Source organism: Microcaecilia unicolor, chromosome 4 (genome assembly GCF_901765095.1).
Source record: "Microcaecilia unicolor chromosome 4, aMicUni1.1, whole genome shotgun sequence".
NCBI lineage: Eukaryota > Metazoa > Chordata > Amphibia > Gymnophiona > Siphonopidae > Microcaecilia > Microcaecilia unicolor.
The window spans coordinates 6,379,656-6,905,899 of NC_044034.1; the positions used below are offsets into that span (position 1 = coordinate 6,379,656).

Below are 526,244 nucleotides of genomic sequence, written 5' to 3' on the forward strand. Positions count from 1 at the left end.
GAGGCAAAACCCCAGATACTCGACTTCGATCTCGCATATCTGTGCCTTCTTGCGACTGGCCCGGTACCCCTGGGCTTCCAGGGTCTTCAAGAGGTAAAGGGTAGCTTCTGCACAGTCCGTGTACGTTTCACGGGCCACCAACAGGTCATCCACGTATTGGACAACCGGCCCATACTCGTCCTGATACGTCCTCAAGTCCTGGGCGAGTTGGTCGCCGAAGAGGGTAGGCGAGTTCTTGAACCCCTGAGGAAGACGGGTCCATGTATATTGCTGCTTGGTTCCCGTCTGCAAGTCTTCCCACGTGAAGGCAAACAATTTCTGGCTGTCGGCGGCGAGGGGGATGGAGAAGAAGGCGTCCTTCAAATCAATGACACTGTACCACTTGGTCTGAGATGGCACTTGGGCTAGGATGGAGTATGGGTTTGGTACGAGGGCAACTATGTCGGCTACCTGGTTGTTGACTTTCCTCAGGTCCTGGACGGGTCTGTACTCGGATGTTCCTGGCTTCTTAACGGGCAACAATGGGGTGTTCCATGCGGATCTGATTGGTTTAAGGACTCCCTGTTGAAGGAGTTTCTGTAGATGTGTGTGCATACTATGCCGGGCTGCATAGGGGATGTGGTATTGTCCTTGGTTGACAACTTGAGCATTTGGTTTGAGCTCAATCCAGATGGGGATAGCGTTAACGGCCAGTCCGCCGGGGTTCAATTCCGCCCATACATCAGGCACTTCATCCATTATGGCCCGCCTCTGCTGGGCGAAAGGGGTGTTCTGGTCGTAACGGCAGTCGCCGGGTCCCACAGTTGGGGGAACATGTAGTCTCCATTCTTCTCTTACTGGACAGATAAGTGTTACTGGCCGATCTTCAAAGCGAGCTTCCACTTCACCCGTAGTCTTGAACTTCAAGGTGGCCTGGAGCTTACAGAGTAGGTCTCGACCAATCAAGGGGACCGGGCATCCAGGGATGTGTATGAACTGATGGGACACCATCGTCCCTCCGATCTGGACTTGGCGCTCTTTGAGGAGGGGGGCCGCAAGGGATTTCCCGGAGGCTCCCACAATTGGTATAGTTTCTTTCGTGGCTGGGGCTATGGCAGTGGTGATAACAGATCGCTGGGCCCCTGTGTCTAGTAAGGCCTTCATAGATTCTGTCCCCACCCGAATTTCCACCAGAGGGTCAGTGGGGACTCTGCCCTCCCGGTTTCTTCATGCTGTGCCGTCTTGGGTAGCGTCCACAGCCATCTGCCATTCCCTCCGGTCATCCCGTCCTCTCTCTCTTCGGCCCCTCCCACGGCCTCGCCTAGGGGCCCCCGTACGGTCGCCGGTCTCCTCCTCTCTCTGCCGGTCCCATGATTCCTCTTCTCTCGGGTTGTCCCGTATCTCCTCTGGACAATCAGCCCACCAGTGTCCTTCTTGTCGGCAATTTGCACACTGGTTACGCCCTATGGGGGACCGCGTTCCTCTTGTTCTCCTGCCCCTCCCCTTTGGTCTAGACCTCATTCGTTCTTCCAGCACCGTAGCCAACACATCTGCCTTCTCCCGCATCCGTCTGGTCGATTCCTTCCGGGCCTCCACCTTTTCCTCCTGGTCGCGATATCCGAACACGCGATCAGCTATAGCTTTCAGTTGGCTGAGGCTCATCCCTTCGAACCCCTCTGTTCTCTGTAGCTTTCTTCGTATATCCGGTGCCGACTGGCTAACAAAACTCATAACCACGGTTGGGAGGTTCTTAGGGTCCTCGGGATTTATCGGGCTGTGCCTCCTAAATGCTTCCATAAGTCGTTCAAGGAAGTCCCCTGGACTCTCGTCCTTTTGTTGGACCACACTGTGGATTTTTCCCATGTTGGTAACCTTCTGCTTCCCCTTCTTTAAGGCGGCCAGGTACGCCTGCTGGTATCGGCGGATAAAGGTTTGGCCTTCGGCGGTTCGGTAATCCCACGTGGGGGCAGCGATGGGCGCCTCCGTTTCTAGTAGGTTCTGTAAATTGGCATGGGCCGGATTCGCATCCTGGATGGCTTGCTCCATATTTTGTTGTAAAAGGCGGCGTTCTTCAGAGGTCAGGATGTGGGCGCTCAACTGCCTAAGGTCGGCCCAAGTTGGATTGTAGCTGTATATAATGCCTTCCACCAGCTCTATCAGCTGCTCGGGTTTCTGGTCGTAGGACGGCCCATGGAATTTCCAGTTATACAAATCGGCACTTGAGAAGGGAACGTGGCTATAGACTGTTGATTCGATGGGCTGGCCCCCCCCTTCTGCCGGGTTAGGGGTATAGGTGGTGGACTGTCGAACTGGGAATAAGTGAGAGGTTCCCCCTTTTCGGCTGGACGGAAGGGCCTGTTGCGGACTCGATTGGGGGAACCGAGTAATATTCTTCACAACCCGTTTACTCTTCCGTGTGGTTGCGAGGCCAGGTGACTCAGGTGAGGCTGGGCGGGACGTCTCCCCGGCATCCGACTCTGACCCGGAAGTCCCGGCGTCAGCGGGGCCTTCTGCTAGGCCCGTAGGGTCAGGGTACATAGGAGCATAGGGCGGCGGCGCAATGTCGTCTTCGTATGCTTCCGCCGTAGCAAGTATCGGGGCTTTTGGAGGCTTCTTCTCGGCCGAACCCTGAACTTTCCCTGCGGTTTTCTTTGGGGTTTTTTTTCTAGAAAGTGTGTTGGTAGTACTGGGCGTAGTTCCTGCCTTAACTCTGGTAGCAGGGGGCGTGGTCTCAGTGGCTTCAGTGCTAGGGGCGGTAGGCCGTATGGGGGCGGTCCCTGCGGCCTTTGGGACGGCAGCGGTTGCCGAGCTTTGGAGAGCGAAGGCATGGGTCGGCAGGGTTCTAAGTTTGGTTTTCCGGCCTTTTCTCTGCTTTACCAACATAAGGGCGGCCTTTTCTACCTTCCGTTGGGCCCAAGCCGGCGGATCCCAGACTACATCCAACCACGCTTCTATGTATGGAATGTCCTCGGGGCAGCCTGGGTTTCCCTCAATTATAACAATATTCATGACCGCCGCCACTTTTTCATACTCGAATGACCCTTCCGGGGGCCATCCAGCAATTCCTAGCCCTGGCCACATAAATTGACATCTCTGTATCATCCCGGCCCTGCTACATTTATCTAGGTCGAACACTTCGCTAAAGTGTTCCGTCATTAAATCTAACGGTGAAGACCCACCCCCGCCCATCCTAACCTGAGTGCCAAAGGACAGGTGACGGACAAAGGGGGAAAGGGGAGGTGGAGGAGTAAGGGGTCTCGTTCCACCAGACACAGAAGGGTCAACACTCGGCCTGACCAGGACGCGGTCGCCCGGCCTGGAACTGCAAGCCCACTCACACACTTTCATACGCCACAAGAAACCCCCCCGTTCGTTCGCCGCTCGGTTTCGTCGCCGGAGCCTAGTGAGTTTCGGGACCTAGTCGGATACCAATAGTCCGTATTAGTCACTGGCTAAAAGAGGGTGATCACGCCTCTTCTTCGGTCCTTACTGGGCCGGTCACTACGTAGAGTATACTCGCCTGTCCGCCGGGGTCGCAGGCTGCGCCGTCGTACGCTTCTCTCTGAAATGGAAAAAGGTGCCTTGTCGGAACCACACAGCCCCCTCTACAGTCAGGCGGAGTGGATCGGCCCTCCTCCGGGAGATGGACGCTGAAATCAGCGGTGGCCACTCACCACCTTCTCAGGTGGGGGTCGATGACCCGATCCGACCGCAGTGGGGGAGGGGAAGAATATAATCCGATTCCCCTTTCTACTTCTGTCCCATCTGGGTCGCCAATGAAACAGGTGGGAAATCAGGAGACGAAAGGCAAATTTTGGTTCCAAACAAGGCAACTTTATTGCTAGCAAGTGAACAGCACCGAGTAGCCTCGGGACACTGTGTGTCATAAATCATCTGACGCTTACATTTATACTTCCCTACTGGGCCTGCGCATTTGGCCCCTTACACGTCACAACTGTCATGCGCAGTAAACATTTGTAGTTCTTACAGTACAAAATTGTAGTCCCAGTACGTACACACGTCATAACACTGAAATGATACTGGCAAGAAAAACGAAACTTAGCAGCTTATTCTGTACACACACAATGCTCCTTTCTAGCACAGGAGATAAGGTGCGGCTCAGGAATGCAGGGGGGTGTTAGCACCCTCCAAGGTCGCCTACTCAGATGGCGTTGCTACGTGCAAGCTGGTCTTGTATAGGCCTTGCAAACTACTGTTACAAGCTATATGTCTAATAGCCCCTGCATTCTGTCTGTACGTTAGTAAACAGCAAACTTCTTGTGTTAGTAAACAGTAAAACTGGATAAGGCACAAATGTCCAGTGCAGTAATAAGGTGAGGCCAAATAGCCAAAGGCAGAGGTAGAGTGCATAAGTAAAAGTCCATCAGTAGGCACAAAACATGAGGTTGTCCTGTTGCTCAGTAGTATTCAGGTAGTACCGGCGTTCCACTCCTTCAATCTATCCCCCCTTCAGTCCGTTCAGAACTCTGCTGCACGTCTTATCTTCCGCCTGGACCGATATACTCATATCACCCCTCTCCTCAAGTCACTGCACTGGCTTCCTATTAGGTACCGCATACAGTTCAAGCTTCTCCTACTAACCTACAAATGCACTTGATCTGCAGCCCCTCTCTACCCTCATCTCCCCCTACTTTCCTACCCGTAACCTCCGCTCTCAAGACAAATCCCTCCTTTCAGTACCCTTCTCCACCACTGCCAACTCCAGGCTCCGCCCTTTCTGCCTCGCCTCACCCCATGCTTGGAATAAACTCCCTGAGCCCATTCGCCAGGCCCCCCTCCCTGCCCATCTTCAAATGCTTGCTGAAAGCTCACCTATTCAATGTCGCCTTCAGCACCTAACCACCATACCTCTATTCTGGAAATCTAGACTGCCCCAACTTGACATTTCGTCCTTTAGATTGTAAGCTCCTTTGAGCAGGGATTGTCCTTCTCTGTTAAAACTGTACAGCGCTGCGTAACCCTAGTAGCGCTCTAGAAATGTTAAGTAGTAGTAGGCTGGCGGGGGATGGGGTTCCCCACCAGCACAGGTAGGCGACGGCGAGCGAGCAGGTTGAGAGGGTCAGCAGTGGGGGGTGTTGGCGGCACTGGGGGGGGGGGGGGTTAAAATTTGCCCCCTCACCTGAGCTCTGGCTCCCCCTACCGCTGAAGGTCAGATAGGCCTCTGGTGTATTGAGGTGGCAAGATGAGATAATTAAATGAATGGAATGAAGAGAGAGAATGAGTGAGGCAGGTGGGAAGGAAGATGAGAGCAGGACAAGACAGCGTGCGTGAGGGAAGGGGTGATGGAGCAGAGAAATGAGAGAAGAAAGGATGCAGATTGCAGAGTAAGAGGGGTGAGCATGGATTGAAGGATGGGATTGGGTCTATGAGAAAGTAGAGGGGAAGGGTGAACTGGTGAGAGAAAGAGATGGAACTGTTAGGCAGGGAGAGAAAGAAAGAAGAGTAAAGGAAACAGGAAGAAAAAAGGAAGAACTGTGAAATGAAAACAGGAAGCAAAATGGTCTTTTAAAATATGAACAGAAATGAGTATGAATATGCTGCGAAATTTCCAGACTCTGATTTATTCCCATTCTTCTTAAGCCGGTGTATTATGTGCTTAAAGAGGGATTAACTGTTATTTCCATGGGTTTTTTTTAAATGCTAGAAAGTGTCTAATTTGGGGCAGAAGCATGAGCGCGATTGGTAAAAGGCACTTGCACCGGGCAGGAGCTTCTACGCTCCATTAAAAAGCGCGCGCAACTCCGTTCGCGCCTTTTTCCCAGCCTGCTCCCGCCGCGCGGCTCTGCTCCGACGTCACCAGAGGGGTCCTGAGTGAGGGGCAGGGGGCTGCCCTACCTACTGCCTGCCGGAAACTTCCTTGTCGTCGTGTGTCCAAATTATTCTGCAATATTTTGTTTTGTTTTAATCCAAGTCCAGGTAAACCAAGCTGCACTCCAATTCTTCTCTTGTTCCCGTACCACTTAGTCTCCTCAGGTTTATTTACAAGGCTAGATTTCAAATTCCCCCTTCAGGCTCAGACCCTTCTGTGGTCTCATCATTCTGTACCATTGTGGTGACCCCACTATGGATCCTCCACCCTGGTCCTGGGGTGCTCCTTGGCTCCAATCCCTTTCTATTCCTCTATGCTGCTTCAGGAGCCACAACCAGGGTTGCCAAAAAAAAAAAAAAATTCCCACACAAAACATCCCAAAACCCGCCCAAAAACCGCACACACCCCACCCCTACCGTAATCAACCCCGCCCCCATCAGCCCCACCCCTTCCGTCATCAGCCCCGCCCCCATCATCATCGCCCCACCCAATACGTCACCAAACCCCGCCCAAAACGTCACAAACCCCGCTGGCCGAAAAACCGCCCCAAAATCCGCACAAAAACACAAAAGGAGCCCATAAAACCGCAACCCGCCGCTGGCAAAAGTTTCCCGCGGCGGGTTGTGGAAAACTAACCGCCCATCTGGCAACCGTGGCCACAACCCCCCCCCCCCTCAAGTCAGATATCACCCTCCTCACTTGACATAGGATTCCCCTTTATTCCTCCTGGTCACTTGGTACCAGGGGCATAGCTACATTGGGTCACGGGGGCATGGGCCCTTGTAGATTTGGCCCTGCCCCCCCCCGCCAACCCTCCCCCGCTGCCATCGGGTACCTTTGCTGGCGGGGGTCCCCAACCCCCGCCAGCTAAAGTCCTCTTCTCCGGCGTGGCCGCGTTGCTGATCTGCAAGGGCAGGCTTCTGTTTATGTGAGTCTGGCGTCCTGCACATACAGAAACAAGCCTGTGCGGCTGCGTTGCTGATCTGCAAGGGCAGATCAGCAACGCAGATGCGCCGGAGAAGAGGACTTCAGCTGGCGGGGGTTGGGGACCCCCTGCCAGCAAAGGTACTCGGAGGGGGAGGATTGGTGGCGGGGGGGGGGGAAAGAGGGGGTCGAAAGGGTTGGCGCTGGGGGGGGGGTCAAAGTGGTGGTGGTGGCGGGGAGGTAAAAAATGTGTGTGTGGGGGGGTCGGCAGTACCGGGGGTGGGGCTAAAATGTGCCCCCTCACCTCAGGCTCTGGAACCCCTTCCCGCCAAAGTCTGGCTACGCCCCTGCTTGGTAGGGGACTCTCAGGCAACGAAAGACCCCCCCCCCTCTTGGGCATAATTCTAATTTTTATTCCCCTGGTAACTCTTCTCTCCTTGTCATTCTCTCCCAAGTCAACTTCTTCCCTCACATTCTGTTTCAAAGCCACTACCCCTGGGCCTTCTCCCACTCAGGGACCTCCCAATCATTCCCCCCAGTGACTCTCAAATGCACCTTCTCTTTCACTAATTCCCATATAATGGGGGATTACATATATATTAAAAAATCTATAACATTGACAGGTACAAAAGAGAAAATACAATAACAATTGCAATGTAATGCAATGCAATGCAATGACTGTATAGCTGGATAAAATAAGATGATGATAATAAGTGTAATGGTGATACTTACAAAAAATATCAAAGGGAGACCATAGTTTCTTAAACAGGTGAAGATGTTGAGCCTTCAAAGCAACAAATTCTTCATAACTCCTGAAGGCACAAAGATGATTCCATCATTCATGAACACTGAGGTTCTTGTTTTTCCAGTGAAGACCAATAATATGAGAGTCCAGTGCCATCATTATGTCAAAAAAGAGTAACAAGTCTGGCATAGCGAAGCATATGATGACAGTTTTATAGGAACTATTGAAAGAAGAATCTGTTCATAACATTTTAGAAATGTTATTCCGTATCTCCACCCAGTAGCTATTAACACAAGGGCAATCAAATATTAAGTGTGAAAAGAGCCATCTAGACCTGTGCATGATCCTGAATGCAGCAGGGTTGGGAGGGATTGTTCCCCTTACGCTGGACAACCCACTCTTTTTGATATCTAGGAATCCGCCTTTCCTTGCAACCCTCAGAGTTATATAATCTCAGTATCTCCCTATTGTTAGGCTCAACCATAGTTACTTTATCCAGCTGGCAAACATTACCTCTGGGTCTGCATGGCAAGATCCATTTGTTTAAGTTGGTGAAATTTCCAAAATGGCTGTACACTCTCCAGATGCTCCCGTTTAAGATATTGTGGAAACATCTTTACACTCTTCATCTCATCTCGTTTTTATTGGGGAAGGAAAAAACTAAAGCTCCCTATACACCTATTACTGGGTAATTGGTGGGTTGGAGGCATAGATTTATCTGATCTATGCAAGTATAAACAGACCTGTCTTGCTAGACATCTGGGAGATTGTTTTTTTTTGATTGAGAGGACTATACCCCTATTAGGGTGGAGAAGGAGCGTTTTAACTTTCTTTTACCACGCCCAGCAAGGACCTTCCTGTAACAGTGCAGGGCAACATTTTGTTACAACCTTTGCAGGACTTATGGAGAGCACTTACGACTTCTTGGGACATCTCTCCTCATACCTCCAACTCTGCTGCCTATTCAAGGGAATTCTAGGTTTCATACTGGGAAAGGCAGTGGAACCTTTTGTCACGACCAATAACAACAAGATGTGAGCCCCTGTGCCAAACAGCATTTGGCGGCCGAACAATCCTGATCTTACCTGAGGAAGCAGGGCAGGGATCTTCGGTGGAGAACCGTTCCGGACTCAGAATAGGAACCGGGCTCACCAATGGTCAGATTCAGGCCAGATCACAGAGACAAGCAGCGAGCAGAACTCAGCCCAGGTCCAGGCTGAAGAACAAAGGCAAGTGGCAAGCAAAACTCAGTCCAGGTCCAGGCAAAGGTTCAAAGGCAAGCGGCAAGCAAAACTCAGTCTAGGTCCAGGCAAAGGTTCAAAGGCAAGCGGCAAACAAAACTCAGTCCAGGTCCAAGCAAGGTTCAAAGGCAGGCGGCAGGCAAAAGGCAAAGTCCAGGTCCAAGCAAGGGTTCAAAGGCAGACGGCAGGCAAAAGGCTAGTCCATGTTAAAGCAACGAGAGAGAATAGGCACCCAGGAATCCACACAAGTAGAAGCCGAAGCAGCGAGTGTCAAAAAGTGCTGCTCTTAAATAGCCCTCCCCATCAGGAGGGCAGGGAACAGCTGATAGGAGGCGGAGCACATCATAGACGGCCAAACAGCCCCGGACTGGCCGGCCAGAAGAGAGAGGCGGTGTCAACCGCGGGTAGCCAATCCGGGTGTCAAGAAGAGCGTCTCCATCTTCTTAGGCCCCGCGCCCGGAACAGACTCCTTTCTTCGGGGACACCGGCACTGCCAACATGGCCGGCGATCCCCAGCCACAACTGAGAGCAGACCGGAGCGCTGGAGCCGCCCAAACGGCCGACAGCATGTCTCTGGGGCGCTGGCGACGACCAGCGTCGGTTCGATTCTCCTGCCCTGCGCCCCCTCCAGCAGAGTCGCAGGTGAGGAACGCAACACCTTTTGTAAGTGAGAAACATTGAGGATCTTCCGTCTCAAACATATGCTCACTCCAGAGGGCTCTTTGTTACCACTGCAGGCTCTGGGGGAGAGAATTTGTATTCAACTGGCAGATGTGTTTGCTTTATCACCAGGTGCGCCACTATCAGGGGCATAATCGAAAGAGAAGGACGCCTATCTTCTGACACAAATTGGGAGATGGGCGTCCTTCTCTAAGGGTCGCCCAAATCGGCATAATCGAAAGCCGATTTTGGGTGTCCTGAACTGCTTTCCGTCACGGGGACGAACAAAGTTCACGGGGGGGTGTCGGCAGTGTACTGAAGGCGGGACGGGGGCGTGCTTAAGAGATGGGCATCCTCGGCCGATAATGGAAAAAAGAAAGGTGTCCCTGACAAGCATTTGGCTGACTTTACGTGGCCCAATTTTTTCACAGTCAAGCCTCAGAAAGGTGCCCCGAACTGACTAGATGACCACCGGAGGGAATCGGGGATGACCTCCCCTTACTCCCCCAGTGGTCACCAACCCCCTCCCACCAAAAAAAAAACAAAATTAAAAAACATTTTTCCAGCCTCTATGCCAGCCTCAAATGTCATACCCAGCTCCATCACAGCAGTATGCAGGTCCCTGGATCTGACGAAGAAGGGCAACCTTCGAAAGCTAATCAAGAAATGTATTAAGTTATGTCCAATAAAAAAGGTATCATCTTATTTTCTTTTCCATGTTTTATTTTGTTTGATTTCTATTGATAACCTTAAGAGTGGACTAACACGGCTACCACACTCCTCTACTGCAGGAAACAAAACACTTCTTGGAATCACTGTGGATTGAAATTCCATTTGTAAAGGGGAAAAGGATAGTGATAGGAGTGTGACCAGGATGAACAGACGGATGTAGAAATGTTAAAGGAAATTAGGGAAGCAAACAAACTGGGCAACACGATAATTTATTTATTTATTAGGATTTATTTACCGCCTTTTTGAAGGAATTCACTCAAGGCGGTGAACAGTAAGTGTCACGCTCGCACTGCTCCTCACCTGTGGCGCATCCTGCTCCCTCTCTGCGTCGGGCCCGCTCCCTGGTTCCACCTTCGTGAGGAGGAGCATCGCCTGTGCTCCGTTGTGACTTTGTCTACTGCTTGCTGACTGACCTGAACTGACCTCTGCCTGGAACCCAACTACTCTTTCTGCTTGCCGCCTGACCTGACCTCTGCCTGGAACCCGACTACTCTTTCTGCTTGCCGCCTGACCTGACCTCTGTCTTGGACCAGACTACCGCTTGCTTGCTGCCTAGCACGATCCTGCTAGAACTAGACTGCTCGCTGTCGGCTGCCTGCCGTTGTCTGACCCCAGCCCGTATCCAGAAGCCCTGGTGGCCACCTGCACCTGGGGGCTCAACCCTTGGGGAACGGTGGTCGCTCCCAGGTGAAGCCTTGGGGTTGTTCGGCTGCCCGACTGAGCACGGGCTCGACTCACCGGGTCACTGTGCCTCTGTCTGGGCTCAAGTGCTCACACTCATAACAGTAAGAATAGATCAAACATGAACAGGAGGCAATTACAGCAGTAAAAATATTCGAACAACAATACAAAGTATGGCATGGTATACTACTTGCAATGACAACACAATATGTACTAGAACATTATAATTGGTAGTGAAGGGTAAGGCAAAGTTGTAACATATAGATGAGTAAGAAAGTAGGAAGAATTAGAAAGTAAGGTGATTGATTTGAAGAAAGTTGCACGTGAGGTCTGACCGAGAGATGGTTAAATATTATCTCAACTTTAGCACTGGGTCAATCATTTTTCCTTTAAAACAGTTATGTAAGTCTGCCACTATCGTCAGCTGTGGGACACCAGCAATCAATTTACCAAGGTCCTGAGAAGCAGGCAATCTGTGTAAATCCTCCACCCATTTAGCTGTGTTTTAAGTGTTTTCAGGAGGGGAAAACTGCAGGAGGACTTTATGTAGACTGATAAGCAGTCCCGATCTTCCAGACTGAGAAGGGAACTTAACTGAGCAATATGACCAGCAGCAAAAACAGCACCATCCAAACTTGAAATATGGAGGGGCATTTTTGAATGGGGACGCCCATCTCTAAGTGCATCCCCACGAAGGGGTGGGCCATCCTGTATTATCAGGTGCCCGGTTGGTGTCCTGGCATGTGAGGGGGACCAGTGCACTATGAATGCTGGCTCCTCCCACAACCAAATGGCTTGCATTTGGTCGTTTTTGAGATGTGCGTCCTCGATTTCCATTATCGGCAAAAACCGAGGTCGCCCATCTCTAAGGTCGACCATCTCAACATTTAGGTTGACTATCTCTAAGGTCAACCTAAATGTTGAGATTTGGGCGTCCCCGACTATATTATCGAAACGAAAGATGGACGCCCATCTTGTTTTGATAGTAACTATGTGAAGTCCACTGCAGTGCCCCCTAGGGTGCCCGGTTGGTGTCCTGGCATGTGAGGGGGTCCGCATGCCTGAAGTACACTGTACCACTAAAAACTGCTCCAGGGTGGTCTGTTCGAAGAGAAACGGGCGAATTTTGCTAATATTATAGAGAAAGAAGCGACAGGTCTTGGCTGTTTGTTGGATATGCGTAGACAAGGAGAGGGAGGAGTCGAAAATGACTCCGAGGTTGCGGGCTGATGAAACGGGAAGGATGAGGGTGTTGTCAACTGAGATGGAGAGTGGAGGGAGAGGAGAAGAGGGTTTGGGTGGGAAGACAATGAGCTCAGTCTTAGCCATGTTCAGTTTGAGGTGACGGTTGGACATCCAGGCAGCAATGTCAGATAGGCAGGCCGATACTTTGGCCTGGGTTTCCGCCATGATGTCTGGTGTGGAGAGATAAAGCTGGGTGTCGTCAGCATAAAGATGGTATTGGAAACCATGAGATGAGATTAGCGAGCCCAGGGAAGAGGTGTAGATTGAGAAGAGAAGGGGTCCAAGGACAGATCCTTGAGGAACACCAACAGAGAGTGGGATGGGGGTGGAGGAAGATCCATGAGAATATACCCTGAAGGTACGTTGGGAGAGATAGGAGGAGAACCAGGAGAGGATGGAGCCCTGGAACCCGAATGAGGACAGTGTGTCAAGGAGTAAGTTGTGATTGACAGTATCAGGGTAGGGTCTAGTGATGTTTTTTTGAGAAGTGATGATTCCATGTGTCCCAATGAAAGGAGAGTTTAATTTTACTTCCATTTAAATTTCAATATATTCCATCTTTACAATGCCAGTCTTCCTAAGGCAGATTACAACAACTGTTAAGACGAACCCATCAGGAAACAGGATATCCTCACTGAGATTTGGCCATTTATTACTGTATTGTATAGAACAGTATAGAAAAATGAGCACAAAATACAGAGAGTTTATTACTGCTTTTTCTACTAGCTACAATAATTTTTAATGCTGTTTTAGTGATTTTGTCAGGTTCTCAGGTAGCTGTGATGAAATCTCCCAATGGGCTTCACAACATAAATCTGGGCGGCTGGGCAAGACGTGACAAGTACATCTGGAACTAGGAAACCAGAATGGCTTTGGCCGCCACGAGGCTCTTTAGAACGGCTGCTAGGCAGGATCAGAGTCTTGGATGCAACAAGTGGAGTTCTATTCAACAGGAACCATCTCCTGAAGGAGTCCACAACTTCCTTGACTTCCTGGCACTCCACTGTAGCAGCCAGAACTGGGCTAGAGCCCACACCCATCCTGGAATCTGAAGCCAGACAGGAACTCGAACTGGACTTCAGACTAGACCTTGCCCCTTGACTGGAGCTGGAACTCAGAAGGAGTTCAACATCTTGGCTGAAATGGGAACTCTGAGTAGACTCAGCATCTTGCCTGAGACTGCAACCTGGTCCGGCCTCAGCATCTTGGCCGGAACTGCCACTCAACTCGGACTCAGCATAGACTCAGCATCTTGGCTGGCACTGGAACTCGCTCCGGACTCAGCATCTTGGCTGGAACTGCTACTCAATTCGGACTGAACCTCTTGGCTGGACTCGGTACTCAGCTTAGACTCAGCATCTCGGCTGGCACTGGAACTTGCTCCGGACTCAGCATCTTGGCCGGAACTGCAACTTGACCCGGACTCAGCCTCTTGACCGGGACTGCAACTTGACCCAGACTCAGCATCTTGCCTGGGACTGGAACTCCAACTTGACCCGGACTCAGCATCTTGCCTGGGACTGGAAATCTAACTTGACCCGGACTCAGCATCTTGGCTGGGACTGCAACTTGACCCGGACTCAGCATCTTGCCTGGAACTGGAACTCCAACTCTCACCGGACTCAACATCTTGACCGGAGTTGCAACTTGACCCGGACTCAGCATCTTGCCTAACTGGAACTCCAACTTGGCCCGGACTCAGCATCTTGGCCGGGACTGCAACTTGACCCAGACTCAGCATCTTGCCTGGGACTGGAACTCCAACTTGACCCGGACTCAGCATCTTGCCTGGGACTGGAACTCCAACTCTCACCGGACTCAGCATCTTGGCCGGGACTGTAACTTGACCCGGACTCTGCATCTTGCCCGGGACTGTAACTCAATTCTGATTCGGCATCTCGGCTGAACTCTGCACTCGGTGCAGACTCAGCACTCATCGTGGACTCGTCATCTTGGCTGGGCTCTGCACTCGGTGTAGACTCAGCACTCATCGTGGACTCATTATCTTAGCTGGGCTCTGCACTCAGTGTAAACTCAGCACTCATCGTGGACTCATTGTCTTGGCTGGACTCTGTACTCAGTGCAGACTCAGCACTCATCGTGGACTCAGTATCTCGGCTGGCCTCTGCACTCGGTGCAGACTCAGCACTCATCATGGACTCATCACTCGGTGTAGACTCAGCATACCAGCTGGGACTGCAACTCGATCCAGACTCAGCATCTTGACTGCCAATGCTGCAACTCACTCCAGACTCAGCATCTTGACTGGAACTACAACTCGATCCAGACTCAGCATCTTGACTGGAACTGCAACTCTACTACTACTACTACTACTATTTAGCATTTCTATAGCGCTACAAGGTATACTCAGCATCTTGACTTGAACTACAACTCGCTCCAGACTTAGCATCTTCACTGGAACTGCAACTCAGCATCTTGACTGGAACTACAACTCGATCCAGATTCAGCATCTTGACTGGAACTACAACTCGCTCCAGACTTAGCATCTTCACTGGAACTGCAACTCAGCATCTTGACTGGAACTACAACTTGATCCAGACTCAGCATCTTGACTGGAACTCAAAACAGACTCAGAAGCTTGGCGGGCAGAGTCAGGAAGCCACCTTCTTTCAGCTTGGGCTTCAGGAGTATCCCGCAGGGCTGGCTCCGAGAGGGAAGCGGTAAAAGAACAGCTTAGTAGAGAGATCAATAACAGAAACTGGGTTTTCTTTGAACCCAAGCCAGGAGACACGCCTTCTCTCCGCTGCAGCTTCAGGAGTATTCTTCAGGGCTGGATCATACAACAGTTTGTCACGGTAATCATAGAGCGTCAGAAACGGATCCAGCTCAAAAATGGGGTTGGAACTGGGATCCAAACTGGTACTAGAAGGCTCAGTAGACAGCGCCACTTGAACTGGACGCAGAGACTTGGCTTGAAGCGCTGCCTGGACTGGAATCAGAGACTCGGTTGGAAGCATCCCTCGGACTGGACTCGGAGACTCGAATGGAAGCGCCACCTGAACTGGGATAGGAGGCTCAGTTCAAAGCGCCCTCTGGACTGGACTCGGAGGCTCGGTCAGAAGCATCCCTCGGACTGGACTCAGAGGCTTGAGTGGAAGCGCCACTTGAACTGGAGTTGGCGACTCGGTTAGGAACGTCCCTTGGACTAGGCTCCGAGGCGTGGCTGGATGCGCTGCTCGGACTGGATTCAGAGGCTTGTCTGGGCGCGCTGCTTGAACGGAACTGGACCCCTGCTGGGCCCAGAGCATGGAATTCCCAAGACGTCTCCTCTCCGCGACAGCTTCAGGAGTATCCCACAAAGCTGGATTCAAGACAAGGCTGCGGCGATACTCTGAGAGCGTGATGTAAGGGTCAATGTCCAAAACCGGATTTTCAACGATACCAAGCAGCCGGACACGTTTTCTCTCAGCTGCCGCTTCAGGGGTCTTCTTCAAAACAGGATGAGACAAAAGTTTCCCACGATACTGACGAAGAGTCATAGAAGGATCAAGAACAACGATGGAGCTGGACCCCAGCTGGGTCAGCTGGGCGGGGGTTCTTGCCGGGCTCATGGCCTTTGCAATCTGTCAGGTTCTCAGGTTCAGAGCCCGCGGGGCTGGGCTCTGGAGCAAACGTGAGCCCTTGGGCTGCTGACGAGGAGCGACAGCAGCAGGCAAAACCCACCAACCAACGCTGGGCAAGCATACCGACACCGGCAGGGACTGCAGGCACCGCCCAGCGAGCCGGAACACACAGACTGGCACACTGGACTGGAATTCCCCGGACTGGAGGACACAGGACTGGAACCCCCCAGACTGGAACACTGGACTGGAATCCCCCGGTCTGGAGGACACAGGACTGGAACACCGGACTGGAGCACACCGGACTGGTCCACACAGCTTCACCTGCACTTAGCTACTAAGCCCCCCAGGAGTTGAGCTCCTGGGTTCGAGTAGCCGGCAGGACTTACTGGATACCGGATGACACAGGGACCAGGACTGGAAACAGAAGTACTCCTAAACCTAAACTGATCTACGTGCTCCCAAGCCCTAAACCAGCAGGAGTGTTCCTAACAGTAAACTAACAAAAGGACTTCCTAAGCCCTATACTAAACAGGAGCTCCTAAGCCCTGCTCAAGAAAGGGACTTCCTAAGCCCTAAACTAACAGAGCAGGGAACTAAACACAAAGCTAACACAGGTGCTACTAAGCACCAAGCTACAAGCAGAGCTCTACACTAATAAGCTAAACACAAAACTAACAAGCTACCTAAGCACTGCTCTAGCAAGCTAGATACAAAACTAACAAGGAGCTTCCTAAGCACTACTCTGGCAAGCAACCAGAAGAGCTCCTAGCATTTAAAGGGAAGACAGGGGAGCCACAAGGAAAAAGCAGGGAAGCTAACACATAAGCCAAAAGTGATTCTAAATCACCAAACACCAACAGCAAAGACTGCAATGCTTCCAATAGCACAAACACCAGAAGTACTTCTAACAGCAAACTCTGCAGTGTTCCTAACAACACCAAACCCTGAAGTACTTCTATCAGCAACAGAGCTTCCAAAGCCCTACACATAGCAATGCTTCCAAAACCAAGAGGGAAAAGCAGGGGAACCAAAGGGAAAAGCAGGAAAGCTAAACACACAGACATCAGTGCACACTGCACTAACACTAACCTGGCCCTTAGCAAAAGCAAGCAGGGAAACTAGACACAAAGTCAGAAGTGCACACTGCACCACCCTACCCAAAGCAAACACCACTGTTGCAAAGGCTCTGAAGCAGGGTTGCCAGCTGGGAAAAAATTTCCCAGCCCAAAACCAGCCGTAAACCCGCCCAAAAACCGCCCGCAGCCAACCCCCGCCCCCCGCGTCACCGAACCCCGCCCCTGCGTCACTAACCCCGCCTCCCGCGTCACTAGCCCCACCCCCGATGTCACCCCTGACGTCAACCCCGCCCCTGAAAGGCTTCTATTGGACCAAATTGGACCAATAGAAGCCCCGGAAAAGCTTCTATTGGACCAAATTGGACCAATAGAAGCCCCGGCAGCGGGAAAACCGACCAATCGGCGGCCGCGAAAACCCACCCAATCTCGCACCGCGGCTGCTCGAAAACCCGCCCAAATCTCCGCAACCCACGCGATTCGAAAATTCCCCGCAGCCGTTCCCGAAAAGCCGCCCAATTCTGCGGCTTAACCGCAACCCTGCCGACACTGCTCTGAAGGAAACAACACCACTTCCTTATCAAGGCCCTCCCTGATGATGTCACACTCCCTAGACCTAGGCAAAAGCACACTGACCCAGAGAGGCCCAACCCACACCAATGCAACACCGTGAAGCACTTGAAGCCAGTACACCCAAAGACAGGTAGAGTTAACTCGGGTCCACCCACACAGCTGTAGTAAAGTAAAACAATTAACTCCATGCTGCTGGAAGCTGCCAGCACAGAGAAACAGAAGCCAGCTAAGAAGCTGACCCACAGGAAAGAGGTAAGTTTGAGAGGGGTTCTGACCCCAATCATAACAGATTTTCAATTTTATTTAATGATATATATATATATCTACATATGGAAGGATTTCAAATAAATAAAACAGTCAAATAAAAAAACACACATAGGCAGTCATAAGCTTTTGCTATTGTTTTATATAGAAACTAGTAAAAAAGCCCCGTTTCTGATGCAAATGAAACGGGGGCTAGCAATGTTTTCTTCTGTGTGCATGTGGGAGTGTGTGTGTCCCTGCCCTCTGGCCTCTCTCCCCTCCCCTCTCTGAGTCCTTCACTGTTACAGAGCCAGCGATTTGATTTCGTGCTCTAAAAAGCCCCGTTTCTGATGCAAATGAAACGGGGGCTAGCAATGTTTTCTTCTGTGTGCATGTGGGAGTGTGTGTGTCCCTGCCCTCTAGCCTCTCTCCCCTCCCCCCTCTGAGTCCTTCACTGTTACAGAGCCAGTGATTTGATTTCGTGCTCTGCTGTTTTCCTTCACTGACTGTGTTACAGAGAGGGCGGGGCAGACACTCATAGGGAAACCGGATATCTCGCCCCCTTCACACTTCCGGCTGGAGGCTTCATAGAACGTTGGTGTTGCTTTTTGTATAGAGAGATAGTAAAAAAGCCCCGTTTCTGATGCAAATGAAACGGGGGCTAGCAATGTTTTCTTCTGTGTGCATGTGGGAGTGTGTGTGTCCCTACCCTCTGGCCTCTCTCCCCTCCCCCCTCTGAGTCCTTCACTGTTACAGAGCCAGCGATTTGATTTCGTGCTCTGCTGTTTTCCTTCACTGACTGTGTTACAGAGAGGGCGGGGCAGACACTCATAGGGAAACCGGATATCTCGCCCCCTTCACACTTCCGGCTGGAGGCTTCATAGAACGTTGGTGTTGCCTTTTATATAGAGAGATAGTAAAAAAGCCCCGTTTCTGATGCAAATGAAATGGGGGCTAGCAATGTTTTCTTCTGTGTGCATGTGGGAGTGTGTGTGTCCCTGCCCTCTGGCCTCTCTCCCCTCCCCCCTCTGAGTCCTTCACTGTTACAGAGCCAGCGATTTGATTTCGTGCTCTGCTGTTTTCCTTCACTGACTGTGTTACAGAGAGGGCGGGGCAGACACTCATAGGGAAACCGGATATCTCGCCCCCTTCACACTTCCGGCTGGAGGCTTCATAGAACGTTGGTGTTGCCTTTTATATAGAGAGATAGTAAAAAAGCCCCGTTTCTGATGCAAATGAAACGGGGGCTAGCAATGTTTTCTTCTGTGTGCATGTGGGAGTGTGTGTGTCCCTGCCCTCTGGCCTCTCTCCCCTCCCCTCTCTGAGTCCTTCACTGTTACAGAGCCAGCGATTTGATTTCGTGCTCTAAAAAGCCCCGTTTCTGATGCAAATGAAACGGGGGCTAGCAATGTTTTCTTCTGTGTGCATGTGGGAGTGTGTGTGTCCCTGCCCTCTAGCCTCTCTCCCCTCCCCCCTCTGAGTCCTTCACTGTTACAGAGCCAGCGATTTGATTTCGTGCTCTGCTGTTTTCCTTCACTGACTGTGTTACAGAGAGGGCGGGGCAGACACTCATAGGGAAACCGGATATCTCGCCCCCTTCACACTTCCGGCTGGAGGCTTCATAGAACGTTGGTGTTGCCTTTTATATAGAGAGATAGTAAAAAAGCCCCGTTTCTGATGCAAATGAAACGGGGGCTAGCAATGTTTTCTTCTGTGTGCATGTGGGAGTGTGTGTGTCCCTGCCCTCTGGCCTCTCTCCCCTCCCCTCTCTGAGTCCTTCACTGTTACAGAGCCAGCGATTTGATTTCGTGCTCTAAAAAGCCCCGTTTCTGATGCAAATGAAACGGGGGCTAGCAATGTTTTCTTCTGTGTGCATGTGGGAGTGTGTGTGTCCCTGCCCTCTAGCCTCTCTCCCCTCCCCCCTCTGAGTCCTTCACTGTTACAGAGCCAGCGATTTGATTTCGTGCTCTGCTGTTTTCCTTCACTGACTGTGTTACAGAGAGGGCGGGGCAGACACTCATAGGGAAACCGGATATCTCGCCCCCTTCACACTTCCGGCTGGAGGCTTCATAGAACGTTGGTGTTGCCTTTTATATAGAGAGATAGTAAAAAAGCCCCGTTTCTGATGCAAATGAAACGGGGGCTAGCAATGTTTTCTTCTCTGTGCATGTGGGAGTGTGTGTGTCCCTGCCCTCTGGCCTCTCTCCCCTCCCCTCTCTGAGTCCTTCACTGTTACAGAGCCAGCGATTTGATTTCGTGCTCTAAAAAGCCCCGTTTCTGATGCAAATGAAACGGGGGCTAGCAATGTTTTCTTCTGTGTGCATGTGGGAGTGTGTGTGTCCCTGCCCTCTAGCCTCTCTCCCCTCCCCCCTCTGAGTCCTTCACTGTTACAGAGCCAGTGATTTGATTTCGTGCTCTGCTGTTTTCCTTCACTGACTGTGTTACAGAGAGGGCGGGGCAGACACTCATAGGGAAACCGGATATCTCGCCCCCTTCACACTTCCGGCTGGAGGCTTCATAGAACGTTGGTGTTGCTTTTTGTATAGAGAGATAGTAAAAAAGCCCCGTTTCTGATGCAAATGAAACGGGGGCTAGCAATGTTTTCTTCTGTGTGCATGTGGGAGTGTGTGTGTCCCTGCCCTCTAGCCTCTCTCCCCTCCCCCCTCTGAGTCCTTCACTGTTACAGAGCCAGTGATTTGATTTCGTGCTCTGCTGTTTTCCTTCACTGACTGTGTTACAGAGAGGGCGGGGCAGACACTCATAGGGAAACCGGATATCTCGCCCCCTTCACACTTCCGGCTGGAGGCTTCATAGAACGTTGGTGTTGCTTTTTGTATAGAGAGATAGTAAAAAAGCCCCGTTTCTGATGCAAATGAAACGGGGGCTAGCAATGTTTTCTTCTGTGTGCATGTGGGAGTGTGTGTGTCCCTGCCCTCTAGCCTCTCTCCCCTCCCCCCTCTGAGTCCTTCACTGTTACAGAGCCAGCGATTTGATTTCGTGCTCTGCTGTTTTCCTTCACTGACTGTGTTACAGAGAGGGCGGGGCAGACACTCATAGGGAAACCGGATATCTCGCCCCCTTCACACTTCCGGCTGGAGGCTTCATAGAACGTTGGTGTTGCCTTTTATATAGAGAGATAGTAAAAAAGCCCCGTTTCTGATGCAAATGAAACGGGGGCTAGCAATGTTTTCTTCTGTGTGCATGTGGGAGTGTGTGTGTCCCTGCCCTCTGGCCTCTCTCCCCTCCCCTCTCTGAGTCCTTCACTGTTACAGAGCCAGCGATTTGATTTCGTGCTCTAAAAAGCCCCGTTTCTGATGCAAATGAAACGGGGGCTAGCAATGTTTTCTTCTGTGTGCATGTGGGAGTGTGTGTGTCCCTGCCCTCTAGCCTCTCTCCCCTCCCCCCTCTGAGTCCTTCACTGTTACAGAGCCAGTGATTTGATTTCGTGCTCTGCTGTTTTCCTTCACTGACTGTGTTACAGAGAGGGCGGGGCAGACACTCATAGGGAAACCGGATATCTCGCCCCCTTCACACTTCCGGCTGGAGGCTTCATAGAACGTTGGTGTTGCTTTTTGTATAGAGAGATAGTAAAAAAGCCCCGTTTCTGATGCAAATGAAACGGGGGCTAGCAATGTTTTCTTCTGTGTGCATGTGGGAGTGTGTGTGTCCCTGCCCTCTAGCCTCTCTCCCCTCCCCCCTCTGAGTCCTTCACTGTTACAGAGCCAGTGATTTGATTTCGTGCTCTGCTGTTTTCCTTCACTGACTGTGTTACAGAGAGGGCGGGGCAGACACTCATAGGGAAACCGGATATCTCGCCCCCTTCACACTTCCGGCTGGAGGCTTCATAGAACGTTGGTGTTGCTTTTTGTATAGAGAGATATCTTTATTGTCATCATAAACAAAAATAAAGGCATATAGGACTAGATTCTATATATTACATCTAAAAAATTGGCGCCAAAACAAAATACGCCGAGGCCTATTCTATAAAGTATACCTAACTTTAGGCATACTTTATAGAATAAGCCTAAATTTCCCCATGGTTTATAGAATATGCCCATCCGTGCAACTAAATTTAGTCATGGGCAGTTACTCCAAGTAAAACTTGTTATAAATGATGCGTAAATTAGGTGTGGACTGGGTGTATTCTATAACAATGCGCATAGATTTTAGAAACACCCATGACCCACCCATTCCATGCTCCCTTTTCAACTATGCAACTTAGTATTTATGTGCATTACTTTATAGAATGTGCTTAGTTCTGCATGTAAATTCTAATTAATGCCAATTAGTGTCAATAATTACTTAAGAGGCAATTATTGGTGCTGAATGACTTGCTAACTAATTAATTGTGCGCACAAATCTAGACTACGACTGGATTTGTGCATGTGACTTAAGTCATGCTATATTGAATCCAGGGGATAGTGCTGCAGTGAAATACACAATACAGCATTGCAAATAACAAAGCAAGCTCTGGATCACTGACATACATTTTGAATACCCCCCCCCCCCCCTTTACAGACTGCTCGACAACTACCCAAGTTCCCCCATCCCCTCCGAAGAGGTAGAATGCAAAACCTAGGTTTACTAAAACAATATAAACCTCACAAGTTTGCTACTGTTCTCAGTAGCGATTGCTATTGTTTTGTTTTGACCAATATGGTATCAAGCTCCGCCCATTTCCTTCAACCCAGATAATGGGCCAGATGGGATCATGCTGTCTCCTGTCATTAAACCTCCTTTGGAGGGGGCACTGCAGGCATTATCAAGTATTTTGTGTTTTCCTGTATTCCCGCTCCTTGCCCTGCCCTTGACTCCGCCTCTTCCTTGTACAAGAGTTTGAGGAGGTGGAGCAGGAACTTATTCTCTCAGTAGCCAGGCTTTTTCCTGTACTCCCCATCCCTCTCCCTGCCTCCTCCTTTCTGGTACTGGTCAGGAGGAGGCAGAATAGGTGTTCTCTTGCTTTTTAATGTATTCCTCGGCCCTCGCTCCACCTCTGACTCCGCCTCCTTCCTGGTACAGGAGCCGGAACCTGGACTTTTGTCTTCTTTTCTAACTGCTCACTCTCCAGTTTCTGCACCTCAGTTCTTCCCCTCTTTGACCATCATCTGATAACCTTCACACTTAAAGGCCCTTCTCTCCTGTCCTGTCCAATCTCCACCTATACATTTAGGAATCTTCAGGCTATTGACTCTTGCACTCTCTCCACCAGTGTTTCATTCCTCTTCTCAACTACTATGTTACCCAAGTCTCTCAATGAGGCTGTCTGTTCCTATAATACTACTCTCCTCTGCTCTGGATACCCTCGCTCCTCCCCAAACTAAAAGTAGACAGAGCGATGGGGACTGATGAGATACACCCAAGGGTGCTTAAGGAACTCTGACAAGTTCTGTCGGCTCCGCTGATGGACCTCTTCAATGCTTCCTTAGAAACTGGAGTGGTCCCGGTGGACTGGAGAAGGGAGGATGTGGTTCCTTTGCACAAGAGTGGAAGTAAGGAGGAGGTAGGGAATTACAGACCTGTCAGTCTGACCTCGGTGGTGAGTAAGCTAATGGAAACGCTTCTAAAGAGGAGGATTGTGACATTTCTTGAACTACATGGAATGCGGGACCCGAGGCAGATTGGCTTCACTAGTGGCAGGTCGTGTCCGACGAATCTGACTGTCTTCTTCAACTGGGTGACCAAACAATTGGATGTGGGAGGGGCGCTTGATGTGTTATACTTGGATTTCAGCAAAGCCTTTGACACGGTTCCACATAGGCAACTGATAAATAAATTGAGTGCCCTCGGTGTGGGACCTAGAGTAACTGATTGGGTAAAAAATTGGTTGAATGGTAGGAGACAGGGTGGTGGTAAATGGAGCGTGCTCTGAAGAAAAGGAGGTTGTCAGTGGAGTACCGCAGGGATCGGTCCTAGGGCCGGCTCTTTTTAACGTCTTTGTGAGCGATATTGCGGAAGGGCTGTCTGGTAAGGTTTGTCTCTTTGCGGATGATACTAAACTCTGCAACAGGGTGGACACCATGGAGGGTGTGAATGACATGAGGAAGGACCTAGCAAAGCTAGAGGAATGGATCGATATTTGGCAACTAAGGTTTAATCCCAAAAAATGCAGGGTAATGCACTTGGGTCGCAAAATTCCAAGGGAACGGTACAGTATAGGGGAGTGTAGTGCTTCAGTGTGTGAAGGAAGAGCGGGACTTGGGGATGATTGTGTCTGACAAACTTAAAGCTTTCAAACAGGTAGAAAAAGCGATGGCCAAAGCCAGAAGGATGCTTGGGTGCATAAAGAGAGGCATGACCAGCAGGGAAATGGAGGTGATAGTGCCGTTGTATAAGTCTCTGGTGAGGCCTCATTTGGAGTAATTCGTGCAGTTCTGGAGACCGCACCTAAGGAAAGATATAAACAGGATGGCGTCGGTCCAGAGGGCGGCTACGAAATTAGTAATTTGTCTTGAATGCAAAAATTATAGGGACAGGCTTATGAACCTCTACATGTATACGCTGGAAGAGAGGAGGGAGAGAGGAGACATGATAAAAACGTTTAAATATCTTAAGGGCATTTATATACAGGAAGAGACCCTTTTTCAAATGAAGGAGAGCTCTGGAATGAGGGGGCATACAACAACGTTGAGAGGGAATAGGCTTAGGAGTAACCTAAGGAAGTATTATTTCACAGAAAGGGTGGTGGAGGCGTGGAATGACCTCCCGGTGGAGGTGGTGGAGTCGAAAACTGTTCCAGAGTTTAGAAAGGCATGGGATAAGCATGTGGGATTGCTTAGGAACAGGAAGAATTAGGGGTTACAGAGGATGGGCAGACTGGCTGGGTCATATGGCCTTTATCTGCCGTCATGTTTCTATGTTTCTATTCCCTGTTCTGTAAGGTGTACCAAACCCCATCCTTGGTTGACCTCTAGAATCCGCTACCTATGTTCCTATGCCTGATCTGCTGAATGCTGTTGGTTGAAATCCCATGCCCATGTTGACTTCATACATTTAAAATTCTTGTTGACCTCCTTCTAGTCTGCTCTTTCACTTGCCAACAAGACTACTACATTCACTTGACATACTCTCTTGGCTCAAACTCTTGACGTCTCTTTGCCACACTGAACTCTCTCCTCAAAGTGCCTTCACCTCCAACCCCTCCTTCACTTTATTCCCAGACAATGGCTGAGTACTGAGTACTTTCATGATAAGGTTCACAAGATTAATATTGAGTTCTCAACCAAGTAACCTCCACCTCTCCTTCCCCCAGTCCGTTCTGTCAACTATCCTTCAACCCTGCCTCCTTTTCTGAAATCACTGAAGAGGAAACTGCACATTTTCTTTCCTCCTCCAAACTGACTACCTGTTCCTCTGATCCTATTCCCACCCATCTACTCAGCACTATCTTTCCTACTGTCATCCCTTCTATTTGTATTATCCTCAGTCTCTCACTTTAACTGTTCCTGACACCTTCAAACATGCCATAGTTACACCACTCTTCAAAAAATTTTAATTGGACCCTACCTGCCCTTCCAGTTATCAACCCATATCCCTTCTTTCTTTCTTATCCAGGATACTTGAATGTGCTGTTCACCGCCGTTTCTTGACTTTCTTTCATCTTAAGCTATTTTTGACCCACTTCAATCTGGCTTTTGCCCTCTACATTCAACAAACAGCCCTTGCTAAAGTCTCCAATGATCTGTTCCTGGCCAGATCCAAAGGTCTCTATTCTATCCTCATCTTTCTCGATTTATCTTCTGCTTTTGATATGGTTGATAACCACCTCCTTGAACACTGGATATCAGGGCTCTGTTCTTTCTTGGTTTTCTTCTTATCTCTCCCATTGCACTTTTAATGTATGCTCTGGTGGATCCTCCTCCTATCCTGCTATCAGTTGGTGTACCTCAGGGCTCTGTCTTGGGACCTCTTCTTTTCTCCATCTATACTTCTTCTCTTGGTGTTCTGATCTCCTCCATTGCTTTCAGTATCACCTTTATGCTGATAACTCCCAGATCTATCTCTCCACACCAGAAATTTCAGCAGGAATCCAGGCCCAAATCTCAGCCTGCCTGTCTGACATTGCTGCCTAGATGTCTCACTGTCATCTGAAACTAAACATAGCCAAGACTGAGCTTCTTATCTTTCCCCCTAAACTTACCTCTCCTCTTCCCCCATTCTCTGTCTCTGTAGATAACTCTCTCATCCTCTCTGTCTCATTAGCTCGTAACGTTGGGGTCATCTTTTACTCCTCTCTCTCTTTCTCTGCACATATCCAACAAACTGCTAAAACTTGTTGTTTATTTACTACTATTACTACTTATCATTTCTATAGCACTACAAGAGGTACGCAGCACTGTACACTTGAACATGAAGAGACAATCCCTGCTCGACAGAGCTTATAATCTAATTAGGACAAACAGGACAAATAAGAGATAAGGGAATAGAATCTGAAGGTGGACAGATCTATGGGGCCAGATGGGATACATCCCAGGATACTGACGGAGCTCAGAAAGGTCCTTGCGGGACCTCTTAAAAATGTATGTATTTATTTATTTATTTGTATCCCACATTTTCCCATCTATTTGCAGGCTCAATGTGGCTTACAGAGTACCGTAAAGGAGTTCGCCAATTCCAGTATGAACAAATACAGTAGTGTTGTGGTAGAATAAGGTTCGTGTGTACAGACACATTAGGGAATCGTAGAGAGGAAGAGTTATTATATGTCCATTTCAAGCTTTGGTTTTGTTGTGTTGCAGGGTACAGGCATTTAAGTTGGGTCGGTAGGGGACCAAAAATAAAGCAAGATAAGTATTTTGTGCTCTCTCAGAGACCATCTGTACAGCACTATTTTAGTCGAACACTACAGCAGAGAGGTCTTATGAACATCTGGGGGGTGGGATTAAAAAAAAAATAGAAAGCAACTTTCACGCAGTTCCTCAATTTCCTTTCAACTTTATTTTATATTAATAATTATTTTGAAGACGAAGACATAACATAAAAGGACATTTAAAAAGTGCAGGCACGATGACACTCACTACCAAAATCTTAAGAGACGGAAGAGGTTCCGCGAGATTGGAGATGAGCGGATGTGGTCTCTCTTCATAAAAGTTGAGACAGGGAAGAAGTGGGAAACTACAGACCGGTAAGTCTCACATTGGTGGTAGAAAAAATAATGGAGTCGCCGCTGAAAGAAAAGGTAGTTAACTTTCTAGAAGCCGACGGGTTACAGGACCCAAGGCAAAATGGCTTTACCAAAAGAAAATCCTGCCAAACGAATCTTATTGACTTATTTATTTGCAGCATTTGTATCCCACATTTTCCCACCTATTTGCAGGCTCAATGTGGCTTATATTTGCCGTAATGGCGGTTGCCATTTCCGGTTAACAGGATTACAGATGGTATTGCGTTAAGGTGCATACATTCATGGTAACATACAGTACATGGAACCTAATATATACGGAACAGATCATGGTATATATACATATCATGTGCGTACATACATGGTAAAGAAGAATACATTATGGTATTGCAAGAAGGTTCCTGAGTAATAAATTGGGTTGTAACATACATTTGGTCCTCGGCTATAGAGAGACACTGTTCGACATAAGGTTTAAAGTGGTAGTGCTTGATCATTAATAGCAAAGAGGTTAAACAGTCAGGCGATAAAAGTTTGGTTTTGTATAGATCGTGTATAATATTATTGTTTAGTATTTAAGATGGATGTTGATGGTATGCCTTCTTGAAAAGATCTGTTTTCAGTAGCCTTCGGAAGATGGTTAGATCTTCCGTTTTTATGGCCTTCGGTAGAGCATTCCATAGCTGCGTGCAGATGTATGAGAAACTGGTCGCGTATGTGGATTTTTATTTTAGCCCTTTACAGTTAGGATAGTGGAGATTGAGGAATGTGCGTGTTGATCTTTTTGCGTTCCTAATAGGCAAGTCTATAAGGTCTGACATGTAGGTCGGGGCTTCCCCGTAGATGATTTTGTGGACCAAGGTGCAGACTTTGAACGTACTTCGTTCTTTTAGTGGGAGCCAGTGTAGTTTTTTCTCTTAGGGGTTTGGCGCTTTCGTATTCCCAAATATGAGTCTGGCTGCTGTGTTTTGAGCAGTTTGAAGCTTCTTAATGATTTGTTCTATGCATCCGGCATAGATGGCATTGCAGTAGTCTAGATGACTTAGCACCATTGATTGAACTAGGCTGCGGAATACTTCCCTTGGGAAGAAAGGTTTGATTCTTTTGAGTTTCCACATTGAGTAGAACATTTTCTTTGCTGTATTTTTCGCATGGTCTTCGAGTGTGAGGTTTCGGTCAATTGTGACTCCCAGAATTTTCAGGCTGTCTGAGACCGGAAGTGTGTAGTCTGGAGTGTTTATGGTAATGGGTTTGTTTGTGTTATATTGTGAGGACAGGATGAGACATTGTGTTTTTTCTGCATTTAGCTTTAGTTGGAATGCGTCCGCCCATGAGTTATTTGGAGGCTGCGTGTGATTTCATTTGTGATTTCGGTTATGTCTTGTTTGAACGGGATGTATATCGTGACAGCGTCAGCATAAATGTACGGGTTAAGTCCTTGGTTGGACAGCGATTTGGCTAGAGGTGTCATCATTAGGTTGAAAAGGGTTGGTGAGAGCGGTGATCCTTGTGGTACACCACATTCAGGTTTCCATGGTGTTGACGTTTTTGAGTTTGAGATCACTTGGTAGGATCTTGCTGTTAAGAAGCCTTTAAACCATCTTAGTACGTTACCTCCAATCCCAAAGTAGTCTAGGATGTTCGGGAGTATTTGGTGGCTGACCATGTCGAACGCGCTGGATATGTCAAATTGTAGGAGTAGCACATTGTTTCCTGTTGCAATTAGTTTAAATTTGGTTATGAGAGTGGTTAGCACTGTTTCAGTACTATGGTTGGATCGAAATCCTGACTGTGATTCATGTAATATTGTGAATTTGTTTAGGTAGTTGGTGAGTTGTTTGGTTACCATACTTTCCATTAGTTTTACTATCAGAGGGATGGATGCTGCTGGTCGATAATTGGTTGTCATTTAATTTTTTCTTTAAGTCTTTGGGTATGGGTGTAAGTAATATATTTCCTTTGTCCTTGGGGAAAAGTCCGTGTTGTAGCATGTGGTTCAGGTGTGACGTGAGGTCTGTTATGAAGCGTTTGGGGACGAACCTTATTAGATTACTGGGGCAGATATCCAGTTTGGAATGGGTTTTGGAAAATTTGTTGAGTGCTTGAGTGATGGTTTCTTCGGTTAGTAGATCGAAGTCATTCCAGGTTCGGTCTGTTGGGTATTCACTGGGAGTAGGGTCTAGGCAATCCATACATTTTTCGTGATTAGTGGTATTGAGTGGTAGTGTGGATTGAAGTTTAGTAATTTTCTCATTAAAGTATTTGGCAAGTTGGTCTGCTGATGGGGTGTCTGTGCTGGCTGTGGTAACCGGTGTGGTGTTTATTAGTTTATTCACGATTTGGTAGAGTTTATGTGCGTCTTTGTAGTCTGGTCCTATTTTGGTTTTGTAGTATGCTCTTTTGGTGTGTCTTATTGTATATTTGTATTTTCTTTGCATTTGTTTCCAGGCTTTGAGTGTTTGTTCATTTTTTGTTTTTTTTACCATGCGTGTTCGAGTCTCCTGACTTGTGTTTTTAGTTTTTTCAGTTCTTCGTTGAACCAAGGTATTGAGCTGTGTCTTCGTGTGGTTCTTGTTTGTAATGGTGCAATGTCGTCTAGTATGTTCCTGCATCTGTCGTCCCAGTTTTGGAGATAGTGTTTGGAGTCTGTCTATGCTATCCATTCATTTTTGTAACAGGATCAATCTGTCCTCTAGTGGTGTAGGTTGTGCATTCTTGCTTGGGTTGCGTGTCTTTTTTCCGCCATTGTAGGGCTGCGTTTAATTTATGGTGGTCTGACCATGATATGGCCGTCCATTTTGTATCTGTTAGTATAAGGTTTGAGTCTAAGGATAGTTTTTAGGTAATGAGGTCAATTGTGTGTCCTTTGACATGTGTAGCTTGTATGTTAGGCAAGTTAAGGTCCCATAATTGTAGGAAGTCTTTGCAATCCTGTGTATTGGCTGCATTAGGGTCTTCCAGGTGTAGGTTTATGTCACCTATTATGAGTAAATTGGAGTTGGATATACATGTATTCGATATAAAATCCATAAAGTTTGACTGGCATTCTTGCCAGTTTCCTGGTGGTCTATAAAACAGGACCACATTTAGCTGGTCGAGCAGGGTAGCATGGTGGATTCTAACTGATGCAATTTCGAGTTTTGGTGTTATAGACTCAGCAGTTGTTGTTACGGTGAAGTGGGATCTATAGATTAGTGCTATTCCACCTCCTCTTTTTTCTTTCCTTATCCAGTGTGTAATTTTGTAGCCTGGGGGGCAAAGATCTAGGATTATGGGGTCCTTGTGATCGTGGATCCAGGTTTTGCTGATGAGTGCTAGGTCAAGGTTGTCTGCCGTAATCCAGTCAGTTATTGTTGTTGCTTTATTTACTACTGATCTGGCGTTTATGTATCCCACTTGAATTGTTTGGTAGGGGATTTTTATGTTCGTAGTTGTGATGATTTTCTTAAGTTGTCTGTTCTCTTGTTGTGTAGGTTTATTGTGTCCTTTCTTTCCTTTGTGATGTGTTTGTCCTCGTGGTGTGGTTTTTTCATTGTTTTGATTGTTGCTGTTCTGGTGAAGTGTGTTGTGCCTGGGTGACCAAAGAACTGGATGAAGGACGTGCACTAGATATAATCTACTTGGACTTCAGCAAAGCCTTTGATACGGTCCCCCACAGAAGACTCGTGAATAAGCTGAAAGGGTTGAACTTAGGACCGAAAGTGGTGAACTGGATAAGAAACTGGTTGACCGACAGGTGGCAGAGGGTGGTGGTAAATGGAATCCGCTCGGAGGAAAAAAAGGTGAGCAGTGGAATTCCTCAGGGGTCGGTGCTGGGGCCTATTCTGTTTAATATATTTGTGGGAGATATTGCTGAAGGGTTGGAAGGAAAGGTGTGTGCCTTTTTGCGGATGACACGAAAATAGCCAATAGAGTGGATACCCTGGAGGGAGTAGAAATGATGAGAAGGGATCTCCGAATCTTAGACGAATGGTCGAGGATCTGGCAGTTAAAATGTAATCAATTATTTATCTTTCGAGGTCAATATTATCTACTAGAGTACAAATATTCTTTAATACATAAAGTACTCACACTTCAACTCTGTAATCAAATTTAGCCTCCAACGTAAAGTTTATTCAATAACATTGTGTGGATAAGTATAAAACTTCACATAGGCCTCAGTACTCCTTAACTACTAGCTCACCATCCGCTCACAATCACACGCAGCTCACTTGTGTATCTAATCATTCACACCATACCCCTACATCAGTATCCCTTAACTGATACGTACAAAGATCAAGATTTCATAACATGGCATGCAAAATTTAGTATGCATTTGAGATGAACCTCAGCTTCACATGATGGCATTATCACAATGCATAGCTGTCCATGTCCTCCATGATTTGCTGGCAAGCACGTTTTCAGAATGGTGATAAAAAATGATAGAAATCACAAAGTCAATAAAGGAACCCTTCTTTCTCCGCTATTTTAGCTACTTCCTGGTGAGATTGTAGCATCGAGCTAGAGACAGGCTGCTGAGGACACTACCAATGCGTCAGCTTTTAATATGTTCTTAACACATCTTGGTCCTCAATGTGAGACCGCATTTCGTCAAATTCTTCCTCTGGAGAACCAAACCACGCAATCTGTAAATACATATATATCCAGTCTGTTTTTTTTAACAAATCCACCCATTTAATAAACCACTCTTACTCTTACATTACATATAATATAAATCAATCTTTAATCAATAATTGGCAGCTTACCCATGGGACTGCTCTCCAAGTCTAAGTTATCGGAAGTGACGCCCGAACATTCTCCCATATAGAACCTTATTCATATTAAATACCCTCTCAACGCCCCGCCCCTGAGCATACGTCACCTAACTCTACAGCCATTCTACCTCGAGATTTAAACCCCCAGGAGCTACGGTATTCCACGTTGCTCAATGTTAAATAATAGACTACTTGCATCTTCTCCCCGAGTAGGTGGAGTGCAAGAAGTGTAGAGTGATGCACTTGGAGTGCAGAAGCCCAAAAGAGAGATACTGAATAGGAGGGGAGAGATTAGTAAGCTCGACTCAGTAGAGAGACCTTGAGGTGTTGGTGTCTGAGGATCTAAAGGTGAAGAAACAATGCGACAAGGTGACGGCCGTGGCCAGAAGGATGCTAGGTTGCATGGAGAGGGGCATAACCAGCAGAAGAAAGGAGGTGTTGATGCCCCTCTACAAGTCGTTGGTGAGGTCCCGCTTGGAGTATTGTGTTCAGTTTTGGAGGCCGTATCTTGCTAAAGATGTAAAAAGTCTGGAAGCGGTGCAAAGAAAAGCTGCAAAAATGGTATGGGATTTGCGTTGCATATCTTATGAGGAGAGACTTGCTGACCTGAATATGTGTACTTTGGAGGAAAGGAGAAACAGGGGTGACATGATACAGACGTTCAAATATTTGAAAGGTGTTAATCCGCAAATGAACCTTTTCCGGAGACAGGAAGGTGGTAGAACTAGAAGACATGAATTCAGGTTGAAGGGGGCAGACTGAGGACATTAGTCCTGTCAGGAAGTATTTTTTCACGGAGAGGGTGGTGGATATGTGGAGGTGGTGGAGATGAAAACGGTAATGGAATTCAAACGTGTGGGATAAACACAAAGGAATCCTGTTTAGAAGGAATGGTTCCATGGAATCTTAGCGGAGATTGGGTGGCGACGCCAGTAATTGGGAACCAAAATGGGAGTTGGGCAGACTTCTACAGTCTACGCTCTGATCGTGACTGAATAGATAGGGATGGGCTTTGACGTTAGCTTCAGAGCTTATTACAAGAACAGTGCTTGGCAAACTTCTACGGTCTGTGCCCAGAGAAAGGCAAGGACAAATCAAACTCGGGTATACATATAAATGATCACATACCATGTAAAATGAGTTTATCTTGTTGGGCAGACTGGATGGACCGCACAGGTCTTTGTCTGCAGTCATTTACTATTCACTATGTTACTAAGGTGGGAATGGTAAAATACGGGTACTGAACATCACCAAAATTCATCCCTTCCTTTCTGAGCACACTATCAAAACCCTTATCCACACTCTTACCACCTTTTGCTTAGACTACTGCAAATTGCTTCTCACAGGTCTCCCACTAAGCCATCACTCTCCCCTTGGATCTGTTCTAAATTCTGGTGCACAACTTCTATTCCGCCAGTGTCACTATGCTTTCAAGTCATTTCATTGGCTCCTTATCTATTTCCGCACACAGTTTAAACTCTTCTTATTGACTTACAAATGCATTCACTCTGCAGCTCCTCAGTACCTCTCCACTCTTACATCTCTCTCCACTTGGAAACTCCATTCATGGGGTAAATCTCTCTTAACTGTACCTTTCTCCTCCACTGCAACCTCCAGACTCCTTTCCTTTTTTTTGCTGCATCATATGCCTAGAATAGACTTCCTGAGTCAGTATGTCAAGCTCCTGCTCTGGCCCTCTTCAAATCTAGGCAAAGGCCACCTTTTTGAGGCTGCTTTTCTACTCCTAACTCCTTTTCACTTGTTCAGTATCTGTTTTATCATTCCCACCTTAATTCCCTTATCCTTTATTTGTCCTGTGTCAACCCTGTCTAGTTGTAGTAGTTTTAGTTTTCGGGGTTTCTCCTGTTCTCCCCGCCTATGATTCCACCCTTGCAGGGCAGGGACTTAAGTTTTGCTCTCTCAACATTTGTGCTTTTTCCTATACTCCGCCCATCGCTCCGCCTCTGACTCCTCCTCCGTGTCATTCTAGTGGAGCAGGATGCGGCAGGGCAGGTATTCTCTTGTTCTCAGCATTCCGGCTTTTTTTCAAATATTCCCCGCCTCTGACTCCTCCTCCTTTCTGGTACAGTAGCTGGTGGAGGCGGGGCTTGTACTTTTGTTCTCAACATTTGGGCTTTTCCTATACTCCGCCCCTCGCCCCGCCTCTGACTCCTCCTCCGTCCTAGTGGAGCAGGATGTGGCAGGGCAGGTATTCTCTTGTTCTCAGCATTCCGGCTTTTTTTCAAATATTCCCCGCCTCTGACTCCTCCTCCTTTCTGGTACAGTAGCTGGTGGAGGCGGGGCTTGTACTTTTGTTCTCAACATTTGGGCTTTTCCTATACTCCGCCCCTCGCCCCGCCTCTGACTCCTCCTCCGTCCTAGTGGAGCAGGATGTGGCAGGGCAGGTATTCTCTTGTTCTCAGCATTCCGGCTTTTTTTCAAATATTCCCCGCCTCTGACTCCTCCTCCTGTCTGGTACAGGAGCTGGGGAAGGCGGAGCTTGGACTTTTGTTCTCTCAACCTTCGGGCTGTTTTCTGTACTCTCCGCCCCTCGCCTCGCTTCTGACTTCTCCTCCGTCATTCTTGTAGAGCGGGATGCGGCAGGGCAGGTATTCTCAGCATTCGGACGTTTTTCAAATATTCCCCGCCTCTGACTCCTCCTCCTTTGGTACAGGAGCTGGTGGAGGCGGGGCTTGGACTTTTGCTCTCAATTTTTGGGCTTTTCCCTTTACTCCGCCCCTCGCCCCGCCTCTGACTCCTCCTCCGTCGTTCTAGTGGAGCGGGATGCGGCAGGGCAGGTATTCTCAGCATTCGGACGTTTTTCAAATATTCCCCGCCTCTGACTCCTCCTCCTTTGGTACAGGAGCTGGTGGAGGCGGGGCTTGGACTTTTGCTCACCATTTGGGCTTTTCCCTTTACTCCGCCCCTCGCCCCGCCTCTGACTCCTCCTCCGTCGTTCTAGTGGAGCGGGATGCGGCAGGGCAGGTATTCTCAACATTCGGGCTTTTTTCAAATATTCCCCGCCTCTGACTCCCTTTCTGATACAGGAGCTGGGGGAGGCGGGGCTTGGACTTTTGCTCTCAATTTTTGGGCTTTTTCGTCTACTCCGCCCCTCGCCCCGCCTCTGACTCCCCCTGCGACTTTCTAGTGGAGCAGGATGCGGCAGGGCAGGTATTCTCAGCATTCGGGCTTTTTTTCAAATATTCCCCGCCTCTGACTCCTCCTCCTTTCTGGTACAGTAGCTGGTGGAGGCGGGGCTTGTACTTTTGTTCTCAACATTTGGGCTTTTCCTATACTCCGCCCCTCGCCCCGCCTCTGACTCCTCCTCCGTTCTAGTGGAGCAGGATGTGGCAGGGCAGGTATTCTCTTGTTCTCAGCATTCCGGCTTTTTTTCAAATATTCCCCGCCTCTGACTCCTCCTCCTGTCTGGTACAGGAGCTGGGGAAGGCGGAGCTTGGACTTTTGTTCTCTCAACCTTCGGGCTGTTTTCTGTACTCTCCGCCCCTCGCCTCGCTTCTGACTTCTCCTCCGTCATTCTTGTAGAGCGGGATGCGGCAGGGCAGGTATTCTCAGCATTCGGACGTTTTTCAAATATTCCCCGCCTCTGACTCCTCCTCCTTTGGTACAGGAGCTGGTGGAGGCGGGGCTTGGACTTTTGCTCACCATTTGGGCTTTTCCCTTTACTCCGCCCCTCGCCCCGCCTCTGACTCCTCCTCCGTCGTTCTAGTGGAGCGGGATGCGGCAGGGCAGGTATTCTCAACATTCGGGCTTTTTTCAAATATTCCCCGCCTCTGACTCCTCCTCCTTTCTGATACAGGAGCTGGGGAGGCGGGGCTTGGACTTTTGCTCTCAATTTTTGGGCTTTTTCCTCTACTCCGCCCCTCGCCCCGCCTCTGACTCCTCCTCCGTGTCATTCTAGTGGAGCAGGATGCGGCAGGGCAGGTATTCTCTTGTTCTCAGCATTCGGGCTTTTTTTCAAATATTCCCCGCCTCTGACTCCTCCTCCTGTCTGGTACAGGAGCTGGGGAAGGCGGAGCTTGGACTTTTGTTCTCTCAACCTTCGGGCTGTTTTCTGTACTCTCCGCCCCTCGCCTCGCTTCTGACTTCTCCTCCGTTGTTCTAGTGGAACTGGATGCGGCAGGGCAGGTATTCTCAGCATTCGGGCTTTTTTCAAATATTCCCCGCCTCTGACTCCTCCTCCTTTCTGATACAGGAGCTGGGGAGGCGGGGCTTGGACTTTTGCTCTCAATTTTTGGGCTTTTCCCTTTACTCCGCCCCTCGCCCCGCCTCTGACTCCTCCTCCGTCGTTCTAGTGGAGCGGGATGCGGCAGGGCAGGTATTCTCAGCATTCGGGCTTTTTTCAAATATTCCCCGCCTCTGACTCCTCCTCCTTTCTGATACAGGAGCTGGGGAGGCGGGGCTTGGACTTTTGCTCTCAATTTTTGGGCTTTTCCCTTTACTCCGCCCCTCGCCCCGCCTCTGACTCCTCCTCCGTCGTTCTAGTGGAGCGGGACGCGGCAGGGCAGGTATTCTCAGCATTCGGGCTTTTTTCAAATATTCCCCGCCTCTGACTCCTCCTCCTTTGGTACAGGAGCTGGTGGAGGCGGGGCTTGGACTTTTGCTCACCATTTGGGCTTTTCCCTTTACTCCGCCCCTCGCCCCGCCTCTGACTCCTCCTCCTTTGGTACAGGAGCTGGTGGAAGCGGGGCTTGGACTTTTGCTCACCATTTGGGCTTTTCCCTTTACTCCGCCCCTCGCCCCGCCTCTGACTCCTCCTCCTTTGGTACAGGAGCTGGTGGAGGCGGGGCTTGGACTTTTGCTCACCATTTGGGCTTTTCCCTTTACTCCGCCCCTCGCCCCGCCTCTGACTCCTCCTCCTTTGGTACAGGAGCTGGTGGAGGCGGGGCTTGGACTTTTGCTCACCATTTGGGCTTTTCCCTTTACTCCGCCCCTCGCCCCGCCTCTGACTCCTCCTCCTTTGGTACAGGAGCTGGGGGAGGCGGGGCTTGGACTTTTGCTCACCATTTGGGCTTTTCCCTTTACTCCGCCCCTCGCCCCGCCTCTGACTCCTCCTCCTTTGGTACAGGAGCTGGGGGAGGCGGGGCTTGGACTTTTGCTCGCTCAACGTTCGGGCTGTGTTCTGTACTCTCCGCCCCTCGCCCCGCCTCTGACTCCTCCTCCGTCGTTCTAGTGGAACTGGATGCGGCAGGGCAGGTATTCTCAGCATTCGGGCTTTTTCCAAATATTCCCCGCCTCTGACTCCTCCTCCTTTGGTACAGGAGCTGGTGGAGGCGGGGCTTGGACTTTTGCTCACCATTTGGGCTTTTTCCTTTACTCCGCCCCTCGCCCCGCCTCTGACTCCTCCTCCGTCGTTCTAGTGGAGCAGGATGCGGCAGGGCAGGTATTCTCTTGTTCTCAGCATTCGGGCTTTTTTTCAAATATTCCCCGCCTCTGACTCCTCCTCCTTTCTGATACAGGAGCTGGGGAGGCGGGGCTTGGACTTTTGCTCTCAATTTTTGGGCTTTTCCCTTTACTCAGCCCCTCGCCCCGCCTCTGACTCCTCCTCCGTCGTTCTAGTGGAGCGGGATGCGGCAGGGCAGGTATTCTCAACATTCGGGCTTTTTTCAAATATTCCCCGCCTCTGACTCCTCCTCCTTTCTGATACAGGAGCTGGTGGAGGCGGGGCTTGGACTTTTGCTCTCAATTTTTGGGCTTTTTCCTCTACTCCGCCCCTCGCCCCGCCTCTGACTCCTCCTGCGACTTTCTAGTGGAGCGGGATGCGGCAGGGCAGGTATTCTCTTGTTCTCAGCATTTGGGCTTTTTTTCAAATATTCCCCGCCTCTGACTCCTCCTCCTTTCTGATACAGGAGCTGGGGAGGCGGGGCTTGGACTTTTGCTCTCAATTTTTGGGCTTTTCCCTTTACTCCGCCCCTCGCCCCGCCTCTGACTCCTCCTCCGTCGTTCTAGTGGAGCGGGATGCGGCAGGGCAGGTATTCTCAACATTCGGGCTTTTTTCAAATATTCCCCGCCTCTGACTCCTCCTTTCTGATACAGGAGCTGGGGAGGCGGGGCTTGGACTTTTGCTCACCATTTGGGCTTTTCCCTTTACTCCGCCCCTCGCCCCGCCTCTGACTCCTCCTCCGTCGTTCTAGTGGAGCGGGATGCGGCAGGGCAGGTATTCTCAACATTCGGGCTTTTTTCAAATATTCCCCGCCTCTGACTCCTCCTTTCTGATACAGGAGCTGGGGAGGCGGGGCTTGGACTTTTGCTCTCAATTTTTGGGCTTTTCCCTTTACTCCGCCCCTCGCCCCGCCTCTGACTCCTCCTCCGTCGTTCTAGTGGAGCGGGATGCGGCAGGGCAGGTATTCTCAACATTCGGGCTTTTTTCAAATATTCCCCGCCTCTGACTCCTCCTCCTTTCTGATACAGGAGCTGGGGAGGCGGGGCTTGGACTTTTGCTCTCAATTTTTGGGCTTTTCCCTTTACTCCGCCCCTCGCCCCGCCTCTGACTCCTCCTCCGTCGTTCTAGTGGAGCGGGATGCGGCAGGGCAGGTATTCTCAACATTCGGGCTTTTTTCAAATATTCCCCGCCTCTGACTCCTCCTCCTTTGGTACAGGAGCTGGTGGAGGCGGGGCTTGGACTTTTGCTCACCATTTGGGCTTTTTCCTTTACTCCGCCCCTCGCCCCGCCTCTGACTCCTCCTCCGTCGTTCTAGTGGAACGGGATGCGGCAGGGCAGGTATTCTCAGCATTCGGGCTTTTTTCAAATATTCCCCGCCTCTGACTCCTCCTCCTTTCTGATACAGGAGCTGGTGGAGGCGGGGCTTGGACTTTTGCTCTCAATTTTTGGGCTTTTTCCTCTACTCCGCCCCTCGCCCCGCCTCTGACTCCTCCTGCGACTTTCTAGTGGAGCGGGATGCGGCAGGGCAGGTATTCTCTTGTTCTCAGCATTTGGGCTTTTTTTCAAATATTCCCCGCCTCTGACTCCTCCTCCTTTCTGATACAGGAGCTGGGGAGGCGGGGCTTGGACTTTTGCTCTCAATTTTTGGGCTTTTCCCTTTACTCCGCCCCTCGCCCCGCCTCTGACTCCTCCTCCGTCGTTCTAGTGGAGCGGGATGCGGCAGGGCAGGTATTCTCAGCATTCGGGCTTTTTTCAAATATTCCCCGCCTCTGATTCCTCTTCCTTTGGTACGGGAGCTGGTGGAGGCGGGGCTTGGACTTTTGCTCACCATTTGGGCTTTCCCTTTACTCCGCCCCTCGCCCCGCCTCTGACTCCTCCTCCTTTCTGGTACAGGAGCTTGGGAGGCGGGGCTTGGACTTTTGCTCTCAAGTTTTGGGCTTTTTCCTCTACTCCGCCCCTCGCCCCGCCTCTGACTCCTCCTGCGACTTTCTAGTGGAGCGGGATGCAGCAGGGCAGGTATTCTCAACATTCGGGCTTTTTTTCAAATATTCCCCGCCTCTGACTCCTCCTCCTTTGGTACAGGAGCTGGTGGAGGCGGGGCTTGGACTTTTGCTCACCATTTGGGCTTTTCCCTTTACTCCGCCCCTCGCCCCGCCTCTGACTCCTCCTCCGTCGTTCTAGTGGAGCGGGATGCGGCAGGGCAGGTATTCTCAGCATTCGGGCTTTTTTCAAATATTCCCCGCCTCTGACTCCTCTTCCTTTGGTACGGGAGCTGGTGGAGGCGGGGCTTGGACTTTTGCTCACCATTTGGGCTTTTCCCTTTACTCCGCCCCTCGCCCCGCCTCTGACTCCTCCTCCTTTCTGGTACAGGAGCTTGGGAGGCGGGGCTTGGACTTTTGCTCTCAAGTTTTGGGCTTTTTCCTCTACTCCGCCCCTCGCCCCGCCTCTGACTCCTCCTGCGACTTTCTAGTGGAGCGGGATGCGGCAGGGCAGGTATTCTCAACATTCGGGCTTTTTTTCAAATATTCCCCGCCTCTGACTCCTCCTCCTTTGGTACAGGAGCTGGTGGAGGCGGGGCTTGGACTTTTGCTCACCATTTGGGCTTTTTCCTTTACTCCGCCCCTCGCCCCGCCTCTGACTCCTCCTCCGTCGTTCTAGTGGAACGGGATGCGGCAGGGCAGGTATTCTCAGCATTCGGGCTTTTTTCAAATATTCCCCGCCTCTGACTCCTCCTCCTTTGGTACAGGAGCTGGTGGAGGCGGGGCTTGGACTTTTGCTCTCAATTTTTGGGCTTTTCCCTTTACTCCGCCCCTCGCCCCGCCTCTGACTCCTCCTCCGTCGTTCTAGTGGAGCGGGATGCGGCAGGGCAGGTATTCTCAGCATTCGGGCTTTTTTCAAATATTCCCCGCCTCTGACTCCTCCTCCTTTCTGATACAGGAGCTGGGGAGGCGGGGCTTGGACTTTTGCTCTCAATTTTTGGGCTTTTTCCTTTACTCCGCCCCTCGCCCCGCCTCTGACTCCTCCTCCGTCGTTCTAGTGGAGCAGGATGCGGCAGGGCAGGTATTCTCAGCATTCGGGCTTTTTTCAAATATTCCCCGCCTCTGACTCCTCCTCCTTTCTGATACAGGAGCTGGGGAGGCGGGGCTTGGACTTTTGCTCTCAATTTTTGGGCTTTTCCCTTTACTCCGCCCCTCGCCCCGCCTCTGACTCCTCCTCCGTCGTTCTAGTGGAGCGGGATGCGGCAGGGCAGGTATTCTCAACATTCGGGCTTTTTTCAAATATTCCCCGCCTCTGACTCCTCCTTTCTGATACAGGAGCTGGGGAGGCGGGGCTTGGACTTTTGCTCACCATTTGGGCTTTTCCCTTTACTCCGCCCCTCGCCCCGCCTCTGACTCCTCCTCCGTCGTTCTAGTGGAGCGGGATGCGGCAGGGCAGGTATTCTCAACATTCGGGCTTTTTTCAAATATTCCCCGCCTCTGACTCCTCCTTTCTGATACAGGAGCTGGGGAGGCGGGGCTTGGACTTTTGCTCTCAATTTTTGGGCTTTTCCCTTTACTCCGCCCCTCGCCCCGCCTCTGACTCCTCCTCCGTCGTTCTAGTGGAGCGGGATGCGGCAGGGCAGGTATTCTCAACATTCGGGCTTTTTTCAAATATTCCCCGCCTCTGACTCCTCCTCCTTTCTGATACAGGAGCTGGGGAGGCGGGGCTTGGACTTTTGCTCTCAATTTTTGGGCTTTTCCCTTTACTCCGCCCCTCGCCCCGCCTCTGACTCCTCCTCCGTCGTTCTAGTGGAGCGGGATGCGGCAGGGCAGGTATTCTCAACATTCGGGCTTTTTTCAAATATTCCCCGCCTCTGACTCCTCCTCCTTTGGTACAGGAGCTGGTGGAGGCGGGGCTTGGACTTTTGCTCACCATTTGGGCTTTTCCCTTTACTCCGCCCCTCGCCCCGCCTCTGACTCCTCCTCCGTCGTTCTAGTGGAGCGGGATGCGGCAGGGCAGGTATTCTCAACATTCGGGCTTTTTTCAAATATTCCCCGCCTCTGACTCCTCCTCCTTTCTGGTACAGGAGCTGGTGGAGGCGGGGCTTGTACTTTTGTTCTCAACATTTGGGCTTTTCCTATACTCCGCCCCTCGCCCCGCCTCTGACTCCTCCTCCGTCCTAGTGGAGCAGGATGTGGCAGGGCAGGTATTCTCTTGTTCTCAGCATTCGGGCTTTTTTTCAAATATTCCCCGCCTCTGACTCCTCCTCCTTTCTGATACAGGAGCTGGGGAGGCGGGGCTTGGACTTTTGCTCTCAATTTTTGGGCTTTTCCCTTTACTCCGCCCCTCGCCCCGCCTCTGACTCCTCCTCCGTCGTTCTAGTGGAGCGGGATGCGGCAGGGCAGGTATTCTCAACATTCGGGCTTTTTTCAAATATTCCCCGCCTCTGACTCCTCCTCCTTTGGTACAGGAGCTGGTGGAGGCGGGGCTTGGACTTTTGCTCACCATTTGGGCTTTTCCCTTTACTCCGCCCCTCGCCCCGCCTCTGACTCCTCCTCCGTCCTAGTGGAGCAGGATGTGGCAGGGCAGGTATTCTCTTGTTCTCAGCATTCGGGCTTTTTTTCAAATATTCCCCGCCTCTGACTCCTCCTCCTTTCTGGTACAGGAGCTGGTGGAGGCGGGGCTTGGACTTTTGCTCACCATTTGGGCTTTTCCCTTTACTCCGCCCCTCGCCCCGCCTCTGACTCCTCCTCCGTCGTTCTAGTGGAGCGGGATGCGGCAGGGCAGGTATTCTCAACATTCGGGCTTTTTTCAAATATTCCCCGCCTCTGACTCCTCCTCCTTTCTGATACAGGAGCTGGGGAGGCGGGGCTTGGACTTTTGCTCTCAATTTTTGGGCTTTTCCCTTTACTCCGCCCCTCGCCCCGCCTCTGACTCCTCCTCCGTCGTTCTAGTGGAACTGGATGCAGCAGGGCAGGTATTCTCAGCATTCGGGCTTTTTTCAAATATTCCCCGCCTCTGACTCCTCCTCCTTTGGTACAGGAGCTGGGGGAGGCGGGGCTTGGACTTTTGCTCGCTCAACGTTCGGGCTGTGTTCTGTACTCTCCGCCCCTCGCCCCGCCTCCTTCCTGGTGCAGAAGGGCTCGGTGCTGCAGCTGCCTTTTCCGTCCGTATCCGGGCTCAGGCTGTCTCTCTTCTTGGTGTCGCAGCCTGCTGTGTTTCACGTAGAAGCGATCGGGAGTGGGAAGATCCAGCCGGAAGGGGCTTTCAGGTGTGCTGTCTGCTGGTGGGAAGGTGGTTCCCCTGCTCCCTGCAGTGGGGCTAAGCGGTGAGAAATCTCCAGATCTTTTGCTCGGCCCTTTGCTGCAGGTTTTCCTTCCAGAGTCTCTTGATTTTTTTGAAAGGGCGACTGGGTGTCGGGTGTCTTGGCAGGAGCCAGCCTGGTCGATCTCCAGCAGGATGAGGTGTCAGGGCTCAGCGCAGTATATTAGGTATAGTTTGTGTAATGCTGGTCAGATAAGCCTGGAGGATTCCTTAATCAGACGCATTTATTGCATAGCTGGAGTTTGAATGCGCGTTTTGTGTGCATTGAAACTATTTGTAAGGATTCACGATTGACATATGTTTTATTTTCCTTTGCACAACCTATCGTTGATTGCATAGGTGGTCGGTGTGGCTACTTGGAGGTCCGTATGGGCAGCGGACTGGAAATAACTCTTGTCGGTTGGCTGCCGAAAAGGTTATATACAGTATTGAGCATCTGCGCCTTCTTAAAATACCAATGTTGTGGGCCTCAGCATTGTAAAAGAACCTAACATTCACTTAATTTCTTTTCCTAGGGCCATGGGAGACGGAAAAAGCTCAGCAAAGATGAGGAATGAGATTGACACCAGCAGAAACTGACTTGGATGTTGTATTTTTACTAATTTGGGAATTATAGGGACATAACTTCAGGTCCCTTGAGGGATCCCGTTTTTGGAAACATTGAAGCTGAAAGTGACATCACTCTTTACATCACTTGGTGGCTTTATGGTTTTTTTTTTAAATATTAAAAAGCTGAACTGATGCACCAGGCCGTGCAGTGACTACAGCCTTGTTCAAAGGATTAGTTCGGAGAGAGGACTAGGGGCATTTCTTGGAAATCGGTGGTGACAGATGCTGAAAAAGAGCTGAGGAATACTGTATCCCTGGGGATAAAGGATATTATACATTATCCTAAAAAATGAATCTCACCTGGAGACTGGCTGTGTGGGTTTTAAGCCTCTCCCTCTTGCAGCTTGGGAAAGGAGAAAAAGTGCAGGGCTCCTCTCCCCAAGAGGATTCTGTTCTGACAGGTAAGGCACTTGGACTTATTTGTATTTGCAGTTGGGATGTTGATTCCTGAATCTCTTTTGTGCACTGCCATCCCTGGGCTTGATTTTGATTTTGTCTCTCTCCTTTCCTTAGGGAATCTAATTTGGGATTTGTGTTTGCAGGCCTTCTGTAGGAAGGTACAAGAGTTTGGGTTAGCTCAGTTTGTAAGATATAGCACACCACCTCTCTTACTGGCTGCATGCTTTACCTGTAGGTTCAAGGGGTTGCAGAGCAACTGCAACAGTCCTCAAGAAATACCAGCTGAACTTCCTATAGGGTAGGACCTGCTAGATGGAAAAATAAAATGGGCTTGTCAAGTGTAAGAAGGGGGGCACTAGTGCATGTTTGTTGTAAACCCTGAGATATCCTCTTTACACTTATAAAGGTATTTAATTATCCTGTGTTGATAGTGGCCCTGGTGCAAGAGAGAATACAAGGAGGTGTTAGAGGAGTGGAGGAGTTGCCAAATGGTTAGTGCAGCAGCCTGAGAACTAGGGGGATTATGTTCAGTTCCCACTGCAGTGCCTTGTGACTCTGGGCAAGTCACTTAACCCTCCATTGCCCCAGTTACAAAATAAGTACACAAATATGGTATGTAAACCGCTTTGATTGTAACCACAGAAAGGCAGTATATCAAATCCTATCCCCTTTTCCTTTGCCTAGTGAGAGTGCTGATTAGTAGCTGGGTAGCAGATCAGATTCAGGATTCATGAGTGTGTCAGAAACACGCATATTGGTCCTTGGAGCTCAACTGGGTGACTGAATAAGTTAGATCTTTGTTCCAGAGAGGATGCTGAGATTCCACTTTTATTGCCATAGGATGAGCAGCTTTTGAGTACAGGATATGTTTTCACCAAAGTATCTCTTTAGCCTTGTTGCAGGACCTGAGGGGTTTTCCTCCTGCATGAAATGAAGCTACAATGTAGTAAGTTTAAAATGAATTGGAGAAAATATTTCTTCGCTCAACGTGTAATTAAACTCTGGAATTCGTTGCCAGAGAATGTGGTAAAGGCGGTTAGCTTAGCGGAGTTTAAAAAAGGTTTGGACGTCTTCCTAAAGGAAAAGTCCATAGACCATTATTAAAAGGACTTGTGGAAAATCCACTATTTCTGGGATAAGCAGTATAAAATGTTTTGTACTTTTTTGGGATCTTGCCGGGTATTTGTGACCTGGATTGGCCACTGTTGGAAACAGGATGCTGGGCTTCATGGACCTTTGGTCTTTTCCAGAATGATAATACTTATGTACTTAGTATATGTGGTCCTAGCCGAGGTGGGCATAGAAACAGAAAAATGAAGTTAGTATGTGCCCTTCAGAGCCAGGGCCTGCAGGATTGGTCTTCAGCTAGAATGAGGATGATTTATTTACCGCTTTTTTGAAGGAATTCACTCAGACGGTGTACAGTATGTACAGTAATAGATCAAACATGTATATTTTAGTTGTTTTCAAGGTCAAATGAAACATCTTTTTAGTTGGAAGGGGCAAACAAACCAACCCATCCCCCACTGCCTATTGTACGAGTTCTTCTCTCAGGAATTCATGGAAGTGATAGCTTTTTAAATCCTATTTTATTTCTTTTGTGCTTACCTGTATTAAACAATGATCTTATGGCATTCCAGTTCCTAGGGCATTTGCCCGGCTCAGCACCTTATGATTTATAAAAGGTTTGTACTAAGGTCTAAATTGAAATAATTACTCCTGCAGCCCTGTGGAGCTGTTCCCAGTGTGCTTCCAGATAGTATCCTGCAGTTGTTGCTTCATACGTGGCACAGAGCTAAACAAAGAGCTTTGGAAACTTCAACCCTTACTTCAGAAATGTGGTGTTTGGGTTGGATGTTATACAGTTCACCTACCTTTTTCAGAACTGGGCTCCCTTTTAAAAGTGCAGCTTCCCACCTAGCCACAGTTTCTATGAAACAGCAAGGGGGTAGCTGCACCCAGAAATGGCCCCAGTAAATTTTAGAGGCTTGCATTTGTTGGAATCTGCAGATCTTCTCTTTCTGCACACATTGTACAGGGTAATCACTTGGCATTGACTCTGTTCTTGTACTTTTCAGTTACTATAGTGTCCAGTTTCCTTGTTTCATTCAGGTTATTAGTTGAAAATTGAATCGCAGGTGATCACAACCTCCCAATATTATTCTTGCACAGTGATGTCGTAGTGGTAACATAGGGGGTCGATGCAGAAGGCCGCACGGTAGAGCTGTGCGGCTTTTCTTTGTGAGATTAATTAACGAGAAAATATTCCCTGCTGATGCAGTAACCTAATGAGATGCAAATTCGAAGTGGCCAGAACTTGCACGCCAGTTAGGAAAAGCCTACCGGACACTGTCTGGTACGTACAGCTTCACTGTGCACGTGTTCAAAGAAAACGAAAGTGCCATCTGCTCAATGAACCGGAATGTTACAGGCTTCACAAAAAGTTCTTGCACGCGCGCTTTTTTGAAGCCATATTTGTTCTTGCGTAGATGTGTGCTCGCGCGTTCTTTTTCTTTGCACATGTGCACAGAGCTGTTACTGCTTGTTATGTCTCTTAAAATTGCTGAAAAAAAGGACAAACCTGCCAGTAAGATTCAAAAATTGGTTTTAAATCCTCTCGACTAACTCTTCTCCGCCTTGTACCTGGTGGTGAATTCCTTGTGTTGTGTGCTTATTAAAATGGCCTTGATTACTTCTGTGCATTGTGCAGTGCAATAAAACAGAGGATGTTAGGTATGTCTGGGCATTGTGCATGCAGTAAAATGCATTCTGCCCTCTGCATCGGCTCCACAGTTCTTTGAAGGTGAGATGTGCTGTCTTCTTGTGCCTTTCTGTATACAAGTCTTCTGCATCAGTATATAGTAGCTAGCAATAAATGCAAGTTTTCACATCTGTTACAGAATTAGCATTTATCTGTTTTTATTATTTTTTTCAGTTGTGGTAGCGAGGTTATTGTCCTGTACTACAATTGTTAAAAGAAATTATTTATTTTGGGGGAAAGAGCTGTAGAGCACTTGCTATTGTTTATAATTTAAGAGCAGGTGCTGTATTTATAAGTTTTAGGATATTAATTTCTCCACCAATCACCAAAGGTGATAATTGCAATAAATTAAATTAAGTATATATAAAAGATACCATATACTCAGAACACAAAGAGACCGTATTTTTAGCTTCAAAAAGGTTGATTTAATATACAATTGCACATGAGAGGTAGGTTTTTAAAAGGATCTTAGAACAGAGAATTTGTGCATAAAATAGAACAAAGTAGCAGGTAGGTTAACTTACAAGTCCTTGTTACAAGCATGCTGTGGTCCAGCTGATTGATGAGCACATGTTGAGGAGCAAGGCATCAGCAGACCCCAAAGAGAGCAGCAGGTTCCAAGAGGAGGCAGGTTCCAAGAGAGCGAGCTGGGCTGTTTCCAGGCCTTTTATAATGTTAGCAGAGAAGCATGGTGTGTGCATGTCCTGGATATTTTGCAAGGCATTATGGTTAATGTAGTCTGTTCACATGACCGCATTATAAGTCCTTCCTTTCTGCACATGTCTGAAAGCTCATGGGAGGGGCAGGTATACCTTTGACAAGCAAATGTCCTGTTTCTTTGTCTTCAATGGCTTCTCCAGACTTTCTGTCTCTTGGGTCTTTGGTTTTCAGAGATGTCCTGATGAGCGTCCAGGTACCCACCTTAGTCAAGCTTTTGTTCAGTCTTTTTAGGTGGGAGGGCAGAGAGAGTTATATATCTCTCTTTTGTCTTTAAGTGTTTGTAATTAACTATCCCTGCTATCACAAGTTCCCAGAAAAAGGGATGGGGAGAGAGGGGCTTGAAATGAAACTATTCTCTCTGCTGCAGTGTCAAATATATAAAAGCTGCACAAATATATTGGTGTATATATAATCCAGCGAAATATCATGCTACACATTTAATTCTGATGATTGGCTTATACCAACACACAATTACCATTCTCTTATGATAAGTTCACTTCTCTTGAGTGATTCCTGTGTCAGATTTTGATCTACTTGTTGTTGAAGTAGCTCTGCATTTCCCACTTTATTTGTGCTTTATGCTTTTATTTGCTGGTCTGAGTTCATTTTTTTATTTTTTTTCCCCTTGCTTTGGAAATTCAGTTGCTTCTTCCCACCGCCTCCTCCTCCTCCTCCTTATGTGTTGGTGGATTCTCACTCACTCCTGTTCATTGGAACGCTTTTCCATTTTTAAGAATGGAGACCAGCTGTTAATGTTTGCTTTTGTATTTCAGCTCTTACTGAGTATTTTGATGTTTTGATTCTTTTAAGTATGATTGGAGGTTATGATGGAAAATGTAATTTATTTCTGTAAGACCATGCTGCCTTCAGCTCTTGGGTAGGTGTGGTCTTGGCATATGCTGTTTCTTATAGATTACCTAGTGAGTATGGAGTTTTCTTCCTCCTTTATTCAGTGTTTCAAGATCTTTATGGTTCCAGTCTATAATTCCAAAACTGTGTATAAGAGCATAGGCATTGCAATCTGGTTAATAGCAGGTATATTTTGTGTTGTTACATAATTTGTTTCATGGTAGTATTCTTTACTGGTCTTTTCTTTTGGTAATTTTGTGCTGGATAGTTGTATTTTCTTATATATACCTTTCTGCTCAGACTCTTTTGATCTCAGAGGCTGTTTGAGAGACACTTTCAGTTTTCCAAGTGTCATCATAATGTTGTTTGGGAAATTCCTTCACTACTGAGCATCATTTTGTCAAATCTGTGGTTCTCAACCCTCTCCTGGAGGTACACCTGGCCAGTTGGGTTTTCAGGATTATCCCAACGAATATGTATGAGATATATTTGCATATATTGGAGAACCAATATGTGCACCATATTCAGTGTGGTAATCCCTGATTCTGAAAACCTTACTGTCAAGGTGTGCCTCTAGGAGAGGGTTGAGAACCACTGTATTGTATTTTATTTCTTGGTATTAAGTGATCACAGAAGAAATGTAGCTTCAAATAATAACTGGGGATTTTAGTGCCTCGGGGATTAAATCTAGAACTGTAGCCCAATAAAAGAGTACTTTGGATTTAGTATTTATTTTATTTATTTATTTGTTGCATTTGTATCCCATATTTTCCCACCTATTTGCAGGCTCAATGTGGCTTACATCATACCGGAGGTGCGTTTGCAGTCTCCGGTGTTTACAAATACAGAGTGATGTTGAGATGAGAGAAAGTTCATGTGGGACAGACTCGTAGGGAATCGTAGAGGGGACGGGTTGTGCTGTGTCCATTACGTGCTTTGATTTCGTAGTGTTGCAGGGTTCAGACGTTTAAGTTGGATCGGGTGGATAATGCCTTTATGAACAGGTGAGTTTTTTTTAATGATTTCCGGAAGTTTAGGTGGTTACACGCTTTCACGGCTTTTGGTAATCCGTTCCATAGTTGTGTACTTATATAGGAGAAGCTGGATGCATAAGTTGATTTGTATTTGAGTCCTTCGCAGCTTGGGTAGTGGAGGTTTAGGTATGTTCGTGTTGACAGAATAATGATGGGTAATCTCGATGTAGTTTTTCTCACTGGATCTTGATGTTGGAAATGACAGATTGTCCTTCATAATTCAAATGGAGTGTAGTTTAGAACATTTTCATGGTGAACTTGGTGTACTCAATTAATCCAGGGTTTGCTCTGTGTATTTCAAGGCAATTTATTATCCAAGGGTCTGGGATGCTGTTGCAAGGTGTGTTTTTTTTTTTTTTTTTAATCATTTATTTATAATTTTTTCATTTTACAAGGATCACTTGCAAAACAGTAAAACAGAGATGATTGTACATTAAAACAATATTAGAAGAAAACAATTTCAACAAGATAAATGGATTTTATACAATCTTTCTCTTTCTTAGACCACAAAATAAATAGGGAGAGTGAAACAAGACAAGGAGATCAATTTAAACAACAGCAAACAAAGAAAACGTGGTAGTAACCCAATTATCCCCAGTTATTATTTATCTAAATCATTATTCCACATTGATCATCTGGTTGGTTTCTTCAAGACCATAACGGTGCATAGTCCATCAATTTCATTGGAAACATACTTATTGTCCAATATTAGTGAAAGTAATACACCTGATTTCATTTTTTTCCCTTTTAAAACCAGAAATTGTTTAACAATACAAACCCTTGAATCTCCAATCCAATTTCCGTTGATTAAAGTAATCCCAGTTTCACAGGCTTCACTCCTTTTGAATTAATATATTAAGAGGAATCATTTCAGAGGAAAAAAAAACATTAGGAGTCATACCCGGAACTCTGGGAAAACAGCAATCTCGATATTAATCATCTGTAACAATATTCATTTTGTTCAAATTTTTTCTGGTCTTTTATCATTTTCAAATCTTAACCGTTTCCTACTTCAGTAGAACTTCATTTGCTGTATATTCTCAAAGGATTTGATTAGATTATCCATGTGGCTCATTAACAAGACTATATCTGAAGCAAAGTCATTCTCTACCACCGTCAGGTCCTGGAGCACCCTCCAGATGACATTCAATGCAACCTCCACAGGAGCCAAAAACTCCAAGCTGATAACTCTTAAGGGTTTAGGAGTAGCACCGCCGACACGGGTTCAGCTGTAAACGACTTCCGTTTCAGCATACACTCCTGACTCACTCCTCCACTCCTTTGGGCATGGTGGTTAAATGATTTTTGAGCGATGAAGTTGTTTCCAGGTCCAAGAGCATCGACGCTCCTTCGTTGGCGCTAATCAAAGGACTCATCAACCCAGTCATCTATGGGCAGCTCGTCACACAGCGGTCCCACACTTGCTGCACAGGGGACAAAACGCTGGTCATCGGCGGCTGACCCCCCATTGTCCCCTTCCTCTGTTAAGGCAACTGCAATGCAGAGAGGAAATTTCAAGTGAACAAAAACTGAACTTCAGAGGACAGCTGGGCCATTGAGTGTACGAGCTTCAGGTCACCATCTTTCCCCTCTCCCTAATTTGGGACACTCTTTGTCTGGTTTCTCCTCAGAGGCCTGACTGATATGGGTAACCCTTCAGCATAGCCCTCTGAGTCATTGAAACACGGAAGCCCCTCCACCACTTACAAGGGCAAGGTGTTTTTTTTTAAGTCTGTCCGTGCTCTACTGAGTTTTGATTTTTACAGCTGGTTATAATGGTTTTATTATTCAGCTTCATCTGCTCTTTAGTGCTATATACTTTTTATTGCCTTTCTCATCCATTGTCACGATTGCACAGATTTTAATAATGTTATATATTCTAGCTTGGGGTTGAGTAACCCAATCAGGGTTTTGGGATTTTTCCCAATGAGAATGCATGAGATCTATTTGTGTGCACTACAGCTGGCCACCCCACGAACAACATTGTAAATGGTAGGTCAGTAAGCTTTGGGGTGGTGGGTTTTCAACATATTAGTTGGGACTCCCTTTAAAAGGAAGCATGTTCTTTCTGTTTGCTAACCATTGAGGTGTTAATTGTGGCTCTTTGAACATTTAGGTTTTGGAGTTTGTCAGTTCCTTGGTGGAAAGATGTTAAAATGTGTCAGCCAAATGTTGGACATTCCATCTCATTTATTTTTAGTACAATTTTAGCAGAATATATCAAGCGGACGTTGCTGATTGCATGTCTGTACAATGTTTCAGAATAAAAAAACTAAGCAAAGATATGTGAAAGGTTGCCAAGCACAAACTGAAATGCAACCAACGAGGGGGTGGGGGAGGGGAATTGAATACAGGAGTAAATGAGATAATTAAAATGGCATCAAGCAAAGTTATTCTAGAACATCCGCAACTGATTGAAATAGACACTCGGGGGCAAAGAAATTGCTTTGATCTATTATTGTGGAAAGGCAGTATATCAAGTTTGAAATAAACATAATTCACTCCACTATGAGGTTCATTTTTGCTGTGAAGGAACATACTGTTTCTGTTTATGCACCTGTGTTCTTTTGTAAAATTACCCTTCAGAAGGCAGGTGCAGCAGTTAAATGAGTTTATCCTGTTGGGCAGACTGGATGGACCGTACAGGTCTCTTTATCTGATGTCATTTACTATGTTACTACGTTACTCTTTGGGGTTCTATATGGAATGTTGCTACTAATTGGGATTCCGGAATCTTGTAACTCTTTAGGATTCCAGAATCTTCAGAACTTTTAGTACAAGAGACTTCCATCGTCTGTGCCCTGAGAAAGGCAAGGACAAATCAAACTCGGGTATAAAGTATCACATATCATGTAAAATGAGTTTATCTTGTTGGGCAGACTGGATGGACCGTACAGGTCTTTATCTGCCATCATTTACTATGTTACTCTTTGGGGTTCTACATGGAATGTTGCTACTAATTGGGATTCCAGAATCTTGTAACTCTTTAGGATTCCAGAATCTTCAGAACTTAGTACAAGAACAGTGCTGGGCAGACTTCTACGGTCTGTGCCCTGAGAATGGCAAGGACAAATCAAACTCGGGTATAAAGTATCACATACCATGTAAAATGAGTTTATCTTGTTGGGCAGACTGGATGGACCGTAAGGTCTTTATCTGCCATCATTTACTATGTTACTATGTTGCTACTCATTGGGATTCCGGAATCTTGTAACTCTTTAGGATTCCAGAATCTTCAGAACTTAGTACAAGAACAGTGCTGGGCAGACTTCTACGGTCTGTGCCCTGAGAATGGCAAGGACAAATCAAACTCTGGTATAAAGTATCACATATCATGTAAAATGAGTTTATCTTGTTGGACAGACTGGATGGACCGTTCAGGTCTTTATCTGCCATCATTTACTATGTTACTCTTTGGGGTTCTACATGGAATGTTGCTACTAATTGGGATTCCGGAATCTTGTAACTCTTTAGGATTCCAGAATCTTCAGAACTTTTAGTACAAGAGACTTCTACGGTCTGTGCCCTGAGAATGGCAAGGACAAATCAAACTCGGGTATAAAGTATCACATACCATGTAAAATGAGTTTATCTTGTTGGGCAGACTGGATGGACCGTACAGGTCTTTTTCTGCCGTCAGTTACTATGTTACATTTGCTGGAAGGCAGGTGTAGCCGCTTTTGTGTTAGTACGAGTAGGCTCATAGGTGCCTGTGTTATAACACACAGAGGTGTAAGTGCCATTCTGCAGAAAAATGTCTGTGCATATCTACCTTTTATGCAAATATACCCCAGGGCAATTTTATAAGTGCCCACATGAGCTGTAACATGCTGTCATGCTCGCATCCTGTGTAAAAATAAGACATGCACAGGGATAATAGAGAAAGAGGATGCCTTGAACACTTGTTTTTTTGGCTCTGCTAGAAATTACTTTTTTTTTTTTTGTCACTTTAGCAGTTTCTGGATAAATTTGAGACTCGTTGCTCCAAAAGCAAAATGTGACTTTAAGATGCATAATCTGATTCACGCCCTGTTCAAAGATAAAAGAAGCATGTGAACTGCCTGTACATTAGAGGTGGGCAGAGTACAGCTCACAGGACCTGCTGATCATTTACAAGTATTTCATTGAATAAAGACAGTTACTGGATCACCATACTATGACTGATATAATGGTGTGAACAGAGAGATTGATGGAGCTACGTTCTCCCTGCTCCTTCATGCAGCCTGGTTGATGCGGTAGTACTGGTAGTCAGATTGCAGGGTTCCACTTGTCAGTTTGACTTTTTTCTGTAAAAGCTGAGCATGATAGGTTAAATAAACCCCTGCCCAAGGTGCCTTGCACAGAGAGATATGTAATGATATTGCATCTGTGTGCTTTTTGCGTGTAGGAGCTTGGACTTCTGTTTGAAAAGCTGCTAATGATGATTTATGGATTACAGAATTGTAGGCATCTGATGTGTTTGCAACAGGCAGCTTCAGCTGTGAACCGTTGGCTCAAGGATGCTATCTTTTCAGCATATCTGCTGTCTGGCCGGGCTCTGCCTGAAGCCTTTAAGGCACATTCCACAAGAGCGATTTCCTCTTCCTGGGCGGAAACTGGAGCACTATCTCTTCATGAGATTTGCAGTGCTGCAACATGGGCTTCTAAGCTCTCTTTCGCCCGACATTACAGGCTGGGTGTGGCTGCCAGGAGGGATGCGCGTTTTGGAGCATAGGTGCTAGCGCGTGGTGTGGCTTGTTCCCACCCTATTTAGGGATTGCTTTGTTACATCCCATACGTAATGGCTTCATCTGCTTGATGACAAGGAAGGGAAAATTAGGTTCTTACCCTGATAATTTTCTTTCCTTTAGTCATAGCAGATGAAGCCATGAGCCCTCCCTGTATGATTGTCTGTATTGCAGTGATTCTGATTTTAGGTGCTGTTCTTGTTTCCTGAAGTTATATTCCTTCCTTGGGGAGTCGGAAAACAGTCTTCAGGATTCTTGTTACAGTTATAGGAGGATGAGTTCATTCCCTCCAGTTCATGTTTTGGGAGGATGAGTTTCCAGGAGGATGCAAGTATTCCCTCCGTTTATGCAAAGTGGAGGACGAGTTTATTCCCTCCAGGAGGATGAGTTCATTCCCTCCTTTTGTTGAGTTTATGCCCTTGTTAAGGGGCAATCGTTCGCTGTGAGGAAAGTTCATGTTATTCCAATTGCAGTTTGCCATACTGCTTTGGAAGCTTCAAGTACTGAGGGGGCGGTGGAGCTGGCTGGCCATGGCGCACTGTGGGGGGGTTGGGTGCTCTCTGTCTCCCCCTGCTGGTTGGTGGACACGGCCCATGCATAATGGCTTCATCTGCTATGACTAAAGGAAAGAAAATTATCATGGTAAGAACCTAATTTTCCCATCTGCACCCTTCTCCTCCACTGCTAACTCCAGACTCCGTTCCTTTTATCTTGCTGCACCATATGCCTGGAATAGACTTTCTGAGCCGGTACATCAAGCTCCATCTCTGGCCGTCTTCAAATCTAAGCTAAAAGCCCACCTTTTTGATGCTGCTTTTAACTCCTAACCCTTATTCACTTTGTTCAGAACCCTTATTTTATCATCCTCACTTTAGTTATTCCCTTATCTCTTATTTGTTCTGTCTGTCTGTCCTAATTAGATTGTAAGCTCTGTCAAGCATGTTCAAGTGTACAGCGCTGCGTACGTCTAGTAGCGCTTTAGAAATAAGTAGTAGTAGTAGTATGTGTTTGCAACAGGCAGCTTCAGCTGTGAACCTTTCAGAATTATAGATCTCCTGCATCTCCCACACTTACACTGCAACTTGTGAATTAGCTTCAGAAATTAAGTTTTGTAAACGGCTTAGGCAAAGGATTTGAAATGGAAAGTATGCAGAGCATTTGCATCAGCAATTCCATGGTTACTAGATACACACACTTGTTTTCAACGCAACTATGTAATACCCTTTGTTATACTCAAGAGTTTTATTTTTAGGACTCCTTTTTGGCTTTCCATTTTTGTGTTGCTTTATGTCCGTTTTCACCTTTCCAAATCAGAATTCAAGGCTTGGTCAGGGACCCACATACACTTCGTTTGCTCCTGGCTGTCACGGTACGGATCCTTTACCTGAGAGACCTGGAACCCTGGACACATGTCTTCAACTGTGAGCCCATCAAGGAAGTGCAAGTAGCTGCCAAAAGGGTTGGGGGGGGGGGGACCTTCTTCTCCGTCCTAGTAACACTTCTAAGCGCTGCTGAGCTTGAACAACAGTGTCCCATCGTGCCCCACCCCTTATTTGTTTATGAGATTTATAAACCACCTTAATAAAACCTGTCAATGGAATGCCCAAGGCAAAGTGTAGTATCTAAAAATACAATACTATAATCTGAAAACAAAGTAACATCAAATTAAAAACAAACAGTTAAAAATATCTGCAGGGAAGATGGCATTGTATGCAGAAGCCCAGTCTGGAGCTCAGCTCTGAATGGGTTTATCTTTTTCTTGGGACATCCTTCCCTGTTGTAAAATGGGGAAGAGGAGAGGCAAGGTCCAGCAGTGTCCTGAGGCAGGCAACCTTGGAAGAGTTTCATGCTCCCACCCCTACAAACGAAAGAACTGCTTCAGTTTTGCCGGAGCTTCAGTCTCTCAGCAGCAGTCCTGGTGGGGTTTCCCTTAGCCCTGCCCCAAGGTTGGCACCACCACAACCCGGAAGAGGAAGCGCAGCAGGGCAGAATGGTAGTCTGGAGGAATTCCAGCGTCTGGAGGATCTCCTAGCTATGGTATCCACCCCAGGGGTCATCACTGCTCACCACTCTCCAAACCAGTGCTGTGGCGAGTGCTGTAGTTGGTGCAGGGAAGAGGCCTGTCTGGATATGGTGAAGCCACTGGTAAAGTCGGCAAAGGTAACTTAGTGAGAAGCCACGGACACAGTCAATTCTTCTTTAAATAAGGTAGTATCTACGTTTTCTTCTGATTTGAAATTGCTAACTGGAACCCTAAATGTTCAGGCTTATGCAGTGGAACAGTCTGGAAAGGTAGTTAATTTGGAGACTAAGGTTTCCGAGTTACAGGAACTCTGTGGGACTTTGGCTAAGGACAAGAATTTTGTTTCAAGGAAAATGGAATATATGGAGAACCATTTAAGGAAAAGTACTTTGCATTTCTAGAACTTTCCTAAGTCCCCTTTAATTGCCCCAGTTGATACGGCTAAGAAGTATTTCATGGAATTGCTGAAATTTCCATCTGAGACGTTACCACCTATAGTAAGAGCCCAGTACCTGGCTTTGCCAGGAGGTAAGGGCCGCTCACGCCTTCAAGAGGCAAATTTGACAGAATTCTTGGAGTCATCTTCTCTGGACTTAGTTACTCAAAGAACTACACTTTTGGTGACTTTTGCATTTGATCCAGACAGGGATATAGTTCTTAAATTGTATTTCTGTTATATGGACTGTAAATTTTGGGGTTCAAAGATAAGGATATTTCCTGATCTTTCGAGAAATACTCAGAAAAGGTGTCAGGAACTTTTTGCTTTCTGCCCCGGGGTGCGGGCTCAGGGTATGAATTTTTTGTTACGTTTCCTTGTGCTTGTTACATATCTTATATCTTTAATGAGCCCAAACGATTGCTGGAATTTCTGATTTCAAAGGAAGAATTGAAAGTAATGTATGACAACCTATGGGAGGATTGGGGACCACTGTTAACTGGCTGTGGTCATCGTTTGTATAAGCTGTCTTTTTTTTAATATGTTACTTTTTTCACTATGTGTGTTTTTTTTCTAGATATCTTGGTTCCAAAGTTTAGTGGATGTAAGATTGAGGAATATTTTCATGTAATTAATTTTGCTTTTATCTATAATACCTATTTCCTTAGCATCCCTCCGGACTGGACCAGAATTGGACTGTTGGGTTGTGCCCGCCTACCAGCAGGTGGAGACTGAGAAAAACTCTGACTCTAGAGAGCCAATAGGAGCCCTGGCCATGTGACCTTAGCCTCAGTATTTTCTCAGTCTCCCAGCAGGTAGGAAGTGAGCCCATTAGTCTCTCTCTCTCTTTTTCTCTATAAGATATTACAGATATATTTATAATACTTTTTCTGTGCCTGGAATCGTAATTAGAGGCTTGACAGGGTTTCTTTTCTTTCTTTGACATCCTCTGGGGTGTTAAACTCGGGTGTCTCGAGTCCACCCCCCTTCCTCCCCATCTCCCTGGCTTAGCAGGGAAGGGCCGTCCCTTTCTCTGGAAAGGTGTACCGTCTTTGGGAGAGGCAGCCACTTTTAATAGGCAGCTGTTTTTAAAGAATTAAATCAAGTAAAAGAAAATTAAAAAAATTAATTCAAATGAAAGGAATTTAAAGGAAGTAGTTTTTGCTTTCCCCAGTCTTATAACGAGCAGGTAGCTCTTCTGTCTTATTCTGTTTGCAGAGTCTTTATTTTCTTTTCTGGCGGAGCTATTTAAAAAAATAAATAAATAAAAAAAAGTGAAAAGTCAGCGTCTGTGACTTTAATCGGCGGTTTTTTGTTATCTTCATTATTTTTCCTCTGCTATCCGGCGTTGTTAGCGGCAGTAGTTGTAAAAAAAAAAAAAAAGAGAGAGAGGCGCGAACTGTTAAGCGCGTGCTCGCTCTTGGACAGGTCTGTATAGCTTGGGAGCTGTATTGACGGTTCCTGTCGGGCCAGAGGCTAAACCATGTTTTGTGCGGCATCGGAGGTTATCTGTTTTTCAACGGCACGGATTTCCTGCTTCTTCATCGGTCTGGTCAGTGGTTTTCTCCCCCGAACTTTATTCTTCTCATTTTGGCGCGCTTGGCCGCCATTGTTTTGCCTGCAGCTGCAATTTCCCTTGACGCGGCAGCGTTTTTCTGCTTTTACTGTGTTTGGCTGTTTGTGCAATGGAAAGGAGATATTGTTTCTCCGGTAGTTGGGGCAATTGGTAGTATATTTTCCCCGCAATTAATTTTTACATGTATTTTTCAAGCTATTAAAAAAAAACCAAAAAAAAAAACGAAATGTTACGATGCGAATGGCGCTCATTTTGTTTTTCCCTCTGTTTTTTCTCTGTCGGGGACTTTTTGGTTGCTAGCAATGTTGTGAATTAAAGTGCAGCTCAATTGGCGATTTCTTTGTTCTTGGCAAGACTCCGATTCAAAGTGCAGCTCAGTCGGGAATTCTCTGTTTTAGACAATGGGGCGAATTAAATTATATCTCAGCTCCAAAATAACCAATTTCCTATTCCTTTCCCTTGTGTGTGATGTTTGGAGGAAAGGTCTTTGCTATTGTCTAGCGCAGTTTTTATGGAGGTCCAGTGTGTGTCACTCTGTGTCTTTCTCATTTCCTGGTGAATAGGACTACATTGTCTAATAGTCAATTAATTAGTACTTTACAAATCTGGCCATAATATCTTAGTTCCTTTCAAGCATTTCCCTTCATGGCTATGATGTTATACAGTGTTTTAAGAACTTAACAAACATTTTCTATGGCATAGGCTATCTGGTTCAGGTGCCATTGTTTGTTTGGTACTTTACAATGCTGGACATAAGATCTTAATTCCTTTCAGGAAATTTTCCTCCGTGGCTATGTTCTTATACAGTGTTTTAAGATCTTAACAAACGTTCTCTAGAGCCTAGGCTATATGGTTCAGATGCCATGTGCAATGAAATACATTGTCTGATACTCAATTGTTGCGTACTTTGCAATTCTAGACATAAGGTCTTACTTCCTTTCAGCAATTTTCTTTCATGGCTATGCGTTCTCTTTGGCATAGCAGATGACAGCTGCATAGGCTACATGGTTCAGATGGTTCTCATATTCTAGGAGACTCAGTCCTGTCTACCGAGCACCCAGTTTTCTCAGATGCTTTAGAAGGCATGTTTTATTCACGTCTTCTCTACTTTCCAACTGTCTTGGAGTTTCTCATGTGTTATCTTAGTTTTCTTCTAGGACTTACAAGATATATGTCCACTTAGGGAGTAAAGTTATCAGGTCAATTTGCATTTTCTCCCACTTAAGGATAGTGGGAGGTCCTCATGCCATCTACTTGTATTTTTGTTTCCTCTATCTATTCAGCCTGGGCACATGGTAAACATTCTGGTTTCGTCCAGTATGACCATCCATAACATCTGCTATCCCTTTCTCTTCCTTACAGATTTTAGGGTCTTGTTTCAAGCTTTCTTGACGTCAGGTACAGTCTTGTCTCCTGTGGCACAAATTCACCACCTTTTCCGTAATAGGTATTTTCCAAGTCTATTCTTTTTCATTTTCATTTTATTCTTTCTCTCTCCAGAGTTTTTTTTCTCTTGGAAGGAGATTCACTCAATTTCTGTGCATTTTTTGCCATAAGGGCATAAGTGTTGCCATAATGGGAAAGGCCAAGAGTCCCCATCCTGTTTTCAGATGGGGTCAATCCAGATTGCAAATACCACATTCATATCTCGTGAGTGTGCATCTGTTCATCTCTGTACATCTCAGTGAGGAAGGAGGCATGACATGATACGAGGTTTGGGGAGATCCGGTAAAATTAAAGGCCAGTGTGTCTCAGTCCACTCTCAACATATGGTGATCCTTTCATTTTCATTCTGTATGTCCTCATTCCAGACCTTCCTTTCAATTGGAAGGGGATTTTTTCACTTCCTGTGCATTTTTGCTATTAGTATATGAGTATGGTCATACGGGGAAAGTCTAAGAGTCCATTAAGCCCAGCATCCTGTCCTCAGTTGTGGTCAATCCAGGTTGCAAGTACCACATTCATTTCTTATGGATGTGGGTCGGTACATCTTAGTACATCTCAGTATAGGAGGAGTAATGTCCGTGATACGAGGATGATAAGGTCCTCATTACCAGTTTTCTTGCCCTGCTCTTCGGTCTCGTGTCGGCTCTGCGCACTTTTTTCTTAAGTTATGGTCGTAGTAGCAGCGGCGCTCATGAAACTACGTCTCGTCGTTTCATCCTTTCCATAGATGTCTGGTTCATTACAGACAGTCTTATTGGCAGAGTTGTCAGGTCAAGCAACGGGTGGTGCATTTTGGGCACACCCTAGGTTATGGGGTGCATGTAGCCAGGTCTCTCATTTGAGCTCTCTTTTGAGCTCTCGTGTGATCTCATTAGATTTCATAGCATGTTTCTATTTTTTCTCTCTTTGTTTAGTCAAGTTGGCGCAGACTGTTTTTGTCTTCTCTACAAGCGTCCCACTTTCTGTTTTCTCTGGATGTTCTTGGGCCTTCGGCCATTACCTTGCTCTATTTTGCAGAGTAAAATTTTACTTTCTAGCTCCCAAGAAGGAATTTTTTCTTCATTCGCTTTGGAGTCTCGGTAGTCTTTTTTGGGCAGCTTTTCACTTTGTCAATTTCGTGACCATTGAAGAAAAAAAAAAAAAAAAAAAAGAGTTCTCAGTGGATAGTACCTTAAGGGGAGGTCCCAGTTCTACAACTATTTCTTTTCGCTCTGACCTTCCATGTGCCTCGCTTACTCTCTTGCTAAAAAGACTTGTCAGCGGCAGAGATAGATGCCCTCTCGTATCCAGATATTTATCTCTGATGGAATCCCTCCGCTCAGTTGGCCTCTGTATTCTCACTGGTGGTTGAGATTGAGCATTCTTCCTGCAGGTATGCCGGGAGCATATACACAGTGACCAGTTTTTTGATGGCTGCATCTGTGAAAATATATATGTATATTTATAGTTCTGCTACATAAGTACATATGTAATTCCACACTGGGAAAAGCTCAAAGGTCCTATTGAGCCCACCTTTCTGTCAACGGCCAATCCAGACCATGAGCACCTGGCTAGATTCCTAAACGTACAAACATTCTATACATGTTGTTCCTGGAACTGTGTAGTGTTTTATGGACTTCTATATGTTTCTAACAGATGAAAGGTACTAACAAGTGTCTACTGTTGATTTATTCCCGTTTTCACTAATTGGGGTCTACGACAAGAGTCTCAGGTGATTGGCTTGCAGAGGCAACAGCTACAGATGATTCTTTCTCTCTCAGTTGAATTGCGCTCTGAGATATGTTTTTTTTTCATGTTGGGTAACTGCAGCGGCTGTCAGTTTATTTGGACCTTCAGTCTAGTTTGCAGCAAGGATTTAGGTACCTTCTTCTTCTGCATAGTATTTAACTGCATTCTTGTTTTTACCTATTTAGCTTCTAGTGATCAGGTACTTTCTCACTGACAGGCTTTACATACTTCCAATCTGTTGCTAGGTCAACAATAGTCTACAATATCTGGAGTATTGTACTTCAGGATTTCGGTTTCCACTTTCTCAGCAGAGGTAGATTCATTGCAGTTTTTTGTTGCCAGGCGGCTCTGCTTCTACCTTTGTCATCCTTCTTTCAGTCGTTTTTTCTCGAGTCTCTCTGTCCTTTGCGCTGCACTGATAGTGCGGTAGGGGACAATATATAGCGGCCACTTGGTAGGGGACAATGTTCAGCGTCGCTTGGACTTTTCAGCTTCAGCTGTTTTGCTTTGTAGTCATTCTATTTAGTTTATTGGCGGTTCTTGGATCGTCAAGCTTTGGCTTCGTATTCATCCTAGTTTGGGTGTCTTCAGGGACTCTACCACATTCTCAATGTCTGTCCCTCCCGTAAGATTACTGCTTTGGTACTTCCCAACAGTCCAATCCTGGTCCGGTCCGGAGGGATGCTAAGGAAGGAGAAATTAGATCTTACCTGCTAATTTGCTTTCCTTTAGTCCCTCCGGACCGGACCAGGCCCCTCCCATGTTCTATCAACTCTTTAGATTCTTTTATTAAGTTTGGAAGTGTATTCGTTCCTTTACCACACGTGGAATGTTTAAAAAACAAAAAAAAAAAAAAAAAAGACTTTGCGTGGTCCATACCACTTCTCTGGTGGTTGCTGGTGAGCTCGGTTGCTGGAATGTATATAAAACCTTAATGGGTCATACCACTTCTCTGGTGAGAGTTGCAGGTGAGTTCAGTTGCTGGAATATATATAAAGCCTTAAATATGTCATACCACTTCTCTGCCGAGAGTTGCTGGTGAGCTCAGTTGCTGGAATATATATATATATAAAACCTTAATGGGTCATACCACTTCTTTGGTGAGAGTTGCTGGTGAGCTCAGTTGATGGAATATGTATGAAACCTTAAGTGAGTCATACCACTTCTCTGGTGAGAGTTGCTGGTGAACTCTAATATGAATGGGCATGCCACTTCTCTGGTGAGAGTTGCTGGCGAGCTCTAATATGAATGGGCCATGCCACTTCTCTGGTGAGAGTTGCTGGCGAGCTCTAATATGAATGGGCCATGCCACTTCTCTGGTGAGAGTTGCTGGCGAGCTCTAGTACTCGGTTTTGCCGAGGAATTTGTGGCTGCTAGGATTCCATACAGCACAGAAGTTCTTTCTTTCTTTCCTGCTTTGTTATTCAAATACTGAGGCTAAGGTCACATGGCCAGGGCTCCTATTGGCTCTCTAGAGTCAGAGTTTTTTCTCAGTCTCCACCTGCTGGTAGGCGGGCACAACCCAACAGTCCAATCCTGGTCCGGTCCGGAGGGACTAAAGGAAAGCAAATTAGCAGGTAAGATCTAATTTCTCCTTAAATTTCTTTAGTTGCATTCTTTGTAATGATTGTAGTAATTTGAAAAGTAGTTAATAAAAATAATAAAAATATCTGCAGGTCCTCCTTGCTATAGGACAAACACATGCACCTAAGGGTAAGAAGGTTGTACTTCTTTGCAAATCTCAGGTCCTTTGCTCCATTTGGATATTTATTTATTTGACATTTACACCCTACATTACCCGAACATACCTGAGTTCAATATGGCGAACAGTAACAACAGACAAGGTATACAAAGCCATAAACAAAATACCATATATAGACCATTGATAGCCAGTTGCAATCTAAGGTACTCCATCAATGGATAGAAATCTCTCAAAGAGAAGAGTTTTCAGTCTTTTACAAAATATAAGTAATCAGGTTGACCTTTGATTGCCATTGGCAGTGAGTTCTACTACTTAGCACCCTGGTATCTAAAGTTGCCATATCTCAAAAAAGATATAGCGGAATTAGAAAAGGTTCAAAGAAGAGTGACTAAAATGATAAATGGGATGGAACGCCTCTCGTATGAGGAAAGGCTAAAGAGGTTAGGGAGCTTCAGCTTGGAAAAGAGACGGATGAGGGGAGATACGATCGAGGTCTACAAAATCCTGAGTGGTGTAGAATGAGTAGAAGTGAATCGATTTTTTACTCGTTCCAAAAGTACAAAGACTAGGAGACACTCGAGGAGGAAATATTTTTTCACTCAACGAATAGTTAACCTCTGGAACTCTTTGCCGGAGGTGGTGGTAACGGCGGTTCGTGTATCTGGGTTTAAAAAAGGTTTGGACAAATTCCTGGAGGAAAGGTCCGTAGTCTGCTATTGAGACATACATGGGAAGCAGCTGCTTGCCCTGGGATTGGTAGTATGGAGTGTTGCCAGGATTTTGGTTTCTGCCAGGTACTTGTGACCTGGCTTGGCCACTGTTTGGAAAACAGAATACTGGGCTAGATGGACCATTGGTCTGACCCAGTATGGCTACTCTTATGTTCTTATATGTCGGCAGAGTGAACTGACTTATAATGAATGCACTCTCTTACAATGTGGAAGATTTAAGTCTAAGGTAGTCCCTAGAATCAGAGGTTATGTTTTGTAGGGGAATAGTTATAAAAGGCTATGTGTAATCTGTGTCCTGCCATATAATATTTGAAAGACAAAAACACATAATTTAAAAATAATCGTGGCTCTAATGGGCAACCAGTGTAGGTTGAATAAGAATGGAGTGGCTCTATCAAAATTTGATACATTGAGGACAAGCCTAGCTGCAGTATTTTGGGCCATTTGTAGCCTTTTTAGGACACCCTCCTTACATCCAGCTAGATGGAATTGCAATAGTCGAACTGAGTTAAAACCAAGGATTGAACTAGCAATCCTAAAGATGTCTGGCAAGAAATATGATCTGAATCGGAAACTTCTAAAATAATGATTCTACCACTAAAACACTCTCCTTATCTTGGCATGATTCATATTCTGATGGGATGGAAGTTCAAACAAAGCTTTCCAGCCAAAGAGTGGAGAACAAACCTTGTTTTTTGTAAGAAGAACCATTCTACGAAGAACACGAACAAGACAGCACCAGGATCTTAAACTGTGCCTACTTGTTTACTGGCCAATCAAAGTAAAAGCCTTAATAGTGGAGCAGATGCTGTAAATTTAGAGCATTCAAATACTGACAGCAGCTGTATTTTATGCCACTTGAAGGTGCAGGAATGGGTGAGTAGCATGTAAAGCACTGAAAAATTGCTAATGAGTGTTACTTAAAGCAGGGTCTGATCAAGGGATTGTAATACCCTGAGGCAATGTTTACTTTTTTCACATCAGCACCAGCCCACCTGTATAACCCCAACAGGGGTCCCAGGGGTGATAGAAGCAGGATGGATCCCCACTTGCTTCGGCACTGGTAGCTGTGTTTTTGAAAATGGTGCCACTAGAGGTCTGAAGCTGCCATATCAAAGATAAAAGCCCTGGTATGGCAGCTTGAACCCCTTAATGGTGGTACTATGAGACTGCTACTAGGAGGCATATTTTCAAAGCACTTAGCCTCCCAAAGTTCCATAGAAACCTATGGAACTTAGTCTCCCAAAGTGCTTTGAAAATATGCCTCTAGGAGTCAGCTGTCACGGTCGTGCCCAGGTTTCAGGCTCTCGGTCATCTCGCCCCCTGGTGGCTGCATTGGATTGTCTGTGTGCTGTTTCCCGTTCCAGACTTCAGCGCAGTCCAGTCCAGATCTTCCGGCCTGCCAGACTTGCTTGTCTTGTTTGAGCCTGCACAGCACCCGTAGCTGCCTTGTGATTGCTGCAGCTTGAATCTCAGCTGCTGCTGGGCTTATTAGCCATTTTTGAAACTCTCTGCTTTGCCTTTGCATCGCCTAAGGCCCTGGTTGGTTGGTGCTTGTTGCACTTCTGTCTAGCTTGGTTTTTATTCTAGTTCCTTGTCTGATGCTAGTTAGTCTGTGTTTAGTTTAGCTTAGGGTTATTGTTTGTTTCCTAGACTTGTTCCTCATTTGTCTTTTGTGTTTAGTTTCTGTTAGTCTGTGTTTAGTTTAGCTTAGGGTTATTGTTTGTTTCCTAGACTTGTTCCTCATTTGTCTTTTGTGTTTAGTTTCTGTTTGTCTGTGTTTCTTGTTCAGTGGCTGCCTGGCAGCTTTCAGTTCTTTCTCGTGTTTGTTTCCTGTTTTAGTGGCTGCTTGCAGCTTCCAGTTCCTGCCCTGTCCTGTAAGTCCTGTCGGCTACCTGCAGCCAGGGGCTCAACTCCTGGGGAAGGGCTGTACCATTTTGAGGATGACTCTAGAACATCAGTACACCTATTGGGAAAATTAAATCAGATTACTAAATATCCCTACCCAGAATCTCTCTGTACTATTGGAATATCTGATCTCAGTCACACATAGCTCCTCAGACAGTACAGAATATGTGACCTCAAATTAAAAACAGAAATATATACACAACTATTAAACTGAACCCATAAGAAGCCACACTCTGCATATAACACCAGAGAAATATGAAATAAATTTAGAAAAATCAACATATTCAAATCACTAAATGAAAATAACTTTTTTTTTTCTACCTTCGTTTGGATGTTTTATTTTTGTAATTACATTAACCTTGGTCTCTAGTTTCTGCTTTTTTTCTATCTTATCTTTCCAGGGTCTCCGGTCAATCTATACTTTTTTCTTTGCCCTTGTTATCTTCCTCACTTTCTTTTACATCCATCTTGAACATTGATCTTTACCTTGCTTTCATTTTAATTTTTTCTCTCTATCCACCAATATTTCACTCCTTTTCCTTACCATCCACTCCTTTTATTTCCCTCTTTTTACTGCATTTATAGCTTTTAATTTCTTTCTCATTGTAGCCACCATTCCCCAGCTCTCTTCTTTGACTGTCCCCCATGTCCAGCATCTCCCTTCTTTGTCCAGAATCTTCCTCTTCACTCTTCCTCCATCTAACGTCTTCCCTTTTGTTGCTTTCTCTCTCTCTGTCCAGTGTTTTTTTCCCCTATCCCCCTGTGCCTCTTCCATGCTGCCCACAGTCTGACAGCCCCTCCCTCTTTCAGTTTCCCACCTCCCCCCCCCCCCCACACTCTACCTTTTAAGTGTATTTTTTCCCTTCAGAGGTATCCGGCAACGGTAACATTTTGCAAAACTCTTCCTGCATTGACTCTGGAGCTTTCCGTTTGCCACATTTATTCCCTGTGGATACAGGAAATTACATTAGAGGGGGTGAGATGTGGAGTGGAGGAGTAGCCTAACGGTTGGCATAGTGGTCTGAGAACCTGGGGAACCCTTCCAGTTCAAATTTTTTAATCAAATTTTAGAAAATATAACAAAACATATTTACCAATACAACAAGGAACGGATGACATAGAACAGAGCCATACATTAAATGGAATTAAAAAATGTTTACAATGATGGAAGTACAAGAAGATAAAATATAAGGCCAATGGGAATTAGATCAAGCCAAATGTAGCTCTGTGGTTTGGCATATATCTTTAATTTTTTCTATATCGATTTGATTTTTCAGCTGATTTCAGTTCAAATTTGAAAGTTTGGACAAACACACACAAGCACCCCTCCCCTCTCTGGGAAAAGAACTTGGGACCAAAGAAATAGAAGAATAGCAGATTAGACACTTCCCCAAATTGTATAAAAGTGCTAAAAATGTACACAATTTTATTGAATAACGAGCCAATTACTGCCAATAATTGAGATCTTAAGCAATTATTGGTATTCATTGGAATTAATTAAAATGTATGCGCGGACCGATAAAGGTGTTGCAGCCATAGGCAGATCAGGGGTGTTCCTTTAATTTATGCACGTTACAGAATAAAGAGGATCCATGCCTAATGTACGCACAGGGATTTACACCAAGGTTTCTCTTGTGTAACTGGTCATGCCTAAATGTAGTCATGGTTCCCAGTGCTAAGCGCTGTTCTGTAAACAGCACCTAAATTTATGCACTGTTTATAAAATATATATTTATAAAAAGAGACAGAGAGACCTTGGCAGTGCTCACAGATGTCCTATGCTATTGAGGAGGGGGGTCAAGTATCATTGATTTCTTGTGAATGTCAACAGCGTATCTATCAATTTTGTAAAGTACCATCAGTTACATTCAGGGATCAGGCTGTTATATCACAGCTGTATACATTCCTAGGCAAACCACACCTAAGAGCAGGTTTGGTTTCCTCATCTTAACAAAACATAGAAGAGCTGGGAAAAGTACAGGAAAGAACTCTTAATAATTGATTACAATATTATTAGCATCCACTGGGGATGAATTTTATGATGCTTGTCCTCTATAAATATTAGAATGGTAAATGTGAGGCTTTGTATCACCCTAGATATCGCCAGGACCTTTTTGTGCTCAGGTGTCCTTTGCATAAATCAAAATATCTTTGGAGAAGGAAAAGAAACTCGTAGCATTTTAAGGATTGATTAATTGTCATAAAGAAGTCAGACAGGCTAAACAAGCGTATTATTATAGGATCATTCAAGGTTATAGTAACTAGACTAATATCTCCCAACTTTAGCATCATGCTCTGCTAACAATTTCTTCCCAATATAATACTTTTGCCCTACCTATAATGCAGTGTTTTTCAACCAGTGGGCAGGGGCGGACTGACCGCTTTTCAAGTTTATTTATGTTACTATCCCGCCCTGTGGAGGGACCTTCAGGGCAGCTACAATCTAAATAGATAGAAATCAGAAGCAAACACTTAAATCAGACAGGACACCAGGGTAAGGGAGGAGGGCAGAACTACAAACTCTGATAGGATAGCGGGTGGGAAGGAACAAGAGGGGTGCTCCCAAGTGTGATCAGAACCAATCCCATGGCAGAAAGCCAGAGAAATTAGCACAAAACGTCTTGAAATAGGAAAGTCTTAAGATCAAGCTTAAACTGTTCTAGCAAGGACGGCAGACGAAGAGATGATGGGAGGGCATTCCACAGTTGGGGGAGGCCTTGACATGTGAAAATACAGTGCCTAATATGTTCATGTATGATTTCACAATAACTGGGAGTTATGAGTTGGTTCTGTTGTTCAGGCAGCTGAGCGCTGCCCGAGGACCCAGAGCACTATGGGCCCAGTGCCTCCCCCTCTGTGAACCAGCATTTCTCCCAGTCTCCTCCCTCCCCCCTGCCCTGGTCTACCTTAAACCGCGTGTTCCAAGGAGGTTCCCCGGCAATGCCAGTAATTCACAGCTGCTGCCTGCAGCCTCTCTTCTGCTGTGACCCACCCCCTTCTAATGCAACTTCATGATTACGCAGGGGCAGACTGGGACAGAAGAGAGGCTCCGAGCAGGCTGCAGACTATGGCTGTGAGTTACTGCTGCTGCCAGGGGACCTTCTTGAAGACATGGTTTAAGTTAGATGGTTGGGAGTTTGGCGAGAGGTTGCATCTGGCATGGATGGGGAAAGTAAGAAAGAGAAAAATGCTGGAACCATAGGAAAAGGAGGGAGGGAAGAAAAAGAACAATGCTGCACCTGTAGGAGGCGAAGGGAAGAAAGAGAAAAATACTGGACCTGGAGAGTTAAGGAAGAAAGAAAGAAAAGCCATGGACCAGAGGGGCAGAGGAAGGGGGGGGAGAAGTGATGGATTCAAGAGGGTGGGAAGAAATGATGGGTCCAAGGGGTGAAGAAAGAAATGATGGACCTGAAGGTCGAGGGAAGGGATGAAGATGTTGGGCCACAGGGGAAGGAAGAGAGAGGAAGAGATGTTGGGCCACAAGGGCATGGAGGGACAGGAGAGAAATGATATAGGGAGATGCTAGGGAGTGGGTGGAGGGAAGAAACATGCAGATGCTGGGCTAAAAGGGAGGGTGGGGAGGAGGGCCAATTAAGGGGGAGGAAGGGAGAAACTGGGAATAGAGGAACCATGAGAAGAGAGGTCATAGGGGTTGTCAAGAAGATGAATGAGAGGAGGATAATATGTACAAGGGTAAAAAAAAAATGCAGTAATGGAGAATAGATGAAAGATAGAAGAGATTAGGAGGCAGGAGAAGGAATGAGACAGGAACTGGGATAGCTAGGGGAAAGTTGATAGGTAGTTGTAAGGTAAAAAGAAGTAGATGAAAGGGGTGAGAAAGTGATTTAAAATCTGTGTTGACTGAGAGACAGAAAAAAGAAAGTGAGGAAAGAGGTGGAGGAGTGGCCTAGTGGTTAGGGTGGTGGACTTTGGTCCTGGGGAACTGAGGAACTGAGTTCGATTCCCACTTCAGGCACAGGCAGCTCCTTGTGACTCTGGGCAAGTCACTTAACCCTCCATTGCCCCATGTAAGCTGCATTGAGCCTGCCATGAGTGGGAAAGCGCGGGGTACAAATGTAACAAAAAAAAACAAACCACAGATCAATATGTCAGACACAGATATATAATAAGGGAATAGAACAAGACAAGAGGATGGAAGAGAAATGAGAAATGGACAGCAGCCCCTGGAAAGAGCAGAAGACAGACAGGAAAGCAGAAAAGAAAAATTAGGATCAACATGATAGGAAATTGTCAAGATAACAAAGATAGAAAGTGTTTTATTTTAAATTTATTAAATATGCTAGTTTAAGAAATGTACATCGTGGATGTTTTTGTATTATGTTCAGTAAAAGTTGGATGATGGTGTGTACGATATGGACCCGACCCTGACGCAGCTACTGCGAAACATTCTGCATGTCGGCCAGAGGTCCTGATGGTTATAACCAAGCACTAACAGCTAAGTTCCATGGCGTACCACAGATCAATCCAGAGACTTGTGGGTTGCGTCCCTCTACCAGCAGGTGGAGCTAGAGAGAACCTCTGAGGTTTGCTATATGTGGACCAGTGCAGCCAGCTGAACCTCAGTATTCTTTCTATCTAGCAGGTGGAGGGACATCTCTGTTCAGCTTTGGTTTGATCTGGCTACTGGTGTCCTTTGGGCACAGTTTAGCACAGACAGGGGTTGAGTGGCTGTTTGCAGCTTGTGGTGTACACCTGGTGGTGCCAGGTCCCTCCCGGTCTTCCCCTGCCTTTCCTCCGTCGCCCGGGGCTGTTGGCCTGATCGGGTGTTTCCTTTCTCTCCAGGTAAGAGACTTTGTTTTTGTTTAATCATACGGGGGAAGTAAACGTTCTGCCAAGTCAGTTTTGGGGCAGGTGTTTGTGGAGCATGTCAGTGCCTTCTGAGGCAGCTAAGCACTGCTCCTGGTGTGGGGGCCGGAGAGCAGCATCGGGGGAGTGTGAGTCGTGCCGCCGTCGGCCCACAGCAGGTGTTCAGCGCGACTGGGGTTCCCCTCAGGCGTCCGGTGAGTTGGAAGCGCAGGGGGCAGTTAGTGCAGCACACGTTTGCGGGAGCCATTTTTTTCCTCTCAGGCGCGACCTGCTCCGCACGTGGTGGTTGATAGAGAAGAGGTGCAGCGCACTTCTTTGGCACAGGCTCTGATGGAGGGAAGCGATGTACAGGGAGCAGGGAAGTCCCTTGCAGTTCCTTTTTCCCCAGATTTTGGTTTATTAATGCACAATTTCTTTCTTTTGAAGAAGTCAGGAGCTTCTCTTCAGGCAGCCCCGTCTCTTCCTCGGCAAACTTCGGTTGCTGCAGCCTCTCAGTCTTTCCTGCCAAAATGTCCCTGGATGACACAAATGGCCCGGTTTTGTCTCCGGGCTCTCCCTCAGAATCTTTGGATTTGGCAGATGAAGTCACCCTGCCCGCTGAGGAGGGGGATGATCCGACGGCTGCCCACCTTTTTCACAGGGAAGAGCTTCCCTCCCTGATTGTTAGGGCTTTTGAGGTTTTGGCCATTTCACCCCTGAATCGTCAGGGGGAACGGGTCCGGTGCCCTCTATTATATCTGGCACCAAATGCCCACCTCGTTCCTTTCATGTGCATGTGGCCATGAAGATCCTTATTTCGGCGCAGTGGGATACGCCGGACAATGGGCTTAAGGTTGCTTAGAGCTATGTTGCGCCTTTACGTGCTACCTGCTCCTGACGTAGACTTGCTGAAGGTCCCTACGGTGGATTCCTTAATCACAGCGGTCACTAAGAAAACCACTCTCTCTTTGGAGGGTGGCATGGCGCTCAAGGACCCTCAGGATCGTAAGTTGGAGCCTTGCTTGAATCTGTCCTTTGAAGTAGCGGCCCTTTCCCTGAAGGCCTCAGTTTGTGGCTCCTATGCGGTGCGGGCATGCTTATCGTGGGTACAGAAAGCCTCCTTTCCGGAAGATCTCGTGGCTGTTTTGCCGGCCTTGGAGTCCGGTTTAGCCTTCTTTGCGGATCTTCTTTATGATCTTTTGAGGGCTTCAGCGAAGGAGGTTTCCCTAGCGGTCACCGCGCATCGCTGGCTGTGGTTGCGGCATTGGGCTGCAGACGTGGCCTCTAAGTCACGTTTAGCAAGGCTTCCTTTTAGGGGAAAGCTTTTGTTTGGGGCAGACTTAGAACAGATTGTGAAGGATCTCGGTGACTCTAAGGGCCAGCGCCTCCTGAAGGACAGGTCCAAGTTTGTACGACCGGTGGGACCTAGACCTAAGTTTAGGGATACACGGCGTTACCGTCCAGGTCGCGGGGCCTCTTTTCAAGGAGCAAGGTCTTGTGCCCTTTTGAGGTGACAGATTTTTTTTTTTCAGGTTTTGTATTTCACAATGTGCTTTAGTAGTGGAGAGTCTATTTTGTTATAGCTCAGATGACTGAGAATCAGAATATTTTTTTGAATGGTGCTTTCCATGTTTTTAAATGCATGTTATTTGTGCCTAATTTTGTTCTTTGAAATGTATTGTTGCCCCTTTGCCAACTTGTGTCTTCAATAAAAATATTCAAGTATAAAGATAACACAATGATTAAAAATGTAATTAATGAACTTTAAATACAATCTTAATACTCATTTGTTAAATGATAAAATATGTATCCTTAAAACATTGATGGTGTGCCTTGACAGTTTTTGCGCCTTGTCAGTGTGCTGCGAGATGAAAAAAAGTTGAAAATTATTGCTATAATGAATCCCTGGATGGATCAGACTTGGCTCCCATGCATACTTTGGAAGAGTTCTATTTTTGAACAAGGCCAATTTCAGTCATTGCATCCTTTACTAAGAGAACAAGGTTCAGTGTTTTGGAAAAAGTGAGAAAGATGCTTAGGTGCATAGGGAGAGGAAAGGCCAGCATGAAAAAGGAGGTGATGATTTCACTGTATAAGACTCTGGTGAGACCTCATTTAGAATATTGTGTACAATTCTGGAGACCCCACCTTCAAAAGATATAAACAGGATGGAGTCGGTCCAGAGGGTGGCTACTAAAATAGTCAGTGGACTTTGTCATAAAGAGTATGCAGCCAGATTTAAAGATCTCAATATGCATACTTTGGAAGAAAGGCGGGAGTGGGGAGATACGATAGGGACATTTAAGTATCTACATGGCATAAATGCACAGGAAGTGAGTCTCATTTGAAAGGAAGCTCTAGAATGAAGGGGCATAGGATGAAGATGAAAGGAGACAGATTCGGAAGTAACCTGAGGAAATACTTTTTCACGGAAAGGGTGGTGAATTTGTAGAACAGGCTCCTGGTGGAGGTGGAGACGAAAAGAGTATGGGACAAGTCCATAGGATCTCTAAGGGAGTGATAGGGAGAGTAGAAGGCATGAATGGGCAGACTGGATAGGCCTTATGGTTTTTATCTGCCTATATTTTTAGTTGTTTCTATCAGTGGTCTGAAGAGCTGTTTCCTATTACAAGTCTGTGATACCATTGTTGCAGGTAGTTAGTCTTACACAGTACGCTGGACTTACAAATGTACAAAAATATGTAACCTCTGGAAAGGAGAAGGAGGAGATTGGGTGGAGACGCTGGTAATTGGAAACAAAACGGGAGCTGGGCAGACTTCTGCGGTCTATGCCCTGATCGTGACTGAATAGATGGGGATGGGCTGGAGTGTAAATTTTAAGGGGCTTCGATGTTAGCTTCAGAACTTAGTACAAGAACAGTGCTGGGTAGAATTCTACGGTCTGTGCCCTGAGAATGACAAGGACAAATCAAACTCGGGTATAAAGTATCACATACCATGTAAAATGAGTTTATCTTGTTGGGCAGACTGGATGGACCGTACATTAACCCTAGTAGCGCTTTAGAAATGTCAAGTACTGGTAGTAGTATCTGCCGTCATTTACTATGTTACAGTGTGGAAAGGTCCCCTTCCCCTTCTGATATCTCCTATTATTTCTTATATTTCCCACTGAATGGTTTCAGATATTTACTCGGGTTCCCTTTGTCAAATATTACATTTTGTTTAAACAGTCGACACAGTTTTTACATTTATTACTTCTTATTTGAGGAGCAAAGTTTCAAACAACCATATCACCCATGTGAAAAACTAACTGCCCCCTAATCCTAATAACTGGTTGCACCACCTGTAGCAGCAATAATTGCAGCGAAACAGTCTTTTCATATCGCTGTAGAGAAATCTTAGCATTCTCTTCTTTGCCAAACTGCTTTAATTCAGACACACTCAAAGGTTTTTGTGCACGAACTGTTTATTTCTGGTCTTGCCACAGCATCTGTATTGGGTTCAAGTCAGAACTTTGATTGGGCCAATCCACAACTCTACATTTTATTTCTCCTCAGTCATTCTGACATAGACTTTCTTTTGTGTTTTGGATCATTGTCCTGCTAGGTAATCCCATTATGCTTCAGCTCCAGTTCACAGACAGATGACTTAATGTTCTCCTTAAGTGCAGAATTTGTGGTTTTTCAATAATAGCATGTTTTCCAGGTCCTGAGGTAGTAAAGCATCCTTAAACCATCACACTACCACCACCATGTTTGATTGTTGCTATGTTGTTCTTACTGTGGAATGGTGTATTTGCTTTAGCCAGATATAATGGGAACTGTGTTGTCCACAGATTTTCACCTTTAATTTGTCTATCCTTAGACCACTATCCCAGAAGGCTTGGGGGATCATCCAGGTGTGTTTTTGCAAACGTGAAATGAGCATTGATGTTACTCTTGCATAGCAGCAGTTTCTGCCGCCTCGCTGTCTTTCTTATTGTAGAGTTATGAGCACTGACCTTAGCTGAAGCTAGAGAGGTCTGCAGTTCTAGGATATTCTTCTGGGATGTTTTGTCATTGGGACCTTGCAGTAATTTTGGCAGGCCAGCCACTGTTGCAGGTCTTCTCCATTTGGAGATAATGGCTGTCACTGTGGTTCGGAGGAGTTCCAGAACCTTAGAAATGGCTTTGTAGCTATTTCCAGACTGATATATTTCAACAATTTTCCTCTTTTTTTTTTTGTTAATTTTATTTTTTTTTTCTCCTCTCTTCTGGAATTTCCTTTGATTGTGAAACTTTGTGGTGACTACTCTCATAGTGAGGCTCCTTAGGTAATAATTTAGAAACCGTGTTGTGTGTTTGTATAATATTGCATTTTGATTACAGCTAGTCCGATCTTTTAAACAATCAGCCAAATCTAACAAATTTGGTCAGTTGATTAAGGGGGGCAGTTACTTTTTCATGTGAGTGATTATAAGTGTTGCTTATGTTCGTTCCTTAAATAAATGAATTAATAATTTAAAAAGTGTGTTTGTGTTTACTTAGATTCCCTTTTGTCTAATATTACATTTTATTTAAAGGAAAGACACCGTTCAGTGTGACATGTATATAATAATAGGGGAAATCAGGAGAAGAATCACTTATTCACATTTATTTATTTATTTGTTACATTTGTATCCCACATTTTCCCACCTATTTGCAGGCTCAATGTGGCTTACATCGTACCGTAAAGGCATTTGCCAAGTCCGGTGGAGGAACAAATACAATCACAGTGGTGGTGGTCTCCAGGGTTCTTCTACAAGAGAGGAAGACTTGCTTCATAGCCTTAGGGACTTGTATTGCTTTTTGGGGATCCAGAAAAAGGCACATTCACTCCAGTACTTCCTGGCGTGTAGCCAGAAGTTGATTGGAGGAGGACTAGGGGTGCAAGCATTTCCTCTCGGGCCCTCCAATCATACCTTTCCCACCAACTGAAGTTCTGCTGCTGGAGCCCTGCAGGTGTTGTCTAGGAAGCGGGAAAGCAGGCGGCTGCTCCAGCCTCCAACATCTGCAGTTCTGCAATGCTCAGTTCAGATAAATGAGCTGAGCGTGTGCGGAACTGCTGGCATCAACTGCTAGGGCACCCTACTGGCATCCCGTTGCTCATGCTGCATGGGCTGAGCTCCAGCAGGGAAATTCTTCAGTTGGTGGAGCTTGGGCACCCCTACCAGCCATGTATTGGCTGCCATAATGTTGGAGGGGGCCTGAGCCTGAAGTGTGTGTGGGGTGTCCAGACCCCCCGATGCCCCCTCCCCATGGCTACACCACTGCTTGTTTCAGAAGTAAAACCATTAACTGAAATGAAATGAATTCATAACTTTCAGGAAATGTAACATTTAAGTCTATAATAGAGCTGTACTGAATAGCATATTTTGCTATTTGGCTGACTATGAACACCGAATACGAATAATGTGCATCGAGCCTTAACAAATAATAAAAGAAACAATGTGTAATCAGAGGTCAAGTGTTTGTCAATAGGATTTAGCACAGTAGAGCCCAGATTATTTGAATTTAAATTGCTATTCGGTCAAATACGAATAATGCATTCAGGGCCGAATCAAATCGAATATGAATATTTGGTACAGCCCTAGTCCATACAAACCTCCAGACCAAAAACACAAGGGCTTTCACTGACTTCAAAAGCCTTTCAGCCACTCCCAGTGGTACCTTTTCTTTTTGGGGGATTTGTTGTTGTAGATACTTGAATCCAGCTGGTGAATTCTCCTTCTCTGCATCCATGGGGCAGATTCCCTGTCACGGAATGAATTTCCCCACCGATGATTTCTCATCTAGATTTCCTCTGACCAGTGCTGTATGAGTGGTGCGGTCACACAGGGCACAAATATTCAGTGGTGCAAAAGTTGTTCCTCTCATTGGCGGTGGGAGAGGGGACACTAGTGGAGCAAGTCACACAGGGTGCATCTATAGCTCAATATGGTCCTTCCTCTGACAGTTCACTTCAGAAGACGCTCCTGCTTCACCTCTTCGCTTTTCAGCCTATGCTCCATGAAATTTGAGCTCTACCTGAATGTTATTCGCGAGAGGAAGAAACTGGGTTAGATTAATTGGAAAAGAGACGGATGAGGGGCGATATGATTGAGGGCTACAAAATCCTCAGTGGTGTAGAACGAGTAGAAGTAAATCCATTTTTTACTCGTTCCAAAAGTACAAAGACTCGGGGACACTCGAGGAAGTTACATGGAAATACTTTAAAAATAAATAAGAGCAAATATTTTTTTCACTCCATGAATAGTTAAACTCTGGAACTCTTTGCCGGAGGTTGTGGTAACAGCGGTTAGTGTATCTGGGTTTAAAAAAAGATTTGAAGAAGTTCATGGAGGAAAAATCCATAGTCTGTTATTGAGATGGACATGGGGGAAACCGCTGCTTGCCCCAGGATTGGTAGTTTCTGCCAGGCACTTGTGACCTGGCTTGGCCACTGTTTGGAAAACAGGATACTGGGCTAGATGGACCATTGGTCTGACCCAGTATGACTGCTCTTAAGTTCTTTCCCCTTCAGTGGAAACTTTCCAAGAATCCTGCTTGGATCTCTTCTCAGGAGCTTCACGGACTCCTACCTTTGCACCAAACCTTAAACATCGCCCACTAAGGAGTTTCTGAAGACCACTAATACTTCCTCTCTGACATCATTGCTAAGTGTCTTGGTGGAGGCAGCTGTATCACTAGCAAGGGACAAAAACTTTTAGGACTTGCTTACAGGTAAAATCAAACATATAAACGGCGAGTGACCGTACTCACTCGCAAATGCGCAGTAGAGACCTTCTCTGCCCTGCCCCCACGTCAATACGTGATGACGGGGGGGGGGGGGGGGGCGGAACACAGAGGGTCTGTACTGCGCATTGCTGAGGGAGGGACACCGCCGTCTAACGCTCCCCCCACCCGAGTCGCCGCTGCCACCCACCTTCTACCCGGTCGGGCCCTCGCTCCACTATTGAAACAGCGAGGGTCCGGGAACGCAGCACTGAGCTCTGCTGAGCTGCCGACATCTCCCTTCCTTCTTCTTCTCTGCCTCTGTCCCGCCCTCGACGACGTTACGTCACACGAGGGCGGGACAGGCAAAGAAGAAGAAGGAAGGCCGACATCGGCAGCTCAGCAGAGCTCAGTGCTGCGTTCCCGGACCCTCGCTGTTTCAATAGCGGAGCGAGGGCCCGGCCGGGTGGAAGGTGGGTGGTGACGGCTCGGTGGGGGGGGGGGGGGGGGCGCGAACTCGGAGGGGGAGGGGCAGCGGCGAACTCGGCGGTGGGGACGGGCCTTTCAACCCCCCCTTCCTATAATAGCCCGTTTTTATGGGCTCAAAGTCTAGTACAGAATAAAAGGCCATTGTCTGTATATATCCGTGGATACAATAAAGTATGTTAATGCAACATATTCATTCTTAATTCCTGTACTTGATATGAGGTATGAGTTGTACCACTAAATCTATTGAGGTGTCCCATTTCTAAGGATTATATACTAAACCTCCCCAGAGTCTTTGGTAGAAATAACCATCAAAACCACAAAACCACAAACTTAATACTAATGATATGGGCTAATAGCACCAAACTAGTAAAAACACAGGTGAATGTAGTTGTTTATTTAAATATATAGCATAAATATCCACATGCTCCTAATCAAAACCAATTATTATTTGAAAGGGAGCCCCCAGAACAAACCACCACTTTTAAGGCAATGTCATTTGTTTTTTGGCCGGTGGTATAGCACATCTTTCATAGGGCTATCTCTTATATGTACGTGCTATTGCCACAATACAAAAGTGCTAACAAAATATTGAACAGTGCTCTTAAAAAAACGTAAGCTTATCTTTAGACGCTTCTTTTATTGATTCTGTCTTTCTTTCTTTTTTTCTCTTTTGTTACTTGCTGTAGTGGATCACCTCCATTCCACTCCCAGTCTCACAAATATAAGTCCATAAGGCTTCCCCTAGTCACGCCCCATTTCTAAGGATGACATGTCAGTGCCTAGCAGTTCAAATCATTTATGGTATATTTGTAAAAGACCAGCAAGACCAGTCACGTGCTGTATGTTTTAAAGCTACTGCCACTTCTTTATTATTCCCTGACAGGTTTGTTAATTGGCCAAGAACAGGAGAAGCAGTACATAAGTAATGCCATACTGGGAAAAGACCAAGGGTCCATCGAGCCCAGCATCCTGTCCACGACAGCGGCCAATCCAGGCCAAGGGCACCTGGCAAGCTTCCCAAACGTACAAACATTCTATACATGTTATTCCTGGGATTTTGGATTTTTCCAAGTCCATTTAGTAGCGGTTTATGGACTTGTCCTTTAGGAAACCGTCCAACCCCTTTTTAAACTCTGCTAAGCTAACCGCCTTCACCACATTTTCCGGCAATGAATTCCAGAGTTTAATTACACGTTGGGTGAAGAAAAATTTTCTCCGATTTGTTTAAAATTTACTACACTGTAGTTTAATCGCATGCCCCCTAGTCCTAGTCTCTCACCTCTCTCAAGGTTTTGTAATGCTAACTTTTTGTGTGTGTAATGGGAAAGATTTTTAAATAACTCGGAAGTAAAAATAATTTTTTAAAATTTTAGAAGCCAAAGCAAAAAAAAAAAAAAAAACAAACAAACCAAAACTGAGACAAGCCTGTTTTCCCTAAATTTTCTGCTTTATTTTTTTGTTTGTTTTCATCTTTTGTACTTTGTGCTTTTCTCCAGTTTTGTTTACTCTAGCTTCTATTGCCAACAGTCATTTGGGAAGTGTTTCTGGTACATTCTCTTCAGGTGTGGATGCCATCTCAGACACCATCCAGGTGCACTTGTTAATCTAATGTAATCCTCCATTTATATCGCATTAACTCCCCCCAAGGCACAAAGCAAATTACAAAATACCAACTATAACCAGAATAATAATCTGGGACTTACAGTAGAGTTATGCAGATATTTATCATTGCTAGGGTTATTCCATAAATATTTAAAACAAGTATGAAAAAGAAAATAGGAAGACTGAGTTTCTAATCCAATGGGTTCCAAAAACTGGCCAGTGCACTCCAGGTTTTTAATGATGCATTCCCTTCACTGAGGGAAAATACATTGTAAAACTCTCTTTTGCTCTTGAAAATAGTCCCAGTAAGTGTTACGGATTTGTTCCCTCAAAGATCTCTTCTATAATACGTGCCAGTATCAAAAGAATGCAAGCTTGGACCAGTGCAGACATAGCAGCAACAGCGTAGCCGTATCATATTTCTACATATGACAGATCAATCTGGCAGTTTCATTTTGCAAGGACTGGAGTCTGGCCTGCAACTTGGCAGAAATGCCTGAGCAAGTGCTAAGCAGTGTTTTTTTTTTTTTTTTTACAAAAACCATGAACGGACAATGCAAAGCTGATGTATCTTTACAAAAACAGTGCTGGCAACGCGATTGACTTGGGGTTCCAATGTCAGCATAGTATCTAAATTGACTCCCAAAACTTTACCAGTTCTTTCGACTGGAAGAGACACCCTTAACGTACAGTTGAATAGTTTCAGGAATTGACATACAGGAACTATTTAGCCCTAACATTTTTGTTGTTCTTTGTTTTGTCCCTTATTCAGTTTCAGACCGCTGTCCAGTTCTACACTATCTCAATACAGTTTTTAACCCTGGAGATAGATTCAAGAGATGTAGGGACAAACATGTAATCAGTATAAGCAGAGCATTGCACAATCATACAAATATTAAACAGAATGGGTGAAAGTAAAGAGCCTTGTGGGATTTGACACTGTGAATTCCAGTTAGCTAAGAAGGAATCACTAATTTTAACCTTGTAATATCTATTGCAGAGAACGTCTCTAAAACATTTTTAACACATTTTCAGTAATACCTAAACAGCTCAGTTTAAACAACAGAATCTCATGGTTAACTATGTCAAATGCCACGGTTATTTGGCTTAAATATTTTTTTTTTTGGTAAATCTTTATTGAATTTATCAAATTTACATCCAAGAAAGATACTTAAGGGTCATTCCATGCCAAGTGGTCTAAACCTTCCCACCATCATGTCTCCAATTTTGTTCAAATTTTATCTGTTGCGCGAGCCAGGTGTTAAACGACGTTTCCCAAAATTTGAGGTCTCTAACTGCAATAGTTGCAGATCTAGACCACCTTTTCTGAAAGGTTGTCAGTCCATGAGCGCGCGACATTTACCAAAATGCCATTTTTGGGGTCTAATAAAATCCAAACACATTTATAAGAATGGCTAAAAAATTCAAATCCTGTACAGTTTTTGATGCTAATTCCGATGAAATACATTTTAACATTATGGATGCAAAATCCAGTCAAACAAGTTGACTCAAAGTGTGCATCAAAATTGGTCGCGACTCATCAGAACATATTCAGACCGCAACAACTTCCATGCAAACAAAGTTATGGACTTGAAATTTCGAACAAGCATTATGCTTGTGCTGGACATAATACTGCCAGATTTGCAACTAACCATCATCTATAACCGCCCTGCAGGAACTCTTCAAATGGTAAAATGTACCAAAGTTCAAAGCCAATTATTAAAAAAAGTCTGCCTGAATCAGCTTGTGAACAGTATCATCTGAAAGAGAAAATTGTGCTCTACAACACTGATATGTTTTTGTTTTGCAATGCCACCATTAAATAGCCATTTACTCAAGTCAAAGTATGTTATATTTTGTGTGTGCGATGTATTGCATTGGTCCATGATGGCTGAGCCATTACTGGTTATCACATTGAAACCAGCATCCCCATCGTCATAGGGGCCACGCCCGATAGCCATGCGTTTGGATTTTATTAGACCCCCAAAATGGCATTTTGGTAAATGTTGCGCGCTCATGGACTGACAACTATTGCAGTTAGAGACCTCAAATTTTGGGAAACTTCGTTTAACACCTGACTCGCACAACAGATAAAATTTGAACAAAATTGGAGAACGTGATGGTGGGAACGTTTTTTAATTTTAGACCACTTGGCATGGAATGACCCTTAAGTATCACGTACTGAACATTCATTTCCATTAAAAAGGCAAAAGAGAATATAACAGCTTTTAGCTCACAAAATATATGGAGCCAAGTGCAGGAAATACAGATATTAAAAGAAAAAGAGAAAATAACTAATACAAGACAGACTCGTAGAAAAAAAACCTATGCAGTATGCTATGCAGTAACGTCTGGGGACGGCACAGTCCCAAGTTGGTCTTTCTAATCTGATTCTCCAAATATTCCTGCTTCCATTGTATCATCTCCCTATCTCTTGCTTATTTTTATTTATTTTTGTTACATTTGTACCCCGCGCTTTCCCACTCATGACAGGCTCAATGCGGCTTACATGGGGCAATGGAGGGTTAAGTGACTTGCCCAGAGTCACAAGGAGCTGCCTGTGCCTGAAGTGGGAATCGAACTCAGTTCCTCAGTTCCCCAGGACCAAAGTCCACCACTCTAACCACTAAGCCACTCCTCCACTCCAATATGAGCATAACGACACTGGCGGAATATTAGTCGTGCAGCAGAATTTTGAACAGATTGAAGAGGAGAGAGATGGCCAAGTGGGAGACCTGTGAGAAGCAAGTTGCAATAGTCTAAGCGAGAGGTGATAAGAGCGTGGATGAGGGTTCTGGTAGTGTGCTCATAAAGGAAAGGGCTTGGGTAACATGAAGCTGTAAGTCACTCATCTGTGCTTCCTGATTTCCTAATCTTCTAATGTTGGCTCAGTTTTTGTTTTTGCTCTGTAACAGAAGTAGAAATATCAAAATCCTCTCTAAAACTGCTAACCACCATAATCAAGTTACAGTGCTAGTGTTTCAAGTCTTCCCAAAGGAACTTAAAGTTACAACAGCCAGTCTGTTAAGTTCCCTGAAATCCAACACTAATCCCTGTAGATGGTATGGATCTGGGCAAACTTTGCTGATGACTTTGGTTCTACTTCGTCTCCTACTCCAACTAAGAAGAAATCGCCTTGGGGAACCTTTCCGCACTGCCGAAGAACACCTGGCTTCTAGCACCTATACTCATGTCAGCTTCCCCTTTGGTAAAAAACACTTCCTGGTCACAAGAGGGCTGCTGTCTTCTCCAGACTGAGCAAGTCCTTGTCAATGTTCTGATCCACAAACAGCGCCTCGGCCAAAACTGCAGAAGGTTCTGCTTGGGGCCAGGTACCGCATTGCTCAAAAGTTGTCTGCCCCATCTGAGAAGTCAAGCCCAACAAGGAGTGTTGTCTTTGGTTTCCCCTTCCTTTGTCCTGACAGGCCACTTAATCTCAAAAAGTAAGAATGGAGTTCACACCCAAATGTCACCTTCAGATACCATCTTAGCCTTGGTTCCAATTAAGTTTGATCTTGGAGAAGTTGCCCTGTGTTTATTATCATCTGTTCTAGAGTTGTTTCAAGCTGATACTCAAGTAGTGTTACCTTTATTTACATTTCATTGTTAACGTGTTCTGTAAGTTGCCTGATGTAAATGGCTGGTCAGACATGACATAAATGTGAATAAATAAGCAATGGGGCCACAGCAGAAGCGAGACAGATTTTGATATTAGGGGGAGCAGAACTTTTGTAAAATAGGTGCCAGTGCATGGCTGAAGGACCGATCTTTGTAGGCACCATTTCATTCTAAATTAATTTGGGGGAGCAACTGCCCCCTTGTACCCCACCCAGCTATGCCTCTGGGCCACAGACCACATTTTTTAAAAGTGTGAGCCCATAGGTCCATGATCGATTTTGAAATTCGATGTGGTAATATGAACAATGATGGACCTGGAGCCACCCAAAGGGTGCTGGTAAAGGAAAATAATATCTATTATAAGTGTCGGGTAGGGGTCCTATTCCATACACAGATTGGAGAGAGAACATAAAAAAAAAAGTTCCTTACATGTTACAAGGTTCTCCAGTGGCTGCTCCTGCAAGGCCACGGCATACATTACTTTCTCTCAGCATGGCAGCACACTTTACTTGTCTCTGGTCTGGTTCCCCAGGGTCACCAGTGTAGTCTCTAGCAATTACTTGGGTCAAAAAATCAAGAGTGGCAAGGTTCCAAGTTGAACTTGGTCTACCTGACTATAGCAATTGCAGTTCACACAGAGGTGATGGAAGCAAATGCAGTTGGGTGGCACTGTTTCCTCACGGGGCCTTCTTAACCTAGCTGTGTCCCGGGCTTTTATACTTACTGGACCATACCCTCCTGGCTCCACCCCTCCTGTGTCACTTCCCCCTTAGGCAGGACTATAGGTTTTAAGATAGCTATACAGAGTCAGACTGATGGTCCATTTAACCCAGTATCCTTCTTCCAACAGTAACTAATCCAGGTAACAAGTACCTGGTAGAATCCCAAATAGTAGCAAGATTACATAATTCCGATCCCTGGGCAAACAGTGGCTTCCCCAAGTCTATCTCAATAGCAGGCAATGGACATTTCTTCCAGGAATTTGTGCAAACCCTTTTTAAACCCAGATATGCTAACCACTGTTACCACTTTCTCTGGTAACGAGTTCCAGAGCTTAACTATTGGTTGAGTGAAAAATATTTCTTCGTATTTGTTTTAAAAGTAACGTCATTGATTGTCCGCTAACCTTAGTACTTTTTGAAAGAATAAACAATCGATTTACATTTACCCATTCTACACAACTCAAGATTTTGTAGACCTCTATCATATTCCCTTCAGTTGTCTCTTTTCCAGCAAAACAGCCTTACCTCTTTAGGCTTTCCTGATATGAGAGGAGTTTCATCCCCTTTATCATTTTGGTCACTCTTCTTTGAACCTTTTCTAATTCCACTATATCTTTTTTTTGAGATACGGCGACCAGAATTGAACGTAATACTGAAAGTGAGGTTGCACCATGGAGCAATACTGGGGCATTATAATATTCTTGGTTTTATTTTCCATCCCTTTCCTAATAATTTCTAGCATTGTGTTTGCTTTTTTTTTGGCTGCTGTCGCTGCACACTAGGGACAAGATTTTAACGTCTTGTGTACGATGACACCTAGATCTTTTTCTTGAGTGCTGACGCCTAAGGTGAACCCTAGCATCAGGTAAGATAACATGATAGCCACACTGGGTCAGACCAATGGTCCATCTAGCCCAGTATCCTGTTTCCAACGGTGGACAAGCCAGGTCACTATGGTTCAGATTATTCTTCCCAGTGTGCATCACTTTGCATTTGTGGCTCTGACATTATACTACTACTACTTATCATTTCTATAGTGCTACTAGACATACGCAGTGCTGTACACTTGAACTTGAAGAGACAGTCCCTGCTCGACAGAGCTTGCAATCTAATTAGGACAAACAAGAGATAAGGGAATATTAAAGTGAGGATGATAAAATAAGGGTTCTGAACAAGTGAATAAGGGTTAGGAGTTAAAAGCAGCATCAAAAAGGTGGGCTTTTAGCTTAGATTTGAAGACGGTCAGAGATGGAGCTTGGCGTACCGGCTCAGGAAATCTATTCCAGGCATATGGTGCAGCAAGATAAAAGGAACGGAGTCTGGAGTTAGCAATGGAGGAGAAGGGTGCAGATAAGAGAGATTTACCCAGTGAACGGAGTTCCCGGGGAGGAATGTAGGGAGAGATGAGAGTGGAGAGGTACTGAGGAGCTGCAGAGTGAATGCACTTATAGGTCAATAAGAGGAGTTTGAACTGTATGCGGAAACAGATAGGAAGCCAGTTAAGTGACTTGGGAAGAGGGCTAATATGAGCATAACGACACTGGCGGAATATTAGTCGTGCAGCAGAATTTTTAACAGATTGAAGAGGAGAGAGATGGCCAAGTGGGAGACCTGTGAGAAGCAAGTTGCAATAGTCTAAGCGAGAGGTGATAAGAGCGTGGATGAGGGTTCTGGTAGTGTGCTCAGAAAGGAAAGGGCGAATTTTGCTGATATTATAGAGAAAGAAACGACAGGTTTTAGCAGTCTGTTGAATATGTGCAGAGAAGGAGAGGGAGGAGTCGAAGATGACCCCAAGGTTACGAGCTGATGAGACAGGAAGGATGAGAGTGTTATCCACAGAAATAGAGAATGGGGGAGGAGGAGAGGTAGGTTAGGGGGAAAGATAAGAAGCTCAGTCTTGGTCATGTTTAGTTTCAGATGGCGCTGAGACATCCAGGCAGCAATGTCAGACAGGCAGGATGATACTTTGGCCTGGATTTTGGCTGAGATTTCTTGTGTGGAGAGGTAGATCTGGGAGTCGTCAGCGTAAAGATGATACTGAAAACCATGGGATGAGATCAGAGTACCAAGGGAAGAAGCATAGGGGAAGTGGCAGTGTCCTGTAAACGCTGTCACATTGGACTTGGACAGTGTCCTAGTATGCTGCAGCCATAGCTAACCAGTTGTTCTGTGGTCCTGTTTTTCTTTCTGTTGATTCTATGGTGGTAGCTGCTTCCACTTCTTTTCTCCAGTAACTCTGAGATTTCCATTTCTTGTGGATGATGACCAGGTTGCCCCTGTGAGATGTGTGCTAATAGCATCTGATGCTCTTGCAAACATTTTGTGGCCATAACAAGGAAACATATGGTGGTGGCCAAACACTCTTGAACTTTCCCACACCCAGTTCTCTTATTCTAAGCAATGATACAGCACTAATCTGTAATGTACTTTAATCTAAACAAGATATTATTAGTTTGGCATTCTTTTTATTTATTATGTTTGCTTTGTATGTCTTTATTGTGTAAATTGTGAACCGCTTTGGTCTACGTAAGTGGTATGCTAAATTTTCAATTAACATAAACATTGAAGTCTGTTCTGTACCAGAGTTCCCAGTCTTCTGCTTGCGTTGGCTATGCACACACTACGAATCACCACCGCCACTTGTTCACAAGGGTGAGGGAGAAGTCTAGAATTTTCAAAGTGTGAATGTTGGTGAGTTACTTTCCAGGGCCAACATGGAAGTATTGACTGCTTGTCTGCCTTTCAGGTTTCTCTCCTACCCTCATTGGTGGACCTGCCTTTTTCCATGCCTGCCCCTACCCACCAAAGCCTGCCTGCGACAGGAGGCAAAAATCAGAATCAGGAGAAGTGGTGGGGCAGGTGATTATGATTTGATTCTGCCTTTTTTGCTTTTTAGCTCCAAAGCTGTGGAACGCTCTCCCACCAATAATTTGCGCAGAATCTTCATTTTCTAAATGTAAGAATCTACTTAAAACTCATTTTGAATGGCTTAAGTTTGTGCGTTCGGCATGTTTTGGGTTGCTTGGAAAATTAAATAGCATTGCCCCTCTTGCTCTGTTTTCTTTGGTTTATTTTGTGTTAATGCGATTTAGTGTGACTGTGGCCTTTCCTGTCAGTTTTATGGCGGTCTTTTCTTTTAATTTTAACAAAACTATTGTAAACTGCTCTGACCCTGATACCAGAAAGGGTGATATAGCAAATTTTTTTCAGTAAACATAAACATTTGATTTATTGACTTTATACACTGCTTAGCACAGCCAAGGATTTAAAACAGTTATTACAAGGATAACAACAACAATATACAGTATTCAAATTTATTATATAAGAAAAAAATCCCAATAAAACTATCCTCATTACAGCTTTACTATATAGAATATAGTACAAAGGACAATGTGCTTCATAGCCTAAAACATAACCAACTGAGGGGATATTTTAAGAACAATTTCCTATCTAAAACCACCACCCCCACCTCCCACCAAGTACATCTTACATAGAGCAATCCTGTTCATTTTCCTCCTATCTGGTTGATCCATCCACACGTGGCAAGGAAATACAGAATTTCCCAACTATTCTAAGTAAATATACCCCTCCTGCCCCCGGTACCCTTTACTCTTATCAGACTTAGGACAAGAGGTGTGGTAGGCGTGTTAGTCCACTCTTAAAGGTTATCAATAGAAATCAAACAAAATAAAACATGGAAAAGAAAATAAGATGGCACCTTTTTTATTAGACATAATACATTTCTTGATTAGCTTTCGAAGGTTGCCCTTCTTTATCAGATCGAAAATAAGCAAATGTGTTAGTTGATAGTATATATAAATGAAGCATCAAAGCATTTCAATGACAGTTTAGCAAGGTGGGGGTGGGTAGGAGGTATGCATGGGTACATCAAAGCATTTCATTTCATTGATAGTCTAACAGGCTGGGTGTGGGTAGGTGAGAGGAGAGTGATAAACAGAGAAATACAACTTTATGGTTTATAATGGGCTAGAAAACCCAGATCCTTGTTAAGTCCCCTCTGTTGGGTGTCAAAATATTCAATCATTCTGACTTCAAAGGTCTTACATTCCTGTATTGTTTTAAAGTTACCCTTCAGGATTCTTACTGTGAAATCACTGGTGCAGTGTCCTGGTCCTGTAAAGTGTTGGCCCACAGGGGTGGGAATCTGTCTGGCACCAGCTTTCTTCATGTTATGTCTATGTAAATTGATTAAATAATGGATTGCAAATAATCTTATAACCCTGTTTAAATAACCAGGTCTTAAAGGCTTTAAGAATCCTGTTTCAGGTGCATGACAGCCTTCTACAAGGAAGGCCCAGCATAGCAGAATACTCTGTTTCTTGTAGTTAACAATACTCGGTGAGGGTAACTGAATCTGATCTATCTGTGTGGCAGCAATAGGAGGACTGCCTAGTGATGGTATTGGTGGAAGAGCTGAAAGCATTCCTCTTGTGTTATCTTTTTCTCAGCTTATCCCCATCTTTGTCAGACGGACGTATTGATAACGAGCACATGTTCTTTTCATTAAATGCCCAAAGAAGTGATATGGCTGGTACAAGGAAACACTGAGGCATATTTTCAAAGCACTTTGGGAGGCTAAGTTCCATAGGTTTCTATGGAACTTTGGGAGGCTAAGTGCTTTGAAAATGAGCCTGACTGTATCCTCTGCATAGCATCTACTGTGGAAACAGGTGATGCTTGTAAAGGACGTGCTGTTTTCACTCTTAGTTCTCTAAGCTTGCAGATATAATTTCACCAAACCTTCTCTTTTTCGAGGCTAATGATGCCATTAATGAGGACCTTAGTTTTTCAAAAGCAAGACGGTGACAGTTGTGTCAACTTCTTCTGAAAGTTTTTTTTTTTTTTTTTTCTTACAAATGGTGGTGTACAAATTAGATGAAAGTTTGTAATTTGAATTTGGAAGCTCGTGTTCTCTGGGTATACTGATGGACAGGACTGCACGCGAGTCCCTTTCTAGAAACCATTTCTTTGTGGCAGATGGAGACATTTCATTCTGTTCCAGTTCTTTGCAGTTTGAGTCGGTGCCCTTGCTGGAAACATGAAAATCCTTCTCTCTGATCCTGCCAGCCAGCTGAGTGCTAACCCCAGATCTTGCACCGTGTAAGCTAATACTTACAGCAACCAAGACAGAGGGTATTTGCCTATGAACAGGAAATGGATCTGCACTAAACCTGCAAAAAATCCATTTCAGTAACATCCTTTTTTGTGCCTTTAGAGGAAAGGTCATGTAATTGAGTATCCCAGGCTCCCAGCCTCTGTACAACAAGATGTAAGGTACTTTTATATACGAAAACTCCCTGGAGGTGAACGATACAAACATCACGGAATCTTCCTTGCATTCAAATAGACTTGTCAGCTTTGAATATTGAGGTCTCTTTTTTTTGGTCCAGTTCCAGCCATTTGTTGGAGGAGGAAGGAGCACTTAAGGACAGACCCTGCTGGTCAGCACCCCCAAATTTGTTCAGCTATGGTTCAAAGCTGACCTGGGACTCATCAGTAAGCTCTTGGGCTTCCTCAGGGGCCGATGCAGTAAGCTTCCCATGTGGTTGCCACGGGATTGCAATGCAAAAAGAGTTTCAGTGCGGGTGTTAACTCGCATGGGAACCCTGACTACACATAGCATTGAAATGAATGCAAATGTGGTGCATTTGCTATCCTGCAACATTCAAAACTAAAAAAAAAAAAAGAAGAAAAAAAGTTTTTCCCATATAACTTGCTTAGGAAAAATTACACCAGAGTCAGGGCCAGTGTAGAAGGGTTTGTTGAGAGGAGTTGGTATGCTGTGATCGACAGTGTCAAAAGCAGCGGAAAGATCAAGAAGTAGAGATGAACCTCTTGCAGAGGCAGGTGCTCATTGTTGGGCTGCTGCACAGTGTGCAGGCTTGCTGCTCCGAGCGAAGGAGACTCAGGGCTGGCTTCCGCTTCTCAGGTGAGGGAGAGTTCCCGGGCATCTGGATTGCTTCTCTCCTCAGGAACCGGGTGCTGTGGCCAGCTTGGAGGTTGCGGCGCGGGAAACTCCTGCACAGGTGGCTGAGGCTGCAGGAGTGCTGCAGAGGGACTGTGGGAGTCAAGGTCTACTTTTTTCCCCTTAGTTTGTGCTCCTCCTTCACCAGGCCTACCTGGTGAAGCAGAGAACTGGTGCTCAGTCAAGTCCTTGAGCTGTGCAGCAGGTGGAGCCCGGGGGTGGGGTGGGGTGGGGAGAGATCTTTCCCGGCTCCCAGAAGGGTCAGAACGGAAGCCCTGGATGATCCCACTGAGACGTCTTCTCAGGGGTCTCTCTCCTCGGAGGGACCCTCAATTGCGGATCCCTTGGAGGAAGGTGAACTCCCTCCAGGGTAGGGGGATGACCCTCGTGTACTGCGTCTGTTCCACAGGGAAGAATTGGCTTTCCTGATTTCAGAGGCGCTGGTGGCTCTCTCTCTTGAGGAGCCTTCATGGACCCCAGTGGGAGGTCAGGCAGGAGGCCTTATGAAGGGCTTCAGAGGTCCCTCTACTACTACTACTACTACTACTACTTAACATTTCTAGAGTGCTACTAGGGTTACGCAGCGCTGTACAGTTTAATAAAGAAGGACAGTCCCTGCTCGAAGGAGCATACAATCTAAAGGACGAAATGTCAAGTTGGGGCAGTCAAGATTTCCTGAATAGAGGTGTAGTGGTTAGGTGCCGAAGGCGACATTGAAGAGGTGGGCTTTGAGCAAGGATTTGAAGAAGGGCAGGGAGAGGGCCTGGCGTATGGGCTCAGGGAGTTTATTCCAAGCATGGGGTGAGGCGAGGCAGAAAGGGTGGAGCCTGGAGTTGGCGGTGGTGGAGAAGGGTACTGAGAGGAGGGATTTGTCTTGAGAGCGGAGGTTACGGGTAGGAACGTAAGGGGAGATGAAGGTAGAGAGGTAAAGAAGGGCCGCAGATCGAGTGCATTTGTAGGTTAGTAGGAGAAGCTTGAACTGTATTTGGTACCTGATCGGAAGCCAGTGAAGTGACTTGAGGAGAGGGGTTATATGAGTATATCGGTTCTGGCGGAATATAAGACGTGCAGCCGAGTTCTGAACGGACTGAAGGGGAGATAGATAGCTAAGTGGGAGGCCAGTGAGGAGTAGGTTGCAGTAGTCAAGGCAAGAGGTAATGAGAGAGTGGATGAGAGTTCGGATGGTGTGCTCAGAGAGGAAAGGGCGAATTTTGCTAATGTTATAGAGGAAGAAGCGACAGGTCTTGGTTATCTGCTGGATATGCGCAGAGAAGGAGAGGGAGGAGTCGAAGATGACTCCGAGGTTGCGGGCAGATGAGACGGGGACGATGAGGGTGACCTATTACTGGCTAAATCCAGAGGTCAATATTCCATCCTCATTCTTCTTGATCTTTCCGCTGCTTTTGACACTGTCGATCACAGCATACTTCGTGATACCCTGTCCTCACTTGGATTCCAGGGCTCTGTCCTTTCCTGGTTCTCTTCCTACCTCTCCCTCCGCACCTTTAGTGTTCACTCTGGTGGATCCTCTTCTACTTCTATCCCTCTGCCTGTCGGCGTACCTCAGGGTTCTGTTCTTGGTCCCCTCCTCTTTTCTATCTACACTTCTTCCCTTGGTTCATTAATCTCATCCCATGGCTTTTCCTACCATCTCTATGCTGATGACTCCCAAATCTACCTTTCTACCCCTGATATCTCACCTTGCATCCAAACCAAAGTTTCAGCGTGCTTGTGTGACATTGCTGTCTGGATGTCTCAACGCCACCTGAAATTAAATATGACCAAAACCGAGCTTCTCATTTTCCCCCCCCAAACCCACCTCCCTGCTTCCCCTGTTTTCTATTTCTGTTGATGGCTCTCTCATTCTCCCTGTCTCCTCAGCTCGAAACCTTGGGGTCATCTTTGACTCTTCTCTCTCCTTCTCTGCTCATATCCAGCAGATTGCCAAGACCTGTCGTTTCTTTCTTTATATTTAAATTTGTTTATTGAATTTATTTTACAAGTTAACATTCCACTTGCAAAGGAAGAAAAACAGATCCAATCATGCTAAAATTACATAGCATTAATATACATCGCTATCTATTCAAAGAAATACTTTATATCTTCCTTAGACCTCAATTGTATAATTGAAGGGGGGGCGACAGGAATTTAAATGGAGAAATTAACCTCAATCTTTAAAATAAATCAGCTTAACCTGGAACCATTGCTATTATTCTTTAGTTGGTAAAGTTGTTCCTGTATTACTTTTACTTAGGTTCTTCAAGTCCAAGAATGTCCGCAGCTGTGATGGGTCATAAAACACATATTTAATTCCTTGAAAGTTGATCCTACACTTACATGGGTATGCTAACATATAGGTTGCCCCTAAGGCTCTAGTCTCATTTCTTAAATCCAAAAATTGTTTCCTCCTCTCTTGCGTTGCTTTTGCAACATCAGGGTATACCCAAACTTTTTGTCCATGAAACAATTTTTTTTATTTATTTATTTATTTATTTATTTATTAATTTCAATATATTTTACAAGAATAAACTTGTTTATGAAATACAGCCAAGAAAATTATATAATTAATATAAAACAAAGGGGAAAATTAAATAATAAGCTTCCTCAGACCACAGTAGAAGAATTGGAGGAACTAAAGAATAGAGAAGTCTATAAAGTACAAATAAATGTTCAAGAAAATATTCGCTGCATACTCCCAATCATATTACATTATTTAGATGTTATTTAAGTTGCTTTAAATCCAAAAAAGATTTTAACTGGTCTGGTGAATAGAAAACATACTTATTTAAACCCAACTTAACATTGCATTTACAGGGATAGGCAAGAAAAAAAGAACCCCCTATCTCCAATGTCCTTTCTTTCATTGCCAAAAAAAGTTTTCTTTTTTGCTGGGTTTGCTTTGTAACGTCCGGGTATATCCATATCCTTTCTCCTCCAAAAAGAGTAGTAGAATTTTTGAAGTAATTTCTCATTATCGCATTCAAATCTTGCTCAAATACTAGAGAAACTATGAGGGTCACTCTGTCTGTACAGTTTTCTAAAGATTGTTCTAATAGAGCAGATATATCCAAGTTGTTTGTTTGTGGCAAATTCAATTTTTCCCCAGTCTTCTCCATGGGATTCCCAATGTAGTAAATTTTATTTAATGGTGGCAAATTTTCAAGAGGAAATTTTAAGATCTCATTTAGGTATCTTTTAAAAAGGTCAAAAGGGGAATTCCCGGGGAGTCTTGGGAAATTAAGCAATCGTAGATTCAGTCTTCGATTATAGTTCTCAATTTGCTCTATTCTGCGACGAATATCTCCACTATCTTTAACTGCTGCGTTCTTAAATTCATGTAAAAAGTCTACATCCTTTTGAATTTTCAATATCTTTGTTGAGGTTTCTGTTTTAACTTGCTCTATCGAAGATTTTAACTCCTCAATTTTTCCATTCATAACATGAACTTCCCCAGACGTTTTTAACAAAGTTTCATTCATTCCACTCAGCATAGTCCAAATCAGATTTAAATTTACCTCCGGTTTTTCTCCCGAGATATTCTTCTCAGGGCTCAGCGGCGAATATTGCAGCTCAGGTCCCTCAACTGGCGATTCTCCCACCACACTTCCGGTGGTGTACGGGGTCACCCCAAGGGCTGCTAATGCCGCCGGACACGGGGGGAGCAACTGCGATGGTGGAGAAAGGGAGGTTTCGTCAACCGGTGGTAGGACCGCTTCTCCGGTACATTCCACTGCGGTGTTACCTTCCCTTGAAACTCGGGAGAATGATGACAAAAAACGATCCAAACTTATTTGGGTTGGTGTTGAGGTAGCAGAGGGTAAGGGATCCCTCTTCACCACCCCCTTTCTCTTGGTATGCGGCATTTTTAAAAGGAAAAAGTCACTTTGCCCGAGTAAGTTGAAACGCTGCTGAAACAGCTCTATGCAGCGGCAGCCATCTTGTTCCTCCTTCTGTCCATGAAACAATTTTGATGAATTTTTTAAAATAAAGCTTCAAAACCAGATTTAAGTCTTGTTCAAAGACAAATTGAACAATTAAGGTTCCACGATTAATTATTTCAACATCAGATTGTTCTAAGAAATCAGTTAAATTCTGAGGCTCCTGCTTTTCTCCTTGTACCCTCTTTACAGAATCTTTTAAAGGTAAATAATACATCTTGTTACATGGGGGCATATTAGAAGAATCTATCTGTAAGATTTCCTGAAGATACGTTCTAAGTAAATCACTTGATTTTAATAATGATGAAATGGGAAAATTCAGGAGCCTCAAGTTTAAACGACGATTATAGTTTTCCATTTGTTCAATTTTTCGCTGAGTTATTAGTTTATCTTTTATCAATGCATCCACTGAAGATTTTAATTCATTAACCACGATTTGGTTTTGCTGAGCCTGTTCAGACGCATCTTTTTTAACTTTTTCAAGTGAGGCATCAATTTTTTCTAGTTTACTTACAACCGTTGAAATTTCATTAATAGATTTAGTCACTGCTACGGTCAAACCTTGAACCGCTTTCCAAACCTCTGCAAGAGTCACCTCTCCCGGGTCTTCCCTCGATGTCGAATCTTCCCCGCTTGGGTCTTGGGGTGATCTGCCGAACGAAACGCCGCTAGCAGCGCCTTCCGCGTCAAGCGGGGTTCCCTCACCTCTGACCTTCGCTGGGCAGGGAGGCGGCACCAACTCCGGCGGCGTGAGTGAAATCTCTCGTCCTAGAAGCTCCGACGCTCCCTCGTCTCGGCTCAACAACGGACTCGCCAGACCGGATTCCTGCATGGTTCGCTGTATAAAACGGTCGAGAGTCTGCTGGTCTGGAGTTGAAGTAAGTACCCTCGGCAGCTGGGGCCTCACCGCTCCCTTACGTTTAGTATGTGGCATTGTAGGAAAAAATTTCTTCCAGCACGTCTCAGACCGCTCTCAACAGCAGCGTTCAGGTCGCCATCTTGGAACGCCCCCCGTTCTTGGGAACCATCTTTCTTTTTCTTTACAACATCCGTAAAATCTGCCCCTTTCTTTCCGAGCACTCTACCAAAACCCTCATCCACACCCTTGTCACCTCTCGTTTAGACTACTGCAATGTGCTTCTTGCTGGCCTCCCACTTAGTCACCTCTCCAGTCGGTTCAAAACTCTGCTGCCCGTCTCATCTTCCGCCAGGGTCGCTTTACTCATACTACCCCTCTCCTCAAGACCCTTCACTGGCTCCCTATCTGTTTTCGCATCCTGTTCAAACTTCTTCTACTAACCTATAAATGTACTCACTCTGCTGCTCCCCAGTATCTCTCCACACTCGTCCTTCCCTACACCCCTCCTTCCCTACACCCCTTCCTGTGCACTCCGCTCCATGGATAAATCCTTCTTATCTGTTCCCTTCTCCACTACTGCCAACTCCAGACTTCGCGCCTTCTGTCTCGCTGCACCCTACGCCTGGAATAAACTTCCTGAGCCCCTACGTCTTGCCCCATCCTTGGCCACCTTTAAATCTAGACTGAAAGCCCACCTCTTTAACATTGCTTTTGACTTGTAACTACTTGCCTCCACCTACCCTCCTCTCTTCCTTCCCGTTCACATTAATTGATTTGATTTGCTTACTTTATTTATTTTTTGTCTATTAGATTGTAAGCTCTTTGAGCAGGGACTGTCTTTCTTCTATGTTTGTGCAGCGCTGCGTATGCCTTGTAGCGCTATAGAAATGCTAAATAGTAGTAGTAGTAGTAGTAGTTATCAACTGAGATAGAGAGTGGAGGGAGAGGGGAAGTGGGTTTGGGTGGGAAGACAATAAGCTCGGTCTTGGCCATGTTCAGTTTCAGGTGGCGGTTGGACATCCAGGCAGCAATGTCGGATAAGCAAGCCGATACTTTGGCTTGGGTTTCGGCAGTGATGTCTGGTGTGGAGAGATAAAGCTGGGTGTCGTCGCCCTCTAAGGCTTTTCCCATGCACCCGGATATTCAGGGCCTCATCACCACGGAATGGAGTGTGTCTGATGCAGGCCTCAAGGTTGGGAGAGCCATTGCATGTCTTTATCCTTTGGTGCCAGAGGAGAAGGATGAGTTCAGTGTGCCTAAGGTGGATTCCTTGGTTATGGCGGTCATCAAAAAGACTACTTTACCTGTGGAAAGTGGCATTGATCTAAAGGATCTGCATGATTGTAAGCTAGAGCAGGCTTTGAAGCAAACATTTTGAGGTGACCACTCTGGGGTGCAGACTTCCCTGTGCAGCTCTGTTGTGGCCTGATCTGTTTACAGTGGCGCCGACGTTCTTCCTCTCAGGCCTGGCCTACTTGGCGAATGCGGTTTATGACTTGCTCCGCGCTTCGACCAGGGTTATGTCTGTTGGCGGTTGCTGCAAGGTGGCATCTCTGACTCTGAGTGTGGGCCACGGACGCCTCATCCAAGGCTCGATTGGTCAAGCTTCCCTATTTGGTGCCATTGGGATGTAGGAGGGGCCAGCATTTTTAGTAGACTGGTCCCCCAGACATCCCAGGAGAACAATGGGGCACCCTAGGAGACCCTGCTGTGCATTTCATGAAAATGCTTCCCTTTGTTCCCTTATCTTGTCCCCTGACTCCTCCAAAACTTACCCAAAACACACTGTCCCCCCACTGGATACCACTACAATAGCCCTTATGGGTGAAGGGGGCACCTATATGTGGGTACAGTAGGATTTTGGTGACTTTGGGAGGGGTCACAATTTCCACCATGTGTGACAGGTAGAGGGAGCTAGGGGCATGGGTCCCCCACTCCATAGTGCACTGCACCAACCACTACACATCTCAAAGGACCTACATGCTGCTGTAATGGACCTGGCTATAACATCTGAAGTTTGTCATAAAGGCTGGTGAGTACTATTTGTATTCACATTTGGGGGGGGGGGGGGGGGTTCAGTGACCACTGGAGGGGTATTGGGGGTGCACCCCTGAATCCCTCCAGTGTTCATCTGGTCATTTAGGGCACCTTCTTCTGCCTTATTCATTTTGAAAACAGGTTTAGACCAAAACGTCTTAGTTTTAGTTCTGGACGTTTGTTTTGTTCCATTATGACTGTAAAACATCCAAGTGTTAGGTACACCCTAATCCCACCTTCAAAACACCTTGACACAGCACTTTGTGATTTGGATGCACTGCAGACGAATTGCATAGATAAACGTCTTTAAAAATAGGTTTTGAAAATACCGATTTGGACGTTTTTTTTCTTTTGAAAATGAGCCTCAATGTCTAATACTGTGGCTGCGTGTCAGATGATGGAAAAATAACCTGAAAGTAGACATTTCCTTTTCAAGGCGCATGTTGCTAGATTTTAATGTTATGAGCGGAAACATTTTTGTTTCAGCTAGATTGAAATCCTGGTTTGAGGAAGCTACAGTTCCCTTATGTTTTCTTCTGAAGACCTAGCAGGATCGAGCATGTTTCTGGATTCTTGGTCTTTAAATTGGCAGTAACCCAGCAATTTTTTAGTGTTGCATCTTCCCTTTCAGTCTGTCAGCACAGAAACATAGTTGCTGACTCTTTTCTCTGCAGTGCCTCTTGTTTGCCCACCCATCCTGCAGCTAAAGTTACATGCAGGAAGCCTGGATGCCCTGCAGCATCACCCGCAGTGTTCTGAGGATGGGGTTGCACTTATGTATATTGTTTTGAAACATTTTGCCCTTATCCCTCGGATTCTATATAGGGTGACCAAAATTGTGTGTGCTGTAAATCTGGTTGTATTCTGGATTTCCATACGCAGTTTAATTACTTAAGCCAGTTAGCACCGCTAATTGCCACTTAAGCACCTCGAATATTGTGTTCAATTCTGGTCGCTGCATCTCAAAAAAAGATATAGTGGAATTAGAAAAGGTGCAGAGAAGGGCGACGAAAATGATAAAGGGGATAGGACGACTTTCCTATGAGGAAAGGCTAAAGCAGCTAGGGCTCTTCAGCTCGGAGAAAAGGCGGCTGAGGGGAGATATGACAGAGGTCTATAAAATAATGAGTGGAGTGGAAAAGGTAGGCATGAAATGTCTGTTTACTCTTTCCAAAAATACTAGGACTAGGGGTCATGCGATGAAGCTACAATGTAGTAAATTTAAAACGAATCGGAGAAAATTCTTCTTCACTCAATGTGTAATTAGTCTGGGATTCATTGCCAGAGAATGTGGTAAAGGCAGTTACCTTAGCGGAGTTTAAAAAAGGTTTGGACAGCTTCCTAAAGGAAAAGTCCATAGACCGTTATTAAATGGACTAGGGGAAAATTTCTGGGATAACCAGTATAAAATGTTTTGTACTTTTTTGGGATCTTGCCAGGTATATTGTGACCTGGATTGGCCACTGTTGGAAACAGGATGCTGGGCTCGATGGACCTTTGGTCTTTCCCAGTATGGCAATACTTATGTACTTATGTAATTGACACTAATTGGCATTAATTAGAATTTATGCACATAACCTGCTAGATGTATTCTGTAAAGTGGTACACAAAATTTTTAATGCGCGCTGCCAAAAAGGGGGTATAGAACGGGCAGACTATGAGTGTTCCATAAATCTATTCGTGCAATTATAGAATACACCCAGTCCGCACCTTATTTGGGTGCCGGTATTTACACCGTGTTTTACTTGGCGTAAATGGACGCACCTAGAGTTAGTCGCAGGCATGGGCTGCCAGACGTATTCTGTAAACCGTGCTTAAATCTAAGCGCAATTTACAAAATATGCCTAGGCGGAAATATTTTTGGTGCCAATTTTACATCTCAACCCAGTCGTGCTTATTGCATAAAGCTAGGGGCTATGTTTCTGCATGCTTTTTTTTTTTTTTTTACATATATATTTCCTACCCCCTCTTGTGCAATTTTATGAGACCTTTTTCATAAGTACATAAGTAATGCCACACTGGGAAAAGACCAAGGGTCCATCGAGCCCAGCATCCTGTCCACGACAGCGGCCAATCCAGGCCAAGGGCACCTGGCAAGCTTCCCAAACGTACAAACATTCTATACATGTTATTCCTGGAATTTTGGAGTTTTCCAAGTCCGTTTAGTAGCGGTTTATGGACTTGTCCTTTAGGAAACCGTCCAACCCCTTTTTAAACTCTGCTAAGCTAACTGCCTTCACCACTTTCTCCGGCAACGAATTCCAGAGTTTAATTACACGTTGGGTGAAGAAAAATTTTCTCTGATTTGTTTTAAATTTACTACATGCTTTACACCTGGAAAGGGCTGTTGTATGCTCCATCCTTTCATCGGAATGGAGTGGCCTAGTGGTTAGAGTGGTGGACTTTGGTCCTAGGGAACTGGGTTCGATTCCCACTGCAGGCACAGGCAGCTCCTTGTGACTCTGGGCAAGTCACTTAACCCTCCATTGCCCCAGGTACAAATAAGTACCTGTATATAATATGTAAGCCGTATTGACCCTGCTATGAGAGGGAAAGCGAGGGGTACAAATGTAATAAAATAAAAAATAAAATAATATAGTCGTGTATGTACTGTGCAAGGTGTTCCAGAGTAATGTCTGTATAGAATACAGGCAGACACATAAAGACCCATACCATCCATCCAGTCTGTCCAACAAGGGCTGCTCTGTGCAGGTTATATTTGTTCATGCATAAGCACTAGCTGGCATATACAGGTAGTTAAATATGAATCAATCTTGAGACCATATTTTAGAACCAATATTCAGAGAGAATGTAAATCTGTCATTGGAGGAGCCTATAGTATAAAGGTAGACCACTGCTTTATGGACTTTTCACTTAAGTGGAAGAGTAGCCTAATGGTTAGTGCAGTGGACTTTGATCTTGAGGAACTGAGTTCAATTCCCACTGCAGCTCCTTGTGACTCTGGGAAAGTCACTTAACCCTCCATTGCTCCTGGTACAAAATAAGTACCTGAATATATGTAAACCGCTTTGAATGTAGTTGCAAAAACCTCAGAAAGGCGGTATATCAAGTCCCAGTTCCCTTTCCCTTATTACATCACAAGTCAAGTATCAGGCAATCAAGCCATTGTGACATCACTGATGAGGTTGGCTCTTATTGGTGGAATGAGTGGAGGAGTAGCTTAGTGGTTAGTGCAGTGGACTTTGATCCTGGGGAACTGGGTTCAATTCCCACTGCAGCTCCTTGTGACTCTGGGCAAGTCACTTAACCCTCCATTGCCCCGGTACAAAATAAGTACCTGAATATATGTAAACCACTTTGAATGTAGTTGCAAAAACCTCAAAAAGTTGGTATATCAAGTCCCATTTCCCTTTCCCCCTTTCCCTTATGACATCACAACATCAGAAGTGAGCCAAGTATGGGCAATGAAGCCATTGTGACATCACTGATGAGGTTGGCTCTTATTGGTGGAATAATGAGTGGAGGAGTAGCCTAGTGGTTAGTGCAGCAGACTCTGATTCTGGGGAACTGGGTTCAATTCCCATTGCAGCTCCTTGTGACTCTGGGTAAGTCACTTAACCCTCCATTGCCCCTGGTACAAAATAAGTACCTGAATATATGTAAACCACTTTGAATGTAGTTGCAAAAACCTCAGAAAGGCAGTATATCAAGTCCTAGTTCCCTTTCTCGTATAAAATGAACCTACAACCACAACACAGTAAAACCTATTGACGTAAAATCACCTTCAAGCGCAATAAAAAAAAAAAGGAGCTATTATGCCAGCTGAATGCTGCTTATTCTGAAAAGGCCGTATCCATGGATTTGGATGGAAACACAGCATTTTTTTCTTTCAACAAGTATCTGTCATCTTCTATTCCCTGCTGTTTAAAACAAGACATTAGCTTTCCAAACTATTAATAAAATAGTATGGTTGCCTGAACTACATTGTGTTTCTTGAACTAGTCCATGGAAAGGAAACTACAGTGTCTGTCACTGATGGTCCTGAAGAAACATCTGTTTAGAGTAACCAGCTGACAGATGCAGCTCTCTTCATAGGTCCAGTTTGCAGTGTTTACAGACATACCTATTATTCAAAGTGTAAAGGAAGGGGGAGGGGAGATACCCTCTATATAACAGAAGAGGCAAAAGCATTTTGGTCCTCAGGGCAAAAGACATGGGACGGCTGATGACGCTATTTCTCTACATTCCTAGGGGACCAGAAGAGTTCCCTTAGAGAATCAACATAGTAAATGTTGGCAGATGAAGACCTGCACGGTCCATCCAATCTGCCCGACAAGGTGTATCTGTCATTCGGTACAGGTTTCAGTTCTTCAAGATTAAATACTGATATATTTAATCTGTCTGTCCCTGCCAGTTTTGGGGCACAGACTATAGAAGTCTGCCTCGCACCAGTCCTACGTCCCAACTACCGGAATTGTCAAAGCCCTCTCCAGTCCTAATCCTGATCTGTTTTTGCCATTTACAGGATCCAGACCGTAAAAGTCTGCCTGGCGTTGGTCATGCTTTCCAACCTCTGAAGCTACCATCAAAGCTCACTCCAGTCTAGTAGCGCTATAGAAATGCTAAGTAGTAGTAGTAGTAGTTGTGAGATCATTTAAGTGTCCTTTCATTGGATTCCATCCTTTATCTATATAGTGGTCCTCTATGTTTATCCCACACATTATTGAATTCCATCAGCGTTTTTGTCTTCACGGCTTCCCGCGGGAGGGCATTCCAGACATCCACCACCCTTTCTGTGGAAAAGCATTTCCTGACATTGCTTCTAAGTCTCCCATCGCAACCTCAACTCGTGACATGAAAACCTGAATATCAGCATTAACTGGCCATATCAAATGTGGGCAATAGAAAGGTGCTTCAGGGGCAGAGTTATGGAGGAGCCAAGAGTTATGTAGGTACAGGCAATATTTAGTGCTGGTGCCTGCTCGCATTGCTAAGTGCCCTTGTCTTATGTTTGGGTGCTTAGCTGTGCAGGTGTCGACACTGAATGCTGGTTGGCACCCACATAACTTTTGATAGTGGCCTGAATTACTCCTTCCTAAGACTACTATAGAGCTTGCAGTGGCCATTTTCCAGCAGGAGCTACCAAGGGGCAAGAGTGAGTGGGGGTTATCTCTGTCCGAACCAGCAGTTAGACCACCAGGGATGTTTACGTAGGCCGGGAGGCTGCTGGGAGGTGTATGTTGTGGGGGGAGGGGGCTGAGGGGATCCCATTGTGGCTGGGGGATCTCGAGGGGGAACGGGTTGTGATTAGGGGATTGTAAAGGGGATTGGAATATGGGGGGGTCATGAGGCATGATTGGGGGTGGAGCACTTGTTGAAGAGGTGGGTGGGGGCTCAGGTGATGTTCGAGGGTGCTGCACTTGTGGGAGTGGTGAGGGGGATCAGAATTGGGAGGTGACAGGGGAATGAAAGATCCCCTTATGTGGATCACGGCTGAATATCAGCTGGGATCTGCACAAGTCCTGGCAGCCGCAGTGCTGGTATTCTGACGTGGCCCAGCATTGGATATCTGAGTCTAATTTAAGTGGCAACAGTCGGCCCTTAAAAAACCCCCCAAAAAACCAAAACGCTGCCACTAGCTGAACATTGATCGGCTAGAATACAACAGGGGCCGAAAACCTGTTCAGTCTGTCTATAGTCTCCTTTTCTGAGGTCTTCCATCCCCTGCTTCCCCATGAGGAACCCTCTGTGCTCGCCCCAGTCTGCTTTGAAATTTCTTCTGGGTGCCCTTTTCTCCTTTTCACTCCTCACTGTGTCTCTGATGAGCCTCATAGCTGCTAGAACTTCCTTTGCCCTGGAAATACTTTCTATCCTCTGCATTATTTTCGCCTTTTCAGGCATTTCAACGTCTCACATTCTCCTCCTAGGCTGATATATTTATGTCCTAAAGTCTCATCTCATAGGACTTTGGGTGAAGACCCAGCACTGCTTGCTAACACCGTCTTCTGTACCCTCTTACTTTCAGAATATATCAGATCTGTAGGTGTAATAGCTTTCTGTGTCAGGTATGTCAGGAAGTGGTAACAGCTGGCACTGAATTGTCTCTGTGCCTGGAAAGGGGGGTTAAATTGAATACAGCGGAACTGACTCTGATGCTGTTTTTGGCACAGACCGGCTGGCCCCTCACCCCCTTCCCTTTGCTGACGGCACTGCCACTCTGCATGTGCTCTAGAGCTGGGATAAGTCATCCAGTTGGTTTATTTTTCATCTTGTGGCTATTTTTGTCCACCCAGCCTAACAAGGTGAAATGACTGAGATGCTTCTCTATGCCCTGTGACTGTGCTCCAAGAAGGCAGACCAGATCAGTCAGAGAAATTTTACAACAAGTCGCCGAATGTGGAGAGTTAGCCCATTATTAAACCAGTTTTCAGAGGGAACAGATGTGCATACTTTTCCTTTGAGAATGGGCCCACTGACGGTTAAACGTTTAGTGTATAGGATTTCCCCTTCTTATTTTATAATGTCTGCATGGAAACGCTAGCCCTCGCCACTCCTGCCCACAAGAATTACTCCATTCAATTTGAGTAAATTTGTGCATTTACTTTATACCTGCATATTGTCCAGGTAGTTTTTAAATAAGCCATTTCTTTATATAAACCTCTATTCCATGTACATAAAACTCACTCAGTGATTGACACATTTCTACATGAAAAATGCCAATTCTTCTTTGTGGCTCAAAGCTCATGAACTTGAAGGTTGGTTGTCTTGTCTCGTGAGAGAGCTGGACACAGCTTGGTGATGCTTTACCGCTGGTACAGTCAGGATAAACGTAACTCCTTAACTGTTTTGTTTTTTTGTACCTTCTTGGAGAAACGCAACCAGTGTTCTCTGTGCTTACAAGACAAAAGGTCTCTTGCAGACCCCAGTATTACCTTCTTTCACAAAAGCTGATGCCTGGTGCTACTCCTCAACATGCTTCAGACTTGCGCTGCTTCAACTCCTTCATTGTTTCACGTATTTGCAAAAATCTCTTTAACATTGCAGTAACAATAGCCCGTGCAAGATATTTGATGCAGAATCGGATTGGTGTGTTGTGTACATCTTCAAAGCCTTCTAGCCTTTGCAGAAAATTGGTCAGGCTCCTTTTTCTGGCTGTAATTTGGCTTTACCTTTCAAATACATTGTTGTAAGGGTTCCTGTATCCAGAGGGAGGCACTGTTCTTTCTTTTCTCCGGAACTGGATGGGGCTCTGCTCTGTGTTTCATTTTGGAGCGCCTCAGTTTCATTTACTCTTTCTGGGCTTCCAGCTCCATCATAACCAGCTTGTGTTGGGCTCTGGTGCCGTAATGCTGCCTTTGTATTCACTGGGGATTTCCCCCTGGCTTGTGTCCTCTTCCAGATTGGTCATTGGCTAAGGACAGTTGCTGTGATAGTTACAGCTGTGGGTCCCAAATGTGCCTGGGCTGGCTTGAATTTTGTTTTGTGAAGCAGGGCGCATAGAATTGATACAGTGTGAGGGGTCACACTGGAAATATTCCCATACCCACCCCATCATTTAAGAGTGACCTGGGAATCTGTTTGTTGGCAGCCAAACTGAACCCATCAGCTCCTTTTTGCTTTTGGTTGTTACTACATTTTGGACTACCCAGGTTTCTGAGCTAGAAGTCACTGATTCTCTCTTTCTTTCTGTAACCCCCCCCCCCCCCCCCCCCCCCCCGCTGATTTTCTTTCTTCCTGTCCCTGTGTGCTGTACAATGTTCACAAAACAGCAAACATTTCCAGGTGGATTTAGGAGGCAGACGTGGGCGTTCTTCTTTGAAGGTCGCTGTTGGGCTGAGTAAGCCTTCTGTCTGTTGGGTCGGATTCCTTGCTGGATGTGTATTGAGTTTAAAGGAACAGCCTGTTTGCTATGACAGGGATTTTGTTTCATTCAAGATGCAGAGTAACAAGGAGTAGGAAACGATTTTGTAGAGTGTTTTTTTTATTTTTTTATGAGAAGCAAACAGTTATCTTGCAGATCCACAGGGGGTGCCAAGAAAGCCTAACTGAAAACATGATATCAGGGGCTCAGTTTAGTACTGTAAAATAAAATACTGGGTGAAAACTGAAGTTTTGTAGGAAGCACTGTAAATATTGACGCGAAGGTGAGATGTTGATTCCAAAGAAAACAGCTTCCAGCACAAATTCCAGCAGTAATGCAGAGAAATAACTGCTGTTATAGTGAATGCTAAATCAGTTAATGCACTTTAACATATTTACTAGGGCTGTACCGAATGTTCGTATTCAGTCAAATAATGATTTATGTTCAATAGTGTTTCAACATTTTTATTGATGACCAATCAAAACGTATACAGCGACTGATTTAAGAACACCAAAATGCAATTGACCAAAAAATGTCAAAAGATAGTAAAAAGAACATAGTCCATAATCAAAATTTTTTTTAACAGTATTTACCCTCCCATCCCTACTCTACTACTACTACTTAACATTTCTAGAGTGCTACTAGGGTTACGCAGCGCTGTACAAATTAATAACTAAGGACGGTCCCTGCTCAGAAGAGCTTACAATCTAAAGGACGAAATGTCAAGTTGGGGTAGTCTAGATTTCCTGAGTAGAGGTGTTGTGATTAGGTTCCGAAAGCGACATTGAAGAGGTGGGCTTTGAGCAATGATTTGAAGATGGGAAGGGAGGGGGCCTGGTGTATGGGCGCAGGGAGTTTGTTCCAAGCATGGGGTGAGGCAAGGCAGAAAGGGCGGAGCCTAGAGTTGGCGGTGGTGGAGAAGGGTACTGAAAGGAGGGATTTGTCTTGAGAGCGGAGGTTACGGGTAGGAACGTAAGGGGAGATGAGGGTAGAGAGGTAAGGAGGGGCTGCAGATCGAGTGCATTTGTAGGTTAGTAGGAGAAGCTTGAACTGTATGCGGTATCTGATCGGAAGCCAGTGAAATGACTTGAGGAGAGGGGTGATATGAGTATATCGGTCAAGGCGGAAGATAAGACGTACGGCAGAGTTCTGGATGGACTGAAGGGGGGATAGGTGGCTAAGTGGGAGGCCGGTGAGGATTAGGTTGCAGTAGTCAAAGCAAGAGGTAATGAGAGAGTGGATATTTTTTTTTAACAGTATTCACCCTCCCATCCCTACTCAAAACTCTTTCTTGGCTATTAGTTTATTACATGCCCAGATGTCCCAGCTAAAACACGACATAACCAACCAAACCCAGCCCAAAGCATAATAGTCATAACCACACTCTGTAAGCCACTTTGAGCCTACAAATAGATGGGAAAAGGTGGGATTCAAATGCAATAAATAAATAAAGAACAGCAAATGTACATATAGGCTGAAAAGAACAAGGACAAGCAACAAAGAAGACAAAGAGCCCACTCTCTAGGGGTTTTTATGCTGGGGAAGAGGATAAGAAGATTGTTTGTTTGATTTCCCCCTCGTTCCCTATACCCCTCCCAAGCCCTCCCACACCCTAACAGGTATGATTCAGTATGAAAGAGAGTCTAATACCCAAGTAATAAAGAAACAGTGCGCAGAAACTCACCTCAGCTCCCCGGGAACTTAAAGAGTAACATAGTAACATAGTAGATGACGGCAGAAAAAGACCAGCATGGTCCATCTAGTCTGCCCAACAAGATAAACTCATATGTGCTACTTCTTGTGTATACCTTACCTTGATTTGTATCTGCCATTTTCAGGACCCAGACCGTAGAAGTCTTGCCCAGCACTAGCCCCACCTTCCAAACACCAGCCCCGCCTCCCAATCTCTGTTAAGCTTCTGAGGATCCCTTTCTTCTACACAGGATTCCTTTATGTTTATCCCACACATGCTTGAATTCCGCTACTGTTTTCATCTCCACCACCTCCCTTGGGAGGGCATTCCAAGTATCCACCACTCTCTCCGTGAAAAAATACTTCCTGACATATTTCTTGAGTCTGCCCCCCTTCACTCTCATATCATGTCCTCTCGTTCTACCGCCTTCCCATCTCTGGAAAAGTTTCATTTGCGGATTAATACCTTTCAAATATTTGAATGTCTGTATCATATCACCCCTGTTTCTCCTTTCCTCATGAGACTGTGCCCTCGGGGAGTCACAGTGTATATATCAGGGGCATAGCCAGCCCTCCAATTTTTTGGAGGGGAGCCCAGAGGTGGACTGAGGGAGAAACACATTTCCCCCCCTCCCAGTGTGTTAAAAATAATATCTTTGCTAGTAGGGATACTGAAGTTGAAGTCTGTCTGTTGCAGGAAGAGTTTTGAAATCAAGCCTCTGGAGTGCGGAGTGGTTCCTGGACTGGAGAGCTGAGTAGAACCCAGAGTTAGAACAAGGACTTGCCCTCCCAAACCCCCAGATCGTAATCCACCCCAGCTCAACCTGAGTGTGGACTGGATCCGAGACTGTGTAGTGTAATAGAGTGGGTGAACTGGTGGAATTATCTCCGTGAGCCCAGCCTACACCTCTTATATCCAACATCTCTCCTCCCTCCCTCTATCCATGCAACATCTCCCCCTCTCCAGCCAGCGTTTTCCTCTTTTTGCCTCCTTCCAGTATGCTCCCTCTTTCCACACTTTCCATCCAGCATTTCTTCCATTCTTTTTCCATGTGAGAAGAGGATGGTCTGGTGTAGAGCCATTAGCGATGTCGCCTACAAAGCATGGCTATTGAGAGGGCGCAATTGAGGGATAAAGGTTATTCCAATAAAGTTATTTCCACTCTCCTGCAAGCCCGCAAGCGGTCCACTTCCGTGGCTTATGCCAGGATTTGGTGCCTGTTTGAGTCTTGGTGTGCTTCCAGAGCCATTGTTCCAATGCGGGCTCCTGTCTCGCCGATTCTGGACTTTTTGCAGGAAGGTGTACAAAAAGGCTTGGCCTATAATTCCCTGCGGGTGCAGGTGGCAGCGTTGGCCTCCCTTCGTGGTAAGGTGGAAGGCGTGTCTTTGGCTGCTCACCCAGATGTGGCACGGTTTCTTAGAGGGGTGCTTCGGCTCCGACCTCCAGTGCGAGCACCCTGTCCAGCTTGGAACCTGGGGCTAGTTTTGAAAACCCTGCAGGCATTTCCTTTTGAGCCGCTTCGGCGAGCATCGGAGAAAGACTTGACACTGAAGGCCGTTTTTCTGGTGGCCATAACCTCGGCGAGATGGGTGTCAGAGCTCCAGGCGCTGTCCTGTAGAGACCCATTTCTGCAATTTTCAGAGTCCGGAGTCACGGTTCGGACCGTGCCTTCCTTTATGCCTAAGGTGTTTTCAGCCTTTCACTTAAACCAGCCTATTTTCTTGCCCTCTTTTTCAGAGGAAGAGTTTCCAGAATCTTTTGGGCAGCTGCACCTTTTGGATGTGCGCAGGACTCTGCTGCAGTATCTGCGAGTTACTAACTCTTTCAGGACTTCTGATCATCTGTTTGTTTTGCTATCCGGTTCTCGCAGAGGGTCTCCAGCGTCTAAAGCCACTATTGCCCGCTGGCTCAAAGAAACTATCTTTTCAGCTTATCTGCTGGCCGGCAGGGTTCCGCCTGTAGCCTTTAAGGCACATTCTACTAGAGCGATTTCTTCCTCTTGGGCTGAAACTGGAGCACTCTCTCTTCAAGAGATATGCAGTGCAGCAACATGGGCTTCTAAGCTCTCCTTTGCCCGACATTACAGGCTGGATGTGGCTGCCAGGAGGGATGCGCGTTTTGGTGCACAAGTGCTAGCGCGTGGTGTGGCTTGTTCCCACCCTATCTAGGGATTGCTTTGTTACATCCCATACGTAATGGCTTCATCTGCTTGATGACAAGGAAGGGAAAATTAGGTTCTTACCTTGGTAATTTTCTTTCCTTTAGTCATAGCAGATGAAGCCATGAGCCCTCCCTGTATGATTGTCTGTATGCTGTGAATCTGTTTTTCAGGTTCTGTTCTAATTTCCTGAAGTTCCTTCCTTGGGAGAAAGTTGGAAAACAATCTTCAGGATTCATGTTTTTGTTTGGAGGATGTGTTGATTCTCTCCAGGAGGCGAGTGTGTTCCCCTCCAGTTCTATAAATAGGAGGATGAGTTCATTCCCTCCAGTGTGTTGGGAGGATGTGTGATTCCCTCCAGGAGGCACGTGTGTTCCCCTCCACTTATACAATAAGGAGGATGAGTTTATTCCCTCCAGGAGGATGTGCATTCCCTCCTTTATGAGTTCATGCCCTTGTGATGGGCCATCGTTCGCTGTGAGGATCGTTCGCTCTTGTGATTCCCATTGCGGTTTGCCATACTGCTTTGGAAGCTTCAAATACTGAAGAGGCAGTGGAGCTAGCTGGCCAAGAGGGCACTGTGAAAGTTTGAGTGCTCTCTATCTCCCCTGCTGGTTGATGGACATAACCCATACGTAATGGCTTCATCTGCTATGACTAAAGGAAAGAAAATTACCAAGGTAAGAACCTAATTTTCCCATACTTGTAAAAGCAACACAGCTTTAACAATAGAAAAGAAATATATGTCAAATAAGAGTTTTAAGGAAAATATAACACAATTCAATTGTCACCTTCTTAGACCACTATAGTTAGGGGGTATGTCCAAAATTATAAAAATTATTCGCGAAATATTATAATCATAATAAATTAAAGGCTACGCATGTGGACTTCAATATATCTTATACACCAACAATATCACAGTTGTTTGGAGTCTAGAAAATTTTTTAACTGATCAGGCACAAAAAAAGGTATATTTAATCTCTACCAAATGAACTAAGCACTTGCATGGGTACACAAGAAAAAAAGTCCCTCCCATTTTCCAAACTTCTTGTTTCATTTTCAAGAAATCTTTTCTCCGATTTTGAGTCTGTCGAGTTACATCCGGATAAATTCAAAAATTTTCCCCACAAAAAGGGGTCTTCGGCAATTTAAAGTACAATCTCAGAACTGCATCTAAGTCTTGTTGAAAAACAAACATAACCACTAAAGTAGCTCTTTCAGGTACTATTTCCAAAGATTGTTCTAAAATGGCGGATATATTATTCACATCAATATTCAGTTGTTCTCGATCCTGAGTTTCACCCTCCTTAATATCTAGTCTCTTCGGTATATAAAATATTTTAGTTATCGGAGGAATCGCATCTTGAGGCATTTAAAAATTTTCCATTTGGAATCGTTTAAACAAATCTTTTGGTAGTGACCCCGGTATTTTGGGGAAGTTCAGGAAACACAAGTTTAACCGCCTTTTAAAGTTCTATCTGTTCAATCCTCTTATTAAGAAACAGTTTATCCTTGGCCAATGCTGCTTTAAATTCCTAAAACGGATCCAATTCTTTTTTCATTTGAATATCTTTTGTAATTAAATCTACTTTCAACGACTCAACATTGTTAATCAATTCTTCAAATTTAAGAAATGAAGTATTTACCTCCGGAGGACTTTTGTAAGATGGAATCCATCTTGTTAAGTTTAGTCCAAATTTTCTCTAGATTGATCTCCATTATCTCTCCGGAGGCCTCAGTTGTAGTTTGGGCCTCAACTTCCAAGCTCTTTCCTTGTGACGTAGGCCCCCCACCAAGAATACCTTTGGCCACCTCTTCGGAGACCTGAAGACTTTCTGCTTGCAACGCTGCTAGAGCTGGGCAAGGAGGAATGTTGGAAAACGAGGGCGGAAATAAAGATGTTTCAATTCCCTGTTGGGGCTCTGCTTCTCCGGTAGCCGCTACTATAGGATTCTCCGTCCTCCTCTCACTCTGAGAAGTCCTGGCGAGGAAACGATCTAGGCTCTGCTGGGTCGGGGATGACGATGAGGTAGGTAGAGGAATAAACCTCACCGAGCCTTTTCTTTTGGTGTGAGGCATTTCAAAAAGGAAAAATAGACGCTAAGAAACCTGACCTCAGAGCACCGTGTTTCCCCACACTCAGTCACGCCGCCATCTTGACACGCTGATATTTCACATATTATGAAAAGAAAGCGATCGCACAGCAACAAACCACACGGCGGGCAACTGAGATGTTCTTCATTTTATGCAGTGTAGCCAGATATGGAGCCAAACCAGTATCCGGTTAATAGCATGGTAATTGCATAGCCAATGTGTTCCTCGCAGAGGAAATACTAATTGATTTGTAGATAATAGTGCGATGCACTTTGCTACATCCACTTTGGTGACTTTAAATTGGTACAGTGACCATCCCACCCACTGTCTTCTCATTCATGCCCTGATGCTCAGAAGCAAATGTGGGTGCTAGAGGTCATTAGGCACACCATGCTTGAAGGCCCCTACCTTGGGGAATAGCAAGTGCGCTGTGGAATAGCGCATCAAGCGTGCAAATGCATGCTGCTGAGCTAATTCCCTACACCAAACAAGAGTGCTTTTCCTGCGGCCAGCTCGGAGCTGGCATTAGGTTTTGCCAGGGCATTGGAGAGGAATGGGGGGAGCCCCAAGGACAATGAGGGCCTGGTAGTCCAGTGGACTCCAGGCCCCCTCCCCCCCCCCCAGGATATGAGGGCCTGGTGGTCCAGTGAATCTCAGGCCCCCCAAAGATGTAACCTCCCCGGCCACAACCCCGATTTCCCCCCCCCCCCGAGGGCTAGCCCTGATGTTCTAACATCAGCCCCCCCCCCCCCATCCTCCTCCTACCTAAGAAAAGTGGAGGGACTAGGACTCCCTCCTCCTTCTAGACAACTCCTCAAAATGACGTTTCACTGGGCGGGGCTTGAACTTATATGGTAGTGGTCCTTCCCAGTGCATCTCAGAATGCACTAGGCAGGACAGGGTACCACCATTTGGAAGAGGGTCCTTTTTTTTTTTTTTTGAAGTAGAAAGGGTTGGGGGGCATAGCTAGACCACCAGGGCTAGCCCTTAGGGGAGTGTAGGGAGGTCAGATTCACAGCTGGGGGGGTTCTTGTTTTCGGGGGGGGAGGGGCTGGGGACCACCAGGCGCTCACGTCTTCGGGGGGGGGGGGGGGAGCCTGGGGTCCACTGGACCACCAGGGCTTAGGTGGTTGTTTTTTTTTTTAATTTTTTTGACAGGGCTTTGATAGGTCAGGGCTATGCCTGGGCATGCGCTCAAGAGCTGGGCTTAATACAGCTCTTGAGCACATGCCCAGGCACAATCCTTCCGCAGTTGTCCCTCATGCTGAATTCTATGACTGTGCTTAAATTTGGATATGATTAGTATTGAGCATGAGGGAGCCTGCTCAGTTGCGCTGATTGCACAGTATTTCTCTGCTTCTGTTCCAAACAACGCCAGAGTTTTGAGCATCTGAGTGTCGGTGCCCAGTTCCACTTTGGATGTTAAGTGAAATCTATTACACATTAACTCTTAGTATGTTCTAACTGCTGTGTTAACAGCTAGTGCAACTTTTAGAGTGATTAAATTCTGTATCTTAAATACTTTTAACTGAAGCACAGAGGAACGATCTTACTACACTCGTATTAGTACAGTTTAACCTTTTTATTGGTTGTCATTTTCTGGGAGAGCTTTTAGGAGGTAACGGCCCTTTCCTGAAGTGAAAACAGAAGAGAACTTAGCAGCCAGCCCTAAGTTACATTTCTGTGGTGGCAGGAAGAGGAAGGGGGCTGTGGTGTGATGTGTGAGCAGCCTGATAACATTCATATTTGGTAGCGAGCTTCAAAAAAGCCCGTCTGGGTTAACTCCTTTACATATTAGTTTTGAAGTATTTCAATTGTTTGAATGTCAAATGACTTACGTTACTGGATAGTTTTGAGTTTCCCTTTCATTAAAATTATTGGTTCAGTGGTCTGGATTTAGAATCATTGTGTTATGACCTTATGATCAGGATAATAAAAGGGAAATTCAGAACAATTGAAACAGAAATAATCACCCTCAGTTTTGTGTTCCTAAACTGCTCAGGATAAAATCAGTATCTCTCAGAAAATATGTCCACATATACTGGCCACAGGGGAGAGTAAATCATAAGGTATTCTGAAGAATGGTTGAGTTGGCACCAGGCAGCAAGAGTTTATCAGGAGCAGGTGTGGGGAAACGCAGGTGGCTTATTGCCATTGATCCAGCTGTGATCTTTATCCAGTGGTGGTTTATCAGATTAGGCTAGTTCTGTTTAGGCCAAAGATTAGCGCAAATAGCATGCTAACGTAGTCAAACGGATGTTGATGAAGTCATTTCCTATTCCTTCCCAACTCTCAAAGAAACAAAGCCACCTTACCACTGAAAAAATAGCTTGAGGAATCCTGTCTTTATTCTTTAAAATCTGCCAGTTTTTATATAATTTGGAAGCAGAAGGAAGCCTGTGCAAGTAGTGAGAGATAAATGTGTGCAAGTCACAGTAAACCCAAAAGTGAAAACACACATTGGTGCCTGTTTCCTGCGTTTAATATATAAACCTTCTAAGTAAAATAAAATTGAAATGCTTATATTGAAAGGCTTAGAAACAGATTCCAATGTGTGCTTCACTTTCAGGTTTGCCAGGTGCATGCACAGGAACTAAGCTTACTGTGAAACTCTTCTGCATATGTGCCAAGCACCCTCCCCTCCAGCTTTCACTTTTACAGCGCGCATATAATTTGAATACCATTTCTTTTGAGCATTAGCAAGCTAGGTTTTGCACGGTTCTAGCAGTATGACTTCTGCATTGTTGGCTTACTGTGGGAGTTCTGAGCATCAGCCCATTAGCTTGTCCAAGTGCATTTCTGAAAGTTCTCACACTTGAGTGCTGAAGGGAGCTCTATACTTAGTAGAAAAATTGGTGCTTTACTGTTACTGACAGTCATTTTTCTTCTCTTCAGTACTGCATCCAGATGCTAAACTGCGTGCTAGCCAGTTTCTTTATTGTAGTCCATTGGCTAGTGCAGTCCCCTTACAGCAGGGATGAAACGTCCATTGAGGGCTTTCAACAGAGATTAAAGCTGTCACTGAGCAGCATAAGGGTGCCTAGGAGGGACCAGTTATCACACATGATAAGAGACAAGGGTCTGTGATTGTTTCAGTTGTGCCAGTAGCCATTCTAACCTTCTTTTGGCTAAGATCCAAGTTCAGGCTCTGAGCTTTCAGCTGAGGGTTTTTTTTTTTTAAATTCTGTTCTGACTGAGGTTGAGAACCTATAATTTTTAGACAGCCTTTCCAGTCTTAACTCTGAGTGGTTGTGTTTTTGCTTTTTTTCATGTATGATATCATGGATTCATTACCCTGACAGTGATCCCCACTGGGGACACAATTCTGTTATGGCCATTGTCAAAACAGGAGGATTAAATCCTTTGCCTAAAAGAGCGAATTAACGGCTATATGGCTTGGAAGGCTTTTTCTTTTGCTTAGACTGTTTTGCTTTGCTGTGCTTGTGGCCAAGGATTCAGAATTGTAGTGAGTGACTAGCAGTATCTTTTGCCTTATACAAACAATCGAACAATGGGCAAAAAAAAACCCTACCTTGTTCATGAGTGCACGCTTCTCTGAGAGCAGCATTTAAATACTTCTGCCCGGGCTTAATGTTCTCTAAATGCGATAGAACTGCCGTTTGTCTCCTCTGAATCTCTCTATTAAATGCAAACTTGTTTTCCAGTTCCTTCATTGGAATGGTTATTAAGCAAATCTATCAGTTCTGTTTGTGAAATAAAGGAATTAGCTGCCCCCTCCCCCCCCCCCCCCCCCCCCACACACACAGCTTTTGCAGGTTTTTGTCCATTCGTGCCAAAATTGTCAATTTGGTGGCATTGGTTTTAGGGGGAGTGGAACAAGCATACCAACTAGTTGCATTGATGGAGCCACGTGATCATTCATTTTGGCCAAGCAGAACTTATTTCTGGAACATGCTGGCTGAAATAAAACAGAAAAAGAAGATTGGATGATACCTTATTTTTTTTGTAATTGGACTAGCTTTTGAAGGCAGTGCCTTCGGATCAGACATGAGCAAAGATGATGATATCAGCATATATATAAGTGAAAGCATGCCAATGACCGTCTCGGGGGGGGGGGGGGGTAAGAACAGAGGGAGAGATGAGAGGCAGTATAATTTTATGGTTCACTAGTAAAAAAGCCCCGTTTCTGATGCAAATGAAACGGGGGCTAGCAAGGTTTTCTTCTGTGTGCATGTGGGAGTGTGTGTGTCCCTGCCCTCTGGCCTCTCTCCCCTCCCCCCTCTGAGTCCTTCACTGTTACAGAGCCAGCATTTGATTTCGTGCTCTAAAAAGCCCCGTTTCTGATGCAAATGAAACGGGGGCTAGCAATGTTTTCTTCTGTGTGCATGTGGGAGTGTGTGTGTCCCTGCCCTCTGCCCTCTCTCCCCTCCCCCCTCTGAGTCATTCAGTAAAAAAGCCCCATTTCTGATGCAAATGAAACGGGGGCTAGCAATGTTTTCTTCTGTGTGCATGTGGGAGTGTGTGTGTCCCTGCCCTCTGGCCTCTCTCCCCTCCCCCCTCTGAGTCCTTCAGTGTTACAGAGCCAGCGATTTGATTTCGTGCTCTAAAAAGCCCCGTTTCTGATGCAAATGAAACGGGGGCTAACAATGTTTTCTTCTGTGTGCATGTGGGAGTGTGTGTGTCCATGCCCTCTGGCCTCTCTCCCCTCCCCCCTCTGAGTCCTTCAGTGTTACAGAGCCAGCGATTTGATTTCATGCTCTAAAAAGCCCCGTTTCTGATGCAAATGAAACGGGGGCTAGCAATGTTTTCTTCTGTGTGCATGTGGGAGTGTGTGTGTCCCTGCCCTCTGGCCTCTCTCCCCTCCCCCCTCTGAGTCCTTCACTGTTACAGAGCCAGCGATTTGATTTCGTGCTCTGCTGTTTTCCTTCACTGACTGTGTTACAGAGAGGGCGGGGCAGACACTCATAGGGAAACCGGATATCTCGCCCCCTTCACACTTCCGGCTGGAGGCTTCATAGAACGTTGGTGTTGCCTTTTATATAGAGAGATAGTAAAAAAGCCCCGTTTTTGATGCAAATGAAACGGGGGCTAGCAATGTTTTCTTCTGTGTGCATGTGGGAGTGTGTGTGTCCCTGCCCTCTGGCCTCTCTCCCCTCCCCCCTCTGAGTCCTTCACTGTTACAGAGCCAGCGATTTGATTTCGTGCTCTGCTGTTTTCCTTCACTGACTGTGTTACAGAGAGGGCGGGGCAGACACTCATAGGGAAACCGGATATCTCGCCCCCTTCACACTTCCGGCTGGAGGCTTCATAGAACGTTGGTGTTGCCTTTTATATAGAGAGATAGTAAAAAAGCCCCGTTTCTGATGCAAATGAAACGGGGGCTAGCAATGTTTTCTTCTGTGTGCATGTGGGAGTGTGTGTGTCCCTGCCCTCTGGCCTCTCTCCCCTCCCCCCTCTGAGTCCTTCACTGTTACAGAGCCAGCGATTTGATTTCCTCCTCTGCTGTTTTCCTTCACTGACTGTGTTACAGAGAGGGCGGGGCAGACACTCATAGGGAAACCGGATATCTCGCCCCCTTCACACTTCCGGCTGGAGGCTTCATAGAACGTTGGTGTTGCCTTTTATATAGAGAGATAGTAAAAAAGCCCCGTTTCTGATGCAAATGAAACGGGGGCTAGCAATGTTTTCTTCTGTGTGCATGTGGGAGTGTGTGTGTCCCTGCCCTCTGGCCTCTCTCCCCTCCCCCCTCTGAGTCCTTCACTGTTACAGAGCCAGCGATTTGATTTCCTGCTCTGCTGTTTTCCTTCACTGACTGTGTTACAGAGAGGGCGGGGCAGACACTCATAGGGAAACCGGATATCTCGCCCCCTTCACACTTCCGGCTGGAGGCTTCATAGAACGTTGGTGTTGCCTTTTATATAGAGAGATAGTAAAAAAGCCCCGTTTCTGATGCAAATGAAACGGGGGCTAGCAATGTTTTCTTCTGTGTGCATGTGGGAGTGTGTGTGTCCCTGCCCTCTGGCCTCTCTCCCCTCCCCCCTCTGAGTCCTTCACTGTTACAGAGCCAGCGATTTGATTTCCTGCTCTGCTGTTTTCCTTCACTGACTGTGTTACAGAGAGGGCGGGGCAGACACTCATAGGGAAACCGGATATCTCGCCCCCTTCACACTTCCGGCTGGAGGCTTCATAGAACGTTGGTGTTGCCTTTTATATAGAGAGATAGTAAAAAAGCCCCGTTTCTGATGCAAATGAAACGGGGGCTAGCAATGTTTTCTTCTGTGTGCATGTGGGAGTGTGTGTGTCCCTGCCCTCTGGCCTCTCTCCCCTCCCCCCTCTGAGTCCTTCACTGTTACAGAGCCAGCGATTTGATTTCCTGCTCTGCTGTTTTCCTTCACTGACTGTGTTACAGAGAGGGCGGGGCAGACACTCATAGGGAAACCGGATATCTCGCCCCCTTCACACTTCCGGCTGGAGGCTTCATAGAACGTTGGTGTTGCCTTTTATATAGAGAGATAGTAAAAAAGCCCCGTTTCTGATGCAAATGAAACGGGGGCTAGCAATGTTTTCTTCTGTGTGCATGTGGGAGTGTGTGTGTCCCTGCCCTCTGGCCTCTCTCCCCTCCCCCCTCTGAGTCCTTCACTGTTACAGAGCCAGCGATTTGATTTCCTGCTCTGCTGTTTTCCTTCACTGACTGTGTTACAGAGAGGGCGGGGCAGACACTCATAGGGAAACCGGATATCTCGCCCCCTTCACACTTCCGGCTGGAGGCTTCATAGAACGTTGGTGTTGCCTTTTATATAGAGAGATAGTAAAAAAGCCCCGTTTCTGATGCAAATGAAACGGGGGCTAGCAATGTTTTCTTCTGTGTGCATGTGGGAGTGTGTGTGTCCCTGCCCTCTGGCCTCTCTCCCCTCCCCCCTCTGAGTCCTTCACTGTTACAGAGCCAGCGATTTGATTTCGTGCTCTGCTGTTTTCCTTCACTGACTGTGTTACAGAGAGGGCGGGGCAGACACTCATAGGGAAACCGGATATCTCGCCCCCTTCACACTTCCGGCTGGAGGCTTCATAGAACGTTGGTGTTGCCTTTTATATAGAGAGATAGTAAAAAAGCCCCGTTTCTGATGCAAATGAAACGGGGGCTAGCAATGTTTTCTTCTGTGTGCATGTGGGAGTGTGTGTGTCCCTGCCCTCTGGCCTCTCTCCCCTCCCCCCTCTGAGTCCTTCACTGTTACAGAGCCAGCGATTTGATTTCGTGCTCTGCTGTTTTCCTTCACTGACTGTGTTACAGAGAGGGCGGGGCAGACACTCATAGGGAAACCGGATATCTCGCCCCCTTCACACTTCCGGCTGGAGGCTTCATAGAACGTTGGTGTTGCCTTTTATATAGAGAGATAGTAAAAAAGCCCCGTTTCTGATGCAAATGAAACGGGGGCTAGCAATGTTTTCTTCTGTGTGCATGTGGGAGTGTGTGTATCCCTGCCCTCTGGCCTCTCTCCCCTCCCCCCTCTGAGTCCTTCACTGTTACAGAGCCAGCGATTTGATTTCCTGCTCTGCTGTTTTCCTTCACTGACTGTGTTACAGAGAGGGCGGGGCAGACACTCATAGGGAAACCGGATATCTCGCCCCCTTCACACTTCCGGCTGGAGGCTTCATAGAACGTTGGTGTTGCCTTTTATATAGAGAGATAGTAAAAAGCCCCGTTTCTGATGCAAATGAAACGGGGGCTAGCAATGTTTTCTTCTGTGTGCATGTGGGAGTGTGTGTGTCCCTGCCCTCTGGCCTCTCTCCCCTCCCCCCTCTGAGTCCTTCACTGTTACAGAGCCAGCGATTTGATTTCCTGCTCTGCTGTTTTCCTTCACTGACTGTGTTACAGAGAGGGCGGGGCAGACACTCATAGGGAAACCGGATATCTCGCCCCCTTCACACTTCCGGCTGGAGGCTTCATAGAACGTTGGTGTTGCCTTTTATATAGAGAGATAGTAAAAAAGCCCCGTTTCTGATGCAAATGAAACGGGGGCTAGCAATGTTTTCTTCTGTGTGCATGTGGGGGTGTGTGTGTCCCTGCCCTCTGGCCTCTCTCCCCTCCCCCCTCTGAGTCCTTCACTGTTACAGAGCCAGCGATTTGATTTCCTGCTCTGCTGTTTTCCTTCACTGACTGTGTTACAGAGAGGGCGGGGCAGACACTCATAGGGAAACCGGATATCTCGCCCCCTTCACACTTCCGGCTGGAGGCTTCATAGAACGTTGGTGTTGCCTTTTATATAGAGAGATAGTAAAAAAGCCCCGTTTCTGATGCAAATGAAACGGGGGCTAGCAATGTTTTCTTCTGTGTGCATGTGGGAGTGTGTGTGTCCCTGCCCTCTGGCCTCTCTCCCCTCCCCCCTCTGAGTCCTTCACTGTTACAGAGCCAGCGATTTGATTTCCTGCTCTGCTGTTTTCCTTCACTGACTGTGTTACAGAGGGCGGGGCAGACACTCATAGGGAAACCGGATATCTCGCCCCCTTCACACTTCCGGCTGGAGGCTTCATAGAACGTTGGTGTTGCCTTTTATATAGAGAGATAGTAAAAAAGCCCCGTTTCTGATGCAAATGAAACGGGGGCTAGCAATGTTTTCTTCTGTGTGCATGTGGGAGTGTGTGTGTCCCTGCCCTCTGGCCTCTCTCCCCTCCCCCCTCTGAGTCCTTCACTGTTACAGAGCCAGCGATTTGATTTCCTGCTCTGCTGTTTTCCTTCACTGACTGTGTTACAGAGAGGGCGGGGCAGACACTCATAGGGAAACCGGATATCTCGCCCCCTTCACACTTCCGGCTGGAGGCTTCATAGAACGTTGGTGTTGCCTTTTATATAGAGAGATAGTAAAAAAGCCCCGTTTCTGATGCAAATGAAACGGGGGCTAGCAATGTTTTCTTCTGTGTGCATGTGGGAGTGTGTGTGTCCCTGCCCTCTGGCCTCTCTCCCCTCCCCCCTCTGAGTCCTTCACTGTTACAGAGCCAGCGATTTGATTTCGTGCTCTGCTGTTTTCCTTCACTGACTGTGTTACAGAGAGGGCGGGGCAGACACTCATAGGGAAACCGGATATCTCGCCCCCTTCACACTTCCGGATGGAGGCTTCATAGAACGTTGGGCAGACTAGATGGACCGTGCAGGTCTTTTTCTGCCGTCATCTACTATGTTATGTTACTATGTTGGTGTTGCTTTTTATATAGAGAGAGATAATGTGATAGGAAACCCAGAACTCTGAGTCCTGCCTGGTGGGTGCCCACATGTTTCATCATCTTAACTTCAAAGCTCTTAACTTCCTGGATTGTTTTAAGATTTCCTGTTAGTATTCTGAATGTAAAGTTATTAATGTAGTGCTCTGGTCTTGCAAAGTGCTCTCCCACAGAGGTGTCACTCTGGTTAGCTCTCTGGTGTTTAATGTGGTGCCTGTGTGAGTTGATTCCTGTCTTCTGCATCTCTTCCATTTCTCCAGTATAGCATTCTTCACATTTTCTTCATTCTTTCTTTGTTTCTGGGACATAGACCTTAGAAGTCCTCCTGGCTCTGTCCTTATGTTCCAACTGGTAGGTAGAAGGTACTAGACAACCCATTCCCAGACATGCACAGGGATTCCTGTACACCTCTGGCACCGCAGCTCTCTGCTGTGCTTTTCCGCACTGACCAGGCTTTCCTTCAATTGCAGTGTGTGGGTTTTTCACTCCCATAAGCAAGAGCAATAAAAATATATCACTTGTTTGTATATTTTGTCAGGAATGGAAAGATTGTTTGATCACTTTTGAAATGATATGAAGAATCTGCTTTTCTAAAACTTGTGCTGTCAGTAAGAGAGTGATTTCTTTTCTTCAGAGGCAAGATGATTTTGTCAGAAAAAGATTTTCAGGGAAAGATCAGCGAAATAGACATTTTTTTAATAACCTGCTGGAGGAAGAGGGGCTGCCTGAGATGCTCCATTAATGCTGTTTCTTTTACCCAAATATGTGGCTTTTTATTCACCTATGGGAGCTTTCAAATACATCTGCATGTTGGCATAAATTCAGGCCATTAATTACTGTGGGGGAACTGAGACATGTTGAAACCTGTTTTGCTCTTGGGTAAAAGTAGTCAAGTTGTATATACATCAATCTCCTTTTTGTCAAACTATAAAAATAGTTCAGTAAAAGATTAATCAGAGGCAGCAATATTATTAAGATGGGTTACCGCTTGCAGTCATGACTCAGTTCCATGTTTTTGAAAACTTTTCACAAGAAGTTTTAGTGGACAGGAGGGAGACCACCCAGAGATTGCCCAAGACTTGGTACTGCACAGTAAGCAGACACAAAATGGGCGGGCTAGGTTGATCAATAGCCCTTTCCATATCATCAAGCTGATCAATCCATAGACTGGAGGGTTGTGTCCATCTACCAGCAGGTGGAGATAGAGAGCAATCCTTTTGCCTCCCTATATGTGGTCATGTGCTGCCGGAAACTCCTCAGTATGTTCTCTATCTCAGCAGGTGGTGGTCACACACAGCAGCAGCTCTGGCTAGGCCTCCAAGCCTAATTTTTAGGTTTTGTTGAGTGCCTGGGGTTGAGGGCTCTTCTTGAGCAAGTGCAAACCTGGTGGCGCCAGGTCCCTCCTTTTCTCCCCCCTCCCGCTGGCTCCGTTAAAAAAAAAAAATTTGGACGTCCTTAAGGGCGTTTATTTCGACGTTTATTTAAACGTTTATTGCAGCATACTCACTGGGACACCAGGTCGTTACAGCTCGGAGCGGAAAGCAGGTCATTTTTACCTTTTTATAGCGGGCGGGGGTTCCCCGATTCTTCTCCTCGTGGCATCTGGCGTCGGAGGGCGAGGGCGCAAAGAGTCGCTCCCCGGATCGCTTGAGCGCTTCTAGAGGGGATGCGGGGGTCTTAAAGCCTGATTCGCCCTTGTTGGGTGACAGTTTAGTGACCGATGAATGTCCCGGTCCTTCCTCCGGCGTGGCGGTTTTTCCCGCCATAAACGCCCATCCCCCGCTCCTCGCCTCCGCCATCTTGGCCGGCCACTCTGCTCGGACGGCTTCTTCTTGGGCCGCCCTTGAGGTTGGAGACATTAATGCCATGAACGCCCTTAATTTGGGCGACGGCACAAAAGCGGCTAAAGTTAAGCGCCGTTCTTCCCGCGCGGCTCCTTCGCGGAGTGTCGCGCCGGACGCCATTTTGGATGCGCAGCATGTTTCTCCCCCGCTCTTGCGAGTGCCGGTTGAGGGTGCGTCTAGGGCTGTAGCCCAGGCTGCGGAAGTGCACAGTCTGGGGGGTTTCTCCCCCGAGTTTGTTTTGCTGCTGCATCAGGCCTTCCTTATGCAGAACGCTGCCCCTGCTCCCTCGTCTGGTAAAGAGGTTGAGGTTTCCAGAGGTAAACGCCCTCGGGTTGATTCCCAGGCCTTGGAGGACTTTGTCTCCTCCGATGTAGATGAGGGCAGCGTATCTGAGTTCTCCCAACGGTCCTTTGTGGATTCCTTGGAGGAGACGGATCCCCGCTCGGATGGAGCGGATGACCCCTCTGCAGCGCGGCTTTTTAGCTCAAAGGATTTGCCCAACCTGTTGATACAGGCCATGGACACTTTGAAGATTTCCTCTCCGGAGGACGTCTCTCCCTCAGCCCCTGTTGGCTCTGCCATTATGCTGGGGACGAAGCGCCCGCCTAGAACCTTCCACGTGCTTGATGCCATGCACACCTTAATTTCGGCTCAATGGGATGTCCCTGAAGCGAGCCTTAAAGTGGCTAGGGCTATGTCCCGCCTCTATCCTTTGACTGAAAGTGAGCGTGAGGCCTATCTGTGGCCTACCGTGGATTCTTTAATCACTGCGGTGACTAAGAAAACGGCGTTGCCGGTGGAAGGTGGCACGGCCCTAAAGGACGCCCAAGACAGAAGATTGGAGGCGGCCTTAAGGTCGTCCTTTGAGGCGGCTGCCTTAAATTTGCAGGCCTCAGTTTGCGGCTCCTATGTGGCCAGGGCGTGCCTGACTATGGTGCAGCGGGCTTCCCCCTCGGATCATTCCTTGAGGGCTGATTGGCCGGCCCTGGAATCGGGCTTAGCCTATTTGGCAGACTTGCTGTATGATGTCTTGAGGGCCTCAGCTAAAGGCATGGCTCAGACAATCTCTGCGCGGCGGTGGCTTTGGCTGAAACATTGGTCTGCTGACCACGCCTCTAAATCCCGCCTGGCTAGATTGCCTTTCAAAGGCAAGCTGCTCTTTGGGGTCGAGCTGGACAAAATCGTGACCGATCTCGGCACGTCTAAGGGCAAGAAGTTACCAGAGGTCAGGGCTCGGGCTAGTACTCGTCCCGGTACCTCCAGAGGACGGTTTCAGGAAGCCCGTCGGTACCGCCCGGGCAGGTCGGGTTCCTCTGCCCCCTCTTCCTTTAAGAGGAATTTCTCCCCCAAGCAGCATTCCTTTCGCAGAGACCGCCGTCCCGGAGGTGCTCCCTCCGGTCCTCCCCCAGGGTCTCGTACCCAATGACAGGGCCTTGGTCCACGCCCCAGTGCAGATTGGAGGACGGCTGTCCTCATTTCTGGGCGAGTGGACCACAATAACTTCAGACGCTTGGGTGCTGGAAGTCATCAGAGACGGCTACAAGCTAGAGTTCTGCCGGCCCTTAAGAGACGGGTTTGTACTCTCTCCCTGCAAGTCTCCGGTCAAAGCTGTGGCAGTGCAGCAGACTTTGGACAATCTAATCCGCCTGGGGGCGGTCGTTCCGGTGCCAGAAAGTCAGCTTGGCAAGGGGCGTTACTCCATTTACTTTGTGGTACCAAAGAAAGGAGGTTCTGTCCGGCCTATCCTCGACCTCAAAGGGGTCAATCGGGCCTTGAAAGTGCGGCACTTTCGCATGGACTCTCCGCTCTGTTATAGCGGCAGTGAAGGCAGGGGAGTACCTGGCATCCTTGGACATCAAGGAAGCGTACCTGCATATTCCCATCTGGCCTCCTCATCAACGCTTTCTGCGTTTTGCAGTCCTGGGCCGACACTTCCAGTTCAGAGCCCTCCCGTTCGGGTTGGCTACTGCTCCGCGGACCTTTTCCAAAGTAATGGTGGTCATCGCGGCCTTCCTGCGAAAGGAAGGAGTACAAGTCCATCCTTATCTGGACGACTGGTTGATCCGAGCCCCCTCTTATGCAGAGTGCGGCAAAGCTGTGGACCGGGTAGTTGCTCTTTTGAGCTCCCTGGGATGGATCATCAACTGGGAGAAAAGCCAGCTGCGCCCGACTCAGTCCCTGGAGTATCTGGGAGTTCGATTCGACACCCAAGTGGGCAGAGTGTTCCTGCCAGACAATCGGATTGTCAAGCTTCAGGCTCAGGTGGACCAGTTCCTAGTAGCCTCTCCTCTTCGGGCTTGGGACTATGTGCAGCTGTTGGGCTCTATGACGACCACGATGGAAGTAGTGCCCTGGGCCAGGGCTCATATGAGACCACTACAACACTCTCTGCTGCAGCGCTGGACTCCGATGTCGGAGGATTATGCTGTGCGCCTTCCCTTGGACCCAGCAGTGCGCAAGGCGCTGAGCTGGTGGATGCAGACAGACAAGTTGTCTGCGGGAATGCCTCTGGTGACCCCGGAGTGGATTGTCGTCACGACGGACGCCTCTTTGTCGGGCTGGGGAGCCCACTGCTTGGGAAGGACAGCGCAGGGGCTCTGGTCTCCTGCAGCGGCAAAGTGGTCTATCAACCTCCTGGAACTCAGAGCCATTCGGTTGGCGCTTTTGGAGTTCATCCCGGTACTGGTGTTGAAGCCGGTACGGGTCCTGTCGGACAATGCCACGGCTGTGGCCTATGTCAACCGCCAGGGAGGTACCAAGAGCGCCCCTCTATCCAAGGAGGCTATGAATCTATGCCAGTGGGCAGAAGCGAACCTGGAGCAGCTGTCAGCGGCTCACATTGCCGGAGTCATGAATGTCAAGGCGGACTTTCTCAGTCGCCATACCTTGGAGCCCGGAGAGTGGCAGCTATCTGCTCAGGCGTTCTTGGACATCACGAAGCGCTGGGGCCAGCCGAGCCTAGATCTGATGGCGTCATCGGCCAATTGCCAAGTGCCGCGCTTTTTCAGCAGAGGACGGGACCCTCGATCCCTGGGAGTAGATGCTCTTCTCCAACAGTGGCCGACTCAAGAGCTTCTCTATGTGTTCCCGCCCTGGCCCATGTTGGGCAGGGTGCTAGACCGGGTGGCAAAGCATCCCGGCAGGGTAATCCTGGTGGGTCCGGATTGGCCCAGACGTCCCTGGTATGCGGACTTGATCAGGCTCTCAGTCGACGATCCTCTGCGGCTGCCAGTGGAGCAGGGACTGTTACATCAGGGTCCCGTGGTGATGGAGGATCCCTCCCCCTTTGGTCTTACGGCCTGGCTATTGAGCGGCAGCGTCTGAGAAAGAAGGGCTTCTCAGACAAGGTCATCGCCACTATGCTGAGAGCGAGGAAGCGCTCTACTTCTACTGCTTATGCCAGGGTTTGGCGTATATTTGCAGCGTGGTGTGAAGCAGGCTCACTTTCTCCCTTCACTGCTCCAATTTCTTCAGTGTTGGCGTTCCTGCAAGAAGGTCTGGAGAAAGGCCTGTCGCTCAGTTCCCTTAAAGTCCAGGTAGCGGCTCTGGCTTGCTTCAGGGGCCGCCTGAAGGGTGCTTCCCTGGCTTCGCAGCCAGATGTGGTGCGCTTTCTCAAGGGAGTTAATCACCTGCGCCCTCCTCTGCACTCAGTGGTGCCTGCGTGGAATCTCAACCTGGTGCTAAGAGCATTGCAGAAGCCGCCTTTTGAACCCTTGTCGAGGGCATCTCTGAAAGACCTGACGTTGAAATCAGTCTTTTTGGTGGCTATCACTTCAGCCAGAAGAGTTTCCGAGCTCCAGGCGCTCTCATGTCGAGAGCCCTTTCTGCAGTTCACTGAGGCAGGAGTGACTATTCGCACAGTGCCTTCCTTCCTGCCCAAGATTGTTTCTCGCTTCCATGTGAATCAGCAGCTCTGTCTCCCTTCCTTTCGTAGGGAGGACTACCCAGAGGAGTACTCTGCTCTTAAATATCTGGATGTGAGACGAGTCATCATCAGATACTTGGAAGTGACCAATGAGTTCCGGAAATCGGATCATCTGTTTGTCCTGTTTGCAGGTCCTCGTAAGGGTCTGCAGGCTGCTAAGCCTACAGTGGCAAGATGGGTCAAGGAAGCCATTGCAGCGGCTTATGTGGCCGCGGGGAAGGTGCCGCCTATCCAGCTGAAGGCTCACTCCACTAGAGCTCAGGCGGCCTCGATGGCAGAGGCCGGGTCAGTCTCCTTGGAAGAGATATGCAAGGCGGCAACTTGGGCTTCGGCTCATACTTTCTCCAAGCATTACCGCTTGACTGTGGCTGCACGGGCGGAGGCCCGGTTTGGAGCTTCAGTGTTGAGGTCAGGGATTTCAATGTCCCGCCCTGGGTGAGTACTGCTTCGGTACATCCCACCAGTCTATGGATTGATCAGCTTGATGATATGGAAGGTAAAATTATGTATCATACCTGATAATTTTCTTTCCATTAATCATAGCTGATCAATCCATAGCCCCTCCCAGATATCTGTACTGTTTTTATTCTGGTTGCATTTCAGGTTCAAGTTTAGTCTTCAGTTACTTCAGAAAGACTTCGTGTTCAAGTTTTTTCACTTGGATTCTTCAAGAGTTGAGACGAGTTTGTGTTACAGTGAGCTGCTGCATTCCTCTCCCCTCCGTTTTACGGGGCTGGATTGAGATTTAAATTCTGCCGGCACTCCCTCCCGCTTCGTGCGGCTGTAGGGCAGCTTTGTACCCCTCCCGCTTCGGCGGTGTTAGGGTCAGTCAGCTCCTCCCGCGGTTGCGGTTGCAGGATAAGCCAGATCCCCCCGCATCGGCGGGTGTGGTGTCCCTCCCCCGCTCCGCGGGGATGAGCTGGACGGATTCCCCTCCCCCACTTGTGTGGGGATGAGCTGGGTTAATTCCCCTCCCCCGTTTCGGCGGTGGTGAGCTGGGCAGAGTGTCCCTTCGTGGGTGTAATTCTCTAAGTGCTGAGTCCTGCGGATGGAGCTTTGATATCGACATACTGAGGAGTTTCCGGCACCACATGACCACATATAGGGAGGCAAAAGTTTGCTCTCTATCTCCACCTGCTGGTAGATGGACACAACCCACCAGTCTATGGATTGATCAGCTATGATTAATGGAAAGAAAATTATCAGGTATGATACATAATTTTACCTTTCTGGGTTTCTAGGCATTGCACAGTATAACGCCCTGTAACATCACATCTATCCAATAAGAATGTATTTACCCACTGTCCTATTTATAATTGCGATTTGAAAGCGCAAAACCCCTCCGCGAAAAGCTATACTGGCTCCCAGTCAACGCATTGCTTTCAAAATCTGCACCCTGGTTCACAAAATCATCTACGGTGAAACCCCAGGATACATGACAGACCTGATTGACTTACCAAACATATTCGAATCAACACGAACATTTCTAAATCTTCACTACCCAAACAGAAAAGTCTTAAATACAAATCAATCTAAGCATCCAGTTTCTCCTACATAATCCCGCAATTATGGAATGCATTACCAAAAGCCTTGAAAACGACATACAACTACCTAAAATTCCGGAAATCACTAAAGACTAACCTGTTCCAAAAGGCATACCCTACCGACCCAACTAAATGCCTGAACTCTGCTACACAACAAAACTCAAGTATGTAATGGACATTACTCAACTCTTCCGTTGTACGACTCCCTAATGTGACAGTGCTACATGAACTCTATCCTGTCACAACATTACCTTGTATTTGTTCACCGGAGACTTCAAAGCCTCTCCGGTACTATGTAAGCCACATTGAGCCTGCAAATAAGTGGGAAAATGTGGGATGCAAATGTAACAAATAAATAATCTGTGCCTGTTGTTTCCACTAATGTTGTAAACCACACTGAACCGTAAACAAAGGGATATTAGCGGTATTTAAGACCTAAATTGAATTGAATGTAGCTGTCTGAAATATCCAGGATGGGAGCCTTTGATTCATAGTTCTTCAAATTTGTTTGTTTTGAAAATGAATCCAGTTAAGAAAAAATGGGTCATAAATGTAGCTATTTAGGTTATATCTGGCATCGAATGTACAGGGATATTAAAACGCAAATTCTATTCAAATGTCTGATATACAGATCTACAAAGTGACGCAAAAAAGAGTTAAACCCCTAGAGTTTATTTTGCTGTTTTCTCAGCAACTGCTTTGAATTTGAACGAGAAATTTTACGTACTTATTTACTCATTATACTTACATATTACTATTAACATTTAGGGCCCTGTTTACTAAAGTGTGTTAGCATTGCATTTTTAACGCACCTACAATTAGTGCATGTAGGTGCCTATAGGGATATTGTAGACACGTACATAGTTAACAGGCGTACATGGTTAACTCACATTAAAAACACTAACGTGCCTATAACGCGACTTAGTGAACAGGGCCCTTAATTATCTTAAGCTATGTTGATGTCATATTTTTTGTTACTACCTAGCGATTTTTGAAGGTTAAAAATGTTTGACTAAAACACAGCAAAATAACATCTTTCAAATGATACAATTAACACGATGATAGCTGCATGTACTGGATCCAAGATGGCTCATATACCTGCATGCCGAGAGTTGCTCCTCACTTTCCTCCATTTTTCTTCTGAGTTATTCCAATGTGTTGAGGAAAGGCTGCTGCAGGAGCCTCCCAGCGGTCACAACCTCTACAATTGGCCGTATCGATACTTTTGCAAGGAGGACTGGGAGTACAGCCTGATTGGTGAGCAGCCCGCTTGAGACACTTGGTGTAGGAGGGGGATCCGTTGCGTCTCTTGGAAGAGCTCCTCCCTCGCAGCTGTGAAGTAACAGTTCGCCGCTGAAGTCATTGTCAGCATTGCTGCCAGGAAGAGCAGTGGATGCTGTTATCAGAGAGGTTTCAGTTCAACCTGCTGGTGTTACTGGGAGGTCAGTTCTTTCGAAAGCCCCAGAAGAAACTGCAGAAGTGAGCATTTCCATTGCAGGGGAGGTGCAGGGGGATTCCTCATCACAGCAAGAAACTGCTACACCTCTTCCAGTGTTTCTTCTGTCTAATCGGGCTGAGGTCACGTTAGACAATTTATGGTACTTAATTGCGGATTTGAGTAGAGCTTTTTATCCTCAAATTCATGTCTTGGAACAAAAAGTGTCACAAATTGAAGTTAAAGTAGATAAAAATGCTTCAGAATTAGACTTTATCCAGTCAAGTTGAAAAACTAGAAAAGGATTTGACCAAGGCCCAGAGAGTTCAGACTGTTATCGAGAATATTTCAAGTTTAAGAAGCAAGTCTGAGTCATTTGAGAATTACGTTGAGTAATAATCTTAGTTTTTAAACTTCCATCGGGTGTTTGTTGTTACACCTAGACATATGTTGAAATGATATCTGAAGGAGACTTTGAGAATTGCAGAAGAGAAAATTCCACCTTTGGAGGGCCAAGAACACTTCTTGGATTAGAATTCAGCTGTTTTGGATGGGTCCAAAACCTTGGAGTCATCGGATACAGATTCTGCCACTGCAGCTACTTTGGTAGCTACAGCGGCATTAACATTGGATAAAGATTGGTTATTGAGAGTGTTCTTTAAGAATAGGGATAAGACATTCTTGGGTCTTAAAGTGCAAATCTTTCTGGGCGTCTCTAGGGAAAAAGATATAAAGGAATTAGAAAAGGTACAGAGAAGGGCGACGAAAATGATAAAGGTGATGGGACGACTTCCCTATGAGGAAAGACTTAAAGCGGCTAGGGCTCTTCAGCTTGGAGAAAAGATGGCTGAGGGGGGAGATATGTCAGAGGTCTCACTCAGTGGAGTGTAATGGATAGACGTGAAGTGTGTGCTTTCTCTTTCCAAAAATACTTGGACTAGGAGGCATGCGATGAAGCTACAATGTAGTAAATTTAAAACGAATTGGAGAAAATATTTCTTCACTCAACGTGTAATTAAACTCTGGAATTCGTTGCCAGAGAATGAGGTAAAGGTGGTTAGCTTAGCGGGGTTTAAAAAAGGTCTGGACAGCTTCCTAAGCAAAACTCCATAGACCATTGTTAAATTGACTTGGGGAAAATCCACTGCTTATTTCTGGGATAAGCAGCATAAAATGTACTGCTTTAGGATTTTCCCAGATAGTTTTAACCTGGATTGGCTACTGTTGGACACAGGATGCTGGACTTGATGGACCTTCGGTCTGTCCTAGTATGCAAACATTTATGTTCTTATGATATAGACAGTTTCTATTGATGAAGCCAGGTGTACTTCAGATTGGTGCAACCATCTTTCTCAGATACCCCTGCAAGTGTGTTATCAGATACCAATCAATTAAATATGTTTTCTTTGCGTCATCTCACTTTTCAGCTTTCCTGGTAACCAGTTGGGGGACCAATAGGGACCCTTTGATTGATGGCTCTTCTTTGATTATTAGTTGGTACTCTTTAGCTATGTTAAAGGTACAGTTGCCTTATAAGTATTATGTTGATTGTTTACCCCTCTACTGTGGTCTTGGATCTGCTAGTTGTGATGTTTTTCTAGTTTAATTAATAGATATTTGTAATTTCGTAGTATGTTTGTTTTTGGCACTTTCCTGTACAAGTGTTATTGCTTGGCTGGAAAATCAAAATGTGATAAATAATAATAAAAAGAATTTTGCAGTCACTGACTGTTTAAAGTGGCCACCCCCTCAGCTTTAACACAGGCCTTCCCTGCACCAAAGGGAGATGGGGAGGGACTCGGGACCTCCAAGTTTAGCACCCCAGAGGCTGGAGAGGAAAAAAATTGCTCTCTTCCTAGCCTCTATACTGGATTCCCCAGGCACAGAAGGGAAATTTTTTTAAATTATTATTTTTTTTTAAGTAGAGAAAGAGAGACTAATGGGCTCACCTTCTACTGCCTGCTGGAGACTGAGAAAATACCGAGGCTAGGGTCACATGGCCAGGGTTCTTATTGGCTCTCTAGAGTCAGAAGTTTCTTAGTCTCCACTTGCTGAAAGGCGTACACAACCCATCAGTCCAGCCCTGGTCCGGAGGGACTAAAGGAAAGCAAATTAGCAGGTAAGGTCTAATTTCTCCTTAGTCGCTTTCGGAAGTTCTTTACAGCCTTGTCGATCAGTCCCTGTGGCAGTCTGTCCCAGATCTTCAATGCTTTCTTAAGTTTGGCAATTGTTGCAGCTTTGGATGGAGCTTGTGATGGATCTCTACGTTGCTTCCAGACGGTTTTGTTTTGGTTGGTTAGTTTTTTCGGGTTCCGAATGTTCCTTCATTTGATTAATAAAATAAATAAATATAGAAGTGATGGAAGTATGTTGGGCAATTGGTCTGACAATGTCAGGAGAGTTTTCTATTGTTTCCACTCCACTGCTTTGGTATCGTTCATACTGAGGTTCAGTTGTCTGCGCAGGTCCACATGTAGCAAACCTCGGAGGTTCTCTCTATCTCCACCTGCTGGTAGAGGGACACAACCCACAAGTCTCTGGATTGATCTGTTGGGACTAATGGAAAGAAACTTATCAGGTAAGAATTAATTTTTCCACAATAAAATATCAAACCATCACAAATTTACAATAAAAAAGATATATAACAAAAAATCAAAATACAGTATTTTTCAAACTTGAATCACAGTTGAGCCATTAACCTAATGAAAATGCCTTCAGTGCTTTACGAAAACCTAAGTAACTGGTCATATTACTGACGTTAGGTGGTAAAATGTTCCACAAAGGTTTCACAGAGCTAAAAGCTTTTTTTCCTTGTGGAATAAAGTATTAGTTCCATATTCATACTGGAAAGAAGGGGGAGTTTGGGGCTCTTTTTTTGATTCGTTAATTAAACTTTTCTTTCTTTTTTTTTTTTATCTGCTGGCACGTGACGAAAGCAGTGACTCCACAGCACTTAATTCTGCCTTTCTCTCCTGCTACTTCTATGGAATTGGGGTTAAAAAGTATAAAAATGTAGTTGATGCACTAGAGAATCGAGGGCATTAAAACACACTGGACTAACTCACCCAAGACTGGAACGAGAGGGGTCTTCGGGGACAGACTCAGGAGTAGTCTAAGGAAATCTCTGAAGATGCTCTCAGACTTAAAGAACGCTTGGAACAAGTGCTGCGGGAGGGGAAAGGATTTCAGAGCTTAGTCCTTGGTAGGATGGGCAGGCAAGATAGGTCATGCGATCTTTTAACTACTGTCATTTCCTTTGCATGAGAGAGTGGGGCATGCTCCTTTTATAAATGGGTTTTCATGTGAATGAACTAGTGTGTAAGCTCCATGGAGCATGAAGTGCAGCTGTTAGTGTACATTTAGTTAAAAAAAAATGGATTTAAGGTTTAACACCAGGGCCGTTGCAGAATCCGGTTGCAGTTCAGGATGTGGCTGTGTCATGGGACAGGGTCACTTCACTGCCTGAGGCATGTAGTGTTTTGCATCCGGCAGATCTCTGACATACTGAGCTACAGATTCAGATAGCTGTATTGGCATGACAATTTCATATGTGCTGCCAAAGTAATAGGTTTACAGGTTATAGTAAACAGAAGGAGCTACTTACACAACAGTGATACCTTTCATATTTTTAAGTATTGCTATAGTTTTGAGAAGGAAATTCTGTTTACAATTAGAATTTTTTTCCCTAGTTTTCCATGCTCCGGTTACACATTTCTCCAGCTGCAAGCTTGTTTAATCCCAGCCCTCCCAGTTTATTTACATTTTTATACTGTGGTTCCCAGTGTAATTAAAAGCAATTCTCCAAACATAGTTAACATCGCGGACTAGCCCAAAATACCCATCCACATTTAATCACAAGCATGTTCAAACTTTTCAATCAACCTTCTCCCTGTTTATGTTGAAGTCCACTTGAATGTTCTAAAGTGAAGCAAAAATAAATATAAATTGATCCTTTTGATTGAAGTAACTTCCATTACGTTCATTCCCATTATTCTGGGATGAGTGGGTAGTTATGTCCATCGACCAGCAGGTGTAAGTAGAGCATACAGAACTGAGCTCCAGTACATAGCCCCCTGCTTATCCGCTCAGCTCCTCGGTATCTTCTGTCTCTGGCAGGTGGATGGACAGACCTTTCTGTCTCTCGTCCTGAGGCTCTTGCTCCTGGTCCAGCAGGTCAGCTGGTCCCCCAGTTGAGCATGGTGGGCATTGCGGCTGCAGACATACCTGGTGGTGTTGGGTCCCTGTCGTGCATTGTCCCTGGGGTGTTCCCTGCTCTTGCCTTTGCTGTGTTTTCTCTGGGAGCCAGTTTAGCTAAAAAAAGAAAACAAAAGCATTTAAACTTGGTAAGCTGCTCCTCAAAGCAGTGCTTGGAACTGCCGGCTCCAATTATGGGGTTGCAGCCTATAGGAGAGCTTGAGCTTTGGCAAGCAGCACAGCACTGAGCTCTTCCTCCCCCCTCTCCCCCTGGATTTGGGCCACAGGGCGGTGTGGTGTGGGTGAGAGAAAGGGGGGAAAAGTCTTTTGCAGTAAAAACACAGTTTATTTTTTTTTTTCTTATAAGTACGTAAGTGTTGCCATACTGGGACAGCCCAGTATCCTGTTTCCAACAGTGGCCAATCCAGGTCACAAGTACCTGGCAAGATCCCAAAACAGTACAATACATTTTTGCTGTTTATCCCAGAAATAAGTAGTGGATTTTCCCAAGTCCATTTTAATAATGGCTTATGGACTTTTCTTTTAGGAAGCTAGCCAAATCTTTTTAAAACCCCGCTAAGCTAACTGCTTTTACCACATTTTCTGGCAACGAATTCCAGAGTTTAATTACACGTTGAGTGAAGAAAATTCATTTTAAATTTAACATCTTGATACAAAACATCTTCCAAAAAGGTGGATCATTCTCCACCATAACGAGAAAACCAACCAAAGATTCCCCTAAACCATCCTACGTCATCCCCCTCTTATTCACCTAAAAGTGACAATACTACAAGAGTATAATCGGTTCACCACGTCGGTTTTTCTATATGTGCTCCCTTCCCATATATCTCTCCCCATCCTCCTCCCAGACTCTTGTAAACTTATATTCCTTAACTCGTTATAAGAACATAAGTGTTGCCATACTGGAACAGACCGAAGGTCCGTCAAGCAAAGCATCCTGTTTCCAACAGTGGCCAATGTAGGTTACAAGTACCTGGCAAGATCCCAAAACAGTACAATACATTTTGTGCTGCTTATCCTCGAAATAAGCCGTGGATTTTCCCCAAGTCCATTTTAATAATTGCTTATGGACATTTATTTTTTTGAAGCTAGCCAAACCTTTTTTAAAACCCACTAACCTAACTGCTTTTATTACATTCTCTGTCAACGAATTCCAGAGTTTAATTACACATGGAGTAAAGACATATTTTTTCCAATTTGTTTTAAATTTACTTCTTTGTAGCTTCTTTGCGTGCCCCCTAGTCCTAATATTTTTGGAAAGAGAAAACAAGCGATTCATGTCTACCCGTTCCACTCCATTCTTTATTTTATAGACCGCTATCATATCTCTCCTCAGCTGTCTTTTCTTCAAGCTGACGAGCCCTAGTCGCTTTAGCCTTCCCGCGTAGGGAAGTTGCCTCATCCCCTTTATCATTTTCATCACCCTTCTCTGTACCTTTTCTAATTCCACTATATCTTTTTTGAAATACGGTGCCCAGTATTCAAGGTGTGGTCGCACCATGCAGCAATACAAAGCAATTATACGCCCTCATTTTTGTTTTCCATTCCTTTCCTAATAATACCTAACATTCTATTTGCTTTGTTAGCTGCCGCTGCACGCTGAGCAGAGGGTTTCAACATAACATATCAACAATGACACCTGATTCATTTTCCTGGCCGGTGACTCCTAATGTGCAACCTTGCATCACATAACGATAGTTCGGTTTCCTCTTTCCCATAAGCATCACTTTGCACTTGCTCACATTAAATGTCATCTGCCATTTGGATGCCCAGTCTCCCCGTCTCGTAATAACTTTTTTATCATTATCTCTAGTTACTCCCATCTCTAGATCATTTATAAATATATTAAAAAGCAGCGGTCCCAGCACAGATCCCTGGAGAACCCCACCTACCCTTCTCCATTGAGAATACTACCTCCTATCCCATGACTCTCCAATTTCCTCTGAAGTTTCTCATGAGGTACTTTGTCAAATGCCTTTTGAAAATCCAGATACACCATATTTACTGGCTCACCTTTATCCACTTGTTTGTTCACCCCTTCAAAGAAATGCAGTAGATTGGTGAAGCAAGATTTCCCATCGCTAAATCCATGTTGGCTTTGTCTCATTAGTCCATGCTTTTGAATACTGTCTGTAATTTTGTTCTTTATAATAGTCTCTACTATTTTGCCCAGCACAGACGTCAGGCTCACCGGGCTATAATTTTCCAGATCACTTCTAGAACCTTTTTTTAAAATTTGGCGTTTCATTGGACACCCTCCAATCTTCCGGTGCCATTCTTGATTTTAGATAAATTACATATTATTAGCAATAGTTCTGCAAGTTCATTTTTTAATTGTATCAGTATTCTGGAATGAATACCATCCGGTCCAGGCGATTTGCTACTCTTCAATTTGTCAAATTGCAGCATTACATCTTCCAGGTTTATAGAGATTTCATTCAGTTTCTCTGACTCGTCAGCTTTGGATACGGTTTCTGGCACTGGTATCTCTTCCAAATCTTCCTTGCTGAAGACAGAAGCAAAAATTAATTTAATCTCTCTGCTGTGGTTTTGTCTTCCCTTATTGCCCCTTTTACCCCTTGGTCATTTTTTCCCTTCAATCACTTATAAAATATAGAAATATAATGCTTCAATTTGCCCAAAGCTAACCATAAATTTTCCAAATACTCTGTGTCTTCCAGGCCCTCTTTCACTCTCCCTTGGGTCCCCATGTTATGTTTAATTTCTAAATAGGGAAAAGGATCCCTTCCTGGTAAATTGAACACTTCTCACATCTTTTAGCCGTATTTTATTCATTTTTATTTTATTTATTTAGATTTAGATCAGACCTTTTCAAGTAGTAGCTCAAAGTGAGCTACATTCAGGTACATCAGGTCTCTGGAGGGTTTATGTTTGTGCAGCACTGCGTACGCTTTGTAGCGCTATAGAAATGCTAAATAGTAGTAGTAGTAGGTTTATAATCTAATTTTGTACTTGAGGCAATGGAGGATTAAGTGACTTGCCCAAGCTTACAAGGATCTGCACTGGGGTGTGAATCCTGGTTGCTACTATAGTACTGCTCCACCCTATATGGTTTATCTTTGAGTGAGAGTTACCTGATGTTTTGAAAAAAGCTGTGGTGATGCCTTTGTTGAAAAATTCTTCTCTGGATCCTTCTATTGTTTCTAACTATAGACCGATTTCCTGTTTAGCATTTATTGCTAGAATTTATTGAGACGGTTGTTCAAGTACAATTAATGGAGTTTTTAGATTTCCATCAAATTTTGGAAAAACATCAATATGAATTTATTGCTAAATATGATACTGAAACTCTTTTATTGTCCTGATAAAATTAGAACTGGTTTTGATAAAGGAAAATCTCTCTTGCTGCTTTCGCTAGCTATATCTGCGGGGTTTGATTCAGTGAATCATTTTATTTTACAAAAGCACTAGGAAGCTATTGGCCTGGATGGAATTGTTTTATCTTGGGTCATTTTTTTTAATCTTCTCGTTATTTTTGTGTTTTGAAAGAGCAGAATCGGTCATCTTTGCTAGAGTTGAAATGTGGAGTTCCACAAGGTTCTGCATTATCTGCCACTTTTAATATTTTGTTAAGACTGCTTTGTTTATTGTTAGGTGGTTTAGGAGTAGAAAATAATATTTATGCTGATGACATTCAGTTGATTTATTTATTGCATTTGTATCCCACCTTTTCCCACCTATTTGCAGGCTCAATGTGGCTTACAGAGTTCTGTTATGACATTGTCATTCCAGGATAGCAGATACAATTAGTGATGTACAAAGATTAAGTGAGGGAAAAAAAGAGGAGAGTTGGGTGGGTAAGTATAGAAGATAGATTTTCTTGACTCGTTGTGCTGGTGCAGTAGTTTAGTAAGGCTGTGGGTTTTCTTTGTAGGCCTTGTTGAAGAGATAAGTCTTCAGGGATTTACGAAAAAGTTGGTAATTTCGTCAATAGATTTCAAGTCAGTAGGTAATGCATTCCACAGCTGCATGCTCATGTGATGCTCATGAAGATACGTTGAATGTGGTAAATTAGTGAATGAAAACATAGCAAAGACAGAAGTGATGTTTTTTAACTAGTTCTTCAACTCCTAGTTTTCCTCGTTCTTTTAAGATTGATAAGATGATGATGTCATTGGTAGATAAAATGTGTTTACTTGGAATGATTTTAGATCCAACTTTTGAATATGTATGAACATATTAAGAAAAAGATGTGGACAATTTATTCTACACGAGTAGGTCAGCGATTGAAAGATTATTTGTCAGTTCAGAATTTCCATATTGTAGTGCAGAGCACAATAATTCCATGCTTTGATTGTTGTGACGTGTTGTTGTTAGATTTGCCTAAAAAGAGCTTGAAGTCTCTCCAATTAGCACAGTACTCTATGGTTTGAGTTTTGTGTGGGTTGAATAGATCTGAGCATGCTTCCTCTGTGTTGATGCTGTTGCATTGGCTGCCTGTTGAATTTTAAATTCATTATAATATTTTATTGTTGGTTTAAAGTTTTGACTAACACTATTTCTCCTACGATTGTTGCATCTGCATCAACCAGAACAGTCCTCCTTACCATCGTTAACTTCTTTTTTTTTTTATATGCCATCTTTCCATGTGGTTAGATTTGATCATTTAAGATCAAAATTTTTTTATATCGCTGCTCCTAAGACTTGGAACAATCTGTCCTATTAAGTTTGTTCTTTGTCTTAAACTGAGATGTGGATTGCAATGTTAAAGACAGCTCTATTTCAACAGGCCTTTGGTAGGGTAAACTGAACAATGCTTAGTAAGTGGATCTGATGTGTTTATCACAGATGAGTTATTATGAAGAGATGGTATAATGGTTATTTGTTTGCTGATTGTTTTGTGCTATGTTAATTTTATTATGTATGTGAATTTGTTATCCGCATAGGGTTGAGATATGCAGCCTATAAGTTTTTACAGTAAACAGTAATGGTTTATTAACTTGATATACAGCCTTTAGTATAGATATCAAGGTGACTTACAATAATAGAACTGTCCTCATTTCAGTGCTATATTTGCCATAGAGACTGGTGTGTCACACAGTATTTTAGAAAATGGATGTGGGCTGTTGGTTTGAAAAGGTTGTTCTTTAGCATTTACATGCCTGAACCATGCCGCGCTGGACAATAGAACTGAACCTCTCTCAGTTAATCTGGAACTCTTCCCATATTAGGACTTTGAACATTAAAAGGTCGGCACTTTTCTATTCCTAAGAATAACCAGTTTGGCCTGTTCTCTGTAACAGAGACTCAAGGTGCCGCCCTCTCATCTGCCTCTGGTTCTGGAAAAAGCCCGAGGCTCACTCAGTATCAGAATGAACAAAGCCTACATTCTTCAAGCTGTTTGCCATTTATGGTCTCTCCTTGCCCCAGGTTATACAAAAGGAAGGAAAGGGCATTCTCACATTTTGGAGGAGTTGCCTAGTGGTTAGAGTAGTGGTCTGAGAACCAGAAGAGTCTGGTTCAAATCCCACTACTGCTCCTGTGGTCTTGGTCAAGTCACTTATTCCCTCCATTGCCTCAGGTACAAACTCAAATTGTGAGCCCTCCAAGGACAGAAAAATACCTACTCTATCTGAATGTGCACTGCTTCAGTAGCGTTTGGGCCTGCAAGTGGTATATCAGAAATAAATCAAGATAAAGTATGAAGAGAGCTGGCATTTGTACTATATTTGCTCAAACCCTGGTGTTTAGTGGCTGCAAAGTGGGCTTTAAAAGACTTGTAAGTGGGACACGAGATGCAGCCCTATTAGGTAAATAAAATACCAAATGCAAGAAAGGTGGGTTTCAGTTTGTGTCACTTTTGAAAATGTTGAGCAAGTTGTCTTCCTTGCTTTTGGAAATCTGTAGTGTTTTATAGCATTTGCTCAAACAAAGCCTTGGAGAGAGGTCTGAAGGATTGTGATTGGGGCTAAAGGGTAGAAGTAGATGCCTGGATCATGTTGTTGAGGGTGACGGCTGTGTGATCCCTTCGTATCTGCTCTCTGTACTTATGACACAGGCTTGGATTTTGCTTGTGCCTTTTTCAGTAGTAGCTGAAGACAAGTTACATTCAGATATGGTAGACGTTTTTCCTGTTCTTAGTGGGCTCCCAGTCTACGTTTGTAGCTGAGGCAGTGGAAGGTTAAATGACTCGCTCAAGATCACAACGAGCCATAGTGGGAATTGAACTCTGGTTTTGCTGGTTTCATTGATCTGCCTTTGCAGTCCACTGCACTGCAGATGTAGGATAGGGTGCAGCCTGAGCCGAGTATGCCTGCAACTACTGTTTCAGTCACTTGCAGTTGTTTTTTTAGTCTTAATTCATTTGATTTTTAACTCAGTGGGTCATTGCAAAATGCTCCCAGCAGGGTACAGCTAGGAAAGAAAACGCATAAATGATGCATATTAGGATATCATGCAATATCTATCTGAATGAAATGTAAAAACGTTGCAGTAGCGTAGATGTTTTAACACACGTGAAGACTGTTTTACATGCTACAGAAGCAATGTCTAAATTTGCGTGATGGCATATATATATGTAAGTATGCACATGGACAAGAAGGGAAAAGGGAACTGCCTTTCTGTGGTTTCAAGCAAAGCGGTTTACACATTATATACAGGTACTTATTTTGTTCCTGGGGCAATAGAGAGTTGCGTGACTTGCCACGCCCACAACGCTTCTAGGCATTCGCAGACGTGCACTTTGGATCAAGTATGTGTGCATATTTTATAAAAGTACATTAAATGCACACATTTCACCTACAATACAGGTGCAAATTTGTTCAGCATTTGGCCACTACTGGGGCTGGATCAGGGAACCAGTTTTCTAAAGGCACAGAGGCATTTTTGTCACCTTTGTAAAATAGTTTCAAAGGAGGCACCTTTTTACACATCTCATGTATGAAAATCCAGCCTTATGTATCAACATTCAAAGAAATTGAAAACCCAGAAATACAAAACCTAGGTTTTCTTTACAGCTGTCTGAATTTTCTGCTTTGCTGATGTCAAAGAGGGACATCTTGAAGGACACCACACTGAATGAACCTTTTTTTTTCTACACAGGGCCACTGTAGACAACCTTATGTTAAAATGCAAATTGCAGCTTTACACATTTTGCTGACATGAATCATTGACCCAGTAGCAATAAGTCTGGACTGGAGTGTTTCTGAGATTTTTCTATAGTTGCCTTTGGCCTGATAACCTTCCACTGATAAAACCGGTTGTATCTCGTCACATCTTATGACTTTCAGGTCTCTCTGTTCAGCTCTGCTATGTTGAACTGTTAATGGCCTGCGGCAGTTTCAAAGGGAGGTAATTGCACCTGAGAGAAACGGTGTCATGGCTGCCGTCTGCCAAATGAACAACATGTTCAAGTCACTTGTGTAAAATTGAGACCATCGGAAACAGTTCTGCAATAGGGAACAGTGTTGCTGTTATTTAAATGAGGAGATGGAGAAGCAGGTTGTGTACAAATTGTATACACTGCCTTGAGTGAATTTCTTTAAAAAGACGGACAAATAAATCCTAATAAGTAAATAAAAAATCATGTTACAAGCTATTAAGACAGTAGTATCAGAAAATGTTGGATTTACTAGGGCTCGTAGGATTATTACAATGTTCACTATTTTTTTTTGTTTGTTTTAAATCTGCTGGCAGAGGTCTTGACCTGAATGTAAGACGCCTTGAGCTACTGTTGAAAAGTTGTGAGCTAAATAATATTATTATAGGCATCTGGTTCCAGTTTTTTTTTTTTTTTTTTACTTATTTATAATTTGCAATAATAATCAAGACATACAATCTTTTAAGATACAACACCCATTAGTACAAAGAGTAACAAAGAAAATCAGTACAAAGAAATATAGCATTTGGTGTCTTTTTAGTCCCCATAATGAGATCCAAGACTTTGATAGCCAAAGGGAATTGGCATAAAAAGGAAGTAATATCTAGTTACATTTCAGGCACTACTCATTTCTATAATCCCACTAAGTGACTTATCCAGTTCCCTTCCGGGCTTTATGAAAATCACTCATTTGTTTATCATCATAAAATATATACGTCTGATCTTTAAATATTACTCGGCATTTACATGGAAAGCGTAATTGAAAACGAACTTGTAAAGAAAGCACTTCTGTTTTCATATCTAAGAATTTCTTTCTCCGTTGTTGTGTCCATTTACATATATCAGGAAAAATCGAGATTTTTCCACCAAGAAAATCTATATTAACTTTCTGAAAATAGGTTTTTAACAAGGCCTCTTTATCCTGTAAAAATACAAATGTCACTAGCAATGTTGATCTCTGTTATTTCTTCCCTGAATTGCTCCAGGAAAGCAGATAATTCCAAAGTTGATGTTTCACCTTTCGAGGAGGTTCTTGCTGAATTACTTGTTGAACTTTCGTTGGTAAATAAAACACTTTTTGTAATGGAGGTAACATCTTTTCAGAATATTTTAATTGTTCTTTCAAAAGTCTAAAGAACATCTCTCGGTGAAATCAAAGCACAAACTGGAAAATTGAGTATTCGTAAGTTTAGACTTCTCATATTATTTTCTAAGTTTTCAATTTTTCTTGAGATCAAAACTTTTTCCCCCAGCATTTGCGATTGAATTTCTTGTATTTTAGATAGTTCCTGTTCGTTTTTCAATTGTTTAGCTGTAATAAGTTCCATCTTGCTTTTCATATCTTTTATCTGAGTGGAATTATTCAATGATACCGTGATAAAAGATACACAAAGCTTGTGAAGGTTCTCCAGAGCAGCCCATATCGCCTCCAGCGATATTTCGGCTGGTCTCGTCAGCGATTGAATCGCCTCAGCGCATAGCAGAACCTCTGCTTGCTGGTCCACGTCAGCCGCTGGGGCCCAAAATAGCTGGGATCCTTCCATTTTCTCTCCCATAGCCGTTCTTTCCAACGGGGCCTGCCTCCCCTTCAGAGGCATTCCAACTTCGCCCTCCGGAACCAGTGCCCCGATAGCTTGTGGGAATGGAGAAGTAGTAGGACCTAACGGGCTGAGCGAAAGATCGCTCTCCAAGCCTGTGCTTTCCCTCGCACTGGCAGCAGAAACGCCCGCAGGAGTAGATGCCAAGAAAGCAGAGATTGATGTTTGCCTAGGACCCTGGGTCTCTATCCGAGGGAGAGGAGGACCCCTCGGTTTCCCCTTTCTCTTCGGCAATCTGGTTCCAGTTCTAGGAATTTTCGTGCATACAGACTTTGAGCTTGATATTGGCATCATTGCTGTTGACACATTGAATGAAAGTACTGAGATGAATGCCATGATAGAGGCTTCTGGAATACAGCACTGACCAGGCAACCTGCATCTTAGCAGTACACCAACAAGAAAAGATTTGCATTCAGTGCCCGCATCAGACGTCTGGGGTGGGATAAACAAAGCGGCCCAACCCTCCAGCCAAGAGTGAAAAACTGATAATGACAGAAGGATGGGAGAAGCATTGGCAAGTAATCACATAACCACTACCACAGAGGAAAATCTTTTGCCATGGTAACAGTGCCGTAATAATGAGTCTTCTGATCGGTGTTTTATGCTACCTACCAAAGTATGTTCAGATACGGTCCCTAGAGAAGGGCCAGTGCTGCTCATGTGACACCTTCTGTAGCTCAAAGCAGTGTCCAGGAAAGTTGTGAGAGGACCCAATATACAAAAGGAGGTAATGCATGATGGCTCTGTTAAAATCGCAGATTGGATAGAGCAGTGTTTCTCAAGTCGGTCCTGGAGTATCCCCTTGCCAGTCAGTTTTTCAGGATATCCACAATGAATATGCATAGAGGGAGTGTATGCAAATCAATCTGATACATATTCATTGTGGATTTCCTGAAAGCCTGACTGACAAGGGGGTACTCCAGGACTGACTTGGGAAACACTGGGATGGAGTACAGTGGCTCCCTAATGAGTGCCAGCACAGCAGGAATAAGGGCAGAAGCTTGTGAGTGATGGTTCCTCCTCAAAAGATTGGATGGGAAGTAGTGGAAAGTGAGGTGTTCCTGCTGAGAGGATATAATGCACAAAGATTGCAGTATGATACTTAGCATTGGATAAAAAAGGCATAGGGTAGAGGATAAACAGAAATAACAATGAAGGTCACACCTTCCTTCCTAGGATGATGGAAAACATGGGAGAGAGCCAAGTCCGATCTGTGAAAAGGCCAGGCTCTTTCTTAAGGTCCCTGAGCATGAGAAGGGGGTGGCAGCTCTTGCTCATTGATTACTTGCTGTCTGGGAATTCCTGCAGGATCAAAATAATGAAAAAACACTGTCAGCATTACATTCCCATAGCTCAAATACTGCTGTGTGAAATGAGGTGCTGAGGGCTGCAGGGAAGCTTCTTGGCTGTCAGAGGAGAGAGGAAGAAATAAAACCCACAAGTCCCTCACTGCAGAATGCTGCCCTTTCCAGGATGTGATTGTGTACGACACAGCAGGAGGACCGCAACAAATCTCATAAGTACATAAGTAATGCCACACTGGGAAAAGACCAAGGGTCCATCGAGCCCAGCATCCTGTCCACGACAGCGGCCAATCCAGGCCAAGGGCACCTGGCAAGCTTCCCAAACGTACAAACATTCTATACAATCAAGCCATTGTGACATCACTAATGAGGTTGGCTCTTATTGGTGGAATAAGCCACTATGACATCACAATAGGTTAAATCACTGCTCTATGTAATAAAAGTGAGCCAAGTAGAGGTCATAAGTACATAAGTAATGCCACACTGGGAAAAGACCAAGGGTCCATCGAGCCCAGCATCCTGTCCACGACAGCGGCCAATCCAGGCCAAGGGCACCTGGTGAGCTTCCCAAACGTACAAACATTCTATACAATCAAGCCATTGTGACATCACTAATGAGGTTGGCTCTTATTGGTGGAATGAGCCACTATGACATCACAATAGGTTAAATCACTGCTCTATGTAATAAAAGTGAGCCGAGGACATAAGTACATAAGTAATGCCACACTGGGAAAAGACCAAGGGTCCATCGAGCCCAGCATCCTGTCCACGACAGCGGCCAATCCAGGCCAAGGGCACCTGGCGAGCTTCCTAAACGTACAAACATTCTATACAATCAAGCCATTGTGACATCACTAATGAGGTTGGCTCTTATTGGTGGAATGAGCCACTATGACATCACAATAGGTTAAATCACTGCTCTATGTAATAAAAGTGAGCCAAGTAGAGGACATAAGTACATAAGTAATGCCACACTGGGAAAAGACCAAGGGTCCATCGAGCCCAGCATCCTGTCCACGACAGCGGCCAATCCAGGCCAAGGGCACCTGGCGAGCTTCCTAAACGTACAAACATTCTATACAATCAAGCCATTGTGACATCACTAATGAGGTTGGCTCTTATTGGTGGAATGAGCCACTATGACATCACAATAGGTTAAATCACTGCTCTATGTAATAAAAGTGAGCCAAGTAGAGGACATAAGTACATAAGTAATGCCACACTGGGAAAAGACCAAGGGTCCATCGAGCCCAGCATCCTGTCCACGACAGCGGCCAATCCAGGCCAAGGGCACCTGGCGAGCTTCCCAAATGTACAAACATTCTATACATGTTATTCCTGAAATTGTGGATTTTTCCCAAGTCCATTTAGTAGTGGTTTATGGACTTGTCCTTTAGGAAATCGTCGAACCCCTTTTTAAACTCTGCTAAGCTAACCGCCTTCACCACGTTCTCTGGCAACGAATTCCAGAGTTTAATTACACATTGGGTGAAGAAAACTTTTCTCCGATTTGTTTTAAATTTATTACACTGTAGTTTCATCGCATGCCCCATAGTCCTAGTATTTTTGGAAAGCGTGAACAGACACTTCACATCCACCTGTTCCACTCCACTCATTATTTTATAGACCTCTATCATGTCTCCCCTCAGCCGTCTCTTCTCCAAGCTGAAAAGCCCTAGCCTCCTTAGTCTTTCTTCATAGGGAAGTCGTCCCATCCCCGCTATCATTTTAGTCACCCTTCGCTGCACCTTTTCCAAGTCCACTATATCTTTCTTGAGATGCGGCGTCCAGAATTGAACACAATACTCAAGGTGCGGTCGCCTGTTGGATTAAAAGAGATTCTGATCCATGTAGCTGGGGGATGGATATTCTGCGCAGTTTGATTGTGTCCTGAATCAATACTGCTACCCCTCCACCCTGTCTTCCTGGTCTTGGTTGACATTGGATGTTGAAACCTGTTAGGCATAGTTCAGCCAGTGGTAAACCCCCACTTTCATCTAGCCAGGTTTTACTTTTGACTTGCCATTGCAGAAAAAGTGAGTTCACAGGTACAGCTTGGAGAAGAGACGGCTGAGGGGAGACATGAATAAGGTATATAAAATAATGAGTGGAGTGGAGCAGGTGGATGTGAAGCGTCTGTTCACGCTTTCCAAAAATACTAGGACTATGGGGCATGCGATGAAACTACAGTGTAGTAAATTTAAAACAAATCAGAGGAAATGTTTCTTCACCCAACGCGTAATTAAACTCTGGAATTTGTTGCCGGAGAAAGTGGTGAAGGCGGTTAGCTTAGCAGAGTTTAAAAAGGGGTTCGACAAGTCCATAAACCGCTACTAAATGGACTTGGGAAAAATCCATAATTCCAGGAATAACATGTATAGAATGTTTGTACATTTGGGAAGCTTGCCAGGTGCCCTTGGCCTGGATTGGCCGCTGTCGTGGACAGGATGCTGGGCTCGATGGACCCTTGGTCTTTTCCCAGTGTGGCATTACTTATGTACTTATGACCGAGTTTCAAGTGAAAAGTGTAAACTGATCTAAGAATAATAAAAGTAAATGTAAAAGAAACAGTAAAAATCTTACTAAACAGTGTTGCCTACATCTGAACTTGATGCTAGGAAAGAGAGAAAGTTGCGCTCATCCGAATGACAGCACGGTGACATCAGCAGACGCTTGTCAGATAAGTGAGACTCTACTGTATATCCAGACAGTATTACTTTGTGTATCATTGTGCTCACCAATTGGGATAATACATCAACTACATCAATTTGTACGATTAATCAGTGCTTTGGCAAAGTTGAACATAGATAAAACAAAAGTATTTTGGCTTGGCCTGTGCTTCTAGCAGTCCTCCATGAGTTAGGCTTTTTATTCCTGGTAAAATGTATTTTATAGAACAGTCATTGAGGTTATTATGAGTTCTCTTGAACCCAGCTCTGACTGTGGAGACAAACGTTAATCTTTTAGTGAAAGATGTTTTAAATTGAGACAACTACTACTACTTATCATTTCTAAAGTGCTACTAGACGTACGCAGCGCTGTACACTTGCACATGAAGAGACAGTCCCTGCTCGATAGAGCTTACAATCTAATTAGGACAGACAAACAGGACAAATAAGGGATAAGGACAAAGGGTAGCAAGATTCCATGTGGAATCCCAAAGAGTAGCAAGATTCCGGAATCCCAAAGAGTAGCGAATAAGGGAAAAGGACAAAGAGTAGCAAGATTCCGGAATCCCAAAGAGTAGCCAATAAGGGAAAAGGACAAAGAGTAGCAAGATTCCAGAATCCCAAAGTGTAGCGAATATGGGAAATGGACAAAGAGTAATAAGATTCTGAAACCCCAAAGAGTAGCAAGATTCTGGAATTCCAAAGACTACTACTACTACTTATCATTTCTAAAGCGCTACTAGACATACACAGCGCTGTACACTTGAACATGAAGAGACAGTCCCTGCTCGACAGAGCTTACAATCTAATTAGGACAGACAAACAGGACAAATAAGAGATAAGGTAGGGATGATAAAATAAGGTTTCTGAACAAGTGAATAAGGGTTAGGAGTTAAAAGCAGCATCAAAAAGTGGGCTTTTAGCTTAGATTTGAAGATGGCAACTGCAACCTGTTAGGAATTATTTTTTATTTGATCAGTTTCAGGTTGTTGTTCTTTATTGTCATTTACTTTTTCTTGGTTACTGACAAATTACTGAAGCATATACAAAGTTTGCAAAGTATTGCAGCAAGATGGTTATGTAATACACAAGGGTCAGACAGAGTAACTCCCTTATTCAGTTTCATTGGCTCTCTGTGCAGGCCGGTATTGTTTTTTAAGCTGCTGTCTATACTTTGGTATTCAGTATTATTTACTGTCTTCTCCTAGTTATATGAGCCATCTCATAATTGTTTTGATTTCTGTGTAAAATCGATCCTTTAGCAAAGGCGTTAAATGGTATTTTAATGAATTTGCTTATTTGGCTGCATTATCATGGAATTCCTTCACCTTAGATATTAGGTTAGAAACCAGCTATATGCAGTTTTGTAAAGGCTTGTTTTGTTTAAAAACATTCTTAGGAAAGTAACTCGTAATTAGCCTGTTTTGCTTTGTAATTATTTTATTGGGTTTTATAATTTTTAGTTATGACTAGTTTTTCTACAGTGAACCATTTTCCTTGATAATTGTAGAATATCTATTTTGTATTGTGTGTATTAACTTACGACTTCTTTGAAGTAAGACTAGTGATCAACATTGGTGCATAAGCGGAACAAAGCCTCATCACGTATATAGGATTCTTTTTTTTTTTTTTTTTCATTTTTGTTAGAGGGAAAAATAACTTGTAGCTTGACTAAATGAGCACTTTGCAGGTGGTACAAGTTATTTGCAGAACCTCATGAGTGGATGGCAGAGAATTGCCGTCAGGGATGTGGGTGGCAGAGAGTTTGTATAAATGGGAGAACAGAGGGACAAGAGAGGAGGGCTTCTGGTCACTCAGAATTGAGTCCATCTCATAGATAGTGATCAGCTTTGACTCTTCAGTTCAGTTGGAACACTGACTTTTGAGCAGAACATGCCTTTTATTAAAAGTTATCTTAGCTTTCATCTTTTAAGTCTGGATCGTGGTTTCAAGCGATGCTCTATCACTCAGAAATACACTTGCCGGCCCATGGTCTGTCTTTTGAATTTGTATCCTTATATGAGCATCTTGTGCTGGGGAAAATGAAACCATTGACATGGAATGTCTTCAGATCAGACAATCTCAAGAGCAGCAGTTTCTGGCTAAAGGAGAGAAGACGAGAACCAGCAGCACCTTCTACCTCCAGGTCCTGCAACGTGCACGTATTTTACCAAAACAGGGGAAACATGTTTGCACTAGCTAGGTAGAATAATACATGTGCAAAATCTATGATAGAGTGTGGATTATGTGTACATGTTTCAGACACTACTGTAGCCAGGTTTTTGGTGTACAGTGCTGTGTAAAGTAAAAGAGCCTTGAATGAAGCGACTCTGGAGCCTCTTCCAATAAAATGCAATGGGGGCTGGGGACCAGGTTGTCAACTAAGCACATGGACTGCTGCAAGTTCCTTTTCAAGGTCATTTTATTTGACTCACACTTTATTTTAATTCTTCATATAATCTAAGAAAATACAAAACAGAAAATATACCCAAGCACAAACCAAATAAAAAGAAAAAATAACATAATACCAAGCAACAACAGGGCACATGTGGATTCTTCAATGCATCCCACATTAACATATTATTAAAAAGATCCCTTCCACTCCCCAACCCCTCCCCCAAAGCCACAATTCAATAACAATTTCCAAATTCTCTTCCCCCTACCAACCAGCACCCTTCTTCCATCTCCATAAAACAGAGACTCTAACAAGCATTTCCGTCCTCCAGAGTTGAAAATTGTCTCCATCTCTGCTCAAAGAGACACACTTTGTTATATTTGCATGCAATTAAACAGTACATGTCATACCATGCTGATGGTCTGTTTCCCTGATCTCGCCGCCACCATATCCAGGCAGAAGAGAAGGTCTTCCCCTTGTCTAGCCCAGGTACCGGAAGATTCAGCAGTATTCTCAACTGAAGGGGAGATAATCTGCTGTAAGATCTGGGATAACAAAAACGTCCTCCCAGAAAGTCTGAATCAATCCACAAACCCATCATGTATGGAGGTATGTCCACCGCATTCCACATCCCCACTAGCAGTGACCTGTCCCCCTCCCCAGAAGCCCTACAAAGGTTTACTGGGGTAAGATACCAGTAAAGCAATACTAATCCTTCAAATCACTGCTCAAAGCCCACCTCTTCAATGTCGCCTTCGGCACCTAACCACCACACCTATACTCAGAAATCTAGACTACACCAACTTGACATTTTGTCCTTTAGATTGTAAGCTCATCTGAGCAGGGACCGTCCTTCTTTGTTAAATTGTACAGCGCTGCGTAACCCTAGTAGCGCTCTAGAAATGTTAAGTAGTAGTAGTAGTAGTAGAATAACAGCAGAAATGCCTAACTATCCTGTTCTACGCCATATCAATTCCCACTCAGCTCCTGACACCGCTCTTCCTAAATCCTCCTCCCAGTGCCTCATATACTGAAGTTAGTGCCCCCCCTTCTCGTGTTCAAATAGAGATAAATTTGAGATGGCCCTTTCTGCAGTTTAGGCCCCAACAAACATTCAAACCCAGTCTTTCCTTGGGAAATATCCACAAGGATCTCCAAGCTTTGCAAATAATGTTTAATCCTGTAAGTGGGGGAAAAGCGCCTTAGGAAGCAAGTAGTACTTGCCCTGTAACTCCCCAAACTCTCACACCCTCTTTGTAAGAGAATCAAAAAAACTGCCCAACTCAGACCAACTCTTCCAGTTGCTAAACATTTCCTGAGATCTCCCTGGTTGAAACTCGCTATTAAATGTCATCTGGGTACACCATGAATACTTCCTGCCCTCCAATAACCAAGCTCTGGTACTCTTCCAAACTCTGAGTCAGCTGGCGAAAGGGGCCTTCTGCACCCCTCCCCCCAGTAACCAAGGCAAATGCATCAATGTACAATTCCCATCATCCCCTTGTTCAAGATCCACCCACTGTTTGGCATCCTCTACCTGCCATTCCAAGACCGCCCGCAGATAAGCCGCTTGATAATATTTCTTAATTTTGAGTACTGCCAAAGCCCTTCATCCTTACTCAGACACATAACTATGCTCGTCATTTGTGGACGACAGTGGGACCAAATTAATTGAGAAATCAGTTGTTGAAGCTGAGTTAAAATCCTGTCCTCCACAGCAGTGGGCAGGGAATAAAACAGGTAAAGTAATTACAGTAAGATCATCACTTTAACCGTTATACTACTCCCAACCCACGACAAACCTAATTTGTCCCACTTTCCTAAATCCTGTTTAATCTGCGAAAGCAAAGGCCTGTAATTCAAATCATATAAGTTAGTACCTGGTCCTCAAGATAAATACCTAAATAGCGAATAGATGAATTTACCCACTTAAAATGGAAATTGGGCTTGCAATGTTGTTACTGAACATTAGGTAGGGTAACATTTAATACCTCAGCCTTAGTCATATTGACTTTAAAGCCCAACACAGAGCCATACCTCCAACTCCACGACTCCCCAGCCTCGATCCAGCCTAGCATCCTTCTTGTTACTGCCACCACCTTGTCACATGGTTTTGTTGCCTTCAGACCCTCAAAGACACTATCACTCCAAAGACCCTCTTCAGTACTGCGATCCCTTCCCCACAACTGTACCTCACTCCTGCTCTTGGCACCACCTGCTATTCCAGACCAGAGATCCCTCTTCCCTCACTTCTCTCTGCACTGTCCTCTGCTTTTCCAGTATTTTGGTCAGAGCAACTTGCCAGTTGTACAAACTTGTCTCTGTTTTCATATGGTGGCAAGTCACCAACATCTTCTTTAGTAGCGGTTAATGGGTTTTGACTCTGAATTCTTCCCAGCTAAGCTGTTGTTGATTCCTCATGCATGTGATGCTTGGCATGCGGTGTGTCCATGATTCATTGTATGGGTATTGTGGTTCCGGCATGCCAGTATTTTTAAAAAGGATGGGGTGGAGTATGAGTGCTTGAACAAGCAAACAAGTTTCCAAACTATCACCCCCCTCCCCCCTCTTCCTATCTCTCAATCCTCTACTCCTCTATCCGTTCTCTGACAATTTGAAGCGCTTGCGATGGTTATTATTATTTGTAGCATTTGTATCCCACATTTTCCCACCAATTTGCAGGCTCCTCAATTTGTAGGTTACCTATTGAGTATCTTAAAATGTAATTTGCTTTGTAAGCCACATTGAACCAAACATGTTTGGAAAATGTGGGAAAATAAAAAAAAATTGCCCTCAATTCAAATAATTTATCTTAAAAATCCTTCCAGGACTTATTTGCCATATATTCCACCCTCCCCCCTAATTATTTAAGGGAATGGAGTGAGAGTACATGGTGAGCGCTCTTGTTACCTTCCTCCCCCCCTCCCCGCTCAAGCAGTGCATCTCTTGCACTTCACACCTTACACCACCTCAGTCATTTCATTTCTGCATCCTCCACTCTTCTCAGCCCTTGCACTATCCTCTTCCCTCCCCCCTTCTTTGCAGAAAGTGGATAAAACAGATTGACTCACACTTAGCAGCAGTAAGTACTAGTCTAGATGTACACAGTACTTAAATATGTAAGAGGCAGTCCATGTTTTGCAGAGCTTACAACTTCATTTATTAAGATGATTTAAACCAACAAGATTATAATCAGGGGAACTAGTTGTTTTTGTGGTGGTAGTATTTTGGTTTGGAGTGTTTTTATGTAAAACGATGAGATTAATCTTTCGTTTGTATTGTACAGCGGTTATAAGAATTTTAATAAACATTTTAGGATTTAGACAATTTGCCTCTCCAAGGAAGAGCGAGTCTTAGGATCCGAGATGGTGGTCCTTACCTTTTAAAGGGAAGCGTAGAGGAAACGTGTTGGTCTTTCCATTGGATATCCTGGTTTCTTCTCCTTCGGATCCCATGGATGCTTTCCTGGAAAGCTGTGAGCCCATGAGAAGGTTCCGAGAGCAAGCAGCGATTGAGGCCTTGCCCGGGAATTGATGTGGAAGTTAAACTCGTGGGAAGTGGACCAATGACTCCAGGGAAACGGGATACTAATGTATAAAATACCACTTTATTCACAGAGTCTGAAGTGGTATTTTATACATTAGTATCCCGTTTCCCTGGAATCATTGGTCCACTTTCCTTTATCTTCTGTGTTCTCGTGGGAGTCGGCATTCATCCACCTTGGTGGATTACCTTCTCCTTGAAGTTAAACTCGTGCCAGAACAGCAGATTCCACTTTCATAACCGCAAGCATCATCGCCCGATGCCTGTATTGCCACACTGGCACATACCAAAGTTGTTGGCATCCAACAAGCCAAGGAGGAAAGAGTGAAATTAGTGAGTGGGAGTGCTGGTGTTATGCCTGGGGAGCAGATTTCAAGTCTAGATTCAGGAGGGCAGCTTGACAAACTCTTTCTCGGAATTTACTGGACTCCCTTCTGATGCCTCAGGTTGGTTTCCTACAAAACTTCCTTTCCAGTTAGTGTGTTCCTTGCTCTCCTGGATACTTTTTTTTGACAAGTTATTTTTGGAACTTCGATGAGCCCTGGTTCCCCAGGTGAATGGGGTGACTATGAAAATAGGTGATTGTGAAGTCAAATATGCAGCTTGTGAAACAGATGTTGCCAGTTTGAAACAATTCATCAATATCTTGTGAATCCAATAAAATCTGTCCAGGCTTTAGATACTTGCTGGTCAAGGATATATGTTTCTCAGGCCAAAAGTGTAAGCTTTGGAAGATGAGGCAAGGTCATCTAATTTGCACTTAATATATTTTCCTTGCCTTCCTTAGAGTATTTTTCAGAAGTTACCTGATAGAAATCTTGGACATAGCTCCAGAGGCTGTCCTCTCATTCCCTCCCCACCCAAAATTATCTAATTTATTCATCTTCTACTGCTAAGGAAAAACAGGGAAAAAGCTTCAGGAGAAGTTATATCTGTGAATCCTCTGGATGTTTCAGATATTTTGGAAACTTCAGATACAGACTCAGGGACTTCCACAACATTGGTTGAGACCACTGGCCTTTTACTGTAATGCTGTGCGCTGCTTTGGTGCCTTGGGTGTAAAGCGGTATATCAAATTAATAAATCAAATCAACCACTAGCCTTAAGGTCTGATAAACACTGTTGGAAATGTTTTTCAAACATTGTGAGAAATAATGTTTGAACTGTAAAATCAGGATGTGACCAGATACAACTAAAGATACACAAAAACGACATGGGGTGCTTTTTAGTGTCCTGGGGTGCCTCAGCGGTTCATTATCCTTAAAATTCCCTGATAGTGTATAACTACAGGTCTGTCAAGTATATTTTCTTTATCAGTTGCCATCACTTATGGCTGGAAAACAGTGTTGATTTCTCCCCTTCAACGTCTATTATGGCATCAGTTCTAGAAGTGTGAAAGGCCATACCAAATGATAGTTGTACCTGTGCGATACGGGCCACTGTTCCGTCTAAGCTGAACAGGAGTCTTCCACCTACAGTCTTGCCAGTGGGGGTGGGGGTGCTGTTTGATTAACATATTTTCAATAGTGAGGGACAGGCAAGCTCTTCAGCACTCCAGGGAACCTGCCTGTCCATAGCCATTGAAAACACAATATTGAAGCACCCCCCCCCCCCCACACACACACTGGCAGCAGTGCAGTTGAAGGACTCTGCTCAGCTCAGAGGGAGCAGTGCCACTGGCACCCCCTCAGCTCCACCAATAAGAAGAGACTGAGCAGTTTCTGCTCCTCTCCATTTTTCCATCCTTTGTGGCCGCACTGCTCACACTGCCCTTGGGGTGGCGCTGGAAGGTCCTGCCTTTGGGGATACTGGTCACCACCTCATCTTTGTTTCCTGATGGCTTTTTGCTTGCTAATTTTTCTGTATTGGATCCCTCCTTTATTTTGAGAACTGTAGTGTTTTCATGTGTTCTGCCCCAGGCTGTTTGTTGGTTATGTGAATATTAAGAGCATTGTCTGTAACAGATTGTAGTTCCTGTATCTTTAAAATGAATAGGACTACAAATCCCTGTAGTAGGCTCTTCCTGAGCACATGCCCCAGATCCCTGTGTCTTGTGGGACTCTTCCTATTAGCAAGCCTTGTTCTCTGTGCATGCTGGGCTACTGCCCCCCCCCCTTCTCTCGCCTTTGGGTGTGTAAGAGTTTGAAGCATTCTACTACTACAAATCATTTCTATAGCACTACCAGTCGTTCGCAGCACTTACAGTTGAACATGAAGAAGAGACAGTCCCTGCTTGAGAGCTTACAATCTAAATCAGGACAGACAGGACAATTAAGGGTAAGGGTAGGACAGACAGATAGGACACATAGGGATAAGGGACTATTGAAGAGAGGAAGACAAGATAAAGGTTATGAACAAGTGAAAAGTTAGGAGTCAAAAGCAACATCAAACAGGTAGGCCTTTAGTTCAGATTTGAAGGCGGCTAGAGATGGAGCTTGACGTAGCGGCTCAGGAAGTTTATTTCAGGCATAAGGTGCGGCAAGATAAAAGGAACGGAGTCTGGAGTTAGCGGTGGAGGAGAAGGGTGCAGTTAGGAGAGATTTACCTAGTGAACGGAGTTCCTGGGAAGGAGTGTAGGGAGAAATGAGTGTAGAGAGGTAGTGAGGGGCAGCAGAGTGAATGCACTTATAGGTCAATAAGATGAGCTTGAATTGTATACAGAAAAGGATAGGGAGCCAATGAAGTGACTTTAGGAGAGGGCTGATATGAATTGTATCTGCCTATGCTATACTTTGCTATATGACCTTTTTTTTTTTAACCGCTTTGATGCTAGATTTACCAGTATAAACATACATTGATTTCTCAGTTGATTATTTATTTATTAGGATTTATTTACCGCCTTTTTGAAGGAATTCACTCAAGGCGGTGTACAGTAAGAATAGATCAAACATGAGCAATAAGCAATTACAGCAGTAAGAATATTCAACTAAAAATACAAAATATGGCATAGTTACTACTTACAATGTCAACACAATACGTAGAGTATAAGCAAAGCTGTAACATAGAGATAGGTAAGAAAGTAGGAAGAGTTAGAAAGTAAGGTGATTGATTTAAAGAAAGTTGCACATGAGGTCGGAGATGGTTAAATGTTATGGTAAGGTTACTTATATAGGCCTGTCTCAAGGTAATCTGAAGTAGTTAAAATCAGTACAAAATATGGTGATTAGGCTTTTGCGTAATTTGAGGAAATCTGATCACATTAACACCATTGGGTTCCTATTGGGTAGTGGATCAAGTTCAGATATTGAAGTTGGCTTATGCTGATTCCATGTAGGACAGCCTTCTCATTTACGATCTTTGATAACCCCATAGATTTCAAATAGGACTTCACACTTGTTGCAGGAAAATAAATTGGTTGTCCCGCATCAAATACGTGTATTATAAATTATAAATACAGTTCAAGCTTCTCCTTCTTACCTACAAATGCACTCAGTCTGCAGCCCCTCATTACCTCTCTACCCTCATTTCCCCTTACGTTCCCGCCCGTAACCTCCGCTCACAGGACAAATCCCTCCTCTCAGTACCCTTCTCCACCACCGTCAACTCCAGGCTCCGCTCATTCTGCCTCGCCTCACCCTATGCTTGGAATAAACTTCCTGAGCCCTTACGCCAAGCCCCCTCCCTACCCATCTTCAAATCCTTGCTCAAAGCCCACCTCGTCAATGTTGCTTTCGGCACCTAACCTTTATACCTTTCAGGAAATCTAGACTGGCCCTATTTGACTGACTGTACATTTGTCCTTTTAGATTGTAAGCTCCTTTGAGCAGGGACTGTCCTTCTATGTTAAATTGTACAGCGCTTTAGAAATGTCAAGTAGCAGTAGTAGTATTATATCAGTGGACTTGTAAGAGGGCATTTTTTGGGTTAGCCCCACAGTTTTGGAATGAGCTGCCTGTAATTGTTCAGGGGGAAAATGTATAGTAAAAAAAAAAGTTTAAGGTTTTGATAAAAACTTTGCTTTTTAAGCAAGCCTTTCCTGATGGGAGATTATGAGAGGTATATTACGGAAGATTCTGCAATTAATCTGATTTGATGATTACAAGATGTTTAGTGAATTTTAATTTTATTTTAACAATTAGATTAGGTAGTGTGAAGGGGGTTGAGTGCTTCCTCTGTCTGGGTTAGTCTTTCATTTTTTTAGCATTTCATAATATAGTTAAATTTTAGTCTTCTGTTTTATTCATGTAAAGCACTTTACTGTATTGTATACCACTTGTGGTATATTAAGCTTAATTAACATAAACATAACGTAGTAGATGATGGCAGATAAAGACCTGTACGGTCTATCCAGTCTACCCAGCAAGATAAACTCATAGCCTAAGGTATTATGCGATACTACATATGTATACCCGATCTTCATTTGTCCAGACCACAGAAGTCTGCCCGTCACTAGCCTTGTGCTGCAGCTTCTGAAGCTGTCATTGAAGCCCCACTCCAGCCCATCCAAATCTGTCCAGCCACGATCAGGGCACAGACCGTAGAAGTCTGCCCGGCACTAGCTTTCTGTCAAAGGCATTCTAATCAGTTGTGTTCTCTGTTCCTTTCCAAATAATTAACATTCTATTTGTTTTCTTAGCCATTGCTGTACAGTGAGCAGAGGTTTCTGTTAAATTATGCACATAAATGAGAGCCCCACCCGTGTCCTGCTCATGCTCTGTCCATGTATGCATTCCCCTTGCATTTGTGTGCTGTGCGACATTACCATACCGTTGTAGAATTGCGCTTAGGCACCTAAATGAACACTCGTGCGCATGGGTGTGTGAATGCAGGCACCCACTATATAGAATTGCTCTCGTAGTGTGTAGGCTTGGACGGTTTGTGTTTTGAGTTTCCCAATAGTAGAAGCTGGAAAGGGAAGTCTGTATGCTTGTAGACTAATTTTCAACGCCTGAGTTTCAGCTCTGAGTTATTGGAGCACTCTCCGTTCTATTTGATCAACCCCACATCTGTCTTGTTGATCACTGTACGACCAAGTGTCAGGTGGGGATTTTTAGTGGTAGTTATCTGTGTACTTTCTGAACCATTGTTTGCATGGTCTCTTTCTTCACTGTAGTATCCAGAGGGGTACTTTCAGAATTATAGCAAGCTCGCCTTTCGCTGGGGCCAGTTTCCTTCTGTTGGCAGGAAGTGGTTTAGTGGTTTCCACATCAGGCTCAGAACTTTGCGTAACTGCTTGCACAGTACTGAGAGTAAGAATGTGTGGAAGGAGATCTGTCTCCAGGCAGGAAGATCTGAGCACTTTCTTGTTTCAAGATCTGCTGAATTATTTGTGCTTAGGGTAGGATGGAGCTGCTGTTTGATGATCCTTGTTCAGTTGGCTTCTTGAAGTTCTGGGCCTCCTAAGTTGATGTGGGATTGTGGCTTTCCCTGACTTTTAACTGTGCATCATGTGGATGGATGTACAGTTCTCCTGATGTTAATAGAAATGATGTGCTAATACGAAATGTCTATTTTCTTAGATAATTCCATTATTCATGATGTATTTTGAGCCTGCAAAGAGGTGGGAAAATGTGGGATACAAATACTGTAGTGTTACAGACATAACTGCGTTGCACTGTGGTAATAAGTAATTGGGTACACTCTGCCCCTTCCCCGTGGAGCTTACCTGAGCGTATGAAAGAGGCCGTAAGTGGTGGCAGTAGCAGAAGCGGGATTTGAACCCTAGACCTTCTCCTTATAGCTTTACAAACCATTCAACCCAGATCACTGTCTGTATATCTCAGACAGGCAGCTTCTCTTTCACTCACGCACTGTTCCCAGTACTGAAGCCTACGGCAAAGCATCCACGATTCCTCTCGTCTCATAGTCTGCGGCCAAAGAAAAAATACCAAAAGAGAGACTGAGGTGTGGTGCTGTGCTGGAACTGTCTTTGTGATCCTGCCATCTCAAGTTTTAGCAGAAGCACCTGAGATTACCAAACCTGCAGGCCTGCAGGAGCGAGGAGTAGCTTAGTGGTTAGTGCAGTGGACTTTGGTCCTGGGGAACTGGGATCGATTCCAGCTGCAGCTCCTTGTGACTCTGGGTAAAGTCACTTAACCCTCCGTTGCCCCAGGTAAATCGCTTTGGATGTGGTTGCAAAAACTGTAGAAAAGCGGTCTCTTCTGCTGTCTTTTCCCCCTTTTTCCTCTGTCTTGGTTCTACATCTTTGTCTTTTGTTTTTGCTGTTTCTCTTCTCATTCTCTTGCTCTGTTTGGATCTGTGACAGTAACACCCTACTGCCTGGCTCCATGGCTGTAGTACCAGTTGGAGTTCTGCCAGAGCTCACCTTCATTCTGCCCTAGGGGCTGGGCGATAAGTGAGCCTCCCAACCACTTCACAGCTCTTGAGACCTAGCACTGTTGTATCTGGCAGCAGACAGGGCCCCCCCTCCCCCCCCCAGTCCATCCACTGTGCCTCCTTTAGATCTTTGGGCCAGACCGTGATTTTATTATTTATTTATCTGTGACATTTATATCCCACATTATCCCAAACAAGCTTGAGTTCAGTGTGGCTTACAATAAATAAACAGTATAGGATACATAACAAAGAATAATGCATAAGAAAGTAATTTATTGTAAGAATCCAATTTTACAATACAATATCATAAACTTACTGTTTAATATTTAGAAAATCTATTATGAATGAGAAATTGTACATGAAATAAAGAGAAAGTTAATGGTAAATAGAGTAATAACCAATTCAGGTAATAATTAATTGTTTGAGATATGGTTGTTCTTTGTGAGGGTTTCTTTGAATAGGAATGATTTGAGGATTTTGCGGAATCTAGTATATTCCTGTATGTTTCTTATTTTGGGTGGGAAGGAGTTCCACTATTTGGTTCCTAAGTAAGTGAAGTCTGCAGAGTGGACAGTTTTGTAGATCACTTTTTTGCAATTTGGGTGGTGTAGTCTGAGATAATTTCTTGCCTCGTGTTCAGTGTTTCTTTGAGGTAAGTTTATTAATGGTACCATATAGTCTGGAGCTGTGCCGTTTAGTGTTTGAAAAATAAAGTTACATAATTTGAAGGTGATTCTCGCTTTGATGGGAAGCCAGTGTAATTTGATTAATAAAGGGGAGGCACTTTCAAAATGAGAGATCTAATATATGAACCTGGCTGCAGTGTTTTGAGCTGTTTGGAGTTTTTTTTTTTTTTTACAGGTACTCCTTATAGCCGGCATATATGGCATTACAATAGAGGTTTTGTTCTGATCTGTGGGTTTGCAGTTCACATTTGCATTACCTGCTTTAAAGTCACATTGGACTGGCAGAGGTACAGGGAGCTCCTTCCAGATTGCTGTTTTGTTTTTTATTTATTAATTAATTTAAGTTTTGAATTTATAACCCACCTTGCCAAATTCATGTTCAGGGCTGCTTCCAAACCAAACATTCATTAAAAATAATAATAATAATAATGGCTACATGCGCTGATGGCCAAGTTGGAGCAGTTCTTCAACAGCAGGCGAGAGGTAGTCTCACAAGGGTGGATGCCTTGGTCCAGCCTTGGCTGGTGGAGGAGCCCCTGTATGTCTTTCCTCCATCGCCCCGATAAACTGGCTTTTGTGCAGGATAGCATGGCAGCCTCATCTTGTTCTTCTGGTGGCTCCAGATTGGCCCCATTGGGACATGACCTTCTTTCTCAGAGTCTGGTGGAAATGGAAGATCTGGATACCTTATGGCTTACAGTTTGGTCCTTGAAAGGAGGCGTTTAGTGAGGCATGGTTTCTCATCCGCAGTTGTCTCTACCTTGCTTAAATTTCAGAAGTCGTCCACGTCTCTGGCTTATGAGCGGCTCTAGAAGGTTTTTGAGGGTTTGTGTGCCAAGCAGGTGCTGTTTCTGTGGAAGGCACAGTCCCTGATATTATGGGATTTTTTGCAGCAGTGCCTAGATGAGGGCTTGACGCTGAGTTCTTGAAGGTCCAGGTGATAGCCCTTTCCTGTTTTAAGGGCAAGGTGAAGGGCCTTTCCTTTGTGGTGCATAGGGAGGTGACCCAGTTTTTGAAAGAGGTAACTCGCTTGCAACCTCCAGTTTGCCCCTCCTTTTTTTTCCTGGGACCTGAATTTGGTCCTCCATGTGTTCTCTGGGACTCCCTTTGAGCTTTTGCAGTCTGCCTCTATTAAGAACCTTATGCTGAAGGCAATTTTCCTAGTAGGAATCACCTTGGCTCACAGATTCTCGGAGTTTTAGGCGTTGTCTTGTCAGGATCTGTATACCTCTTTTTTTCCGGAAGACTTGCCAGCTTATAATCGAACGAGAAAAACGCCCAAGTTCCGACCTAAATCGGGAGATGGGCGTTTATCTCACAAAAACGAATAACGCGGTATAATCAAAAGCCGAATTTGGGACGCTTTCAACTGCACTCCGTCGCGGATGCGGACAAAGTGGACGGGGGCGTGTCGAAGGCGTGTCGAAGGCGGAACTGGGGCGTGGTTATCACCCGAACAGAGATGGGCGCCCTTCGCCGATAATGGATGCGTTTGTAGCTAGAATTTAGGGCACTTTTCCTGGACCCTGTTTTTTCACGAATAAGGCCCCAAAAAGTGCCCTAAATGACCAGATTACCCCCAGAGGGAATCGGGGATGACCTCCCCTGACTCCCACAGTGGTCACTAACCCCCTCCCACCACAAAAAAATGATGTTTCACAACTTTTTATTTTCACCCTCAAATGTCATACCCTCCTCCCAGGCAGCAGTATGCAGGTCCCTGGAGCAGTTGTTAGGGGGTGCAGTGGACGTCAGGCAGGTGGACCCAGGCCCATCCCCCCTACCTGTTACAATTGTGCTGCTTAATGCTTATTAGTCGTCCAACCCCCCCAAACCCACTGTACCCACATGTAGGTGCCCCTCTTCACCCCTTAGGGCTATAGTAATGGTGTAGACTTGTGGGCAGTGGGTTTTGAGGGGGATTTGGGGGGCTCAACACACAATGGAAGGGTGCTATGCACCTGGGAGCTCTTTTACCTGTTTTTTTGTTTTTGTAAAAGTGCCCCCTAGGGTGCCCGGTTGGTGTCCTGGCATGTGAGGGGGACCAGTGCACTACGAATCCTGGCCCCTCCCACGAACAAATGCCTTGGGTTTATTCGTTTTTGAGCTGGGCACTTTCCTTTTCCACTATCGCTGAAAAGCAAAAACGCCCAGCTCACACATTGGCGAATAAAACATGGGCGTCTATTTTTTATCGATAATACGGTTCGGTCCGCCCCTTCACGGACCCGTTCTCGGAGATTAACGCCCATGGAGATAGACGTTTCTGTTCCATTATGCCCCTCTTGGTGTCATCTACATAGTTCACTCCTTTGTGCCCAAGGTAATGTTTCCATTCCACATCAACCAGGAGGTATATTTACCCTCCGTTATGGAGGATGGTTCTGACCCTTTGGCTTGGAGACTGCACAAGCTATATGTTCAGAGGACATTGTGCTCTACTTTATTTATTTGTTTGTTTGTTACATTTGTACCCCACCTATTTGCAGGCTCAATGTGGCTTACATAATACCATAAAGGCATTCGCCAGTCGGTTGATAACAAATACAGGTTCTGTTGTGGTCGAATTAGGTAGGTGCATGTCAGGCACCGTGATGGTCAAAGGGAATGAAGATTGTATATTGTTCAATACGATCATTGGTTGTGCTGTGTTGCTGGGTGTAGGGATTTACATTGGATCAGTAGGGTAAACCTTTTTGAAGAGGTTGGTTTTTAGTGATTTTCTGAAGTATAGGTAGTCATGGATTATTTTTACAGCTTTTGGGAGTCCATTCCATAGTTGTGTGCTTACGTAGGAGAAGCTGGATGCATAAGTTGTTTTGTATTTAAGCCATTTGCAATTTGGGTAATGTAAGTTTAAGTATGATCGTGATGATCTGATTCTGTTTCTGGTTGGTAGATCTATAAGGTCTGTCATGTATCCTGGGACTACACCGTAGATAATTTTGTGAACAAAGGTGCAGATTTTGAAGATGATCCGTTCTTTGATTGGGAAACAACAAATGATTTGATTGGGGCAAACAAATGAATTTTGCCGCTCCAGTCATTTTTGTCCTTTTCAATGGCCATTACACTGGCCAAGCGGCCTTCAAAATCATTATTGCATAGTGGATCAAGGTGGCAATTTAGACTGCCTATGTTTGTTGCTCCAGAGGAGATCTGTAGGGCAGCAACGTGGTTGTTGCTTCATTCTATTGTGAAACATTACAGGTTGTATGTGCTTGCCAGGGCCCACTCGGACTTTGGCAGAGCTGTCCTTAGGCGGGCATTGTCTTCTCCTGCCTAGTAGTTCTCTTTGGCAACATCCCACTTGTTCAGAATGGTGCAGTCAGACAACAAGGGAAAGTGATATCATCTTACCTGATTTCTGTAGTCTGCTGCACTGTTCTGAAACCTGTCCATGGAAGACTAAGACTCAGGGCTCTCACTGGGTGCTCTGATCTTTCCAGCTAAATATAACAAAATTAGGAATGAAAGACAGTTGTTGTGTATGCAGGGTAGTGAGTGCCATGCTGTGGTGCTCTGCTCACTTGATAATCATTGCAGCTGCAGTGGTTTAAGGGCAAGGGTGTACTTTACATAGAGACCTTCTGCTTTGGAGGAGGACTACTGGAATTTTCCATTGAGCGCCAGCAGGTTATACTGGTAAGTTCACTGGAAGAGATCATGTTTCCTTTACCTCCGTCTCCTGGTAGGAAGGGATAATACTCACTTGTTCAGAACGGTGCAGCTGATTAACTTTCGCAAATCTCTGAAGACTCACTTCTTCAACAAGGCCTACAACGAGAACCAACAGCTTCACTAATTCACTTTCCCAACCCAACCAGTTATGAAAATCCACTTCTACTATCATCCGCCCAATCACTTCCTTTTTCTTCCCTACTTAATGTCTTTACACTAGTAACTGTATCTGATATTCTGGAATGACAATGTCATTACAAAACTATGTAAGCCAAATTGAGCTTGCAAATGGGTGGGATAATGTGGGATACAAATGCAATAAATAATAATTAAAGGAAAGGAAATTATCAGGTAAGACGTACTTTTTCTATAAAATAATCACTGTTCATGTTTTGCGTAGTTTTTTAAAATTTGAAGTGTACATTTAAAAAAAGCCTTTCTCTTTTACCCTTTACCTGGTATACAAATTGCACAGACTGTTTCATCAAGATACCTAAATAAGCGAAGAGAAGCTGGAAAAGCTATCAGGAAAGTGAAGCGGCAAATGGAGGAAAAAATAGCTAAAAGAGTAAAATTGGGTGACAAGACCTTTTTCAGATATGTAAATGACAAGAGGAAGTGCCATAATAGCATTGTGAGGCTCAAAGCTGAGGGAGAGAAATATGTGGAAGATGATAAGGATAAAGCTGAACTGCTTAACAATTATTTTAGCTTGGTGTTCACGAATGAAAGACCGAAGGTAGAGCTGCAGAGTACAAAGGCTAAAGGGGATGGATGTATGGTAGACCAAGACCCGTTTACGGAGGACTGTGTTCGTGAGGAGCTTGCCAAACTAAAAGTGGACAGAGCGATGGGGCCTGATGGGATACACCCGAGGGTGCTTAAGGAACTCGGAGAAGTTCTGTCGGCTCTGCTGACGGACCTCTTCAATGCTTCCTTAGAAACTGGAGTGGTCCCAATTGGAGAAGGGCGGATGTGGTTCCTTTGCACAAGAGTGGAAGTAAGGAGGAGGTTGGGAATTACAGACCTGTCAGTCTGACCTCGGTGGTGAGTAAGCTAATGAAAACGCTTCTAAAGAGGAGGATTGTGACATTTCTTGAACTGCATGGAATACGGGACCCGAGGCAGCATGGCTTCACTAGTGGCAGATCGTGTCAGACAAATCTGAGTGTCTTCTTCAACTGGGTGACCAAACAGTTGGATGTGGGAGGGGCGCTTGATGTGGTATACTTGGATTTCAGCAAAGCCTTTGACACGGTTCCGCACAGGCAACTGATAAATAAATTGAGTGCCCTCGGTGTGGGACCTAGAGTAACTGACTGATTGGGTAAAAAATTGTTTGAATGGTAGGAGACAGAGGGTGGTGGTAAATGGAGCTTGCTCTGAAGAAAAGGATGTCGTCAGTGGAGTACCGCAGGGATTGGTCCTAGGGCTGGATCTTTTTTACGTCTTTGTGAGCGATATTGCGGAAGGGCTGTCTGGTAAGGTTTGTCTCTTTGCGGATGATACTAAACTCTGCAACAGGGTGGACACCCTGGAGGGTGTGAATGACATGAGGAAGGACCTAGCGAAGCTAGAGGAATGGACCGATATTTGGCAACTAAGGTTTAATCCCAAAAAATGCAGGGTCATGCACTTGAGTCACAAAAATCAGAGGGAATGGTACAGTATAGGGGGTGTAGTGCTTCAGTGTGCGAAGGAAGAGTGGGACTTGGGGGTGATTGTGTCTGACGACCTTAAAGCTTTCAAACATGTAGAAAAAGCAACGGCCAAAGCCAGAAGGATGCTTGGGTGCATAAAGACAGGCATGACCAGCAGGAAAAAGGAAGTGATAGTGCCATTGTATAAGTCTCTGGTGAGGCCTCATTTGGAGTACTGCGTGCAGTTCTGGAGACTGCACCTACAGAAAGATATAAACAGGATGGAGTCGGTCCAGAGGGCGGCTACGAAATTAGTAAGCGGTCTTGAATGCAAAAATGATAGGGACAGGCTTATGAACCTCAACATGTATATGCTGGAAGAGAGGAGGGAGAGAGGAGACATGATAGAAACGTTTAAATATCTCAAGGGCATTTATGTACAGGAAGAGAGCCTTTTTCAAATGAAGGCGAGCTCTGGAATGAGGGGGCATATGACAAAGTTAAGAGGGAATAGGCTTAGGAGTAACCTAAGGAAGTAGCATTTCACAGAAAGGGTGGTGGAGGCGTGGAATGGCCTCCCGGTGGAGTCGAGGACTGTTCCAGAATTTAAAAAGGATGGGATAAGAATGTGGGATCGCTTAGGAACAGGAAGAATTAAGGGTTGCAGAGTATGGGCAGACTGGATGGGTCATATGGCCTTTATCTGCCGTCATGTTTCTATGTTTCTATGATACCTAAAACAGTGATTTCCAAGGGGCAAATGAAGAAACCCTTGCATTAGAGCTGCTTATCTAACACAAGGTTCCTGCAAAAAAAAATTTACTGCATTCCCCACCCCACCCCCCTGCTCATACCTTAAAGGAACCAAAAAACAAGCCAGAAGCTCAAAACGTGGATACTGAAATAAGGGTAAGAGGTTGACTACTCATTGGATCCAATCTAATGTGTATAATACCATTGCTTATTCTGAGGGCTCTCAGAATCTACACTCACCCATAACCGAGATTCTACTCATGTTTCATTGATCTCGAAGGGTGGTTGAGCATCTCAATCATAGAGCAGCCTCTCCGTGGTTTTAAATTTTATATATATATATATATATATATATATATATATATATATATATATATATATATATATATATATGCACTTCCTTCTCTAAAACCACAACAGTGCTCTTTTAAACAAAATTAAATGTCCAATGTGCACGTTAAACTCGTACCCCTAGTTCTACTCACCCTCACCCTGAGGGTGAGTGAAAGTAGGAGAAACAAGCCAGATGCTAAAGACAATATTTAATTTACATAGACATCACATGAAGAATGCTGGTGCCAGCCAGGATTCCACTCCTGTAGGGGGCAGCACTTTACAAAACCAGATCACTGTACCAGTGATTTCATAGTAAGAATCCTGAAAGGTAACTTTAAAACAATACAGGAATGTAAGACCTTTGAAGTCAGAATGATTAAATATTTTGACACCCACCAGACAGGACTTAACAAAGATCTGGGTTTTCTAGCCCATTATAAACCATAAAGTTGCATTGCTCTGTTTGTCACCCTCCTCTCACCTACCCACCCCCATCCTGTTAGACTATCACTGAAATGCTTTGATGTTCCCATGCATACCTCCTACCCACCCCCACCCTGTTAGATTGTCACTGAAGTTTCACTTATATATACTGTCATCTACCAACACTTGTTTATTTCCGATCTGACGAAGAAGGGCAACCTTCGAAAGCTAATCAAGAAATGTATTAAGTTATGTCCAATAAAAAAGGTATCATCTTATTTTCTTTTCCATGTTTTATTTTGTTTTATTTCTATTGATTATCTTTAAAAGTGGACTAACATGGCTACCCACATCTCTCTACTCAAGATCAGATTTGAATGTATCTAAAGAGGTGCATAGACGCAAATGATTGGTCAGTGAATTCCAGAGATCTGGAGCTTGGACCGAAAAAATGGCATGCGGTTTGTCTGGGGTAGAATTTGGGGGGGGGGGGGGGGGGGTCGGATTTGGACTAATACAGACAACCACGACATTTTTTTAAATGTTAGTTTTGCTTGGTTCAGGCACTGATAGAAATGTATCAGGGCAGGGGGGTCAGGTTGGGCTACTCTACCCTAGACGTGGCAAGAAATTATCATATAACCACATGTGAAGAGCCCCTGTTTCATTCTATGCATTTCTGCAGATTACCATATATACTTGGATATAATCCTATCCGTATATAAACAGAGAACGTTTTTCCTCTAAAAAAAGGGGAGAAAAATGTTAACTCAAATATAAACCAATGGTTCAAGTACCGGTAATCCTCTGTCTCCTTCCTTCCATCCCTCCCTGCTGCAGCTGGCTCTGCCGCCAGCCCCCCCCCCCCAACTGGAAACGCTCACTCCCTCCTTGTAAATAGAACCCCCCCCCTCCCAGACCCACTGTAGGCCTCCTCCGCAGTCCTACCTTACAGCCTCGGAGGTCCAGTGGAGAGCTGCTGTGGCAGTGGTGAGGTTGCTGTTGAATCTCGCAGCAGCCATTTTTACTACTGAGACGGCACCAGCAGGAGCATAGGACGATTGCTTCTGCCCCCAGCTCACCACTGAACCACCAGGGCTGTAAGGTAGCACCAGGGAGGGGGTGTGTTTACAAGGAGGGAGTGAAAGAATTCCCACGTTAAAGCAGGCAGCAGAGAACATTAGCTTACCAATGCTTAAAGGAAGTGGCATTCAAATTATATGCACTGTAAAAGTGAAAGCAAGGGGGGAAACGTGCTTGGCGATGTGCAAGAGTTTCACGTTACGCTCAGCCCTTGTGCCCGAAATCAAAGCACACATTAGTGCCTGTTTTCTGTGCTTTTTTTAAATATAAGCTTTTCATTTTTATTTTTTTTTCTTGGAAATAGATGCCAACGTGTGTTTTCACTTTTGGGTTTGCTTGGACTCGCACACATTTATTTCTTAGTACCGGCGCTTACAAGCTTGCACGGGCTTTCTTCCACTTCCAAAAGAAATCAAATCGGCAGATTTTAAAGACAGAATCTTGAGAAATCCTTTCTTCAAACACCCTACCGTCTGCTCCGAGCTGGCGTTATATTTTTAGTGGTAATGGCGACTTTGTTTTGTGCGCAGCTCTCTGAAAATTGGAGGAAATAGGAAATGACCTCATTAATATCTGTTTGACTACATTTGCATGCTATTTGCGTGCACATAGAGCCCTCCGAGCATTCTGCGCTCACTAGCGCCGGTCAGTAGCGTAGCCAGGTTGAGGGAGCAGAGAGCAGACTGCCAGTGGTGCCAGCGCGTATTTTAAACACGATAGATTGCGTGAAAAATAAGCGCCGGCACCGTCGGAAGCCCATTTGAGGGAGCCACCTATCTACCCTTCTGGCGCCGGTGTTAGGTTTTGAGCATTGGCCTGTTAATCTGCTGGTCTTTGTTCCCTGTCTTGGTTGCAGCAGCAAGAAAAGATGAACAGCTATGCATGGGACGATGTTCTTGTCCTCCTCCATTGCTTGACTGTTCCTTTGAGCTGTGGAGCAGTATGGAGGCACGTCCAATTCAGATGAAGTCAGGCCTAGGATGGTAGAGAAGGACGTGGCCCGATATGCAGGCATTCACCATGGGAAGACGGATATAGAGAGCTGACACTGGTGTTTGCAGTGCCACTGTGCTGCTTATAGAAACTTGCAGAGAAGCCAGGACTGTAGGTCGCAGAATATATCATCTATTTCAAAAATGAATTCATTAGGCTAAGGCTCCCTTGGATAAACCTCAAGCCATCAGATTGCCTCTCAAACATTGGTCTTGTTTTGCTTCCCTCTGCAGATTTGCAGGTGCTTCCCCTTCCCAAGCTAAACAACATGTTGAATTCTTGAGTAGATTTTTGCCCACATAACCAACAAAAGAGTGTGTGTAGTACAGGAAAAGGTATTCAGAGAAATGCATCACTGAAGCTGCATGCACCCGTCGCCATGTGGTTGCAGGTCTTAAAGTAATTAGTTCCTACATCCACAAGACTTTTCTGGTTCCTTTAGTCCTCTGCTTTCATCCAGTTTAAGGAGGTTTGTGTAATGGAACTGGTTTTGTGGATCTCGCTAAGTACTGGGAAGCCAGCCATAGTGACGTCATCTTTGGAAAGCGCCCCAGAATTTGATTGTTAGAAAAGCAGCATGTGTGTTTGAGAGGTGACCTGTTGCCAGCCTTCTGCACTGTTTGGTTGCCATGGCTTGTCTGTTTTTCTATGAATTTATAGCTCTCACGCCTCTCCTTTCAGTGCATTGCAGGGGAGGAAAGGGGGATTGACAACTGGGAGGCTTCTGCAAGATGGTCCGCCCTGCTGTTTGTTCTGCTCTTTCTAATAAAGTTCCCAGTCTCCCTCTTCCTCCTTGGGATGTAACAGTCAGATTATTGGCTTTGTTAAGCAGGGACTGTCTGTTATGTGTTTTGTACAGCGCTGTGTACATCATGTAGCACTGTAGAAATTGGTAGTAGTAGGTTTGCATAATATGGATGATCCACAGAGTTAAGTTTTGTGAACTTCTGGTTTCTGCTGTTTCTTTGAACCAAACTGATCACATCCTTCCTGTATAATATCCGGAATGTTTCGAAAGAAAAAGAGAGGAATGTTTCCTTAGCGTCCCTCCGGGACTGGTCCAGGAACTGACTGGTGGGTTGTGCACTCCTTCCAGCAGGTGGAGACTGAGAATTTTGACTGTAGAGAGCCAATAAGAGCCCAGGCCAACTGGTCTTAGATTCAGTATACTCAGTCTCCAGCAGGTGGAAGGAGGTGAGCCCTTTAGTCTCCTCTCTCTATATCTTGTGGAGTTTTTCTAGTTTATTTAAAAAAAAAAAGTATATATAGATAATTGCAGAGGCTGTATTCTTTTCTCTGTATTTCTTTCTCTGTGTCCCCGTGGTTTTAGGCTTCTGGTGACTGAGTGCGGTGCACACTTCAATCAGCCTTGGGGTGCTACACCTGGGAGGAAACCGGGTTCCCTCCCCCGTTATCCCTCCTGTGGTCACCCGGCGTTTATTCTTTTAGTTAGGCAGGGGAGAGCTCAGTCTGTTCTGCAGAAGAGTACTGTAGCTTCAGGAGAGGCAGCTGTTTAAAAAAAAAAGTCTCAGCGAATGGCACAGCAGCTCTAGTGGTGCTTTGGGAGAGCTCTTTCTGGCGGTCAGCATCGGGTCGTTTGCGTTAAAAAAAAAAAAAAAAAGTAAACCGGAGCTGTGGGACCGTGCGATGGCTGAAAAGCTGCGCCGTTGTTTAGTATGTCAGTTTTGGGGGTGGGAGCCTCCGGCGCTTGCAAGTTTTGTACCGCTGTGGAAACATCGGAGTCAGCTGTTCCAGCGGTTTCTTCTGCTCCAGCGGGGCCGGTCGAGTCTCCTTGCCATGTCGGTCTGATTCGGGTCGCACTCCCATTTTGGCGGGAACAGAGGCCATTTTGTCAGCGCTAGCCTCCGGGGAGGACCAGCCTTCATCTTCTTTAGTTCAGTCTGCTGTAGTGCTTCCTTCTTCAGGTGCTCTTCAGGAGGGAGGTTTCCCTCCAGAATTTGTCATTGTCTTTTCTGTTAAAGCAGGCAGGTTCTTATTTATTTATCTGGATTTTGCTCACACCTTTTTCAGTAGTAGCACAATGTGAGTTACATTCAGGTACACTGGGTATTTCTCTGTCCCTGGAGGGCTCACAATCTAATTTTGTACCTGAGGCAATGGAGGGTTAAGTGACTTGCCCAAGATCACAAGGAGCAGCAGCGGGATTTGAACCGGCTACCTCTGGATTGCAAGACTGGTGCTCTAACCACTAGGCCACTCCTCCACTTCTTTGTTACCTTCTGTTCCTTTGGGTGATGCTATGCCCAGACAGCGTATTCCTGCTAAAGAGTTAGAGAATCTGGGGCATTGAGGAAGATCTGGCTTCAGATCAGGATTTGGAAATGCCTACTTTGGAAGAGATGGATATGTTGGATGAGTCACAATTGGAGCACTCCGATTCCGCTGAGGCAGGGATGGATTCCTCTTTCCCAGATGAAGATCCGTCGGTGGTTCGTATATTTCACAAGGAGGATCTCCGGGAACTTATTTCCTTAGTTGCCGACACTTTGCATTTTGAAGAGGATCAGTCCACTGTTCCTGAAGTGCGCAAGGTTGATTTACTAGTTAAGGGAATTAGGCGTCCTGGGAAAACTTTTCCTATGCACCAGGACATTAGGGATATCATCCAGGCTCAGTGGGATTTCCCGGATTCTCACTTTTGGCTAGCAAGAACCATGGTACCCCTGTATCCAGTTCCAGGTGTTGATAAATCTCTTCTGAAGGTGCCTTTGGTAGATGCAGTAGTGTCTGCAGTCACTAAGCGCAATACAGTTCCAGTAGATGGTGGTATGGCTCTTTGGGATGTTCAGGATCGTCGGGTGGATGCCCTCTTAAAAAGTAGTTTTGATGTCTCCTCTCTGGCTGTGCAGGCTGCTATTTGTGGCTCTTTGGTAGCTAGAGCATATTTTCGGTGGGCCAAGCAAGTTTTGGACAAGTCTTCTGATGATTTGTCTTCTATTGACACAGAGGTAGCCAAGATTGAGACAGGCTCGGCCTTTTTAGCGGATGCTTTATATGATTTATTGAGGGCATTGTCAAAATCCATGGCCCTCACTGTGGCAGCTCATCGTTCTCTGTGGCTGCTGAGAGGTTGGTCGGCGTATGCGGATTTTAAGTTGCGTAAGTTCCCTTTTTGAGGTTCCTTTTTGTTTGGCCCCAAGTTAGACAGCTGGTCCATAGTTTAGGAGATACCAAGGTTCCTCGTCTGCCAGAAGATCGTCCTAGAGCTCTTCAGTGCTTCTCTGGTTTTTGCCATGGGCGAGGATTGGATTTCCATAGTTTTCGGTCAGTTAGAGCTGTTCAGCCGCATCAGTCTTGTTTCTTCCAGAGGAACCAGTCCTTTCACGGGTTCCGTCGAGGAGGTAAAGACTCCGGCTCTTCTTTACAGTCCACAACCCATCCAGCCCAATGAAGGTGCAAGGGCCTCTCCTCTGATTCTGGTGGGAGCTCATTTAGCTCTGTTCTTTCAGAGGTGGGCCCAAATTACCTCAGACCACTGGGTTTTAGAGGTTATTCGAGAAGGGTACGCTTTAGAATTTGCTCGTCCTCTCTCCGATGCCTTTCTAGAGTCTTCCTGCCGATCTCATCTAAAGGCAGGAGCGATTCGGGACACTCTGTTAAGACTTCTCCAGCTGCAGGCTGTTTGTCCAGTTCCTCCGTCAGAAGTCAGACAAGGCCATTATTCCATTTACCATGTAGTTCCAAAGAAGAAAGGTTCATTTCGGCCGATTTTTGATCTCAAGGCAGTCAGTCGGGCGCTCCAGGTCCCCAGTTTTCGGATGGAAAAGCTGCGCTCCGTGATAGTGACTGTCCGAACGGGAGAGTTTCTGACGGCTCTGGATCTGACAGAGGCCTATCTGCATATTCCGATTCGGTAGGGGCATCAGCACTTCCTCCGTTTTGCGGTCCTGGGACAGCATTTTCAATTTAGCCATGGCTCCACGTACATTCACCAAGGTTATGGTAGTAGTCGCAGCAGCCCTCAGAAGGGAAGGAATTTTGGTTCATCCATATTTGGACGACTGGTTGATTCAGGCAAAGTCATATCAGGAGAGTCTTTAAGTAATGAATCGAGTGGTACAGTTTCTGCAGTCTCTTGGATGGGTGGTCAATTCAGCCAAGAGTCAGTTAGTGCCATCTCAAACCCTGGAGTACTTGGGGGTTTTGTTTGACACGGCGCAGGGTCGCATATTTCTTCCTCAGGCGAGGATTCTCAAGATCCAGTCTTGGATTCAGACCTTGTTGCGCAAACAGGTCCCTTGTGCGTGGGATTATTTGCAGCTATTGGGTTCCATGGAAGTGACAATAGAGGCGATGCCTTGGGCCAGGGCACACATGAGGTGTCTTCAGGCATCTCTCCTGTCCCGGTGGTCTCCTCAGTCGGACTTCTTGCACGTGAGGTTGCCTCTGCGGATGCTGGAGCGCAGCAGCTTGTTTTGGTGGTTGAGATCGTCCAATCTGACCAAAGGCATGCAATTGGATCCGCCCAGCTGGACAGTAATAACTATGGATGCCAGCCTCAAGGGCTGGTGTGCTCATTGCCTGGGACAGTTTGCTCAAGGTCTGTGGTCCCCTCTGGAGACAGCCTTATCGATCAATCCTGGAAACCAGGGCGATCAGACTAGCTCTGGAGACATTTTCATCCCTAATAAAAGGCACATCGGTGCGCATTCTTTTGGGCAATGCGACAGCGGTGGCGTATGTCAACCAGCAGGGAGGAACGAGGAGTCGGTTGTTACATCTGGAAACATTGTCTCTCATGTCATGGGTGGAAACTCATTTGGTCGCTCTCTCGGCGTGGCTGGAACGGAAAATGTGCAAGCAGATTTTCTCAGCTGGCACCTCCTAGACCCTGGGGAGTGGGGTCTCTGATTGCAAGCCTTTCAAGTGACAGTAAATCAGTGGGGGTGGCCAGTCATGGATCTCTTAGCCACTCATGTCAACGCCAAGGTAAGTCGCTTTTTCAGTCACAGAAAAGATCCTCGCGTGGACAGGGTGGATGCTGTTCTTCAGTCGGGGCCTCCAGGTCATCTTTATGCATTTCCTCCGTGGCCTCTCCTAGGCAGACTTATCCAGTGCATCGAGGCACACGCAGGAAAGGTGATACTGGTAGCTCCGGATTGGCCTCACAGATCTATTGCGCCTTCTAGCTGCTCCTCCTCTCCGGCTGCCGGAACACCCCTGTCTGCTAGTTCAGGGGCCGATTCTTCATTCAGATCCAGCTCGATTTTGTCTTACGCCCTGGCTCTTGAGAGGGCACGATTGACGAAGAGGGGTTACTCTTCGAAAGTCATTTCCACCATGCTTCGTTTTCGTCGTCATTCGACGTCTCTGGATCTTTGAGGCCTGGTGCGCTGATCGAGACATCTTTCCTTTGAGGGCCTCGGTGCTGGAGTTGTTGGATTTTTTACAGCATGGCTTTGATAAGGGCTTGGCTCTTGCTTCCCTTAAGGTTCAAGATTGTGTTTTCGGGGTCGCATTCAGGGCAGGGCCTTAGCTAGTCTTCCAGATGTTTCTCGTTTTTTGAAAGTCTATTGCGTCCTCCCTCGAGAGTTATTTTTCCAGCTTGGGACCTTGATCTGGTCTTGACAGTTCGTACTAAGTCTCCCTTTGAACCTTTAGCGGCTTGTTCTCTTAAAGATTTAACGCTCAAGATGGTGTTTTTCGTGGCCATTGCCTCGGCCAGATGGGTGTCTGAGTTACAGGCTCTTTCTTGTAGGTCGCCGTTTTTGGAGTTTTCTAAGGAGTGGGTGGTGTTGTGCCCGGTTCCTTCTTTCCTTCCTAAGGTGGTCTCCGGTTTTCATGTGTCTCAGTCTGTGGTTTTACCAGTCTTAGATTCTTCCTCAGGGTCGGAAGAACAGCGCAGGTTGTGGTCTCTTGATGTCAGGAAGGTCCTTAGGCAGTATCTAAAAGTTTCAGAAGATTTCAGGCGTTCAGACCTTCTGTTTCTTCTTATCGGGGGATCCTGTAAAAGTCTTGCGGCTTCTAACCCAACTCTATCTAGATGGTTGAAAGAAACGATAGAGTCCGTGTACCTTCTTTCAGGCAAGCAAGTTCCGTAAGGGATCAAGGCTCATTCTACTAAGGGACAAGCGGCTTCTTGGTCAGAACGTTTCTTGGTTCCTCGTTTGGACATTTGTAAAGCGGCAACATGGTCTTCTTGGCATTAGTTCTCAAAGCATTACAGATTGGACGTGCAGTGCCGTCAGGAAGCGGTTTTCGGGGCAAGGGTTCTCACGGCAGGATTGCTGGGGTCCCTCCCTTAGGATTACTGCTTTGGTACTTCCCACCAGTCAGTTCCTGGACCGGTCCGGAGGGACGTTAAGGAAGGAGAAATTAGATTTTACCTGCTAATTTGCTTTGCTTTAGTTTCTCCAGACTGGTCGAGATCCCGCCCATATCCGTGTAAATAGTATGAAAGACAGTGTTCTGGGTTGTTTGAGTATGGTTTTGGTTTATGTTTAGAGCTGTTTTGTGGTTTGCGATTTTGCAAAATTTTGAAAAGAAATAGAATAATACATAAACTATTGGGTTAATTCCTACACATGTTGACAAAGTACCGCTGCAAGAAAGGGCAGCACTTTGTCACATTTATTCTTTGGCCAACCGGCACTGGGGTGTCGCTGTCCTGCCTTTGTTGCATTATAGTTTACATGGAATGGCTGCTCAGATACCTGGTGGCACAGAGGGTGTTTCTTTCTTTCTTTTTTTTTTCTTCTCCTGCTTTGTTACTTTTGTACTGAATCTAAGGCTAGTTGGCCAGGGCTCTTATTGGCTCTCTAGCTATAGTTTAGGTTCCTCTTTCCCACATGTATCACTTTGCACTTGCTCACATTCCATAGCGTCCCACAGATCAATCCAGAGACTTGTGGGTTGTGTCCCTCTACCAGCAGGTGGAGATAAAGAGAACCTCCGAGGTTTGCTATATGTGGACCTGTGTAGCCAACTGAACCTCAGTATTCTCTCTATCTAGCAGGTGGAGGGACATCTCTGTGCAGCTCTGGTTTGATCTGGCTACTGGTGTCCTTTGAGCCTAGTTTAGCACAGTCAGGGGTTGAGTGGCTGTTTGTAGCTTCTGGTGTATACCTGGTGGTACAATACAAAATGTTACAGAAACAACAACAACAACAACAAAAAACTATAAATAAATAAATAAACTACTATAAAAAATCAACTTCAAACCAAATGTCTATGAAAATTGTTTTTTAAATGTGCTCAGTTTTTTTGGTGTTTCACCGTGACTCACCGTGACTGGTGGTGCCAGATTCCTCCCGGTCTCCCCCTACCTTTCCTCCATCGCCCAGGGCTGTGGGCCTCATCGGGTGTCGCCTTTCTCTCCTGACTTTGTTTTTGTTTAATCATACGGAGGAGCTAGACAGGCTGCCGAGTCTGTTTGAGGAGCAGGCGTTTGTGGAGCATGTCAGTGCCTTCTGACGCAGCTAAGCGCTGCTCAGAGAGCAGTGTCAGGGGAGTGTGAGTCTTCCTGCCGTCAGCCCACAGCGGGTGTTCAGCGCGATAGGGGTTCCCCTCAGGTGTCCGGCGAGTTGGAAGTGCAGGGAATAGTTTCGGCGGTTTTCTCAGGGCAGTTAGTGCAGTGCACGTCGGCGGGCACCATTTTTTCCTCTCAGGCGCGAACAGCTCCACACATGGCGGTTGACAGGAGGCACACCGCGCTTCTGTGGCACAGGCTTCAATGGAGGAAAGCAATTTAGAGGGAGCAGGGGAGTCCCTTTCAGTTATTTTTTCCTTGGATTTTGTTTTATTAATGCACAATGCAGACTGAAGAAAAATGTCAGGAAGTATTTCTTCACGGATAGAGTGGTGGATGCTTGGAATGCCCTCCCGCGGGAGGTGGTGGAGATGAAAACGGTAACGGAATTCAAACATGCGTGGGATAAACATAAAGGAATCCTGTTCAGAAGGAATGGATCCTCAGGAGCTTAACCGAGATTGGATAGCAGAGCCGGTAGTGGGAGGCGGAGCTGGAGGTTGGGAGGCGGGGATAGTGCTGGGCAGACTTATACGGTCTGTGCCAGAGCCGGTGGTGGGAGGCAGGGATAGTGCTGGGCAGACTTATACGGTCTGTGCCAGAGCCAGTGGTGGGAGGCGGGACTGGAGGTTGGGAGGCAGGGATAGTGCTGGGCAGACTTATACGGTCTGTGCCAGAGCCGGTGGTGGGAGGCGGGGATAGTGCTGGGCAGACTTACACGGTCTGTGCCAGAGCCAGTGGTTGGGAGGCGGGCAACCGACAGAGTGGTCGGGTTGCTTCAATCGCTTGGTTGGGTGATCAACTTCCCAAAGTGCAGCCTTACGCCCTCCCAGATGCTGGAATACTTGGGAGTGTACTTCGATACCCGAACAGGGATAGTTCCTCTTCCTTCAGCTCGAGCACAGCGGTTGCAGAGTCAGTTGTGAGCTCTGTTCCAAACTCCGAACCCGTGGGCTTGGGACTATGTACAAGTTCTGGGTTCCATGGCCTCCACCTTGGATGTCGTAAAGTGGGCCAGAGCTCACATGCGCCCCCCTGCAGTGGCACCTTCTGAGCCATTGGTCTCCTCTCTCGAGGATTATGAGGTTCGGGTGCCATGTTCAACCCGTCTGCACACAATCATGCACTGGTGGTTCATTCAAAAGAATCTGGTGCCGGGCATTCCTCTGCAAACCCCGGAATGGAAGATCATGACCATGGATGCGTCGCTGTCTGGTTGGGGACTCATTGTGTCCAACAGATGGCCCAGGACATTTGGACCTCGATGGAGGTCTTGGTCCATCAACCGCTTGGATTTGCGGGCGATTCGTCTGGCCCTTCGGGAATTTCTGACTCTTCTTTGTGGTTGTTCTCTCGGACAATGCGACGGCGGTCACCTATGTGAACAGTCAGGGAGGCACCAGGAGTGCACCACTAGTGCGTGAGGTGGCCCTGATCTGCCTTTGGGCAGAGACTCATCTCTCTCTCTTGACGGCGGCTCATATAGTGGGATCACACAGTGTGCAAGCGCACTTTCTCAGTCGCCACCAGTTGGAGCCGGGGAAGTGGACACTCTCCCTTCTGGCCTTCAATCAGATAACTGCCCGTTGGGGGATGCCGGTGATGGACTTAATGGCCACCGCATTCAATGCGAAGGTTCCCCATTTCTTCAGCAGGGGACGAGAGCTGGGCTTGGAAGGCATTTATGCTTTTCTACAACCTTTGCCCAGGGGCCTGCTCTATGCCTTTCCCCTGTGGCCTATGGTGGGCAGGTTACTGACTCGCATTACCAGTCATCCCAGTCGAGTGATCCTGGTGGCCCCGGATTGGCCCAGACATCCCTGGTACGCAGATATGGTCAGGCTCCTGTTCGATCGTCCTCTCCGGCTCCAGGCACAGGACGGTCTCTTGCTGCAATGACTAGTCATAATGGAGGATTCCTTCCCCTTTGGTCTTACGGCCTGGCCCTTGAAAGGGCGAAGTTGAGAAGGAAAGAGTATCCGGACGCGGTTATCGCTTCGATGCTTCAGGCTCCGAAAAGAGCCACCTCGATAGCTTATGATAGGGTGTGGCGTACCTTCGATTCATAGTGTGCGAGTTCGGGATTGTCAGTGGCTTCGGTTTCAGTATCAGTTATCCTCGCGTTTCTTCAGGAGGGTGTACAGAAATCACTCTCACTGATTTCTCTTAAGGTGCAGGTGATAGCTCTGGCACGCTTTAGATGCTGGCTTCAGGGGGCGTTGATCGCCTCCCACCCGAATGTGGTTCGTTTTTTGAGGGGCGTAAAACGGTTGCGTCCTCTGCATGTTCCAGTTCTGTCATCTTGGAACCATTTTGAACCCTTATCGGGGATTACGGTTAAGGATTTTACCTTGAAGGCAATTTTCCTAGTAGCCATTACTTCGGTTCGGAGAATTTCAGAGTTGCAGCCTCTTTCTTGCAGAGACCCCTTTCTGCGTTTTACGGAGGCGGGGGTATCGATTAGGACAGTTCCTTCAGTTTTGCCCAAGGTGGTTTCTCGTTTCCATTTGGGGCAGTCTCTGCATTTGCTGACTTTTCGCTGGGAAGATTACCCCGAGCATTTCCGGGCTCTTCACTGCCTCGACTTGAGACGGACTCTTCTCAGGTATTTGTAGTTGACGAATGAATTTCGTCTTTCTGAGCATCTCTTCGTCCTTTCTGGAGGTAGTAAGAAGGGTCATATGGCTTCCAAGACCACCATAGCCCGTTGGGTGTGGGAGGCCATCACTTCGGCCTACGTGGCATTGGGCAAGCAAACCCCTGCGCAAATTTGTGCTTAATCTACGCGAGCTCAAGCGTCCTCCTATGCAGAGTCTCGTTTGGTTTCTCTGGAAGATATTTGCAGAGCCGCTACATGGGCTTCGGTCCATATGTTCACTCGTCATTATCGGGTGGATGTGGCAGCTCGGCAGGATACGGCGTTTGGCTCATCGGTGATTTCTGCCGGGTTGGGGGTGTCCTGTCCTACTTGAGGACTGCTTGGGTACATCCTACAAGTCTCTGGATTGATCTGTGGGACAGTATGGAAGAGGAGGAGTGGTTAGGGTGGTAGACTTTGGTCCTGGGGAACTGAGGAACTGAGTTTGATTCCCACTTCAGGCACAGGCAGCTCCTTGTGACTCTGGGCAAGTCACTTAACCCTCCATTGCCCCATGTAAGCCGCATTGAGCCTGCCATGAGTGGGAAAGCGTGGGGTACAAATGTAACAAAATAAATAAAATAAAATTTTTACCTGTTAACTTTCTTTCCATTAGTTCCAACAGATCAATCCAGAGGCCCCCCCTGGATTTACTGTCTAGGTTTTGTTTTGGTTGGTTAGTTTTTTTCGGGTTTTGTTGTTCTGAATGTTCCTTCGTTCATTAAATAATAAAGACAAATAAATTTGGAAGTGGTGGAAGTCTGTTGGGCATTTGGTCTGACAATGTCAGGAGAGTTTTCTACTGTTTCCATTCCACTGCTTTGGTATCGGTCATACTGAGGTTTACTTGGCTGCACAGGTCCACATATAGCAAACCTCGAAGGTTCTCTTTATTTCCACCTGCTGGTAGAGGGACACGACCCACAAGTCTCTGGATTGATCTGTTGGGACTAATGGAAAGAAAATTATGAGGTAAGAATTAATTTTTAATAACTGTCATGTGTCATTTGGATGCCCAGTCTCGTAAGGTCCTCTTGCGATTCTTTACAATCCTCTTGCAGTTTAACAACTTTGAATAACATCTTGTCATCAGCAAATTTAATAGCTTCACTAGTTATTCCTATCTCTAGATCATTTATAAATATGTTAAAAAGCAACGGTCCCAGCACAGACCCCTAGGGAACCCCACCATCTACCTTGCTCCATTGAGAATATTGACCATTTAACCCTACTCTCTGTTTTCTATCTTAACCAGTTCTTAATTCACACTAGGACATTACCTCCTATCCCATGGCTTTCCAATTTTATCTGCAGTCTTTCATGAGGTACTTTGTCAAATGCCTTTTGAAAATCCAGATACACAATATTGACCGGCTTACCTTTATCCACATGTTTGTTCACCCCTTCAAAGAATTGGTGATTTCTCTCGACTAAATCTATGTTGGATTTATCTCATTAATCCATGCTTATGTATATTCTCTGTAATTTTGTTCTTTATATTAGTCTCTACCATTTTACATGGCACCAATGTCAGGCTCATTGGTCTATAATTTCACGGATCTCTTCTGGAACCCTTTTTAGAAATTGGCGTTACATTGACCACCCTCCAATCTTCCTGTTCCATGCTTGATTTTAAAGATTAATTTTAAAGGCGTGGTGGGTGCAGTGTTGCAGGTTCATATGGAAATTGTTTAATTGGTGTGCAGGGCTTTTTTTGAGGGGGTACTTGGGGGTACTGCGTACCGGCACCTTTTCTATTGTCTACACACCAATTCTGTCTTGTCATAGATTCTGTGACTGGTTGCAGGGAGCCCGAGCCCGGCTATTGTGGTGTGGGTCCCTCAGTGATCACCACACCCCTGAAGGGTGGCCTGGCATTTGAGTACTGGCATCTTTTCCATTGTCTGCTAAAATTGACTCATGATCCTCAAGTTTTAATGAAAGAGCTCAAGCTCTACACACCAATTCTTCCTTGTCATAGATTCTATGACTGGTTGCACGGTGCCTGGCTATTGTGGGGTGGGTCCCTCAGTGGTCAACCCACCCCTGAAGGGTAGTACTGGCTCCTTTTTTGCTAGAAAAAAATGCACTGGTTAAGTGTGTACTATAATGTATATTGCATAGGATTTTGTGCAGGTGTTTGGGTGTAGCCTCGGGAGATGAGGGAGGATGAACACTGGGGGTTTTACCTGTGCTGTTAGTAGAGTGTGAGAAGAATGCTTCCGTCTGATGGTTTCACTCTTCTTTTCCAGAGTTCTGCAAGATTGATGAGCCCTTGTGTGACCAAGAAGATGAGATGCTGAGCTTCGAGGCTGTGCTGAACATTCACAAACAGATGGATGACGATGCTAATGGTGATGTAGATGTGGAAGAGAGTGATGAGGTGAGTGCATGGACAGAGATGGTGGAGCTCTCCATCTTTTTCTTTATTTTTCTTCTCTGTAAAGACCCTTTGTCTTCTATTTGTAGAAGAATAGTGGCCCACAGTTCTCGTCTGTGTCTTGAACAACCTGTGCTGGTACCTTGTAGCGCTATAGAAATTATAAGTAGTAGTAATAGTACTGGAATTCATTGGTGGAACTGTTTGCGGACGGGCAAGGTACAGACAGGGTCTCAGTGCTGGCATAGCAAGGAATGTTGCCAGGCCAGAGTGAGATGCATTGGCCTAGATTTGGTGGAGATAGGCTCAGTACTAGAAGAACAGGGGATGCTGAAAGGGAGGAGTGTGCAGCTTGTTCAGCTGTTTGTGTGTACTGTAACAGCAGAGGGTGTTACAAGGCACCATTAATACTCTTTATGGGAATTGTTCACAGAAAGCATCCTGCATGCTGTTAGTCTGATACTTTCAAATAGCAATAATAATAATAATCCAGCATTTCTATCCCACTTAACCAAATGGTTCTAAGCAGGTTACAATAAGAAGAAAAGAAGAACAGTCAAGTAAGATCAAATTCGAGAACAAATTACAATAAAAGGAAAGAAACTATACACTTTAAAATCATATTTATATTACACCCTTTAAAACATCAGTTAGAAAATATCCTGTTAGATCAACTTAAAGATATTTTCAGAATAAGCATATTTTTATAGCACGTTGAAATTGCTTATAATCTGTAATTTTTCTTATCTCTGATAGTAGGTTATTCTTTTATTTGTTACATTTGTATCCCACATTTTCCCACTTATTTTCATGCTCAATGTGGCTTACATAGTACCGTGCAGGTGTTAGCCAACTCCGGTGATGAAACAAATACAAAGTAATGTTATGGTCGAATAAGATTCATGTGTTACAGACACATTAGGGAATCGTAGAGAAGAGGAGTTATATTGTTCATTATGGGCTTTGGTTTCGCTGTATTGCCTGATTCGGGCACTTAGGTTGGGTCGGTAGAGTATGTATTTTCGAACAGGTTGGTCTTTAGTGATTTACGGAAGTTGAGGTGGTCGTACGTTGTTTTCACAGCTTTTGGTAGTGCATTCCACAATTGTTTGCTTATATAGGAGAAGCTGGATGCGTAAGTTGATTTGTACTTGAGTCCTTTGCAGTTAGGGTAATGAAGGTTTAAGTATGTTTGTGTTGATCGGATTGTGTTTCTGGTTGATAGGTCTATGAGGTCAGTCATATATCCCGGGGCTTCGCCATAGATGATTTTGAATGCAATCCATTCTTTGATTGGGAGCCAGTGCAGTTTTTCTCGAAGGGGTTTGGCACTTTTGTATCACAATTTTTCAAATATAAGCCTGGCTGCTGTGTTTTGAGCGGTCTGAAGTTTCTTTATGAGTTGCTCTTTGCAGCCCGCATAGATTCCATTGCAGTAGTCAGCATGGCTTAGTACCATTGATTGTATCAGATTGCGGAATATTGCCCTCGGGAAGAATGGTTTCAGGCGCTTGAGTTTCCACATTGAGTGGAACATTTTCTTGATTGTAGAGTTGACTTGGTTCTCAAGTGTAAGGTGACGGTCGATTGTAACACTGAGGATTTTCAAGCTGTCTGAGAAAGGGAGGGTGTAATCTGGGGTATCTAAGATTGTGGGTTTGTTCGTATTGTATTGGGATGAGAGGATGAGACAGTGTGTTTTTTCTGTATTGAGTTTTAGTTGGAATACATTTGCTGAGCTTGATTTCATTGGTAATTTCTGTCAAATCATGTTTGAAAGGAATGTTAAAAATCTGTTGGGTTTTTTTTTAGCACTGTAAAAATAATCCATGACCATCTAAACTTCAGAAAATCACTATAAACCAACCTCTTCAAAAAGGCTTTATCCCACCGATCCACTGTAAATCCCCACACCCAGTAACACAGCTTAACCAATGATCGTACTGGACAATATACAATCTTCATTCCCTTCGACCTTCACGGTGCCTGACACACACCTACCTCATTCGACCACAATACAACCTTGTATTTGTTATCAACCAACTGGCGAACGCTTTTACGGTATTATGTAAGTCACATTGAGCCTGCAAATAGGTGGGAAAATGTGGGGCACAAATGTAACAAATAAATAAAAAATCTCTTTTGGGCACTTCAGACTTAGACAATTTACCATGCACTTGTTACCTCCCATATTGATTCTTGTAATTCCATTTTTGCCAGTCTTTCACAGTTCTCCATCAGACATCTTCAGTCTGTTCAAAATACCGTAGTCTGTATTCTCTGTCATCTGATTTCCTTCCTTTTTTCCCTTTCACTCCTGCCACGTTAGTCTGATGTTGTAAACCGCATAGCTGCGTTACCAGCCCTCTTGCCGGTATATCAAGAATGGTGAAATAAATGAAATAAAGAAATATGATCGGATCTCATCTCATCTTTTTCAACTTCATTGGTTTCCTGTGAGCTATCATCATCAATTTAAGATACTTATGATAGCACACAAAGCTATTTTCTCAGGTCTTAATGTTCAACATGATGTGGATACTGAAACGCGTAAAACCATATCTCCCCCTGAAAACATTCGGAACCTGGTGCAATCCACGGTACTTACCCACGCCGACTACTGTAATAGTATCTTCTTAGGCTGCAAGACCCGTATCCTGAAAAAACTTCAGACTGCCCAAAATACAGCAGCAAGTCTCATTTTTGGCAAACCACAATTTGAATGCGCTACACCTCTTTGACAAAAACTTCACTGGCTCCGTATCCAAGAATGAATCAACTTCAAGGTCCACACATTAATCCACAAGATTATCCACGGTGAATCTCCAGACTATATGCTCAATCTGATTGACCTTCCCCACCAGAAACATGTCTGAAACCTCGTGAACTTACCTCAATCTACATTACCCCAATTGCAAAGGACTCAAGTACAAAACCTATTATGGATTCAACTTCTTCTTAGGCAGCCAACTCTGGAATGCCCTCCGCAGACCTATCCGATCAATCAGGAACTATCTACCCTTCCGGAAATCACTAAAAACCCATCTGTTCAAGCAAGCCTACCCAAATGACCCAAACTAATCCTATGAACCCATTTACCCAACACTTGCACATCTCTACCTACCTATGACCTATCAAGACCTTCCTCTTTGGCCGTGCTTACGCTAAGAACCCTACAGGTGCCATACCCTTTTAGGCCACGACTCCTTCCGTGCTGATTTATCACCTCCCCCTCCCTTCCTCTTCCTCCTTCGTTGTTTTCTCTCTCTCCTATGACCTTGCCTACTGTACTTTGTACTATTGTTTGTTTATTAATTGTTGTACGCCACATTGAGCCTGCCTATGGGTGGGAATACTGTGGGATATAAATGTCATAAATAAATAAATAAATATGTTTTATTATTCTGCTATACTTAACATATTTTCTCTATCAAGTTTCACTATCAATAATCTGTAATCCCTATTACTATGTAAGCCGCATTGAACCTGCTTTGAGTGGGAAAGCACGGGGTACAAATGTAATAATAATAATAATATCTTGCTTCAGCTGTTATTCCTTACAAACCGATGCACCATCTGCGTTGCTCAATATATTTATTTATTTATTTTATTTATTAGAATTTATTTACCACCTTTGAGATTATTCTCGCACTCCCACCGCTCTCTCATGCTTGGCTTGATTCTACACGTACAAATGCCTGTTTTCTTCTTGACCCCTGCCTTTTGGAATTCACTGCCATGCTCCTTGCATTCAGAACCCAACTACAACTTATTTAGGAGTGCCTTAAAAACCTACCTGTTTGAGTTAACTTTTAATCTTGGCTGTATGGCTGTCCTGGTATGCATCACTTGGTACTTGGCTGCCCCCCCTCCACCTCCCTTTGTTGGTTCTTCTTCACCTCTGATCCTTCCTCATTGTGGTCCCATGTCTGTTGTTGTATATGACGCTGCAGTCCTTTCATGTAATGGAGTTCTGTTTCTGGGCAGTCGTTGCCTCTTTTAACAATTTTAATTTTCATTGTAAACCGCTTTGATATGCTTTCTAAAGGCAGTATATCACATTTTAAATGACCATAAACCATTAGAAAGATGCAAAATTACTCATTATTTCAGAAATCTTTAAAACCATTCTTTTTTAAAGAAATATTTAGGGAAATGATTTGTTTTAGGGAATGGGGGGTGGGATTTGATATACTGTCTTTCTGTGGTTAAATCAGAGCAGTTCACATATTATATACATGGGGCAGTGGAGGGTTAAGTGACTTGCCCAGAGTCACAAGGAGCTGCAGTGGCTATTGAACCCAACTCCCCAGGTTCTCAGGCTGATGCACTTAACCCTTAGGCTTATCCTCCACTCCAAGATTTTTATTTCCAGAGATGTCTGGCTTCTTTGTACTGTTATCTGCTTTGAACGTTATAGTATGTAGCAGAAAGAATATAAGAGTATTTGTATTTTAATTCTTCCTGCCCTGTCCTTTCTGAATATACTGCACCTGATAAACTGTATCCCAGTCAAGGTTCTCCGGGCACCACATCTCTGGTTGCCACTAAGTATAACTTAGCGTCTTCCATGATGGCCTTTAGATCTGGGACATTAGTATACATACCTGCTTATAATCGAACGAGAAAAACGCCCAAGTTCCGACCTAAATCGGGAGATGGGACGTTTAGCTCACAAAAACGAATAACGCGGTATAATCGAAAGCCGAACTGGACGGAAGCGTACAAAGTTGACGGGGGCATGTCGGAGGCATGGTGAAGGCGGGACTCGGGCATGGTTATCACCCGAACAGAGATGGGCGCCTTTCGCCGATAATGGAAAAAAAGTATGTGTTGTAGCTAGAATTTAGGGCACTTTTCCTGGACCCTGTTTTTCACGAATAAGGCCCCAAAAAGTGCTCTAAATGACCAGATTACCCCCAGAGGGAATCGGGGATGACCTCCCCTGACTCCCCCAGTGGTCACTAACCCCCTCCCACCACAAAAAATGATGTTTCACAACTTTTTATTTTCACACCTCAAATGTCATACCCACCTCCCTGGCAGCAGTATGCAGGTCCCTGGAGCAGTTGTTAGAGGGTGCAGTGGACTTCAGGCAGGTGGACCCAGGCCCATCCCCCCCTACCTGTTACAATTGTGCTGCTTAATGCTTAGTCGTCCAACCCCCCCAAACCCACTGTACCCACATGTAGGTGCCCCCCTTCACCCCTTAGGGCTATAGTAATGTTGTAGACTTGTGGGCAGTGGGTTTTGAGGGGGATTTTGGGGGGCTCAAAACACAAGGAAGGGTGCTATGCACCTGGGAGCTCTTTTACCTTTTTTTTTGTTTTTGTAAAAGTGCCCCCTAGGATGGCCGGTTGGTGTCCTGGCATGTGAGGGGGACCAGTGCACTACAAATCCTGGCCCCTCCCACGAACAAATGCCTTGGATTTATTCGTTTTTGAGCTGGGCGCTTTCATTTTCCATTATCGCTGAAAAACAAAAACGCCCAGCTCACAAATTGTCGAATAAAACATGGACGTCTATTTTTTTTCGAAAATACGGTTCGGTCCGCCCCTTCACGGACCCGTTCTCGGAGATAAACGCCCATGGAGATAGACGTTTTCGTTCGATTATGCCCCTCATAGTTTTCCTAATGTTACTCAAATTTTCCATTTCAATACAAGCATTTAATGTTGTACTTCTCCGAACATTTGTAACAATCCTAATTCAGTAGATTAGGCAGTCTGTTCTTGTAAGGCACTTTGCCATTTCTTCAGTGTTCAGCAGCCCTCGGAAAATCATCCCATTCTTCCAGAAGCCAAAATGCTCTAGATCAGTGGTTCTCAAACCTGTCATGGGGAACCACCAGCCAAGTCAAGTTTTCAAGGTATCCCTAATGCAGTGGTTCCCAAACCTGTCTTGGGGGCTCCCCAGCCAGTAAGATTTTTATAGGATATCCACAATGAATATTCATGAGAGACATTTGCATGCTGTAGTGGCAATGAACATTCATTGTGGATAGCCTGAAAACTTGACTGACTGGGGAGCTCCCAGCACCGGTTTGGGAACCACTACCCTAATGAATATGCATGAGACAGATTTGCATGCCTGTCACCTCCATTATATACAAATCTCTGTTATGCATATTATTTATTTATATAATAATAGGGATATCAATCTATATAAATATCCTAATACTAATTATTCATTAAAATAGTTGCAAAAAATATATCATATTACTACAAAGAATTCTTTTTTATTTGTGGTATATTATATAAACATATACTAGTGCTAAATACATCCCCATGACGCACTCTACGCAAACAAAATTTCTTATCATTCCATTGACATTCTTATAGCTCAGCTTTGTACTTGTCTTGAACTAGTGCATGTCAATGTTCTTTTTTTACTGGACTATCTCAGACCAAAACGTTACTTTCCCTCATGGCTATAAAAATTTTCTGCAATGGAATGAAGAAATTCTAAATCCTGATCAAACTTCCCAAGGCCAAAATGCAAATCTCAGTGGTTAAAAATAACTGTTTGTAAAGTTTGAAGAAATCTTCTCAAAAACAATCCATTAAAACAAACTCTCCACCATAGCTCACAATGGCTCTAGATCTCTAATCAATAAAAATTAATCCTTGATGTCCAGTGGCACAATCTGGAGGAGTAGCCTAGTGGTTAGTGCAGTGGACTTCGATCTTGGGGAACTGTATCAGGCAATCAAGCCATTGTGACATCACTGATGAGGTTGGCTCTCATTGGTGGAATAATGAGTGGAGGAGTAGCCTAGTGGTTAGTGCAGTGGACTTTGATCCTGGGGAACTCCGAACTGTATCTGGCAATCAAGCCATTGTGACATCACTGATGAGGTTGGCTCTTATTGGTGGAATAATGAGTGGAGGAGTAGCCTAGTGGTTAGTGCAGCAGACTTTGATCATGGGGAACTGGGTTCAATTCCCACTGCAGCTCCTTGTGACTCTGGGCAAGTCACTTAACCCTCCATTGCCCCTGGTACAAAATAAGTACCTGAATATATGTAAACCACTTTGAATGTAGTTGCAAAAACCTCAGAAAGGCAGTATATTAAGTCCCATTTCCCTTTCCCTTATTACATCACAAGTCAAGTATCAGGCAATCAAGCCATTGTGACATCACTGATGAGGTTGGCTCTTATTGGTGGAATGAGTGGAGGAGTAGCCTAGTGGTTAGTGCAGTGGACTTTGATCTTGGGGAACTGAGTTTGATTCCCACTACAGCTCCTTGTGTCTTTGGATGTAGTTGCAAAAACCCCAGAAAGGTGGTATATCAAGTCCCATTTCCGTTCCTTTCCCCTTTAGTGTAATGTTCAAAATCCTCCATTTGAAATTATCCTTAATCCATCCTTAGTGGAATATAGGGCATGGTATGAGAGGTTACGTGTCAGATCCACTGGGAAAAAGAGATTATAACATGATCAAATTTGAACTGATATCTGGAGTGAAGTCACTAAAGAAATCTACTGTAGCAGCATTTAATTTTCAAAAGGGTGACTACAACAAAATGAGGAAAATGGTTAAAAAGAAGCTGAAAGGGTTGGCCACAAAGGTGAGGACTTTAAATCAGGTGTGGACACTGTTTAAAAATACCATTGAGTGGAGGAGTGGCCTAGTGGTTAGGGTGGTGGACTCTGGTCCTGGGGAACTGAGTTCAATTCCCACTTCAGGCACAATCAGCTCCTTGTGATTCTGGGCAAGTCACTTAACCCTCCATTGCCCCATGTAAGCCGCATTGAGCCTGCCATGAGTGGGAAAGCGCGGGGTACAAATGCAACAAAAAAAAAAATTGTGGAAGCCCAAACCAGATGTATTCCACATATTAAGAAAGGCAAATGACAACCAACATGGTTAAAAGTGAAGTGAAAAAGGCTATTTGAGCTAAAAGAGCATCCTTCAAAGAATGGAAAAAGGATCTGAATGAAGAAACTAAGAAGCCACATAAGCAGTGTCAAGCTAGATGCAAAGCACTGATAAGGCTAAAAGGGAATATGAAGAAAAACTTGCCTTGGAGACAAAACTCATAGCAACAACTTTTTGAGGTATATCAGAAACAGAAAGCCTGGGAGGGAATACTTGGGACTGTTAGATCGTGAAGGAACTAAAAGGGCACTCAGGGAGGACAAGGCTATATAGCAGAGAGATTAAATGAATTATTTGCTTCTGTCTTTACGGAAGAAGATGTAAGAGATCTACCTGTACTGGAAATGGTTTTCAAGGGTGATAATGTGGAGGAACTGAAATACCTAAGTGAAACTGGATGATGTACTGAACCAAATTGACAAGCTTAAAGAGTGATAAATCACCCAGACCGGATGGCATACACCCCAGGGTACTGAAAGGACTCAAACTTGAAATTGCTGATCTGTTGTTAGAGATCTGTAACCTGTGTTAAAACCTTCTGTAGTACTTGAAGATTGGAGGGTGGCCAATTTTTTAAAAGGGTTTCAGGGGTGATCCGGGAAATTACAGACTGGTAAGCCAGATTTCAGTAAAATTACGGAACACATAGAAAAACATGGCTTAATGGGATAGAGTCAGCATGGGTTCGGTCAAGGGAAGTCTTGCCTTGCCAGTTTGCTTCGTTTCTTTGAAGGTGTAAGTGACATGTGGATAAAGGTGAGCCAGATGATGTATCTAGGTTTTCAGAAAGCTTTTGATAAAGTTCCTCATGAGAGATTCCTGAGAAAATTAAAAAGTCTTGGGATAGGAGGCAATGTCCTTCTGTGAATTAGGAATTGGTTATTGGACAGAAAACAGAGTAGGATTAAATTGCCATTTTTCACAGTGGAGGAGAATGAATAGTAGAGTGCCACAAGGATCTGTACTGGGACTGGTGCTATTTAACATATTTATAAATGATCTGGAAAACAGAACGACAAATGAGGTGATTAAACTTGCAGATGACAGAAAACTATTCAAAGTTGTCAAAACACATGCAGACTGTGAAAAATTGAAGACCTTAGGAAACTGGAAGATTGGGCATCCAAATGACAGATGAAATTTAATATGGACAAATGCAAAGTGAGGCACATTGGTAACAATAATCTGAATCCTAGTTACCTTGATGGTAGAGTCCACCTTAGAAGTCAGCACTCAAGTAAAAGATTAGGGACGTAGCCACAGGTGGGCCTGGCCCACCCAGCAGTGCTGCACCTTTAACATAGCTGGTATGGAGGGGATCAGGCTGGGCTCCCTCCCTTAAGTGTCACTCTCGTATGAACGGGTTCCCTGGCAGTGGCAGCGGTGGCGATTAATTCACACACGCTGCCTGCTGGTGCTACTAAGCCAGAAGCCTCCTTTCTGCTGTGCCCTAACCCCCTCTGTCACAACTTCCTGTCCTGACTAGGCGGAGGGACGCTGCAGAAAGGAGACTTTTGACTTAGTGGCAGGCAGCATATGAGAATTGCTGCCATTGCCAGAGATCTGTTCACACAAGAGTGACATAGTAACATAGTAGATGACGGCAGAAAAAGACCTGCATGGTCCATCCAGTCTGCCCAACAAGATAAACTCATATGTGTATACCTTACCTTGATTTGTACCTGCCTTTTTCAGGGCACAGACCGTACAAGTCTGCCCAGCAGTATTTCCCCGCCTCCCAACCACCAGTCCCGCCTCCCATCACCGGCTCTGGCACAGACCGTATAAGTCTGCCTCCACTATCCTCGCCTCCAACCACCAACCTCTCTTCCCCCACCTGCTCCGCCACCCAATTTTGGCTAAGCTTCTCAGGATCCATTCCTACTGCATAGGATTTCTTTATGCATATCCCACACATGTTTGAATTCCGTTACCGTTTTCATCTCTACCACCTTCCGCGGGAGGGCATTCCAAGCGTCCACCACCCTCTCTGTGAAAAAATACTTCCTGACATCTTTCCTGAGTCTGCCCCCCTTCAATCTCATTTCATGTCCTCTCGTTCTACCGCCTTCCCATCTCCGGAAAAGATTTTTTTTGCGGATTAATACCTTTCAAGTATTTGAACGTCTGTATCATAATCACCCCTGTTCCTCCTTTCCTCCAGGGTATACATGTTCAGGTCAGCAAGTCTCTGCTCATACGTCTTGGAACGCAAATCCCATACCATTCTCATAGCTTTTCTTTGCACCGCTTCCATTTTTTTAACATCCTTTGCAAGGTATGGCCTCCAAAACTGAACACAATACTCCAGGTGGGGCCTCACCAACGACTTCTACAGAGGCATCAACACTTCCTTTCTTCTGCTGATTACACCTCTCTCTATACAGCCTAGCAACTTTCTCGCTACGGCCACCGCCTTGTCACACTGTTTCATCGCCTTGAAAAGCGGTCAGTTTGCCCCTGCCCACGGCACACTGGTTGAAAAATTTAAGGGAGGGAGATGCAGGACCGTGGGAGCCCAGCCTGATTCCCTCTACACTGCAACTGTCAGGAACCCCTATCATAGAAAGTGGGGTATGGAATGAGAGATGCTGCGGGGGGGGGGGGGGGGGGGTCATAGATGGAGAACTGTTGGACTTGAGAGGGGATGGGAGGAGAGAATTGTTGTATATAAAGGTGGAGGGGAGGGTGAGATGCTGCATGGAGGGTGAGAGGGAGAAATGCTTCATGGCCATGGAGGGTGAGAGGGGGAGAAATGTTGGACATAGGGTTGGAGGAGACGGGGTGAGAGGGAGAAATGTTGGACATAAGGGTGAGGGGGGAGGGAGAGATGCTGCATGGAGGTGAGAGAGATGAGGGAGGAAGAATTGTTGGATAGGGGAGGGGAGAGGAGAATTATTGGATATAAGGGTGAGAGGGGTGGGATGATGCATGGAGGGTGAGAGGGATAAATGGATGTGGGGTGGAGGGGTAGGTGAGAGTCCACATGAAGAGTGAGAGGGGTGAGAGAGGGAGAATTGTTGGCTATGGAGAGAGGAGGGGAGAATTGTTGGACATAAGGGTGGAGAGGAGGGGGAAGATGCTGCATGGAGGGTGAGAGGGAGAAATGTTAGACATAGAGGTGGAGGGGAGGAAGAGATGGTGCATGGGGAGAGAGGAGAGATGTTGGACAAGGTAGTGGACAGAAGGAAGGGATAAATGCTGCATTGGGGAGGGGGAAGAGAGATTTTGAGCACAAGGGGAGGGAAAGGGAGAAATTTTGGACATGATGGAAGATGAGAGGGAGGGAGATGTTGTATCCAGGAGCAGAAGGGAGTGATGGAGAGATGCCGGACAGTGGGAGTGAGGGAAGGGAGAGGGGAGAAATGGGGGAGCGAGTAGGAGGGAAGAGACAGGGAGATGTCAGGCTACAAGAGTGAAGATGTGGAGAATGAGGGAACAGTTGCTGGGCTTGAAGGGGCGAGGGGATGGTAGAATTATGTGGGAGAGGTCAGGAGAAGGTGGCAAGGAAATGAATGAGAGGATAGTGATTACAGAGAGTAGAAATATGGTAATGGGGATTAGATTAAAGATGAAAGAGAATTGAGGGCTGAGGAAGGTTTGAGATGGGTAATGGGGGAGCTACTGGGTGAGAGAAAATGGAAATTTGATAGATGGCTGAAAAGTAAAAAGGAGGAGAAGGGTGATAGAGGTGACATTTTTGTTGATAGCAGAAAAGGAAAAAAAAGAGGAAAGCGCTAAAAAGGAACGATCAATATGTTAGAGACAGGTGTAGTGAGGGAATAGGAGAGAGGAGAAAAGACAAATGAACAACAGCCACTTGAAGGAGAATTAGTAGACGGCAGACAGGAAAACAGAAAAGAGAAATCAGAACCAACATGATGGAAAAATAAAATGCCCAGACTCCAAAGGTAGAAGAAAGAATTTTTATTTTGAATGCTTTAAAAGAAATATGTTAGCTTTGGAAAATGTTCATAGTAGATGTCTTTGTATTGTGCTCAGTAGAAAAGGAAATACATTTCTGTTTTTCTTTCTCCAGTGTTGTAGTATGTGCTAGATTTATCTTCATGGGGTTCCCAGCTCAATTTTTGTCTAAATATTTTATTTCTAATTTGTGATCTCTTGTTCTGTATTTGGTGAGGGTCTGTCAGTGTGTTGATCATGTCTCTACAGTGCTGTAATCTGCATTCTCAGATACGTGAACTGGTCGCTATTTTGTTGTCTTTATTTTTTTTTTATAAAGTTTGTCGCAGAAGTGCATTTTTTTGTAAAAGATAAAATAAGACATTGGATGCAAATGATTGTGACAATTGGAGAGCTTCGGATCTAGAATATCTGTGTGCTATAGGAGATCCAGTAGTTAATTTTAGAGCCATATATGATGCCTCGTTGTTTTTAAAAATTAAAAATTACATATGTTGATGCAATAAATTGATTCATAGTGTTTGGTTAGTAAGCATTTTGATATTGTTACCACTTAGTGTGCACTCCTGCACCCCTTGTGGTGTGATAGTTATGGCAGATGGGGAAATTGGAGGGGAGGCAGAGAGGAGAAGGGTTTGGGGGGGGTGGGCTGTCTATTTTCTGACCTGGGCTCTAGCACGGCTAACATCGGTCCTGACCCTTGCCGTATAGCTGGTGGGGATCCCAAAGCATCCCCAGTTGTAGAATTCATCCAAAGACTACCGACAACTAAACGTGCGTAGGGTGCCGGCATCAGTGGCTTATGGATGATGCTGCTGCCTGCCAAGCTTGCTAAAAGGGAATTCTGGCCACCTTCAGAGAAAGTGCCATTTATATTTTGAGGTGGGGTAGAGCGGGGCAGAGAAAATGTTGTGCCCACCCACTTTGGGCTCAGGCCCATCCAAAATTGGCTGTCTGGCTACGCCACTGTAAAAGATCTAGGTATCATTGTAGACAATACACTGAATGTTCTGCCCAGCGTATGACAGCGGCCAAAGAAGAAAACAAGATTCTAGGAATTATTAGGAAACGGATGCAGAATAAGACCAAGAATATTATAATACCTCTGTATCACTCCATTCTATGACCTCACCTTGAGTGTTGTGTTCAATTCTGGTCATTGTATCAAAAAATATTTATCTGAATTAGAAAAGGTTCAAAGAGGAGTGAGCAGAATGATAAAGGGGATGGAACTCCTCTCATATGAGGAAAGGCTTGGAAAAGAGATGGCTTAGGTGGGTTATGGTTAAGGTCTGTAAAATCCTGAATGGGATAGAAGTGAATCGATTTATTTTTCACTGTTTCAAAAAGTACAAAGATCAGGGGACCCTCATGGAAATAATTTTAAAACAAATAGGAGGAAATATTTTTTCATTCAAAGAGTTGTTAAGTTCTGGAACTTGCTGGTGGAGGATGAGGTAACAGCAGTTTTAGTTTGTACAAGTTCCTGGAGGAAATGTCCATGGTTTGTTATTGAGATGGACGTGGGGAAGTCACTACTTGCCCCGAGATTGATAGCATGGAATGTTGCTACTAATTGGATTGGCCACTGTTGGAAGCAGGATACTGGGTTAGATGGACCATTGGTCTGGCCCAGTATGGCTGTTCTTATGTTTTTGAATAAGAACGTGTCTCCCTTGAGAAATATTTTAACAAGCTGTTCATATGTTTAAACTCATGGCTTGAAGCACACTAGTTCAAGATAAGTACAAAGCTGAGTTGTTATAAGAATGTCAATGGGATGATAAGAAAATTTGAGTGTTTTATGAGTTTCTTTATACATCATGATATCTCAGAGAAGCAAACTGGGATTTATTTAGCACTAGTATGTGTTTATATTATGTATTGGAAATGAAAGGAAGAATTTTTTGTAGTAGTATAATATATTTCTTGCACATATTTTAATTTACAATTTAATATTATTATATGCATATTCATTAGGGATATCCTGACTGGTCTAGAGGACACCATACATGCAGCCATGCATTTCCCTCTTCTTTCTCTTTCCTTTTTCTTACAGTTCCAACTTTCCTCTTTCTGTGGGTAGATGGCAGACTCAGCAGGTTGTCATAGAGCAAGTTTGGCATGAGTTCGGTATTTAAGATTGAAACACTGTCAAGATATATTTCGTGCTTTTGATGGGGCAGACAGGAAGGTCAATAAGTAACGTCAACTGTCAGTCTGTGACTTGGTTATTGTATTTCGGGATTGAGTCCCATTCTGTCCCAAAATGATGAGGGATCTTTAGGAGTGTCCTTTGGCCTGCACTTGTCCCATCTGGTAAAGAATACCCCGATACATTCCCCTTCTGAGGATCCACTTCTGCTATAGCAAGTGTGGAATTCTAGCTTTCCTCACAGAAAAGGCAGAATCGACCAGTCCGACCGGTCATGGTTTAGGGTTTCCAGGGCTCTGAGTAGAGAGTTACCATGAAGTGTCAGAGGGAGGCTGGATGCCAGAGTAGGTCTAGTAATTTTAACTAGCGTGCCACTCTATGGACCAGATGTACTGAAGGATTTTCCCCATATTGTGTCCATGAGGTAGCAGTTTTTTAAAGATATATCTATATCTATCAATAGGTATAAAAGACTACGAGCTAAGCATAGGCACAGCCATAAAATGATATATATCTGAAGATGTTCCCAAGTTTTTATTAAATCTAGGAGCCAGCAGTCAAGACCTCTCTTGCTTCTCCTTCCCCACCCCGCCAGTACTGTCCACAGTGAAGTTTTGTTTTTTTTGGGGGGGGGGGGAGGGGGGCTGGAATTCCCTCCCAGATCAGCAATATCTCTTTTGAAAACTGATTTACTAAGTCTCTTGCTATTCTGTGCCTGTGAACAAAGAAACTTCAGTAAATCACTCCCAGAAGCCAGCAGTTTCCCTTCCCAAAAATATGCCAGCAGTTGTGTGTCGGTGACGCAAAGAGGCCCAGTCCCCCAGCATCACTCATATGCTTCCCCCATAAGGTATTACAACCAAACAAGTTCTGCATCCACAGAACCCCCGGCACTCCCCCCAACAGTGGGTGCAGAGCTAGGAAAGTTCCCCATTAAACTCACCATAAAGAACATTTCTGATTCTAGTGTAATCTCGCTACCTCATTCCCAGGCATATTGTGAAGTAATGCAACTCTACAGAAAAGTCACTTGGGGACATAGATCAAATCTACTATTCCAGCACTAACTTCTAAAACGAAGACCCTACCAACAATAAGTCGGTGGTTCTCATCCATTTTTATCTCAGGGCACACTTTCAAGTTCACCTGATCCTCGTGGCACACCAGACCAAATTTCACAAAGTTGTCCTATTTCCTAGTCATTGGCTGATACCAGTTCTGGCAGTTGTACACTCCAAAAACTGACATTTTTAAATCCTTAAATAGGAAATAAAATTATGTTTCTACCTTTGTTGTTGGGTCATTTCATCATTTGATTTGTTTTAAAAAGTTTTTTTGGACCCCTCACAGATTTATGCTTGTTTGTTTATTCACATGTTTGATATACTGCTTGTCAAAAGCTGATCAATACGGTTTATAATTATGTTAAAAGGTCAACAGATTAGAAAGTAGTGCCACAATCATTAAAGGAAAGCCAAATGAAAGAGTCAGGACAGGACAAAGGGGTTTCTACTTTGTCTTCTCTTAGGTTCTTCTTCCCATGTGACATTCTCCATATCTGTCTTCCCTCTTTGCCCCATGTTCAGCATCTCAATTCTGTATCCCTGCCCCTACTTGTTCAGCATCACCCCTCTGTGTCCCACTCCCCCCATGTCCAGCATTTCCCTTTTCTGTTCCTAACTCACCCCCCCCCCCCTGTCCAGCATTTCCCTTTTCTGTTCCTAACCCCCCCCCCCCCCAAGTTCAGCATTCATCCTCCGTGTCTCTACCCTCTCCCTATCTAATATTGCCCCTCTATGTCCCTATCCCTATCCTTCCCAAGTCTTCCTTCCTATTCTTCCCACATGGTCTCTATCCAGCATCTTTCCTCCCTCCATGGGTCCAACATATACGTATTCCCACACTGGGACAGACCAAAGGTCCATCAAGCCCAGTATCCTGTTTCCAACAGTGGCCAATCCAGGTCACAAATACCTGGCAAGATCCCAGAAAATCTCAATACATTTTATGCTGCTTCTCCCAGAAATAAGCAGTGGATTTTCCCCCAAGTCAAATTAATAATGGTCTATAGACTTTTCCTTTAGGAAGCCGTCTAGACCCTTTTTAAACCCCACTAAGCTAACCGCCTTTACCACATTCTCTGGCATCGAATTCCAGAGCTTAATTACACATTGAGTGAAGAAACATTTTCTCCGATTCATACTAAATTTACTACTTTGTAGCTTCGTCACATGCCCCCTAGGCCTAGTATTTTTGGAAAGAGTAAACAAACACTTCACGTCTACCCGTTCCACTCCACTCATTATTTTATAGACCTCTGTCATATCTCCCCTCAGCCGTCTCTTCTCCAGGCTGAAGAGTCCTAGATGCTTAAGCCTTTCCTCATAGGGAAATCATCCCATCCCCTTTATCATTTTCATCGCCCTTCTCTGTACCTTTTCTAATTCCAATATATCTTTTTTTGAGATGCGGCAACCAGAATTGAACACAATATTCAATGTGCTCTCTTGATTAACTGATAGGAGGCTGTCTGTAGGGCCTGGTGAAAACTTTTAATTTAGTTGGCAAAGTATGCAGAAAAATCATTGCAGTTCAGTTTTGACTGGGCAGGCTGGCTTTGTTGTTGCTCTTTACTGTGCAGAAAAGATGCTTCGTTAGATTGGCAGCCTGTTTGTGCACTGACAGAATTATTATTTTTTGGCTGTTTTTAAGACTTGTGTTTCCTACAGTTTAGCCTGTTGTCACCCAGGCAAGGTTGATGCCATCTCCTTTTACAGTTTCTGGCTTTGGAGGAGTGGCCTAGTGGTTAGAGCACCGGTCTTGCAATCCAGAAGTGGCCAGTTCAAATCCCACTGCTGCTCCTTGTGATCTTGGGCAAGTCACTTAACCCTCCATTGCCTCAGGTCCAAACTTAGATTGTGAGCCCTCCTGGGACAGAGAAATATCCAGTGTACCTGAATGTAACTCACCTTGAGCTACTAGTGAAAAATGTGTGAGCAAAATCTAAATTAATAAATATTTGAGATTCTACACAGAATGTTCCTAGTGGAGGAGTGGCCTAGTGGTTAGAGCACTGGTCTTGCAATCCAGAAGTGGCCAGTTCAAATCCCACTGCTGCTCCTTGTGATCTTGGGCAAGTCACTTAACCCTCCATTGCCTCAGGTACAAACTTAGATTGTGAGCCCTCCTGGGACAGAGAAATATCCAGTGTACCTGAATGTAACTCACCTTGAGCTACTAGTGAAAAATGTGTGAGCAAAATCTAAATTATAAATATTTGAGATTCTACACAGAATGTTCCTAGTGGAGGAGTGGCCTAGTGGTTAGAGCACTGGTCTTGCAATCCAGAAGTGGCCAGTTCAAATCCCACTGCTGCTCCTTGTGATCTTGGGCAAGTCACTTAACCCTCCATTGCCTCAGGTACAAACTTAGATTGTGAGCCCTCCTGGGACAGAGAAATATCCAGAGTACCTGAATGTAACTCACCTTGAGCTACTACTGAAAAAGGTGTGAGCAAAATCCAAATAAATAAAATAAATAAGGGTTTGGCGTTCTGAAGATAACTAAGGTGAGCGTTTGTGGATGGGGCATAAGAAATTTTCAGTGGTACTTTCTCTAGGGTCTTGGCTAAGTGTATTTCAAATATCTACGTACTCTGACATTGTAATTTTGTTTTCATACACATGGGGAATAATCTAAGATGCCTAAGAAATTCTCAGCAATCAGCTCCCTCTGAACTTCTTTAAAACTCTGGAAGGAGCCTTTCACTTAAAGTGGTCACAGAGAACGTTTGATTAGAAAGTGATCTGCCCTTGATAATGGTATTATCTTGTCAGCGAAGAAATCACCAAAGCTGATAGCATTACAGAAAATTGTTGGATTATGTCAGTGCTGAGAGACGGAGTCAGAAATCAGATTCTCTATCTGAAGTACTTGGCTTTGTGCTGCATCTTACATAGTGTTACAAAACATAAGTACAGCCCAGGATAATACATACATGACTCAGTTCATATACGTAATACTTGTTAGTAACGTAACACTTGGTTATCTGTCTTGCTCTTTTTCATTAACGAGAGATGCTCGGTACAACTACATTTGACCATAGATGTATAAAATGATGTAATTCAACAATGCGTGGTGTGTAAAAGTCAATCAAGAGGTATCGTGAATAGGTCAGTGCGTCACCTCTCATGTCTCTGAGGAAAACAAATTGTGCCCTAAACCAGTTTTTACCGGTATGAGTGCTGTCACTTGAGTCCAGGAAGACAGCTGTGGTGGCATCCGGAGATGGGAAGGCGGTAGAACGAGAGGACATGAAATGAGGTTGAAGGGGGGCAGCCTCAGGAAAAATGTCAGGAAGTATTTTTTCACAGAGAAGGGTGGTGAATGCTTGGAATGCCCTCCCGCGGGAGGTGGTGGAGATGAAAACGGTAACGGAATTCAAACATGCGTGGGATATACATAAAGGAATCCTGTGCAGTAGGAATGGATCCTCAGAAGCTTAGCTGAAATTGGGTGGCGGAGCAGGTGGGTGAAAGAGGGGTTGGTGGTTGGGAGGCGAGGATAGCGGAGGGCAGACTTATACGGTCTGCCCAGAGCCAGTGATGGGAGGCGGGACTGGTGGTTGGGAGGTGGGAAATACTGCTGGGCAGACTTGTACGGTCTGTGCCCTGAATAGTACAAATCAAGGTAAGGTATACACATATGAGTTTGTCTTGTTGGGCAGACTGGATGGACCGTGCAGGTCTTTTCTGCCGTCATCTACTATGTTACTATGATATGTAGATTGGGAATCATGAGAGACTTTAATCTAGGGGAACTCAGGGTCACCCCTAATCAGATGGAGGTGGTTGGTATAGAAGGAACAGCCAGGGATTTTTTTCTTTTAAAAATTGAAGACTGGGGTTCTGGCTGGGGAGGGGAGCACTAGACCACCAATGAATTTTGGGTAACGGTTTGGATTGGAGGAAGGAGAGGGGTTCAGATTGGATGGTTGAGGGGGGGCCACTAGACCACCAAGTAATTTTTATTGTTTACTGTTGGGAGACAGGGAGGTCACATCATCTCTTGATAGGGAGGGAGGGAGCGAGGCTGATAGGTGCCCTGGCAGTTTTGTTTTTTTTTTCCCCTCAGTGTAATCTTCCTGTTAGTTCTGACATCTTTCAGGCACTGACCAGTAACGATGACTTTTATCAGTGAGCTGCGCATTACTGCTGTGATTTTAATTTGACCTGCCAAATTTCAGTCATGTATGTCAGTACAATTGCAGATAAAGCAATGTGGTTGCTTTTGAATGCACAGAAATTTGTTTCGGAATTATTAATGAGCTTGATATACCACCCAAGAGAAAATCTATTAAAGTGGGAGGATGTAGCTCACACCTTTTTGCTAGGGGCTAATAAATTAGTGAAGTAAAAGGGAGGTGTGTGTGTATCCCATTTAGTTCACTAATTTATTAGCCCCTAACAACTTTGTACATTTCTTGATACTCCGTTTTCCTCAGGTCAGGGAAGACCTGATGAATCATAGAAAGCTTTCCAGTGACAGTTTGAAGGGGAAAGAGGGGGTGGGAGGAAGTAGATGAGTAATCAGAAGTCACAGACAGTTTGATAGTCCATAAAGCCCTGTAATTCCTTACTTATTAGTTTCAAAATATCTGATCATTTTAGTTTATTTTTTATTTATTTTCGGCACTTGGTATTACTGCAAGTGATCCCTGAGGTGACTATGCAGTTTACAATTTCTATTACAAGTTCTTTGCACTGTCCCTAATGGGCTCACAATCCAAGTTATATGTTGTTCCTGGCGATATGTGGATTCATATTTTTAAAGCATTTAGACTTACAAGGTTCCAGTGGTTACTATGTAACTTTGTAAGTCTAAATGCTTTGCAAATGAGCCCCTATGGGTACTTAGCAAGTTGTGCATGTAAATTCTGATTAATGGTAATTAGTGTCAATTACTTAAGTGGCAATTATCGGTGCTGGTTAGCTTGTTAAGTAATTAAATTGCACACACAAATCCAGAAAATGACTAGATTTTCATGCACGATTTCAGTCGTGCTACATAGAATCCAGGAAATTATACATTAACATCAAAAATCTTAGTCATAAGTACATAAGTATTGCCATACTGGGAAAGACCAAAGGTCCATCAAGCCCAGCATCCTGTTTCAAACAGTGGCCAATCCACTGGATTGTCCTGGATTGTTTTAATGTTTTATGTTGATCATAAGGTCGTTGATGCAATGCTCCCCATCAGAGGTGTCACCCTGGTCTGCTTTGTAGCTTCTGATCTGATGTCTGTGTGTCAAGTGTTCTACACTGAAAAATTAGAGAAGCATGAGTGCGATTCCCTTAGGATGTCACTATCTTTTCTGTTCTGGTAACTGTGAGGTCCTGTGATCAGGGTTGTGGAATTGGAGTGAGAGGTGGAGTTGGTAAAACTCTTGACTCCAGCTTCAAAATTAAAACAAAACAACAACTTTATAATATACTACCGTGTTTCCCCGAAAATAGGGCATCCCCATAAAATAAGACCTACCGAGGTTTTTGGTGCCCTTAGAAAATATAAGGCCTCCCCCGAAAGTAAGGCCTAGCAAAGTTTTGTTTTTCCCGGTAAGTAGGGTCCCCCCCCCCCTGAGATCGCCGGGCCCCCCTCCGTTGTTCTGAAACTAACCCCCCACCCGAGGTCGTCCCCCCCCCACCCGAGATGGCGCCCCCCACCCGAAGTCGCCGGACCCCAACCCCCTCTGTCGCTCCGGAACTAACCTGCACTTAAGCCTCCTTTCACTTTCCTTCCAGTTCGCAGCAAGCAGCAGCAGTAGGAGGGCAGGCCACTCCTTCCTTCCGTGTCCCGCCCTCGCCTGACGTAACGTAACGTCAGGCGAGGGTGGGGCTCGGAAGGAAGGAGAGACCTGCCCTGCCCTGCTGCTCCTGCGAACTGGAAGGAAAGTGAAAGGAGGCTTAAGTTCAGGTTAGTTTCTGAGCGACGGAGGGGGGTGGGGTCCGGCGACTTCGGGTGGGAGCGCCATCTCGGGTGGGGGGGGGGCGACCTCGGGTGGGGGGTTACCGGTAGTTGCAGGAGCGACGGAGGGAAGGTGGGCGGGCCAACCGTGTTTCCCCGAAATATTAAGACATCCCCTGAAAATAAGACCTAGCGCCTTTTTGGGCGCAAAAATTAATATAAGGCAGTGTCTTATATTCGGGGAAACACGGTAGTAAAAAAGGCCCGTTTCTGGCTGAAATGAAATGGGCGCTAGCAAGGTTTTGCGCGGAGTGTGTATGTTTGAGAGAGTGTCTGTGAGAGTGACTGTGTGAGAGTGAGAATGTGCAAGTGTGTGGGTGTGAGTGTGTCTGCGAGAGTGCGTGTGTGCAAGTGCGTATGTGAGACAGTGAGTGTCCTTCCCTGTCCCCCCTGTCAGGTGTCAGGACTGGGGGGACTGTGGACAGTCATGAAGGCAGCCCCTACCAAAATAATGAAAGCAAGACCATTTGCATAATAATCACTGCATTCCAGAGAACAAAGTGGAGCAAGTTCCCACATGCTATCTTTTGCTTTCTGTATTCAGTAGCTGACAGGCTTGCTAGACTTACCTAAGTGGCTGCAGCTGCAATACACTGAAAAGAAAGCAAGGAAACCTATGAGACGTAGATAGGGCCGTCCCCTTGGCCTCTGACGCTCCTCCCTTCTTCTATTTGACTTCCCTCTGATAGGTCCGTCATTCGGTGTGATGCTCCTCCCTTTTCCTGTTTCAGTTCCCTTTGATAGGTCAGAGCGGTGCAGCTGTGACACTCCTCCCTTCTCTGACAGGTCAGGGCGGGGCAGAGATGTAGTGTGCTTAAAAATGGTTACAGAGCTTCGAACATACGAACTGCTGAAGCCTCAGAGTGTGCTTTAGAACGTTGAGGGTGCTTTTTATGTGCAGATGGGGCGTGGCTGAGACTGAGGGTGAGTAGTCCGAATAGCCTAGCCTACCAGGAGGACAGGAATTCAGGACAGATGGAGTGAGCTTCAGAACGTCTGAGGGGGGATTTTATTTATATAGATGGTAAATTTATACTTCAAAGTAGTACATTTAGATCCAGAACAAAACAATTTAAAGCCTAATGTCAGTGGAGTCGGACAGTAGAAAAATGGTTTGGTATACGACTCCACAGCTCCTACCTGTAATATGTCCTGGCACAATTAGCTTACTTTAAAGGTCAATAAAAGTTAGCGAGATACATTAATCACACTCGATTTCCCAACTGTACCCAGTTATAATATATTTCAGTCACAGGTCCAAATAGCACAAATTTGAGTATGGTTAATTGACATCATGATGCAGGCATTGATGCAGTAAATGCAACAATCACATGCTAAGTTTTGTCGGACCACACCCTGAGGCAGTAGTTGAGAAACATTCTACATGTCGGTGGGGGGCGTCTGTGTCCTGCAGTATATGAAAGACACAAGTGTCAAGCAAGTATAAGCTGAAGTGATTCAATTTTTAAGTGTTTTAAGTGTTTAACATTGAAGAGACACTCACTTTGCACAATGAAAAAAATTTGAAAAAGGAAAGTTTTTCGCTTAACTATACTGAAATTTGTGACTGAAAGAAATTATAATTGGGTACAGTTAAACACACATCCTCAACAATCGAAATCCTGGCATGCACAATCACCGACAAAACACTAGCTAACCAACTATGCATTACATAGGAAGCTGGACAAATGCCCAAGATGATTTCATGGACTTGTGTCAAACACCTTCACCAATCACCCAAATGTTCTACTAATAGGTAACATAAACCTGCACCTAGAAAAACAAAATGACACAAACACCAGAACACTAATGAACTTCCTAAACCAATGGAACTTCACAACAGCACAAACAGGACTATTACGTCCAGTTGACTAATTCTCTTGGCTCAAACCCTCGTCGTCTCTTTGCCACACTGAACTCTCTCCTCAAAGTGCCTTCACCTCCAACCCCCCCTTCACTTTCCCCCCAGATTCTGACTGAGTTCTTTCATGATAAGGTTCACAAGATTGAATTCTCAACCATCTTTAATTTCTGGTACAAATCATTCATTTTTCACAGCTATAAGCTGTCTGAACACCTGATGAAAAGGATCTGAATAGTCTGTGCCACGACTCACTCAGCTACCTTGCTTAAAAAGATAAAAAAGGGGATATTTAGGAACCGATCTAAAATTAGCAAACTGTTTAGGATCTAATGATTCTCAAGAATGTCTAAAGCAGTGGTTCCCAAACCTGGTCCTGGTGGCACCCCAGCCAGTCAGGTTTTCAGGATATCCACAATGAATGCTCATAAGAAGGATTTGTATGCTGTAGAGGCAGTGCATGCAAATCTCTATTATTACTACTACTACTTATCATTTCTAATGCGCTACTAGACGTACGCAGCGCTATACACTTGAACATGAAGAGACAGTCCCTGCTGGACAGAGCTTACAATCTAATTAGGACAGACAAACAGGACAAATAAGGGATAAGGACTAAGGGTTGCAAAATTCCATCCAGTCTGCCCAACAAGATAAACTCATTTTACATGGTATGTAATACTTTATACCTGAGTTTGATTTGTCCTTGCCATTCTCAGGGCACAGACCATAGAAGTCTGCCCAGCATTGTTCTTGTACTAAGTTTTTTTTTTGTTACATTTGTACCCCGCGCTTTCCCACTCATGGCAGGCTCAATGCGGCGGGCAATGGAGGGTTAAGTGACTTGCCCAGAGTCACAAGGAGCTGCCTGTGCCGGGAATCAAACTCAGTTCCTCAGTTCCCCAGGACCAAAGTCCACCACCCTAACCACTAGGCCACTCCTCCGCAACCTTTCCTTCCAACCCTTCAGCAATATCTCCCACAAATATATTAAACAGAATAGGCCCCAGCACCGACCCCTGAGGAACTCCACTGCTCACCTTCCTTTCCTCCGAGCGGATTCCATTTACCACCACTCGCTGCTACCTGTCGATCAACTAGTTTCCTACCCAGTTCGCCACTTTCGGTCCTAAGTTCAATCCTTTCAGCTTACACCCCCTGCTTTCTCAGTTGGAAGGGATGGTAGAGATGCCCACAGAAACACTCATTTCTTGCTTCCTCAGAAATATGAAATTAAAAGCCCAAAAGGTTGGCTGGAGCTTTGTGTCTGTAAGAAAAATGGCTTTATTTTAATGTAGCATAAGTGCTTTCTCAGCTTGTCCAGCTTGCTGTTGCACGGTTTAGCCAGCTGTTTGCTTCCTTGGGAGCAGGTCCAATGGCACTCAGCAAATGTATTCTCTGGGGGTCCTGGGCTGTCTTGTTTTGATGGTGGTTTGTTTAGGAAAAGCAAAAGAAAGCTATCACTTTCCACTCCATCTTGCTAAGCTAAATATACAGTGCAACAGCTGCCAGACAAGGTCCGGAGAGAGTCACAGCTGCTCGTAGCCTAGGAGATGACATTGCGCAGCATCACGTGGCTTTCATAAATCGTGGGGGGCGGTACAAAGAGAAAACGCACATTTAGGTATCACACCTTAGTGTGTGTACAACATGTTTTCTTCCTTTTGAGGAAGAATTTCTAATTTTATTTTGAGGCATGGTGGGACCTGTTAACCTACAGGGGAGCCAGCATGCACCGTGTCCCTGTCAGTTATTTCCAAAGGACAAAGTGCTCCATAAAGTAGCCTTTGATTTTATCAAGGAATTTTAACTCCCTAGCATGTCCTAATGTTATATATACCTAATCAATATCAGGGTAATTGAAATCACCCATTATTATTGTGTTGCCCAGTTTGTTAGCCTTCCAAATTTCTGATAACATTTCTACATCTGTCTGCTGATCCTGGCCAGGTGGATGGCAGTAGACTCCTATCACTATCCTTTTCGCCTTTACACATGGAATTTCAATCCACAGTGATTCCAAGAAGTGTTTTGTGTCCTGCAGAATTTGTAGTGTATTTGATTCAAGGCCCTCCTTAGCATATAATGCTACTCTCTACAAATTTGATCCACCCTATCACTACGATATAATTTGGACCCTTGATTATCCTCCTTCCACCAGGTCTCAGAGATGCCTATTGTATCTATCCTTTCAATATATTCTAACTCTTCCATCTTGTTGCTTATGCTTCTGTCATTTGCATATAGACATTTCAAACAATGTTTGTTGTTCCTATTTACAACTTTCTCAGTGATCATTTGCAACCCTGAAAATCTGTCTGCTTTTTTATTTTAAGACACCTGGTTTACTATGGTCTTTATTGCTACCTCACTATCAGGACGCCATATATTCCTTGTTTTGATTATTTCTTTTAAAGATACATCTACCCAAACCATGTGCTTTTGAGTGACTGTCGGCTTTCCCCCAATTTCTAATTTAAAAGCTGCTTTATTTCCTTTTTAAATGTTGATGCCAGCAGCCTAGTTCCACCCTGTTTAATGTGGAGCCCATCTTTCTGGAATAGGCTCCCCTTTCCCCAGAATGTTGCCCATTTCCTAACAAACCTAAAATTCTTCTTCCTGCACCATTGCCTCATCCTCACCTTGAGTATCCAGAGCTCTGCCTGTCTCTTGGACACTGCACGTAGGACAGGGAGCTCTTCTGAAAATGCTTCTCTGGAGGAACTGCAATTGAGTTTTCTACTTAAGAGCATAAATTTGGCTTCCAGAACTTCCCTCCCACATTTCCCTATGTGATTAGTAGCCATATGTACCAAGACAGCAGGCTTCTCCCCAGCACTGTCTAAAATCTTAACTATGTGCCGTGTGAGGTCCGCCACCTTTGCACCTGTTAGGCAAGTGAACAAGCAATCTTCACGTCCACCAGCCACCAAGTTATCTACATGTCTAATGATCCAGTCTCCTACTGCAGCAGCCATCCTAACCCTTCCTTCCTGGGCAGAATCTCCTGAAGACAGATCCTCGGTGCAAGAGGATATTGCATCCCCTGGAGGGCAGGTCGTGGCTACAGGATAATTTCCTTCCTCTCCACAGTGATGTTCTCCCTTCAGGAGACCTTTCTCCTCCATGGCAGCACAGAAGTTCTCAGACTGAAGGTGGGACTTCTTTACTTATGTCCCTGTAGTACTGCTGTATAAACCTCTCTTCCTCAGCTCCTCCAGGTCTGCTATTCTAGCCTCCTGAGATTGGACCCATTCCCTGCGTACTAGGAGCTCTTTGCACCAAGCACACACGTACAACTTCTCATCAACTGGGAGGTAATCAAATATGTGACACTCAGTGCAAAGGACTGGATAATTCTTGCTGCCTGCATCTTATTGGTGATTTCTTAATTAGGATTCTATTGGATTGGGAATATGTAAACTAAAGTCCTCTAATATTGCTAGTTATATTCTAGTCTAATATTTAGTCTTTATTATTATTATTTTAATGTTATTAGTAGGTTCCCCTTTCAGAATTTAAGTCGACTGTATTTCTAAGAGCTAATTACTGGCTGATAGAGATGTCCTAATTAATTTGAATTTGTACAATTATGAGGCTACAAATTCAAATTAATTAGGACATCTCTATCAGCCAGTAATTAGCTCTTAGAAATACAGTCGACTTAAATTCTGAAAGGGGAACCTACTAATAACATTAAAATAATAAGAAAGCTAATAGGCATAGGAAGCCTCAGTTTACACTAATTTCCACCTGCTCCAGCTCCTGCCTACTTGCCCCAACTCCCACCTACCCCTGGCCTAATCTCTGATTTATAGACCCTTGAACCAATCAGAGATTAGGCCAGGGGTAGGTGGGAGTTGGGGCAAGTAGGCAGGAGCTGGAGCAGGTGGAAATTAGTCTAAACTGAGGCTTCCTATGCTTATTAGCTGTGCTTTATAATGATACTATAGTAACTGTAAAATAGTTCCCTTAAATGCTAGTCTGTGGAATTTTATTTGCTGCATTTGTAGCCCACATTTTCCCTCCTATTTGCAGGCTCAACGTGGCTTACATTATGCCGCAATGGAGATCATCATTAACGGAATGATAAATACAAAGAGGTGTTACAGTCAAGATATATGAAAATATCACGTAAATTAGATGTAAAAATAAAATATCAAGTGAATTAGAAGAAATAGATAAATGATTCATAAGGTGTATAAGAAGATAAAATGATAATTGATAATTATAAGAGAGGCTTTATATACTAAGAAAAACTATTCCTTAAACTCCTTTGCTAAGTAAGCAGAGTAACTCAAAATAAAGTCCCTGTGGTTTCCAATTTAATTCTACCGTTCCCCAAGTTTTAAAACAATTTCCCAACAAATTCTTACCAATGAGGATCTCTCTCTCTCTCTCTCTCTCACAGCACCTCTTCTATTGTAGACTGTACCTGTTGGAATTGCTTTTTCCATTTGAGGGGTGAATTTGTTTCTTTGGGTGAATTCATTTCTTTTCTATCTCCACCATGTGTAGAAACATTTTTTTTTTCTACATTTGAGGGGTGAATTTGTTTCTTTGGGTGAATTCATTTCTTTTCTATCTCCACCATGTGTAGAAACATTTTTTTTTTCTACATTTGAGGGGTGAATTTGTTTCTTTGGGTGAATTCATTTCTTTTCTATCTCCACCATGTGTAGAAACATTTTTTTTTTCTACAGCACAGGTCCCACCGCCTCCCTTCCTGTGACTAGAGCAGCCTTCCTGTGTTTCACCCCCATAGCATCCTCTGATAGTACCCTCGAAATGGGAGGTGGAGGGAAGGATTGGAGACATGCAGATGGAGAACTCTGAATCATGTCCAAACATGTATCACTTAGCATTTGAGACCAGAAAGCCTTCTCCCACATGTATGCAGTATCCCCTAAGCATTTCTTTATAGTCCTTAAGAGACATGTGATACAAATTTTCTTCAGCAGTGGCTTCTTTTTTGCTATCTTCTCGTACAAGCTCTGTGGCTTTTTGAAGTAATTCTTAGGCCTCACAATGACCTTCCTCAGAAGTTTCCTTAACCGTAGCTACTGACTTTGGAGGGATGGTCTTGATTTAGGCGGTGTCTTGGTGGTGCCAAACTGTTTCCACTTTACAGTAATGGACTTGGCATTCAAAGAGTAGAGTAGCCGCCTAATGGTTAGATGGTAGACTCGGAATCAGGGTTCAGTTTCCACTGTGGCTCTTTTTGACTCTAGGCAAGTCACTTAACCCTTCATTGTCCCAAGTACGACTAGAGACAGAAAAGGTACCTGTATATAACATGTAACCGCTTTGGTTGTACCAAATGCATGACTCCCCTTCCATTATATTTTTATATACTTTTGAATATATTTATTACGTAACTCTTAGCAGCTCCCTGTTTGGCAATGGTTAAACACTTCTTCCTATTCACTTAACACAAACAGCTTGATTTTTTTATTTTTAATTCAGTAGTGTTCAGATCAGCTTGGCTAGGACTCCTCAGTCCGATCAACAGCATTTGCTGGTAATGCCATCCTTCTACCATGAGCTCTGGAATCAGCTTTTTTGCGTGCTGGATCCTCTTTGCCTTCTTTCAAGAAGTTGCTTTAAAACACATTTATTTCAGGAATCGTTTAATGCTTATCTTTAGGTGATCTACATCCTTCATGTCTAGCTAGGTCAGCTGGTATGGTGCATTGGGCTAGTACTTTTTTCTTTTCTGTCCTGTCGTATTGTTCATGCTTCTTTCAGATGTTGTGAGTTTTATGACATTCATTTTGTTGTACTCCGCCCTGATGGATGTTTGTTCTTTGGGCGGTTTATCAAATATAATAAACCGGAACCTTTCTATTTAACTAATTATGGTCCTGGTTAAGGCAGATTTTAGAATCTGAGCTAATTTGGGTTTGCTATGACAAAGATGTGACTATTTCGGCAATTAAGATGTTGTTTTCTTATTCTTAGTTACTTTTTGAATATTTGTAGAATTATTCTTTCATGTTGAGAGTGTAAAGTATATTGTATAGATCAGTGAAACAAGCTCCTATTTAATTTGCTTTGTATGTGAAGATTTTTACAAGGCACTGTCTGAACTTAATCCCCTGGGTTTGTAATCCTCTTTCTTGTTCTGTTTCCTTAGTTCTTGCGTGAAGATTTGAATTACCATGATCCAACAGTGAAGCACAGCACCTTCCATGGAGAAGATAAGCTGATCAGCGTGGAGGACCTCTGGAAGGCCTGGAAGAACTCGGAAGGTAAAGTCCCATTTCTTCCGTTACATAGGGTTCTTATACACTGCAGCAACCCAGTGGGTTCAGTGTGGCTCACAAAAAAAAAAAAAAAACGGTCAGGCCCTGCGAACTAACCGTACAAGATTAAAATAAGAACTAATCTCTTATAACAATTCTTACTTAAATCGAGACTCAATATTACGCTAAAAATTTCCTAAAAGCAATATAGTTCTGAATTCTTCTTAGATATCGAGGGATAGAATTAGGTACTTGATTTAAAAAAAAAAAAAAAAAAAGACTATCTGAAAAAATAGTCTTATACTTTAAACCACTTGGGCTGGGATAATTTAGTTGAAAATTGTCGTGAAGATTCCAGTCCCTATTAGTCGTCGTAAAGAGAACATATTTTCATTTTGAGTTAATGTGAATGCATCATCATCTGAATTTTGATTGGTATTTAACTCTTGTGTTTCTGTTCTGAGGAAGTTGATTGGTGATATGGTGAAGGACAGGATTAAGGTGCCCTCCTGTACATATGGTCTCAATAGTTGAGTTTATTTGTATTTGATTTACTGACGCACAGGTCTAGGTAGTTTATAATGAGACACATTATATGTTAGAAAAGAACTACAGTTTTCAGTAGGAAAGCATAACACGCTCAGAGAAGAGGATAAGAAGGTCTCCGATAGGTGCATGTATGTTTAAATCATTTTTTATTGGCTTCATAAGAAGGTCTCCGATAGGTGCATGTATGTTTAAATCATTTTTTATTGGCTTAAGTAACAGAACAGTACAGTACAATCCTGGATATTCAAACATCATCAGCCAAACTTAACTGACTTAATCCCACCCTCCACCCTACCCCCTCCCCCTTCACCACCCACCTGGCATTCCACCTACCTTATCCACAAGAACAGGGATAACAAGTGCATTAGATGTTCAAAAGATAACTCCAGGCTTTCGGAGTAACAGTCAACCAAAATGGTTTCCAGACTGTTTGAAACTGAAACCCTGAGGTATGAGAATGATAGGTGCATGTATATACAGGTTCTTAAGTCACGCTAAGGTCCCGGACCCAAACCTTCAAAGACTAAGCGAAACAGGTGAAGTCTTAAGTGAGGATTTAATATTTTGTAAAGATGCTTCTAATTGGAGAGTTAATTGCTGTCCATTCTAAGAAGAAGAAAGAACTGTGCCTAATGCACTCCAAGCGAGTAAGGGCAAGAGGAGGGAATATCCAGCTGGTAATCCTGAAGCGAATGTAGGTACTGCGAGGGGATGTAAAGGATACTCTTTGCTTGCCAAATAAATAGAAATTCCCTCTTAGAGAGCCCTAAATGCCAGAAGGATCAGGCGACCCTCAGGGGGAGGAATACTGGCTTTGGCCTAACCCCTGGTAAGCCTTTTCCTCAGCTGAGAGGTGCCCAGCTCTACCACCAGCTGCCTTTCAGGTGCTGTGGAGGACTTGCAGCTCATCTGCATATCCTTACAGCCTTCTCCAGGGTGACACCCAGGTCCAGTCCGATCCACTCAGGGCCTCTGCTCTAGCGGCGCGCGGGGCATTTTTCTCTTTACATCTAATCTTCTTCCCAGTTGCTAAAGTACCTCAGTCGTTTATGGCCCCTAATCACATTCTCTTCCTAGCCCTGTCCCTTCCTAATCTTTTCCCTCACCCCCTACCTCTCTCCACTACAGGAACTCACTGCCCATCCATCGACTTCATCACCTCACCTTCTCTCGTACCCTTTTCCTTCCTCTTGGCTTTTAATCTCTGTCTCTTTCTTCTCTCTATTTTGCCTTCCCCATTCCACCTAAATACCTCTCACCTTCGACGCCTTCGTGGCCACACCTCTCCTACTCTCCTCCGCTCTCTTTTACTCCTTCTCTTACTCTCAGCCGGTGACATCAATCCCAATCCTGGCCCTCCTCGCCAACTATTATCCCAACTCTACAGATCTCACCATGACCTCTCTAACCTCATCTCTATTCCTCTACTCCCCTCCTCTTCTCTGCCCTTCTCTTGCGCCCTATGGAATGCCCGCTCTATCTGTAACAAACTCCCCTATATCCAGGACCTCTTTATCTCATGTCACCTCCATCTGCTCGCCATAACAGAAACCTGGCTCTGCCCTGATGACTGTGCTTCAGTCGCAGCCCTCTGCCATGGCGATTATCTTTTTTCACATACTCCTCGCCCTGATGGTCGCGGGGGCGGTGTTGGACTACTTCTCTCTCCCTCCTCCAGATTTCAACCCCTTCTTCCACCTCAATCTCACTGTTTTTCCTCCTTTGAAGTCCTCTCTATCCGCCTTTTCTCTCCTCTGCCTCTTCGAATAGCGGTCATTTATCGGCCCCCCTGATAAGTCCCTTTCATCCTTTCTCAGTGACTTTGATGCCTGGCTTGCCTTCTTCCATGATCCTTCCTCCCCCTCTCTCATCCTTGGTGACTTTAATATTCCTGCTAATGATCCTTCCAACTCGTATATTTCCAGGTTACTCGCTTTAACATCCTCCTTTAATCTCCAACTATGCTCCACCTCCCCCACTCATCAAAATGGTCACTGTCTTGATCTCATCTTCTCCTCAAACTGTTCACCCTCTAGTTTCCTTGCCTCTGATCTTCCCCTCTCTGATCACCATCTTATAACTTTCACACTTAAATCTCCTCCCTCCCAGTCCTGTCCTATTTTATCTAATTTATCTAGGAATCTTCACGATATTACCCCTTCATCTCTATCCTCCCATGTTTCAAACCTCCTCTTTACTGTGGCACCATCCACGTCTGTCAACGAGGCTGTTTCTTCTTACAACAATACTTTATCCTCTGCCTTAGACACTCTTGCCCTTTGATCACCCGCCCTATAAGGCATACAAAACCCCAACCTTGGCTGACTTCTAATATCCGCTACCTACGTTCCTGTACCCGCTCCGACGAACGCCTCTGGCGGAAATCTCGGGCCCTTGCTGATTTCTTACACTTTAAGTTCATGCTGACCTCCTTCCAATCTGCTCTTTTATGCGCCAAACAGGACTATTATATCCAACTGACCAACTCTCTTGGCTCTAACCCTCGACTTCTCTTCACCACATTGAACTCTCTCCTCAAGGTGCCCCCTCCCCCAACTCCCCCTTCATTATCTCCTCAGACCCTGCTGAATTCTTTCACAACAAGGTTCAAAAGATAAACCTTGAATTCTCTACCTCGCCACCTCTCCCTCCACTAGTTCGTTCCCCTCTCTCTCCTTCCCCTCATTCCTTTTCCTCCTTTCCTGAAGTTACTATAGAGGAAACTACACTTCTCCTTTCTTCCTCAAAATGTACCACCTGTTCCTCTGATCCCATTCCCACCCACCTTCTTAATGCCATCTCACCTGCTCTTATTCCTTTTATCTGTCACATTCTCAACCTCTCACTTTCCACTGCAACTGTCCCTACTGCCTTTAAAAACATGCTGTGGTCACACCTCTCCTTAAGAAGCCTTCACTCGACCCTACTTGTCCCTCTAATTACCGACCCATCTCCCTCCTCCCTTTTCTCTCCAAATTACTTGAGCGTGCTGTTCACCACCGCTGCCTTGATTTTCTCTCCTCACATGCTATTCTTGACCCACTACAATCTGGTTTTCGCCCTCTCCACTCAACCGAAACTGTACTTACTAAAGTCTCCAATGACCTATTACTGGCTAAATCCAGAGGTCTCTATTCCATCCTCATTCTTCTTGATCTTTCCGCTGCTTTTGACACTGTCGATCACAGCATACTCCTCGATACCCTGTCCTCACTTGGATTCCAGGGCTCTGTCCTTTCCTGGTTCTCTTCCTACCTCTTCCTCCGCACCTTCAGTGTTCACTCTGGTGGATCCTCTTCTACTTCTATCCCTCTGCCTGTCGGCATACCTTAGGGTTCTGTTCTTGGTCCCCTCCTCTTTTCTATCTATACTTCTTCCCTTGGTTCATTAATCTCATCCCATGGCTTTTCCTACCATCTCTATGCTGATGACTCCCAAATCTACCTTTCTACCCCTGATATCTCACCTTGTATCCAAACCAAAGTTTCAGCGTGCTTGTCTGACATTGCTGTCTGGATGTCTCAACGCCACCTGAAATTAAACATGACCAAAACCAAGCTTCTCATTTTCCCCCCCAAACCCACCTCCCCACTCCCCCCCATTTTCTATTTCTGTTGATGGCTCTCTCATTCTCCCTGTCTCCTCAGCTCGAAACCTTGGGGTCAACTTTGACTCTTCTCTCTCCTTCTCTGCTCATATCCAGCAGATCGCCAAGACCTGTTGTTTCTTTCTTTACAGCATCCGTAAAATCCGCCCTTTTCTTTCCGAGCACTCTACCAAAACCCTCATCCACACCCTTGTCACCTCTCGTTTAGACTACTGCAATCTGCTTCTTGCTGGCCTCCCACTTAGTCACCTCTCCCCTCTCCAATCTTTTTGTGCTGTTTGCAGGTCCTCGCAGAGGGTCTTCAGCGTCTAAAGCCACTATTGCCCATTGGCTCAAGGATGCTATCTTTTCAGCATATCTGGCCGGGCTCCGCCTGAAGCCTTTAAGGCACATTCTACAAGAGCGATTTCCTCGTCCTGGGCGGAAACTGGAGCACTATCTCTTCATGAGATTTGCAGTGCTGCAACATGGGCTTCTAAGCTCTCTTTCGCCCGACATTAGAGGCTGGATGTGGCTGCCAGGAGGGATGCGCGTTTTGGGGCACAGGTGCTAGCGCATGGTGTGGCTTGTTCCCACCCTATTTAGGGATTGCTTTGTTATATCCCATACGTAATGGCTTCATCTGCTTGATGACAAGGAAGGGAAAATTAGGTTCTTACCATGATAATTTTCTTTCCTTTAGTCATAGCAGATGAAGCCATGAGCCCTCCCTGTATGATTGTCTGTATTGCAGTGATTCTGATTTTAGGTGCTGTTCTTGTTTCCTGAAGTTATATTCCTTCCTTGGGGAGTCGGAAAACAGTCTTCAGGATTCTTGATACAGTTATAGGAGGATGAGTTCATTCCCTCCAGTTCATGTTTTGGGAGGATGAGTTTCCAGGAGGATGCAAGTATTCCCTCCGTTTAAACAAAGTGGAGGACGAGTTTATTCCCTCCAGGAGGATGAGTTCATTCCCTCCTTTTTTGAGTTCATGCCCTTGTTAAGGGGCCATCGTTCGCTGTGAGGAAAGTTTGTTATTCCCATTGCGGTTTGCCATACTGCTTTGGAAGCTTCAAATACTGAAGAGGCAATGGAGCTAGCTGGCCATGAGGCACTGAGAAAAGTTGAGTTCTCTCTATCTCCCCCTGCTGGTTGATGGACACAACCCATACATAATGGCTTCATCTGCTATGACTAAAGGAAAGAAAATTATCATGGAAAGAACCTAATTTTCCCTTCTTCTTGTTGGTTTCCTTCTGCTCTCTTCTTGGGATTAGGTGTTTTTAAAGGGTTGCTTCCTACGAACCCCACCCTTCCTGGGCTCCTCCTATATTCTGGAAAAGTTACAGAACCTTATCCAATGGGCTTGCCTTCTGAAGGAAACTATTCCTACCTTCTGCCATGGGCTCTCCCCTTTCAACACAAGGGTAACCTCCCCCTTTCCAGCCATCTGTGTCAGGGCTATCATTGAGGCAGGGCTTCCCGTAGTGGCCTCTACAAAATAACACAAGGGCCTCCACCCATAGAATGCCCTCTAGTGGTCGTCACCCATCTAAGCAGGCTTCTACTCCTGAGTGACCCCTAGGATGAAAGTCAGTGATCTCTATCTCCACTTGCTGGTGGCGGATACAACCCACTAGTTTGTGGATTCATCTGCTGCTACTAAAGAAGCTTGTTTCATAGCATGGGACTGACCACATTTATTTGTTTATTTATATCCCACACTATCCCAATAGATCAGGTTCAATGTTGCTAACAACTTATTGTGATTAACAGTACAAAACGTGATGCGGGATAGTATACATTAAGTAGTAGTAAAATAAATGAGGATTGAGTAATTAAAATTTGTAATATGGAATCAAATGCTAGTTGCAAAAAGGTAGCAGTTTATAGTCTTCGTTGTATAATAACAATTATAATGGAACTGAGAAATTGGAATAATTGTACAATTAGGGGTTTAATTATGATCATCCATGGGAAAACCGCTTAAACAGAGAGGCTTTGAAGTATTTCTGGAATATCAAATAAATTAGGTTCCCGTCTGATGAATTTTGGGAGGGAATTCCACCATTTCGTACATAGGTTAGAGAATCCTGACACGTATAGATTGACTTGTAGGTCATGTTTTTGCAATGGGGCTAGTGGACGGTTAGATAATCTCTTGAAACAGGGATAGCATTGCAAAGGGGGAGCGCAATTAAAGGTTGCATATAAGCAGGGGTTAAGCCATAAAGAGTTTTGAAAACAAATGTACATAGTTTGAATGTTCTGGCTTTGGGTGGGAGCCAGGGTAACTTCATAAGCAAAGGGGCTGCACTTTCAGATCTCGTAGCCTTGTAGACTAATCTGGCTGCTGTATTTTGAGCTGTCTGCAGTTTTTTCAAGGGAAATTCCTGACAACCAGCATAAATGACATTGCAGTAATCGAAGTGAGATAATGTTAATATTTGTACTAAGGTTCTAAACATATCATTAGGGAAGAGATAACTGATTCTTTTTAGTTTCCACATTGCTTTAAAGGTTTCTGTAATGACTGCTTGTACTTGGATGTGAATAACATGTAGGAATCAATTCTTATACCAAGTATCTTTAGTTGGGACTCCAGTGGATACGTTACATTATCAGTTGTGACGTTAATGACACGGTGAGGGTTGGGTAATAACTGAAATTTTAGTTTAAAGTGGAGGCCCAATTCTCCATCATGTCTAGACCAGGTTTGATGATAGATAGCACTTCTTCAATAGAATCTTTGAAAGGGGGACGTCATAATATTGAGTAAAATGGGTGTAAGGGGGGATTCCTGTGGTACTCTGCAGTCTGAAGCCCATTGGGGGAGATGGAATTAGGAGATTTGACTTGATAGGATCAGGATTTTAAAAATCCTCGGAACCAACTGAGGACAGACCCTCCTATACCTAAGTTGTCCAAGTAGCAAATTATGGACTACCACATCAAAGAAGCTATGCCTGATCATGTCTTCAAAAACATGCCGAAAGGAAGGGACCACCAGGAGACTTTGCTGTGCCGTCCTGATGAATAAGGAATTCATACTCGTGAAAGGAATAAGAGTAAACCCGTGGACTGGATTTTGAAAGTGATTCCCAGTGTTCTGAATTCAGTAACGTTGTTACATGATCCCATTTTTTTGCGCCTCTGACAAGTGACCTTTGTTGCTTATGAGGCTAATCTTAGAGCAGCAGGCTGTGGTCAGGCAGAGATGTCCACTGAATGGTGCTCCGTTAGAGGAGGTTCCTGCAGTTTGGCCTGAATGAACAGAATACTAAAGGCTGTACATGATGATTCATTGTTAGATCTAATGTGAGAGTGAGAGTAAACATAAAGGAAATTCAAATGAGAAGGAATGTATTTGATTTCCAAGAATTGGCAGCTTTCCATCATTAATTCACAACAGTCTCTGAGACTGTCTGTTCTCTCCCTGCAGTTTATTACCTGCCTTTTTGAAAGAATATCACTCCAGCTGGTACATAAGTATTTCCATACTGGGAAAGACCAGAGGTCCATCACGCCCAGCATCCTGTTTCCAACAGTGGCCAATCCAGGTCACAAGTACCTGGCAAGATCCCCAAAAAGTACAAAACATTTTATACAGCTTATCCCAGAAATAGTGAATTTTCCCCAAGTCCATTTAATAATGGTCTATGGACTTTTCCTTTAGGAAGCTGTCCAAACCCTTTTTTAAACTCCGCTAAGCTAACCGCCTTTACTACATTCTCTGGCATCGAATTCCAGAGTTTAATTACACATTGAGTGAAGAAATGTTTTTCTCTGATTTGTTTTAAATTTACTACATTGTACCTTCATTGCATGGTGTACAGCATATTAAGAGAAATAAGGGAGTAGACTGGGTTTCTGCCAGGTACTTGGGACCTGGATTGGCTACTGTTGGAAGCAGAATACTGGGCTAGATGGACCCTTGGTCTGACCCAATATGGCTATTCTTATGTTCTTAGATTGTCTGCCTGGTCGCAAGTTTTTTAATAACTGGAAGTGTTAGTGTTGGTGCATAAGAACATAAGAAATAATAAGTGACCCATAGTACATACAGACCTTACAGTATATGTGTTAACCTAAATACAGGAATATTCATATAAATTATCACAGCAGAGAGCATATATAAATACATAAGACAAAAGAAAAAAAAAACCCACAACCACCCATGTTAAATACATTGCCTCTGCAACCTCCCTACAGACAGCCAGAGTCTTGGTTTAGGAATTTAACCCCAGTCTTTGTCATGGCAGTACTTTCTACTGAGCCCTCAACCTGGCTCAAGTGATGGAAGTGGAGGTGAACCCTGGCCACACATACATATCTGCAGAGCCCCACATTTGTCTTCAGCAGGTGGAATTAAGAGAGGTGAAGCCCAAAATCAGTGACCATAAGTCCGACTTACTGTTTTCATTTTGTGATGAACACAGTGCTTGCCCTACCCTGAGGAGGCCGCCAGAGGGCGCCATCTGCCTGGAAACGGGGAAAATGCCTTGATATGGTCCCTAGAGGGAGCTCCCATTGGACATCAGGGTAATGACCTGAGGGGGCCAGTAGAGGGAGCTCCAGCCAAGGACTGAACATGAGGTAGCAGAAGATTTTCCTTTAAGAGAAAAGGCACCCAGAAGGTTCTGGACTCTTCCAGAACTAGGAGGAGGGGCCCAGGAAGGGTGGGGTGGCCTATTAGCAGCCCTATTTAAACAGTACCTACCGAAGAGCTGGAAAAAGGAGATGGGAACCTGGAGAGCCTGAAGCCTGCTGGAGGAGATTGCCTGGAGGAGGAGATGGAGGGACCCAAACAGCCTGAAGCCTGAGGACAGCAGGGGGAAAGTGAAGGTACTTACCAGGCTAGGTTATTGATGGACTTGGGCATTATTTGAAATGGACTAACAGCCGTGGGGTGGAGGACAGGACGGTAAAGTTGTGGTGAATGAAGAAAGTCCTGTCCAGGGGTGGAGGCTGTTTAAACTGTGACCCATGTCTCCCCAAGGGAATGGGCTCAGTGAGTGTATTTGCTAAGGAGTAATACTTGTAAAGAAGTTGTTCCCACAAAACTGAAGCCAAGTACTAATAAATTGAATTTGCATTTGATGACTGCCTAATTTGCATATTGGTGAAGGCTGGAGAATCCGAGTTATAGTCCCAGGGAAAGTGCAGTGGGTCACTGTCCATGCACCAGAGGAGTGACTGGGGCACGGTGGACATAACTGGAAAAGATTTCCAGTAGGAGGAAGGCAAGGCCGAGCAGTCACCCTGAGTGAGAAGGGAGCCCAGGATATTGAGGTTGGTGCTTGCAAGTTGCTGGGAGAAAGACTTGCTGGAGTTCTGCTCAGGAGCCTGGGCCTGTGAGGGCAGGTGGAGGACAGGAGGAGCACAGGTCCTTACAAGCTGTTCAGAGCGCGTGGGAGCCTGGACATAAGCCACTAGAGGGCCTCAGCCCATATGAGCACCCCCTGGGGGTTTACAATGTGAACCTCTCTTGTTGCAGTACCAGTAAAGAGAGGTGTGTGTTTGCTACACTGCTGCAAGGAAACAACTATCTTTCCTTAGAAATGTCTATATTGTATTTATATATATGTTGTATCTTAACTGTTGGAGACACTATGCAAACACTGCATGACAAGTATTTGGAAGGCAGTCCTTTAACTGGGCACCTCTGTTGCTTTGGGATTGGGAGCATGGAATTGCTACTACTATTTAGCATTACTATAGCGCTACAAGGCGTACGCAGCACAAACATAGAAGAAAGACAGTCCCTGCTCAAAGAGCTTACAATCTAATAGACAAAAAATAAATAAAGTAATCAAATCAATTAATGTGAACGGGAAGGAAGAGAGGAGGGTAGGTGGAGGCGAGTGATTACGAGTCAAAAGCAATGTTAAAGAGGTGGGTTTTCAGTCTAGATTTAAAGGTGGCCAAGGATGGGGCAAGACATAGGGGCTCAGGAAGTTTATTCCAGGCGTAGGGTGCAGCGAGACAGAAGGCGCGAAGTCTGGAGTTGGCAGTAGTGGAGAAGGGAACAGCTAAGAAGGATTTATCCATGGAGCAGAGTGCACGGGAAGGGGTCCCATTGCTACTAATGGTTTCTGCCAGGTACTTGTGACCTGGCTTGGCCACTGTTTGGGAACAGGACAGTGGGCTAGATGGACCATTGGTCTGACCCAGTATGGCTACTCTTATGTTCTTAAGAAGCTTAGCACAGACTGTGTGGCAACACTGGTAATTGGGAAGCAAAGCCAGTACGGGACGGACTTCTACAGTCTATGCTTTGATCGTGGCCAGATAGATTTGGATGGACTGGAATGGAGCTTATCAAGGGGTTTGATAACAACGTCAAAAGTTTTTGAACAAGGACAGTACCAGGCAGACTTCTACGGTCTTTGCCCTGAAATTAGCATTGATAAATCAAGTTCAGGTGTACGTATGTTGTATCACCTTGTTTCACCTCATAGCTTATGTTGTCAGTTTATCTCTTCGGGCAGACTGGATAGACCGTACAGGTCTTTATCTGCCATCATCTACTATGTTACTATGTAGAAAAGGTTCAAAGAAGAGCAACCAAACTGATAAAGGGGATGGAACTCCTCTCATATGAGGAAAGGCTAAAGAGGTTAGGGTTCTTCAGCTTAGAAATGATTGAAGTCCACAAAATCCTGAGTGGTGTAGAACGAGTAGAAGTGAATTAATTTTTACTCTTTCAGAAAGCACAAAGACTAGGGGAAACTCAATGAAGTTACATGGAAACACTTTTAAAACAAATAGGAGGAAATATTTTTTCGCTCAACGAATAGTTAAGCTCTGGAACTCTTTGCCGGAGAATGTAGTAACAGCAGTTAGCGTATCTGGGTTAAAAAAGGTTTGGACAAGTTCTTGGAGGAAAAGTCCATAGTGTGCTTTTTAGACAGTCATGGGGAAGTCACTTCGTGTCCCAGGATTGGTAGCATGGAATGTTACTACTATTTGAGTTTCTGCCAGGTACTTGTGACCTGTATTGTCCACTGTTGGAAACATGATACTGGACTAGATGGACTATTGGTCTGACCCAGTATGCCTATTCTAACATTGTTTGAATAGCTGACAGTTTTCTTGCCTGATTCAAGAGTTTTGAGGTTAAGCTGGCTGCTTGATGTTGTACCTTTGCTAGAGACTCACTTATTATAATCAGTAAGAGAGGGTGACAGGTACTTATAAGTTACTGCTTGTGTATGGTTTGTTTGGCGTATGAAAAAATGCAGGCTCTGTATCTTGGAACTGGGTGCATTTTAAATCTAAGAATGCTTGTCCTGTGGATTGTAGAGAGAAGCCACACACAGACAGACCAGGGACAGGGGGTTAACATTGCATGGACAAGGCTGGCACATGGGATTAGTCACACAAGGTGAATTTTCAGGCCCCTAGTGTTCCTCCCCCCCCCTCCTCCAAGAGTTTGATAAACAATCATGATTACCCCTCCCAGAATGATCCTGGGAAATGAATCATTTGGACAACATGTTTTAAATATTTAAAATTTGTTTCATATGTATATACTAATGAAGGCGATTTATTTATTTATTACATTTGTACCCCACACTTTCCCATACATAGCAGGTTCAATGTGGCTTACATAGTAAATAGAATTACAAAGTTCTTCCCTGGATAAGTGAGCTCTAGAAAACTGCCTGCCCTCCTGGTGAGTAAATGTACACCCCGGTGGCTGTTTGCTTTCAATAGAGCTGCTTCCCTAGATGATGAGCTGACTCTGCCCTTGGGTCAAGGTCACAGAGGTAAAAGAGGTAGAAATCTCCCTAGGTCAAAGCAGGACATGTGACTTGTTCTGTAATTCACTGAATCAAAGATTCTATCAGTGGGCTTATTTATCCATTGGTTGAGCAGATTCTGAGTTCTTTGACATCACTCACTTTTACTGCCAGGCCTTGAAAACGACTGCTAGGCTGAGTCTCCTACAACTAACTAATCACAGTTTTCTGTTGTCTGGCATGCCAAAAAAGACAGAAGGTACTTTTCCAAGCAATCTGGGTGGATGCAGGGTGTTTTCAGGTCTAAAAATGGCATTGTTCACTGAGCTGCTTTTTGCCATAGAAGTGGAGAGAGAAACAAAGCGATGGAGTTTTAGGGATGTGTGGGAAACATGAGCGAGGGAGGAACCGAGAGTGAGTATGTACAGTCACTGTGCTGATTTTTTTTTTTTTTCATTTGCTACGTTTCCTTATCCAAGAGGTTATTGATATATTTTTGGTTTTGAAGAGCTTTATATATACCACATAACCCCTGACACAGCCCCTTTGTGTGCTAAACATGGCCTGTGTCGGGCATTGTTTTGGTTTGTATTTGAGCAATAAAGATTTTTTGGTTGGTTGGTTGTTTTTAAATCTCTTTACTGAAGAATGGCACACAAAAAGACCGTACAATACACGAGAACGTCCATAACATATCCAAGGAAAAATGGTACAACCAAACAAGAGAACAAGAATTCCAAACCAGCATCCAATAATTGACGCGTCCCATTCACATTTCATTTATTTATTGGGATTTATTAGCCACCTTTATGAAGAGATTCACCCAAGGCGGTGTACAGCAGGTAGAGTTTAACATAAAACATACAATTATGTTAAAACCACTAAATACAATAAATGAGGTAAACCTGAAAACAATACATTGAAACCTAATAATAGAATTACCGTGAAACAGGTTCAAAGATAAACACGTTTAAGAGCACTGGAATTGAAATACCAGAGATATAATACAACGTTAGCATAATAGTAATAATACACCTAATAAGTAGCATTAGAACATTCACCTAACATAGATATGGAGAAAACAGGCCTTAGTGTACATGCAGAAAAACCTTGGTAAGATTACTCCTCACATGGGTGTTTATACAGTGGTGCACAAACATCTAGGACCACAGTACGTACAGTCTGGCAGAAGCTGGCACAGCCTCTACATGGTACATAGTTAAACACAATGAGTGGAGGAGTGGCCTAGTGGTTAGGGTGGTGGACTTTGGTCCTGGGGAACTGAGGAACTGAGTTTGATTCCCACTTCAGGCACAGGCAGCTCCTTGTGACTCTGGGCAAGTCACGTAACTCTCCATTGCCCCATGTAAGCCGCATTGAGCCTGCCATGAGTGGGAAAGTGCGGGGTACAAATGTAGCAAAAAGAAAATAGATACTACTGGAGATTCTACATGGAATGTTGCTACTATTTGAGGTTCTGTTGCTACTCTTTGAGATTCTACATGGAATGTTGCTACTATTGGAGATTCTACATGGAATGTTGCTACTATTGGAGATTCTACATGGAATGTTGCTGCTATTGGAGATTCTACGTGGAATGTTGCTACTATTGGAGAGTCTACATGGAATGTTGCTACTATTGGAGATTCTACATGGAATGTTGCTATTCCACTAGCAACATTCCATGTAGAAGGCTGCGCAGGCTTCTGTTTCTGTGAGTCTGATGTCCTGCACATATGTGCAGGACGTCAGAGAAGCCTGCGCGGCCACATTGGTGATCTGCAAGGGCCACAACTTCTACATGGAATGTTGCTAGTGGAATAGCAACATTCCATGTAGAATCTCAAATAGTAGCAACAGTGGAGGAGTGGCCTAGTGGTTAGGGTGGTGGACTTTGGTCCTGGGGAACTGAGGAACTGAGTTTGATTCCCACTTCAGGCACAGGCAGCTCCTTGTGACTCTGGGCAAGTCACTTAACCCTCCATTGCCCCATGTAAGCCGCATTGAGCCTGCCATGAGTGGGAAAGTGCAGGGTACAAATGTAACAAAAATAAAATAGATACTACTGGAGATTCTACATGGAATGTTGCTACTATTTGAGGTTCTGTTGCTACTCTTTGAGATTCTACATGGAATGTTGCTACTATTGGAGATTCTACGTGGAATGTTGCTACTATTGGAGATTCTACATGGAATGTTGCTGCTATTGGAGATTCTACGTGGAATGTTGCTACTATTGGAGAGTCTACATGGAATGTTGCTATTCCACTAGCAACATTCCATGTAGAAGGCTGCGCAGGCTTCTGTTTCTGTGAGTCTGATGTCCTGCACATACGTGCAGGACGTCAGAGAAGCCTGCGCGGCCACATTGGTGATCTGCAAGGGCCACAACTTCTACATGGAATGTTGCTAGTGGAATAGCAACATTCCATGTAGAATCTCAAATAATAGCAACAGTGGAGGAGTGACCTAGTGGTTAGGGTGGTGGACCTTGGTCCTGGGGAACTGAGGAAATGGTTTGAGTCCCACTTCAGGCACAGGCAGCTCCTTGTGACTCTGGGCAAGTCACTTAACCCTCCATTGCCCCATGTAAGCCGCATTGAGCCTGCCATGAGTGGGAAAGCGCAGGGTGCAAATGTAACAAAAATAAAATAGATACTATTGGAGATTCTACATGGAATGTTGCTACTATTGGAGATTCTACATGGAATGTTGCTATTCCACTAGCAACGTCAGACTCACAGAAGCAGAAGCCTGCGCGGCCACATTGGTGATCTGCAAGGGCCGACTTCTACATGGAATGTTGCTAGTGGAATAGCAACATTTCATGTAGAATCTCCAATAGTAGCAACAGTGGAGGAGTGGCCTAGTGGTTAGGGTGGTGGACTTTGGTCCTGGGGAACTGAGGAACTGAGTTTGATTCCCACTTCAGGCACAGGCAGCTCCTTGTGACTCTGAGCAAGTCACTTAACCCTCCATTGCCCCATGTAAGCCGCATTGAGCCTGCCATGAGTGGGAAAGCGCAGGGTACAAATGTAACAAAAATAAAATAGATACTATTGGAGATTCTACATGGTATGTTGCTACTATTGGAGATTCTACATGGAATGTTGCTACTATTGGAGATTCTACATGGAATGTTGCTACTATTTGAGATTCTACATGGTATGTTGCTACTATTGGAGATTCTACATGGAATGTTGCTACTATTTGAGATTCTACATGGAATGTTGCTACTATTGGAGAGTCTACATGGAATGTTGCTACTATTGGAGAGTCTACATGGAATGTTGCTACTATTGGAGATTCTACATGGAATGTTGCTACTATTTGAGAGTCTACATGGAATGTTGCTACTATTGGAGATTCTACATGGAATGTTGCTATTCCACTAGCAACATTCCATGTAGAAGGCTGCGCAGGCTTCTGTTTCTGTGGTACATAGTTAAACAAAATGGGGCAGATACTCAGCTGGTGGTGGTCAGCATTTTTTTTTAACCCTGACCGTGGCCATCTAAATTAGCCGTGTGTGGGCCTCTGGCACTGAATATCCGGGGCTAAATGGTGCTGCACTAGCCACCAGAGCTTTATGTTGGTCCCCGATGATGATTAGCCGGGGCCTGCAGAAGACCCTAAGGAAATGGGGCTTCTCCACACTCGTTTACTATCACTCTAGCCATGTTTGTACATTAAACATCTCCTGATCCTGCTTTTCCTGAACTGATTTTTCTTTGGGCATCTTATTTATTCGGATTTATTTACTTGCCTTTATGAAGGAGTTTACTGAATAAGTCAAACATAGGCAATATTGAAACATTGCAATGTCATCGCAATATTTATTTATTTAACATATTTATATCCTGCACCAAATATACATAATTAATAAAAATAAACATACGATCAACATTACATGTAAGACTAACAATACATTTTCAAAATAAGCATAAAATGCGTATGGAGTTAAAATTTAATAGATAGCATAGGGTGTAAACAAAGATGGAACATATAGATAAGATAAAATAACTGGAGTAAGAAAATAAGGTACTAACGTAAAGCATTTTGCACATGAGGTCAGAAAGGTGCTCTTAGGGTAGGAGAGGATAAGCACGTCCTGCTGTAGTACCTGCAGCTCTGTGTGTGTGAGAGACTAACGGGTTAGTTACTTCTTCCATCTCTTGATCAAGGAATTTTAGGAGTATTTGCAAGTTTGTCGCTGTTTGCAGGCTTTGAGGGCTGATGAGCTCAAGACATCTGAAAGGACGGAACGGTGCCTTCGGTTGCAGGATTATGAAGTGATGAAATTGTCAGAGCATCACGCTGCACTACTAGAAATGGGAAGGAGTTTTGACTTTGGTAATCTAGCTAACAAATGGAGCAGGTATTTGGGGCCTTGTCTATTGCTTATGTTTGATTTATTCTTATTGTACACCTCCTTGAGTGAATTCTGTGAAAAAAGGCGGTAAATAAATCGTAATAAATAATGAAATAAATCTTGCAGCGTTTTATTGAGAGAGCTGGCGCGTACGTTTTTCTAGTGAGGCCCCATATTGCTCCACATTTTACCCCGTGGTGAGAATTGCTATTGATGATGAGTTCCCTAAATGTTGAGGTGAATAATGGGGGGCATAATCAAACGGGGGATGCCCAAGTTTTCCTGAGGGCGTCCCCGCAGGACGGCCCCATGAAGGGGCGGGGAAACCACTATTATCGAAACAAGGTGGGTGTCCATCTTTTGTTTAGATAATACGGTCGGGGCCGCCCAAATCTCAACATTTAGGATCTACATTTAGGAGCGGAGGAGTGGCCTAGTGGTTAGAGTGGTGGACTTTGGTCCTGGGGAACTGAGGAACTGAGTTAGATTCCCACTTCAGGCACAGGCAGCTCCTTGTGACTCTGGGCAAGTCACTTAACCCTCCATTGCCCCATGTAAGCCGCATTGAGCCTTCCGTGAGTGGGAAAGTGCGGGGTACAAATGCAACAAAATTTAAAAAAAAAAAAACAAAAAACCTTAGAAATGGTTGTCCCGGTTTTCGGTGATAATGGAAACCGAGGGCGCCCATCTCAAAAACGACCAAATCCAAGGCATTTGGATGTGAGAGGAGCCAGCATTCGTAGTGCACTGGTTCCCCTGACATGCCAGGACACCAATCAGACACCCTAGTGGGCACTGCAGTGGACTTCACAAATTGCTCCCAGGTGCATAGCTTCCTTACCTTCAGTGCTGAGCCCCCCAATCCCCCCCAATAAAACCCGCTCCCCACAACTGTACACCACTACCAGAGCCCTATGGGGTGAAGGAGGGCGGGTTTTGGGTGAGTTTTGAAGGGCTCACATTTACCAGCACAAGTGTAACGGGTGGGTGGGGGGGTGGACCTGGGTCCACCAGGCTGAAGTGCACTGCACCCACTAAAAACTGCTCTAGGGACCTGCATATTGCTGTCATGGTGCTGGGTATGACATTTGAGGCAGGCAAAAAAAAAAATAATTTTTTTTTAGGGTGGGAGGGGGTTGGTCATCACTGGGGGAGTAAGGGGAGGTGATCCCCGATTCCCTCTGGTGGTCATCTGGTCAGTTTGGGCACCTTTTTGAGGCTTGGTCGTGAAAAAAAAATGGACCAAGTAAAGTCGACCAAATGCTCATCAGTGACGTCCTTCTTTTTTCCATTATCGGCCAAGGACGCCCATGTCTTAATCATGCCCCAGTCCCGCCTTCGCTATGCCTCCGACACGACCCCGTGAACTTTGGTCGTCCCTGCAACAGACTGCAGTTGAGGGCGCCCAAAATCAGCTTTCGATTATGCCGATTTGGGTGACCCAGAGAGAAGGACGCCCATCTCCCGATTTGTGTCGGAAGATGGGCGCCCTTGTCTTTCAATGCCCCTGAATGCCAACTTAGCTCATAGATCATCCAGAATTTTTGGAAACATATCTCTATTCTTCTAACTGAAACGTTTGGATTTCTCTGCAGGCTGGGACTATGTTTTTGTGACCATTCACTACTTTCTCTGCTTAAGGGTGAACATTCTTTCTCTGGAAGGCATTTCTTTTGGCTCTTAAATGCATTCTAACATACTGGAGATTTGCTGATCCCAACCCCCAAACCTGACTCAGTGGAAACTATTTGTCTTTAATTTGATGCTTATGGAAAGGAAAACAACTAGTCAGACTGCAACATATGTGCTGGCACCAGCTTTCAGATAATTTGGGAAATATACTGGGACTCTACCTCACAAAGCTTATAGTCTGGGCTTAAATGTGTAATGTTCTAATTCATAGTTTAGACTTTCCTGTGGGCCTTCGTATTGGATTGATTGCCTAATGTGGGGAGGGAGAGCCTGTTTTGGGGGGCTGTAATATGAAATTGGGTTAGTCTGCTGGTCTTAAACAAGAAAAGGGAAAGAAAAGTTGCTTAATCTTTCTCTAGACGTCCAGTCAATGTGCAAAAGGAAAAATTGTAAGTTGGCTCTAACTTTTTGTGTGTTTGAATAAAGAGATTTGATCATAGGAGGAATCCTGAAAAAGGACGACATCCAACTAGAATCAATTAAACACCATTATTGTGGAGACTTTTTTTTTTTTTTTTACTATTTTAAGCAACCCTTGGCCTTAATGTGGTTCTGTAAAGCTCTGGGACAACCATGTTGGCAAACAGTCATTCATTTCCCTACTGAGAGAAATGGAGAATTTGGCATCTCGTAAGGCGCATTTGTTATGCTTCAATTACTACTGCTAACTACTATTACTAATCATTTCTGTGAATCTCTTCTGATCACTGCTCTTTGCAGATGCTCCAGGGAAGAATGCGTACTGCTCATCATTGAAAGGGTCAAGTGGCACCTTATAGACTAACCAATTTATTGAGGCCTGAGCTTTTCATCGCCAGAGTCCACTTGGTCAGATGCTGCAGATTTAGGCAGATTGTTATAAATTGCCCTCACAATATTTAAAGCGACTTCCATGGGTAATGCAACATTTTTCTAGTGTAAATCAGCTGTCTGACAATTGTCCTCCTGTTTTTTGGGTACTTTTACCGGCATCTGGGGGGGGGGGGGGGAGACTGCATTGACCGCTGTGCTTCTGTGTTTACTTTTATCAACTTAATTATCTGCCAGAAAGGAAGTGCCAGTATGAAAATTAATGCAAAGCCATGAGTAAAGAGTAGCTGTGGAATCCTGTTCTATCACCTCAGATGGCAGCTCATGGGGCAGAGTGGGTCAAAGAGCGTCAGCAAGGAAAACAAATCAATAGCTCCTTATGACCACACTAATTTAGATAACCACTAGCTTGGTATTTGTACTTGCAGGGAAGGTGGGCAATTTTCAAATAGCTTGTTAATCTGGGTAAATGTCATTTGAAAATTGCTCTCATTATGTAGGTGAAACAAGGTTCTTAATGTCTGAAATCATGATATCCATGAGGGGGCTGCAGTATTGGGCTAACCATGGTTTTGAGTTTAATTATCAGAATGTCAGGAGGGAAACAGTTAATTGAGTGGGCTAAAGGCTTAAACTTCACCTAAGTGAAGGAGCCTAATGACCTTGCACCATCCCTGCATGGACCTGTTGGAGCTATTTTCACTTAATAGGTTTACTGTGATTGCTTGTTCTGTGTATTTCTGAAACCCAGAGGAACCAGGTATCTTTGAAGACCTTTGGACTGACTTGGCTCTCTGATTTAAGGGAACTCTTTTAGTGTTATAGGGTGAGAAGGGAGGTAGCCCTGGAGTAGACATGGAGTTGGACAGCTTGGGGTCGAGAGGGGAACAGACTTTAGGAGATTACAGGGAATTCAACTGTTAAGTAAGATGAGAGATACCCCAGGAGAATGCAGGGACACAGTGGAATTCTTCTACCTTTGTGGCATTTAAGTGTTATGTATTAATTCATTTCCAAGATTTTATTGTGTTTGATGCAAATCTTGATTAAATCTTTTGGTTCTGTATTTGTTGATTACTGTTTGATTTTTGTGGTACACTTAGAGATGTATATATTTGTTTGTTCATTGGGATATATCAACTGCCTTGATGAAGAGATTCACCCAACGTAGTATACAACTTGACATAAAACATAACAATTTTATTAATAACATAACAATGGTGAAATGTCCAAAGCAAAGCATAAATAGAATCAGTGAGGTAAACTTGATGGGAAATCAAATACTAGTAAGAGGAGTAGCACAATATATCATAAGAAATATAAATATTTAACCATATTGTAAAACAATTGTATAACAGAAACATGTCATCAGAATATGAAGAACACCATAATAGACAGCATGTAGGAACATTCACATCACATCTAAATAAGATCCTCAGATACAAGTGAAACTCTTTAGTAGGTGCACATTAGAAAATTCAAATCACATAGGGGCCTTTTTACTAAAGCTTAGCAAGTGCTAATGGAATTAACGTGCTGTAAATGCCAAGACACCCATTTTATACCTGTAGACTTCCTAACATTTAGTTTGTGCTAAGCTTTAGTAAAAGGGCCCCTTAGATACGATGCTAACGTTGTTTGTTCAGTACAATGAAACATCTTAGTATGCAGTTGAGATATACCGATGGGTTGAGATGGGTAGTACAGAGTCATTGGGATAAACAGATGGGTGGCTAAACTGAAGGCAAATATGGTGTATCAGTTTAGCCACAGAAGAAAAGCAGATCCTAGAAGGTGTGACTTTTTGCTTCTTTCTTTCAGTCTATAACTGGACAGTTGAAGAAGTGGTGCAGTGGTTGATTGCTTATGTTGAACTACCTCAATATGAAGAAACATTTCGGAAGTTGCATCTAAGTGGACATGCCATGCCCAGGTTAGTTAATCTTGGTGTACCTGAGAAGAATATGCGGGAATGTTGGCATGTCTAGATTATACTGGCTAGAAACAGCCCTATGGGAAAGTCCTACACCTGTTGCTGTGCCCCTTTGTGAGGGACCCACATGTGTAAGAACATAACGAAAAGCCATGCTGGGTCAGACCATGGTCCATCTAGCCCACTATCCTGTTTCCAACAGTGCCCAATCCAGATCACAAGCACCTAGCAGAAACCCAATTAGTAGCACCATTCCATGTTACCAGTCCCATGGCAAGCAGTGGCTTCCCCCATGTCCATGTCAATAGCAGACTACCGACTTTTCCTCCAGGAAATTGTGTTCAGTTCTAGTCACTGCATCTCAGAAAAGATATAGTGGAATTAGAAAAGGTACAGAGAAGGGAAACCAAAATGATAAAGGGGATGGGACAACTTCCCTATGAGGAAAGGCTAAAGCGGGTAGGGTTCTTCAGCTTGGAGAAAAGACGGCTGAGGAGAGATATTGAAAGAGGTGTATAAAATAATGAGTGGAACAGGTACATGTGAATCACTTGTTTACTCTTTCCAAAAATACTAGGGGGCAAGCAATGAAGCTACAAAGTAGGTAAAATTAAAACAAATCGGAGAAAATATTTCTTCACTCAACGTGTAATTAAACTCTGGAATTTGTTTGCCAGAGAATGTGGTAAAAGCAGTTAGTTTTGTGGGGTTTAAAGAAGGTTTGGATAGCTTCCTAAAGGAAAAGTCCATAGACTATTATTAAAATGGACTTGGGGAAAATCCACTGCTTATTTAGCAGCACAAAATGTATTGTACTGTTTTGGATTGACCACTATTGGAAACGGGATGCTGGGCTTGATGGCCCTTCGGTCTGTCCCATTATGGCAATACTTATGTACTTGTCCACACCTTATTTTAAAACCCAGATACACATTGCTGTTTTCACATCTTTCAGCAAAGAGTTCCAGAGCTTAACTATTCATTGAGTGAAAAAAATATTTTCTCCTATTTGTTTTAAAAGTATTTCCATGTAAATTCCTCAACTGTTCCCTGGTCTTTGTACTTTTGGAATGAGTAAAAAATTGATTTACATCTACTCATTGTACACCACTTAGGATTTTGTAGACCTCAATCATATCTCCCCTCATCCGTCTCTTTTCCAAGCTGAAGAGCCCTAACCTCTTTAGCCTTTCCTCATATGTAGGAGTTCCATCCACTTTATCATTTTGGTCGCTCTTCTTTGAACCTTTTCTAATTCCGCTATATCTTTTTTGAGATACGGTGACCAGAAGTGAATGCAGTACTCAAGAATTTAACAAAGGAAGCATATACATCAAATCAGTACCCCCCGCTCCCAAACCCACCCAAAATTACAGCACACTGATTAATAGCAAACAGAGGGCTGTTGCTCTTATAGCAAGACCCTACCTGTGTAATGTTCCCTAGAACTATAGCCCTGTATGAGGCTTTTGAACCCCCTCCCCAGTGCTATGTTAAGACCCCTACACCCCTTCGCAGTCCTTCTCTGTATAACAGCCCTGTATGAGGATCCCACATACCCTTTAGTTAACCCCAGACCTATTGCCATATGTGAATATCCTACTTTATCAGTGAGAGTAGCCCTCAGTGACTGGTGATGGACATGAAGCACATGAAAAGTAGCGCAGTGAGCCTCAAGATAAGATACAAGAAGCAGACGTTATTGGACACCCGACACAGGCTATGTTGGTGTGTTATGCCTGCATCAGTGGCCATAAAATTTCGGTGGTTTGGAGGCAGGGATAGTGCTGGGCAGACGTATACGGTCTGTGCCAGAGCTGGTGGTTGGGAGGCGGGGATAGTGCTGGGCAGACTTATACAGTCTGTGCCAGAGTTGGTGGTGGGAGGCGAGGCGGGGATAGTGCTGGGCAGACTTATACGGTCTGTGCCCTGAAGAGCACAGGTACAAATCAAAGTAGGGTATGCACAAAAAGTAGCACATATGAGTTTATCTTGTTGGGCAGACTGGATGGACCGTGCAGGTCTTTTTCTGCCGTCATCTACTACGGTGTCCAACACAAGTTCTTTTCTCGGTCCACTCATTTCAGATAGACAAATTTAAGAGTTTGATCTAATATAACTTTAAAGAGGAGATTATCTGTTCTCTTGGGCTTCTGCGGCTGTGCTTAATGATTGTTGTGAGTGTGTAAGTCTTACCGTGTCTGAGAGAGTGGAACCACGTACTGAGACGCAGCAAGATCCAGACAACTGCAACAATCAGGAGATTATTTCCAATATTACAGCCACGTGTTAGGGTCCCACATTTCTTGCATCAGTCCCCCGGTACTGCAAACACTTCCTTTAGTATCTTCCAGTACTCCAGTCCTATGTCAGGGCCCCCATCCCCAGTGCTCCTCAGTTCTGCAGTCTGGTGCGAGGGTCCCAAACCAGTCTTGCTGTTCACTTTGTGTGTTATGATTTGTAAAGGATTTTAGATAATCTTCTCTCTATATTGAATCAAGTTCTTATAATTGCATTCTTGGATTTGTCCAGCCGAACTGAATGGCTTGAGTTGTGTTAGACACCAAGATTTTACAACTCCTGATTTAGGCATAATGCTGAAACATGGCCTGTGTTGAGTTTCAAATAAAGTCAGCTTTTTGAGGCCCACTGCGCCTCTTTTGATATGCTTTGTTTACTGTGCTGTTGGCTCCCTCTGTCTGGGGATGGACATGAGACTTCTCTGTTTATTTTGATATAGTAGGTAAAAGCATGCAGTGGTTTAAGCTTGTGATTTTTCTCTGCACAGGTTAGCAGTGACTAATGCCACCATGACGGGCACCGTCCTGAAGATGAGTGACCGGAGCCACAGACAGAAGCTGCAGCTGAAAGCCTTGGACACGGTGCTCTTCGGGCCTCCGCTGTGTAAGTGGATTTTCAGGACCAGATTTTAAGGAACACTGGTTCAGATTTAGAGTTGATACAGGAAGCTCTTTTCTGTTTTTTTTTTTTGTTTTTTTTTTTTGGGGGGGGGGGGGGGCTGGAGTCCTCTTCAGGAAGAGTTGAACCATGCAGAGATAATCAAATGAAGTGATGTGTAAAAGATGACTCCTTTGTTTTAACCCTTTCACTGTGGCTTTCTCCTTCCTTCTTGCACAGAACGCACTGGGCTGGGTGGGCAAAGCTTTTTTCCCCATAGTTGTAAAATGTGAACATGTGACCCATTGGGAGGTGCAAATACCATGTTTGCTGCAGGAATAAATGTTACAGTATGAGGATTTAATTTAGATTGCTTGTGCTCTGTCTTCGCAACTGCTTTTCCACTCTGCTTAATCATATCCTGCAGGAATTTTTCATTTTGATGATTTCACGCTGTTCTGTTGCAAGCTATTCTTTAATCCATGTATTTGGGATGCAGAAATCCAAACATAACTACCATTTTGAAAGGGAAGATCTAGCAGTCACTGAACAAGCAAGAGGCTTGGGGGTCTTGGAGGAGCAGCTGCAAAGGTCAAAAATTTACATCAGGCGTAGATGCGTTCAAAAATACCATCCTGGAAGCCCAGGCCAGAAATATTCCATGTATTAAAAAAGGAGGAAGGAAGGCCAAACGACAGCCGGCATAGTTAAAAAGTGTTTTGAAGGAAGCTATTAGAACTAAAAGAAAATCCTTCAGAAAATGGAAGAAGGATCCGACTGAAAATAATAGGAAACACCATAAGGAATGTCAAGTCAAATGCAAAGCGCTGATAAGGAAGACAAAGAGAAACTTTGTAAAGAAGATTGCACTGGAGGCAAAAACATATCTTTTGTAGGTATATCAGAAGCAAGAAGCTGGCAAAAGAATTGGTTGGACCACTAGATGACAGAGGGGTAAAAGGGGCACTCAGGGAACCCAAGGCCATTGCGGAGAGATTAAATGAATTCTTTACTTTCATCTTCAACAAGGAAGATGTGGGAGAGATACCAGTGCCAGAAATGGTATTCAGTGCTGATGAGTCAAAGAAACTGAATCAAATCTCAGTAAACCTGGAAGACATAATGGGGCAGTTAGTAGCAACTTGCCTGGACCGGATGGTATACATCACAGAGTAGTGATAGAATTGAAAATTGAACTTGTAGAACTGCTTGTTAGTAATACATAATTAATCTGTAAAATCAAACATGGTACCGGAAGATGGGAGGGTGGCCAAAGTAACGCCAGTTTTTAAAAAGGGTTCCAGAGGCGATCCAGGAAATTATAGACCGGTGAGCCTGATGTCTGTGCTGGGCAAAATGGTAGAGACTATTTTATAAATCTATCTATCTATCTATCTAAGCATGGATTAATGAGACAAATCTTGCCTCACCAATCTACTACATTTTTTGAAAAGGTGAACAAATATTTGCATAATGGTGAGCCAGTTGATATTGTGATCTGGTTTTCAAAAGGCCTTACTACTTCCATGTTATAAATTTAAATAGCATAAAATCTGGCAGACTGTAGTTCATACCCTTCATTGTTATGAAGGTGAGGCCTGTTCAGAACCCTTATTTTATCATCCTCACTTTAATAATATTCCCTTATCTCTTGTTTGTCCTGTTTGTCTGTCCTAATTAGATTGTAAGCTCTGTCGAGCAGGGACTGTCTCTTCATGTTCAAGTGTACAGCGCTGCGTACGTCTAGTAGCGCCTTAGAAATGATAAGTAGTAGTAGTAGTAGTATACAAGTCCAACACTCTTTAATAAGACTCGGTGAAAACCACTGGTGCTATTCTGAGAGCACAAAGAATTGTAACAGACTGAAAGGAAATGAGGCAACTTCTTCCCTGAGCTGCTGCTTCTCTTGCACGCTCTTTTGCAGACCTGTGTTAGGGACAGGCCCTGGTGCTCATGTGCCAGTAGTGAGTGTCACCGTAGCAGTGCAGAGGAAAACTGAGTCAAGGGAGCTGGCTCGACTTCCCCGGCTGACTAGCACTGGCATTTGGGGTATGGTTCAGAAGCCAGTGATTTTCGGTGCCCCTCTTTTGCCTGTAGTAGATGCAGACCTGCAGTGCCTCTTACGATTGCCATCTTAATTTATTTATTTATTTTATTTACATTTGTACCCCACACTTTCCCACTCATGGCAGGCTCAATGCGGCAGGCAATGGAGGGTTAAGTGACTTGCCCAGAGTCACAAGGAGCTGCCTGTGCCGGGAATTGAACTCAGTTCCTCAGTTCCCCAGGACCAAAGTCCACCACCCTAACCACTAGGTCACTCCTTACCAGCCTTGGAAAATTGTGGAGATGAGGAGGGAAGCACTTCCAGGAAGTTTAATAGATTCATCCATGTAATAAAATCTACGACAGTTCAGAATAAAATAGATGGGCAAAATCAATTGCCTTGATTTACTTAGCAGAGCTGCCGTAGTGGTAGACTGTGTTGAAGGGTTACCTAAATACTAGATGCGTGTGGGTGTTGGGTCTGTTCTCAAGGAAATACAGCCCTTGGAAGAGAGCCAGTGGAAAGGAGCCAGCCGTGGATGGAGGTCTGTACGGTTAATGAAGTTCTTGTCCTGGCTTGTACAGCAGCAACAGGAAGCATTGCACAGCTTCCAGCCTTACGGAATATGCATCAAGTTAAAAAGGCTTTAAATACTGTCTTGTTTCAACGAGCATTTGATTCTTTAGCATAAGGGCAACTTTGGGACCCTTTGAGTGATGTTGATTTTGATGTTTTAGCAGAGACTGTTTTGAGGTATGTTGGTGGAATGATAAACTTCATCCTTCATGTATTATTATGAATGTAAATTGTTCCCCGCTCAGGGTTGTAGATGTACGGGTTATAAGTCTTTTAAATAAATACATAAAAAATCTAGCTGAAGTGTTCCCAAGAGCCAAAATGAGGAACTGAAAGGCAAGAAGAGGCCATGCTGTGGACGAGATGGGCCCTCCAGTATTTTCTGCTTGTTTTCAAAGAGCTCGGTTCTGGGTCAGTTCTTAGTAGAAACTGTATCACAGTCAACACTAATTCAAAAATACTGAAAGGTTTCCAGTGTTAAAAGAGTGGATTGGAAGAATTCAGCAGACAAAATAGTGATCATTCTCATTGCTTTCCTGTCTGGTTCTGAATTATTACTCCTGATTGTTGCTTCAGCCTGTGCCTTTAAGATAAGATGTTATCCAGCTAAATGGGAGAAAGAGAGGGGCAGGGAAAAAAGGGATATTTCCTGAGGGATAGGGGCAGGGAAGACGGGGTGTTTCCCAAAACAGAGGTTCTGAGAAGACGGGCATGTTTTCCAAAAGAGGGACAGGGAAGACGGGGTGTTTCCCATATTATGATCATTAGGTCTGCATATATACAGTTTGTGTGTTCGATTGCCCGCTCTCTGCTGCCTTGTTTGCGTGCAGTAGAGACACCTGGCTGCTGAGCTGACTGTGGCGCTGTAGGGAGGGCATCAATAACAGCACCCCACCATCCAGGTTTCCCCTCGGTCATTAATGGGCTTTCCCACATATATGTATAATACTCCTGGGGGACTTTTATGCAATGCAGTACAGTGGTTTAGCCAGACCTAACATTTTGGGTGGGCCCAGAGCTAACCTGGGTGGGCATTGTGTACATAGGCATGAGTAGTGTTTCTTGGGATCCTACAAAATAATGCATTAGAATGCACGATGATGGATTTCTAAGTAGTATGAACAACATCTGCCCTGCATCAACATATGGAAAAACCAAGATGTTTAAATATAGTTACATTATCCTACATCTTAAACTTAACCCCTCCCATCCCCTCCCCTCCACTCAAGAAAGATAGACTCTACAAGCAGGGCAATACTGGTAACAGAGAAACAGAAATGGTTTTTTTTTTTCCCTGTACTCTGCAAAATACAAAACTGAAAAAAAAATGTACATTTCACAAAGCAGGCACATCTCAATCTTTAAAACATAATTTTTTCTGATTGGGCTGATCCCACTCTCTTCCACTTTCCATGTGTCGGTTTTCTAAATTCTTTTCCAGGTTGGCTTTTCCATTACTTCTCTCTCCTCTTGTTGTCTTCCTTTCCCATTCAGCCACCGTCCCACTCATCTTCTGCTCTTTTGTCCTTCCCACCACACCCCTAGTCGCATCCATCTTCTGCTCATTCTCCCTCCCACCCCCCCTAGTCCCATCCATCTTCTGCGCCTTCTCCCTCCCACCCTCCCTAGTCCCATCTGTCTTCTGATCCTCCCACCCTCCCTAGTCCCATCCATCTTTTGCTCCTTCTCCCTCCCACCCTCCCTAGTCCCATCCGTCTTCTGCTCCTTCTCCTTCCCACCCCCCCTAGTCCCATCCATCTTCTGCGCCTTCTCCCTCCCACCCTTCCTAGTCCCATCTGTCTTCTGATCCTCCCACCCTCCCTAGTCCCATCCATCTTCTGCTCCTTCTCCCTCCCACCCTCCCTAGTCCCATCCATCTTCTGCTCCTTCTCCCTCCCACCCCCCCTAGTCCCATCCATCTTCTGCTCCTTCTCCCTCCCCCCCTCCCTAGTCCCATCCATCTTCTGCTCCTTCTCCCTCCCACCCTCCCTAGTCCCATCCGTCTTCTGCTCCTTCTTCCTCCCACCCTCCCTAGTCCCATCCGTCTTCTGCTCCTACTCCCTCCCACCCTCCCTTGTCCCATCTGTCTTCTGCTCCTACTCCCTCCCACCTGTCACGCTTTTCCAACAAATAGGAACTAGGTTTGTGAGCCTTTGGGCCACTGCCAAGGAGCGGCAGTGGCAGGCAAAACTACCTCACACCCCAGCCAGACATCACCTGCACTTGACCACCGTTCCTCAGGAGTTGAGCCCCTGGGTGCAGGTGGCCGGCAGGACTTGCCGGACAGGGCCGGAACTGGATACCAGCAGGATACACTCAGGGACTAGAGCACACAGGGAGGCCAGGCAGAATACTAGACTAGGACTCTCAGACAGACAAGGGACCGAACTGGAAGCTGCAAGCAGCCACAGAAACAGGGAAAAACACTGATAGATAAGAGACAGAACTGAAAGCTGCCAGGTAGCCACTGAACAAGAAACACAGACAACCTAGAACTAGACAAAGACATACAAACAAGAAACAAGACTGGGAAACAAGCAATAAAGTACAAGAAGCTACACAAAGACTAAACTAGAATCAGGCAAGAATACAGACTATAAACTGGACTAGGCAGAAGTGCAGCAAGCACCAACAAACCAGGGCCTTAGGCGATGCAAAGGCAAAGCAGAGAGTTTCCAAATGGCTAATAAACCCAGCAGCAGCTGAGATTCAGATGCAGCAATCACCAGGCAGCTACGGGTGCTGTGCAGGCTCAAACAAGCCAAGCAAGTCTGGCAGGCCGGAAGATCCGGACTGGACTGGGCTGAAGTCTGGAACGGGAAACAGCACACAGACAATCCAATGCAGCCACAAGGTCTGGCCACCAGAGGGCAAGCAAAAAACAAACCAAAACACAGGCAGAAAGCATACTGAAGCACCTAGAGGTTTACCACACACAGATGCAGTAGAGTGGAGAAATCAGAGCCATGCTGGAAGCAGCCAGCACACAGAGACAGCACTAACTCAGGAAGAATAGCTCAGAAGCTGACCGCCGGAAATAAGGTGAGTTTGAGAGGGGTCACGACCACAGACGTGACACCACCCTCCCTTGTCCCATCCATCTTCTGCTCCTACTCCCTCCCACCCTCCCTTGTCCCATCTGTCTTCTGCTCCTTCTCCCTCCCACCCCCCTAGTCCCATCCGTCTTCTGCTCCTTCTCCCTCCCACCCCCCTAGTCCCATCCTTCTTCTGCTTCATCTCCCTCCCACCCCACCAATCATGTCCATCTTCTGCTCCTCCCTCTCACCCTCCCTAGTCCCATCCATCTTCTGCTCCCTCCCTAGTCCCATCCATCTTCTGCTCCCCTCCCTAGTCCCAATCATCTTATGCTCTTTCTCCCTCCCACCCCCCTAGTTTCATCCATCATATGCTTTTTCTCCCTCCCACCCCCCTTAGTCCCATCCATTTTGTGCTGCTCCCTCCCACCCACCCCCAGTCCCATCCATCTTATGCTCCTTCTTTTCAGAAGGCGTTTGACAAAGTACCTCATGAAACACTCCAGAGGAAATTGGAGAGTCATGGGATAGGAGGTAGTGTTCTATTGTGTATTAAAAACTGGTTAAAAGATAGAAAACAGAGAGTAGGGTTAAATGGTCAGTATTCTCAATGGAGAAGGGTAGTTAGTGGGGTTTCCCAGGGGTCTGTGCTGGGACCCCTGCTTTTTAACATATTTATAAATGACCTAGAGATGGGAGTAACTAGTGAGGTAATTACATTTGCTGATGACACAAAGTTATTCAAAGTCATTAAATTGCGGAAGGATTGTGAAAAATTACAAGAGGACCTTACGAGACTGGGAGACTGGATGTCTAAATGGCTGATGACGTTTAATGTGAACAAGTGATGCATGTGGGAAAGAAGAACCCGAATTATAGCTACGTCATGCAAGTTTCCACGTTAGGAGTCACGGACCAAGAAAGGGATCTAGGTGTCGTCGTTGATGATACGTTGAAACCTTCTGCTCAGTGTGCTGCTGCGGCTAAGAAAGCAAATAAAATGTTAGGTATTATTGAGAAAGGAATGGAAAACAAAAATGAGGATGTTATAATGCCCTTGTATCGCTCCATGGTGCGACCGCACCTCGAATATTGTGTTCAATTCTGGTCACCGAATCTCAAAAAAGATATAGTGGAATTAGAAAAGGTGCAGAGAAGGGCGACAAAAATGATAAAGGGGATGGGACGACTTCCCTATGAGGAAAGGCTAAAGCAGCTAGGGCTCTTCAGCTTGGAAAAAAGGCGGCTGAGAAGAGATATGATAGAGGTCTATAAAATAATGAGTGGAGTTGAATGGGTAGATGTGAAGTGTCTGTTCATGCTTTCCAAAAATACTAGGACTAGGGGGCATACGATGAAGCTACAATGTAGTAAATTTAAAACGTATCATTTTCTTCACTCAACATGCAATTAAACTCTGGAATTCATTGCCAGAGAATGTGATAAAGGCGGTTAGCTTAGCGGAGTTTAAAAAGGTTTGGACGGCTTCCTGAAGGAAAAGTCCATAGACCGTTATTAAATGGACTTGGGGAAAATCCACTATTTCTGAGATAAGCAGTATAAAATATTTTGTACTTTTTTGGATCTTGCCAGATATTTGTGACCTGGATTGGCCACTGTTGGAAACAGGATGCTGGGCTTGAGGGACCTTTGGTCTTTCCCAGTATGGCAATACTTATGTAATCATAGCAGACCAGGTATACGTCTTCCAGTCTCTTCTCATACGTCCCATGCCATTTTTGTCGCCTTCCTCTGGACCACTTTGTCTTTTTACATCTTTAGTAAGATAGGCCTCCAAAACTGAACACAATACTCCAGGTGAGGGCCTCACTGGCATCAACACCTTCTTTTCTTCTGGTTACACCTCTATGCAGCCTAGCATCCTTCTTGCTACGGCCACCACCTTGTCACAGCTTTGTTGCCTTCAGATCCTTGGACACTATCACCCCAAAGTTTGCCTCCTTGTCTGTGCATATCAGCCTCTCACCTCCTAGGACATACGACTCCCTTTGATGTCTACTCCCTCAATGTATCACTCTGTACTTCTGTACATTAACAGTTTTAACTTCCAAACATTAGACCATTCTTCTAACTTTTGCAGATCGTTTTTCATGTTTTCCACTCTCTCCGGGGTATCTACTCTGCATGGAAAGCACATTCATATAATATAGATATGATAAAAACAATGCACAATACAAATAGTACATCTAAATAGACATGCATTGGAACATTCAATTTACAAAAATATGACGCTCATAATGTCAGTGCAGTACCATGAAATATCTTAATAGGCAGCCAAAGAGGCAGAGACACACAGACTAGTCATTGAGATAAATAGATGGATGGCTAAATTGAAGGCAAATTATATTTACAGTTCAGTAATGTATGAGGAGCTGGTCCCGATGTGGAGTGAGTGCATAGTCAGTTGCTGCATGTATTTAAAGGCTTGGGAAAAGGACCAGGCTTTCATCTGCTTCTTGGCAGTGATACACAGTTTTCTGCACACTGTGCAAACCGTTCTTGGATTTATCTGTACAAGATTTTGTGTAACACAAGTCCACCACCCTAACCACTAGGCCACTCCTCCACTGGTTATTAACAGTGTCATTGGCACATTACCTTAACGCAGGGATTCTCAATCCTGTCCTTGGGACACGCTCAGCCAGTCAAGTTTTTAGGATTCCTACAACACCGTATGGTTTGATACAAGGGCGAAGGCACAGTGTGGATGCACAAAACTAAAAGTACTGGTTTTGATAAAATGGGGGAATACCTGAAAAAGGAGCTGTTGAAGTGGGAAGGCGTAGGAGAAGTGGAACATAAGTGGTCAAAGCTGAAGGCTGCTATAAATATGGCGACCAATCTTTACGCGAGGAAAGTAAACACAAAACCAAGAGAAACAGGAAGCCTATATGGTTTTCCAACCAAGTAGCTGAAAAAATAAAAGCAAAAGAGGCTTTGTTCAAGAAATACAAAAGAACGCAACGAGAGGATCACGGAAAAGATTATTGGATTAAACTCAAAGAAGCGAAGAGGGAAATACGGCTAGCGAAAGCGCAAGTGGAAGAAAAAATGGCTAAAGATGTAAAGAGAGGTGACAAGACCTTTTTCAGATATATTGGAGAAAGGAGAAAAGATAGGAATGGAATTGCAAGACTGAAAGATAATGAGAATGGGTATGTGGAAAGTGAGGAGGATAAAGCGAATGTGCTAAACAATTACTTCTCTTTGGTGTTCACGGAGGAAAATCCTGGTGAAGGACCGCGGTTGGCTGCTGAAGGAATATTTGGGAATGGCGTGGATACTTCGCCGTTTATGGAAGAAAGAGTTTGTAAACAGCTGGAGAATCTGAAGGTGGACAAAGCTATGGGGCCGGATGGGATACATCCCAGGATACTGAGGGAGCTCAGGGAGGCCCTGGCGGAACCTCTTAAAGATTTATTTAATAGATCCTTAGAGACTGGAGAGGTTCTGTGAGATTGGAGACGAGCAGATGTGGTCCCTCTTCACAAAAGTGGAGACAGGGAAGAAGTGGGAAACTACAGACCGGTAAATCTCACGTTAGTGGTAGGAAAAATAATGGAGTTGCCTTTCAGTATTCTCACTGTACCAGTGATTTCACAGTGAGAATACTGAAAGGTAACTTTAAAACCATACAAGAACGTAAGACCTTTGAAGTCAGAATGATTGAATATTTTAACACCCAACAGAAAGGACTTAACAAGGATCTGGGGTTCCTAGCCCATTATAAACCATAAAGCTGTATTTCTCTGTTGATCACCCCAACCCTCACCTATCCACATCCATCCTGTTAGAATATCAATGATATGCTTTGATGTCCCCATGCATACCTCCGACCCACCCCCATCCTCCCACCCTGTCAGACTGTCATAGTAATGCTTGAATGTTTTCACTTATATACACTGTCAGCTAGCACATTTGCTTATTTCCGATCTGACGAAGAAGGGCAACCTTCGAAAGCTAATCAAGAAATGTATTAAGTTATGTCCAATAAAAAAGGTATCATCTTATTTTCTTTTCCATGTTTTATTTGGTTTGATTTCTATTGACAACCTTAAGAGTGGACTAACACGGCTACCACACTCCTCTACTGGAGTGGATGCAAGCCACATTTTGTAAGCCACATTGAGCCTGCAAATAGGTGGGAAAATGTGGGATACAAGTGCAGCAAATAAAAATAATGCCGTTGTATCGCTCCATGGTGCGACTGCACCTCGAATATTGTCCAGTTCTGGTCGCTGCATCTCAAAAAAGATATAAAGGAATTTGAGAAGGTGCAGAGAAGGGCGATGAAAATGATAAAAGGGAATGGAAGGACTTCCCTATGAGGAAAGGCTAAGAAGGTTAGGGCTCTTCAGCTTGGAGAAAAGGCGGCTGAGGGGTGATACGATAGAAGTCTACAAGATAATGAGCGGAGTAGAGCGGACAGATGTCAAGCATTTGTTTACACTTTCAAACAACAATAGAACCAGGGGACACAAGATGAAGCTAGAATATGGTAGATTTAAAACAAATAGGAGAAAATTTGCCTTGGGCCCGATCATCTCCCAGCTGCTTGTAAGCTGTGTCTTTTGATGAAAAAGCGGACCCAAGTTGCTCGAGAGGCTCAGCGCGAAAAACCTTTTGCTGATCAGTCCGGTCCTTAGATGTCGGCATCGTCAGCAGTACCGAGGTCGGCGACATCGACTTCAAGAGCACAGGTAATGGCTGCTGAGCAACCACATCGCGCTGGGAGCAGCGAGGCATCGAGTGGGTCTCCACCTGTCTCGAGGCCTACTGCTATTCAGGCCCCCTGGGACCGACGTTCGTCGGACCCGAGGAGGCGTGAAGATTCCATGTCCTTCTCTTCGGTACTGAGAAGTCTCAATGACAGGCGTCGAGTGAAGGCTAAGAAGCACCACCATCAATCTCCTTCCATGCACGGTACCGAGAGCTCCAGGGAGCTGATGGATTCGGCACCGAGAAGCGTCGGCGCCGGGAGGACTTCTCACACTCTATACAGGAGGTGCCGATGTGTCGGTCTTCTGGCAGCCTGGTACCAGCTCTCGAGCCCCCTCATATTCAGCCACTGACTCCTGCACTGGCCCCCAGTGTGTTGACTGTGGATAGGTGGATATCTGTTTTTACAAAGTTTATAGACCGCTCACCCCTCCTCAATCATACTGCTGCCTCTGAGTTGCTTCTCTGCTTCCTCGTTATCTTCTCTTCTGTTCTCACCCCATCCATCCCGTTGCATAATAGGAGAAAACAAAGCCAACATTTATGTAATTATCTTGGTCAATAGACAGATCCCAAAACCCATGGTAAATTTGGTCTTCCTGGTGGGAAATTCTAGGACTTCCTGTGACAGGTCATATCTCCCAAAACATCTAAGCACAAACACAGGTCTGCTTAAAGCAAAAAGTGCAGGATATGATGATAGTTGAAGACCACGAGGCCTGTGTAATCTGTCCTCTGATCACCAGCTTTAGTCACACTTCCCTTGTCTTTCTTCTGTTGCCATTTGTACCTCTACCACCTCCCTACGAGGCTGTTCAATGTAATCAGCCCCCTTTCCACAATGAAACTTTTCTTCATTACTCCTGGGCCTGCTCCTTCTGCGCATCTTTACTGTTTCCAAAAGTACATAACATATATTCCTGAACTGCGATGATGAGAATAATTAATATATGTTCCTGTCTTTGTGTAGTGACACGCCATAATCACCTGAAGGATTTCATGCTGGTGGTATCCATTGTCATTGGGGTGGGCGGCTGTTGGTTCGCTTACATCCAGAATCGCTACTCCAAGGAGCACATGAAGAAAATGATGAAGGACCTAGAAGGTCTGCATCGAGCTGAACAAAGTCTGCATGATCTGCAAGAGAGGTAAGTGCAGACATTTCCCTTCCAGTCATTTCTTCCACCTTACTTCTGTGCAACGTAGAGGAGGATTACAGGGGCCAGCTTGGGGCTCAATTACAGTGCTCTGCATTGCATTGCAAAGGATTTGAGTTCCGTTCCCTGGTTAGGTCAGTATTCTCTGTGCTGACTGGCCCCAAATGATTTAGATTTATTTACCACCTTTTTGTAGAAATTCACCCAAAATAGTTTATAGGAAGAACATCAAAGAGAGGCAATAGACAATTATAGCAGTAAAACTATTCAAATAACAGTACATGTTGTGGCCTATTGTACCACTTACAATTTTACCACAATACTCAAGAAAACATCTTAATAGACAATGTAGGATGTAAGCTAGTTAGCACAGGGGATTTTATCTCCTCTCAAATGAATCATGAGCTGGTTCCACCTGCAACCCTCCCAAGCAGCATCAACCACCATCAGACCATGAGGGATCTTCACCCATTGAGTGCCTTAGATTCCCATTAACATGAAGCCATCTCCTACCCTGCTGGAATGAGGTCCACTCTGCTTACAGTTGCCGATTGACACCACTAGTCAGTGATTGGTCACACGATTGATGAAGCATTGCCTATTGGTGTCAGTTAGTAGTAACAGCAATGGTTTAGGAAGGAGGGCTCTGCCTATGAAGAACCAGACCCTCCAGGAATGGTAGAGCTTCAGTTTGGGAGAGGGCCTTAGAGGGGGGGTAGTAGTCATGTAGTGCTACCTCATAGATGGGATCTCAATGTGATCTGATGCTGTTCAGGGCAGGAGGGATGTGATAATACTGGGTGAGGTTGATGGAACTTGGTGTGGTGTGAAGGGGGAAGCTTGCAATTAGCAGAGTTTGAGGAAGAGAAATCTCTTGCTAACTATCCGTTTAATTTTGGGCCACTTAAGATGGAGCTTGGGGGATTTCAAGAGGCAGCACATTGAGGCTATGTGTTTTGGTGGTAGAATTCATATTACTGCTGTCCTCACTTGAAGGTGTATTTAGCATGCAGTCAATAAAATGAATTGAATTTCACATTTAAATGTGGTTTAAGTTTGCACGTTACATTTTTACCAACTTGCACACAAATGCTGCAATTCGATCTTATGGCTGCCTTCGATTTAGTCTATCACACTATTCTATTGCAAATCCTTGGAAAATTTTGGTATCTTTGGTAATGTTTTACTCTGGTTTAAAAGTTTTCTCGAGTTAGACTGAAGGGGGGCAGACTCAAGAAAAATGTCAGGAAGTATTTTTTCACAGAGAGGGTGGTGGATGCTTGGAATGCCCTCCCGCGGGAGGTGGTGGAGATAAAAACGGTAACGGAATTCAAACATGCGTGGGATAAACATAAAGGAATCCTGTGCAGAAGAAAGGGATCCCCAGAAGCTTAGCCAGTGGTGGGAGGCAGGGCGGGTGGTTGGGAGGTGGGGATAGTGCTGGGCAGACTTATACGGTCTGTGCCAGAGCCAGTGGTGGGAGGCGGGACTGGTGGTGGGAGGCGGGGATGGTGCTGGGCAGACTTAAACGGTCTGTGCCCTGAAAAACGCAGGTACAAATCAAGTTAAGGTATACATGAAAAATGGCACATGTGAGTTTATCTTGTTGGGCAGACTGGGTGGACTGTGCAGGTCTTTTTCTGCCGTCATCTACTATGTTACTATGTTTTTTAAAATGGATAATGAGTTCTCATCAAGTTGGATCAATACATATGGAGTACCTGGGAAATCTCCACTTTCTCCCATCTTGTTTAATGTGTTCCTGTCTTCTCTAGGTTTTTTGTTACAACAGGCTGGTCTGTTAATTTTCATCTATACAGATGACATTACTATTCTTATTCCCATTCCGTCTTTATTGGAACTGTCAAAATTAACTATCTCTGTTAATATAAATATAGTTGAGGAATGGATGAATAGCATTATTTAAAATTAAATGTGGATAAAACCAAATTTCTTTTAATAAGAGCTAAGAATAATCCTTTGCAGGACACGTCTATTAAAAATCAGAACAAGGAATACAAATTTGTTTCAAAAATCAGAATCCTTTTTGATGATACGCATTTTTTTAAGTGTAATTTTTATTGAACTTTTTCATTTATAATCCTAACAGAACAGAACAGGCTGCCAATTCAACCAAGCAGCTGTTCAGTATAGTAAACAGCCTACTGCAGCCCCCACAACAAAACCAGCCTGCCCAGTCTAAACTGAACTGCAATGATTTTGCTGCATACTTTGCCAACAAAATTAAAAGTCTCCACCAGGATTTACAGGCAATCCCACCCAGTCCCCAACCAGTGAACCAGGGGTGCACAAACTCGCTCCCTCCTGACAGAGACAGGTGGAACACTTTTAACCTAATGACAGAGGAGAGCCTTGACAAAATCCTAAGAGGCCTTCGACCAACTACCTGCTCCCTCGATCCCTGCCCATCAAAGATAGTGCAGCAGGCAAGTATGGGCCTTATAGAAGGCGCCACAAAAATTGTGAACACCTCTCTTTCTAATGGGCAACTACCAACAGCATTAAAAAGGGCGCTGGTTCGCCCTCTGCTGAAGAAAAACAACCTTGACCAGGACAAACTTGAAAGTTACAGGCCAGTATCCAACATCCCGTTTCTAGGGAAACTCATAGAACAAACAGTCTGTGTTCAACTTAAATCCCAATAAATAAACAGTTAATAAAACAAATTAGAGGGGCATAGATTAGTTATAGGTATGTGCCTTACTCAGTGGAGTACCAAGGTGGGGGGCAGTCGGCCCGGGTGCACGCCGCTGGGGGGTGCCACGGCGCATGCCTGTGGGCTCCGACTACGTGAACTTCGCTCGTTCGCTGCAGCTCCCTCTGCCCCGGAACAGGTTACTTTTTCAAAAGCTTTGCACTTTGGTGACATGCCACCCCTTGTCACCCCCATTTACTGTTCTCTAAATGTACATCTGCACACTACACCTTTGTTATTTATTTATTTATTTATTTATTTATTTAGATTTTGCTCACAGCTTTTTCAGTAGTAGCTCAAGGTGAGTTACATTCAGGTACACTGGATATTTCTCTGTCCCAGGAGGGCTCACAATCTAAGTTTGTACCTGAGGCAATGGAGGGTTAAGTGACTTGCCCAAGATCACAAGGAGCAGCAGTGGGATTTGAACTGGCCACCTCTGGATTGCAAGACCAGTGCTCTAACCACTAGGCCACTCCTCCACCCCAAAGAATCTTGTTACCCTTTGGGGTTCTACATGGAATGTTGCTACTGTTTGAGATTCTGCATGGAATCTTGTCACTCTTTAGGATTCCAGAATCTTGATATTTTTGGGGGTTCTGCATGGAATGGTGCTATTCTTTGAGATTCTGAATGGAATATTTATTTATTTAGATTTTGCTCACACCTTTTTCAGTAGTAGCTCAAGGTGAGTTACATTCAGGTACACTGGATATTTCTCTGTCCCTGGAGGGCTCACAATCTAATTTTGTACCTGAGGCAATGGAGGGTTAAGTGACTTGCACTGGCCACCTCTGGATTGCAAGACCAGTGCTCTAACCACTAGGACACTCCTCCACTCCTTACCGCCAAGTTTCATAATATTGTAGACAGCTTCCAGAACCAGTTTTTAAATATGCAGCATCCTAACCACCCATAGCCTGGCTAGATGATATCCAGCCAGCTGTGACTCGGAATGACTTCAGGAGGCTTTGTGCAGAGTTTAGCATGGATGATAACACACAATTTCCTATGCAGAAAAGAACTCAACGCACAAGAAAACTGTGTGCAAAGATTCATCATCACACTGTCTGTTTAAATCCAACGGCAGTGAAGCTATTAACTATTAAACCCAGATGCAAAGATGTGCGCAGAAGACATGAAGGCTTGAACGCCTGTTTTCTCATGCTGGGGCTGTCACTTATGATTGAGGAGAAATAGAAAGTTAGCTTATTCTTTTGCAGCTAGCATTAGTAGGACTTCGTGCCTGTAAACTTCTCTTTTGTGTGGATACATTAAAAAAAAAAATTAAAAACAGCAAGGGAATGGGGATCAGGTCACCAAATGTACAATTAAGGGAGAGGTGCTGTGGCTGTGGAATGATGGGTAAAGCGCTCAACTTCAGAAATCTAGGTAATCCCATACCAGTAATGATAGCATTCCAGACAGGCACATGTGCGTAACCAGTGCTGTCGATTCTCTGCTAATAGACAAAGGCGACCATTGTGCTCTCTTGTGTTTCTGCATACAATTTGGTTATAACATTGGATACAACATTTTTTTCATGTGTCTTAGGAAACTATGTGCTGAGCTTATTATTTTGGCCTCTCAGTTGTGTTGAGGGAGTTGTAGCCTGCTGGTACAAATGTTAACGCTTCATGGCCTGCATTATCTCTAGGGCATGTTTCTTTCATTACCTTCTGCTCTGGCCTTATCTCTCCCTTTTTCTCTGTTCCTGAGGGAGTGACGGGTGCACTGTTCCCAAATTTCCATCTCTTAACCCTGTTCCTATTACTGTCATGGAATATGAGAGCAGATGAGTGCCATTCAAAGCTTTTACAGCATGGACCAGAACAACTGTTCATGCCAAAAAATGAACTTCTCCATCTGCTTCTCTCTCTCTCCCAGTAAAGAAGTTAACCTGCTACACGCAGACGACTGGAAACAGAAGAAGTGACTGGAGAGGGTTGGGAGTCCCTGATGGCACAGAGTTAGTGAGCTGTGCATGCCTCCTGAGCTATTATTATTATTATTACATTTGTACCCCGCGCTTTCCCACTCAAAGCAGGTTCAATGCGGCTTACATAGTAATAGGGATTACAGATAGTGACACTTGATAGAGAAAATATGTTAAGTTCAGCTGGAGAGGTGGTTGCAGGTTTCATTTTCCACACCATTCCCTTCCTCTTGCAGGCTTTAGCCAGCCCTTGCTTGTAGGGTGAGCAGGAGACCTCTGTTGTTAATGAGATGATGGGACCTAGTTCTGTGATGTGTTGTATGGAATTCATAATTGTTTTAGGTATATCCTGAGCTGAACAGAAGGCAAGTTATCTTATACCAACAATCTATATAAATAAAATCCCCCTCAGACATTCTGAATCCCCCTCAGACGTTCTGAAGCTCACCTCTCTCCAACTGTGGCTCCTGACCTAGGCTATTCGGACTCCCGCACTCAGCCACGCCCATCTGCGCCCTAGGCCACGCCCCATCTGGACATAAAAAGCACTCTCAACGTTCCATTGACCACTGACGTCAATGAAGCCAGTTCGTTTGTTCGAAGCTCTGTAGCAGCAGATGTGGGCCCCGCCCTCGCGTCAAACGTAATGACGTTGAGGGCGGAGCACATTCAAGGAGCCAATCAGTAGCTGAAAGCAGGAGAGAGGCCAGGTTCACAATCTCGCACAGGACGAAGAGGGAGGGCGGCAACACGGCGAGCAAATGGCTGCGGCGAGTGTCCAATGTGCAGGAGGCGGGTGAGGGCTCGGGGTCGAGGACCACTGGCGACTCGGAAGCGGGGGGGGGGGGGGGGGGAACAGCACTGGCTACCACTCCAGCGCAGCCGTCATCCCATTCACTGAAAACAAAAGAAGCAAACCTATGACATGCTTCAGGACGTTTAATACACAGGAGTGGAAGTGACCCAACCAAGTGTACGGTAAGCAAGGAAGCCCATTGGTTAATCTCTGTTTCAACTCCCCCACGCAGCCGTCATTGCTATACACTCACAAACAAGCAAACCTAGGAGCTGCTGCTTCTAATTGAGGACAAAAGGAGAGGGGACACAGACAGACCCTGCAACTGGGAGGGGGGACCCTGCAACTGGGAAAAAGGGACGGGGGAACCCCCCTGGAACTGGGAGGGAACTACAACTGGGAGACAGACGGGGGGGGGGGGGGGGGGGGAGAGACCCTGGCACATACTCTCATTCTCACACACACACTCGCACCCAGTCTCACTCTCCCTCTGTCACACACACACACACGCGCGCACATTCACTCTCTCTCACACACTCACTCTCTCAAACATACACACTCCGAGGAAAACTTTGCTAGCGCCCGTTTCATTTCTGTACGAAACGGGCCTTTTTTACTAGTGTATTTATATTAGCATGAGGATGCTTGTATCCTTTGTAGTCCAAGCTTTTCATGTTAAGTGACTGTGCAGCTTTGTAATTAAAGAAACACTGCCACTTAGCTTACTGGAAAGTTGGCAAAGATGCCGTTCTGCTAACTGGGTGTATAGTATTACCATGTATTATGGCCATCTCTCCGGAAATAGTATGTTTACTTATATTGGATCAGCAAAAGAACCATCCCGATGTGAGATCACAGGCGTCCCTCCTTGAGGTCTTTGCCATTCTGCTCTCAAGCCTTTATTAAAAGAAATAACTAACTTAGCTAGTCACATACCCAAGGATTAACACCAGCTGCACATACTGTAGCAGGACTTGATTATCCAACTCTTACTCTAGGTGACATCAGTTTCATGGAGCGTCCTCTTCTTTTGTGTTGGTGGAAGGGTAAACAACCGTTTCCTGTTTAACTGGCATCGTATTATATCTCTGTTATTTGAATGTTCTTCCATGTTGTCTGTTACGGTATCATTTCTATTATACTGACATTTATCATGTTTCTGTTTATTTGATTGTTCAACAGTGCTGTTAAGTGTGTGTATGTCTGATACTGTTTCATGTTAGTCCTATTACTAGGTTTCAATTCACTGTTTCCAAGTTTACCTCATTGATTTGTATTTATGCTTAAATTTGGTGATTTTACTGTTGTTATGCTGTTAACAAAATTGTAAGTCCTGCAGTACACCGCCTTGGATGAATCTCTTCATAAAGGCAATTAATAAATCCCAGTAAATAAACTGATTCATCGCGCATCTTGCTCCCTGAAAGACCCTCTAACAGGATACAATTCCACCAAACATCACACATGCTCTCTCTGATACTTAAGTGAAGTATACAGTGCAGTGCCCTGAACGTTTTGTAGAAAAAATATATATCCATGGGGGCAGACTACCAGAGGAAAATGCCCTCTTCTGAAAGACAAAACTCTGCAAATATTAAACTTCTCCTTACTGTTGGCTAAGGATGCAGCAGGGTTTAATCTCTTACACCATAGTCTCAACTTTGTAGGACAGTATTCACCAGTGCAAGGCCTGTGAGCCAATGGTGGCTCCTGTTGATGCTCCCAGCTGCCCTAAACATCACCCTGGTCCACCCTGAACAGGCCCTCAAACCCACCTCCTTCTTAATGCAGAAGCAGTGCCCAATTGCTTCTTCCTCCTGTTCCTCCCTTTTTCAAAATGGTGGCACCTGACTCCCTAGCAGTGCAATTCTGCCACATAAGGCAATGCTTTGAGCTCCTGCCTTTAGAGATGGGTTGGGGCAAAGGTGTTTGGTAGGGGAGCCATAGAGGGAGTAGGATATATGCTGGATCTGGTTGGGAAACCAGGGAGAAAGAATGGTGGGAGATGCTGGACCTTGTGGAGATGGGGAAAAGGAGATATTGTGGTGTAGGGGTGGGGGAGAACAAACACAGATTAATTGAGAATGGATGTCATTGGCACACATTAGTTGGTGTCATGGCCCCATGCGGGAAGATATTTTTCAACTCTCCTGCAGCCAGTTGGGGACCCAAAGCACAATGGAGAAGACCTCTGGCGTAGGATGTCAAGTGGGATGCATCCTCTAGGTGCCACCAGCCTTAAAAGACTCAGAAATCCAATTTTGCAGGCTCAGTCCTGCTGGAACCTCTGACTGATTTCCTTCAGAAAACTTATGCTCTTAACTTGAAATCCTAATTCCAGACCTTCCTTGGGTCTTTACTGTCTTCATTCCTCTTTACTGGTTAGTCCTAGCTATATCTTCTCCCCCTTCCCCTTCCTTTTGAAAGGCCTAGTCGGCCATGAAGAGAGGCAAGTTCTTGCTGCTTCTCATAAGCCTTTCAGGCTCTTCAACATTTTAACCAAAATGTTGTCAGCTTCCTCCTAGACCCAAACGGACAAAGCCTTTTGTAGTTCTGTCCAAAATACAGAAGAGAAACACCTACTCTTAAGGGAATGGCACTTAGTCCTGTTGTCTGTTATATCATTTTAGACATGGGACAAATTAGGAGCAAGGAGTCTAGACTTGTATCTGTAAAAATAGAGGAGCATTTAGGTGCCCTGATAAATATGAAAAATCTGTGTCTATATATTGGACACATACGTAAAGGGTCTGAATTAGCTCAAGTTGGAAATTGCTGAGCAGTTATGTCAATGAAGCTTTGTCAATTGACGTTATTGCTTACAAGTTGAAACTTGATGTGAAGTCAACATTTTTTTGTCAGTTTTTCTAAGAAAATCAGGACACATCCAGAAATGCAATAGGACCGAATGAGGAGCAGCTCAGTCTGTGGATAACAGATTCATTTGCAGCCTCTGACATTGAAACCAGCCAAGCGGATACATAGTAAATATTTGACTTGAGTCTGACTTGACTTTAAAATCATTTGAGTACTCACCTCACTCTATGAAGCTTCAGGCGAAATACAATAAAAGAAGTCTTACATTATATCAAAAATTTCTCTCTCCCCCGCCCCCCCCCCCCAACACGCTTAAAAGACCTGTGTCTTTCTCCAGCTCCTACTTACTTTAAAATCATTTAGGTGCAGGTTGTCCAGTGCTACATTATTCTTAGCTTTTAGAGGTTCTCAATCACTCTCCCTATTTGTGTGTGTTTTTTTGATATATTACTTAATCCTCAAAGAGTGGTTGTAAACAACGTGGCAATAATTCTCACACTGTGATGGAGGAAAAAGCCTCTGTTCCCCAATCCAGAAAATCTTGTGTTCTGATTACACGGGGTGAGATCTTCATCGGCTAAAAAAATCTCCTTTTTGAAAAATACAATTTAGATTTCTCAATGTATTGTATATTTGCTGTTTTTTCTTATGTAATTTTGATCACAAAGCATCAAGCACTTATCTTAGTATTCCAGTATTCGGCTTTTTCAAGGAGATAGACCTCGTGGTTATGCTGGTGTCTATAATTAGAAATGAACCACTGAAAACTGCCATCCTCCGGTCTTAACGTCTCTAATTCTTAACGTGTTTCAAAACACTAAACAATCCATGCGTCACCCCTTTACTTTTGTATCCAAACAAGCATTTTAAACAGACTTACTATTCTCCCAGCGTAACTTCTCTTCGCCATGCTCTGTAAGCTGTTTAAAAATGGCGCCTGCTTTTCTTGACGCTCATTAATGCACCTCTCATTCTATTGGTGGAAAAATTTAAAGAGCTTGCACTTGAAGAATGTTGCCCATTGAATTGTAGTGTTGAGTCCTCCAGGTTCTAAGGATTTTAGCCTGAAGATCCCCACCCCTGCTCTAATTGTAGGAGCCGGTTCGCTCTGTTTCCTCCTCTCATAACTGCTTTGATCTACTCAATTACAAAGCAGCGAAATTGTGCAAATTCGTGTTTGGTGATGTTACAGTGTGTTACTAAGGGGGACCCCGGTTGCTTTCACTTCAGGCAAGATTTGTGTTCCATTAGCCGAATGTGTAATTGCCTCATGGTTTTCCCTATGTACAACTTATAACAGGGACACTGCAACGCATAAATCACATGATCGGAATGACAGTTGGTATAGGAATTGATAAAATATCTCTTAGAATCCACCGGATTAGTGACTTCATTGCCTTCTCTGGTGATGATGCAAGTGCTGTAGCCACCACACTTGAGTGGCCCCTTGGTCCCTTGATCATGGTTTCTGATTTCAAACGTGCTGGACTCAATCTTTCTTTTACATTCATTCCTCTCGAGTAAGCTATGCGCAAGTCACTTTTTGAAAACAAAGGGTGGGATTGTAAATATATCCCAGTTTTTTCTAATGACATTACCCACCTCTTCCCCTCCCCTCGTAAATTTTAGAATAAATGTCTCAAAACTGTCGTTTTTGTCACAAGACTTGTTATCCAGCAGTAAATAATTCCGTTCACTATGTTTTGCTCTAGTGTATACTCTTTTCACAATTTTAGCAGGATAACCTCGATCTTCCAAATTACGTATGAGATTTTTTGCCTGCGCCTTGAAATCTTCTTTACTGGTGCAGTTCCTTCTGTATCGTAAAAATTGAGAATATGGAAGACTGTTCTTTAAGTGTTTAGGGTGGCAACTGTAATATTGCAACAGTGTATTTCTGTCTGTTTTTTTTTTTATGTCATTAGAAAAAACTGGGATATATTTACAATCCCACCCTTTGTTTGCAAAAAGTGACTTGCGTATAGCTTACTGGAGAGGAATGAATCTAAAAGAAAGATTGAGCCCAATCCCTTTGTTCACAGTGAAATTGAAGTGTGTATATTGGAAGGGGGAAGGCGGAATCCCCTCTGTGATCAGCAGGAGCTCCTTTAGAAACTGATTTACTAGGCTCTTTTCTCATTCTGTGAATAAAAGTTTAGTAAATCAGTCCCTTAAGCACGTCACTGCCAAAAAACAGAGGTTTCCCTTCCGGAAGCATATTGTCAGCAGACTATCAAAAAACTCCAAACTGCCCAAAATACTGACGCCAGATTCATATTTGGAAAAACTAAATATGAAAGTGCAAAACCCTTAAGAGACAAACTTCACTGGCTCCCACTTAAGGAACGAATTGCATTCAAGATCTGCACGATTGTACACAAAATCATTCACGCAGACGCCCCAATCTACATGCTAAACCTCGTGGACCTACCTCCCAGAAACGCCACAAGATCATCCCGCAAATTTCTCAACCTGCACTTCCCCAGCTGTAAAAGACTAAAATACAAGCTGATGCATGCCACTACCTTCTCTTACATGAGCACACAGTTATGGAATGCTTTACCCACAGACCTGAAAACAATCGACGAAACAACCATCTTTCGCAAATCTCTGAAGACATATTTCTTCAACAAAGCCTACAATGACAACCAATAGCCTCACTAATCCAGCTCACCAACTACTACTACTACTATTTAGCATTTCTATAGCGCTACAAGGCGTACGCAGCGCTGCACAAACATAGAAGAAAGACAGTCCCTGCTCAAAGAGCTATATAATAAAAGTGAGCCAAGTATAGGACAATCAAGCCATTGTGACATCACTGATGAGGTTGGCTCTTATTGGTGGCCTGAGGCATTATGACATCACAATATTAGCTCTGGTTACAAGAGACTACTACTACTACTATTTAGCATTTCTATAGCGCTACAAGGCTTACGCAGCGCTGCACAAACATAGAAGAAAGACAGTCCCTGCTCAAAGAGCTATGTAATAAAAGTGAGCCAAGTATAGGACAATCAAGCCATTGTGACATCACTGATGAGGTTGGCTCTTATTGGTGGCCTGAGGCATTATGACATCACAATATTAGCTCTGGTTACAAGAGACTACTACTACTACTATTTAGCATTTCTATAGCACTACAAGGCATACACAGCGCTGCACAAACATAGAAGAAAGACAGTCCCTGCTTAAAGAGCTTACAATCTAATAGACCCACTCAGTTATGAAAACCCACCTTCTATAATTACCCTAATCACTGCCTTCCTTCTTCTTTCTTCCCTTAACTTAATCTCTGCACAATACTAACTGTATCCGATATCCTGGAATGACAATGTTAATAATACTATGTAAGCCACATTGAGCCTGCAAATAGTTGGGAAAATGTGGGATACAAATGCAATAAATAATAAATAACATTACCCACCCGAGAAAGAGGTAATGGCCTCTGTTTCATAGTAACATAATAAATGATGGCAGATAAAGACCTGTACGGTCCATCCAGTCTGCCCAACAAGATAAACTCATAAGTACATAAGTAATGCCACACTGGGAAAAGACCAAGGGTCCATCGAGCCCAGCATCCTGTCCACGACAGCGGCCAATCCAGGCCAAGGGCACCTGGCAAGCTTCCCAAACGTACAAACATTCCATACATGTTATTTCTGGAATTGTGGATTTTTCCCAAGTCCATTTAGTAGCGGTTTATGGACTTGTCCTTTAGGAAACAGTCCAACCCCTTTTTAAACTCTGCTAAGCTAACCGCCTTCACCACTTTCTCCGGCAACAAATTCCAGAGTTTAATTATACGTTGGGTGAAGAAACATTTTCTCTGATTTGTTTTAAATTTACTACACTGTAGTTTCATCGCATGCCCCCGAGTCCTAGTATTTTTGGAAAGCGTGAACAGACGCTTCACATCCACCTGTTCCACTCCACTCATTTTACATGGTATTATTTGTTGCATTTGTATCCCACATTTTCCCACCTTTTTGTGGGTTCAAAATGGATTACAATACATCATGAATAATGAGAATACATGGGAAAGTATACATTTAGTAATAACAGAAGAATTTTGGGTAATATGATAATGATAGAACATGGGGTTATTTAACAATCAAACATAGTAACAGAAATGTGTTACTTTATATATATATACCAGAGTTTGATTTGTCCTTGCCTTTCTTAGGGCACAGACCGTAGAAGTCTGCCCAGTACTGTTTTTGTACTAAGCTCTGAAGCTAACATCAAAGCCCCTTAAAATTTACACTCCAGCCCATCCCTATCTATTCACTCATGATCAGGGCGTAGACCGTAGAAGTCTGCCCAGCTCCCATTTTGTTTCCCCAATTACCAGCGTTTCCACCTAATCTCCGCTGATTCCATGGAACCATTCCTTCTAAACAGGATTCCTTTGTGTTTATCCCATGCATGTTTGAATTCCACTACCGTTTTCATCTCCTCCACCTCCCGTGGGAGGGCATTCCACATATTTACCACCCTCTCCGTGAAAAAATACTTCCTGACATTAGTCCTAAGTCTGCCCCCCTTCAACCTCAATTCACGTCTTCTAGTTCTACATACCTGTAGCAGGTATTCTCCGAGGACAGCAGGCTGATTGTTCCCACATGTGGGTTGACGCCTGCGTCGGCCCGGGAATCGGCAACCCCGCAAGCAAAAAAAACTAAAAAAGCCCGCCAGAACCCTCTGGCGCACGAACTGTGGACAACTTCCTGCCCGTCACGCGAGCGCTCAGTTTAATCAAAAAGCAAATAATAAACAACTCTAAAGGGGAGGTGGGTGGGTTTGTGAGAACAATCAGCCTGTTGTCCTCGGAGAATACCTGCTACAGGTAAGTATCTTCGCTTTCTCTGAGGACAAGCAAGTGCTTGTTCTCACATGTGGGGTATCCCTAGCAACTAGGCTCACTCAAAACAATGAACATTGGTCAATTGGGCCTCGCAACGGCGAGGACATAACAGAGATTGACACGAAACCATAAACAACTAACTGAGTGCAGCCTGGAACAGAACAAAAATGGGTCTAGGGGGGTGGAGTTGGATTCTAAACACCAAACAGATTCTGCAGCACTGACAGTCATTATTGCACGGGTCCTTATCTCTCTCATATATCCCCCCTCCTCAGCCTTCACCCAGTCTCAGACTCTCTCTCTAACTGACTCCCCCTCCACAGCCTTCATGCAGTCATTCTCTCTTGTATAACCTTCAGCCTTGATGCAGTCTCTCTCTCATAACTCACCCCCCCCCCCCTCCAGCACTAATGCAAATGTATCACCTAAAGCTTATCGGTTAACCTTTTATATCTGCAAATACAGCTGACTAGCATGGCAACTTGGATAAGTCTGGGGTCTATAGTATTGATTCTTAGACCATGAAAGTGTGTCACTGTTAGATAATCAAGAGCCATCCCAGATGAACAACTTCCACATTATAAGCTTCTACCACAGTGACCTCTTGTGGCCGAGAGGATTCCAGCTTTCTCCTTTTTCAATAATGTCCCAACTCAGCTTTCCTTCTTATGGTTTGAGCAGAGTCAGTTCATCCACTGAACAGATATTACTTGCATGCATTACAGGCATCACACTGAACAGAATCCTCCTATATTGGTGATTTATTTTTTTTATTTTGAAGTTTCTTCCTTTTCGTTCACTAACAGAAAATACAACAGGTAGCTAACTCCACATAGTAACATAGTAGATGACGGCAGAAAAAGACCTGCACAGTCCATCCAGTCTGCCCAAGAAGATAAATTCATATGTGCTACTTTTTTATTTGTACTGTCCTCTTCAGGGCACAGACCGTATAAGTCTGGCCAGCCCTATCCCCGCCTCCCAACCACCAACCCCGCCTCCCAACCACCAGCTCTAGCACAGACCCTATAAGTCTGCCCAGCACTATCCCCGCCTCCCAACTACCAGTCCCGCCTCCCACCACCAGCTGTGGCACAGACCCTATAAGTCTGCCCAGCACTAGCCCCGCCTTCCAACCACCAGCTCTGGCACAGACCATATAAGTCTGCCCAGCACTATCCCCGCCTCCCAACCACCAACCCCGCCTCCCAACCACCAACTCTGGCACAGACCGTATAAGTCTGCCCAGCACTATCCCCGCCGCCCAACCACCAGCCCCGGCACAGACCGTATAAGTCTGGCCAGCCCTATCCCCGCCTCCCAACCACCAACCCCGCCTCCCACCACCAGCTCTGGCACAGACCGTATAAGTCTGCCCAGCACTATCCCTGCCACCCACCACCGGCTCTGGCACAGACCATATAAGTCTGCCCAGCACTAGTTCCACCTCCCAACCACCAGCCCCGGCACAGACCGTATAAGTCTGCCCAGCACTAGCCCCGCCTCCCAACCACCAGCTCTGCCACCCATTCTAGGCTAAGCTCCTGAGGATCCACCACTGAGAAAAATATTTTCAGAATAAAAGATGTCAGAAAATGTCAGTCCTCCAATTATTATGAGGCAGCAGTAAACATTCAACTTTCTTTATAAAATGATAAATTAACATCAAGGGTTCTTTTGCATTGCCTTGCCTGGAGTCTGAAAGGGGACAAGCCTTTATTTTAGCCATAGCTCACCGAAAACCCTTGATGCCTGGTTCTTCTCTCACTTTTTACTAGGTGTATCCTGTGTATAGTGCTGTAGTGCTGAGGTTCTCTGGTGCATGGAGTGGGGGAAAAGTGGCGTGTAGCAATGACAATAGATTTGCAGTATTGATGTTGAAGAACAAGGGTGGGCAGTGCAGCCTAGAAGTTGGAGTACTGCGCTATTAGACTACTTAATCCCCAGCCTTTCCCTCATCTTCACTGTTTGTTGTGTGACCTTCACCTTCCTGTGTTCAAACGTAGCTTGGAAGATTTTCATGACAGAGTAAGGTGTTACGCATGTTAACAAAATTATATAAATTCTAATAGTGTTATTAAGAAAGAAAATCCCTAAAATAGCACCATGTGTAAAAGAACTCCTTGCTCTGGATGTCTGACACTTCTGCATTTAAAAATTGCTCTTTCTCTTCCGCTCCTCATTCTGTTCAGACTTCAGAAGGCTCAAGAAGAGCATCGCACAGTGGAGGGGGAGAAGGTTCACCTTGAGAAGAAGCTGCAACGTGAGATCAGCCTAGCTAAACAGGAAGCACAACGTCTGCGGCAGCTTCGTGAAGGCACCGAAAACGAGTTGAGCCGACAGAAGTATGCTGAGGAGGAGCTGGAGCAGGTGAGACACTGCAAATGTGCCTTTCTGGAGCCGGTGCTTGTACAGATGAATACTCAGTTTATAGAAACCCTTTCACTCCGCAGGCCTAAATGTGACCCTAATAGACACCTAGATTTAGAAATCCCTCACACTCCTCAGACTTAAACCCAGATCTAACCCAAACCCCAATGGGCACCTGGATTTAGGAACCTCTCTAACTCTTCAGCTTTAAATGTAATTTTAATGGATACTAAGATTTTTTTTTTTTTGTTACATTTGTACCCCGCGTTTTCCCACTCATGGCAGGCTCAATGCGGCTTCCATATTGTATACAGGTACTTATTTGTACCTGGGGCAATGGAGGGTTAAGTGACTTGCCCAGAGTCACAAGGAGCTGCCTGTGCCTGAAGTGGGAATCGAACTCAGTTCCTTAGTTCCCCAGGACCAAAGTCCACCACCCTAACCACTAGGCCACTCCTCCACTTGGAAGACCATGCTACTTCACAGGCCTATCCCTAAGCTTAGAAGGCACCTACCAGCATAACGATTTGTTTGACCCCCCTTGCAGGACTAACTTAACCCTAACCAAAGTGAAGATTAATTACAGAATTCCAATTCACTCTGCAGGTCCATTCTGTCAGGGCTCATGTCTCTGCTAAAACTTTCCCTGTCAGAGCTATTACAGTTCCACTGAATCAGTATGTCTTGTGTCCGGTAACACTTCCTCTTTCACTGTTATTGCAGGTCCGCATGGCACTGAAGAATGCAGAGAAAGAACTAGAATCCCACAGTAACTGGTCTGCTCCTGAGGCCTTGCAGAAATGGTTGCAGCTAACCCATGAAGTAGAAGTTCAGTATTACAACGTTAAGAAGCAGAATGCTGAGAAACAGCTTTTGGTTGCCAAAGAAGGGGTACGACTGTGTGGCACTTCCTACTCCTTTCGTACTCTCATATCCACCCTCTGTGTTTGTCAGTTTTTTGCTCCCTGCTGCTAGAATTTTGCTGAAACTCCTTGCCAGAGAAAGTTGCAGAGGCCATAACTAAGTGGGAGATGAGGGTTATGAAGGACAACAGAAAATTGCTAACCTATAGCTGCTAGAACCTGGGAGGGTCTGATGTATTGAGCACTCGGCTCACAGTCTTTCTATACTTTGTCTGTGTAGCTCCTAATTGCCAAGTTCTTGGCTAGATGGGGCCTTGAACAGGTCCGGAATTGCATTTCTTCTGGTTATTATCTGATAAATAAATAAAATGATAAGTTTACTGAAACTGAACTAATTCACAGTACAAAGACCCTATTAATCGGGAAATTGTTTCCTTAAGCTGTCGTCATATTTTGCAGATACTGTTACTGCTAAAAAAGAGAAAAGGTTTTGTTTTAAAACTAGTTTAGCCGAAGTATGAGGTGTCAGCCTTCTAAAGCTTCTGTGATAAAATCCAGAGATTGATAATTTTGAACATGACCTGTTAGTAACCTGTTAGTAACCTGATGGCCAGTTCCAATACTATTTTCAAACAAAGAGTGGTGTCTACTACTACTACTATTTAGCATTTCTATAGCGCTACAAGGCGTACGCAGCGCTGCACAAACATAGAAGAAAGACAGTCCCTGCTCAAAGAGCTATGTAATAAAAGTGAGCCAAGTATAGGACAATCAAGCCATTGTGACATCACTGATGAGGTTGGCTCTTATTGGTGGACTGAGGCATTATGACATCACAACATTAGCTCTGGTTACTACTACATAAGTACATAAGTACATAAGTAGTGCCATACTGGGAAAGACCAAAGGTCCATCTAGCCCAGCATCCTGTCACCGACAGTGGCCAATCCAGGTCAAGGGCACCTGGCACGCTCCCCAAACGTAAAAACATTCCAGACAAGTTATACCTAAAAATGAGGAATTTTTCCAGTCCATTTAATAGCGGTCTATGGACTTGTCCTTTAGGAATCTATCTAACCCCTTTTTAAACTCCGTCAAGCTAACCGCCCGTACCACGTTCTCCGGCAATGAATTCCAGAGTCTAATTACACGTTGGGTGAAGAAAAATTTCTCCGATTCGTTTTAAATTTACCACACTGTAGCTTCAACTCATGCCCTCTAGTCCTAGTATTTTTGGATAGCGTGAACAGTCGCTTCACATCCACCCGATCCATTCCACTCATTATTTTATACACTTCTATCATATCTCCCCTCAGCCGTCTCTTCTCCAAGCTGAAAAGCCCTAGCCTTCTCAGCCTCTCTTCATAGGAAAGTCGTCCCATCCCCACTATCATTTTCGTCGCCCTTCGCTGTACCTTTTCCAATTCTACTATATCTTTTTTGAGATACGGAGACCAGTACTGAACACAATACTCCAGGTGCGGTCGCACCATGGAGCGATACAACGGCATTATAACATCCGCACACCTGGACTCCATACCCTTCTTAATAACACCCAACATTCTATTCGCTTTCCTAGCCGCAGCAGCACACTGAGCAGAAGGTTTCAGCGTATCATCGACGACGACACCCAGATCCCTTTCTTGATCCGTAACTCCTAACGCGGAACCTTGCAAGACGTAGCTATAATTCGGGTTCCTCTTACCCACATGCATCACTTTGCACTTGTCAACATTGAACTTCATCTGCCACTTGCACGCCCATTCTCCCAGTCTCGCAAGGTCCTCCTGTAATCGTTCACATTCCTCCTGCGACTTGACGACCCTGAATAATTTTGTGTCATCGGCGAATTTAATTACCTCACTAGTTATTCCCATCTCTAGGTCATTTATAAATACATTAAAAAGCAACGGACCCAGCACAGACCCCTGCGGGACCCCACTAACTACCCTCCTCCACTGAGAATACTGGCCACGCAATCCTACTCTCTGCTTCCTATCTTTCAACCAGTTCTTAATCCATAATAATACCCTACCTCCGATTCCATGACTCTGCAATTTCTTCAGGAGTCTTTCGTGCGGCACTTTGTCAAACGCCTTCTGAAAATCCAGATATACAATATCAACCGGCTCCCCATTGTCCACATGTTTGCTTACCCCCTCAAAAAAATGCATTAGATTGGTGAGGCAAGACTTCCCTTCACTAAATCCGTGCTGACTTTGTCTCATCAGTCCATGTTTTTGCATATGCTCTGCAATTTTATTCTTAACAATAGCCTCCACCATCTTGCCCGGCACCGACGTCAGACTCACCGGTCTATAATTTCCCGGATCTCCTCTGGAACCTTTCCCAAAAATCGGAGTAACATTGGCTACCCTCCAGTCCTCCGGTATTACATTCGATTTTAGGGACAGATTGCATATTTCTAACAGTAGCTCCGCAAGTTCATTTTTCAGCTCTATTAATACTCCGGGATGAATACCATCAGGTCCCGGTGATTTACTACTCTTCAGCCTGCTGAACTGACCCACCACCACCCACCACATACTACTATTTAGCATTTCTATAGCGCTACAAGGTGTACGCAGCGCTGCACAAACATAGAAGAAAGACAGTCCCTGCTCAAAGAGCTATGTAATAAAAGTGAGCCAAGTATAGGACAATCAAGCCATTGTGACATCACTGATGAGGTTGGCTCTTATTGGTGGCCTGAGGCATTATGACATCACAATATCACCTCTGATTACAAGAGACTACTACTACTACTATTTAGCATTTCTATAGCGCTACAAGGCGTACGCAGCGCTGCACAAACATAGAAGAAAGACAGTCCCTGCTCAAAGAGCTATATAATAAAAGTGAGCCAAGTATAGGACAATCAAGCCATTGTGACATCACTGATGAGGTTGGCTCTTATTGGTGGCCTGAGGCATTATGACATCACAATATCACCTCTGATTACAAGAGACTACTACTACTACTATTTAGCATTTCTATAGCGCTACAAGGCGTACGCAGCGCTGCACAAACATAGAAGAAAGACAGTCCCTGCTCAAAGAGCTATATAATAAAAGTGAGCCAAGTATAGGACAATCAAGCCATTGTGACATCACTGATGAGGTTGGCTCTTATTGGTGGCCTGAGGCATTATGACATCACAATATCACCTCTGATTACAAGAGACTACTACTACTACTATTTAGCATTTCTATAGCACTACAAGGCATACACAGCGCTGCACAAACATAGAAGAAAGACAGTCCCTGCTCAAAGAGCTTACAATCTAATAGACAAAAAATAAATAAAGTAAGCAAATCAAATCAATTAATGTGAACGGGAAGGAAGAGAGGAGGGTAGGTGGAGGCGAGTGGTTACAAGTGGTTATGAGTCAAAAGCAATGTTAAAGAGGTGGGCTTTCAGTCTAGATTTAAAGGTGGCCAAGGATGGGGCAAGACGTAGGGGCTCAGGAAGTTTATTCCAGGCGTAGGGTGCAGCGAAACAGAAGGCGCAAAGTCTGGAGTTGGCAGTAGTGGAGAAGGGAACAGATAAGAAGGATTTATCCATGGAGCGGAGTGCACGGGAAGGGATGTAGGGAAGGACGAGTGTGGAGAGATACTGGGGAGCAGCAGAGTGAGTACATTTATAGGTTAGTAGAAGAAGTTTGAACAGGATACGAAAACGGATAGGGAGCCAGTGAAGCGACTTGAGGAGAGGGGTAGTATGAGTAAAGCGACCCTGGCGGTCCTCGTGAATATAAGAGGGAATGGACAACATTAAGGGTTTCAACAAAGAATCTTTTGATGAATCAATAGAGTATCACAGAGGTTGTATCAGTCTTGTGAACTTTTTGTAATGTTAACGAACTGGGATGCTTTAATGTTTTACATTCCTAAAAGAATGTTCTGTCTTCATCAAAAGAAAACAGATTTTAATGCTGCATTTGTAATGCTTAAGCTCTTCAGTACAGAAAAGTTATAGATCAGACATCAATTTATAACAAGTTCAATCTTGTCTTGTAGTTGTCAAGTGGTTTCAGTTATGTAATTTTTTTCTGTCTTGAACAACTACAGTGTTGCCCTTTTCTGCCTTATTAATGACAAAAGATATATCTTTGCTCAGTGTTTTTATTTTTTGTCTTATTTGATCTGAAGGGAATATTTTCTTTTCCTAAAAGAGAAATATATTTCAAAGACCAAATTTTTAAAAGTAAGCATGGCCAGGTCCAGGGATTTAGACGAGACTTAAGATGATTTGCAACCACATCCAAAGCATTTTATCTGGGGCGATGGAGGGTTAAGTGACTTTGCCCAGAGTCACAAGGAGCTGCAGCAGGAATCGATCCCAGTTTCCCAGGACCGAAGTCCGCTGCACTAACCACTAGGCTACACCTCCACTGCAATTGAATCACATACTTCATGTGTAAAGTCAATATGAAATGTTCAAAATCCACTCTAAATTGAAACAAATACATCCGCCGTTAAAACAGATTCTTCTGTAGTGGTTAAAGGTCAGCTGCATAAATTCACAGCCACTGCTCTGATTCTCTTGTGACTAAGTAAATGGACGAGAGCGCTGTTGTATTGTAGGAATCTCGGATCACTGACACCAGATTTTTCTCTTTTTCTTCTGCCAAAAAATAATTCCCTGAAGAAATAATCCCATGTTCACTAGATGAACTATCTCATGAGGAATCAAAGTTTGCTTTTTTGTGTTTAATTTGCTGCTGTCAGTTCAGTTCCATCTAGGGATAAATATACCCTTTATAGTAATCACTCATATCTCAAAAACATGTTTTCACGTTATGTTTTTGGTAATTTTCTCATCATTCAGGATATCAATAACAGATTCTGCTTTCATGACCCGCAATCACTATGCTCTTCCCATTTCTAAAAACCTTTATCCCCTCAGGTACATCCCCGGGCACTATTGTATCCCAAATCACCACCTCTGCTCCAGGAGAGAGCCTTCCACTCCCCTGTGGTATATCTGAGGTAGAAATCTGTAGGACATCCTCCCCAGCTCCATGAACTACTTTTCAATCAGTTCTTCCTCATCAGATGTTAGGCTATTAAGATGCTAATGATTTAGAAGTACTGTTTGCCCACAACATGGGAATAAAACAAATTCTTCTTCAGTGTTTGTCACGCCCCCCCCCCCCCCCATATTGTTTTTACACCACTATGTGATGCATAAGCTGGGGGTCTTTGTAGGACTGCTTGATGAATGATAATGGGAAGAAGTGCGGAGCAATACCATAGATAATGGTGGTATTCATCTGTTTTATTTTCTCTATCGTTAACATCAGATCTAAAGCCTATTACTGAAAATTGAATTCCAACATTCTGTGAAAATGCACACACACTCTTTAATTACTCCTTCCTGCCTAATTAAGTAGGAAGCAATAGGTACATAAGCATCACAGATCAATGTCTTCACCTTCTTACCTCAACTTACATCTTCCCAATTGCAAAGGAATTAAATATAAAACCTCCCGTGCGTCCAGCTTCTCCTTCTTAGGCAGCCAGCTTTGGAACGCTTTACCAAGATCCATCCGAGCTATGAATGACTATCTACCCTTCAGAAAAATGTTGAAAACCTCTCTCTTCAAGCAAGCTTACCCAACCCTATAAGCCCACCCACATGACTCCTGTTCTGATGACGATTATATCTTAGACCATATCTCCCAATTGTCCTTCATGCTTATCCCCTAGTCCTTCTTTACCTTCTTCCCTACACCATACCCCCCCCCCAATTCCTGTTTCTTTTACTTATACTTTCTTTGTTGCACCTCCGTATTCAATTCATATATTCTTAAGGCCTTTACTATAGTCTGTAATATTTCTCCTTACAAGAACTTTGTAATTCTATTTACTATGTAAGCCGCATTGAACCTGCTGTGTGTGGGAAAGTGCGGGGTACAAATGTAATAAATAAATCACCATACTGTGTCAGACCAAAGGTCCATCAAGGCCAGTATCCTGTTTCCAGTGGTGGCCAATCCAGGTCGCAGGTTTCATTCTGCTTGTCCAACTCCACCTTAATATGGTTTATGGAATTTTCCTCCAGGAACTTTCCAAACCTCTTTTAAACCCAGTTAACACTAACAGCTTTAGCAACATACTTGAGCGATGAATTCCAGAGCTTAATTTTGTGTTGAGTGAACAAATATTTGCTCTGTTTTAAATGCAGTACTTAGTATTTTAAATGTTTGTTTTTTAATCTTTGTATTTTTTGAACGAGTAAGAAACCAATTCATGTTTACCATTCCATTTCAATTATGATTCGATAGGCTTCTATTATATCTCTCCTCAGATGTCACTTCTCCAAGCTGAAGAGACCTAACCTCTTTAGCCTTTCCTCATGCTGGAATCATTCTATCCTCTTTGGTCACCCTTCTTTGTATCCTTTTTGAAATGTGGTGACCAGAATTGCACACAATATTTAAGGTATAGTAGTACTATGGAGTAATACAGAGACATTGTGATAGTCTTGTATTCTCCATTCCTTGCCTAATAATTACTAACACTCTGCTTTTGTGACAGCCATTGTACATGGTGTTGTCAGTGATGACACCTAGATCCTTTTCTGGGCGTTGACTCCTAATGTGGAACCTTGCATCACATATCTGTAGTTTGGGTTCCTGCGGGAGGGCATTCCACGTATCTACCACCCTTTCCGTGAAAAAATACTTCCTGACATTACTTCTGAGTCTGCCCCCCCTTCAACCTCAATTCATGTCCTCTAGGTCTACTGCCTTCCCATCTCTGAAAAAGGTTCATTTGCGGATTAATACCTTTGAAATATTTGAATGTCTGTATCATGTCACCCCTGTTTCTCCTTTCCTCCAAGGTATACATGTTCAGGTTGGAAAATCTCTCCTTGTACGGTTTGCAACACAAATCCCATACCATTATTGTAGCTTTTCTTTGCACCGCTTCCAGTCTTTTTATGGCAAGATAAGGCCTCCAAAACTGAACACAATACTCCAAGTGGGGCCTCACCAACGACTTGTAGAGGGGCATCAACACCTCCTTTCTTCTGCTGGTTATTCCTTTCTCTATGCAGCCTAGCGTCCTTCTGGCCATGGCCTTCGCCTTGTCACATTGTTTCTTCTGTTTGCTTTCTTAGCTGCCACCACCGCACACTGAGCAGAGCGTTTCGACATATCAACGATGACACCTAGATCTCTTTCCTGGTTGGTGACTCCTAACGTGGAACCTTGCATCACGTAATTATAGTTCGGGTTCCTCTTTCCCACATGCATCACTTTGCACTTGCTCAGATTAAACGTCATGTGCCATTTGGATACCCAGTCTCATAAGGTCCTCTTGCAATTTTTCACAATCTTCTTGCGATTTAACAACTTTGAATAACTTTGTGTCATCAGCAAATTTAATTACCTCACTAGTTACTCCCATCTGCTTTTAGTTAAGCTTGTTCCTCACAAACAGCCTTCCAAAAATCATTTGAGATCTACTTCACTTCCACTCCTATTTGTGCCCACTTTCTGCGATTCTACTCCCAGCCCTTCCTCTGTGAACATCAAACAAAATGTGCGTTAACGTATCTGAGAGGAAGACGTGCAAAAGTGTCATTGTGAGAAGTGAAGGGGAGAAAGCAGAATTGCTTAACAAATGTTTTTGTTCCATGTTGATGAGGAAGGGCTCACAGAAAGCAAATACAAAAGGGAATGGGATCCATTCCTCCCATGTGTTTATACGTTTTATTTTCTTTACGTTCTCCAGGCTGAAAAAATAAAGAAGAAGAGAAACACCTTGTTTGGAACCTTTCATGTGGCTCATAGCTCCTCCCTGGACGACGTGGATCATAAAATCCTAGCAGCAAAGTGAGTCCTGTGTAACCTCGGCCTCTCGCCTAGGCTAGATGCAGATTGTAGAGGAATGATGGTCTTTCTGTCAGTCACCTGTAAGCCCCTAAAGGTCACTCATAGAAGCTGAGAGGTAGACAGTGAGTTATCTTTCACGCTGTAAAATATACGTTCTCAGCTCACAGAGGGAATATTTGTTATGTAAAAGGTTTGATTTATAAATGTAGGTTTTATAGTTTTCATATCTATTAACTCATCTGCTGTGGCTTTATGCTGTGTGTTTGATGTGAGGTGGCCTAATTTCCATTGTACAAGCTCTTAACTTAGAACAAGTTTCTGTATAGAAACATCGTAGAAGCACCATAACTACTACAAAGTGGAGAAAAAAAGACCTCAGAGGCACCCCGAGCTCACAAACCATGTGAAGAGCTTTACTGCCATCACATGTCTAGAAAAAAACTCCACTGAAATATTTAAGTCAAACAAAGTGTCAAACTGCCAGCTTGTAACAGGAATCATACTCACAAAAAAAAGCTATGGAAGTGCAATAGAAATCAAAAGAGCAAAAAGCTTACCTTCCCAAGCTTCACCAGTCAAATGCAATAGTTCCCGACAGGGCAACCCTGTTTCGCATAGTTGCTTCATGGGAAATAATCCTGTTGTATGACCACAAACAATATGCCATGTTCTTGTACTTATGGTGCTTCTGCATGGAAACTTGTTCTAAGTTAAGAGTTTCTATTAGATGAATTTCCTGCTCGTGTGTCTTAACTTGGTGATGCTTCTACTGGCTTGATTCCATCAGTTTGGGTGTATAATACCTAGCATTATATTTCTATTTCAGTCTCTGACGTTGCAACTATAAAGTGTTATCTTTCTTGTTTTCTATAGAGATCAAAGGGTTTGTACTGCAGACAGAATGTCAGCTCGGTCAGTGGCGTAGCCACAGGTGGGCTTGGGTGGGCCAGGGCCCACCCATTTATGGCTCAGGCCCACCCAACAGTAGCACTTGTTTAGTGGTAACTGGTGGGAATCCCAAGCTCCGCCAGCTGAAGATTTCCCCCTGATGGTAACGAAAACACTACTCTCCACAACACCGGCACCTGCTCATTCTCAGTTTTCAGTGCATTCCTGCTGCCAAGATAGAAAGAAGCGTTTTCCCACCAGCTGAGATTTTTTTTGGGGGGGTGGGAGAACACTTGGTGCCCACCCAATTCTTGCCTAGGCCCACCCAAAATCTGTTGTCTGGCTACGCCCCTGAGCTCGGTACTGTACTATATCCTGCAGCCATTTCCCACACTTACATCCCTGAATTCATTCTCGGTCACTCTGCTGAAAAAATTCATATCATGACTGTACCACCCCTCTCAGATGCCCTTACTTGCTGCATCAGTTTATCCCCAGGTTGCATCATGGATATTTAATTATCCATGTGATTAACATAGTAACATAGTAAATGACGGCAGATAAAGACCTGTACGGTCCATCCAGTCTGCCCAACAAGATAAACTCATTTTACATGGTATGTGATACTTTATACCCGAGTTTGATTTGTCCTTGCCTTTCTCAGGGCACAGACCGTAGAAGTCTGCCCAGCACTGTTCTTGTACTAAGTTCTGAAGCTAACGTTGAAGCCCCTTAAAATTTACACTCCAGCCCATCCCTATCTATTCAGTTACAATCAGGGCATAGACCGTAGAAGTCTGCCCAGCTCCCGTTTTGGGAAAACCTACAAGGAGAAGAGAATATGACCTTTGGTGTCTAGAAGAATTATTTTAGGAGAGCATGAGCACATTATCACGTCTTTCATTCACTCCGGAAAACGGATTATGTCACGATCTTGAAAATGGTGGCCCAGTATACCATCTCCAGATAAGTACTCTGTGGTTTTCCTAACAAGTATTAGCAAGCCAAAAAAAGAGACTTTTGTGTCAGAAACTGGAGGTAGGGAGGGACACAGTGCAGTGACATATGGATGATCATATTATATAACCAATCATTCGGAGTGATTGATAAAATGCACAACTGAGCACTGTACAATTTAATATTAAGCTACTTAAAGATAGCTTTTGACAATAGTATCACATACAAGCTCATTTTCAAAGCACTTAGCCTCCCAAAGTTCCTTAGAAACCTATGGAACTTAGCTTCCCAAAGTGCTTTGAAAATATGCCTCATAGTAGTGTAAATAAAGTGCACATATAGTGCTATTACAGAATATAAAAAAGAGAAAAAAAATTATTCAAGAGTTTCTAATTGTGATAAGCAGTTTTGAATACATGAAACCAGGAGAGAACAAGATACCCCAGGTATAATGTATTGATTAAACTTTAACTGCCAGACCCTCGACCATTCTTCTAACGTTCGGAGATCCCTTCTCATCGTTTCTACTCCCTCCAGGGTATCCACTCTATTGACTATTTTCGTGTCATCTGCAAAAAGGCACACCTTTCCTTCCAACCCTTCAGCAATATCTCCCACAAATATATTAAACAGAATAGGCCCCAGCACCGACCCCTGAGGAATTCCACTGCTCACCTTCCTTTCTCCGAGCGGATTCCATTTACCACCACCCTCTGCCACCTGTCGGTCAACCAGTTTCTTATCCAGTTCACCACTTTCGGTCCTAAGTTCAACCCTTTCAGCTTATTCATGAGTCTTCTGTGGGGGACCGTATCAAAGGCTTTGCCGAAATCCAAGTAGATTACATCTAGCACACGTCCCTCATCTAGCTCTTTGGTCACCCAGTCAAAAAGGTCAATAAGATTCGTTTGGCAGGATTTTCCTTTGGTAAAGCCATGTTGCAGATTAGACTTGCAGACTCCCTAATTCTATTTTTAAGACCCCTGCAAACATTTTGGACTAGATTCAGTAAGTGGTGCCCAAATTTGGGTGCCAAAAATTGTATGTAGAAGCGCTATTCTATACATGACACTTGGAGTTGAGCACCATTTATAGAATAGCATGTACTGCTGGGCACGAAGATTGATAGCAGCTGAAACCGTGTGTAAACCCTCATGTGTCCATTAGACACAGATCCTTCGAATTCTATAATACTGCTCACATGTTTAATAAACGCCCCGACCCACCGATGCCTCCTTTTCAGTTCCGCACTAAATTATTTGCGTGCACGTCTTTATAGACTAACGCTTGGCAAGAGGCGTTCATATCCAGATTGTTAATGCCAATAATTAATAGCACTCAATTATTGGTACTAATTGGCTCATTACTCAATTAAATTGTGTGCACAAATTGGGCACATACAACTTTGGATGTTATTTATGGAATCCAGGAGTAGGTTGGTTGGTTTATTTTTATATTCCACTTATAGCTAAGTGGGTAACAAGGACCATATGTAAAATAATCAACATAAAACAGTACAATAAATATCAAGCCAAATATAACAGCAAACCTTTCTATCCATTTGTCTTCAGTAACCCCATCTGTTAGGTGTATGATAGTACAAATACATCAAACGATGACTAAAGACATAAATTCTAGGAAGTTAATTCCGGTAATGCATGTTGCACTGTTAAAAACATAAGCATTTCCATACTAGGACAGACCAAAGGTCCATCAAGCCTAGTATCCTGTTTCCAACAGTGGTAATCTAGGTTACAAGTACCCGGCAATATCATAGAATATGCAGTGAATTTTCCCAAGTTCATCTTATTAATGGCTTATAGACTTTTCTTTTAGGAAATTATCCAAACCTTTTTTAAACCCTGCTAAGCTAACTGCTTTTCCCACATTATCTGGCAATGAATTCCAGAGTTTAATTTTCCATTTAGTTTTACATTTACTACTTAGTAGCTTCATTGCATGCCCTCTAGTCCTAGTATTTTTGGAAAGCGTAAACAAGCAATTCACATCTACCTGTTCCACTCCACTGAGGGCCAGATGCACTAAACTTAACAAGCCCTTAACGAGCAAGTAGTAAGCCCTGGCATGCACTAAACACTTTTTTCCGACGATGGTAGCAGCTAACGAAAACGGAATGCAGATGAGCAAATTGTGTAGAAACCGTATTGTAATGAGATGCACTAACCTTTTCCGATTGCCTTAACGCTGGAAAATCTAACGAGAGGTCTGTACCTCTCATTGTGGCTGCGCGGGATTGGAAAAATTATTAAAATGTAAAAAAAAAAATCGGGAGGGGGGGGGGGCAGGAGCGTCCTTTATGGACGTTCTTCACTATATATTAAAAAAAAAAAGTCAAACAGGCTCCGATGCTGTTTTGATAAATGTTCAATAAAGACTTCATATAACTTAAAAAAGTGGAAAAAAAAATCCGAGTGCTCGTCCTTTTTTTTTTTTTTTTTTAAACAAAGCTATTAGTGGGATTTGAACCCTCCACCTCTGGATTACAAGACCGGTGCGGCTACAACTCTACTTGCTTGGATGTCCCTCCCTTATTTCTAGGTCTCTCAGCTGAGTTAAGCACAGCCAAAAAAGTTGTTTTTATTATTGCGGGGAGGGGGGGGGGGGGGGGGGGGGAGGAGGAGGAGGAGGCCGCCCAAAATGTACTTTTTTTTTTTTTTTTAAAGTGAAGCTTTATTAATAAAAATCAAACAGGCTCCGATGCTGCAAGCTGTTTTTTGGACATCATTCAACCCCGGAATAATAAAAGCGTCCTTTTTGGCTGTGCTTCACTCAGCTGCGAGACCTGGAAGTCTCTGAGCCAATCACAGCGCGAAGGCCTCCCCCAGAATACAGGTAAGTTCCTGACCCAGACCCCTGGACCCCAACTCTCCTCGCCAGGCTGAAGTCCATAAGAAGCCAGAGGGATCCCTAGCTGCTCCTGTCCTGGCATCTCCATGTTTCAAAGTGGCACTGCCTGACCTGAGGTTCATGGAGGGGTGAGCCAAAGTGGTTCAGATCAGACCTCTGTCTTTATTTTTGGGTGGGGACTATGAGGGGATTTCACTACTTACATTTTGACTATAATTTTTTTTTTGGGGGGAGGGGTATGTTAGGAGCACTAGCGCTCCAGGGATTTATGGGGTTCCCAGAAGGAAAGGACCCCTTGATATTGAGTGAGGTGGGGAAACAGGATGCTGGGCTTGATGGACCTTCGGTTTGTCCCAGTACTCTTTCATGCATATTCATTGTGGATATTCTGAAAACCTGACTGGCAAGTAGTACTCCAGGTCCGGACTTGGGAAACTTCTCTACAGTGCTTTCTTCTGTCAAAGTAGGCACCTCAACATCAGTCTTACAAAATTTGACTGTCTTGGTTGAGGAAGGCCTGAAAGAGTCTGAACTAGTGATTGAACACAAGGTGCAGGGCCCACAATTACGGAATGCTATTCCTGGCTTGTTAAGATTGGTTTTAGGTTTTGAGATTGCAATCCTCAGTGGCAAAATTTATCAGTAAATCACTCCTCCTTTGAGGGCTGTAGCTCTGGGTTGCCCAGGTTAGAGCTTCCCTGATGTTTTAACCCCCACTCTTTACTATCACAATTGTAGTTCTGCTAATCTGCCCTCTTTTGTCTCGTCCTAAGTTATGTTACTTCCACTTTTATAGCTTTAGATTGTAAACCACCCTGAAGGTTGCTGTAGGGTGGGATAGCAAATTTAAATAAACTTGAATTTAGATCCACCCAGCTTTTCTATACCACCTTTTCCCCCAGTAAATTAGACCCAAAGTGGTTTACAAATAAAATTTAAGAAAGATCAAAAGTCATATCAACCATGATTTACAAAGATTTGTGAAATAAACAATATGCACCAGATGTCTTTGTGGAGATGAATAGCATTTCCCGTAATTGAATAGCTTTGTAGGAAAACAACTTCTCTAAGTAACTCTTCAGGTGACGTCTTCTTCAGCACCGGTCTCCGGCGCATTCGCTGATCTATTTCTGTGAGAAATGGGTTAGTTTTTCACATGCCATGACAGGAATGAACCTCACTTCTAAGCCAGGGTAAGTAAAGTACGATCTCAGTCTCACAAATACACTGCTAACATTCGCTATGGAACTTGCAATGTGCCAAAGAGAACGTCCCTCTGGAGTTTGTAGGATGTAACGTGTATAGGCACCTATCCAGGTGTGCTTCCAAATTGTTTTGGTCAAGCCTGTGGCCCCCCCAAAACATGGGAAATATTTCAGTTTTTTTTCTGCCAAAAGTTTTGGTTCTCGGACTGCATTTCTTTGTATTTGAGGATCTTCTCTCTCTCTCTCTCTCTCTCTACGCAATTCAGAGTAATCACTCGGGACTGACACCTTTATGAGTAGTTGTTATGGTGTTTTCTCTTTTACCACTTTGAGGCTCATTTTCAAAGCACTTAGCCTCCCAAAGTTCCATAGAAACCTATGGAACTTAGCCTCCCAAAGTGCTTTGAAAATATGCCGCCACGTCTGTTTTTCAAGGCAGTGGGTGTATTTTCTGACAATGCCACAGCAATGGTTTATTTCAATTCTCAGGGGGAATGAAGAGCTCAGTGGCGGTGATTGAGGACCATCATTCTGTTTTGTTGGACAGAGAGACACGTGTGTGTGTTCTTGGGGACACAGTGGGACTCAGAATATTCAAACAGACTTTCTGAGCAGGCATATGCTGGACCCACAAGAATAGGAGTTGTTGAAAAAAATTTTCACTAAGACCACAGAGTGCTGGGGAGTCCCAGTGACAGATGTAATGGCAGCTGGCCCAAAAACCAAGGTTCTGCTATTTTTTTCATTCAATGGAAAAATTGAAGAGAAGCATGGTTGGCTGCTCTACTACAACACTGACCCTCAGCATAAGTGTTGTAGATATTTCTTCCTTGGACTTTGTGGGTCAAATACTAAAAAAGGTGGCATTTTATCCAGGATGGATGACTTTAGTGTGATGCCCAATTGGCCAAGGCATCTGCTAGATGAATTTGGTTCACTTACAAACAGGAGAGAGTCTGAAGTTGCCACAGAAGAGAGGTATTTAGCAAGGTCCAATCATCATGGATGTCCCATCTCCCTTTTGTCTTGTGACCTAGCTCTTGAGAAGGCATGTCTGAGGCAAAAGGGTTGTACAGAAGCAATGATGACCAGTCTGTTGCAGGCCAGAAAATGTACTACGTCAGCAAGGGTTTGGAAGGTGTTTGAGATTTGATGTAAACAGAGCTTTCCATATCATCATGCTGATCAATCCATAGACTGGTGGGTTGTGTCCATCTACCAGCAGGTGGAGATAGAGAGCAATCCTTTTGCCTCCCTATATGTGGTCATGTGCTGCCGGAAACTCCTCAGTATGTTCTCTATCTCAGCAGGTGGTGGTCACACACAGCAGCAGCTCTGGCTAGGCCTCCAAGCCTAATTTTTAGGTTTTGTTGAGTGCCTGGGGTTGAGGGCTCTTCTTGAGCAAGTGCAAACCTGGTGGCGCCAGGTTCCTCCTTTTCTCCCCCCTCCCGCTGGCTCCGTTAAAAAAAAAAAAAATTTTTTGAACGTCCTTAAAGGCGTTTATTTCGACCTTTATTTAAACGTTTATTGCAGCATACTCACTGGGACACCAGGTCGTTACAGCTCGGAGCGAGAAGCAGGTAATTTTTACCTTTTTATAGCGGGCAGGGGGTTCCCCGATTGATCTCCACGTGGCCTATGGCGTCGGAGGGCGAGGGCGCGAAGAATCGCTCCCCGGACCGCGTGTGCGCTTCTAGCGGGGATGCGGGGGTTTTAAAGTCTGATTCGCCCTTGTTGGGTGTCAGTTTGGAGGCCGGTCGGTGTCCCGGGTCTTCCTCCGGCGCGGCGTTTTTTCCCGCCATAAACGCCCATCCCCCGCTGCTCGCCTCCGCCATCTTGGCCGGCCACTCTGCTCGGACGGCTTCTTCTTCGGCCGCCCTTGAGCTGGGAGACGTTCATGCCATGGCCGCCCTTGATTTGGGCGACGGCAAAAAAGCGGCTAAAGTTAAGCGCCGTTCTTCCCGCGCGGCTCCTTCGCGGAGTGTCGCGCCGGACGCCATCTTGGATGCGCAGCATGTTGCTCCCCCGCTCTGGCGAGCGCCGGTTGAGGGTGCGTCTAGGGCTGTGGCCCAGGCTGCTGAAATACACAGTCTGGGGGGTTTCTCCCCCGAGTTTATTTTGCTGCTGCATCAAGCTTTCCTACGCTGCCCCTTCTCCCTTGTCCGATAACGGGGTTGAGGCCCCCGGAAGTAAACGCCCTCGGGTGGATTCCAAGGCCTTAGAGGACGCTGTTTCCTCTGATGTAGATGAGGGCAGCGTATCTGAGTTCTCCCAACGGTCCTTTGGGGATTCCTTGGAGGAGACGGATTCCCGCTCGGATGGAGCGGATGACCCCTCTGCAGCGCGGATCTTTCGCTCGGAGGATTTGCCCAACCTGTTACTGCAGGCCATGAGCATTTTGAAGATTTCCTCGCCAGAGGACGTCTCTCCCTCAGCCCCTGTCTCTCCCTCAGCCCTCAGTCCCCATTATGCTGGGGACGAAGCGCCCGCCTAGAACCTTCCACGTGCATGATGCCATGCACACCTTAATTTCGGCTCAATGGGATGTCCCGGAAGCGAGCCTCAAAGTGGCTAGGGCTATGTCCCGCCTCTATCCTTTGCCTGAAAGTGAACGTGAGGCCTTTCTTTGGCCTACCGTGGATTCTTTAATCACTGCGGTGACTAAGAAGACGGCGTTGCCGGTGGAAGGTGGCACGGCCCTAAAGGACGCCCAAGACAGAAGATTGGAAGCGGCTTTAAGGTCGTCCTTCGAGGCGGCTGCCTTAAGTTTGCAGGCCTCAGTTTGCGGCTCCTATGTGGCCAGGGCGTGCCTGACGATGGTGCAGCGGGCTTCCCCCTCGGATCCTTCCTTGAGGGCTGACTGGCCGGCCCTGGAATCGGGCTTGGCTTATTTGGCAGACTTACTGTATGATGTCTTGAGAGCCTCGGCTAAAGGCATGGCTCAGACAGTCTCTGCGCGGCGCTGGCTTTGACTGAAACATTGGTCTGCGGACCACGCCTCTAAGTCCCGCCTGGCTAAGTTGCCTTTTAAAGGCAAGCTGCTCTTTGGGGTCGAGCTGGATAAAATCGTGACCGATCTCGGCACGTCTAAGGGCAAGAGGTTACCGGAGGTCAGGGCTCGGGCCAGTGCTCGCCCCGGTATCTCCAGAGGACGGTTTCAAGAAGCCCGTCGGTACCGCCCGGGCAAGTCGGGCTCCTCTGCCCCCTCTTCCTTCAAAAGGAACTTCTCCCCCAAGCAGCATTCCTTTCGCAGAGACCGCCGTCCCGGAGGTACGCCCTCCGGTCCTCCCCCAGGGTCTCGTACCCAATGACGGGGTCCTGGTCCATGGCCCAGTGCAGATTGGAGGACGCCTGTCCTCGTTTCTGGGCGAGTGGACCAAAGTAACTTCAGACGCTTGGGTGCTGGAAGTCATCAGAGACGGCTACAAGTTAGAGTTCTGCCGACCCTTAAGAGACGGGTTTGTACTCTCTCCCTGCAAGTCTCCGGTCAAAGCTGTGGCAGTGCAGCAGACCTTGGACAACCTGATCCGCCTGGGTGCGGTCGTTCCGGTGCCAGAAAATCAGACTGGCAAGGGACGTTACTCCATTTACTTTGTGGTACCAAAGAAAGGAGGTTCTGTCCGGCCTATCCTCGACCTCAAAGGGGTCAATCGGGCCTTGAAAGTGCGGCACTTTCGCATGGAGACTCTCCGCTCTGTTATAGCGGCAGTGAAGGCAGGAGAGTTCTTGGCTTCCTTGGACATCAAGGAAGCATACCTGCATATTCCCATCTGGCCTCCTCATCAACGCTTTCTGCGTTTTGCAGTCCTGGGCCGACACTTCCAGTTCAGAGCTCTCCCTTTCGGGTTGGCTACTGCTCCGCGGACCTTCTCCAAAGTAATGGTGGTCATCGCGGCCTTCCTGCGAAAGGAAGGAGTACAAGTCCATCCTTATCTGGACGACTGGTTGATCCGAGCCCCCTCTTATGCAGAGTGCGGCAAAGATGTGGACCGGGTGGTTGCTCTTTTGAGCTCCCTGGGGTGGATCATCAACTGGGAGAAGAGCCAGCTGCGCCCGACTCAGTCCCTGGAGTATCTGGGAGTTCGATACGACACCCAAGTGGGCAGAGTGTTCCTGCCAGACAATCGGATTGTCAAGCTTCAGGCTCAGGTGGACCAGTTCCTAGTAGCCTCTCCTCTTCGGGCTTGGGACTATGTGCAGCTGTTGGGCTCTATGACGGCCACGATGGAAGTAGTGCCCTGGGCCAGGGCTCATATGAGACCACTACAACACTCTCTGCTGCAGCGCTGGACTCCGATGTCGGAGGATTATGCTGTGCGCCTTCCCTTGGACCCAGCAGTGCGCAAGGCGCTGAGCTGGTGGATGCAGACAAACAAGTTGTCTGCAGGAATGCCTCTGGTGACCCCGGAGTGGATTGTCGTTACGACGGACGCCTCTTTGTCGGGCTGGGGAGCCCACTGCTTGGGAAGGACAGCGCAGGGGCTCTGGTCTCCTGCAGAGGCAAAGTGGTCTATCAACCTCCTGGAACTCAGAGCCATTCGGTTGGCACTTTTGGAGTTCATCCCGGTACTGGCGTTGAAGCCAGTACGGGTCCTGTCGGACAATGCCACGGCTGTGGCCTATGTCAACCGCCAGGGAAGTACCAAGAGCGCCCCTCTAGCCAAGGAGGCCATGAATCTATGCCAGTGGGCGGAAGCGAACCTGGAACAGCTGTCAGCGGCCCACATTGCCGGAGTCATGAATGTCAAGGCGGACTTTCTCAGTCGCCATACCTTGGAGCCCGGAGAGTGGCAGCTATCTGCTCAGGCGTTCTTGGACATCACGAAGCGCTGGGGCCAGCCGAGCCTAGATCTGATGGCGTCATCGGCCAATTGCCAAGTGCCGCGCTTTTTCAGCAGAGGACGGGACTCTCGATCCCTGGGAGTAGATGCTCTTCTCCAACAGTGGCCGACCCAAGAGCTTCTTTATGTGTTCCCGCCCTGGTCCATGTTGGGCAGGGTGCTAGACCGGGTGGCAAAGCATCCGGGCCGGATAATCCTGGTGGGTCCGGACTGGCCCAGACGTCCCTGGTATGCGGACTTGATCAGGCTGTCAGTCGACGATCCTCTGCGGCTGCCAGTGGAGCAGGGCCTGTTACTTCAGGGTCCCGTGGTGATGTAGGATCCCTCCCCATTTGGTCTTACGGCCTGGCTATTGAGCGGCAGCGTCTGAGAAAGAAGGGCTTCTCAGACAAGGTCATCGCCACTATGCTGAGAGCGAGGAAGCGCTCTACTTCTACTGCTTACGCCAGGGTTTGGCGTACCTTTGCAGCGTGGTGTGAAGCAGGCTCACTTTCTCCCTTCACTGCTCCAATTTCTTCAGTGTTGGCGTTCCTGCAAGAAGGTCTGGAGAAAGGCCTGTCGCTCAGTTCCCTTAAAGTCCAGGTAGCGGCTCTGACTTGCTTCAGGGGCCGCCTGAAGGGTGTTTCCCTGGCTTCGCAGCCAGATGTGGTGCGCTTTCTCAAGGGAGTTAATCACCTGCGCCCTCCTCTGCACTCAGTGGTGCCTGCATGGAGTCTCAACCTGGTGCTAAGAGCATTGCAGAAGCCGCCTTTTGAACCCTTGTCGAGGGCATCTCTGAAAGACCTGACGTTGAAAGCAGTCTTTTTGGTGGCTATCACTTCAGCCAGAAGAGTTTCCGAGCTCCAGGCTTTCTCATGTAGAGAGCCTTTTCTGCAGTTCACTGAGGCAGGAGTGACTATTCGCACAGTGCCTTCCTTCCTGCCCAAGATTGTTTCTCGCTTCCATGTGAATCAGCAGCTCTGTCTCCCTTCCTTTCGGAGGGAGGACTACCCAGAGGAATACTCTGCTCTCAAATATCTGGATGTGAGACGTGTCATCATCAGATACTTGGAAGTGACCAATGATTTCCGGAAATCGGATCATCTGTTTGTCCTGTTTGCAGGTCCTCGTAAGGGTCTGCAGGCTGCTAAGCCTACAGTGGCAAGATGGGTCAAGGAAGCCATTGCAGCGGCTTATATGGCTGCGGGGAAGGTGCCGCCTATCCAGCTGAAGGCTCACTCCACTAGAGCTCAGGCGGCCTCGATGGCAGAGGCCGGGTCCGTCTCCTTGGAAGAGATTTGCAAGGCGGCAACTTGGGCTTCGGCCCATCCCTTCTCCAGGCATTACCGCTTGACTGTGGCTGCTCGGGCGGAGGCCCGGTTTAGTACATAAGTAGTGCCATACTGGGAAAGACCAAAGGTCCATCTAGCCCAGCATCCTGTCACCGACAGTGGCCAATCCAGGTCAAGGGCACCTGGCACGCTCCCCAAACGTAAAAACATTCCAGACAAGTTATACCTAAAAATGCGGAATTTTTCCAAGTCCATTTAATAGCGGTCTATGGACTTGTCCTTTAGGAATCTATCTAACCCCTTTTTAAACTCCGTCAAGCTAACCGCCCGTACCACGTTCTCCGGCAACGAATTCCAGAGTCTAATTACACGTTGGGTGAAGAAAAATTTTCTCCGATTCGTTTTAAATTTACCACACTGTAGCTTCAACTCATGCCCTCTAGTCCTAGTATTTTTGGATAGCGTGAACAGTCGCTTCACATCCACCCGATCCATTCCACTCATTATTTTATACACTTCTATCATATCTCCCCTCAGCCGTCTCTTCTCCAAGCTGAAAAGCCCTAGCCTTCTCAGCCTCTCTTCATAGGAAAGTCGTCCCATCCCCACTATCATTTTCGTCGCCCTTCGCTGTACCTTTTCCAATTCTACTATATCTTTTTTGAGATACGGAGACCAGTACTGAACACAATACTCCAGGTGCGGTCGCACCATGGAGCGATACAACGGCATTATAACATCCGCACACCTGGACTCCATACCCTTCCTAATAACACCCAACATTCTATTCGCTTTCCTAGCCGCAGCAGCACACTGAGCAGAAGGTTTCAGCGTATCATCGACGACGACACCCAGATCCCTTTCTTGATCCGTAACTCCTAACGCGGAACCTTGCAAGACGTAGCTATAATTCGGGTTCCTCTTACCCACATGCATCACTTTGCACTTGTCAACATTGAACTTCATCTGCCACTTGCACGCCCATTCTCCCAGTCTCGCAAGGTCCTCCTGTAATCGTTCACATTCCTCCTGCGACTTGACGACCCTGAATAATTTTGTGTCATCGGCGAATTTAATTACCTCACTAGTTATTCCCATCTCTAGGTCATTTATAAATACATTAAAAAGCAACGGACCCAGCACAGACCCCTGCGGGACCCCACTAACTACCCTCCTCCACTGAGAATACTGGCCACGCAATCCTACTCTCTGCTTCCTATCTTTCAACCAGTTCTTAATCCATAATAATACCCTACCTCCGATTCCATGACTCTGCAATTTCTTCAGGAGTCTTTCGTGTGGCACTTTGTCAAACGCCTTCTGAAAATCCAGATATACAATATCAACCGGCTCCCCATTGTCCACATGTTTGCTTACCCCCTCAAAAAAATGCATTAGATTGGTGAGGCAAGACTTCCCTTCACTAAATCCGTGCTGACTTTGTCTCATCAGTCCATGTTTTTGTATATGCTCTGCAATTTTATTCTTAATAATAGCCTCCACCATCTTGCCCGGCACCGACGTCAGACTCACCGGTCTATAATTTCCCGGATCTCCTCTGGAACCCTTCTTAAAAATCGGAGTAACATTGGCTACCGTCCAGTCTTCCGGTACTACACTCGATTTTAGGGACAGATTGCATATTTCTAACAGTAGCTCCGCAAGTTCATTTTTTAGTTCTATTAATACTCTGGGATGAATACCATCAGGTCCCGGTGATTTACTACTCTTCAGCTTGCTGAACTGACCCATTACATCCTCCAAGGTTACAGAGAATTTGTTTAGTTTCTCCGACTCCCCCGCTTCAAATATTCTTTCCGGCACCGGTGTCCCCCCCAAATCCTCCTCGGTGAAGACCGAAGCAAAGAATTCATTTAATTTCTCCGCTACGGCTTTGTCCTCCTTGATCGCCCCTTTAACACCATTTTCGTCCAGCGGCCCAACCGACTCTTTGGCCGGTTTCCTGCTTTTAATGTATCTAAAAAACTTTTTACTATGTATTTTTGCTTCCAACGCTAATTTCTTCTCAAAGTCCTTTTTTGCCCTCCTTATCTCCGCTTTGCATTTGGCTTGGCATTCCTTATGATCTATCCTGTTACTTTCAGTTGGTTCTCTTCTCCACTTTCTGAAGGATTGTTTTTTGGCTCTAATGATTTCCTTTATCTTACTGTTTAGCCACGCCGGCTGACGTTTAGTCTTTTTTCCCTTTTTTCTAATACGTGGAATATATTTGTCCTGAACCTCCAGGATGGTGTTTTTAAACAGCATCCACGCCTGATGCAAGTTTTTTACTCTGCGAGCTGCTCCTTTCAGTCTTTTTTTCACCATTTTTCTCATTTTGTCGTAATCACCTTTTCTATAGTTAAACGCTAGCGTACTTGATTTCCTAGTTTCACTTCCTTCAATGCCAATATCAAAACCGGAGCTTCAGTGTTGAGGTCAGGGATTTCAATGTCCCGCCCTGGGTGAGTACTGCTTCGGTACATCCCACCAGTCTATGGATTGATCAGCATGATGATATGGAAGGTAAAATTATGTATCATACCTGATAATTTTCTTTCCATTAATCATAGCTGATCAATCCATAGCCCCTCCCAGATATCTGTACTGTTTATATTCTGGTTGCATTTCAGGTTCAAGTTTAGTCTTCAGTTCCTGTTCAGGAGGACTTCGTGTTCAAGTTTTTCAATGAATTCTTCAAGAGTTGAGACGAATTTGTGTTACAGTGAGCTGCTGCATTCCTCTCCCCTCCGTTTTACGGGGCTGGATTGAGACTTAAATTCTGCCGGCGCTCCCTCCCGCTTCGTGCGGCAGTAGGGCAGTTTTGTACCCCTCCCGCTTCGGCGGTGTTAGGGTCAGTCAGCTCCTCCCGCGGTTGCGGTTGCAGGATAAGCCAGATCCCCCCGCATCGGCGGGTGTGGTGTCCCTCCCCCGCTCCGCGGGGATGAGCTGGACGGATTCCCCTCCCCCACTTGTGTGGGGATGAGCTGGGTTAATTCCCCTCCCCCGTTTTGGCGGTGGTGAGCTGGACAGAGTGTCCCTTCGTGGGTGTAATTCTCTAAGTGCTGAGTCCTGCGGATGGAGCTTGGATATCGACATACTGAGGAGTTTCCGGCAGCACATGACCACATATAGGGAGGCAAAAGGATTACTCTCTATCTCCACCTGCTGGTAGATGGACACAACCCACCAGTCTATGGATTGATCAGCTATGATTAATGGAAAGAAAATTATCAGGTATGATACATAATTTTACCATTCCCCTGTTTTGGGCATCAGTGGCCTAAATTTTATCTTTTTTTGCAGGACAGTCTCCAAAAAGGATTAACTTTGGCCTTCCTAAAGGTTCAAGCAGCAGCGCTGGCTTGTTTCCTTGTTTGGTTGGAAGGGGTTGTCTTGTAGCTATTTCTTTGATTAGGAGGGTTTCAGACTTACAGACCTTTTCATTTCGAGATCCTTTCCCATGTTTTACAGAAGGAGAAGTTTCGATTAGGACATTTCCCACCTTTTTCCCCAAAGTTACTTTTCATGTTAACCAGGTTATGGAGCTGCATGCCTTTTGTCAAGAGGATTGGAGTGTCCATACAATACCCGGAAGTCACAAATGAGTCTTGAAGATGAGACTATCTCTTTGTATCATTTGGTGGACCCAGAAAGGCTGCAGTGAAAGCGACAATAGTGCGTTGGTTGAAACAGGTGATCAGTTCAACCTCTCTGCTTAAATAGTGAGACACCCCACCCCCGCCATGCTCAGGGCTCATTCAAACAGAGGTATGGCAATATCATGGGCGAGTGCTCATGCAGTTTCTTTGGTGGAAATGTGCAAGGCTGCCACTTGGTCATCTTTGCATTCATTTACAAATTTTATAAGTTGGATGTTAAACTAGAGAAAATGTTGCTTTTGAGGCAGCAGTCCTAGCAACAGGCTGTCTTCATCCCACCCAATAAGGATTGCTTTCCTACATCTTATGTGTTCTGGACAGGTCTGGTGGGATGAAAAGGAAGAAAACATTTGGTCTTACCTGTTAATTTTCTTTCCTTGAGTCCCAACCAGATTAGTCCAGAAACCCACCCTTTGTTTTGACTTTGATATGGTTTTAATTTTCTGGTTCTTCAGTTTATATTTTCCAGGGGTGTTGGGGACTCTGAAGGGTTCCGTGTGTTAGTGGAACGCACCCTGAGTTTCCTCAGGAAGTATTTTTAGTCTTTTATTTTTCGAGCAAGGTAAGCAGTTTTGTTTTTTTTATTTTGTTATAGGAATACTGGGGAGCTGTGCCTGTGCTGTACCTTTTTGTATGGCAAAGCTCACAGCTCTTAAATCTCTGTCTGCATCTGCTGGCTGACGGACACAACCTGTGCATTATGTACTGGTCTGGTTGGGACTCGAAGAAAAAATTAGCAGGTAAGACCAGATTTTTCCTTCTGTATAGTAATGGTTTTCACTATGTCTCATGGTAGGGTCAAGGTATCTTCTCCAAGTCTTCCACTTTCTGTTGAAAAAAAAAAAAACAACAACAACAACAGATTTGTGCTGTATAGGAAGCCATCTCCATCATAATTTGTTTAGATGAGCCATGATTCTGTGACATTAATACCTTTAGAGATTGGAGCTCCTCCATAATCATGGAAGAGAGATTTTGGTTTGCAAACGAACCTTTTCCGGAGATGCGAAGGCAGTAGAACGAGAGGACATGAAATGAGATTGAAGGTGGGCAGACTCAAGAAAAATGTCAGGAAGTATTTTTTCACGGAGAGAGTGGTGGATGCTTGGAATGCCCTCCCGCGGGAGGTGGTGGAAACAAAAGCGGTAACGGAATTCAAACATGCGTGGGATAAACATAAAGGAATTCTGCTCAGAAGGAATGGATCCTAAGGAGCTTAGACGAGATTGAGTGGCAAAGCCGGTGGCGGGAGACGGAGATGGTGCTGGGCAGACTTATACGGTCTGTGCCAGAACCGGTGGTGGGAGGCGGGACTGATGGTTGGGAGGCGGGGATAGTGCTGGGCAGACTTATACGGTCTGTGCCCGGAAAAGGACAGGTACAAATCAAGGTAAGGTATACACAAAAAGTAGCACATGTGAGTTTATCTTGTTGGGCAGACTGGATGGACCGCGCAGGTCTTTTTCTGCCGTCATCTACTATGTTACTATGTTTGTCAACAGCCATTTCCTTTGGAGATGGATGATCCTGCTTGCATCTGTTGACACTGTATAACATTACAAAAGCTGCTTTGATTTTGTCTGATTTTTCACCAACCATGGCCATTGTCTCTTTGGATAAGCATTTGGAAGAGACAATGTCACTTGAAGGGTTTATTGTCAATGTCAATAATGTCACTTGAAGGGTTTATTGATTTTTGGCTTATTCATCAGGCATCCCCCACCCTGTCAGTCTGTTTGCAGCCTCTGTTAAACTCTGTTCAGCAATTTGGACAGAGTGTAATAGTACTAGGAGTGTAAGAATGTGGCTTGCTTTTATGTAACTCATTTCTGCTTCTTTCAGGCAGGCGCTGAGTGAGGTGACGGCTGCCCTGAGAGAGCGCCTTCATCGCTGGCAGCAGATTGAGATGCTTTGTGGTTTCCAGGTGGTCAACAACCCAGGGCTACACATGCTGATCACAGCCTTGAACATTGACCCCAGCTGGATGGGTGTAGCGCGCCCTGCGCCAACACATTTCATCATGACGGATGATCTGGATGACTTAGATGAGGAGATCGTGTCTCCCATCAGCATGCAATGTACGTAACCCCAAGCACAGTACACAGGGCTCTAGGCACCATGACATATAAATGAATGAACCAGCCCTTGGGAGCTTTTAACTTGGCAGGAAAATAGTAGACCCTGGGCAAGGTTAGAACTTGAGCAATTCAATGTAATTGTATTCCTTCCTGTTTCTGTTCAGTTGTTTATAACCTGTGTGAACTGACTTTTGGATATGGCAGAAGAGATATTGAATTACAACAGCTGAATGACACAAGAGGATTTATCTACTATAAGAGTGTTGCTCTGTACAGATTTGGGCATGAGACTTTATGAGCACAAACTTACACAACAATTTTCTGCATGCTGTCTTGTGAAGCCCAGGGCCCTCTATAACATTATAGCCTATGCCTATGACTGTAAGACTTCAACACACACAGGGCCCTTTAAATTCACTGGTGAGGAGTTTTCTTATTGTTAGGGGAACTGCTTCCTAAGCTGTGGTAAAATATTTTACCCCAGCTTAGTTTACAGCTGCAGTCTTTAACCTGCGATTACTCCCACAGTGTAAAAACAATGCAGCTAGCAATAAAACCTCACAAGCTACGGTGTTCAGCTCCTCAGGAGCATCGGGCCGCTACGTGTAGCTCTGTGCTCCTAGGAAGCTTCTTAAAGATGTCTGATAGTTATCACATAGACCCCTCCCCCTACAGTTCCCATGACAAGCTCCCTCACCACTAAAGTCCCATCTGGGGCAAGAGAACACGGTATGATGCAATATAAAATTAAATCCAGTATCAAAATAAAAAAATCATTCTATAAAATACTAAGCAAACTAAATGCTTGTGAAATCAGCTTTATGCAGTTGGCAGAGGACGAGTGACCACCTTTCAGGATTTATGAATGCATAAATAGAAACAGCAAGTAAAGACCATATGGCAGTGGTTCCCAAACCTGGTCCTGGAGGCACCCCAGCCTGTCAAGTTTTCAGGATAGCCTCAATGAATATGCATGAGAGAGATTTGCATGCAGTGGAGGCAGTCCTGACTGTCTGGGGTGCCTCAAGGACCAGGTTTGTCAACCACTGACATATGGCCTATCCATACCAAGTACCCTTCAATCTCTTCCTCGCCTTAGACTTCTCTGTACTTGTCCTGTATGCTTTCTTGAATTCAGATAGAGTTATCATCTCCACTCCCTGTGCTGGGAGGCTGTTCCATGAATAAATATTCCCTGAGTCTACCCCACTTCAGCATTGTTTTATGGCCTCCATTTTGCAGAACTTCCTTTCCACTGAAGGAGGCTTGCCTTCTGTAAAGATATTTAAATGTCTCTATCCCATCTTCTCTCTCTTATTTATCTTCCAAAAGGAAGGAAAGGAAGTGGTAGAACTCTGTAGGTAGACGATGAAACTACAAGGATGTAAACTTGGGAACAACTGCAGGAAATATTTTTGTTGTGGAAAGGGTATTGGAGATGGATTTTGAATTACGGGTAGAGAAGCAGCTTTTGAGGCATCTACTCAAGAACTCTCTGCCAATTGTGTGGTACAGCAAGGTGGAAGGCATAGGTCAAGAAGTAGTAATGGGGAAGTACGGCAGAGGTAAGAATGGCTTGCCTAGTGAGCAAAGACAATGAGCAGGAGTATATGGAGAGGGAGTTATATGAAAAAGGTTTTAGGTGCCCTCCTCAAATTGTATGTTTCAATGAATGCCTACAACTTCTACATGGTACAGTGGTTAGACATGACAGCTGAAGTCTTACCACAGTGATCCATGCCATTAGGTCATGACTGGACTACTGTAATGCCCTGTAGAATTTGCATCAAGTCCAACTAATTCAGAATGCTACAGCACAACTGAAAGAAGACTGGAAGCAACATGACCACATTGCACCCTTCCTGTAAAAACTACACTAGCTACCAGTACCTTACAGGACTAAATTTAAAACACTGGTCCTCAAACAAAATGGGTCAGAGTACTTTAAAAAAAAACAAAAAAAAAACAACAGCCCTCTATACACATTTCAGAGTCCTCTCAAGGAGCATCATTAACTGTTCTCTCATCAAAAGAAATCGCACAATGTGATACCCACCAGCAAGCATGAAGTAGCCCCCACGCTCATTCCCAGAGGGGCTGTGTCTTATCTCAGGACTACCTCTACTTCAGAAAGTAGGTGAAAGCCTGGTTATTCTCCCCCCCCCCCCCCCCCCAAAAAAAAAAAGATTACATTTGTACCCCGCGCTTTCCCACTCATGGCAGGCTCAATGCGGCTTACATGGGGCAATGGAGGGTTAAGTGACTTGCCCAGAGTCACAAGGAGCTGCCTGCGCCTGAAGTGGGAATCGAACTCAGTTCCCCAGGACCAAAGTCCACCACCCTAACCACTAGGCCACTCCTCCACTGTTGCTACTATTTGAGATTCTACATGGAATGTTGCTATTCCACTAGCAACATTCCATGTAGAAGTCGGCCCTTGCAGATCACCAATGTGGCCGCGCAGGCTTCTGCTTCTGTGAGTCTGACGTCCTGCACGTACATACGTGCAGGACGTCAGACTCACAGAAACAGAAGCCTGCGCAGCCTTCTACATGGAATGTTGCTAGTGGAATAGCAACATTCCATGTAGAATCTCCAATAGTAGCAACATTCCACGTAGAATCTCCAATACTAGCAACATTCCATGTAGAATCTCAGAGTAGCAACATTCCATGTAGAATCTCCAATAGTATCTATTTTATTTTTGTTACATTTGTACCCTGCGCTTTCCCACTCATGGCAGGCTCAATGCGGCTTACATGGGGCAATGGAGGGTTAAGTGACTTGCCCAGAGTCACAAGGAGCTGCCTGTGCCTGAAGTGGGAATCGAACTCAGTTCCTCAGTTCCCCAGGACCAAAGTCCACCACCCTAACCACTAGGCCACTCCTCCACTCCAAGTCTTTAAAACATGCGGTGACTGACTATTCTCTTACTCTGCACCTGGCCTAGTTTGCCACACACCCTGTAACTTAGACCCGTTCCTCATATCTTCTTTAATTGTACATATAATTTGCCACTTGTCTTGAGTTTAACCACTCATGTATTTATTCCAGTTAACTTTGTACTACCTGTCTTATCCCCATCTTTATATCTCCACTTGGCCCCTCGGCTACATGTTAAGATGTTTCATTGTAAGAACAGCATTAGCATCATATCTATGTTGTTGGAATGTTCTAATGTGTTGCTTATTAGGTGTTTCGTTGGTTTTATGCTGACATTGTATTATATCTGTTATTTGAATGTTCTTCTTTGCTGTCTATTATGGTATTGCTTGTATTGTACTGACGTTTATTATATTTCTGTTATATGATTGTTCTGCAGTGCTGTTAAATGTTTATATTTCTGATACTTTCATGTTTGTCCTATTACTAGGTTTCCATTTGCTATTTCCAAGTTTACCTCATTGATTGTATTTATGCTGAAATTTGATCATTCTACTATTGTTACGCTGTTAACAAAATTGTATGTTTTATGTTAAACTGTACCTGCTGCACACCGACTTGGGTGAATCTCTTCATAAAGGTGGTTAATAAATCCCAATAATTAAATAAAAACATAAGAGTTGCCATACTGGGTCAGACCAAGGGTCCATCTATCCCAGTATCTTGTTTCCAACAGTAGCCAGTTCAGGTAACAGTTGTCTGGCAGAGTCCCAAAAGTGTCAAGATTCCATGCACTTAACCCCAAGGATAAACAGTGACTTTCCCCAGGTCTATCTTAATAACAGTTTATATACTTTTCCTCTAGGAATTTGTCCAAACCTTTTTTTAAATCCAGCTGCATTAATTGCTTTTACCACTTACCCTGGAAACAAGTTCTAGATTTCAACTGTTCATTGAGTTAAAAAAAATATTTTCTCCTATTGGTTTTATATGGAACTTCATTTGTCCCCCGAATACATGCTAGACTTGATTAAACTATCCCCATGAAATACAAGCTCGGAAACCAGAAGTTACCTATTACTTCACTTACCCAATTGCAGAAACATAACTTACAAATCCATATATATAGCTGGTTTCGGCTATTTGGGATCCAAATGGTGGAACTCAATACCAAAGGTCACGAGAAACATCACAAACTACCTTCAGTTCAGAAAAGAACTGAAAACCTACCTCTACAAGAAATTCTGTGACTAACTGTGCACATCACAGAGATCACCCCACCACGTTGTAACTGTATTACATCACTGTAACTTCACTAAATGTAAAATTGTATGACATGTTGATTCTCTTGTAACTGTATTACAGTAGTGTAACCTCGCTAACCATAAAATTGTAAGCCACTTTGAACAAAACTTGTTTTTGGATAACTGTGGGATACAAGAATAGAAATAATAATGATGATGACAATAATAAATGAAAGTTTTATATTGCCATCATGACCCATAGCTGTAGTTGGTTTGCAATCAGAAATTTAATGAGACATAGGCATAATCATGACGTGTCCTCTAGTCTTTGTACTTTGTACATACAATAAATTTGGATTGACTTGTTCCACTTCATTCAGGATTTTGTAGACCTCTATCATATCCCCCTCATCCATCTCTTCTTTACGTTGTCCTCATATGAGAGTTAACACTGTCCTCTTAATCATTTCGGTCATCCTTTCTACCTTTTCCAGTTTCAGTACACCTTCAAGAAGGAGGAATAGCCTAATGATTAGTACAGTGGCCTGAGAACCTGGGGAACCAGGTTTAATTCCTACTACAGCTCCTTCTGACTCTGAGCAAGTCACTTAACCTTCCTTTGCCCCAGGTACAAAACTTAGATTGTATTGAAACAACAACAACAACAAAAATTTATTTTTTTTTAATTTTATTTTTATACTTTATTCAAATTTACATTTATGCAATACAACATTAATAAAGATCCAGACAAAAGTAAAGAAAATTCAATCCAAAGTGGAAATTATCCTAGCATTATATCGACCACAAATGATGATCCAAGATCTAGGAAAATAAAAACTGTAAAATCAAAGAATAATCAATTTAAGTGGTGACGGTAATTCGCAGCCGAGTAGCACCTTAATACAGTGCCTATTACAACATTATTCTTTAGAGGAAATACAACAACAAAAATTTAGATCGTGAGCCCACTTGGAACAGAGAAAGTACCTGCATAGAATTTATGCAAATTGCTTTAGTTCTATCACAGAAAGGTGGTCTATCAAAGCCATGACACCTTTGCCCTTGTTTGAGATGCAGTGACCAGCATTTCACCATGAAACAGTGCAGAGGCATTATGATATTCTCCATTTTATTCTATGTTTCTTTATTCTCTGTTCCTTTCTTAATCATTCCTAAACTTCAGTTTGTTTTTTTGGTCACCACCGCCACCCCACACTAAGAAGATTTCAACATATTGTCCATAATCAGGGGAATTTTCGAAAGAGAAGGGCGCCCATCTTCCAACACAATTTGGGAGATGGGCGTCCTTCTCTCAGGGTCACCCAAATCGGCATAATCGAAAGCTGATTTTGGGCACCCTCAACTGCTTTCTGTCACGGGGATGACCTAAGTTCACGGGGGCGTGTCGGCAGCGTACCGAAAGCGGGACTGGGGCGTGATTAAGAGATGAGCGTCCTCGTCCGATAATGGAAAAAAGAAGGGTGTCCCTGATGAGCATTTGGCCGACTTTACTTGTTCCATTTTTTTTTTATGACCAAGCCTCGAAAAGGTGCTCGAACTGACCAGATGACCACCGGAGGGAATCGGGGATGACCTCCCCTTACTCCCCCAGTGGTCACCAACCCCCTCCCACCCCCCCCAAAAAATATTTTTAAACATTTTTTTTCCAGCCTCAAATGTCATACCCATCTCCATGACAGCAGTATGCAGGTCCCTGGAGCAGTTTTTAGTGGGTGCAGTGCACTTCAGGCAGGCGGACCCAGGCCCATCCCCCCACCCCCCCCCCCCCCCCCCCACCTGTTACATTTGTGGTGGTAAATGTGAGCCCTCCAAAACCCACCAGAAACCCACTGTACCCACATGTAGGTGCCCCCCTTCACCCCTTAGGGCTATGGTAGTGGTGTACAGTTGTGGGGAGTGGGATTATGGGAGGAGGGGTTTGGGGGCTCAGCACCGAGGTTAAGGGAGCTATGCACCTGGGAGCAATTTGTGATGTCCACTGCAGTGCCCCCTAGGGTGCCTGGTTGGTGTCCTGGCATGTGAGGGGGACCAGTGAACTATGAATACTGGCTCCTCTCACGACCAAAGGGGTTGGATTTGGTGTTTTTGAGGTGGGCATCCTCGGTTTCCATTATCGCCGAAAACCGGGGACGACCATCTCTAAGGTTGACCATCTCAACATTTAGGTCGACCATCTCTAAGGTTGACCTAAATGTTGAGATTTGGCCATCTAGGTCTGATAATTAGTAGTATGAAATCAGTAGGGAGCTGCAGTCCAGATGAAATTTATTGGATCTAGATAAATTTCTAAGCTCCCAATGAAGCTGTAGCGAAACAGAAGCACTCTGTAGAGTTAGCATTCATTACAACCTAAGTTGCCTGGTTTATATGGATTTAAGTGAACAGAATTGAAAATTACAAAAGGGAAAATTTGATTTAAAGACAGAGAGTGTTGCCGATTGGGAATATAAGGTTTAAAAAATTTTTTTTTTAAGTGGAGGTTTTTGAGACTAATGACGAAGCCGCTCAGAAGGAAAGCAGCTCTAATTGAGTTTGCTCAAACAAAAAATGTTTGTTCTCTGAGCTTCTGACGTTTTATCCTCCTATTAATAGAAGATTAGTCTGGTGATATTGAATATCTTGAACCATAGTATTTTGTGAATTTTATCACCTAACAAGATTTAAGCCAATTGTAATTTGACACTGTTAAAATTATGCATCACAAATTGTTGGAAAATGTATATTAGTATCATATGTGTGTCAGCTTTTGCTCTCTTGGGGATTTATTGAAACATACAATTTTAAAAGGGTTGCTTAAACCTTTGCACAGAACTATAAGAGAGGGACGATAGTGAGGAGCTCTAGAATGAATGAACTTAATATAATATACTGCAACGGAATCTATGCAGGATGCAAAGAACAACTCATAAAGAAACTTCAGACCGCCCAGAACACAGCAGCCAGACTGATATTTGGCAAATCACGATTCGACAGTGCCAAACCCCTCTGAGAAAAACTGCACTGGCTTCCAATCAAAGAGCGCATCACTTTCAAAATCTGCACCCTGGTCCACAAAATCATCTATGGCCAAATCCCAGGTTACATGACAGACCTTATAGATCTTCCACTCAGAAACATAACCAGATCATCCCGAACATACCTAAACCTTCACTACCCAAACTGCAAAGGACTTAAATACAAAGCAGTCTACGCATCCAGCTTCTCCTACTTAAGCACACAACTATGGAACGCACTACCAAAAGCTGTGAAAACCACATATGACCACCTAAACTTCAGGAAATCATTAAAAACCAACCTGTTCAAAAAGGCATTCCCCACCGACCCAACATAACCATCTACACACTGCAACACAGCAAAACCCAAGATTGTATTGGACACTACACAATCTCCTCTCCTCAATCCCCATAATAATGGACACTATTTAACCTTCCTGTCCTCTATCCCCATTGTACCTATTCACATATATCTATAATCAACTCTTATCACCTTGTATTTGTTTTTCTACCGGACTAGGCGAATGCCTTTACGGTATTGTGTAAGCCACATTGAGCCTGCAAATAGGTGGGAAAATGTGGGATACAAATGAAACAAATAACATAACATATCAAATCTTACATACCATGGAGTCGGTCCAGAGGGTGGCTACGAAATTAGTAAGCGTTCTTGAATGCAAAAATTATAAGGACAGGCTTATGAACCTCAACATGTATACGCTGGGAGAGAGAAGATGTGATAGAAACATTTAAATATCTCAAGGGCATTTATGTACAGGAAGAGAGCCTTTTCCAAATGAAGGAGAGCTCTGGAATGAGGGGGCATATGACAAAGTTAAGAGGGAATAGGCTTAGGAGTAACCTAAGGAAGTATTATTTCACAGAAAGAGTGGTGGAGGCGTGGAATGGCCTCCCGGTGGAGGTGGTGGAGTCGAAGACTGTTCCAGAATTTATAAAGGCATGAGATAAGCATGTGGGATCGCTTAGGAACAGGAAGAATTAGAAGTTACAGAAAATGGGCAGACTGGATGGGTCATATGGCCTTTATCTGCCGTCATGTTTCTGTGTTTCTAACCAATAGCTCAGAATGGTTTACAACAAAAAGGGCTAACATCAGACTTAAAAATACAGAATCCAATTGCAATAAAATAAAAAAAAGAAACCATCAAGTACAAATTAGGAAATATATTTAATAAACAACCAAAATTTAAGTAACTTATGAAAAAATCTCAAATAGTTGGTTTCAATCCGAATTTCAGTTGGCAGGGCATTCCACATGGGAACTACCCCAAGGTAAAAAAGAAGTGAGTAAGAGGAATCTGAAATACAATTTATCCTTAAAATCGAGCGTGGTTCCGGAAGACTGGAGGGTGGCCAATGTAACGCCGATTTTTAAAAAAGGTTCCAGGGGAGATCCGGGAAATTATAGACCGGTGAGTCTGACATCAGTGCTGGGGAAAATGGTAGAGGCTATTATTAAAAACAAAATTACAGAGCACATCCAAGGACATGGATTACTGAGACTAATTGGTCAGCATGGCTTTAGTGTGGGGAAATCTTGCCTGACCAATTTACTTCAGTTATTTGAAGGAGTAAACAAACGTGGACAAAGGGGAGCTGATTGATATTGTGTATCTGGATTTTCAAAAGGCGTTTGACAAGGTACCTCATGAAAGGCTACAGAGGAAATTGGAGGGTCATGGGATAGGAGGAAATGCCCTATTGTGGATTAAAAACTGGTTGAAGGATAGGAAACAGAGAGTGGGGTTAAATGGGCAGTATTCACAATGGAGAAGGGTAGTTAGTGGGGTTCCTCAGGGGTCTGTGCTAGGACCGTCGCTTTTTAATATATATATAAATGATTTAGAGATGGGAGTAACTAGCGAGGTAATTAAATTTGCTGATGACACAAAGTACATAAATAATGCCACACTGGGAAAAAAACCAAGGGTCCATTGAGCCCAGCATCCTGTCCAAGACAGTGGCCAATCCAGGCCAAGGGCACCTGGCAAGCTTCCCAAACGTACAAACATTCTATACATGTTATTCCTAGAATATTGGATTTTTCCCAAGTCCATGTAGTAGCGGTTTATGGACTTGTCCTTTAGGAAACCGTCTAACCCCTTTTTAAACTCTGCCAAAGTTATTCAAAGTCGTTAACTCGCGACAGAATTGTAAAAAATTACAGAAGGACCTTACGAGACTGGGAGACTGGGCGGCTAAATGGCAGATGACGTTTAATGTGAACAAGTGCAAGGTGATGCATGTGAGGAAAAAAGAACCCGAATTATAGCTACGTCATGCAAGGTTCCACGTTAGGAGTTACGGACCAAGAAAGGGATCTGGGTGTTGTCGTTGATAATACACTGAAACTTTCTGTTCAGTGTGCTGCTGCGGCTAGGAAAGTGAATAGAATGTTGGGTGTTATTAGGAAAGGTATGGAGAACAGATGTGAGGATGTTATAATGCCGTTGTATTGCTCCATGGTGCGACCGCACCTTGAGTATTGTGTTCAATTCTGGTCCCCGCATCTCAAGAAAGATATAGTAGAATTGGAAAAGGTGCAGCGAAGGGCGACTAAAATGATAGCGGGGATGGGACGACTTCCCTATGAAGAAAGACTAAGCAGGCTAGGGCTTTTCAGCTTGGAGGAGAGACGGCTGAGGGGAGACATGATAGAGGTATATAAAATAATGAGTGGAGTGGAACAGGTGGATGTGAAGCGTCTGTTCATGCTTTCCAAAAATACTAGGGCTAGGGGGCATGCGATTAAACTACAGTGTAGTAAATTTAAAACAAATCAGAGAAAATCTTTCTTCACCCAACGCATAATTAAACTCTGGAATTCGTTGCCGGAGAATGTGGTGAAGGCGGTTAGCTTGGCAGAGTTTAAAAAGGGATTAGATGGTTTCCTAAAGGACAAGTCCATAAACCGCTACTAAATGGACTGGGGAAAAATCCACAATTCCAGGAATAACATGTATAGAATGTTTGTACGTTTGGGAAGCTTGCCAGGTGCCCTTGGCCTGGATTGGCCACTGTCGTGGACGGGATGCTGGGCTCGATGGACCCTTGGTCTTTTCCCAGTGTGGCATTACTTATGTACTTATGTGTGCAGAAATGAGTAGAGAGTCAATATAGTGTTTTGAAAAGAAGGGTTGTGTGGGTGTAATAAGCTAACAGCTAAATTTCACATGAATTAGAGTGGAGAGAAATGTTTATTGGTAGACATCTGAAGAGCAGATTGCAGCAGTCTAAGTAGGAAGTGACAAGAATATGGATGAGAGTCCTGGTAGTTTGTTCAGAAAGAAAGGTACAGATTTGTTGTGTTATGTAGAATATGTTAGCAGTGTTATATGTGTAGAGGAGAGAGGAGATGATGAAGATAACCTGAAGCTTAAAGGCTGAAAAGACTTGAGACAACAGTGTTAACACTGAATAGAAAAGAAATCAGGGGAAAGACGAACAATTCTGTTTCAGTCATGTAGGGTTTAAGGTAGTTGTAGGACATCCTGGCAGCAACATCAAACAATAGGCTGAGATTTGGGCCTGGATTCCTGATGAAATTTTAGGTGTAGAGGTAGATGTGGGAGTCATTAGCAATAAAGATGGTACTGAAAGCCATGAAAGGAGATCATCATGTGAATGAATATACTGATATATAGAGAGGAGGCTGCAGAACCAAACCTTGAGGTACACTGGTTGATCGTGGGATTGTGGTAAAGGAAAATCCACCAGAGGGCACACTAATAGTGCAATGGGAGAGGTAAGAGGAGAGAACCAAGGTAGGAAATCTTAGGGCAAGGAGAGTAAGAATAGAGTGAATGCCTTTGGTTTTAGCCATGAACAAGTCATTGGAAACTTTTGCAAGGGCTATTTCTGTGGAATATAGAAGCAAAGAACAGACTGGAGTGGATCAAGAATGGCTTGAGCTAAAAGTAAACAGTGGAAGAGAATGGCATGTTCAAGTAGTTGTGTGTGAAAGGGAGGTGGGAGATGAGACCTGAGCAGATCGGGTAGAATATATGTATATATTTTTAGTAATATGACTGAGGTGCACTGCATGATTGTCAGGGATCCAGAGAAATTGCAGTTCTGAAATACCTTTACAGTCTGTTGAATGAGATTTATCATAAAAATGACTAGGGATTGGATATGTTAGATTTGATGGCAGCATTCGATATGGTTTAGCATAAGCTGCTGTTAGCGTCTATGAAGGAGATTGACCTTGAAGGGATGGTCTTGCAATGGTTCTCCACTTTTTTTGACAGGGAGGCAACAACGGGTAGTTTTAGGGGGTGATCATTCACACATTTGACTTGTCTGGTGTAGTGTTCCCCATGGTTAAATTCACTTTTTTTTATGAGACCTTTGTGTATAGATGATATGTTTTAAATTTTATTTATGTGCCAGTGATCTTTATGGACTAGAAAAAAGGTTATCTGAATTGCATGGTATCTACTGTCCGTGGAAAAGCAGGGTAGCAATCTTCACAAATGCGTAACATCATTCAGCGAATCCTGGATCAGAGTTGTGTATACAAAGCTGAAGAGCTTTGGAAAGTGCTCTACCGAGCATGTGCAGAAGTTCCTGTGTCAGCATCGCTGTGTGGGTCCATCTCAGTTCTACTCTTTCCATGGTCCAGCAGCTGTGTACCCTATAGTCCCATGGATTAAAGATTCTGTTTCTGCTGCCATCTCTTTTGGCGCTTTTCTTGTCCTTAGAAAACTCTAGTTAGGATTTTCTCTCAAATTTCTAGTTTTCTTGAAATGTTGTGTATTCAGAGCCTGTAACTGCATTGCTGCACAAAGAGGCATAAGTTCCCACTTCTTTGATATAGTCATTAGGGTTTTTTGCAATTTTTTTTGTGTAGTGGCCAAAGAAATCCCATTCCAAATTCCGCTAACCCAATTTGCTTTCATGACGGTTGCATCCACCCTGAGTCTGGAATCTTGTGTAGAGGAGCTCCATGTTCACACCCTATGGTCGGCTCAAAAAAAGCTTCCCTAGATACATAGCCTGAAGCTAAAGGCAAGTTTTGAATGCCCTAAAGGCTTTTAGAGATGGGTTTTCTGATGAAATCATCCTAATCCAGTCTGAAAAGTAGGATTGTGCTTCTGTGTCGGAAAACTGTCAGGATGTGAAACTGGAGCATGTCACACTGGATGACCCTCAGAACTATTTACCTGCCCTAGCAGAGAGCATGAGTTGTGTCCTTCAACTACGTGACAAAGTGGGATAGCAGACATATTTACGTGAGTGTGGGACACCCATGCTTCATGTGTTTGGCGTGGAAGAGTAGCCTAATGGTTAGAACACAGGACTGACAACCAGGGAAGCCCAGTTCAAATCCAATTACGTCTCCTTGTGGTCCTGGGCAAGTCATTTTAACCCTCCATTGTCTCAGGTACAAACTTAGATTATAAGTCCTCTAGGGACAGGGAAATACCTACAGTACAGGTGTGAGCAAAATCCAAATACATCTCCTTTAAAAAAAAAGACATTTCCTCTATTCTTTTTGAAGATGGGGACACATGGCGTCCATCTTTCGTTTTGATAATACAGTCGGGGACGCCCAAATCTTGACATTTAGGTCGTCCCTAGATATGGTCGTCCTTAGACTTGGTCGTTTCTGATTTTCGGCGATAATGGAAACTAAGGACGCCCATCTCAGAAACGACCAAATGGAGGAGCCAGCATTCGTAGTGCACTGGTCCCCATGACATGCCAGGACACCAACCGGGCACCCTAGGGGGCCTGCAGTGGACTTCAGAAAAAGCTCGCAGGTACATAGCATTCTTACCTTGTGTGCTGAGCCCCCCAAAACCGACTACCCACAACTGTACACCACTACCATAGCCCTTACGGGTAAAAGGGGGCACCTAGATGTGTGTACAGTGGGTTTCTGGTGGGTTTTGGAGGGCTCACATTTACCACCACAAGTGTAACAGGTGGGGGGGGGGGGGGGGCCTGGGTTCGCCTGCCTGAAGTGCACTGCACCCACTAAAACTGCTCCAGGGACCTGCATACTGCTGCGATGTACCAGAGTATGACATTTGAGGTTGGCAAAAATATTTTGAAAAAATGTTTTGAGGGTGGGAGGGGGTTAGTGACCACTGGGGGAGTAAGGGGAGGTCATCCCCGATTCCCTCCGGTGGTCATCTGGTCATTTTGGACACCTTTTTGTGGCTTGGTCGTAACAAAAAAAGGACAAAGTAAAATCGTCCAAGTGCTCGTCAAGGACGCCCTTCTTTTTTCAATTATGGGTCAAGAACGCCCATGTGTTAGGCACGCCCAAGTCCCACCTTCGTTATGCCTCCGACATGCACCTGGGAACTTCGGTCGTCCCCGCGACGGAAAGCTTTCGATTATGCCGATTTGGGCGACCCTGGGAGAAGGACGCCCATCTTCCGATTTGTGTCGAAAGATGGGCGTCGTCCTCTTTCGAAAATAAGCCTGATAGTAACATAGTAGATGATGTCAGATGAAGACCTGTATGGTGCATCCAGGATGGACTCTGGGGAGGCTGTAATTTAGCTTCTCCTGCTTGTAAAACCTATTTTACATATAGAAGAGAGCTTTATAGAATTGCCTGGAAGGAGTGCACCTGCTTTTCTGCAATCTCATGTAAGCATAGTTTGGGTGGAGCAGAGGCAGGGTTGCAGTCTGTCTGTGTGTTTTATAAAAAATGTGAGTGCACACTTAGGTACAGCTTCGGAACAGGTGTAAATGCGTGTAGTGTTGGAGCTGGTTCTGGGAGCTTATTTGATAAAGGTACATAAGTACCTATTTGGTCTCACATAGGTGCCCTATTATTCAATTATCCCCCTGAAGGGCCTGTCAGAGTCCCGACGGTTGCATGCTTCAGATCAGCTTCCATGAAAGAGATCTGCAGGACTGCAAGATACACTTGCATCCAAATATTCACATCACATTATCTCAGTGGTTCCCAAACCTGGTCCTGGAGGCACCCCAGCCAGTCAGGGTTTCAGGATAACCACAGTAAATATTCACGAGAGAGATTTGCTGCAGTGGAGGCACTGCATGCAAATCTCTCTCATGAATATTCATTGTGGATATCTTGAAAACCTGACTGGCTGGGGTGCCTCCAGGACCAGGTTTGGGAACCACTGCATTATCTGAATGTTGTTTCGAATTTGACAGTAAGTTTGGACAGTTAATCCTGCTGATTCTCTCTGAGGTTTAGAATGCAAGTTCAGACTTGTACGGTCTGTGCCAGAGCCGGTGGTGGGAGACGGGGCTGGTGGTTGGGAGGCGGGGATAGTGCTGGGCAGACTTATACGGTCTGTGCCAGAGCCGGTGGTTGGGAGGCGGGGCTGGTGGTTGGGAGGCGGGGATAGTGCTGGGCAGACTTATACGGTCTGTGCCCTGAAGAGCACAGGTACAAATCAAGGTAAGGTATACACAAAAAGTAGCACATATGAGTTGTCTTGTTGGGCAGACTGGATGGACCGTGCAGGTCTTTTTCTGCCGTCATCATCTACTATGTTCTACTATGTTATAAGGCCCTTTGTTATTTCCAGGTTGCCTTTGCAAGCATCTACTTGCCACCAAAACCAGTTTCTACCTGTTGGCATTGTTTAAAATAAGTGCCTGCATATTCTAAGTAAACCGTTTTAAATTCAGTTGCAAAAAAACACAGAAAGGCGGTATATCAAGTCCCATTTCCCTTTCCCTTTCTGTTTCCCGCTTTTTTATTTAAGGGCAGTCTGTAAAGACTGCTATCCTGCTGGTCCTTGGAGGACTCAGTTGCTTACCTGTCACAGGGGTTCTCCAAGGACAGCAGGATATCGGTTGTCATAAAACCCACCATCTACTCCCCCTAGGAGGTGATGTTTTTTTGTACTGCACCAATTTGAGATGGCCTCACATGACAACACTGACACAGAAATTCCTGTACATGCTGAGATCATTTTCAAAAGCTTTTAAGCTTTATTTACTCCCCCCCCCCCCCCCCCCCCCCCCCCCCCCGCAATCTGGGCTCCAGCCAATGACATCGCCCATCTGTGAGGATTGCTATCCTCTGGTCCTTGGAGAACACTCATTTAGAGGTACGTTGCAGAAGTAGGAGAATTTCTGGGGCTGTCGCTGAGTGTGGACTTGAGGTTAAGCAAACAGCTTAACCTCAAGTCCACCTTTTCTAATTCCACTATATCTCAAAAAAGATATAGTGTCCCTGGGGGGCGTGTCAAGATGGCGCCGTGAGCGGTTGTGTTTGAAGCGGTCTCCTGCCTTCCCTGCCGATTAAATAGATATTCCTGTTAGAATCCCTCATACAAAACGTAAAGGGACGATCCGGGGAGTTCCCCTACCTTCCGGGACATCCACTCTGGCGAGGATAGGCTTGGAGCGCTTCTTCCCCGCGGTTTCCCGCGTTAGTGGAGCGGAGTCCTTAGCGGGGGGAACCGGTGAAGCAGCTCTCCCGCTGGTCATAGAAATATCTCTTTCCCCGCTATGCTGTATAACTCCTCCTTGCCTGGCAATTCTCCGAGGACAAGCAGGCTGCTTGTTCTCACTGATGGGTGACGTCCACGGCAGCCCCTCCAATCGGAAACTTCACTAGCAAAGTCCTTTGCTAGCCCTCGCGCGCCCGCGCGCACCGCGCATGCGCGGCCGTCTTCCCGCCCGAAACCGGCTCGAGCCGGCCAGTCTTCTTTTGTCCGCACTCGGTACGGTCGTGTTTTCGCCGTGTCGAGCCCCGGAAAGTCGACCTCGCGCGTCCAATTTGTTTGAACGTGTTTTTTTCCTTCGGGAAAGCTTTGTCCTAGTCGGGAAGTGCTCCGGAAACCCCCCGCCGGGTTTCGTGTAAATCCTCCCCGTACTTCCAGCTTTTTTGCCCCGGTAAGTTTTCTTTCGTCGTCGGGGTAGGCCTTTTTTCGGCCTCGGTCGAGATTTTTTCTCCCTCTAAATTTGGTGCTTCGAATTTCGCCATTTCGGCTTTTGATTTCGCCGGCGTGATTTTTCCGCCCATGACATCGAAGCCTTCCAGCGGCTTCAAGAAGTGCACCCAGTGCGCCCGGGTTATCTCGCTCACTGATCGACACTCGTCGTGTCTTCAGTGTCTGGGGGCCGAGCACCGCCCTCAGAACTGCAGTCTGTGTTCCCTGCTTCAAAGGCGGACTCAGGTAGCGAGACTAGCCCAGTGGAACGTGTTGTTCTCGGGCTCTTCGTCGGCATCGGCACCGGGATCTTCGAGTGCATCGACGTCGTCAGCGTCCAGACCATCTTCCTCGGCCGCCCCTGCATCGAGTGCATCGAGGCATCGGGCCTCTGCATCGGCGCCGAGACATCGGATAGCTGCATCGACGTCGGTGGTACCAGGACCTCGTCTGCTGATGTCGTCGGACGGTGGTGCATCGGGTGGAGTGCAGGTGAGGGCTGTCCATTCCCCTGCTGGTGGCGGTGAGCCCTCGGGTGGGTCTCCGCCTACCCTGAGGGCTCCTGCGGTACAGCCCCCCCGAGATCGACCTTCTTCAGTCTCGGCCCCGAGGAAGCGACGGGTGGATTCGACGTCCTCCTCGTCGGTGCCGGGGAGCTCCGGTGACATGCTTCGGAAGAAATCGAAGAAGCATCGACACCGGTCTCCTCCCCGTGTCGGCACCGAGAGCTCTGGGTCGCCGAGGGATTCGGCACCCAGCAGGCATCGGCACCGAGAGGACCGCTCACCCTCTGTTCAGGAGGTGTCGATGCGCTCCGCTCTGGACAGCCCGGAACAGCCTCCACGCCCGGAACAGGTACTGACGTCGACGCCTGCATCGACCTCTCAGCCTTTCTCTGCAGCCGCTCTAAACGAGAGCCTCCGGGCCGTTCTCCCAGAGATTCTGGGAGAGCTGTTGCGCCCTACCCCTCCGGTACCGGCGGTGCTTGCGCCACCGGTACCGTCGAGCGTGGCGCCGGCTGGCCCATCGCCCAGGTTGAGGTCCCCGACGTCGGTACCGCGTGCGGTACCGACCGCGGCCACCTCCCAGGAAGGCTCCCCGACTACGTCGGCGGAGGGAGCTTCGCCGATGCGGGCGAGGGAGTCTACCTCTCGACGCCCCCATCGTGGACAGGGTTCCACGGAGTCGAGCAGGGCGAGGTTGCAGACACAGGTCCGTGAACTTGTGTCTGACACCGAGGGTGAGGCCTCGTGGGAGGAAGAGGAAGATCCCAGATATTTCTCTGACGAGGAGTCTGGGGGTCTTCCGTCTGATCCCACTCCCTCTCCTGAGAGACAGCTTTCTCCTCCCGAGAGTCTGTCTTTTGCCTCCTTTGTCCGGGAGATGTCTACGGCCATCCCCTTCCCGGTGGTTGTGGAGGACGAGCCCAGGGCTGAAATGTTTGAGCTCCTGGACTATCCTTCTCCACCTAAGGAAGCGTCCACTGTTCCCTTGCACCATGTCCTGAAGAAGACATTGCTTGCGAACTGGACCAAACCATTAACTAATCCCCACATTCCCAAGAAGATCGAGTCCCAGTACCGGATCCATGGGGACCCAGAGCTGATGCGCACTCAGTTGCCTCATGACTCTGGAGTTGTGGATTTGGCCCTAAAGAAGGCTAAGAGTTCTAGGGAACATGCTTCGGCGCCCCCGGGCAAGGACGCTAGAACCTTAGACTCCTTTGGGAGGAAGGCCTACCATTCCTCTATGCTCGTGTCCAAGATCCAGTCTTACCAGCTCTACACGAGCATACACATGCGGAATAATGTGCGGCAGTTGGCGGGCTTGGTTGATGCTCTTCCCCCTGAGCAAGCCAAGCCTTTTCAGGAGGTGGTCAGGCAGCTGAAGGCGTGCAGAAAATTCCTGGCCAGAGGAGTTTATGACACTTTTGATGTTGCGTCCAGGGCCGCTGCTCAAGGTGTGGTGATGCGCAGGCTCTCATGGCTGCGTGCCGCCGACCTGGAGAATAGAGTCCAGCAGCGGATTACGGACTTGCCTTGCCGTGCGGATAACATTTTTGGCGAAAAAGTCGAGCAGGTGGTAGAGTCTCTCCACCAGCGGGACACCGCATTCGACAAGTTCGCCCGCCGGCAGCCTTCAGCTTCTACCTCTACAGGTAGACGATTTTTCGGGGGAAGGAAGACTGTTCCCTATACTTCTGGCAAGCGTAGGTACAATCCTCCTTCCCGACAGCCTGCGGCCCAGGCTAAGCCCCAGCGCGCTCGCTCTCGTCAGCAGCGTGCGAATCAGCAAGGCCCCGCGGCTCCCCAGCAAAAGCAAGGGGCGAGCTTTTGACTGGCTCCAGCAGAGCATAGCCGACATCCAAGTGTCAGTGCCGGGCGACCTGCCTGTCGGAGGGAGGTTGAAAGCTTTTCACCAAAGGTGGCCTCTTATAACCTCCGATCAGTGGGTTCTCCAAATAGTCCGGCAAGGATACACCCTCAATTTGGCCTCTCAACCTCCAAATTGTCCACCGGGAGCTCAGTCCTACAGCTTCCAGCACAAGCAGGTACTTGCAGAGGAACTCTCCGCCCTTCTCAGCGCCAATGCGGTCGAGCCCGTGCCATCCGGGCAAGAAGGGCTGGGGTTCTATTCCAGGTACTTCCTTGTGGAAAAGAAAACAGGGGGGATGCGTCCCATCCTAGACCTAAGGGCCCTGAACAAATATCTCGTAAAAGAAAAGTTCAGGATGCTTTCCCTGGGCACCCTTCTCCCCATGATTCAGCAAAACGATTGGCTATGCTCTCTGGACTTGAAGGATGCCTACACACACATCCCGATACTGCCAGCTCACAGACAGTATCTGCGATTTCAGCTGGGCGCACGCCACTTCCAGTACTGTGTGCTACCCTTTGGGCTCGCCTCTGCGCCCAGGGTGTTCACAAAGTGCCTAGCTGTGGTAGCAGCGGCGCTTCGCAGGCTGGGGGTGCACGTGTTCCCATATCTCGACGATTGGCTGGTGAAGAACACATCCGAGGCAGGAGCCCTGCAGTCCATGCAGATGACTATTCGCCTCCTGGAGCTACTGGGGTTTGTGATAAATTACCCAAAGTCCCATCTTCTCCCAGTGCAGAAACTCGAATTCATCGGAGCCCTGCTGGATTCTCGGACGGCTCGCGCCTATCTCCCAGAGGCGAGGGCCAACAACTTGTTGTCCCTCGTCTCGCGGGTGCGAGCGTCCCAGCAGATCACAGCTCGGCAGATGTTGAGATTGCTGGGCCACATGGCCTCCACAGTTCATGTGACTCCCATGGCCCGCCTTCACATGAGATCTGCTCAATGGACCCTAGCCTCCCAGTGGTATCAGGCCGCCGGGGGTCTAGAGGACGTGATCCACCTGTCCACGAGTTTTCTCGAATCCCTGTATTGGTGGACGATTTGCTCCAATTTGACTCTGGGACGTCCCTTCCAAATTCCTCAGCCTCAAAAAGTGCTGACCACGGATGCGTCTCTCCTGGGATGGGGAGCTCATGTCGATGGGCTTCACACCCAAGGAAGGTGGTCCCTCCAAGAAAGCGATCTACAGATCAATCTTCTGGAGTTGCGAGCGATCTGGAACGCTCTGAAGGCTTTCAGAGATCGGCTGTCCCACCAAATTATCCAAATTCAGACAGACAATCAGGTTGCCATGTACTATGTCAACAAGCAGGGGGGCACCGGATCTCGCCCCCTGTGTCAGGAAGCCGTCAGCATGTGGCTCTGGGCTCGCCGTCAAGGCATGGTGCTCCAAGCCACATATCTGGCAGGCGTAAACAACAGTCTGGCCGACAGGTTGAGCAGGATTATGCAACCTCACGAGTGGTCGCTCAATTCCCGTGTGGTGCGACAGATCTTCCGGGCGTGGGGCACCCCCCTGGTAGATCTCTTCGCATCTCAAGTGAACCACAAGGTCCCTCAGTTCTGTTCCAGGCTTCAGGCCCACGGCAGACTGGCGTCGGATGCCTTCCTCCTGGATTGGGGGGAAGGTCTGCTGTATGCTTATCCTCCCATTCCTCTGGTGGGGAAGACTTTGTTGAAACTCAAGCAAGACCGAGGCACCATGATTCTGATTGCTCCCTTTTGGCCGCGTCAGATCTGGTTCCCTCTTCTTCTGGAGTTATCCTCCGGAGAACCGTGGAGATTGGAGTGTTTTCCGACCCTCATCACGCAGGACGAAGGGGCTCTGCTGCATCCCAACCTCCAGTCCCTGGCTCTCACGGCCTGGATGTTGAGGGCGTAGACTTTGCCTCTTTGGGTCTGCCAGAGGGTGTCTCCCGCATCTTGCTTGCTTCCAGGAAAGACTCCACTAAGAGAAGTTACTTCTTTCATTGGAGGAGGTTTGCCGTCTGGTGTGACAGCAAGGCCCTAGATCCTCGCTCTTGTCCTACACAGACCCTGCTTGAATACCTTCTCCACTTGTCGGAGTCTGGTCTGAAGACCAACTCCGTAAGGGTTCACCTTAGTGCAATCAGTGCATACCATTACCAAGTGGAAGGTAAGCCGATCTCAGGACAGCCTTTAGTTGTTCGCTTCATGAGAGGTTTGCTTTTGTCAAAGCCCCCTGTCAAGCCTCCTACAGTGTCATGGGATCTCAATGTCGTTCTCACCCAGCTGATGAAACCTCCTTTCGAGCCACTGAATTCCTGCCATCCGAAGTACTTGACCTGGAAGGTCATTTTCTTGGTGGCAGTTACCTCGGCTCGTAGAGTCAGTGAGCTTCAGGCCCTGGTAGCCCAGGCCCCTTACACCAAATTTCATCACAACAGAGTAGTCCTCCGCACTCACCCAAAGTTTCTGCCAAAGGTTGTGTCGGAGTTCCATCTGAACCAGTCAATTGTCTTGCCAACATTCTTTCCCCGTCCTCATTCCTGCCCTGCTGAACGTCAGCTGCACACATTGGACTGCAAGAGAGCATTGGCCTTCTATCTGGAGCGGACACAGCCCCACAGACAGTCCGCCCAATTGTTTGTTTCTTTTGATCCCAACAAGAGGGGAGTGGCTGTAGGGAAACGCACCATATCCAATTGGCTAGCAGATTGCATTTCCTTCACTTACGCCCAGGCTGGGCTGGCTCTTGAGGGTCATGTCACGGCTCATAATGTTAGAGCCATGGCAGCGTCGGTAGCCCACTTGAAGTCAGCCACCATGGAGGAAATTTGCAAAGCTGCGACGTGGTCATCTGTCCACACATTCACATCTCATTACTGCCTGCAGCAGGATACCCGACGTGACAGTCGGTTCGGGCAGTCAGTTCTTCAGAACCTGTTTGGGCTTTAGGATCCAACTCCACCCCCCGAGGGCCCTGTTTGTTCTGTTCCAGGCTACACTCTCAGTTAGTTGGTAAATTTTTTAGGTCAATCTCAGTTATGTCCTCGCCGTTGCGAGGCCCAATTGACCAATGTTGTTGTTTTGAGTGAGCCTGGGGGCTAGGGATACCCCATCAGTGAGAACAAGCAGCCTGCTTGTCCTCGGAGAAAGCGAATGCTACATACCTGTAGAAGGTATTCTCCGAGGACAGCAGGCTGATTGTTCTCACAAACCCGCCCGCCTCCCCTTTGGAGTTGTGTCTTCCCTTGAAGTGTATTGTCTTGCTACATACTGGACTGGCCGGCTCGAGCCGGTTTCGGGCGGGAAGACGGCCGCGCATGCGCGGTGCGCGCGGGCGCGCGAGGGCTAGCAAAGGACTTTGCTAGTGAAGTTTCCGATTGGAGGGGCTGCCGTGGACGTCACCCATCAGTGAGAACAATCAGCCTGCTGTCCTCGGAGAATACCTTCTACAGGTATGTAGCATTCGCTCTCTCGCTAGTCGAACGGGGCTTCCTCCTGGACCCGGAAAGGGTGATTCTGAAGAGCCCAGAGGGGAGCTCGACCTGACAGGGAGATCAGAAGTTGCAGGAGAGACGGAGGTGAATCTAAGTCGGATCTGGCTGAAGTTATTAGAAATCAAAAGAACCCTGAAACAATCTTCTGATGAGGTAAAGACATTAAATTTATCGGTGCAGGAAGTGAAGAACTCTATGGAAATAGCTAATCGGGATTTTTCAAAGAAAATTGAGGCCTTGCAGACAGACTCTAAGCAAACGGAAGAATTCAAGGTGGCTGTGATTAAAGATAGTATTGAGATCAGAAGAAAAATAGAACAAATGGAGAACTATAACAGGAGGTTAAACCTTTGACTATTAAATTTTCCTAGAATGTTGGGAGTCTCTCCAAATGATATGTTTTGCAAATTTTTGAAAGAAAATTTGAACTTTCCCCAAGAAATATTTCCTCCTTTGAATAAAATTTACTACATTTCAAATACAATGAATAAAGTAGAGGGAGAAGACTCAGTGGATTTACAAAATGTCACAGCCATTTTGGAACAATCAATTACAAACGCGATGGAAAGAGGAACGTTGATGGTGTCTTTTGTTTTCCAGCAGGACTTAAATGCAGTAATGAGACTTTATTTTAAATCAACCAACCGCATGTTTGCAGGCCAGAAGATCTGGCTCTATCCTGACGTGACTAAAACAGGAAAAAAGGAAAATGTTTCTGTCAATGAGGTCAAAAATTTTGGAAATGGGAGGTTCCTTCCTTCTTGCATATCCTTGTAAATGTGTTATCAGGATAAATCAAACAAAATATATATATTATATGCCTGATCAGCTTCAGAACTTCTTAGATACTACACAAGCTTAGAGATAAGAAGTATGGGAATAACGGTGTCACTATTTTTCTTGTTTAACGTGTGATATTGTGTAATACACTTCACTAATTCCTACCCCCCCTAACCTTTACATTGTGGTCTAAGGAAGCCAATGTTATATAAATAAATTGAACAAATGGGGTTTTTTTCCTAAGTTTGTAAAGTTATTACAATTATGGCTGTATTACACTTTGCAGTTGTATTTATCTGTATAAGTACATATAAAACAATAAAAATTATAATCTAAAAAAAAAAAAAAAAAGATATAGTGGAATTAGAAAAGGTGCAGAGAAGGGCGACGAAAATGATAAAGGGGATGGGACGACTTCCCTATGAGGAAAGGCTAAAGCGGCTCTTCAGCTTGGAGAAATAAGAGAGGTCTATAAAATAATGAGTGGAGTTGAACGGGTAGATGTGAAGCATCCATGCTTTCCAAAAATACTAGGACTAGGGGGCATGTGATGAAACTACAATGTAGTAAATTTAAAACGAATCAGAGAAAATGTTTCTTCACTCAACGTGTAATTAACTCTGGAATTCTTTGCCAGAGAATGTGGTAAAGGCGGTTAGCTTAGCGGAGTTTAAAAAAGGTTTGGACGGCTTCCTAAAGGAAAAGTCCATAGACCATTATTAAATGGACTTGGGGAAAATCCACTATTTCTGGGATAAGCAGTATAAAATGTTTTGTACTTTTTGGGGATCTTGCCAGGTATTTGTGACCTGGATTGGCCACTGTTGGAAACAGGATGCTGGGCTTGATGGACCTTTGGTCTTTCCCAGTATGGAAATACTTATGTAGCTGTGCAGCTTAACGTGTAGTTTCATGTAAGAGTTAAAGTACTGGTAATGGTCTGACTGTACTTGGTGTTTCTACCAATAAATCACCCTTTTATTTCCTCCCCCTCAATCCAATTTGTTGATACCAGACGCTGCCTGGCTTATGGGGAACAGGGTCAGTGACCGTCCGCCTGCCTGCTTGGAGAATCATTCCCTCTGGAAATATCCTGGTTTGATGATCTTTTTCTTTTCTGGAATTTCTTTCCACCATCCTTGACTAAAATGCACTTAATTTTTCAGCCTTTTTCTACCTAGAGCACATAGAAACAAAAGACACCTAACACACAGTATTTCCAGTGGAATGACACACGGTACTAACTGCTGGGGGATGGAGTCTGAGCTATGTGTTGAGGGTGCCCTGAAAACCTCTCGCCATGCTAAGAGTGTCAGTGCCTTCTTTCTCTTTTGTGGTTCCAGCCTGCCAAGAAGGTATCAGAGACCTCTGGTAATAATAAGAGGATGTCACAGCACCTTGCTACTAGACTATAGATTACCTGAGGGTTTAAGAAGAGCACAATCACCTACTTTTATGGTTTCTAGCTTTGATTGGCAGTGGTGCAGCACTGGCGGGTAAACTCTGTTCACAGGGTAGGATGCCTTAAGAGGAGAGTGAGGAGGGCATCCAGATGACTGATGGGTTCAGGTCGGATGCCCTCTCATAGCAATATGACTTGCAGATTTGCTGCAAACAATGTATGTGTGCCGTGGGTGACGTCTTTTTCGTTTAACATCATTCTTAACAGTTATTTTATGTACATTTTCCAGAGAGGGGCACAGTGTTTACATTTTAATGGAGGTAATGTTGTAAATGGTGCCTCCTGTAGGTATCCTGATGCTGCATGGTGAGAGGTCGCTCTGTAATGTTATCTGCATCCAGGTTCCATTACAGAACACTTTCATAACCAGCATTGATAACCAGCTTGGAGAAAAGGTGGCTGAGGGGAGATATGCTAGTGGTCTATAAAATAATGAGTGGAGTGGAATGGGTAGATGTGAATCATTTGTTTACTCTTTCCAAAAATACTAGGACTAGGGGGCACGCGATGAAGCTACAAAGTAGTAAATTTAATACAAATTGGAGAAAATGTTTCTTCACTCAATGTGTAATTCAACTCTGGAATTCATTGCCAGAGAATGTGGTAAAGGTGGTTAGCTTAGCAGGGTTTTAAAAAGGTCTGGACGGCTTCCTAAAGGAAAAGTCCATAGACCTTTATTAAATTGACTTTGGGAAAATCCACTACTTATTTCTGGGATAAGCAGCATAAAATGTTTTGTACTTTTTGGGGATGTTGCCAGGTATTTGTGACCTGGATTGGCCACTGTTGGAAACAGGATGCTGGGTTTGATGGACCTTTGGTCTGTCCCAGTGCGGCAATACTTAAATATTTATGATGCACTTTACATTTACATGCCAGTAGCTGGACCCACTGTAGAGCTGGCATACCTGTGGCATATATGTCCCATGTTCCACCCGTGTGCCAGGCCACGTACACGCGCTGCTAGTACGTATGTGCATGAGTGTACACTTGGCTGCGAACGTGCTACTGTTGTGTGTGTGCGTGTGTGTGTGTGCAAGAGTGTCTAATTGCGGCTACTGAGTTATGGAATTGCTGTTTATAGGTCTCTGCCACTTTGTGCAGAACTAGAATTTGCAGACACAGAGGACAGTCTTACCGCAGTACAATGGCAGAAGGAGATGAGTGGCTTTTAATCCTGCCGGATTTAGGAGTCCCAGGGGAAGACAGATAATTCCTCAACCTCTTTATTCTACATCTTTGGATAGTTTCTGTGCTGTCACATCGTGCCAGGAATCCAGGGCTCTCACTTGATTGCCAGGGCTCTCACATTCTGTAAGGGAACCCCCTGGCCTTTTTATGACTCTCTCGTCAAAACAAGGCAGCTTTTGAAAACATGGTCTTCTGCCTTCGAGAAAAACTTCTCTTTCAGCTCACAGCAAGTTTTCTTTAAAGAAAATCTTGCATTTGTTCCCCTCTGAATACTGTGTAGTTCTGATCGTTCCTGAAACAGTTGTAAAAATCCCACAAAGCAGCAATACCCCAACTCCTGTCCCTGCAAAAGGAATTGCACTGCCGAGCTGATGACCGACTGTGAAAATCAGTGCTGAAAATATAAATGGTCAGAGAATAGAATACTTTATTGGTCAGTTGGCTAAAGATCCAGAATAAAGAAGTCTTAGCAGGTAGCTGGACCCTTCCTCTCTCTTCTGAATCCCTTGAGTTCGAGAAACAGATGCTACCTTTGTTCAGAAACAGAGTGTCTACCTTGTTTTCTGTATTTTTACAAAACAAACTGAACCTTGCTTCTGTTCTAGGATGTTTTCAAATGTAGTAATTTAAAATCTTGGCCTTAGGGAGTTTTTGAAGCTGCTTCTCCTGCAGTGGACTAGTGTCCTGAGAGCAGCCGCACTTGCTGGAGTCCCAGCTTCCAGCTCTGTCTCACATGCGTACTGAATACTCATCTGTCAGGATTAAGTCAGTATAGACCAAGCTAATGCTTCCGATCAGATACCGCATTCAATTCAAGCTTCTCCTTCTTACCTACAAATGTACTCAGTCTGCTGCCCCTCACTATCTTTCTACCCTCATCTCCCCTTACGTTCCCGCCCGTAACCTCCATTCACAGGATAAATCCCTCCTCTCAGTACCCTTCTCCACCACCGCCAACTCCAGGCTCCGCTCATTCTGCCTCGCCTCACCCTATGCTTGGAACAACCTTCCTGAGCCCTTACGCCAAGCCCCCTCCCTGCCCGTCTTCAAGTGTTTGCTTAAAGCCCACCTCTTCAATGCTGCGTTCGGCACCTAACCCTTACCGTTCAGTGAATCCAGACTGCCCCAATTTGACTGCCCCTATCGGACCAACCGTTCACTTGTCTATTAGATTGTAAGCTCTTTGAGCAGGGACTGTCTCTCTTTGTTAAATTGTACAGTGCTGCATAACCCTAGTAGCGCTCTAGAAATGTTAAGTAGTAGTATTAGTAAGTCAGGTAATCTGTACAGGATTGCTTCTGCTATTGGACAGTTTCTGTGGGAGTGTGGTAATGGTTTATGGTTTATTCAGATTTGTTGAATCGCCTTTTTTACCATACAGTTCAAGGCAATGTACAATAAAATCAAACTGAGGGAAATAACTCCAAATGTATGATAGGAAAGCACACCAGTCATAAAAGAAATACAGTAATCATACATCCTGGCAATGAAAGCAACATTGCATCAGTGCTCTGGCGGGTAAACCCTGGGTCACTTGAAGGCCTCATTACATAAATGAGTTTTGAGACTCAATTTAAAGTTTTTCAGGGAGGATTCGGCTCGAATCCCAAGGGGAAAATTGTTCCAGAGGAACAGTTGCCCGTTCTGTGTATATTCTGAATGCTGCCTGGTAGGTATGGTTCCATTTCTAAGATGATCTTTGGAGTGATACAGCTTATATAGAGATCAACAATTATCCAGGACAGAGCCCTGAGTCCTCGAGGAGACTTCATACAGAATGAAGAATCCTCAGAAAATTCTGGGTCGTTATTCAGCCAGAGGTGGTCAGTATTTCTGTACGTACTGACTGCTACCAGCTAACCCACCCCAGCACTAACGGGACAGTGTCGTGGCCAGCTTGGTGTGGTTTAAGTGGGCAGGAGTCTCTCCCGCATGCTTAAATCACACTGAATTGCCCCATAATAAACAGCACTGCTCCGTACTATTCAGAGCATGTGGAAATGTGAGAGGGAAAAGCGTGCATGGGTGTGTGTGAGCCAGCAGGCAGGAAACAGCAGCGATGCCCCTGATACTGGGTCCCTGTCTACATCACCCATCTTGAGGCAGTCAGTAAGAGCCAGAGGATGGGGGGCTGCTCTCTGGTGCTATTATTTTAAACTCCTGCAGTCTGTTGCTGTTTCTATTTCCATTTTATTGCTCTTTACCAGTTCGGTTGGTTGGTCAGAATAGTGGGTTATTAACGTATTGTCACCTAGCTGCTGCCATGATCATTTGTGCATTGATATTCTTACAGTCAGACAACACCAGGCTCTGTAAGGACTGGAGTTTACCAGTTTAGCACTAAAGTCTGATTGTTCTCAGGTCACTGTCTTCCAGTTCTGCACTAGGTTAATGCTGCTCTAGTAAGATGGTTGTGTCTGTGTACAAGTTCCCGCATTAACTCATTTCATCCTCTCTTCTCTCTTTAACAGCCCCCAGTTTGTCGGGTACAGTTCGACAGCGCATGGTGGATTCCCAGTTGGCTCTTGGATCTCAGAGGTTGGTAGAAGGTCATGTACCAGGACAAAATGAATCTGGGCAAGCCGTGCCTTACCTGCCTCCCAGAATGTCTCTCCGGCGAATGCGCAGCCTCTCTCATGGACAGTCTTTCAGTTCTGAGGTTCACGGGACCATCCCATCACCCACCTCTTCCTCCTTCTGCTCTTCTTGCTCCTCCACCACCTGCACTCCTGCTTGTCATTCACACCCTCTCTATTATCATCACTCCACCACGTATTATGTACAGATGGACTCCATTCCTGACCTGCCCCCTCCTGACGTCACTTCGGGGATCCCCTCTTGTTCTCCTAGCATTGGGTATACTGCACCACTTTCTCTTCCTTTCTGGTTTGCCATGCACTCTCTGCTTGCTTTGACTTTGCATTGTGCATTCACTTTTCATTACTCATTTGGGAGTGTTTTGCCTTTTCTTTGATTTTTCATTACTTTACAGTTCTATGGAACTTGTATTCTCCTCAAGGAAATTGTGATTTGCTTAATTGTCCCACCAGACCAATCTAGATGCTTGATTTTGTGCTGTCCTGCCAGGCAGTGGAAAGTGAGAACTATTGAGTTGTGATGTCATCACTTAAGAACCCTGTGCAGCTTCCTGGCTAGACAGTATTTCTCAGTCTCCAGCAGGTGGTCTGACAGGAATCCCCCCACACACACATAAACACACCAACCATTGGGGAAAACCTTGAATGCATCAATGAGGCGACGGCGCAGGGAGGAGGGTTTTAGATTTGTAAGGTATTGGGCAACATTCTGGGGAAGGGGGATCCTATTCCAGAATGATGGGCTCCACCTTAACCAGGGTGAGACCAGGCTGCTGGCATCGCCATTTAACAAGGAGATAGAGTAGCTGTTAAACTAGAACTTGGGGGAAGGCCGACAGTCGTTCAAAAGCGCATGGTTCAGAACAAGGTATCTTTCAAAGATATCACCAAAACAGGGTATCCTGATAGCGAGGTTGGAATGGAGACCATAGTAGATCAGGCATCTATAAATAAAGCAGACAAAATATTACAAATTAACAGTCAACTGCTGAGCAAGATGTAAATAGGAGCAACAAACATAATTTGAAATGTCTATGTGTGAATGCCAGAAGCCTAGGAAGTAAGATGGGAGAGTTAGAATATATTGTACTAAATGAAAAATTAGATATAATAGGCATCTCGGAGATCTGGTGGAAGGAGGATAACCAGTGGGACACTGTCATACCGGGGTACAAATTATATCATAGTGATAGGGTGGATCGAATTGGTGGAGGGGTAGCATTATATATTAACAATAGCCTTGAATCAAATAGATTGAAAATTCTGCAGGAAACAAAACACATTTTGGAATCCCTATAGAAAGGGGAAAAGGATAGTGATAGGAGTGAACTACTGTCCACCTGGCCAGGATGAACAGACAGATGTAGAAATGTTATCCGAAATTAGGGAGGTTAACAAACTGGTGAACACAGAATGGGTGATTTCAATTACCCTGATATTGACTGGGTAAATATAACATTGAGGCATGCTAGAGAGGTAAAATTCCTTGACTAAATCATGGATTGCTTTATGGAGCAGCCGGTAGAGGAGCCAACAAGAGGAGAAAAATTTTAGACCTAGTCCTTAGTGGAGCACATGGTCTGGTGCAGGAGGTAATGGTGATGGAGCCGCTTGATAAGAATGATCAGATTTGATATCGGCTTTGGAGTAAGTACACACAGGAAATCCAATACGTTAACATTTAACTTTCAAAAAGGAGACTATGATAAAATGAGAAGAACTGTGAAAAATAAATTTAGAGGAGCAACTCCAAAGGTCAAAAATTTATATCAGGCATGGATGCTGTTCAAAAATACCATCCTGGAAGCCCAGGCCAAATATATTCCATGTATTAAAAAAGGAGGAAGGAAGACCAAACACAAAACACACCAGGGTGCTCTGGAAAGGCTTTTGTTTGGTTTACTCTGTTAGACTAACCTCTGTGCAGGGTACTGGTGTGTTTTTACTATGGCAGTGCTACAGGATAAAAGCAAGTGCTGCTTTGTTAGTGGGGGTGTGAAGGTTAGCTATTACAGCAGCAGCAAAATGCCACTGGTGTGAAGAGAAAACTGCGGTTTCCTTTTCTCTCAATTCCAAAGGACCATGGGATGAGCAGTTCGCTGTTTCCTCCAGCTGTTAATGTGGATGAAGCAATGGTTGACCCAGTTTTCAGTGCTCTCACTAGTTACTGTCAGAAACAAGCCTCCCCATTGGCAACTATGGATCCCCTCGCTTGTGGGTAGGTCACAGGACTTATGTTTTGTTTGAATTTATTCTGTTGTTGCACAGAGATTTTTTTTTTTTATGGGCCTAGATCTACCCTCTACTACTTTTGCTTTATCTAATGTCTCTGCTGCTTCTCCTAATGTAGCTGTTAAGTAGCCCAGATTGTAAAGAGTAGAAGATCAGGATAATAAGCTTTCTGTAGTCTCTGGAGCAGAGGAGGTGATATATTCAAATTCAGCAGAGCAGCAGGTTGGACTGGAGGAAGACCTCCTGCCTGAGGAGGATAGGTTTCACCAGGAGAGGATCCTTCTGTGAGCCATAATTTTGGTAAGGAGGACTTGGCTGTCCTGTTTTAGAGGTCTAGTGAGGAGAAAGAGCTTGGCTTTGAATCCTGGTGTGGTACATTTTTTTTCAGGATTTAATCTTATCAATCCACAATGTCATCCATTGATTTCACCCTCTGGGATTTTAAACTTGGTATTGTCTACCTTAGTTCAGCCTCCTTTTGAACATCTTGATTCTATAACCTTAAAAGACCACCCTTAAGGCTGCTTTTCTTGTAGCCATTTGTTCAGCTAGGCAGATTTCAGAATTACATGCCTTGTCCTATAGAGAGCCTTTTTTGGTCTTTTTCAAGGAAAAGGTTGTGCTTAGACTAGTTCCATCCTTCCTGCCTAAAGTGGGTCATTGAATAAATTGCCTCCTTTGTATCTTGGCTCTGCCTTACGGTTCCATCTGTGGCCATGTGTCCTTCATCTGAATCAAATCATAGCTTTACCTGTTTTTCAGGAGCTTAAAAATGATGCTTAAAAATTGGATGTTGGACCCATGTTGAAATACTACCTGAAGAGTATGAAGGCAATAAGGAAATCAGGCTCTTTATTCTTTTCAGAGGATCCCCTAAAGGGGAAGCAGCATCAAAAGCGACAATCACTTGATGGGTTAAAGAGGCTGTTGCTTCTGTGTATATTTTCCGTGATCATCCAGTTCTAGAAATTTTGACAGTTCATCCTACAAGGGGTTAATCTGCTTCTTGGGTGGAGCACTCCTTTGTTTGTCACTGCAGATTGTTCAAGCTCAAATGATGTGGTCCTTGGTTCCAAAGTGTTAACAGCAAGAATTTTAGTGTACCACTCTCATACATCCCTAGTGTCTGGACTGTTCTGGTGGGACGATACGGAAAGATAAGTTAGTTCTTAACTGCTAATTTTCTGTGCTTGAATCCCTCCAGATCAGTCTAAAGCCCATCCATGGTTCTTAGCATCAGATTGTTTTTTGTGTTCTGAAGTACAAAGACTTGAATTTGGCTACTTTCATTATTTCTGATAGATCTTTCGTTTTGGAGAGCTTTATCTTTCCTTAGTTGTTCTCTGTTGAGCGGTTTATTAGTTCCTAGGGGAGTTTTTCTTTCTTTTTAATTGCATTTGCTTTGCTGCTTTGTTATGATAAATACTGACTGGCCAGGAGGTAGCACAGTGTTCTTAAGTGATGACATCGCAACTCAGTAGTTTTCTGTCTCTACCTGCTAACAGGACAGCACAATTCCAAACATCTGGATTGGTCTGGAGAGACTCAAGGAAAGAAAATTAGCAGGTAAGAACTAATTTACCCTTTCAGTTTATGGAGTCACAGTGCTGTTATTTATCACAATGCAATTTACGTACAGAATAATAATATCCCAAAGAAAGAAAGCCAAACAAGTGTACCAGAGATATACATTCAACTTGTGAGATGGGAGGACTGGTTAAAAGTTTAATGTCATTAGGACTGGCATATCCAGTAGGGGAATTATCTCAATCTAACAGGATCCTGGCACATTTTTTGCATGGAATATTAATAATTTGAATGAATACTGCATGCAGACCAGGTTCCAGTGCACCTTGCATGCAAATTTATTGTCAGGATAGACCCCAGGTATACTTTACAAGTTCACAAAACTGAAAGTGAAGATGGTATTGGGTAAAGAGAGTTTGTGCATCCACTGACATTTGTGTCCAATTACTCTCGGGAAATGAAAGTGATCCCAGACTACTGGAGAAAGGCAGCTGTGGGTTTTCTTCACAAAACGTGGGAATAGCAAAAACATCGATAATTATAGGCCAGTTATTCTGGGTAAATTTAATGGAAGCACTATTAACAGAAAGCAATGTGGAATATCTTTGTTTAAATCTTTTTATTAAGAGAGGTCACATGAATCTGTAGCTGTGGGAGGACGTGTACCTGCTGAGCTCCTGGGCTCCATGTCCACTTTTGATGATATTTTGACTATTTCTATTGATAGGTTGGTACCCTCCGAATAAATCAGACTTTGGCTAAATCTATGGACAAATTTTTAGAAAGACTGAGCGATTCCCGACCTGTGAAACCTTCACGGGCAGAGCGCGCTCGAAGTAAGCAAGGAGAGGAAAATATGGTGTCCCCAATTGCAGGCAAGGTCACGCAGTTCACAGCCTCGGCTCTCGCTGAGCTGCAACATACCATCAAGCAAACGTTGGGACCAAAATTGGAATCTCTTGAACCAGATTACTCGGTTTGAATCGCTACTAACAGAACTGATCAAACGCACCACTGAGTTAGAATCTCGAGTCTCCATCTTGGAAGACGGTACCGGTAGAACATCGGCTGAAGTGACAGCACTGAAGGCCCTGACCCTTGGACACCAAAACGTGGCATTCCTTAGGGCTCACCTCTCTCACCTGTCTTATGAGGATGATAATTTTGGTTCCTGGGGCTCATCTATTTTGATATGCAGATGATATTTTCATCTGGCTTCCAACAGCAGATATTCAGTCTCTGCCTGTATTGCCAGCATAAGATCATGGGCAATAGATAATGCGTTAATGCTGATAAAAGAAGATTCTATGGTTTTTAGCAATAACTTGGATAGTTCTTTGTCAATTCATGTAGGACAAATTTCCATCAATTCCTGCAGGGCATGTTCCTTCTATTTCTGTAGGACAATCTCTGTTCCTCCCTGTGGCACATACTTCTCAGGTCTTGGGAATTATTTTCGATACTACTCTGTCATTTGAATCTCAAATTAACAATGTAGTAAAGAAAATATTTTTTTTAATTGCGACAACCCCATGGTGACCTTAGGCCATCAGTTTTGGACATTCCCAAGTACTCAAGCTTTTTGGACTCACTTGGGGTTACCATGTCTCTGCAATGTGGCAACCCGTTGGACTCCTCGGCCCCGTTCTCTGTTTGCTAAACACAATGTGGCTCGCCCTTTGCTGAGGGAATACCTGGCTTTTGTGAAATGTGCGGCTCTTCTTGGGACAAAGTGTATCCTTCAAAAATGGCTCTTAGCAGACCCTCCATCACTTTGTCAATGGAGAGCCTTAATAATTGAACAAGTTTCTATGGAACGCCGTTCAGTAGAAAATCTGAACTCTGTACCTGGCACTCGTTTCTGTCAAACCTGGGAACCTTTCTGGTCAACCTTGACACCAATGGCTTGTAGCCATATTCTTAATTCAGGACAATTACAAACTTATTTTCTGTTATGAGATCATAATATAGGGTTGTTGTTGTTGTTTTTTTTTTTTTGGTGATGTGGAGGGTAGATAGCTGTGTTCCTTGGTGTATGTTTGTATGAGAATATGGTTGGGATTAAGGATTATATGTTTAAATTGTTAATAAACAGATTTTGAGAAAAAAAATCTTTTTATTAACTTCGAAGTCATAGTGACAAAGTATACAATAAATGATGTAGAACAACATTCCAAGTACAATTTTAAAGATATTAACCTACTTCCCCCCTCCCGAAAACTTGAAGTACATCTAAAACATCCAGGAGCACCACGTCAAAAGTTCCATGAGCTTGCAGTGATAATGCATCAATTACGTACTAGATATCTACCCAAAGGTATAAACAATTATGCCAAAGCAAAAATGTAGGACATGAAGAGCTATGTTCTTATACTTCCCTGTCAATTTGACTTCTGGCTCATCCATCCCTCTCTTGAGTGCAATAAATTGGAAGAGAAAAGCAAAAACAAGTGAAGATAACTCCAACATCTTAACACACAAATTGAACCTGGAGTCTCTTAACCTCCTGCCCTCTGCCATCCCAGTGGGATCATAGTGGATTATCTTTAATGCAGTAGATTGCAGAAGCCAAGCTTGAAGCTTAAATTTCAGCAAATGTCTTCTTTATATTTGAAGTATCTTTCTTTCTTTAAAGTTTCAACCCATACACAAACAAAATGAACTTTGGTTACAAACAAGAAAGCACAGAAATCAGTGATATATACACAGCAAACATCTATTATGCGTAAACCCAGAGCCAAACCCCAACCCTACCCCCTCACCCCCACCCCCACCCAAGCATCTAAAACAGTAAAAGGCCCTAGAAATGGAATGCAATGAAACTAGACATCTAGATGATTCAAAAGCATGAGATAAGATTTTCCAAAAACGGTGTCTACATCTTTAAAAACCAGCGCTTAGCACGTTACCCTCAGGAGTCCACCAAAAGTCTCTCCATGCACAGCAGTTAATGATTGTGACCGCCACAGAGCCAACGTTGGCGCCTCAGGATAAATCCACTAAAGAAACAAACAACACTTTGCGATAAGAAATGCGTTGCACAGAAAGAGACCAGGTATCCGGGTTCCCTTCCTGATCATTTGCACATTTTCCAGCAAAGCTGCTTATTTATTTTATTTATTTATTTCTGCATTTGTATTCCACATTTTTCAATTAGCTAGTCGGTTCAGTGTGGCTTACAAGTTACTTCAGTTATACACGGTACAAAGATGTTTAGTTGTCGCTTATCTTGTTCACTTTCTGTCAGTGAATCCTGCAGGGGCGTAGCCAAACACCCAATTTTGGGTGGGCCTGGGCCCAAGATGGGTGGGCAGAAGAACCTCGCCCCGTCCCACAGGTGATTTGGTCTCTCCTTCTCTCGCTTGCATGCCTTATGGTCTCTCAAACATCCCCCCTCTCCCGTATACCTTTTAAATAGCAGATTTTCACCAGCAGCAAGCAGCAACTAATACACACTGCTCATGTTGGCTCCACACCCTTCCCCCTGATGCAACTTCCTGTTTCCACCTAGGCAGAAATACATCAGAGGGAAGGCTGTGGGGCCGGTGCGAGCAGTATGTATGTCACTGCTCACTGCAGGCGAAGATCTGCTACTTACAAGGTCTGCAGGAGGGACACTTGTTGGGAGTTTTCGGCTGGTGGGGCTTGGGAATCCCTGCCAGCCACATCATAGGTATGCTGCTACTGGGTGGGCCTGAACCCAAGCCCACCCTTGGCTACGCCACTGGAATCTGGTATCATTGTATGTCAATTGTAAGTCAGTTTGATTGTGTGGATTCATTGAAGGAGGCTTGTTTAAAGAAGTGGGCTTTCATGTGTTTTCAGATTAAGTAGTTGTTCATGCTTTTGAGGGTTGTTGGTAATGTGTTCCATATCTTGGGACAAATGTATGAAATTGGTTGAGTATGCAGATTTGTATATTATGCCTTGACATTCGAGGAAGTGAAGTACGAGAGAGGTTCTAGCGCCCCTCATTTTGTCGTGTATAGGTAGTTCTATTAGGTTTGTTATGTATTCTGGTGCAAGTCTGAAAATTATTCTGTAGACGAAAGAACAAATCTTGAAGGATATCTGTGCTTTGACTGGTAGCCAATGTAAGTTTTGGAGTAATGGTTGTACGCTTTTGAATCGATTTTTTTTTTCTGAAGATTAGTCTTGCTGCTGTATTTTGTGTTGTTTGCAGTTTTTTTAGCGATTGTTCCCTGCATCCAGCATAAATTCCGTTGTAATAGTCAAACATGGGCGAGGATCATAGATTGTACTGTTGTGCAAAATGCACCTCTTGGGAAATAGTTTTTAATGCTTTTCAATTTTCACATGGTGTGGAACATTTTCTTTGTAGTGTTTGAGATTTGTGTGTCGAGGGTCAGGTTGTGGTCTATCGTGATTCCTAGGATTTTTAGGTTGTCAGATATCAGGAGGGATGTGCTTATGGGTTGGGTGTCCAAGCGCTCTGTACATAAGGGATAAATGCTGTCATATTGTCGACCAGAAACTATAAATATGTGAACCATCCCAAACGCAATGTTTATATGAAGCCTCCCTTGCGCCGCATTTCACACAGGCTTCATCAGAGGGAAATACCGTCTTTTTTGCATAGGAAGGGTGAATGTACACATGCAGAAGAAATTTATAATGAAGTTCCTGCAATTGTGTTCTCTCTGCCAAGAAGGGAACTGACTGCAAACTCTTTAAGAATTTGTCACAGAGAGACCACACGGTGCAAAGGATGGAGGCCATGCGGCCATTTCAAGATTTCATAATGCCCAACAAGGCCTTTAGTCACTACTGGGAGCGGCCAAGAGTCCTCAGATTCCACAAATGCAGAGTGAGAATCCTGCACTAAGGCAAGAGCATAATGTAAAAGCTGAATTTAAGAATACCTGTCCATTGGTTGTAAATTATAAGCTTGTCGAATAGAAGCATTTGGTAAAAGCATGGGAGCATCCTCCTCCAGCAGATGTTGTATCATAGGCGCCGAGCTCCCCAGACTTTGAAGCGAGAATTCTGGCAACCTGGAGAAACATTCGCATTACCCACAATGGACAAATATCTGTAGCAACTAACAGGCAAATTAAAATGTCTCCAGCGATTTTTTTTTTTTTAACTCAAGGGATTCAATCAGAGGATGGCATTTCAACCTGCGGGGAAGCCACCCGGCTCGAGCATGGACAAGGTAGGCCAGAGACAAATCCCCAAGTATGGTGGAAATATGAAAATCCAGTGTCTAACAAATCTCAAATGACGAGCAACATTATAAGCTTTTAAAAGCCCAGTCCACCCTCCCTCCGAAAAATCTGCAACTGACTGATCGAAGTGCGTGGACGCTTTGTATGCCACAAAAAGCGTCGGAGTATCTGATTCCATTGACGTAAATCTCTAGGTTGAAGGATCAAAGATAGATTTTGGAGGACATACATCCACTTCGGAAGCACAATTGTTCTAAGCGCTGTTTACGTCTAGTGGCGCTATAGAAATGATAAGTAGTAGTAGTAGATATGAAAAAGAAGTTGTCAGAAATGAATTGCATTATGCAACTTTAGAAGTCAGTGAATACCATGTGGTCTTAGGGTACTTAAAAGACCAACGCTGTTTACTGATAATCAAGAATTCCTTGATAAATGGTGTGCAATTCTCAATATGTTTGCCCAGCTTCTTATTATCCTGTTAGTTGAGACATCTAAAACCAAAATAGATGAAGTACAAATTGAGATGAAGAAAAAATTGGATACATTAAGACGGTGGGTCCCAAACCTGGTCCTGGAGGCACCTCAGCCAATCAGGTTTTCAGGATACCCACAATAAATATTCAGAAGAGAGATTTGCATGTACTGCCTCTACTGCATGCAAATCTCTCTCATGAATATTCATTGTGGATATACTGAAAACCTGATTGGCTGAGGTGCCTCCAGGACCAGGTTTGGGAACCACAGCATTAAGGAATTAAATATGAGGAAAAGTTTTTCTTAACGTATAAGTATAAAATCTCAACGCCAGAGGGAAACCGGTAAGGGGGACCAGCGCTCAGATAGGGTGCGTGTCTCTGGTAATAGGGAGGAGATGTCATATAAATGGGAAAGTAAATATAAGTACATAAGTAGTGCCACACTGGGAGAAGACCAAGGGTCCATCGAGCCCAGCATCCTGTCCACGACAGCGGCCAATCCAGGCCAAGGGCACCTGGCAAGCTTCCCAAACGTACAAACATTCTATACATGTTCTTCCTGGAATTGTGGATTTTTCCCAAGTCCATTTAGTAGTGGTTTATGGACTTGTCCTTTAGGAAACCGTCCAACCCCTTTTTAAACTCTGCTAAGCTAACCGCACCAGAGATTTATAAAGAACATATTTAGCCTTAAGGATAAGTCCCAAGATGGCAGAGCAGTTACTAGTTCTTAATTGCTGAGAGGAGTGGTAAATGGCATTTATATCAAGAAAAATTGGTTTGTCAGCGTAATACCTCCAGAAACAGTCCTAGGGTCAATTGTTTTGCAGGTAGTGCTAAGATCTGTAAATGGGTGGGGGAGGGGAGGGGGGCAATAAGGATGTAAGACATGAGGAGTGGTAAATATTTGGCAGCTAATATCCATGTAAGGAGGGGTGAGATACTGATGTGCACCAACCAGGAAAGTGACATGGACAGATTACATCTGACACTCTTCAGGTGTCAAAACAGTGTTATAAGAAGTTGGCCAAAGGGATGTGTAACCAGTAGGAAAAGGAGTTGTTGATGCTTCTGTACAAGCCATTGGTAAGAACACATCTGGAGTACTGTCTAGTTCTGGAGGTCCAGTCTCCTGGTTGATCTGGGCTGCCATGCCTGTGTTCTTTTTCTACCTCTTATAGTTACAGTGTCCCAAACTCTCTCTAACTGTCCATAACTCAGGAGGGTGTGCCACAAACTAACGACCCCCCCCCCCCCCCCCCAAAAGTCCCAGCAGCCAGAACAACAGATATCTGTGCACACAGGGGGCGTGTGCTTTATGGAGAACTAGTAAAAAAGCCCCGTTTCTGATGCAAATGAAACGGGGGCTAGCAAGGTTTTGTTCTGTGTGCATGTGGGAGTGTGTGTGTTCCTGCCCTCTCTCCCCTCCCCCCTCTGAGTCCTTCATTGTTACAGAGAGAGCGATTTGATTTCCTGCTTTGCTGTTTTCCTTCACTGTTTGTGTTAGAGAGAGAGCGAGGGCGGGGCAGACACTCATGGGGAAACCGGATATCTCTCCCTCTTCACACTTCCGGTTGGAGGCTTCATAGAACGTTGGTGTTGCCTTTTATATATAGAGATAGGATGATGAGTGTTTAAGAATATCTTGCAATGACTTCTGCAACAGATTAAATACGTTGAAAGTGAAATGGGTTTCCAAAGCTGGCTGAAAATAAGATGAACACATTGTCAAAGGTAAATGGACATGGGGATATTTGAGAGTATATTTACACACACTTGCCCAAGGTGAGTTGCATTCCAGTATAATACGTGGGTCCCTTCCCTGGAGGGCTTACAGTCTGTTTGTATCTGAGGCAAGGGAGTGTGAAGTGGCCTTGTCTGGTGCCCTCTCTGATCCTCAGCCTGCTCTAACCACTCTGTAACAAGAATAGGTGTGTAGCGCAGACAGAAGAGCTGGAATCCATGTCGCTCTCCTTTGTTGATGCTTCTCACTCTGAAGCACCGGCTTGATGCTTGGAACTAATCAGCAGCACCAAACTCTTAAAGTTAGTTACAGAATGCAGGACGTGCTGTAGCACCATCTTAACCTTAATGGCATTGCACTGGCTTAGGTGTTTTTCTGTTCTTTGCCCCCTTGAGAGCCAGAGTTAGGATGTGGGCCTCTTCCTAGCTTAGCTTTATTTCCTCACTTTCTTAAAAAAAATCAAGTGCTCCAATTCCTAAACAGATTTGAGGTGAAACAGGTCACGTCCCTCGTTCTTACTGTAAGTTTTATTCTATTTCCACAGGATTCCCAGAAGCTAGCCTTCTAAAACCAGGAATAAATGTTTTCATGGGCTGTTCTGATTCTTCTGTCGGGTTGCTGAATTATCCCACCCTCAGAGCAACATTTGCAGCTTTTTTTGCCTTTTCCTGCTTTACATGGGATGAGATGAGCCAACCGTCTTCCATAATAAAGTTTTATTCATGAGCTATGCTTGTGCCTTGGGAGCTGCATGTATGAGCTGAGTATGTAGCAGGCAAGGCCTGTGTTATTCCTCGTAGCAGCAGTTCAATATGTAATTAGTAGCTCGTAGGGTACATGTTATATAGGATTTCATAAGGTCTAGAAGCATTATTGTAATTATCTAATCTCCTGGATTATATTAAACAGATTTACTATAAACGGTTGCAGTGGAACTTCTCAGCTGGTCGAACAAGAATAGCAGCCTGTAGAGAGGGTGGGGGATCTGCTGCCCAACTAATTCATGCCCAGGATTGGCACATACCCATGTGGTGAAACAAATTTTGTTCTCCAGTGAGCTGTGCATGAATATGACATCTTGTGACGACACGCAGTGCTATAATGAGCTATGCATGGATTGGACGTGGCACTTTGTAATGATAGAGGATGCTTTCTCTAATGAGCTGTGCATGGATTGGATGTGGCCCAGGACACTTTCTCAAATGAGCTGAGCATGGGGTGGATGTGGGACTGTGTGTGTTCTGCATCTGAGCTGCACATTTTGGCACAGTGAAGAGGGACAGTGGAAAGGCTGCCTGACTAGTACCTGTGTTTATTTCTGTTTGTGGACTTAGCTTATGCCCCTTTTCTTAGTATTTCAGTCAAAGTTCTGGATTAAAGCAAGAATTTGCCTTGTAAGAAAAGACATTTTGCAAGGTGTCAGGAAGTCCAATGAGTGTGTTTCATTCAAGAGCCTGAAAGACCAGAACCTAGATGCAGCCATCATAAACCAAAGATCAAATCTGAGGGGAGGGGGGGGGGGGGATGATCCTGTATGATTATGTTAATAATAATCATCTGTTTGTTCTACACTTTCCTCATAAAACACTCAAAACATGTAATAATAAGAGAATGGAAATCTACATAAATAAAATCCAGTAACAAAAGCAAAAAAAATTAAAATGGTACCATAAAACCAAAAGAAAAGTAATGTAAAATAGATAAATTGCGAATAATAATCATGAAATATTTCCACAGAGGAATAAATTATAGCAGTAGAAAAATAACAAACAAGTCACTTAGGGGCTTTCTTAACTAAAGGACATTAATTAAACCCCTTCAAGAAAAGCTGCACTGGCTCCCAATCAAAGAACGGATCATCTTCAAAATAAGCACATTGGTCCACAAAATCATTTACTCCTTAGTCCCAGGATACATGACAGACCTCATAGATCTACCAACTAGAAATAGTCTCAGATCAGCACGATCGTACCTAAACCTACATTACCCAAACTGCAAAGGGCTAAAATACAAAACAACTTATGCATCTAGGTTCTCCTACATAAGCGCACAACTATGGAATGGACTCCCGTATGCCGTGAAAACGATACATGACCACCTAAATTTCAGGAAGTCATTAAAAACCCACCTCTTCAAAAAAGCTTATCCCAACGATCCAACATAAATCCCCACACACCCTGCAACACAACAAATCAAAGATCGTACTGGACAATTTACTACCCTCTTTCCCCTTGACCCATGACGCCTGATTCACCTCTATCTCACCTGACCACAACACAATCTTGTATTTGTTATCAACCGAAATGGCAAACGCCTTTACGGTACTTTGTAAGCCACATTGAGCCTGCAAATAGGTGAGAAAATGTGGGATACAAATGCAATAAAGAAATAAAAACTAAGCTGTGGTAAAGCTAAGAGCCTCATGTTATACCTCTGGGTTTCTTAGCCTTTAGAGCTCAGAAATTCTGTTATTGTGCACTAAATGTGCTACAGAACAGCATTAAAGTGTTTGGCGGTACTTTGCCTCAATGTGTGCACTAACCCATGCAGTACCAATTGGGTCATGGCTGGAGAGTTGGCATTCCTAGATTGTCTGGCTAGCACATTATGAATAGGTCACACTAACTAGATACCACAGAGTTAACCTTTGAACTAGGAGGCAGTAAATGCTCCCCCATTGTTTTTGCAGCTAGTGCATGCTATTGAGTCCAGTGCATGACCTGCAAATTAAAAAAAATAAACCTTAAAAGGTATCATGTTCAATCTGGGTTTAGCACACAGGAAAGTCAAAGTTCAGAGTGCATTAAGCCCAGATTTTACTGTCCTTTATTTTATTTATTGCACTTGTATCCCACATTTTCCCACCTATTTGCAGGCTCAATGTGGCTTACACAAACCTGTTATGGCATTGCCATTCCAGGGTAAAGAATACATTTGGTGTTCCAAAAGATCAAGGACACCAAAGAGAACTAATCAAACAGTTATATAGAGAAGAGTTTCAGGGAAGGTTGGAGTCTTTAGTAAAAGACACCCTTAAATAACCTGATCTAATCACTCTGACTGAATTTGATACATGAATAACGTAAGCTTTGCTGCAACTGGAAACCTTTGAAATATATAAAACCACAGTACATAGAATACACCATTTATCTCCTTAATTCCATCCTTTCCGACCAATGGATTGAATTAAAAATAAGGCAATTTTTTTTACGTGAAACCATAGCTATCATTCCAATACATTTTGAAAAGATGGGGCTCATTTCTAATCCATTTTGTAAACTTCGTTAAATAAGTTGAGTGTTACATAAACACTTGAATTTTGTCAGGTCAGTAAATAACGGTGGATGAAGACCTGCACAATCCATCCAGTCTGCCCAGCAAGATGGCCAGAGCCACGCCTGCCACTCTGTGTGGGCCTCGGTCACCCATGCTTATTTCATTAATTTATCTCATTTATAGCCAGCCTATTGCTGGTTGTCTCCACCATGCCACTCATATAGGCAGCCAAACATGATGGGGATGATATGTGGTTTGCAGCTATATGTGATGCTTTCAAAACACAAGGGTGATGTGGCTACTTCGTCGTCTTGAATACTCAACAACTCCTCATTCATTGATCTGGGTGTGTGAGGTGCCGAGTTTCTAAGGAGAGCCTGATCATATGCTGTTTTAGCCGTTCCTGTTGTCCAATCTTCTATCTTCACAAGGGGCCACTATTGGCAAATAGACTTAGAAAACCACAATTGTAGAATTTCAAGCAACGTACACGGTACTTTTAAGAGAACTTATACAACATAACCTCCAAAATCTGAACTTCCTCCTTGATGGGAAAGATTTCACCATCTAAAGTAAAGGAAATATTCTTGCTCTATAAGGAATTCCAGTCTATATTAAGGACTTGAGTCTTAGATGTATTTCTAGTTAGATCCTGGAAGTTTAGATACTGGAAGTCTATACTTCAGATATCAGCAAAAAAAAAAAAAGTGCAAGTTTCTGGAACGTTTGCTGCTAGGGAGATGTAGGAAAGGCAGCCTTGTTTTCCTGAGCTGCATTGACAGTGCAGTATCTGAGATTAGCACAAACATGTTAGGACTGTGGAGACAATAGAAATCAAGTTCTGATCTTTTTAACTGCATGACTGATATTCTCACTTTCACTATGGCACACTTGGAAGTTAGGAGTAAACCTAATGAAGTAATGCTTTGTCAAGTAAAATATCTTCTTTATTGGCAATACAACTTAACAAGCAGGAAGTCGGAGATGTACGTCATGCTTCTTCAGTGAGAAACACCGATTCTGTGCGAGTCTCACAAGTGTGTCACAGACTTCTGACTTCAGCTTTCTGAGCCAGTCATGGGAGCCTCTGTCTTGCATCATGATCGTACTTCCTGTCTCCTTGGTGACTGGAAGAGACTTCCTGTTGTCAAGAGCCAGTGGTGACCAATGTGTAGTGTCACAAGAGGAAGTAATCTGCAAGTTACCCCTGTACATCACATGGTCCATCCTCCTGCATCTTTGACATTGCTGGAATCAGTTTCCTCTTCCTCCGTTTTCAGTGTGCTTTTTAAAAGCAGCTTGCATAACCCCCAGAAAGTGCTTCCTGTATGGTGGGTGTTCTTCAGAATTAGTCACCCCCAGCAGCTGCTGAATTTGGAATGTCTGCTCTGGAAATGCTGTCTACTCTGGCACCGAGTCTACTGTTTACCTGTTTCAATCTTTTCATTTTATGCAAACATAAACCACCCGTCTACTAAGGACAAGCAAAAGCAGAAGCTACTGCCAGAGCTCTCGCATAATGAAATGTCCTTGTCACCGCATTTTTTAGTTCATCATTGTTTTATTCCACATGCTCCCAGCTACGGGGGCTCAATATTGCATTTTTAGTATCTGAATAAAAAGGGCACTGTGCTTAGATTTTATGCTTCATGTTCTCTTGACCATAGTGAAAAACAATACCTGCCCTACATGTACATAGGTCACTGATGCTCCACTTTTAACATATATATATTTATCCAATGAGCTGCATCTAGTGACAGAGCTGAAGGCTGTAGTACACACACGTGTGTCTATATAAAATAGGACCCCAATCCACCCCAAATGCACAAATGTATACTTTCTCCAAAGAAGATATAAATGTGCGAGTACCTGTATGGTTTTAAAAGATGTAGATGCATCTCAACTCCAGCTATTCCCCATCCAAACTCCATCCCTGGGAAACACTCCTAAACAGTTCTAATAAAAGCAGGGGCAAACTTTGTTTGCCTACATGTTATGCATGAATTTGGCCATACTATTTTAATAATAAACTTTTTTTCTGTGTGTAAAACAGGCTTTTATACATAGAAAAGATTAATGAAATTAACCCCTAAAAATCCATTTGACTTTTTTTTCCCTTTCGATCTCAGTAGGTTGGGCCTCTGAACGACAAAGAATACCACTTCCAGTTGGGTAGTAGTTGGCGCCTAAAAGGTCTGACTGTAGAATGATATATCAAACTCTGTGCTCTGAGTCTCATAGCAATATTAGTTGCCAAGCTGTGGTCTCACGCTTTAGAGATTTGCAAAGCCAAAACATCACTCATGTCTACCTACAGCCTTTGTCCGGATTCTGAGATTTAGAGTTATTAGTTATAACCCACCTTTATCCAGGGTGAGGTACAATATACACACATTAAAAAATTCATAAAATATACAAAGCAAAAACATATCAACACAGGTCAGAACTTAACCTACTTTTTAGTTCAAAACAGACAACAGGAATATCTGAGGCACAACCTTATACTTGACCAGCAGTAGCGTGAAAAGCTAAACACATCAAATGAGCTTTCAACTGACACTTAAATATCAACAAATATCTCATGTTTCAGGCCAGCTAGCAAACAATTCCAATCAAAAGGCCCAGCAATCGAAAAGGATCCTTTTCTAGACACATCTAGTCGAAAGTGATTCAAGGGGGGCACAACTAAAATTCCAGCATTCATTGACCGCAACTGTGTCTGTGGAAAATATCGCTGAATAACATTCTTCAAATACACAGCAGTGTCATGAAACAAAACATGGTGAACTAGCATCAACAATTTATGTTTAAATCTGTTTATTGACATAGTATGCAAAATGTGATACAAACACAGTTCTACCAATTACGGCGCTAATACAACAAGCAACTATCAGCACTTCTTCCAACGTCAACTGATTTTCTTTTTGTCCCCCCCCCCCCCCCTTCCCTCTGGTTATCTGAACAGTGTGCATAACTCTTTTAAACACATGAACCATCCAAAACAGCCCAAACATTGCGGGGATATAGTGAGCACTGGATGCCATTGACAAGCTGATTGCGGAAGAATCCAGGTTGTTCTTTATTGCTCCCTTGTCCCTCTGCTATTACTACTCTCCTGCCCCCCATCACATCCTAGGTCCCCCCCCCCCCACCCCATTCCCCCCCCCCCCCCCTTTAATCCCCTCCCAAAAAAAAACAAGCTTTTCAGTCATTAAGTCCAGCCGGTAACTCAAAACCAAACACCTCTAGTTTAAAATTCTGCTCCTTGCAAGGGGTTGTAGAGTGTCCCAAAATTTCTCCCATATTCTTTGAAACCTCTTGCCCTCTCCAGAGGACAAGTCCGAAAGACCACGTCTTTCTAGTTTGAGGAGTTCGATCATTTGTATTCTCCAAGCCCCAACTGTTGGAGCTCTATCATCTCGCCAATGTTGTAACAGGACTCTTTTCCCCGTCAAGATCGCTCTCTGCAGGAAAGACAAGAAGCCTGGAATGGTCGGTTTGACACACTTATAGACCCGAAAAAGCATCAGAGGATGTCTCTGGACTGTACGTCCCCAATATTTCTTGATCTCTCGTAAAATTTGCGTCCACAGCTGTAGGACGTGTGGACAGTACCAAAACATATGTCCAAGTGTAGCTTGTCTCTGGTCACACCACGGGCAAATGCCCGCTCCTCCAAAGCCTGCCTTCATCGCTACATCAACAATTTAAATTTCACCCTAATTGCAACCGGGAGCCACCTCAACTGCTTTAAGTGTATTGAAATATGATCTAATTTCAACAGTCCAAAAATGAAGCACACCGCCAAATTCTGTACAGTTTGCAAGGAGTGAACAAAAGGTACCCCTAAATAAATGATCCAAGCCAGTTAGCACCATGGCTTTCACCATCCTTTCAAAATCCACTGCTGAAAGCAAGCAATGCAGTCTACTCAAAAGATATCATTTTAAAAATTTTGTTCAAATCAGATGCTGAATCTGCGCCCGAAAGGAAAATCCAGAATCTAACAGTACCCCCTGAGTCGATACCTGACAAAGAGACATACTCCAAAAATACAAAAGAAGCGTCAACACTCACAAAGAACAATTCCGTTTTGTTCACATTCAACTTCAATTGATTCCGCTGCACCTATAACAGAACTTCCTCTAACACACTCTGCTTGCTTTGAACAGCACATGTGAACCCACAGGGGGAAAAAACCCTGAATATCATCCATATAAATGCAGAAAGAAACTCCCCAGGACCTCGAATAGAAATTTAAGAGCACTGCTGACAAAGCAAAAGCCTGGGGCACCCCCGTATCAAATGAGTATATTGCTGAAAGTTTATACCCCACACCTACCATCTGTTTCCTACCCTTCAGATATGAGTGAAACCACAACAGAACATTTGCCTGCAGACCACAAGCACCAAGGCACTGCATCAAGCCTCATGTCCTGAATACACAGGAAAATCCTGCCAAACGAATCTCATTGACATCTTTGACTGGGTGACAAAAGAAATGGATGAAGGCCCTGTGCTAGATGTAATCTACTTGGATTTCAGCAAAGCCTTTGATATGGTCCCCCACAGAAGACTCGTGAATAAGCTGCAAGGGCTGAACTTAGGACCGAAAGTGGTGACCTGGATAGAAAACTGGTTGACTGACAGGTGGCAGAGAGTGGTGGTAAATGGAATCCGCTCGGAGAAAGGATGGTGAGCAGTGGGGTTCCTCAGGGGTCTGTTCTGGGGCCCATTTTGTTTAATATATTTGTGAGAGATATTGCTGAAGGTTTGGAAGGAAAGGTTTGCCTTTGTGCGGATGACACGAAGATAGCCAATAAAGTGGATACCCTGGAGGGAGTAGAAACGATGAGAAGGGATCTCCGAAAGTTAGAAGAATGGTTGAGGGTCTGGCAATTAAAATGTAATATATGCTACATAGAAACCGTTCTGCTCTTACAATTCCCGTCCTTTTTTTTTTTTCCAATACTGTGAGCAACAGTGTAAACACACTATATTTAGTGGTGTTAGAAGTGCTCAGTCAATAACATATCACTCTGGCTAGTCAACTGGAATGGTGATATGTTTCACAAGCATCACTGCACTTCAGCCCTCCCTGCCTCCTCCATTAAACTTGATGTTACAATAAATGTTGGTTTCATTCAACGGGTACTTAGCTGTGGGCTGGTGCTTTTATAGCTGCTGTATTGTCCAGTCGATAGCCAGAAGTTGTAGTGCATGTAAAAACGTGATATTAAAAACTCAAACAATTTTTCACTTATACTTGATCCGTCTTCTATTCTCACTTCAATTCTCAACACCCATGGTGTTTCGCCTTTACTGGCGTTATCAGGAGAATTGAGATTCGCTGGATTTCCCTCCCGATGTAATATTTCCATCTCCAGATGGAACATCCTCCACTTCCAAAGTCCGACCAAGTCAAGGATAAGATTATAGGGACTGATATTCAGAGGCACAGCCACTGCATCAAGATAAGTGGAGGACTTATATATTCAGTAACCCTGAAAATGTGGGCTTAAACTCGTGGCGACCTTTGTTTCTACAGTCCCCTTCAACCCTTATGTGATTTGAATCGGTGTTGGCCTAAACTTCTAGAGCACCTCCAGTGCCTCCTAAATCAAAATGGATTTGTTTTGGTTGTGCTTTTTCTTCCATTTATTTGAACTCAAAGTGGTTTACATATTAAGTAGAGGTACTTATTTTGTACCTGGTGCAATGGAGGGTTAAGTGACTTGTCCAGAGTCACAAAGAGCTGTAGAGGCAGTGGCATAGCCATGGGTGGGCCATGGCCCATCCTATTTGGACTCAGGCCCACCCAACATTTTGGCACTCTTGCTATGGCTGGCAGAGATCCTCAAACCCCACCAGCTGAAGATTTCCTCCTCTTCAGGCAGCTGGTGCTCTTTCAAACCGCAGCTGACACCAACATCAGCTCTTCTGCACATGCTTAGTTTTCATGCATGCACAGCCTGCTGGTTGTGGCATCAGCTCAAGGAAAGTGCTGCTGGCTGCTATTAGGAAAAGTGCTGACTGCCTGAGCAGGAGGAAATCGTCAGCTGGCGGAGTTTTTTAGATCCCTTCTTGCTCAGGTATTTAATATTTTGGGCTTGCAGGTGGAGGGAGGGACAAAGAGCAGAAAGTGGAGCAAATCAGAGCAGAGGAGGGCTAGAGACGGGGGAGCATGAATTCCGTGCCCACCCACCTTGGACTCAGGCCCACCCAAAATTGGCTGTCTGGCTACGCCCCTGTGTAGAGGGAATGAAACCCAGGTTCTCAGGCTGCTGCATTTAACCACTGGGCTACTCTTCCATGTAGATATAATCATACACCATTCCTATTCAAAATATTACATCATGTTTTATTGACAAACCTTTTATATATAAAATATAAACAGAATAACTTCTAAGTGTCATCAGGCAATATTCCTCTATTCGATCATTTTGGACATTGAGGGACTCTTAATAAGCAGCAGTAGGTCCTAATGCGTGGGTAGCACACGCCAAATTGGCACCCACTGGTTGGGGTAGTGCAGGTGCCTGGCGTGCTTTCCCACTGTAGAAAATAATTTTCTATTTTCTACAGTGAGGGTGTTCCAGGCTGGTTGGTGCTCACTGCCTGATTACCAGCTGGGTAGCATATGAGCCCTTACCACAGTGGGTGGCGGTAAGGGCTCAGGCAGTAAATAGCGCATTCTACTTTTAATTTTAGCACACGGCCCTGTACTGCCCCCATTTAAAAAAGCTCTTTTTCCCCAGCCAAAGGAAAATGGCCCAGCGCGTGCCCATTTTACATGTCCAGACTACCGTAGGCCACTTTTAACCACAGCTTAGTAAAAGAACCTCTGAGTGAACAATCTAAGCAGTGCTTATAAACCCAGTCCTTGGGTTTTCGGATATCCTCAATGAATAGGCATAAGAGAGATTTGCCTGCACTGCCTCCTTGGAATGCAAATCTATCTCATGCATATTTTGACTGGCAGGGTTACGCCCTGAGGACTGGGTTGAGAAGCACTGATCTAAAGGTTATCCATCTGCCAGGCTATAATTTTTAACCCAAAACACATATAGGTTAGGACTGGGTGCAAACCACCTTGGTGCTTTTGAATAATGACCCTGTAAATTTTAGCGGAACAAGTTAAGAGGGGCAGGAAACTTTTTAAAAGGTGCCTTTTCCATTGATGCCACTCATAGTTTGGGGTTCACAGGAACTCCCACACCTGCCCGCCGAGGGCACCATGAGCTTGTTCAGTGTTAAACCTAAAGCATTCCTGCCTTCCATGAAACCTCAGTCCAGTCTTTATTCCTTCCAATGCAATGAAAGCTGGAAAGAATGTCTGTTATGGTTTTCTATACCACCCAATGTGCAAATGGGTTTGGGTGATTTACAATTGAAATCAGTAATTAAAAGTATGGAAAAAGAACTTCAAATTCAGTGGTTGAAAAGATATAGACCAACCTTGTATACACAAACATCCAGATTCACAAAATAACTCTAAAGGTTTCAACAGAATGGGATGGAACTTTGCATGTGGGAAAACCAGTAAAAAGACTTGGAGAGTTTGAAAATGGGCCAAAGTGGACCCAGGGTTCTAGAGAAATAAGCTGTTCCAAAATACTGGACCATTTCACTTCTATGGGAAAAGAAGTCCAGCTTCTCTAGCATAGAAACTTACATACTCTGAAACATAGCAGTTTAGGGATTCCTCCTTTCAACCTGCCTGTACTTGTGCTTTCCCAGCCTCCAAAAACTTCCATCTCCCCATAACTACCATCCTGCAAACTGACATCACTCCCCAAATGTTACCCCTGAAAACTGTCCCACGCCCAAAACGTAACCTTCACAACTGCACCTACCCTCCCCAAATTACACCTGCAATTGTTCCAACATCCTTCTAACTATCCCACCCCTAGAAGCTAACTCCCCACCACCACCACCCTGGAAAAACTTGCCCCATCATCTCTCAAACTGTCTCACTCCCAGAAACTACCCTCTCATAATTTCCCCACCACGCAAACTTCCCCAATCCTAAAACCTACCTACTACCTGCGATATAACTGCCCCACCACCTTGAAAATTAGTCCACCCTCAAAAATTACCTGCTGTGCATCTACCCATCACGTCAAAAACTGTCACCATGACCAAAAATTGCCTCCCCAGACTGCCCCAACCCTAAAAAGCAACCAACTGTAACTGACCTACCACTCTGTGCAGTAACCCAATTCAAAAATGATCCTCCTCTGCAACTGCCCCACCACCCCACAATTCACTACTACCCAAAAAAACTGACCCCAGCAACTGCCTCAGCACACACGTATGTGCACACAGGCAGAGCTGTTGGAAAGAATTCCATGAGCCATGCTCTGTATGCTTTCCCCACTTCTTTGTGTTAATATACAGAACATGATATCTCAATCAGGAAGTAGTACAGCCTCTAAGCTATTTCTCATATTTGATAGAAACAGATAAAATGAAGGCAGATAAAGAACATGGCCTATCCAGTCTGCACAGTCATACCATCTACTTTTCCTTCTTCTCCCTGAGATGTAACATTACTCCCTAAAAGAGAGGTCAGTTTGGCAGGAACTGCAACAAACCTCATGTCCCTGAATACACAGTCTCTTTCAGACCAATTGCACTGTATCTCTAATGACTGTGCTATTTCAGCTGCGTTTTGGGTAGCCTTCAATGGCCAGTAGTGGGGTACAATGATCAGTAAAGTACAAAGGTAAAGAAAGCTTGCATGTGTGTTGCTCAGCCCCCTCCCTAGAAGACGTTTCATTTCTACTTCTAATGCACTCAGATGTGTTACGTTTCATTCCTGTCTGATTAGAAGGTTCTCTAGATCATTGGTTTAGTAAGGACCAAAAGGTAGCCCTGCAGAGGCCTCAGGTGATTCGTGTTCAATGCCCAGTGGACAACTCCTGCAATGACTTCTCCTGTGTGTACTTCAGATTTCTGCAGGAGCTCAGTCTGTCTGAGGTTGTGTAATCACAGTAGCGTTTCTTCCCACAGACACCACCTGTATTTTGCTCTATGCTAACAAATGTTTATTGTGTAAAACCCCCAGAAAGAGCAGCAGGTTTTCTGCGTACATTGACTTTAACCTTCTACCTGTTCTGGTCTTGACAAGGCTTTCCGGGCCTTAGCTAAACAGGGAAAATTGTTGTGAAATCTTTTTAATAAATAAATAATATTTCTCTCTTTCTTCCTTCTCTCAGGGATTTGACATACTCTGATTCGGATTCCTCCCTCCCTCATCTGACTGATCTTCATCGTGTCACTAATGCAGTCTCTAAGATGCCTTCTGCTAAATCAATGCCACTGGTTCGACAGACAGAGGACGTGCTGACAGCATTGCCTGCCACCAGTGGGCCAACCCCTAATGGTGGCAGTAAGCACTTTGACACCATCAGTCTGGGTGCCTTCCAGGAGAGACTACCCGACAGCCCTGTAGTGCCAAAGAGAACAACGGCACACCATGTCCTGGAGAAATCAGCCAGCCTCAGTGAGATCAACAATGCCACAACTGGGCAGTGGCCCTCCGACTCCTCCCGATCGCACAGCCCCAGTTCCACAGAGCCCGACACACCCTCCCCTATCTCCGAGTCCAAGCACAACAGCAAGACTACACGCATCCCTCATCTGGCCAGCAAAAAGGGTCCCGGGGAGGAGGACAGTACAGGGGAGGAGACCGACTCCAGCCAGGGCAAGAAAAAGTTCCCTTTAAAAATCTTTAAGAAGCCCAAAAAGTAGGGTGAGAGAAAAGGCAGCAAGGCAGGTGCTTGGAGCAAGTGTTCTTGAAGGGTAGCTCCTCCTTCCTGTCTGGGACAGAACTGGGGGGGTTTCTGCTCTCCTGCTGCTGCATTTACCAGGGAATGGAGGCACATCATCTTTATTTATTTTAATACCGCAGCTGTCCATCTCTCCCTGCCTTTCCGAAGTGCCCTTGCTTTGCTGTGCATGGCTTCTAAGAATTACTCCTCTCTTTCTGCTGTAGGCCACAAGGGATTTTTTTTTTTTTTTTGGTGCTGGGGATGTTTTCATTTCTATATTTACTGCTTTTGATCAGCATAAAGAAAAGACCCAACCAAGTCTCTGTGTAAGAGAAACGTTTCTTTCTATTCACCTGTATGAAAGATGAGACCGAGCAATGCGGAGTGTTACGCTATCCTTTAGGGTCTTCAGCTGTCTCCAGTGCCCTGAGCTACCAAAGGCTGTTCTATCAGGGTACTAAGAAGGGTCGGCTTGTATTGTGGGGATCATATCTTGTCTCTTCCATTTCTTTGGTTGTGGTTTTCTCCTGTTCAGGTTGTTTGAAGCCCACAATCCAGAGTCTTAGACATGCACTAAAGACCTGCCTGGGAGTAGTGAACTCCATACCCCTCAGACATAAGTTATATGATTTAGGGTAAACCATGTTCTTGTGCCTCGTTTTAGCTAAGGATGGTAAAAATGTTCCCTCTCCTCTTCAGAAACTGTTGTACCAGTCAGCCGACATTTCCCCCAGGAAGTGGTTATTCCTGCTTTTAAAGTTCATTGCAAGATGTGTTGGGATCCTGTTTGTATAAAAGATGTTATAAGAATATAAATAATTATTATAATGAAGCTGTGATGCTTGGCTCTAGTAGTCAGAACACAGATTGTACAGAGTATTGGATGAATGTGTTAAGCTTCTCAGAGCAGGCAACTGGGATTGACTCTGATGTGCCACATCTGCAGACCACACTCCTGTGATCTCAAAGCTCACGTTCAGTGTGTTGTAAGCTTGGAGATGAACTATCAGCCTGCAGAGAATTTTAGGAAGCCAGCGTTGGAGTATCTTGCATCACTTTGGAACGGGAGAATAGCTTGGATGGTTTTATACTGATAGAGGAGAGGGAAGGAAGCAACTTGCTGCTATCAACACATTAAACAGCTCTAGGACGATAGGTGTATAGTGCAAGGAGAACCCTAGAGTGGCTTTTGGGATAGGAAGAAACATTTTTAAATGTTCTATGGCCTTTCAGAAAGGTCTTGGTTTATGGTGATGGAATCGCATATGGGCCAGGGCTGAGTGAGCCAGAGGCAGGCTGGGAACACTGGAAAGGATGCTCTGTATAATGTGTCACTTTACGCTGTAGCGGGAAAGCTGCTTTACAGCTTGAAAATTCCACAACTGTTGCAAAGTCTGAATGTCTTTCTTTAAAGCTGTGTTTGAATAAAGTGAATTTCTCTGAGAAGTTTTATTAACAGTGGCTTCAGCTACCTTTTTCTCATCTGAGCCTTCATAGACCACACCTGTGCCCTTTCCCTTGTCTCTTCTACATAAGAAATTGTTATATATTATATGTGAAGTACAGTGGTTAGAGAGCTGATATGGGTGAATTAGCTTATTTTATTATTGTTTGTGGAGGACCATCATGGGGAATGGATATTGCACGCACACAAGGGAGGGGAGAGGAGGATGGGCATGGAAGCTCTATCACCTCTGCTGTGGATTTCTCTTTATACACTTATTTATTACATTTGTACCCCGCACTATCCCACAGATAGAAGGTTCAATGCGGCTTACATAGTAAATAGAATTACAAAGTTCTTGTAAGGAGAAATATTACAGACTATAGTAAAGGCCTTAAGAATGTATGAATTGAATACGGAGGTGCAACAAAGAAAGTATAAGTAAAAGAAACAGGAATGGGGGGGGGGGGGGTATGGTGTAGGGAAGAAGGTAAAGAAGGACTAGGGGATAAGCATGAAGGACAATTGGGAGATATGGTCTAAGATATAATCATCCTCAGAACAGGAGTCATGTGGGTGGGCTTATAGGGTTGGGTAAGCTTGCTTGAAGAGAGAGGTTTTCAACATTTTTCTGAAGGGTAGAAAGTCGTTCATAGTTAGGATGGATCTTGGTAAAGCGTTCCAAAGCTGGATGCACGGGAGGTTTTATATTTAATTCCTTTGCAATTGGGAAGATGTAAGTTGAGGTAAGAAGGTGAAGACATTGATCTGTGATGCTTATGTACCTATTGCTTCCTACTTAATTAGGCAGGAAGGAGTATCTGTGTAAGACAGCCAAAGTGCTGTTCTACTGTCTTCCTTTGCTTCCAGAAAAAGTTCTCTTGTTTTCTTTTGAATTTTGATCTATTGTTTGCATTTCAAGGAAACAAAATGTTCTGCGATCTATATGTGTGTCTATCTAATAACTTTTATGTTTCATGGCCTGTTCATGTCATAAGAGGGACATGAAGATTCTGACAGATGGGTTTTCTTCTCAGAGCTACATGTAGCAGTGGTCGTGGCTGAGTGCATGCTCTGAGAAGTAGGTGCCTTTATTTTTGGCTGCAACAAATTTTTAAGGTTGGGCTACTCTGGAAATATTGGAGAAATGGGGAGGGATTTAAATTAAGTGCTTGTCTGGGTGATGAGGGACAGCTTTGACCTACATTTGCAAAGCGTTTTCCTTTGGTTACAGATGGCAAAAACCTAAAAGGTAAAATTATAGTTAGGCTTCTTCTGTACCACACGCTGCTTTCTCTGATGTAGTCTCTTGTGACTCGAGAGAGGAGCACCTCTCTGCTGTGCGGATGAGAGAATTTAATCACAAGATATATGCCCTTTAAATCCTGAGGAAATGTGTTAGTAAGGGCCAGCTGAGCGCACAGGTCCCTAGGATGTAGCAGAGGGACACCACCACATCAGTACAAGTTCCTAAGGAGCTACAGCAGCTGTGGAGATCTTCCTACAGCTCCCTGAAATGTAGGGGAGGGTGCTGTGACTCGTGCAGTCTCCTCAGCTTGTACTATCCTGTAGCCAACATTATTCTCAGTTTCTTTGTGACTGTTTTACAACATGGCAGAACACATTCTTACATTTTCAAGACAATGAGACACTTGATGCTAATACTGTGAAAAAAAGGTAGGCAGCTGGGGAACCACGCCAGCGCAGGCGGGAAAAGAACAATAGTCTCTGGGTGTTTGTGACCGGAAAATACTTCTGAGAGGCTACTTACAAATACAAATAAAACATTTTCTACAGGGCAGCAGCTGCTGGCCAACTCTTCTGCCATCAGAGCCACACCTGAATTCTGAAGTCATCCTGCAGCAAACGAGGGAATGAAAGGGGGGGGGGGGGGGCAGAGAAAAGAATTCCCAAAATATTTGTATGATATGATATTTGTCTAGGGGGACAGTGTGGATGTGCTCTGCAGTGAGGCAAAGGCGGCATGTTATTTCTTGGTTCTAAATTTTGTACCAGGCTTGAAAGGAAGTACCTGCAAATTTTCCCCTTTGAAACTAGCCATAAATAGTCAGACCTGCTTCTTGTGCCAACATATTTTCTTTGGAAAGTAATGCATGTAGATACCAATGGGTGTTATTTTCCAGTCTGATGCCCGTGGGAATACCTGTAAATAGGACTATAACTTGTATTTTGACCTGTAATTAAAGGAAGACAATTTTCAAATAGCACAATTTGTTGTTTATAAAGTGACATGTTCATCTAATGCTTTCAAATGTAAAGTTTCCACCTACTTATCAGATTAGCTATTAAACGTACACTGCACTGTTGTAGCTATGGAAGTTATCTCCCAAGGTCATGTGTGAATGCAAGTTCTCACAAGTGGGGTGATATCATCTGACCCAGCTTCTTAGGTTTGAACGTATTTCTGGAAACTTTAAGGTAGTCTGTCTTTATGTGCAATATTTTTTGTGCTATGTCATCACACAGGGCCTCTTTAATTCACAGAAGGGGTGTTTTTGATCACTGTTCTATTCACAATGGACATTTTTTGTTCCTAGTCTGTTCAGAGGTCTGTGCACTGTAGTCAGTAAGATTCATCAGAAATTAACCAACAGCCTAGTTGAGGGCCAACCTTTCAGTTGGGTTTCAGAGGAGCTCTGCCAGACATGAATTAGCTGTAGGCCTTTCTCCTGCTGGAAAGAAATATCATGTTAGTGTCTGTGGTTCAGGAAATTTTAATGAGGCAGCAGACATCATCACGGGACAGGTTGAGATTGTTGGAACATAGGCTTCAATAATAATAATATGTTTATTAAAAGAATTTGCTATACGGTCTAGCTAAGATACATCACACTGAGTTACATATGTATAAAATCATTGCAATAAAAGAAAGAAACTCTGTTAATGTGACAGTAAAGAATTTCATCCATTTCTCCAAAGACACAAAACCCATGCAAAGATACAATCTTTCAATGACCCAATCACCCAAGGCCAGGTATCCTGTCAGACTGCAATGTGTCTCACTGGGATCGTAACCACCTGCTGACGTAACTGGCCAGCACTGACGTCGGGAGGTGGTTAAGATCCCAGTGAGAGACGCGGGAAGTGTGAGACCGGCAAAAAGAAGAGCGGGAGCAGGCACAGACGTTGCTGACAGAACAGCACAGGAACACAACACCAGGAGAACACTGGGAGCCGCTTGAGAGACGCTTCACTGACAGCAACAAAAAACCCGACACTGACACAACGGCACAGGAAGAAAAGAAGAAGCAGGAGCCGCTTCAGAGACAGTTGAACAGCGGGAGCAGGCAAAGACGTTGCTGACAACGGCACAGGAAAACAACACCGGGAGCTGCTTGAGAGACGCTTCACTGACAGCAACAAAAAACCAGACACTGACACAACGGCACAGGAAGAAAAGAAGAGCGGCAGTCGCATCAGAGCCGCTTCAGTGATAGCAACAAAAAACTCGACACTGATGAACAGCAGCGAAAAAAAGTAGCACCGGCAGCAGCTTGCCAGTGAAGACGACACTGACAGCAGAACGGCAGCGGAGAAAACAGGTACCCCAGAAGAAAAAACACACACTGAGGATGAGGAACAGGATGGGAAAGGGGGGGAATTGACGTGGAAGGGAGTGCCCACCACACTCGAGAATGGAAAACCAAATTGGGGATTGGGGAACAGCAGTGATTGATTGGGAGGATGGAGATGGGGACTTGGACATTGGGTGACAGGTAGTGGATGATCCACTAAGGATGAGGAACAGGATGGGAAAAAGGGGAATTGATGTGGAAGGGAGTGCCCAAACACTGACACACACACACACATATATATATATACTGTGCCTCTCTCTCTCTCATACACAGACACAGCATGGTTCTATTACAACAATAATTTCAAGTACATCATCATTCTAGCACCCATTTCATTTATGTAAGAAAGGGGCCTTTTTTTTTTTTACTAGTCTCTTCATAAAGGCAGTTAATAAATTCCACAAAATAATTACAAAGAAAACTAAGTCTCTGTGCCAAGGAACTAACAGTCTAACTGGGTACATGAGACAATGAGGGGCATAATCGAACGGGGCGCCAAAGTTTTTCTAAGGGCGTCCTCACAGGACGTTCTCGGGAAGGGGCGGGGAAACCCGTATTATCAAAATGATGGGCGTCTATCTTTCGTTTTGATAATATGGTCATGGACGCCCAAATCTTAACATTTAGGTCGACCTTAGAGATGGTTGTCCTTAGAGATGGCCATCCCCGGTTTTCAGCGATAATGGAAACCAAGGACACCCATCTCAAAAATGACCAAATCCAACACATTTGGTCATTGGGGGAGCCAGCATTCGTAGTGCACTGGTTCCCCTGACAACATGCCAGGACACCAACCGGGCACCCTAGGGGGCACTGCAGTGGACTAACTGAACGGAAAAAGCCCTTCCCTTACCGATCCCTTATACCCTCATGATCAAAAGCAAACGCCGGCACTAGAGGCTGTTAGCACCATACTAACATCGGCGTTTGCTACCGCCCCATGATTAGAGCCCTTGAGCGCGTGAAACCGCGCTCAAGGGCTCTTTGCGCAAGTAGGATGCTAATGCATGCTAAATAGGGCTCAGTGCATTCATTACCAATGATCAGCGGCCAGCATGCCAAAATTTGGGTCGCTGGCTGCGGCAAACTCTACTCCAGCTCTGAGCTGGCGTTAGGGTTTGCAGATCATTGGGGAGGAATAGTGAGCCCTGTCCAGCATGCAGTTACATGCTGGCAGGCCCCCGTTCCCGCCCCCCCCCCCAAAGCAAAAAACCTGCCAATGGGGCTGGAGGTCCGGTGGGTCTCCAGCCCCAAACCCCCAGAAAAATGACTCCCTGGTGTTCCAGTGGCCGCTGGTCAGCCCCCTCCCCCCAGTGAGCAACAGGGGGGCTGGAGGTCCGGTGGACCTCCAGCCCACCCCCACCCCCGTCGCTCGCTAGGGGGAGGGGGTTGATCGGCAGCCACTGGGCCACCATGGATTTCTTCAGAGAATGCTGGGAGGGGGGAGTTGGGGTGGACTGGAGGCCCGCTGGACCTCCAGCCCCTCCCCCCAGTGTTTGCTGGGGGGGAGGGGTGGGGGTTGATCGGCAGCCACTGGACCACCAGGGAGTCATTTTTCTGGGGGTTTGGGGGGAGCCCAGCTGGAGACCCACCGGATCTCCAGCCCTCCCTGAACCTGGGGGGATGGGATGGGATTGTCGGAGGGACTGGAGGTCCGCCGGACCCCCCAGCCCCCGTTGCTTGGGGCAGGGGTAGTCAGGGCCTGGTGGTCCTATGGACCTCCAGCCCCTGTGTTTGACAGGTTTGGGCTTTTGACAACCCAGACCTGTCAAACAAGTGTGGGAGGATTGTGCTGAGTGCGTGCTCAGCACAATTCGCCTGCACTTCTACCCCATGATCAGAGATAATTGCACTGCTTAAATTTGCATGCATTATCTCTGATCATTGGTGCGGTAAAGCCCCGCAGTGTTCCAGCGCTATTTTAGAGTGCTGTTTGGAACAGCGCGGGGCTTTTGATCATCTGCCTCTTTGTGGTTCAGAAAGGAACGGGCATGCATGAAGGAAATCGCATGCAAATGAGCTGCTCACTGTTAGCTCATTTGCACACGATTTCCTTTCTAAGGAGGGGAAGCCATACCTTAGAAAAATACAAGTCCAGGTGAAAACGTCCAAGTGCTCGGCAAGGACGTCTTTTCTTTTTTTTTTTTTTTTTAGAGTATGGGTGAAGGACGTCCTTTGCTATACCTCTGTCCCTGCAATGGCAGTTGAGGATGTCCAAATTGTGGATGTTTCTGTGAGAAGGACTTCCATGCCTTTGCTATGCCTCTGACACCCCCTTTATTTGGATTTTGGATCACAAGTAGCAGCAGTGGGATTTGAACTGGCCACCTCTGGATTGCAAGACCAGTGCTCTAACCATTAGGCCACTCCTCCACTCCCTTGAAATTTGGCCATCCCTTTGGGGGGAGGGGCAGTTCAGGACGTCCAAAATGTTTGAAGGAAGGATGTCCATGCCTTGCTATGCCTTCGCTGACACACACACACCTTCCTCCCCCCCCCCCCCAGGGACCTGATTCCCTCCGGTGGTCATCTGGTCAGTTCGGGCACCTTTTTGAGGCTTGGTCATAAGAAAAAATGGACCAAGTAAAGTCAGCCAAGTGCTCATCAGGGACGCCCTTCTTTTTTCCATTATCGCTCGAGGACGCCCATCTGTTAGGCACGCCCCAGTCCTGCCTTCGCTACGCCTCCGACACGCCCCCAGGAACTTTGGTCGTCCCCGCGATGGGAAGCAGTTGGGGACACCCAAAACCAGCTTTCGTTTATGCCAATTTGGGCGACCCTGAGAGAAGGATGCCCATCTCCCAATTTGCGTCGAAAGATGGGTGCCCTTCGCTTTCAAAAATAAGCCTGAATGGGAGAGAAAAGGACTTGACCAAAGTCACAAGGCGTGTTGGTGATACAAACAGCAATTACTGTTCACTGTACTGATCCATGGCCAAATACATCTCTTTGCATCATTGGTAGCAATGTAGCCCTTCATAACTAAGTCGGTCAAAAGAATCGAGAGACATTAAAGAAGGACAGTACAGCTCCTGAGGAACACCCCAGAGAACAAAATAGGGGTAAAAAGAACGTTGATCAAGCATAATTTATTGTGATCAATTACTCAAAAAAAAATCTAAATCAAGAAAGGACTTGCCCACCTAAACCTACAGCTGGCAAATGGTCCATCAGAGCACAGTGATCAAAAACCCACAGCCCTATTCAAGGACAAGACACAGCAGGCAAGTCCTCCATTTACAGTAATATGAAAGTTTTTGCCCCCTCCCGTTTTCCTCTATTATTGCATATGTATCACACTGAACGGCTTCTGATCTCTTCACAAAATGTAATATTAGACAAAGGGAACCGGACTAAAGACAGCACAGAAGTGATTTTATAATCAGGCACATACGCTCTGAAGGAGCCCAGGTCTATGTGTTTCAACCTATTTTATAAAGGGTTCATAAGCACCTAGAGAGTATTTCTACAACTGGGAGCAAAAATTAGACATCAAATTAACCAAGGAGCAATTATGTATGTAATTTGCATTACAGAATACTAGTGTAAATTGCACCAGCGTGCCTCATGTAAGTATACCCACTTCTTTCAGATCTGTGGCCAGAGTAAATGTTAGCTCTTAAATGAGGCACTTTAACACATAACCTAACCCTACTACTACTTATTTCTATAGCGCTACTAGATGTACGCAGCGATGTACACTTGAACATGAAGAGACAGTCCCTGCTCGACAGAGCTTACAAACTAATTAGGACAGACAAGAGATAAGGGAATATTAAAGTGAAGATGATAAAATAAGGGTTAGGAGTTAAAAGCAGCATCAAAAAGGTGGGCTTTTAGCTTAGATTTGAAGACGGCCAGAGATGGAGCTTGAGGTACCGGCTCAGGAAGTCTATTCCAGGCATATGTTGCAGCAAGATAAAAGGAACGGAGTCTGGAGTTAGCAGTGGAGGAGAAGGGTGCAGATAAGAGAGATTTACCCAGTGAACGGAGTTCCCGGGAAGGAATGTAGGGAGAGATGAGAGTGGAGAGGTACTGAGGAGCTGCACTTATAGGTCAATAAGAGGAGTTTGAACTGTATGCGGAAACGGATAGGAAGCCAGTGAAGTGACTTGAGGAGAGGGCTAATATAAGCATAACGACACTGGCGGAATATTAGTCATTTAGCAAAATGCCCCCTTGCATTTATGCACTGAAGTAGTTGTGTGCATATATTATAGAATATTGCTGAGTGCACACCTCGCCCTTGCGCACATGTGCTGGAATTCTGTAACCATACCTGCATAATTAGCACTGAACTTCAGGCATCCCGTTACAGAATGGGAGTGTATGTGCCTTTCTAAAATGACCTCCCATGCAACGATACATCTGCTTCAAGGCAGGGGCAGCTTTTCCACCTAAGTTAGCACAGATAAATATGTAATTTATAACATATAAATGATTCCAGCTCTGCCCAACCTCCAGCCTGGGAACACCTACAGAAAAACTGTTGCTGTGAAAATCATTTCTATAGTTTCTTTGTCCCCAGAGGGCTCACACCTTGGACAATGGAGGGTTAAGTGATTTGCCCAAGTCACAATGATCTGCAGTGGGAATTGAACCCAGTTCACCAGGCTCAAAGTCTGCTGCACTAACCATTAGGCTGCTCCTGCACTCCAAGGTGTAGTACTTGTGTCTCATTTTGTTGACAGAGCATTTTACACACAAAAGGACTTATAAAAATTGCTATTTTACACACAAACTCCTGGATTCTATATAGTATGCCTAGCATTCTGCGCCAAAATCCAAGTGTATTCTGTAACAACATGCATAACTTTAATTGGCTTAAGCCAATCTGCGTTAACAGGACTTAACAAGCAATAACGAGCAGTAATTAGAATTTACGTGCATAACTTGCTACGCAAATTCTGTAATGCACTGGGCCTAAATTCTAATGCACGTAGGCAAAGAGGGGTGTGATTATGAGTGAGGAAATGGGCACTTTGTGGGCATTCTAAACTTTACACACGTAGTTATAGAATATGGCCCAATGCGCCTAAATCTACGTGCTGGGATTTATGCCACATTTTCATTGGTGGAAATGGAGGTGCCTAGTTTCAGGCACTAGGATATTAGTTAAGCGTATTCCATATACCGCGTCTAAATATAGGCGCCCCTTATAGAATACGCTTAGGCAAAAATATTTTCTGAGTGGATTTTCTAGGTGCGATATATAGAATCTGGGCTTCTAAGAATTACCCATTTCTGTCAAGAGAATGAGACACAAGCACCATGTTTCTAGCAAAGGCTGAGGATGCTAATCTGCTTTGGGTTGTCGCACACTGATTCAGTTCCTTCAAATAATTTTTTGATGATGCAAATATATATATTTTTACATTCTTCTTAAACATTTTGCATTGGCTATTTTAGAGGCACTTTGAGCCTCTTCCTGGTAAGAATTTAGCTGCAATCTCAGTGCTTTTCTTGGGGGAGGGGTTCTCAACTTAGGAGACTGTCATAGAGCTAATTTCTTATTTTTAACACTACGTATCCCAAAGGCACAGGTCAAAAAATGGCCTGTGCTGATGTAGGTGCATTTTTTGGATGCGCGCAGGTCCATTTTTCAGCGCACCTAGAAAAAGGCCTTTTTTTGTGGCTGAAAATGGACGTACGGCAAAATTAAAACCAGCACTCGTCCATTGTGGGCCTGAAACCTTACTGCCACCCATTGACTTGGTAAGGTCTCACACGCTAACCGGGCAGTAAGTGTCAGCACGCGTAAACTGCAGATTACCACCGAGTAAGCGCCACACGGTAGCTGGACGGTAATTCCAATGTGATGCGCGTTGGACGCACATAGAGGCATATTTTCAAAGCACTTTGGGAGGCTAAGTTCCATAGGTTTCTATGGAACTTTGGGAGGCTAAGTGCTTTGAAAATGAGCCTCATAGGCTCCTACCCGCCTTAGTAAAAGGCCCCTCAATTCTCAATAGCTTGAGACAGTACCTGATTCCAGAGTCAGGGTGGAGCTGGAACTTACCTGATTAGTAGCGATAAGTGCTTAGATAAAGTGAAGACAGCAAAAAGGTTGCCTTAACTTCATTCAGGCAGTTACTCAGGCGCTGATCTGAATCTCAGCTGATACACAAATAGCTGCTTGGATATTTAATGCTGGAACTCAGTTTAGGCTCAACTTTAAATACCAGCCTGTATGTTATTTTAAAAATTATTACATTTATGTTTTAGTTTTTATTTTGTAAACCACCTTGTAGCCTTTTGGAAAAGGAAGTCTGTAACACTGATAAATTTAAGCATTTTATCCTAGTCTGCTTGAAATTAAGAAAACTTCAGTGCTCAAATACGAAAGACAGAGGTATCAAGAGGAGAAAATGGTAGTAGACAAAAGACTAAGCTGTCTATCAGATGCTCTGTGCTTGTCCCATGCTTTCTTGAATTAGAGCAATAGGTACACGGGATGCAAGGACGTGAAAATTGTGCCCCTTCCATTGGCTTCCCTTGCCTGCATGTCAAAAATGGGTGGGTTGGGGCCATTCCACACATCCCCCACCATTTCCCTAAAGAAATATTTCCTTAGATTGTTCCTCAATCTGTCCCATTTTACCTTCATCCTATGACTGTTATTTCCAGAGCTTCCTTTTAATTGAAAGAGGCTGACCTCCTGTGAAGGTGTTTAAATGTCTCCATTTCATCTCCCCTCTCCCATCTTTCTTCCAAAGGATATATTGTGGGATCTTAGTCTGTTCCCCACACTTTATAAGACGACTACTGACCATTTTAGCGGCTGCCCTATTGGCAAACCCTTTTTGCTTTATATCTGCTTGAGGTGTGGTCTGCAGAACTGCACACAGCACTGCAAATTATGTCCCACCAGTTACTTATACTTCCCTTTTCCTGTTGGCCATTCTTCTTCCTGTCTGGGTTGGCTGTTCTAAGGACATTAATTATGAATAGAAGACATGCCGTTTTCAGTCCACTGAGTCCAGGTCACCTGGGGTATGCATCAGATAGAGTATCCCAAACTGGACAGCTCATCCCATGTTGCTCAATCCCAAAAGAAAGAGGTGGAAACACCTAAGGTATTCACTAAATAATTGTTAATGGATCTGTCCGGCACAAACTTATGCAAACTTTTCTTAGACACAGTTAAGGAAAGCGGATGCCAGCTCAGGAAGTGATCTCCTCTCTCACAAGCAACCAGGAAGATCTGCTGGAGGTGGTGGGTGCTGTCAGTGGTTCTGTGGAGCACACAGGTGCCCTAGGCTGATGTCATTGACATCTAATGTGGCCCTTTAAAATCAGAAGTGTACTGCAGAATACATGGCTGCAGGCATATTCCCAAAGGGCAGCACTTTTTCAGAGTACTGAGGAGGAGAAGACTTGTCTAGAGTTTGAAAATGGGGTAAAAGAAAGCAAGAAAAACTTGGGAAGATCTGCAGCAGATACTGTTTGAGGCCCTATGCATAGGTCAGCATGTTCATACAGTGACCCCCCCTCCAGTATATCTTCACTTGCTGAGGCTTCTTTAACATCAGGCAAATGGACCCCACCCTCTCCACCTGTTGTGAATATTGGAAAGGCTGGTGGTTTGTCCTTCCCATGTGATGAATAGGCACCTGCATCCATTCAGTCCCCCAAAGCTAGTCAATCTGGGGACACGGTAGCTGAGCAAAGTGTTAGGAGGAGTTGATTATCACTCCCACAACTGGTGCATCTGCCTGAGGAATTTGGGACCACTACACAGACCTAGGGGCTATCTGTACTGTTGTATCCCAAACTAAGGCATGTGTAGAACTTTAACTCAATTATGTGACCACAAAGCAGACAATTTTGAATTGGGTGAAGAGGAAGAAAGGCTGAAACAGTCCTTTGGTACTGCTAATATGAAGGACAGTTTATTGCTACGTGGAGGGGCATAATCGAACGGGGACGCCCATCTCTAAGGGCGCCCGTGAAGGGGCGGGGAAACTCGTATTATCGAAACAAGATGGGTGGCCATCTTTCATTTTGATAATATGGTCGGGGACGGCCAAATCTCAACTTTTAGGTCAACCTTAGAGATAGTCGACCTAAATGTTGAGATCGCTGGACTTAGAGATGGGCTACCTCGGTTTTCGCCGATAATGGAAACTGAGGGCGGCCATCTCAAAAATGACCAAATCCAAGCCATGGGAGGAGCCAGCATTTGTAGTGCACTGATCCCCCCTCACATGTCAGGACACCAACCAGGCACCCTAGGGGGCACTGCAGTGGACTTGAGAAAATGCTCCCAGGTGCATAGCTCCCTTACTTTGGGCCTGAGCGCCCCCCCCCAAAAAAAAAAAACCAAAACCCACAACTGTACAACAGTACCATAGCCCTTAAAGGGTAAAGGGGGGCACCTACATGTGGGTACAGTGGGTTTGTGGTGGGTTTTGGAGGGCTCCCATTTACCAGCACAAGTGTAACAGGTAGGGGGGGATGGGCCTGAGTCCGCCTGCCTGAAGTGTACTGCAGTATCCACTAAAAACTGCTCCAGGGACCTGCATACTGCTGTGATGGAGCTGGGTATGACATTTGAGGCTGGCATAGAGGCTGGAAAAAATGTTTTTGAATTTGTTTTTTTGGGGTGGGAGGGGGTTGGTAACCACTGGGGGAGTAAGGGGAGGTCATCCCTGATTCCCTCCAGTGGTCATCTGGTCAGTTCAGGCACCTTTTTGAGACTTGGTCGCAAGAAAAAAATGAACCAAGTAAAGTCGGCCAAGTGCTGATCAGGGACGCCTTTCTTTTTTCCATTATCGGCCGAGGACGCCCATCTGTTAACCATGCCCCCGTCCCGCCTTCGGTACACTGCCAACACGCCCCCATGAACTTTGGTCGTCCCTGCGATGGAAAGTAGTTGAGGAATGGCCAAGTCGGCTTTCGATTATGCCGATTTGGCCGACCTTGAGAGAAGGCTGCTCATCTCCCGATCTGTGTCAAAAGATGGGCGCCCTTCTCTTACGAAAATGAGCTGGACAGTAAGTTAGAACATGTAAGATTCTTGAACTTCCCCTGGATATGTTTGCTGTCCCCTTTAGCGCTCCTGAACAAGTGCTTGAGGGAGGTCCTTGGCTTCGCTCAAGTAGAGTCCTTAGTTACTGCTAATATTTATATTTGCCTAAGAAAAGGGGAACAGACAGACAGGGGAGTTGGACCTACTTGCATTGGCATAGACTTTAGAACTGTCCACCTCTTTGGAGTCCTCCCAGGATATTATAGTATCATATGCCGTGTTGTGTTCTTTTTTTAGGCCATGTGGACAGAGCTCCTCAGTTACGTAGATCTTTCCTACTCCTGAGAACCTGTGTTCTACTGCTGGGCACTACTTTTTCTTGAAATTTCCATCTACATGCTTGGTCATCTTTGAGGGAAATTGTTTTATTTTTGTGGACCTGACTGTTCTCAGAGAAGGCAAAAATGTAGAAATAGGGTAATTTGACATTGTTTGATGTGTTTCCACCTCTTCTGCTGGGATTCCTTCCTTCCATTTTTTTTTGTCTTCCTTGGTTTAGTTGACTGTGTTCTTCTTATAATGAAAGCTAGTTACATTACTGTTTCACTTTGCCTTTTCTTGTGTTTACGTATACTTATCAATAAAAAAAATAAACTCAGCTAAAGTAGCAGTCTTAATTCTATTCTTTGATAGCAAATTTCCATAGTTTAACTATGTGATGACTGAATAAGTACCTTGTGGAATTTAAATCTGCTAGTTAGATTGTCAGGGTTGACAAAGCCTCATAGGGAGTCTGTGGTCACACTTTCCTAACTGACCCTCATTAGATGTCTTCAGTTGAAAAATGACAATACATAACTCTACAAGTTCCATCAATGTGAGCAGAGCGAAATTAAAAGTGCCTTGGGCCCTTTGAAGGAGTGTATAGAAGACACTGGTCCCAATTAACACTCCCTCACAGAGACACATTAAATCTCATAATACAGAGCAGGGTCCAGGAAGGCTTAAACTCTTGAGCATGGCTGAACCAGGGAGGCCCAGGGAAGACAAGAGCAGCCTCCAGCAGATGCCTTCACCACATATTTGTAAGCAGTAGTAGTTTCATTCAGGTAAGCCAAGTTTTACCTTGGAACCTTATGAATTGCTAATCCTTGAGGCCAGGTCAGAGCCAGCCATGCCTGGTTCTGATTAACCTTTAAGCTAAGACTAGGGCACACTGAGACTGTGGGGCCCTAGCAGAGGGATGCAGGGAGATTACTACACACACTTAGAGATTTTTGTTCTTAGTTTGCCCAGTCTGTGAAGGAAACATGTTTACTTTTGCCATTCTGAATGAATGACCGTGTTTATTGAGACTCCTGGCCATATCCTTGCCCAGGCTACTAAAGGCCCCAGTTGGGAAGAAAGCAGCCCATGGCCAGGATTCCATCATGTTCTGTGGAAATATCAGTACTGTTATTGATTCTTTAGGGCCTTCTTTAGGCTTTGGGCCCATCTTCCTCCCTCTCTCACCACCTTTAATTTAGCACAGACAGTGAGATGAGAACTTCATAGGAAAGCACTCAGCCCCATTCACTTCCAGAGACTTCTGAAGCATCATTTCCTTAAATAGCAGAATAATTCAGTTATTCACAGGATCCTCAAGGCAGCATCACAGCTATAGCAGCATCTGGTTGGCTCAAGTGGACTTGTACTGGTTTCCAGCATAGAGGTTCCCACCCACCCCAGTCCACAGGATCTGCCTAGCAGTTCATGCAACTCTATTTCATGCATATGCATTGTGCAGGCTGGCTGGGTTCCAAGGACAGCATTTAAGAAGCACTGTTCTGAAGCGTATTCTAGTTCAGATCGCTCACATCTCATTCATGTTGCATAAATGATCAGGCTGTATGGGGAGAGGAGGGGAAATTAAAATGGAAAACACCTTGGTATCAGTGAAGGCAGCCTCATGGCACAGGGTCTAGTTCGGCTTGTCCTAAAGAAAACGTCCAGGCCAAGGGAAAAAGAGACCTGACACGTTAATACTTTACATGTAATTTGATTTAAAAAAACATATAAGCACTCTGAAAAAAAGACAAAATTATAGAGTACACAAGATCTATCCAGCATTACTCTAACTGTGGTGCTGCAGAGAGAGAGAGTGAGAGGCCCCACAACCCTGCTCCCTCTCCCCCCCCCCCCCCCATAAAAACCCCACCGTCTGTAGTTCTGAGACAAGTAAAAGTCTTGGCAGCAATCGAAGGCTCGCACTTTGCTTTGGCATCACAACCTGTTTCACACTTTGTGAGAGATTCCCCCATGCTGAGAGCAGGGGGCTGCTGAAACATGCTGGTGTCAGGCAATGTTCAGGAAGATGCTGACATTGTTTGGCCCAAATAGGGAGAACTGACTGTCCCAGTGCTGAAAAGAGCTGAGCTCTGCCTTGCTGTCAATTTCTCCAAGAGGTATTTCACTGCGAGGTGTGCAAAGTTTACTCTCATATGGCTGAATCCGTCACACAGTGCTACTGTCACTGCTCAGCCATTCCTGGCCAATGAAATCCTGCTCAGTCAGGTTTACTGTGTAGGGTACATCGATGACCTCGCTGGATATGTCGCGCTGTCCGTTTGCTGTGCGCCAGGAGTTCAAAGGTCGGATGGATTTTTTGAAGCGCTGATGAGAGAAGAGGAGACAGTTGGGTTACAGTAAGGTCATAGGTAATCTCTGCTCAACCTCATCCAGAATCTCTATTAGCTCTGACTTGCTGTGCTCACATCACTCCATGGGCTCAGCTCCTATAAAGGACAATTTTAAAAAAGGCATTTCCACAAGTAGAACAGTGTTTTATGTACAGAAAGACTTATGACATTGTTCTCTGGACATTCTATCCTATCCTATTCATAGCTGATATTCCGCGGTACCTCCAAACAGATTCAGTGCGGATCACAAGATAAGAAGCATCACAGTCAGATGGAATTACAAACTTTATATCATAACTTGAGTCACACCAGTGGCGTAGCCACGTGGGGCCATGGGCCCCAGATGACCCTCTTGACCCGCCGTTGTCTACCTTTGCTGGCGGGGGACCCCAACCCCCGCCAGCCGAGGTCCTCCTCTTCCTGCGCAAGGCTTCGTTCTGTTTCTGTGACTCTGAGTCTGTGAGTACAATGTGCAGGACGTCAAACAGTCAGAACGAAGCCTTGCGCGGGAAAAGGAGGACCTCAACCGGCGGGGGTTAGGAGTCCCCCGCCAGCAAAGGTAGGCGACGGCGGCAGCAGGGGAAGATTGGCGGCGGGAGGGGGGGTCAAAGTTGGTGGTGGTGGTGGTGGTGGTGGCGGCGGGGGGGGGGGGGGGTCGGCAGCACCGGAGGGAGGGGCCAAAATGTGCCCCCTCACCTTGGGCTCTGGACCCCCCTCCCGCTGAAGTCTGGCTATGCCCCTGAGTCACACCATATTTATCTCCAAAAATAATAAGGTTTTCAACTGCTTTCTGAATTGTAAATAAGATTTGACAGGTCTAATCTGATGTTGTATACTATTCCAAATTTTCACTCCCAAATATTGAAAGGAGCTAAATAAAATAACTTGGAAACATCAGAGACTTTGCGTTAATAAACTGAGATGTGCATCTTGTAGATAACAAAGTTAAGAAAGACAGGCTACATTCTCTCCTGCCAAATTTTTAAAAATCATACATGCTATTTTAAATGTAATACGGGGATATACCGGTAGCCAATGCAATCTTTCCAAAAGGGGGTTACTCTATCAAATCTACCAGCTTTCAAAATCAGTCTCGCAGCTGCAAACTCCCCAAGAGTTTTAATGTCAAACCACCATATAAAGAATTACAATAACCTAGGATATGTTAGGAGGACCGATTGTGCTATGGCTCGAAAACATTCTTTCCTCAGTTTAGACTGTATTGCTCACAACTAACGTAATCTTTACCAATGCTGCAATTTGATCATTAAAAGACAAATCTGAGTCTAATATAACTCCTAACATTTTAAGATTTATTAATAGAAATCAAACAAAATAAAACATGGAAAAGAAAATAAGAAAAAAAAGGTATCATCTTATTTTCTTTACTAAGATTTATTAGAAATCTGTAATTCTTCACATGTACTAAGTGTAAAGAATTTATGAGGTAATAAATCATAATCCCCAAACCAAGCAACACTTGACTTTTGTTTAACTTCAAAAAATTAGCACCGGCCCAGGAATCGATCAAATTAAGGTTCTTGCAGATAAATATGTGAATATGCAGTCCATACGAACATGCTTAACGGAACTGAGCAGAGATCCAGGGGTTAACTTTAATGCACATATTTCATAAAATATGCACGTGTGCATAAATGAACCTAGAAAATCTGTACATGCCAAAAAGAGCAACTGTAATTAAGGTACAAATTCCCCAAGGCAATTTTCAAAGTGGAAGTGCTGACATGGTTTCATTTTCCAAAGCCCACACAAGGAAAAGTATTCAGGTACTATCTACCAATATAGGCAGCCATAAAATTACCCTCAAGGGCACCCAGGCAGAGAAGGCACATAAAGGCAATATATTAGGGGACCATTTTGTTTTTGGAAAAATTGGCCTTTTTCTCTGATTTTTGAGGTGGTTTCTTTTTTTTCATTTTAATTTAAACATTTTAAACTTGCATTACAATTTTTTAATGCATGGGAAATGGACAGTGTGCATGTTAATTCATAGCAGAGAAAGGCAGACAGCCCGTGTAGTGCGCCCAAGTTCCCTTCCTACTGCGACACTGCAGACCCTACTAGATCACCAGCTTCCCCTCTGCTGTGCTTGCCCCATGCTCTCTCGTTTTAACCCCCACCATCCACCATCCTTCCTATGATGTTGAAATAGTTCACATCATGGATCCTTGTTTGAAGCTTAAACCGGCAGGCAAGGATTTTGGCAAAGGCAACTTAGGTAACCACCGAGGGCACCTGATTTTGAAGGTACAAATAACTAGGCTGGAGTGCAGCTCGGTTCCACTTACTATATGATCATGCTTTGTGAACTCTGAAGGAGAAACCTCTCCTCCCCACCTATGTCCAGCATCTCTCCCCTTCTGTACTTCCACCCCCTCCCCTGTGGTGTCCAGCATCTCTCCTCTATCCTCCCCGCCCCCAACTCATGGTGTCCACCATATCTCCCCTCCTGTGCCCCATTGTTCACCAGTTTCCATTCCCCACCATTCCCTAACCAAAGTGTTCAGCTTCACAGCCCCCCATGAACAAGGTGTTCAACACTTTTCCTCCCTTCCCTACTCTCTCCAGGGTGGTGCTGACATATCTGTAGAAAATATCGCAGCCAGTGCAGGGCCTTGAATCCATTTATGCTCAAGGCCAGCTGGGTCCCACCCTCTCTGAATTTCCTGTTTTGAAGCAAGTGGAAGCCTGCAGGCTTTGAGCATATGTGGATGTTCAAGGCCTTGCTCCAGCTGCAGTCTTTTATAGGCACCACGACTGCTGTATCAGTGCTGCCATAGGCGGGTGCCTTGTCTTCTTAGTGGTCGAGCCAGCTTGCCTGTGTGTGTGCCTACCTGAGCCCCAGATCTCTCTGAATAGTGATAAAAGAAGTTTTCTTTGTAGGTCTACATTCTCCCTGCCCCATTTCATAAAGCAAGTGTTTAAATCGTTACTCACATCTGTCAGAGTTCCAGACTCCCGGAAGATGGCCACAGCTGCCCAAAGAGGTATCTGGATGCAGCACAACACTCCCATGCAAACACCCAAGGCTTTGCCCCAGCGAGGGTATTCATAGGAGCCATAGCGCAGAGCTGTGTTGTACATCTCCAGAAAAATGTAGAAGAGGATGAACTATACAGAGAAGCAATGAGAGAGACAGATTTAAACAGGTTACACGTACTCTACGTCAACACTCGCCCCACCCAACTCTCAGGTTTCTAACTTCCTGCAGTTTTACAAGATCTATGTGGAATCCTAATGGTTAAGCTGGGGACTGCTGACCCCTCCAAAGTCTAGGATACCTGTTATAGGTCCCAATTTATCAAGACTTACTAAATTGTTTGCTTTTATGTCTTGTGTTTTATGCTTATGTACTTATATTTATAATCCACTATTCCTTATGATATATCATGATATATAAGTCCATTTTTAAATGCACATGAAGGCGTTTATTGCTTGTCAATACCTTCCTTAGAACTCAATCTCTTCTCCATCTTGACAAATTGTATACACCGAATGCACTGCAAGAAAACCCTCACTCACTAGCCTTCAACCTCACTAATTAAGGTAATACTCTTCAATGTTTGGGAAAGACTAATCTTAGCATCTCTGTGCTTTGGTCCAGCATCTTCCTTCCCTCCCCTTTTACTTTTTGTTTCTGCGTGTTGTAAGGCAATTATGGAGTAGGGCCTATCCCTGACCCCACCCCCTGCCCTGCCCCCTTTAGCCTCCCCAAACAGCTGGGCCACCTACCGCCTATGTTTAAACTTGTCAAAGGTCATTGGCAGTGGCAGGCACTCAGGCTGCCTCCAGCTGGCCTGAAGGGCCTTTCTCTGCCACGTCCCACCTGCCAGAAACAGGAAGTTGTGTCGGAGGGGTGGATGCAACAGACGGAAGGTCCTGAAGGCTGGCTGGAGGCAGCCTGTCTAAAGTGCTGCTGTTGCCAGCAACCTACAGCAAGTTTAAAGAAAGGCAGAGAGGAAATGATGCTGGGTCCTGTGGGGAAAGGATGAAGAAGGAATGATATGGGATCTACGGGGGGAGGGGGAAGGAAAGAGAGAGAGAGAGAGAAATACCAGATTGCAAGGGCAAAAAAAGGGCAGTTTGGTGTGTGAGCTGGAAAAGGGGTCAAATGCTTAGGACTTGGCATGTCTGGATCGAGTCTGTGTATTTTATATGACACTAGTAAAAAAGGCCCGTTTCTCAAAGAAATGAAACGGGCGCTAGCAAGGTTTTCCTCGGAGTGTGTATGTTTGAGAGAGTGTGTGTGACAGTGACTGTGTGAGAGAGAGAGAGTGAACGTGTGAGTGTGTGTGTGTGACAGAGAGAGAGAGTGAGACTGGGTGCGACTGTGTCTGTGAGAGAGAGAGAGTGTGTGTGTGAGAATGAGTGTGTGCCAGGGTTCCCCCTCCCTCCGTGCCAGGGTCGTCCCCTTCCCTCCCTCTGAGTTCCAGGGTCGTCCCCTCCCTCCCTCTGAGTTCCAGGGTCATCCCCTCCCTCCCTCCGTGTTCCAGGGTCGTCCCCTCCCTCCCTCCCTCTTCACTCTCACTTTTCCACCCTCGACGTCATCACGTTTTGACGAGAGGGTGGGGCAGAGAGAGATGTGACAGACTTACGAATGTTACGAACCCTTCACTGAAGCCACGGAGTCAGCTTCAGAACGTTGGAGGTGCGTTTTATTATAGTAGATTAGTACTTACGCTACGAGTGCAGGTGCTGTGTATCTCAAAAGGGTTAGGGGAAGACATCTTAAGGTTGAAATTAAGTAGGTAAAATATTGTTGGCTTTTTGGTTTAATTGATAATGAATGTGATAATGCTGCAGCCATAATTATAAAAACCACCTGTCTTTGGACTATCGGGCATAGTGTTGTGATGTTGTGTTCCATCATATACAACTCCCTCTATGTGGTTGGCTTTGTGGCAAATTGTCAGCTGACTTGTTCTACGACACCAGTCTTTAGTCATGAAGGAGTATAACCAGCACGGAGTGGCTGGTGCAGCTCTGTCCATCTTGTTGGGTAGACTGGCTCAACAGTGTAGGTCTTTATCTGCCACCATTTACTATATTACTGTATTAATTGTAAGGCACACTCCCTGGCGGCTTACATATGAACTTCCAAATGAAATTTTTAGCCCAGTATCCATGCAGGCATTAACCCTTTTCAGCTCCATGTTAACAATTAGTGCCCATCAATGGTGTAAGTTCCTATTGAGAGATTTGGCCCCCAGCAATAGGAAATGATGTGCTTATGTGTTTCTGCAGCTGTCAGGGCTGCAAGAATTGGGTTAACTGAAGAAAAAGGTCAGGAGGTGGAACAGTAACTTTATTAAAGGGGGTACTTGGGGCTACCGAGTACCGGCACCTTTTCCGTTGTCTACTAAAATTGACCCATGGTCCCTGAGTTTTAATGAAAGAGCTCGGGCTCTACACACCAATTCTGCCTTGTCATAGATTCTGTGACTGTTGCAGGGGGCCTGGCTATTGTGGGGAGGGTCCCTCAGTCTTCACCCCCACCCCTGAAGGGTGGCCCAGCATTTCAGTACCAGCATCTTTTTCGCTACAAAAAACGCATTGAAGATAAGTACAGTGTTTGCTGTGCTGTGTTTGTCCCAACGTCGTGGGGGTCGCGGGGCCCCTTCTTCACTGTTCTCTCCCTCTTCCCCCACACTGCAGGACTATGTGTGCCCACTAGCGCAATAAACCTGCATTAAGCATGTAATGTGGTTTGGTAAATGGGCCCTTCTGGGCCTACAGAAAAAAAATCAGGCCCACTATGTCTTATTGGCTAGAAGGGGGCAGGAGCAGTGCATTGTGGGGCAATATGTGAATGTAGTATGGGATGATGCTGAAGAGCATTAAAGCTTTTTTCTACCAGCATTCGTTCATCTCGTCAGGGGCAAAGATCGAAGCACAGCAGATGACTGTGTGGGAGCTTCTCACAGCCCCTCATTGTTCCAAGAGTCCATGCACAGATGCTCTAGAGTCCCAAGGATGAGCGAGGCCCCCCCTCCCTCAAAGACTGCAAGGACCACCCAGCACCTATGTCAGATCAGTGCTGAGAGGGACACGCAAAACTATGAAGCAGGTGATAGGCTTAGAATTGTTCTGCCCTCATAGTAGTGACTGCATGTTTTGTGTTTGTTCTTTATATTATAGCTCTAACTCTCACTGCTTAGGATTTTCTTGCAGTGGAATTAGTAAAGGTACAGGGAAGGGTGACAAAAATAATAAAGGGGATGGGACGACTTCCCTGTGAGGAAAGGCTGAAGCGGCTAGGGCTCTTCAGTTTGGAGAAAAGGCGGCTGAGGGGAGATATGATAGAGGTCTATAAAACAATGAGTGGAGTGGAAAGGGTAGACATGAATCGTTTGTTTACTCTTTCCAAAAATACTAGGACTAGGGGGCAGGCAATGAAGCTACCAAATAATAAATTTAAATCATAGTGGAGAAAATATTTCTTCTCGTAACGTGTAATTAAACTCTGGAATTCAATGCCAGAGAATGTGGTAAAAGCAGTTAGCTTAGAGGGGTTTAAAAAAGGTTTGGATAGCTTCCTAAAAGAAAAGTCCATAGACCATTATTAACTTGACTTGGGGAAAATCCACTGCTACTTCTGGGATAAGCAGCATAAAATGTATTGAACTTTTTCAGGATCTTGCCAGGTATTTGTGACCTGGATTGGCCACTGTTGGAAACAGGATGCTGGGCTTGATGGACCTTTGGTCTGTCCCAGTGTGGCAATACTGTATATGTTTGTAATGTAATGCAACATGGAACCTACTCTTAATGGTCATTCCTTTGCATGTGATCTCTTCCTTCCTCTCAGCCATGCTTGAGTCTTTTATCTCCGCACTCTCGTGTCCTTGCAATCTAAGCTCAGATAGGTCAACTCCGGGCAGGTACCTATGGCTCTGTCTGTCCAATTAAGGGCTGCCCTTAGTGACCTTCACCATGACCTGGCCTCAGGCTCTGACTCTGTTGATCCCCTCTCCTTGCCCTTTGGCCTTGTGCGTGCTTCTTCTGGCTCTGCTTCCTCAACAGCATGGTGCTCTCGCACTCTCTCTCTCCTTAACCTCCTAAAGATAAACCCTCTTTTCACCTTATTTGCACAAACTGAGCATCCTACTTCTCAAGCACTTCAATATCTCCAACTCTGCAATAAATGACTTTTCCTTCAGAACTTCACTTTTGTCTCCCTGTAACAGTGATTACCAGTTCAATGGCTCTTGTCCTGAGGCATAAGACTTCTGACTTTAACCACACACTGTAATTATATTGTCTATATTACCCTGCAAATAAACAGTTGAAAATTCAGAAAACAAATTATTCTTCTTGTGGATGCTGATTCAATCATTGGCATCTAGTCTTAAGGATTTATAAATTTTTCAAGCTAATTAGAGGTTCTAGCGTACAGAAACATTTTCCCTTCGGGTGCTATTATTGCTGGGTACCTCTTCTGGTGGAATCAGATGCGTCACTCAGGAATCATCAGCACAGAAATGGGACAGAAACTGACTGGAGGAGACAAGACATGCAGGGGAGGGGTGACAGTTCTAGAGGAAGTGTATGGTAGTTCTCACAGGGTATCTGAGGATCTGAAGGAGACGAAACAGTGTGACAAGGCGGTGGCCGTAGCTAGAAGTTTGCTAGGCTGTATAAAGAGAAGTGTGACCAGCAGAAGAAAAGAAGTTTTAATGCCCCTGTATAAGTCGTTGGTGAGGCCCCACCAGTTTTGGAGGCCGTATCTTGCTAAGGATGTAAAAAGAATTGAAGCGGTGCAAAGAAAAGCTACGAGGATGGTATGGGATTTGCGTTACAAGACGTATGAGGAGAGACTTGTGGACTTGAACATGTATACCCTGGAGGAAAGGAGAAACAGGGGTGATATGATACAGATGTTTAAATATTTGAAAGGTATTAATCTGCAAACAAACCTTTTCCGGAAATGGGAAGGCAGTAGAACTAGAGGACATGAAAGAGATTGAAGGGGGGCAGACTCAAGAAAAATGTCAGGAAGTATTTTTTCATGGAGAGAGTGGTGGATGCTAGGAATGCTCTCCCACGGGAGGTGGTGGAGAGGAAAATGGAATTCAAACATGCATGGGATAAACATAAAGGAATCCTGTTCCAAGGGAATGGATCCTCAGAAGCTTAGCCGAGATTGGGTGGCAGAGCCGGTGGTGGGAGGGGGGGCTGGTTGGGAGGCGAGGATAGTGCTGGGCAGACTTATACGGTCTGGGCCCTGAAAATGACAGATACAAATCAAGGTAAGGTATACACAGAAAGTAGCATATATGATTTATCTTGTTGGGCAGACTGGATGGACTGTGCAGATCTTTTTTTGCTGTCATCTACTATGTTACTATGTTATGTATGTAATGGGTACCACTTCTGCCAAGCAGATTACTACTACTACTACTACTTAACATTTCTAGAGTGCTACTAGGGTTACGCAGCGCTGTACAAATTAACAATTAAGGACGGTCCCTGCTCGGAAGAGCTTACAATCTAAAGGACGAAATGTCAAGTTGGGGTAGATAAGTTTTCCTGAGAAGAGGTGTAGTGGTTAGGTGCCGAAGGCGACATTGAAGAGGTGGGCTTTGAGCATTGATTTGAAGATGGGTAGGGAGGGGGCACGGCGTATGGGCTCAGGGAGTTTGTTCCAGGCGTGGGGTGAGGCGAGACAGAAGGGGCGGAGCCTGGAGTTGGAGGTGGTGGAGAAGAGTACTGAAAGGAGGGATTTGTCTTGAGAGCGGAGGTTACGGGTAGGGACGTAAGGGGAGATGAGGGTAGAGAGGTACGGAGGGGCCGCAGATCGAGAGCATTTGTAGGTGAGTAAGAGAAGCTTGAACTGTATGCGGTATCTGATTGGGAGCCAGTGAAGTGACTTGAGGAGAGTGGTGATATGAGTATATCGGTTAAGGCGGAAGATAAGACGTGCGGCAGAGTTCTGGATGGACTGAAGGGGAGATAGATGGCTACGTGGGAGGCCGGTCAGGAGTAGGTTGCAGTAGTCAAGGCGAGAGGTAATGAGAGAGTGGATGAGAGTTCGGGTGGTGTGCTCGGAGAGGAAGGGGCGAATTTTGCTAATGTTATAGAGGAAGAAGCGACAGATCTTGGCTATCTGCTGGATGTGCGCAGAAAAGGAGAGGGAGGAGTCGAAGATGACACCGAGGTTGCGGGCAGATGAGACGGGGACGATGAGGGTGTTATCAACTGAGATAGAGAGTGAAGGGAGAGGGGAAGTGGGTTTGGGTGGGAAAACAATAAGTTCAGTCTTAGACATATTCAGTTTCAGGTGGCGGTTGGACATCCAGGCAGCAATGTCGGATAAACAGGCCGAGACTTTGGCCTGGGTATCCGCAGTGATTTGTGGTGTGGAGAGATAAAGCTGGGTGTCGTCAGCATAAAGATGATAGTGGAAACCATGAGAAGAAATCAGGGAGCCTAGGGAAGAGGTGTAGATTGAGAAAAGAAGGGGCCCAAGGACAGATCCCTGAGGAACTCCAACAGAGAGCGGGATAGGGGAGGAGGAGGCACCATGAGAGTGTACTCTGAAGGTACGATGGGAGAGATAAGAGGAGAACCAGGAGAGGACAGAGCCCTGGAACCCAAGGGAGAACAGTGTGTCAAGAAGTAGGTTGTGATTGACAGTGTCAAAGGCGGCGGAGAGGTCAAGGAGGATGAGGATGGAGTAGTGACCATTGGATTTGGCGAGGAATAGGTCATTGCAGACTTTAGATAGTGCTGTTTCTGTTGAGTGTAGGGGGCGAAAGCCGGATTGAAGCGGATCAAGGATGGCATGAGAGGAGAGAAAATCAATACAGCGGCTGTGAACGGCGCGTTCAAGTATCTTGGAGAGGAAGGGTAGGAGGGAAATGGGGCGGTAGTTGGAGGGACAGGTAGGGTCAAGTGATGGTTTTTTGAGGAGTGGAGTGACCACAGCATGCTTGAAGGTGTCCGGGACAGATGCAGTGGAGAGAGAGAGGTTAAGGATATGACAGATGGTGGGGGTGATGGTAGGAGTGATGGTGTTGAGTAGGTTAGTGGGGATGGGGTCAGAGGAACAAGTGGTGGCTTTCGAGGAGGAGAGGAGATGGGTGATTTCCTCTTCGGTGATAGCAGGAAAGGAGGAGAAGGAGGCCTGGGTAGGTTGGATGAGAGAGTGAGATATAGGCTGAAGAGGGGGAGAGGGAGTAGTGGTGAATTCGAGATTCCCCCAAATAGTAGGGCATCGGGGAATGTCAATATTCTTGTAGGGGGCTGTAGAGCCAAGCTGGTCAGTAACTAGCTTCCCCAACTGTCTAGAATCATGCCCAGTCCCTCCTACAATCATCAACTGAGCTTGTGGGGTGGTAGACTTAGGAGTAATATCAGAAAATTCTTTTTCACAGAGAGGGTGGTCGATGCCTGGAATGCCCTTCCGAGGGAGGTGGTAGACACAAAAACAGTGACGGAATACAAAAAAGGTGTGGGATGAACACAGAAGAACTCTATTTAGAAAATAGATGGTAGAAAACAAATATAAATAATTTAAAAAAAACCCAAAACATTAAATGGCTGCAGGGGGTGGATTTGCAAGTGACACTTGGAAGGTGACTCTGGCAGTGAAGAACTAAGGCCGGTGCCAGGCAGATTTTGTAGGTCTGTGGCCGTAAATGGCAATCTGGTTTAGGACTGGCTGGAAAGGACTTCAATGACATCTTCAATAACTGGAACCGAGGATAGTGCTGGGCAGATTTTTATGGGCTGGGCTTTGATGGCAACTCCAGAAGGTGGAACATAAGGATAGAGCCAGGCAGACTTCTACGGTCTATGTTCAAGAAACGCCAAAGAAAGACCATATATCATGTTCACTGTTGATTTAATCATGAATTGATAATGAGTGTGACTGTTGGGCAGACTGGATGGACTGTTCAGGTCTTTATCTGCCGTCACTTACTATGTTACCATGTGTCTGATGAACATGTGGCTGAGGTCTCTGTAAAATCCCAGCATGCCCCTTCACATGCTCTTCTTGAGGTGATGTTTGGGATTATGACTCACCAGCAGGAGAAGTGGAGTGAAGAATACCCAGCAGGCCTTAAAGTAGATGAGAAGTTGGGCACACCACGGCGGACAGCGGCAGACCATATCCACAATGTCCTGACAGAACTGATTCACACCTTGGATGAAGAAAATAGGAGTTTTAGCAATAAACAGTACAAAAAGTGTCCCTTCCATTCACGCTTACAAATCGCCCCTCATCTAGCCCTTCCTCTCATTGTGCAGTATCATATCAAGTCATCCCTCACACAGTCCATCCCTCCCATTCTTTAGAATCATGCCCAGGCCCTCCTACAGTCCATTACTACAACCAATCGCCCCCTCCCCCATTGTCTAGAATCACTTTGTTCCTCCCATAGTCCATCCCTCCCACTGTCAAATTGTTTATCGTTTATCTATTTACTATACCGTCACTTCTTGCATAGATGGTTTACATCTTTAAAAATACAAATAACGTACAATAATATTCTAACTTATAAAAGAAATCCATTTTATGATAGGACAGCACTAACAAAAACTGCCATACCAAAGAGGACAAAACAATTAATTGTATCAATCATACACATCACATCAGTCAATACTATTTCCTTTGGTAATATATATTCCCTGTTGAATAGTTATATTTTCCTTCCTTCCCGAGCGGTTCTGTAGATAGGCAGCGCTAAATTTCAACAGCTTTTTAAAATAAATAAGTTTTGAAGGCCTTATGAAAAAGCGTAAATGATTCTTCCATCCAGTACCACAAACAGACATCCTTCCTACAATCCAGAATCTGACCTTCACATTGTCTAGTAACATAGCTAGCCATCTCTTCTTCCACTCTCTGATACCACAGGCAGCTATTTTTTTTTTTTTTTACATTTGTACCCTGTGCTTTCCCACTCATGGCAGGCTCAATGCGGCTTATATGGGGCAATGGAGGGTTAAGTGACTTGCCCAGAGTCACAAGGAGCTGCCTGTGCCTGAAGTGGGAATCGAACTCAGTTCCTCAGTTCCCCAGGACCAAAGTCCACCACCCTAACCACTAGGCCACTCCTCCACTGTTGCTACTATTTGAGATTCTACATGGAATGTTGCTATTCCACTGGCAACATTCCATGTAGAAGTCGGCCCTTGCAGATCACCAATGTGGCCGCGCAGGCTTCTGCAGGACGTCAGACTCACAGAAACAGAAGCCTGCGCAGCCAGTAGAATAGCAACATTCCATGTAGAATCTCCAATAGTAGCAACATTCCATGTAGAAGTTGGCCCTTGCAGATCACCAATGTGGCCGCGCAGGCTTCTGCTTCTGTGAGTCTGACGTCCTGCACGTACGTGCAGGACGTCAGACTCACAGAAACAGAAGCCTGCGCAGCCTTCTACATGGAATGTTGCTAGTGGAATAGCAACATTCCATGTAGAATCTCCAATAGTATCTATTTTATTTTTGTTACATTTGTACCCTGCGCTTTCCCACTCATGGCAGGCTCAATGCGGCTTACATGGGGCAATGGAGGGTTAAGTGACTTGCCCAGAGTCACAAGGAGCTGCCTGTGCCTGAAGTGGGAATCCAACTCAGTTCCTCAGGACCAAAGTCCACCACCCTAACCACTAGGCCACTCCTCCACTGTTGCTACTATTTGAGATTCTACATGGAATGTTGCTATTCCACTAGCAACATTCCATGTAGAAGTTGGCCCTTGCAGATCACCAATGTGGCCGAGCAGGCTTCTGCTTCTGTGAGTCTGACGTCCTGCACGTATGTGCAGGACGTCAGACTCACAGAAACAGAAGCCTGCTCAGCCATCTACATGGAATGTTGCTAGTGGAATAGCAACATTCCATCTAGAATCTCCAATAGTAGCAACATTCCATGTAGAATCTCCAATAGTATCTATTTTATTTTTGTTACATTTGTACCCTGTGCTTTCCCACTCATGACAGGCTCAATGCGGCTTACATGGGGCAATGGAGGGTTAAGTGACTTGCCCAGAGTCACAAGGAGCTGCCTGTGCCTGAAGTGGGAATCGAACTCAGTTCCTCAGTTTCCCAGGACCAAAGTCCACCACCCTAACCACTAGGCCACTCCTCCAAACAACCAGTACTATTACCAGCTGTCCCTCCTATTGACTAGAATCATGTCCAATCATCCCTCCCACTGTTGAGTATTACAACAAGCCATTCCTTCCATTATCTAAAAATCACATCCAGTCCCTCTCACAGTTCAGTACTAGAACAAGCCAATCCTCCCATCAGCCTCCTTTCAGCTTTTATCAGACTTTCATTTCACCAACTTAGGGCCATTCCCTCCTGCCCAACTCCATCACACGGCTTGGGTGTGTCTGTAAGAGCGTGTCAATCTCCGCATGGCACTTACCATAAAAGAAAGCTACGCCAAGACACATGAAGAGGGTGATAATAATCAGGCCAAAGCTGGTGCTGTAGGAGTCAATCAGGGTAAACCAGTAAATGCCTCCCTGGCAATTGCAGAAAGAAAAAAGTAGTGAGAAATACTTTACACAGTTTCACAGTACACTGGGGCCAGTCAAAGTCATGGGGGGGGGGGGGGGGGGGGACACACAAAAGAGCTATGGAACAATTGGAACCAGACAGGAAACTCCAGGAAGTCAGTTGCCAGGGGCCTCAGAGTACAATCAGCCAAAGACTCCAAGAACAATCGCAGCCTTCTGGGACCTACATAGACAATGATGGTGTAGCAGGACCCACCATGTGCCATTCTATTTGCTAACAGGAGTCTCTTCAGGGTCTGTCCTCTGGAGAAGGGTGGTCTCTTCTGGGACAAAATCCCAATAGCAGCCATTCCTCAAGATTTTCAGGGAAGTAAAAAAATGGAGGGCTATTGTCTTCCTCCTCTAGAAGGTGTCCAATAAAGAGGAAAATGTAGTGTCTCCCCTGGAGCCCATCAGGACCTTGGTCTTCTATCCAAGAGGCTAAGAAGAAGGGAAAGGCCAGGAGTGGGACCTCTTCTCATCAGAAAAGAGAAGCAAAGGAGTTCATATCTGAAAACCCACTGGACCCCAAGATGCCTTAAGGAGGAGAAAGGAAGGATCAATGGGGAGAGAAATAGCTGCAACCAGCTCCACCGCTGGTTCAGAGAAGGGATTAGAACCCAGAAGCAGTGTGAGTACATGCTGGAAGCCTATTGATAGGAGGTAGGACCTAAGCCCTGGCTGTATCCTGCCTGCTAGTGCAGAGAGGCTGAGTATGAGGAGCATGTGGAGTATGAGGATCCTCAGGAGCTTAGCCTAGAATGGGTGGCAGAGCTGGTGGTTGGGAGGCGGGGCTAGTGTGGGCAGACATATACGGTCTGTGCTGGGGCTGGTGGTTGGGAGGCGGGACTAGTGCTGGGCAGACTTATACGGTCTGTGCCGGGGCTGGTGGTTGGGCGGCCGGGATAGTGCTGGGCAGACTTATACGGTCTGTGCCAGAGCCGGTGGTGGGTGGCAGGGATAGTCCTATGCCCTAGAGGTCACTAGACTCAAGAGTGTGTTTATTTATAATCTGCTTTAGTTAAAGTGAAATATAAAGTTAAACATGTATAAGTTAAAACCACAACGTAAAAGCAAAATAAATATACACTTATCACAACATTTCTGCTTTAATACTTTCCACAATATTCTTCATACACTTCCCTCTGGATTCTAGAAAACCCATCATATCAAAGTCTGCACCAGCCTTACAATAGTTTTCTGTACTAGGCTTTCCCATCTAACAGCAATGGTTACATGCCAAAACATTTCATAAACAAGTAACACTTCAGCATCCTTTTAAAGGCCACCGTATCAGATGTCAATCTTAAATTAGAAGAAAGACAATTCCATTTGATTGGGCCAGTCACAGAGAAAGTATAAGAGCCAAAGTGAGCATTGAGATGGGAGGGGGCATTCCTTGCCTCAGCCCCCCCTCTGAATTAACTGCATTATGAGGAAACGAGGCAAGGAATGCCCCCTCCCATCTCAATGCTCACTTTGGCTCTTATATCTTAAGGATGCTTGTCAGATAATAATCTGTATCCTTTAACACTTCCTGGATCAACAACAAGATTTTAGTTTCAATCTTTTTTTTATTAAACATTCTGTCAAAACAGAACAAAGCGGCATTATATAAACAGGAATCAAACAAAATAAAACATGGAAAAGAAAATAAGATGATACCTTTTTTATTGGACATAACTTAATACATTTCTTGATTAGCTTTCGAAGGTTGCCCTTCTTCGTCAGATCGGAAAAATTAAGTTATGTCCAATAAAAAAGGTATCATCTTATTTTCTTTTCCATGTTTTATTTTGTTTGATTTCTATTGATAACCTTAAGAGTGGACTAACAAGGCTACCACACTCCTCTACTATAAACAGGAAGAAATCTCATAGTCTGACTTTTGTGGTAACCTATGAATCTTGTGTCCCAGTGTCATTCTAATAGAACATGGGGGAAAATAAACAACTCTGTGACATCTCATCAGAAATAATGAAACAAACTTTGATGAATCAAATAAAGAATTGACTACAAACTGTGTCTATTGATTTATAGATGGCTAAACTCCCTTCCCTTCACCCTTACCCTTTTCGAACCAAAACCTCAACAAGAATAAAAGGAAAAAAGGAAAACCAGTTCAGCTACCTTTCTAAAATATATAATATGCTGCTTTAGCAGTCAAAGAAAAAGTCCCAGGGAAAAATGATGCCTAATTAAAACACAAAATCGGCTTCCCTGCCCTCAAAACCTTCCAGAAAACATATAGCTTTTCTACGAAATAAAAAAAATAAAAACCAATAACAAAAAAAAAATCACAAGATCTAGGCAGATAATCACAAACATTCTAGATTCAACCAGCAACCAATATAACTGTCTTAACAGTGGCAATTCAGACTCAAAACAACATTCACTGCAAATCCAGCAGGCTGCTTTCATAGCTGAAACATTAGTTCCAAAATACAAATAACAATAAATCACAGCTCAAAAATCAACCAGTGGAATCTATGGCTTCACCTTGCTGAGCAAACACATCGTTTGTATCTGTGGAATAAAAGAGTCTGGACTCCATTAAGACACCTAAACTCTTCATCTGCCCAAATTAAACTAGGGGTTCTCAACCCTGGCCTTGGGACACATTTAGCCAGTAAGGTTTTCAGGATACCCACAATGACTATGCATGAGATAAATTTGCATGCTCCACCTCCAATGTATGTAAATCTGCCCCCATGCATATTCATTGTGTATATTATGAACACCTGACTAGCTGGGTGTGTCCCAAGACTGGGTTGAGACCTCCTGCTCTAAACTATTGGGCAAGACCTGGATGGAAGCTCGAAAGACAACCATTAATTCTGGCTTAGGAATGTTTAAAGGCAGTCCATTATCCTTCAGCCATTGAGAGACAGACAAAAAAAAAACCCAAAACAAAACAAAAAATAAGCCTCACACACAGGTCTCATTTGCTCCATTGCCTTAAATGAAAAAAAGATTGGATGTCATCTACATAAATCTTATAAGGAGAACCCAATTCTCTTAACGTCAAACATAAAGGAGTCAAATAAATGTTGAACAATACCACAGACAACAAAAAGTCCAGAATTGATCCTGCCACTAAAAGCTTTTCCCATATTCTAACTTCTTGTCTTCTGCCCCTCAAATATGATCTAAGCCAATCCAATCCAGATATACCAAAACTCTGATGCCAATTCATTAATATAAGATGATTTACCGTGTCAAAGGCTGCTGATAAGTCCAAGAGGACCATAAAGTACTTAAGAACATAAACGTTGCCATACTGGCACAGATTGAAGGTCCATCAAGCCCAGTATCCTATTTCCAACAGTAGTCAATCTGGGTCACTAGTACCTGCTAAGATCCCAGAACAATAAAACAGATTTTATGCTGTTTATCCTAGAAATAAGCAGTGAATTTTCCCGAGTTCATCTTAGTGGCGTGGAGGAGTAGCCTAGTGGTTAGTGTAGAGGGCCTCAATTCCGGCGACCTGGGTTCGAGTCCTACTGCAGCTCCTTGTGACGTTGGGCAGGTCAATTAACCCTCCATTGCTCCAGGTAGAAAAACTTAGGGGTCCTTTTACAAAGTAGCTGTAAGCGCAATACGGGCTTACCACACGCTAATCTGGAGATACCACCGCCATCAGAGACCCTTTATTCCCATTCTGTGTGCTTAGGGACAGGATTTTGGAGGATATTTTGATTTATTTTACAGCCACAGACACCAAAAATAACATGCCTACCCCTGGAGTCGCCCTCAGCCCCAACACATCAGAGACCAGTTCAGTCCCAACAGATTGAGGTGAAGAAGAAACATTTGCCCCCTCATTCTGTAACTTGGTGCCCCAGCACTCCTTCAGAGATCAAAGAAAGATTTACCCAGAGATATCCAACACTCCTAAGAAATCAGAGAGATCCCCCTCCCCCTCCGGCACCTCAGAAATCTTAATTGAAAGAAGCATACTGGTATCTCTGACAGGAGAAAAGTTAAAAATACTTCCAGAATCTCCTGTTCATCACTTTTGGGTAACCTCCAGCAACATCAGAGATCAAAAGGAAAGTCTCTCAGTGAAGAACAGTACCATACTCAGCAATCCTTACCTCTGTGATGAACAGCACATACCCATGTGAAGATGGATGAGATCTGAATCCTTACCTCTGTGATGAGAAGCAGTCCCAGTAGGTAGAAGCCAAAGCAGAGAGCTGCTAGGAAGAGGGTCTTCCGCTTCCAGTCCCTCAGCGAGGGGATTTCATCTATCACAGCTGTGGTGATTCCTTCCATGTTACCGAACTAGAACAGATCAAGAGAAAGCACTGAGGAAGGTGGAAGCAGTCTCAATTCCCGGTATGGAGGTGAATGAGTGAAAATGTTTGCACATCTCACCTCTGCCAATATCTGTTCTATTATTTCTCGATCCCCTGTGAATCATATGCTGAAATTTCTCTTCCTCAGACTCAGCACCAACCAGAAATTGGGTGACAAGTGAAGTTTCAGCCGAGAGTCACTTTGGGAGTAATTTTATAACTTGGTGCCTCCATTTAGGTATCCCAAGGTCACATGGTGAGAGTCTATTCTATAACAGCATCTGGGCTTCCAGATTCCATTATAGAATACTGGCATATATCAGATATTGATTTTTCATCTGCTCAGACTCAACCTCATGATCTCCTCATAGCTCCATCAACCACACATAGTTTGCCTCTCTCCAAAACCTCCTTCCAATCGTCTCTTCTCATTCTCAATCACTATCTATTTCTCTCTCCTTCCTTTCCTTCACCCTTTCTCATCTTTGATTTTATGTCTCCATTTCCCCCACTCTTCCTTTTCTTACCTTATCCCTTTTTTCCCTTCCACTTCTTAATGTTTATGTTTATTTAAAACCAAAGCCAAATCGAGGTGACATACAAAGTTAAAAATAGAGAGAACAGGAAATTGAGCTCCAATAAATAAAGGAAAAGGCACAATCAGATAAGGTGATAGATTGTGTTCTCATACTATGGCCAGAGTCAACATGCAACCAACACTCTCAGCAATGCTACTATCACCCTGACCAGCACCCCAGTATCCCCAAAGGCCAGATGAAAAAATGGGTCTTCAAGCTAGACCTAAGTTGTTTGTATGATATCTCTAATCTCACTGAAAGGGGTAGATTGTTCCATAGACTAGGTGCCAAAAAGAAACGAGCACTGTGTCTAGTTGATTTCCAGCTGGCCCTATTAGAACCTGGGAGAACCAACATATGATCACTGATTGAGCGTAATAAAACATGGTGGATTATATGGAACTGTTAGATTAGCAAGGTAGTCTGATGTTCCATCATGAACAGCTTTGATCGCTAATGTATGAATTTTAAATTTAATTCAGAATTCTACTGGAAGCCAATGAAGCTTTAAGAGTAAGGGAGTAACATGGTCCCTACGCTTTGCCCTATATAGAAATCTGGCAGCTATATTTGGTAAGGACTGTAACCTTTTCAAATTAGTTTTGGTAATGCCAGCGTAGATTGCATTACAGTAATCCAGTAGTGAACTTGTGTGTGCATGGTAGAGTGTCTGCAGTGCCTTCACATTTAGATACTGCTGACGAAAAGCAAAGGAACCTGATTTGAGAACTGTAGAAATAGGCTGTGTAAGAGTCAGGTGTGTGTCTATGGTTACCCTCAGATAACAGAATGAATCGACTGGGGGAAATTGTCTACCAAAAGAGTTGGAATCCTAGTAGAGGGAGGGGAATGATCAGTAATCCAACAGACCATAGTTGTAGCTTCATTAAGAACTAAGCGGTTACTCTTCAGCCAAGAGGTAATAGTATCTAGGAAGTGTTGTAATGGTTGGAGATCAATATTGCTTGGATCGATACAGTGGATCAAGAGAATATTGTCTGTGTAAAAATAGGTGGAAATACCCTAGAATTGTATCAGAAGTGGGAAGGGGCTAACAAAAATATTAAACAGTAAAGATGACAAGACCAACCCAAGAGAGTCACCATAGTTTAATGGTTAGATGGAAGATGTTTGACCAGGCTTATTTACTGTAAAAAAGCAACCTTGGAGAAATGAACAAAACCAATCAAAAACCTTGCCCGCAATACCCATTTCTACCAATCTGTGGATTGGTTTACCAAATCAAAAGCTGTGGAAAGATCTAATGAGACCAGGAGGGCAACATGTCCATTGTCATTGTCTAATTTGCCATGAAGTTCTGTACTATGACCTGACCTGAAACCTTACTGACATGGATGAAGAACATGTGAAGATTCTGTATGTAAAAGAAGATGTTCATAAACTATCTTTTCAGTAATTTTTGAAGGAAATGGTAAGGTTGAGACTGATGGTAATTGTTAGGAACAGAGGGGTCAAGTTTGGAGGCAGATTTCCAAAGATTTGGAAGAGAGCCAATCTGTTAGACTATATAAAACCAATTGATGTGCAAGTGGGAGAAGTTCCAGATTTGACGCTTTCTGCCAGTCTGGTGCTTTTCGGGTATCAGTGATGCTGATGTCCCAGCACTCCTGGCACCATGTGTCTAAGAGAGCCAATGCTTATGCTTCTTAGGCTCCCCCTCGATGCTCAGCATCGAGGTCCCTTGGTGCCGATGAGGACAATGTTGAACCCATACAAGTCCTCGGTGTTGGGTCTGATGCTGACTGGTCCCAGGGCCTACTTTCAGTGCCCAATGTTGAGAGAGGTGGTAGTTGTAGAAAAGTGATGCAGCTTGCTGCCTTTTGGAGAAAGACAGGCCAAGAAAGGCTTGATCTTAATCAACAGACCCTCAATAAAAAAAAAAAAAATCCAAAAGCCTGTCTAAGTCAGAAATAAAAAGCAGATTGACAAATAGCTTGTTTGTGACAGTTATAGTTGCTGAAACTAGGAGCTGTTGAAAGAAGGGACAAACAAAGATGCAAAATACCAGGTGCAGGGCCAAAACGAGAAGTTGGCGGTTAACGGACGTCAGAAGGTCAGGTGTAGAAGGAAAAACAGGGGCTTTTTGGGGAACTTGTGAAACCAGCAGTTGGGGACGCAATAAATGGTCATAAAAACTTAGATGTAAACATGTTTACCAGGAATTGGAGCTAATAGGAAAATGATGTTAGCCTCTAGAGTATTTAAGAAACTGACAGCTCAAATGCCAGGGGAGCATCTTTGACATGTAAGACCTGCCTGGTCACTCTGTCGGAACTCCCCTAAGAATATGCTTATATTCTTAAAGGTTATCAATAGAAATCAAACAAAATAAAACATGGAAAAGAAAATAAGATGATACCTTTTAATTGGACATAACTTAATACATTTCTTGATTAGCTTTCGAAGGTTGCCCTTCTTTGTCAGTATACAATTATTTGCAGCCTGGGAGTTTCCTGTCCTTATACACAGAAGCAGGTCTTTTATGATTTAGGGATTGGAAATACCCGAATTTTGTACATAGTTGAAGTCTGAGCAGCCGTCAAGGTTGATGCTTCCGCTGCCAATGTCTATGGATTGGCCTCAGAGGAGCAAAAAAGTCTCTCCAGTTGGACCTACCACACCCTCTGGGTCCTCAATTGCATTTGTATACACAGAAAACAAGAGTTAGGCTCATGGTCAGGCCCAAGACACCTGATGCAGGTCCATCATAGAAATCACCCAATTACATTGGGCACACCTTTTGAAGCCACTAGGGGTCTTCTTAGACATCAAAAAAAGAATTGTGGCCAAATTAAACTCCTCAATTATGAACTGTAAAAAGGGGCAGTATTCAAATTGAGATCAGTGCTCTGGCCTAAGCAGGTCTAGCAACTCATAAAAAAGAAAGGAAACTTCAAGAGCCAAAAATACTAAAAAAACTGAAAGGAAACAGAATAAAATAAAAATTAAAAGTATTGCAAAAGGGACGCAATAGCAAAGAAAAAAATGAACTGTGAGGAGAACAGAAAGACACAGGAACCTGTACTCATGCACAGTGGGATGCTGCTAGAAATCTCTACAATCATCTCGCTAGCCAGCGTCCACACCGGGCTTCACAATACGAACGGCCTGCTTGTCCTCAGAGAAAGAACTTTTCTAGTTGTTGCTGTCATCTGTACAAATGGCACTCAAGGCTCCAGTGAAACACACCGGAGCAGAGATACAATGGTCCTCCCAGCAGAAGCATCTGGGAAGGGAGGGACCAGACTGACCAGGTCTAGCACCTCTGGGATACATGTGGCCCTCACAGACCAGCGTCCCAAATACGCAAAGGCATAGTCAAAGAAAACAGCCTTTTCTATTTTTTTTTCTTTAACCAAGCTGTCACTAAAGGAAAAATTAAATAAAGTAAATTCGGAAAGAACTCTGGGATTCTCCACAGGCCTACTAGACCGACAAAAACTGCACATCTACCATCTTCTGGAGACTGAGAACACATTGGTTGACTAGGAGCTGCACAGTGCTATTATAAGGTTCTCAATCTGCTGGTAGGTGTGCATAATCTAAGCATCTGGACCAGTCTGGAGGGCTGACAAGGAATAAGCATTCTCTTGCAAGAGTGACCTCACCTTGAGTATTGCGTTCAATTCTGGTTGCAGTATCTCAAAAATAGATATACAGGAATTAGAAAAGGTTCAAAGAAGAGGGACTAAAATGATAAAGGGGATGGAACTGCTCCCATATAAGGAAAGGCTAAAGAGGATAGGACTCTTCAGCTTGGAAAAGAGATGGATCAGAGGAGAAATGATTGAGGTGTACAAAATCCTGAGTGGTGTAGAACGGGTAGAAGTGAATAGATTTTTCACTCTTTCAAAAAGTACACAGACTAGGGGACACTCAATGAAATTACATGGCAATATTTTAAAAACAAATAGGAGGAAGTATTTTTTCACTCAACAAATAGTTAAGCTCTGGAATTCTTTGCTAGAGGATGTGGTAACAGCAGTTAGCATATCTGGGTTTAAAAAAGGTTTGGACAAATTCCTTGTGGAAAAGTCCATAGTCTGCTATTGAGACAGACATGGGAAGCAACTGCTTGCCCTGGGACTTGTAGTATTGAATGTTGCTACTCTGAGATTCTGCATGGAATCTTGTCACTCTTTAGGATTCCAGAATCTTGCTGTTCTTTGGGGTTCTGCATGGAATGTTGCTAGTCTTTGAGATTCTGCATGAAATCTTGTTACTCTTTAGGATTCCAGAATCTTGCTGTTCTTCGGGGTTCTACATGGAATGTTGCTAGTCTTTGAGATTCTGCATGAAATCTTGTCACTCTTTAGGATTCCAGAATCTTGCTGTTCTTCGGGGTTCTACATGGAATGTTGCTAGTCTTTGAGATTCTGCATGGAATCTTGTCACTCTTTAGGATTCCAGAATCTTGCTGTTCTTTGGGGTTCTGCATGGAATGTTGCTATTAACTGGGTCTCTGCCAGATACCTGTGACCTGGATTGGCCACCGTTGGAAACAGGATATTGGGCTAGATGGGCCATTAGTCTGACCCAGTATGGCTATTCTTATGTTCTTATAATTGGTGTAGTTACTTTGTCCAATGGGTTGTGGAAATGCTGTCATATGTATGCACCACTGCATTTTAGTAAAAAAATGCCATTTGGTTGTTGTGTCAAGCCTTGTGTAAAAAGGAGTATAATATATTGACATTAACTAATAAGGCTGCTCTCACATAGACTAGCGTGTTCTTCATTATATCACTTATATTGATTTTGGGACTTGTTCATTATATCACATATATTGATTTTGGGACTTGTTATAAGATTTTTTTTGGAGCACTTGAGGAAAGATATTTTGATGGAAGGCCAGCTACCATGAACGATTTCAAATGATTTCATATATAAAGCTCTTGGAATCGGGTGAATCCTTCTGAATATTCCTTCCCACACAGATTATTTAAATATATCCCATATCAAGTCAAAATTGATAAATTGGGTAGGTCTCATTACTAGTACACTTACTATTACCTCCCCAATCTTTGGGGTTTATTAAACATATAATTGCATTGCTAACATATCTATATATTTTTTGACATATTGTTCAATATCTTCAACCAGACCTTTAATGGAAGAAGTAATAACTTGCTAGTCTCACACACACACACACACACACACACACACACACACACACACACACACACACACTGACATTGGTTGCACGTACTACAGCAGGATGTGCTTATCCTCTCCTACCCTAGCTAAGATAATACTCGAGCACCTTTCTGACCTCATGTGCAACTTGCTTTAATCACCTTATTTTCTTACTCCTGTTACTCTGTCTTTGCTTATTCCCTATGCTGTCTATGAAAATGTTTTATTGTGTACTAGTAAAACATGCCCGTTTCTTGCGCAAATGAAACGAGCGCTAGCACGGTTTCCTTCCGAACCTCCCCCCTCCATACTCACCCCTTCAGCGTTCTGAAGGCACTGACCGGCATTGTTGCGGTCCTCGGCACGCCACCTTCAATCTGCTTTGTCGTTGGTTGTGAAGCCACTGACGCCATTGCTCCACCCTGAACGTCATCACGTTTGACGCGAGGGCGGGGCCCCAACACAGTGTTTTTGTTGGCTTCACCACCACGAAGGCTTCGAACCGGAAGTGCCTGGAGGACCTGACAGTGACGTAAGTGTCCTCAGAACGTTGAGGGTGAGTTTTATTATATAGGATTGTGTTGACATTGTAATGTCGCATACTATGCCATACCTTGTATTGTTGTATGGATATTTTTACTGTTGTAATTGTCTATTGCTTCTGACTGATTTATTCTTGCTGTACAGCACCTTGAGTGAATTCCTTCAAAACGGCAGTAAACAAAACCAAATAAACAAGCTTATTTCTAGAAATTAAAAACAAAAAAAAGACTCCCTTACTGCTAACAGACCCTAGAACTGTTTACTAATTGACTACTCTGCAGTTCTACGAATAGAACTAGTGTATGGACCCATCAAAACTGAAAAGAAAAATTACATGGGGCCAGGAGAAGGATCAGGGGCTCTTTTAAAGAAAAATAGTTATGTGGGTCCCATCCGATATTCAGTCGGGATCTACTTAACTGTCTTATATGGGCCCCAGCTGAATATCGTCCGGGACCCCCCTAATCTCCAGCAGCTACCAAATCGGGCAAATTAGCCCTTGATATTTGATGCCGATGCCCAGACATGGCCTGGCACTGAATGTCTGGGGCTAACCTAGCCAGTGACAGCGTTTTTAAAAAATGCTGACCGACACTGGCTGAATATTGGCCAGTGTCTATATAGGTCAGTGCTCAGCGTGTGCTGTTCATCTCTGCTGCATGTGTGTTACGTTGCATTGTGATGTGTTTTGTACTTACCAGGGTATCTACTCCCAGGGTGAACAGCATGAGGAAGAAAAGAATGGACCAAAATGTTGAGCCAGGCAGCAGTGCAAGAGCTTCTGGGTAGGCAACAAAAGCTAATCCCGGACCTGAAAGTTAAAAGTAAAAGGTTAAGTGGCATGCGGTGAATGAAAAGCAGCAATAGGATTGGCTGAAGAGGAAACATGCACATCCTCGGTGGGTAAAACCTTGTGTGGCACTAAAAATCTATAATGGCTAGTGATGCTATACCATACTGAGGTGCATCTCAGGAGGGCAGGTCTGACTATATCCTACCAAGGCTTATCTCAAGGGAGGTCTGCCCATCCCCTACTGAAGTGTATCTCTGGAGAATAGGAGATGGGTCTGACTATGCCCCATGTAAAGAGAGAAGGCAGGTCTCACCTGAATCTGCCACCTTCCCCACAGGTACTTGCTTCTTCCATGCCATATGACCCAGCACTGAGAATATAGCAAAACCAGCAAAGAAACTGGTGCAGCAGTTTCCAATGGCAATGACCAGGGTGTCCCTGCGGAGAAGTAATGTAAACAAGTCAGAAGAAAACCAGTGACATACAGCCATATTTGACCAGTTCCATCCAGATTCAAAATAGTCAGCCTGTCCCTTCTTTATTAGCTGTCTCCTGTGTATACTAGTCCACATAACCCTTATCCCTGGTTCTCATCTCAGTCTGTCTCTTACATTCTCTCTGCAATTTCCTATTCCTTCAAAGCTAAAGAACGGATCATTACCACTATGGAGAATAGTCTAGCCCAGTATCCTGCTTCCAACAATGGCCAATCCAGGTCACAAGTACATAGTGGAATCCTGAATAGGAGCACGATCCTATGGTACCGATTCCAGGGAAGAGTAGTGGCTTTTACCATGTCTGTCTAAATAACAGATTATAGACTATTCCTCCAGGAACTTGTTCAAACCTTGCTTAAACACCAGATACACCAACTGCTGTTCCCAGAACCTCTGGCAACAAGTTCCAGAGCTTAACTATTCATTAAAAGTATTACATTGTGACTTCATGTACGTTTTGAAAGAGTAAACAATTATTATCATATCCCTCCTCAGCCATCTCTTTTCCAAGCTGAAGAGCCCTAACCTTTTTAGCCTTTCCTCACATGAGAGTGGCGCCAACTCCTTAATCATTTTGGTTGCCTTTCTTTGTACCGTTCCAGTTCCACTATGTCTTCTTTGAGATGCAATGACCAGAATCGCAAACAATACTCAAGATGCAGCTCACCACAACTCCTAACATTCTGTTGGCTTTTATGGCCACTGCCACACACTGACCAGAGGATTTCAACGTATTCTCCACGATGACACCTAAATTTTATTTATTTATTTGTTGCATTTATATCCCACATTTCCCCACCTATTTGCAGGCTCAATGTGGCTTACATAGTACCGTAGAGGTGATCGCCAATACCGGTATGAACAAATACAGAGTGAGGTTATGGTAAAGTTCAAGTGTGACAGACACATTGGGAATCATAGGAGGAAGAGTTTAGTTAGGCCCAGTATGAGCTTTTATTTTGTTGTGTTGCAGGGTTAAGGCATTTAAGTTGGATCGTTAGGGTATGCTTTTTTGAACAGGTTAGTTTTTAGGAGTTTCCTGAAGTTTAGGTGGTCATATGTTGTTTTCACGGCGCTTGGTAATGCGTTCCATAGTTGTGTGCTTATATAAGAGAAGCTGGATGCATAGGTTGATTTATATTGGAGTCCTTTGCAGCTTGGGTGGTGAAGATTTAGGTATGTTCGTGTTGATCTTTTCTTCAGCGATGACTCAATGTGAAACTTAGCATCATGTAGCTATCATTTGGATTATTCTTCCCAATGTGTATCACTTTGCACTTATCCACATTGAATTTCATCTGCCATTTGGCTGTCCAGTCTTCCAGCCTCCCAAGGTCCTCCTGCAAATTATCCAGTGATGAAGATTGTACAAGTAATGGAGCTGTATCCTTGGAGTAAGGACAGCCACTGGGCAGGCCGGGTTTTTTTTAATTTATCTTTTTATGAATAAAAATTGATCGAAACAATTCCTCCCCTCCCTCCCTGCAAGCCATAACAATTATAACTCAATCAAAACAGAATATACAGTACACTACTAAAGCCAACAGTCAAATCCCTTCAATTACTAAACAGTACATCTCTGACAAATCCCCTCCTCCCCCAATCCCCCCCCCCCCCCCCCAGCTAAGTAAGAAAAATGCCCTCCACTCCATCCAGGTGTTTGCTGTTTCTTTAGCAAACACCTGCTAAGCAAACCCCCTGTGAGGAAGTAGAAGGGATAGTGGAGAGCATTCCATCACTAGTACAGTTTAGTCACTTTACAGCAGGTGGCGCTGGTCTGCTGAGGCTAAGTGAGAGGTACAGAGCTCAGGCTAGGCCGCAGTTAAATGCCCTGAGGTTGAACAGATCAGGAAGGCCCCAAGTGCAGAGGATTCCCAAGGTGTTCCCATTGGCTGTAGATTCTGGGGAGAGCCTGGGGAAGAGTAGCCTTAGCAAGGGGTGTTACCCCGTAAGTGACACAGCAGAAGTGGATTTGAGGTAGGACACATTTGTCTTACAACCTGGTTGATAGAGTGACTTGGGAAGTCAAGGCCAAATGGTGCTCAGTGTGGAACATTGAAAATGAAACAGTGGGGATTCCAGGGAGACAAGGTGGGTGGGCCACGGCAGCTCCTTGTGACCTTGGGCAAGTCACTTAACCCTCCATTGCCCAAGGTACAAAAACTTAGATTGTGAGCCCTCTATGGACAGAGAAAGTACCCTCATATAATGTGTACAGCGCTGCGTACGTACTCTAGTAGCACTATAGAAATGATTAGTAGTAGTAGTAGTAGGTTGCCTGGTGGAGGGGCAACCAAGTACGTGCCATTGGCCTATAGGAGCAGGCCATGGGAGCTTATGACTATAAGAAGTGACTTGTAAGTTCATTTATCAGGTTACCCACTTCTCTGCATGTAAGTGTAATCCCAGGGTCCGGCCCATACTAGCTCAGTTCCTCGGGGTCCAGATAACTTCTCCAACCCTCAACAATCCCAAGTCCCGGGGTATATAATTAATCATACATTTTCTCTCCGACCTCTGTTCCTCCACTCAGCTGTCCTTCCACATGCACAATCATTTCTTTCATCAGCCGAGCTTTAAAGAATCACGTGATACTCCAAGGATGTTTTAGATGGTGAACTGAGTTCAATTCCCTCTGCAGCTCCTTGTAACCTTGGGCAAATCACTTAACCCTCCATTGCCCCAGCTACAAAACTTAGATTGTGAGCCATCTAGGGACAAAGTACCTGCATATAATGTGTACAGCGCTGCGTACGTCTAGTAGCGCTATTGAAATGATTATTAGTAGTAGTAGTAGTTGATAGATGGAGGCCTTTACCCTTTCGCTTTGGGGAGGGTGCAGTCGATAATGATTGTCTTGCATAAATGGCTCTACTCTTTGCAGCATCTGCCGCTCATCTTAAAACTAGCTGATCTCCAAAAGTGGAATTGAATGCTTCAGGGATTTTTATGGCGAAATAAAAAACCTAGGATGATCTTCACCAATTGCAAGTCCTGAAGGGGGAAGGGAGATTTGGGCCTTATGGATCTGCAGGCCTACTGTTTGGCCTACTAGTTCCGTTATGCCTGGCCTGGGATTGGATCTTTGGTATTTCTGAATTTTGTGATGAGCCCCTGGAACATGTTCTTGGAAGATACTTAGCTCTCTCATATCTTGTACATGCTAAAGGCAAGACTTTTACTCCCAGGCTGTGAAACAGAATGTTCTTATTAAACCTATATGACGGGCTTGGAGTTTTCTCCGAAAATAATATGGGTTACTTCCACATTGTTTCAGATATCTACCAATAGTAAGAAATGCTGATTTTGCACCAGGTTTATCCAGTTCCTGATATAAAAATTACACTCTGGAATTCATTGCCGAAGAATGTGGTAAAGGCAGTTAGCTTAGCAGAGTTTTAAAAAGGTCTGGACGGCTTCCTAAAGGAAAAAAGTCCATAGACCATTATTAAACAGACTTGGGGAAAATCCACTGCTTATTTCTGGGATCAGCAGCATAAAATGTATTGAACTTTTTCGGGATCTTGCCAGCTATTTGTGACCTGGATTGGCCACTGTTGGAAACAGGATTCTGGACTTGCTGGACCCTTGCAGGCTTATTTTCAAAAGAGAAGGGCGCCCATCTTTCAACACAAATCTCAAGATGGGCGTCCTTCTCACAGGGTCGCCCAAATCGGCATAATCGAAAGCCGATTTTGTCGTCCTCAACTTCTTTCTGTCGCGGGGACGACCAAAGTTCACGGGGGCGTGTCAGAGGCGTAGTGAAGGCGGGACTGGAGCGTGCCTAACACATGGGTGTCCTCGACCGATAATGGATAAAAGAAGGCTGGCCCTGACGAACACTTGGATGACTTTGCCTGGTCCTTTTTTTTCTTACGACCAAGCCACAGAAATGTGCCATAAATGACCAGATGACCACCGGAGGGAATTGGGGATGACCTCCCCTTACTCCCCCAGTGGTCACTAACCCCCAGTCTCTATGCCAGCCTCAAATATCATACCCAGCTCCATGACAGTAGTACGTAGGTCCCTGGAGCAGTTTTAGTGGGTGCAGTGCACTTCAGGCAGGTGGACCCAGGCCCATCCCCCCACCTATTACACTTGTGGTGGTAAATGTGAGTCCTTCAAAACCCACCACAGACCCACTGTACCCACATGTAGGTGCCCCCCTTCACCCATAAGGGCTATGGTAGTGGTGTACATTTGTGGGGAGTGGGTTTTGGGGGAGGGTTGGGGGGCTCAGCACACAAGGTAAGGGAGCTATGCACCTGGGAGCAATTTCTGAAGTCCACTGGAGTGCCCCCTAGGGTGCCCGGTTGGTGTCCTGGCATGTTAGTGGGACCAGTGCACTACGAATGCAGGCTCCTCCCATGACCAAATGGCTTGGATTTGGCCGTTTCTGAGATGGGCGTCCTCGGTTTCCATTATCGCTGAAAATCGGGGACGAGCATCTCTAAGGACGAGCATCTGTAAGGTCGACCTAAATGTTGAGATTTGGGCGTCCCCGACCATATTATCGAAACGAAAGATGGTCGCCCATCTTGTTTTGATAATACGGGTTTCCCCGCCCCTTCACTGGGACATTGTTCGAGAACGTCCTCAGAAAAACTTGGGTGCCCTTTTCGATTATGCCCCTCTTGGTCTGTTTCAGTGTGGCAGTACTTATGTACTAAGGTTTGACTATGTTGTCTCATTTTGTGGAGAAGGATAAAGTAACTCTTACAATTCAAGACCTTTACGGTTTACAGAGCAATGACAGTTATTTTGGGAGGAGACTTTAATGCAACTGCAGATCCTCAATCGGATAGGACTGGTGCTTCAAATCAAGGATCTTCTTCCTCTCACCTTTTAGGTCCTAGTCTTAATTTGATTGTTGTGTGGCGGGTGCTGTATCCAGGGGAATGAACATACACACACATTTCTTGTGCCTAGCTTACAGAGAATAGATTAGAGTATTTGCTTTTAACAGAACATGCTTTTGGGAAAGTGGACTTAGTTGATATAGTAGTACATTATGCATTATGGAATTTCAAATAATGCGCTGGTGAAACTAGTGTTTTTCAAGGCATGAGGCTCTTCCCTTGTGGTAGATGCCTCAGAGCCTCTTTGAAGATGAACAGTTTCACAATTTTTTAACAACAAAATGGAAGGAATACGGTATCACCAATAAGATCCATGTTGATATGCCAAGATTATTTTGGGAAATCGCAAAAGCTATAATGCGAGGTGAAATAATTTCATATGTGAAGTTTTGCTATAAATGTTTTAACTGGAAAATCCTGGTTTTAACTAATCAGTTTTAGCAGGCCCAAAGAGCCCTAGCCCGGGAATTAACTAGAGAAAACAAGGAGCAATATTTTATACTCCAATGAACTTTAAATGAACTGATTCATCAGTGCACAAGGAATACCCTTAAGTTTCAAGTTTGCTAAAGTCTCCAATGATCTGTTCCTAGCCAGATCCAAAGGTCTCTATTCTATCCTCATCCTTCTCGATCCATCTGCTGCTTTTGACACTGTTGATTACAGCCTACTCCTTGATACGCTGTCCTCAATTGGATTTCAGGGCTCTGTTCTTTCCTGGTTTTCTTCTTATCTCTCCCAGCATACCTTTAGTGTATACTCTAGTGGATCCTCTTCTACTTCTATCCCACTGTCAGTTGGTGTACCTCAGGGATCTGTCCTGGGACCTCGTCTCTTCTCCATCTATACTTCTTCCCTTGGTACTCTGATCTCATCCCATGGTTTTCAGTATCATCTTTACGCTGATGACTCCCAGATCTACCTCTCCACACCAGAAATCTCAGCCGAAACCCAGGCCAAAGTATCAGCCTGCCTGTCTGACATTGCTGCCTGAATGTCTCAGCGCCATCTGAAACTAAACATGACCAAGACTGAGCTTCTTATCTTTCCCCCTAAACCAACCTCTCCTCCTCCCCCATTCTCTATTTCTGTGGATAACACTCTCATCCTTCCTGTCTCATCAGCTCGTAACCTTGGGGTCATCTTCGACTCCTCCCTCTCCTTCTCTGCACATATTCAACAGACTGCTAAAACCTGTTGTTTCTTTCTCTATAATATCAGCAAAATTCGCCCTTTCCTTTCTGAGCACACTACCAGAACCCTCATCCACGCTCTTATCACCTCTTGCTTAGACTATTGCAACTTGCTTCTCACAGGTCTCCCACTTAGCCATCTCTCTCCTCTTCAATCTGTTCAAAATTCTGCTGGACGACCAATATTCCGCCAGGGTCGTTATGCTCATATTAGCCCTCTCCTCAAGTCACTTCACTGGCTTCCTATCCGTTTCCGCATACAGTTCAAACTCCTCTTATTGACCTATAAGTGCATTCACTCTGCAGCTCCTCAGTACCTCTCCACTCTCATCTCTCCCTACATTCCTCTCCGGGAACTCCATTCACTGGGTAAATCTCTCTTATCTGCACCCTTCTCCTCCACCGCTAACTCCAGACTCCATTCCTTTTGCTGCACCATATGCCTGGAATAGACTTCCTGAGCCGGTACGTCAAGCTCCATCTCTGGCCGTCTTCAAATCTAAGCTATGTTGCTTTTAACTCCTAACCCTTACTCACTTGTTCAGAACCCTTATTTTATCATCCTCACCTTAATATTCCCTTATCTCTTGTTTGTCCTGTTTGTCTGTCCTAATTAGATTGTAAGCTCTGTGGAGCAGGGACTGTCTCTTCATGTTCAAGTGTACAGCGCTGTGTACGTCTAGTATCACTATAGAAATGATAAGTAGTAGTAGTAGTATTGAAAATTTACTATCCCGCCCAATAGAACAACCATATGGGCAGCATACAATCTAACAAAAAGAAAGGGGACGGGGTGGAGAAAAGACTAACAAAGACAAACATGATATAAAAGGAATATGGTGGAACTCCAATGTAAAAATAGGAAAGAAGGAAAAAACGAAGAGTGAGGGAAGTCAGTTTACCAGGAATGTGTTGCCTCATCCATAAAAGCTAGGAATAAGCCATCTTGAAAAAGGAAAGTTTTAGTTTGGTTTTAAAAAGTGACAAAGAAGTAATCTGTCTGAGATGGGACCGTAGGGAAGTCCATAATTTAGGACCCTGAAAGGAGAAAACAGTGTGTTGACTATGTTCATGAAAAATGCCTCTACGAGTGGGGATGGTGAGGAGATTGAGTTGAGCAGATCTAAGATTTCGCATTTGAGAATAGGGGGTAAGGTAAAGCACTGCCATTCTGGGACAGACCGAAGGTCCATCAAGCCCAGTATTTTGTTTCCAACAGTGGTCAATCTTTGACTATCAGCACCTTTTTTCCTACAAAATATACTCTACTAAAGGTATTATAGCCAGAACCCTTTTGGAACGCCTGAGATGTTATACCATAGGGATCTGAGCAAAACCAGAGATAGACACATGGGAATCTGAACATTAACCTCTTCCTGCTGGTACAGCCATACATACAGAACTGAGCATTTATCTCTCCTGGTAAAAAAACAGACACATACAGGAACACAGGCAGATCTGAGCATTAATCTCACCTTGACACACACACACACACACACACACACACACGAGCAGTAACCCCTCCCTGGTATAAACCAGACAGACACACATGCACACACACACACACACACACATATCTGAGAATATCCCTCCTAGTAAAACCAGACAGACAGATATCTGAGCATTAATCCCTCCTAGTAAGACCAGACAGACAGACAGACAGACAGACAGACACACACACACACACACACACAAACACATCTAAGCATTAACTCCTCCTAGTAAAACCAGACAGACACAAACATATGTGAGCATTAATCCCTCCTAGTAAAACCAGACAGACAGATATCTAAGCATTAATCTCTCCTAGTAAGACCAGACAGACAGACACAGACACACTTCTTCTAAGCATTAACTCCTCCTAGTAAAACCAGACAGACAGACACATACATATCTGAGCATTAGTAAAACCAGAGGTATGGATACAGGGTTCCAGCACTAATCCTTTCCAGTAGTCCCAGCCAATGCTCCAGGATTTACCTTATGACGTTGTTATCAAACTTGTTGTATGAGGCCATGGAGAGCAGACCCCCAAAGCCAATCCCCAAAGAGTAAAAGATCTGAGAGGCAGCATCATTCCAAACCTGGACAGAAGAAATTACAGAGCGATTAGGAGTTGTGTGACTGTGGTGAAAGACTTACTGTACCCATGTGAAGGTTTAACCTACAACACCTGCTCCAAAATCTTGCAGCTGCCCCACCAGTACCATCAGCGGTTGTGGCTAGTGCTAGGCTGATATCTGAAAGGCACCCTACTTTTCTCTCCACTTCCCTAGCTAGGATTCACCTTGTGACCAGGTCAATAGCCCCTTTCTGAGTTCCTTTAAGATGCAAATTGAAAGCCTGGCTGAGTTGGTTCCAGCAAGGTCTCTGGTTCTGCCCAAGAATATCATGATTTGCAAATATTTTCAGAGTCTAGTCATGAAAGACAGGGCCAGGCAAGAGTTTGGACAGGGTACCTGAGCACTTTGGAGCCTCTTCCAGTCCGCCGTGAGATAGAAACGCACACCATCAATTGATCCCTCCAGAGTGGCTCCACGTATGATGAGCACAATGATAACCAGGTATGGGAAGGTGGCTGTGAAATACACAATCTAGAGAGAAGCAGGGGGAAACATTTGGTAAAGGACTCATTGGCACAACAGAACAGACATGGAGCCACAGGGAATGGAGGCTGGGAAAAGATCTCTATGCAAGCTGATGGGGCACCGACATCACAAGCGGAGGACAGGACAGGGTCACGTAGGAAGTTGCTGGTGAGGCAAAGTCTGCAAGGCAGATCCCTTGAAGCATTGGAGGGCCTGGGAGAGGTTCTCAGGTCAACAATCAATTATTGCCAAATCTATAAACCATACATGGCCTCCATGCATCCTAATGGGACTTGTGGGCAAGCCACAAGCTTCTTCCAGGACTTCCCTAAGCACGAAGGGATAGAAGATACTGTAATGATCTGTCCTGCTGCTGTGGACTCACCTTGCCTGAGCTGTGGATCCCTTTCAGCATGCACAAGAAGATGATAATCCAGGCCACCAGTAAACATATAGCCAGTTCCCATCTGACGGGTCCCGGGTCACTGAGTCCTTTGCTGTGCACGACCCCCAGCACCCTTTCACTGTTGGAGACACAAGAACATCTCACTAGTACAGTAGGACATGGTATAATATGAGGTATATACCAAAACTATACGGACAAAGAAAGATCTGGTATGTCAGCAATATCTCTATAGTAACACAGAGACAAATAGATTTCACTTACTGTCAGGAGGAAAAGGCCTCAGAGGCCTCTGAGTCAGACAATCAATTGTCAGATCTCATGTAGGCTCAAACTCACTCAATCACTGGTCAATAAAAACCTCCACCAACGTGCAGGACATCAGACTCAGAAACAGAATGAAGCCTTGCGCCAGAAGAAGAGGACCTCGGCTGGCGGGGGTTGGTGTCCTCCGCCAGCAAAGGTAGGCAACAGCGGCAGCGGGGGGGGGGGGGGGGGGGGGGGGGGGGTCAGCAATGGCAGGGGTGGTATCGCCAGGGGGGGCTAAAATGTGCCCCCTCACCTCGGGCTCTGGACCCCCCCTCCCGCCAAAGTCTGACTATGCCCCTGGTTGTTGTTCTAAGAATTTTTCGCCTGATGGCAAACTCTGTTTGAAAACCTTCGAGAACGGATTCAAGAATGTCAAACATGTGGAAACCCTTCAGTCTTAAGGCCAGATAAGCAGACTTCCTCTCTAAAGACTATCAATCCAATGGACAGTCACGCCAATGTAAAAATTTTAATGGGATGATCAGCAGTCTGTTGTTGTAGAGACATATGTGTTTACACCAAGAATTGCTATAAGCGTCAGCTTCATCTCCACTTAAGTTGTAGGAGTAAAACAAACACCATGAAGCACTATATACGTGTTCCTATATAACAAAATATATGGGATTATAATACATGGCACTATCCAGAATTAATAACCTGACTTAAAAAATGCAAACTCAATTTTATTCCATCTTTCAATGCAAAAACTATTATGTGCTGAAGCTACAACCATGCATAGAGATGAAGACTGCTGACAAGGGTCCCGATGTGCTAGAATAACAAGGTTGTTATCAGCATCAATGTCATGGCCAGGACAGGACTCTTGGAATTACCCTTGCAGCTGGAGAGACGCTGTGGCTGGCAAATCGCACATTGTTTGTGAAACCCCAGCTTCTTGTTAAGATGACTCCTTTAATGTGGTGCCAGTGTGACAATCAGTTGTCCCTTGAAACCACAATATTTGGGGTAAACAAAGTTATGTGTACACATGTTTGATTGATTCTTACTGTACACCAACTTGAGTGAATTTGTTCTAAAAGGTGGTAAATAAATCCTAATAAATAAAAATAAATAAATCGCCCCCAAGGCCAGAATGAATATCATTAGCACAGCTGCAGCCCATAAAAAGGGGCTCTTATATGGCACAGGGGCTGCTGCGTTGACATTCCATCCAAGGAGCAGACCTGTGCTGAAGCTGACTGAACATCTGAGGAAGACGCTGCCACCGGCTAAAAGGTCTGTATCAAGTTATTATTGTTACATTTGTACACCGTGCTTTCCCGCTCATGGCAGGCTCAATGTGGCTTACGTATTGTTTACAGGTACTTATTTGTACCTGGGGGAATAGAGGGTTAAGTGACTTGCCCAGAGTCACAAGGAGCTGCCTGTGCCTGAAGTGGGAATTGAACTCAGTTCCCCAGGACCAAAGTCCCCCACCCTAACTACTAGGCCACTCCTCCACTGTTGCTACTATTTGAGATTCTACATGGAATGTTGCTATTCCACTAGAAGTCGGCCCTTGTAGATCACCAATGTGGCCGCGCAGGCTTCTGCTTCTGTGAGTCTGACGTCATGCACATACGTGCAGGACGTCAGACTCACAGAAACAGAAGCCTGCGCAGCCTTCTCCATGGAATGTTGCTAGTGGAATAGCAACATTCCATGTAGAATCTCCAATAGTAGGAACATTCCATGTAGAATCCCAATAGTAGCAACATTCCATGTAGAATCTCCAATAGTATCTATTTTATTTTTGTTACATTTGTACCCTGCGCTTTCCCACTCATGGCAGGCTCAATGCGGCTTACATGGGGCAATGGACGGTTAAGTGACTTGCCCAGAGTCACAAGGAGCTGCCTGTGGCTGAAGTGGGAATCGAACTCAGTTCCTCAGGACCAAAGTCCACCACCCTAACCACTAGGCCACTCCTCCACTGTTGCTACTATTTGAGATTCTACGTGGAATGTTGCTATTCCACTAGCAACATTCCATGTAGAAGTCGGCCCTTGCAGATCACCAATGTGGCCGCGCAGGCTTCTGCTTCTGTGAGCCTGATGTCCTGCATGTACGTGCAGGACGTCAGACTCACAGAAACAGAAGCCTGCGCAGCCTTCTACATGGAATGTTGCTAGTGGAATAGCAACATTCCATGTAGAATCTCCAATAGTAGCAACATTCCATGTAGAATCTCCAATAGTATCTATTTTATTTTGTTATATTTGTACCCCGCGCTTTCCCACTCATGGCAGGCACAATGCGGCTTACGTGGGGCAATGGAGGGTTAAGTGACTTGCCCAGAGTCACAAGGAGCTGCCTGTGCCTGAAGTGGGAATCGAACTCAGTTCCCCAGGACCAAAGTCCACCACCCTAACCACTAGGCCACTCCTCCACTTGTATGTGTGCCATGTACTTTTGTATAAGTGCTGTGGGATCAGTGAGACTCTTCTACTCAGGAGTCTAGTTAGGGACATATGTGCATTTACTCTGAGCTGTTTCTATGATAAGACTTCCTACGTCTTTATTCTTGCTTTCTTTGCACATTGCCTTTGATGCTATTGTAAATAAATGCACCTCATTACTTCGTTGTGGAGTTGGTTCTTTCTATTGTTTAGGGCGTAGTGAGCTTGGATCTAAGAATATGAGGGAACACAATTGCTTCTGACACTTACACTCACTAAGGATGCTATTACCAGAGACCTATTCCTTTTAGAATTTATGTTAAGTGAAAGGTACCCCAATAAAACTCCCAAAAAGGGTTGTATCTGTATGTGCCTACAAAGTGACCTAACTCATTACTCTTCTGTTTTTGCTGAAGAGCAGTAACTAATTCAACAAACACAGGAAACTCCACTGTTCTCCTAGGCTATATTCACTGAACAGCAAAATTTAAGATGAGATGATCCACTGTCTAAGTGACGAGGTTTGCAATAACAAAATCCTGTTCCTGGTTTTGCTGTGTCATTTACATTTTGCTTCTGCTTTTACTTTTAACTGCATTCATCATATGTCACTGGGTAAAAGTAGCAAAAATTGGTGAAATTATGACTTCAGTAAAAGTAAAAAATGTTATCCTGTACTTCTTTACAAGTAAAAGTAACAAAACCTTTACTTAAGTACATAAGTAATGCCACACTGGGAAAAGACCAAGGGTCCATCGAGCCCAGCATCCTGTCCACGACAGCGGCCAATCCAGGCAGGCCAAGGGCACCTGGCAAGCTTCCCAAACGTACAAACATTCTATACAATCAAGCCATTGTGACATCACTAATGAGGTTGGCTCTTATTGGTGGAATGAGCCACTATGACATCACAATAGGTTAAATCACTGCTCTATGTAATAAAAGTGAGCCAAGTAGAGGACATAAGTACATAAGTAATGCCACACTGGGAAAAGACCAAGGGTCCATCGAGCCCAGCATCCTGTCCACGACAGCGGCCAATCAAGGCTAAGGGCACCTGGCAAGCTTCCCAAACGTACAAACATTCTATACATGTTATTCCTGGAATTTTGGATTTTTCCAAGTCCATTTAGTAGCGGTTTATGGACTTGTCCTTTAGGAAACTGTCCAACCCTTTTTTTAAACTCTGCTAAGCTAACCACCTTCACCACTTTCTCCGGCAATGAATTCCAGAGTTTAATTACACGTTGGGTGAAGAAAAAATTTCTCCGATTTGTTTTAAATTTACTACACTGTAGTTTCATCGCATGCCCCCTAGTCCTAGTATTTTTGGAAAGCGTGAACAGACACTTCACATCCACCTGTTCCATTCCACTCATTATTTTATGTACCTCTATCATGTCACCCCTCAGCCGTCTCTTCTCCAAGCTGAAAAGCCCTAGCCTCCTTAGTCTTTCTTCATAGGGAAGTCGTCCCATCCCCGCTATCATTTTAGTCGCCCTTCGCTGCACCTTTTCCAATTCTACTATATCTTTCTTGAGATGCGACGACCAGAATTGAACACAATACTCAAGGTGCGGTCGCACCATGGAGCGATATAACGGCATTATAACATCCTCACACCTGTTTTCCATACCTTTCCTAATACAGTAACTAGTTACATTTACAACACTGGCATAGCACACGTGTTGGCATCCTGCATTTAAACTGACGCCATTTTGGAGTGACTATCAGGGAATGACAAGCTGCACAGGCCCTTCAGTTTTGGGTGCTCACAGACAGTCTTTTTTCATGAGAGTATAGAATATATATTTTTGTTTAATTAAGTAGTGTTTATAAAGTAAGGCAGACATTGATTTTGTTTTGGCTGTGTTTCAGATGCAGCAGAATTGATCTGGCACATTTTGATAAGCCCCTGAAAAAGCCATAAAATGTGGTGAAATGGGCTATGTTGGGACTGAACGAGATAGGTGCCTTTGAGTCTAGTGATCATTTTGGAGCTGGCCAAGATAAAGAGACTTTGAAGCATAATGATCATTTTTGATCTTTAATGTTCGTCTATAGGATTATTTTAATCACAGATATTTGATTAATTAAGTCTTTCTAAATTTATACACCATAGTGATAATAACTATTTACAATTTATAAATGTTGGTGATGGAGTTTTTTATCGACCAATGATTGAGTTTGAGCCTAAATGAGATCTGACAATTGAATGTCTGACTCAAAGGCCTCCGAGGTCTTTGCCTCCTGACAATATGTGAAATAAGTTAAATGTATTTGTCTCTGTGTTATTACAGAACTTACTGACATACCAGATTTTTTTTGTCTGTACTGTATTTTAATACACCTGGGGATATCTCTGTTATTAGTATGTATATAACAAAACTATCCCACCAAAGGGTAGAAGTCTCCTTCCTTCAAGATTATGACTGCCTGCTCTCACCTTCAACTCCAGAAGTAAAACAAACACACACACACACACACACACACACACACACACACACACACACACGGACAGGAGGCTATAGATACGATCTTTTCCCACAAACTCTAAAGAAGGTTTTAGAATTTACCTGCCCACCTGAAAGTGATCTACAGTAGCAAATGTACAACAGAAGCACCAGTGTGAAATATTCTCTCTGCTTGTTCCTTCCTGAACCTAAGCTCTGTGCACAGGCAACTTCTGGGTAAAAGAGCCCTGCCATTTCCCCCTCTATCTGTGAGCAGCAGTGGAGAGAAGGAAGCTTGTGCCATCTGGACTCCAGTGTATAAGCCAGAGGCTCCCAAAGCAGGCCTGGGGGCACCCCAGCCAGTCAAGTTTTCAGGATCTCCATGTGCATGAAATTGATTTACATACCAAGGAGGCAGTGCATGCAAATCAATCTCATGCATATTCGCTGTGGATATCCTGAAAACCGAACTGCCTGGGGTTCCCCCAGGCCTGGTTTAGGAATCCCTGGTATAAGCTATGGAGGCAATTAAATAGCTGAGTCCCCATTTAGGTGCTCCAATGCTGCTTGGGGACTGCCTATTCTATAAGGGGATCTGGACGCCCAGAGTCTGTACCACGCTATCAGCACACCTTACATCACTCTGCAGGGCTGTGCATAACTAAGGCATATTCTGTAAGTCACATCAATTAAGTAGGAGAGATACCAGTGTCTGGCCTGCGTTCAGCCCACGTGTACGTCCTCTTGCATTTACACACCAAGCCACTTTGTTGCACTTTACAGAATAGTGCTCAGGCACCTGGCTGCCACTTTTGTGAGTAAATATGCACATGTGCAGGAGAGGTAATATTCTGTACACTTATATGCACCAGGAGCGGGTAAATCCAGGTGCCCAGTTATACAATTGCCCTTTGTGTGTCTGTGTGTAGTGGAAAGATTGTGTGTGTGTGTGTGTGTGTGCTGCTGCCTGTGCTGTACCTCTTCTCTGTGTGTGGGGATATATTGTGATGAGATAATCCCAGAAAACCCCTCTAGAGAACGGATTCCCAGTAAAACAACCCTCAGGGATAAAGTTCCTGGCTTTAGACCCAAGGGAAGGAAAGAAAAACTGGAATACCCTCAAGTAGAAAGGATTAGGGTTGTTGAAGGCCAGCTCCCTCGGTGGAAAAACCAATACATCACGCCTCGTCAGGAGGGGAAGCTGGGAGAGCAGCCATTCCCATCCCCAGTTGAAACTAGGCAGGCTTGATCCAGAAGGGCAGAGAGGACCTAGGAAGAGGTTGCTCTCTCCTGCCCTGTATGGAAGAAGGTACCTTTAACCCTGGCTGTGAAGCAGAGGATGGTGAGATGGAATGGAAAGCCTGCTGAAGGAATTCCAAGTACTGCAAAGGCAGTTGTGGGAGGCAACAGAGAGGGCAGAGCTGTGGCATGAGCGGGGGCAGCTGCCAGCCCTCAATAGTAGAGGGGTTTGTTAGGAACATTGGAAGTTGAACTGGATACCCCTGATGGAACAGAAACGGGATTCATTTTGGGATTGTGGACACTGTCGGTTTGCTGTTTTCCTTTTGTTTGCTGAACTTGTGTGAACACTGCTTGGCTGGAATAAAGGAAGAAAACTTATGACCTGGACAATGTTGCCACTTATGTGCTAACTTCCAGAATACGCACATCTCTGCCGCACTTAATCGTAATTACATCAATTTTATGGCTAGCATAAGTGTGGGCACCTAGATATTGGGTGTATGGATACCAGGTTGCGTTGGCATTCTATAATGGTACCTAGTTTCCTTTATGGAACAGGCTCCTATCGTGCTACATTGGGGACACCTAAATGGAGACGCCCAGTTACAGAATTGTGTGTGTGTTTTGTGTGCATGTGTTTTGTGTACCTTATGTATACGCGTTTTATGTATGTGTGTGTGTTTTGTGTATTTTATGTATATACGTTTTATGTATGTGTGTGTGTTTTGTGTATTTTATGTGTGTGTGTGGGCTTGCAAGATGCCATCTGTGCTGTGGATAAACTGGTATCATCGTGGTCAGTTATGCCAGTCCTGAACCCTTCACCAGCAACAATATTACCCAAACACATTTCTATAAAATTGTTTTTGAACCTACTTCCAGAAAGCTTCACTGGCACTGAAACGAGAGCCATTCTGTGACACATTCTAAGAAAAAGACAGAGAAACAGCAGTGAGGTAAAGGGTCACAAGGTTTAAAGTCAGTTCAACACAGTAAGACATTCTCCCTCCCCTGAGCAATATCCAGAACTGGATCTGGACTGGCAGCCTAGCAGCCAAAAGGTTCAGCATCCCCAAGTCATCCTGGCCACCAAGAGACATTCTTGGCATCCAATAACCAGTGAAAATTCAGGCACCGTGTTAAACACCAGAGCGCCAACCAGGGTGACACCTCTGTGGGAAAGCACTTTACAGGACCAGAGCACTACATCACTAACTTTACATTCAGAACACTAACAGGAAATCTTCACACAATCCAGGAACCTAAGACCTTTGAAGTTCAGATGATGAAATGCTTTGAAACTAGCAAAAGATGTCTTAACAGAGATTCTATCACATTATGAATCATAAAATTATACACCCACCCATCCTTTCTGTTTCTCAACACCCCCACCCCTACCTTTCCTCCTGACTGTCATTGGAAGGCCTTTATGTGTCACTTATATATTCTGATATTGTCACCTTTAGTTGATTTCTGACCTGAATAAGGCATTGCCTTCAAAAGCTAATCCAGAAAAAAAGGTAAGACCAGCATGTCCCATCCCAGAAATCCACCGGTACCTAAGTCATCTGGACAGCTTGAACCTAAGCTACCATGAAACTGGACTGGTGGTTTTGGATTTTCTAGGGAAAGCAGGTCTACATAAATGCAACGAGATAAAACCAAGACGGGTCATTTGTCCAGATGAGGAAGAGCTAGAGAAGCCCTCTCTAATACTGACCCTTTCTTGGGATGTGGAGGAGTCACCCAATCTCTCTGTGCCTTAGACTACCTGAACGCAAACTAGAGATATAATCGCATTGGATTCTTACAACCTCATTCATTCCAACAAAGATCAAGATAGGGATGTCTTTTCGCACATGGTCCTTAAAACTGGGGGTCTCTCAAGGGTCAGTATGGTTCCCTTCTAATCTATATTTGGTGCTGTTATATTTGCCCACGCAAAGTGCAAATTTTCATTTTTATACAATGTCCAAGTATTAATTGGACATTGTGGGACATGCGTCGGATAAACATAAAGGAATCCTGTTCAGAAGGAAGGGATCCTCAGAAGCTTAGCCGAGATTGGGTGGCAGAGCTGGTGGGGGGAGGCGGGGATGGTGGTTGGGAGGTGGGGATAGTGCTGGGCAAGACTTCTACAGTCTGTGCCTTGAAAATGGCAGATACAAATCAAGGTAAGGTATACACAAAAAAAAATGTAGCACATATGAATTTATCTTGTTGGGCAGACTGGACGGACCGTGCTGGTCTTTTTCTGTCGTCATCTACTATGTTACTATGTAAATCTATGCCCAGGGACACAAGGGATGCAGGGGAGTATTGCAGGAGAAGATGGCTTTATTGCACACCTAGTTTCAGTTACTGTGTTTAAGATGAATCTGGCCGATATTCAAAACCATTTAACCAGGCAGGAATGGCACCTGGATGGTTAAATGATACTTAGCTGGCCCAGGTCGGATTTGTGCGAGGCCGCACGGCTGTTCAAAATATTAGAGTTATATTGGCGTTCTTAGAGGCGGTTCAAACCAATGGATGGCCTTCTCTGCTCATTAGTTTTGATGCAGAGAAAGCCTTCGACAGGGTCTCTTGGGATTTTTTGTTCTCAGTTTTGGACTCATATGGAATTCAAGGGTTTTTTGCGGAGGCGGTGAAAGTCCTATACACAAACCCCCCAGGCAACGATGGTGGTGAATGGCATTGACTCAAAACCCTTTCAATTATACAGGGGCACAAAACAGGGATGCCTTCTATCTTCTCTTCTTTTTATCTTAACATTAGATGCCCTAGTTAGGGATATTAAGTGGCACCCAGAGATTAAGGGGGTTCCCATAGGTAATTCGATTTTTAAGATCTCAGCCTTTGTGGACGACCTTTTGGTCCATATTACGGATCCCCAAAATTAATTGACAGCTTTGCTTGAGACTATTGAGGAGTATGGGGACTATTCGGGCTTTAAATTAAATCTCAATAAGTCTTGTGCACTGGCATCACAGCCTGGAGTTAGAGCGGGGTGGCAGGGGATCTTTCCTATCCAGTGGGCAAAACATTCCTTTAGGTACCTGGGCATACAGCTTACTAGTGGAGTGGAGGAGTAGCCTAGTGGTTAGTGCAGTGGACTTTGATCCTGGGGAACTGGGCTCAATTCCCACAGCAGCTCCTTGTGACTCTGGGCAAGTCACTTAACCCTCCATTGCCCCGGTACAAAATAAGTACCTGAATATATGTAAACCGCTTTGAATGTAGTTGCAAAAACCTCGGAAAGGCGGTATATCAAGTCCCATTTCCCTTTCCCCTACTATGCATACCTCTGACTTGCATCATGCTAACAAGAACTTATTGATCCAGCATACATCAGACACCTTGCGGGAATGGCGACATTTGCCGTTGGGCCTCCATGGACAAATTCAATTATTTAAAATGATAGAATTTCCCCACTGGCTATATGCTATGCAAATGTTACCCTTAAGATTGCTAAATAAAGATATTCACAGCCTACATCGTAATTTAAACAAGTTTTTTGGGCAGGGACAAAGGCGAAGGTTCCTTTTCTCTGGCTGCTGGGGGCTTGGAGGGAGGGGGGTCTGGGAGTCCCAGATATTAGGAATTACAATAAGGCATGCTTACTCAGACATATGGCAGATTGGCTACTCGAAACAACCAACTTTACCCTGTTGTCATTGGAACAACAATATTTTAGTCCATGGCATTTACGATATTTGTTACTTGCACCTATAGCCTCCATCCCCAGTAACCTCAGAAAGAGTGTGCTATTACGCCCATTGCGGGCAGTGTGGAAGGAGTGTATGGGACACTGGAAGGTATCAGCGGAGGTATCAGATATGCTACCAATTAGAGGGAACACAGAATTCGAACCAGGAATGACAAATAGAGTGTTCCAGACTTGGGGTACTCAAGGTATTAAATTCTTGACCCATGTAATGAGACAGGCGGGAGGCGTAAAGTCACTAGCCCTGCTATTTGGAGAAGAACAACTGTCTGTGGGACATATATTTGCACACAAACAATTAATTCACTATGTGAGGTCTCTGGACCAGACCGCTCTAGGACAAGGGCACACTGGGAAAATACAAGAATTTTATGCTAAAGCCAGGGAAGACCGGGCTACAGTTTCAGTGTTACATAAGGTCTTCGCGCAGATCTGTCCATGGAAAGAGTATGGGGAAGTGGAGAGGAAATGGAGGGTGGATTTAGGGGGCTCAGGGGTAGGCCTTGACCTCAAAATACTGGTAGGGAAAATACCAAGTCTCACAACAAATGCAGAGTTTAGGGAATGTCAATTCCGGGTCTTGAATCAAGCCTATATGACCAAGAAACAGTTGTTTAAAATAGGGAAGGTGGATTCCCCAATGTGCGGGCGGTGCCAAGCCATGGAGGGGGATTTTTTTCATGCTTTTTGGGGGTGCCTGGCAGTGAAAAGATTTTGTAAAAAAAAGTGTTGACATTTATAGCAGACTTGCTGGGGCTGTCCATACCTTTCTCCTCATCCGGAGTTTTATTGTACCAATTGGGAGCTTTTGCACTTTTGGGGAGGGGAGGGCGACAGCTCGTTAGGAAGGCTAGCATTGTTGGGAAAAAGACAATCTTGGGGATCTGGGTAAGCCAAGACTCCCCATCTTATTGGAGTTGGCGTAATAAATTTCATACATTAATGCTTTTTGAAAGTCAACAAGCCTGGAGTTCTCCAAAAAAGAGGAAGTCCTTTATGTTGATTTGGGGGGGGGGGGGGCGTACCTTCAGTCGTTATCCCATACAGCCCATAGTGGAGTGGTAAATACACTCTAGATCCCGACGCGGAGCAAATTTTCTCATTTTTTTTCGTAGCTGATGTTTTATAGTAGACAGGAGGTCAGGATACCAGTTTAGACTACTACAAATCATTTCTATAGCGCTACCAGTCGTACGCAGCGCTTCACAATTGAACATGAAGAAAAAGACAGTCCCTGCTCAAAAGAGCTTGCAATGGAGCTAGATGAGGGAAGGTCCTTAGAGTTCAGGCCTTCTCAAATCTATTGGCAGCAGTTACATCGAAGCTCCAGTGCTTGTTGGTTTATGGGTAACATTTGTTATAGCTTTGTTCTATATGTGAATGTGGTTTAGTGAGGGAGGGAGGGTTGGAGGGATGGGGGGGGGGGTAGCAAAATAATGTACACAGAGAATAATAATTTACAAAACTGTTGTGTGTTCTTCATTACTTGTTCAACTACAAAAATTTAACTTAAATACCAAGGCAGAAGAATCAAACAGCAGGAGATTCGAGACGACAGCAGTTTATTCAGCAAGCTATTTACAGTTGACAGTTATTCAAGGGAATGGGTGTAAAATGCTGCACAGAATGTATAGGGGTTGGGTTGGGATAAACCGGTAAAAGCTTGATGACAGAATGTATCATTTTATCATTACTGAATATTTTTCACACCTGAAATGTTGTGTATTCATAATGTGGTTGAGTTCCTTTGTATTGTCATCAATAAAATATATAAGTATAAAACTGAGATGTTGTGGTTGTCTGATGATAGAGCGGAAGGACATATCCACCTTATGGTCCATAAGGGAGTTTGTTGCGATTTTAGGGATATGGGTGGATTCCAGCTCCTGATGAAAGATCAGGTTGAAAAGGTGGGGCGAGGAGCTTTCCTGGCTTCTGGTGTATTCAGGAGCTGTAGCCATGTCTATCAGAGTCAAATTTGTTGCTAGTAACTCAGGCCTTGATTCTCACTCAATTGGATTATTATGCTTATAAAAGAGTCAACTTTTCAAAATGATTGAAGTGCTAAACTCAAAACAAATCACCCCTCAATGGGCACAGTGAAGAAATTTGCTCAATATTGGGGGTGCTCAAGCACCCAGAACACCCAAAGAACTGACTCCTAGGATTGTACTGCCCTGCTGCTTGGATTGCTGCAGAAAGAACTGCGGAGCCTACAATTAGTGCAAAATATTGCAGCACTGCTTAGGAAGAATGATCCTGTAACGCCAGTGGCTCCCTATTAAATTGTGGGTCCATTTTAAAGTGTCGTTACTGGTATTTAAGATTTTGAATGGGTTGGACTGGTCTACTTGGTTTCGGAGTTAAGCCTCTGTATCCCAAGTAGAATGTTATGTTCCCAGGGGGAGGAATTGCTGTTAGTACTGGGTCAAAGTCATGAAGGCGTCATGTCACTGAGATAGGGGTTCTCTGTTCAAGCTGTTACTGTGGAATGTCCTCCCTATGGGTTTATAGGGAGGAAGAGATCCGTGTGTGTTTGGATGAAAGTTGAAGAGCTATCTGTTCAACATGGCGTTTGGGGGAGATGTAGGAGCTGGTGGTGGTAAATGGTTCAGGTCTTGGGGAACTGGCAAGACTGAACTTATTGCTGTGTTTTATTACCGCTGTTGTAAATAAACAATCAAACCTCCATTTAGAAGACATGAACAAAGATTCCTTCATTGAAGTACTGTGTCTCTCCCTTGACAGTAAATCAGGAGCTTTTGGCCTATGGTGCCATCTTTATTTGCCACAAAACAATTTCTTAATAAGTATTTTTTTTCAAAGTCTTACTAATATTTGAATATCCCATGAAATGTTTTATATTGCTCTAAAGACCCTTATTCTAAGAGGACATTCTCAGTGCTCTCTGTAAATGCTCAAAACATGTTCAAACAGCTCTCACCTGATCATGGTTTTTGCCAAAGTTGGCTTTGCTTCTAGATTTTGGTGTTTTATTTTGTTTGGGACAAACAGCCACCTCAGTGCTTGCAAACTGTACAGTATGTGCCACTCCGAGGTGCCCTTTTTCTGGAGACAGCTGTTAAGTCGGTCAGGTGGCTCACTGCGTCTATAGCTTTTATAAGCAATGGAAGAAAGTCACCTTGCAAAGATCAGCATACATGGGAGCCTCGCAGGACCAAGGCAGTGGGCTCTGGAAAGACATTCCCAGGTAATAGAAAGTCCAGGCAATGATGACATTGTAGTACAGGGAAACCAGCGAGGCCACCAACAGCATCCCGACCCCGATGCCTGCACAGGTGGAGAGAGCAGAATAAAAAACCACATGATTCAAACCTAGAGACTCACTTGCTACAGGATGGTGGATTACAAGCACCTGCTCCTAGAGGGATAAATACTCAGCGACACTATCCAGGCAGTGCTGGTGAATAATTTACAGACCACCTTAGCAGTATCTGGATAACATTGAGGTGGAGACAATTTATTCTGATAGCAGTGATTTTTAGCACCAGTATCCAGACAACTTAGGACAGCAAAAAAGCTGCCCTGCCTGCTATCTGGATACTGCTGGCACCTCACTGATTTATCTGGATATTCAACAGCAACCACTATCCAGATCCTATCACTGACTATTTGGATTTCTTTTTCTATAGCAGCTAGTGTTTAAAAAAAAAGGCTGAGTGTCAAGGGCTCAAAGTTGGAGTACTAGATTGTAAGCCCCAGAGGACAGGAAATTATCTGCTCCTTCTAAATATAATGGGCTGTGAACTACTACTAAAAAAAATGTATCATTTATTTATTGGGATTTATTCACCACCTTTATGAAGAGATTCACCCAAGTCGGTGTGCAGCAGGTACAGTTTAACATAACACTTACAATTATGTTAACAGCATAACAATAGTAAAATAACCAAATATAAACATAAATACAATCAATGAGGTAAACTTGGAAATGGCAAATTGAAACCTAATAATAGAACTAACATGAAACAGTATCAGAAATGTACACATTTTAACAGCACTGCAGAACAATCACATAACAGAAATATAATAAACGTCAGTACAATACAAACACCACCATAACAGACAGCAAAGAAGAACATTCAAATAACAGATATAATACAATGTCAGCATAAAACCAATGAAACACCTAATAAGCAACACATTACTTGAATAATCTTTGGGAAGATTGCCAGGTGCCCTTGGCCTGGATTGGCCACTGTCGTGGACAGGATGCTGGGCTCGATGGACCCTTGGTCTTTTCCCAGTGTGGCATTACTTATGTGCTTACGTATGTACTTATGCATGCACATTTGGAACACGTCTAAATGTGCATGCATAGATTATTCTGTGCCTGTGCGGTAGGTATGATTTCTGCCACTTAAATGATATTTTATAGTTAAAGCACTTTTTATTGAGTGTAAACCAAGTACAAAGGCAATGCCAAATAAGAAACCAAGGCAACAGCAGATAAACTCCTCAAAGATATACACTCATTTAAACATATCACCCAAACCACGACCCTCCCTATCTCCCCCCTTCTCAAAGCCCAGACATCAATACAGACAATTGGGGAAATGGTGGGCTCTCAGCCATTCAGAATGCGACTCCTGGACTCGCAAAGAGATGGGGGCGTGTCAAGATGGCAACCAGCACACGTTTGCTGCTCGATCAGAGTTGTTTGCAGGCGTTAATACTATTATATTTGCTATCCACATGCCTCATACTAAAAGGAAAGGGACGGTGAAAGGCCAACTGCCGCTGGCCAGAACTTCGTCCCCGATCCAGCAGATGATTGATCGCTACGCAACGAGCGTCCCACATACCGCAGCGGCTGACCCTGAGCTGAGAGCCGAAGGAGGAGTGACGGATCTCTTGGGGATAGAGACATCATTATCACCTCCGGATCTTAATCCTCCTCCGTGCCCTGCGTTCTTTGGGAGAGGAGCAGAAGGCCCAGCCGAATCGGAAGTCGATAGCGGTGGGACCTTGTTCGGCAGTGCACCAGCCCAGATCGCAGGTGAAACGATCTTGGAGTTAGTTGCTGCCACGGAGATAACTCTGGAGTCAATTTGGCAGTGCTTTTTTTGTAGAAAAAAAGGTGCCGGTACTCATTATGGGCGGGGTCACCACATATGGCTCCACCCCTATGACAGCCACACCCACATTAGCCACACCCCTTATACCAGCTATGGCGCATATAAACACTATACATAAATGTGCAAAAACACACTTAAAACATTACTGTACCATGCCACCACTAACTTCTAAAGACTTTATTCATGAAAAGGCAGCGCAGTAAATATTACACCAGGCCCTAAAACACCAATGCCACACCTAGTGCACAAACAGAACAGGACTGCTGCAAGATCTCCAAACTAGCACAAAACAGAGACAGACCCTCAGCAAATATGAAACAAAGGACCACAGACCAGTAATAGAGACATGAAGGCAAAACAGTGAACTGGAAACCTCAAGAAGTCAGGTTTTGCAAGGACAGCAATAGTAAAGAAATAGACACTAAAATGCAAGATATCAGAGATGTGTATTTCCAAAAGCTCCCAAAACGGTGCAAGGAAAGACACTTGAACTCTACTGATAATAGTATAGTTAACCTCAATATTTAAAATGGAGGAAAAAAAGACCTCAGTTGCAAGAGGACACTATGGGGGTATTTTACAAAGCTGCGCTAGTGAAAGCCGCACTAGCGATTCCTGCGCAGTAAATGAGAGGAAGCCTGTAGGAACTGAATGGGCTTCCTCTCATTTACCGCGCAGGAATCGCTAGTGCGGCTTTGTAAAAGAGGCCCCATATGATTAAGTGTCGCAAATCAGCTGTGGATATTTTTCATGGGTCAAAAACCTCCATTTAATATTTTGATGTTTTCATGTTATTTTTAAAATTATTTTGCTTTTTTTGGCTTTTTCTTCAATTATATATACAAATATTTCCAAAAGCTGATATATTTCAATCAGTAAATTCAGAATAAAATATTTCTTTCTACCTTATTGTCTGTGCATTTTATTTTCCTAGTCACGCTGGTCCAGTGTATTTTCTGTTTTTGCAGGATCTTTCTTCTGTCTCCAATCCATGTGTACCATCAATCTTCCCTCTGTGTCCGTATTGGTCCCATCCAGCATCTCCATTTTGTGTCCCTGTTCCTATCCTCCATCATCCACATTCATCATCTGCCCTCTCAGGGTCTCTATCCTCCCATTACATTCTGCATTTTCCCTCTGTGTTTCTCTGTCTTGCCCTCTCCTGCATTTTATCCTGTTTGTTCCTCCCCACCCTACTCCACCTCAATGTGTTCAATATACCCAAGCTTCTGCGACCTCTGGGTTAAGCAATATGAGACATGGAGAGCCAAACACGCTTGCCCTGCCACAGATAGGTCTGAAGATGAAACATTCATTAGAAACTTTAAGATATAAAGGCAGCATTTGAAAAGTATACAGCCACTTTGGTACAATAAGCATATTATACAGGTTAATATGTCCCATTAATAACAGAGTAGGTCCGCCACACAAAGCAGCAACATTCAGCTGATACAACTGGGATAAATTATTAGGAATAAGGACCCCTAAGTATTTAAACCAATCTCCCACCCACTGTAAAGGGAATGGGCCAAACCATGATGTGTGAATTTGCGGAGTAGAAGGCAAAGCCACGGAGGAGGAGTGGCCTAATGGTTATTGCAGCAGGCTTCAATCCTGGTAACCTGGGTTCAATTCCCACTGCAGCTCCTTGTGACCTTGGGCAACTCACTTAACCCTCTGTTGCCCCAGGTACAAAGCAAAAAAAAAAAAAACCCAAAAAACAACTTAAGATTGTCAGCCCTCTAGGGACAGAGAAAGTACCTGCATAGAATGTGTACAGTGCTGCCCTCTAGGGACAGAGAAAATGCCTGCATAGAATGTGTACAGCGCTGCCCTCTAGGGACAGAGAAAGTACCTGCATATAATGTGTACAGTGCTGCGTATGTCTACTAGCGCTATAGAAATGATTAGTAGTACTAGTAGCAGTTATTCAGGTTAAAGGTAAACCCTGAAAGAAACCCATACTTCTCTATAAGCTCCAGCACCAATGGTAGTAAACACTGAGGGTCAGATAACACCAACAACAAATCATCTGCAAATCCTAGAGTCTTAATGACTTCACATCTAAACCTCGAATCCCCACCTCCCATCATAAGCACCGGGATACATGACAAGACTTGTTTGAACTACCAACCAGAAACACATCCAAATCAACACGATCATACCTAAACCTGCACTACCCGAACACACCTCAACCTCCACTTCCCCACTTGCAAGGGCCTGAAATACAAGACGCTACACGCGTCAACCTTTTCCCACATGAGCACGCAGGCTTGGAATACACTACCGTGCAACCTAAGAGTGATTAACGATCAAGCTTCCTTCCGTAAACTACTGAAGACTCACCTGTTTGAACAAACTTACGGAAAGAGCCAAAACACATAGAGTCCATACTCACTGTTCATCAATGCAACATACATCCACTTCTGATCCCTCATCCCGTAATCCAGTCAATCATACATTTATCCACGGAACTATGTACACCATATGTCCTTGTCTAACACTGCCCTTTAGCTTCCCATTGTCTCCTTCCAATATTTCTATGTTGATGTCCCATTGTTATATTCCTAATGATATTCGAATGTCTCGCACAACTCTGCACAATGTAATCCATAACCAAATTGTAACAAATGTATTTCTATTATTCATATCCTATTGTAAGCCACACTGAGCCCGCAAAAAGGTGGGAAAATGTGGGATACAAATGCAATAAATAAATAAATAAATAAATAAATAAATAAATAAATCCAGTTTTTCCTACATCAGCACACAACTATGGAACGCACTACCAAAAGCTTTGAAAACTACGTACGACCACTTACACTTCAGAAAAACACTAAAAACTCACCTGTTTAAAAAGGCATACCCTACCGATCTAACGTAAATGCCTGATCTCAGCGACACAACAACACTAAAGTTCGTAATGGTCATTAAACAACTATTCCGTTGTACGATTCCTTTATGTGGTCCTACCACATGAACCTTATCTTACCACAATAAAACCTTGTATTTGTTTACTCTGGAGTCTGCAACAACTCTCTGGCACTATGTAAGCCACATTGAGCCTGCAAATAGGTGGGAAAATGTGGGGTACAAATGTAACAAATAAATAAATAAGGAAGACAGCAAAGGTTCTAATGTAAGAATAAACAGGAGGGGGAGGGGAGAGGGAGCACCCCCTATGTGTGCCACGCTCTATGGGGAAGGAATCCGTATGAACACCATTCACCAGCAGAGAAGCATGTGGGTGGACATATGTGTGTACAGCTTCAGAAAACCACCCCTCTGTGCCCACATGGGACAAAGTATGATACAAAAAGGTCCAGTTTACCGGATCGAATGCCTTGGCCGCATCAATTTTTTGCTTTGTACAACTCACAAACTATCTAAACAAACACTCAATACTGCATGATGCCCAATCAGGATTCCGATCAAATCACAGCACAGAAACGGTATTAGTCACCCTTATGACTAAATTTAAACAAATAATAGCAACTGGCAACAATATACTCCTCCTACAATTCGACATGTCAAGTGCCTTTGATATGGTTGACCACGGAATCCTATTACACATACTTGAATATTTTGGCATAGGAGGAAATGTCCTGAACTGGTTCAAGGGGTTCCTAACCCAGCGTTCATATCAAGTTACATCAAATTCAACCACATCTACTGCATGGACACCTGAATGTGGAGTACCACAAGGATCACCCCTCTCACCAACCATTTTCAACCTAATGATGATCCCTTTGGCAAAACTCCTATCAAACCACAACCTCAATCCATATATATACGCCGATGATGTAACAATATACATCCCTTTCAAACAAGACATCAAAGAAATCCACAACAAAATCAATCAAAGTCTACACATCATGAACACATGGGCAGATGCATTTCGTTTGAAATTAAATGCAGAAAAAACTCAATGCCTGATACTCACCTCCCAATACAACACGAACGAATTTACCGCTATAAACACACCAAAATTAAACCTTCCAATCTCAGAAACGCTAAAAATCCTTGGAGTCACTATCGACCGCCACTTAACACTCGAAACTCATGCAAACAATACAACCAAAAAGATGTTCTACTGCATGTGGAAACTGAAAAGAATAAGACCATTCTTCCCAAGATCCGTCTTTCGTAGCCTAGTGCAATCCCTCGTACTCAGTCATCTGGATTACTGCAACTCACTGTACGCAGGTTGCAAAGAGCAAATATTGAGGAAACTTCAAACAGCCCAGAACACAGCAGCCAGACTCATCTTCGGAAAACCAAAATATGAAAGTGCAAAACCCTTACGAGAGAAGCTACACTGGCTTCCACTCAAGGAACGCATGTCGCGTGCCCGGGGACCTTGGCACACTGTCAGGCTTCTTCCCCGGGAGCACTGGTTTCGTGAGTCCTTGGGCCACTACCGTGGAGCGGCAGTGGCAGGCAAGATCACCTACAAGGTAGCGATGAGACAAGACTGGACCGGAACTCCGGACTGGAGTTCTACACCGGAACACTCGGAACTGGAACGCACCGGACGGGTGCGCACTGGAGTGGGGCCCGCTGGACAGGACCCACTGGAGTGGCCCCACTGGACAGGAACATACAGGAGTGAAACCCGCTGGACTGGAACACACTGGAGCGGAACCCGCGGAACTGGAACACCCTGGACCTAGGCTTCACCTACACTTGACTGCCTTCCCCCTCGGGTTGAGCCCTCAGGTTCTGGCAGCCGGTAGGACTTACAGGAACAGCAGGAATGAAGATCCAGGAGTGCCCCCTGGCACCTAGGCGAAGGCAAGGCAGAAAATGTCTGGGTTCCGGCAGCAGGCAGATTCAAAGCAATGGTCAGGACAAGGAACAAAACTACGGCTGGAGCCTCAGTATCAAGGAGAACTGGCAACAGATAGAACAAGGGCAGAAGCTCCAGAAGCAAAAGAAACACACACGGAAAACCAGCAGGCTAAACACAAGAAGACTAGTCAACTGTACAAGCTAGTAGGAAAGCTATGCCCAAGCAAACCAGTCATACACACGAAACATACATAAAGCAAAACACAGGAAAGCTGTACACAGGCTGACAATGCAAAGCTGTGCCCAAGCTACCAAGTCATACACTAGGAACAAACACAGAGCAAACTCAGAGAACTAGGAAAGCTGTACACAAGCTAACAAACAGACGGTGCTTAAGCTGGCTAGTCTAACACTAGGAACAAACACAGAGAACTAGCACTAACTAATCATGCACTGGAAACAAACACAGAGAACCTAACTAATCAAGCACTGGAAACAAACACAGAGAACTAGCAGAGCTAGGCACAGGCTACAAGCCAGACGGTGCCTAAGCTAACTAGTCAAACAAAGAAACTCACACAGAGCAAACACTGAAACTGTGTACAGGGCACTCTATACACCAGGACCTATAGATGAGCAGTAAACACAGAAGGGCTGGAAACCCACAGAGCGATAACCACAGAAGGGCTGAACACCCACAGCGCAATAAACACAGAAGGGCTGGAAACCCACCAAGCGATAAACACAGAAGGGCTGAAAACCCACAGAAGGGTAGGAGACCCACAGAGCAAATAAATACAGAAGGGCTGGAAACCCACAAGCGATAAACACAGAAGGGCTAGAACCCCACAAAGCAAAAGACAAGGAAAGCAAACGGTGCTAACAGCACACTAACCTCGGGACCTAAGGCACTGCGGAGGAAATGGCAATGCAAAGGCCAGGACTGTAGTTTCCAAGTCACTAATAAAGCCCTTCAACACCAGAGCCACAGGTGCAGCAATCACCTTGCAACCAAACAGAGGCTTGACACACAAAGCAGTCATCCCATAGGAAGGAACAGCGGGAGCCATCTTGGATACTGGCAAGGAGGAGGAAGCGGCAGCCATCTTGGAAGAGGCAAAGCCCACACAGGTGAGATTCAGTAGGGCAATCAGCACACAGAGCCAGAGAGAAACTAAGACAGAGACAGACACAGAGACAAGCAGAAGCCAGCACAGCCACTGACTCCCAGAAACAGGGTAAGTATGAGGGTGGTCACGGCCACAGACGTGACAACGCATTACTTTTAAAGTATGCACATTAATCCACACAAAATCATTCACGGCGAAGCTCCAGCCTACATGTCTGAGTTAATAGACTTACCACCCAGAAACGCTAGAAGATCATCCCAAACCTTCCTCAACCTCCACTTCCCTAATTGCAAGGGCGTAAAATAGAAGACGCTACACGCATCAACCTTTTCTCACATGAGCACGCAGTTCTGGAACACACTGCCGCGCAACCTGAGAATGATCTACGAGCAAGCCTCCTTCCACAAATTATTAAAAACCCATCTTTTTGATAAAATTTACGGAAAGAACCAAAACACATAAAGTCCACACTCACTGTTCACTAATGCATCAATACATCAATACATCCATTTCTGAACTCTCACCCCCGTAATCTAACCTCACTCATACCTTTACCCACAGAAATATGTATACCACACATAATGCTTCCCGCTGTCTCCTTCCAATGTTTCAAAGCTTTGATCCATTGTTATATTCTGCAACAATACTTTGATTGTCTTGCATAACTCTTCACAATGTAATCCATAACCGAGCTGTAACAAATTGTACTTCCATCATTCATATCATATTGTAAGCCACACTGAGCCCGCAAAAAGGTGGGAAAATGTGGTATACAAATGCAATAAATAATAATAATAATAATAATGCTGGCTAATAAGATGGAAACAGCCTTTTCCTGACTATAGGCCAAAACATGCAAGGCTTTGTGGACATTTACAACAGACTGTGTTGCCCCACACAAAGCCAACCTGATCCTCAGACACTACAGTAGAGATGTGTTGAAAAATCCTCTCAGCCAAAATACAGGAAAATAATTTTAAATTTACACTGAGTAGAGATATGGGCTGATAAGATTCTGTAGAGTTCCTTGGCTTACCCGACTTCAGCAAGAACGTCACCAACGCTCATTTATGTATCAAGGCAGTACACAGCCTTGTTATAATATGCTAATAAGGGGCCACACAGTTGCTTTCCCAGCATCTTTATAAAATTCACCTGAAATTCGTCAGGGCCAGGGGATTTATGGGCCTGGGTCAGTTTAATCGCCCATTCCTTTGCCTGATCAGGACTATTTAAAAAATCTAGGGCCTCCGGGAAGAAGAACAGCAAACTGGAGGTTTGAAGGTAATCGGAAAATTGATCTGAGGAAAAACCCACCCTCTTCCGATGAATATCCAGAAAATAATTCCGTAAGATCCTCGCCATCTCCTCAACACGAACATGGGTGACCCTGTCCTTGGATTGCATGGCCAAAATCTGATGTCTCCATCGCCAGACCTTGGTAACCTGCACTAACATCTTCTCAAATTTGTTCCTGAAGCGATGGAATTTATATTTCCGATATAGCAAAGACCTTTGAACCCTCCCATGTAAAAGAAAATTCAAAGCCACTTGGGTAGCCAAAAATTGCTCCTTGTTAGCAGAGGTAGGGGCATGGATGTATGCCACCTGAGCCTCATGCAAGGCTTGTTTTAAGGTAATAATGCCCTGATTGATATGTTTGTTTCAAGCACTAGGGTAGGACAAGATGTCACCATGCAAGACAGTTTTAGCGGCCTCCCCAAAATAGAATAGGACCCGTAGCATACTGGCCATTAGTTTGACAATAAGTTTCCCATTTATTGAGTAAGTATATCTGAAAATTAACATCTCGATAGAGGTAAGATGGAAACTGCCATAGCCTAGCTTGTTGATAAAAGGACTCCAACTGGAGGTCCACCCAAATCATAAAATGATCTGATATTTCTACCGGACCGATCTCTGCTTGCAATACATCAGAAAAACATTGGACAGACATCAGGATGTAGTCCAGCCTAGAAAAAGAGCCATGAGCTCGCGTGAGGCGAGTATAATCGCACAGCTGGGGCTGTAAAAGATGCCACGAATTCTCTAAAGCAAAAAGCCTTACAAAAGGAGCGCAGGAGACCTACCTGACTGTGGGGAGGAGCCGCAGGGGCAGCAGGCCTGTCCATTAAAGGATCCATAACCATATTAAAAACTCTCAAAACAAGCAGAGGTTGACTGAGGTAAGGGGAGGAAAGTTGAGTCAGGTGGGCTAGAAACTGAGGATCAGGTTGGTTCATCCCATCTTTACCTTGCAACATTAACTTTAAAAAGATCTGGCCAGGACAACTGCACAACACTGGAGAGATTTGTGTGCGAAGATTATCAATAGAAATCAAACAAAATAAAACATGGAAAAGAAAATAAGATGATACCTTTTTTATTGGACATAACTTAATACATTTCTTGATTAGCTTTCGAAGGTTGCCCTTCTTCCTCAGATCGGAAATAAGCAAATGCTGTGCGAAGATTGCAACTCCACTATGAGGCTCATTTTCAAAGCACTTAGCCTCCCAAAGTTCCATAGAAACCTATGGAACTTAGCCTCCCAAAGTGCTTTGAAAATATGCCTCCATGTCTACTCCCTGAGGAAGACTAGTACACCTTGCCCACCCACCGACGCTGAAGCTTAAGATGTTCCACATCACTTAGTCGTGTCTCCTGAAGACATTCTATGTCAGCCCTAGCATGGGTCAAAGGAGACAAAATTTTAGTCCACACGATAGGGAAAGTGATACCACCTACATTCCAAGATATCAGTCTTTTACTGAGAGTACTCGGGGGGGTCAAAGAAAAAGAAAAGATACACAGAAAAAGAACCCCTGGGAGCCAAGCCTCTCCCAGAGAGAAATCATCCTGAAGGAGGCAGAAAAAGATAGGTGAGAAAAATCCTGCTGCAAAGGAGTACAAGGCCCACTGGTGAAAACCGTAAGCAACAGAACCCACAAAAAGTCCCAATCAAGAATGAAAAGAACACACAGAATCTTCCCTCCCAACCCATCCCCCTTAAAATTCACACACACGGGCCCAAACAGACCATGCACATAAACCACCCACCACAACACACACCCAGACTCAACCCCCTCCCTCCACACACCCAAAATCCAAATCCCCCATACAATCCCACTCATTCAAACTAATGCACCTACCCCCTTAGAAAAAGAAGGAGGAGCAATGAAGTCACATGAACATTGCAGAGAGCCCCTGACTCAAGCTAAATGAATAAAATGGGCCTCAAAGTATCAAAGCATCAGATACCCCGAAAACCTGAAGGGAGGAAAAAGGGAAAAAAAAATATACACCAATAGTCACCAAACAGAAAGCCACCCCAGCATGAAAATAACAACGGGAAAGGACACTGAAAAGTCAAGGATCAAATAAGATACAAGCAAATATTGCTAAACATCAAACGGAGACCGTCACTGAGCAGAGCCAAGGCTAAAGCCAGCATCTGGACCACCATGAAAACAATCAGGGATTTGCCTGAGCATCTCTGTCCTCCAGGGTGTTTACAAAGTCTTGAGACGCTGCTATAATATCCAAAGTGATCCAGCAGCCTGTATGAAAAATCTTAAGGATAGCAGGATAAAGCAACATGAAACGCTTGCTCAGTGGTGTAAAAGCATGCCTCGTCTCCACCAAATAATAATCCTGAAAAATTTGCACTCTAGCCTCTTCATAGCACAGTCTCACAAGGGCCACCTTGTGAGAATAATTGTGAATTTTAGCAATCAGAACGCGTGGATGGACTTAACTGTCATGCTGACGTCCAAGGGAATGGGCCCGCTCCAGACACACTGGACAGGAAACGAGGTTTCCAACCATTGCTCAAGCACAGGGATAAGTCTGGCTTCAGGGATGGTTTCCGGCTGGCCGACAAAGCGAAGGTTGTCCCTGCGGGAGAGATTCTCCTGGTCTTCCAGTTTCATGGCCTGTGCACAGAGTTGCTCCAGCAGGGATTCCACCTCTGCGGTCTCGAGTTTGCCCGTACAGTGCAAGGTCTCAGCTAGAAGGCCTCCAAATTTTTAATCTGTCCAGAGATTTGCACCAGTTGTGGATCTAGCGCCTGGATCACCACCACGGCGAGTGTTGAAATATATTCTGCAATAAGTGGTAGAATCTTTTCCCCTCCTCCATCCACCATTTTGTCCTCAGAGACTTTAGATTTTCCATTTTTCCCCGCTGTTGGCCCTTAGTGCTCATCTCAGCACTGGCTTTAGTCAGACATGTTGGAATGTATTGTATTTTACATGCATTGCCTGTCACCTATTATTTCTCTGTGATTACTCTGTGACCTCTGATGTGAATTACTTAGAGAGGTCACACAGCTATGCAACTTCCTGTGGGGGTTAGATGCAGCAGATGCAGCACATGCAGCACATGGAGCACATGGAGCTCATGATCTCTCCTAACCTGAGAGGATCTATGGTGGTGTGAGCATCCATTACCATCTAAGCACATGGAAGGAACTGATAATACAAATGTATAATAATATGTATATATAAGCCTGTCTGATTATAATCTAACTACAAACTGTGAGTAAACAGATGTTTTGTTACTTCAACTTTAAAGTGACTCAGCAGTGAATTATTCAGGGATGAATGAGAGAGAGATGAAGAAAGAAATTAACATTTCTAAAGCTGAAGCTGTGTGTACTAAAATCTGCTAATTATTTACTACAAATAATCCAACAAAAGGGTTATGGGCCCAGGGCCAGGAATTGAAAAAGAAGAGAAATATTACCAGGCAGAAAAAAAGGCCACATTTTTCTCTTAAGTTTTAAAGGAAAGATTCAGTCTGTCTCTCTCTCCCCCCACACAGCAGACAGAAGGCTAAGAAAATGGCTGAGGGAAGAAATTCACCATTTTTCTATTCTCTCAAGGTGCCTAAATTAACTGAGTTTAATTATCAGCATTGGGAATTAAGATTCATATGTCTCCTTCGAGCAAAAGGATTAAATATATGCTTAGACCAAGACAGAACAGCTGAAAATATGGCTGAATGGGACAATGCAAACTATTATGTGAAGTGCATGCTTTTGGAAGCTCTCTCAGAGAAACAAGCCATATTAGTGGAGGGAAAAGATACACCAAAGGACATTTTATATAAACTGAGAACTATGTATGCAACTACATATGCAAAGCAGCAACCAATTTGGTTGGCAGAGTTGAATGAAACCAAATTAAGGGATAAAAGTAAATGTAATGATCACATTATGCATCTTATGTCTTCATTTCAAAAGCTAGAACTTTCTGGAATTCCCATGTGTGATGCATTGAAAAGAGCATTTCTTTTTACCTCACTATCAAAGAAGTTTGATGTTTTTAGGTCTGTAAATGAGGCCATTGAAGGGCAATCTTTTGAACAGACAACATCAAAACTAAGGCAGGAATGCATAATAAATGATTCTGAGGAGATGTGTTCTCAAAGCAAGTCAGAGAGAAATGAAACAAATTTCTTGGCAAAGAACAGAGGAAGGCGGAGCTATGGGAAAACTCCACCCAAGGGCAAGCTGATTTGCTACTCATGTGGAAAGGAGGGACATGTATCTAAATGGTGTAAGGAAACACAAAACACTCCCTCTAGCTCACCTAAGCCAATGGAACTAAAGAATTTTCAAACCAGGAAATGTATGAAGGACAAAGATAAACACAAGGGCTTTCTAATGGCAGAAAAATCTTTGACTATGGTAAATAATAATTCAAATGAAAGTACTTGGATTTTGGATTCGGGGAGCACATGCCATTTAACCAATTGTAAGAATTTCTTTCAGGAAATGTGTCCAGAAGAAAGTATTCTTAAAACTGCAAACGCAGGGACTGCTAAGATCCAAGCAAAAGGTATTGGATTCTTAAAATGCAAAGTGTCTAATGAAGTTAAAGAAATTCCTGTAAGTGATGTCTTGTATATTCCCCAAGCAGTTTGCAATATGCTTAGTGTATCTACATTAGATAAGAAGGGATTTGTGATTCATTTTGAAAACAGTAAGTGCACAATCTCTAAAAATGATGAAGTGTATGCTGAAGCTTTTATGCATAATGATGTTTATAAGCTGAACATTTCAGGTGAAGCCTCACATATGGCGCAAGTAAGGAAGAATGATGGTAAATGTAGTCTGGAAATCTGGCATCGCCGCCTGGGACATCGTGATTCTAAGGTGATCCAGGATCTTTACAGTAAGCAACTAGCCACTGGCATTCAGATAAGTGCAGATGCTGGTAAAATGGAGAAATGCATAGACTGTGTTACTCAAAAAGGTGTGAGACCCTCATTTCCTGCATACACAGGAAATAGGAGTAATAAAGTGCTGGACTTAATACACAGTGACTTATGTGGACCGTTTAATATCCCATCATTGGGAAATAACAGATTTGTGCTAATATTCTTGGATGATTTCTCTAGATACTGTGTGGCCTATTTGCTGAAAGAAAAAAGTCAAGTCACAGACATGCTGAAGAAATACGTAGCCATGGTGAGCAATAAATTTGAAAGAAAACCAAAGGTTCTTCAGACCGACAATGGTGGTGAGTTCACTTCACAAAGCATGCGCACATTTCTAGAACAAGAAGGCATTCAACATATCACAACAGTAGCTTATACACCAGAGCAAAATTCTGTTGCAGAGAGAAAATTTAGGTCACTTGTGGAAATGACCAGATGTATGCTGTCAGATAGCAATCTCCCTAAAAGACTATGGGGGGAAGCCATTCTCACAGCAGTGTACCTACAAAACAGAATGCCAACTAAAGGCGCTGAGCGCACACCACATGAGACATGGCATGGTAGGAAGCCAAACCTTTCACACATAAGAACATTTGGAAGTACAGCATATGCTCATGTACCAAAGCAAAGAAGGCATAAGCTGGATTCCACAACAGAAAGGGGCATTTTAGTTGGCTATGCTCCAGGACACAAAGGATATAGAATTTTGAATCTGAAAACTGGCATTGTTGGCATAAGACATGTTACATATTTTGATGAAAACAAAAGGGTTGATAAAGGCTGGATTATCCCAGATGAGCCTTATCATCCAGAATATGAAACTAGAACCATAATAGACATGCCAGTGTATATAAATGCCATACCAAGGCAGATGTCTGAAAGCAACTCATCTGTATCTAACGAGGAACAGGCAGAGGAAGCAGACACAGAAAGGATCATTGAAGAAGACAGTACAGTTGGAGAAGGGGAATCAATTGGAGAAGGACTCTCAGATTTAGAGGATGCGGAAAGGTCAGACCAACCTGTTGTCAGACGCTCATCCAGGGAAAACAAAGGTGTTCCACCCCCAAGACTGTCTTACTTAACAAAGTCAGCAGAAGCTCAAGAGCCCTTAACATGGGATGAGATTGAGAAAATGCCAGCAGAAGAAGCTGCTGAATGGCATAAAGCTGCACAAGAAGAAATTGATGCATTGGATAAAAATAATACTTGGATTCTTACAGAATTACCTCCTGGCAAGAAAGCTATAGGATGCAAATGGGTATTCAAGTTAAAAAGGAATGCACAAGGAAAAGTGGAAAGGTATAAAGCCAGATTAGTCGCAAAGGGATATCTTCAAAAATATGGAGAAGATTTTGATGAAGTGTTTGCACCTGTAGTGAAACACACGACAATCAGAACACTTCTGAGCATTGCAGTCTCAAAAGGCATGCAAGTCAAACACATTGATGTGAAAACAGCGTTTCTTCACGGAGATATAACTGAGGACTTGTACATGGAACAGCCAACAGGTTTCATAAATACAAAACAAAGACAGCTAGTGTGTAAATTAAACAAAGGTCTTTATGGATTAAAGCAAAGTGCAAAATGTTGGAATGATAAATTGCATGAAATATTGACAAATTTAGGATTTAAGCAAGGTGAAGCAGATAAATGTTTGTACACTAGGTGCAGAAATGGACAATATGCATACATTTTAGCTTTTGTTGATGATCTGCTCATTGCAAGCAAAAGTGAGCAAGAGTACAAGGACATTGTAAAGTGTTTAAACCTCAATGTTGAGATAAAAGAACTGGGTAATGTGTCATACTATCTTGGTATAGAAATTGAGAAACAAAATGATGGTTCTTATCTTCTAAGCCAGAAGCAGAAAATAAATGAGCTTATTGAAAGTTTAGGTATGCAAGATGCCCAAGTTGTAAGCACTCCCATGATCACTGATTTTCTGAAGGATGAAACAGTAAGAGAACCTTTACCAGATAACATCCAATATAGATCAGCCATAGGTAAGCTTTTATATCTAGCTACCACGTACAGGGCTGATATAGCAAATGCAGTAGGAATTTTGAGCAGAAGGGTCAGCTCACCTACCAAATCAGATTGGACTGCAGTTAAAAGGATGGTAAGGTATTTAAAGGGTACCATTGATTGTAAATTAAAGATTTCAGCCAATAGTAATCCAAAACTAATATGTTACTGTGATTCAGATTGGGCAGGGGATCATTCTGATTATAAATCCACAAGTGGATATGTGTTTATGTATGGAAATGTACAAATTTCATGGGCCAGTCATAAACAAAGTATTGTGAGTCTGTCTTCTACAGAAGCTGAATACGTGGCTGTATCGGAAGCGTGCAGAGAACTGATGTGGATTGAAAAACTTTTGCTGGATTTCGGAATAGCTGAAAAGAGACCAATCCAGATAATGGAAGATAATCAGAGCTGCATCAGGCTGTCACAGAATGACAAGGTTCAGTCACGCACCAAGCACATCGCAACGAAATACCACAACGTGCGAGAGTTGGTGAAAGAAGGGGTCATCAGTCTACACTATTGTCACACCAGTGAGATGACAGCTGACATCATGACCAAACCGTTACCCAGAGAACATTTTGTGAATCTGCGTATAAAGCTTGGACTTTGTATGAATAAATAATTGCATGACAGTTATGCATGAGAAGGGGTTTGTTGGAATGTATTGTATTTTACATGCATTGCCTGTCACCTATTATTTCTCTGTGATTACTCTGTGACCTCTGATGTGAATTACTTAGAGAGGTCACACAGCTATGCAACTTCCTGTGGGGGTTAGATGCAGCAGATGCAGCACATGCAGCACATGGAGCACATGGAGCTCATGATCTCTCCTAACCTGAGAGGATCTATGGTGGTGTGAGCATCCATTACCATCTAAGCACATGGAAGGAACTGATAATACAAATGTATAATAATATGTATATATAAGCCTGTCTGATTATAATCTAACTACAAACTGTGAGTAAACAGATGTTTTGTTACTTCAACTTTAAAGTGACTCAGCAGTGAATTATTCAGGGATGAATGAGAGAGAGATGAAGAAAGAAATTAACATTTCTAAAGCTGAAGCTGTGTGTACTAAAATCTGCTAATTATTTACTACAAATAATCCAACAAGACATCTATCCATAAACTAGCAGAAGGTAAGAAATGACAAAAAGAAAAAGAAAAAGAAAAAAAACAACAGATCCACATAACAATTATGAGGTTGGGGGGGGGGGGCTCAGGAGCAAGGCCACGTCCTGCTGCTCCTACTGCATCACATCAGGGCCTCAGAAAGACAGAACCAGGCCTGGGGCAGGACAGGACTACTGCAGCTGCAACTGTCCCCCACCACCACCACCAATTGGGCCGCCACCCCCTGCCCCTCTTACCTTCCTGCGTCTGCTTCTCCCTTGGTCTGTCACTCTCCTGCTCCTGTGTAGCAGGAGAGAGACAGACCCTGGAGCTGTGCCCCCCTTGGAGGCTGGGCCTGGGGAATCTTGCCCTCCCCTCTCAGCAGCCCTACATGACGTGGGGGGAGAGCATTTTCTATATGATGTCTAAGTTGGACTTTGGATGTTTTGTAATAAACGTCTGAAATCCAAATAGGAAATATGGGCATTTTCGAAATAGCAAAACATCTTATCTATTTTTTCTTTCCAAAAATGGTCACATGTAAGATGTTTTCATGTTCTGTGCATTTATCTTTTTGGGCCATTTTTGGAAAAAAAAAGTCCAAGTGAAAAACGTAGAAAATCACGCTATTGGGATGTAGGAGGGGCCTGCATTCTTAGTAGACTGGTCCTCCAGACATCTCAGGAGAGCAATAAGGCCCCTAGGGGGCACTGCAGTGGACTCCATTTAAAAGCTCCCATTACCCCTTATACTGTATGCTGGGCCCTCCAAACCCACCAAAAACCTACTGTACCCAACTATAGACCACTATGATAGTCCTTATTTATTTATTACATTTGTACCCCACATTTTCCCACCTATTTGCAGGCTCAATGTGGCTTACATAGTACCGTAAAGGCGTTCGCCAAATCCGATAGAGAAACAAATACAAGTTGATGTTGTGGTCGAATAAGGTTTACGTGTGTCAGACTCAATAGGGATTGAAGAGAGGAAGGATTATGTAGTGTCCATTACGAGCTTTGGTTTTGCTGTGTTGCAGGGTTCAGGCACCTATGTTGGGTCAGTAGGGTATGCCTTTTTGAACAGGGTGGTTTTTAGTGATTTCCTGAAGTTTAGATGGTCATAGGTTGTTTTCATAGCTCTTGGCAGTGCAATCCATAGTTGTGTGCTTATATAGGAGAAGCTGGAAGCATAAGTTGATTTGTATTTGAGTCCTTTGCACTTTGGGCAGTGGAGGTTTAGATATGTTCGTGATGATCCGAATATGTTTCTTGTTGGTAGGTCTATGAGGTCTGTCATGTATCCTGGGACTTCGCCGTAGATGATTTTATGGACCAGTGTGTAAATTTTGAAGGTAATATGTTCTTTGATTGGGAGCCAGTGCAGTTTTTCTGGGAGGGGTTTGGCACTTTCGAATCGAGTTTTTCCAAATATGGGCCTGGCTGCTTCTGGGTGAAGAGGTCACTTATATGTGGGTACAGTGGGCTTCTGGTGAGTTTTGGAGGGCTCACAGTTTCCATCACAAGTGTATAGAGTGGAATATGGGCCTGGGTCCACCTTTCTACAGTGCACTACACCTACCACCTACCAGGGACCTGTATGCTGCTCTAATGGACCTGGCTATAACATCCAAGGCTGTCATAGAAGCTGGTGAGTACTATTTTTATTCATATTTTTGGGGGGGGGGAGGGGGTGGGATTGGGTCATCATCCCTGAATTCCTCCAGTGGTCATCTGGTCGTTTAGGGCACTTTTTTGTGTGCCTTATTAGTTAGATATACAGGTCTAGAACAAAACGTTTTAAGTTTCAGCCTTAGATGTTTTCGTTTTGTTCCATTATGGCTGTAAAACGTCCAAGTGTTAAGCGTGCCCATAGGCGGTCGGTGGCCCAACTGTTTGGGGAGGCTAAAGGGGGCGGGGTTAGGGGTGGGGCCAGGGGCGGGGCTTACATCCATAATTGTCTGACAACATAGAAAAAAAAACTAAAAAATAAGTCACAATTAATACCTTTTATTAAATTTAGATATTAAATATGTATCGTATGTCAAAGAATAAAGTGGTTGCTCAAAGCATGCACTAACCACAATTGCTCAACTGCAAAACACTATGCACAAATTTGTGCAAAAACACACTCATAAACCTTACTGTAAACACTCGGCAGACCCTAATAAACCAATATACCACCCATACGGAAAATGCAGACCGTCAACAATATGAAACAAGGGATCATAATATCACAATTCTCATGTAGAGCCACAAAACACCCTTTTAGGGTGGAAAGTGTTCACAATTAGCTCCTTTTATGAATGACTATATGTAGATTCTTCAAGAGGTAGTGTGTCATGATTTTGGCTCTAAAACCCTTTCTGATGATTTGGTGCCACCTCAGTAAAGGCCAATACACAATCTCTCCACTGCAAAACACTATACACAAACTTGTGCAAAAACACACTCATAACCTTACCAAACCATAACAGCACTAATTCCAAGGACAGGACAAGCTACAACCTTATGCATGGAAAGGCAGCACTGTAATTACACCGGGCTCTAAAACACCAGTACACAACCTAGTGAAACCAAAATAAAACAAAAAGGGCTGCAAATACTTCACACTAGCAGAATACTGCACCTTGATCACATGAAAAACACATGACAACAGATATGAAGGCAAAATACTGAACTGGAAAGTTACCTCAAGAAGTCAGACTCAGCATGCAGCAATACTAGAAAAATTGAAACTTACATGCAAAACATCACAGATGCACATTTCCAAAAGCTGACATATTGCAGTTAATAAATTCTGACTTTTTTCTACCTTTGTTGTCTGATCATTTAGTTTTTCTATTCGCTTTGGTCCCAGTGTCTTCTGTTTTATGCAGTGTCTTCTTTCCATTTGATATTTTTTCTCTCACCATGTCCACCATCCTCCTGTGTCCTTATGAGTACTGTCTACCATCTGTAGCCCTGTCCTTATCCTTCAGTGTCCCAATCCAGCTCTTAAATTCATCAGTTTACCCTCCATCCATATCCAGCATTTCTCCTCACTCCCCTCCATCTCCATGTGCATAAACTTTCCTCCCCTCCATCCATGTCCAGCACCATCCCTCTTTCTCTCCTACCCTTCCATCCACTGTCATCCCTCTTTCTCTCTTCATCCTTCCACCCATTACCCTCTCCCAATCCTTTCATCCATTGTCTCCCTCTATCTCCCCTTCCTTCTAGACAGTTCTCTCTCGACCCTTTTCCATTCAGCATGTCCTCTTTCACCCCATCCTTCCAGTGTCATCCTCTTTCCCTTCCTACCAGCATCTTCCCTCATTCTGCCCCCTCCTTCCAGCATTTTTCCTCTTTCTCCCTCCTTTCATCCAGCCAGCATTTCTCAGTCTGACAGCTAGGGTCTCCCCCAGTTTCTCCCCAGCAGCTTCTCTTTCTCTCCTGCCCATGTCCCCTCTTTCTCTCCCCATCTCTTTCTGGCTCTCTCCTGCTTTATTCCATGTCCCTGGCTGTCCCCTGCTCCTTTGCATGGCCCCTCTTTCTCTCCCCATCTCTTTCTGGCTCTCCCCTGCTTTATTCCATGTCCCTGGCTGTCCCCTGCTCCTTTCCATGGCCCCTCTTTCTCTCCCCATCTCTTTCTGGCTCTCCCCTGCTTTTTTTCTATGTCCCTGGCTGTCCCCTGCTCCTTTCCATGGCCCCTCTTTTTCTCCCCATCTCTTTCTGGCTCTCCCCTGCTTTTTTTCTATGTCCCTGGCTCTCCCCTGCTCCTTTCCATGGCCCCTCTTTCTCTCCCCATCTCTTTCTGGCTCTCCCCTGCTTTATTCCATGTCCCTGGCTGTCCCCTGCTCCTTTCCATGGCCCCTCTTTCTCTCCCCATCTCTTTCTGGCTCTCCCCTGTTTTTTTCCATGTCCCTGGCTCTCCCCTGCTCTTTCCCATGGCCCCTCTTTCTCTCCCTATCGCTCTCTGGCTCTCCACTGCTCTTATCCATGCCCCCTGGCTCTCCTCTGCTCTCCCTCTCTCTCCTCCTACCATTTCCCGCCAGTGACCATGTTCTCTTCGGCCCGGGCCTCTTTGCTGCAGCGCTGACAGAAGAAGAAAAAGAAGCGCGGGGCCGCTGCAGCCTTCAGACATGCGCTGTCGGCTCTGCCGGTCCTCTGCCCCCGGAACGGGAAATTGACGTCACGGGGCAGAGACCGGCAGAGCAGACAGCGCATGTCTGAAGGCTGCTGCGGCAGTGGCACCGCGCTTCTTTTTCTTCTTCTGTTATGCTGGCTGTACGTCTCGTTCCCGGCTGCCGCAGAAGATTTGGACTCGGGAGTCGTCTCGGGCTTCATTTAGAGAAGGAGGTAGGCGGGGCAGGTCACAGCTGGGCTGGGGAGGCTTAGCCTCCCCAAGCCTCTTATACGGGGCGCCTATGAGCGTGCCCTAAGCCCGCCTCTGACATGCCCCCTTGTGATCTGGATGCACTGCAGACGAATTGCATAGATAAACGTCTGTAAAATAGGTTTCGAAAACACCAATTTGGATGTTTTGAGAAGAAATTCATCCAAATGCTGCTTTATGACACTTTTTGGACGTTTTTCTCTTTCAAAAATGAGCCCCATAGGCGCTTAGTTGCCTTCTAAAAGCAGGCCCCCTGGTATATAATTACCCTCTAAATGTAAAATTGTAGCTAGGGTTGTTAAAAATGCAGCTGTTCTGCTTTTCCCAGCTGTGCTTTACCTTTGAGGATGGGGCAGCACTTCCAGACAGTGATGGGCCCAGCAGCTCCGTACTGGCCCAGACTGAGCTCCATGAGGAAGAGCGGCAGCCCGGTGAACAGCAGCATGATGGAATAGGGAATCAGGAAGGCCCCTGAGAGAGAGAGAGAGAGAAAGAGAGCATCAAACACACGTAAAAACATCATGGAGCCCCCTCCCCGTCTACTGCTGCTCCCCCACTGGCATCTTGCTGAAGATCCAAATGTAGGTCTCTGAAATACTTTACAGCATGTCAGGTAATATAATTAGTTCAAACTATTAATTATAATTATTTGGTGCAACTGTTCTATTCCTATGGGACTCTAAATCTGTTCAGGCTTGCGTGAGGGCCCTGGAGGGAATGTTTGATCCAGACAGAGATGCACCACTGTGAATAAAGGACAACTACTATCCAGTTAAACACCGACAGCATTTGACTCCACCAGCCATCATATATCCCAGATGCAGGATGCAGTATTTGTATTGTTCCAGGATGTTGTAATAAAAACCCCTTCAATGAAAATCAATGGACTTCTGCATCATTATAGCTAAATCAAGCAAGGGTGTCTCTCCACGTAACCCCTGAGCTCGATGCAAAATATCCATAGGATCCATGTTCAATGCAGCAACACACTGGGAGGCCAGGTCCCTCCCTCTACTCCTCCTGTGGTCTCCCTACATGGCTCTGCACTGCTGTGGACTGGTAGCCTGTCAACCTCTTCAAGAGAAGAGCGTTTTGAGGCTTTGGGAGAGAGAACTGCTGAAAATGGGGAGGGGGGAGTAAATTGTGTCTTTATGCTTGGACAGACTAGATGGACCATTCAGGTCTTTATCTGCCGTCACTTACTATGTTACTAGGTTACTCTAGATTTTACTGAGTTATATCAGACATACAAAGATGAATGATTAAACATCTTCTAGCAACTGAGAGGTGAAAATCTAAAAGATTGGGAAATAAAATCGCTTGTTCCCATGGAAGGGGATTTCTTGGACAAGGCATGAGAAATAGTAATTAGAGAAAAACTCACATCTCAAAGACAAGCTTGTGTTTGTAAATATAAAGTGAGGACAGGCTAGGCCCCAGTTTTGACTAATTTTCATCTAAAGATCCTATGACCCTCTTGGGATGCCCTGCTAGATGTGAAGGTTCACTAAGAGACACACACCTGTCATTTTCCCAGTTCACTGTTGGTTGTGTATACCCAGGATCGTTTCATTGCTGAACCTGACTCTTCCCCCCTCCCCCCCAAAAAACTGGTCATCTATTACAAACTTTGGACCTCTCTGCTCCTCTCTTTACTTTCCTCTTTAACAGCGAGGTCTTTGCAATTCCTCATTGTAATTCTATCATGTATTTTACCATCATGTAACCAAAACGTCTGCTAAAACAAATGTATACTCTTTTCTATTTCCAGTATCCACGATGAATTTTTAAGCCACATTGAGCCTGCAAAAACGTGGGATAATGTGGGATACAAATGTAATAATAATAATAATGTCACCTGATGAAATGAGCTGTGCTGTCCTGGTTAATTTTCTCTATCTGGATGTGCTGCTTCTATGGAAAATGCCTGGATTCTATGGCTTGGAAACAAAATGGCCCTCAATGCTTCAGGGTAATATGAGAACTCTAATGAAAGCAATATGTAAATTGCTTATCTAAATTTGCACATGCTAGCTGTGGATACATGCTGTATGTAAGCTTTGTTCCACAAGCTATGGACTTTGCTCCTGCCCCTTCACCCCACTGGAGCACAAGGAATGTCAGGTAGGCCTGGGGAGGGGTATGCATCTGGGATGACTGGGGGGGGGGGGGGTGTTACCTCATCAGCCGGGTGGAAGGGAACTGTGTATTTCGGGTGGGGTGGGGGAAGAGGGGGCACCAAATTTGGCTTGAACTGGTATCCACTTAATTCAGACTGGTGCTTGGTTAAATCTCCGCATAAAAACTTAAAACAGCCTTTTTTCTGTCTTAACTTTATGCATTTGCTCAGCCAGTTAGCAGACTAAAAATTCACCCTCGCATAAGGGGATCTGTCATTTTCTACTCCTCGATTCCAAGCCATCCTCAGGTCTCCCCCCCCCCCCCCACCCCAGAAGAACAGAGCCTCTTCCTTAACCCCCCTTCACTCCCCCTTGGCCTACCTTAAGCTCCCTGGTGGAGTAGGCCAGGAAAGAGTGAACCCCACTGGCTTCTGCACCCCATGGCTCCAGCTATAAAATAGACTGTCCCCTTATTCCGGTGCTTCTCAACCAAGTCCTTGGGCTACACCCATCCAGTTGAATTTTCAGGATTTCCACAATAAATATGAATGAGATACATTTGCATACCAAGGAGGCAGTGCATGTCAATCTATCCCATGCATATTAATTGTGGATATCCTGAAAACCTGACTAAGCTGGGTATTGCTGAAGGACTGGGCTGAGAAACACTGCTATGGTCCTTGTACTTTTGGAAAGAGTAGAACAATCGATTCATGTTTACTTGTTCCATTCTACTCTGCATTGTATAGACCTCTATTGTATCTCTCCTCAGCTGTCTCTTTTCCAAGCTGAAGAGCCCTAACCTCTTTAGTCTTTCCTCACATGACAGTCTTGCCAACCCCTTAATTATTTTGGTTACCTTTCTCTGAACCTTTTCCAGTTTTACTACATCTTTTTTGAGACACAGTGACCAGAATTGCACACAACACGCAAAACACAGTTTCACCATGGTGTGATACAGAGGCATTAAGATAGTCTTGGATGCTGCTGCAATGCACCGAGCAGATTTCAATATATTTTCCACGATGACACCTAAATCCTTTTCCTGGGTGATGACTCCTAGTGGATCCTAGAATTATGCAGCTACAAATTTGGACTATTCTTGCCAATGTGCATCACTGGTCCACATTAAGGGCATGGTTTACTAAGCTGCGCTGTAGGCGTGCTAGCATTTTTAGCGTGTGCTAATTCTAGAGACGCTCATAGAAATGCTAAAAATGTTAGCGCTTCTCAATAAACTACTGGAGGAGTAGCCTAGTGGTTAGTGCAGTGGACTTTGATCCTGGGGAACTGAGTTCGATTCCCACTGCAGCTCCTTGTGACTCTGGGCAAGTCACTTAACCCTCCATTGCCCCTGGTACAAAATAAGTACCTGAATATATGTAAACCGCTTCGAATGTAGTTGCAAAAACCTCAAAAAGGCAGTATATCAAGTCCCATTTCCCTTTCCCTAAACAGGACCCTAAATTTCATCTGCCATTTGGATGTGGGCTAATAGAAAGATGTGGTTCTTTGTATTTCTTATCCAATTATCAATTGATTTCATTTTCTTATACCTCTTTCAATTAAAATTACGCTAAAAATAGTCAATAAATTACATTTATATGCTCGTCTTCCAGCCTTCCAAGGTCCTTCTGCAATTTGTCATAGTTCTCATGCAATTTAACAAGATTGAATAGTTTTGTGTCATCTACAAATTTGATCACTTCACTCATTGTTCTCATTTCCAGATCATTTATAAATATGTTAAAAAGCACCCGTCCCAGTGCAGATCCCTGTGGCGCTCTACTAGTCACCCTCCTCCATTTAGAGAGCTGGCCATTTCACTCTACTCTGGGTTACTACAGCTTAATTGGATTGATCCTGCCCTGGACCTACAATGTGAACCCAGAAACCCAGGAAATCTTCCCACTACATTTGTGAGAATAAGAGAAGGAGGGATAGGCCCATGGCTGGTTCCGAGATCTCACAGGAAAAGAGCTGTAAAACTATCAGCACTAAACCCTAGCAGCCAAATACTGAAGGCAGAAAGACAGCCTTTGGGGGATGCTTCCAGGAATAAGCTTCTGTCTATACTTGGTTTTTTTTTTTTTCTTGTTCCTTATTGCACCTAGGGCTCCACAAAGTGCTACAAGTCCCGCAGGGCACAGTAATTTCCCTTCCTGAAACTGCTGCCAAACAGACAAAAGCTTTCTTGTAAAGGCAAACAATTCGTCATGTAGTGCCACTGCATACCAGCATGGATGAGGCTGGGAACAATTCCTGAAGGACCTGCAGACACTCACAGCACATTCGAGTCTGACTTTTATCCCACAAGACTCATATTTAGGGCCACTTGACTTTTCCAAAAGCATTCTGCAATAGAGTGGCATTCATTCCTCCTATAAGGGGCCAACACACACTAAGGAGGAGATTCTATATATGGCTTCTAGAAAAAAAAAAATTGGTGCTGAATCAGCGCCAACTAAGCGTATTCGATTAGAAAATACGCTTAAGCTGATATTTCAGCACCTAAATGCACGACCTAGCAATCTTCCGAAAACTACTGAAAACCAACCTGTTCAAAAAGGCATAGCATAATGATCCATCCTAAATACTAGACTACTAGACTCTAAATGAACTAGACAAAACCAAAATCTCCGCACCAGACTGATAACCTACGTGATACTAATGAAAGTTACGCCTCACGCACTACCACTTTATTTCACACACCGGAAATGAACTTTCTATATTTGACTGTCTAACTTATTCTATATTCACTCTATCATTTATACATCTTAATGTAATATCACTTGTATTTCTCTATCCGGAAATGGCGATCGCCATCATGGCATAATGTAAGCCACATTGAGCCTGCAAATTGGTGGGAAAATGTGGGATACAAATGCAACAAATAATAATAATAATAATAAATCGGCATGCATCCATTTACACCAAGGAAAACTTGGTGTAAATCTCGGCACATAGACTTAGGCGCACTGGACTATATTCTATAACTAGTCACCTATATTTCATAATGCCCACGAAACGACCATTTCCCCACCCATAAACATGCCCCTTTTGCCTGCTTGCGTTAGAAGTCTAGCGCACATCATTACAGGATATGCTTAGCAAGTTGTGCGCCTAAATTCTAATCAGTGCCAATTAGTGCTCATTATTGCTTGTTAAGTGCTGAGTCAGTGCTCACGAGCTTAGGCCAATTAACTTATGCGCGGTGTTATAGAATCCGCACCAATTTCGGCACCTAAATCTAAGTGCACTGTATAGAATCCGAGGGCTTTTAAAATTGCCCACTAAGCCTTTGAAAATGAAGGCTGCTCTGTGGCGAAAAAAGTCTCATCATGTTATTCTTTTTTTGTTGTTGTTACATTTGTACCCTGCGCTTTCCCACTCATGGCAGGCTCAATGCGGCTTACATGGGGCAATGGAGGGTTAAGTGACTTGCCCAGAGTCACAAGGAGCTGCCTGTGCCTGAAGTGGGAATCAAACTCATTTCCTCAGGACCAAAGTCCACCACCCTAACCACTAGGCCACTCCTCCACTGTTGCTACTGTTTGAGATTCTATTCCACTAGCAACATTCCATGTAGAAGTCGGCCCTTGCAGATCACCAATGTGGCCACGCAGGCTTCTGCTTCTGTGAGTTTGACGTCCTGCACAACTCACAGAAACAGAAGCCTGCGCAGCCTTGTACATGGAATGTTGCTAGTGGAATAGCAACATTCCGTGTAGAATCTCCAATAGTAGCAACATTCCATGTAGAATCTCCAATAGTATCTATTTTATTTTGGTTACATTTGTACCCTGTGCTTTCCCACTCATGGCAGGCTCAATGCGGCTTACATGGGGCAATGGAGGGTTAAGTGACTTGCCCAGAGTCACAAGGAGCTGCCTGTGCCTGAAGTGGGAATCAAACTCATTTCCTCAGGACCAAAGTCCACCACCCTAACCACTAGGCCACTCCTCCACTGTTGCTACTATTTGAGATTCGACATGGAATGTTGCTATTCCACTAGCAACATTTCATGTAGAAGTCGGCCCTTGCAGATCACCAATGTGGCCACGCAGGCTTCTGCTTCTGTGAGTCTGACGTCCTGCACAACTCACAGAAACAGAAGCCTGCGCAGCCTTCTACATGGAATGTTGCTAGTGGAATAGCAACATTCCATGTAGAATCTCCAATAGTAGCAACATTCCACGTAGAATCTCCAATAGTATCTATTTTATTTTTGTTACATTTGTACCCTGCGCTTTCCCACTCATGGCAGGCTCAATGCGGCTTACATGGAGCACTGGAGGGTTAAGTGACTTGCCCAGAATCACAAGGAGCTGCCTGTGCCTGAAGTGGGAATCAAACTCAGTTCCTCAGGACCAAAGTCCACCACCCTAACCACTAGGCCACTCCTCCACTGTTGCTACTGTTTGAGATTCTATTCCACTAGCAACATTCCATGTAGAAGTCGGCCCTTGCAGATCACCAATGTGGGCGCGCAGGCTTCTGCTTCTGTGAGTCTGACGTCCTGCACAACTCACAGAAACAGAAGCCTGCGCAGCCTTCTACATGGGATGTTGCTAGTGGAATAGCAACATTCCATGTAGAATCTCCAATAGTAGCAACATTCCACGTAGAATCTCCAATACTAGCAACATTCCGTGTAGAATCTCCAATAGTAGCAACATTCCATGTAGAATCTCCAATAGTATCTATTTTATTTTGGTTACATTTGTACCCTGCGCTTTCCCACTCATGGCAGGCTCAATGCGGCTTACATGGGGCAATGGAGGGTTAAGTGACTTGCCCAGAGTCACAAGGAGCTGCCTGTGCCTGAAGTGGGAATCAAACTCAGTTCCTCAGGACCAAAGTACACCACCCTAACCACTAGGCCACTCCTCCACTGTTGCTACTATTTGAGATTCGACATGGAATGTTGCTATTCCACTAGCAACATTCCATGTAGAAGTCGGCCCCTGCAGATCACCAATGTAGCCGCGCAGGCTTCTGCTTCTGTGAGTCTGACGTCCTGCACGTACATGCAGGACGTCAGACTCACAGAAACAGAAGCCTGCGCAGCCTTCTACATGGAATGTTGCTAATGGAATAGCAACGTTCCATGTAGAATCTCCAATAGTATCTATTTTATTTTTGTTACATTTGTACCTTGCGCTTTCCCACTCATGGCAGGCTCAATGCGGCTTACATGGGGCAATGGAGGGTTAAGTGACTTGCCCAGAGTCACAAGGAGCTGCCTGTGCCTGAAGTGGGAATCCAACTCAGTTCCTCAGGACCAAAGTCCACCACCCTAACCACTAGGCCACTCCTCCACTGTTGCTACTATTTGAGATTCTACATGGAATGTTGCTATTCCACTAGCAACATTCCATGTAGAAGTCGGCCTTTGCAGATCACAAATGTGACCGCGCAGGCTTCTACATGGAATGTTGCTAGTGGAATAGCAACATTCCATGTGGAATCTCCAATAGTAGCAACATTCCATGTAGAATCTCCAATAGTATCTATTTTATTTTTGTTACATTTGTACCCTGCGCTTTCCCACTCATGGCAGGCTCAATGCGGCTTACATGGGGCAATGGAGGGTTAAGTGACTTGCCCAGAGTCACAAGGAGCTGCCTGTGCCTGAAGTGGGAATCAAACTCAGTTCCTCAGGACCAAAGTCCACCACCCTAACCACTAGGCCACTCCACTTCCTTATGAAAATAAAATAAAATGCTACCTTTTTTACTGGACTAACTTCATCCATTTTTTGGATAACTTTTGAAGGCAGTACCTTCTTCTTCAGTGACTGAATTTTAAAAGCATCAAATATCTGGCCTAAGGAGCAGCACGATTCCTCTTGATTTAGAGCTATACTCAAAGATTTCTGAGGGCAAAACCTCCTCTTCCTACCACTGTCAGGACGGGAGAGCCTGTGGGCTCCAGCCTCTTGGGTCTGCAAAGCAATATAAGAGGAAGGGGTTTGCATGGATAATGCACCTTTTCTGTGTGAAGTTCTGTTACCCATAACCCATCCTGAACCAACCCAATGTCATGTGATGTAATAAACTGCAGAACACAGGGTGTCTCAATGTTGTCCCATTCTTTCAGCAGCGAAAGACGGGGAGATGGCAGCCGGGCCACACTCACCTCCTCCATTCCGGTAGCAAAGGTATGGGAAGCGCCAGACGTTACCCAGCCCCACACAGTAACCAATGCAGGATAGCAGAAACTCATACTTCCCACCCCAGGTCTGTCGGGGCAGGCTGGGGTCAGAGCTCGGCAGGCTGGGGTCAGAGCTCACAGTCCCAGGCTGGATCTGCAAAGGTGGCTGGGGCTGCTGAGGGGTGTCGGATTCCAGACTCGCTCCATTTGGTTCCACAGAGAAGTCCTGAAGAGAGGAAAGAAGGAAAACAGATTAGGAAGAAATCTAATAGTCATATGTGTTAAATCAACTGCTAACCCTGCTCAGAGCAGACACATCAGTCTTCCCCATCCTGCTTTTAGTTTGGGGTAATCTCAGTAGTCACCTGACTTCTACCTCCTAGTATCATCCATTATCCTCTCCTATAATGGTTTTAGTCTCATGCATTACACCAAATGGTCTCTAATGTTTCTCATACCTCACACTAACACTATCTGCTTTTGTCTCACCTAGAATGTAAACTACACTGAACCCTGGAAAGGGGATATTAGCGGTATACAAGAATTGATTTGAATATGAATTCAGCCATCTCTCTTCTGCTCAAAGCAAACCACAAGATACCTTTATTGTCTAGAACATTGGAGCCGACTCTGTGGGTGCTTGCGCACCCCCAATATTGAGAAAATTCCTTGTATGTGTCCAGGGAGGGGTCATTTCCATTGGGCTTAGCACCCCCAATAATTTTGAAAAGTTGGCTCCTATGGTCTAGAATATGTTTATTTGTTTTTTTGCTGTTTCACTCAGGCCTATTTCCAATTACTTGACCATCTACTTTATTGGTTCCACTCCTGACTGGATCACTCCTGCTCCTAACACTCATCCTGACCATGGCTAGATGTGAAGCATCTGTTCACGCTTTCCAAAAATACTAGGACTAGGGGGGCATGCGATGAAGCTACATTGTAGTAAATTTAAAACGAATCGGAGAAAATTTTTCTTCATTCAACGTGTAATTCAACTCTGGAATTCTTTGCCAGAGAATGTGGTAAAGGCGGTTAGCTTAGCGGAGTTTAAAAAAGGTTTGGACGGCTTCCTAAAGGAAAAGTCCATAGACCGTTATTAAATGGACTTGGGGAAAATCCACTATTTCTAGGATAAGCAGTATAAAATGTTGTACTTTTTGGGATCTTGCCAGGTATTTGTGACCTGCATTGGCCACTGTTACAGGATGCTGGGCTTGATGGACCTTTGGTCTTTCCCAGTATGGCAATACTTATGTACTTCGTTACCACTATGACTCACATATTCCTCTTAATTTGCAGGTGTTTTTTGACATTAAATAATGGTGGATTTATCTTAATTCTATGACCTTACCCAAAACCAGGGATGAATTCTTCTTTCTGGCCTCAGCACTTCTTTTGCCAACTACTTGGAGTAGAAATCCAAGGGAGGCTTATGTGTTAGGTGGGGAGAGCCTGATAGACACGGACGGGGAGAGGGATCTTGGGGTGATAGTATCTGAGGACCTGAAGGCGATGAAACAGTGCGACAAGGCGGTGGCCGTAGCGAGAAGGTTGCTAGGCTGTATAGAGAGAGGTGTGACCAGCAGAAAAAAGGAGGTTTTAATGCCCCTGTATAAGACATTGGTGAGGCCCCACCTGGAGTATTGTGTTCAGTTTTGGAGGCCGTACCTTGCGAAGGATGTTAAAAAAATGGAAGCGGTACAAAGAAAAGCTACGAGGATGGTATGGGAGTTGCGTTCCAAGACGTATGAAGAGAGACTTGCTGACCTGAACATGTATACTCTGGAGGAAAGGAGGAACAGGGGTGATATGATACAGACGTTCAAATATTTGAAAGGTATTAATCCGCAAACGAATCTTTTCCGGAGAGGGGAAGGCGGTAGAATGAGAGGACATGAAATGAGATTGAAGGGGGGCAGACTCAGGAAAGATGTCAGGAAGTATTTCTTCACGGAGAGGGTGGTGAACGCTTGGAATGCCCTCCCGCGGGAGGTGGTGGAGATGAAAACGGTAACGGAATTCAAGCATGCGTGGGACAGGCATAAAGGAATCCTGTGCAGAAGGAATGGATCCACAGAAGCTTAGCTGAAATTGGGTGGTGGGGGGAAGAGGGGTTGGTGGTTGAGAGGCTAGGATGGGGGCGGGCAGACTTATACGGGGTCTGTGCCGGAGCCGGTGATGGGAGGCGGGACTGGTGGTTGGGAGGCGGGAAATACTGGTGCACAGACTTATACGGTCTGTGCCCTGAAAAAGACAGGTACAAATCAAGGTAAGGTATACACATGAGTTTATCATGGGCAGACTAGATGGACCGTGCAGGTCTTTTTCTGCCGTCATCTACTATGTTACTATGTTACTATGTTACTTTTCTCTTTATTCCTATGCTTCAAATTCTCTGTTGCGATAGTATCTTTCAAAAGCAGTAGTGTACTAAGGGCAGGGCAGTGGGGGCGATCCGCCTCAAGTGTAGGCAGCAAGGGGGTGCACGGAGCAGGCGTGCAGTTGGCTCTGCCAGTCCCCTGCCCTCTCTGACATTACTTCCTGTTCCGGGGCAGGGGACCGCCAGAGCCGACAGCCGTCCACCTGCTCCACGCACCCCATTGCTAGGAGGAAAGGTGGAGGTGTGATGCGCTTGGGGGGAGAGGGGGGAAGAGTGCAACGGCAACCCACCCTGGGTGGCGAACAAGCTAGGTACACCACTGTTCAAAAGATACCTGACTCCAAACCATGCATTCCTGAGTGACTAGTGGCTTTCCCCCAGATTCTAGTTTAAAAGCTGCTCTCTCTCCCCTTTTTAAAATGTTAGTGCCAACAGTCTGGTTCCACCCCAGTTAAGGTGGAGCCCATCTTTTTGGAATAGGTTCCCTCTTCCTCAGAATGTTCCCAGTTAATAACAAATCTAAATCCCGTATCCCTGTACCATCATCTCAACCACACATCGAGACTCCTAAGCTCTGCTTCTGTCTTGGATCCTGCCTGTGGATCAGGGAGCATTTCTGAAAAAGCTACCCTGGAAGTTTGGATTTAAACTTTCTATTTAAGAACATGCATTTACTACTACTACTACTTAACATTTCTAAAGCGCTACTAGGGTTACGCAGCGCTGTACAATTTAACATGGAAGGACAGTCCCTGCTCGAAGAGCTTACAATTTAAAAAGACAAATGTACAGTTAATCAGATAGGTCAGACAGATTGGGGCAACCTATATGTTCGAAAGGTTAGGTTCCGAATGCAGCATTGAAGAGGTGAGCTTTAAGCAAGGATTTGAAGATGGGTAGGGAGGGGGCTTGGCGTAGGGATTCAGGAAGACTGTTCCAGGCATAGGGTGAGGCAAGGCAAAATGCAAAATGGCTTCCAGAGCCTCCCTCCCACATTTTCCTATGTAACAAGACAGTCAGTTCCTTCCCAGCACTGTCTAAAATCGTGTCTAGGTGATAGAAACATAGAAACATGACGGCAGATAAAGGCCATATGACCCATCCAGTCTGTCCATCCTCTGTAACCCCTAATTCTTCCTGTTCCTAAGCGATCCCACATGCTTATCCCATGCCTTTTTAAATTCTGGAACAGTCCTCGACTCCACCACCTCCACCGGGAGGCCATTCCACGCCTCCACCACCCTTTCTGTGAAATAATACTTCCTTAGGTTACTCCTAAGCCTATTCCCTCTTAACTTTGTCATATGCCCCCTCATTCCAGAGCTCTCCTTCATTTGAAAAAGGCTCTCTTCCTGTATATAAATGCCCTTGAGATATTTAAACGTTTCTATCATGTCTCCTCTCTTCCAGCGTATACATGTTGAGGTTCACATGCCTGTCCCTATAATTTTTGCATTCAAGACCGCTTACTAATTTCGTTGCCATGATGCATAAGGTTTGCCCACTTCACATCAGGCAGGCAAGCAACCCTCATGTCCATCAACCACCCAGCTATCTACATGCCTAATAATTGAATCACCAACTAAAATGGCCATCCTAACCCTTCCCTCCTGGGCAGAAGCCCCTGGAGTTATATGGTGTGGAAGGATATTACATCCCCTGGAGGGCAGGTCCTGGTTATAGGGATTACTTCTTGCTTCACCAGGGTGATGCTTTCCTTGCAGGTGACCTCCCTCCTCCAAGGCAGCAGAGGCTGCAAGACTGGAGGTGGGACTTTGGTACTATGTTCCTGTAGGTCTCCTCTATATACCTCTGTTCGTATCAGCTCCTCCAAGTCGTCTACTCTAGTGAACAGACCAGACTCATTCTCTGAGAACCAGGAGCTCTTTGCACCAAGTGAACACATATAATCTCTTGCCAACTGGAGACAATCATACATGCGACACTCAGTGTTAAAGACCAAATGGTACCCCTCTCACTGATGGACAAGTATTGACAAGTTGTTTAGTTATTTAAATTTTGCTAAGGTAGTAGGGATAAACACATGCAGACTGTGAAAAATTGCAGGAAGACCTTAGGAAACTGGAAGACTGGGCATCCAAATGACAGATGAATGTAATGTGGACAAATGCAAAGTGATGCACATTGGAAAGAATAATGATAGGGTCCACCTTGGGCGTCAGTATCCAAGGAAAGGGTCTAGGTGTCATTGTAGATAATACTGAAATCTTCTGCTCAATGTATGGTGGTGGCCAATAAAGCAAACAGGATGCTAGGAATTATTAGGAAAGGGATGGTGAATAAGACTGAAAATACTATAATGCCTATGTATTGCTCCATGGTGAGACCTCACCTTGAGGTCTGGTCGCTGTATCTCAAAAAAAATCTGTCGGAATTAGAAAAAGTTCAAAGAAGAGTGATCAAGATGATAAAGGGGATGGAACTCCTCTGGTATGAGGAAAGGCTAGAGAAGTTAGGGGGCTCTTCAGCTTGGAAAAGAGACGGATGAGGGGAGATATGATTGAGATCTACAAAATCCTGAGTGGTGAATCAATTTTGTGAATCGATTTTTTACTCATTCCAAAAGTACAAAGACTAGGGGACAATCAAGGAAGTTACATGGAAATATTTTTAAAACAAATAGAAGGAAATATGTTTTCACTCAATAAATAGTTAAGCTCTGGAACTCTTTGCCGGAGGATGTGGTAACAGCGGTTAGTGGATCTGGGTCTAAAAAAGGTTTGGACAAGTTCATGGAGCAAAAGTCCATAGCCTGCTATTGAGACAGACATGGGGAAGCCACTGCTTGCCCTGGGATTGGTAGCATGAAATGTTGCTACTAATTGTGTTTCTGCCAGGTACTTGTGCCCTGGATTGGCCACTGTTAGAAACAGGATATTGGGCTGGATGGACCATTGGTCTGACCCAGTATGGCTATTCTTATGTTCTTGTAGCAAATCATTTCCTGATGATAATACCCTAGCGTGACAAATGTCCCTCTTGTCCTTTTAATTGGGATAACTGACATTTGTTGCCTGGAGTAGGTGGGAGTTGTGGAGGGTGGATTGGAAAGACGACTTAACTAGGCTTAGCTATCTATTAGCTACATTTTAATGCTCTAACATAGTAACATAGTAGATGACGGCAGAAAAAGACCTGCATGGTCCATCCAGTCTGCCCAAGACAAACTCATGTGTGTACCTTACCTTGATTTGCACCTGTCTCTCCCAGGGCCCAGAGTGTACAAGTCTGCCCAGCATTTTTCCCGCCTCCCAACCACCTATCCCGCCTCCCATCACCGGCTCTGGCACAGACCATACAAGTCTGCCCTCCCCTATTCTCGCCTCCGAACCACCAACCCCTCTTCCCCCCACCTGCTCCGCCACCCAATTTTAGCTAAGCTTCCGAGGATCCATTCCTTTTGCACAGGATTCCTTTATGCATATCCCACGCATGTTTGAATTCCGTTACCGTTTTCATCTCCACCACCTCCCGCGGGAGGGCATCCCAAGCATCCACCACCCTGTCTGTGAAAAAATACTTCCTGACATCTTTCCTGAGTCTGCCCCCCCTTCAATCTCATTTCATGTCCTCTCGTTCTACCACCTTCCCATCTCCGGAAAAGATTCGTTTGCGGATTAATACCTTTCAAATATTTAAATGTCTGTATCATATCACCCCTGTTCCTCCTTTCCTCCAGGGTATACATGTTCAGGTCCAGCAAGTCTCTCTTCATACGTCTTGGAACGCAAATCCCATACCATTCTCGTAGCTTTTCTTTGCACCGCTTCCATTTTTTTTACATCCTTCGCAAGGTACGACCTCCAAAACTGAACACAATACTCCAGGTGGGGCCTCACCAACGTCTTATACAGGGGCATTAAAACCTCCTTTCTTTTGCTGGTCACACCTCTCCCTATCCAGCCTAGCAATCTTCTCGCTACGGCTACCGCCTTGTCGCACTGTTTCGTCGCCTTCAGGTCCTCAGATACTATCACCCCAAGATCCCTCTCCCCGTCCGTGCCAATCAGACTCTCCCCGCCTAACACATACGTGGTTGTAATAGATAATTTTGAAACAATGGAAAAAAAAGATTTTTAGACTATTTAAATAAGTTAATAAATAATGCTTGTTTTATTAAATTAAATTCAAACCATTTTTATCAATAAAACTAAAAACTACAAATTCTCTTCTATCCCATGTTTTAAGTCACTAAGGAGCTCATTTTCAAAACACAGACAACTCCTTCAATCCCTAAAAAAAATCTCTTTTCTGCCTTGTAAAACATTGATGCTATATAAAATAAAAGTGGGAGGACGGCCAAGGATACCAAAGACTGAGAAGATGTATAATAACAGAAACGTTTATTGACGTATGGAGACTTCAATAAACTTTTCTATGATTATACATCTTTTCAGTCTTTGGTATCCTTGGTCGTCCTCCCACTTTTATTTTATTTTATATTGTTGTTTTCCGTGGGGTGTCTTGAGTTCTCCGTCTTTTGGCGGATTTTCTTTCTAAAACATTGATGCTACAAGAATAGAATCTGATCTCATTAAAGAAGAGTGGCACCAACGCACTAGAAATCCCTTGGGTAAGAGTCCGAAAACAGAAAATGGCTAGTTCTAGGAGACTCCACTGTTAAAAGGAATCAACTTGAAACTATAGTTCAAGGGTCAGAAAAAGGTTAAATGCCTGGCAGGATCATCAGCCAGCGGAAACACAAGCCACAATGTGAATGAAATCAGAGAAGAAAGTAAGGATCATAAAAGTAATGTGATTCTAACCAGATCATTTGTTCTCAGATGGTTAAATAGCACATCTACAGCATAAAATCTCTTCCAAATTTTGGCAGACACATTTAAACCCATTGTCAATTCTTATCGCGTTTTCTGAAATTCTTCTAGTTCATGGTAAGGGAGAAGAGAAAATGCATCATGCAACCAGCTTTAACACATGGCTCAGTCTGGTGCAAGCAAGAAGGTTTTAGATATATAGGTAGCTTGGGGCAATAGATAGAACAACATGATGCTATATTGCAGGGGTGTAGCCAGACATGATATTTTGGGTGGGCCCGAGTCCAAGTTGGGTGGGCACACAGTTTTCCCCACATCCTCCAGCTCCATAAATACCTGAGCTGCTACATAAGTATTGCCATACTGGGACAGACCAAAGGTCCATCAAGCCCAGCATACCGTTTCCAACAGTGGCCAATCCGGGTCACAGATACCTGGCAAGGTCCCAAAACAGTGCAATACATTTTATGCTGTTTATCCTAGAAATAAGCTGTGGATTTTCCCCAAGTCCATTTTAATAATGGTCTATGGACTTTTCCTTTAGGAAGCCGTCCAAACCTTTTTAAAACTTTGCTAAGGTAACCGCTTTTACTACATTCTCTGGCAACGAATTCCAGAGTTTAATGAAGAAATATTTTCTCCAATTCGTTTTAAATTTACAACTTTGTAGCTTCATTGCGTGACCCCCAGGTCCTAGTATTTTTTGAAAGAGTAAAGAAGTGATTCACGTCTAACCGTTCCACTCCACTCATTATTTTATAGACTTCTATCATATCTCCCCTCAGCCATCTTTTCTCCAAGCTGAAGAGCCCTAGTCACTTTAGCCTTTCCTCATAGGGAAGTCTTCCCATCCCCTTTATCATTTTCATTGCTCTTTTCTAATTCCACTATATCTTTTTTGAGATGCGGTGACTAGAATTGAACACAATATTAGAGGTGCGGTTGCACCATGGAGCGATACAAAGGCATTATAACATCCTCATTTTTGTTTTCCATTCCTTTCCTAATAATATCTAACATTCTGTTTGCTTTCTTAGCCGCCGCTGCACACTGAGCAGAGGGTTTCAACGTATCATCAACGATGATGTCTAGATCCCTTTTTTGGCTGGGGACTCCTAATGTGGAACCTGGCATCAAGCCCAGCCAGCTGAAGAAAGTCTCTTCCGGCAGCTGGTACAATCCTGTACTCTGCAGTCCATGGTTGGGACACTCTTATGCTACACTCTATATGCTGCCGCCACCCCCCTACATGTGCAAAAACTGTGCATGGGTGGAAAGTGGGGCCGGCATGGCAGCCGCATATAGAGACTAGTATGGGAGTGTTCTGGCAGAGAGCTGCAGAGTACAGCATTGTTCCAGCTGCTGGAAGAGTCCCTCTTCAGCTGGTGGGGCATGGGGATCCCTTCCACTCTGAAAATGGGTGCCACAATTTTGGGTGACCCATGGCTATGCCACTGCTATATTACAAAGATGGAGTACATCTTTCCGTGGTAGGCAAAGCAAACTAAGTGAAAAATGCAATGAATTTGTGGACAGGCATTCTAGCTAGAGGAAGGAGGTGGCAGGTGGGAGAAAACAGGTTCAGGATGTCACCCCCCAGCAAAAGCATTATGATGGTGGTGGTAGGAAAAAACAGCGACTATCTCAATATCCTTAACAGTGACAAATGGGAAGCGAAGATCAGAATAAAAGCTTTAAACAGTAAAATTGAACAATCTAAAAATCAACGAAAGGCTATGATCACAAATGCTCACAGTTGAGGCAATAAAGTTCCTAATCTGGAAGCCCTAATGGTGTAAATAGACAGACAATGTGGCCATTCTAGAGACATGGTTCAAGGAGTCTCATGAATGCGATATCACTATACCCAGCTATAATCTGGTCAGTAGGGACAGAGGTGGTAACAAAGGGGAAAGAGTGGCTCTCTGAGCACACCACCCGAACTATCATCCACGCTCTCATTACCTCTCGCCTTGACTACTGCAACCTACTCCTCACTGGCCTCCCACTTAACCATCTATCCCCCCTTCAATCCATTCAGAACTCTGCTGCACGTCTTATATTCCGCCTGAACCGATATACTCATATCACCCCTCTCCTCAGGTCACTTCACTGGCTTCCGATCAGATACCGCATACAAGCTTCTCCTTCTTACCTACAAATGCACTCAGTCTGCAGCCCCTCATTACCTTTCTACCCTCATCTCCCCTTACGTTCCCGCCCAAAACCTCCGCTCACAGGACAAATCCCTCCTCTCAGTACCCTTCTCCACCACCGCCAACTCCAGGCTCCGTCCATTCTGCCTCGCCTCACCCTATGCTTGGAATAAACTTCCCGAGCCCTTACGCCAAGCCCCCTCCCTACCCATCTTCAAATCCTTACTCAAAGTCCACCTCTTCAATGTTGCTTTCAGCACCTAACCTTTATACCTTTCAGGAAATCTAGACTGCCCCAATCTGACGACCCCTACTTGACTGTACATTTGTCCTTTAGATTGTAAGCTCTTTGAGCAGGGACTGTCCTTCTATGTTAAATTGTACAGCGCTGCGTAACCCTAGTAGCGCTTTAGAAATGTCAAATAGTAGTAGTAGTACTCTCTATGTCAAAAACATTAGATGAAATGCGGGAGATGTGGGTAAAAGAGGAAGCCTTGTAGATCGTATTGGAAAGAAAAAATAGCATTTTGATTCACATTGCTGTAGTCTACAGATTTACAACTCAAAGAGAAGAATTGGATAGAGATCTGATCAATGAAACAGTATTGCAAGCTGTGAATGAAAGGAGAGGTGATGATACCTGTTCCACTCCACTCATTATTTTATATACAGTGGTGGAAATAAGTATTTGATCCCTTGCTGATTTTGTAAGTTTGCCCACTGACAAAGACATGAGCAGCCCATAATTGAAGGGTAGGTTATTGGTAACAGTGAGAGATAGCACATCACAAATTAAATCCGGAAAATCACATTGTGGAAAGTATATGAATTTATTTGCATTCTGCAGAGGGAAATAAGTATTTAATCCCTCTGGCAAACAAGACCTAATACTTGGTGGCAAAACCCTTGTTGGCAAGCACAGCGGTCAGACGTCTTCTGTAGTTGATGATGAGGTTTGCACACATGTCAGGAGGAATTTTGGTCCACTCCTCTTTGCAGATCATCTCTAAATCATTAAGAGTTCTGGGCTGTCGCTTGGCAACTCGCAGCTTCAGCTCCCTCCATAAGTTTTCAATGGGATTAAGGTCTGGTGACTGGCTAGGCCACTCCATGACCCTAATGTGCTTCTTCCTGAGCCACTCCTTTGTTGCCTTGGCTGTATGTTTTGGGTCATTGTCGTGCTGGAAGACCCAGCCACGACCCATTTTTAAGGCCCTGGCGGAGGGAAGGAGGTTGTCACTCAGAATTGTACGGTACATGGCCCCATCCATTCTCCCATTGATGCGGTGAAGTAGTCCTGTGCCCTTAGCAGAGAAACACCCCCAAAACATAACATTTCCACCTCCATGCTTGACAGTGGGGACGGTGTTCTTTGGGTCATAGGCAGCATTTCTCTTCCTCCAAACACGGCGAGTTGAGTTCATGCCAAAGAGCTCAATTTTTGTCTCATCTGACCACAGCACCTTCTCCCAATCACTCTCGGCATCATCCAGGTGTTCACTGGCAAACTTCAGACGGGCCGTCACATGTGCCTTCCGGAGCAGGGGGACCTTGCGGGCACTGCAGGATTGCAATCCGTTATGTCGTAATGTGTTACCAATGGTTTTCGTGGTGACAGTGGTCCCAGCTGCCTTGAGATCATTGACAAGTTCCCCCCTTGTAGTTGTAGGCTGATTTCTAACCTTCCTCATGATCAAGGATACCCCACGAGGTGAGATTTTGCGTGGAGCCCCAGATCTTTGTCGATTGACAGTCATTTTGTACTTCTTCCATTTTCTTACTATGGCACCAACAGTTGTCTCCTTCTTGCCCAGCGTCTTACTGATGGTTTTGTAGCCCATTCCAGCCTTGTGCAGGTGTATGATCTTGTCCCTGACATCCTTAGACAGCTCCTTGCTCTTGGCCATTTTGTAGAGGTTAGAGTCTGACTGATTCACTGAGTCTGTGGACAGGTGTCTTTCATACAGGTGACCATTGCCGACAGCTGTCTGTCATGCAGGTAACGAGTTGATTTGGAGCATCTACCTGGTCTGTAGGGGCCAGATCTCTTACTGGTTGGTGGGGGATCAAATACTTATTTCCCTCTGCAGAATGCAAATAAATTCATATACTTTCCACAATGTGATTTTCCGGATTTAATTTGTGATGTGCTATCTCTCACTGTTACCAATAACCTACCCTTCAATTATGGGCTGCTCATGTCTTTGTCAGTGGGCAAACTTACAAAATCAGCAAGGGATCAAATACTTATTTCCACCACTGTACCTCTATCATGTCTCCCCTCAGCCGTCTCTTCTCCAAGCTGAATAGCCCTAGCCTCCTTAGTCTTTCTTCATAGGGAAGTCGTCCCATCCCCGCTATCATTTTAGTCGCCCTTCGCTGCACCTTTTCCAATTCCACTATATCTTTCTTGAGGTGCGGCGACCAGAATTGAACACAATACTCAAGGTGCGGTCGCACCATGGAGCGATATAACGGCATTATGACATCCTCACACCTGTTTTCCATACCTTTCCTAATAATACCCAACATTCTATTCGCTTTCCGAGCTGCAGCAGCACACTGAGCAGAAGGTTTCAGCGTATTATCGACGACACCCAGATCCCTTTCTTGGTCCGTAACTCCTAATGCGGAACCTTGCATGACGTAGCTATAATTTGGGTTCTTTTTTCCCACATGCATCACCTTGCATTTGCTCACATTAAACGTCATCTGCCATTTAGCCGCCCAGTCTCCCAGTCTTGTAAGGTCCTTCTGTAATTGTTCACAATCCTGTCGCGAGTTAACGACTTTGAATAACTTTGTGTCATCAGCAAATTTAATTACCTCGCTAGTTACTCCCATCTCTAAATCATTTATAAATATATTAAAAAGCAGCGGTCCTAGCACAGACCCCTGAGGAACCCCACTAACTACCCTTCTCCATTCTGAATACTGCCCATTTAACCCCACTCTCTGTTTCCTATCCTTCAACCAGTTTTTAATCCACAATAGGACTTTTCCTCCTATCCCATGACCCTCCAATTTCCTCTGTAGCCTTTCATGAGGTACCTTGTCAAACGCCTTTTGAAAATCCAGATACACAATATCAACCGGCTCCCCTTTGTCCACATGTTCGTTTACTCCTTCAAAGAATTGAATTAAATTGGTCAGGCAAGATTTCCCCACACAAAAGCCGTGCTGACTCGGTCTCAGTAATCCATGTCCTCGGATGTGCTCTGTAATTTTGTTTTTAATAATAGCCTCTACCATTTTCCCCGGCACCGACGTCAGACTCACCGGTCTATAATTTCCCGGATCTCCCCTGGAACCTTTTTTAAAAATGGGCGTTACATTGGCCACCCTCCAATCTTCCGGTACCACGCTCGATTTTAAGGATAAATTGCATATCACTAGCAGTAGCTCCGTAAGCTCATTTTTCAGTTGTATCAGTACTCTAGGATGAATACCATCCGGTCCAGGAGATTTGTTACTCTTCAGTTTGCCGAACTGCCCCATTACGTCCTCCAGGTTTACTGTGAAGTCAGTAAGTTTCTCTGACTCGTCCACTTGAAATATCATTTCTGACACCGGTATCCCACCCAAATCTTCCTCGGTGAAGACCGAAGCAAAGAATTCATTCAATCTCTCCGCTACGTCTTTGTCTTCCTTGATCGCCCCTTTTACTCCTTGGTCATCCAGCGGCCCAACTGATTCTTTTCCGGCTTCCTGCTTTTAATATCTTATCACTTATCTAGTTTTCTGGATATCCACAATCTGCCCAATATTCAGCGCTATTTAACTGGCCAGGAACGGCTCCTAGCTGGTAAAACAGCATGTAACTGGCAATCCATGGCTACCCAACTATATCACACAAAATAGTGTGATATATCACATAAAATAGTCAGCCTGCTGTGAAGATTCAGCGCATCACTGGCTAAGTTTGGTGGCTGAATTGGGTCCATCTTTGGCCACTATAAACTTAACCTCCCAGTGCTGAATAATACATAGCTGGTTAAGGTTAAGCTGGCCTACCCCCCCCCCCCCCCTCCAGATATTCAATGCCAGTCACCGGAACAGCCTTACATTGAATATCCGGGTGCAGCACCAGATCAGGCGGCTAGCATGCTGCCCAGCACTGGGTGAATATGGGCTGGTATGAGTATACCTGAGAGATTTGCATGCATTGTCCTTTTTAGATGCAAATCTCTCATAGTGGATATCCCGAAAACCAAAACGCCTAGCTGTGTCCAAAGACTGCTTTGAGAACCACATCTTTAAATTATTGAAGTTTATTTGACTTGTCTCCTGTTTTGAAACATTTTATTCATCTATTGGTATTTTTTGTATTTGATTTTTGAGTTCTTGAAATTGGTGGCTGTTCTGTACTGCTGGATGAAACGTTACCGGGGCACTGCTGGATGAAACATTACGGGGGAGGGGTAAAGAGAACAGGATATTGCTACAGATGTGTAAGAGATTTTTTTTGTTTTGTTTACATCTCTGCCTTCCTTCTGCACCTCCCCTGACTCTCCACCCACCTTCGGTAGTCTGGCATCTTTTTCTCCCTCCATTGGGTAGCATCTCACTCCCAGTGCAGTCTCAGTCTCTCTCTCTCTTCTCTCTGCTCCCCCCAGTCCAACATCTGCCCTTATGCTCCAGGTCACTCCCTCTCTCCCTTCCCTTCCCTCACCTCCCCTACCCCCAGGTCAATCATCTCTCTCCCTCACTTCCCCTGCTCCTTTGCTCCAGTTCTCTCTTGCTTTCTCCCCTCCCACCACGCCCAGGTCTATCATCTTTCCACCCTCCCCACTCCTGGGTCCGACCAGTGGTGTAGCTACGTGGGGCCACGGGGGCCTGGGTCCCCATAGATTTGGCCTGGACCCCCTGCCAACGACCCTCTCGAGCCCCCCTCCCGCTGCCAACCCTCCCCCCTCCCTCCCACCGCCGTGGGCTACCTTTGCTGGCGGGGGACCCCAACCCTCGCCAGCCGAGGTCCTCTTCTTCCGGCGTTGCTGGCTAATCTGCAAGGCTTCGTTCTGTTTGTGTGAGTCAGACCCACAGAAACAGAACAAAACCTTGTGCCGGAAGAAGAGGACCTCGCTGGCTGATCTGCAAGGCTTCGTTCTGTTTCTGTGAGTTTGACGTCCTGCACGTACAATGTGCAGGACGTCAGACTCAGAAACAGAACGAAGCCTTGCACCGGAAGAAGAGGACCTCGGCTGGTGGGGGTTGGGGTCCCCCGCCAGCAAAGGTAGGTAACGGCGGTGGTGGGGGAGGGTTGGCGGCGGGAGCCCTAGTCCTGCCTTCGCTATGCTTCTGACACGCCCCCGTGAACTTTGGTCGTCCCCGCGATGGAAAGCAGTTGAGGACGCCCAAAATCGGCTTTCGATTATGCCGATTTGGGCGACCCTGTGAGAAGGATGCCCATCTTGCGATTTGTGTCGAAAGATGGGCGCCCTTCTTTTTCGAAAATAAGCCTGATAGGGGTTTTTTTTCTATTTTTATTTATTAAAAAAAGATAGACCAAAGCCAGGAAAGCCTTATGACATTCTTGGGTGGACTAAGCCACATGAGGAAATATCCATATAAATACTATTTTGTAAAGATTTTCCTGTTTTACCACCTTGAGGGTAATTTTATAAGGGACTTGAACATGTAAAACAGGATTTTATGTGCTCGTTTAGGTGGTGTAAATGCATAAACCTAGGCACTAGGAGAACATGGTACCTACTTAGGTGTTCTGGGGGTGAAATGAGAGTGGGATAAGAATCTGCACACATCTCTCTATATAAAGCGCACCTCCAACGTTGTGAAGCCTCCACAAGTCCCAACGTTCTAAATGCATGGTGATGAAACCAGGAATTCGCCCATGAGTGTTGGCCCCGCCCCCCACGTAAAACGTCATGACGTGGAGGGCGGACCAATGACACTCAACCAATCGCATCGCGAACCCGTTACTAAGCGATGGAACGTGACATAAGACACATCGCTGAACAATGAAAACCAGCAGCAACAGTTGCTACGTGACGTCAACAGCAACACTAAAAGGACCATATAGATCTCTGCTCTCCACACAAACAACGGACACGGAGGGCATAGGAGGGAAGGAAAAAAAACAGCACATACACACTCTCACTCTTAACTGGCTATAATGAGCAACTGACCTGCCACTATCACAGGGACTGCTAGCACCTCTCTCTCACACACACATACACACGGGACACAGAGGGGATGGAAGACAAGGAACGAATCGTTGGGTATGGAGGGGGCGGCAGGGGAGATAAGGCAATAACTGCCTCAAATGTTTGTGCTGTGCTATGTACAATTATAATGCTGTCTCTTCATTTTGAGCCTACCCTTTCACACTCACTTTCACACACGCGCACACACACACGTACACTGTCTGTATCTCACAAACACACGCACCCACACACATATACACACTCTCTCACACAGACACACAAACACGCCTCAAATAGTTCAGCTGTCCTATATAAAATTTCACTGCTGTCTCTTCATTTTCACCCTACCTGTGCACACTCTGTTTCACACAGAGACACACACACAGACACACATACATATACACACTCTCACTCTCTCTATAGCCTTGCTAGCGCCCGTTTCATTTGTTTACGAAACGGGCCTTTTTTTACTAGTATTTTATAAAACAACATGAACATATACAGATTCAAAGCAGCACAAACGCACATTAAGTTACTCCTGTGTCACTGCAGATGTAACTGTGTACAAGAGCTGTTGAGAAGGCTGTTTTGCATAGGTGCATACTGTACGCCGCTTTCACATAATAATCAAAACATGTGCGGCGATAGGCTGTGACCACTTAGGCAGTGGCGTAGCCAAGGGTGGGCTTGGGCGGGCCCAGGCCCACCCACTTTGGGCTCAGGCCCACCCAGTATCAGCAAACCTATGATGTGGCTGGAATGGATCCCCACCTCCCACCAGCCGAAAACTCTCAACAACTGTCCCTCCTTGCATACCTTTTAAATAGCAGATCTTTGCCTGCAGTGAGCAGCGACTGATACATACTGCCTGCACTGGCCCCATAACCTTCCCTCTGATGTAGTCCTGCCTATGCGGAAACAGGAAGTTACATCAGAGGGAAGGCTGTGGGGCCAACATAAGCAGTGTGTATTAGTTGCTGCTCGCTGTCAGTGAAAATCTGCTATTTAAAGGGTATGCAGGGGAGGGGGAATATTTGAGAGACCATATGGCATGCAGGCGAGAGAGGGAGAGACCAAATCACTTGTTGGACAAGGCGGAGTTCTTCTGCCCACCCATCTTGGGCTCAGGCCCATCCAAAATTGGGTGTCTGGCTATGCCCCTGCACCTAGGTACTCTTTAATAAAAGTTACGCTCCACATGTATTACTTTGGTAGCAAATATTTAAAAACTGTCATGCCGTTGAAGTCATCTGAATTTGAAGAGGCACAAGATCGAAGCAAAAGGAACATTAGACATTTTTCAACAAAAGCTTTCCATATTCATTTATGAACTTTATTGTCCTTCCTGTGCTCAGTCTTGTATATTAAACTCTCATGGGCACAGACATTGTAAGCATGTGAATTCTCTAGTACAGTGCTGTGTATACTTTGTGCAACTCCAAGCCAAGAAACCTAGCTCCCCTGTGCTCACATGGAGACTGTGAGCCCTACGGCAGACCAAGATCATGAGATGATGCTGCATCTTGGACTACTCTGTGATAATATTTAATATGATCTGAAGCATGTTATGGTTACAATCACGGCAGCACCTGACAATGGAAAATACATGTGACTAATTACATTCTGCGTAGGAGCTGGGCAAGACTCAGCTAGCCACGACCATTCAGCTCAGCCCCGAAGGGCTGCTCTTTTCTAAAGAAGCCTCTTTTCAGAGCAAGCCCCGGCAAAACTGACCGTCTCCTGACAGAAGGATCAACACACCATTCCTCTGTGCACCATTTCATTACTGCACCTCTATCAAGTTTCAATTCTGTCTCTCTCAGATTATCACATGGCAGTCATTCTTGTTCCTCCACCCCTCAAGATTTATTTATTTACATTTAACTCGCACCTTTTTTCAGTAGTAATTTAAGTTGAGTTATATTCAGCAACAGTAGGTATTTCCCTGTCCTCAGAAGGCTTACAGTCTAAGTTTGTACCTGAGGCAGTGGAGGGTTAAGTGCCTTGCTCAAAATCACACGGAGATTTGAACTGAGCTTCTCTGGTTGTCAATCCAGAAAGGATGAAGCAATTACGAGTGTCCTTGAAGGAGTATTTTTCTTTGTGGCCCCTATTGTGATTGTTCCAATGGAACAGAGAGCACCCGAGCAGAGTCTGGAAGCTTGCTCTGATCCCCATATTACAAAAGATAGAATGCCTTGTGGACACTCAAAAACAGGATGCAGAGTACAAAGCAATGTTGTGCTGGAAGCCTTTGAAGCTGCCCCATCCACACTCATGGATGAGAAGGGAGAATGGGCCAACAGACGGACAGAGTTCTTGGATAGGACTCTCAACCTATTCTGATTTTGGATACTCAGCAGGAAACTGGGCAGAGAGTTGAGAATTGCCTTCCTCCACTCCTACAAGGAGAAGACTTTTTGATGCTGCTTTTAACTCCTAACCCTTGTTCACTTGTTCAGAACCCTTATTTTATCATCCTCACTTTGATATTTCCTTATCTCTTGTTTGTCCTGTCTGTCTGTCCTAATTAGATTGTAAGCTCTGTCGAGCAGGGACTGTCTCTTCATGTTCAAGTGTACAGCGCTGCGTACGTCCAGTAGCGCTTTAGAAAAGATAAGTAGTAGTAGTAGTAGAAGTCATGAGCTAGACTACCCCAACTTGACATTTCGTCCTTTAGATTGTAAGCTCCTTTGAGCAGGGACCGTCCTTCTTTGTTAATTTGTACAGCGCTGCATAACCCTAGTAGCGCTCTAGAAATGTTAAGTAGTAGTAGTAGTATTACATATAGCAGTGATTTAACCAGAGCTGAGATTGTGATGTCATAATGCCTCATTCCACCAATGCCTAAGAGCCAACCTCATCAGTGATGTCACAATGGCTCGACTGTCCTATACTTGGCCCACTTCCCCCCTTAGTGTGAAGAGTTTCTGTCTCTGGTATCCAGAGCTGAGATTGTGATGTCATAATGCCTCATTCCACCAATGCCTAAGAGCCAACCTCATCAGTGATGTCACAATGGCTTGATTGTCCTATATTTGTCTCACTCTTATCTATTAGATTGTAAGCTCTTTGAGCAGGGACTGTCTCTCTTTGTTAAACTGTACAGCGCTGCGTAACCCTAGTAGCGCTCTAGAAATGTTAAGTAGTAGTAGTAATGGTGGATTCAGAGAGATGGAGCGGCAGCACTCACCTGAAGAAGCAGAGCAGGAATGGGGAAGAGATGCTCAAATATGGGTGCTGACAGTGAGAAACGATGTCTGTGATCAAGTGCTCCAGATGGTTCGAGGTCTTTGGGGTGAAGAAAACCAGTGGCTGCCTGGTCTAGTGTACCTTGTCTCTGTGTAGGAAGGGGAACAGGGTTTGCTTCTGATGAGGATTAGTGGCAGACCTGGATAAGAAGCTGTGGATGGAATTCCAATCCAGCTGTTCTCTACTGGACTGAATGTCCCTATGATGGGGATTTGGACAGTTTGTGACCACTGGTGTGATGGGGCCCAGTGGTTGCTGTGGTTACCTTGTCGTGTTCATGTGTGGGTGCAGAAGGCATGGTGCGACTGGCATGGTTGTGTGGTTATAGCCCTAAGGCGGTCTCGGAGATTCCTGGTGGTTGTGGGAGCCCCAGGTGCCCTAGTGAGTGATGGCTCTCTACCCCTAGGCAAGGTGGCCCAGGCAGTGGTATGGTTGAGCTGAGGGGTAGGACATGTAAGGGAGTAAGTGGCATAGTGGCAGGTGTCCTTAGAAACATTCCCTCACTGATGAAGCAGGTTAGCCACATTATGGCACTAAACCTGCCATGTCCGAGGCTGAAGCAGATCCAACATAAGCGTAGGGATGTTAGGCTGTCTGGCAGAACAGAACAGGGAAGCTGCCTTGCAGTGTAGGTTACCAGAATCCAGCTAAGGTAGGCCATGTTTTAACTTTAGCTTTAAAAGGATCCCGTACTTGAGGTCTACCTCGAGCTAGACCTGTGTTTGTACAACTACTACTTAACATTTCTAAAGTGCTACTAGGGTTACACAGCGCTGTACAATTTAACATGGAAGGACAGTCCCTGCTCAAGGAGCTTACAATCTAAAAGACAGGTGTACAATCTAAAGACAAGTGTGGAGTCCGTCTGATAGGGAATACTATATTTCACGAAAGGTTAGGTGCCGAACGCAGCATTGAAGAGGTGAGTTTTAAGCAGAGATTTGAAAATGGGTAGGGAGGGAGCTTGGCGTAGGGGTTGAGGAAGATTGTTCCAGGCAAAGGGTGAGGCAAGGCAGAATGAGCGGAGCCTAGAGTTGGCAGTGGTGGAGAAGGGAACTGAAAGGAGGGATTTGTCCTGTGAGCAGAGGTTACGGGCGGGGACATAGGGGGAGATGAGGATAGAGAGGTAGTGAGGAGCCGCAGACCGGGTGCATTTGTAGGTAAGGAGGAGAAGTTTGAATTGTATGCGGTATCTGATCGGAAGCCAGTGAAGTGACTTGAGGAGAGGGGTGGTGTGAGTATATCAGTTCTGGCGGAATATAAGACGTGCGGCAGCGTTCTGAACGGATTGAAGGGGGGATAGATGGCTAAGTGGGAGACCGGTGAGGAGTAGGTTGCAGTAGTCAAGGCGAGAGGTAATGAGAGCGTGGACGAGAGTTCGTGTGGTGTGCTCAGATAGGAAAGGGCGAATTTTGCTGATGTTGAAGAGGAAGAAGCGACAGTACAACCCTGTAAGTAGCTGTATGTACTGTGGGTATGAGGCGTGTCAGCTGCAGGCCTGTATGGAGTTTGCCTCTGAAAGTAAAGTGACCTTATTCTTTATTTACTGTACCTGTGAGGTAACTGGGTTCAGCATTTGTTTAATAAAGAGGTTTTGTTTCATTTTTTAATCCTTGTCTGGCTGTGTTTTATGAAGACCTCCCGCTCCAACCCTGCTCGCACTGTCACAGTTACTACTACTACTACTTATCATTTCTATAGCGCTACTAGACGTCTTGCGAGGCAGCCATTTTAAAGAAGATGTGTCAGCAAGAGGGTCAGTGCCGGCAGCGGGCAGGATCTTTCCTGCCCCAAAGATTCCACTAGACCACAAGGGTGGCTTCAGGCATGTGCTGGGAGGGCACCCTGCAGCTCGGGGGACCGTGGGAGCGGGAGGTCTGGAATAGGTAGATCTTTATTGTTAAATTTTTATGTAATCTCACTTACATTTTCAAACATGCCGGCTTGTGCATAGGGATGTACACAGAGGAAGAATAATAGTGGAATAACTTTTCATATATAGAGTACTAACTTGTTATAAATCGTAATCAGCGTGTCATTTGGAGGGGCTGGTTATAGGGACACCCTAGCACGTGTTATATTCGTGCAGAGATTTTTTTTTTCTCTCCTGGTAAAGGGCCACTAAAACAGACATCATGTTATGAGAATCAGGTGCTCAACATTCAGAGTTTCTATCTATCTGTTTGTTTGTTTATTTATTTATTTATGATTTGCTTACTTTATTTTTTGTCTATTAGATTGTAAGCTCTTTGAGCAGGGACTGTCTTTCTTCTATGTTTGTGCAGCGCTGCGTACGCCTTGTAGCGCTATAGAAATGCTAAATAGTAGTAGTAGTAGTCTCTTGTAACCAGAGCTAATAGTGTGATGTCATAATGCCTCAGTCCACCAATAAGAGCCAACCTCATCAGTGATGTCACAATGGCTTGATTGTCCTATACTTGGCTCACTTTTATTACATAGCTCTTTGAGCAGGGACTGTCTTTCTTCTATGTTTGTGCAGCGCTGCGTACGCCTTGTAGCGCTATAGAAATGCTAAATAGTAGTAGTAGTAGTTATGGCATTTTATCCCACATTAAACATGGATTAGATTGGAACCTGGGAGCATTTAAAATCTTTTTTTTTCCTGTGCCTACAAAAAGAAAAAAAAGATGGCATGTGGGAACTCGCTCCCTTTGCTTTGTGGAATGCAGTGGTATATTATAAAAATGCACTTGCATTTTTTTGTTTATTACTACTGTTTCACAGAGAAGGTATTGATTTTTTTTTTTAATTTTTTGTTACATTTGTACCCCGCGCTTTCTCACTCATGGCAGGCTCAATGCGGCTTACAGGTATTGATTAATGAGGGAAGGGTTTCCTTCAGCAGAATTGTCCAGAGTCAGACTAAGGGCTCTGTTTACTAAGCCGCGCTAGAGGTGCGTTAGTGTTTTTACTGCGAGCTAACCATTAGCGCACGCTGTGTAGGTGCCCACAATATTCCTATGGGTGCCTACATAGTGCGCAGTAATTTTGTGCATGTGCTAAAAACGCTAGCACACCTTAGGAAACAGAGCCCTAAATGTGCCAACATTGTCCAGTTCAGCACACTATTAGAGGCCAAGTTCATACAAAGTTAATTATGTTCAGTGGAAAAGAAATCTGTTGGCTCAGGATGTGTGCTAACCTTTATACCTTTCAGGAAATCTAGACTGCCCCTATTTGACTGACTGTACATTTGTCCTTTAGATTGTAAGCTCCTTTGAGCAGGGACTGTCCTTCTATGTTAAATTGTACAGCGCTGCGTAACCCTAGTAGCGCTTTAGAAATGTCAAGTAGTAGTAGTAGTAGTAGTATTCAGTCACTGTTTTGTTATCAAAATTTGTACTTCAGCATGATCTTATTTCAAATCTTTGGAAGCGATGTCTTGAAGAGTTAGATGGAAACATTTGTCTTTCCATGGAAGACACAAAGATCTGCAACAGAACAGACACCACTGAGGGGGCAGACAGAATAAGAAGTGACCTAGGAAACCTTAACAGGTAAGGTTCAGGGCAAAAAAGTGCAGAGTGATTCCTCTGGATCAGCTTAGTTATCAGAACAGCAGGCTGAGAACTAGGGAAGCCAGGAGTCAAATGCTCCTTGTGACCTTGAACAAAATCACTTCACTCTCCCTTGCCTCAGATATACAGATAGACTGATGCATTATAATGTACCTTGCGCTACCAATGAAGAGCTGTGAGCTAAATCTAAATAACTATATAGCTTACCCTTTCAAATCTTTACTTAAAGCAAGTCACAATTCAAATACAATTTGAGCTGTTAACAGAGGGCAAAGTGGTTTTCCCCGAGGTAACATGGAACATCAGTAGGACTGGCTTCCCTAATTCTCAGCTCCCCAGGCTTGCTGCTGCTGCTACTACCACAACCTCCCTCCCCTGGGCTGATCGCCACCACTTTACTTGTTCAGCGCAGACATAAGCCTTTCCTCCTCAAGGCCTCACCCCAGTACTGCCATGACTGTCCCATCCTCTGTGACAACTCCCTGTTGAAAGGAGTGGAATGTGCAGTGCAGGCCTGGCGTTACTGTAATGTAAGCATGGTGCCCCCAAATGTTGGAGCTCCCCTGCAATGCTTACCATGTTCTTCCAGCCCTGAATATGTGCCACTGGGTGATCATATTGGATGATCTCAAAGTAATGAAATAGTGTAAGATAATGCAGTGGCCAGAGCTGGAGGAATGTCAGAGGGCACCAGAAGATGATCTGAAAGATTTTACTCATTCATACTATTAGACAGAACTGACCTGGAGTGGGTAGTGCAATAGGCTGAGAACCAGGGGAACAGGGTTCAATTTCCACTTAAATTGTGAGGGTTACCATATGGCTCCAGAAAAAGGAGGACGGATTGAGCCAGCCGGGTTTTACTTCCATTGCTTTCAAGCAATGGAAGTAAAACCCAGCTGGCTCAATTACTTCCATTGAAAGCAATGGAAGTAAAACCTGGCTGGCTCAATCCGTCCTCCTTTTTCTGGAGCCATATGGTAACCCTAATTTTTGTGAGCCCACTGGGGACAGAGGAAGTACCTGTCTGTAATGAATGTGAACTACTTTGGCAGTATATCAAATACATGACTCCTATCAGCCCAAGTTCAATAGGGTATGGATATGATAAAGGCAGTGTAGAAAGTGCACAAAAAGCCTTAAAGATGAGACACAGGGTCCTAAATATTCCTTCCTTACAGGAGAGAAGAGATGGAAGACCAAACGGCAGCCGGCATGGTTGAAAAGTGAGGTGAACAAAGCTATCAGTGCTAAAAGAAAATCCTTCAGAAAATGGAAGAAGGAACCGACTGAAAATAATAAGAAACAGCATAAGGAATGTCAGGGTCAAATGCAAAGCGCTGATAAGGAAGGCAAAGAGGGACTTGAAAAAAAAAGATTGCGTTGGAGGCTAAAACACGTGGAGGGGCATAATCGAACGCGAAGGCCTATCTCCATGGGCGTCTATGTCCGAAAACGGGTATGTGAAGAGGCGGGACAGACCGTATTTTCGAAAAAATGGATGTTTTTCAACTGGGCGTTTGTTTTTTTTTAGCGATAATGGAAACTAAAAACGCCCAGCTCAAAAACGTCCTAATTCGAGCCATTTGGTCGTGGGAGGGGCCACAATTCGTAGTACACTCGCCCCCCTGACATGCCAGGACACCAACTGGGCACCCTAAAGGTCAGTGCGGTGGACTTCAGACAACGCTCCCACATGCATAGCTCTCTTACCACGGGTGCTGAGCACCCAACCCCCCTCCCCCAAAACTCACTACCCACAAATGTACAACCCATAGCTCTTAGGGGTGAAGGGGGCACCTACATGTGGGTACAGTGGGTTTTGGAGGCCTCCCATTTACCAGCACAAGTGTTACAGGTAGGGGGGGGTGGGCCTGGGTCCACCTGGCTGAAGTGCATTGCGGTACCTACTAAAAGTGGTCCAGGGACCTGCATACATGCAGGCCTCTAGGACTTGTTGCTGCTATATAACATTGGCACACCAGTTGACACCTGAAGATTAATCTCTCCAAAAACGTCCTTTATTGGAATAAGCACGCTTACTCACAGTTAACTGCAGATCAGAGGTTGTGCCCCACTGGCAACAAGTCTCCCTGGTACTGAGATGAGCAGTAGGTCAGAGCTGGCAGAATGGTGTACAATGCCCTCTTTCAGCCACATTCAAGGTAAGAACTAAGTTCTGTAACGTGGCTAACACGTGAAAGGGATCTAAAACTGGCTTTCAAAAATGGCCACTACCTCATGGACTACCGGAAACAAAACAGGGCACACTCTGACCCAGTAAGCAGGGGGAAAAGCACCATGGGAGTAGAGCCTACCAACTACCAACATCGTGAGCATTTGCCACAAGCTACTGGAATCACGGGAGCCCAATACCCTACACCCACCACAATGCATTGCTGATGTGACTCTGCAGTGCACATAACAGAAAAGGTGTCACACTCACCCGAGAGCCACATCAGAACCAGGGAAAGGCTGTCACAGGATAGAACACATTCTGCTGTCATGGAGGTGGGTACGGCATTTGAGGCTGGCATAGAGGCTGGAAAAAAAGTTTGTAAAGTGGTTTTTTTTTTGTGTGAGGGGGTTAGTGACCACTGGGGGAGTCCGGGGAGGTCATCTCCGATTCCCTCCAGTGGTCATCTGGTCAGTTGGGGCACTTTTTTGGGACTTGTTCGTGAAAAAAAAAGGGTCCACAAAAAGTGACCCAAAATCGCGGTAAAAACGCCTTTTTTTTCGATTATCAGCTAAAGACGCCCATCTCTCCTCGGCCGATAACCACGCCCCAGTTCCGCCTTCACCACGCCTCCGACACGCCCCCGTCAACTTTACCCTTTTCCGCGTTGGATTGAAGTTGGAAACGCCCAAAATCAGCTTTCGATTATACAGATTTGGGCGCCCACGGGAGAAAGACGCCCATCTCCCGATTTAGGTCGCAATATAGGCGTTTTTCTCTTTTGATTATAAGCAGGATAGTAATTTTTTTTTAGGTACATTAAAAACAGGAAGCCGGCAAAAGAATCGGCTGGACCGATAGATGACCGAGGGGTAAAAGAGGCGATCAGGGACGATAAAGCCATAGTGGAGAGATTAAATAAATTATTTGCTTCGGTCTTCATAGAGGAAGATTTGGGATAGATACCGGTGCCAGAAATGGTATTCAAAGCTGACGAGTCAGAGCAACTGAATTAATTCTCTATAACCCTGGAGGATATAACGGGGCAGTTCTACAAATTGAAGAGTAGCAAATCTCCTGGACCGGATGGTATTCATCCCAGAGTACTGATAGAACTGAAAAATGAACTTGCGGAGCTATTGTTAGTAATATGTAATTTATCCTTAAAATCGAGCGTGGTACTGGAAGATTGGAAAGTGGCAAATGTAATGCCGATTTTTAAAAAAGGTTCCAGAGGACATCCAGGAAATTATAGACAGGTGAGCCTGACGTCGGTGCCGGGCAAAATGGTAGAGACTTTATAAAGAACAAAATTACAGAGCATATTCAAAAGCATGAATTAATGAGACAAAGTCAACATGGATTTAGTAAAGGGAAATCTTGCCTCACCAATCTACTACATTTCTTTGAAGGGGTGAACAAACATGTGGATAAAGGTGAGCCGGTTGATATTGTGTATCTGGATTTTCAAAAGACATTTGACAAAGTACCTCATGAAAGACTCCAGGGGAAATTGGAGAGTCATGGGATAGGAGGTACTGTCCTGTTGTGCATTAAAAACTGGTTAAAAGATAGAAAACAGAGAGTAGGGTTAAATGGTCAGTATTCTCAATGGAGAAGGGTAGTTAGTGGGGTTCCCCAGGGGTCTGTGCTGGGACTGCTGCTTTTTAACATATTTATAAATTATCTAGAGATGGGAGTAACTAGTGAGGTAATTAAATTTGCTGATGACACAAAGTTATTAAAAGTTGTTAAATCGCAGGAGGATTGTGAAAAATTACAAGAGGACCTTACTAGACTGGGAGACTGGGCGTCTAAATGGCAGATGACGTTTAATGTGAGCAAGTGCAAAGTGATGCATGTGGGAAAGAGGAACCTGAATTATAGTTATGTAATGCACGGTTCCACATTAGGAGTCACCGACTAGGAAAGGGATTTAAGTGTCATCGTTGATAATACGTTGAAACCTTCTGCTCAGTGTGTGGCAGCAGCTAAGAAAACATATAGAATGTTAGGTATTATTAGGAAAGGCATGGAAAACAAAAATGAGGACATTATAATTTATTTATTTATTTATGGCATTTATATCCCACATTATTCCCACCCATGGACAGGCTCAATGTGGCGTACAATAGTCTATTAAGCAACATTATTACAAAATACAGGAATTAGCGTCAGAGAAGGGAAAGAGGAACAACAGGAGGGAGAGGGAGAGAGGGGAAGGTGACAATTTGTCGATGTGGCTGCCGTGGCTCAGAGGGATGTAACACCAGGAGGGCCCATGGCATATGCTCTACCGAAAAGGAAGGTCTTGAGCCGCTTCTTAAAGGTCGGGTGATCTGGGGTGAATTTGACCACTTGGGGCAGTCCGTTCCAGGATTGAGTGCTAAGATAAGAAAAAGAGGAAGCATAGACAGTCTTATATTTGAGGCCACTGAGAGCTGGATAGTGGAGATTGAGATACGTGCGAGCTGACTTGCGGGAGTTCCTGGGCGGCAAATTAATGAGAGTGTCCATGTAAGCAGGAGCGTCTCCATAGATGATTTTGTGCACCAATGTGCAGATCTTGAAAACGATACGGTCCTTCACAGGAAGCCAATCCAACCTCTCACGTAATGGGCTTGAACTTTCAAATCTCGATTTTCCGAAGATGAGTCGAGCTGCTGTGTTCTGAGCAGTTTGCAATTTCTTAAGTAGCGTGGATGTGCATCCCCCATAGGTACTGTTGCAGTAATCGAGACGACTTATAACTAGGGACTGAACTAGGTAGTGGAATACCTCTCTAGGGAAATAAGGCTGGATACGCTTAAGTTTCCAAAGAGTGAAGAACATTTGTTTGACTACAGAGTTCACTTGCTGCTCCAATGTCAAAGATCTATCAATTATGACTACCAAGATTTTTAGGGACTCCGAAACTGGCAGGACAAGCTCAGGAGTGATTAGTGTAGGAGGTCTGAGTTTGTTGAAATGAGAGGTGAGGACCAAACAATGTGTTTTCTTGGCATTGATTTTGAGTCGAAATGAGTTGGCCCAGTCAAGCATGGTGTTAAAGCCTTGTTGGATCTTACTAGTTATTTCATTTAGGTCTTTCTCAAAAGGGATGAAGATAGTGATATCGTCGACATAGATAAATGGGTTTAGTCCCAGTTTGGAAAGAGCCGCTGCCAAGGGAATCAACATCATGTTGAAGAGGGTTGGCGATAATGGGGAACCCTGCGGCACTCCACAGTCTGCTTTCTAATGAGGTGATAAGGTAGAGTAAGCATACACTTGGTAAGTTCTTGATGTAAGAAAGCTTCTTAGCCAGGCCAGCACGTTACCACAGGCACTGAAATAATCTAGAAGCCGCAGCAGGATGCCATGATGCACCATGTCGAAGGCACTAGACATGTCAAACTGTAAGAGCAAAATACTCTTTCCTACTGCTATTTCCCTCTTGAAGTTGGACAGAAGAGTGATAAGCACAGTCTCAGTACTGTGGAGCGGCCGGAAGCCCGATTGCGAGGCATGCAGAATATTGAACTAGTCCAAGTGCTCACTAAGCTGTTTATTCACCATGCTCTCCATAAGCTTCACAAAAAGGGGAATGGAAGCTATTGGTCGGTAGTTGGACAGATCACTACTCTTTTTCTTGGTATCTTTGGGCACTGGGGTTAGTAAGATGTTACCATAATTTACTGGGAACTTGCCATTACCAAGCATATAGTTGAGGTGCAGCGTCAGGTCGTCCAGGAAACAGGCAGGGGCGCATTGGAGCAAATAATTGGGACATACATCCAGCCTGCAGTATTTCCTGACAAATCTTCGAATGCCTTTGTATCGCTCCATGGTGAGACCGCACCTCGAATATTGTGTTCAATTCTGGTCGCCGCATCTCAAAAAAGATATAGTGGAATTAGAAAAGGTGCAGAGAAGGGCGACGAAAATGATAAAGAGGATGGGACGACTTCCCTATGAGGAAAGGCTAAAGCGGCTAGGGTTCTTCTGCTTGGAGAAAAGGCGGCTGAGGGGAGATATGATAGAGGTCTATAAAATAATGAGTGGAGTGGAATGGGTAGATGTGAAGCGTCTGTTTACGCTTTCCAAAAATACTAGGACTAGGGGGCATGCGATGAAGCTACAATGAAGTAAATTTAAAATGAATCAGAGAAAAGTTTTCTTCACTCAACGTGTAATTAAACTCTGGAATTCGTTGCCAGAGAATGTGGTAAAGCCGGTTAGCTTAGCGGAGTTTAAAAAAGGTTTGGACGGCTTCCTAAAGGAAAAGTCCATAGACCATTATTAAATGGACTTGGGGAAAATTTACTATTTCTGGGATAAGCAGTATAAAATGTTTTGTACTTTTTTGGGATCTTGCCAGGTATTTGTGACCTGGATTGGCCACTGTTGGAAACAGGATGCTGGGCTTGATGGACCTTTGTTCTGTCCCAGTATGGCAATAATTATGTACTTACGTAAATACATGAAGGATAACCTAATACTCAAAAGCAAACATGTTTTCACGGAAAGGAAAGTCTGAACAATAGGTGACGGCATAAGACTCAAAAATAGCAGATGGAAATATTTGTCCACAGATAGGGCATGAATGAAACAAGCTCGAGCGGAGGAGGTAGAATTCAAGAGGGCTGGGGAAGCTGGGAGAACGCGTGAGGGGAGGAGGTGGGTTTCTAGCACTGCCCCCCGGAAAGGGAGGCAAATCAGTCCTCATACTGCTTAAATGATAACATCTATACCTCCCCTTCTCCCCCACCCTGAGACTGCTCTTACTCTAGTTACAGGAGCACACCCCTACTGACAAACAGTCTGCTTAAAAACCACCCATCTGAGAGTCTCCAGTGGATTCCACATCCTTGTGTAGCTCCTGCACAATGATCCTGAAAAAGCTTCTCTGTTCAGCCTGTCTACCTGAAACGTTTTCATTAATTGCGAAGTAAACAAAAAACTAGAAAACAAGACCATACTTCTTGTTCTCATCTCCTTCAGCTCTTATCTACTCAGTTTTCTGGGTTAAAACAAAGTCATATTTTTATACTTTTAGGCACTGCAGAGAGGGATTGGCATACAGAATTCAGAACTGCTCTTTTTTTATTACCAATTACCAGATATTATTATCACTTTCTCATCCTATTACCTGCTTGCCTGCTTGTGTTTCAGACAGAACACAGCCTGAGCTTTCAGACATCAAAATCCCTTTTGGGAAGTATGAACTCCCCCTTAAATCACAAGTCAGGAACCTTGGAATACAGTTAGATTCAACACTTACTCTGATTCCCCAAATCCAAGCAACCTTCAAGAGCTGCTTCTCTCCTTACATCGAGAAGGTACTACTACTACTACTACTTATCATTTCTATAGCGCTACTAGACGTATGCAGCGCTGTACACTTGAACATGAACAGACAGTCCCTGCTCAACAGAGCTTACAATCTAATTAGGACAGACAAACAGGACAAACAAGAGAAAAGGGAATATTAAAGCGAGGATGATAAAATAAGGATTCTGAACAAGTGAACAAGGGTTAGGAATTAAAAGCAGCATCAAAAAGGTGGGCTTTTAGCTTAGATTTGAAGACGGTCAGAGATGGAGCTTGACGTACCGGCTCAGGAAGTCTATTCCAGGCATATGGTGCAGCAAAATAAAAGGAACGGAGTCTGGAGTTAGCAGTGGAGGAGAAGGGTGCAGATAAGAGAGATTTACCCAGTGAACGGAGTTCCCGGGGAGGAATGTATGGAGAGATGAGAATGGAGAGATACTGAGGAGCTGCAGAGTGAATGCACTTATAGGTCAATAAAAGGAGTTTATGCGGGAACGGATAGGAAGCCAGTGAAGTGACTTGAGGAGAGGGCTAATATGAGCGTAACGACCCTGGCAGAATATTAGTCGTGCAGGAGAATTTTGAACAGATTGAAGAGGAGAGAGATGGCCAAGTGGGAGACCTGTGAGAAGCAAGTTGCAATAGTCTAAGCGAGAGGTGATAAGAGCGTGGATAAGGGTTCTGGTAGTGTGCTCAGAAAGGAAAGGGTGAATTTTGCTGATATTATAGAGAAAGAAACGACAGGTTTTAGCAGTCTGTAAATCTTATCCCAGTTGTGCATGCCATGGTAACATCAAGACTGGATTACTGCAATGCACTATACAATGGTCTGACTACAAAGGGCCTGCACCAGCTCCAGTTGATTCAGAATGCAGCAGCAAGACTCATAGAAGGTTGCAAGCGACGTGACCACATCACACCATTTTTGCAAAAACTTCATTGGCTACCAGTACAATACAGGGCTAAATTTAAAACTCTGTCTGATCTTCAAGGCCCTGAAAGGAAATGGCCCCAAGTTTCTGAAGAATAGGATGATCCTCCACACACCGCCAAGGACACTAAGGTCCTCCCGAGGACTTTCACTAACTACACCCTCTCCAAAAGACATTACACGATGTGATACCTGCAAGTGAGCCTTCTCCGGAGTAGCCCCCACACTCTGGAATGCATTGCCTGAAAGGCTCCGCTTAACACAAGACTACCTCTACTTCAGGAAGCAGGTGAAAGCTTGGCTCTTCAACCAAGCCTTTAATGGAAGAAGTAACTAACTTGTTGGTCTCACTCACACACACAAGGATTGACTCAGGCTGCACATACTGCAGTGGGACATGTTTATCCACTCCTACCCTAGCTGAGATAATATTTAACCTTCTCTCTGACCTCATGAGCAACTTTCTTCAAATCAGTCACCTTACTTTCTAATTCTTCCTACTTTCTTACTCATCTATGTTACAACTTTGCCTTACCCTTCACTACCAATTATAATGTTCTAGTACATATTGTGTTGTCATTGCAAGTAGTATACCATGCCATACTGCCGTATTGTGGTTAGAATATTTTTACTGCTCTAATTGCCTCCTGTTCATGTTTGATCTATTCTTACTGTACACCGCCTTGAGTGAATTCCTTCAGAAAGGCGGTAAATAAATCCTAATACAATATATTTTCCCTGCGCAGAAGTGATGCCTACCAAAACTTTCTGGGCAGATGTAAGCCTGAGCTCAAGAGTGCCGGTGATTTCAGTTTAACACAATGAGTGTTAGCAGGCACAGTGCCAAGCCTGATACTCTCGCTGGCCTGGACTACTGCATGACTCACACATTTTTCCACTGCCAGCCCTTTTCTAACCATAGGGTTCACTGGTGATTTGCTAAAAATCAAAATGTTTTTTCTTAAGACAAAGCAGGAGTGAGGGTGAGTTTCCAAATCTCTGTTCAGCTGTTCTCCCTCATACATGCTCTGCTCTAGAAGCACAAACACTAAGTACTAGCCCCACTCACCAGAGGTGTCACCGGTGCTGTTCCCACTTGCATCTCCGGCCCTTGTACCTGGTTCTTTTGCAGACCCTCATTCCATTGTTCTGGTATCAACTTCATAGGGAAGAATGGCAGCCCCACAACCGGCCCTGGCCAGTGTCCCAGGCAGGGAGCTTACCACTGTCACACCGCAGATCAGTGGCTGGGCAGGAAAGAGAAGCCACAAAATAAGAAGTCAAGCAGAACGGTCCTGAAAAATGAAAAAGGGAGACCGGAAAGCTGACAGCCAATTCTAGGACAAGGCAGGGCAGGCACAGCTCTTCTTACCTGAGGCCAGGTGAGCTGGCTCCACCCCCTCCAGATATCATCACAGCCACCAAGCTTTGTGAAACAGGAGCTGTCAGTCAGCAAAGAAGAGAAGGGGGAAGCCACAGCTCACCAGCTCTTAAAGAGATAGCCTCTCTTTTTCTCCTCTGCCTCAGGGTTTTGGGTACTCTGGGTGAACCTTCAGCCTTACACGCTCCTCCCCTGAGATTCTAATAAGTAAACTCAATAATCTACTACTACTTATCATTTCTAAAGCGCTACTAGACGTACGCAGCGCTGTACACTTGAACATGAAGAGACAGTCCCTGCTCAACAGAGCTTACAATCTAATTAGGACTCACAAACAGGACAAATAAGGGAAAAGGACAAAGAGTAGCAAGATTCCGGAAACCCAAAGAGTAGCAAGATTCCGGAATCCCAAACACTACTACTACTACTTATCATTTCTATAGCACTACTAGATGTACACAGCGCTATACACTTGAACATGAAGAGATAGTCCCTGCTCGACAGAGCTTACAATCTAATTAGGACAAACAGGACAAATAAGGGATAAGGACAAAGGGTTGCAAAATTCTGGAATCCCAGAGAGTAGCAAGATTCCGGAATCCCAAACACTACTACTTTTCATTTCTATAGCACTACTAGATGTACACAGCGCTATACACTTGAACATGAAGAGACAAACATCACCCCACCCACATAAAGCCTGTAAAACTGCATAATTACACAGCATGATAGTGGGGATGGGACGACTTTCCTATGAAGAGAGTCTGAGAAGGCTAGGGCTTTTCAGCTTGGAGAAGAGACGGCTGAGGGGAGATATGATAGAAGTGTATAAAATAATGAGTGGAATGGATCGGGTGGATGTGAAGCGACTGTTCACGCTATCCAAAAATACTAGGACTAGAGGGCATGAGTTGAAGCTACAGTGTGGTAAATTTAAAACGAATCGGAGAAAATTTTTCTTCACCCAACGTGTAATTAGACTCTGGAATTCGTTGCCGGAGAACGTGGTACAGGCGGTTAGCTTGACGGAGTTTAAAAAGGGGTTAGATAGATTCCTAAAGGACAAGTCCATAGACCGCTATTAAATGGACTTGGAAAAATTCCGCATTTTTAGGTATAACTTGTCTGGAATGTTTTTACGTTTGGGGAGCGTGCCAGGTGCCCTTGACCTGGATTGGCCACTGTCGGTGACAGGATGCTGGGCTAGATGGACCTTTGGTCTTTCCCAGTATGGCACTACTTATGTACTTATGTACTTTTAAATATTAAACCTTTGCTCTTTGTGTATGTGTAATGAGGGCAATTTGTGTGGCTGTAAGTTCCTATTGGTTTGCTCTGACTGCGTCTGCTCTTTGCCACCCCTCAGAAGCTGCTGCTCTAGGCAACCGCCTAGCTTACCTAATGGTTACGCTGCCTTACTGTTCCTGTCACTCTTTTTCTCATCTTCTTACTGGAACCGATTTGCAGAGCTGCCTTTTGGGACATTTAGGGCAGTTCTGGTTTGGAACTTACATCCCAAAGCAGTGTGGAATTTATAGCTCCTGAGTGAACCCATTGAATTCAGCGCTTCGGATTGTCATTTCCCTCCTGGAATTGGGTAACCTGGCAGTTGTGGAATATGAGAGCAGGTAAAGTCCACTCAACCAGGGTCTGAGGTTACCAGGGCTCCGATGCTCAAAAGTAAATGCGGGCGCTGGAGGGCATTAGCTGCATACTGGTACCCGCATTTACCTACGCAGAATGATCAAAGGCCTGGAGCGTGGGAACAAATGAGTATGCAGACGAACAGCACAAGTAGCATGCTAATGTAGTCAAGCTCAGGCAAATGAGGTCATTTTGTATTCGTCCCCAATGCTCAGAAAAGAGCGCCCGAAACAAAATTGCCTTACCGCTACAAAAAATAACGTCAGGTCGGCGCAGGCGTTAGGCTGTTGGATGAAAAGTATTTCTCATGATTCTCTTGCATCTCTCATGCATATTTCTGCCTGTTTTGATTGCTTTTGGAAGCAGAAAGAAGCCCTTGCAAGCAGGGCTGCCGAGAGGGAGGGGGGGGGGCAAGGGGGACAAAATTCCCTGGGCCTGGGCCTCCAAGGGGGGCCCGGTGCCGGGGTCAGGTCAACGGCGCTGCAGTTCCCGGTCTCACCTGCCTGCCTCCTCGGCTCCGGGCCCCCTGCATTCGAAGCGGCAGTCACAGATCGCCTCCCTTCCGGCCTTCCCTCCCTGTGTCCTGCCCTCGCGGAAACCGGAAGTTACATCAGACGAGGGCGGGACACAGGGAGGGAAGGCCAGAAAAGAAGCGATCTGCGACTGCTGCCTTGAATGCAGGGGGCCCGGAGCCATTGAGGCAGGCAGGTGAGACCGCGGACTGCAGCGGCGGGGGGCGGCAGCGACGGGGAGGTGGAGGCGGGGTGGCCTTGCCCCGGGCCTGGCCGAGTCTCTCGGTGGCCCTGCTTGCAAGCCCTTAAGACCTAAGCGAAAGCACACATCGGCGTCTATTTCTTGCATCTAAATTTACAGCGTCCATGCTAAAAAAAATTTAAAATGCCCAAAGTGAAAACACACATTGGAATCTGTTTACTGCGTCTAAATATAAACGTCCAAGCTTAAAAAAAACACAAAATGCCAAAGTGTGCTCCACGTTCGGGTTATACCAGGCGCATGTGCACAGGAGCCGAGCTTTCTGTGGAACTCTTCTGCGCAAGCGCCAAGCACAATCCTTCCACCGAACTCCCTAATGCTCAACACTAGGAGCTCCCCTATATTTGCATGTCATTAGCATTGAGCATCGGGGCGTTCTTCTGCACTGCTCTGGCAGTATTTTTACAGCACTATTCAGAACAGTGACAGTTTTGATCATCCTGGGCCAGGTTATAAGGAAGGGCTGAGCCAGTCATAATTCTGAGTCACTGCACCTATGGAACTGTAGCTCAACCATCCCTGTGGGCAATGAAGCAAAACAGAGACTGACTCAGAATGGTCACTGGAGCCACCTGCTGACAAATAGAGGTATAGATGCCACAGGTTTATAATTGGAAGCCAAAAGGGTGAGATTACTTTTACCCCGAATTTAAAGGAATCTCACCAATTGGTCCATCCAGCCCAGTATCCTGTTTCCAACAGTGGCCAATCCAGGGCACAAGTACCTGGCAGAAGCCCAAATAGTAGCAACATTCCATGCTACCAATCCCAGGGCAAGCTGTGGCTTCCCCATGTCTGTCTCAGTAGCAGACTATGGACTTTTCCTCCAAGAACTTGTCCAAACCTTTTTTTAAACCCAAACACGCTAACCGCTGTTACCACATCCTCTGGCAAAGAGTTCCAGAACGTAACTATTCATTGAGGAAAAAATATTTCCTCCTATTTGTTTTAAAAGAGTTTCCATGTAACTTAATTGAGTGTCCCCTAGTCTTTGTACTTTTTAAAAGAGCAAAAAATTGATTCACTTCTACTCGTTCTGCACCACTCAGGATTTTGTACACCTCAATCACTTCTCCCCTCAGCCGTCTCTTTTCCAAGCTGTCTCTTTTCAGCACCTGCCCCTCTCTCTCCCCTCTTGATCCAGCACTTGTCCCCCTCTCTTCCCCACTTTCCATCTAGCATTTGCACTCTCTCCTCTCTTCCATTTGGCGCCTGCCACCCTCTCCTCCCCATTTCCATCCAGCATCTGCCCCATGCCACCCTCCCCCACTGCTGCTGCTTTCCCAAACCAGCAGCAGTGACAAAACAAGACAGCCATCGTGGGACCTTACTGTACCATACCCGCAGCTGCTGGCTCTGACCCGGAGCAAGAAATGACGTTGAAGGGGATGGACCAGCAGCTGTGGATATGGTATAGTAAGGTCCCATGATGGCTGTCTTGTTTTGCAACTGCTGCTGGTGTGGGAAAGCAGCAGCAGCCACGGAGGGTGGCAGAGTGGTACGGGCTGTAATCAGAGCAGGTCCCAGTGCTGCAGGATGCATGATGGGCTACAGCTGCTTCACGGCCTCTTATCAAAAATTGCATGGCCGCGCAGAAGTGCAGCTTAGAGAAAATAGTGGTTGGCACTGTGGTTCCTCTCAGGGTACATTAGTTGACATGTTATTTTGCTGTCAAATGATCCACAGTGGAATTACATAAGAACATAAACGTTGCCATATTGGGACAGACTAAAGGTCCATCAAGCCCAGCATCCTGTTTCCAACAGTGGCCAACCCAGGTCATAAGTACCTGGCAAGATCCCAGAACAGTAGAACGGATTTTATGCTGTTTATCCTAGAAATAACTGTCAAACCTTGGGCCTCACTTGGTCCTCTATAATCTTCAAATATCAAAACGTTGCTAACCAAGTGTTGAAGTTAGCTATATAGTAACATAGTAACATAGTAGATGACGGCAGAAAAAGACCTGTACGGTCCATCCAGTCTGCCCAACAAGATAAATTCATATGTGCTACTTTTTGTGTATACCTTACCTTGATTTGTATCTGCCATTTTCAGGGCACAGACCCTAGAAGTCATGCCCAGCACTAGCCCCGCCTCCCCCCACCGGCTCTGCCACCCAATCTCGGCTAAGCTTCACTGTGGTAATGCTAAAAACCAGAAATGGCATTGTGTGCCTCCAGGAAAAGTTTTAAAAGCCCTAATTGTACACAAACACATTCGCATAAGGTGTAATCTGCACTGTTTCCAAAGTAAGGTGGTGAGGTTGAGCCATTTCTCCCAGAAGTTAGGTTACCAGACTGCTAACTGGTTGTGTGACTGTCGGTTTTTCCCGTGGTTCAGAGTCTTCTACTTTCCAGACAGAAGTCTATTTCCCAAACTAGACCATCTATGCAAATTAAACTTACTGGTAGATCTCGTTCATTGAAATCCTAAGAGCCAGTTACCTCGTGACCTCCAGGAGCAGAGGTCACCTTACATTCAACATATGAAGGGCGAGATCTCATTCTGAAAGCCAAACATGTCAAGTGAGGAAAAGTAACCTGCACTTGTTGCTTACACGGAAGCCTCAGGAATTCACTGGTAGCAATAGACGTGAGCAGGGGTACAATTTGCTGTCACCATGGGGCTTCAGCTAACATCGCTTGCTGATCTAAATACATAACATAATTACAACTATTAAGGAAAAAAAAAACAAGGGCTGCCTTTAGAGGCCTCCTCCTCCTACCATTGCCACTCACCTGTATTTGCAGGGGCACAAGTCGCACTTTGCACCTCTCACTTACCAGAAAGCCATTGGGCAGGTCGATGTACTGGCCCCACTCCTCGGAGAACAGCTGTATCATGAACTCGCGATGCACGTCAATCTGGTCCCCGTATAGGTTCAAGAACTTTTGGATGAGCTAAACGGGGTAGAGTCTCATATAATTGGCACGACTGTTCTCAGTTCACCCTAAGGTGAATCACTCACTTGTGCTCATGGATTAATCATAGACCCACCCCCCGCCTCCAAATAATGCATATTATTATTGCATTATAGCTTAATTCATGCGTTTACTTATGGTTCCTTACATATTTTCTTATCTATGCACACAACACTTATCTTAGGCAGGTTAGTGAGCTCTTACAGTGGTGGAAATAAGTATTTGATCCCTTGCTGATTTTGTAAGTTTGCCCACTGACAAAGACATGAGCAGCCCATAATTGAAGGGTAGGTTATTGGTAACAGTGAGAGATAGCACATCACAAATTAAATCCGGAAAATCACATTGTGGAAAGTATATGAATTTATTTGCATTCTGCAGAGGGAAATAAGTATTTGATCCCCCACCAACCAGTAAGAGATCTGGCCCCTACAGACCAGGTAGATGCTCCAAATCAACTCATTACCTGCATGACAGACAGCTGTCGGCAATGGTCACCTGTATGAAAGACACCTGTCCACAGACTCAGTGAATCAGTCAGACTCTAACCTCTACAAAATGGCCAAGAGCAAGGAGCTGTCTAAGGATGTCAGGGACAAGATCATACACCTGCACAAGGCTGGAATGGGCTACAAAACCATCAGTAAGACGCTGGGCGAGAAGGAGACAACTGTTGGTGCCATAGTAAGAAAATGGAAGAAGTACAAAATGACTGTCAATCGACAAAGATCTGGGGCTCCACGCAAAATCTCACCTCGTGGGGTATCCTTGATCATGAGGAAGGTTAGAAATCAGCCTACAACTACAAGGGGGGAACTTGTCAATGATCTCAAGGCAGCTGGGACCACTGTCACCACGAAAACCATTGGTAACACATTACGACATAACGGATTGCAATCCTGCAGTGCCCGCAAGGTCCCCCTGCTCCGGAAGGCACATGTGACGGCCCGTCTGAAGTTTGCCAGTGAACACCTGGATGATGCCGAGAGTGATTGGGAGAAGGTGCTGTGGTCAGATGAGACAAAAATTGAGCTCTTTGGCATGAACTCAACTCGCCGTGTTTGGAGGAAGAGAAATGCTGCCTATGACCCAAAGAACACCGTCCCCACTGTCAAGCATGGAGGTGGAAATGTTATGTTTTGGGGGTGTTTCTCTGCTAAGGGCACATGACTACTTCACCGCATCAATGGGAGAATGGATGGGGCCATGTACCGTACAATTCTGAGTGACAACCTCCTTCCCTCCGCCAGGGCCTTAAAAATGGGTCGTGGCTGGGTCTTCCAGCACGACAATGACCCAAAACATACAGCCAAGGCAACAAAGGAGTGGCTCAGGAAGAAGCACATTAGGGTCATGGAGTGGCCTAGCCAGTCACCAGACCTTAATCCCATTGAAAACTTATGGAGGGAGCTGAAGCTGCGAGTTGCCAAGCGACAGCCCAGAACTCTTAATGATTTAGAGATGATCTGCAAAGAGGAGTGGACCAAAATTCCTCCTGACATGTGTGCAAACCTCATCATCAACTACAGAAGACGTCTGACCGCTGTGCTTGCCAACAAGGGTTTTGCCACCAAGTATTAGGTCTTGTTTGCCAGAGGGATTAAATACTTATTTCCCTCTGCAGAATGCAAATAAATTCATATACTTTCCACAATGTGATTTTCCGGATTTAATTTGTGATGTGCTATCTCTCACTGTTACCAATAACCTACCCTTCAATTATGGGCTGCTCATGTCTTTGTCAGTGGGCAAACTTACAAAATCAGCAAGGGATCAAATACTTATTTCCACCACTGTATACCCCGACAGGTCCCCGTTTCATTTCACTTTGTCAAGGGGGAGTATCACCACATCAACTTATCAGCCTCAACGTCTATGTGTGCTGCCTCTATTTCTATCCTAGAAATAAGCAGTGGATTTCCCCAAGTCCATCTTAATAATGGCTTATGGACTTTTCTTTTAGGAAGCTATCCAAATCTTTTTAAAACCCCGCTAGCTGCTTTTACTTTATTATCTGGTGACAAATACCAGAGTTTAATAACACGTTGAGTGAAAAAATATTTTATGATCACTGTTATCAAGTGGCCCCAGCACCATTACCTCCTGCAGCAGATTATGCGCTCCACTAAGGACTAACGCCTGCGTTTACTAAGGTGCGCTATAGATGCATTAGCATTGTTAACGGGTGCTAAACGCTAATGCGCCCATAGACACAATACATTTAACTCGCCTTAACTTTAAAGGCGCTTTAAAAACACTAACGCACCTTAGTAAACATAGGTCTAGAATTTTTCCTCCTCCAAACTTCATCCCGGTGCATTATGGGACCTGCAGCACTGATTTCAATGGAAAGAATCATGGACTACAAATGTACCCTATATCTTAGCTTAGTGGGGAGCTTTAAATACTGATTTGGGATACTTTTTTTGGAGGGGGGAAACATGCTTAGAAATTAATTCTGTACTCCAAATGCAGTCTGCTGAGAGCTTTATATGGCAGATATTGGCATCTTTATTAAGTTCATCGATGCATACTGGAGGTGGTGGAGATGAAAACGGTAACGGAATTCAAACATGTGTGGGATAAACATAAAGGAATCCTGTTCAGAAGGAAGGGATACTCAGAAGCTTAGCGGAGATTGGGTGGCAGAGCCAGTGGGGTGAGGCGGGGCTAGTGCTGTACAGACTTCTACGGTCTGTGCCCTGAAAATGGCAGATACAAATCAAGGTAAGGTATACACAAAAAGTAGTACATATGAGTTTATCTTGTTGGGCAGACTGGATGGACCGTGCAGGTCTTTTTCTGCTGTCATCTACTATGTTACTATGTTACAAAAATTATACTGCTTTGAAATTTAAGATTAAACCCAGGACCGGCCCCGGGTTGCGGAGGTGGAAGATGGTCAACAAAATAGCTCGGGAGAGATAGAAAGACTACAACGCCTGGTCCAGGAGAATGTGCAGCGAGTAGAAGATTTGGAAAATCGCTCGCGCCGCGATAATCTCCGCTTTGTGGGATTTGCAGAATCCTTGGCAGATAAAGACTTAAAACGCACATTGGAAACATGGCTTCAGGCACATTTCCCGGAGGCTGGAGAAGGCCGTACGATCCGAATTGAACGTGCACATCGTGTAGGACCTAGGCCGACAAGAGAATCGAGGCCCAGAGTGGTGATAGCAAAATTTCACTGTTATGCCCAAAAAGCGGCAATATTGCGACAGTATAAAAGCTGCAGGGAAACTACAAAATATGATGGAACCTTAATACGTATCTTTCAGGATTACTCTGCGGCTTTGGCAGCACAACGCCGCGCTTTTTCCACGGTTTGCACCTGTCTAGTGGAAAAAAAGTTCAAATTCACCCTGCAATATCCAGCAACCTTGAAAATCTTGGCGAATGGAACCTGGACAACTTATACTGAACCAGATGCTGTAGCGGAGTGGTTGAATCATCACCAGACCTGACATTGGGGGGATTGCCATTATATTCCACAGATGGTTTAACCACACAATATGTTGATGGAGTTCTTAGTTGGCAGTTGCCGGTTGGATTGCTACTTTGCTTGAGTTCTAGAAAGTTTTTGTTGGGCTGCTAACGGCGAAAATTGACTGTGAAAAAGAGTGAGACCGAATGGCTGGGTGAACAAGATGGTAGACCAGAGACTTATGGCGGAATGGCTCAGGAATGGACTGGAGCGGAAAGCTGTTCGAATACCTGACGGTGTGATCTTGGTGGCTTTCTGGGCTATGTGAGACACTAACTATGATACATTTATTTTGATATGAAAGAAGGGTAGGGCTCCTATAGCATCTAGACCTCTGCCTGCTACACTCACTGAACGCAGTGAGATTGGTAAGACAGGCCAGATAGTTAGTGGGGGGAAGATGGGGGGAGGACAAGGGGGGGAGATACAGGGGAAGGGGGAGGGAGAGGGAGGGAATGGAAGCAGAAGCGAGCAGATTGATGAAGGGACACAAAGAAGAGCTGTGGGCTTGGGTAAACCATGGTATGATTGTGTGTTGGTTGATATAGGGAGCCTTTGGTTGAGGCTGGGCAACCGGGGCGTTAAGTTAGGTTTGCTATATGTTACTTTGACGAAGTTAGAAGATTGCTTTGACTGAACATTTAAGATTAGTGACCTGGAATGTGGCGGGGATTACCTCTCCAATTAAGAGATCAAAAATTTTAACACACTTGAACCGCCTAAAGGCTTCCATAGTATGCCTACAAGAGACCAAACTCTCAGACGAGGAACACCGAAAGCTGCGCCAGCAATGGGTGGGGGAGTGTTATTACTCCTCCTCCGGGGCTAGACGGGGAGGAGTGGCGATATTGATTAGGAAAGGGCTCCCATGCACTTCTAAATTAATAGGGAAAGACCCTAAGGGAAGATACGTCCTACTTCATCTCAATATTATGGGACAGGAATACTACCTATGTGTTGTTTATGGGCCAAACGGTTATGATGCAGAGTTTTTCCAGACATTGATAAATCTGGGTCTCAAATACGATACGGCCCCTTGGATTGTGGCGGGAGATTTTAACCAAGTGCTTGACCCGGACCTCGACCGCTCGACGGTCGGGGCATGGAGCGCACTACCCCGCAGTAAAGGATTACCTTATCTCTGTAAGTTAATGGACTTAGTAGATCCCTGGAGGTTACTATTCCCGCAAAGGCGGGACTATACCCATCTGTCGAAGGCCCACAAAACCTGGTCCCGTATAGACTACATTTTAGTTTCCACATCGCTTTTTTCTCGGGTAGTTAAGACAGATATGGCAACAATGGCGATATCAGATCATACTCCAGTCTGGGCTGATATAGCACTGGGACAAAATGTAGACAGATTTAAGTCATGGAGGTTCCCATCCTACTTAGCGGGGGATGGAGACTTTGGCAATTTCCTAGTACAAAAATGGAAACTGTTTGAATCTGATAACGTAGCCCACAAAGACAACCCGACATTGTTCTGGGAAACTTCTAAAGCAGTTATGAGAGGGGAAATCATCGGATACTTAAGCGCAAGAAATAAAAAGATCTCCCAAGGCATAATTTTACTGGAGCGCAAATACCAACAAGCTAAACGGGCGCACATACGATGTAGAACCCAGACCAATTATGACAATGTGATTGCGGCACAGGTGGCCCTAGACTCACTACTCCACGAACGGGCCAAGAGGCAAGCTTTTGGCCGTAAATATCACTATTTCAAATATGGTAATAGACCTGGGAAATTACTAGCTAAAGTTGCAAAGGCCTGGTCGGAGAAGACATTTATTTCTACGGTGTTGGCACCTGATGGTTCCCGTAAATCTTGTCCTAAGGATATATTGACCATATTCAGAGATTATTTTTCCCGAGTATACCAACCGGAGGCGCAGCAGGGGGGACCAAAATTGGATGATTATTTGAGAGACGCGGGCCTCCCGGTACTGCCACAGGTGGTCCGGGATCAGTTGAATGCTCCCCTCCAGGCCCGAGAGATTCAACAAACGATCAAGGGTTTGTCCTTGGGAAAATCTCCGGGCCTGGATGGTTTCTCTACAGAATACTATAAATTATTGTCGACCCAACTGAGTGTTCCCCTGACACTTCACCTTGAAGCAGCTGTGGGAGTGGGGAGACTGCCCAGGGATTCGAATGAAGCCTTAATTGTTCTCATCCCGAAATCGGGTAAACCACCCGACTTGCCAGGGTCTTACAGGCCAATATCTCTTCTCAATGTAGATGTAAAAATTTTAGCTAAAGTCCTTGCTGACAGGCTGGCTATACATCTCCCGGCTTTAGTAGGGGACCATCAGGTGGGATTCGTGCGGGGGAGACACCCAGGTCTCAATGTCCGTAGGGCCCTGATGGCAGTGGCGTATGCGGAAGCCACGGGTCATCCCTTAATGTTGGCAGGCCTGGACGCTACTAAAGCATTTGACCAAGTGAATTGGGACTATCTCTTTCAAACACTTAAATACATAGGGTTGTCCGGGTGGTATTTGCATGCAATTGATACACTATATACGGATCCTGGAGCCAGAGTCTTAGTGAATGGAATGTGTTCTCCACGTTTTTTGGTAAGACGGGGCACGAGACAGGGTTGCCCCCTGTCCCCACTTCTGTTTTTGATATACTTGGAGCCCCTGCTGCGTAATATTATAAAAGACCCAGAGGTGGAGGGAGTTCAGCTACCACAGCTTCATGTTAAAGTATTGGCTTATGCAGATGACATTCTTCTAGTACTGACACAACCTCAGACATCGTTGACAATAGCTTTAGACCACATAGCAGAATTCGGATATTACTCGGGGTTCCAACTTAATTCACAGAAGTCCGAGGTGCTACCAATACCTCTCTCCGTGCGGGAGCGCTGGGAGGGAAGGTTCCCGTTGAAGTGGACCGCTGATTACTTGGTCTACTTGGGGATCAGATTGCCAACATCGCTCACGCAACTTTATAAAATCAACTTAGCCCCCTTGTGGAAAGAGACTCAACACACTTTAGAAATGTGGCAGCGCCTTCCCCTGTCCTTGTGGGGGCGTGCAGCTCTGTACAATATGGTCCTGGTTCCGAAATGGCTATATGTGGTCCAGGTGCTATCTCTATTCTTCTTATATAAAGACGAGCGGAAACTACACAGATTACTAGCTAGATATCTATGGAATGGGAAAAGACCCAGGGCTACACTACAACAAACATACCTTCCAATACAAAAGGGAGGATTGGGTGTACACAGCATTCAACGTATGTCAGTGGCGGGTTGCATGAGACATCTTACGGATTGGTTTAGGGGCACATCCTTTTTTTCCTTTCCCATTCCTGAAACTAAACTAGTGAGCAAATATCACTTTAGCTATTGGTTGCATGCACCAGTTGGCAAAGCACCCACCGCCAAAGGATATGCTCCTCTTTTCACGCCACTGAGACGTGCATGGCGATGGCTGGGCAGAGCTGGAGGGTTCGAGTGCCACTCTTCCCCCTTCCTACCGATTGGTGGCAACGTAGATTTTTCAGTGGGCACGGATACTGAGACTTTTCAGACATGGAGGGAGGGGGGGATAATATTCCTGTTTCAAGTATTAACAAAAGAAGGCAAATGTAAGTCCTTCAAGGATTTGTGTGAGAATGTTGGACTTCCAGCACAGGCTACCCTTTCCTATTTGCAATTGAGCCATTACATTGCCTCCCTCCCCCGAGCGTCGTTGACCTCGCAGAGACGAAGACAAATTACAGATTTGCTAGATTTGGAGGCGCAGCTTTCGGTTCCTCTAAAATTCTATCATTTTAAACTCAAAGAGCTTTGCCCGGAGATATCATATGATCAGATTGCTGGGGCCTGGACTAGGGACTTGGGCTGTTCTATTACTGGAGTGATGGTACAGGCTAATTTGGCAATGGGGTATAAGACCTTTAGAGAGGTGACACTGCAGGAATCCCAATATAAATTTAACATGAGAATGTATATTTCGCCACATAGAGCGTTTAGAGCTGCCTTAAGACCTTTGGATGACTGCCCTAAGTGTGCGGGAACTGGGGCGCATTTGGGACATATGTTCTGGTTGTGCCCCCAGGTCCGTGTCTTCTGGACACAGCTTTGTGCATTCGTCTCGAGTATCTGGGGGTTGCAGTGGTGCCCCTTACCTACCCTTTTATTTGACAAATATAAGGTGAGAGGGAACCGAAGGAGGGGTATGTTACCGTTCCTACGCAGGGCGACTGCTATGGGAAAGAAAACGATTTTATTGAATTGGATTTCATCGGAACCCCCTACCATGCCACGGTGGCGATCCCTTATGATCTCCCTAGGAGCTCTAGAACGTAGGGAAATAAATGACTTAGCATCCCCGAAAGGAGATCGACTATTACAATGTTGGTTATTGTTCTGGGATACCTTGACTCCCATGGCTCGCAGTAGAATTCTGAATGGGTAAGCTTGCAGGGTGGAGGGTGGGTGGGAGGTGGGAGGGGGGGAGGTTAGATAGGCACATTATGAAAGCAAAAATTATAAATGACCAGGTTGAACATGGATGTAATTAGATTATTGGAACACACTTGTAATGCAATGTTTTTTTTTTTCCACTTTATTGTCACCTGTACCTTTTGGTCATTAATAAAAATGATATAAAAAAAAAAAAAAAAACCCAGGACCGGCTACAAAGTCTCTTTCCTGGATGGGTAACGTGGCAGCTCTGAAGTCCTACTACTACTAATCATTTCTATAGCCCTACTAGACATACGCAGCGCTGTACACATTATATGCAGGTACTTTTTCTGTCCCTAGAGGGCTCACAATCTAAGCTTTTTGTACCTGGGGCAATGGAGGGTTAAGTGACTTGCCCAAGGTCACAAGAGCTGCAGTGGGAATTGAACCCAGGTTGCCAGGATCAAAGGCCGCTGCACTAATTGTTTGGCTATTCCTCCAGGTAGCAGAAACAACAAGTTACCCAGTTCTAGGCTAGAGATTATTGAAATTACATTCCACTGCAGTGTGGGATTTGTAGCGCCTGATCCTGCCCGTTGAAATCAGCGCTGCAAATCCCATAATGCATCAGGGTGGGGGGGGGGGTGCTCAGAAATCCAGGACTGTCTCATAATATCTAGCCTGAAACTGGGTAACTTGGCATCTCTGCAGGTAGTCCTGGCAGACCACCACAAATCTGGGGGCTGGCCTGACAGCTTGGTGGTGCACTGCTGTCAAGTTAGCCAGTTCCAGGAGGGAGACTTTTTGCTCAGTCCGTCAGTCCTGGTTTTGAACTTACATATCAGAGCAATGTGGTATTTATAGTCCCTCCTTCTACCTATTGAAACCAGTGCTGCAGGTCCCATAATTTGTCAGGATGGGGATGTTACAAATTCAAAACGGACCCCAAATCTTCCTCCTGAAACAGGAAATTTGTACTTTTAGCAAGGGCTGTATGAGTTCTCAGCTCACAAAACAGAAAGGTTAGTTAGCATAGCTTTTGTCATGGTATATGAAGTGCAGATACCCTATAGGACAGAGGTTCTCAACCCAGTCCTCAGGACATATCTAGTCAGTCAGGTTTTCAAGATACCCATAATGAATATGCATGAGATAAAGCTGCATGCACTACTTCCATTGCATGCAAATCTCTCTCAAGCATATTCATTGTGAATATCTTGACAACCTGACTGGCTAGGGTGCCTCCAGTACCAGGTTTGGGAACCACTGCTATACTGATTTGGGATGTAAGTTTTAAAACCAGAACCGGCCAAAAAGTCTCCCTCCTGGAATGGGTAACATGGGAGCTCTGATATTCAATTTCTGTGGGCAAACTTTGTGCCAGTCCAAAATAAGTACCTATATATACTATGTAAACCACTTTGAATGTAGTTGCAAAAACCACAGACAGGCGGTATATCAAATCCCATTCCCTTTCCCTCTCCTGATTTTTGAATACTGCATCCCTGTATATCAGAGTAGTTGTAGTCCAGGTACCATAGGTACCCACCACCTGGGGAAAGTCAGAAAAGCAGCACTGATCTGACATCTCCCTCCAGCATCTGAATCAAGTAGGTTAATTAAAGGTAATTGATGATGATAAGAGCAGCAGTATCTTAAGAATGCATTTCTAGTGAAAACACAATACCTAGTTCCAGTACTGTCAACATGCACTAATGAGCTGTCCTGCTGATTACAGACTATTATGTAAAATGGGGTATCTACGTCCTTTACCCCATTAAACATATACCTTCTCCCCATCTCAACCCAGGAGCTGATTAACGCCTTGATGACCTCCACCTGCTATAATGGTTCTGAGACCTGTGTTATCACTGCAGAAAAGGCAATTTCTCTGCATGTAGCTATTTGCCCTTAAAGGTAAATCTATGTCAAAACTGTCCCCCCCCCCCCCTTCTTATTTTATGAAAAAGGTAAGTGAATGGGGAAATGAAGAAAGTGGGAATTAACAGCAGTGAACTGGTTTAATTTTAGCTGTAAAACAGCCCCCAGGTAAGGCCATCAATTAAAGCCAATTAGCAAGGAGGCAGAGACTACTTACAGAATAAAAGCAAAGACCCAGGGGGTAACCAATGTCATTCTATCTGGTACTAGGCTAGGCTACTATGGAAAATCTTGCCTATGCACCGTATAACCTATATCAAAGCTATGGAGGGAATCCTCAGAGGCCTTACTATACCAAATCTAAGCAACAGAACTGGAGGCAGAGCAAAGATGGTCCATATGGATCCTCAACAGAGTCTGGTGATTATCTGGACAACTACAAGAGAGCCCAGCTGAAGGCTATCCTGTCCCAAGTCAACCCCAACCTGACCCCACGACTGCAGAAAGCCAATACTAGGGAGGTGGGAGTGCAGGTGAATCCTCGAGTGGATGCTAGTGTCCAGTGTTCCCTGGGAACCCGCACTTTGGGCTTGCCCACCTTAAGGGATGGCTTCCCTCAACCTGTTAGTCCCCTGTGTACACCTTCCAAACCCAAGCAGGCAGCCGCAGTGCTGTGTTCCTCAGGTGGAGATAATGCTGTCTGCTTTACCCGTCCCATTGCAGCCTTTACACCCATGTCAGACAGGCAGCTTTTCACTCTGCCTCCAAGGGGAAAGAGGGGGCCATTAGTAGCTGTTTCTCCCCAGGAGAAGGTAGTGCAGGAGCATGTGAGTTCCATGGAGAAAGAGAACACGGAGGAACAAGAGCCTAAGGAGACAAGCAATGATGGTGTGACTTTAGAAGAAGAAAAGCTAATGGAGATCCTGGAGCCCCAGGCAGAAGCAGGTCCCCCAAAAGTGAAGGCCAAGGAGTCAAAGAGATCCAACTTCCAGGTAATAGCTGTCAACTACACTTCAACTGCAAAAATTCAATGTATGAATCTTGAGTTGCTGTCTACTGGAAATTTAACATAATAGTCCCTCGCTGCTTTCTAAGTTACTAACTTTACCATTCTACTATGTACTTCAACTTTTTTCTTTCCTGGTGTTCTGGTTTGCCTGCTTATGAGAAGGGGGGGGGGGCAAAGAGTAACATGTTAGTAGCTGAAAAAAACTATTTGGTATTAGCACCTGCCACACTACAGCTAGTACTGTCTCCTCTCTATTTCCACCCCAAACTATGCTTTCATTAATGCTGTAGTGAAACTCTAGGTTGCATGACACTAGCCGGGCACCAGTGGACAGCCTGTAAAATTACAAGGCCTGTGGTGGTGTATAGGCTTTGACTTCAGTGTTCTAGGGGTATTTTTCAGGTGTCAGTACCCTTCTAGGATTATCTAGATCTTTGACGTGGACTGTGGTTGTTGGTGCTCTAGTTTTATAAGTAGTAGTATTATGGTAAAGCTCTGAAATGCCTTCCTGAAATATTTGGTTAAGGGTTTAGACAAGCTACTGGAAGAAATGTCTTATCAAAGCTCCTCATTCTCATGTGAGGTGAGCAACTGCTTGCATCTTGGATATGAACAATGAGAAATGGTCTCCTACCTTGGAATTCTGTTGGGTACTTAAGATGGATATGCTACTAGCAAAGATAGCATGCTGACAAGGTGCTCGCTAAATCTATGTACTGTAGTTTGGGGCTGTCATGCACCAGAATTTCTGGACCATTCTTCTCTTTCAGAATATAAGGGGCAGCTGACACCTGTTTTTAGTGCTTTAGTTAAGAGAAATATTAAGTCTGAGTTACTTGGCTTATGGCTGCAGACATGGTGTAAAGCCAGAAGGGGGGCCTATAAGACCAGTCTAGATGTGTAATGGACATTTCCCCAGGTGCAGAATCTGTGTACATGTGGGAGTTGAGTGCTTGGCCAAGTGGCTTTGAAGGCAAGTTTTACTCGAATTTATGAAGTATTCTGATAATGATTCTTAACGTGCATCTTAGAGGTCATTTCTAGCTGCTGTCCTGTTCTAGATGTATCAGGATGAATACACATCAAGCATTTTTTTGTTACATTTGTACCCCGCGCTTTCCCACTCATGGCAGGCTCAATGCGGCTTACGTGGGGCAATGGAGGGTTAAGTGACTTGCCCAGAGTCACAAGGAGCTGATTATAAAACTAGGTTGATATCTGAATCTTATTTAAAGTTCACAAGGGTTTCACTAAATTAATGTGGCCCCTCCTGTGAGTGAGTTTCTGCATGATCTGCCCATTCCCACAGGAAGATCTATCCTAATATATAGGAGGTTCGGTTCTTCACAGGAGACGCTCAATGAGGGTACTGAGGTAAAGGAATAAGGGGTTGTGGTTTTCTGTGGCCCATAAGGGGAAAAGATTACTGTCCATAGGCCATACTGGTTCCATAAGACCCCTATCTCTTTAGTGCTCTGGGATAAGAAGCTAGGAGGCTAATGGTATTGGGTATTCTACTATAGCCTTAAAATAGGACCTGTCAAATTTCCAGGCTTTTGGGAAGAGCATTATTGATTGGAATAAGGTCAGTTGTAATACTCAATTTCCGTGAGCTGTTATACATATGGGATGTTGGCAGGCTACAAACTGGGAGGGGGGGGGGAGGGGTTGAAATACTGGACTATACTCTTGACTTTTCCTCCCCACCCACCTTATGTTGATTCTAGTATCTTGGTGAGTGGGGTTAGTTATTTGCAGCAATAGAAGGATCCTGGATAAGAGGTTGCATCTTTATGGTTAAATATTGGGAAAAGAGATCTAAGGTATACGAACCAGTTTGTGGATGGAATGTGGATCTGAACCTGGTCTCATGGTTAGTGCCTGGTTCAGAGTTAGGAACAGATCTGTTCTGGATTTCAAAACGGAAGGGTACTACTCTGAATTCCTCCCAGCAGCAGATGTTGAAGGCCAAGGACTGACTTTCCCTGAAAATGACTACTAGGCTTCTCTAAGCCTGAGAGCCACACTTAAGGAAGCTAGAATGACTTTCGTAGGGGGTAGACTTATGTAGTTCTAGATGCTTCTGTACATGTCAGCTGGAGGAAGCTAAAACCCAACCCCACTTTTGTGCTTAGAATATTCTACCCACCTAAGCTGTATACAAAGTTGTCTCTTGGTCATATTGCCTTTTCTGTTACAGTTCCTGGAGCAGAAATATGGCTACTTTCACTGTAAGGACTGCAGAAGTCGGTGGGAAAGTGCCTACGTATGGTGCATTTCTGGAACTAACAAAGTAAGTTGTGTGCTTTGAGGAATAGTTTGTATATCTTAAACATATTTTTGTGAACTCTTTGGGCTGTATTATTCCTAAATGAGTGGTAATTCTGAAGTTCTTGTGATGCTTTCCTATCTTTTACCAAATTGGTATAAGTTGACTTGCATTGGGAGGTTAATTTCCACTTGAGCAGCCATTAATAAATGTAGTTTGCTTTCCTTTGGGGGAAGGGGGGATGATGGGATCAGATTTAGTTTCTTGCCAAATCACCAGGTGTCATGGTAGGTAATTGTAATGGAGCACAAGCCAACATTCTAACACATTGGACAATATTTATAGCTTGGGTACCATCCTTAGGTCTCTCTACCTGTATTTGTCTCCACAATCAAAGCAGTGACAAGTTGATTCTGGAGTATCCTCTTTCCTGTCCCATCACCATTTGGGGTTTTCAAGATATCTACAAGGATTATGCATGGCATACATATTCATTCAGATTATCCTAAAATCTGACTGGCTAGAGGATACTGTTGGATGGCTTGTAAAACTGAAGCCATAATATAGAACACTTTCTCTCTTGGCAAAATTCCCCTTACCCTGGACTCTACTCTTCCCTCCTTGGGAGGGGCACAGGCTAAATTTCTAAAATAACCCTAGAACCGTCTTCAACTTTGAATTGCCTTTGGTCCCTGAGGCCTAACCTGCTGCTGGCATTAACGTTTATCCCAGGCTGATTCCCTTAATATTTTACAATTCTGTGAAACCTCTGTGCAACACAAATGCGTAATTTAGGGAAATGGGGATTTCTGTCATCTAATCAGTCACCCATGTCTAGTTTGCCATTTTCTTAAACTAGAAACCTGAAGCTTATCACAGGTTCTATGGATCTTTAGTCATTTTGTGATCTAGAAATGGATGTAGTCTCCTGGTCTACTATATAGTCTGACTATTTTGAAGGCCAACAACCACATGCGTCATTAAAGGAATTGCATAGGAAAAACCTGGTCTTGGGCTCCCCTTAGTCACCCCAGAAACATCTTAGCTTTATTTTTATTAAAGCAGTAGTTCTCTAGTCAGGACACAACCCCAATGGCTTCAAGATTCACAACCGTATTGAATGGATATTCTGAATTTTGCCAGTATCTCCTGAGTAAACTACTGAACTAACACTTCTCATTTGTCTAAAGGCCACCTTCATTAAGATTTTTGTGATCTTGTAGGGTATGGAGGGTACCAGAAGGGACACAAAACAGACCTTCTAGCACCATCTAGACCACTTGTTTGAAAGCCTTTCTTTCTACACACCTATTTATTTGCATACTGAAGTTTTGGTAACTTCACCTGTCCACAGGGCTTCTGAAGCATTTGTTCTGGAAGATGGTGGACACGTCATACCACACGTATCCTATATAGGAGAAGCTAATCAACATCAGGATCTTAAGTAGAGGAAATATAATTTCTATCCAGGGTTGTGAAAATAAATTCATATGGTTTATAAAGCATGGCATGTGTTTTAGATGGCCTTAGTTCACACTGTAAGTAATTGCTGTCCCACCAGTTAGCATCGGGGATGGATGGTAGTCATGGAGCTGACTAATAAGACAATCTTAACATTTGGCAGTGACTTGGACATTCTACAAGGGGAATTGGTGATTTTACTCAGTTATTTTGTGTGGTTGCCATTAAACATTATTTTTTTTTTTGTTTAAGGTTTATTTTAAACAGCTCTGCCGCAGGTGTCAAAAGACTTACAATCCTTATCGTGTAGAAGCAATCCAGTGCCAGGTGAGCATGGAAGAATTTATCTGCTATAAAAGCCTATACCATTGGATGGCTTTGAGGTATCATTAGAAAGCACATTTTTGGTATGGGCAGGAGCATGGTCAGGCTGGGTTTCTGTAATGAAACTATACAGAGCTGGCAATTTGGACATACTGAGCTGGCCTTGGCTCCTAATAGGTTAAACTAACCAGTTTCTTCTGACACAAGCTGGCATTGGCTGGCAGTGCTACTTTTATACAACAGACATACTACTGTGGTCATGAATGCTCTATCAATGTACAGTATGGCCTGTAAGTATTTTCATTGTCCAATACAGGGGCTTTCAACCCAGTCCTTGGGACACACCATGATATTTACCTTGAATATGTATGAAAAACATGCATGCAAACTTCTCATGCATATTTATTGTAGGCATCCTAAAAAGCTGATTGGCTTGGTCTGTCCCAAGGGCTGGGTTGAGAAACCCTGATCTAATAACATAAATACAAATAAAATAAAAAGCTTAGCTTTGTTTCTCTTCTGAAAAGGCTAGCATGCAATTGGAGAAAACTAATCCAAACTTCATATTCTCAGTTTATATGGATAGGTTTATCTAGAGTTTTTAAACATACATTCCAAACTATAGGATTCTGCAGAAGCCCATCTTATTCTCCTGTATTGTCCAAGTATGGCCAGTATGACAATTTACACAACATGATGGGGGGAGGACCCCCCCACCAACTTGAAAGAATGTACTCTGTATCCTTGAGGTGAATTAAATACTCACATAAGTAGCAGCAACTTCCTGTAAAGTCCATCACCCTTGACTTCTGGCCCATTCAACAATTTTAATTCCAAACATCTCAGAGCTTCTGTACCTGAACAGCTTGCTTTTGATATCAAAACAGGGTTTAGGTCAAGACTTTAATTTACTACAAACTAACAAGACTACATTAATGTTTGAGGTGTTGCAACAGGTCTGGATTGCCTGGCATAATCCTAGAATAAAATCAATTTACCAATGATGGCAAGCCACCTTAATTCTGATTATAGCAAAAGCCAGAGACCATAATATTCCACCAAGGACTTAAAGCAAAATTGAGTCAAGCAAAGGCTTTTTTTTTTTTTTTTTAAATATAACCAGTCCAAGAAATTCAGAAGTCTTGGTTATGCAGAAGCTCTGGCAAACCTGAGGCAGACATGTACTTGATAAGTGGTTTCATTTTAGCTGTCCTCTGTACACATTACAATTCAGGTTTTCCAGATGAACATCAGTGCTTAATCTTGACTGCAGATCTCTAGGTGTTCTGGGGTTCCTTATATTCCTGGGTGGCCTGGTTTTGAATTGATCTTGGCAGGACAAGATCTTATGGATAGTGTCGCTGTAGTCAATTTTTTTTATAGGTTGTATACTGTCAATGGATAGAACCCCATTTATTCTAGCACTCTCCAGATGAGCATAAACTACATTAGTAAGAACACTGAAATTTGTGGCATGCCTTACTGTAATTATGGTGAAGACAAACGTTCAGGATGCCCAACTGTCAGGCAGACTTAATTTGTAGAGGTTTACCTAATGTAAGTGGCAGATTCTAATTAGCTAGTTGTGTTGAGGAAACTAGGGTCCACGTTCTCACTTGACAGATTCAGTCTGAGTTGGTGTTAAAAGAATATTAAAACTATCTTTAGTCTAAATGCAGACCATTCTAGGGGTTCATAAGCTTAGTCTGTACTGTTCAGTGACAGTGCAAAACATCACGAGAGCAGAGGTGTCCAACCTCAGCCCTCACCAGATGGGTTTTCAGGATTTCACCAATAAATTAGCATGAGATCTAGCTGCATGCTAAGATCGCATGCATATTCATTGCAGAAATCCTGAAACCTAACTGGATTGTAACTCTTGAGGACCAAGGTTGGACAGCCCTGCTCTAGATGGAGAAGAGGGTCTTGTGGGTTGAACGGACTCCATAGACACTTCAGTAACTTGCTGCTGTCATTCTAGGCAGGGGACTTGCATTCAGCATCCGACATGCCATTTTTAGCCTTGGATGGTAATGAAAGGGTCTTAAATGGGTAAAGCCCAGACATTTGCAAAAATACTGTCTAGATTTTTTTTCCCTCAAGACTTGCTCAAAGACGCGCTGCACCTGTCCCCAGAAGAAGAGGCACATTGACCTGAAGAGACCCCACCGCCAGGAGCTCTGTGGTCGCTGCAAAGACAAACGGCTGTCCTGTGACAACACATACAGCTTTAAATACATCATGTGATGAATGCCACAGGGCCACAGTACAGACATTTATACTGTTCTGGGGTATTCAACATTATAATATTGGATTTTTGGCTTCTGACCTGGCATTGGAATCTGGATTAAAGAATTTTTGTATAGCTTTTTTGTAAAACCTGTAGCATGCTTGTGTACATTGTAAATTAAAACTAAACTTTGAAAAAAAGTGGAGGCTGCTGCCAAATTACTAACACAACGTGGGAATGATGCACTTTTTTGTTTTCTTTGAAACCTATATTTGATCTAAGGGTTAAGTACCTATTAATGTTCTCAAAGGGGAGGGGTGGGGGGGGGTCAGAGACCAACATCAAGTCAAATGACTCCCAGCACCCCCCCCCATAAGTTGTCGAGTATTTTAAAAAGGGGGGGAGCTCCTGATCGGGTATAGTTGGGTCCTGTTCTCAGAATTTCCAGTCTAGACTCTAATTGTATGAACATTGGGTCTGACAAATGGTCCATATAGCCTAGTATCCTGCTTCCAACAGTGGCCAATCCAGAAATTCAATTAGTAGCAACATTTCATGCTACCAATCCCAGGGCAAGCAGTGGCTTCCCCATGTTTCTCAATAGCAGGCTATGGACTTTTCCAGTAACTTGCCCAAATCTTTTTTTTTTTTTTTTTTTTTTTTTTGTTTAAACCCTTGTAATTAAGTGCTGTAACTGATTCATTGTCCTTCCCAATATGCATAACTTTGTATTTGTCAACATTAACTTTCATCTGCCATTTGGATGCCCAGTTGTCCAATTTCCTAAGGCCTTCTGCAATTTTTCAGTCCACATTTTCTAACCACCTTTAAATTTGCAGATGAGAACTATTCATCACCTCACTTGTTCCAAGTTCCAGATCTATTATAAATGTTGAATAGCACTAGCACCTGTCCCAGTACAGATCCCTGCGGTACTCCTTAACCCTCCTCTTAAGAGAAATGGCCATTTAACCTTACCCTCTTTATTTTTTTTGTGTAATAACTAATTTCTAACTCGCGACAGGACATTGCCTCCTATCCCATGACTTAAAAAATTTTTTTCAGGTGTCATGAGTAACTATCAAAAGCATTCTGAAAATCTATACACATAGAAACATGATGGCAGATAAATTTACATTTGTATCCTACGTTTCCCACCTTTTGCAAGCTCAATGTGGCTTACATACAACTTAACGGCGTTAGCTGATTATGGTCTGAACAAATACATGGTATGAATGAATACAAAGTGATATTGTGGTAGAATGAGGTACAGTTGGGGGGGGGGAACTTAGAGGAAAAGGGGGAAGAAGAGTCAGGTAATGTTCGTTACGGTCTTTGGTTGCATTGTCACAAGTGAACAGGTATTTTGATGTTGGGTTGGGGTATGCTGTTCTGAACAGGTCTGTCTTTAGTGCTTTCTGAAAATTTAGGTGGTCGAGCGTATTTTTTTAACTGCTTTTGGCAATGTGTTCCATAGTTGTGCGCTTAGGTAGGAAAAGCTGATTGCATAGTGACTTCACAGTGAGAATCCTGAAAGGTAACTTTAAAACCATACAAGAACGCAAGACCTTTGAAGTCAGAATGATTGAATATTTTAACACCCAACAGAGAGGACTTAACAAGGATCTGGGGTTCCTATCCCATTATAAACCATAAAGCTGTATTTCTCTGATCACCCCACCCCTCACCTATCCACACCCATCCTGTTAGAATATCAATGATATGCTTTGATGTCCCCATGCATACCTCCCACCCTATCAGACTGTCATAGTAATACTTTAATGTTTTCACTTATATACACTGTCAGCTAGCACATTTGCATATTTCCGATCTGACGAAGAAGGGCAACCTTCGAAAGCTAATCAAGAAATGTATTAAGTTATGTCCAATAAGGTATTTTATTTTCTTTTCCATGTTTTATTTTGATTTCTATTGATAGGTGGATTTGTAATTGAGTCCTTTGCTGCTTGGGTAGTACAGGTTTAGGTATGATTGTGCAGATTTTGTGGTGTTTCTGGTTGGCAGGTTGAAGTCTGTCATGTATCCCAGTGCCTCGCTGTAAATTTTATGAACAGTCATGCAGATTTTGAAAGTGATACGTTCTTTGGTAGTCAGTGCAATTTTTCTGAGTGGTTTGGTGCTGTCAAAACGTGTTTTTCCAAATATAAGCCTGGCTGCTGTGTTTTGAGCAGTCTGAAGTTTCTTTGATTTGATCCTTGCGTCCCGCATAGATTCCATTACAGTAAGCTGTGTGGCTTAGTACCATGGACTGTACCAGGTTATGAAATATTTCCCTCGGGAAGAATGGTTTTATGCTGAGTTTCCACATTGAGAAACATTTTCTTTATGGTGGATTTTGCTTGGGTCTCTAGTGATAGGTTACGGTCAATTGTTACTTGAGAATTTTCAGGCTGTCTGAGACAGGAAGGATATATCCTAGGGTGTTTGTGGGTTTGTATGTATTGGGATGATTGTATTGGCCGTCTGCCCATCCTCTGTAACCCCTAATTCTACCTGTTCCTAAGCGACCCCACATGCTTCTCATGCCTTTTTAAATTCTGGTCCTCGACTCCACCTCCACCAGGAGGCCATTCCACACCTCCACCACCCTTTCTGTGATCTAATATTGTCTTAGATTACTCCTAAGCCTATTCCCTCTTAACTGTCATATGCCCCCTCATTCCAGAGCTCTTCATTTGAAAAAGGCTCTCTTCCTGTACATAAATGTCCTTGAGAGATTTAAATGTTGCTATCATGTCTCCTCTCTTCCAGTGTATACATGTTGAGGTTCAGAAGCCTGTCCCTATAATTTTTGCATTCAAGACTGCTTACTAATTTCATAGCCGCCCTCTGGACTGACTCCATCCTGTTTATACCTTTCTGTAGGTGCGGTCTCCTGAACTGCACGCAGTACTCCAAATGAGGCCTCACCAGAGACTTATACAACAGCACTATCACCTCCTTTTTCCTGCTGGTCATGCCTCTTTATGCACCCAAGCATCCTTCTGGCTTTGGCTGTCGTTTTTTCTACCCGTTTGAAAGCTTTAAGGTCGTTGGACACAATCACCCCCCGAGTCCCGCTGTTCCTTTGCACACTGAAGCACTACACCCTTATACTGTACTGTTCCCTCAGATTTTTGCAACCCAAATGCATGACCCTGCATTTTTTGGGATTAAACCTTAGTTGCCAAATATCAGTCCTTCCTCATGTCATTCACACCCTCCAGGGTGTCCACACTGTTGCAGAGTTTAGTATCATCTGCAAAGAGACAAACCTTACCAGACAGCCCTTCTGCAATCACAAAGATGTTAAGAGCTGGTCCTAGGACCAATCCCTGCAGTACTCCACTGATGACATCCTTTTCTTTAGAGCAAGCTCCATTTACCACTACCCTCTGGGTAAAAAATTGGTTGACTAGTAAGAAACAATCAGTTACTCTAGGTCCCACACTGAGGGCACTCAAATCAGTTGCCTGTGTGGAACTGTGTCAAAGGCTTTGCTGAAATCCAAGTATACCACAGCAAGCGCCCCTCCCACATCCAACTGTTTGGTCACCCAGTCGAAGAAGACACTCAGATTCATCTGGCACGACCTGCCACTAGTGAAGCCATGCTGCCTTGGGTCCCACATTCCATGTAGATCAAGAAATGTCACAATCCTCCTCTTTAGAAGCGTTTCCATTAGCTTACTGACGGGTCTGAAATTCCCAACCTCCTCCTTCCACTCTTGTGCAAAGGAACCACATCTGCCCTTCTCCAGTCCACCGGGACCATTCCAGTTTCTAAGGAAGCATTGAAGAGGTCCGTCAGCAGAGCTGACAGAACCTCTGAGTTCCTTAAGCACCCTTGGGTGTATCCCATCAGGCCCCATCGCGCTGTCTACTTTTAGTTTGGCAAGCTCCTCATGAACAGTCCTCTGTAAACGGGTCTTGATTGACCATAGATCCATTCCCTTTAGCCTTTGTTTTCTGCAACCCTACCCCTGGTCTTTCATTTGTGAACACAGAGCTAAAATTATCGTTAAGCAGTTCAGCCTTTTCCTTATCTTCCACATTTCTCTCCCTCAGCTTTGAGCCTCACAATGCTATTAGGGCATTTTCTCTTGTCACATCTGAAAAAGGTCTTGTCCCCCAATTTTACCGTATTAGCTATATTTTCCTCCATTTGCTGCTTCACTTTCCTGATAGCTTTTCCAGCTTCTCTTCGCTTATTTAGGTATTCTCTCCTGTCTTCATCTTTCTGAGTTGTCTTATAACGTGCAAAGGTTAGCCTCCTTTCCCTTATCTTTTCAGCTATTACATTCGAGTACCAGAGAGGCTGCCTTTTCCTCTTACTTTGATGTAATTTTCTAACAAAGATTAGTTGCCTTTAATATAGTTCCTTTGTCTTGTCCATTGCTGTTCTATATCCTTTAGGATGTTCCCATCTTGCTAACTGTTGAGAAATTCCCCCATCTCGGCATAGTTCCTTTGAAATCCAGGACCTTCGAGCTTGAGTGAGGCCTCCTTTTTTTTTTTTCTGTTTTAATATTGAACAATACAATGATCACTAGATGCCAAATGGTCCACCACCTTGATGTCAAATGTACTCTCCATTCGTAAGCACCAGGTCCAGAACAGTTCCATCCCATGTCGGTTCCACTACACATTACAGCACTCAGCTTACCTTTATCCACATGTTCTTTCACACCTTCAAAGAAACAAAGCAAATTGAGGCAAGACTTCCCCTGGCTATCACATTAAATCATTTATCTGTGTTCTATAATTTTGTTCTTTCATAATTCCAACTATTTTACTTAGCACTGACAATCAGGCTTAGTCTGTAATTTCCCAGATCACCCATGGAACCTTTTTAAAAAAATTGGTGTTACACTGCTCACCCTCCAATCTTCAGGTACGATAGTAATCTGTAACTTGCCATTAAAATTATCTAACAGCAATCAAATGTCAGTACCCTTGGATGCATGCTATCCAAGTGATTTACTACTTGTCAATTTTGGCTTAGGGGTTCAGGCCACACCAAACAAGACTGGTTTTCAACATGTCTACCTTTAAATATGCATGAGAAACTTTCATGCACTGCATATTCACTGTGGGCAACATGAAAACCTGACTGGGGTGAGATCCCCTGCATTGGACTGACCCAGTTTCTGTTAGACTAAAGGAGCATAAGCTTAGCCCTGGAGGATCACAGGACTACCTCAGGTAGTCTATTTTACAGATATAATTGCATTTTTCTATTAGCTCTCAAATAGAAATTAGATACATATTTCCTTCTCCCTGGATGGAACATAAAATGTTCTTGCTGACAACAGTGTACAACAGGGCTGTATCCCAGTTTTCAGTATTTCAACAATAACTATGCATAAAAATTGCATGCAATTACATCTCATGCATAGTCATTATGAAAATATTGAAAACTTGAGTTAAAACCTTTCCTGGAGCCACCTCAGCCAGTCAGCTTTTCAGGATATCATATACTGAATATTCTTGAGAACTGCATGCAAATCTCTCAAGACCTGTGAACATCCTTAACTTTAAGAGCCCTGCATAAATCCCATCCAGTTCACTGCTTTTGTCTATTTTTAATTTAGTAGTGCCTCATGTAAACATTCTGAAAACTGTTTTGTGATGTCTGGGTTCCTCCTCCCCACCCCCTTTATGCTTGGCTTAAGGTTTGATTCCTGGCTGTTCATCTGTGCATGCTGAACAAAAATGTTACCATTCTTTATCAGCATCTACATATTCTTTTCACAATGCCATTTTTAACTTCTTGGTTACTAACCAAGCTTTGTCTTACACCCCTACTTTTTAAAGTTTTCTTTATTTGCTATACTGCCCATCAACCGTGGTTTCAAATATAATAGAATAATGAAAACAATTCCATTTGGATAGAAAAGATAAAATTAGTATCACAGAGAGACTAGATTAATCATTCTACCATAACTGATTCTTCCCCTCACCTTTAAATGTGAAATCAAGAAAATGCATGAACAATGGCCATTTTTGTCGGTTTAAAATTTACGTAAGGAATCTTAATGAAGAGGGGAACAATATTCTAAAGGATAGGCCCATTAATGTAAAGGTTCTTGTCTGAATGGTGTAATAACCTACATGGGGGTGTTGGGATTGACGAACAGATGGAAGTCACTAGATCAGAAAAACAGTGGGGGCAGGGGAGTGGGCAAGATGGCGCCAACACACTGAGAGGTGTGAGACTGTTTGGTTTGGATTGCTGAAAGTTCTTATAGTTTTTCTTTCGTTTCCACTATGCCTCATACTAAGCGAAAGGGGACAGTGAGGCCTTTACCATTGCCAGCCCTTACTACTTCCCCGGTACAGCAAACCTTGGATGGCTTTGCACTCTGACGTCCACAGATTAGTATTAGAGTAGGTTCTGCTTTGAGCATTGAGGGAGGAGTCTCAATACTCCAGGAACATGAGAACGCTCTCACCTCCAGATGCCAAAGCACCACTATGTCCCGCCGTGATGCGGGAAGAGAAGACTGGTTCCAACCTTGTGGAAGTTGCTCAGATTGGGGCCAATGGCGATGGCCTCTCTTCAGATCGATCAGCAGTGGTGTTTGCGACCTCTGATAGGAAGGGAATGTTGAACACTCCTGTGGTGGTTGCACTTGAGAGACTGAATTTTTCAGTTACAAAGTCAACTCCGAAAACTACGAATCTTGTTTCTACAGTGGAGCAGCTCTCCAGGTTGATGAATAAATTAAAGCAGGACTTCATTGATCAGGTACAAAAAATCTCAAATTTATGTTTCCAAGATTAAGGATAATGTGGCAGCAGCCATGAAAAAATTTTGATTATTCATCTGAAAATCGAACAAATTGAAAACTATAATAGACATATGAATCTGAGGCTATTAAATTTTCCAAGGCCTGTTGGAGTCCTTCCTTTAGAATTAAGAAATATCTTACTGAAAACTTAGACTTCTCAAAATATTCCTCCTATAAATAAGATATACTTTTTGCCTATGAAGAAGTTAGGAGGGTCTCATGAAGATCTAGAACAGGCCCAGGAGCAACAGAAATCTAATGATTTCAGAGATTTCCTTGATTTGTTATCAGAAGTTACCAACAGGGCCACATTACTGGTTTCATTTGTATTTGAGCAAGATTATAATGCGATTTGAAATACAACTTCAAAAAGTTTTGTGGACAAAAGTTGTGGATATTTCCAGATGTTACCAGATCCACTCAAGATAGACGAAATAGTTTTTTTTGAACATGAGAGAATTAAAGACTCGGGGGGGGCTTTTTTTTTTTTTTTTTCCTACTGTATCCCTGTAAATGTATAGTGAGGTATTTGGGAGTAAAAAAAAAAAAAAAAATTTTTTTGGACCAGCTTAGAGCTTTTATAGACCTGAAGAGGGTGACTGGGAATGTAACATCTGCTTAATTGGTTGTATATGAACAATGTAGCTGTAGGTAAAAAGGCTTGGGCTTTACTTTTTAGTTTATGTATACCTATTGGATATCCTTGTATTACTTACCCCTCTCCTGATTATTGGTGGTCTAAGGAAGGGATAAATACAGTATTATAAAGTTTCTTAATTTTTTTCCTTTACTCTGTATAAGAAGACTGTATTTCCCTTAAGTTGCATGTAACAAGTTTATGACTGTGTTTTAGAAAGAATAAATCCATAAAAAAAAACAAAAACAGTGTTTGTTTTACCCCCACAAAATCATTCCCACCTCCCAACCACACCCCTTCCTTTACACTACCCTCCCTCCTTATTACCAACAGTAAAGCATTACAAACCATTGAAAACATCCACATCTAACGTGAAGTGAACTGCTCAACCACAAAACTCTACTAGTACATTCTCTCTCCTCTCAATCCATTAATTCTTCATCCCTCTGCTTCTTGACCCTACAAAGATGGAGTAGATGGCTTCGAAAATCCCCACCGGTCAGCACCTTCACCCTTAGAATAAACATTATATTAACAACCTAATACCCCCCCCCCCCAACAAAAAAAAAAAAGTTTACCCTGCCCCACTGCCCTCCTCTCCCTCCCCCCTCTGGTGCCGTGTCATACACTAGGAGTTTAAGATTCTGCAACTGGATTATATATTGCTATCCTCTTCTCTATATCCCCAACTGTTAAAGGCGGAGATTGGCTCAATGGGACCATACTTTAATTAATTTGGGTAGACCTGGAATTGGGGGTGACTTACTGAGCCATTATGTCTAGCTCCATCCCTGGCCGCCTTCAAATCCGGGCTAAAGGCCTACCTGTTTGATGCTGCTTTTAATTCCTAACTTGTCACCTGCTCCTAATCTTTATCTTGTCTTCCTCTCTTAAATAGTCCCTTTTCCCTATGTGTCCTATCTGTCTGTCCTACCCTTATCCCTTATTTGTCCTGTCTGTCCTGATTTAGATTGTAAGCTGTTTTGAGCAGGGACTGTCTTTTCTTCATGTTCAATTGTGAAGCGCTGCATATGATTGGTAGCGCTATAGAAATGATTTTTTGTAGTAGTAGTAGACGAGGCTTCGCCACAGCCTATGGAAATTTCCCAAGTATTTAAAAGATGAGCAGTTTCGGGAATATCTACAGCAAAGATGGTCTTATTTTGCGGAGGCGAATGGTGGTCATGAACAGGAAGTGCAATTGTATTGGGAGACATCCAAGGTGGTGGTGTGGGGTGACATTATAGCCTTCCTGTGTGCGCGTTCACAGAGGTTATCTCGGGGGGGGGGGGGGGTAATTCATCTAGAGAGGAAATATCAAGTAGCAAAATGGGCCTACTTGGCGGTGCCATCTGAAGGGATGAGGGACGTGATGTCAGCCTCTTTAGCAGCACTGAATGCAATGATTCATGAGAGGACAAAGAAGTATCTTTTTTACAGAGCTTACTCGTTTCACAAGTTTGGTAATAAGGCAGGCTGTTAGCGCGAATTACTAGGAACTGGGGAGGCAATAGATTCATCCCATTCTTGAGGTCCCCTGATGGCACGCAGACAAAAAGTGTGTCAGGAGTGGTTAAGATTCTACAAGACTACTACGCGGCTTTGTATGCTGCTCCTGAGACTCGTTACCTCGTCTCTCTTCTGAGGCCCTCAGCTCGAAACCTTGGGGTCATCTTTGACTCTTCTCTCTCCTTCTCTGCTCATATCCAGCAGATTGCCAAGACCTGTCGTTTCTTTCTTTACAACATCTGTAAAATCCGCCCCTTTCTTTCCGAGCACTCTACCAAAACCCTCATCCACACCCTTGTCACCTCTCGTTTAGACTACTGCAATCTGCTTCTTGCTGGCCTCCCACTTAGTCACCTCTCCCCTCTCCAGTCGGTTCAAAACTCTGCTGCTCGTCTCATCTTCCGCCAGGGTCGCTTTACTCATACTACCCCTTTCCTCAAGACCCTTCACTGGCTTCCTATCCGTTTTCGCATCCTGTTCAAACTTCTTCTACTAACCTATAAATGTACTCACTCTGCTGCTCCCCAGTATCTCTCCACACTCGTCCTTCCCTACACCCCTTCCCGTGCACTCCGCTCCATGGATAAATCCTTATCTGTTCCCTTCTCCACTACTGCCAACTCCAGACTTCGCGCCTTCTGTCTCGCTGCACCCTACACCTGGAATAAACTTCCTGAGCCCCTACGTCTTGCCCCATCCTTGGCCACCTTTAAATCTAGACTGAAAGCCCACCTCTTTAACATTGCTTTTGACTCGTAACCACTCGCCTCCACCTACCCTCCTCTCTTCCTTCCCGTTCACATTAATTGATTTGATTTGCTTACTTTATTTATTTTTTGTCTATTAGATTGTAAGCTCCTTGAGCAGGGACTGTCTTTCTTCTATGTTTGTGCAGCACTGCGTACGCCTTGTAGCGCTATAGAAATGCTAAATAGTAGTAGTAGAATGCCCCGTTGTAGGCTAAGGAGCTGCAGAAGGTGGTAAAATCGCTTAAGCGAGGCTCTGCTCCGGGTCCGGACGGGTTTGGGACACAGTATTATCAACTTTTATTTCCCAGGGTCTGTGGTCCGTTGTTAGCTTTCCTTGAAGACTCAGTTTTGCAGGGGGAATTTCCCAGACATTCCAACGAAGCTCTGATCACTTTAATTCCCAAGGGGGGTAGACCTCCGGATCAACTTGGCTCCTAGAGGCCGATTTCGCTTATAAATGTGGATTTGAAGATCTTAGCTAAGATATTAGAGGAACGTCTAGCTCCTTTTGTGTCCAGTTTGGTTGGAGAGGGGCAGGTGGGGTTTGTATGGGGACGCCACTCTTGTGTTAATGTACGGAAGGTTTGTTTAGCTATTGCGTAGAGCCATTTTACTGTGGATCCTTTGTTGTTGGTTAGCCTTGATGCAGAGAAGGCCTTCGACAAGGTAAGATGGGAATATCTATTTTCGGTGTTGGAATATGTCAGTCTACAAGGTTGGTTTCTGCAAGCAGTAGTGGCACTGTATACGCAGCCGCGAGCCTCCTTGGTGGTGAATGGTTTGCGCTCAGCTTCTTTTCCGGTTGAGTGTGGAACCCGTCAGGGATGCCCTCTATCACCTATATTATTTCTTTTATATTTAGTGCCCTTGTTGAGGAGTGTTCAAAGGGATCCGGATATTGCTTGATGGTGACATTTTGAAAAAATGTTTTTAAATATGATGTGACTTTTTATTCTATTGACATCTTTGCTTTCCAAACTACTTCATCTACTGCTAGGGGTCCTTTTACAAAGGTGTGGTATGAACTGTGTACTTAATTGCTTACCATGCGGCATACTGAGGTGTCCTGTGCTGGAATTGGTGTGTCACTCATGCACTAAAAATACATTTTATTTGGGGGGGGGGGGGATGAAAATGGGCATATTCAGTGCTAATGTTAGCATTGCTGTACCATTAGTACAAGTTTAGTGCATGCACCCTTGCTGGTGCCAAACTAGGTAAGTGCTAGTACACTAATGGCAAAACCAGCGTGTGGTCTTGGCGTAGGACATTTTTAGCACTGTTGTGTGTCTTCCTTTCTACAATCTGGTAGCTTAAGAAAAATAATTTTAAGCTATTTTAGAAAATCATAACCTCCTTTTCCATTTATGTTCCTATATTGTTCACTTCTTTAGAAATGGTCTGGCAGCATTATGTATTTTTTGACTTCTATGGAATTGACTAAGGAATAGGTAGGGAATGGGTTATAACTGTTCAGTTAGTATTTAAATTGTACTAATATTTAGTACTGCCTTTCTTAATTTAAGGTTTGCTTTTGCTCCCTTAAATGTAAGTTTGAAAACATTTTTGTTTTTTTTTCTTACCTAGGATTGTTTTCTTATTGCTTTAAAAATAATTAAAATAAAAATGGTCTTGAGATTCTATCCATCCCCTTTGAAGGTAAGTGATTCTACTTAGATGTCATCCTACCACCATCAGACTGGCAAATTATGTGTGAAGAACCTAAGACTAACAATGTAGAATCGGATAAGAATGTTCATGTATCGAGTGTCAGTAAAAAAAAAAAAAAAAAGATTGGTGTTCTTGGGAGAACAATGATGAGGAATCACTGTTCTAGAAAAAGGTCATTGCTGTCCATTTCAAGTTGGCTAAACAGCACCTGGAACATGTTCTCAAACTGTTTAGGAAAGTATCTTATTAACTTTTTGCCCATTTCGCTAATATTTTAAGTGGCTTACAATAACACATTCCTTAAAACATCTACAACAAAGACTATACTGCAACCATTTACACAAATGTGTTCAAATAGGCTGACCTCTAACTATGTGGGAAATGCAGACGGTAATAAAGTGCTTACAAGAACCAGGTATCATGGGCCAGAATACTAGAAGAACATCACCGCTAACGCTGCAAATATTACCAAAGGAATATTCCTACCTGTCCCTCTTTAAAGAAAATCACACAATGTGACACTTGCCATACTCTGGAATGTGTGTTCTAAAAGCCTTTGCCTAATGTAAGACGATCTCTACTTAAAAAACAGGTGAAAGCCTGGTTCTTCCAAGCATTTGATGGAAGAAGCACCTGACTCGATAAATTCAGATGCACTACTACAGCAGCAGTTACGACTTTTTTGTTAAGTTAGTCATGCTTACCAAACTCTTGTTACTCAGTGTTCCATTTACCTCTTCTGCTGTCTAATTCAAGATTTTACCCAAGCTACCCCCTCCTGCCGCATTGACCTTTTTTCTTTTTCCCAGTTTTGACCATACTTTTGGTCCTAGTCCAGATGGTGACCACCTGCAGTAGTCCCAGCCCTTCACCTTCCAAGTTTTTATTCATACACCATTTCTTCCTCTTGTGTCTTAAGCTTTCTCTTTTTGGTTTTCTGTTTAACTAACTTGGTATTGTTATGTTTTCTGTCATGTAATTGCTTAATGTTTTTGTCTGGATTTGTTGCTTGTTAGATGTAGGATTTGTTGGACCCTGAATAAAAATTGTTAAACCTTAACATTGGAAATATATTAGTAATCTCAATATTTTGTACTGCTTTAATTGCATATTGTGTATATCCAGGTTATATAGGACTTGCAGTGGAAGAGGCTCACTATGGACACCCATGCTGTGACTACCATAGCACCTGTGGGATTGTCTTAGCAACTCGTGCTAGAATGTTGACAGGTTTTTGTTGCTGTACATCGCTTTGGGTGACTTTCTGCAAAAGGTGGTTATGCTGTGACTACCATAGCACCTGTGGGATTGTCTTAGCAACTCGTGCTAGGGTGTTGACAGGTTCTTGTTGCTGTACATTGCTTTGGGTGAATTTCTGCAAAAGGTGGTTATTTTTCAGGTTCCTGCTATAAAGCTAGTACTGTTTCTCTACAAATATGGACTATGTTAAGCAAAAACATGATTTCTTTATTGCATTTACTCCTGAGAGTTGTCTAATTTGTGCCTAGATGGTTTGGACTTTACTGCCGTAGTGGTGTTGAAATGTTGGCTTTATGCTATTGTCTGTGATCGGAAACCTTCAGTTCCTTTTTTATCACCAGATGGCACCAGATACTGTGTTTTGTTGCACTGATGGAATACCTAAGGGCAGATCATTTGAACAGCTACCTTGCAGCTTGGGATATACTTCAGAACTGTTGTTTGGATTGGTTATTTGGCAAGAGAGAGAAGGGATGTCTCTACCTCAGGGTGGTGTGGTTGTTTATAGTGTTGTTGTGTTCCAGTATCATGGTATCGGACGTGGTATGTTTCGATGCATAGTTGTGTATCTATTTTGAATTGCATAATTTAAAAAGAAAAAAACTGCACTAGTAAATTGTTTCTTAAAACATCCACATTGGTGGTTCTCAGCTTAGGACTTGAGTTGTACCTAGCCAGTCAGGTTTTCAGGCTCTCCAAAATGAATATGCATGCGCTAAATTTCCAGGAACTACATCCATTGTATATAAATCTATCTTGTGCATATTCATTGTGGGTGTCCTGAAACCTAGCTGGGTGTGCCCCAGAGCCTGAGCTGGAACTCCTGATGTAGATGGTAGTGACATCATGTTGTGGAGCTGCTTTAGACTTGTTCTGGACATTCCTGTACTAGTAAATGACTTGCTGTTGTTGAGGGAATCAAGAATTCTGCTTTACATCAGAACATTGAGAACAATGTCAGGCCACCTCTGTGTAAGCTAAAGCTGATTTTAAAATTGGGTCAAGCAGCAAGTGAATGACTATAAACTTTTAACTTTCAAGTAAATCTACTGAAGAATGGCTGAATAAAGAGATTTTCTGTTTACCAAGATACCATCCTGACCTAAACATTATGTAATGTTGTGAACTGTTCAGAGAAGGGAACTGAATGTCAACAGCGGTGCAGTAGTTCCCTATTGGGGGGGGGGGGGGGGGGGCTAGGATGGGCATTGGCCTAATTAACCATGTCCCTGTGCTTTCTTACCTGCTCTGACAACTTTTCTTAGCAGGGGGTTTAACACAAAGGTAGAGCAAAGGCTTTTCTCATGGAGCCCTCTGCTACTCCAGTAGCTGGCCCCACGGATCACTGTGTAGTCCACAGGGGAACTCTGTCTCACAAGTTATGGAGCAAGACAAATTGGAGCTCTGTTAGCGACGGACATCACTTTGGAGCCTGGCACAGGCTAGCGCACAGCACCTTTGCAGTTGGGGATCCTTTCCTCGACACTGCATGAGTCCTGAGCTATGTTTTCTTAATGTTCGTAAAGTTCCAGTACGATCGCCTTGGGAAGTGTTGGTTCAGTATACATCTGAAGTATTTTCATCATTCAATTAGGCCTTGCATTGTACAGACTTATTTAGAAGTTGCTAAAGAGAGAGGCAAAGTTTCACCTGCTCCCCTCTCCTGAGCTGCCAAGTATTTCTGATGTTAGAAACTTCTGATACTGCAACTTTAATTTTGTACTAAAATTAGATTGTTCCCTGGTGGGCCAAGGCACAGCACTGCAGGAGTTTCTCCTACTGCGAGCTGGGGTACTTCAGTTAAGTGCCCTTTTCTTTTTTTTTGTAAGTTTTCCCTGTATATTGTTAAGTTCAACTTTAAAATTTTTTTTTCAGCCTGTTGAATTTTGTCTGCAAATCAAGCTGTGGCTATATTTGTTTTGCCCTCAGCCACTAATGATAAATAGTTTGCATGGACTTGTCCAAGGTATGGAGCCTGCTTTCTTTTTCTTATTTCCTACACTAACATTTTGATAGGCATTGCCCCCTAATCCGTGGGGGGACAGCAGTGGCTGATACTTTGTTGTATGAATATTTTATCCCTAGCTTTGTTATTGGTGTAATTCCATATATATATATATTTCAGCCTGGAAGAATGGGTGAGATTGATGAACAGTTCCAGGATTCAGATCGCTGAAGTTGTTACTCGCCCATTACAGAATGATGGCGTCACATACTTTGTGGCAAAAGAACAGTAACCCATGTAGACACACAACCAAAACAATCATACCAAGGGTGCCAAAGGAAAGGGCAGCAGCCAGTGTCCAAAGTAACACCTTTATTGGAACATCCAAGGACTCGACATGAGTCGTGTTTTGGCCCACAAGGGCCTTCCTCCGGAGTCTTTAGTTGGATATAGGTCTGAAATAGTACTGGTGAGATCGTGTTGCTTTCTACCAAATCAACACACAAAAGTTCAAATACTTCTCCAGGCAAGGCTACTGAAACTGAACATGTCCAAGACTGAGCTTATCGTCTTTCCACCAAAACCCACTTCTCATCTTCCTCCACTCTCTATCTCAGTTGATGACACCCTCATCCTCCCCGTTTCATCTGCCCGCAACCTCGCCGTCATCTTCGACTCCGCCATCTCTGCGCATATCCAGCAGATAGCCAAGTCCTGTCGCTTCTTTCTCTTTAACATCAGCAAAATTCACCCTTTCCGCTCTGAGCACACCACCCATACTCTCGTCCACTCTCTCATTACCTCTCGCCTTGACTACTGCAACCTACTCCTTACTGGCCTCCCACTTAGCCATCTATCCCCCCTTCAATCTGTTCAGAACTCTGCTGCACGTCTTATATTCCGCCTGAACCGATATACTCATATCACCCCTCTTGTCAGGTCACTTCACTGGCTCCCGATCAGATACCGCATACAGTTCAAGCTTCTCCTTCTTACCTACAAATGCACTCAGTCTGCAGCCCCTCATTACCCCTTATGTTCCCGCCCGTAACCTCCGCTCACAGGACAAATCCCTCCTCTCAGTACCCTTCTCCACCACTGCCAACTCCAGGCTCCGCTCATTCTGCCTCGCCTCACCCTATGCTTGGAATAAACTTCCTGAGCCCATACGCCAAGCCCCCTCCCTGCCCATCTTCAAATCCTTACTCAAAGCCCACCTCTTCAATGTCGCTTTCGGCACCTAACCTTTATACCTTTCAGGAAATGTAGACTGCCCCTATTTGACTGACTGTACATTTGTCCTTTAGATTGTAAGCTCCTTTGAGCAGGGAATTGTACAGCGCTGTGTAACCCTAGTAGCGCTTTAGAAATGCCAACTAGTAGTAGTATATTTTATTCAGAGCTACTGTGGTGAAATGGGGATCAGACCTTTTTCTTCGTTCCCCAGAGCTCTAACAGTGCCGGTGGGAATTTCTGTCAGCGGTGCAGGGTGAGAGCCGGCTCCTCAGAGGAGAGTTAGAGCCCTTTTTCCCGCGCGCGCCTTCTTCTTCCTGGTGGAATCTGTGCCACGCGCAGCGTGTGAAGTGACGGAGAAAGCGCGCGCATCCTCCTGCTCGCGCCGAGGCAGCAGCAGCCGGCCGTTGAAGCGCGCGAGCGAGCCCAGGAAAGGCAGCGTCTGGGGGGGGGGGGGGGGGTAACGTGGCGTGCGTGGACAGGCGCGTGTATGGCGTCAGGGCGCTGCTGGCGTCACAGACGGGCCGCGGAGGCGAGGTGGGCGCGCGGCGCCGGGGCCCCGCAACACGCGGAGGCGGAGTGGCGCCTGGCCCCTCGGGGGCCCCCCAATGGAGCCCAACCGCCAGAACTTGGACGCGGACCTGACCAGGCACTACCTGGGGCTGCTGCGAGAGAACACCGAGCTGCGAACCATGATGTCGCTGCTGCAGGAGAACTGGGACCTCCGCCACGCCATCCGCGACCAGGAGAACCAGGCCCGCGTGCTCTCCCCGCCGCCGCCGCCGCCTCCTGCCCAGCCCCGGCACCACCCCTCCAGCACGGCAGACCCCTGCGTCTGCAGCAAACACGACGCGCAGGGCCTGAGCCCGCAGCGTGGCCGCCGCCGGCGCCGGAAGGACCACTCGTCCGGTGAGGCCCAAACCTGGAAGGCTCGAGGAGGAGGAGGAGGAGGAGGAGGAGCGGGGGTGGGGAAGGGAGTGAGGGACGAGGAGGACAGTGTTAAGAAAACAAAATGAAGAAGGGGATGAGGTCTGATGGACCTGAGCCAACTTGCTCTGCCATTCCCCTTTCTTCCACATGATACAGGACGTTCCTTCAGTATCAGAGGCAAGATAGAAACCTGCCCAACCATGTCTTCAACTCTCCATATCACTCCATTAGAGATTCCATGTACATCCTAAGCTCTTCTGAATTCAGGGACAGTTTTCATCTCCACCACTTCCGCCGGGATGCCGTTCCACAAATTCACCACCCTTTCCGTGAACAAGTATCAGCACTTCTATGTCATCTACTCTCCCTATCACTCTGTTAGAGATTCTATGTACATCCTAAGCTCTCGTGAATTTCATCTTCACTTCCGCCGGGAGGCCGTTCCACAAATTCACCACCCTTTCCGTGAAGAAGTATCTGCCCAGCTATGTCATCTACTCTACCTATCACTCTGTTAGAGATTCTATGTACATCCTAAGCTCTCGTGAATTTCATCTCCACTTCCGCTGGGAGGCCGTTCCACAAATTCACCACCCATTCTGTGAAGAAGTATCTGCCCATCTATGTCATCTACTCTACCTATCACTCTGTTAGAGATTCTATGTACATCCTAAGCTCTCATGAATTTCATCTTCACTTCCGCCGGGATGCCGTTCCACAAATTCACCACCCTTTCCGTGAACAAGTATCAGCACTTCTATGTCATCTACTCTCCCTATCACTCTGTTAGAGATTCTATGTACATCCTAAGCTCTCGTGAATTTCATCTTCACTTCCGCCGGGAGGCCGTTCCACAAATTCACCACCCTTTCCGTGAAGAAGTATCTGCCCAGCTATGTCATCTACTCTACCTATCACTCTGTTAGAGATTCTATGTACATCCTAAGCTCTCGTGAATTTCATCTCCACTTCCGCTGGGAGGCCGTTCCACAAATTCACCACCCATTCTGTGAAGAAGTATCTGCCCATCTATGTCATCTACTCTACCTATCACTCTGTTAGAGATTCTATGTACATCCTAAGCTCTCATGAATTTCATCTTCACTTCCGCCGGGATGCCGTTCCACAAATTCACCACCCTTTCCGTGAACAAGTATCAGCACTTCTATGTCATCTACTCTCCCTATCACTCTGTTAGAGATTCTATGTACATCCTAAGCTCTCATGAATTTCATCTTCACTTCCGCCGGGAGGCCGTTCCACAAATTCAACACCCTTTCCGTGAAGAAGTATCGGCCCATCCATGTCATCTACTCTCCCTATCACGCCGTTAGAGATTCTATGTACATCCTAAGCGCTTCTGAATTCAGGGACAGCTTTCATCTCCACCACTTCCGCCGGGAGGCCATTCCACAAATTCACCACCCTTTCTGTGAAGAAGTATCTGCCCAGCTATGTCATCTACTCTACCTATCACTCTGTTAGAGATTCTATGTACATCCTAAGCTCTCGTGAATTTCATCTTCACTTCCGCCGGGAGGCCGTTCCACAAATTCACCACCCTTTCCGTGAAGAAGTATCTGCCCAGCTATGTCATCTACTCTACCTATCACTCTGTTAGAGATTCTATGTACATCCTAAGCTCTCGTGAATTTCATCTCCACTTCCGCCGGGAGGCCGTTCCACAAATTCACCACCCCTTTCCGTGAAGAAGTATCTGCCCAGCTATGTCATCTACTCTACCTATCACTCTGTTAGAGATTCTATGTACATCCTAAGCTCTCGTGAATTTCATCTCCACTTCCGCCGGGAGGCCGTTCACAAATTCACCACCCTTTCTGTGAAGTATTTCCTCATGTTATTTTTGAATCTGTCCACTTTCATCTTCTTCTATGCCCTCTCGTTCCAGAGCTTCCTTTCAATTGAAAGAGACTAATCTGTGCATTTATGATTGGTGTTTAAATGTCTCTATGTGGCATATCTGTCTCCCCTTTTTGTCTGAAGCCCACCTTTTGTCTGTCTCTATGCGCTTTATGATGAAGACCACTGACCATTTAGTAGCCACCCTCTGGACCAACTCCATCCTGTTGATATCTTTTTGAAGGTGGGGTCTCCAGAATTGTACACAATATTCTAAATGAGTTCTCACCAGAGTCTTATACAGGGGCATCATCATCTCCTTTTTCCTACTGGCCATTCCTCTCCCTGTGCACCCAAGCATCCTAGCTTTTGCCATCGTCTTTTCTGCTTGTTTGGCCCCCTTAAGATCATCCTCTTTCCCTAAGTTCCTTCAGTACCTTCGGACGTGTGCCATCCGGCCGCATCATATAATCCACCTTTAGCCAGCTCTTCACGGACACAGTCCTCTGAAAATCGTTCAGGGTCTACCACCCCTCCATTCCTATTTATGTCTTCTCTGATCCTGCTTTTGGCCCTTCAGCTTTGAACACAGAACAGAAATATTTGTTAAACAATTCCACTTTATCAACTTCTACATATTCCTCCACTTCACCTTTGAGTCTCACAGTACCGCTTTTGCACTTCCTCCTATCACTAGCATATCTAAAAAAAATATCTTCCCCCCCCCCCCATTTTACTTTATTAGCTATTTTTCCTTCTATTTGCATATTTGTTTTCCTACCAGCTTCTCTTCTCTTTTTTCCAAATATTGTCTGTCTTCCTCTTTCTGCGATCTCTTGTAGTTTATAAAGACTATCTCTTTTTCCTTATCTTTTCTTCAAGATGTTCCTATCCAGACAGCAATTCCTTGAGGTAATCCCCCATCTAAATAAAGTTAGCTTTTTTGAAGTCTAGAACCTTCACTTTTGAATGAACACTCTCCACACCTGTCTTAATATTAAACCACACCAAATGGTGATCACTGGATGCTAGATGATCACCTACTACAACATTAGAAATACTCTCCCCATTGGTAAGCACTAAGTTCATTATAGCCCCACCCCGCATTACTTCCATTACCAACTGCTGGAATAGGTTCCCTGAAGAGAATCCAGGATCCCCCTACTTCAAAAATCCTCTGCAAGAGGGATACCCCAATCAACATCTGGCATATTAAAATCACCTATTAGCAGTGCTTCCTCTTTCACAGCTATATTTTGAGTGTCTTCAATTAAACCTCTGTCCTCTTCTGTCTTTGAAGGAGGCGTGTATATCACATCAATCAATGTATATATAATTGCCATTTCCTCTTTCCAGATTGACCCACAGCGCCTCTTCCTTATCTTGTAGGTCCTGCAATTGTGTGACTTTAATGTTATCTTCATTCCACCTCCCTTCTTCTACCCTGTCTTTCTTGAACACATTATAGCCTAGTATAACTGTATCCTAGTCATGTTTCTCTGTGAACCATGTCTCTGTGATGGCCGCTAAATCCAAATCAGCCGCTTCCATCAAAGCCTCAAGATCTAAAACCTTATTTCCCATACTTTGGGCATGAACAAGATTGTGTGGAAAAGCTGCTTCTTCTATTATAGCTCCCCAACTTTAGAATTCATTACCTGTAGGAATTAAGTTGGAGAAAGGCTACCACCTTTTAACAAAGAGCTGTACCAGAATGCTTTGAATGAAATAAATATGCTTACAGTTTAGGTGCAATGTTAAAACTTGGCTATGAAGACAAACTTTTAAGGATATTAGGTTGTGGAATCATTGTATCTATAATTGCCTCTGTGTATGGGCTATATTTTATGAAAATCGCTACAATTTATGTGCTGTTCATTTTACATTTATGTTTTGATTTGTGTACATTTTATTGCATTCTTGTATGTTTTTCTTTGTTGTGTGTTACTTTGTGTTTGAGGCAGGGGCATAGCTGGAAGTCCATTTGGGGGGGGGGGGGCAGGGGGTGGACTGAGGAGGCCAGGTATTATCTCCCTCTCCTCCTTGCATGCACGCCACCACATTAAAAAGTACCTTTGCTGGCAGAGATACCAAGCCCTGCCAGCCAAAGAGGTCCCCTGCATAAATCTCCACATGCGCTGCCAGTGCTGTGCTCAAGTTGACGGCACATGGCACCTTCTGACGTTGCCACTCCAGCTCGTGCTTAGTTTAGTCGCTGAACTGAGTATGCATGAGAGTGTTGGCATCGGCGTCTGAAATGTGCCAGCTGACTTAAGTGCTGTTCTGGACACCTCATTAGCTGGTGGAGGTTAGCATCTCCGCCAGCTGTTAAAGGAAAGGGGGCCCAGGGTCCACCCCTGGCTGTCCCACTGGTTGAGGAAAGGAATCAGTCAATGAGGAAAGGTTGGGGGCTGGGTAGCATGGCAGGGTTGAAGAGTAAGTTTAAAGACAGTCCCTTGGATGGGAACTTGTAGAAGCTCTGATAATCAGGAACAGGGTAAGCACTCTCCCCCCCCCCCCCCCCCAATCTCTTCTTTATATGTTGATTTTTACAGTTCTGCCTTTAAATTACTCAACACCCTCACTTATCACCCCTACCACTGCAATTTCCCCACCCCTAGCTGTCTATTCGTCTGTCCAATTTAGATTGTAAGCTCTGTTGAGCAGGGACTGTCTTTTCATGTTAATTTGTACAGCGCTGTGTAAGTCTAGTAGCGCTATAGAAATGTTTAATAGTAGTAGTAGCCCATAGATGCTATTTTGTGGCGGCTGGATTCAGCCTGTTCAAGATAGCTTGGGGTGACCTGGTAGCCTGTGGACATGATATGTAGGTCAGTTGTTCCCCAGCCAATCTGGAGCTGCATACCAGACTGGACTATGAATTATTGTGTTGTTATTAATTGTATTTCTATTCAGCCATGGCAATAGCCAGGGGAGAGCAATGTAAGCCACATTGAGCCTGCAAATAGGTGGGAAAATGTGGGATACAAATGCAACAAATAAATAAATAGATAATTAACAACCATAGAAGCAAAAATGGTAAAATGGACAAAGGCAGGCACTGTAAGACAGGACTTGAACTGTAGCTCGAACATTGGGTTATGGGGTAAGGATGTGGGATCATTCCTCAGTACATGGGGCCTTTAGGACGTTTGGGGTGTTATTCAATAATTTGGGAGAGATTCTCAAATAATGTTTATACAAATGATTTAGGTAAAGGCTATGATGCCACAGCTATTCCATTATACAATGGGTTGAGAAGGGACAGAATTGGTGCCAATATAAATTCTTTTTTTCTCTTTTTCTTTTTTTTTTTTTTAAAGGGCAGAGAAACAAGCTTCAAGCAGAGAATGGGAATAGTAACTTTCCCAAAGAGCTTCAGAGAATGTTTGCAGATTACAAATAGAAGAGAGATCCTCCAGAAGGCTCTATATATCCTTTCAGTTCTTTTTATTTTTGCTATAACGTTTTCTGAGTGACGACTCAGCAGCATTAGAATAACTAGCTGATGGATGGATCATACACATATTGTATGAATAAAAATTTATTGACTGCTGTTCCATGTGAATTCTTTCTTGGAGGTCCCATCATGGTCTTCAGTCATAGGATATGTGTTATCTAAATATGTGATGGGTAATGTAATATTTCTGTTTGGATCTGTAGACGTGTTTGTATTGTGAATCTGAGAAAAATGTTGGTGGCTGAATTTATGAAGAAGGTAAAAGTGCATGTGTTCGTTTGAGGATGTTATGGAGGCAGCATTCACAGCCTCTGGGGCTTGGTGGGGAGGAGAGGGAAGTTAGTCATTGCTTTAGGATGACATGAGGCAGGGTCCCTGACTTCAAGCATTTCAGAAGTACCCAGGGCACTCATTGCAGTGCAAGGCTTATTTTATAGACAAAATGTTGCCTGTCTTTCTGCTCTTTTCATTTAAAGATGTGTAATGATATCTATATAAATAATTCTCACATCCAACGTTCTGAACCTCACTGTGTGGCAGGGAAACACTGAAGCCCTGTAGTCTTCTAGGCTGTCAGCACCACTCACTTTCACTCATAGACCTGCCCTCAGCCATGCCCCATCCACACATAATTCACAACCCCAACATTCTAAATGCAAATTTGTAGTTGCAAGATCCCATGAGTGTCTGCCACGCCCTCACGTCACAACGTGAGGACGTGGAGGGCGGGGCTATGACACTGAGCCAGTCGCCAGTTCCACCGCCCTCCAACGCTACCCCCCCGACCCACTGCGAGAAACAGCGGCCTACGCAGGGCCTCCACCCCCCCCACCCCACGCACAGCCACAAACACCGAGCTATGCAGGCAGAGGAGTGCCGTCTCAACACCTGATCCCCCGGGACCCCGAAGCTGCCGCCCTCCAAAAAAAACCCCCCACCTGAACCCTCCCCACGCTGCCGTCCTGCGCCCTCCAGACGCTGACGCAGGTAAACCTTGCTAGCGCTCGTTTCATTGCTCAGAGAAACGGGCCTTTTTTACTAGTAGGATATGTTGTTGACATTTCCCATGTTCCAAATCAGAGCCCATCCCTACTAATCGCAAGGCAATGGCTTGGCTTATAAATTACTCCAGGAGAAGAGTTGAATTAGTGGGGAGGGCAGTTTCGTGAGAGAGACCATAAATGGATGTTCCTGGGGGGGGGGGGGGGGGAATGGGTACGGCAGGGAAAGGGTAAACATAGCATCCCTTTTTAGTCCTTTTCTTCCTCTAGCAGAACCATGGGGGAGCTCACAAATGTATGTTGGCCTAGGGCCCATTCCTTAACGTCAGCAGCAGATGAATCCAGATACTTGTGGGTTGTGACCATCAAACCAGCAGCTGAACTGCACTGACGTAATAGGATGGAATGCTCCCTGGTCAATCGGTATTCTCTGTCTCCAGTAGACAGATGGATGGTTTCTAAGGATCTCCTATTCTGGGTGTCTCAGTTCAGTAGAGCTTTGGGGTGTGTGGCTGAGCGGTGCCACATTTAGGAAGCACACTTGGTCATCCCAGGTTCCTCTCCCACCCTTCTGCCCTTCCTCCGTTCTCCTTCCTCAGTGTGGTGAAGTACTTAAAAAAAAAAGAAAGCCTGGCCCAGCCTTTAGACATTGTTTTCTGACCGCTATTGGCTCCTGGAGGGATAGTGGTACTCCCAGTATCAGGGCTGGTAGAGGAGAGGGTAGCTGGGTGCCTTGGGCCACATTGGGGCACTGGGCAAGGATACCCATCGACTCCCTGGGATGAGTGTTGATTTCTTTTTCACTTTCTTAAAGCTTACCATGGTAGCATATTACCGTCATTTTTGAGGGAGTGCATGCCGCAGTGATTGAGCACTGCTCCCGCAGTGAAAGCGAGCAGCGTTGAGTGTTTGTCCTGCCGGCTCTGCAGGCTCTTCTGTGCTTGTGAGTGCCATGTCTGAGAGGGCTATGCTTGTTTCCCATGCATCTCAAGTGTGGGCTTGTTTCCCTTGTGAAGCTGCCAGCAGCCGTTTTGTTTACACACAATCTAGAGTGCTTTACCCTGCGTTGGCACTGCTCTCCTTGCTATTAACTGATACAGGGGTTTCTCGGGGGGGGGGGGGGGGGTCTGTTTCATTCTCCCCCACATTTTGTGCTTTTTTTTGGTGTAATGCTCTGTGGTAAAAAAAAAAAAAAAAATTGTTCTCCGCAGGCTTTTATGTGGTTGTTTATTTCCCAGTCTCTCCTGTCAGGCCCTGCACTGCAGAGGATTCATGTGGGCTCAGATGGTGGGGGTGGGGTTCTGGCCCTCCTCGGTCATAATCCAGTGAACTGTTTTGATGCAAAGACAGGAGGAGTTACAGGATGGTGAGCTCGTGAGCCCTTATTTTAGGGACACCCAATGGCTCTCCTGCTGTCTGGCATTTCGTGAGGGGCAGTTTCCTGATATTGCACGGCTCTGCATGTGTTTCTTGTTTCCTCCACTATTCCCACTTCCATGGCCTAGTTTTGTCTTAAGATGGCAGGCGCTAGGTGGTCACCTAGCCCCTTCCAAGGCACGAGGTGATGCAGGACACCTTCTCAGTTCAAGCGGTCTCCCCAGGAGTGACACTGCAATTGGGAAGGTGAGGTTGCAGATTTTGGGAGTTTTTTTCCTTTCCTTCCACAGTTGGTTTTCTGTTCTCCATAATGTGGGAGACTGCAAATCTTCTTTCCCTTCAGAAAGGGGCCTTGGAGTCCCCTCTGTTTTTGGCAGCAGGCAGTTAATTCTTTAAAACCCCCCAAAAAACAACAAACCCACCCGGGCAGTTTCTCTCTCCATTTGTGGGAATTTCTTTACAAGAGAGTAGAGAATTGCATGGGGACAGAAATCTTACCCAGCCCCGCTCGTCTCTACATGTCCCCACAAGAATTTAACCTGTTCCCACCCAGTCCCGCAAGAATTTAATGGTACATAAAAAAGTGCAGTTGGCGCTCTCGGTCTCTCTCTGGGTTCCAGCCACAGCACTGCAGGCAAGGAAGGAACAGAAGTTGGAACTTGGAACACTTTGGTTCGCACATGTAAGACTTGTCTCTGATTCACTGGCTCAGAGGTCGCCACATACATGCGCCAGTAGGTCAGGTGACATCTGATTCTCATGCCAGTGTCAGAGCCGAGGTCTGCACATCATCCCAAGAGCAGAGAGGATTCCTCAGCGACCCTCCAGACCGGTCAAGACGCGTGGGTTATGCTCGCCTACCAGCAGAGGGAGACTGAGAACACTAACTTCAACTATGTACATATAACCTGTGCCCATCCCACAAAAGCCAGTATTTTCTCAGTCTCAGCAGAGGGTAGACATCTGATTCTCATGCCAGTGTCAGAGCCGAGGTCTGCACATCAGCCCAAGAGCAGAGAGGATTAATAGTAACATAGTAAGTGACGGCAGATAAAGACCTGAATGGTCTATCCAGTCTGCCCAATAGTCGCACTCATTAGGAATTCATGATTAAATCAACAATGACTGATATTATATACTTGATTATGGTCTTTCTTTGTCGTTTCTGGGACATAGACCATAGAAGTCCGCCCGGCCCTATCCTTATATTCCAACTGCTGGACCAGCTTATTCGTCTTCTGATTTGTGGGACACAGACTGTAAAAGTCTGTCTGGCACTGTCCTTATGTTCCAGCCATTGAAGTTGCTGTTTAAGCCCTTTCCAGCCCATCCTAAACCAGATTGCCATATATGAGACACAGACAATACAAGTCTGCCCAGTATTGGCACAAGTTCATCACATCCAGAGTTGCCATGTAAGCATCCACACACATGCAGCCATTTAAATTTACATTTTTTTATAACTTCCATTTTCTAATTAGAGAGCCTCTGTGTTCATCCTACGCCTTTTTGAATTCCGTCACCATTTGTGTCTCTACCACCTCCTTAATGGAAGACTTTCTGCATCTGTGCTGTTAAAGTGAGGAGGAGGAGAGAGCACTCAAAGGACTTGGTACTCTGTAGTTGAGAGGCTGATGCAGTTACAGCTTACACTTCCATAGGAACCCTGCAGGAACTGCTTCCATCCCCACGGGAACCCCACAGGAACTGCTTCCATCCTTGCAGGAACCCCGCAAACCCTGTTCCTGTGCAGGGCTCTTGGTGTCTTGGTTGCTTGGGTTTTTGAATGAAATTTTTCTGAAGCTGCAGTCCTGTTCACATGTCTCTTTTGGTCTCCATGTGCTTTCTTTGGGTACAATGTTAGATAGGGTTTGGCGCAGTAGAATAGTTTTTTCTGGAAGGTGGCTAGCTATTCTAAGGGTCTCCGGTATCAGGCTGGTTTATGCATATTAGTGGGCGCTGGGGACCTTAGCCCTATTTCCCATGAGTTATGGGTTTCCTCTTTATTTCTGGATGGCCTTGGCAATCAGGTCATTGCATAGCTAAGTCTGCTGCCCCTACGCTACTGGGCTACAGGTTAACTCTGTTGCCTTTCCACAGTGGCTCAGGTATTGTACATTCAGTGGCTGAGGCTTTTGCTTGCCAGCTCCAGCTACCTCTTGATTAGTGGTACCTCTAGTGGCGTGCCTTCATGTCTCTAAATGCTTCCATGGTACCTTGCCCTTTTCCTTGGACTGGGCAGCTAGCGGTTTTCCATAGCTCCTTCATGTAGAAGGTTAGCTTGGCGGTTCAGTATCTGATTGAGAGTGAGCTCGGGGATCCAGAATTTACTGTTTCCCATCCCTCTGCAGTTTATCCTTCATAGTGCACTTATTCCAATAGCCATATTCTTCTTTGCCATCTAGCTCTGCATCTCAGCCACACTAGTTGGTGCCTATGCACAGCCATGTCGGCCAGTTCTGGTGCACAGCCACATCAGCCAATTCTGGATGCTTTCGTCCAGAGAATAGCTCTGGCTTAGGTATTGGACAGCTGCTGGAGCTTCTAGGTCACTTTTACAGGCTACCTTTTCATGAGACCTTTTCTTTGGAAAGGATCTAGAGCAGTTGTTTAGAGACTTTTAGGTATTCCCAGTCTCGGCGATTGCCAGGAGTCTGACCTAAAGGTTCCATTAATTTTTCTCAGTCTTGTCTTAGTTTTGTGAGGCCATGTGCTACAGTCCAGATGAATCTATCCATTCGGTATACCACATTGTGTTGAACCTTCTTTCATTCTGACAGAAGGAGCTCGGCTTCGACTCCAGATCTACTGATGACTCCTGCACTTCCCAATGATGGGGGTCTCAGCCCACACCTCAGGTTTCATAATAGCAGGACACCTCTCTGGGTTTCCAGAGGAGTGGAGCAAAATTACTTGAGACCAGTGTGTCTTGAAAATGGAAAATTGAAGTTACAAACTGGAGTTGTCCCATTCCATTTCAGAATTTATTTTCAGGGCCTCCATGCAGGCTGCAGCCCAACTGTCCAGCAGTTCATGCCTCCTTGCAGATGCTTCTTCATTTGGTACAGTGGAGACTACCGACAAGAAGGGACCCCAAAAGTGGAGACTACCCCCAGATGTGATTGGGGAAGGGAATTTATTCCATTTCCTTCGTAGCTCCAAAGAAGAGAGATTCCTTCCACCTGGGTTTGGCCTTTACAAGAGTCAATGGCATCGTAAAAGTCCAACATTCCATGATGGGGAACAATGCAATCTGTATTAGTTTCAGTCCAGCAAGGAGAGTTTTACCCTCCCTGGTTCTCAAGGAAGCGTACTTTCATATTTCCATTTGTCCTCTCCACAGAAGTTTTCTGTGATTTCCAATCCTTGGAGAGTATCGTCAATTTCTGATCGTACCATTCAGGCTGTCCCCATCACCAAGGACTTTTTTCCAGGCCCTGTAAGTAGTGGCAGCCTTCCTTTGCAAGGATGGATTTTCATGTTCATCCCTACCTTGATGATTGCCTGAGTTGCAACTCTTTTTATCAAGTTTCATACAAGATAGCTTCTCTTCTTCAGTCTTAGGATTGGTATTCCAGTTTACCAAGAGTTGGTTGTTTCCAAAACATATCTTGGAGCACTTGGGAGTGATTTTTACCTTGGGCTTCGGGAAGACATTTCTTCTGTTGCTCATCAGCTTAAGGTTCACCCAAGTCAGGATCTACTTTCCCTTTTATGTACCAGGGTCTGGGAATATGTTTAAGTTCTAGCCACAATGGTCTCTCGGTCTCTCTCTCTCTCTCATGTTTGTCCGTGGGCCAGCTTCCACTTCAGTCTGCTTCAGTAGCCCCTTCTCAGCTGTTGGATTCTCCAAGCCAAGTTCAGCCTCAACTGTTGGATTCAGCGCAGCCTTCCTCTGTCAGTTCAGGAATGCGCTCTCTCTGCGGGTGGCTATCTTCAGCTCTTATGCTGCTAGGCTGTACCTTAGCTAGATGCATCAGATTTCGATGGTTGACCTCGTACTGAATGACTAGATGTGGAGGCAGGGCTGGCATATTTAGCAAATTCCTTGTGTGACTGGATTTGGACATCTGCCAAACAGCTGTTTTTGCTGTGACGGTGCCATTGGGTGGCAGATGCAGCTTCAACCAGCGGTTGGTTCAGCTCCCTATTCAGGGTAAGCTGTTTGGGGAGGCCTTAGTGAAGTTGGTGAGAGATCTGGGTGACTCAAGATTCAGTATATTCTTGAGGACAAATCTTGATGTCTGGCTCGTCCTCGTTTACGGATGCCAGATGCTATTGTCCAGGGTGGCCTAGTTTTCATTAGAGCCCAAGGTCCACGCCCAGGTGAGGTTTTGGAACTCCAGACCTTGTCCTGTCGGGATTCTCCGGATTTCTCCTGAGAAGGGACAGTGTGCTCTGTCACTTTTCTTCCTCAGATGGTTTTTGCTTTTATCTTTTTCAACATTTTTCTCCCTGCTTGCTTGTTCACTGGATTCTCCTGCCCTATTTAGGAGTGTCCAACGAGTTCCATCGGTGAAATCCTTTGTGCTTTGTTCAGGACCTCAAAATGGTAATGCTGCTTTCTCAGCCATGCTTGCTTGCTGGGTCCAGGGGGATATTGTTTCTGCGTAATCTCTAGCAGATGCACCTCTTCCGGCCAGAGTCTGGCCGCATTCTACCCAAGCTGGCATGCCTTCCTGAACGGAAGCTTGTCGGTTATCCCTGGAGGGGAATATGTAGGGTGGCAATGTGTCTTCCTGGCATATCTTTTCAGCGCACTATGTTTCCATGTCTCAAATTAGTCGGAGGCATCTTCTGGAGTATCGGTGCTATCTGTGGGAGTGTTGGATTCCTCCCTACTTCAGGACTGCTTTGCTACATTCCACAAGCATCTGGATTCATCTGCTGCTGATGCTATGGAATGAAAAATTACGTCTTACCTGATAATTTCCTTTCCTTTTAGTTGCAGAAGATGAATCCAGAGGCCCACCCTAGTGACTTTATCGGTTACTTTTGTTTGTTGACTTTGTCGCTGCATTGTTTCCCAATTTTGGCGTTTTTCTCAGATTTGCTTGGAACATTAGGGATTTGGTTATGGATATCACTTTTCCCTGTGGGTAAGGAGAAATGTTATAATTCTGTTTCCTTCTGCTTTGTTATGAGAGATAATGACCAGGGGCGTTCCATCCTTTAAGACAGTGCAGTTCAGCTCTCTCTGTCTCCACCTGCTGGTAGATGGTCACAACCCACAAGTATCTGGATTCATCTGCTGCGACTAAAGGAAAGAAAATGATCAGTTAAGACATAATTTTTCGTTATACTTTTAATCCAGCCCAGATGACAGCCCTGTTTAGAAAGATCTTTCCAAACTGTCTGAACTTGCCTCAACCTTCCTATTCCGGAATGCCATTGGCCCCTAACTTTCTCTGTATCCTTTTCCACTGGGACATCTCAAGTCTCTGGATGTTGGAATGCCTGCAGTACTACTAATTGTCACACCTCTTTGCTGTACTATTTACAAGTGGAATTCCTCTCTTTCCTCCTCTTCTTATTTTAATGTTCACTTTTATGTTTTTATGCTATGTAAACCGCTGTGAAATAATTTTTCTCTAGAGTGGTGTCTAAAACTTTAATAAATCGGAAACCATGGCTCTGACTTAGCTATAAGTACAAAGGAACAGGAGGAAAATGCTGTGGTGTCTAAAATTTTAATAAACCTGAAACCATGGCTCTGACTTGGCTATAAGTACAAAGGAGCAGGAGGAAAATGCTGGGAATTTGGTTATCTACTGTACGTCATTCCTCTCAATACCCAAACAGAAAACCCACTTTAGCTAGAAATATTAGAGAAAATAATTTAAGGCAGATAAAGACCATGTGCCCTATCCAGTCTGCCCATCCATATTGTCTACAATTCCTTCCTCTCAGAGATCCTATGTACTTGTCCCAAGCTTTCTTAATTTCAGATACAGTTTTTGTCTGTACCAGCTCCACCAGGAGACCGTTCCACATGTTCAGTGGTGCAGATTTTCAGTAGCATGCCTCCTGGGGAAAACCAGATTTGGAAATCTCATATACAGTGATGAGGATGACCCTGGATAATTAATCTTGAATAAAAAGTATAGCAGAAGATGGGAAACAACAAAAGTATTTCTGCCCCCTAATAAAAGCTGCTTAGCATTTTAGAGGAGTGTTTGCATTAGACTTTTTGTGATATGCAGGGAACTGTGGAGGATATTGTGGAATGTAAGACTAAATGTAATGTAACTTGGACAAGGGCAGAAATGGAGTTTTAAGAATTAGAAGTTGCTGTCAGAAGGATTATTTTCCATTTAACTCTTTATTGATCCAAATAAACCCATACAGAAACAGCATCACAGGTACAGCAGCAAACTTCTTTTATACTAATCAAGAAATATACATGTACATTTTTACAACAGCTCAGTCGAACCTCCTATCTGTATTTCTTCCCTCCCTCTCTGTTCAGTATACCAGTACGTGTTGTCCTTTCATTCTGTCTTCTGTACCACTTAGTTTTATAGGCCATCTTCTCCATTCTTCATAAGATGTCCAAACAGTCTCACGTGTTTTGAGTTTTCATTTCACAATGCTGTGAGTTTTTCCATCAAGTAAACATTTCTGGCTCCATTTAGCCACTGCAGCCAGTGCCCTGGTAGAGATCTTTAAGCAGGTGTGTCAAGGACCATTAAAGAGAATCACATATATATATATATATATTTTTTTTTTCTCTTTAATGGTTCTTGACACACCTCCTTAAAGATCTCTACCCATTCATCCTTCTCGACACACCTCCTTTAAAGATCTCTACCCATTCATCCTTCTCACATTTTTCACCCAAGTTGTGGTCCCATGCTACTATTTGCTTGTTCCTATTCAATTTATCTCCTCTAATTAGTTTGTATAGGTTTGAAATTATTCCCTTTGATCTTTCTGGCTTTAAAAAACTTATATATTCCCTAGCTGAGATAATATTTAACCATCTGAGACCTAAATAAAAATGTTCCTAGGGCTCCATTTCCACCAATCTCCCAAAATTCTACATCATGAACTATGTTCTTGCAAGAATTTCTCCATTTGTGAAGAGTCATGAGCAAATATTGAGTCCCCTGAAAGGTAATACAACATTTATAGGGGAATGAAAGAAATAAAGTAGCACCTAGTGGCAAATCACAACACCTTCAAAGCCAAAACAGCTTTCCTCAGTACTTGGGTGTTCCGGGATACAGTGGAATCTTCTAAGAATGCAGTTAGATCTGCACTAGCAGATGGACCCAAGACTGCCTGGTCATGTTCTTGATCTTCTGATTGAATTTTCTTCAAAGATAAACACCAACACCATTTTTTAAAATAATTTTGAGAAGCCTTTATTAAAGATCCAAAAGCCATGAACAAGAAACATCTCAGCCAGGAAAGCAGTACAAAAACATATAGTGAAGGTACAGCAATGAATACCAAGTAACACAAAAAGGAAACCCCAACTGCACAAGAATTTAAAACATGGAACAACCCAAAAACACAAAACAGTATGCGAAAATATGGGGAAGATGTTCTGGAAGCTAAATTTAGGCTCTTAGGTAGAAAGTGCAAATCCAGAGCCTCTAGGGTAGCATTTTATGAAGTTTTACCCTTTCCATGAGCAGGGCCCAAGAGACCGGCAGAGCGCTGGAGTCTCAATGAGTGGATGAGACGACGGTGCAGGCAGGAGGGTTTTATATTTGTAAGGAACTGGGCAACATTCTGGGGAAGGGGGAGCCTATTCCGAAAGGATGGGCTCCACTTTAGCAGGGTGGGACCAGGCTGCTGGCATTGGCATTTAAAAAGGAGAACCTGGGGGAAGGCTGACAGTCATTCAAAAACGCATGGTTCGGAACAAGGTATCTTTCAAAGATATCACCAAAACAGGGAAGATAGGGTATTCCAATAGCGAGGTTGCAAAACAGACCACAGTAGATCAGGTGTCCTTAAATAAAATCAGACAGAAGATTGCAAATTAGCACTGTCAACTAATGAGCAAGATGTATATAGAAACAACAAACATAGTTTGAAATGTCTATATGCGAATGCCAGAAGCCTACTACTACTACTTAACATTTCTAGAGCGCTACTAGGGTTACGCAGCGCTGTACAAAATAAAGAAGGTCCCTGCTCAAAGGAGCTTACAATCTAAAGAACAAAATGTCAAGTTGGGGCAGTCTAGATTTCCTGGGTAGAGGTGTAGAGGTTAGGTGCCGAAGGCGACATTGAAGAGGTGGGCTTTAAGCAGAGATTTGAAGATTGGCAGGGAGGGGGCCTGGTGTATGGGCTCGGGGAGTTTGTTCCACGCGTGGGGTGAGATGAGACAGAAAGGGCGGAGCCTGGAGTTGGCGGTGGTGGAGAAGGGTACTGAAAGGAGGGATTTGTCTTGAGAGCGGAGGTTACGGGTAGGAACGTAAGGGGAGATGAGGGTTGAGAGGTAATGAGGGGCTGCAGATCGAGTACATTTGTAGGTTAGTAGCAGGAGCTTGAATTGAATGCGGTACCTGATCGGAAGCCAATGAAGTGATTTGAGGAGAGGGGTGATACGAGTGTATCGGTTCAGGCGGAAGATAAGACGTGCAGCAGAGTTCTGAACGGACTGCAGGGGGGATAGGTGGCTAAGTGGGAGACCAGTGAGGAGTAGGTTGCAGTAGTCAAGGCGAGAGGTAACGAGAGAGTGGATGAGAGTTCGGGTGGTGTGCTCAGAGAGGAAAGGGCGGATTTTGCTAATGTTATAGAGGAAGAAGCGACAGGTCTTGGCTATCTGCTGGATATGTGCAGAGAAGGAGAGGGAGGAGTCGAAGATGACACCGAGGTTGCGGGCAGATGAGACGGGGACGATATTAAGAAATAAGATGGGAGAGTTAGAATATATTGCACTAAATTAAAAATTAGATACAATAGCCATCTCTGAGACCTGGTAGAAGGAGGATAACTAGTTGGACATTGTCAAACCAGGGTGTAAATAATACCGTTACATCGAGAAGGTAAATCTTATCCCAGATGTGCATGACATGGTAACATCAAGACTGGATTACTGCAATGCACCTATACAATGGTCTGACTACAAAGGGCCTGCACCAGCTCTAGTTGATTCAGAATGCAGCAGCAAGACTCAGAGAAGGTTGCAAGCGACATGACCACATCACACCATTTTTGCAAAAACTTCATTGGCCACCAGTACAATACAGGGCTAAATTTAAAACGCTATGTCTGATCTTCAAGGCCTTGAAAGGAAATGGCCCCGAGTATCTGAAGAATAGGATGATCCTGCACACACTGCCAAGGGCACTAAGGTCCTCCCAAGGACTTTCACTAACTACACCCTCTCCAAAAGACGTGATACCCGCAAGTGAGCCTTCTCCGGAATAGCCCCCACACTCTGGAATGCATTGCCTGAAAGGCTCCGCTTAACACAAGACTATCTGTACTTCAGGAAGCAGGTGAAAGCTTGGCTCTTCAACCAAGCCTTTAATGGAAGAAGTAACTAACTTGTTAGTTTCACTCACACACACACACAAGGATTTACTCAGGCTGCACATACTTCAGCGGGACATGTTTATCCACTCCTACCCTAGCTGAGATGATATTTAACCATCTCTCTGACCTCATGTGCAACTTTCTTCAAATCAGTCACCTTACTTTCTAATTATTCCTACTTTTTTTACTCATCTATATGTTACAGCTTTACCTTACCCTTCACTACCAATTATAATGTTCTGTTATGTATTGTGTAGTCATTGCAAGTAGTATACCATGCCATACTTTGTATTGTTACTTGAATATTTTTACTGCTGTAATTGCCTATTGCTCATGTTTGATCTATTCTTACTGTACACCGCCTTGAGTGAATTCCTTCAAAAAGGCGGTAAATAAATCCAAATAAATCGTAATGATAGGGTGGATCAAATTGCTGGAGGGGTAGCATTGTATGTTAAGGAGGGCCTTGAATCAAATAGATTGAAAATTCTGCAGGAATCAAAACACATCTTGGAATCCCTGTGGATTGAAATTTATATTTAAAGGGGAAGAAGATAGCGATAAGAGTGTACTACTGTCCATCTAGCCAGGATGAACAGATGGATGTAGAAATGTTATCAGAAATTAGGGAGGCTAACAAACTGGGAAACAATAATAATGGGTGATTTCAATTACCCCGGTATTGACTGGGTAAATATAAAAGTGGGGCACGCTAGGGAGGTAAATTTTCTTGACAAAATCAAGGACTGCTTTATAGAGCAGCTAATACAGGAGCCAACAAGAGAAGGAAAAATTCTAGACCTAGTGGAACGCGTGATCTGGTGCAGGAGGTAATGGTGCTGGGGCCGCTAACAGCGATATGATCAGATTTCATATTGGCTTTGGAGTAAGTACACGCAGGAAATCCAATATGCTAGCATTTAACTTTCAAAAAGGAGACTATGATAAAATGAGAAGAACGGTGAAAAAAAACTTACAAGAGCAGCTGTGTGGATGCTGTTCAAAAATAGCATCCTGGAAGCCCAGGCCAAATATATTCCGTGTTTTAAAAAAGGAGGAAGGAAGACCAAACGACAGCATAGTTAAAAAGTGAGGCGAAGGAAGCTATTAGAGCTAAAAGAAAATCCTTCAGAAAATGTAAGAAGGATCCGAATGAAAATAATAAAAAACAACATAAGGAATGGCAAGTCAAATGCAAAGTGCTGATAAGGAAGGCAAAGAGGGACTTTGAGAGTGGAGGAGTGGCCTAGTGGTTAGGGTGGTGGCCTTTGGTCCTGGGGAACTGAGTTGGATTCCCACTTCAGGCACAGGCAGCTCCTTGTGACTCTGAGCAAGTCACTTAACCCTCCATTGCCCCATGTAAGCCGCATTGAGCCTGCCACGAGTGGGAAAGTGCGGGGTACAAATGTAACAAAAAAAAAAAAAAGATTGCAACACATAGTAAATTTTTTTTTAGGTATATTAAAAGCAAGAAGCTGGCAAAAGAATCAGTTGGACAGCTAGATGACCGAGGGGTAAAAGGGGCACTCAGGGAAGACAGTGCCATAGCAGGAGAGATACCAGTGCCAGAAATGGTATTCAAAGCTGACGAGTCAGAAAAACTGAATGAAATCTCTATAAAACTGGAGTATGTAGTGGCACAAGTTGACAAATTGAAGAGTAGCAAATCTCCTGGACTGGAAGGTATTCTTCCTCGAGTACTGATAGAATTGAAAAATGAAGTTGCAGAACTATTGTTAGTAATATGTAATTTATCTTTAAAATCAAGTATGGTTCCCAAAGATTGGAGGATGGCGAATTTAACGCCAAATTTTAAAAAAAGTTCCAGAGGCGATCCTGGAAATTATAGATCGGTGAGCCTGATGTTGGTGCTGGGCAAAATGGTAGAGACTATTATAAAGAACAAAATTACAGAGCATATTCAAAAGCATGGATTAATGAGACAAAGCCAACATGGATTTAGTGAAGGGAAATCTTGCCTCACCAAATCTATTACATTTCTTTGAAGGGGTGAACAAACATGAGAATAAAGGTGAATGGGTCGATACTGTGTATCTGTATTTTCAAAAGGCATTTGACAAAGTACCTTATGAAAGACTCCAGAAGAAATTGGAGAGTAGTGGGATAGGAGTTAATGCCCTATTGTGAATTAAAAACTGGTTAAAAGATAGAAAACAGAGAGTAGGGTTAAATGATCAATGTTATGGGGGGACACTTTTGCTTATTGCCAGCTGAAACATTTTATACATTCTTTAGACGGGGAGAAATTGAGACAAAAATCAGGGTCTAGGTTGAAAGAATTCTTTGAGGAAATTTCGGACACTGAACCATCAGTCTCTGAAGTGTATAAGGCTTTAGGGTCGGTGGGGATGAATAAAAACTTGAAAATAGTTGAAGAACGGTGGGAGAAAGATTTGGGAATAGCCCTCCCCAACTGGGACATTAACAGACAAGTGAAGGGTATTGCAAACTTAGTTAGTGGAGCCCAATATCGGGAATGTGCATTTCGAGTACTTCATAGAGCCTACTTCACACAAGTTCAACTAGCAAAATGTGGGGGAACACAAAATGCAATATGCTTGCGATGCAAAATCGCAGAAAACTCATTCTATCATGCATTTTGGAGTTGTGAAGTCATACAGGGCTTCTGGTCTAGAGTGGCCAACTATCTGTCAAACCTGCTGTCTTGTGAAATAATAGGAACCCCCTCACAGATGTTGCTGGATATCTATGGGTCATTTAGAGGGAATACCTCAGAGGAAACGCTATTTTTTCGTAAGGGATGCCTTCTGGCAAAGAAATGCATACTTCAAAATTGGACTTCGGAGGCTGCACCAGAATTTTGGCACTGGCGGAATATGGTGCATCAGCTTCTGATGTGGGAGGCAAGAGAAGCCAGAGGATCCCCAAAAGGAAGGAATCGGTTTTTGAAGATCTGGGGAAAATATATAGAAACCCTATCAGCTAAGGGTAAGAGTTTTGTGCTTAATGTGCTGTAGACACTATATTGAAGTTGTGAGTGGGATAGTTCCTCTTTAAGATGATTGTGAGTTTCCCGGGGGGAGGGAGGAAATAGGAGGGTTAACAGAAGGGGGGGGGGGAGGTTAGGGAGTAGGGGAAACAGGGAAAGGGAGGGGGGGATGGGAGAAAAGGAATACAAAGTGAAAACAGTTGAACCAATTTGTTTGATGGTTGTTTAGAAGGGAATTATATGACTGATTGTACATATTGAATATTAGATGTTGACAAAATGTACACTGTTTTCAATAAAAACCGTTGAAATATAAATGATCAATGTTCTCAATGGAGAAGAGTAGATAGTGGGGTTCCCCAGGGGTCTGTGCTGGGACTGCTGCTTTTTAACGTATTTATAAATGATCTAGAGATGGGAATAACTAGTGAGGTAATTAAATTTGCTGACGACACAAAGTTATTCAAAGTTGTTAAATCGCAAGAGGATTGAAAAATTACAAGAGGACCTTACTAGACTGGGAGACTGGGCATCTAAATGGCAGATGATGTTTAATGTGAGCAAGTGCAAAGTGATGCATGTGGGAAAGAGGAACCTGAATTATAGTTATGTAATGCACGGTTCCACATTAGGAGTCACCAACCAGGAAAGGGATCTAGGCATCTTCGTTGATGATACATTGGAGCCCTTCTGTTCAGTGTGCGGCAGCAGCAAAGAAAGCAAATAGAATGTTAGGTATTATTAGGAAAAGAATGGAAAACAAAAATGAGGATGTTATAATGCCTTTGTATTGCTCCATGGTGCGACTGCACCTTGAATACTGTGTGCAGTTCTTGTCATCGTATCTCAAAAAAGATATAGTGGAGTTAGAAAAGGGTGACAAAAATGATAAAGGGGATGGGACGACTTCCCTATGAGGAAAGGCTAAAGTGGCTATGGCTTTTCAGCTTGGAGAAAAGACGGTTGAGGGGAGATATGATAGAGGTCTATAAAATAATGAGTGGAGTGGAACGGTGAACCTGGAAGATGTACAGACCGGATGGCATACATCCCACGTACACAAGGAACTCCAGCATGAAATTGCTGATCTGCTGTTAGTAATATGTAACCTGTCGTTAAAATCGTCCATAGTACCTGAAGGTTGGAGTGTGGTCAATGTGACACCAATTTTTAAAAAGGGTTCCAGGGGTGATCCTGGAAGTTACAAGGCAACTATTATAGTGGTAACTATTATAAAGAAAAATTACAGAACACATAGATGAACATGGTTTATGTTTCAGTATTTTTTATTGGTGACAATTCCAGGTATATACATCCAAAGCTGTGCACTTACAGATAGATATTTATGGCAATATACACAATAGAAATAATGTTACCTTCTGTCAACCGCTGTTTAACAAATATAACTCCCCCCTTCTCCCTCTAAGTACATTGTACTTTCAACTAATTATTGATAACAAATTTACCCGAGTATTCTTACTCAGTGTGCACTACAGTCAAGCGGGTTCTCATCCCTTTGTCATCGTCTTTTATCCCCCCATTTCCTGGGACCCCTCCCCCCCCACCTCCTGACGAACATGGTTTAATGGGACAGAGTCAGCATGGATTCAGACAAGGGACGTTTTGCCTCACCAGTTTGCTTCATTTCTTTGAAGGCGTGAATAAACGTGGATAGAAGTGAGCCGGTTGATATAGGGTATTTAGATATTTCGAAAGCTTTTGATAAAGTTCCTCATGAGAGACTCCTGAGAAAATTAAAGAGTCATGGGATAGGAGGCAAGGTTCTGGTGTGGATTGAGAATTGGTTATTGGACAGAAAACAGAGGGAATGGTTAAATGGTCATTTCTCTCAATGGAGGAGGGTGAACAGTGGAGTGCTGCAGAGATCCATACTGGGACCAGTGCTGTTTAACATATTTATAAATGATATGGAAATTGGAATGACGAGTGAGGTGATTAAATTTGCAGATGACACAAAACTATTCAAAGTTGTTAAAATGAATGCAGACTCTGTCTTGCAGATCTCGCAACACCCTATCTCCGAGCTGTCCTGTTACCTTCAGAGTCCCACATGGATTGATTTTGGCTCCCACATTATTTAATGTAATTATGGCACCATTGGCAACCTTGATCCAGATGTCATCTTTCACAGTACACTGGATTTATCTCAGTCTCTAACTCTAGGCAGAGCTAGCTACATTATATAGTGCTTTCTGCGTGCACTGTAGGAGTAGCATGGGCAAATTGTGTAATGGTAGCTATTAGGATTTTTTAAAACCCCATTCCACAAATTACAAATCCAAGTTTTATTGTTCCTGGCACTGACAAGCAAGGTAACAGGCCAATGAGTATAAAAACAAAGGCTGTTTATTTACAAGTGAATATATAACTAAATATAAACACGAGTAACAGAATTATATGCAAATGCAAGTAACTTGGGAAAATAAGACAAATATGTTCTTATCAGAGTGAACGAACACTAAGCCTTGGATTAGGCCCTTAAGTCAGACCTGCTATTAATTACCCTTTAACAACCATAGAGCTGGCATACGACCTGGATGTAGATGAAGCCAGTGCAATACATCAGATGAATAGTTGGATGCAGAAGATCCCCAGCAGGTCCTAGCAGTGCAGCAGAGAGCATGACTGGTAGAAACCTAAATTGTAGTAATTCAGGCCGAATGGGAAAACCAGTAACCTTCTTGGTTTCCATGTAGCTACTCCTTAATACGGTTCTCGTTGAGGCTTGTCCTTGAAGATGAGCAAGCTCCTCCCTATGTTCTGAACATTCGGTTCTCAGAAACCACATTTTACGTCACTGAAGATGTATTTCTTGGAATTCAGGAAAGTTCCTGAACTTGGGCACCAGAGTGGCGAAGTCAAGCTGATATCTGTACAAAAAGTACAGGGCACAGGCTGTGCAAATGATATCAGCTAAGTAGTCCAGTTCCAGCTGATGAGTGAATTTAGGCTGAAGTTCACCCTGCATTGGGCTCTGTTCTTGCAGGAGGTTATCAAGCCAAGCTCTGTATTGCAGGCCTCCTTCAGTTTCTCATGACTTCTGCTGAAGATAAGTGAATGAGAATTTTAAAACTATAAATGATAAAATATAAAAAACTTTGAAGACTATTAAAATGTATATTTTTTGATCTGATGATGATTATAAGGTGACTCATTTTTATGAGGAAACTCGATGCAAGATTTTTTACCTCTGGACATCATTTGTTCATTGATCTTTAGTGTGGTAGAGGCTCTTCAGCTTTACTACTACTACTACTACTTAACATTTCTAGAGCGCTACTAGAGTTACGCAGCGCTGTACAAATTAACAAAGAAGGACGGTCCCTGCTCAAAGGAGCTTACAATCTAAAGAACGAAATGTCAAGTTGGGGCACTCTGGATTGCCTGAGTAGAGGTGTAGTGGTTAGGTGCAGAAGGCGACATTGAAGAGGTGGGCTTTAAGCAGTGATTTGAAGATGGGCAGGGAGGGGGCCTGGCGTATGGGCTCGGGGAGTTTGTTCCATGCATGGGGTGAGGTGAGGCAG

At 44.6% G+C, this 526,244-nt stretch overlaps 3 protein-coding genes across 9 annotated transcripts; 2 read left to right on the top strand and 1 right to left on the bottom strand.

Annotated features, from left to right (window-relative positions):
• The first annotated feature begins 41,884 nt into the window (after window positions 1–41,884).
• STIM1 (stromal interaction molecule 1) lies at window positions 41,885–338,421 on the top strand. 6 transcript variants are annotated; one of them, XM_030199835.1, is made up of 14 exons: window positions 41,885–42,088; window positions 42,600–43,094; window positions 178,485–178,615; window positions 207,598–207,712; window positions 228,283–228,394; window positions 231,183–231,298; window positions 242,661–242,838; window positions 258,175–258,352; window positions 259,076–259,243; window positions 266,961–267,061; window positions 284,596–284,831; window positions 308,511–308,591; window positions 312,620–312,686; window positions 336,411–338,421. In XM_030199835.1, exons 2-14 carry the CDS (start codon window positions 42,983–42,985, stop codon window positions 336,943–336,945), a joined length of 2,130 nt encoding a protein of 709 aa, XP_030055695.1. In that variant the 5' UTR covers window positions 41,885–42,088; window positions 42,600–42,982; the 3' UTR covers window positions 336,946–338,421. The 6 variants fall into 6 exon arrangements, with proteins under 6 accessions (XP_030055695.1, XP_030055697.1, XP_030055692.1 ...); XM_030199837.1 differs by lacking the exon at window positions 336,411–338,421 and adding an exon at window positions 324,458–324,819; XM_030199832.1 differs by lacking the exon at window positions 308,511–308,591 and having other exon boundaries at window positions 312,620–313,004.
• A 14,752-nt stretch (window positions 338,422–353,173) lies between these two features.
• LOC115467811 (sodium-dependent proline transporter-like) lies at window positions 353,174–463,327 on the bottom strand. Of its 2 annotated transcripts, XM_030199297.1 has the most exons (15): window positions 463,068–463,327; window positions 431,274–431,514; window positions 423,352–423,483; window positions 401,380–401,528; window positions 395,387–395,436; window positions 388,090–388,228; window positions 387,576–387,710; window positions 387,097–387,200; window positions 378,878–379,002; window positions 378,470–378,582; window positions 371,345–371,479; window positions 367,060–367,159; window positions 364,704–364,822; window positions 356,613–356,786; window positions 353,174–353,628 (listed from the first exon to the last, which is right to left on the bottom strand). In XM_030199297.1, the coding sequence occupies exons 1-15, from the start codon at window positions 463,161–463,163 to the stop codon at window positions 353,470–353,472; spliced, it is 1,971 nt and encodes a 656-aa protein (XP_030055157.1). In that variant the 5' UTR covers window positions 463,164–463,327; the 3' UTR covers window positions 353,174–353,469. The 2 variants fall into 2 exon arrangements, with proteins under 2 accessions (XP_030055157.1, XP_030055158.1); XM_030199298.1 differs by lacking the exon at window positions 371,345–371,479.
• A 15,350-nt stretch (window positions 463,328–478,677) lies between these two features.
• On the top strand, window positions 478,678–486,006 carry ZAR1L (zygote arrest 1 like). The gene is made up of 4 exons (XM_030199299.1): window positions 478,678–479,504; window positions 481,722–481,814; window positions 483,504–483,578; window positions 485,679–486,006. Exons 1-4 carry the CDS (start codon window positions 478,794–478,796, stop codon window positions 485,820–485,822), a joined length of 1,023 nt encoding a protein of 340 aa, XP_030055159.1. The 5' UTR covers window positions 478,678–478,793; the 3' UTR covers window positions 485,823–486,006.
• The last annotated feature ends 40,238 nt before the right edge of the window (window positions 486,007–526,244 follow it).

Bases quoted from the DNA above. Each gene is read 5' to 3' on its own strand.
- STIM1 (XM_030199832.1), top strand. From the start codon at position 42,983: ATGAATCTCACCTGGAGACTGGCTGTGTGGGTTTTAAGCCTCTCCCTC. The intron at 258,353-259,075 runs GTGAGACACTGC...CTGTTATTGCAG, and splicing joins CTGAGGAGGAGCTGGAGCAG to GTCCGCATGGCACTGAAGAA. The intron at 313,005-336,410 runs GTATACTGCACC...TCCTTCTCTCAG, and splicing joins TCTTGTTCTCCTAGCATTGG to GGATTTGACATACTCTGATT.
- LOC115467811 (XM_030199297.1), bottom strand. From the start codon at position 463,163: ATGAAGTTGATACCAGAACAATGGAATGAGGGTCTGCAAAAGAACCAG. The intron at 378,583-378,877 runs GTGAGACCTGCC...TTTAACTTTCAG, and splicing joins GGGGAAGGTGGCAGATTCAG to GTCCGGGATTAGCTTTTGTT. The intron at 364,823-367,059 runs GTAAGTGCCATG...TCTTCATCCAAG, and splicing joins TGGCGTAGCTTTCTTTTATG to GTGTGAATCAGTTCTGTCAG.
- ZAR1L (XM_030199299.1), top strand. From the start codon at position 478,794: ATGGAAAATCTTGCCTATGCACCGTATAACCTATATCAAAGCTATGGA. The intron at 479,505-481,721 runs GTAATAGCTGTC...TTTCTGTTACAG, and splicing joins CAAAGAGATCCAACTTCCAG to TTCCTGGAGCAGAAATATGG. The intron at 481,815-483,503 runs GTAAGTTGTGTG...TTTTTGTTTAAG, and splicing joins GCATTTCTGGAACTAACAAA to GTTTATTTTAAACAGCTCTG.